Source organism: Eleutherodactylus coqui, chromosome 2, assembly GCF_035609145.1.
Source record: "Eleutherodactylus coqui strain aEleCoq1 chromosome 2, aEleCoq1.hap1, whole genome shotgun sequence".
NCBI classification, from domain to species: Eukaryota; Metazoa; Chordata; class Amphibia; order Anura; family Eleutherodactylidae; genus Eleutherodactylus; species Eleutherodactylus coqui.
The window spans coordinates 142,134,124-142,710,839 of record NC_089838.1 but is presented as its reverse complement, the minus strand read 5'-3'; the positions used below and the strand labels follow the sequence as shown (position 1 = coordinate 142,710,839).

At 42.9% G+C, this 576,716-nt stretch overlaps 1 protein-coding gene across 12 annotated transcripts; it reads right to left on the bottom strand.

The window, feature by feature from the left end:
• Positions 1 to 192,096: 192,096 nt before the first annotated feature.
• Positions 192,097 to 478,208, bottom strand: NAV3 (neuron navigator 3). Of its 12 annotated transcripts, none has more exons than XM_066591685.1 (40): positions 477,605 to 478,208; positions 395,045 to 395,162; positions 394,419 to 394,471; positions 365,995 to 366,067; positions 353,683 to 353,866; positions 346,027 to 346,098; positions 336,729 to 336,868; positions 328,888 to 329,845; positions 321,659 to 321,774; positions 301,822 to 301,930; positions 298,328 to 298,711; positions 292,055 to 292,174; positions 273,179 to 273,311; positions 270,930 to 271,176; positions 270,091 to 270,781; positions 264,418 to 264,909; positions 263,644 to 263,706; positions 259,338 to 259,498; positions 254,680 to 254,868; positions 254,389 to 254,441; positions 246,886 to 246,909; positions 245,671 to 245,748; positions 242,637 to 242,720; positions 240,672 to 240,783; positions 238,906 to 239,027; positions 236,482 to 236,502; positions 230,940 to 231,112; positions 228,869 to 228,934; positions 226,150 to 226,303; positions 223,164 to 223,338; positions 222,840 to 222,937; positions 221,694 to 221,789; positions 218,942 to 219,107; positions 215,244 to 215,479; positions 210,599 to 210,750; positions 207,411 to 207,482; positions 206,973 to 207,169; positions 201,466 to 201,584; positions 201,059 to 201,262; positions 192,097 to 194,511 (listed from the first exon to the last, which is right to left on the bottom strand). In XM_066591685.1, the coding sequence occupies exons 1-40, from the start codon at positions 477,845 to 477,847 to the stop codon at positions 194,392 to 194,394; spliced, it is 7,068 nt and encodes a 2,355-aa protein (XP_066447782.1). In that variant the 5' UTR covers positions 477,848 to 478,208; the 3' UTR covers positions 192,097 to 194,391. The 12 variants fall into 12 exon arrangements, with proteins under 12 accessions (XP_066447782.1, XP_066447781.1, XP_066447785.1 ...); XM_066591684.1 differs by having other exon boundaries at positions 238,906 to 239,030; positions 477,605 to 478,207; XM_066591688.1 differs by having other exon boundaries at positions 238,906 to 239,030; positions 321,710 to 321,774; positions 477,605 to 478,207.
• Between the last annotated feature and the right edge of the window lie 98,508 nt (positions 478,209 to 576,716).

Genomic DNA, 576,716 nt, shown 5'->3' with positions numbered 1-576,716 from the left:
GGTTGAAACTGAGTGACAAACAAAAACTGTAGCTTATTCTATCACTGTGTAATTCTTCACTAAAATCAAGTTTTAACTGCGGATTTTGATGCAAACTTGCAGGCAGATTGAAGCCATTTTCAATTCTGCAACAAAATGCACAGATAGCCCTGCAGATTTTGGTGCATAATTTACCACATGTTGCGGGGAACTTTGGGGGCTAACTCCACCCATGTGAAATTATGCCGAAAGAGAATTAAAAAACAAAGTCTAGCAATATTTCAGATGTGAGTCCTTCATCTGGCTGATGTGAATAAACTGAAGGACCCTTGGACACAGTGTAGGAGCCTTTAACTCTTCATACTACTCACAATAACCAACTGCATTGAAAGTCTGCGGTGCTCCTCCATTTAATCTGTGCTTATTTTACCTTGGAAGTGGAGACAGGAGTGGGCACACAGTTTACCTGTATTTTGAGAATTTATATGTATATGTAATATGTGATTGTATGAACTGCATGTTAGAACATAAGGATTTATATGATCACCTTATATGATCTTTCAGTTTCTTCTCTGTAGATACTAGTAGAAGGGGATAAAGGAGATGAAACTCATAACAATATGAAGATGTGATTCCCCCCCCCCTAAAAATGTCAAATGAAATATAAGTCTAATATATATAATCTAATGACTATAATATGCTGAAAAAATCTAATGTTTTAAAACCTACTAGCTGACATATTTGTGGAAACTCAATCCACTTCGTACTAGTCTTCTGGCAGCTAAACAGTGTAAGAAACTTGTGTACAATTTTGACAATGTTCTGAAAATCACTATCCTTCCAACGGGTAATGACTCCAATTCCAATTACATTGACTCAGACTGGAAAAGCCATTAAAAGAGAACATAGAAATGTACTAAGCAGAGGTTGTTTGCTGTCTTTCAATCTGTTATCCTACAAAGGTTCAAATTGGTGAGAAAACAGCTTTTGAAACCACTTGCAGACATGAAACATATACTGCAGCAATATGAGGAAAGCATTTCTGGATGTGAACTGCATTGAACCAAATTGTTATAATCCTATCGTTATAGTGCATTTATTCAGTACACGGACTGTAGCAAATTGTAACTTTTTGTATGCATGAATGGAGATTCTTGCCCTTTTTAGCAATACCATAGAATTATATTTGGGTTATCTAATTTCAGTATTTAACTTATAGCGAATTGGTCATAAAAATATCCTGCCCCATGGAAAGACCGCATATATTGAGGACAGGTCCGGTGGCTGTTGAAGCAAACAGCACAGAAAAAAATACTGTGGCATTTTGAAGAAAGCGAAATAGGAAGAAACCAGAGAACTTTATTAGTCTGTTCTGTTCATGAGAGTGGTAGTCCTCCACCAATCCTGCCTCCTTACCAATGATTGATGGCTGCTGATATATTTGTCTCTGCATGGGTACTGCTACATCCAAATATTCAGTTTGACAGCAGTTTAGCAACAGGCACTTTTTAGTGGTATACAAATACCTAGCACAGTTTTATTTGTGGACACTCCAGCAGCTAGGAATGCCAGGAAGTAGTTCTTGGCTGACATCATTGCCAGGGACACTACTATATATGAGAAGCATGCTGCATCTAAAATGTAATTGAGCATGTGATCTGCAATGAACACCAAAAAATACATACAATCATGTAAAACCATAGTGACCTGAGAATTCAAGTTATTTAGACAATACATTAAAAAAATAAACAATTGGTAGTTATAAGTAATAACATGTTGTGTTCTATTTACATTGACTGTATGTATTTGTCATTACTAGAGATGAGCGAGCATACTCGTCCGAGCTTGATGCTCGTTTGAGTATTAGGGTGCTCGAGATGCTCGTTACTCGAGACGAGCACCACGCGGTACTCGTCTCAATTAAACGAGCACTGACCATTGAATTCAATGGAGCCGGCAATACAGCTGGCTCCATTGAAAGCAATGGGCTGCCGGCGAGCGCGGGATGAATTGTCGGGAAGCGCTTAAATATATAAGCCCTTCCCTGCAATTCATCCAGAAATGTGTAAAAATAAAAAAATATATATACTCACCTAGTCCCGGCAGAACGATGTTAGCCCATTGAATTCAATGGAGCCGGCAATACAGCCGGCTCCATTGAAAGCAATGGGCTGCCGGCAATCGTGGGATGAATTGTCGGGAAGGGCTTAAATATATAAGCCCTTCCCTGCAATTCATCCAGAAATGTGTAAAAATAAAAAAAATATATATACTCACCTGGTCCCGGCAGACGGAGTTCAGCGCGGCCGGCAGCAGTCCTCCTGAACTGCTCTGAACAGCTGTGAGTAGTATTCAGCAGCCGGGGATTTAAAATCCCCGCCTGCTGAATGAGCTGCCTCTAATTGGTCACAGCCTGACCAATCAGAGGCAGATCTCACTCACACACCCATTCATGAATTCATGAATGGGTGAGTGACTGCTGCCTCTCATTGGCTCAGCGCAGGGACCAATCTGATTGGTCCCACTGAGCCAATGAGAGGCAGCAGTCACTCACCCATTCATAAATTCATGAATGGGTGTGTGAGTGAGATCTGCCTCTGATTGGTCAGGCTGTGACCAATCAGAGACAGCTCATTCAGCAGGCGGGGATTTTAAATCCCCGGCTGCTGAATACTACTCACAGCTGTTCAGAGCAGTTCAGGAGGACTGCTGCTGGCCGCGCTGAACTCCGTCTGCCGGGACCAGGTGAGTATATATTTTTTTTTTATTTTTACACATTTCTAGATGAATTGCAGGGAAGGGCTTATATATTTAAGCCCTTCCCGACAATTCATCCCGCGATCGTCGGCAGCCCATTGCTTTCAATGGAGCCGGCTGTATTGCCGGCTCTATTGAATTCAATGGGCTAACATCGTTCTGCCGGGACAAGGTGAGTATTTATTTATTTTTTTACACATTTCTGGATGAATTGCAGGGAAGGGCTTATATATTTAAGCCCTTCCCGACAATTCATCCCGCGATCGCCGGCAGCCCATTTCTTTCAATGGAGCCAGCTGTATTGCCGGCTCCATTGAATACAATGGGCTAACATCATTCTTCTCTGCCACAGCTGTTAGAGCTGTGGCAGAGGAGAACGATCTTTATGCTGACAGTGCGGGGGGGGGGGTGTCTCACTCTTGCCACTATTGTGGCTTAATAGTGGGAGCTGGGAACTTGAGATGCAGCCCAACATGTAGCCCCTCGCCTGCCCTATCCGTTTCTGTGTCGTTCCCATCACTTTCTTGAATTGCCCAGATTTTCACAAATGAAAACCTTAGCGAGCATCGTCGATATACAAAAATGCTCGAGTCGCCCATTGACTTCAATGGGGTTCGTTACTCGAAACGAACTCTCGAGCATCACTGAAAGTTCGACTCGAGTAACGAGCACTCCAGCATTTTGGTGCTGGCTCATCTCTAGTCATTACCAAAATGATGGTAACTGTGGTAACCTATGCTCAAGTTAGCTCATGGGATCAGCGTCTCTGCAGTAAGATAGTTGGCATACAAAGAAATATTCACTCAAACAGCGTATTGGATTTAAAACCATTGCAGCTTGTTTTATTTATCTTCACAAATGACTGAACAAATGCATCACAATACAAAAATAAATCCTAGGCCATTTAACCTCTTATGTCCTTTTACACAGGAAGACTGTGGGGTGCAGAAGCACCTGACAGCTCTCCCAGTGATAACCACTCTTGTGCTTTTACACAAGAGCGATCATGGTTCCGGCCCATAAGCCTGCGTTCACAGAAAACAGGGCGCATTTGTAGATGAATGATAGTGTACAGAGGCCAATCATAGTTTGATTGTTAGGCCAGCATGATCTAAATGATGAAAGAACTATCCTTCCTAGTTCAGATCGTGCAAGCATTTACACTGAATGGTTATCGTTCAATTCCCAAGAGCCAGTGAGAATCTGAACAAGAATCATTTAGTGTAAATGAGCCCTAACTAAATATACAGTGTCCTTCACAAGCAAGCTCTGCAGCTTCTCAGTTCCTCAAACTACACAGTGTTGATATCTTCATCATGGTGGAGACTTCTACAGGCTTAGCAGAGCTTGTTCTTCCCCAGACTGGGACCATAATCTGAGAGGCTCACTTCTTATTTAAAAGAGCTCATTAAGGTTGCTTATAATAAGCCTAATTAACTCAAAAGTTGACTGGAGTAGATGGAGTGGGAGCCCACCCTTCTTTCCCCTCAACCGTGACAACCAGGCCCTATCCTGGGTTTTAGACTCAATCCAAACTTCATTGTGTGTGTGTGTGTGTGTGTGTTTCTGAGACTATGGCTCAATTGCTAACGCTTTTGCCTTTAAGTGCTGGGGTCTTAAGTTCAGATTCCATCAAGGACTTGGTAAAATCCCATCCAAATGTTGTCTTTGATCAGTTTTGAACTTTCAACTCCAGCACTGCAAAATAGCAGAGCAAACAACTGAGCCACCACACTTGCCCATTTTACTCTGTCAAGAAGGACAAAAACAAGAATAAACACAAAGAGAGCATTTAAAAAATCATTCAGATGTTGTCTTTTATAACTCCAGCACTACAAAGCAGCAGTGCAAACAACTGAGCCACCACACTCCTCCTTTCTTCTCTGGAGCAGAAGATGGAGAAAAAAGAACGCGAAGAGAAAATATAGATGTTGTCCATAATCAGCCATGAACCTATAACCCCAGCAAGGAAGAGCCCAAAATATGAGGCTTGAAATGTGTACATCACATTCTTTGTTTTATCTTTCTACTTGTATGGAGAATGCTTTTAAGGAATAGACAATAAGGGTCAAGTCTTCATATTATATCCTATTTGAGTGCTGGAGGTAAACCTGTATTTTGGAACAGAAACTGGTATACTTGCCTCTGGATCTTGAACATTTGGCATGTATCCCGGCACCAACACGTTTTCCACATCCAAAAGATATCATCTGGAAGGAATTGTTGTAGACCTGGATATTTTACAGAATCTTGGCAGAGTGCAAGTTGGAACCATCAAGCAAAGTTGTGAACTCTTCTGGTTCCAGAGCAGCACATTTCTGGTCAATCACCTTTGTACTTAACCCCTTAGTGACCACCCTATTAACTCTTCATGTCCTGGTTTAGTGGGCTTTAACTCCTAGGGCCGTAAAAATACGCTCGCTCTGAGGATTAAAGCCAAGTGTGCTGACAACCTGGATCTGTCATGGCAGGGCAGCGGGAAGCTCCCCCCGGTCACGCTGGTATGCACTGGATACCGGAGATTCCATAAAGGTGTAAAAAAGGAAATAAAAGTTAAAGATTCCCCTCCCCTGATGGATCGGATCTGTGAGGGGAGCTAAAAGTACTCACCTCCATGCTCTGCGATGTCCCACAATGTTCTGGTCCTTCCTGGACCTGACGCTGGCTTCGGACATGCACACCAGACGTCATGCGTCGGGTGCGTGCTCAGAAGGGCTCGCAGCCCAGCAAATTCTAAATCTCTCTGGCTCCCAGCTACCATGTGTATGTGGTTCCCGGTCACATGATGTAAAAAAAAAAGTGTAAAGAAAAAAAAAGTTTAAGTTTCATCTTCCCTCTTGGATCATATCCATTAGGGAAGATGAAATTACGTGCCTAAGGCCCCCAGATTTATCCACGGATCTTACCATGACCTCTGCACATGCACCTGTTGCCAAAATGCAGACACATGCGCAAAAGCCACAGATTAGGAAATCCTACTGTTACACCCCTAAATAAGCCCTAGCTACAGAGAAAAAATAATAATACATCACCTAGAAGCGCTGTCCGCCTCTGGCACATGTTTTCCCTGGGTCGACAGCACTCTTCTTCTGGCCGGGGATTGAAAAATCCTCGCCTCTGGGAAGCGCTGCCTCTGATTGACTCAGCACTGTGACCAATCACAGTCATTCATTAAATATGCTACACATAAAAACTACATCTCACAGAGCTTTGTCCAAATAAAAAAGTTATAGGAGTCTGAATACAACGATTTAGAAAAAAGGGGTTTTCCATAGGGTTTTAGGATTTTTTTTGTGGAAAAACCTAAAAAATATATATATATTTTGGTATCGTTGTAATCGTCCCAACCTGCTGAAAAAATGTATTGCGTCATTTATGCTGCATGATTGAAGCTGTAAAAAAACAAAACAAAAAAAGAAACAATGGCAGAGCTGATGTGTTTTCTATCTCTATTATCATACAAAAAAATAATAAAAGTTTTACAATATAGTCTATGCACCCAAAAATGGCACCAATAAAAACTACAGTTTGGCATGCAAAAAAACAAGCCCTCATATGGCTGCGTCAACGTAAAAAGGGCCTAGCGTGGCCTTATAATTGAGTTATTCTATTTTAAAGTGACACGTCAGATTTCCAAAATTTGGCCTGTTTATTAAGGCTCAAACAGGTTAGGTCACTAAGGGGTTAAGTGCACTACAGTGTTTACTTTGCTTCTCCATTTGCCCAATCAGAAGTCACAAAGACTAACCATATTGGCATTTTGAATTGCAGTGGGAAGCAGGATTTAACTAGGTTTACCATCACCTGGAGGAGGCTTCTGTGTATATCATATCCTCCTCCTTCCAAGTAAGTTTTAGGTTTATGACCAGTGGTGCCACATTGGTTCTATTCTTTACCATATGCTCCACCTATGAGCACAGGATTTGATTTATCTTTTTTATTTCATGCTCTGGGGATCTTTTTGTTAAAGAGATCCCTAAAATCTATAATGCTCTCACCTCGCCAGCGGATGCCACAAGCATAGGCGGAGAGAATTATCAGTGGGACCACAGGTAAGGCACTTGGACACCCATTCTGTCTGGGATACAGGTGTCCACACCCAGTGAGTCCAGAATCCATCTTATAAGAAAACTCTGAGGCGCTTTCCTGAAGTTTTTATCTCTATATCCCCTTCTAGGCAGGTTCTGTGGTAAGTTCATGTATTAGCATTAGAGATGAGCGAGCATACTCGCTAAGGCAAATTACTCGAGCGAGTAGTGCCTTATGCGAGTACCTGACCGCTCGTCTCTAAAGATTCGGCTGCCGGCAGGGAACGGGGAGCGGCGGGGATGAATGGGGGGGGGGGGGGGAGGATCTCTCTTTCACTCCCCCCCCCCCCCCCCCCGCCCGCTCCCCCCTGCTCACTCCCGCAACTCACCTCTCTCCCCCGCCGGCACCTGAATCTTTAGAGACGAGCGGGCAGGTACTGGCATAAGGCACTACTCGCTCGAGTAGTTTGCCTTAGCGAGTATGCTTGCTCATCTCTAATTAGCATCACACAGACTGAGAAATTCACAAGAAACTGAACATTATATATACTGGGGGGATAGCTACATAATGAAAAAAACAAATCACATTTAAAGGAAAACTACATGGTGGAATTGAGTTCCTGAGAGTGTCGCAACCAGTCTTATGATGAAAGACAGCAATCCTGAGACGTGACTAATCCTCTAATGTCACAGTACATAGACATGTGGTGCTGTACGAATGAACTCTTCGCATCTTACAGTTTGTTTTATTAGTGAATGCTTGTTGCACATCGCTATGAGCCTACTAGTAACGAAAAATGTGATAACAGGCAGCTTATCTCTCATGGGTTTCATTCTTCATATGAGGTCACATGAAGATAGAATAACTGATTTGCACTGTGATGTGGCATAAGATGGACGCAGCATGTATCGTACTTTCAGGCAATGTTGATTGGAATTTCACAATCAAAGACCTCTTAAGCAGTAAGAAGGTGTGATCAATTATGAGCAACTGGGAAAATAGGTGTTGCAGGTGAGACTACAGTCTGATGGGAGATGTGAAGAAAAAGTCTTCTCAATGCAATAATGAACTAATGAACTATTTTAATCCAATTACTTACATATTTACTTGAGCTGCATGTGGCTGATTCTGTACATGTTCATGCTTGACACCACTGACGTAACTATAGGGGATGCAGTTGCACCCGGGTCAGGAACCTTAGGGGGCCCATAAGGCCTCTCTTCTCCATATAGGGAGCCCAGAACTATGAATAAAGCATTATAGTTGGGGGCCCTGTTACAGGTTTTGCATTGGGACCCAGGAGCTTCACGTTACACCTCTGCTTGACACTGTTCAATAACCTGATACAATGATATCGTCCACTATGCATTCACAATCAGAGGATTAAACATTTGCATTCACGTTTCAAACAATATGCAGAATCGCCTTGGAAGGTTGACATTCTATAATACTAAAATCTCTTGGACAGGCCCATGTTACTATGTCAAAATTATTCACAATAATAGATCTTTTAACCATTTAATGACCGACTAATTTTGCGCCGAAACGACCAGACTTTTCTTTAATCTATGTATTCCAAGAGACATAATACTTTTATTCATGACATAGCTGCATGAGGGCTTGTTTTTGCAATACTTTGGGGTACATACCATGTATTGTTTATTCATTATTTATTTTTGGAGGTAAAGAAAAAGCAGAAATTCCACCATTGTTTTTTCTAGTTAAGCTTTTTTTTCTCCCATTATTAATGAGGTTCACTTTGCAGTATGAGTGACATGTTATTTTATTCTGTGAAACAATATTATTATAGCAATACCAGATTTATATAGCATTTTAATGTCTTACTACTTTCCACAATAAAAACAACAAAAAAGTTTGTTTTTGCATTAGTTTTCCATTCCACTAACGAAGCTGTTTGAGGTCTTGCTTTTTTGCTGGATGAGTTATAGTTTCACTTGGAACCATTTTGGGGTACATGTGACTTTTTGATCACTTATAGAGATGAGCGAACGTACTCGTTTCGAGTACTTACGCACCCGAGTACCGCCATTTTCGAGTACTTCAGTACTCGGGTGAAAAGATTCGGGGGGCGCCGGGGGGCGGGGAGAGGCGTGGCGGTGCGGGGGGTAGCAGCGGGGAACAGGGGGGAGCCCTCTCTCTCTCCCTCTCCCCCCCACTCCCCACTGCTACCCCCCGTGCCGCCACGGCGCCCCCCGAATTTTTTCGCCCGAGTACGGAAGTACTCGGAAATCGCGGTATTCGGGCGAAAAAGGGGCATGGCCGAGCACGTTCGCTCATCTCTAATCACTTAGTATTATTTTTTTTGGATGGAGGCATATTGATAAAAAATATCATAATAACGGACCTAATATTTTTATAAGACATGTCATCACAAATGTAGTAATACCTAAAATTTTTACATTAAGGCCTCCTTCCCACGAGCGTGACGGGCTCCGCAGCGTAATATTCCGCTGTGAAGCCCGTCACGGCGCCCCCCAGAGCCCCTATACTTACCTGCGGGAGATAGCGTGAAATCGCTTCCCCGCCCACCACCGCCGCGTCACCGCTCGTCACCGCCCACCGCTCTCGCGTCACCAGCCGTGTCACGTGACGCGGCCGGACCGCGTCATTTGGCGTCATATGACGCTCGGCGGTGGGCGGGAAAGCGTTTTTTCACGCTATCTCCCGCTGGTTACAGCGGGAGATAGCGTGAATGGACGGCTTCCATTGACTGCAATGGAAGCCGTCAGTGCGTACAGCCCGTCCTCACCCGCAGAAAATAGAGCATGCTGCGGGTGAGGACGGGAGAAATCGCGGTGCGTAATTCCGCGGTGGAATTACGCATCGTGAGCATGGAGCTATTAGGTTCAATAGAACCTAATAGCTGCGTGCAACGCAGCGGATTTTCGCCGCGAATTACGCGGCGGAAATCCGTTCGTGGGAAGGAGGCCTAAAAGGGGGTTTTGTAGGGAAGAAGGTATTTTTTTGTTATTAAACTTTTATACATTTTAAATTTGTTCATCTATGATGCTTGATACGATCACTCAATCAATAGTAAACTGCACTAATTATGTAGTACAGTGTAGTATTCTTTTTAAAAAAGCTATTAGGCAGGGTCTAACAGCCTGGCTTGCATGGCAGATTTGGAAAGCTTGATCAGGCCTTTGGTTGCCATAGTAACCCATTGGCACCCTGCAATCGCATTGTGAGATGCTGATGGGTAACAAGGGGATCCACCTACCCCTATCAACTGCTTATATGCCGCAATCGCTTTTGATCAAGGCATGTAAAGGGTTAAATGGCCAGGATTGGAGCTTTCTCCACTTTCTGGCTATTGGAGAAGGGGCCTGACAGCTGACTTGTGGCTCTTCCTGGCATGAGATTCCTGTGCTGGCCTTACACTAGGCTGTGGGAGGCCTCTTAGTGACTGCCATAAAACATGTATTACTGGTCATTAAGGAGTAAAGTGGTTTTCCCACTTCTAGAGGTCTAGCTGCAGGAAGCAGACAGCTCCGTACATTGCTCAGTGGCTCGGGTTTGTTTTGCAGTCCTATTGAAGTTGATGGGACTCAGAATCAGTAATAACCCCTTTAATGAAGCAAACAGAAGAAATATGATTACTGAATAATGTGTTAGACAGACTATAATGCAAAGGCAGCAGTAAGTTAGTAACTTTACTTGGCTTTTGGGTTTCTGTTTTATACTATGTACTGTCTAAATCTTTGATTTTGTTCTTTATACTGATTATGATTTTTATATCTCCAAGGGCTTGCCCTTATTAGTATTTAGCACTATGTTTTGGTCATCATGACAGATCAGTTAACAGATCCTATTAATTTCTACGAGATAAACTTGTATGGAGTTTGAGGTCTGTAGCTGCTAGCCCACCTCTGTGCTGACTCTGTGTGCATGTTCCCTTAATTATGGGCCACTTTTATCAGATTGAGGCTATGCCCTAGTTAGATGATAAGCACCATGCCAGCAATGGCTTACATTGGAAATAATGCACTGTACTGAGGTATCAAGAGCTAATCATGATTTACAATATGCAGCACTGTATGGGAGAGTGTGGAATAGGAAGTCAGAGAAGCAAGGTCTAGGAAAAAACGTCTGTGTTGAAGAGAGAGAAGCTATGAACAGCACTCCCTCTAAGCTGGACACTCTGGAAAGTAAAGAGTTAAAACAACATGTAGCTGATGAAGTCAGTGAGTCCAATAACAGCTATAAATGGAACTTTCACACGGGACCGAATTTGTCCATGTGGACATTTCTGTGTCATAGTGTAAGCACTAGAGATGAGCGTACATACTCGTCCGAGCTTGATACTCGTTCGAGTATTAGCGTGTTCGAGATGCTCGTTACTAGAGGCGAGCATCACGCGATGTTCGAGTTACTTTCACTTTCATCTCTGAGACGTTAGCGCGCTTTTCTGGCCAATAGAAAGACAGGGAAGGCATTACAACTTCACCCTGCGACGTTCAAGCCCTATACCACCCCCCTGCAGTGAGTGGCTGGCGAGATCAGGTGTCACCCGAGTATATAAATCGGCTCGCAACAGATGCATTCTGACAGAGATCAGGGAAATTGCTGCTGGTGCCGGAGCTGCTATAGGGAGAGTGTTAGGAGTTATTTTAGGCTTCAAGAACCCCAACGGTCCTTCTTAGGGCCACATCTGACCGTGTGCAGTACTGTTGAGGCTGCTTTTAGCAGTGTTGCACAATTATTTTTTTTTGTATATCGGCCGTGCAGAGCATTGTGTCCGCAGTCTGCAGTCATTGTACAGAGAATAGGGCCGGAACTGGTGAGGCAGGGAAAGAGATATTCAGGCTATATAGGCAGTGGGCTTTTTCCAAAAAATTGATTGCCGTCATCCCGCAAGAGGGAAACAGTATACATAATATTATACGCTGCCTACAGTATCTATCTGCTGGGGGTAGTAGTCCTAATTATTACGCAGCTAAGCGTTACAGCAGGCTTGCGCAAAATTGTTTCCTGGATCTGCTGTCTCTGTTACATGATCGCCGTCATCCCGCCAGAGGGAAACAGTATACATAATATTATGCGCTGCCTACAGTATCTATCTGCTGGGGGTAGTAGTCCTAATTAATACGCAGCTAAGCGTTACAGCAGGCTTGCGCAAAATTGTTTCCTGGATCTGCTGTCTCTGTTACATGATCGACGTCATCCCGCCAGAGGGAAAGAGTATACATAATATTATACGCTGCCTACAGTATCTATCTGCTGGGGGTAGTAGTCCTAATTAATATGCAGCTAAGCGTTACAGCAGGCTTGCGCAAAATTGTTTCCTGGATCTGCTGTCTCTGTTACATGATCGCCGTCATCCCGCCAGAGGTAAACAGTATACATAATATTATACGCTGCCTACAGTATCTATCTGCTGGGGGTAGTAGTCGTAATTAATACGCAGCTAAGCGTTACAGCAAGCTTGCGCAAAATTGTTTCCTGGATCTGCTGTCACTGCTACATGATCGCCGTCATCCCGCCAGAGGGATACAGTACACATAATATTATACGCTGCCTACAGTATCTATCTGCTGGGGGTAGTAGTCGTAATTAATACGCAGCTAAGCGTTACAGCAGGCTTGCGCAAAATTGTTTCCTGGATCTGCTGTCTCTGTTACATGATCGCCGTCATCCCGCCAGAGGGAAGCAGTATACATAATATTATACGCTGCCTACAGTATCTATCTGCTGGGGGTAGTAGTCCTAATTAATATGCAGCTAAGCGTTACAGCAGGCCTGGCAAAATTGTTTCCTGGATCTGCTGTCTCTATTACATGATCGCCGTCATCCCACCAGAGGGAAACAGTATACATAATATTATACGCTGCCTACAGTATCTATCTGCTGGGGGTAGTAGTCCTAATTAATACGCAGCTAAGCGTTACAGCAGGCTTGCGCAAAATTGTTTCCTGAATCTGCTGTCTCTGTTACATGATCGCCGTCATTCCGCCAGAGGGAAACAGTATACATAATATTATATGCTGCCTACAGTATCTATCTGCAGGGGGTAGAAGTCCTAATTAATACGCAGCTAAGCGTTACAGCAGGCTTGCGCAAAATTGTTTCCTGGATCTGCTGTCTCTGTTACATGATCGCCGTCATCCCGCCAGAGGGAAACAGTATACATAATATTATACGCTGCCTACAGTATCTATCTGCTGGGGGTAGTAGTCGTAATTAATACGCAGCTAAGCGTTACAGCAGGCTTGCGTAAAATTGTTTCCTGGATCTGCTGTCTCTGTTACATGATCGCCATCCCGCCAGAGGGAAACAGTATATATAATATTATACGCTGCCTACAGTATCTGTCTGCTGTATCAGCTCAGCATTTTAAAAAAATAGAAGCAAAATACTTAAGGCCTACTACTGGCCTTTGGCCACTTGACTGCTTCTGCGCTGTGAATTCCACTAGCTCAGTCATACGCACCTACGTCTCACTACAGGCGTGCGCAAAATTGTTTCCTGGCTCTGCTGTGCGTTCCGTAAGGGAAGTCAGCCTCCAACCACAGGCCAATAAGCGGCACATTTAATTACAGCGTTCTGTTTCTGCACTACTGGTAATACAGCATGCTGAGGGGTAGGGGTAGGCCTAGAGGACATGGACGCGGGCGAGGACGCGGAGGCCCAAGTCAGGGTGTGGGCACAGGCCGAGCTCCTGATCCAGGTGTATCGCAGCCGACTGCTGCGGGATTAGGAGAGAGGCACGTTTCTGGCGTCCCCACATTCATCTCACAAATAATGGGTCCACGAGGTAGACCTTTATTAGAAAATGAGCAGTGTGAGCAGGTCATGTCGTGGATGGCAGAAAGTGCATCCAGCAATCTATCGACCACCCAGAGTTCTGCGCCGTCCACTGCTGCAACTCTGAATCCTCTGGCTGCTGCTCCTCCTTCCTCCCAGCCTCCTCACTCCATGAAAATGACACATTCTGAGGAGCAGGCAGACTCCCAGGAACTGTTCCCGGGCCCCTGGCCAGAATGGCCAGCAATGGTTCCTTCCCCACTGGAGGAGTTTGTCGTGACCGATGCCCAACCTTTGGAAAGTTCCCGGGGTCCGGGGGATGAGGCTGGGGACTTCCGGCAACTGTCTCAAGAGCTTTTAGTGGGTGAGGAGGACGATGACGATGAGACACAGTTGTCTATCACTCAGGTAGTAGTAATTGGAGTAAGTCCGAGGGAAGAGCGCACAGAGGATTCGGAGGAAGAGCAGCAGGACAATGAGGTGACTGACCCCACCTGGTTTGCTACGCCTACTGAGGACAGGTCTTCAGAGGGGGAGGCAAGTGCAGCAGCAGGGCAGGTTGGAAGAGGCAGTGCGGTGGCCAGGGGTAGAGGCAGGGCCAGACCGAATAATCCACCAACTGTTTCCCAAAGCGCCCCCTCGCGCCATGCCACCCTGCAGAGGCCGAGGTGCTCAAAGGTCTGGCAGTTTTTCACTGAGAGTGCAGATGACCGACGAACATTGGTGTGCAACCTTTGTCGCGCCAAGATCAGCCGGGGAGCCACCACCACCAGCCTCACCACCACCAGCATGCGCAGACATATGATGGCCAAGCACCCCACAAGGTGGGACGAAGGCCGTTCACCGCCTCCGGTTTGCACCGCTGCCTCTCCCCCTGTGCCCCAATCTGCCACTGAGATCCAACCCCGCTCTGAGGACACAGGCACTACCGTCTCCTGGCCTGCACCCACACCCTCACCTCCGCTGTCCTCGGTCCCATCCACCAATGTCTCTCAGCGCACCGTCCAGCCGTCGCTAGCACAAGTGTTGGAGCGCAAGCGCAAGTATGCTACCACGCACCCGCACGCTCAAGCGTTAAACGTGCACATAGCCAAATTTATCAACCTGGAGATGCTGCCATATAGGGTTGTGCAAAAAGGAAGCTTTCAAAGGTATGATGGGGGCGGCGGCCCCGCGCTACTCAGTTCCCAGTCGCCACTACTTTTCCCGATGTGCCGTCCCAGCCCTGCACGACCACGTCTCCCGCAACATTGTACGCGCCCTCACCAACGCGGTTACTGCCAAGGTCCACTTAACAACGGACACGTGGACAAGCACAGGCGGGCAGGGCCACTATATCTCCCTGACGGCACATTGGGTGAATTTAGTGGAGGCTGGGACAGAGTCAGAGCCTGGGACCGCTCACGTCCTACCCACCCCCAGAATTGCGGGCCCCAGCTCGGTGGTGGTATCTGCGGCGGTGTATGTTTCCTCCACTAAACCACCCTCCTCCTCCTACGCAACCTCTGTCTTGCAATCAAGATGTGTCAGCAGCAGCATGTCGCCAGCAGTCGGTGTCGCGCGGCGTGGCAGCACAGTGGTGGGCAAGCGTCAGCAGGCCGTGCTGAAACTACTCAGCTTAGGAGAGAAGAGGCACATGGCCCACGAAGTGCTGCAGGGTCTGACAGAGCAGACCGACCGCTGGCTTGCGCCGCTGAGCCTCCAACCGGGCATGCTCGTGTGTGACAACGGCCGTAACCTGGTGGCAGCTCTGCAGCTCGGCAGCCTCACGCACGTGCCATGCCTGGCCCACGTCTTTAATTTGGTGGTTCAGCACTTTCTGAAAAGCTACCCACGCTTGTCAGACCTGCTCAGAAAGGTGCGCCGGCTCTGCGCACATTTCCGCAAGTCCCACACGGACGCTGCCACCCTGCGCACCCTGCAACATCGGTTTCATCTGCCAGTGCAACGACTGCTGTGCGACGTGCCCACACGGTGGAACTCTACGCTCCACATGTTGGCCAGGCTCTATGAGCAGCGTAGAGCTATAGTGGAATACCAACTCCAACATGGGCAGCGCAGTGGGAGTCAGCCTCCTCAATTCTTTACAGAAGAGTGGGCCTAGTTGGCAGACATTTGCGAGGTCCTTGGAAACTTTGAGGAGTCTACCCAGATGGTGAGCGGCGATGCTGCAATCATTAGTGTCACCATTCCTCTGCTATGCCTCTTGAGAAGTTCCCTGCAAAGCATAAAGGCAGATGCTTTGCGCTCGGAAACAGAGGCGGGGGAAGACAGTATGTCGCTGGATAGTCAGAGCACCCTCCTGTCTATATCTCAGCTCATTGAGGAGGAGGAGGAGCATGAGGAGGATGAGGAGGAGGGGGAAGAGACAACTTGGCTCAATGCTGAGGGTACCCATGCTGCTTGCCTGTCATCCTTTTAGCGTGTATGGCCTGAGGAGGAGGAGGAGGATGATCCTGAAAGTGATCTTCCTAGTGCGGACAGCCATGTGTTGCGTACAGGTACCCTGGCACACATGGCTGACTTCATGTTAGGATGCCTTTCTCGTGACCCTCGCATTACACGCATTCTGGCCACTACGGATTACTGGGTGTACACACTGCTCGACCCACGGTATAAGGAGAACCTTTCCACTCTCATACCTGAAGAGGAAAGGGGTTCGAGATTGATGCTATACCACAGGACCCTGGTGGACAAACTGATGGTAAAATTCCCATCCGACAGCGCTAGTGGCCGAAGGCGCAGTTCCGAGGGCCAGGTAGCAGGGGAGGCGCAGAGATCAGGCAGCATGTACAGCACAGGCAGGGCAACACTCTCTAAGGCCTTTGACAGCTTTCTGGCTCCCCAGCAAGACTGTGTCACTGCTCCCCAGTCAAGGCTGACTCGGCGGGAGCACTGTAAAAGGATGGTGAGGGAGTACGTAGCCGATCGCACGACCGTCCTCCGTGACGCCTCTGCCCCCTACAACTACTGGGTGTCGAAGCTGGACACGTGGCCTGAACTCGCGCTGTATGCCCTGGAGGTGCTTGCTTGTCCTGCGGCTAGCGTCTTGTCAGAGAGGGTGTTTAGTGCGGCTGGGGGAATCATCACAGATAAGCGTACCCGCCTGTCAACCGACAGTGCCGACAGGCTTACACTCATCAAGATGAACAAAGCCTGGATTTCCCCAGACTTCTCTTCTCCACCAGCGGACAGCAGCGATACCTAAACAATACGTAGGCTGCACCCGCGGATGGAAGCATTGTTCTCTATCACCATCAAAAACGTGGACCTTTTAGCTTCATCAATCTGTGTATAATATTCATCCTCCTCCTCCTGAAACCTGACGTAATCACGCCGAACGGGCAATTTTTCTTAGGCCCACAAGGCTCAGTCATATAATTTTTGTAAACAATTTTTATACGTTTCAATGCTCATTAAAGCGTTGAAACTTGCGCCTGAACCAATTTTTATTTTAACTGGGCTGCCTCCAGGCCTAGTTACCAATTAAGCCACATTAACCAAAGCGATTAATGGGTTTCACCTGCCCTCTTGGTTGGGCATGGGCAATTTTTCTGAGGTACATTAGTACTGTTGGTACACCAATTTTTGGGGGCCCTCGGCTACAGTGTAATCAAATTAATTTTTAGCCCACCTGCATTACAGCTGACATTACATCAGCTGGGTTGGGCACTGCAATGGGATATATTTATGTACCGCCGGTGGCTTCCTGGCACCCACCCATGCTGTCGGTCCACACGGAGTTGTAACTGCATGTGTCCACTTCTAAAGAACCCCAGTCTGACTGGGGCATGCAGTGTGGGCCGAAGCCCACCTGCATTAAGCACGACATTACCTCAGCTGTGATGGGCAATGCAATGGGATACATTTATGTACCGCCAGTGGGTTCCAGGGAGCCACCCATGCTGTGGGTGCACATGGAATTCCCATTGCGGAGTTGTACCTGCCTGTGACTATTTATAAAAAACCGCGGTCTGACTGGGGCATGCAGACACCTTGACAGAATGAATAGTGTGTGGCACATAGGTTCCCCATTGCTATGCCCACGTGTGCAGCTCCAGATGGAGGTGGCACAGGATTGGATTTCTCATTGCTTCTGTACAGCATTGTGGACTATCGCCCCGCCCCTTTTAAAGAGGGTCGCTGCCTAGCCGTGCCAACCCTCTGCAGTTTGTGCCTGCGGTTCCTCCTCATGGCAGACGCACTTATAAATAGACATGAGGGTGGTGTGGCTATGAGGCCAGCGTGTGGCATGAGTGCAGCTGAAGGCTGCGCAGGGACAGTTTGGTGTGCTGTGCTGAAGAAAGAAGATCCGGCCGGCACAGAGGAGACCCGCGCTGGATCTGGACAGGAAAGAAAATGTATTTTCCTGTCCATGTCTGCGGGCACAGCTGGATTCCGCTGTGGGATTCAGCAGTGGAATCCGTGTAAACAAGTGGACATGAGGCCTAATAATTTGGGAAATAACGGAAAGGTTTATGTATACTTTTGTTCTGTTATCAGAGCAAATATCGCACTGTGCTGCACTACTTGTTATGTTCAAGGAACATAAGCAAACGGAAACCCTTCTGTGTTGTTGCAACCTATAGATGTATCAGAAAGAAGCAAACTTTTTCTGCAGATTTTATTTTCGTTTTTCTGCAAACAAAACAGGTTGTAAGCTGTAGCGCTAGTGTGAACAGAGCCTACATACAGTATGTTACACACAAAAAAAACATTAAAAAAAAAAATATGTCTGATTTTCCTTGTGGACTAACTGAAAAAAAAGTTGTGAAGCGCACAGGACTAGAGATGAGCGAGCACCAAAATGCTCTGGTGCTCGTTACTCTGGACGAAATGATCGCGATGCTCGAGGGTTCGTTTCGAGTAACGAACCCCATTGAAGTCAATGGGCGACCCGAGCATTTTTGTATTTCGCCGATGCTCGCTAAGGTTTCCTTGTGTGAAAATCTGGGCAATTCAAGAAAGTGATGGGAACGACACAGCAACGGATAGGGCAGGCGAGGGGCTACATGTTGGGCTGCATCTCAAGTTCCCAGGTCCCACTATTAAGCCACAATAGCAGCAAGAGTGGCCCCCCCTTCCAACAATTTTTACTTCTGAAAAACCCTCATTAGCATGGCATACCTTAGCTAAGCACCACACTACCTCCAACAAAGCACAATGACTGCCTGCATGACACTCCGCTGCCACTTCTCCTGGGTTACATGCTTATAGCCGGTTCCACTGAAAGCAATGGGCTGCCGGCGTGCGCGGGATGAATTGTCGGGAAGGGCTTAAATATAGAAGCCCTACCCTGCAATTCATCCAGAAATGTGTAAAAATAAAAAAAATACATCTACTTACCTTGTCCCGGCAGACGGAGTTCAGCGCGGCCTACAGTGGGTGTGAAGGGGGTGTGAGTCAGACCTGCCCCCTGATTGGCTCAGCCTGGGGCTGGAACATCACAGGAGGAAGTTGTAATGCCTTCCCTGTCTTTCTATTGGCCAGAAAAGCGCGCTAACATCTCAGAGATGAAAGTGAAAGTAACTCGAACATCGCGTGGTGCTCGTTACGAGTAACGAGCATCTCGAACACCCTAATACTCGAATGAGTATCAAGCGCGGACGAGTACGCTCGCTCATCTCTACATGGGACCAATTCCAGCGTGAATACACCACCAAGGGGAGGAGTGAAGCCAGAGGTAAATAAAAGGGGCCATATGTTTACCTCCAACAGATGATGCACCTCGCTCCAATCATGGACCCTCATCCATAAGTATGATTTTGCCCAACAATCGTGCTAGAAAATAGGACTGCCTGCAGTTTCATAGAAATTCACAATTATGACGTTATAGAATGAGTTGTTACAAACACTGCATTATCAATTATATATATTTTATTTTGCATATTTCCAATGGTATATTGTGTTTTATTGAAAAATGGCTATTTTTGTTTCTTTTTTACATGGTTTTTACTTTTACGGGAAAACATTAATTTTTTTACCATATTTATTCATGCCACAAGGGAACCTTTAAGATGCACTTGTTTGATCATTTACATAATACATTACACTACTTATTTAGTGCAGTGTATTACCTCAAACTGTTTTTCTACACTGGCAGTAAAGTTTCTCTCCCTCTCCCTCCCCCTCCCCTGCACCAATAGGTGAACCACACTAGGGATGTGGTGTTTTGCCTGCCCTCTTCTATTAGTACATTGGTAAGTATATGGCTACTTTCTATGTACCCTACAAGAACAATACTGCACATATGACAACTTTAGAAGCTAGACATTCACAATAGACAATTAATAGATACATGAACCATTATTCTATTGCTTTTTGCATGAATAGCAGTAACTAAATTGTGTTGTAAATGTCACTTTATGGTAAAAAGAAAAATGGTTGGAGTAGCCTCCTGTACATTTAAGTGAAATCTAGCGTATTTGTTAAAATGAAAAATGCTATATTAAGAATACATATAGTTTTTATGTTTAGATATGCTTTACTACAGATCTCATGGGGCCATTCATATATTGAGCAAAGCTTATAGATTGACTTCTATGAAAGAGTGCTCTAGGCATGTTCTGTGACATGCGCAGAGGTCATTGCGCAGTGAGGGGGAATAGATAAGCTTTGACATCACCTTTTGTAAATGCTGGTTTCTGTGTGATTATATATAGGTGTCCTGTTTCATTGTAATTCTGCTGAACAATGCTGACTACTGAAAAGTTTTCTCTGCAGGACAGGAAGTGACTTGGTGGTCAGCATGAAATTAGCAGGATTTTAGGATTTTTGAAATTCTAGATTGTGACATTAAAAATGTAAAAAAAAAAAAAAAAAAATCTAAAAAACTGTTTAACACAAAAACCCTTATTTATGTAATAGGTCATTTTCTGGTGATAGCTTCCCTTCAAGTTCTAATGGAGTGCAGTACTAGGATCTTTGTTTTAATGCTTGCGTGCTGGATGTTTTACTGTTTGAAAACTCTCTGTATCAAATTTGTGTGAAAGAAACTTAAAACTGGTAATTTGTCGACATCTTCTACATTTTAATTGCCAATTAGCTCGTATGTGTGTAATAACAGAATAGCATGTCATTAACACTGCCAAATATTTGTATGTATAATAACATAAATATTTCTATTTTGATATTCTAACTAAAAATAAAAACGTTGGCTTTAATAGGATGATGCCATCCATACCATGCATATGACATGCACGAATCATAGCAACATCTATAAACGTGTTGCACCAAGTCACAACATAGACACTGATGGGAATGTGAAAAATGTGATTCTTTACACTAATTATGGAAAATTATTGTTGTCAGAGTCAAATAAAGACAATGATGTCTTATACTAGTATCGTTGACATTACAGCTGCTATTCTGAATGTGTTGCTTCAATAGTAGGTGAGAATCTGTCACTTTAATTTAACTATACAAATAAAGCAATGAACCTGTCAACGCACTAGAGGTCTCCATTGTCACCTACAGTACAATTAAACCCATGCATCAAAATATAGACCGTGGCTTTAGGTAACTCATAAGTCTGAGCAAAGGAGTTGGAGTTGGTAGAGGAGTCAGGGGTCCTCTTATACTGAACGATTATCGTTCAGATTCTGGCTGGATCATGGAAATCTGAACAATAATCGTTCAGTGTAAATGCCAGCAGCGAACAATAATTAATTCGTTGTTCAGTTTCTCCGGGCATAAAAAACAAATGACGATCAGCCTGTGTAAACAGACAATTGTTCTTCTATGGACAGCTACCTCTGTACTGCGAATGGAGACAGGCGGCTGGATTTAGGCCACCTGCAGACGACCGGGTCGAATCCAGCGGGTCCCAACCCGAGCGTCTGCAGAGAGCAGCGCATCACTCACCTGCTCCTGCGGCCCTGGCTCTTTCATGTGCCGGCTGCCGGGCTGCGAGCCCCGCACAGAATTAGAGCATGCCGCGATTTATTTGCCGCGTGGGATTTCGCGCGGCCAAATCGCGGACTTCTGCATAGGATTGCGTTTGTTAACACAATCCTATGGCAGCTTCCAGGGGCGGAAATTCCGATGAATTTCTGCTCGTCTGCAGGCGGCCTTATTCTGTCTCCATTTACTGAGCAATCATCGCTTCAGTGTGGAAGCAGGGGTAGGGCTGTGAGTAAGTCAAAACTCCGACTCCTCAATTTTTCAAGACTCCGACTCCTTCATATAAGACTCATTGTTTTTTAAGTGATAAATGTATTTATTAAAATAGTAACATCAGACTTTTCATCCCCATTAAAATAAAATAATCAAGCTACATCATATATTGCACATCCCAGTTATCAATGTTTTTGATAAATTGGGGCTTAGAAGATATACTGTATTTATAGGACATTTCAAAACTTTCCTAAATTCTTATTAAAGGAAATATGTAACAGATTCGACATGGAATTATTATACCATATTTACAATATTTATATATATTTTTTTTATAAGCGGGAGTCTGTATATTTCTAACAACTCTGATTCCACCAAAAGGGGACTCTGACTCTACCACTCCATAGTTATGAGCACAAGAGCGATTATTGCTGGCACAACTATAGGACATTGGAGCACCCAATAGTCATCCCATGTAAAAGGACCAAGGTTAGATTCTTCTCAACCCCTGCCCCCTACTTCCATACCCAAGATATTTTACAAAAAATATCCTTGACTTGATTTTCAATGTGCGGCGGCTGAGCGGCACCTAGCCATTGTGAGGGGAGGCCTTGGGGAGTGAGATGGTGTTGTCAACAGTGGCTCTGCAGCCTCTCCTACTGCAATGGCTGTTCAGGGCCTAACTCAGCTGCATGCAGTGGTAATAACAGATAACATTGTTGGAGTATGTGGGTGAAGTGTCATATGACACCAGTGCCTTTCCAGACAACTCATGTTGTCTGAAAGTGAAATAATGATACGAGTCCACGTAGCTTTTGTGGTAAACCGAATGTACACAGTTTACTCAACACTGGTGATAGTAGTACAATACACTGTTCACACTTGGAAGATTTCAGTCAAGTATTAACTTTCACAATAAATCCGAGGGGAAGAATATCACAAGAACTTCCTTTTACTCTTGCTCTCACTGTTAGTAGAGATGAGCCCACCAGTCTCAGTTATCTGGGGGTTTTCCTTCGAAGAGTTATTCGTAGAAGTATGGGAGTGACTAAAGCAGGCCAACTCAACTGAACTTCCTCTGAACGGATACACTGCAGCAAATAAAAAAAAATCATAACAGAAAGTAATGAATATGTTTCAGTAAAATTAAAGCATGCTGATTCCACTGGTAACATTGAATAATAGCAGCACGCCTACTTTACAAATTCCGAACCATTTCCTTTATTTAAGATAAGTTTGGACATGCCGTAATATTACTATTCAACTGTTTTTGGTGGAATATGATGCTTGGATCTTGACTTCCTCCTGTAAGAAACATTACTTTCCCTCTGTAAGAACCAGCAAAATGCACCCATCATATTCAGATTGTACTTCCATTTGTAACCGTCTTCAATGACTGAGATGTGTTCTGTGCGTAATACGCAGTGAATAGAACCCATTGTTTTTAATGGGTTCGTTTACATAAATGTGTTTTTTCACATGATGTAGAATTCCGTGAAAAAATACGCAGCATGACCTTGGGGTGTATTACACACTGCAGTAAGCTATTGAAGTGAATGGGCGGACACAAATACGCAGTGAGTATGCAGGAAACCTCTTTTTTGCACACCATTTTAATGAGCCTGTCTACATTCTTTTTTGCATGCACAAATATGCAGTGTATTTATGCACTTAAAAACACACAAGTAGTTGAAAAACGTGGGCGTTAGTGACGTCCATGGGAATGAGCACCAATAGTGACCCGTATAGTAGCCCCAGTAGTGATAGTGACCCTAATAGTGGTTACAGTCGTAATAATGTACCCTATAGTTGCCCCAATAGTAACCGTGCCCCCCATATTGGCCCGAGTAGCAATGCTGACCACTATAGTATCGCCAGAGATGTTGCCCAGCTAGAGGCCAACATCAACCCCCCCCCCCCCCCCCCCATTGGATCAGGAATAGGTAATCTGGCATCATGAGGCACAGGTTTTATTGCAGAAGCTATATCTGGATACAGAATTTTATCTTTCTGTGTACTGGAGAAACCTTTTGGTATTTGTCATGCAGTAATAACGGTCAGTATAGTGGTCTCTTTATTCTCGCCATACCATTGAAATGGGGAATGGCATTCAACTCCTGACTTTAGGCCAGTGTATGAGATAAGTGTTACATGACCCACAGATGATGTGCGCCATCCACTTCTTATCTTAGTCACTAAGCTTTATTCCGAAATACTTTGTGATAGGCACACTTTACCAAGGAAGACATAGCAGAAATTGTCTGGGTTGTTCAGACATCCATGCCACTCAACCATACTATTATTAAATTTTTAAAAATAGTCTAACCAATAAGCTGTAAAAACACAGTTCATTAATTACAACTTACTAGTGGATGATCCGCAGCATTTCAGCCACATGGAAACATACCCTATATGTTGCATAAACCTACCCTTATATTGTTCAGTCAGCACACGGTGTGTAACAGCAATTACGAAATAGTTGCGCAATCACTTTTGTTCTTTTTATTAATCAAGGTTAATGGTGAGCCGACTGGATTAATTGCATAGACATATTTCCAAAAAAAAAGGACAATGGCAATTGGATTACATTATTCCCATAACTGGAAAACCTTATGTGGCAGAAAAAAATGGATATCAAATTTCACTTCAGCGCACTAAAGTTACTATGAGCCACTTACTTGTTTATCTGTTACAAATTACCACGGCCCCGACCGAACAATGAGCAATAATCATTCATCTTTCGTTTATTATTCATTTTCTGCAGGTATAAAAATCATTGTTGACTCATTCACTTATCATTTGGTTTAAACAGCATACGTTCAGTACTTCTCATTCACTTATACAGTGAAATTGAAAGCTGAATGGATCTGAACAATTTTTTGTTTGAACGAGCCCACGATGCATCTACCTAATAAACAGAGCATCTACCTAATAAACGACCTAGCAATGCTGTCACTCGCTCGTTCGCTTGTTTTTTTTTTAAGTATAACTCTGTTTTAGTGTGTTTTTGTTGTGAATTTTATGTTTTTTGTTATTATTTTCTGGCATTGGTGTATTCTCTAACATTTTCACATTCCAAATTATATGATTCAAAGACCAAGTGATTCTTAGAAAATGACACCAAAAAGTTACATTTCTCTAAGAAACACAGTGTGTTAAACTAAATCACTAAGGATACTGCATTCAACATTAATGCTTACTACTACTGACCCCTTTAAAGACAACCCCTTACAGAATGGGGCACTCAGGACTAACAGCTGATCGCCCTGGATTTTACTCCCAGCAACCTTGGCAAACAGCTGACTTTGCCAGGGCAAGCCACACGTCCAGCCAGGCATTTCCCCTGCAGCTTCATTCCAGCTCATAGAGGGGGAATCTGCTCTAGAATGTTCATATGTCCTAAATAGTAGAAAGCCCATACCAGGATGACGACTACAATGTATATATGTATATATATCCATATTCAAGAAAATTATTCTGTAGAATTAGGAATGCCAATAAATGATGACTTTTAGGTGAGCATAAAAGATGCGATCAACAACAATCGACAAACCCAAGAATTATCTTTTGTGTTTTGATCGCTTGACATGTTTATAATAGGCAATTATCGGGAACATATGTTTTATATGGAGCAATTATTATCTGTTCATTTATACAAAGGCCCTGTAAATCTGCTAAGCTTAGCAAAGGAAAAAACATGCATGAACACAATTACCGGATTCAGGAGCTCTACTGAGTTTTTATTTTTGGCTGGAAGTATGCTTTTTTAATGAAAGCTGAAATATTGTTATCCAACAATAGCTACATCAAATCCATGGCTGAAATGTTTTATTAGCTGGTTTATCTACATTTTCAATATGCGATCTTTATAAATGTTGAAGTTATTCTGTTTATTGAAAGAAAATACCACACTTCTGCTGCACATAAACATAATGAAATGTGTCCATTAAAGGTATAAATATTACATCTACACATAAAACCATCTATCAACACAGCTTGACCCAGGTCCTATTTAATGCATTCATTTTATGTACTTTAAAGTGACGGCTTATTACCCCCTGCAGTCTCACAAATTGTTGAATCAAAGACAGTAAGACTTGCAAAGAAATGAAATAACTTAATTTTAGTAGATACACATGGATAATACACTGGGTCATAGAGGGGATAATGGTTGAAGCTATTTATGCTCTGCAAATCACTGCGAACATGAGGCTGATGAAATGTAGATATGGCTTGTCAGCACTCTGGTATAAGCATCCTGAAGATCAAATACAGATCTTTTTTAACCTTTGTTAACCTTAACACAAGCATCTGGAGGATCAAATGTAAAATTTATTTGATGCTGTTTTTTGTAAATCATTTTGAAACTCTTATTCAGTTTCATTCTATGTGAATTCTTTTGAATGAACTAATTGATCAGGGAAATGTGGTGAATATAGTACATATTGACTTTAGTAAAGCATTTGACAAAGTAACTCATACCATCCTTATTGAAGAAAATGCCCAAATATGGGATCGACAAGGAAACTGTTAGGTGAATTCACCACTGGCTGAGTGGTCATAAAAGGCTGCACATCCATCTGGAAGAATGTGGCAAGTGTGGTACCACAAGGCTCTGTCCTGGACCCAGTGGTGTTCAACATTTTTATAAATGATCTAGATGAGGAAATTGAAGGAAACTGATCAATTTTTCTGATGAAACAAAGCTAGGAGGGATAGCTAACAGCAGAGAAGAGAGCGGATTTAAAAAAAGCTTGAACAGTGTGTGGTGACTAACAGAATGGTATTTAACAAGGAGAAATGCAAGGTCCTACATCTGGGCAAGAAAAATGAAAAAAGCACATACAGAATGGGAGGAATTGGGCTAAGCAGCAGCACATGTGAAAAAGACTTGGGTATGCTAATAGATCATAGACTGAACATGAGTCAACAATGTGATGCAGCAGCTAAAAAGGCAAACACAATTTTGAGATGTATTAAGAGAAGTCAAAAGTCTGGATCACGTGAGGTAATTATCCCCATCTATTTTCCCTTGGTTAGGTCTCATCTCGGATACTGTGTCCAGTTCTGGGCACCCCAATTTAAAAAAGGCATTGACAAACTGGAACAAGTTCAGAGAATAGCTACCATGATGGTAAGCAGTCTTCAAATCATGTCCTATGAGGAACGGTTAAAGGACCTGGGAATATTTAACTTGCTAAAAAGAAGGCTGAGAGGAGACTTAATAGCGGTTCTACAAATATCTGAAGGGTTGTCACAGTGCAGAGGGATCAGCCTTATTCTCATTTGTACAAGGAAAGACTAGAAGCAATGGGATGAAACTGAAAGGGAGGAGACACAAATTAGATATTAGAAAAAACTTTCTGACAGTGAGGGTGATCAATGAATGGAACAGGTTACCATGGGAGGTGGTGAGCTCTCCTTCAATGGAAGTCTTCAGAGGGTGAACAGACGTCTGTCTGCAATGATTTAGTGAACCCTGCATTGAGCAGGTGGTTGGACCCAATGACCCCGGAGGTCCCTTCTAACTCTACAATTCTATGATTTAATTATTCTTATTTGCTTCTTCTTGCTTTTCAACTCCACTGATCTTTGCTGTAAAACAACTGATCACAAAGCTTCAGTTGTTATAGAAGAAAGAAAACCTTTAGCTTATGTACTCTATAAAAGCACATCTAATCAGACTCAGTATCTGCTCCCTACCTTCTCTGTCGTTGCCAATTATTTAGCATATAATAAACCAGGATGCGCTAGTGCAAGACTAAAGGGTTTTATAGTGTGGCCTATTCATAAAATCATTGGAAGCTTGATTCAGAAGACCACATGGTCCATCTAGTCTGCCCTTATATTATTTATCTCTAAGGATACCCCAGGCATGCTTAGCTTCATTTACTGTTGCTTTTCCAACCATGTCTGCTGGACGTTTGTTCCAAGCATCTACTACTCTTTCAGTAAGATAATATTTCCTGACATTGCTTCTGATCTCCCCCAACTAAACTCAGATTGTGCCTGTTGTTCTAGTGTTTAGTTTCCTAATAAAAACACATCCCTCCTGAACCCAATTTAAAACATATTTGTCAACTGTCTGGGAATTTCAGGGAGACTCCTTGAAAAAGGGAAACTATCCTGAGCACCCCTCCCCCATGTTTCTGCTGCAGCTGAATGTCTAGTCAGAAGATACAGCTCTGTGTAGACAGTGGAGCAGTACATATTACAGTTATGCAGATTCCTGGTAGGTGGCTTTGCTGCACCGCTCACCGCTATTTTCACCTCTTGTCCTGGTAACGATCACCTCCTTCTTAGTGCCTGCAGCTGCGGGGTTGTGTGATGTTGTGCATCCATAGATGGAGTTGGTAATGCCCCCTTCTTTTCTGCTCATTCTCCATCTGCAACCAGCTTGATATGCTCTGCATGATCGGCTAAATTAGAGGCTCTGTGCCTTGCACATACTGGGGAATGATGATGTGTGAGATAAATCAGGTAGTGGATACAACTCCATCCATGTATCTTGTATTGATTTACAATGATGTAAAGCTCACACATAGCCATATATATTGTAGCAGTATGGTTGTTTGAGTGGCATGTTTACACCACAAGGGGTCAGGTAACAGAAGCATGTACAGTAGGGCTTCTCTTCATTATGTGTGTCTAATCCAGAGAAAGCTGGGTGAAAAGTTAAGGAAAGCTGGACTGCCTAATAAGCTATTTAGCAAACACCTATAGAATTTATTTAGGTTAGGGGTGAGATGATTTCACAGGGCTCTCAATCTGGCTAGGACAGGCAATATCACAAGCCTGAAGTTCTGTTATGGACTATTTTCAGGTCTTCGGGTGTCAGACCGAAGGCTACACCTCATTAGCAAGGGACAGTGGGGCTTATATATGAAAACTTTCTAAAAGTTAGACAGTGCAAACTTAGAGTAGACAGTCTTAAAATGCACCAGATGTATCAAAGTGTCTTCCTACATTCTGATTGAAGCTTGTACAGCTCCAATCTCAGAAGACGTCCAACAGGGTATTCTTACCATCTATTCCCAGCCACTCTGCTGTCAGAACCTCTCTGGCGCACACACACTGGCTTTAGCCAGCAGATGGCACTGTTGTATAACAGCAAAAAGAGAAAGCCTTTTAGGAAACCCTGAATCCAAAATTGGATTGTAAAGAGTTAAGCCATCACATCTTTTGGTGGTAAAAATACAAATCTGCCATCAAAGTGCTTTGAATATTTTAGCATGATTAACGTGTCTACTGCATCTATCAAAGTTTGTGAGTGTGTTGTGGTCCAAAGTTTGTTTCATCTGAAGCGTGTGATTTGAGATTAAGTGAGTTCAGAGAGTTTAAGATAGTTTTTTTGTATTTATTTGTTTTTCTCTTCAAATTAATTTGTATAAACTACAGTTTTTTGCATAATCTACATTAATAAAATATGCTCTATCAATGGCAGCGCTATCCAGTGTACATCATGTGCAATGTATGTAGTCCTTGAACAGCTATTTGAGGATACATACTGCTGTAGAATATGTGTGCTTGCTGCACATTTAGAAGCTCAGATCCTGGACCTAAATGAGTAATTTATAAGAATGTGATCTGCTGATAACATGAAAAGAAGTTTACTTCTCACTAAGCAGGTACTCGGTGGGCAGATATAAGGGTGGCTGGTAACATGGCTGAGTAGCAAAATGAGGCACCTATCTAAGTTACAGATAGAAGGAAAGGTGTAGTAAAGAGTATGTAGGGAGGCTAGTCCTAATTTGGCATGTCGCAATAAGCATGTTAAATTGGTAGATGAAGGGAAAGTTAGTTTAGGGTTAGCACTACTGCAACTAGAAACTTCTTCTGACATCCAAGGGAATGTATACTCCAGTAATAAGGTGAATGGGAGCATAGGAAAGGCCTGACATGTCCTGGTAATGGGAGGGATTCAATTATTTAGGAAACAGGGCAATCTGTCACTGGAATCCTCAAATAATATGTTGTCTTTCTGGTGCTCCAGTTTTACATATCTATTAGGTCTCTAGATTATTGGGAGGGAGTAGTGAGGAGGCAGCAGTCATGGTGAACAATGGCATCAAAGACAAATGTTAGAGGAAGAAGGAAGGTCCTTAAGGTTTTTTTCAGGTACTGTAGGGCAAGGACCTAAAATGTAGTGTTTTTTAATATACTACCTATACCAATAGCCACACCAGGGAGACATTGATGGGTTAGGCAGTTAAACACGTGGCTGAAGAGCTCATATAAAAAAAATGGGTTAGAGCTTTTGACGAATTTGGCCAAATTTGCTGTTGGGTACAGGTTCTACAGGGGAATGGGCTGCATCCGAATGGGGAAGGTGCAGCTGTGCTATAGGAGAAGACGGATGTAAAGTTGAGAGGATTTTTTATAATAGGGACTGGGGGGAAGACCATTAAGTACAGGAGGGGAAGTGTATAGATGCTGACCTGGGGATGACTGAAGAAACTTGTGGTGAAATGGTGGGAAGGGTTAGAACAGTTAGTAAAGACATGTTTGAAATAAATCTAAAAATTACCAAATACCTCTAAATTGCATATTGACTAATGCTACAAGATTAAAAAATGAAATTGATGAACTGGAACAAATAATGTCAGAGTTAAAGTTTGACATAGTCCTAATTATGAGGCAGGATTGGATGATAATTATGACTGAGCAGTTAACTTACAGATTTGCATTTTTATTCAGAAACGATCATAAAACTGGAAATCGTGAGGGCTGCGAGTTTATATACAGTCTGAAACCCACATTACGAAAAGATAAATGTGAGGGAAATAAACATGTTGAGTTGCTTTGCTGTGCCTTTCAACAGGGTGTTTTGCTGGGGAGCCACAAAAACTGAGCATTAAGAAGGGGAAATTCAATCAGCTTAAAGATTCCAATAAACTCTGTGACTGGGACGATGTTTTCAAAAATAAGAGTGCAGGCGATAAATGGGAAATTTTTAAAAACCTCTTACATTTTCATTGTGAAAGGTACATATCTTATGGGCCTAAAAGAGATAGAAAACTAATGTGCTTAAATAAAAGCATAGAGGGGTAATAAGTAACAAAAATAAACCATTTAAACTACTGAAACAGAAAGGAAAGGAAGAGCCACACATGTAATGAGTAGAGATGAGCGAGCACCAAAATGCTCGGGTGCTCGTTACTCGGGACGAAATTTTCGCAATGCTCGAGGGTTCGTTTCGAGTAACGAACCTCATTGAAGTCAATCGGCGACCCGAGCATTTTTGTATATCGCCGATGCTCGCTAAGGTTTTCGTTTGTGAAAATCTGGGCAATTCAAGAAAGTGATGGGAACGACACAGCAACGGATAGGGCAGGCAAGGGGCTACATGTTGGGCTGCATCTCAAGTTCCCAGGTCCCACTATTAAGCCACAATAGCGGCAAGAGTGCCCCACCCCCCGCGCACTGTCAGTTTGAAGATCGTTCTCCTCTGCCATAGCTGTAACAGCTGTGGCAGAGAAGAACGATGTTTGCCCATTGAATTCAATGGAGCCAGCAATACAGCAGGTTCCACTGAAAGCAATGGGCTGCCGGCGATCGCAGGGTGAATTGTCGGGAAGGGGTTAAATATATAAGCCCTTCCCTGGAATTCATCCAGAAATGTGTTACAATAAAAATATATACCGGCGTATAAGGCGACGGGGCGTATAAGACGACCCCCCAACTGTCACCTTATACGCCGGCAATACAGTGGAGCAAAGAATAAAAATCATTACTCACTTCTTCTGACGTTCTGCGGCGCTCCTGCAGGCTGTTGCTCCCTCCTGGTTCCCGGCAGAGCATTGCTTTCTGGACGCAGGGCTTGAAATCCCCGCCTCCAGAAACACAGCCAATCACAGCCATTCAATGACATCATTGTCATTGGCTGTGATTGGCTGAAGGCACATGTGTTTCTGGAGGCGGGGATTTAAAGCCCTTCGTAGAGAAAGCAATGGTCTGCCGGGAACCAGGAGAGAGCGACAGCCTGCAGCAGCACTGCAGAACGTCAGAAGAAGTGAGTAATGATTTTTATTCTTTGCTCCACTGTATTGCCGGCGTATATGGTGACAGTTGGGGGGTCGTCTTATACGCCCCGTCGCCTTATACGCCGGTATATATTTTTATTGTAACACATTTCTGGATGAATTGCAGGGAAGGGCTTATATATTTAAGCCCTTCCCGACAATTCATCCCTGCGCACGCCGGCAGCCCATTGCTTTCAGTGGAACCTGCTGTATTGCTGGCTCCATTGAATTCAATGGGCAAACATCGTTCTTCTCTGCCACAGCTGTTACAGCTGTGGCAGAGAAAAATGATTTGTCTTCTATATGTTCTCAATGGGGTCGGCGCTGCTGCCGCCGGCCCCATTGAGCGCATATAGAGAAGAGAACAGAAATCGCAGATCGCACATAGGTGCAATCTGTGATTTCTATGGCCCTAAGAAGGACCGTTGGGGTTCTTGAAACCTAAAATACTCCTAACACTCTCCCTATAGCAGCTCCACCAAGATACCACTTTCCCTGAACTAATGTCAGAATGCATCTGTGGCGAGCCGCGGGAGGGGCAGATTTTAATACTCGGGTGACACCTAATCTCGCCAGCCACTCACTGCAGGGGGGTGGTATAGGGCTTGAACTTTGCAGGGGGAAGTTGTAATGCCTTCCCTGTCTTTCTATTGGCCAGAAAAGCGTGCTAACGTCTCAGAGATGAAAGTGAAAGTAACTCGAACATCGCGTGGTACTCGCCTCTAGTAACGAGCATCTCGAACACCCTAATACTCGAACGAATATCAAGCTCGGACGAGTATGCACGCTCATCTCTAGTAATGAGGAAAAAAATATATAAAAACAGATAAAGACAGCAAAGCTGGAGACAAAAAAGAGTGTAAAACAAACTCTAAAGTGTTCTTTAATTATACAAATAGTGTTGTGGGGAGATAAAAGTTCTCCTTGAGGAGACACCAAATTGGTGTAGAGAGCCTTTTTATAGGCTATGCTCTCTGGGAAAAAAGTATACAAATAGTGGAAGAGATTATTTTCCTTCTCCTATTTGTACACTTTTTTCCCCAGCACTGAATAGGCTATATACAACTCCCTATGTCAACTTGGCACTCTCCTCAAGGATAAAATTTATACCCCCAGACCCACATTAGAGGACTCTCTCCCAGGCAACCAGTGCCCTGCTCTGAAGACAAGCACATACCCCAAAACAGTCTTCAGCAAATTGGTATCTTCTACTTCTGGAGAATATATTGGTTTGGCTTGCGTATATCATGTTGTCAAAGCCCGTTGAAAGGTTGAAGATTGACTTACAGGGAAGTTGTCTTCCCATAGGTGGTACTGTGAAAGTACTTTTTCATTCCCTACTCATATTATATAAATAGAAAAAATGCTAAAACTGGAAGTGTTTGCCCTCTTAAAAAAGAAATGGGGGAAGAACTGTAGAGGATGATGAAGAGAAATCAAACTTTAAGCATTTTTTTTCTTCAATAAGAAAAGGAAATGGAGATTGACAAAGTAAACACTCCATGAAATGTTGGCAGTCTAACCTGGGAAGAAGTATAGCTTTACCTGAAAAAGATTAAAATAAACAATTCACCAGGTCAAGGTGACATACACCCCCCCCCCCCCCCCCCCCCCATGCTCTAAGACAATTAAGTACAGTCGTAGACAGGCTTCTAAGATTTTAGAACCTTTTTTTTTTTATTAAGTTTTCATTGAAGATTTGTTTTTACATATATTAACAAAGGAACAATATAAAACTTTTGGGTACAACATGTTAGTTGAAATTTACAGAAGAATTACTTCAAAACTTTGTATCCAATCAAGAGAATTTTAACAAACCATTTTACAATGGAGGAGAGTAAAGTCTTAGTCAATGTTACAATAACTCAAATTAAGCAAAACTTTATAGTGATGGAGTCTGTTGCACAGGATTAGTGCATAGCAAATGTGTGCCAGTATTCAAAAATGGGTTAAAAAGAGATCCCAGAAACTATAGGCTTGTAAATGTAACTTCAATTTTTGGTAAATTGTTTGAAAAGTTTCTAAGAGATGCTGCCTTGGAGTATAAAATGAAAAAACTTATAACACCAGATCAACATGGGTTTACGAGGGGTTGATTCTGTCAGACTAATGTGATTAGCTTCTATGAGACGGTAAGTTCTAGACTGGACCATGAAGGGTCATTAGTAGAGATGAGCGAGCGTACTCGGAAAAGCACTACTCGCTCGAGTAATTTGCTTTATCCGAGTATCGCTGTGCTCGTCCCTGAAGATTCGGGTGCCGCTGCGGCTGACAGGTGAGTCGCAGCGGGGAGCAGGGGAGAGCGGGCGGGAGAGAGGCAGAGAAAGATCTTACCTCCGTTCCTCCCCGCTCTCCCCTGCAGCTCCCCGCTCCGTGCCAGCACCCGAATCTTCAGACCCGAGCACAGCGATACTCGGATAAAGCAAATTACTCGAGCGAGTAGTGCTTTTCCGAGTACGCTCCCTCATCTTTAGTCATTAGTTCTCATATATCTTGATTTTTCCAAAGAGTTTGATACTGTGGCACATATATGGGGTTTACCAATCCTGAAAAATTGTAGTGGGACCCCGGCTGTTAGTCATAGCCAGCTCCTACTGTGGATGGCGTGGGCTTAGCTTCTGGGCCCCTGTCAATTACATATAAGAAATATACGACATTTTGCTTCAACTGCTTCCATTTCATAATGTTTATGGACGACATGGGGTAGGAAGCGATTTAATATATTCAATAAAAACCTTTAGAGGGATCAATACTATACGGTGTAAACTGATTAACATAAGAGAACATTATACAGCTACAAATGGATTTGGATATGTTAGAGGCTTGGGCAGATAAATGACAAAGTTTAACACTGATAAATTGATGACTGTAAGGTTATCTACAGGAGAAGGGAAAATACATATCAAGATTACTTACTAAAATGGAAAAACACTGGACAAAAACAGACAAGGAAAAGGACAAGGGAATTTTAGTTACAGTAAGGCAAATGCGATCATGGAAGGAGCACATAAGACCGTTTCTGTTGCGATTTGCCCTGGAAAACTGTTGTATTTTGAATAGTAAATCTGCTCCAAAGTTCTCACCATGTGCTCCTGATGATTGACCGAGTGTCGGATGCGACTGAATGGATAATCATCATCAGGGGCACATGGTGAGAACTTTGGCGCAGATTTGGCACATAAACTGTCTTATTTGCCACATTTAATATGTGTTTTTAGACTCTTTCGGCACTTTTTTCAACGCAATCCGAAAAAGCAGCATGGCTTTGTGAAAAGGAGGTATGGCCTGAATTGTGCCAAAAATTGCACCAAATTGCAGCAATTTTTAGCATAAAATAAATCAACTAATATGGGATATTAACTTAGACTAGACAGACTTGAAATTTAACAGATTTAACCTTTAGCATAAGTCACTGATAAATCTGGTGCATTTTAAGATGTTTGTTTTAGTTTGCACGATCTGACTTTTAGACCGTATAAGTAAATGTGCCCCATAGTTCTACCATTTTACAGATCATTAGTCAGACCACACACAGTATATTTTTTGTACGGTTTTGGGAAAGGAAAGACGTTATAATAATAATCTTTATTTATATAGTGCCAACATATTCTGCAGGGCTTACAAGACAGGGGAAATAAAACAAGACCACTGTTACATGAAGTAATCAATTAATGGAAACAGTAGGGGTGAGGGTTCTGCTCCAATGAGCTTACATACTACAGATAGTGGGGTGATACAGAAGGTAAAGGGGCTGGAGATGTGCACAGTATAGTGAGGTGGAGAGTGAGGGATGCTATACACATAGACAGTAGTCAAATTGGGCAGTATAGTGGTTAAATCGGTATGACTGCAAGGGGTGGTTGATTATGGCTAGCAGGGATTGCAACAGTGAGTGTTTTAGTGTGTCCACGGTGAGAAAAGGGCAGATTCTTGCGATGTTCTTGAGGTGCAGCTGACATGTTCAGGCGAGAGATTGGATATAGGGGGTAAAGGAGAGATTGGCGTGGAATATAACCCCAAGGCAGTGTGCATACTGTCTGGGAGTCATGGTGCTGCCATACACTGAGATGGAAATGTCAGGATGAGGTCGGTCAGTAGAGGGCGGAAACACCAGTAGGTCAGTTTTTGAGAGGTTCAGTTTTAGGTAGAGAGAGGACATGGTGTTAGAGACAGCGGACAGACAGTCAGTAGTGTTTTGGAGGAATGTTGCTGTGATGTCATGGGAAGAGGTGTATAGCTGGGTGTCATCAGTATCGAGATGGTATTGAAAGCCAAATCTCCTGATGCTTTGTCCAATTGGGGCTGGGTAGATGGAGAAGAGGAGGGAGTGAACGACCAAGCCCTGGGGGACCCCAACAGCAAGGGGAAGAGGAGGGGAAGTGGAACCAGAAAAGGAGATGCTGAAAGAGCAGTCAGATAGGTAGGAGGAGAACCAGGAGGGAGCAGTGTCCTTTAGTCCAATGGAGCGAAGCATACTGAGGAAGAGTTTGTGGTCAACAGTGTGAAATGCTGGGGAGAGATTAAGGAGGATCAGTAGGAAGTAGTTGCCCCTCGATTTAGCCTTCAGTAGATCGTTTGACACTTTAGTATCCACATCCATTTGCATTCGAATGTATTCATGTTTCTGTGGAAGCTAGCAAGTTTAGGGATTTAGCAGAGTCTGGGTGGGATTAAAGGTGGCAATTTAAGTAATAAATAATAATTCATTACTAATATTACTTATTAAGTAATATGTAATAAATGGAATGGGTGGACTACAATACCCAGAGAGATTATCAAAATTAGGGTTATATAATCTAGAGAAAAGACGGCTAAGGGACGACTTAATAACTATGTAAAAATATATCAGAGGTCAATACAGAGATCTCCCCCATCATCTAATTATCTATGTCTAGAGCAGTGTTTCCCAAACTTCAATTCTTCCCCCCCCCCCCCCCCAACAGGTCACGCTTTCAGGATTTCCATAATTTTGAACGGGTGATATAATTATTGTTAATGTCTCAGATATTGTCACCGGTGTCTTCTCTATAAGATATCCGCAAACCATGACTTTTTAAAACCTTACAAACTTTTAGCATGTAAGTATATCACAAATATATATTGAGCTATGTGATGAGCATTTTTATAACACACAATGTGATCTTCTTGAATGTATCGAGTTTCTTTTGTTTACTGCCAACATAATAATGTGTATGCATGACTATTAGGGGTCTATCCCTGTTTCACCCTCTTAATTAGCAGCTTCATTGTTTTATAAATAAAGACAAATGTAGCACAGAGGCAGACATGTCACTGTTATGGGGGACCCAGGCATGTTTGGTCCCACCAGCTCTTCTGCTGGGTGGCTAGAACCAGTAGAGCACTCTTCTCCAGAGGAACTAAAATGCTCGAAAACCAGAGAAATGTAATGGAAAGGGAATGGAAAGGGAAACAGACACTAGACCCTTCAGTCCTTTGATAAAAAGTCACGAAACCGTAAGATTTTTATTATGGGGCCCCCTCTTCTCTATGTATGGCAGTGTTTAAACATTGGTCTATCAGCATTTGAATGCCAACATGTAAAGTAATTACTATGTTAGTAAATATGCTGTACAATTTTTTTTCGTAGAGGACAAGAATGTAAAGTTATGATCTGAATTATTACTTAACATAACATTGTTTTTCTAGTTATATTGTTATGCTCTAATAAATACCTTTGTGTTTATCTTAAACTTTCACTAACAGATGCATTATAACATACATGTATAGTACATGCCAGAGCAGTACCTTGTGTGGTCATACATTCACTCTGATCAGTTGCTTTTCCTTTTGCACTTTGATATTAAATAAAGCATCTGAAACTTTCATTGCCTTTCGCTGTTAATTCTGCCTTAGTTCCAATTCATGCAGCTATTCGTACACCCATTGACTGCTCTTACTTGCTGTTTGGATGATGTCCAGCTTTGGCCTGTGGCACTAGCCATTAATTTTAAACTCTTCTGGATGAATAATTCATCCTCAGCCTAACCTTCTCTAATCAATACAATTTAATAAAAATCTTTGTATAAGCTGTGCGTGTGTGTGTGTATATGTATGTGTATAATATATAATATATACACAAATGCACAGCTTATACAAGGATTTTTATTAAATTATGCATATGAGTATATATATAATTTTTTTGATACACACAGACGCACTGATTACCTTTAACTTTCAACATTGAAGGGGTATTCTCATTTCAGTCAATCGTGGCTGTGATAAGAATACTCCTCTATACAAGGTGGCCTGAATGGCTGAGAGTACAGAAATTGCCTAGGCTTCACTGTTTCCTTAACTTCCATAAAAAAAAAAAATGGTTGTGCAGCAGAACCTGGTCTGTTGTATGCAGACTCCTAGGTTCATCTGTGCATTTTGGCAGTCCCACTCTGACTTCCAGGACAATAGTATCTTCAATGGTCTTTCATAGTATCTTCAATAATATAGGTGACGTCCTCTACATCAATCAAAGGCAAATAGGCTGGATTACACAGAAGATTCTAGGTGGTTTTATTGGTCCAGATATGCATACTCAACCATTTGGATGTAATTAGTGTGTGGTGTGGAAGTATTAAAAACTGGGTTTCTACAGGTACTGAGCAGTAATGTGTAGCAATAGAGGTTTAGAAAGCTTTCTTCAAGTCTGATATTGTGCTTCAAACTGTTTTGAAAGGGGAAATCTGATGAAAAGTTCACTTTAAGGCCTTAGTCACACGGGCGTTTTTTGCCGCGATTTGTGGATCGCATGACGGATGCGCATCCGCAAATCATGTGACCGGGGCCGAAAAAAATCGCCCGAAAAATCTGCTCCTAGCCGTGTTTCAATAGAAACGGGCCGGAGCTGTCCAGCGCATTGAATTCAATGGAGCCGGCAATACAGCCGGCTCCATTGAAAGCAATGCGCTGCGGGCGATCTCACAATGAATTTTCAGGAAGGGCTTAAATATATAAGCCCTTCCCTGCAATTCATCCAGAATTGTGTAAAAATAAAAAAAATATATATACTCACCTGGTCCCGGCAGACGGAGTTCAGCCGCGGCCGGTGGCAGTTCTCCTGAACTGCTCTCTTTTTCACAGAGGTGGCAGTCAGAAAAAGTCTCCAAAATATATATGTTAAGCCCTATCACAGAGGTGACTTAGAGTGAAAGAAATAATTTTATTAGGAAATTCATTAAAATAGAACACAAAAGGGCACAACTAATGAAAAAGACATTAAAGACATAGTGTAGTGAGTATCAGGACATACAAAACATAACTACTGGGGGTAGGTGTCGGACAACGTAAATATTGATATGTAACAGAGATACCAGATGTATCTTTTTGGACTCTGAGGATCCAAAAACGTTGTAACCTGACACGTAGACCCAAAAGGTTGAAGCCACTAAGTATCTTATCCCAGTTAGTGATAGTGATAGAATGGGTATAGGACTACTGTGGATCGACCTGCAAAAAGGAAAATCTATGTTTCCAATTACTGGTTAGTCTCTTTTCAATTTTTGGTGTTGGATGTCCCAAACACCATCAGTGAGTCTAACCAATGCAGCTGTGTTAAGATTTCTTCACAGATACAAAAAAAGGGGGTTTCAATAATTCGAGTCTTCTGATAAAAGAGTCGAAATTGAACCCAATGTAGAAGAGTTCATAGAGATTTGGCACTGATGTTTGTGCCAAATCTTCTCTTTCGTGGGAGGATTTCTCCAGTATAAGCAATTTCACGAGATTTGAACTCTATTCATTAGGGTCACTGGATTCAAAAATGTAAGACCCATAGCTCCAATTTCTTATTTGCACTCGTTTTTTAGCTCCACTCTTTTTTTCGCTCGACGCGTTTCACCACTCGATTACGTGGATCATCAGGAGCGTTAGGAGATTAGAGAATTTCATCATATGGAGAAAACTATAGAGTCTGGGTAGACTAGATAATGAAGAAACAAATGTCCTAGCGTATGAGGAGCAACTGTTTCAGCAGAATCCTTTAAAGATGAATATAACCTAGAGAGGGTCTTCTGTGCTTAGACCCTTTGCCGTGTCGGGGAATAAGGCATACAGCTAAAACAGCGTCCCGCTTTGGGTGTTCAAATGTAACGCTGAGTTAATGCCCTATGCCAAATGGGAGATCAAGGCATCCAGCTAGAACAGCGTCCCGTTCGGGTTGTTAAATATAACGCTGAGCTGATGACTCGTATTTTTTGCCTCTTTTTTTCCCTAGGCAAAGACTGCGATATAGAGAGGCCTCTTAATCAGAGTGGTCAGTCAACCCACTTAGATCTAATCCTAATCTGCTTGTTTGCAGAGTTCAGGGCAGACGTGCGTATTAAGGTTGTTCTATGTCCAGACCCGGTGGATCATAGTTGGAGAAAATGCTCCAATAAAGCACGTGTGAATTGTAAAGACAGCTAGTCTCTTTTTAGCTCCATTTCTCAGGAAACGCCCAAGAGTCCCCATCCAGACCTCTTTTTTCCCCCTTAGATGTCAAAGCAGCAGAGAAAGGTAGATGGATACAAGATGGTAGGCCGGATGAACTCCGTCTGCCGGGACCAGGTGAGTATATATATATTTTTTATTTTAACACTTTTCTGGATGAATTGCAGGGAAGGGCTTATATATTTAAGCCCTTCCCGAAAATTCATCCCGCGCTCGCCGGCAGCCCATTGCTTTCAATGGAGCCGGCTGTATTGCCGGCTCCATTGAATTCAATGGGCAAACATCATTCTTCTCTGCCACAGCTGTTACAGCTGTGGCAGAGGAGAATGATTTGTCTACTATATGTTCTCAATGGGGTCGGCGCTGCTGCCGCCGGCCCCATTGAGCGCATATAGAGAAGAGAACAGAAATCGCAGATAGGTGCGATCTGCGATTTCTGTTCTATAATTTATCGGACGAGTGCATAAAAAGCACTCATGTGTCCGATACCATTGCAAAGCAATGGCTTTATAAAATCGCCGGACGCATGCGCAAATCGCGCGAAAGAGCGCCCGTCTGACTGGGCCCTAAGACTATTAACCATTAATTCACATGCAAATAAAATTCTGGAGTTTGGCTAGTAAATACATGACAAAGCTGAATTAGAAGGAGCTTTTGTTTAAATCCCATGGTTTCAACATCCTGAACATACCACAACCACCAAAATTCTCACCAGCTTCAGAGACAAAAGTCTTGTTGATGAGTAACTAGGAACCAACAGTCTCAGGTATCTGTAACTAAGGGCAGCTGCACAAAGGTCGTAAGCACATATATGCTCACTACAGTGAGGCATATATGTGCGTCGCAGGACACATGATTGCAGGCTATTGTGCCCAGATCAGTGCATTTTACTGTACCATTCACATTGGTGCGGTCCCAGCAACTTCATGTTTGAGTGGGCGGCGCAGCCTATTTAGTAGGGGGGCAACTGACTCGGTAAGCAGGTCAGCTGACTCGGTAGACCCAGGTGGCATCATTTAACCCTCGCTAAATCACGCAGTTACGTGCGTGAATACATGCAAAAAGGGACCTTTGGTGCACAATTACACATGTGAAGGAACCCATTGAAGTCAATGGGTTATATTTGCTGCGCATTGCGGATGCAGATTTTTCAGCCCAAATGCGCTCCTATGAGGCTGATCTAAGAGATGTAAAGTATATGCTTGGAAAGGCTTGCCGTTGTGCCTAGGTAAGCCATGATTCAGATCTCGAACCTGCTGAACAGAAAGCATTTCAGAATAAATACACTTTAACAATTGACTTGGAGCTGAGCTCTAAGTAAAGGGGGTGGGCTGCGCAGGCTTCTCCCCACCTGCTGCATGCAGAGTAATAACTCTTCTCCCTATACACAAGCAGGATGACAAGCTGTCGGTCTTCATATAGCAGCCATAGAGAGGCCGGTGCAGACAATCCCTGTTATTTGAAGTTTGATTCAGAGTTGTGCTTCAAAGTGTATTTATGTTGAATTGCCTCAGCGTTTCAGAATAAAATGACAGTATGGGATACCTGGTTTACCTCCCCATTAATTTTTATTTTCACCTAAGACTTTACAGTTACATCTCTTCTCCAGGTCTTATTGATCAAGAGAATAGAAAGTATGAATAATTCTTTCCTGTTCATTAATATGTGTGTAAGATGTAAACTGCAAGGATTTGTTCACACGTAGTAGATATCCTGGAGGGGGGGGGGGAGAGAGGAGAGAGGGAAGAGGGGAGAGGAGAGAGGGGAGAGGGGAGAGAGGAGAGAGATTTAAATAAAGTTTCTATAGCATGTTTACCCTTTAGTGACCATCCTACTTTAAGCCCTAAAGACCAAGGATTAGTTTCTTCTGCTGGTTACATTAATTTTCTGAGATAGGAGCAGAAAAACACTGCACTTCCTCCATTACTTTTTGGGCTTTAATTTCTTGTAAGGAAAACAATGAGTGTGTTTTAGTTTTTTGGGGGGGTAGGTGACACGTGTCCTATTTTAATTAAACGTTTTTTCTAGAAGGGAATTTGAACAAGCACTTTTCCAATCGCTGATATAATACATTGCAATACTTCTGTATTGCAGTATAATATATATATTAGTTCCTGCCTCTGTGTATAATAGACTTTTTACACATGGCAAATCAATAGACAGTTGTTAGGCCCCCACCTGCCATGGCAACCTATTGACACACAGCAATTGCATTATTGGGAGGTCAAGCGGGAACAAAGGGAGCCCCTTCATTAACAATGGGAAATGTTGGACTTGACTGACAGTCTGACTTCACCCATTGAGAATAATCAGTGGGGACTGCCCACATGACACATTGAGAGCTCTGGGAGCCAGGCTTAAGAAGAGCCCATTCGGGCAAAGGAAAGTGAATGTGAAAAAAATGGGGATAGAATCAGGACTGTAGTTGTTGCACTGTTATGCAGCTAGCCTTGGTGATTCTATTCTGTGATGGGTACTCTTCAAACTTTATAATATGTGTTCAAAAGTGAATGGCAAATTCTACAGTATACTAAAAGGCGCTGTTATATGCTGCTATCTGTAACAGCTAGGGATCTAGTCTGGTAGATGAAAATATATATACATAGGAAATTTTTATTATAATTGGCTTAGTTGTCTCATTTCCTTATAAGGGTAGAGTGGTCCATATTAGAAGAAACTATCAATTCAGCCGTCTTTATTGTGCTTACACACAACAGATACAAATTATTTTTTTTCATATGAGAGAGGTATAATTAAGCAGAGGTAATCAACACTAAATTAATAATATAGAATAAAATCTACAACTAATTATTTTTGATAGTGTAGCTTCATTGTGGGTTACTTTAGCATTTAGTAGTAAGAAATCTGCTGCTGCTTTGTTTTTCAGAGTCTGTTAAAAATGCAGATCTGTGTTTTTTTCTAGATGTTTCTCTTTCTTCAGAATAATGATTTTTGTTCAATTTTCTGGTGAGTTATTCTAGCGTTAGATGTGAAATGTTCGATGAATAAATAAACTAAGTAAATGCAAACCAATTCACTGAAGGATAAAAGGCAATTTCAGAAATAATTTCACAATCACATAGACCTTTTATAGACTACTTTGTAACATTAATTTAGATTACAATCAGAACATTTATATAGAACATGTAAAAGTTCCAGTAAGTGGAACAGTTTGCCAATTCATTTCAGATGCTTGAACATTGAAACTAACTTAAAAACAAAAATGTATTTAAATGAAAATTTAAAAAAATGTTTGTTTAGATGTCCCTCCTATGAATATAAAATTAATCCTTGGGCTCCATTGTGACATTTGATCACCACAGAGTCATAGTAAATTTGTTGCCCTCCGCTTCTCACTTCATAGAAAAACACTGAGGTCAGTACTGGCCACCATGATGCAGCTACTAAACTGCAATTTGCAGACAACCAAATCTCACCATGTGCTAGAGCTCCAAGTAATCTAAACCTCTGTTATGTGTGTGGGGAGTATATTTTTTATTTCCTACAAGTTATTCAATATTTCATTTTATCAATATATTTCTCAATTTTAAAGACAGAAAACAATAAGGTAGAATAACACTAGGGAAGAGAGAGAGAGAGAGTACTCAAAAAGATCTAGAAAAGATTGAACAGTGGGCGGCGTCTAACAGAATGGTATTTAACAAGAAAAAATGTAAAGTCCAATATCTGGGCAAGAATAATTAAAAAAACACATACAGAATAGGAGGAATTGGGCTAAGCAGCAGCACATGTGAAAAAGACTTGGGTATACTAATAGATCATAGACTGAACATGAGTCAACAATGTGATGAAGCAGCCAAAAAGGTAAACACAGTTCTTGGATGTATTAAGAGAAGCATAGAGTCTATCATCTAGGTAATTATCCCCCTCTACTTCCTTAGTCAGACCTCCTTTGGAATGTCCTATTGTGATAGACATGATGATTGCTATTATAAAATGTCTATCGATTAATATAACCCAAATGTATTTTGCTGTTGTAATGACTTTTAGCTCAAGAGTTTAAAGGACACACACACAATCTAATCATGGTATTTGCTAGCCAATGGATGGGTGATGTATTTGCTCTAAGTACATAGAAGTTGCTCAACCAGTTTCTAAGAGTTAAAGGGCCATAGTGTCGTGTATATCCTGTGTTTAACACTGAGTGTTTACCTAGCCCCTTCCACTCTCATCCTGAAACTTCTACAACAAAGGATTTGCTTCAGCCTAAGCACATGTTGATAAGAGTTGCCACATATACAGAACCTGCTTAAGGTTGCCTGCATAGAAGACAAAGTCCACATTATACTGGACTTGAGAGAAGGTGGGCAAGGAGGCTGGGAATTCTATATGATCCAGCGAATGAGAATCTTATATGTTACTGATGTAATCTGTTGCACGCCCATTGAAGGGTGGTTGTCATGGGTTATAATAAAAAGCCTGAGCCTCTACACATTGTAGAGACTCTCCCGGTTTTAGACAAGCATTTGTGTCTGATTCTGGTCGACGATGTGTGCACACGATACTCAATTCGGAAAGCGACAAAATACCCCAAAGCCTGCTGGAGAAATCATAATCCAGATCAGTGGAGTCCCTGGGTGAGCGAGTGGATCTGTGAGGTCACAGCCTGGAACGTACAGAGATCGGCAGATGGCACGCAGAACTCAGGGGCCCGAAAATCTACAGAACACGGTAAGATTGCTTTATGTAAATCTACCGATGTGAGCTGGGTTCTGACTGCTTTTCTGCCTGTTCCTGATCCAGACTGGACCTTCACTGAAAGACAGGTAATAACTCTAGTTCTGTCCACTCGGAAAAACCACCACGTTACCTGTCTAGGGGTATTTTGTACGCTGTGTATGCTGTTGTGTCTGAGACGGTTAAAAATTGTTTATGCAAGACCAAGAGATAAATTCTGTGAGGGTTAATGTGTCAGAAGGGCGGACTCGGCTGTTTAAGTCTGAGGGAACACGCCAGTGACACGTGCTCCTAGGTAAAACTAGTGTGAGGTTAGGAAGATTTATGATACGTATATTTACCTTTTATGATTGAGCGTGTTATGTTCTCATATGTGAAAAGGTATGAAGTATAGCCGTGGTGTGACGGCTGGCTCCAGAAAACTCTTGGTCATTGAAAATAATCGTCAGTCTCTGTGTATAGCTAAAATGTCCTGTCTAGGACGTGTACAGGAAGTGCTCTTCGGGATTGCTAGTAGACCTTGGGTTGATATAAAGGTAGATGAGATATATATATACCCTGAGCCGTTGTGGGTATTCTCCAGTAATCCCGTCTGTCTGGTACTATAGAAAGAATGTGCAGTGTTTATTGTTGGGGGGAGGGCTGCTGATAAGAGTGAACTGAAAGCTTTTTCCAATTAACCCTTTCTGTTTACTTTGTCGTTCCCTGTGTCTTGAAGAATTAATGTGCATTGTAATCTGAGTGGGAAAGACAGGTTATATGGGAAGGATTTGAAGAAAGCAGATTTTACAAGAGAAACACTACTGTGTCTTCGAATAGAAACTTCGAATAGAATAGAGTTGAGCAAAGTGAGCAAGGACAAAGGTCATAGAGCTTGTGATTTGGTTGCTGATGGGAAAGGATCAGGAAAAGTTGCAGAAAGAAATGTTAGGTCATGGACAGGTAGGATAAGTTGTAGAAAGTTTTCAGAAGATGAGCAGGAAGCCTAGCAGGAAGAAAGGTGTTTTTAGATTGCTAGGAGGAGGTATAACGTAGTTAAGAGATTGAAGAGGGGAAAGCATGTAGGGGGGTATGTGTATTGCTTATGAACAATGTAATGTCTTTGTGTTGACTACAGCCCCTCCCTGTAATGGCGGCCGTGCTTGCAATGTTTACAATCCAACATAGTGTAACTCTGCAGTAAAGGTAGTGAGGCCTGCCCCCACCCTGAAGTTACTTCCCCCCATGTGCTCACTTTCAGGGTGTGTGATGTTACTTCCGGTCCCTCCCCATCCGGGACAGGACCTGGCCCTGCCCCTTCCTCCTCCAGCGGCCATCTTGCCTCACCTGGAAGTGCTGCTGCCCCTGGCCCCGCCCGGTCCTCCGGCAGCCATTTTGCCTCACCTGGGAGATTTGTAGCCCCGCCCCTTTCTGCCTCTGGCGGCCATTTTGCTGCATTTGGGAGGCCTATATTTCCCAATGCCACTGTATCCAGTGCTAACATCATGATTGTCTGAAGTAAGGTTTTGTTTGACCAGACTTTGTTACGCTCCAAGATGTGGCCACTTTGGATGTGTGATAAGTTCAGGGAAACAAACCTTTGTGGAGATACAGCTTGGGACATAGTAGATGACTAAGCTGGTTTATAGTGCATGGAAGATTGGAGTTGATGCATGGGGGGCAGAGACCAGGAATACATGACAGGGGACGCTCTCTCATGTTCCCAGGGGCTCTGTTTTCCACTGCCCGCTTCTCCAATGGATACTCAGACAGATGATGTTACGGAAGGCTCCTACAGATGGAATAATTTCCCTATAGTCACCCAGCAAACTTTTTCATGCAATTTGGTGAAGTAATTTAACTTTTTATGTGAAGAAAGAGGGATTGAATTGCCCAGAGTAGGATGTTAAGTCATCCGTATTCTTTAGTTTTTCTTTAAGTCTTTTGTATATTCTAGTGTCAGTCTACACTGAAGCTATAATTATATTCCGACAGGAGAGTAAAAGCTAAACGCTGGCCAAACCCTGAAATACTATTACACTGGGTGACGTAAAATTTGAATTGTGTGGCGCCCCCTTGTGGTAAAAAATGCTAACTGCGACCTGAAATAAAAAAAACAACATTTTTTTTGTAAGGAGATTTTCGCTCAGACTTCGCTGTATACAATGTCACCTTGACCTACAAGGTGCTTGTTTTTGTGCCTCTTGGTTTACTAGTTTGAACGCAATTACTCTTTTTCCATTGAGTATTCCGCTTCAAAAGGGGGGAGGCATAGGTGATCTGGGCCATAGATGATCTAGGTGTTGTAGATCAGCTATTGGGTTTGAAAAAATAAAAATAAATGGAATAAGATAACAAGATTCCGAGCCATGTGAAATAGAACATCAGCACGATTATTTAGTACTAATTCGGTAAGAAACTGCAGGTATGCAAACAGTTACCAGAACCCCTGTTGATAATGCATATGTTGAGCTTTTTGCAGATGGTACCAGGGTGAGGACTGATGACTCCACATCGGATATGCAGTGGTCACACAACAAGATGTCCTAGAAGCAGAAGCTCTGCCTCCGCATGTCACAGTACAAGAAGCGGAATTGAAGGCCCTCACTGAGGCGAGTAGAGTGGCGAGAGGTAAGACCGGCAATCCTTTACACTGACTCCTGGTATGCATTTGGCACAGCTCATGATTACGGCCCAATATGGAAGGCCAGACAGTTTTTACCTTAGCAGGACAACCAATTGAGAATGGTGCAGCGGTACAGAGTCGCATGGAGGCCCTACTTCTACCTGACAAAGTTGAGAGTTCGCACCGATTCCTACACTGGAGAGGCGAGAGACGACACCCTTGCTGACAGCGCAGCAAAGTCAGCGGCCCTCAAGCCGTGGAAGAAAGAAGAAAGATACTGACAGCATGAGTCAGTGGTAGAAACTTTGGACATTGACAAAAGCTTTGGACTTTGATATGCTAAAAGACTTTTACAGTTACAAGCCAGCAAGGAAGGAAAGAATAAACGGATTAATATGGGAGCAGCAGAAACAGGACAGCGTGTGGTGAACGGTCAACAGCACTTGCCCACCACAGTTCCTGTATCCCATGATGGCCCAGCTGATGGACGCAAAGACCCACCTAGTAAAGCAGCACTGACGACAACGCTTGAAAGAGGTTGGGCGACTTCTGGGTTCTCTGTAGCTGCTGCATCATTTGTCCAGTTTAGCATGATCTATGCCATAGGTGAGTCAGGGCAGAAGTAAATTTGCCACATCACACTTGCCGGGACCACTCTACCCATTTCAGGGATTGCAAATTGACTACGCTCAGCTCCCACTTGTTGGGAAGTATGACTACGTGCTTGTTGTTGTTGATGTCTTTGCAGGTTGGAGGCCGACCCTGTTACCAAGGTAAACAAGTAGGTAACCGCAAAGAAGCTCATGAATGAGGTAAACTGTGAATATGGGGTACCAGAAGTGATTCAGAGTCAGACAGAGGTATAAACTTCGCAGGTGAATGTAACATGTCATGTCTGCTCTGGGTGTATCCCAGGCCTTTTACATACTGTACCACCTTTAGTGTAGTGGAAAGGTGGAGAGACGTAGTGGCACGCTAAAAAGTAAGATACTTAAAAATGATGCCACTTTGGAAAGGCTGTCATCCAATAGCCTTATACAGTGTTAGATATGAACCCAGGGGGGATTATACATTATCTCCCTACGAGATTGTTTGGGCTAGCCCCAAGGCTAGGTTGTTACTATCCTCAGTAGTTACAATTACAATCTGATTTGTTGACTAAGTATGTGATTTCCGTTGTTAAAGAACTAACCAAAGCCTATGCACAGGTGTTCTCTTCCAGACTCAGAGGCAGACACTGGGACACATATCTTGCAGCCTGGGGATTGGGTGTGCGTCAAGAAGTTCCTCAGGAAGCACCCTCTTGAGCCCCGATTTGATGGCCCCTACCAGGTGCTTCTGACTACTGCCACAGCTGTGAAACTAGCCGAAAGACTTACATGGATCCATGCTTTATACTGTAAGAAAGCTTCAGATCCGGGAGACCAATCTTAGTTGTGCCAAAGACATTACTCTGGTTAGGGCTAGTGAGAGAGGAGGGTGGCAACTGGAATCCTTAGTCGGAAGAATATGAGGGTATGGTTACCTTCTAGTATAACTCGTCCAATGCTCAAGTAGCCGCATATTCCTTCGACTATTGTACTGTGGTCCCGTGTCTAGGCACAAGATCCCACCGCAGGCCAGATTTAGCTCAGTCCAGCTGGTTATATGACTCATATACCCGGGGAATACAATATGTTCGTGCCACTGATAACGTCTGGGGAGAAGACTGCCGTTATTGGGGATTAGTGGGATGGAACGCAGGAACAGACTAGTCCTATAAACCGCGAAGTGCCTTAAATAAGAAAGATAAGAGCGGGAAATCCCTAATTAGTCGTATAACCCTCCTTGAGAATAATAAGGACAGGGAGACTTATAGTCTGGGGACATACTGGTACGGGAGGACAGATCCCTTAGGGAAGTTTAAAATAAGGTATATGGTAAATGCAGCCGAATGGAAGCCTTCACTTAGTCCCGTGCCCATAATTAACCCCCTCCGCCGTAAGATAAAGACCTTGACGAACATGATGATCATAGCCGACCCTACCTTTTGAGGACACCTTGACAGTAGCGACTGGCTACTCTGACCAGAATCTCTGGTTGGAGTTGATGAGGTACAATGCTAACAGGAGCACCAAGTCTAACTGTTGCGTGTGCGGTAGTGCCCGACTACACTCGGGGATGGTCCCCCTAAATCTCCCTGTAGATGCTGAAGAGTGGTTTATTAGTCTCTTCACGAACATTTCCGCTAATTACACTGTCCGTGAGAAATGGAAGAAGGAATACTCTATAACTACTTAAGTGTTTTGCACCGGAGAGAGTATTACTGACTACCCTGGAAACTACACCTGCCAGGCAAATAGGCAGGGTGGAGGGAGATTTTTGGGGAACTCGCCAATGGGTATTGCTCCTCCTACAGTATGATAGGAGGGGAATAGATGCAGAATCAGGTCCAGTCCTTAGGAGACGTTTACTGGCTTTGTGGAGACATGAGGTAGAGGACCCGCCTGGAGGGTAATTGGACAGGGGAGTGTGCCTTAGTAAAGCCCTTATGCTCCTCCACATCCTGTCAGACACTAACGTTTCCCTTGTTTGAAAAAGATGAAGAGCCAGTTCTGATAATGCCAACCACGTACGCTACCAAAGAAAAGGAGAAATGTACTAGTACTGCGCCTGCCCCGATCTCCTAAGATGGATTGTCAGTGGAATTCCCATTTGCCAAGGGATAGTGCAGAAGACCTTAGGTTCCGGCGAGGGCACACCCTGTGGGGTGTTAACTTGTACAGATAGAGGGTATGGATGCCCGGAAATGAGCCCAGGGAATCCATGGCCTCCCTCTGAGGTGAGGTAGGGATCCCCCCCTCCTAGGAGTAGGGACTTACGGGCAGTGGGAAAACCCTGACGCAAGGGTGAAGCGACCTGGACGTGTTCACCATTAGGACTATCTCCAGGAGGGACATTGGTGTGGGTGAAGATTAGGGAGTCCCACACCGTGCGTGCCTGTGCACACTACTTTATGCTAGAGCGAGAAGAGAGACCCCTGGTGGTAGTTTTGATCTACACGTATAAATTGACGTCATAGGATAGCCAAGGGGGGTACCTGACAAGTTTTAAAAATTAGAGATCAAGTTAAAACTAGATTCGAGTCCATTTTCCTGATCATTAGGGTAAATAAATGTTGACTGGATTAATTATGTTTATTATAATTAGCAGTGGTTTATAAATTATACTAGAGACGCCTTATAGGGACTAGTCGACCAATAGGACCTACCTCGACTATGACTTTTTTTAAAATAGAATGACTTTAGCTAAAAAGGGGAGTGTCTGTAAGATGATAGGGGAGACTTGTTGTACCTACATCCTAGACGACATGTGACCCGCGGGTAAAGACGCAGTTGTCATTAAGAAGCTGACCGCACTAACTAAAAAGAGCTAACTTTTGGGACCAGCACTCGCCATGGATGAGCGGGTGGTAAAGGATCCTGGCACAGACGGGCGTCGCTGTTGTATGTGAACTGATGGTTACCTTTTCTGTTCTAGTCTGCTGTGTTATCCCCTGTGTCAGAGAGACCTGTGAAACTGATGCTGGAAAAGCCGCTCCCACCATGAGTTTGCTGGATGCATCCCCAGAAGGAGTGGACAAGTCCTACACCCCCTTGAAGACTCTAAAACGAACCTTCAACGCGCTCCAGTTATAGGCTCATGCGCAGAAAACTGTGAAAATTAGATAGAGAATTAGAGGATAGACATTTTAAGGGGGGATTGTGATAGACATGATGATTGCTATTATAAAATGTCTATCGATTAATATAACCCAAATGTATTTTGCTGTTGTAATGACTTTTAGCTCAAGAGTTTAAAGGACACACACACAATCTAATCATGGTATTTGCTAGCCAATGGATGGGTGATGTATTTGCTCTAAGTACATAGAAGTTGCTCAACCAGTTTCTAAGAGTTAAAGGGCCATAGTGTCGTGTATATCCTGTGTTTAACACTGAGTGTTTACCTAGCCCCTTCCACTCTCATCCTGAAACTTCTACAACAAAGGAATTGCTTCAGCCTAAGCACATGTTGATAAGAGTTGCCACATATACAGAACCTGCTTAAGGTTGCCTGCATAGAAGACAAAGTCCACATTATACTGGACTTGAGAGAAGGTGGGCAAGGAGGCTGGGAATTCTATATGATCCAGCGAATGAGAATCTTATATGTTACTGATGTAATCTGTTGCACGCCCATTGAAGGGTGGTTGTCATGGGTTATAATAAAAAGCCTGAGCCTCTACACATTGTAGAGACTCTCCCGGTTTTAGACAAGCATTTGTGTCTGATTCTGGTCGACGATGTGTGCACACGATACTCAATTCGGAAAGCGACAAAAATACCCCAAAGCCTGCTGGAGAAATCATAATCCAGATCACTATGAGGAACTGTTAAAGGATTTGGAAATGTTTAGTTTGCAAAATAGAAGACTGAGAGGAGACTTAATAGCTGTCTACAAATATCTGAAGGGCTGTCACAGTGCAGAGGGATCAGCCCTATTCTCATTTGCACAAGGGAAGACTAGAAGCAATGGGATGAAACTGAAAGGGAGGAGACACAAATTAGATATTAGAAAAAAATTTCTGACAGTGATGGTGATCAATGAGTGGAACAGGTTACCACAGGAAGTGGTGAGTTCTCCTTCAATGGAAGTGTTCAAACAAAAAGACTGGACAGACATCTGTCTGGGATGATTTAGTGATCCTGTATTGAGCAGGGGGTTGGATCCGAGGACCCTGGAGGTCCCTTCCAACTCTACCATTCTATGATTCTAAATAGAACAGCCACAAATCACAAATGAACAGGATTAAATCACACACATTTTATTAGTATTTTTCTATTTTGAAGAAGAAAAATGTTGCACATACTATAATTCAGTAGTATATACGTATATGAAGCACCTAGAAGGAGTTGTTGTTTTGATGCAAAACAGGCAGATATACAAAATGATTAGAGTTGTGGAGGGATTAGATGAGTGGTCTTGCCATCTGAGGCCCTAAAAGTGGTTCCAGCCTTGGCCTATAAAAAAGCTCTGAGAGGAAACATGTATGTTGTGGACCTCTTTTTTCCCGAATGTTTGTTGACCACTAGACACCTCTATGATGCAATCAAAGAGATTTCGCCCAGTTAACAAAGTTTGATAGGGGATGCATTATTAGAATGCGAGAGGCTAGACTGTTGCATTAATTGCCTGCCACATGCTATTGGGAGTTGTTGGCACCAGTGGATGTGTGAAGGCACACACACAAAGCAACTAGGCTCAGGACACCCTTGACAGATCACATGTAGAGAGGATCATCTGATTGTCTGACAAGCACAAACTGCTCCAATTGTTTTGTTGTTTGCCATACAGAGACAGGTGGCATCATTGTTACCGGTCCCTGTGTCTGTTGAAACCATTTCCAGCCACTTGACTGTAGGGCATTTGTTCTCACAGTGCCCATTACATATACTGTATTTGACACCCATCACCTCTGCTTGCAGGGGTATCATGAACAATGAAACTGGATTGCTATGGAGTGCAACCAGGTTGTTTTGAGCAATTAATACAAGTTTAGTTTGGGCACTGATGACAGCTGGGTCTGGAAATCTAGGGGTGAGTGCCTCAATCTTACCGTTGCTGAGAAGGGACACGTTGCCCCCACGGCTGGTGTGATGGTCTGGGGGGTCATTGCACACAACAGTCAGTTGCCCGTAGTAGGGGTACAAGGAGCAATGACAACTCAGCAATATGTTTAGGCAACCTGCAGCCACATGTGTTGCCTGTCATAGCCACAGGATAATGCTCGGTAGCACCCATCAAGTGTCACAGAAATGTCTCTACAACCTTGACACATTTCCATAGCCTACTCAGTTACCAGATTTATCACCAATAGAACATATATGGGACCTTCTGGGATGTAAACTTCGACAGCCTATGAGTTTGCACGATCCAGCGGCATTAGTTAAGCATATGTGGAGCGATATGCTGCCGGATGCCATACAGAACCTGTAGGCCTCCAAGCCCGACCATATGACATATTGCATCCAAGCTACAGGCGGCCCATCAGGGTACTAGAGCCTCCCTTAAAGTTTTCAGGTTTTCGCAATAAATTATCCTTTTGCTTTGATATTGTAATCACTTATATCAATGTTACAATCACACATAGAAAGTTTAATTTAATTCTGACAACTCATTCTAGGTACTTGGCAATTAGTGCATTTTCTCAAAGAGTATTGTGGCATTTTCTTCACCTTCTACTAGCTTATAGTTCCCTTTTGAGTGTAAATGTAAAAGCTTAGAACCTGCTCACTCACCAAACAATCAGTTAAAGCAGTTTAGTCTTCCAAACAAACACTGTTGATGGCCTATCCTTAAAATAGGTCATCATCAATAGCAGATCAACAGGAGTCCACTGCTTGGGACCCCTGTTGACCAGCTGATAAAAGCTATGGTCAGTTGGCTAGAAAGCTCATAAGGCTGTCCATTCAGCAGTGGCCCAGCTTGGTATGCTCTCTCCCATTGACTTTAGTTGGAGAGAGCTTCAATACCAAACTGGGTCACTGCCAAACATACAGTGTTATGAGCTTTTTGGCTAGCTGAAAATAGCAGTTCTTGAGTGGTAGACCCCAACTAATCTGCTGTTAATGGCCTGCACTAAGGATAGATCATCAATACTGTTTGCCTGGAAAACTCCTTTAACCCCTTGAGTGGCACGCCCAGAAATTTTCCGGGACCAGCTCCACTGCTCATAGCGATACAGCCCGGAAGATTTCCGGGCTATGTATCACTATGGGAGCTGCAGAGCACAATGCCACAAGCTGTGACATTGTGCTCTGCCTGCACAGAGCCACACAGAGCAGTGCAAGGGCTTTGAAAAACCAGCAGAAGATATTGCCGATATGTCGGCAACCTCCTGCTTTGTTTACAGGTTGCCATAGAGACCATCGGCTTGTCAGAAGCAAGCCGATGGTCTCTGTGGCAGGGAGAGCTGGTTGTTAGCTGTCAGAGGACAGCTAGGTACTAGCTCTTACAGCAGAGATCAGAGAAAACCTCCGATCTCTGCTGTGTTAACCCTTTACATGCTGCAGTCTATGTGACTGCAGCATGTAAAGGGTTGTCACTGCAGCATGTAAAGGGCTGTCACCATCGGACCCCCGGAATGTGATCAGGGGTCCTGATGGGTCCCTGTGGAAGTCCCCTAAAGGGACAAAAAATAAAAAATAAAAAAAAATTATAAAAAAAAAATAAAAACACTTGTCTCCCTTTACTTTGTAAAAAATCAAAAATAAAATCACACATGTGGTATCCATGCGTCGTAATGACCCAGAGAAGGAAGTTAATAAATTATTTAACCCCTTAATGACATGGCCCCTTTTTTTCTTTTTTCCCCATTTCTTTTTTTCCTCCCCCCTGTTCAAAAAAATCACAACTTGTCCCGCAAAAAACAAGCCCTTATATGGCCATGTCAATGGAAAAATGAAAAAGTTATGGCTTTTGAGACGCAACTGCAAAACTAGTTGAAATTCAATGATTAGACCATTTTAAAAAACCTGCCCTGGTGGGCACGACAGGGTGGTAGGAAACCCGCCACTCAAGGGGTTAAGTGTAAAACAGTATTTATTAGATAGGGAAGGTCGATGAAGAGAGGGAGCCACAGCAAGATCTTTCCTTCATTGTGTGAGATTATTGCTGTAAGAGGGGATGGAAAGCTTCAGGGTAAAAAATATTTGATTCACACAAAGTGCACAGCACAGCTTTTGACATCATGCTAATGAGAGGCTGCCCAGTGAATAGCACAAGGCTAAGTTCACACATCATATTTATATCCTGTTGAAATGTACTGTTCTGTTTCTTTACTTTTGTCAAACTTGCCTTAACTCCTTGAAGACCTGACATTTCTTAGTTTTCATTTTTTTTATCTGTGCCTTTCAAGACCCATAACTTTTCTATTTTTTCCATTGACATAGCTATGAGGACTGTTTTTTTGCAGAACAAGTTGTATATTTTAGTAGTACTATTTAATGTGCCATATATTGTATTGAAAAAATGTATTTTCAAAATTTTAAGTTAGTTTTAAAAAAATAGAAAAAAAACCCACAATTGCACAATTGTTGGATTTTTTTGGCTTTCTTTTACATCATACACAGTGCTATAAAACTGACATGCTCACTTTATTCTGTGGACTAAGAGGATAGCAGAAAAAAGGAGGGGAGGAGCAACTCGTAGGGAGGTAGGCTGGTCCTTTTCAGGAAAAAAAGATTACTACTAAGGTGCAGCCAGCCCAAGTACCACCCCACATCTAGAGGGGACATGTAATAACTATGCAAATGAGCAGAAAGAAATGGATGTAGGAGCACCTCCTTTTCTCTGTATGAAGGGCATACCTCCAAATCTTTACTCTGAACTCTGGATATATGTTCCCACCAAATACTATGGAAGCAGTGTTTTAGCCCCAAAACACATTTATATGCTGGATTACTACAATAAATACAGTGAAGTTGAGCTAACATATATTTGAGCTTCTCTCATAAGATCGTGACTACACCCAGTTTTTTCTGCTCATTTGCATACCTATGCAATACCTATTTTATATATTTTTTATGCTTTACTATTTCTAAAAAACAAAAGACCTTTAAAAAAAAAATTTTTGTCACCATATTCTGTGATCCATAACTTTTTTTATTTTCTGTTAATTGAGCTATATGAGAGCTATTTTTCTTTGCAGAGCAGCTTTAGTTTGTATTGGTATCCTTTTTGGGTACAGACAAATTTTTGATTACTTACTATTGCAATTTTTAGGGCAACAGAGTGCACAAAAAAGCACAATTCTGATATTGTGTATATAGTCTATGATCCTGAACATGCAGGATAGATAATTAATTATAATATTTTCCACGCTTTGGACTTTTATAGGCACAGCCATATCATTTTTTCTTTTTCTGCTTAGAATCTTTTATAGGAAAAATGGGGGTCAGGTTTCAAACATTTTTGTGTGTATGTGGTGGTGGTGGCTATTTATTCGTTCCTGACCATTGGCGACCCTAAAGGCAAGCTCCGTCCATGTTTTTTGGTTCTGCATTGCCTCTGTTTTGTGGAACAGGTTACCATGGGAGGTGGTGAGTTCTCCTTCAATGGAAATATTCAAACAAAGGCTGGACAGACATCTGTCTGGGATGATTTAGTGAATCCTGCACTGAGCAGGGGGTTGGATCCGATGACCCTGGAGGTCCCTTCCAACTCTGTCATTCTATGATTCTAAATGGAACAGCCCCAAATTACAAGTGAACATGATTAGATCATACACATTTTTTTTAGTATTTTTCTATTTTGAAAAAAAAATGTTGCAAATGCTATAATTCAGTAGGATATATGTATATCAAGCACCTGGAAAGAGTTGTTTTGATGTAAAACTCGACATGTAGTTACATCTCAGGCAGATATACAAATAATTAGAGTTGTGGAAGGATTGGATGAGCTGTCTTGCCATCTGAGGCCCTATCTGGTTCCATTCTTGGCCTATAAAAAGGGTTTTAGAAGACACGTGTGTAGTGGACCTCTTTTTTTCTGTAAAGCTTGTTGACCACTAGATGCCTGTACGATGCAAAGAGATTTCTTTCATAGGAAAAATTGGGGTGGGGGAATTTCAAACCTTTCCGTGTGTGTGTTTGTGTTGTTGTTAGCCGTTTAGTTGTTCCCGACCCTCAGCGACCCTAAAGGCAAGCTCCATCCATGTTTTTGGTTCTGCACTGCCTCTTTCAGTTGTGTGATATCCATGCCAATATCAGCTTTGATAGTATCAGCCATTGTATCCTTTGGCAGCCAGGTCTTGTTTTGCCGCTGATCTGTCCAAGCATTATAAATTTCTCTAGTGACTCTGCTCACATTACATGGCCAAAATACGTGAGTCTGGTCATCTTACCCTTCAGTGAAATATCGGGTCTTATACGATTCAGGACTTCTCTGTTTGTTACTCTTGCTGTCCAGGGTATGCACGGAAGCTTTTGCCAGCACCACAGCTCAAATGCATCAATCCTCCTTCTACTGGCTTTTTCTGCAGTCCAGCTTTCACATCTATACATGGCTTTGGGGAAAACGGTGGCCTGCACTATCCTGCGTTTAGTTGCTATACCGATATCCCTACTTTTCCAGATTTTGTCTATGTTTAGCATCATGCTTCGCCCCAATGCTATCCTACGTTTTACCTCTGGCATAGATTCTCCAGCCTGGTCAATTTTTAAGCCAAGGAAGATGAAGTCTTGCATGCATTCTATGGCCTCATTGTCGATTCTGGCAATTTTTTTGCAGTTTCTCTGAAAATAAGACCTACCCCGAAAGTAAACCATAGTATGATTTTTCAGAATTTTTGAGGATGCAGAATGATTTTTAAGGATTTCTGAGCACGCTGGAACTATAAGCCCTACTCCAAAATTGAGACCTAGTTACAGCTATTAAAAAAAGTCAATGTAAAAAGTGTCTAGACAGCTATACATGTAAAAAAGTAAAATTGTTTGGAGCAAAAATTAATATAAGACCCTGTCTTATTTTCAGTATACACACACGAAAAAGTTTGAACCCCAAAAGTACAAAGAATGCAAAGTATTAGAATATCATATTATCTATCTATCCTGCATGTTGAAGATCATAGAAAAAATACACAATGGCAGAATTGTACTTTTTTGAAAGAGAGAGAATAAATGTTGGGTATACTTGCCAAGATTAATGTATTTAGACACATTACACACTGAGTAACCAATGTGATCTTGAAAATGTCCCTTTAAATTAAAGGCCAAAACTGTCAAGTAACCCATTGGCAACCTACGATCGTGAAGCAATGAAGCACCAGAGTAGCCCCACCTCCAGCTAGCTGCTCAGTATTGAAAATGGATTCTAAGCAGTTCAACAGCTGTGATTGGAGATCACTAGCTCCAATCGTGGCCAACGTGACATGCTGTCAACTGTATGAAACGGTCCCCCACCCTACTTTATGGCCTTTGACAGTTATGTCAAAAGTCTGGAAGCCGATTATAAAAAGGTACCACGTCACACAAAAACAAGGCAAACCGCTTCTTTCTGCCTTGCTGAAGGACAGGTTCCTGGCTGATCCTATATTTAACAATAGAAGCCAATGATAAATTATGTTTTTAAAGGTGCTTATTTTTCTACTTTTGATTTTTTTTTTAAGTGCCCTGTTCTATACATGGCTTTATAGAAGGAAAATGTGCATTTACAAAAAGTTTTTTAAAAGGAAGGAAAAGTTGAAAAATGTGAAAGTTACATAAAACTTTTCTTGCTGTATTAAATTTAATACACATCTGCAGCTGCCTAAGGAGTGTCTGTGATTTTCTTGTAATGATAGGTAAGCTTTAAGATGAAAATAACATAGCTACAGACTGAAGTCTTTTTGTGCACAGGTTGTCAAACTTGTCATCCACTGACACATCTATAAAAGATTTGATTTTTGACAGAACAAAAAAGTCACTTTGCAATATTCCTACATAGCATTCTAATTGGTCTTGTTCAGGGCAGATTCAACATAATTACATCACAGAAGTGAGGCAATACTGATCTGATATAACACGCCACAGTATGACAATGGAGAAAATGGGTCATACACTGTAGCAGCACATAGTAATACAACAGCATGACACCACTAAAATGGACTATTAGAAATAATGGTCAAAATGTCTGCCTTATTTTTTTGGTTTGTGTACATTGAAATCCAGTTTGTTTATTTTTTTTGCTGACAAACATTAGAAAGGGTAGTCCAATTCATTTTTTAGAAAATCTTAAAGTCTTAAAAGCTATGGACACTTTTGCCGAGATTTGTTTTCTCTGTGTTTGTTTTCTCTAAGTACATGTATTTTTATATAGAAATGATAATTGTAATTGAATGCTATTAAAAAGTTTCCAACAGTTTACTTTCTAGGCTTTCTATGTGTCCCATTACAGTGGTAGCTGGAGGACTGAGATTGTAATACAATCTGTCAGTCAGACGGGACTGTGGAACCAATGATGGCGGTGGGCAGAGATCTGCATATGCACCAGACAACATGTAGGGGCAGGGGCGTAACTATAGAGGATGCAGGGGATGCGGTTGCACCCGGACCCAGGAGCCTTGGGGGGCCCATAAGGCCTCTCTTCTCCATATAGGGAGCCCAGTACTATGAATAAAGCATTATAGTTGGGGGCCCCATTCCAGGTTTTGCATTGGGGCCCAGAAGCTTCAAGTTACGCTTCTGGGTAGGGGAGATATATTGATCAACTGATCTTCCCTGTGCTATTGGGGGGATAAAAGAATGCAGGCTATCTATAAGCAGAGAGATGGTGAGGGAACACTCAGCTAACTTAAATGAATTCAAGTGTCCAATACTCAGTACAATGACCTGTCGACAAAGAGGACATTTTGATACAAGCTAGGAATACTGATCACTTGTCATTCAATGGCTCTCCAATCATACTGTTGCAAGACCTATCCAGGAGAACATTACAACTCTGTAAAGCTCTGAAACCACTACTGGATAATCTGAGAGATAAAGTGATCCCCTACCATTGGGGTTACCAATTTCGTGGGGGGGGGGGGGGGAGTGCCACCTCTGCTGTCTCCTACTTCGCTCCCAACCAGGCAAGATGACACGTAGCGTAGTCTGTTACCTGGTGAGCAACCAGTGTTATCCTGTCAGTGCCTGGAATTGTTCCAGGTATTTAATTACCTTTTGTTTTCTCTTTTCTCTGTATTTTTATTCTCTTTTTCTCTTTCAGTTCTTTATCCCATGTCCTCCCTTTTTTCCTCGCCTTCCCTATACCCCCCACACCCAGTTCACGGCCACTGGCAGCCCGAGACAGTACCTATGGATAATCTGACTTTTTGCTCGTACAACGCCAGGGGCCTAAACAAGCCGGCTAAGAGAGGTCAGATTTTCTATCACCTTCAAGAATAAAGTCTTGATTGTATTGTTCCAAGAGACCCACTTCTCTGCGAGTAACATCCCCAACTGTTCTTCAAAACATTACAATTCGTGGTACCATAGTACCCACCCTGAGAAAAAAAATCATGTGGGGTCTCAATTGCTATCCACAAACAACTCCTGCACCAAATTATTTCTTCCAAAATTGACTGGGGGGGGGGTACATTTTCCTTATTATTACTTAGAAGTAGAATATTAACAATCGCCAATGCCTATTTTCCTAACCATCTACAGGTGCCCTTTGGTGTCTGGATCCTCGGGGCTCTCTCATGATTTGCTGCAGGCTCCCAGATTATTTTTGGAGGAGACTTCAATCTCTGCCTCAACCCTGAAATGGACTCCTCAGTGGGTAGGTCTGGGGTTTCATTCTTTCTCACACAAAAATTTAAGAGGGCCTTAGTATCCCTGAAACTAGTTGATCTATGGTGCACTTTGCACCCGAACACAAAGGATTTTAGTTACCACTCTCTTGCACATAAAACCTATAATAGATTAGATCTGTTTGTCTCCCAAGACCTCTTAGATCTATCTCCCACTAGCTCTGTTGGGATTTTTCTATGGTCTGACCACGCTCCGGTATTTGGCGCCCTCCAGGGCTTTGTGGGAAAAAAGAGCAAACTACACATGGCGCCTTAATGACAACCTCCTCAATGACACACTGTGTATGGAGGAAATACGATGGGCGATAATTGAATATTCTGATGTCCATGAATCTGACTCTAAAGCTCTTGAATGCGTCCTAAGGGGAACCTTTATTTCTCATGGAGCTAGGCTAAAGCGGGAGCACGTGCAGAGTTTAAGACTATTGCTAACAAAGCTTGACGCCCTTGAACCTTCAAATAAGAGAGCCCCCTCAGATGAACAAAGAGCAGATATCTCAGATACGCAGAAAAAGATCCTCTCCATTCTAGATGAATATACTCTATGCTCTAGGGGCAGAAGACGAAGTAGATTCAATGAATTTGGAAACAAATGTGGATGGTAGTTGGCCAGGGCTTTCCATCCCAGGACATCCACACCATATATAGCTTCTTTAACCTCCCCCACCAAAGAACGTATACACTCCTCGGCGGACATATTAGACTGCTTCAGGACATACTATCAAGAACTCTACAACATATCAGAGAGCCAGGAGGGAGGAAACCACCAACATTTCTCAGACATGGAAGATTACTTAGATAAATATGCCCCGGGGCCATCCCAAAAGATGAGTCCGATAACCTAGAAGAAGATTTCTCAGAGGTGGAGATCCGGGAGGTGATTAAAGACCTGAAACTGGGGAAAAGCCCTGGCCCAGATAGGTTCACTCTCAGATTCTAGGGAACCTTCGGAGAACTATTAGCTCCCCTCCTACTAAAATCCTTTAACTCTATCTTGAGCACGTGCTCAATCCTAAATCAGGCCCTCCAAGCTATAATTACAGTGATCCCCAAACCAGGAAAAGACCACACATCCTGTAAAAACTATCGCCCTATTTCTTTACTGAATATAGACACTAAACTTTTTCCAAGCTACTAGCGTCCTGCCTGAAACCACTTATCCCAGCTTTAATTACCAAAGAACAAACTGGATTTGTCCCAGGCCGAGAAGTAAAAGACAATACAATCCGATCACTATCCCTGATCTCACGGGCCCATCTTTCGGGAAGCCCTTTGTGTCTCCTGACAATAGATCCTGAAAAAGCATTTGATAGAGTACACTGGGGCTTTCTGAAAGCAACACTCCAGAAAATTGGTCTGGGTCCTAGAGTCTTAAACTTGATAATGGCCCTATATCACCACCCGACGGTGTGGATTCGGATGAATAGCTCTCTCTCCTCCCCGCTTGAGATTAATAACAGCACAAGACAGGGCTGCCCATTGTCCCCTTTTCTGTATGTCGTGGTGATGGAGTCCCTGGCCAATGCCCTCTGGAACAATCCCGACATCCAGGGGTTCAAGACGAGATTTTCTGAACACAAACTTGCTGTGTTTGCGGATGATCGCCTACTATATCTGTCAAATCTGAGAGTGGCCCTCCCTGTGACCATGACTGAATTCAAACGCTTTCGTAAGGTTAGCAATTTCAAAATCAATACCCTTAAATAAGAGATCCTTAACATAACCATTTCACCAGTTGAAGCCTCAGTACTGGAAGCTTTCTTTAAGTTTAAGTGGAAAAACTATCACATTAAATACTTAGGGATTAATCTCCCAGTGATAGCAATAATCTCTTCAATTTAAACTATAAACCAATGTTAGCAAACATAGAGAGATATCTTAAAAAATGGCGCCCCCTCACCATTTCGTGGTTTGGGAGAATCAGTGCCTTAAAAATGGACTCACTGCCAAAGTTGCTGTATCTTTTCACAACCCTTCCACTGAAGCTACCCAAATCTTATTTTGATAAACTCCGCCAAATGTCTCTCGACTTTGTGTGGGGAGGGTCAAGGCCACGGGTGAGATTCAAGACTCTTATATGGCAAAAGAGAGATGGAGGGGTAGGCCTCTTAAGCTTTTCCCTCTACCATAAAGCTTCCATATGCAACTGCATCTTGGATATTTTTCACAATAGATCCTCAAAGCTCTAGGTTGAACTTGAACACAAAAGCGCCCCTACACAGCTCACAGGCTCATTTTTGCTTCCACTTGCTGTTTCCCACAGAGTCCCTCTGATATCTCCTTTTCTGAGTCAGCTTCTGGACACTTGGAATGGCTTTGCTGACCGCTTTGGGCTGGTCTCTAGACCGGGTCCCCTTACCCCTTTAACGGGAAACCCAGGTTTTCCCTTGCTTCTTGGGGGACCCTCCTCTCTTTTAGGAGGGACTTGCTTAACACTGTAAAAAAAACTGCAAACAACAATGGCAAAATTGGTGTTTTTTTTTCCTATGAGCAGAAAATAGAAATGGAGGGGAGCTGCTACCGTTAAAAATTTCCTTCTTTATTGAATAAAATAAAGCATACAGCTCACAAGTGCACGCTGAACGCGTTTCGGCAAAAGCCTTTGTCAACAGCTGTTGACAAAGGCTTTTGCCGAAACGCGTTCAGCGTGCGCTTGTGAGCTGTATGCTTTATTTTATTCAATAAAGAAGGAAATTTTTAACGGTAGCAGCTCCCCTCCATTTCTATTTTCTGCTCATATGGAATCTGGCCGTTTGCCGTCGGCTATTTGAGGATGGAGCTCCTGTTGGATCCCAGATCTTCCTGCAACATTGAAAGTTACTGCTGGTGAGGTGAGCCCACATCTCTCTTTTTTTTGTTTTTTTTTCCTCCCCTCCAAAAAAAATTTGATAAAAGTTATGCAATGAATTACATGTACCAAAAAATGGTAGTTTTAAAAAACTACAGCTCGCCATGCAAAAAACAAGCCATCCTATCATCATGTTATTCACAGGTTAGGATTAAAAATTAACTTTTATTGATAAATGATAAAATTGACTTAGTCAAAGGCACATTACACAAACACAGTAATAATCTAAATAAATGTTTAGCTTAAGCCAATAGGGCATTATGCGTTAATAGGGAATACAAAATATTCACCATATATCAAAGTATGTTGATGCCTCTTTTTGTCTAACAGACGTAATAAACTCTTTAATAAAGATGTATCAAGTTTCACGTATTTGTGCTTATTTTATCTCTCTCATGCGTTAGACTTATTAGATACAGTATGCACAATCTAACATATCATTGTTATTTCTTTGTGACAAACTTCTTCCGTCATATATTGGGTTCCTATTAGGATAAATGGATAGATTGTGCACCAAATATTGATAACCATCCAAGAAAGTATCAAAGTGCACTCAAAGTGTTGTATATAATGACATAGGCTAGGACAGAAATGTATTCACAATGTAGGACAGACGTATTCGTCTGTAGATAAGGTCCAACTACTTATGAGCAGGATAACAATTGAAGTTGGTTGTTGCTTGTTACATGTATCAACACCACAAAATCTTCAATTTTTATTCAATGCCATAGGTGCTTCTATTCTTATTCTTTCTGTTGCCTCAAACACTTAGTGCAATATAGTATAAATGGTACCACCATTGTCTATACTTAATTTTGCATATGGGTATTCATATAAGGATCCCCCCAAAAATCCTTCTCATTAGGCATATTCAACCGAATTAATTATACAGCTAATAAGGCCGATAGTGCTGGCCAGCTGTACATCAGGCAGTGGAAGCGGCTATGTTGTCTGATTCACCACATTCTATGAGAGTATATAAACCTTTGTTCATAGTAAAGCATGTATATCTGCTGCAGTTAAACGTGCACATAGCCAAATTTATCAGCCTGGAGATGCTGCCGTATAGGGTTGTGGAAACGGAGGCTTTAAAAAGTATGATGGCGGTGGCGGCTTCGCGCTACTCAGTTCCCAGTCGCCACTACTTTTCCCGATGTGCCGTCCCAGCCCTGCACGACCACGTCTCCCGCAACATTGCACGCGCCCTCACCAACGCGGTTACTGCCAAGGTCCACTTAACAACGGACACGTGGACAAGCACAGGCGGCCAGGGCCAGTACATCTCCCTGACGGCACATTGGGTGAATTTAGTGGAGGCTGGGACAGAGTCAGAGCCTGGGACCGCTCACGTCCTACCCACCCCCAGAATTGCGGGCCCCAGCTCGGTGGTGGTATCTGCGGCGGTGTATGCTTCCTCCACTAAACCCTCCTCCTCCTACGCAACCTCTGTCTCGCAATCAAGATGTGTCAGCAGCAGCACGTCCCCAGCAGTCGGTGTCGCGCGGCATGGCAGCACAGCGGTGGGCAAGCGTCAGCAGGCTGTGCTGAAACTACTCAGCTTAGGAGATAAGAGGCACACGGCCCACAGACTGCTGCAGGGTCTGACAGAGCAGACCGACCGCTGGCTTGCGCCGCTGAGCCTCCAACCGGGCATGCTCGTGTGTGACAACGGCCGTAACCTGGTGGCGACTCTGCAGCTCGGCAGCCTCACGCACGTGCCATGCCTGGCCCACGTCTTTAACTTGGTGGTTCAGCGCTTTCTGAAAAGCTACCCACACTTGTCAGACCTGCTCGGAAAGGTGCGCCGGCTCTGCGCACATTTCCGCAAGTCCCACACGGACGCTGCCACCCTGCGGACCCTGCAACATCGGTTTCATCTGCCAGTGCACCGACTGCTGTGCGACGTGCCCACACGGTGGAACTCTACGCTCCACATGTTGGCCAGACTCTATGAGCAGCGTAGAGCTATAGTGGAATACCAACTCCAACATGGGCGGCGCAGTGGGAGTCAGCCTCCTCAATTCTTTACAGAAGAGTGGGCCTGGTTGGCAGACATCTGCCAGGTCCTTGGAAACTTTGAGGAGTCTACCCAGATGGTGAGCGGCGATGCTGCAATCATTAGCGTCACCATTCCTCTGCTATGCCTCTTGAGAAGTTCCCTGCAAAGCATAAAGGCAGACGCTTTGCGCTCGGAAACAGAGCCGGGGGAAGACAGTATGTCGCTGGATAGTCAATATTTGGTGCACAATCTATCCATTTATCCTAATAGGAACCCAATATATCACGGAAGAAGTTTGTCACAAAGAAATAACAATGATATGTTAGATTGTGCATACTGTATCTAATAAGTCTAACGCATGAGAGAGATAAAATAAGCACAAATACGTGAAACTTGATACATCTTTATTAAAGAGTTTATTACGTCTGTTAGACAAAAAGAGGCATCAACATACTTTGATATATGTTGAATTTTTTGTATTCCCTATTAACGCATAATGGGTTCCCTATTGGCTTAAGCTAAAAATGTATTTAGATTATCACTGTGTTTGTGTAATGTGCCTTTGACTAAGTCAATTTTATCATTTATCAATAAAAGTTAATTTTTAATCCTAACCTGTGAATAACTGATAGAAAATTTTGGGATACTTTTTTGTCACGGTGAAAGATCCTATCATCATGTAGATGAAAATTTTAAAAAGTCATACCCTTTGAAAAGTGGACATAAAAATCCCTTAAAAAATCGTTATTTTCTTAGGTCCAAAATAGGCCATGTTCTTAAGGGATTAAACTAATAAAGATCATGGATTTTATTTTCCCTTTACCAGATCCTAGTTTTCTACTAGCTAATGGAGTAAACCCATCTCTCCATATCAGGTCTAAAAAATCATTCTTCAATAAATCCCAAGAATATTTACTACTGGTACGCACATACAAGACCAAGATCAACTGCAATCTTAGTATCAAATACGCATTCTCACCAACCCTTTCACCTTTGCTTCCGATATGCGCCTACTATGTATGGTATAGTGCAGCTTACTGTACAGAGTCTGGCATTTTCTTTCATTGACCATAAGAATTTCATGATCACTCTAGAATAAAGCCTCCTAATAATCACTATAAAAAGGTGTACAATATCAGTTGTCATAAAGAGATCCAATAATTACTTCCATTATCTACAGCATCTTTGTTATACTTTTGTAAATATAGAGACATCTAGTAAAAGCAGCACCATTTTTACATAAGCACACTGTATATACCTCATAGTATTAGATAATATTCTTTTATTTATTGTAGTAATTACATACTTGAACATGTTTCTTTTCCTTCTATACAAAATGAAAGAAGGTTAACTAGTAGAGATGAGCGAGCACCAAAATGCTCGGGTTCTCGTTACTCGGGACGAAATTTTCGCAATGCTCGGGGGTTCGTTTCGAGTAACGAACCCCATTGAATTCAATGGGCGACCCGAGCATTTTTGTATTTCGCCGATGCTCGCTAAGGTTTCCATGTGTGAAAATCTGGGCAATTCAAGAAAGTGATGGGAACGACACAGCAACGGATAGGGCAGGCGAGGGGCTACATGTTGGGCTGCATCTCAAGTTCACAGGTCCCACTATTAAGCCACAATACCGGCAAGAGTGGGCCCCCCCCCCCCCCCAACAACTTTTTCTTCTGAAAAGCCCTCATTAGCATGGCATACCTTAGCTAAGCACCACACTACCTACAACAAAGCACAATCACTGCCTGCATGACACTCTGCTGCCACTTCTTCTGGGTTACATGCTGCCCAACCCCCCCCCCCTGCATGACGCAGTGTCCACAGCGCACACCAAACTGTCCCTGCGCAGCCTTCAGCTGCCCTCATGCCACACCACCCTCATGTCTATTTATAAGTGCGTCTGCCATGACGAGGAACTGCAGGCACACACTGCAGAGGGTTGGCACGGCTAGGCAGCGACCCTCTTTAAAAGTGGTGGGGCGATAGCCCACAATGCTGTACAGAAGCAATGAGAAATATAATCCTGTGCCACCGCCATCAGGAGCTGCACACGTGGGCATAGCAATGGGGAACCTATGTGCCACACACTATTCATTCTGTCAAGGTGTCTGCATGCCCCAGTCAGACTGGTAATATGTACCTTAACAGTAACCGCGTTGGTGGTAATGTGGTGGTGACTGCGGACCTAGTAGCGCGGTTGTATTTTGTTGGTTTTCGGAATGTGGCCAGGATTAAGTTGGCCGTGGCGGGGGATGTTTCTGAGGCACTACGTGTCCTCTCCACGTGTCCGTGGTTATATGCACCTTAACAGTAACCGCGTTGGTGGTAATGTGGTGGTGACTGCGGACCTAGTAGCGCGGTTTTATTTTGTTGGTTTTCGGAATGTGGCCAGGATTAAGTGAGCCGTGGCGGGGGGATGGTGGGGGGGGGGGCTCTCTTGTTGTGTCGGTAAAGGTGAAATTCTTGGACTGCCACCAGACGAACCAATGCAAAGGCATTTGCCAAGAATGTTTTCATTGTTGGAGGAGGAGGGGGATGTTTTTGAGGCACTACGTGTCCTCTCCACGTGTCCGTGGTTATATGCACCTTAACAGTAACCGCGTTGGTGGGAAATGGCCTCGCCGCCATCATGTCTTTGGGAAGCCTCTGTTTCCACACCCCAGAGACATACCATTAGCAGCGGTATAGGCAGAGCCCATAATTCGTAACATTTCAGCCGTAGCATTAGGACAGGCCCCACTAACATATCACTAGCAGCATTATAGGGGGAGCACAGTATTAGTTCCATTTCAGTAATAGTAGCACTCAAGACAGGCCCCAGTAACAATTCCGAAGCAGCAGTATAGTGGGAGCGCAGTCTTCGTTCCATTTCAGTAATAGTAGCACTCAAGACAGGCCCCAGTAACAATTCCGAAGCAGCAGTATAGTGGGAGCGCAGTCTTCGTTCCATTTCAGTAATAGTAGCACTCAAGACAGGCCCCAGTAACAATTCCGAAGCAGCAGTATAGGAGGAGCATAGTCTAAGTTCCATTTAAGTAATAGTAGCAGCCTACACAGGCCCCAGGAACAATTCCGAAGCAGCAGTATAGTGGGAGCGCAGTCTTAGTTCCATTTCAGTAGTTGCAGTATAGCCAAGGCCCAAGTTACATTTATGTAGCTAAAGTGTAGGCCAACCCCACACACCTTTCTGTACCATGAGTGCAGGCGAAGAACATAGAAATTGCTATGATTACACTGTAGGTGAGGGCCCAAAAAAATTGGTGTACCAACAGTACTAATGTACCTCAGTAAAAATTGGCCATGCCCAACCAAGATGGCAGGTGAAACCCATTAATCGCTTTGGTTAATGTGGCTTAAGTGGTAACTAGGCCTGGAGGCAGCCCAGTTTAACGAAAAATTGTTTCAAGTTAAAATTCCAACGCTTTTAAGAGCATTGAAACGTATAAAAAATTTTTAGAAAAATTATATGAGTGAGCCTTGTGGCCCTAAGAAAAATTGCCCGTTCAGCGTGATTACGTGAGGTTTCAGGAGGAGGAGGAGGAATATTATACACAGATCGATGAAGCAGAAATGTCCCCGTTTTGGATGGTGAGAGAGAACGATGCTTCCATCCGCGGGTGCAGCCTACGTATTGCTTAGGTATCGCTGCTGTCCGCTGGTGGAGAAGAGAAGTCTGGGGAAATCCAGGCTTTGTTCATCTTGATGAGTGTTAGCCTGTCGGCACTGTCAGTTGACAGGCGGGTACGCTTATCTGTGATGATTCCCCCAGCCGCACTAAACACCCTCTGCAACAAGACGCTAGCCGCAGGACAAGCAAGCACCTCCAGGGCATACAGCGCGAATTCAGGCCACGTGTCCAGCTTCGACACCCAGTAGTTGTAGGTGGCAGAGGCATCACGGAGGACGGTCGTGCGATCGGCTACGTACTCCCTCACCATCCTTTTACAGTGCTCCCGCCGACTCAGCCTTGACTGGGGAGCGGTGACACAGTCTTGCTGGGGAGCCATAAAGCTGTCCAGGCCCTTAAAGACTGTTGCACTGCCTGGGCTGTACATGCTGCTCGATCTCCGCACCTCCCCTGCTACCTGGCCCTCGGAACTGCGCCTTCTGCCACTAGCGCTGTCGGATGGGAATTTTACCATCAGCTTGTCCGCCAGGGTCTTGTGGTATAGCAACACTCTCGAACCCCTTTCCTCTTCAGGAATGAGAGTGGGAAGGTTCTCCTTATAGCGTGGGTCGAGCAGTGTGTACACCCAGTAATCCGTAGTGGCCAGAATGCGTGTAACGCGAGGGTCACGAGAAAGGCATCCTAACATGAAGTCAGCCATGTGTGCCAGGGTACCTGTACGCAACACATGGCTGTCCGCACTAGGAAGATCACTTTCAGGATCCTCCTCCTCCTCCTCCTCCTCCGGCCATACACGCTGAAATGATGACAGGCAAGCAGCATGGGTACCGTCAGCAGTGGGCCAAGCTGTCTCTTCCCCCTCCTCCTCATCCTCCTCATGCTCCTCCTCCTCCTCCTGAACGCGCTGAGATATAGACAGGAGGGTGCTCTGACTATCCAGCGACATACTGTCTTCCCCCGGCTCTGTTTCCGAGCGCAAAGCGGCTGCCTTTATGGTTTGCAGGGAACTTCTCAAGATGCATAGCAGAGGAATGGTGACGCTAATGATTGCAGCATCGCCGCTCACCACCTGGGTAGACTGCTCAAAGTTTCGAAGGACCTGGCAGATGTCTGCCAACCAGGCCCACTCTTCTGAAAAGAATTGAGGAGGCTGACTCCCACTGCGCCGCCCATGTTGGAGTTGGTATTCCACTATAGCTCTACGCTGCTCATAGAGCCTGGCCAACATGTGGAGCGTAGAGTTCCACCGTGTGGGCACGTCGCACAGCAGTCGGTGCACTGGCAGATTAAACCGATGTTGCAGTGTCCGCAGGGTGGCGGCGTCCGTGTGGGACTTGCGGAAATGTGCGCAGAGCCGGCGCACCTTTACGAGCAGGTCTGACAAGCGTGGGTAGCTTTTCAGAAAGCGCTGAACCACCAAATTAAAGACGTGGGCCAGGCATGGCACGTGCGTGAGGCTGCCGAGCTGCCGAGCCGCCACCAGGTTACGACCGTTGTCACACACGACCATGCCCGGTTGGAGGCTCAGCGGCGCAAGCCAGCGGTCGGTCTGCTCTGTCAGACCCTGCAGCAGTTCGTGGGCCGTGTGCCTCTTATCTCCTAAGCTGAGTAGTTTCAGCACGGCCTGCTGACGCTTGCCCACCGCTGTGCTGCCACGCCGCGCGACACCGACTGCTGGAGACGTGCTGCTGCTGCTGACACATCTTGATTGCGAGACAGAGGTTGCGTAGGAGGAGGAGGAGGAGGGTGCTTTAGTGAAGGAAGCATACACCGCCGCAGATACCAGCACCCAATTCTGGGGGTGGGTAGGACGTGAGCGGTCCCAGGCTCTGACTCTGTCCCAGCCTCCACTAAATTCACCCAATGTGCCGTCAGGGAGATGTACTGGCCCTGGCCGCCTGTGCTTGTCCACGTGTCCGTTGTTAAGTGGACCTTGGCAGTAACCGCGTTGGTGAGGGCGCGTGCAATGTTGCGGGAGACGTGGTCGTGCAGGGCTGGGACGGCACATCGGGAAAAGTAGTGGCGACTGGGAACTGAGTAGCGCGGGGCCGCCGCCTGCATCATACTTTTGAAGGACTCCGTTTCCACAACCCTATACGGCAGCATCTCAAGGCTGATAAATTTGGCTATGTGGACGGTTAACGCTTGAGCGTGTGGGTGCGTGGCGGCGTACTTGCGCTTGCGCTCAAACACTTGCGCTAGCGACGGCTGGACGGTGCGGTGCGAGACATTGGTGGATGGGGCCGAGGACAGCGGAGGTGAGGGTGCGGGTGCAGGCCAGGAGACGGTAGTGCCTGTGTCCTCAGAGCGGGGTGGGATCTCAGTGGCAGGTTGGGGCACAGGGGGAGAGGCAGCGGTGCAAACCGGAGGCGGTGAACGGCCTTCGTCCCACCTTGTGGGGTGCTTGGCCATCATATGTCTGCGCATGCTGGTGGTGGTGAGGCTGTTGGTGGTGGCTCCCCGGCTGATCTTGGCGCGACAAAGGTTGCACACCACTGTTCGTCGGTCGTCAGGCGTCTCTGTGAAAAACTGCCAGACCTTAGAGCACCTCGGCCTCTGCAGGGTGGCATGGCGCGAGGGTGTGCTTTGGGAAACACTTGGTGGATTATTTGGTCTGGCCCTGCCTCTACCCCTGGACACCGCACTGCCTCTTTCAACCTGCCCTGCTGCTGCCCGTGCCTCCCCCTCTGAAGACCTGTCCTGTGTAGGCGTTGCACACCAGGTGGGGTCAGTCACCTCATCGTCCTGCTGCTCTTCCTCCGAATGCTCTGTGCGCTCCTCCCTCGGACTTACTGCCCTTACTACTACCTCACTGCAAGACAACTGTGTCTCATCGTCATCGTCCTCCTCACCCACTGAAAGGTCTTGAGACAGTTGCCGGAAGTCCCCAGCCTCATCCACCGGACCCCGGGAACTTTCCAATGGTTGGGCATCAGTGACGATAAACTCCTCTGGTGAGAGAGGAACCACTGCTGCCCAATCTGAGCAGGGGCCCGAGAACAGTTCCTGGGAGTCTGCCCGCTCCTGAGCATGTGTCATTGTAGTGGAGTGAGGAGGCTGGGAGGAAGGAGGAGTAGCAGCCAGAGGATTTGGATTTGCAGCACTGGACAGCACAGAACTGTGGGTGGATGATAGCTTGCTCGAAGCACTTTCTGCCATCCACGACAGGACCTGCTCACACTGCTCATTTTCTAATAAAGGTCTCCCGCGTGGACCCATTAATTGGGCGATGAATGTGGGGACGCCAGAAACGTGCCTCTCTACTAATCGCGCAGCAGTCGGCTGCGATACACCTTGATCAGGAGCTCGCCCTGTGCCCACACCCTCACTTGGGCCTACACGTCCTCGGCCACGTCCACGTCCACGTCCTCTAGGCTTACCCCTACCCCTCAGCATGCTGTATTACCAGTGATTTCCCAGGCAGGAAATAAATTGGTGCAAGCCTGCAGGACAAATAGAATGTTTCCCTTTTTGGGAAACGGAGGGCCCACTGACTATATTCAATCAGATAAGATATGTGTTGCACAGAAATGCAGTTATATGAAGTGCAGCACAGCGGTTACTTTTCCCAGGCAGGAAATAAATTGGCGCAAGCCTGCAGGACAAATAGAATGTTTCCCTTTTTGGGAAACGGAGGGCCCACTGACTATATTCAATCAGATAAGATATGTGTTGCACAGAAATGCAGTTATATAAAGTGCAGCACAGCGGAGACTTTTCCTAGGCAGGAAATAAATTGGCGCAAGCCTGCAGGACAAATAGAATGTTTCCCTTTTTGGGAAACGGAGGGCCCACTGACTATATTCAATCAGATAAGATATGTGTTGCACAGAAATGCAGTTATATGAAGTGCAGCACAGCGGAGACTTTTCCTAGGCAGGAAATAAATTGGCGCAAGCCTGCAGGACAAATAGAATGTTTCCCTTTTTGGGAAACGGAGGGCCCACTGACTATATTCAATCAGATAAGATATGTGTTGCACAGAAATGCAGTTATATGAAGTGCAGCACAGCGGTTACTTTTCCCAGGCAGGAAATAAATTGGCGCAAGCCTGCAGGACAAATAGAATGTTTCCCTTTTTGGGAAACGGAGGGCCCACTGACTATATTCAATCAGATAAGATATGTGTTGCACAGAAATGCAGTTATATGAAGTGCAGCACAGCGGTTACTTTTCCCAGGCAGGAAATAAATTGGCGCAAACCTGCAGGACAAATAGAATGTTTCCCTTTTTGAGAAACGAAGGGCCCACTGACTATATTCAATCAGATAAGATATGTGTTGCACAGAAATGCAGTTATATGAAGTGCAGCACAGCGGAGACTTTTCCCAGGCAGGAAATAAATTGGCGCAAGCCTGCAGGACAAATAGAATGTTTCCCTTTTTGGGAAACGGAGGGCCCACTGACTATATTCAATCAGATAAGATATGTGTTGCACAGAAATGCAGTTATATGAAGTGCAGCACAGCGGTTACTTTTCCCAGGCAGGAAATAAATTGGCGCAAGCCTACAGGACAAATAGAATGTTTCCCTTTTTGGGAAACGGAGGGCCCACTGACTATATTCAATCAGATAAGATATGTGTTGCACAGAAATGCAGTTATATGAAGTGCAGCAGAGCGGTTACTTTTCACAGGCAGGAAATAAATTGGCGCAAGACTGCAGGACAAATACAATTTTTCCCTTTTTTGGAAACGGAGGGCCCACTGACTATATTCAATCAATAATATATGTCTTCTGGCCCTGTAGTATTGTTGCAAGGCGCAATGCTCTGCAGACAGCCGATTTTGAAAAGAAAAAAATATGCAACACTGCTAACAGCAGCCTGCACAGTACTGCACACGGATAGATGTGGCCCTAAGAAGGACCGTTGGGGTTCTTGAAGCCTACACTCACTCCTAACACTCTCCCTGCCTAACCACCACTTCTCTCCCTGTAGTATTACTGCAAGGCGCAATGCTCTGCAGACTGCCGATTTTGAAAAAAAAAAAATTAGTGCAACACTGCAAACAGCACCCTCCACAGTACTGCACACGGATAGATGTGGCCCTGAGAAGGACCGTTGGGGTTCTTGAAGCCTACACTAACTCCTAACACTCTCCCTATAGCAGCTCCGGCACCAACAGCACTGTCCCTCAGCTAACTCACAAGACATCTGAGGTGAGCCGCGGGAGGGGCCGACTTTTATACTCGGGTGACATCTGATCGCCCCAGCCACTCACAGCAGGGGGGTGGTATAGGGCTTGAACGTCACAGGGGGAAGTTGTAATGCCTTCCCTGTCTTTCAATTGGCCAGAAAAGCGCGCTAACGTCTCAGAGAGGAAACTGAAAGTAACCCGAACACCGCGTGGTGCTCGTTAAGAGTAACGAGCATCCCGAACACCCTAATATTCGCACGAATATCAAGCTCGGACGAGTACGTTCGCTCATCTCTATTAACTAGTCATGACAAGTATCACAATATAATCAGTATTCTCTGATAATGTTAATTAGTAACTCTACAAAAATCAATACTGAAGTGTGTGATGTGAATGCAGTATGTATTAATGTATAAAATATAATCATACATTTTACACTAAAGAAATACATTTGGTTAACAAAAAGCATAGCGATCTCGGAATTGCACAGGAGTGGATGTCTTTTAATGTATTTGGAGAGTGAACCTCCAAATCTGACAAGCAAAGAAGATAAAAGGCTTTACTATCTCGAACTTTGTATTCTAATCATTGCTTATTTGAAGAGAAAAGCTTGAAGCCTCAGCTATGAAATTCATGGATAATCATTTTTAACATTCTTTCTGCAATTAGTGACCTAGGAAGATTAAGTGGGAATAGAGAAGAGAAGACTTTGAAGATCAACAATACAAATGTAAACCTATAATCTAGGATACTTGCCATTCATTTCAGATTTTGGTTGGATTGTATGGTTCCTCTTTGGTTTATGCAACAAAGAGCCTAAATTGGTGCTGAGACTAGAGTTGAGCGAACATACTTTGCCGAGCTTGATGTTTGTTCGAGTATGAGCATACTTGTTGGTGCTCATTACTCGAACGAGCATCAAGCTGTGTTCGACCCCGCCCCAGTTTTTGGCTCCTCCCTATTGTGACGTGCCGAATAAGTATTTTTTTTAATTAACTTTCCACAGCCATGTAGAGCCCTGTTTAGCCTCCTTATGGGCACATTGACTTGACTTGTCTCCTTTGTACATGGGGACATCATTTTTCCTATTAGTTCCACTTCTCATGAAACATGTGTTATATACCTTTCTCACTCCTCTTCCCTTCAGAACCCACTTGGCACTAACTTGTGTGTATTATTATGTTATGTTTACAAAAGTTTCCTCATGAAGAAATTCCAAGTCTAACCTACGTCCATATGCCTTATTAAGGCATGTGAATATCACTGCAGGATATTCCCTAGCTAAGAACCCCCCTTCTATTAGCTAAATTGAACGAAAATGTTCTGATGAGCTTTACTTGTCCATGTATTATATGAACAGCTTTTCTGTGTAGATTAATGCTACATTTCCTCTGTAATGGCTACAGAAGTGTCTGAAGGCTTCCCTGAGAGTGCTCTGAGTGGCTCCCCTTTTAATAGATAATACAATTTAATTGTATAATAACATTTAAAAGAAAAATATGTTCAAATAGATGTTTGAGCATTGTAATTACGGTATGTGTTCATCGAGCATTTCTATTTTTTTTTAATAATTGTATTTTTACTAATAGAATTTTTCCATACAAAAGGAAAGAAAAATAATATAACAAACAAGAAATGGGGGTACATTTTCATTTCCATTGCCGGCTGTACAGCTGTCTTAAACAGATTGTTTGCATGGCAGGCATCAGCATAAAAAGAATTATGACAAGAATTGAAGTCTCGGGGGGAGGGGGCTATTCATACACCTCTAGCGGGGGTTATTTGGTGTAGGGCAGCATTTCTGTACCCGGGCCCAGGTCAGCCCATCTCGCTGCACCTCTTCCATCACATATCCTCAGCTCTCACAGACCTCAATCACAGGGGGTTGGCCACCGTGTAGTCCAACCATGCTGCTCAAAAGGACATCTGTGGGGACTTGGTGACAAATCTGTGTGAATAGGCTTCCTCTATGTAAAAAGTTTGGTTCACAGAGTTTCTCACCTCAAGAATAGAGGGAGTTTCTTTTGATCCCCAGTGTCTAGCGATTGTCAATCGTGACGCGATAATGATGTGCGACGTGAGGGCCGAGAAGAAGGGGGACAGTTTATTTGTATTCAGGAAACAAAGGGCCAGTGCCAGGTCCTGAGACACAAATTGTTGTGTCACAGAGTAAATAAAATCAAATACTGTATTCCAAAAGCAACGTATGACCGTGCACGACCACCACATGTGGAAGTAGGTGCCCTTCACGCCGCATTCTCTCCAACATGTCTCCAGAACCTCTTTATTCATTCTGAATCTTGCTGGGGTCATGTAGCTTTGTAAAAATATCTTCTGGGCAGTTTCCCAGTGGGAGATACCATGCAATATTTTTTTAGTCTAGATAAGAGCTCGCTCCCACTCTTCCAGGCTAAATTGTTGCTTGAGGTCGAGTTCCCAAAGCATCATGTGAGCAGACTTAGATTGTGCTATCTGAGAAAATGATTCCTCATAGAATGTGGATATGTCTCCAGAAGTACTCGCCGGGAGTGAAAAAAAAAAGAAGGCCGTCTTAGGGAACATTGGTTTATGAATGTCTAAGGATTGTAAGGCATATCTTAATCTCAAATGGACAAAACCCATTTTACTGGGGAGATTTAAAATCTCGCTCAATGTAGGGAAGTCTAGTACCACCCCCTCTTTACAGAGATCACCTATTTTTTTAATGCCAAATGCTTCCCATCTTCCATACTCGAAGTCTGGAAGGATGAAGGAGAGGACCCTCAGAGGGAGGGCCGTGGCCGCGACCCTCTCCGAGGCCGAAGAAGCTAGTTGGTTCCATATCCGGACCAAAACCTGGAGGCTTGGCAGCGCATGTGTCGGCAAAGAAGGTGGTCTAACTCCAAGGAGAGAAATCAAGGGGGTACTCAGGGTCATTGATTCTATGGCCGTCCATTTTTTGTGTGATGATGTGATCCACCATTGTTTGATTTAGTCTAGTATGATAGCAGCAAAATAACATTTAATATCGGGAGCCCTCATGCCTCTTAGCTCGTATGGTCTTGCCACTGTGGAAAATTTTATTCTAGCATGTGCTCCCCCCCCCCCCCCCCCCAGATAAATTGGTTAATAATGGATTGGAGCTTAGGCAGAAAGTGTGCCGTGATTGGGATCGCTACTGTTCTGAAAATATACAAAATTCGTGGAAGAATCATCATCTGAAGGGCTGTGATTCTACCTGCCCAAGATATGAATGGTTTGCGAAAATTACTTAGAATGCGTGGGATCTGGTTAAGGAGTGGTGAGTAATTTTTGGTAAAAGTAAGGGAGCTAGGGTATGCTATATTGATGCCTAGGTACGGGATAGAGTGTTCACACCAAGTAAAGGGGAAGGAGTCTGTCATAGCTTGTGTTGTTTTAGCATCTAGTCCTAGGTTTACCATGTTACAGTAATCTACCCTGGATACGCCAGTCTGGGTTGCCCTGGATCTTACCCGCAACCCCTGTCCCTGGCTACTTACCTCCACTCCTGGCTAACCCCAGGCGTGCAACTGGGCGGTGGTCCCTACTCTATCTAGGGACTGAGAAGGAACGCTGGCGTACCTAGATGAAATGGGTAGAATACTGACAGGACAGGCAGATGATAAATACCAACAGGAAACAATACTGATAGTACCGAGGCAGATGGAACAACCTGGCAAATGGTAACAAAATAGCAGACAAGCTCACAGAGGCAGGAGACCTACAGATGCAGACTAGCTAGCCACCTGAGCGAAACCAATAACTGGCTGTGATTGCAGTCATTGCTAGACTTTTAAACAGAAGCCTCCGCCCAGAGGCAGAGAGAGGTAGACAGCCAACTCCCCATAGCACATCAAAAGAGAACTCGTGCACATCACGTGCACCCTCAGGTGAGCGCGCACAGCGCTGCCAGGGCTACCGAGCGCGCACACCGTGCCACGAGCCACCAGCACCATGCCAACCCGACACCCGTGCCCCTGGCAGCCGGACCACAAGCCGGGGGGCGCGTCAGGACCGCGGGACCCAGCACACCGCCGCCTTGAGAGGAGTAACATAACATTTGTGATTTTCTATTGTTCACCTTGTAGTATGAGGCTTCACCGAATTGGACTGAATAGATTGGGCCTGTTCCAGAAAAGTGATAGGGTTAGTGATTGCTAATATAACGTCGTCTGCATATAAACCTATCTTATGTTCCTGTGTTGCTGTTTTGATTCCTTGAATATTTTGATTGCTTCTGATCCGCACCGCCAGCGGCTCCATCATAAGAGCAAATATTAGTGGCGAGAGAGGGCATGAGCATTTCTATTTTAACGCACTAGGGTATATTCATAATGCCCTGTTTTATCCAGTGTAGGCTCTGTTCTGGCTTTCTGTTTTCTGTGCAAAAAAATTCATATGTTCGGAAAGCAGCACGGAGCCCGCCCAGAACCATAGAATTCAATATGTGAGATAGTGATCTTTTTGGTCTCTGTCAGTCCTTTAACACATTAAAGGGGTTGTGTCACGCCGAAACGTTTTTTTTTTTTTATTCAATAGGCCCCCCGTTCGGCGCGAGACAAACCCAAGGGATGGGTTTTAAAAAAAAAAAAGTTTATTACTTACCCGAATTCCCGCGCTGCGGCGACTTCTTTCTTCCTTTACCAAGATGACCGCCGGGATCTTCACCCACGATGCACCGCGGGTCTTCTCCCATGGTGCACCGTGGGCTTTGTGTGGTCCATTGCCGATTCCAGCCTCCTGATTGGCTGGAATCGGCACACGTGACGGGGTGGAGCTAAGAGGACCAGCTCTCCGGCACGAGCGGCCCCATTCACCAGGGAGAAGACCGGACTGCGCAAGCGCGTCTAAAAACGCCAGAAGACAGCGAATTTAGACGGATCAATGGCGACGGGGACGCTAGCATTGGAGCAGGTAAGTGAATAACTTCTGTATGGCTCATAATTAATGCACGATGTATATTACAAAGTGCATTAATATGGCCATACAGAAGTGCTGAACCCCACTTGATTTGACGAGACAACCCCTTTAAGTAACTCACACTAGTCTTGAGCCGGACCCTTGTGAGTTATATCTTGCTCACACTTTAACTGCCATGTGAGTTGTATTTAACTCACATTAGTTCTGAGCCCGAGGCCTTGTGAGTTTTATATACAACTCACACACAGAAAAAAATCAAAAATTACACATTTTTTATTACAATAGACAGGATTGTTTTGTTTTTGAAGTTGTTATCTTGGTGTGGCAGTGTTAAACCTGATAGAAAATTGATGGTCCCAAAAATGGTATCAATGAAATCTACAGCTCATCATGCAAAAAACAGCTCTCATAAAGCACAGTCTATGAAAAAAAATGAAAATATTATGGCTTTTAAAAATCAGCAAAAAAAAAATCAATTTTTTAATTGTTTTTAGTCTGTAAATTAGAAAAAAAAAACTATAAATTTGGTATCATACTTGTGCCATCATATTATTTGAACCACACAGTCAATGCCATAAGAACACACACAACCCAAAAAACAATGTACTTTATATAATCATTATATGTATCCAAAATGATGCCATTATGAAACACAACTTGTCCTGCAAAAACACAAGTCCTCGTACTGTATGGCTACATCGATGTAAAATGTAATAAAAGAGCTATGACTTTTGGAATGCAATGGTTTAAAAAAAATGAAAAATTGGTTAGTCATTATGACCTACAGTAAGCTAGTCATTATAGGGATAGTTTAGAGTGTTGTTTTTAGGAGGCTTAAGATTAGATTTTAAAACCTGACATAAAGAATATGCATCCATTCAGCTATAACATTGTTAGAGTGCATGGCAACTAATGTAGAGCAGCACAGCCAGATTTCAATGATGTTTCCACCCATAATTTACTGCAAGTCAAAGAATTCAAATGCAAAATAACATTGGACAAGAAGATTAAGAGATCATACTTAAGTAAGCCTGAGCTTTACAATTTGGTTGCTAAGGGGAAGTTTCTGTAATCCAAAATTGATTTGCAAAAGCCACTTCATGACGTTTTCACTACTTAGCTCTTTTTTCCTCATTGATTGTCAAAGCATTGTATAGGCAATGGAATGCTTGTGATAATAACTGTAGGACCACTTTTAGCAAGACTGCCTTGATACTAATGCTCCTTTAAAGTGGATTTTAATGTGTCAGGAACTGATATTTAGAATTGTATGAAGCTTTATTTTGTTTGCTACATGACTTCATGACATTTTATTCCAATTCTATAGAAGAATCTAATTAAAATAAAGTAACCCTCTGGTCCTAGACAAAGATTACTGCATCACTTTTCTGACTACCTGATGCACACTGTACATTAGTATGTATTGGTAGTCTAAGACACTACATGCTGCTCTGACTGGTCAGTGCTGCTCACAAGGACAGCACTGCCCAATCAAAACAGCTTGTAGTGTTTTAGACTAATGATGCATACTAATGCATACTAATTACCTATACATCAGGTAATCAGAGAAGCTGTGCAGCCATCTTTATCTGTCCAGGACCAGAGGGTTGCTTTAAGGTTTCTCCTATTTTCCTGAATCATTATGGTATAGAAAACAGCAATATGCATAAATATATCTGTTTTATAGCCAAATACTACTTTTATACAAAGCAAATGTATGGGATGGGAACTACAGATTACAAAGTACAAACACAAAGTCATTAAATACATATATTTTTGCTGCCAAATATATAATAATTACTATTTTTCAATCAATGCCTACTGACATATTGTATTGCACACCAACTTACTGTATATCTTGAGGTAGTTGAGGTAATATATTGTTTTTGTGCATTTCTATGTGGGTAGACTATAGTTGTAAGAATGTGTAAATACACTACCAGTCAAAAGTTTTGGAAATCCTCGATTTTTCTACTTATTTATGACATTAACACAATTCAGGTTCTTCAAATAATGTGAAATGGTTCAAAGGTCCAAAGGAAATTGCTAACATAATAATATTATGACATTTTTACCTGAAACACAACAGTTACCTGAATTTACAATTTTAACCCATGGGCTTTTTTTCAGGTAACACAAGGACAGCTTCTCTGCAGCCCAGAAAGCAAAATATGGTTTGAGATTGGATGCAAACTATTCCTACAGGTGTCTCAACTTTTGTAGATTACTTTCAAACCCTATGATTCTATATAACCAGTGTTGGAATATACTGCATTACAATATTTGAATTTGGATAGTTTGGCTCTTCAAGACAGAGCACATCGCTATAATAATGGCAAGAAAAGGGCAAGTAACCAAAAATACAGAGAATTATAACCCTTAGAGGTGTAAGTCTGTCCTACGGAGCAACTGCCAAAGAAAACCAAGGTGGCAGTCAAGTACAGTTTCCTATACCCTCAAAAGGCATTTGGCAACTGGAGGAAACTGACAGGAAGAGGTCTGGGAGACCAAAACTCACTGCAAAATCAGATGACAAGTTTTTGAGAGTCAACAGTTTGTGTGATCAGCAATTCACAGCAAAAAATCTTCAAGAACAGCTTAATGCACAAAAAAATAAACAATTTTCCATTTCAACTTTGAGTGGAAGATTTCTATTAGTAGATTTGAGAGGTATCGGTAAGGAAGCCACTGCTAAGATTGCAAAATAAAAAGAAAAACTTGCCTGGACCAAGCAGCACCTCCAGTCAACTACTGAAGAGTGGAAGAAGGTGTTATGGACTTATGAATAAAAATTCGACATCTTTGGCACATCCCACAGGGTTTTTGTATGCTGTCAAGGAGATTAAAGAATGGTTCCTGTATGTGTATACAATTGTAGAAAGAATACCTTCAAAGCTGTTATATCAGCTAAAGCTGGCTACTTTGAAGAGTCAAAAATCTAGATTTACTTTGGTGAAACAAAGTTAACCCTTTCCAATCCAATTTGTATCCTGGTTTTCCTAGGGGGCTTACACTTTTTCTGCCATTATACAACGGCACCATATGCTGGCTAAAGCCAGTACTGCATCCTGTGACATGTTGGATAGGCTCCGACAGCAGAGAGGCTGGAAATATACAGTAAGAGAACCCTGCCGGCCATCTTCCAACATCAGAGCTGTGCAGCCTTAAATCATAATGTCTTCAGAGGTCAGACAGTGGATTGGAAAGGGTTAATCCATTATTTTTGTTCATCTTAGCTTGTTTATTTGCTCTATATTTTCATTTCAAAGTACATTTGAGACATTCAACTATGTAAAGATCAATAAAAACTGGAAAAATTGAGGTGTTCAAAGACTTTTGACCAGTAGTGTATATAAATATTTAAGCACATTTCATTTTTATTTGCTAAATCTTTAAACAGGGTTTATATTATTGGAACGTCAGTTCGCGGTCCTTTATGTTGTTGTATATACTGGAAGGAAAAGAAAGAAGCTAGTGTGTTTGCTATATAATGGTGCCATTTTTATATTCTTCTGCCAGTAAGTTTGTCTCCATTTCTGAAACTGTATTTAGGTGTAAATGTGTCACTGAACCACGACCCCCAGTTAGCAAACTCATGGCTTTACCCAGTGCAAGTATCGAAAAAGAGTAAATGTCTGATAGTTGCTATGGTTTCATTAAAATTGTGCTACTGACTTAAGCATTAGTAAATTAACTTTACCATGTTCCTGGATAATAAATGCTGTTAACACAGAATTTATCCCAAAATAACTGTATAAGCACAATATAGATTTTGACTACCTTGATAAAATCGGCTTTTAATTATATTCATTGTGGACAGCCTACAGTGGGGAGAACTGACAGTATATGCACAGTCTTGACAAGCTGGAAATAACAGGGTCATCTACTGCATGCCAAGTAGAGAGCAAACAAAGTTATCAAACATACACTAGCACAAATGGCTTGAGTTTTGACAAGTCTCTGAAATGTATTCTGCACATTGTTATAGACCAAGTTACCCTATGTTCATACACTAAAATGCACTCATTAAAAAATGATAATAAAATCCCCAGAGCAGCATGCCATAATTGCAAACACCTCTCAAATAGAATAGTTTACACAGACAAATGAACTAGAAAAATAAGTATTTTTACTTGGATAAGTTTTGTGAAGTTTGCATAAAAATAAACTTAATTTTCCCCACATGAATTCTTACTGTTTGCATGCATATTTTGTCTCTGTAAATGACTGCAATTTCCTATGCGGTTCTCTGCAAGAAGATTATTCATCTATTAATCACATTGCTTGCATCTACTTTCTCAGCAAATTATTTGCTTTGTGCACAGACATCTGACTGTACCTTCCCATGTCCCTGAAAGTTTTTTCAAACAGATAACTTAAAAGTTAATAATCATTTTTTCTGTAAAAAATAAGATTATTGTTCATGTACTACATTATGTATTTTTTCAATAGCCGATAAAGATAATGGTGCAATTCGAGTTTTGCTTGGTTTTAGCTTGATTTTTTTATTTTTTTGAAAGAGTGGAGCATTTATTACAATAACCATTACAACAATCATCCATTCGCCATACTAGTTGTCATAAATGGCTATTGTATTACTCTCGGGACGTGAGAGTATTTGATTTCCATACTGTTCTTTCATGTAGATTTACCTATTAAAGAGATTATTGCCAGTAAATGGATATATATGCTATATAGATTAAAGTTTGTGGTCAGCAAAAAAAAAAAAAAAAAAAAAAAAATCACATCCACAACCATGAGCACCATTCATTTGAAAAGACTTTTCACTTGTATTTGGAACATTGTAGCATTTTTGGAAGATTGCACAGGGTATTTGCGTCTATTCAGCCACAAGCTTTGACAATGGGAACTAGTATTGGAAGCTGATTTACAGCTTCAATTCCTTCCAGTATTTTGTTAGGTTGATGTCACAGCCTTGAACATGTAAGAAAGTCCTTTCATATCAAATTGTACAAGCCATTTTAATAGACATCAATTGCCACAAAAAACTGAACACTCTATGTCTTTATATCTTCAATGGAACAATTTGAGCCATTCTTATGGAATCCAATGAACTTGCATGCACCTCCATCAAATTTACAGAATGGTAAAGGCTTTGGCCAAACACGGATTTCTTAGACTCTCATATTTTGAACCGTAATTAATCACTGTAGTGGATATGTTTCTACTTTTCTACTTCTTCAAGGTCCAGGTGGAGTGATTGTTAATATCTCCAGAAGTGATATCACAAAAACTTTTGGATTTATATACATTTTTTGTACATCAGAAAAAAAGTAGTATGAGAAGCTTGAGAAGTACTAGACAACAGGTGGAAATTGAAGGCTAAAGCCGTCCTCATGGTGGGTGAAGCATTTGGGGCTGTGACTCTTAAGCTGAGGCAATGGCTCCAAAAAATCCCAGGAACAACTTCCCAGCACACTATCCACAAAAGTGTAGTACTAGGACAGCCAAGATTCTGTCAGAACCTTCAAACTGTCAGGCCTGTGATAGAGGCCTGTGATATGAACACTAGTGGTGAAACCCCATGCCTGCATACTAAAGCAGGCTGCCGAAGATTTGGCATTCCCTGCTAGGCAGTGAACGCTACTTCACTAGTGACGTAGCATACACTGACCTGCAGGAAGAAGAATGCCGAGAATGTATGCTACATAACAGGAAGAAAAGGATCCAGATGGCTTGAGGTGACATGACCCGGGGAACTGGAGGAGCCAAGAGAAGATCAGTGAGGAGAAGACGTGGTAAGAAGACTCCATGGAGAGGAATATTTTTGGGGGAATGACAAAACCCCTTTAACTGCTGGCTTTTAAACTTTTACCAAATGGGATTACTACTTTTAAATTTTTTTTAGTGGCCTAAACTTTTACCACTTTTGTTAAAACAATCCTACCACTTCTTGTAAAAAAACTGGCCTGCAAAAGGTTAATTCATTTAATAGAAGAGAAGTTGGATATTCCATCCCAATGTCTCACGACTAGAGATGAGCGAACGTACTCGTCCGAGTTTGATACTCGTTCGAGTATTAGCGTGTTCGAGCTGCTCGTTATTCTAAACGAGCACCACGCGATGTTCGAGTTACTTTCACTTTCATCTCTGAGACGTTAGCGCGCTTTTCTGGCCAATAGAAAGACAGGGAAGGCATTACAACTTCCCCCTGCGACGTTCAAGCCCTATACCACCCCCCTGCAGTGAGTGGCTGGCGAGATCAGGTGTCACCCGAGTATATAAATCGGTCCCTCCCGCGGCTCGCCACAGATGCGTTCTGACAGAGATCAGGGTCAGTGCTGCTGGTGCCGGAGCTGCTATAGGGAGAGTGTTAGGAGTTATTTTAGGCTTCAAGAACCCCAACGGTCCTTCTTAGGGCCACATCTAACCGTGTGCAGTAGTGTGGAGGCTGCTTTTTGCAGTGTTGCACATTTTTTTTTTTGTATATCGGCCGTGCAGAGCATTGCGCCCTGCAGTAATTATACATAGTCCAGGGCCAGTAGTGGTGGTGAGGCAGGGACAGAAGACATATTTATTGAATATAGGCAGTGGGCCTTTCCAAAAACATTTGGGAAAAAAAATCTATTTGGGCTGCCTGTGACCGTCCTCAGTGTACTGGGTCCGTGCTGGGGGTAGTTGTCCTAATTCATACGCAGCCAGCTAAGTGTTACAGCAGGCTTGCGCAAAATTATTTCCTGGCTCTGTGTTGGCTGTTACATCACCGCTGTATTCCAGTCAACAGTGCAACAGTCTGCAGTTATTTTACATACTCCAGGGCCAGTAGTGGTGACGCAGAGAGAGAAGACATATACAGTGTATATAGGCAGTGGGCCTTTCCAAAAACATTTGGGAAAAAAAATCTATTTGGGCTGCCTGTGACCATCCTCAGTGTTCTGGGTCTGTGCTGGGGGTAGTTGTCCTAATTCATACGCAGCCAGCTAAGTGTTACAGCAGGCTTGCGCAAAATTATTTCCTGGCTCTGCTGTGCGTTCCATAAGCGAAGTCAGCCTCCAACCACAGGCCAACAAGCGGCACATTTAATTACAGTGTTCTGTTTCTGCACTACTGGTAATACACCATGCTGAGGGGTAGGGGTAGGCCTAGAGGACGTGGACGCGCCCGAGGACGCGGAGGCCCAAGTCAGGGTGTGGGCACAGGCCGAGCTCCTGATCCAGGTGTATTGCAGCCGACTGCTGCGGGATTAGAAGAGAGGCACGTTTCTGGCGTCCCCACATTCATCTCACAATTAATGGGTCCACGCGGTAGACCTTTATTAGAAAATGAGCAGTGTGAGCAGGTCCTGTCATGGATGGCAGAAAGTGAATCCAGCAATCTATCGACCTCCCAGATTTCTGCGCCGTCCACTGCTGCAACTCTGAATCCTCTGGCTGCTGCTCCTCCTTCCTCCCAGCCTCCTCACTCCATTACAATGACACATTCTGAGAAGCAGACAGACTCCCAGGAACTGTTCTCGGGCCCCTGCCCAGAAGCGCACAGAGGATTCGGAGGAAGAGCAGCAGGACGATGAGGTGACTGACCCCACCTGGTTTGCTACGCCTACTGAGGACAGGTCTTCAGAGGGGGAGGCAAGGGCAGCAGCAGGGCAGGTTGCAAGAGGCAGTGCGGTGTCCAGGGGTAGAGGCAGGGCCAGACCGAATAATCCACCAACTGTTTCCCAAAGCGCCCCCTCGCGCCATGCCACCCTGCAGAGGCCGAGGTGCTCAAAGGTCTGGCAGTTTTTCACTGAGAGTGCAGACGACCGACGAACAGTGGTGTGCAAACTTTGTCGCGACAAGATCAGCCGGGGAGCCACCACCACCAGCCTCACCACCACCAGCATGCGCAGACATATGATGGCCAAGCACCCCACAAGGTGGGACGAAGGCCGTTCACCGCCTCCGGTTTGCACCGCTGCCTCTCCCCCTGTGCCCCAACCTGCCACTGAGATCCAACCCCCCTCTCAGGACACAGGCACTACCGTCTCCTGGCCTGCACCCACACCCTCACCTCCGCTGTCCTTGGCCCCATCCACCAATGTCTGTCAGCGCACCGTCCAGCAGTCGCTAGCGCAACTGTTGGAGCGCAAGCGCAAGTACGCCGCCACGCACCCGCACGCTCAAGCGTTAAACGTGCACATAGCCAAATTTATCAGCCTGGAGATGCTGCCCTATAGGGTTGTGGAAACGGAGGCTTTCAAAAGTATAATGGCGGCGGCGGGCCCGCGCTACTCAGTTCCCAGTCGCCACTACTTTTCCCGATGTGCCGTCCCAGCCCTGCACGACCACATCTCCTGCAACATTGTACGCGCCCTCACCAACGCGGTTACTGCCAAGGTCCACTTAACAACAGACATGTGGACAAGCACAGGCGGGCAGGGCCACTATATCTCCCTGACGGCACATTGGGTGAATTTAGTGGAGGCTGGGACAGAGTCAGAGCCTGGGACCGCTCACGTCCTACCCACCCCCAGAATTACGGGCCCCAGCTCGGTGGTGGTATCTGCGATGGTGTATGCTTCCTCCACTAAACCACCCTCCTCCTCCTCCTCCGCAACCTCTGTCTCGCAATCAAGATGTGTCAGCAGCAGCACGTCGCCAGCAGTCGGTGTCGCGCGGCGTGGCAGCACAGCGGTGGGCAAGCGTCAGCAGGCCGTGCTGAAACTACTCAGCTTAGGAGATAAGAGGCACATGGCCCACGAACTGCTGCAGGGTCTGACAGAGCAGACCGACCGCTGGCTTGCGCCGCTGAGCCTCCAACCGGGCATGGTCGTGTGTGACAACGGCCGTAACCTGGTGGCGGCTCTGCAGCTCGGCAGCCTCACGCACGTGCCATGCCTGGCCCATGTCTTTAACTTGGTGGTTCAGCGCTTTCTGAAAAGCTACCCACGCTTGTCAGACCTGCTCAGAAAGGTGCGCCGACTCTGCGCACATTTCCGCAAGTCCCACACGGACGCTGCCACCCTGCGCACCCTGCAACATCGGTTTAATCTGCCAGTGCACCGACTGCTTTGCGACGTGCCCACACGGTGGAACTCTACGCTCCACATGTTGGCCAGGCTCTGTGAGCAGCGTAGAGCTATAGTGGAATACCAACTCCAACATGGGCGGCGCAGTGGGAGTCAGCCTCCTGAATTCTTTACAGAAGAGTGGGCCTGGTTGGCAGACATCTGCTAGGTCCTTGGAAACTTTGAGGAGTCTACCCAGATGGTGAGCGGCGATGCTGCAATCATTAGCGTCACCATTCCTCTGCTATGCCTCTTGAGAAGTTCCCTGCAAAGCATAAAGGCAGACGCTTTGCGCTCGGAAACAGAGCCGGGGGAAGACAGTATGTCGCTGGATAGTCAGAGCACCCTCCTGTCTATATCTCAGCGCGTTGAGGAGGAGGAGGAGGAGGATCCTGAAAGTGATCTTCCTAGTGAGGACAGCCATGTGTTGCGTACAGGTACTCTGGCACACACGGCGGACTTCATGTTAGGATGCCTTTCTCGTGACCCTTGCGTTACACGCATTCTGGCCACAACAGATTACTGGGTGTACACATTGCTCGACCCACGGTATAAGGAGAACTTTTCCACTCTGATACCCGAAGAGGAAAGGGGTTCGAGAGTGATGCTATACCACAGGACCCTGGTGGACAAGTTGATGGTAAAATTCCCATCCGACAGCGCTAGTGGCAGAAGGTGCAGTTCCGAGGGCCAGGTAGCAGGGGAGGCGCAGAGATCAGGCAGCATGTACAGCACAGGCAGGGGAACACTCTCTAAGGCCTTTGACAGCTTTCTGGCTCCCCAGTAAGACTGTGTCACCTCTCCCCAGTCAAGGCTGAGTCGGCGGGAGCACTGTAAAAGGATGGTGAGGGAGTACGTAGCCGATCGCACGACCGTCCTCCGTGACGCCTCTGTCCCCTACAACTACTGGGTGTCGAAGCTGGACACGTGGCCTGAACTCGCGCTGTATGCCCTGGAGGTGCTTGCTTGTCCTGCGGCTAGCGTCTTGTCAGAGAGGGTGTTTAGTGCGGCTGGGGGAATCATCACAGATAAGCGTACGCGCCTGTCAACCGACAGTGCCGACAGGCTTACACTCATCAAGATGAACAAAGCCTGGATTTCCCCAGACTTCTCTTCTCCACCAGCGGACAGCAGCGATACCTAAGCAATACGTAGGCTGCACCCGCGGATGCGTTCTCTATCACCATCAAAAACGGGGACATTTTTGCTTCATCAATCTGTGTATTCTATTCATCCTCCTCCTCCTGCTCCTTCTCCTGAAACCTCACGTAATCACGCCGAACGGGCAATTTTTCTTAGGCCCACAAGGCTCAGTCATATAATTTTTGTAAACAATTTTTATACGTTTCAATGCTCATTAAAGCGTTGAAACTTGCACCTGAACCAATTTTTATTTTAACTGGGCTGCCTCCAGGCCTAGTTACCAATTAAGCCACATTAACCAAAGCGATTAATGGGTTTCACCTGCCCTCTTGGTTGGGCATGGGCAATTTTTCTGACGTACATTAGTGCTGTTGGTACACCAATTTTTTGGGGCCCTCGCCTACAGTGTAATCCAATTAATTTTTTGCCCACCTGCATTACAGCTGACGTTACATCAGCTGTGCTGGGCACTGCAATGGGATATATTTATGTACCGCCGGTGGGTTCCAGGGAGCCACCCATGCTGTTGGTGCACACGGAATTCCCATTGCGGAGTTGGGGATTCCCAGTTGTACCTGCCTGTGACTATTTATAAAAAAAACGCGGTCTGACTGGGGCATGCAGACACCTTGACAGAATGAATAGTGTGTGGCACATAGGTTCCCCATTGCTATGCCCACGTGTGCAGCTCCTGATGGCGGTGGCACAGGATTATATTTCTCATTGCTTCTGTACAGCATTGTGGGCTATCACCCCGCCCCTTTTAAAGAGGGTCACTGCCTAGCCGTGCCAACCCTCTGCAGTGTGTGCCTGTGGTTCCTCCTCATGGCAGACGCACATATAAATAGACATGAGGGTGGTGTGGCATGAGGCCAGCGTGTGGCATGAGGGCAGCTGAAGGCTGCGCAGGGACAATTTGGTGTGCGCTGTGGACATTGGGTCGTGCGGGGGGGTTGGACAGCATGTAACCCAGGAGAAGTGGCAGCGGAGTGTCATGCAGGCAGTGATTGTGCTTTGTTGCAGGTAGTGTGGTGCTTAGCTAAGGTATGCATTGCTAATGAGGGCTTTTCAGAATTAAAAATTGTTGGGAGGGGAGGGCCCACTCTTGCCGCTATTGTGGCTTAATAGTGGGACCTGGGAACTTGAGATGCAGCCCAACATGTAGCCCCTCGCCTGCCCTATCCGTTGCTGTGTCGTTCCCATCACTTTCTTGAATTGCCCAGATTTTCACAAATGGAAACCTTAGCGAGCATCGGCGATATACAAAAATGCTCGGGTCGCCCATTGACTTCAATGGGGTTAGTTATTTGAAACGAACCCTCGAGCATCGCGATAATTTCGTCCCAAGTAACGAGCACCTGAGCATTTTGGTGCTCGCTCATCTCTACTCACGACTTGTATTGGAGAGTGACACCAAGATACCAGTTTTCACATCTTCACGTGTACAGTAACACAACATTACATTTCACCCAACTATATGTCCCCTATCACTTCACCTTCTCTAGGGTTTGTAGTGCTACTTCACTAGCCTTTAAATATCTCAATGCTCACCAGACCAATGGGTCAGTCACTCTATATCTCTGTGAGTGACCCAATGCCTAACAGAATCAGCCTGAGTAGGGGAAGAAATTAACCCTTCTGTGCTTTGTGTAGCCAGATAAATTTGTTGATGTCCATTAAAGTGCAATATAAATCAAACTGCCTCGCTGGAATAAAAGTTGAACTCTTTTCTAGGTCTGCAATTTGATTTTTTGACTAATAAGTTGATAATAATCACAATATAATTAGATTTATCTTGCATTAGTTATTAGGAGGGCTCAGCATGCAGTACAGATGGATGAGGCGGGTAACGTAGTCAGGAGGGAAGCCAGGAGTCAGCAACAGGAGGTCTCAGTAGAATCACAGAGGAGCAGGCAGATGTGAAGCTTGATCAAGGCTTGTAGCACAATGATCACGCATTGCCCAGGAGGAGGGGCCAGGCTTTTACAGGAAGTCCAATTACCAGGTAGGGTGGAGCCAAAATGGGGACTGGGTCAGGGTAACAGGAACAAGGCTAGAAACGGCAAGTTTTTAATTAACAGTGAGTGCCTTATTTTACATTTCTTTTTTTATTGGATATTCTTGGATCTGGGATAATGCAGAGCACCATCATTTATATAGGCTTCTAATCACATAAGAAAGGCTAAAATATGAAGTAGTGCTGTCTTTGCTTTGCTATTGGACCAAATAACAGTGTATGCTGTCGCTCAGGAGCTGCAATAGTTTCAGAGAGTAGGGAGCAGTGACATAGGGTGCACATAGATGGTAAAGAAAAGGATGGACTAGAGATCTGCTATTGGCACTGACATCGGGGAGATTGCTGGGAGCACCATTGACTGTGTGGCCTGGAAACTGGAGAGAGTGAGCCAGTTTGCAATTGCCCAGAGTGCAGGAGGACCCATGAGCAATTGCCAGAAGCAGAGATGAGCATTCCCAACCTTGAACAATGCTGTGGGACAGTTTGCATTTGTAAAAGCTGCAACCCTCGCCCAATGAAATTTAGTGAGACCAGCCTCATAGAGATATTAGGTGTGCACACTAGTAGGGTTGCCAAGAGTTAGTCAATAGGCCTTGTCACATAACAGACAAGAGGAGATAGGAGAACGGATGATACCTATCAATCCCGCCTCTGTCCTCAATCACTCAATAGCAGTATTGCAAGCTTGAAGTCGTTAGAATACAGGCTGATTTGTACCCAGCTTTCCCACGCTTCTGCACACATGCAAAGCAAAAGCTCAAATTATTCACCAGATCCGTTCTTATGCACTCCATAGCTCTACAATACTCATACAAATAAATCCTGCCACCACCAGTTTTGTTATTGGTAAACTGGAACCCAATTTATGAATTATGAACAGAATCTAGAGTTATGATTCATTTTTAAAACGGACAAGGCTGACTTTTAAATTGCAGATTTAATCTAGAAAACGTCTAGCAGTGCAATATATTTGATATGTACAAGGATATACAAGAAAGGTTGTTACATGGGAGCATAGGGAAAAACTGTATGAATACACAATAAGACAGATTTTTAAAATAAACAGGGGAAAATAAAAGAAAGGTATCAGATTTGGATATCAGTCCAATGTTCCAATACAAGCAGAGTCACTGAGGCGAATAAGACAGCCTTATGCCGAGGCGTATCTCTGTAGGATTTAACAATCTGGGGCCTGTGTGGTCCTACTTTATAAAGGGTCCCTCAGAACACTTCTTACCCCACCCCCTCTGATCTAATTCAGGAGAGTTGGGGTGGAGTCCTGTATCCCTGGTGGAAAAATCATAATTGCCCATTTTCAGTCATAACTCGGCGGGCGGACATCCAATCGTAAATTTGGGCCTGGCATATTTTTAGTCATAAATTTTATATATGTTTTGAGCCCACGCACAGATGGGTTTACTTCCATATTTTCCCAGGTATGCAGTTCTGGGTGTTCTGGGCCTTGGACCTCAACGTGTGTAGATGTATTTTGTTTGGCTGGCCTGCCCAATTCTGAAAATATAATCCATATCGGTCTAGGGCGTTCATATGTCCAAATATTCTTTATTAAAAGATTTCCTTCTGGTAAGAGGTTGGCACTGCTTTGGCTGTGTGAACAGAGAAAGGTGTCACTCCACACCAGCATGGGGTCAATTTAGCTTCTCCTTGTCATTAGCCAGTTTATGGCCACCAGGACAAGGAGTTTCCTGTCCTCTTGTACTGTACATCAAAGGATTGCCAAATACAAGAGGAAGGGGAGATCAGAATATTGAATTCCTTCAGCTTTCCTAGAGTCAGACAAACTACAAAGAAAAAATGGTATCCGAGATAGGCCCAAGGCCTGACACACAAAATGTCTGACAGCCGGAAGTCTCTACCCCACGCATATTAGCACTTTCTGCTTAGCTTAAGCAGCTCTGCTGATTAGAGCCACCTGATTGGCTCTTCGGCACCACGTGACTACACAGCGTGCACGCGCATTGCCTTCAGCAGCCGTGCACTACACACTACAGTTAAGCAGACGTGCACTACACACTACACTTAAGCAGCACTGGGTTAGGTTTAGGGTTAGGTTTAGGGTTAGGGTTACCTAAACCTAACCCTAAACGCTAACCCCAACCCTAAACCTAACCCTAAACACTAACCCTAAACCCTAAAACTAACCCTAAACCCTAAACCTAACCCTAAACCCTAACCCCGTGCTGCTTAAGTGTAGTGTGTAGTGCACGTCTGCTTAACTGTAGTGTGTAGTGCACGGCTGCTGAAGGCAATCCGCGTGCACTCTGTGTAGTCACGTGGTGCCGAAGAGCCAATCAGGTGGCTCTAATCAGCAGCGCTGCTTAAGCTAAGCAGAAAGTGCTAATATGCCTACCCCACTGGGGGGAATGGAGTCTACCCTAAGGACACTGAACTGTTCACAAAACGGAATCATATGTCGCCTGAGGTAACAGGCAAGCCCTAAAGAAATCTTGCAAGTGTAAACAGTAATTGACCTTTCTGATTTTGGATTGAAAACCAAGCTGAGCATTACATTTTATAAGCTGTATTTCTGAGTTGGGATTATTAGCCATTGAGTGTTATTGATATTGTTCACAAGGTGTAACTGTTATTTCAGATTGCACAAAGGCATTATTACTCATATGTTTCAGTTAGCCATAGATGGCCCATAGGTATTTGAGAGTATAATTTTATTTGCATAGTCATTATTGTTCTTTTGTTCACTTTATTTCCTGTGCTTTTTAAATCAATATTGTAACTTGGTTACCCCATCTGCTGCATTGAATCCTGAATCCCGCATCACTATACCTCCCCCTGTGACATATGTGTGCATGAGGCCTAAAACTAATCTAAACAGATACAAAGCAGACCTGAATAGAGATGTACATCTGGATACCATCTCCATAATAACTACCTTGTGAAGTGCATATTTGGCTATGCTCCTGTGTATAAGCGCTAACATACCTGTGGAACATTGGCTTTAGTCTATAGGAATGTGTGAATTAGTTATTAGTACCTTAGAACATTTGAAATGTTGAGCATGAACAAAGCTGAGCTTCTCAGGATGTGTATATCAAGAAGAAGTGACTCTTCACTGCATGTAAATCCCTTTGAAAACCAAGATATAAATTAAATGCATTGAACTCATGCCGTACAAAATGTTCCCTGGTTTTAAGTGGAAGGACACTTTCAGGGCACGTAGAATATTAAACACAGTTCTTAAAAGCTCTGCATGGATACATTGTTATTGTGAGGCAAAAGAATGTACTTGAACGTTCAGAGAACGTCCGTGGCAATTTTAATGACCCGTTTGTTTAATCAATATTCAAGTAGTTTTCAATGCCCTTTTGATTGTCATGCTTACAAAGAGATAATAGTGAATGTCATCGGTGGAAGAAAGCAAGTTACTTGCATACACTGGATCAATAAGAGTAATTGTTCTTCTACATATGACAGATAGAAGTGACATAACTGTTATCTTTTATAGGGACCATTTTTACATTATCTTATCTAAAGATAAACAACTGAGACTTCTATCGCTATCACAGAATCTTTATATTGACTGATGAAATTGAGAGTAGCACAGTGGTAAGTAACTGTGAGTCACAAGGATGCTGGCTTGTCGGAATGAAATAGCAGGCAACACACCTGGTAAAATGGTTCTCTCTCAGATCCCCGCTGACTGATGTCAATATTGGTACTTTATTATTCTTTACCTTTTCCTTTTTCACTTTTGTCAGGAATCTTTTGTTTTTAAATGTCTTGTTGAAGAATTTTTTTTCTGGCAAATGTGACAAGACTTGTAAACTCCAGCATCGGTTCTGAACCTTTGGCTGGACGCAACACATCAGTTCTGAATTTGCCCTGAATATTATTTTTACACTGAAGATGAAAACCATTATTTCATATTTAAATGCAGAGCAAATTTAACCATACGGTAAACTATGCGCATGCACTGAAGCCCCCTAGTGGTGGCCAGAGGCAACACTTCAAATGTGTTTGTGTCCCTTGCACGTGGATTCAGTTGAAAACCTGGAAGAAGGAAGAGGGTGATATAAAAGGCAAGCTAAGGGTGGAGTCAGACAAATGTATTGCAAAATACCCTCGCCCCTGCTCAACCTTTTTTGCGCAATGAAAGAGGGTACTTTGCATGCATGCCTGCACAGAATACTGTGTGTATTTGCTCAGGCACCGCTAGTTCACATGGATGTAAGAAGTAACCCTGCCCTGATTTAATTGGCTATTAAGTTGAAGTACTTGCCAGTGTACACAGTTTTGCGCAGCATATTGCGCATACCCATGTGTATATACATGTGCATTTGCTCACTTCCTGTAGACCTCAATGGGGCTCTTTGGTTCTCAAATGCACACAGAATAGAGAAGGTCCTATTTTTTTGTATGCAGGTTTTTATTTTCTGCACATAGCACACTGGATTTTTCCGCACACAAGAACAGTCATTTGAAGGAGCACTAACTGCCATTTAATTCTTTTTCGTGATGCAGTGTACACCCACAGTCCTGCTCATTAAAGTAGAAACAAAAGTCAGCAAATAAGAGATATCACAAAGGGCACTTGTTATTGTGGGACCCACAGAGGGGACTGAAAAGGGGTTGTCCGGCCTTAATAAATTCATGTGAGCACTTCTGTTTGCCCATTACAATGCACTTTGTAATATACATCGTGCACTGTAAATTGGCCAAACAGAAGTTTATATACTTACCCACAGGGGTTACAAAAACCAAATAATATCTCACCTTATCACATATCTACTTCAAAAACCAATACAATTAATAATATTACCATGCAGTGACTATACTGCGGTCACATACCAGCTCTACAAAATCACTCTACAGATTATCACACTGTGAATATACTGCGATAAATACAGTAAATTATTAAATTCAGTGACTCACAACTGATGCCTTCTCTGATTGCAGTTATTATCTTTATTTTTCTCTCCATCAGATCTAGATTTCTTCCAGGCATGACTCTGCAGAGTTACTTGCTCAAAAATATTTGGCTTTTCACTTATCCAGCACCCACCTCATCCTCCACACAATCTTTCCATCGGATTGCCCACTCTAAAGGGGTTGTCCCACTTCTAGCTGTTTTGCCACAGGATGCAGACAGCTCCACACACTGTGCAGTGGCCTGGGTTGGTACTGCATGCTGAGTCCCATTCACTTTAAAAGCATTCAGCCTACAGTACTAACCCAGGCCACTGTGCCATATATGGAACTGTCTGCTTCCTGCAGCAAGACAGTTAGAAAAGGGACAACCCCTTTAACAGTGTCCTACTGCTGCAAAAATAATATCACCCAAATAGTGCTGTTACATCCAGACTGGACGCGCTGGATCCGTAACCCTGAAACACCCACGAGCTGTGAACAAACAGACCGCAACTGCGCACAAAACAGTGGTAAACAATTAAAAAAAACAGACACAAGACACAGATAACCCGCCCTAATAAGGGCGTACCTGACCATGTACCTAGGTCACTAGCAGACTCTACGTGGGATGGGAGCAAACTACAGAACATGAGATATAAATTATAGTATCCACAGTACTTAGCTTTTAGAAGAATCAGGTAAACAGGAGATCCAGCTCCTAGCTCTGACATCCACCACAGTCGGAGAAAAACTGAAATTAAGCAGCAAAGAGCTAAGCACAAGGCCAGGTTAAATAGTCTTCCCAAATTACCCACAGGTGAGACCAAGCAACTCTCACCTAATACCACTCTCACCAGAGCCAGAAGATGGAGAAACAAATACAAGACCTGTACCAGATTACTAGAAAGGAACAGACCCCAGAACAACTGCAACAAGTGCCCTCCTTTGTGCATAACGCAATAATAGTGCCCCTTTAGTGTCCCCACATTGCAATAGTGCCCACCTTTGACCCCACACAATAGTACAGCAAACAGTACTAGTTCTCCCACAAAGTAAGGATTCCATCTTAGTGACCACCTTATAGTAATGATGCCTCATTAATGCCCCAATAAAGGATGCCCTCTTTCTAAAACAGAAAGTATGTTCAAGAAATTTTTTTTATCTACAACAGTTAGGTAATGTTCACACAGGATGGATTTGCTGCAGAATGTCCGCAGTGGACATCATGCAGCAGATTCACAGCTGAAAGTCTGCATCAAAACCTGCATGATTTGGTGCACATTTTGACATGTTTTTTTAATGCAAATTTTAATACAGAATTTACCCCCTCATTTTAGAAGAGGCGGTCTCCTTAGCATATCTGGTGTGAAAATTGACATGCTGTGGATTTAAATTCTGCATCACATGTCAATTACTGCACGGGTTTTGTGTAGATCTTTTCTGCAGCATGTGGATGAGATTTTGAAGCACTCATCCACTTTACTGCTACTGTAAATGCTAGGGAGGGTCCACATAGAAAATCCGCGGAAAATCCACCCCATGTGAACATGCCCTTATACTATGATGTGGATGTCCTTACAAATGGAAGTAGTAATGATGGCGATAGTTTTATTTATATTTTGAAAGGAACACAAAATAGGTTCCAAATTTTACGTAGAATTCAGGTTTTAATAATGGCATGCATAGAATTTGCAACATAAATCTATTATTTGCTGCATGCACAGATAATTCTGCAACACATTAACACATCTTAAATCCAAAATTTTATGTTTCCATATCAAGCTGTATATTGATATATGAACCCTTCTTTGATATGAATTGAATAACTCTCTTATCCCTTGAACTTGTAAGTCCACAAATAGTTTTTGCTTCTATTTCATTAGGGGACACTAGTAGTTCCTCCCAGAGCTGTTGTTTTGGGGTATACTAATGCCCACTCATATATCTTCCACAGGTTCTCAGTAGGATTGAAGTCAGGAGATGATGGGGGTCAAAATGATTTTTTTTTTTTATGCCCATAGTAGCCAAGAATTTAATGGGTTTTTTTTTTTGCAGCATGGGATATGTATTGTCTTGCATGAAACGGAATTTATTCCTGAAGGCATGTTTCTTTTTTTTATACCATGGCAGAAAATGCTCAGTTAGGAGCTCCACATATAGTTTACAGTTCATTTTAACACCCTCAAGAACCCTAAAGGAACCTACTGTCTTACTTCCCAATATTCCAGCCCAAAACATCACTCTGCTACTTCCAATCTGATGTCTCAGTCTTCTAGGAACAAGGTGACCTGTTCATCAGCCATCCATAAATGCATCAATTTGGACTTTACAGTGAAGCAGGGCATTCATCAGTGAAGAAAATTGTTTGAAAATTAGTCTTCCCATATTTCTAAGCCCACTGTAAGTGCTTCTTTTTCTGAGCTTTGGTTGGATGGCAAAACTACATCGTGGCACCCCAGAAAGACCAGTATTAGAGATGAGCGAGTATACTCGCTAAGGGCAATTGCTCGAACGAGCATTGCCCTTAGCGAGTACCTGCCTGCTCGGGAGCAAAGATTCGGCTGCCGGCGGCAGGCGGTGAGCTGCAGGGGAGAGCGGGGAGGAACGCTCCCCCCTGCTGACTGCCACAACTCACCTGTCACCCGCGCCGGCAGCCGAACCTTCTCTGCCAAGCGGGGGGAGATACTCGCTAAGGACAATGCTCGATCGAGTAATTGTCCTTAGCGAGTATGCTCGCTCATCTCTAACTAGTATCTTTGAATACCTGTTTGCTACTCATCAGTGGCATCTTTACAGCTGTTCTTTTAAGAAGATTACTCTGTCTGGTGGAAACTTTCCTTAACCCCTTAGTGACCAAGCCTGTTTGCGCCTTAATGACCAGGCCAAATTTTGCAAATCTGACATGTGTCACTTTAACATGGAAAAACACCAGAAAGGTTTTGCATATCCAAGCGATTCTGACATTGTTTTTTCGCCACATGTTGTGCTTCATTTAGGCGGAAAAAATAGACCGATAGAAATTGTGTTTATTTATTAAAAGCGCCAAAATTGGGAAAATTTTGAAAAAATCGTCATTTTTTCACATTTCCAACTGCAATATCTTAAATATGTGCAAACATAATATAGAAATTTTTGCTAAGATTTATATTTCCACCCGTTTACTTTATTTTGGGTGCACATTGGAAAAACTTTCGTTTTTTTTTAACTATTTAGGAGACGTACAAATTTAACATTACTTCTTAGCATTTTGAGGAACACTTTGTTTTCCTATACCAAGCCGAGATTGGAAAGGCTCGTGAGTGTCAGAATAATAGATACCCCCCCAAATGACCTCATTTTAAAAACTACACCCCTTAATGTATTCACTGAGGGGTGTCATGAGTATTTTGACCCCACAGTTTTTTTCAGGAATTAATTCAATTTAGAGGAGAAAAAGTAAAATTTCATATTTTTGCAAATCTGTCATTTTAAAGACATATTTTTTTCCTATAGTTTACATGAAAATCAGGATTTACACCCCAAAATGGATACCCCTATTTCTCCCGTGTTCAGAAATATACCCATTGTGGCCCTATTGTTATATCTGAGTCCACAACGGGGCCCAAAATGAAAGGAGTAGTCAGTGTCTTTCAAAACAGAAATTTTGCTTGAAGTCCTTTTAGGCCCCATAGCACACATGTAGGGTTCTTGAGCGCCCAAAACCATAGAAAAACCCCACAAATGACCCCATTTTGAAAACTAGACCCCTTAAGGAATTTATCTAGGGGTGTACTGCATATTTTGACCCCACAGTTTTTGAATGAATTCAAACCAAGCAAAAGGAAAAAATTGTGATTTTCGTTTTTTCGGCAATTCTGTCATTTTAAAAACAGCTTTTTTTGTACAGCACACATATGAAGGAAGACTTGCACCCAAAAATGGATACCCCTGTTTGTCCCGTGTTCAGAGACATACCCATTGTGGCCCTAATCTTATGTCTGGATACACAACGGAGCCCAAAATGAAAGGAGCGACCGGTGGCTTTCGGAACACAAATTTTGCTTGAAGTCCTTTTAGGCCCCATTGCCCACTTGTAGAGTTCTTGAGCGCCCAAAACCATAGAGAACCCCCACAAATGACCCCATTTTGAAAACTAGACTCCTTAACGAATTTATCTAGGGGTGTACTGCGTATTTTGACCCCACAGTTTTTGAATAAATTCAAGCAATGCAAAAGGAAAAAATTTGGATTTTTGTTTTTTTGGCAATTCTGTCATTTTAAAAACAGCTTTTTTTGTACAGCACACATATGAAGGAAGACTTACACCCCAAAATGGATACCCCTGTTTGTGCTGTTTTCAGAAATATACCCATTGTGGCCCTAATCTTATGTCCGCATGCACAACGGGGCCCAAAATAAAAGGAGTAATCGGTGGCTTTCAGAACATAGATTTTGCTTGAAGTCCTTTTAGGCCCCATTGCCCACTTGTAGAGTTCTTGAGCGCCCAAAACCATATAGAACCCCCACAAATGACTCCATTTTGAAAACTAGACCCCTTAACGAATTTATCTAGGGATGTACTGCATATTTTGACCCCACAGTTTTTGAATAAATTCAAGCAAAGCAAAAGGAAAAAAATAGGATTTTCATTTTTTGGGCTATTGTGTCAATTTAAAAACAGTTTTTTTTGTACAGCACACATATAAATGAAGGCTTTCACCCCAAAATGGATACCCCTGTTTGTCCCGTGTTCAGAAACATACCCATTGTGGCCCTAATAGACTTACAGGACCCATGGCTAGGCCTACAATGAAAGGAATACCCGTTGGATTTCAGGGTACCACTGAATAAATTTCAGGCCCCATTGCCCACTTATAGAGCCATTGAGCGGCCAAAACTATAAAGAACCCCCTCAAATGACCCCATTTTGAAAACTAGACCCCTTAACGAATTCATCTAGGGGTGTACTGCGTATTTTGACCCCACAGTATTTGAATGAATCTAAGCAAAGCAGAAGGAAAAAGTTACGATTTTCAATTTTTTTTGGCAATTTTTTCAATTTAAAAACAGTTTTTTTGTACAGTGCACATAGGAATGAAGACGTTCACCGCAAAATGGATACCCCCGTTTGTCCCGAGTTCAGAAACATACCCATTGTGGCCCTAATCTACTTACAGGACGCATGGCAAGGCCTATAAAGGACGGAACACCTGTTGGATTTTAGGGCACAACTGAATAAATTCCAGGCCCCATTGCTTATTTGTAGCGGATCCCATCTGTGAGCCCGGCTGTGACCCTGCGTACGGCTGCGTAATGTACTGCGCATAACTGCCTACTCACACAGGCGGTCATGCACAGTACACCTTTGTTTGTATTTCCCGCACCGTCGCTTAGCGATGACGCGGGTACCCACAGCCCGTATACAATGTAGTTGCGTATGGGCTGTGGGTATATCCGCGACCATGGAGCACAATGGGCTCTATGTTGCCGATATCCGCAGTAAAATAGAACCTGCTGCGTTCTCTTTTCTGCGAGTGGATTACGCAATTCCGACCCGCTAATGTGAGCGGAATTGTGTAATCCAATGCGATTGATCTGCGTATTACCACGAATCAGATGCATGCGGAATCCGTAATTCCTATCCGGTCATGTGAGACCGGCCTAAGGTAGATCGCTACCTTTTTATCACGTGATCGGGGACCACTCAACGCGGCCACCCGTCACTGCTCCAGGCTCTCTGTGACCGTTGGTCGCTGGGAGCAAGGAGATTTTAAGTTTCCTGGGCTCCCTGACTCCTGCGCATGTGTCCGGCTTTTTGCCGGCAATCGCATGTGCAGAATCCTGGAAGGTCCACGGAGGAAGATCGCGTCGGGATTCAAATACGCAGGCCTCCGGTAAAAAGTTTCATCTCCTCTCACCGATCGCATCAGTGAGGGGAGATGAAACTTCAAATTTTTTTTTTAACTTTTACATGATCGGCATTATTGGATAATGGCGAACACGTGACCAGGAACCGCTCACCGCGGACCCCCATTAAATCTCCATGCTCTTGGCTACGTTTTGTAGCCAGGAGCAGGGAGAATTTACATTATCCTGGCAATCCACAGCTTTTGCGCATGCGCCCGCCATTATGGCGACGGGCGCGGGTGCAGAAGCTGTGGTAAGGTCCGCGGATAAATCTGGGAGCCTTAGGTACGTACTTTCATCCTCCCTCACGGATATGATCCATGAGGGGAGATGAAATGTACGCTTTTTAAACTTTTAAAAACTTTTTTTTACTTTTTTTTTTTTACTTTTTTACACTTTTTTTTCACTTTACATGATCACTGTCATCCATTGGATGACAGTGATCATGTCCCCGGTATAATCTCTCTGCTCCTAGCTACACATGGCAGCTAGGAGCAGAGGGATTTTAAATTCCCCGGGGCTCGAGCCCGTCTGTGCACGCGCCCGATGTCAATCATCGGGCGCGCATGCGCAGACGGGGATTCGGGTCCTGGGACATCGGGACACCGCTGAGGACTGGGGGTGAGTATTTTCACCTCCCCTCATGGATCCGATCCATGAGGGGAGGTGAAACTGACTTTTTTAAAACTTTTTTTTAACTTTTTCGCGATCGCCGCTAACCATTGGATAACGGCGATCGCGGTACCGGGGACCGCTCACCGCAGTCCCTGCTGACATCACCTGCCTCCCGGCTACCTACAGGAGCCGGGAGCCAGGAGATTTTAAATCTCCCGCGCCGCCGGGCCTTCTGCGCATGCGGCTGACGTAATGCCGCCTGGCGCGCATGCGCAGAAGACCGGCTTCGGGCCCCGGAGCGGCAGGAGAGCGGGGAGCAGCGTGCCGGACCTGGGTGAGTAATTTCAGCTGCTCCGATGGATCCGATCATGCTGCTGTATCTTTTCCCAGTTCGATTATCTTTCTTCATTTTCCATGAAATATCAATTGTCTTTATGCCTTCTACATGCTTTTCATCTTTAGAAAGGTCTTTCTTTTTCCCCTTATTGCATGAGAGCTGTGACTTGCTTAATAAAGTGGAACATTCTCTTTAAGTAACTTTCCCTTTAACCAAAATCACCTGGCAATCTAATTAATAAACCTGTCTGAGATTGATACCACATATCTAAAAGGAGATGAGAAATTAAACAATTACTTTATTTAAAAAAAAACAAAAAAAAACCTAAATGCTCATTTTACTGAAATTTGCTTAACATTTACCTTGCATAATAATTTGGAACAAAGTATATTAATAAAATTAAGATTCACTGCATTCTGTTTACATGACAAACGAAGTGGCATAGCATGCCTACACTATTTAGGTAGCATGCTGCTCATTGAATTTAAATGAAAACAGCAACACAACACAGCCAAATAGGGTACAATGTCAGGCATGCTACATAATTACCATAGCATGATGACAGTCATAATAGATCTGTGTCCAGACTTTTCTACCCAAACACAAAAGAGCACAGTTATATAAGAAAGCTAAGAAAAAAGAATGGCTACAGCATGAGCATCTCACTCTCTTCTTCTTGCTAATTTAAGAATTGTCTGTCAGGAGGAAGTTTATATTCTTTTCCTCCTCTATAGATGCTGTACAAAGGCTTAACTCTATGGGCATATAATTATACTTGTATTCATGTATCAATCTTTTTAGAACATCTGTAATCAAATGCAGCATGTGGGATTGGGCAAGGTGTGAAATAGGTTTGAGATTTATGGTTTTCTGTGGACCAAGTTAGAGGTGGATTGTTAGTGAGAGGTTTCAAGAAAAGAGGGTTGTTTTTGTGTGTTTTGTAAAATTGGATAAGAATGAGGATAGTGACATGGGATGTTGGAGAATTAGAGGAATAATTAAAAGATGTGCTGTCTTTAATTTAGTAAATAAGTATCTACCATAATTTGTTTCATAAAATCATATTTGAGTGAAGATAAGACTTAATATTGAGCGAACTGAAATGGTTGAACCTTGTTTCGAGTCAAACTTTGCTAACAGTTTGCTTTGGCGAGAACCAGTTTGTCTTGGACAATCTTGGACAATCCTGCTAACAGAAAGAGGAACAAAGAGAAGAAGGAAAACGGAGGAGGAAAAAAGAGGAGTAAGGCCGCCTGCAGACGAGCGGGTCGGATCCGGCGGCGAGAATTCTCACCGCGGGACCCAACCCGAGCGCCTGCAGAGACGAGCGCATACTCACCCGCGCCTGGCGGCCCCGGCTCTTTCATGTGCCGGCAGCCGGCGCATGCGTAGACCAGAGCCGGCGGCCAGGTGAGTGACGTATCTGTGCGAGGCTCTGCGAGCCCCGCACAAAAAAAAGACATGCCGCGGTTTGTTTGCCGCGCAACATTTCGCGCGGCCAAACCGCGGCCGTGTGCATAGGAGTGCGTATTGTAATGCACTCCTATGCAGGCTTTGAGCGGCGGAAATCCCACGGGAAATCCCGTCGCGGGATTTCCGCCCGTGTGCAGGCGGCCTAAGGAGTAAAAAAAGAACAAAAAAAGCAGAAAGAAAAAGAAGGAAAAATAATCTTCCTTCCATCTTTGTTTTCTTCTTTTTTCCTCTCCTTTTATTTCCATCTTTTTTCTTCATTAACTTTGCCTTAAAAACAGCTCAAAAGTACTTAGATACACTTCTATGTGACCAAAGAGTGATATACCAGGCTTTTATGGCTCTTTTACAGTGTATTATACTGTACCAGTTTTAGGGGTTTTGGGAAACTGGTCAAACTAACCTTTTCAAAGGTTTGCTCATCACTATAAAGCATATAAATGTTATAATTCCCAAAAATATGATTCAGAAAAAGTTACATAAAAGACATTAGAAGTAAAAAATGTATGCAAAAGGTCATTTTTTTATAGGGAGAGAAGGTGTGTTTTGACATTTGTGTATGTTCCTCCCCCATACTTCCTCTAAGTTAGGAATTAGGAGGATGTTCCTGTATTGGTCATGAGTAGAGATGAGCGAGCATACTCATCCGAGCTTGATGCTCGTTCGAGTATTAGGGTGCTTGAGATGCTCGTTACTCGAGACGAGCACCACGCGGTACTCGTCTCGATTAAACGAGCACTGACCATTGAATTCAATGGCGCTGGCAATACAGCCAGCTCCATTGAAAGCAATGGGCTGCTGGCGAGCGCGGGATGAATTGTCGGGAAGGGATTAAATATATAAGCCCTTCCCTGCAATTCATCCAGAAATGTGTAAAAAATAAAAAAATATATATACTCACCTTGTCCCGGCAGAACAATGTTAGCCCATTGAATTCAATGGAGTCGGCAATACAGCCGGCTCCATTGAAAGCAATGAGCTGCCGGCGATCGCGGGATGAATTGTCGGGAAGGGCTTAAATATATAAGCCCTTCCCTGCAATTCATCCAGAAATGTGTAAAAATAAAAAAAAATATATATACTCACCTGGTCCCGGCAGATGGAGTTCAGCGCGGCCGGCGGCAGTCCTCCTGAACTGCTCTGAACAGCTGTGAGTAGTATTCAGCAGCCGGGGCTTTAAAATCCCCGCCTGCTGAATGAGCTGCCTCTAATTGGTCACAGCCTGACCAATCAGAGGCAGATCTTACTCACACACCCATTCATGAATGGGTGAGTGACTGCTGCCTCTCATTGGCTCAGCGCAGGGACCAATCTTTATGTGCTGACATTGCGGCATTGCGGGGGGGGGGGGGGGTCTCACTCTTGCCACTATTGTGGCTTAATAGTGGGACCTGGGAACTTGAGATGCAGCCCAACATGTAGCCCCTTGCCTGCCCTATCCGTTTCTGTGTCGTTCCCATCACTTTCTTGAATTTCCCAGGTTTTCACAAATGAAAACCTTAGCGAGCATCGGCGATATACAAAAATGCTCGAGTCGCCCATTGACTTCAATGGGGTTCGTTACTCGAAACGAACTCTCGAGCATCACTGAAAGTTCGACTCGAGTAACGAGCACCCGAGCGTTTTGGTGCTCGCTCATCTCTAGTCATGAGTGATTTAAATTTTGTAATGAACTAGCTATTGGATAAAATTAAATGAATAACTAAAATACGTGTAATAACTATAATGTGACCAGGTAATGTCCTAGACAGACCACAGGGCATGGCATGTCAGATAGAGTCCATTAAACACAGTTCTTTATTGGTCCGGTAACAGAACCACAACTTCAGTAACAATCTGGTTTGGTGTTCAGCCTACAAAATAGAGATAGTGGTGGTAATTGGCACTAGGTTCTCTTACTCTGCACTCAGAATCCATGTTTGGACTCTCATCTTTTCACATTGCCTGTTTCTTCCTGTCCTCCGACATACACTCTGGCAAGTAACGAGTAGAGATGAGCGAGCGTACTTGTCCAAGCTTGATGCTCATTCGAGTATTAGGGTGTTTGAGATGCTCATTACTCGAGACGAGCACCACGCGGTGCTCAACTCCATTACATTTCCTTCCCTGAGAAATTTGCGCACTTTTCTGGCCAATAGAAACACAGGGAAGGCATTACAACTTCCTCCTGTGACATTCCAGCCCTATCCCACCCCCCTGCAGTGAGTGGCTGGGGAGATCAGATGACACCAGAGTATTTAAATCTGCCCCGCCCGTGGCTCGCCATAGACACAAGCTAAGAGAGATCAGGGAAAGTGCTGTCTTGCTGTAGCTGCTATAGGGAGAGTGTTAGGTGTTATTTTAGTCTTCAAGAACCCCAACGGTCCTTCTTAGGGCCACATCTGATCGTGTGCAGCACTGTTTAGGCTGCTTTTAGCAGTTTTGCACAATTATTTTTTTTTGGTATATCGTGCGTGCAGACCATAGCGTCCTCAGTCTGCAGTCATTTTACAGAGTATAGGGGCAGTAATGCTGAGGCAGGGACAGTGGTACAGGGAAAGAGATATACTGGCTATATAGGCAGTGGGCTTTTTCAAAAAAATTGGAAAAAAATACTATATTTGGGCTGCCTGTGACCGTCTTTAGTTTACTGCGTGTGTGCTGGGGGTAGTAGTCGCTGATTAATACCCAGCCTTGCGCATAATTTTTTCTGGCTGCACTGTGCTTTCAATAACCACAGTCATCCTCCAACAGGGAAATCCATATACAGGCTATATCACAGACAGTGGGCTTTTTCCCAAAAAGTGGAAAAAAATACTAGATTTGGCCTGCCTGTGACCATCTTCAGTTTACGGCGTGTGTGCTGGGGGTAGTAGTCGCTCATTAATACCCAGCCTTGCGCATAATTGTTTCCTGGCTCTGCTGTGTCCGTTACATGATCGCCGTCATCCCGCCAGAGGGAAAGAGTATACATATATACGCTGCATACGGTGTCTGTCTGGTTTTTCACCTCACCATTTGAAAAAATTGAAGCAAAATACTTAAGGCCTACCACTGGCCTTTGGCCACTTGACTGGTTCTGCCCTGTGAATTCCAGTAGCTCAGTCATACACACCTAGGTCTCACTACAGGCTTGCGCATAATTGTTTCCTGGCTCTGCTGTGCGTTCCGTAAGCGAAGTCAGCCTCCAACCACAGGCCAATAAGCGGCACATTTAATTACAGCGTTCTGTTTCTGCTCTACTCGTAATACACCATGCTGAGGGGTAGGGGTAGGCCTAAAGGACGTGGACGGGGGCGAGGACGCGGAGGCCCAAGTCAGGGTGTGGCACAGGCCGAGCTCCTGGTCCAGGTGCATCGTAGCCGACTGCTGTGGGATTAGGAGAGAGGCAAGTTTCTGGGATCCCCAGATTCATCTCACAATTAATGGGTCCACGCGGTAGACCTTTATTAGAAACTGAGCAGTGTGAGCAGGTCCTGTCGTGGATGGCAGAAAGTGCATCCAGCAATCTATCGACCACCCAGTCTTCTACGCCGTCCACAGCTGCAACTCTGAATCCTCTGGCTGCTGCTCCTCCTTCCTCCCAGCCTCCTCACTCCATGAAAATGATACATTCTGAGGAGCAGGCAGACTCCCAGGAACTGTTCTCGGGCCCCTGCCCAGATTGTGCAGCAATGGCTCCTCTTCCACCGGAGGAGTGTGTCGTGACCAATGCCCAACCTTTGGAAAGTTCCCGGGGTCCAGGGGATGAGACTGGTGACTTCCGGCAACTGTCTCAGGAGGTTTCAGTGGGTGAGGAGGACGATGACGATGAGACACAGTTGTCTATCAGTGAGGTAGTAGTAAGGGCAGTAAGTCCGAGGGAGGAGCGCACAGAGGATTCGGAGGAAGAGCAGCTGGACGATGAGGTGACTGACCCCACCTGGTTTGCTAAGCCTACTGAGGACAGGTCTTCAGAGGGGGAGGCAAGTGCAGCAGCAGGGCAGGTTGGAAGAGGCAGTGCGGTGGCCAGGGGTAGAGGCAGGGCCAGACCGAATAATCCACCAACTGTTTCCCAAAGCGCCCCCTCGCGCCATGCCACCCTGCAGAGGCCAAGGTGCTCAAAGGTGTGGCAGTTTTTCACTGAGAGTGCAGACGACCGATGAACTGTGGTGTGCAAGGTTTGTCGCGCCAAGATCAGCCGGGGAGCCACCACCACCAGCCTCACCACCACCAGCATGCGCAGGCATATGATGGCCAAGCACCCCACGAGTTGGGCCGAGGCCGTTCACCGCCTCCGGTTTGCACCACTGCCTATCCCCCTGTGCCCCAACCTGCCACTGAGATCTAACCCCCCTCTCAGGACACAGGCACGACCATCTCCTGGCCTGCACCCACACGCTCACCTCTGCTGTCCTCGGCCCCATCCAGTAATGTCTCTCAGCGCAGTGTCCAGCCGTTAATAGCGCAACTGTTTGAGTGCAAGCGCAAGTACGCTGCCACGCACCCACACGCTCAAGCGTTAAACGTGCACATAGCCAAATTGATCAGCCTGGAGATGCTGCCGTATAGGCTTGTGGAAACGGAGGCTTTCAAAAACATGATGGCGGCTGCGACCCCTGGCTACTCAGTCCCCAGTCGCCACTACTTTTCCCGATGTGCCGTCCCAGCCCTGCACGACCACGTCTCCCGCAACATTGTACGTGCCCTCACCAACGCGGTTACTGCCAAGGTCAACTTAACAACGGACACATGGACAAGCACAGGCGGGCAGGGCCACTATATCTCCCTGACGGCACATTGGGTGAATTTAGTGGAGGCTGGGACCGAGTCAGAGCCTGGGACCGCTCACTTCCTACCCAGCCCCAGAATTGCGGGCCCCAGCTCGGTGGTGGTATCTGCGGCGGTGTATGCTTCCTCCACTAAACCACCCTCCTCCTCCTCCTACGCAGCCTCTGTCTCGCAATCAAGATGTGTCAGCAGCACGTCGCCAGCAGTCGGTGTCGCGCGACGTGGCAGCAAAGCGGTGGGCAAGCGTCAGCAGGCCGTGCTGAAACTACTCAGCTTAGGAGAAAAGAGGCACACGGCCCACGAACTGCTGCAGGGTCTGACAGAGCAGACCGACCGCTGGCTTTCGCCGCTGAGCCTCCAACCGGGCATGGTCGTGTGTGACAACGGCCGTAACCTGGTGGCGGCTCTGCAGCTCGGCAGCCTCACGCACGTGCCATGCCTGGCCCACGTCTTTAATTTGGTGGTTCAGCGCTTTCTGAAAAGCTACCCACGCTTGTCAGACCTGCTCGGAAAGGTGCGCCGCCTCAGCGCACATTTACGCAAGTCCAACACGGACGCTGCCACCCTGCGGACCCTGCAACATCGGTTTAATCTGCGAGTGCACCGACTGCTGTGCGACATGCCCACACGGTGGAACTCTACGCTCCACATGTTGGCCAGGCCAGCGTAGAGCTATAGTGGAATACCAACTCCAACATGGGCGGCGTAGTGGGAGTCAGCCTCCTCAATTCTTTACAGAAGAGTGGGCCTGGTTGGCAGACATCTGCCAGGTCCTTGGAAACTTTGAGGAGTCTACCCAGATGGTGAGCGGCAATGCTGCAAACATTAGCGTCACCATTCCTCTGCTATGCCTCTTGAGAAGTTCCCTGCAAAGCATAAAGGCAGACGCTTTGCGCTCGGAAACGGAGGCGGGGGAAGACAGTATGTCGCTGGATAGTCAGAGCTCCCTCATGTCTATATCTCAGCGCGTTTTGGAGGAGGAGGAGGAGGGGGAGGAGCATGAGGAGGAGGGGGAAGAGACAGCGTGGCCCACTGCTGAGAGTACCCATGCTGCTTGCCTGTCATCCTTTCAGCGATATGGCCTGAGGAGGAGGAGGAGGAGGATCCTGAAAGTGATCTTCCTAGTGAGGACAGCCATGTGTTGCGTACATGTACCCTGGCACACATGGCGGACTTCATGTTAGGATGCCTTTCTCTTGACCCTCGCGTTAGACGCATTCTGGCCACTACAGATTACTGGGTGTACACACTGCTCGACCCACGGTATAAGGAAAACCTTTCCACCCTCATACCCGAAGAGGAAAGGGGTTCGAGAGTGATGCTATACCACAGGACCCTGGTGGACAAACTGATGGTAAAATTCCCATCCGACAGTGCTAGTGGCAGAAGGCGCAGTTCCGAGGGCCAGGTAGCAGGGGAGGCGCAGAGATCAGGCAGCATGTACAGCGCAGGCAGGGGAACACTCTCCAAGGCCTTTGCCAGCTTTATGGCTCCCCAGCAAGACTGTGTCACTGCTCCCCAGTCAAGGCTGAGTCGGCGGGAGCACTGTAAAAGGATGGTGAGGGAGTACGTAGCCGATTGCAGCACCGTCCTCGGTGACGCCTCTGCCCCCTACAACTACTGGGTGTTGAAGCTGGACACGTGGCCTGAACTCGCGCTGTATGCCCTGGAGGTGCTTGCTTGCCCTGCGGCTAGCGTCTTGTCAGAGAGGGTGTTTAGTGCGGCTGGGGGAATCATCACGGATAAGCGTACCCGCCTGTCAACTGACAGTGCCGACAGGCTTACACTCATAAAGATGAACAAAGCCTGGATTTCCCCAGACTTCTCTTCTCCACCAGCGGACAGCAGCGGTACCTAAACAATACGTAGGCTGCACCCGCGGATGGAAGCATCGTTCTCTATCACCGTAAAAAACAGGGACCTTTTAGCTTCATCGATCTGTGTATAATATTCATCCTCCTCCTCCTGCTCCTTCTCCTGAAACCTCACGTAATCACGCCGAACGGGCAATTTTTCTTAGGCCCACAAGGCTCAGTCATATTACTTTTGTAAACAATGTTTTTACATTTCAATTCTCATTAAAGCGTTGAAACTTGCACCTGAACCAATTTTTATTTTAACTGGGCTGCCTCCAGGCCTAGTTACAAATTAAGCCACAGTAACCAAAGCGATTAATGGGTTTCACCTGCCCTCTTGGTTGGGCATGGGCAATTTTTCTGAGGTGCATTAGTACTGTGGTACACCAATTTTTTTGGGCCCTCGCCTACAGTGTAATCCTAGTAATTTTTATGGGCTTCGCCTGCACTCATGGTACAGCAAGCTGTGTGGGGTTGGCCTACACTTTTGCTACATAAATGTAACTGGGGCCTTGTCTATACTGCAACTACTGAAATGTGAAAGAGACTGTTATCTCCCTAAACTGCTGCAACGGGAATGTTACTGTGGCCTGTCTTGACTGCTACTACTACTGAAATGGAACTAAGACTGTGCTCCCGCTATACTGCTGCTTCGGAATTGTTACTGGGGCCTGTCTTGACTGCTACTACTACTGAAATGGAACTAATACTGTGCTCCCCCTATACTGCTGCTAGTGATATGTTACTGGGGCCTGTCCAGACTGCTACTACTACTGAAATGGAACTAATACTGTGCTCCCCCTTTACTGCTGCTAGTGATATGTTACTGGGGCCTGTCCCAACTGCTACTACTACTGAAATGGAACTAATACTGTGCTCCCCCTATACTGCTGCTAGTGATATGTTACTGGGGCCTGTCTTGACTGCTACTATTACTGAAATGGAACTAATACTGTGCTCCCCCTATACTGCTGCTAGTGATATGTTACTGGGGCCTGTCTTGACTGCTACTATTACTGAAATGGAACTAATACTGTGCTCCCCCTATACTGCTGCTAGTGATATGTTAATGGGGCCTGTCTTGACTGCTACTATTACTGAAATGGAACTAATACTGTGCTCCCCCTATACTGCTGCTAGTGATGTGTTACTGGGGCCTGTCCCTAATGCTACCGCTGAAATGTTACTAATACTGGGCTCTGCCTATACCGCTGCTAATGCTATGTCACTGGGGTGTGGAAACGGAGGCTTCCCAAAGACATGATGGCGGCGAGGCCATTTCCCACCAACGCAGTTACTGTTAAGGTCCATATAACCACGGACACGTGGAGAGGACACGTAGTGCCTCAAAAACATCCCCCTCCTCCTCCAACAATGAAAACATTCTTGGCAAATACTTTTGCATTGGTCCGTCTGGTGGCAGTCCAAGAATTTCACCTTTAACGACACGACAAGAAAGCCCCCCCCTCCATCCCCCGCCACGGCCCACTTAATCCTGGCCACCTTCCGAAAACCAACTAAATAAAACCGCGCTACTAGGTCCGCAGTTGCGACCACATTACCACCAACGTGGTTACTGTTAGGGCGCCCACCCACTGGTGTTTGCGATTTTCGTGCGTGAAAAAAGCCGCGTTTTCGCAGCGTTTTTCCCGCGTTTTTCGCTGCGTTTTTTGCCGCGTTTTTGCGGCGTTTTCGCGGCTTTTCCATTAATTTCCATTGAATTTCATGGGTGCATTAGGAGAAAAATAAGGACACATATGCAACTGACAGTTCCTATGTTAAAAAACGCAACGCAACGCAAAACGCCAGTGGACAGGAGTACATTCAATTCTAATTGCTCTGCAGAAAAAACGCAAAACGCAAAGAAAAAAAAATCGCCAGTGGGTGGGCGCCCTTAAGGTACATATTACCAGTCTGACTGGGGCATGCACTGTGGGCCGAAGCCCACCTGTATTTAATCTGACGTTACCTCAGCTGTGCTGGGCACTGCAATGGGATTTGTTTATGTACCGCCGGTGGGTTCCAGGGAGCCACCCATGCTTTGGGTCCACACGGACTTCACATTAGGGAGTTGTACCTGCCTGTGTCTACTTATAAAAAAAAACCAGTCTGACTGGGGCATGCAGTGTGGGCCGAAGCCCACCTGTGTTTAATCTGACGTTACCTCAGCCGTGCTGGGCAATGCAATGGGATTTATTTATGTAACGCCGGTGGCTTCCTGGGACCCACCCATGCTGTCAGTCCACACGGAGTTGTACCTGCCTGTGTCTACTTATAAAGAATCCCAGTCTGACTGGGGCATGCAGTGTGGGCCGAAGTCCACCTGTATTTAATCTGACGCTAGCTCTACTATCCGGGGCACTGCATTGAGACAAACTACAGGAGCAATACAGCGCTAATGAGACGTGCACAGCTACGCTAGCATTGGAGTCCGCTGTAGGCACGCGATTGCTGAGGGTTTGTGCAGAGGCCTATGTCCTGGGTTCAGTGAAAGTCCACTTCCAGCCTAGGATTGCTGAATCTGTGGGCCGAGGCCTATGCCGTGGGCCCGGTGCAAGTCTGCCATGTTTGGCCGCTCAGATCAATTTTTTGTTCATGTCTTGGGTTTCCTAGGACCCACCTATGCTGTTGGTGCAAACTTAGTTCCCATTGCGGTGTTTGACCTGTCTGGCACAAAGGCACTGACTGACTTGGGTAGGGGGCAGAGCGCTGACGGCTTTCCCCTTGCAGTGTGGATTGAGCTATGTGACACCTTGACAGAATGAATACTGTGTGGCACATGGATTCCCCATTGCTATGCCCACGTTTGCAGCTCCTGACGGAGGTGGCACAGGATTGGAGTTCTCATTGCTTCTGTACAGCATTGTGGGCTATCGCCCCGTACCTTTTAAAGAGGGTCACTGCCTGGCCCTGCCAACCCTCTGCAGTGTGTGCCTCCGGTTCCTCCTCATGGCAGACGCACTTATAAATAGACATGAGGGTGGTGTGGCTATGAGGCCAGCGTGTGGTATGAGGGCAGCTGAAGGCTGCGCAGGGACACTTTGGTGTGCGCTGTGGACACTGGGTCGTGCGGGGGGGGGGGGGGGGTTGGGCAGCATGTAACCCAGGAGAAGTGGCAGCGGAGTGTCATGCAGGCAGTGATTGTGCTTTGTTGGAGGTAGTGTGGTGCTTAGCTAAGGTATGCCTTGCTAATGAGGGTTTTTCAGAAGTAAAAATTGTTGGAGGGGGGGCCCACTCTTACTGCTATTGTGGCTTAATAGTGGGACCTGGGAACTTGAGATGCAGCCCAACATGTAGCCCCTCGCCTGCCCTATCCGTTTCTGTGTCGTTCCCATCACTTTCTTGAATTTCCCAGATTTTCACAAATGAAAACCTTAGCAAGCATCGGCGATATACAAAAATGCTCGAGTCGCCCATTGACTTCAATGGGGTTCGTTACTCGAAACGAACCCTCGAGCATCGCGGGAAGTTCGACTCGAGTAATGAGCACCCAAGCATTTTGGTGCTCGCTCATCTCTAGTAACGAGCATTCATTGTTCCCTGCTCTTCCGAATAGCACTTGTCAGTAACTGGGCTACAGTTACCTCCAGTTTTAACAACTTACAGTTTGTCTTTCAATATTTGCTCATCTGGTGTATGCATTCTACTCTATTCCCCTTATGCAGGAACAGGGCTACTGTAAACAGTCACTTGAGACATATGGGTAGCATTACCTAGCATCTCCAATTCCCCACAGAATCATAGTTGGCAGGGACCTCCAGGGTCATCTGGTCCAACCCCTTACTCAATGCAGGATTCACTAAATCGTCCTAGACAGGTGTCTGCCCAGCCTCTGTTTGAAGGCTCTGGGCTCCTGTCATTCTCATTACTGCCCGAAGAATGCTCACACACATGCCCACAGTTTTAAAGGGCAGTGCATATTTTTCAGTTCTGTGTCCCTACTAGCCTTGAGCACCTACAGTTATAGCAATCACTTTCCCCTAAGGAAGATGCTTTAACTTTTGTTTTCCTTGGTTAGCTTACATGCTACTCAATTGTTCCTTACGCCTGGTTACTGATTTAGACTGTATCCTGACTACTCTGCATTGTCCGTTACTGACCTCAGTTTGTTAAACTGACCACACTTCTGCTTGCTGTCTTCTTTGACCTTTTGGCTGCTGTACCATGCTCAACCTATTCTGTGTAACCCGACCACTGACTGGCTTGTTCAGGGAAATGCAGTTGATATAGAATATCTTGAGTTTAGTAAAGCATTTGACAAAGTAACTCATACCATCCTTATCGAAAAAATGACCAAATATAGGATCGATAAGTTAACTGCTAGATAGATTCACAAATGGCTGAATGGTCATTAATGGCTGCACATCTGATTGGAAGAATGTCTCAAGTGGGGTACCACAAGCCTCTATCCTAGACCCTGTGTTGTTCAACATTTGTATAAATAATCTAGAAATTAGGGGAAACTGATCAAATTTGCCAAAGATACAAAGTTAGGGTGGATAGCTAATGCTAGAGAAGAGAAAGAATTGAAAAAGATCTAGATAGGCTTGAACAGCAGGTATTTAATAGAATGGTATTTAACAGGGAGAAATGCAAAGCCCTACATCTGGGCAGCTAAAGTGAAAAAAACACATACAGAATGGGAGGAATTGAGCTAAGCAACAGCACATGTGAAAAAGACTTGGGTATACTAATACATCACAGACTGAACATGAGTCAACAGTGTGATTCAGCAGCAAAAAAGACAAACACAATTCTGGGATGTATTAAGGAACGTCTAAAGTCTATCCCCCTCTACTCTTCCCAAGTAAGACCTTATCTGGAATACTGTGCGCAGCTGACTGGCATTGATTGCTCCAGTTAAGTCTACAGTCAACTAGTACCCCCAGGGCCCTTTTAATGAATATTGGTGACATCTGTTTTTCGTGCCCATGTGCATAACCTTACATTTATCAATATTAAACTTCAATTTAAAAAAAGACTGACAAACTAGAGCAAATTCAGAAAAGAGTTACCAAGATGGTGAGCAGTCTGCAAACCATGTCCTATGAAGGACAGTTAATGAATCTGAGAAAGTTTAGCTTGCAAAAAAGGAGGCTTAGAGCGGAAACTTAATAGCTGTCTAAAAATATCTGAAGGGCTTATATATATCAGAGGGATTAGCCCTATTCTCATTTGCACAAGGAAAGACTAGAAGCAATGGGATAAAACTGAAAGGGAGGAGACACTGATTGGATATTAGGATAAACTTTATAACAGTGAGGGTGATCAATGTGCTGAATAGGTTGCTATGGAAGGTGGTGAGTTCTCCTTCAATGGAAGTCTTCAAATAGTGAATCCTGCATTAAGCAGGGGGTTGGGCCCGATGACCCTGGAGGTCCTTGAGTTACTTTATTACTTGGTACTGTATAGAGAAAATAAGTTTAATTAAAATGCTAAAAAACTTTGTTAAAACATCATGTAGTCAAAGTTACATTTAAAAGTCTTCAACGGTGGAAAAAACATATTGGAAGTAGTAAGTAGTGATGAGCAAACTTTTGCAAACAGTTCGGTTTCATATGAATTAATTCAAACCAAACCAGAAGTTCACCAAAACTCCTAAAACCTGTGTATAACACTGTCTTAGGCTTATTCACCTGACCATGTTTACATCGGTATTCAACTGCGTAAAACAAATTCACCCCAAAATCGCGACCATCCAAACACTTGGATTTCAATGTATCCATGCGAATGAGTGATTGTTGGGCATGTAACAAAATCACACCAGGAAAGATAGCACATGGGCGACCAGCTCCGGTCGCTGATTTTATACTCCGTGTGGAAAAAGAGGTGTTGCCCTATCTTTTACCGAAATACACATGAAGCTACCATAGACTTCTTTAGAAGTGGGAAAAAAAGGGAGGGGAGGGAGTTACTTTGCATACAACACTGAGAAAAGAAGACAGCTTGCCCTAATTAAACATTATTAGTAGAGATGAGCGAGCATACTCGGTTATGGAAATTACTCGAGCGAGCATTTGCATTTTCGAGTAACTGCCTGCTCATCCGAGAAGATTCAGGGGGGCAGCGGGGAGAGTGGGGGGAAAATGGGGGAAGATCTCTCTCTCCTCCCGCTCTCCTCTTCTCACCCCCGCAGTCCACCGCTCACCCCCGAATCTTTTCGAACGAGCAGGTAGTTACTCGAAAATGCTGATGTTCGCTTGAGTAATTTCCCTAACTGAGCATGCTCGCTCATCTCTAATTATTAGTCATTCCTTGGCTTTGGGACTCGATTATGGCAATTCTTCATTCATGTGAATATACGGCTTGTACTGGCAAATATATAAGTGCATACAGTCGTGTGAATAAAGCCTAAGAGCAATAAAAGCCCTGTATAACACTGAAAGTATTATATACCAGGGTTTAGGACTAGTGTTCAGGGAACAAAACCAGTAGAACCCTGCTTTGGGTAGACCGCTCAGTTCAGGTTTGTACTGAACAGAATTTTTAGGAAAGTTCAACCCAAAACAAAGTTTCACTAGTTGAATTCACTCAGCACTAAGACTGGCTTCACACGGGCGTAAGTGTAATTACGTGCTGTGTATTTGCATGATGGATTTTGCATCTCTGTGCGCTTGTGTGCCTATTTTACTGTATTTTTGGTACATGCATGACCTGCATATCAGTGTGCAAAAAAAAAAACATGCAAGCACGCTCCCACTGATTTTAATGGATAATTAAGTTCAATTAGTTTAATATCTGCTATGTTCATATGCTATACTCACGAAAATAGCACAAGCTGTGTATTTTTCAGCGCAAATGCAATGTGTGTGCAAAATACACTTGTGACTGAACCCACTGAAATGAATGGCTTCTATTCACTGCGTATTGTGTGCGCAAATTTTACATGCGTAATAAGCAGTGCAAGTGCATTCCTGGGCATAAGCCCTAATACCGAGGATGACAACTTAGGGGTGATATTGAAAAATATCTTTTACCCCAAATATTGCAGTCCCCAGGATCCAAACACAAAAGAACAAACAAAATAAACACACAAAAATATTCCTTTGCGTGTTTGAAATTTCTCCTCCTGTATTCGCTTTTACGCCAGCAAAGTGAATTCTCAAACTTTCAAAGTACTTGCAAAAATTGATAAAAAGATAAAAACGACAATACCTTTTATATAAGCCGGCCTTAACATTTTTTTTTAAAGAAAGGCTCTTGTTTTGTATTACTGCTCATCACTAGTCATGAAGGTGAAGCTTTCCTGTGTCTTTTTCATTTCTTCCCATATCCCTTTTAAAATGTGTATCTAGTAGGGCTTTTCCAAGGATTTTACCTGATAATAGCATAGCATCACTTATCTATCTTCTTGACCATATTATTTTAAATGAAAGAAAGAAATTACCTGCCCATAAGAAACCAAAAACTCAAAGGATCACAAACATATCAAAAATGCAATTCAATAACCATGAATAGTAGTAGTATCTATAGAAAAAATAGAAGTACAGCTGTGTCATCAGAAAACAACATAACAAATATATACGTATCATAGAAAGGGAAATATAATAACAAACAATCACTGAAAACGGCCGTATACTTACTGACACAGGAGGGCAAACATGTGCACCACCTCAGCATGCAGGCAGCCACACTGCCAAATGAGGGAGCCAATTACAGCTGTGCAGGACACTGATGAGAAAGCCACTCACACAACCTCCTATATATATGGGGGTAGCTGCTTGGTGTATACTCCTGCACAGAGTAGATACAAAGTGGCAGGCCTTCTGATACATGTAGTGCAACATGCAGACAAGCAACCTATTACTGACGCAACCCACTGAACTATTATGCTGTTCATCGGGAATGGTTCATTGAGCGCTGCATTGATTGGCTGAGCAGCGGTCGAAGAACCAATCACAGCCATCTCATTGTGGAGGCAGGATTTATAAATTGGCCAGTCAAATTATAAATTCCACCTCCACAACGCGATGGCCTCCATACCCACCTGTATCACATCTTGCATCCAAGCTAGAGGCGGTACAACAGGGTCCTAGAGCCTCCATGCCCACCCGTATCACATCTTAAATCCAAGCTAGAGGAGGTACAACAGGGTACTAGAGCCTCCCTTCAAGTGTTCAGTTTTCCCCAATAAATTATCCTTTTGCTCTGATATTGTAATCACTTACTTATTTGAATGTTACAATCACACAGAGAAAGTGTCATTCCATTGCAACAATTCCTTCTTGGTGATTTTTTTGACAATGAGTATATACCCCTTTGCATATTTCCCATAGACTTGTATGGAATGGGCTACATATCCTCAGCCACCACTCCATACATTACCTCCCAGTAGCAGCTCACTACATTAGTGGAAATACTTTCAGCAATCAGTGGGATCTTAATATAGAGGGCATATCCCAATGAATTGGTGATAAATGTTATTGATGAGTAAATCTCTCTGCTCCCACAGTTCTCTATGTTTCCTCAACTACTTCAATATTTTGAAAGATTGTCCTTATTCCCTTTGTATAGGGGGTATCTGCATGAAAACTACACAGATACAGTAAATCATATACAAAAAAACAACGTTCCGGGTGTTCCGCCAGCAAGAGTGGTGATTGGTCTAAAAATTAGTTTCAAGAAATGTTTATTGGTTTATGCGGTTAAGGCCTCTTTTACACGAGCGCATGCGTTTTTGCATTCTCTTGTCCGCGCTCTAAATTCGCATGAAAGGACGATTTTCCGCGATCAAGTCCCGAGCCTAGCGTTTTCTCGTCCATTCACACAACCGGGTACAAAGTTCTTAGCGAAAAAATACATTGCACCTCGGAAAGCCCCCGCTTAGCATAATTCCTCAGAATGCCTTCCAAATGCCTACATAGAGTCTTTTCCCTGTATTCTCATACCTACCTCCGAGTGATTCCGCCATTCATACGCAATGCAGAGGGTGCTAGATAGGCATTCTGACACCTGGAGAAAGGAAAAGTAAGGGTTAACACCTGATGGGTGTAGAAGGAAGTGGCTACAAAAGAGCCAATTCCTGCCAGAAACAGAGAGATGCTGGCTGAGAGAGCCAGAGAGGCATTGAAGGGAGCCACATCAGGGACTTGAAGCCTGAGGTCCGATGCGGATCAGTTGGGCCTATCACCCTGTCTGATGGAGGAAGACGCCCTCCAGACGCCCCAGGCGGGGTTAGTGACGGGACCCTGTGGGTCGCGAACCCTAAAGCTGTATGGACTGTGTATGATTTGTGATGTGCTGTGAATAAAGGCTGGCAGGAGCCAGATTTAAAGAAACGTAAGACTGCTGGAGCATATTTTTGTGCAAGGTGCGCCAATTCCTAACCGTGTGAACGGCGATCCAGAGGTGAGTGAACCCTGACTTGTCACAATATAAATATATATACAAATGCAGAGACAACACCGCTCTTGATCTACACACAAATGTTCACACACACAAGTTTCATTAAGCCTTACGAAGGGTCCACAGAAGATCCAAAAGCTCGCTATAACATCATATATTTTTGTTAGCCATTAAAAGATGACTTCAAAATTACTTGGTTTCTCCTACTGAGAACAATTATACTTTGCTCTACTGGCTAAGGGCGCCCACCCACTGGCGATTTTTTTTCCCTGCGAAATTCACAGCATTTTTTTCTCTGCAGGGGTCTATGGGACTTGTAATGTTAAAATCGCGATTGCGCAAAATCGCGATTTCGCGGTAAATTGCGATTTTGCGCGATCGCGATTTTAACATTACAAGTCCCATAGACCCCTGCAGAGAAAAAAATGCTGCGAATTTCGCAGGGAAAAAAAATCGCCAGTGGGTGGGCGCCCTAACACGGTACCAAACCTTTTTTTTCGTTGACCATATTTTCACAAACCCCCCAAAAATCATAAACCTAGTAAAAATTGCATATATATTCTCACTCCAACGGTTCCAGGCAGAAGACATGAACTTCCTCCAGAAACTAAAATGCCAATTATTCAGTGTGGTTAAGAATATTCTGTCTGTATAAGGAGTTGGTCATTCTATCAAATAAAGGCTGTTAAGACCTATGCATGCACATCCCAAGAATGGACCTAAATTTGTATCCGAGTAACAAGTTTACAGTGTCTCCTTCAATTTTCTTTACAAACACATACCAGTCTAATTTGCTGTGCCTCGGCAGGAAAGCTGGTGGGTGACTATTGATTTGAGCTGCATTGATCGTGTATACTCTGCATGTAATAGTCAACAAAATACGCACAGCAGAATACAATAAGATATACAAGATGGGACATATTGCTTGCCACTGTTTGCAATTTCAAAGACAGAGAGATGACATGTAGGGAAAAGTGTATTCAGAACAATAGCAGAAAAAAGATTTGGTACTATTTTCAAAATTCCTCTCATTTCTTGTAGGATAAGGCACAGCTATAATTGACATTAAAAGTGTAGGTTGTCCTTCGGTGAACCCTTTGGTTTAATTCGGGTATGGAAAGCAAATCACTAACTATGACACTCCCTGTAAATGAGCTAGCAAGTGTCCAGTGAGTTCAATGCAATAGGATTGGCTTAATGTTTAGGTTATTCCTCAGGTTATAATATATACATATGTGTATATATATAGGTCAGAAAGGGTATTGTTTCTCCTTATACAAATGAGAAAATGGAGCAATACCTCTGAAGCACCACCTTTTGCTCCATCTTCTGTTTGGATATTTCCCAGAGGAGCATGGATGACCTTATAAGTCACTTCACACACCTTTTAGGTGCTCTCCTTAAGGAGAAACGATACCCTTTCTGACCCACATCATAGTCTTCTCACCTACTGCACACTGATGAGGGGGCAAAAACCCTAAAACAGTTGTATGTGTGTTTCTGGCTTGTCTTTCAATTTTCAGTCATTGTTATAAGGCTTGTCTAAAAAGTCTGACCTTGATTAACAGGAATGCTGCCTTCTAATAGGGGGCGCTGCAGAGGTATTGTTCTAGCTTTCCATTTGCATATTTCCCAGGGGAGCATGCATGGCTTTATAAGTCTCCTCACTCACCTTCTAGGTGCTCTCCTTAGGGAGAAATAATACCCTTCCTAAATTTGCAGGAAATGCACAGCAAACCTGCATAGTCACCTTGTATTTACACACACAAAAAAGAACTGCCAATAGACAGAAAAACGCAACAGCATACGTATATGTTTATGTGAAAACACCCTTTGTATGGTCATTTTTCAATATAAACAATAGGAAATAGGGAAGATGCTCACTTGATTGTTTATCTCCCATGTACCACCACTCCTTCACTAGGAAAGGAACACCCCTTTTGTCAAGACTAGTGGAGGTCCCAGTTTTCAAACTACCATTATTCAGACTCTTACGGCAAATACGGTCATGAGAAATTTCCTCTTAGCTGGCGCCTTAGATTGAGTTATAGTTCTCCGTCTTTTAGATCAGTTTATGAACCGTTAACTTTGTTGTTTTTGCACAGTAGATATTTTTGTGGTTGGATATGATGGGTGTTTATTTTTTGAAATTCTATTACTACTTTTGTAAGGCAGTTGCTGTTCTTGGGTCAGGGCCTCTTATCACTCGTACTGCCCTCGTAATGTTCAGTACTGGATTGTGAATCAGATAGAACATTGTTCCAATAAAAGCTCCGCTGTAGTTTGCTCGTTGCTGATGTTCGAGATTAACGAGAACTACGCAGCTACTGGTTGTCTTAATTTGTTGCAGAATAATAGGCAGACATAAACCCAGCGGGGATAACATTTTTATAATACAGACATATAAAACCGGAATAGAAGAATATTACTGAAATAAACACCACAATAACAATAAATATAAAAATAATTACCTGTAATAAATAGCTGATTTTAAGAGCTGGAATGCAAATGCCAGGTGTTAGACAATGTGGGAGATGAGTCAGAGGCAAAATAAAGTCTAAGCATGTGACAAGACAATACAGCGAGACGCAGAAACATAGATTAACCACCTGTCTAACACTCGGGGAAAATAAACACTTTTGTTTTGTTCATAACCACACAATTAAGTCTCTGAATACAGAACAAATAAAGCATTTTAAAGAGCATATGGGCTAATCAATTCAACATTTCTATCTCTGAGCGTACGTATATATAAATCAATTTAGCTTCCTAATGTTATATGAGCAAATAGCTGACAATTCTTGTATGCCGCAATGTAAGACATGGAAGCATAGGAGCGAGGAAATAAACATTTGCAGCCATTTGAATTACTAGATCTGCAGTATAAAAATACTGAATATCTCATTTTGTCATATTCAAACATAGTGTTGCAGATTTTCGGTAGAGATATATAAAGTACAGTACAAGTGAGTTGGATTCTAGCTAGCGTTGTGGGTACTGAAATGGATGAAATCTGTATTGTGTGCGAATTTCCCCCAAACTATTCTACCTCCTGCAGTGTTTTCCTCGGCTGCATTGCTGCTGATCAACAACCTTGACTTCCTCCATTGATTGCTGTCTGAACTTCTGTATTCTCATGTTTGACCAGTGATTACTATCTTTGTTTGACACTGGTACATTTTTGCTTTTGCTAAGCCAGACAGCCCAACACGTCTACGAAATGTTTGCTATGGATAATTTCCTGCTTCTGGCAAATAGTTTGTGTTCTGTGTTCCCCAGTATTTCTATGATTTTATTTCAGGAAAACTCTAAAGTTCCTCCAAATGTGCAATATACACTAAAATCATTGAAAATGCCCCAAATCTTTCATTAACATTTTCTTCTTTAATGCTTACAATCATATATTATAATAAATACTGTGAAAAGTAGATGAAGATTTCTAGGCAATCTATTTGAGTCCCAGGGCACCAACTACGGTATTTCCCCATCTCCTTCTTAAATACCTGTTTCTGGCTATTAACCCCTTGAGTGGCACGCCCCGAAAATTTCCTGGACGAGCTCCACTGCTCATAGCAACATAGCCCGGAAGATTTCCGGGCTATGTATCACTATGGGAGCTGCAGAGCACAATGCTACAAGCTGTGACATTGTGCTCTGCCTGCACAGACCCACAGAGAACAAAGCAAGGGCTTTGAAAAACTAGCAGAAGATATTGCCGATATGTCGCAACCTCCTGCTTTGTTTACAGGTTGCCATAGAGACCATCGGCTTGTCAGAAGCAAGCCGATGGTCTCTGTGGCAGGGAGAGCTTGGTGTTTGGCTGTCAGAGGACAGCTAGGTACCAGCTCTTACAGCAGAGATCAGAGAAAACCTCCGATCTCTGCTGTGTTAACCCTTTACATGCGGCAGTCTATGAGACTGCTGCATGTAAAGGGCTGTAACTGCAGCATGTAAAGGGCTGTCACCATCGGACCCCCGGAATGTGATCAGGGGTTCTGATGGGTCCCTGTGGAAGTCCCCTAAAGGGACAAAAAATAAAAAAAATAAAAAAAGTTAAAAAATTATAAAAAAAAATAATAAAAACACTTGTCTCCCTTTACTTTGTAAAAAAAAATAAAAAATACAATCACACATGTGGTATCCATGCATCGTAATGACCCAGACAAGGAAGTTAATACATTATTTAACCCCTTAATGACATGGTCCCTTTTTTACTTTTTTCCCCATTTCTTTTTTTCCTCCCCCCTGTTTAAAAAATCCCAACTTGTCCCGCAAAAAACAAGCACTTATATGGCCATGTCAATGGAAAAATGAAAAAGTTATGGCTCTTGAGACGCAACTGCAAAATTAGTTGAAATTCAATGATTAGACCATTTTTAAAAACCTGCCCTGGTGGGCACGACAGGGTGGTAGGAAACCCGCCACTCAAGGGGTTAAGTGACTGGTGAAGGAGCCTGCACCCCCACGCCTGTTCATTTAGGGTATGTTCATTGTGGAATATGATGCACATTTTTCTACAAGGATTCCACCTCTGAAAACCGAAATTCACGGTAGAGTCACTGATTTCTGCCACATCTATGCATATGTATACTTGCATGTGAATTTAGCCCTTTTCAATGGACAAATATGCGTGCAGAATTTCTGATACAGAATCATCTTATTTTTCTGCATGGGGATAAAATCGTAGTATTCTGAAGCTTTTTGTCCAATATTCAAGTATTACAGACGCAGTTCCCATTGAAATCAATGGGAGGTGTGCCTGCAATACTGAACCAAGACACTGCACTATGGACAGAGCTGTTTTGCTTTCAGTTCTCTCCGTAATGACAGCTGATTGGCAGGGATCCTGAGTGGCAGACCCCTGATTATCAACTATGGAGGACCTATCCAGAGGATAGGTCATCAATTGTAAAGTTGCTGAAAACCCCTCTACACCATTATTAAAACCACAACAGTGAGATCATGTGATCACATGGATAGCGGATAACGCGTCCAGTAATTTATCCACCACCCAGTCTTCCACGCAGTCCACTTGCGCTAGCCAAGGGACTGGATCTGTGAATCCTCACGCTGCTCTTCCTTCCTCCCAGCCTGCTCACTCCAGGAAAAGGAGAGATTCAGAACACGCATACTCACAGGAACTGTTCTCCGGTCCCTTCCCTGAGTGGCAAACAATGGTTCATGAGCCACCTGAGGAGTTTGTTGTGACCGATGCCCAAAATTTGGACCTTTCACAGTCTCAGGGTGATGAGGGTGGGGACCTCATAGTAGTGTCTCAAGAGGTATTTGTTGATGATGATGATGATACACTGTTATCTGTCAGTGAGGTTGTTGGGGCAGTAAGTCTGAGGGAGGAGCAGACTAAGGATTCAGAGGAAGCGCTAGTGGATGATGAGGTGAATGACCCGAGCTGGGTTGGTAAGCCTACTGAAGACAGCGCTTCAGAGGGGGAGGCAAGTGCAGCACCAGAACAGGTGGAAGAGGCAGTGGGGTGGCCACAGCAAGTAATCCCCCAACTGTTCCCCACAGCACCCCATAGCAGCAAGCCTCCCTTGCAGATGGCTAGGTGTTCGAAGGTCTGGAGGTTTTTTAATTAGAGCACAAATGACCGACAAACAGTGGTGTGCAACCTGTGCCGCACCAAGATCAGCAGGGGAGCCACCACTACTAGCCTGATAACCACCAGCATGCGTAGGCATATGATAGCTAAGCACCCGATGAGGTGGAATGAAGTCCATTCCCTGCCTGCGGGTCACACCACTGCCTCTTCCCCTGTGTCACATGCTGGCACTGAGATGCAATCCCTCTCTCAGGACGCCGGTACGAGCGTCTCCCGTCCTGCACCCACCCCTTCACCTGCACCTGCACGGTCCTCCACTGCCTCCACCAATGTTTCCCAGCGCAGCGTTCAGCTGTCCCTAAAACAAACATTAGAGTGCAAGCGCAAATATGCAGCCACCCACCTGCATGCACAATCGCTAAACGTGCATATCTCAAAACTGCTGAGCCTGGAGATGCTGCCATATAGGCTGGTAGAAACGGAGGCTTTCCATAACCTCATGGCGGCGGTCGTCCCTCGCTACTTGGTCCCCAGTCGCCACTATTTTTTTTCGCTGTGCTGTCCCCGCCCTACACCAGCTTGTGTCACAGAATATCAACCGTGCCCTCACCAACGCGGTTACTGGGAAGGTCCACTTAACCACCGACACGTGGACAAGTGCTGGCGGGCAGGGACACTACATCTCCCTGACGGTACATTGGGTTAACCTGGTGGAGGCTGGGACTGAGTCTGACCCTGGGTCCGCTCACACGCTACCTACACCGAGGATTGCGGGTCCTACCTCATTCATGGTTTCTCCGGCTTATTATGCCACCTCCTCCACCCCCTCCCTCCTCCACTTCTCAATTACCATCTGTGAGCACGTCACCTTCAGTCGGTAGCTCGAGGCGCTGTAGCGCTGCCGTGCGGAAGCATCAACAGGCCGTGCTGAAACTCCTGAGCTTAGGTGATAAGAGGCACACCACCCAAGAGCTGTTACAGGGTTTGACGGAGCAGACAGATCTGTGGCTTTCGCCGCTGAACCTCCAACCAGGCATGGTCGTGTATGACAATGGGCGTAACCTGGTGGTGGCTCTGCAGCTTGGCAGACTAATACACATGCCATGTCTGACCCACGTGTTCAATCTGGTGGTTTAGCACTTTCTTTAAAACTGCCCCAATTTGTCTGAGCTGCTCAGCAAGGTCAGTTCACTGACTGTTGTGCGATGTACCTACGTGCTGGAATTCAACTTTAAACATATTGGCCAGGGTTTTCGAGTAGCTGAGAGCCATCTTGAATAGCAGCTGCAACATGCCCGTTGGAGTGGTAGTCAGCCTCCGAACTTCTTCACAGAGAAGTGGACATGGATGTCTGACATCTGTCTGGTGTTAGGAAACTTTGAGGAGTCAACACAAATGGTGAGCGGCGATGCCGCCATTACCAGCGTAACCATCCCGCTGCTTTGCCTGCTGAGAAAGTCGCTGCTAAGCATTAAGGCCAACGCTTTGCGGATAGAACGGGAGATGGGGGATGACAATATGTCGCTTGATAGCCAGACCACCCTCACATCTGTTTCTCAGCGTGCATTGGAGGAGGAGGAGGAGGAGGAGGGGGAAGAGACTGTTGCCCACACTGCAGAGGGTACCCATGCTACTTTCTTCACATCTGTTTAGCTTGTATGGGTTGAAGAGGAGACTGAGAGTCATCCTCCTAGTGAGGACAGCGATGTGTTGCATACTGGGACTCTAGCACACATGGCTGACTTCATGTTAAGCTGCCTTTCCCATGATCCTTGCATTAGACGCATTCTGGCCAACACGGATTACTGAGTGTTCACCCTTCTCGACCCATGGTATCGAAAGGAGAACCTTTCCACTCTCATTCCTGAAGAGGAAAGGAGTACGGGAGTGATGCAATACAACAAGGCCCTAGTGGAAAAGCTGATACTAAACTTCTCATCTGACAACGCTAGCGGTAGAGGATGTAGTTCAGTGGACCAAATAGCAGGGGAGACGAGGGGAACTGGCAGCATGTCCAGCGCAAGCAGGGGAACACTCTCCAAGGCCTTTGCCAGTTTTATGGCACCCCAACCAGACTGTGTCACCACTCCCCAGTCTAGGCTAAGTACGATGGAACAGTTTAAAAAGATGGTGAGGGAGTACATAGCCGACCATACCAACATCCTCTGTGATCCCTCTGTTCCATACAACTATTGAGTGTCAAAGCTGGACACGTGGCACAAACTTGCACTGTACACCTTGGAGGTGCTAGCCTGCCCAGCCGCTAGCGTGTTATCAGAGAGGGTGTTTAGTGCTGCTGGGGGGATTATTACGGATGAGCGTACCTGCCTGTCAACTGACAGCGCTGACAGGCTTACACTTATTAAGATGAACAAAGCCTGGATTTCCCCAGACCTCTCTTCTCCACCGGTGAAAACAGCTTAGCATAAAGTATCTTTAAGCTGGAACTGGAGAACCATGCACCCTCTATCACCCCAAAAAAGGGTAGAAGTAGCTTGGTCTATCCTTCTCTGATCTTCTTCCTCCTCCTCCTAAACCAGCATGTCAGCATGCTGAACAGTCAATTCTTCAGAGGGCCAAAAGGCTCTGTAAAAACTATTTCGTTCGGAGGGCTGCCTCCAGGCTCTGTCAAAACAATTTTTTCTGAGGGCCGGCTCCAGGTTCTTGCCCCAATATTGGAGAGGTTCACCACTAGAGTTCAGCAAACATGCTGGTTCCAGCTTCATACGCCCACAGAGTCAGCAAATGTATCCCAGTGCAGTGTCCAGCTATCTGACACCGAGACAGAATGAATTGTCCTGGTTTGGCCACTCTAATTTCTTCATAATACATGCTGTCTTTCCCTGGGGCACTGGTTAAAAATCCCCTCGGGGAGAGGCAGGGGCTGGGACAGGCGGTAGCTTGACTGTCGGTGGACCACCACCTGGATCCCATTAAGTATGAGCTTTATGTAAAAAAAAATAATTCAGGGGTTCATCTGCACTCTTGGTAAAAAAATCTTTCAAGGGTACACCTATACTCTTGGTACACAAATCTTTCGGGGGTTCGCCTATACTCTTGGTAAACAAATGTTTCAGGGCTTCGCCTATACTCTTGGTACACAAATTTCTCAGGGGTTCGCCTATACTCTTGGTAAACAAATGTTTCAGGGGTTCATCTATACTCTTGGTAAACAAATCTTTCAGGGGTTCGCCTATACTCTTGGTAAACAAATCTTTCAGGGGTTCGCCTATACTCTTGGTAAACAAATACCCTGCACTCTCACAGTTAAAAAATCTTTCAGGTTCTCACCTGCAATCTTGGTAACAAAAAATGTCTTCTTTTTAAAATGGGTTGTTTTCTTCATTAAAAATGTAGAAGTACTGGCCTCTGAGTCCCCCCATATGCTGGCGTTTGTGGCTAATGGAATGCTGTGACGGAGGTGGCAAGGGATGGCACTTACAATCATACATTAATTTGTCTGCGATTTGTTAGCTATGAAGCACAATTTTAAAAGGGTCACACGGCGTATGTAAAACGTATCCCAGCTAGAGATGAGCGAACACCAAAATGTTCGGGTGTTCGTTATTCGGAACGAACTTCCCGTGATGCTCGAGGGTTCGTTTCGAACAACGAACCCCATTGAAGTCAATGGGCGACCAGAACATTTTTGTATTTCGCCGATGCTCGCTAAGGTTTTCATGTGTGAAAATCTGGGCAATTCAGGAAAGTGATGGGAATGACACAGTGACGGATAGGGCAGGCGAGGGGCTACGTGTTGGGCTGCATCTCAAGTTCACAGGTCCCACTATTAAGCCACAATACCGGCAAGAGTGGGCCCCCCCCCCTCCCAACAACTTTTACTTCTGAAAAGCCCTCATTAGCATGGCATACCTTTGCTAAGCACCACACTACCTCCAACAAAGCACAATCACTGCCTGCATGACACTCCACTGACACTTCTCCTGGGTTACATGCTGCCCAACCGCCCCCCCTCCCCCCCCACAGCGCACACCAAAGTGTCCCTGGGCAGCCTTCAGCTGCCCTCATGCCACACCACGCTCATGTCTATTTAGAATTGCGTCTGCCATGACGAGGGACCGCAGGCACACACTGCAGAGGTTGGCACGGCTAGGCAGCGACCCTCTTTAAAAGTGGCGGAGCGATAGCCCACAATGCTGTACAGAAGCAATGAGAAATAGAATCCTGTGCCACCGCCATCAGGAGCTGCACACGTGGGCATAGCAATGGGGAACCTATGTGCCACACACTATTCATTCTGTCAAGGTGTCTGCATGCCCCAGTCAGACCGGGCTTTTTAATTCATAGACACAGGCAGGTACAACTCCCTATTGTGAAGTCCCTGTCGACCCACAGCATGGGTGGCTCCCTGGAACCCACCGGCGGTACACAGAAATATCCCATTGCATTGCCCAACACAGCTGAGGTAGTAATGTCGTGCTTAATGCAGGTGGGCTTCGGCCCACACTGCATGCCCCAGTCTGACTGGGGTTCTTTATAAGTGTACAGATGTAGTAAAAACTCCGTGTGCACCTACAGCATGGGTGGGTGCCAGGAAGCCACCGGCGGTACATAGAAATATCCCATTGCATTGCCCAACACAGCTGAGGTAGTAATGTTGTGCTTAACCCTTTCCAATCCAATTTGTATATGGTTTTCCTAGGGGGCTTACTCTTTTTCTGCTGTTATACAACGGCGCTATATGCTGGCTAAAGCCAGTACTGCATGAGCTGACACGTAGGATAGGCTCCGACAGCAGAGAGGCTGGCAATATACAGTAAGAGAACCCCGACGGACGTCTACCAACAACGGAGCTGTACAGCCTTAAACCCTAATGTCTTCACAGGTCACACAGTGGACTGGAAAGGGTTAATGCAGGTGGGTTTCGGCCCACACTGCATGCCCCAGTCAGACTGGGGTTCTTTACAAGTGGACACATGTAGGTTAAACTCCCTGTGGACCCACTGCCTGGGTGGGTGCCAGGAAGCCACCGGCGGTACATAGAAATATCCCATTGCATTGCCCAACACAGCTGAGGTAGTAATGTCGTGCGTAATACAGGTGGGCTTCGGCCCACACTGCATGCCCCAGTCAGACGGGTTCTTTAGAAGTGTACAGATGTATTAAAAACTCAGTGTGCACCTACAGCATGGGTGGCTCCCTGGAACCCACCGGCGGTACACAAAAATATCCCATTGCATTGCCCAACACAGCTGAGGTAACGTCAGCTGTAATGCAGGTGGCCTAAAAATTAATTTGATTACACTGTAGGCGAGGGCCCACAAAAATTGCTGTATCAACAGTACTAATGTACATCCCAAAAATTGGCCATGGCCAGCCAAGAGGGCAGGTGAAACCCATTAATCGCTTTGGTTAATGTGGCTTAAGTGGTAACTAGGCCTGGAGGCAGCCCAGTGTAACGAAAAATTGGTTCAAGTTAAAGTTCCAATGCTTTTAAGCGCATTGAAACTTATAAAAATTGTTCTGAAAAATTATTTGAGTGAGCCTTGTGGCCCTAAGAAAAATTGCCCGTTCAGCGTGATTACGTGAGGTTTCAGGAGGAGGAGCAGGAGGAGGAGGAGGAGGAATATTAGACACAGATTGATGAAGCAGAAATGTCCCCGTTTTGGATGGTGAGAGAGAACGTAGCTTCCATCCGCGGGTGCAGCCTACGTATTGCTTACGTATCGCTGCTGTCCGCTGGTGGAGAACAGAAGTCTGGGGAAATCCAGCCTTTGTTCATCTTGATGAGTGTTAGCCTGTCGGCACTGTCGGTTGACAAGCGGCTACGCTTATCTGTGATGATTCCCCCAGCCGCACTAAACACCCTCTCCGACAACACGCTAGCCGCAGGACAAGCAAGCACCTCCAGGGCATACAGCGCTAGTTCAGGCCACATGTCCAGCTTCGACACCCAGTAGTTGTAGGGGGCAGAGGCGTCACCAAGGATGGTCGTGCGATCCGCTACGTACTCCCTCACCATCCTTTTACAGTGCTCCCGCCGACTCAGCCGTGACTGGGGAGCGGTGACACAGTCTTGGTGGGGAGCCATAAAGCTGGCCAGGCCCTTAAAGACTGTTGCACTGCCTGGGATGTACATGCTGCTCGATCTACGCACATCCCCTGCTACCTTGCCCTCGGTACTGCGCCTTCTGCCACTAGCGCTGTCGGCTGGGAATTTTACCATCAGCTTGTCCGCAAGGGTCCTGTGGTATAGCAACACTCTCGAACCCCTTTCCTCTTCGGGAATCAGAGTGGGCAGGTTCTCCTTATACCGTGGATCGAGCAGTGTGTACACCCAGTAATCCGTAGTGGCCAGAATGCGTGCAACGCGAGGGTCACGAGAAAGGCATCCTAACATGAAGTCAGCCATGTGTGCCAGGGTACCTGTACGCAACACATGGCTGTCTTCACTAGGAAGATCACTTTCAGGATCCTCCTCCTCCTCCTCCTCCTCCTCCTCCTCAGGCCATACACGCTGAAAGGATGACAGGCAATCAGCCGGTGTACCGTCAGCAGCGGCCCAAGCTGTCTCTTCCCCCTCCTCCTCATCCTCCTCATGCTCCTCCTCCTCCTCCTGTACGCGCTGAGAAATAGACAGGAGGGTGCCCTGACTATCCAGCGGCATACTGTCTTCCCCCGCCCCCGTTTCCGAGCGCAAAGCAGCTGCCTTTATGGTTTGCAGGGAATTTCTCAAGATGCATAGCAGAGGAATGGTGACGCTAATGATTGTAGCATCGCCGCTCACCACCTGGGTAGACTCCTCAAAATTACCAAGGACATGGCAGATGTCTGCCAACCTGGCCCACTCTTCTGAAAGGAATTGAGGAGGCTGACTCCCACTGCGCCGCCCATGTTGGAGTTGGTATTCGACTATAGCTCTACGTTGTTCATAGAGCCTGGCCAACATGTGGAGCGTAGAGTTCCACCGTGTGGGCACGTCGCACAGCAGTCGGTGCACTGGCAGCTTAAAGTGATGTTGCAGGGTGCGCAGGGTGGCAGCGTCCGTGTGGGACTTGCGGAAATGTGCGCAGAGCCGGCGCGCCTTTACGAGCAGGTCTGACAAGCGTGGGTAGCTTTTCAGAAAGCGCTGAACCACCAAATTAAAGACGTGGGCCAGGCATGGCACGTGCGTGAGGCTGCCGAGCTGCAGAGCCGCCACCAGGTTACGGCCGTTGTCACACACGACCATGCCCGGTTGGAGGCTCAGCGGCGCAAGCCAGCGGTCGGTCTGCTGTGTCAGACCCTGCAGCAGTTCGTGGGCCGTGTGCCTCTTATCGCCTAAGCTGAGTAGTTTCAGCACGGCCTGCTGACGCTTGCCCACCGCTGTGCTGCCACACCGCGCGACACCGACTGCTGGCGACATGCTGCTGCTAACACATCTTGATTGCGAGACAGAGGAGGAGGAGGAGGAGGAGGGTGCTTTAGTGGAGGAAGCATACACCTCCGCAGATACCACCACCGAGCTGGGGCCCGCAATTCTGGGGGTGGGTAGGACGTGAGCGGTCCCGGGCTCTGACTCTGTCCCAGCCTCCACTAAATTCACCCAATGTGCCGTCAGGGAGATGTAGTGGCCCTGCCCGCCTGTGCTTGTCCACGTGTCCGTAGTTAAGTGGACCGTGGCAGTAACCGCGTTGGTGAGGGCGCGCACAATGTTGCGGGAGACGTGGTCGTGCAGGGCTGGGACGGCACATCGGGAAAAGTAGTGGCGACTGGGAACTGAGTAGCGCGGGGCCGCCGCCTCCATGATACTTTTGAAGGACTCAGTTTCCACAACCCTATACGGCAGCATCTCAAGGCTGATGAATTTTGCTATGCGGACGGTTAACGTTTGAGCGTGCGGGTGCGTGGCGGCGTACTTGCGCTTGCGCTCGAACACTTGCGCAAGCGACGGCTGAACGGTGCGCTGAACTACACTGCTGGATGGGGCCGAGGACAGCGGAGATGAGGGTGTGGGTGCAGGCCATGAGGCGGTAGTGCCTGTGTCCTGAGAGGGGGGTTGCATCTCAGTGGCAGGTTGGGGCACAGGGGGAGAGGCAGGGGTGCAAACCGGAGGCGGTGAACGGCCTTCGTCCCACCTTGTGGGGTGCTTGGCCATCATATGTCTGCGCATGGTGGTGGTGGTGAGGCTGTTGGTGTTGGCTCCCCGGCTGAGCTTTGCGCAACAAAGGTTGCACACCACTGTTCGTCGGTCGTCAGGCGTCTCTGTGAAAAACTGCCAGACCTTAGAGCACCTCGGCCTCTGCAGGGTGGCATGGCGCGAGGGGGCGCTTTGGGAAACACTTGGTGGATTATTCGGTCTGGCCCTGCCTCTACCCCTGGCCCTGGCCACCGCACTGCCTCTTGCAACCTGCCCTGCTGATGCCCTTGACTCCCCCTCTGAAGACCTGTCCTCCTGAGTAAGCGTTGCACACCAGGTGGGGTCAGTCACCTCATCGTCCTGCTGCTCTTCCTCCGAATCCTCTGTGCGCTGCTCCCTTGGACTTACTGCCCTTACTACTACCTCACTGCAAGACAACTGTGTCTGATCGTCATCGTCCTCCTCACCCACAGAAAGTTGTTGAGACAGTTGGCGGAAGTCCCCAGCCTCTTCCCTCGGACCCCGGGAACTTTCGAATGGTTGGGCATCAGTGACGATAAACTCCTCTGGTGGGAGAGGAACCGCTGCTGCCCAATCTAAGCAGGGGCCCGAGAACAGTTCCTGGGAGTGTTCCCGCTCCTGAGCAGGTGTCATTGTAGTGGAGTGAGGAGGCTGGGAGGAAGGAGGAGCAGCAGACAGAGGATTCGGATTTGCAGCAGTGGACGGCGCAGAACTGCGTGTTGACGATAGGTTGCTCGAAGCACTTTCTGCCATCCAGGACAGGACCTGCTCACACTGCTCATTTTCTAATAACCGTCTCCCGCGTGGACCCATTAATTGGGCGATGAATGTGGGGACGCCAGAAACGTGCCTCTCTCCTAATCGCGCAGCAGTCGGCTGCGACACACCGGGATCAGGAGCTCGGCCTGTGCCCACACCCTGACTTGGCCCTCCGCGTCCTCGGCCGCGTCCACGTCCTCTAGGCCTACCCCTACCCCTCAGCATGCTGTATTACCAGTGATTTGATTTCACAGGCAGGAAATAAATTGGCGCAAGACTGCAGGCCAAATATAATTTTTTCCCTTTTTGGAAAACGAAAGGCCCCACTGCCTCTAGTGAATGAATAATCTAAGTTTAATAACTGTGCTGTGTCCCTGCTAATGTGTCACAGAACGTGAGGGTAGCAGAGTTATTATAACTCTGGCAGAGCAGGTATTTTTTTTCCCAATTAAGGAAAGCAAATGGCGAAGCCAGCAGTAAAGCGTAGCTGGGTGCGTATGATTTAGCAATGTTTTTCACGCAGCTCACACGTGTCCACCGCCCGTAAGGACGGACAGAGGCTGGACAAATAGATTTGTTTTCACTTGTTTTTCCACCAAAAGGCAGCACTGCGTATATTCAATGAACATGAGAAGTTTAATAACTGTGCTGTGTCCCTGCTAATGTGTCACAGAACGTGAGGGTAGCAGAGTTATTATAACTCTGGCAGAGCAGGTATTTTTTTTCCCAATTAAGGAAAGCAAATGGCGAAGCCAGCAGTAAAGCGTAGCTGGGTGCGTATGATTTAACAATGTTTTTCACGCAGCTCACACGTGTCCACCGCCCGTAAGGACGGACAGAGGCTGGACAAATAGATTTGTTTCCACTTGTTTTTCCACCAAAAGGCAGCACTGCGTATATTCAATGAACATGAGAAGTTTAATAACTGTGCTGTGTCCCTGCTAATGTGTCACAGAACGTGAGGGTAGCAGAGTTATTATAACTCTGGCAGAGCAGGTATTTTTTTTCCCAATTAAGGAAAGCAAATGGCGAAGCCAGCAGTAAAGCGTAGCTGGGTGCGTATGATTTAGCAATGTTTTTCACGCAGCTCACACGTGTCCACCGCCCGTAAGGACGGACAGAGGCTGGACAAATAGATTTGTTTCCACTTGTTTTTCCACCAAAAGGCAGCACTGCGTATATTCAATGAACATGAGAAGTTTAATAACTGTGCTGTGTCCCTGCTAATGTGTCACAGAACGTGAGGGTAGCAGAGTTATTATAACTCTGGCAGAGCAGGTATTTTTTTTCCCAATTAAGGAAAGCAAATGGCGAAGCCAGCAGTAAAGCGTAGCTGGGTGCGTATGATTTAGCAATGTTTTTCACGCAGCTCACACGTGTCCACCGCCCGTAAGGACGGACAGAGGCTGGACAAATAGATTTGTTTCCACTTGTTTTTCCACCAAAAGGCAGCACTGCGTATATTCAATGAACATGAGAAGTTTAATAACTGTGCTGTGTCCCTGCTAATGTGTCACAGAACGTGAGGGTAGCAGAGTTATTATAACTCTGGCAGAGCAGGTATTTTTTTTCCCAATTAAGGAAAGCAAATGGCGAAGCCAGCAGTAAAGCGTAGCTGGGTGCGTATGATTTAGCAATGTTTTTCACGCAGCTCACACGTGTCCACCGCCCGTAAGGACGGACAGAGGCTGGACAAATAGATTTGTTTTCACTTGTTTTTCCACCAAAAGGCAGCACTGCGTATATTCAATGAACATGAGAAGTTTAATAACTGTGCTGTGTCCCTGCTAATGTGTCACAGAACGTGAGGGTAGCAGAGTTATTATAACTCTGGCAGAGCAGGTATTTTTTTTCCCAATTAAGGAAAGCAAATGGCGAAGCCAGCAGTAAAGCGTAGCTGGGTGCGTATGATTTAGCAATGTTTTTCACGCAGCTCACACGTGTCCACCGCCCGTAAGGACGGACAGAGGCTGGACAAATAGATTTGTTTTCACTTGTTTTTCCACCAAAAGGCAGCACTGCGTATATTCTATGAATAATAACTGTGTTGTGGCCCTGCCTATACAATTCTTTCCCTGCAGTATCAATGGAGGGTGGAATGCTCTGCAGAGGCGATTTTGAGAAGCCCAAAAAAAATGCAGCACAGCTAACAGCAGCCTGGACAGTACTGCACACGGATAAATATGGCCCTAGAAAGGACCGTTGAGGTTCTTGAAGGCTACACTCACTCCTAACACTCTCCCTGCCTATGCAGCACTTCTGTCCCTAATGCCAGGTGCAACGCTCTGCAGAGCCGATTTTGAGGAAAAAAAAATGCCACTGCTAACAGCAGCCAACACACAGCTATCAGTGGCCCTAATAAGGACCTTTGGGGGGTCTTGAAGCCTACACTAACTACCAATTCTTTCCCTACAGCAGCTCCGGTATAAACAGCACTGTCCCTCATCTAACTCACCAGGCATCTGAGGCGAGCCGCGGGAGGGGCCGACTTTTATATTAGGCGAACACCTGATCTCGCCAGCCACTCACAGCAGGGGGGTGGTATAGGGCTTAAACGTTGCAGGGGGAAGTTGTAATGCCTTCCCTGTCTTTCAATTGGCCAGAAAAGCGCGCTAACGTCTCAGGGAAGGAAGTGAAAGTAACCAGAACACCGCATGGTGTTCGTTACGAATAACGAACATCCCGAACACCCTAATATTCGCACGAATATCAAGCTCGGACGAACGCGTTCGCTCATCTCTAATCCCAGCGTGATGTCCATCTTTGGCCACTAATTTTTTTACAGCTCAGGCTGTCTTTCCCTGGGGCACTGGTTAACAAGCCCCTTGGGGAGAGGCAGGGGCTGGGACAGGCGGTAGCTTGCCTGTCGGTGGACTGCCACCTGAATCCCATTAAGCAAGTACGAGGTGTCGCTCACAAAATCTGGTAAACAAATCTTTCAAGGGTGCACCTATACTCTTGGTAAACAAATCCTTTTAGGGGTTCACCTCTACTTTTGGTAAACAAATCTTTCAGGGTTTCACCTGCACTCTTGGTAAACAAATCTTTCAGAGGTTCCACTACACTCTTAATAAACAAATCTTTCAAGGGTTCACCTATACTCTTGGTAAACAAATATTTCAGGGGTTCACCTGCACTCTGGGTAAAAAAAAATCTTTTGTTTTAGAATGGGTTGTTGAATTGTGGAGATGTGTAGAAGTACTGGCATCTGAGTCCCCTTTATGCCCACCTTTGTGGCTCATGAAGTTTTGTGACAGAGGTGGCATGGGATTGGAATTATAATCATACGTTAATTTATCAGCAATTTTCATCAGCATTGTGCGCTATCACCTACAATTTCAAAGAGGGTCACTGCCAGGCCCTGCAAACCCTCTGCAGTGTGTGTCTCCTGTTCCTCCTCATCCAATACTAAATAGTAATGAGGGTGGTGTGGCTATAAAGCGACCATATGGCATGAGGACAGCTGCCCTGGGAAAATTTTCAGTATGCTGTGGCCTACTGAGTAGGCAAAGAGTGCGCCTTACCCCATCTGGAATAGGGACAGCTGGACGCTGCGTTTGGAAAAATTTCAGTACGCTGTGGAGTACTGAGTAGACAAAGGGGTGCGCCTTACCCTGTCTGGGATAGGGACAGCTGGACGCTGCGTTGGGAAGAATTTCAGTTAGCTGTGGACGGAGGTTCAAGTCTGCATCCTGGGGGGAATTTGGACAGCAATGCCAGCATGTAACAGCATGTCGTGGAATTCCTTTGTGGAACCACGGCTTACTCAATTTGGAATGTTTACACCCTTGCATATTAATTCTGAATTGATTATATGCGCATAAGAAGTTTTCACACTGACGCAGGTTCAGCATGTATAGCTTCCTCAATTCTAACTTTAATGTTTGGCGTGTAGCCTCTTTTAAGAGTTTAACATCTGGGCAGGTCAAAAGATTACATAGATACAACGTATTGTTTAATTATTGGATAAGCATCTTGCAATTCTTCCATCCTCCGGTCATCTGTGATTGGCCATCAGGTGGTGGATGAAATGACTGGGTTGTCTTGGGCCCACGTGTGGTTCCTTCGATATGATTGGCTGTGACATCATGAGTTAGTAATAGCATAGACCTCCCATGTTATTTGCATACGTTTCCAGTAAAATTGCTTGGGTAATTATTGCGGTAGCTGTTTCAGACTGCGGTTATCTATGTCTGAGTTATACTGTCTTCCAAAGTTGCAAAACAGATGGAAAATGTAACGTGTTTATACTATATATTATCTTGTCAGCGTTTTGAGAACAGAAGTTTCATAAGAGGAAGTAGATACATTGGATATCTATATTTGTATCAGTAATGGAAAAGTACTGGCACTTAGTATACAAAATAAAAACAGGTTCATTGTCCATTACCAAAGGCCCACAGTCCAGAATATAGATATATTGGGTTTCCACTAAAGACCCCCCATGAATCTATCTGTTTCACTAAACTCGCCCTGCTTCGTCCCACCCCAATCCCCCACCGCTGACCCTAGACTCGCATTGTGTTGTAGACGACTGGGCCTATTACTGCCATGGGGGTATAGGATGGTTCGACATCATCACATTCTGGATCCATGATGACGACGTTTGCGCTGATAGTGGGCTTTTTGTTGGACATCGTAGTGAGACAGGTGGACCAGGCAGTCATCAGGGGCGGAATACACTGTATGCAACGACAAACAGAAATTAGGATGACTATAAAGGTGACAAATATAATTAATAACTTCCTTATCAGAATAAACTCTTGTGTAGAACGTTCTGAAAACTCAGTAGAGTGGCGGTCTTTCACAACTGTCGCTTAGGCTGTAAATGCCCTTCTAATTCCTAGGTGTGGGTTCTAATTCAAAGGTTGTGGGTTCATGGCAATCGGGTCTTTTGGTACATGTGGAGGTCTAGGCTACCACCTGGGATCTCGAGGCATTAGGTTAGGAGAGCTGCGGCTTTTACTATTTCAGGTAAACACTGCATAACTTGTGTAGACGCCACCTTGATTCATCGACAAGAGTGCAAAATCAGAACTATCTAATTACTGATCAATATGACTGAACCTTTGTCTCATTAGTAAGTGCATGATCGTATCTATCAGTCTGGAAGGAAAAAACTACAAGGTGATTATTTCCACTTCCCTTTTCCAGACACGGCAAGGTAACAGGACCAGGGGCGTTGCATGTTGCGTGGCATGAACAGAGTGCACTGCAAATAAAATAAAGCAAAATCTTAGCGAAAACCTATCACAGTGTTCTAAATACACAATGTTTTAAAACTTATTTTTTCTATATTTTTCCCTTCTCCTGTTAGGTACCTTACTGAGGAAAACAGACTAAGGTTAGCTCTTTTTAGTTAGTGCCGTCAGCTTCTTAATGGCAACTGCGTCTTTACCTGCGGGTCACGTTTTGTCTGGAATGTAGGTACAAGTCTCCCCTATCATCTTACAGACACTCCTTTTTTTGGCTATAATCGTACCTAGTGCCATTCTATTTTGAAAAGTCATAGTCGAGGTAGGTCCTATTGGTCGACTAGTCCCTATAAGGCATCTCTAGTATAACTTATAAATCGTTTCTAATTATAATAAACATAATTAATCTGGTCAACATTTTATTCACCATAATGATCAGGAAAATTTTTAAAAACTCGTCAGATACCCCCCTTGGCTGTCTTATGACGTCAACGTACACGTGTAGGTCAAAACTATCACCAGGAGCCTCTCTTCTCACTCTAGTGTGCTGTTACAATACTAGTAGTATGCACAGGTACGCACAGCGTGGGACTCCCTGATCTTCACCGACACCAATGTCCCTCCTGGAGATAGTCCTGATGGTGAACACGTCCAGGCCGCCTACCCTGTCCCTACACTACCTAGTGACAAGACTGGAAGGAGCCGTCGTACCTATGCAGAAAACAAGGGTAGACCAACATGACAGGATAACTACAGAACACAGCAGAGTTGGATTAAGATAGAGTAACTATGGGGGGTAACCTCATTATCTTCAATGCTGTCTGACAGGATGTGGAGGAGCATAAGGGCTTTACTAAGACACACTCCCCTGTCCAATTACTTTCCAGACATGATGTCACATTATTTTACCTATGAAGTGTGTACCTTCGTTTACCTCATTCACTTCCGGTACCCTGTATCTGCAGATTACCTCATTCATGAGCTTCTGTGTGGTTATCTGCTCATTTACCTTAGTATCAGGGTGGGCCTCCCACCTGAAAAAGACTCAAGCAACAACAAGCACATGTTCATACTCCCCAACAGGTGTGAGCTGAATGTGGTCAAATTGGCAATCTCTGAAATGGGTAGAGTGGTCAAGGCAAGTGTTATATGGCCACCTTACTTCTGTCCGGACTCGCATATGGCAAAGATCATGCTAACTGGACAAATGATGCAGCAGCTACAGAGAACCTAGGTGTCACCCATTCTTGTTCAGTGTCGACGTCATCGCTGCTTTTGATTCTGTGTACCAGTTGGGCCATCATGGGGGACAGGGACCTCTGTAGGCAAGTTCTGTTGATTGTTCGCCATACGCCGTCCTGTTCTGTTGCTCCCGTCTTTTAGCCCATTTGCTTTCCTTCCTCGTTGACTTGTAACTGTAAAGTCCTTGACATATCAAAGTCCAAAGTCTTTATCAAAGTCCAAAGTTTTTATCAAAGTCCAAAGTTTTTGTCACTGACTCATGCTGTCAGTATCTATTCTTCTTTCTTCCACGGCTTGAAGGCCGCTGCCTTTGCTGTGTTGTCGGCGAGGGTGTCACCTCTCGCTTCTCCATTGTAGAAATCGGTGTGAATTCTCCATTGCCAGGTAGTAGTAGTAGGGTTTCCATGAGACTCTGCACCACTGCACCATTCTTAATTGGCTGTCCTACTGAGATAACAAGCAGTCTGGCCTTCCATATTGGGCCATAATCATGAGCTATGCCAAATGCATTCCAGGAGTCAGTGTAAAGAGTTGCCGTCTTACCTTCTACCACTCCACACGCCTCAGTGAGGGCCTTCGGTTCCGCTTCTTGCCCTGAGACCTGCGGAGGCAGAGCTTCTGCGTTTAGGACATCTTGTTGTGTGAGCTCTGCATATCTGGTTCGGAGTCATCAATCCTCACCCTGGTACCATCTACAAAAGAAAACTCAAAATATGCATCATTAACAGTGTATTCTAATAACAGTTTTTGTCAGAATTTTGTTGCACAGAATCTTAAAAAAACTTTAAAAAAAATAGCTGATCAGTCATACTCAGATCACCTATGCCTCCCCTCCCCCGTTTGAACCGGAATACCTGATTAAAAGAAGAGTAGCCGGGTTCAAGGTATTACAACATTGGTAAGAAATATTGGGGGAGGCATGGAACGAGCACATTGTAGCTGGATCTAATAGGCTAGAGATAAGTGCTTGGGTTGCACTTGCATGAGTATGTTCTGGATGTCATTTGGGGTGTGGACCACTAGGGGTTAGTCCAATACCAACTTAGAAGATTTGTCAACCATTGCCTGTACTGCTGCCACCGCACAAGCAGATGAGGGAGCTCCTCGAGTCACTGGATCTAACCTCATGGCTGTGGTTGTCCTCCGTGCTTTTGTGTCAATACTGTCGTATGGGCGGCAGTATGAAACAAGGCCCAGAAAGGTGCGGAATTTGGCAACGGGGGTATGTACAGGTATGGCCTGGCCAGGAGAACAACCTTTCTTGCAGAACTTGGTTAGTCTTGGAGGCCTCCAGGCCTTACAGCCTTCTGCAAGGGAAATTAACAGTGAAATTGTGGCCGGTCGGCAGTTTTTCCAAAGCATCAGCACACAGCACCTAACATGCGTGGCTGACCCTTCACCCGTTTTTTTTTTTTTTTTAAACTAGGGGGATACTGTTTGACCCAGGGGTGTGTATCTGGGTCTCGTATATATTATCATGGTGGATATATTCAATTTCCCTATGCCTGTCTTGTGGGTGTCCCATAATTTGTCAGGAACCGTGGAAAGCTGAGTTTGGGACAGGAGAAAAAAACTAAACTTTTTCTTCTGGCTATCTATGATTCTTACCCCCTCCTTGGATAAGAGACGTGTTCTTGCATCATCTAGCTCCACCCCTCTGAATTTGGCCAATCACTTACTTCCTTATTTTCTCATTCAACGTTGGCAGTCCTTGGATACACATCACAACCCAATAAAGATAAAGTCTTATGCATCACACAATTTACATTTTACAAATTACGGGTCAGTCTGCCCCGTTCCTCCTGTGGATACCTGGCCTTATCGTTACCTGCTTGTTTCCCATTCTTCGGCTTCTCTGCAGCAACTTACTTCCTTTACACCTTACTCCCTGTACTTTATTTTAACGTTTATTAAATTTAACTATTCAAACCAGTTTAAACTATCTAGATTTAACTTCCCTAGGACTGCAGCATCATAACTTCCTCTTTTTAAAATCTCTCGCTCCTGTGACAGCCCAGAGACAGGATTACAAGGGAGAACGTGGCTAATTTTTACTTTTACAACAGTTTTTGTCCCAGACTTCCGGCGACCGGGCAGATGCAGTCTTAGATGCCGGGCATCTCCATCTGATTGGTAATGTACTGCAATTCTCCCTATTTACTGAACTGTTATACAACTCAACTGTTATATTGAACGCTGGCGTCCTTGGCATGTGTTGATACAGACGCCATAGATGTATTTTCTTGTGGGCATGGTGGGCTATGCAGTTTGTTACAGTTTGTATTCTTAAGAGCCCCCTCAGGATGTGAGTGGCATATAACTTTTTACATTTGTGTGACGGACGTATAACAAAGATTAGATTACATAACAAGACATACTAACAGCACATAAACTGCTTCGCTTCTATTAAGAGTTACAGCACTTCCTCTTTTTAAATGAAGTTAGCAGCTTTTTTTTTCCCTTTCCCTAAACAATTACGGGCACAAGCCTATACTTTTAACGTTTAACAATTCAACAGCAACACAGTTTAGTAATCTGCCTTACTAGAAGGGATCCAATAATGAACATGCAACCTACAAAGTCCAAACCCACAGCGCGCCGCTGTGTACGGTGCATTAATCTTGGCTATAACCCAGCCAATGCGTTCTCACTGCCGACAATCCCTTCTTACAGTTGAGCAGGACTGATACTATTTCTATATGACAGACAAACAAACTATTCCTATATAACAACTCAGCAGGATTAGCTCTACACAACAGACAAGCACACTAACTTTATCATACTGACAGGTAGGACACACAGAAAGATTGCTTGATTAATCAATGATAACTTGACTCTCCACCCCGTCCACACTTTTCTGGAGGGTGTAAGAATTGACCTCGGTACAATGTTTGTTGCCTTTCAATTTCAATCATGGCTGTCAGATTCATGATTATGGAAGTCTCCTCAGACGCCGGACATAATATGTCCCGCCCTAGAGTCTCTAGCATTTCTGTCGCTACACAGTTTATTAATCTACCCTCAGACGGAGGGATCTACTCGTGGACATTCAAACGAAAAACAAATTTGTGGACACACACAAATAGACAGAGCACCAGTACGGCTGGTTTTAGTCTCACTGCCCCTCGGGATCCGGTCTGGCAGTTCACTTTCTCCCGAAGCCTTTACCGACTTTACCGAAGTAGCGATACCTGTTCAGACGTTTGACGGTTCCCTGACTCCTAGGCTTTGTAACCAAACCAGACCAGAGTAGGAACACCTAGTCAAACCCCCTGACAGGTCCCTTACTCTTAGGTTTCTGTAACCAAACCTGTGACCAAGTAGGGATGCCTGTGCAGGGTCTCCCCCCCCCCTTAGGGCAGCTTATTGACCTCGCCACTCGACCAGTACTCTCAAAACAACAGGCATGTAAACATTCCTTTTTATCTTATGACAGGTTCTTATCACGTGATCGAGACTTAAAGAAGTACCTGTCGTCATGCGGTTCCAAATCTATCGGCCTGGCACAGCACATAGGCAAGCCCGGAGTTAGCCACACAGGTATAGATAATTAATTTATCTTACCGTGTTCTGATGATTTGGTGGGCCCGCTAAGTCCAAGGTTGTCTATGTCCGTGCCTTGTGTCCGAGCTCTTTGGAGCCTATCGATCACGTCCCATCTGGGGTGCCACTGTCGTGGAATTCCTTTGTCCCATCTGGAATAGGGACAGCTGGACGCTGCGTTTGGAAAAATTTCAGTACGCTGTGGAGTACTGAGTAGACAAAGGGGTGCGCCTTACCCTGTCTGGGATAGGGACAGCTGGACGCTGCGTTGGGAAGAATTTCAGTTAGCTGTGGACGGAGGTTCAAGTCTGCATCCTGGGGGGAATTTGGACAGCAATGCCAGCATGTAACAGCATGTCGTGGAATTCCTTTGTGGAACCACGGCTTACTCAATTTGGAATGTTTACACCCTTGCATATTAATTCTGAATTGATTATATGCGCATAAGAAGTTTTCACACTGACGCAGGTTCAGCATGTATAGCTTCCTCAATTCTAACTTTAATGTTTGGCGTGTAGCCTCTTTTAAGAGTTTAACATCTGGGCAGGTCAAAAGATTACATAGATACAACGTATTGTTTAATTATTGGATAAGCATCTTGCAATTCTTCCATCCTCCGGTCATCTGTGATTGGCCATCAGGTGGTGGATGAAATGACTGGGTTGTCTTGGGCCCACGTGTGGTTCCTTCGATATGATTGGCTGTGACATCATGAGTTAGTAATAGCATAGACCTCCCATGTTATTTGCATACGTTTCCAGTAAAATTGCTTGGGTAATTATTGCGGTAGCTGTTTCAGACTGCGGTTATCTATGTCTGAGTTATACTGTCTTCCAAAGTTGCAAAACAGATGGAAAATGTAACGTGTTTATACTATATATTATCTTGTCAGCGTTTTGAGAACAGAAGTTTCATAAGAGGAAGTAGATACATTGGATATCTATATTTGTATCAGTAATGGAAAAGTACTGGCACTTAGTATACAAAATAAAAACAGGTTCATTGTCCATTACCAAAGGCCCACAGTCCAGAATATAGATATATTGGGTTTCCACTAAAGACCCCCCATGAATCTATCTGTTTCACTAAACTCGCCCTGCTTCGTCCCACCCCAATCCCCCACCGCTGACCCTAGACTCGCATTGTGTTGTAGACGACTGGGCCTATTACTGCCATGGGGGTATAGGATGGTTCGACATCATCACATTCTGGATCCATAATGACGACGTTTGCGCTGATAGTGGGCTTTTTGTTGGACATCGTAGTGAGACAGGTGGACCAGGCAGTCATCAGGGGCGGAATACACTGTATGCAACGACAAACAGAAATTAGGATGACTATAAAGGTGACAAATATAATTAATAACTTCCTTATCAGAATAAACTCTTGTGTAGAACGTTCTGAAAACTCAGTAGAGTGGCGGTCTTTCACAACTGTCGCTTAGGCTGTAAATGCCCTTCTAATTCCTAGGTGTGGGTTCTAATTCAAAGGTTGTGGGTTCATGGCAATCGGGTCTTTTGGTACATGTGGAGGTCTAGGCTACCACCTGGGATCTCGAGGCATTAGGTTAGGAGAGCTGCGGCTTTTACTATTTCAGGTAAACACTGCATAACTTGTGTAGACGCCACCTTGATTCATCGACAAGAGTGCAAAATCAGAACTATCTAATTACTGATCAATATGACTGAACCTTTGTCTCATTAGTAAGTGCATGATCGTATCTATCAGTCTGGAAGGAAAAAACTACAAGGTGATTATTTCCACTTCCCTTTTCCAGACACGGCAAGGTAACAGGACCAGGGGCGTTGCATGTTGCGTGGCATGAACAGAGTGCACTGCAAATAAAATAAAGCAAAATCTTAGCGAAAACCTATCACAGTGTTCTAAATACACAATGTTTTAAAACTTATTTTTTCTATATTTTTCCCTTCTCCTGTTAGGTACCTTACTGAGGAAAACAGACTAAGGTTAGCTCTTTTTAGTTAGTGCCGTCAGCTTCTTAATGGCAACTGCGTCTTTACCTGCGGGTCACGTTTTGTCTGGAATGTAGGTACAAGTCTCCCCTATCATCTTACAGACACTCCTTTTTTTGGCTATAATCGTACCTAGTGCCATTCTATTTTGAAAAGTCATAGTCGAGGTAGGTCCTATTGGTCGACTAGTCCCTATAAGGCATCTCTAGTATAACTTATAAATCGCTTCTAATTATAATAAACATAATTAATCTGGTCAACATTTTATTCACCATAATGATCAGGAAAATTTTTAAAAACTCGTCAGATACCCCCCTTGGCTGTCTTATGACGTCAACGTACACGTGTAGGTCAAAACTATCACCAGGAGCCTCTCTTCTCACTCTAGTGTGCTGTTACAATACTAGTAGTATGCACAGGTACGCACAGCGTGGGACTCCCTGATCTTCACCGACACCAATGTCCCTCCTGGAGATAGTCCTGATGGTGAACACGTCCAGGCCGCCTACCCTGTCCCTACACTACCTAGTGACAAGACTGGAAGGAGCCGTCGTACCTATGCAGAAAACAAGGGTAGACCAACATGACAGGATAACTACAGAACACAGCAGAGTTGGATTAAGATAGAGTAACTATGGGGGGTAACCTCATTATCTTCAATGCTGTCTGACAGGATGTGGAGGAGCATAAGGGCTTTACTAAGACACACTCCCCTGTCCAATTACTTTCCAGACATGATGTCACATTATTTTACCTATGAAGTGTGTACCTTCGTTTACCTCATTCACTTCCGGTACCCTGTATCTGCAGATTACCTCATTCATGAGCTTCTGTGTGGTTATCTGCTCATTTACCTTAGTATCAGGGTGGGCCTCCCACCTGAAAAAGACTCAAGCAACAACAAGCACATGTTCATACTCCCCAACAGGTGTGAGCTGAATGTGGTCAAATTGGCAATCTCTGAAATGGGTAGAGTGGTCAAGGCAAGTGTTATATGGCCACCTTACTTCTGTCCGGACTCGCATATGGCAAAGATCATGCTAACTGGACAAATGATGCAGCAGCTACAGAGAACCTAGGTGTCACCCATTCTTGTTCAGTGTCGACGTCATCGCTGCTTTTGATTCTGTGTACCAGTTGGGCCATCATGGGGGACAGGGACCTCTGTAGGCAAGTTCTGTTGATTGTTCGCCATACGCCGTCCTGTTCTGTTGCTCCCGTCTTTTAGCCCATTTGCTTTCCTTCCTCGTTGACTTGTAACTGTAAAGTCCTTGACATATCAAAGTCCAAAGTCTTTATCAAAGTCCAAAGTTTTTATCAAAGTCCAAAGTTTTTGTCACTGACTCATGCTGTCAGTATCTATTCTTCTTTCTTCCACGGCTTGAAGGCCGCTGCCTTTGCTGTGTTGTCGGCGAGGGTGTCACCTCTCGCTTCTCCATTGTAGAAATCGGTGTGAATTCTCCATTGCCAGGTAGTAGTAGTAGGGTTTCCATGAGACTCTGCACCACTGCACCATTCTTAATTGGCTGTCCTACTGAGATAACAAGCAGTCTGGCCTTCCATATTGGGCCATAATCATGAGCTATGCCAAATGCATTCCAGGAGTCAGTGTAAAGAGTTGCCGTCTTACCTTCTACCACTCCACACGCCTCAGTGAGGGCCTTCGGTTCCGCTTCTTGCCCTGAGACCTGCGGAGGCAGAGCTTCTGCGTTTAGGACATCTTGTTGTGTGAGCTCTGCATATCTGGTTCGGAGTCATCAATCCTCACCCTGGTACCATCTACAAAAGAAAACTCAAAATATGCATCATTAACAGTGTATTCTAATAACAGTTTTTGTCAGAATTTTGTTGCACAGAATCTTAAAAAAACTTTAAAAAAAATAGCTGATCAGTCATACTCAGATCACCTATGCCTCCCCTCCCCCGTTTGAACCGGAATACCTGATTAAAAGAAGAGTAGCCGGGTTCAAGGTATTACAACATTGGTAAGAAATATTGGGGGAGGCATGGAACGAGCACATTGTAGCTGGATCTAATAGGCTAGAGATAAGTGCTTGGGTTGCACTTGCATGAGTATGTTCTGGATGTCATTTGGGGTGTGGACCACTAGGGGTTAGTCCAATACCAACTTAGAAGATTTGTCAACCATTGCCTGTACTGCTGCCACCGCACAAGCAGATGAGGGAGCTCCTCGAGTCACTGGATCTAACCTCATGGCTGTGGTTGTCCTCCGTGCTTTTGTGTCAATACTGTCGTATGGGCGGCAGTATGAAACAAGGCCCAGAAAGGTGCGGAATTTGGCAACGGGGGTATGTACAGGTATGGCCTGGCCAGGAGAACAACCTTTCTTGCAGAACTTGGTTAGTCTTGGAGGCCTCCAGGCCTTACAGCCTTCTGCAAGGGAAATTAACAGTGAAATTGTGGCCGGTCGGCAGTTTTTCCAAAGCATCAGCACACAGCACCTAACATGCGTGGCTGACCCTTCACCCGTTTTTTTTTTTTTTTTAAACTAGGGGGATACTGTTTGACCCAGGGGTGTGTATCTGGGTCTCGTATATATTATCATGGTGGATATATTCAATTTCCCTATGCCTGTCTTGTGGGTGTCCCATAATTTGTCAGGAACCGTGGAAAGCTGAGTTTGGGACAGGAGAAAAAAACTAAACTTTTTCTTCTGGCTATCTATGATTCTTACCCCCTCCTTGGATAAGAGACGTGTTCTTGCATCATCTAGCTCCACCCCTCTGAATTTGGCCAATCACTTACTTCCTTATTTTCTCATTCAACGTTGGCAGTCCTTGGATACACATCACAACCCAATAAAGATAAAGTCTTATGCATCACACAATTTACATTTTACAAATTACGGGTCAGTCTGCCCCGTTCCTCCTGTGGATACCTGGCCTTATCGTTACCTGCTTGTTTCCCATTCTTCGGCTTCTCTGCAGCAACTTACTTCCTTTACACCTTACTCCCTGTACTTTATTTTAACGTTTATTAAATTTAACTATTCAAACCAGTTTAAACTATCTAGATTTAACTTCCCTAGGACTGCAGCATCATAACTTCCTCTTTTTAAAATCTCTCGCTCCTGTGACAGCCCAGAGACAGGATTACAAGGGAGAACGTGGCTAATTTTTACTTTTACAACAGTTTTTGTCCCAGACTTCCGGCGACCGGGCAGATGCAGTCTTAGATGCCGGGCATCTCCATCTGATTGGTAATGTACTGCAATTCTCCCTATTTACTGAACTGTTATACAACTCAACTGTTATATTGAACGCTGGCGTCCTTGGCATGTGTTGATACAGACGCCATAGATGTATTTTCTTGTGGGCATGGTGGGCTATGCAGTTTGTTACAGTTTGTATTCTTAAGAGCCCCCTCAGGATGTGAGTGGCATATAACTTTTTACATTTGTGTGACGGACGTATAACAAAGATTAGATTACATAACAAGACATACTAACAGCACATAAACTGCTTCGCTTCTATTAAGAGTTACAGCACTTCCTCTTTTTAAATGAAGTTAGCAGCTTTTTTTTTCCCTTTCCCTAAACAATTACGGGCACAAGCCTATACTTTTAACGTTTAACAATTCAACAGCAACACAGTTTAGTAATCTGCCTTACTAGAAGGGATCCAATAATGAACATGCAACCTACAAAGTCCAAACCCACAGCGCGCCGCTGTGTACGGTGCATTAATCTTGGCTATAACCCAGCCAATGCGTTCTCACTGCCGACAATCCCTTCTTACAGTTGAGCAGGACTGATACTATTTCTATATGACAGACAAACAAACTATTCCTATATAACAACTCAGCAGGATTAGCTCTACACAACAGACAAGCACACTAACTTTATCATACTGACAGGTAGGACACACAGAAAGATTGCTTGATTAATCAATGATAACTTGACTCTCCACCCCGTCCACACTTTTCTGGAGGGTGTAAGAATTGACCTCGGTACAATGTTTGTTGCCTTTCAATTTCAATCATGGCTGTCAGATTCATGATTATGGAAGTCTCCTCAGACGCCGGACATAATATGTCCCGCCCTAGAGTCTCTAGCATTTCTGTCGCTACACAGTTTATTAATCTACCCTCAGACGGAGGGATCTACTCGTGGACATTCAAACGAAAAACAAATTTGTGGACACACACAAATAGACAGAGCACCAGTACGGCTGGTTTTAGTCTCACTGCCCCTCGGGATCCGGTCTGGCAGTTCACTTTCTCCCGAAGCCTTTACCGACTTTACCGAAGTAGCGATACCTGTTCAGACGTTTGACGGTTCCCTGACTCCTAGGCTTTGTAACCAAACCAGACCAGAGTAGGAACACCTAGTCAAACCCCCTGACAGGTCCCTTACTCTTAGGTTTCTGTAACCAAACCTGTGACCAAGTAGGGATGCCTGTGCAGGGTCTCCCCCCCCCCTTAGGGCAGCTTATTGACCTCGCCACTCGACCAGTACTCTCAAAACAACAGGCATGTAAACATTCCTTTTTATCTTATGACAGGTTCTTATCACGTGATCGAGACTTAAAGAAGTACCTGTCGTCATGCGGTTCCAAATCTATCGGCCTGGCACAGCACATAGGCAAGCCCGGAGTTAGCCACACAGGTATAGATAATTAATTTATCTTACCGTGTTCTGATGATTTGGTGGGCCCGCTAAGTCCAAGGTTGTCTATGTCCGTGCCTTGTGTCCGAGCTCTTTGGAGCCTATCGATCACGTCCCATCTGGGGTGCCACTGTCGTGGAATTCCTTTGTCCCATCTGGAATAGGGACAGCTGGACGCTGCGTTTGGAAAAATTTCAGTACGCTGTGGAGTACTGAGTAGACAAAGGGGTGCGCCTTACCCTGTCTGGGATAGGGACAGCTGGACGCTGCGTTGGGAAGAATTTCAGTTAGCTGTGGACGGAGGTTCAAGTCTGCATCCTGGGGGGAATTTGGACAGCAATGCCAGCATGTAACAGCATGTCGTGGAATTCCTTTGTGGAACCACGGCTTACTCAATTTGGAATGTTTACACCCTTGCATATTAATTCTGAATTGATTATATGCGCATAAGAAGTTTTCACACTGACGCAGGTTCAGCATGTATAGCTTCCTCAATTCTAACTTTAATGTTTGGCGTGTAGCCTCTTTTAAGAGTTTAACATCTGGGCAGGTCAAAAGATTACATAGATACAACGTATTGTTTAATTATTGGATAAGCATCTTGCAATTCTTCCATCCTCCGGTCATCTGTGATTGGCCATCAGGTGGTGGATGAAATGACTGGGTTGTCTTGGGCCCACGTGTGGTTCCTTCGATATGATTGGCTGTGACATCATGAGTTAGTAATAGCATAGACCTCCCATGTTATTTGCATACGTTTCCAGTAAAATTGCTTGGGTAATTATTGCGGTAGCTGTTTCAGACTGCGGTTATCTATGTCTGAGTTATACTGTCTTCCAAAGTTGCAAAACAGATGGAAAATGTAACGTGTTTATACTATATATTATCTTGTCAGCGTTTTGAGAACAGAAGTTTCATAAGAGGAAGTAGATACATTGGATATCTATATTTGTATCAGTAATGGAAAAGTACTGGCACTTAGTATACAAAATAAAAACAGGTTCATTGTCCATTACCAAAGGCCCACAGTCCAGAATATAGATATATTGGGTTTCCACTACAAGGTGGCATGGGATTGGAATTATAATCATACGTTAATTTATCAGCAATTTTCATCAGCATTGTGCGCTATCACCTACAATTTCAAAGAGGGTCACTGCCAGGCCCTACAAACCCTCTGCAGTGTGTGTCTCCTGTTCCTCCTCATCCAATACTAAATAGTAATGAGGGTGGTGTGGCTATAAAGCGACCATATGGCATGAGGACAGCTGCCCTGGGAAAATTTTCAGTATGCTGTGGCCTACTGAGTAGGCAAAGAGTGCGCCTTACCCCATCTGGAATAGGGACAGTTGGACGCTGCGTTGGGAAAAATTTCAGTACGCTGTGGAGTACTGAGTAGACAAAGGGGTGCGCCTTACCCTGTCTGGGATAGGGACAGCTGGACGCTGCGTTGGGAAGAATTTCAGTTAGCTGTGAACGGAGGTTCAAGTCTGCATCCTGGGGGGAATTTGGACAGCAATGCCAGCATGTAACACAGGAGAAGAGGCAGTGGTGTCACCCGCAGGCGGTGATTGGCCTTTGTTCTACCTAGTGTGGTGCTTAGCTAAGATGTGCCAGCGCGTGTGATTTGCTGATTATGGTTTGGCCCAACTAAATTGTTAGGGGGGTGAACACCAGGCTCTTGCCCACAATTTGTCCAACCAGAGGTGAGCAGGCTTCTCCTTCCAGTACTTGGCCTGGGGTGAGACAAGATCTTGAATCCCCCCTTCGTTTCCTCTCAGTGGCATTTAGCTTGTGCCTTTTCTCTAACCACCTCTTGCCTTCCTCAACCACACTTTCATAGTAGGAGAAATCTGCAGAGTTGGTCTCCTCCTCCTCCCTCTGGATACTCCTGTCCTCTTCATCTAACTCACTGTCCCTCAAAGCCTCAGCCGCAAGATTTGCTTCAGAAATAGAGGCCACCATTGACCCACCTGCCACATGGGCTCCTACCAGCTCCCTGCTCAGTCTGCATTTCTCATGATGCCTCTGCTGAGCAGCTGTCTTTTGCCGGTTCTTCCCTGGCTCCTAAGCCCCCTCACGTGTGCTGGTCCCCTCTCCCTCAGAGGTCACATCATGACCCCCATCCGTAGGAGCTGAGACCGCATTGGCAAAGGAGCGCAGGCAGCGGCTAAATGGGTGACCATGGTCACCACACACACAGGTTACACCTAATCTCCTTACAGGACGCAGTGAGATGACCCAGACCCCCACACAGAGTGCACTTCATGGTCTTACAAGCGGCGCTCAAGTGTGAGGGGTCACCGCATCTGTGGCAAAGCTTTGGCTGCCCCTGGTAAAGGCCAGGATACGATCCATACCGAGGAAGGCTGCAGATGGTAGGTGAGCCACTGAGTTCCCTGAACGCTTTAGCTTGACCATAAATGTCCAGGCCCCGGACCATATACCGTGCTCATCCCTGTTCTTCTTGGGCATGTCTGTCACTTCACCGTACCAACTGAGCCACGTTATAATGTCATAGCAATAAAGTGACTCGTTATGGGTCAAAATGGTCACCTTCTTGACCTCATTCTGGCAAGACACCACCTGGACGCCAAAGTCTTGTCAGCCGGGCTCATTTTTCATCAGCTTACAGTTTCCCCAGAAGATCTCTAGACCCTCTGGGCGAACAAAACTGATGTCAAACTCAGACGTGCCATAGGGATGAATCAGGGCAAAGATATCAACCGCCCTGAAGCCCATCTTCAGTAGAAGCTCCACTACCTTCCCCCTCGGGGGACATGCAACATTGCCTCTCCAGTGAAGATGGACCACATTCCTACGAGCTTCGTCCTGCCCGAGTGTCGGTAGGGACCATATGGTTTCCCTCCTTTGCTCTCGCAAGGCCCCTAATCTGTGTCTCTCTATCCAGAGATAGGTCCACTTCTCTTCCTCCAACTGTAACTGAAATCTCCCCCCTCCGCAAAGTCCCCAGGAGGCGCTGTTGCAAATCGCCCTCCCTAGAGCCTGGAGACAACGAGGACCCCCCCCCTTCAGCGGCGACACTGGCATAACTCTTATCAGATGTTGTCGCCACCGGAGGGGCGACTGGAACCTGTGACCCCCTCCTGATACCCTACAGATACAGTACCTGCTTGTGCAGCAGGTGCCCCCACATTAGCCTCGTGTGGCACAGAGTGTAAGCTCTCGCCTACGACCTGAAGGTTGCAAGCTCGATCCCTGTCTGATTCAGGTAGCCGGCTCAAGGTTGACTCAGCCTTCCATCCTTCCGAGGTTGGTAAAATGAGTACCCAGCTTGGTGGGGGGTAATAAGTAATAATTACCTGAAAGCGCTGTGGAATAAGTTGGCGCTATACAAATACCAAGATTTATTTATTTTTATTTATTAGGAGCGCCAAGAGCTGCCTGGGTTTCTGAACTCTTAACAGCATCAGAAACCTGGGCTGAAACAGGAGTATTCCCATTCACACTTGTATCCCTAATGCACACACCCTCACCATTCGGACCAGACCTTAGATCAGGACCAGGTACCAAGTGGGCCTTAGCAGACCTAGGGGGTAACGTCCTGCATCCTGAGGGGGATTGGAGAGCAATGCCAGCATGTAACACAGGAGAAGAGGCAGTGGTGTCACCCGCAGGCAGTGATTGGCCTTCATTCCACCTAGTGTGGCGCTTAGCTAAGATGTGCCAGCGCGCGTGCCTTGCTGATTACGGTCTGGCCCAACTAAATTGTTAGGAGGGTGACCACCAGGCTCTTGCCTACAATTTGGCTTAATAGTGCAACCTGGGAGCCTCAGATACATCCATGCATGCTACCCCGGCTGTTCCCTATCCATTTCTGTGGTGTCCCATCACTTTCTGATGTTTTCAGGTGAATCACACACCCTCCCCTATGCAGAGCATCCGTCACCTTGAAAAATGCTTGAGTCTCCCATTGACTTCAGGGGGGTTTGTTACTCGAAACGAGCTCTCGAGCATTATGGAAAGCTCGGCTCGAGTAACGCGCACCCGAGCATTTTGGTGCTCGCTCATCTCTGGCTGTCAGGTAAGTAACTATTTCCACCCTAAAACTAATTTTACATTGACTTTTTGTAACCCATGTGATGAATACATTGAGTAGGCTCCCAGCATATACATTAAAAGAATCTACCAGCCCAAATTTACCAGATTGACTCAGTTTGGCCGATCTGTGTTGGGGGTTGTTGTTTTACTGGATGGAATAGTACAATTTCCTCCAGACACATAATGCAAAAAGATGAATCCATTACTGGGTACCATAAATAGTCTATGAGTACGACACCTGTCACCAGCATCTAATATGTCATAAGCATTTCAATACATGTGCATGATATATTAGTTAACCCCCTGGCAGCAGCTTCATATGTAACATAAATTTAATTATTAAAAAAAACATATTTGGTGTCATTACGTCCATAAAGGTCCAACCTACTAAAATAATGCTCTGTTGATCCTACATGAGTGCCATAAGAAAAAATACACAATGCTAGACTTGCTCTTTTTTGGTCACCAATCTCCAAGAAAAAAAATGTATAAAAAGTAATCAAATAGCTATAGGTACTCCAAATTGTGTAAATGGAAACTAAAGGTCACCCTGCCAAAAATAAGCCTGTATAAAACCCTATTGATGAAAAAATAAGAGAGTTATGGTGGTCAAAAAATGCCAACCAAAAGTATTTTTTTTTTTATAAAGAGAGATTTTGTTTTTTAAAAGTAGTGCAACAAAAAACAATATATACCGTATATACCGGCGTATAAGACGACTTTTGAACCCCGAAAAATCTGCTCTGCAGTCGGGGGTCGTCTTATGCGCCGGTAATACAAAAAAAAAAAAAGTGTAAAAAAAAAAAATTTTATTACTCACCTCCCCCGGCGTTCTGTCGCGCTCCGGCAGGATGTCGCTCGCTCCGGCAGGCTGTCGCTCGCTCCTCGTCCCCGCCGCAGCATAGCTTTCTGAATGCGGGGCTTGAAATCCCCGCTTCCAGAAAGCTAATACACACGCCGGCAGCCATGACAGCATTGAATGGCTGTGATTGGCTAAAGCACACGTGGCTTCAGCCAATCACACTATTCAATGACATCATTGAATGGCTGTGATTGGCTGAAGGCGCACGTGTTAGCAATCACACCCATTCAATGATGTCATTGAATAGTGTGATTGGCTGAAGCCACGTGTGCTTTAGCCAATCACAGCCATTCAATGATGTCATGGCTGCCGGCGTGTGTATTAGCTTTCTGGAAGCGGGGATTTCAAGCCCCACATTCAGAAAGCTATGCTGCGGCGGGGACGAGGAGCGAGCGACAGCCTCCCGGAGCGAGAGACATCCTGCCGGAGCGCGACAGAACGCCGTGGGAGGTGAGTAATAAAATTTTTTTTTTTTCTCCACTGAATACCGGCGTATAAGGTGACAGTTGGGGGGTCGTCTTATACGCCCCGTCGCCTTATACGCCGGTATATACGGTATATATATATTTGGTATTGCTGTAAATGCACTGACCCACAGAATAAAGTCAACGTAATGTTTGCTGCAGTGTAAACCGTAAAAGCAACGCCTCGAAAAATGTGTTTTTTTCATTACACCCCACTTAGAAACTTTTTAACGTTTTTCAGTAGATTATATGGCACATTAAATGGTACCATCAGGAAATACAACTTTATATGACTATGTTCCAGGGTAAAGAAAAAATTATGAGCTATTTGAAGATGAGGAAGAGAAAACAAAAATGAAAGAAACTAAAACTGAATGTGTTCTTGAAGGTTTAAACCAGTGTTTCCCAACTCCAATCCTCAGGGACCCCCAACAGGTCATATTTGCAGCACATCCTATGAGGCACCGACAATAATTACATCACCTGTGCAATACTGAGGAAATACAGAAAACATCACCTGTTGGGGGTCCCTGAGGACTGGAGTTAAGGAAACACTTGTTTAAACGCATACCATTATGGCCTATGGGTGTCAGACATATTAAACTGATGCCTAATAGTGGCATCCACCATTCATAGGCCGTAATGGCATCCGTTTAACGGATATAGTTTTTTACAGGATGCCTTAATGTCCTATGGGTGACAGATGTCCGTGTTAGGCATCCGCCAGCCCCTGTTAAACTTACATTTAGCGACCTTTTCCAGACATATACTATACATTGAATGGAAAGCCATTAGCACAGTATGAAGTTAAAGCTACTAAAGTTACTCTTTGTTGTACTTTGCAGCATTTTGTTTCATTTGTTACTAAAGAGGGAACAAATAATACTTGATTCAAGCTCATATGAAATGTAAAAGAAACCACAAAAATGCTTAGAAGTGGTATTACTCTTATTCTTTGAATCAGTTTCAGAACAAAACACTGTGAACTGCCGCTTTTCTAAGAATGATGGACACTTAGAGCTTTGTCTCCATGGCAACATAAGAAAAATACATTGCAATATTCATTGCATATAAAAATGTAAAACATTCTAACCACTTACGCATTCTTATTCATACAACGATTATATGGTGGGAACATGCAGCAAAGATGATTTTACTCTAAAGACTAAAATGTACATTCTAACAAGATAGTTAAGTGCCATGAATAAACATGGATTTCTTGCTAAATTATAGAATCTATGGAGAAAGTGTTAGTAATTATGTTTAGAAAAAACGAAGGCCCTGCAGCTCTATACAACCAAGGGTGCATTTACACAGGCAATTTTGCTGCAAGATTTCAGTGCGTTTGTACAAAAATCGCTCGTGAAAAGAATCCATTATTGTTAAAGGGTCTATTGACATGTGCAATTGTTCTGTCGCAGCAAAGTCGCTGCATGTCTTATTTATGGGTGATTCTCTTGAAGAATTGCCCACTATTCTGTATGGGAGCAAAAAAAAACCCATGCAGTCAAACTGCAACCTTAAAAATATAATAGTGGTTCCTCCTGCAGAGTAGATGACATGTAATGGCCCATGCTTCTTCCCATCTATGTCTGAGGGTAAAAACACATGGGCATATGCGCTAATATGCTCAGCATTACGGAGCATATTAGCTAGAGATGAGCGAGCACCAAAATGCTCGAGTGCTCGTTACTGCTGAATGAGCTGCCTCTGATTGGTCACAGCCTTACCAATCAGAGGCAGCTCACACCCATTCATGAATTCATGAATGGGTGTGAGTGAGAGCTGCCCCTGATTGGTCCCTGCGCTGAGCCAATCAGAGGCAGCACTCACCCATTCATGAATTCATGAATGGGTGTGAGTGAGAGCTGCCTCTGATTGGTGAGGCTGTGACCAATCAGAGGCAGCTCATTCAGCAGGCGGGGATTTTAAATCCCCACCTGCTGAATACTACAGAAAGCCGTTCAGGAGAACTGCTGGCCAGACGCGGCTGAACTCCGGCTGCAGCGGAAAGGTGAGTACACATTTTTTTTTATTTTTACACATTTTAGGATGATTTTCAGGTAAGGCTTATATTTTTAAGCCCTTCCCGAAAATTCATCCCGCGCTCGCTGGCAGCCCATTGCTTTCAATGGAGCCGGCTGTATTGCCGGCTCCATTGAATTCAATGGGCTAACATTGTTCTTCTCTGCCACAGCTGTTACAGCTATGGCAGAGGAGAACGATCTTTATGCTGACATTTTTTTTTTTTTTTTTTACACATTTTAGGATGATTTTCAGGTAAGGGCTTATATTTTTAAGCCCTTCCCGAAAATTCATCCTGAGATTGCCGGCAGCCCATTGCTTTCAATGGAGCCGGCTATATTGCCGGCTCCATTGAATTCAATGGTCAGTGCTCGTTTAATCGAGAAGAGTACCGCGTGGTGCTCGTCTCGAGTAACAAGCATCTCAAGCACTCTAATACTCGAACGAGCATCAAGCTCGGACGAGTATGCTCACTCATCTCTAATATTAGCACATGACACAGGTTTTTATTTTTTGTGGACTATTCAAACTCTGCGCTAGTGCGCTCTAGTTTAAAAAAAAAAAGGGGGTAGATAGGTCCTGCCCTATCTTTTATACGTAGTATTAACTTGTTATGTAAGATACTGTTACATAACAAGTACACTTTAGCCTAGTAAATTGCTGTGTCATCTGATTGAGGGTGCCTACACACTAGCGATATTTTTTCTTGTGCTGCGAGAGCGAGTGCCTTGTAGCAGAGAGAAAACTCTGCAATATCACTCTGTGCTTCCAATGGGGCTGGCAACAGCAGCGCTAGCCCCATTGAAAACATAGGGAATACATCGCAGAGTTCTGCCACAGCTGTGACAGCTATGGCAGAGGATTCCTTCATCTCTGCAGGGACTGCGGGGGTGAAGGAATCCTCTGCCACAAGTGTTACAGATATGGCAGAAGTCCGTGATGCCTTACCATTGCTTTCAATGGGGTAGGCACTGCTGCGGCCCTATTGAAAGCAGTGGGTTGCAGGTAATCCCCGCAGTGATGATTTTTGGGGAAGGGCTTGAAATATAATCCCTTCCCTGAAAATCATCCCTAGCTGTAAAAAAAAACAAAAAACATACTCACCTATAAGAGCCGTCTGGCTCTTCTCTCTGACCCTGGCAGTCTTCTTCTGTGTTTTGGAGGTTGGGGATTGAAAAATCCCTGCCCCCAGAAAGCACTGGTGTTATTGGCTGTGCGCTCAGCCAATCTGCTGTTATTCATACTCTTCTTGTCTGTTGTCACTAATACTCACTTGCCTTCACACCACCCAGTCATTGTGGTTATTCTTGCAAACAAATCATCAGAACGGGAACAAGGCTTTAACGTGAAGTATACTACTTTTATTATTTATAGTGTTACATTTCAGGACAAGTATAGGAGAACACGTTTCGATTCTGAGCGAATCTTGAGTGAACAACATTAGCTCAGAATCGAAACACGTTCTCCTATACTTGTCCTGAAATGTAACACTATAAATAATAAAAGCAGTATACTTCACCTTAAAGCCTTGTTCCCATTCTGATGAGTTGTAAAATCACAGCTGAGTTTCTGTGACACCACCAAGTACGTTATAGTGAATAGAGCGCTTTGACATCACAAGTGAGTTTCAGATAAGTAATGTGTTTTGCCATCAAAGGTGTGTGTCAGTAAGGTAAGAGATGGGAAAATGGGCATGGCTATGGCTACTTTCACACCTGCGTTAGGGCTCAGTTCAGAGTTTCCATCTCTCTGCTCCATTTCTGGAGGAAAGAAACTGAAATCAAACTGAAAAAAAAGTTCTGTTTCTTTCCCCATTGATTTCAATGGGTTTCCAAAAAACGGAATATTTATTTATATATTACACAGTGTGACTACCTTTTTTGGAACTGGTGAGAGAATCAGTGGACTAGAGCTTCAATTTACAGGATTCCTTCAAGGAGGTGATTAAGAGATAATAAGTAGGTGGGAAAAGATTTTACAGCATTCACTGTGCGAGATAAATAATATGATATTTTTGTAAGGTCCATTACTTGTGTCTGCCACCCTCATGCAGTGCCGGGCAGCTGCAAACGTCATTCTGCTCTCTCTGTGTATATGGATCCTATATGTCTGCTTTTATCCAGCACTGAGAGGGTTAACAACTAACAAGGTTTCTGGCTCTCAGCTCACCTATCAGATTAATAGGCCTTACTCCTCTACTTAAGTTGGGTTGTGGCACTTCCCCTTTGCCTCATAATTGGTGTGTGTTTGTTCCTGACACTCATCTTTCTCAGGTCGCCCACTTCTGTGTGCTCAGTCTGATCTGTGTCTTGTAAGTATCCTTCAGCCTTCCTGTGTAGGCTTCTTGTATTTCTTTCTTTGTGTACATTTGTTTTCTGTCAGTTCCAATTCCGGTCTATAGTTTGCCTTTATCCTTTCCTACATCTGTTTGCTCCTCTGTCTGCTGCCAGTTCCTACATTCGCTACCGCATCAGGGATAATCAGACCCGAGGTTCCAGCACATTTCCGCCCTTATTGGGGCGATTGCCTTGCTTGTAGGTAGGGGTCTCCCCATCTACTTTGCAGCCAAGGCTCAGTCTCTCTTATCCTGGTAACAATCCCTCTTAACATAGGAGTCAGGTGCCAACCACATCTGGTCAGGTCTAGGCCTGGTTGGTTGGTCCACTGGATCCACACTCCCATATCTGTAACAATTTTAATAGTTCAGACTTTTTAAGAAGCATTGAGAGCAATTCTGTTTATTGTTCATATTTTTGCATCCATATTTTTTACATTAGAAATGGGGGGAAAAGGGATTTTGTTAGGGCTGGAGTTATACATTAAAGTGCACCCTCTTTTTAATCCTTTAATCCACCATACTGTTAATAAAGAACACTACAAAGATCAGTATTCCCAATAATAACATTACGAGGTCCAAATAATACTCCCTGACTGTGATCATATATCGCCATATTGTTGTAGAAAAAAAAGCTTTTAGAAAGACCATTGTTACCCACATACAGTGATCATACAGTTGTAGATACTAGCTCTATATAGATGCCTCGCAAACTGTATAAGTGATTACAATACCTCTAGATCCTGGGATCACAGGTGAGGTCCTCTCTAACCGGAATCGTTCAGTTTTTTTTTCCTGCTGCATCCGTCCAGATTGCAATGATGATTTCTCCCAACTACAACTTATCTCTGCTTAATTTGACCCACATCTTTGGCTGCTCGCTTTTCCAACACACTCCCTGTTATCCACACCTTTAGACAAATTCCTCTTCTACAGTACCCCAGATAGCAATAATGCCACCTGTAGTGTACCACACAGTAGTATTATCCCCATTTTTGTGCCTCAAGTAGGCCCCATACAGTAATTGCTGCTTTTAGTGACCCTCACACAGTAACAGTGCCCCCACTAGCAATAATGTCTTCTTTATGTCTCCACATAGTAATAATTCCGCCTTTTGCATCCCCTTGGTAATACTGCTTTTTTTCCACCCATTCATCAATGATACCCGTTTTTAGAAATAATGCCCTCTTTCAAAAATAATGCCCCCTTGAGAAATTATGCCCCCAGTTGCCCACTTTTAGAAATAATATCCCCTTTTTTGCTCCCTTTTAGAAATAATGCACCCTTTAAGAAATAATGCCCCTGTTTGTCATTTTTCAGAAATAATGCCCCCAATTAGAGATGAGCGAGCCTGCTCTGTAAGACTGTCACTCGAGCGAGCATCGCTCTTCTCGAGTAACTGCTTAGTGATCCGAGCAGGCTCGGGTGGGCTTCAGGGGGGAGCGGAGTGAGAGGAAGAGTGAGAGAGATCTCTCTCTCTTCCCCCGCTCCGCTCCCCCCGCTCACCCGAGCCTGCTCGGATCACTAAGCAGTTACTCTAGAAGAGCGATACTCACTTGAGTAACTACCTTACAGAGTAGGCTCGCTCATCTCTATCCCCAATGTCCCCCTGTGTGTAATAAAAAAAAAAATTGACCATACTTACCTGATATGTTGTTCCCTTGCCAGTCATTCCCCAGCCACTTGTAGTCAGTGTTGATATCCTTGCTGACATCCGGGTTTTGTGATCATGTGGCAAATACACATGATCACTGCGGTCAATCCTCAGTCTCAGCCTTATTAAGACTGGAGATTGTCCACAACGATCATCTTTTTTGACAGCACAAGGTAAAAGTCAGTGGGGAATGATGGTGCCAACTACCCTTGACCATGGAGCAATGGAGGAGTTGAGTGTGACCGAATTTTTTTAAATTTTATTACATGCACTTAAAAAAGTATGTCTGTTGGCCCACTTTCACTTTCCTCTTTTCAGCTGGTGGCCAGTGCTCTGTGTGACCGCTGGCCATGATTCCTGAGTGACTCTACTGGCTTTGTGCTGCAAACCCTGTAGAGTGCAGTCTCATCTACAAGCCAAGAAAATCAGGGCAAGCAGACCAGCTAAACAGTTATTGCCATTTTCCATATACTGCTGCCCCCAGCCAAGAACCACTTTCAAGAGACTTGTTGCTGGATTCTAAGTTCTAAAGGTAAACTTTGTTTGGGTAAACCATGATGTGGGCCTGTAAACACCTCACACACTGCTATAACTCCAGTGACCAGTCCATCTTCCGCAAGCCTGACAGTCTATGTAGTAACCCTGATTTGGGTAGTCCAGCAATGTTGGTGTTAACTGTAGTCTTTCAATTAAGTCCTAATGTGGTGTATAACAGGTGTAAAAAAATGTTTATTGTGTATATCTGTTTTATATTTCCACTGTAATGCGTGTTCTGGCACGTTTCTCCTGTTTCCTGGTGAGTACAGGTTACCTAGCAACAATCATGGGGTGGTTAAACAGGGACAGCTGGCCTGTTATTGGTGGTTATCATATGTGGGCTGAGCTACAGTAACAGTACAAAAGAAGTGAGTGGATGGAGTTTAGGGAGTCTAGTCCTGGAGTCAGCTGAGAGGAGAGCCCAGAAATAGAGACCAGGGAGGAACGAGGAGATCATCCATAACAGCCAGTGCGGTTGGAAGGAAACATCAAGTGTGAGTACTAACAAGCCAAGTTTATTCTGGAGAGTTAGCAGAGGATAGAGAAAGAGGAGAAGAAAAGGAAAGCAAGAAAATCAAGTCAGCAAGTCATTAGCAAAGTAATAGCCAAAGCCAGGGAGAAAAGCTGGAAATTAGGGAATGCAATGTCTTGTGTCAATCCCCTGAGAAAAGTATTGAGTTTATCCATGTCTGCAAATGTAATGTTACATTGTTTTCATCATCTAAAGTCTGTTGCTTGGAGTCTCTTCATCGACATGCTGCACTGAGGTACCACACTTAATGCTCTGGGAGCAATAACTACTACCCTCATTATTATTTAGTTCTCCACTTTCTGTATTTTTAGCTTTTGTCCAGAATGGGTCACTACCCATATACGGACTGGCGTCATGAAAACTTGCATCTTTCTCTACCCGACTCTGTGGGTAGCAAGCTATAATAACTGCCTGTTATATTTATTTTTACCACTAGTGTAGCTCAGCCCAATAGACCACCATTTTTTCCATCTGCCAGGAGGAGCAGTAGAGCCATCATGACTACGATTTCATTTCTGCCCCGTTGCTTAAATACCTCCTAGGTCTTGGTCACTACACCTGCAACTGTAGCCAGCCCACTACTATGTAGTGTAGAGTTAGACAAAAGTATCTAAAGATGCACCAAATTTATCATGTAGCATGAGTCACTGTAATAAATTTGGTGCATCTGTATGCTCTCTGGTCTGCTTGTATTGTCTAAATATAAGGTCTCACTCACATAATCATTATTCTGATTGCCCTTAAGAGTCGGGAAGGAATCCCCCCCCCCCCCCAAAAAAAAAATAGGGTAAATTAGCTTCTAACTCATTGTGGTATTTTGCCTTCCTCTGGATCAACATGGCAGGGTGAAAACAGGATGAACTGTATGGAAATTTGTCTTTTTTCAGCCCTGCATACTATGTTACTATGTATGTATGTATTTTGGCTACATATTACGTGCATATTTTTTTACATGCATAATACGCAGTACAAATATGCATGTAACATGCGTATGCACTGTGCATTTATTGCCCCTTTAGGGTGCATTCAGATGAGCGTGCTTTACACGCTGCTACAGCAATGTGTAAACCATGCTGCTGACATGCAGGAATTCTGTGGTGAACGAGCTGCTCCGTGCTCCACGAAGCAGCTCGTTCACATGTCTGTGCTGTGAGCAGAGTGCTGCTGCGGCTCCCATAGGAGCCTGTGGTCAGCACCATGGACAGCCCCTAAGCACGGAGCTGACAGGCGAGTCGGTACTCGCTGTCCTATCTTTTTTACCAGCGCAGAATCTGCGCTGGTAAAAAAAAAAAGCTCTGTGTGAGTGCTTCTATAGCAACTAGAGATGAGCGAGCGTACTCGTTAAGGCAAAATACTCGAGCGAGTATTGCCATTTTCGAGTACATGCCTGCTTGTGAGAAAAGATTCGGAGGCCGGCAGGGGTGAGCGGTGAGTTGCGGGAGTGAGCATGGGGGAGCAGGTGGGAGAAGGAGAGAGAGAAATCTCCCCCCCCCCATTCCTCCCTGCTCTCCCCCTCTGCCCTCTGCCCCCCGCCGGCCCCCGAATCTTTTGGCACGAGCGGGCATGTACTCGAAAATGGCAATACTCACTCGAGCATTTTGCCTTAACGAGTACGCTCGCTCATCTCTAATAGCAACCTATTGGTAGACGCGTGGTTTACATGTTGCTGTAGCAGCATGTAAACCACACTCGTCTGAATGCACCCTAAAGGTGCAAAAAATGCGCAGTGCATACGCATGTTACATATAGACTGTAATGTCTAAAAGTTATGCACTGTGAACTTAGACTGGGCAGTCTAAAAATAATCCTGATTTATTATAGTAGCTAATACTGTATGAAAAATTTTGCATATTTTTAAACACTTTTGTCTAATTTTACCCCGTCTATTTTTACCTTACTTTGCACCAAATTTTTGATACAATTTTGGCACATATTGTTGTATTTAAGACATGTCCCTACTAAGCCCCAGCACTTGGTCAAGGCGCAGAAAGTCTCTAAAATACAGAACTCTGCCACATTTAGCTTAGTCAATCTCCACATTGACTGAAGTCCTTGGCTACAGAGTGGGATCTTATTTATAGGAATGTGACTAAAATAACTGATGTTATAATAATCTGAGAACAAAGAGCGAAAAAGTTCTGGAGCCTGTAATTCATTAATATGATGTGATAGCACAAGTGATTTTCAGCCAGAAAAGCTGTTATGATGCCACAAGTGTGTTTCTGTCAATGTAATCTGCTATGGCATTACAATTTGTTTCTCTCAGGTGGACTGCTGTGACATTAAAATTAGTTTCAGTCTGTTATGTTCAGGGATGAACATAGCATAAATTTGTGCCTACTCATGTACCTCCGTTTCATTACATATGGTCCTTTCTCTGATTTTTTTAAAATGCATGTGTCCTTTTCTGTGATTTCTTTATATTGGTAGTGTAGGGACTTGCAAGACTTAAGGACCCTTGACGTGGGTTGTGAGCTAGTATTTTTCGACTAAAATATTAACTAAGGCCGCTTTCCCATGGGCAACAAAATTGCGCGATTTTTGCATCATGTGAAAGCGTGAGAAAAAGCATGTATGTGAAGCCCATGCTTTCCAATTGGTTCCTTCACATTAGCGATGTTTTCTCTGATATCTTCCAAGAAAAAAAAATCATGCATGCTCTATCTTACCGCGATTTGTGATTTTCCTTTTTTGGAGCCCATGTTTCCCTATGGGCCCTCCTTGTTTACTGCATCGCACAAACTTGCGATTTTCATGCAATGCGTTTTTCTAATCAGAAATACCTATTGACTTTTGCAATAAAAAAATGCGCGATTTTATCGCAAACGGACGTGATGCAATATTAGTCTCACAAGAAAGCAGCAATGTTGATGAAAAATCGCGGGAACAAAGACGCGATTTTGCCATGATTTTCTTGAGGCAAAAGTGCTGTCACCTGCGTGGAAGAGGCGTTATACCTTTATGCATGTTATTTTTGCTAGAAGCAGTCTAGTTCTGGAATGCTGTGCAGCTCAGGGTTTTGGTGAATTGCGTGGTACGCTGTACTTAGAAGGTTTGGGAAGCCCAACTAATCTGATAGCATGGATGTCACTAATAGGCCGTAAGCCTGCAGCCAAGCCCAAATGTATAGTTGACATGTGAGAGGCCGTTCCTCAGTATTTTGTATCTGTGCAACCTCCCTTTAAAGCCACCTTCACACGGGCCGTAATTGAAAACCTACTGAAAAATCCCACAAATCCGCAGTGCCCTAAATGATGCAGATGTTGCAACAGATCTGCAGATTTTAACCCTTGGGCATAAATGTGCAAAGTTCTGAATTTGCGGTAGTTTTCAAAAGTGCTGTAGATTCTTTGCAGAAGTTTTTCACTGCATGTGAAGATTTAAGAGATTTTCTCCATATTGCTTATACTGTAAATGCTGCGCTATGTCTGCAGCAAATTCTGCTGCAGACATATCGCAGCATTTACACTACATGTGAAGCCGGCTTTATAGCAGTTTGCCTGTTTTGCATGCTGCAGGTAATTAGTGTTTCTACCTGCTCTTGTTTTTTAAGTACGCCCCTTCCTGTGATTCTCGGATATATTTGATCCCTCTTCATATGATTTGTTTCACATCACAGTCAGCTATAGAAGATCAAACAACCCTTTGCAAGTGTAGTATGTGTAGGTGCTACATCCCTGTGTGCGGTAAGGTAATAAGTTGTGGCATCACAAATGAGTGTCAGACAAGCTGCAGTGGCAACACAAGTGCATTAAGGCAGGTAAAGTAATATTATGTTGCAAATAGGATTTACGAGTATGCCTTGCAATGCTGGGGTCCTAGGTTCACATCTGTCCAAGAGCAGCAACTAGATTGTCTTTTTTATTTTTGCTTTATTTTTTCTTTCTGTTCTCCCCAGGATCAGAAAGCACTGGTGTGGTAGTTTAGTTGTTAGCACTGCTGCCTTGCTGTGCTGGAGTTTTGGTTTCAAATCTGTCCAAGAGTAACATCTGGGTGATGTTTTTATGTTCTCTTTGTTCTACCTCTTTACAGTGCTGGAGTTATAGGTTCGAATCTGACCAAGGCAACAACTAGATGAAGTTTTTCGAAGCCCATGCAGATCTCATACTTTATGGGACTTAAACATTGGACTTCAGCATTAGAAGTCAACAGTGCTCAGACACACACACACAGCCACCCACACCCATCTAATTTCAATGGGAATTGGAATCAGCTGTACAAGATTAATTAGTCATGATACCTTCTTTAAATTATTTTAATAATAGCTTATATATAATTATACACACACACAGTATAAGGGTGCACTCCCACGAATGTATATCGGCTCGGTTTTCACGCCGAGCCGATATACGTTGTCCTCGTGTGCAGGGGGGGAGGATGGAAGAGCCAGGAGCAGGAACTGAGCTCCTGCCCCCTCTCTGCCTCCTCTCCGCCCCTCTGCACTATTTGCAATGGGGAGAGGCAGGCCGGGGGTGGGGTTAATTCTCGGAACTTAGCCCCACCATCATAAAGATATATAATAGTGTCTGTGCTCCAAGGAGGGGTCAATATGTAAGCAATATTGTAATTCAAAGGCAATAAAGAGGTGAACTCATCTGGTGTGGGGAACCCATCAGATGACAGGTCTACACCCTAAGGTCCACGTATACCTCCAGAAATCATCACAAGCAGATGATCCCGCTAGATGTCAGGAAGCAGGTAGAGAGCGGCAGCAGAGATACCCAGGGCCATATGACCTCGGTCTCAAACAGTAGAGGAGATCACCAGAATAGAAAAACTTTCTGCGCTACTTAATAAGCTTAATGGAAGAAGAAATGAAAAGTGAAAAACTTGCTCCACAAAGGGGACTTGGGTACCACCGAGTACCCCCAGTTCCAAGTTTGCAGATGGAAATTCACCCCAAGGGAATGAGAACAACTTCCAGTTGTTTGTTTCACAAAGTTTGCAGGTAAAACATTAGTGAAAAACAATAAAAAAAAACATACACACATAGCAGGAGTAGCCGGTCGCCTTCTTTTTCAAGCAGCTACTTCAGTAAGTTTCATGTCAATTTATACATATTTGTAAGTACAATTCTTCATGGGTTTTCGCTTACCAACTACGGTAAATGGGTGGCCTCCATGTCATCTAGTATAATTAGTTTCATTTGATTTGATCATTAATTACTTGTCCCATCTGTGTAGGACCATTAGCGGGGTGGACCCAGCGATTTGCCAGAGGGGAATGGTCCCCATTAGATCCTCATGTGACTCAACAACCAGAAAGACATGGCCTCCGACATTTAGTTCCATAATCAGCGGTGGAATGCAAATGCGCCTCACTGCAGAAATGAAACCAGTCGACCATTTGCCAGAAGGGGGTGGTTACTGTTGGATAGTCATATGATGGCAGACCGGAAAGGCATGGATGCCATCATTTAATTCTACAGTCCACAGTGAAATGCATATGCATCTCATCGTGGAAATGAGCCCAGTGTTTTTTTTTTTAATGAAAAAGCCTTATTGTTATAGCTGTCATCCTCTACCTAATGATCTAAAAGATTAACAATATGATGAGGCAGAAAATTAACAACAGGATATATTTCCAGAGCCTATTAAAATATTTATAGTCTCTATTTTGTATTTGGAATTCAAAAATCCAGGAGGGATTCCTTTTGATATTATTCATTGTTTTTAATAATGGTGGTGTCAGATACAGCTGTTTGGGATTTCTCTAAAAGGATATAAATAATTAACTTATTAAAAGCGCAATATATACTGTATTAAAAGCATTTCGGAAGTCTTTTTGTATACATGTATTAGGGAAAGAAAAGGGACAATTAAAAAAAAAGAGGTGAAGGGAGGGTAGAAAGGTGTGTGTGGGAGGAATTGGGGCTTTGTCAGATCCCAAACAACTCAAAATTCTACAGTATAGGGGATAAATTGCTGATTGGTGGGGATCCTGTCCTCCAATACTGTGGGCTTACTGCACAGCTGGAAGTGAGGAGGAGACTGAATGGTTGCGCAGGTGCAGTAGCTCTCTATTCACTTTCAATGGGACTGCAGAGGCAGTCGTGCAGGTGCTCCTCGGCTATTTCCATCAGCCCAATAGAACTTCAGAAAAGTGCTGAGTACGCATGCTTGGACAGCGCTCCATTCACAGTGACATCACTGCAGGGGTAGAAGCGACCCACTCAGCAACAGAAGAGTGTGATACTGGAGTCCCATACTTGAGATTGGCAGGGGTCTTTGTAGTGAGACCTTCACCTATCAGCAAGTTTTCCCCATCCTACGGATGGGGAGACAAGCATGTTTTACACACTGCTTCAACAGCATGTAAAACACACTTCTATAGCAACCAATAGGTTGCTATGAAAGCGGCCACACAGACCCTTTTTAGCAGTATCTGTCCAGGGTGCTTACCATAAACTCCTATGGGAACCATGGAAGCAGGCTGCCCACACCACGGATGTGTGAACGGGCTGCTAGATGGAGCAAGGGGCAGCCCGTTCACGCACATAATTCCTGCATGTCAGCAGCATGGTTTACACATACGTATTGGAAAACTTTTTAATGTTTTTTTAGTGGGGTGTAATGGATACAATCACAAATGCGCCATTTTTGAGTGGGTTTACTTTTCTGGTGTCCATGTATAAAGAACATTACTATGTGTCATTACTATTACAATGATACAATGTTTATAGTTGTTTTTATGTTTTAGTACTTAAAAAATTAAAAACCCTTTTATTTAAAAAAAAAAACTTTTGACATTCTCAGCCATAACTTTTTGATTTTTCCTTCACTATATAAGATCTTGTTTTTTTGCAGAGAAGGCTAGAGTTTTTATTGTATCACTATTGGGTTTATGTGACGTTTCGACCACTTTTTGTTCAATTTTGTATCGAAGACAGGGTATCCAAAAAAACTCATTCTGGTATTATATTTTTTATAGAGTTCCTCGTGAGACAAATTATGCAATGCTTACATAGTTAAGACTCTTTTGGACACAGAGATGCCAATTATGTTTACTTTCTTATTCTTTAAAAAAGGTTGTTGTTTTTTTAATTTTGTTTTTTATTTTTATTTTATCTTAACGGTTAAATAGTCTCAACTTTTGATAGTTTGATTGCTACTACAATATTTCTTCAATATTACAGTATATTGTATTTTTAACAATCACATATTAAATAGGCTGCCCCAGTATGAAAAAAAAATGATACCAGTTTGGCATGGCATAGATTTAAAAAAGAGACAACACTCACCTGCCTTCAGTCCCCTGGGAAATAGCTGAGTGGCTATGACAGCTCTTGCTCCCAGTACGTATATCTGGCAAAAGTCAGGTGACTGCTACGGCCAATCAGAGACTTCAGCATCACCGTCCGAACTGCTAGTATCAGCGGTCGAATCATAGAAACCATAATGCGAGGAGTTCTGGATGGTCATGCTGTGGCCTCTGATTGGCTGCAGCGGTCACCTGACTTCCACTGGATGTACATACTGGAAGTCGGAGCTGCCAGAGTTTCAGATGATTGAGGGGGCTCTACGCTGCAGTTTTGCTCTAAATGAAGGATTAGCTAGTTCTGCCTCTACCTTTCTTATTTGTCTTGCAATGTAGCAAAGTTTAACTTAAAGGGGTTGTCCCGCAAAAGCAAGTGAAGTTAAACACTTCTGTATGGCCATATAAATGCACTTTGTAATATACATCGTGCATTAAATATTGGCCATACAGAAGTTATACACTTACCCCCCTGTGTTGGCGTCCCCGTCTCCATGGCGCCAGCCGAATCCTTCTCCTCGATTAGACGCACTTACGCAGTCTGCCTCTTCTGTCCCGTTGAAGGGGCCGCTCCGGCGTGCTCGCGCCGCACAGGTCTTCTGCGCATGCGCAGAAGACATGTGCGGCGCGAGCATGCCGGAGCGGCCCCATTCAATGGGACAGAGAGGCAGACTGCGCAAGCGCGTCTAATCGAGGCAGAAGAAGGCTTCGGTCGGCGCCATGGAGACGGGGACGCCAACACCGGGGGGGGGGGGGGGGTAAGTATATAACTTCTGTATGGCCAATATTTAATGCACGATGTATATTACAAAGTGCATTAATATGGCCATACAGAAGTGTTTAACTGCACTTGCTTTTGCGGGACAACCCCTTTAATGTGTTAAGATAACTTTGTTTCAGTTTATTTGCCTTTAAACTACTTTTCAATGGCTTTTTTTGTTAACATAAGATAACAATAGTTTTTTTAATGGCTTAAGATAAGAAAGTTATCTCAGTCAAGTTACACTTTGCTACATCTGTAACGGTGTGACATTATAACTAGTTTCTGTCAGGTAAGCCGCTGTAAAATGACAATTAGTTTCAGTTTGTTCAAATCTCATCCACATGCCCACTACTGTAATTGGCAGTGGATTTTCCATCACAAATCTTCACACAAGATCCTCAGCATTTCTGGTACGTGTCCATTTAACCTTGGGGCTTATTCAAATTGAGCGGCTATGTGCTTGATGAGTAAACATAGACGCTCTTTTCTCATCGTGGAGATCAGGTGAATTTTAGATGTTAACTTTTAATTAAATATTGGTTTAAATGTGTTACCTAACTATTCTGTGAGATACATAATGACTTGGGAACATTTTAAAATAAGCTACCGTAGTCACCTTGAATGAAAGTTCTGCTGTGACAAAGGGCTTGTGCACACGGCTGTATTACAGCTCAGTTTTGAGCTTCCACAGAAATACTGTACATGCTGCCTCTACTGTACCTCCATAGGAATTATTTGTAAGTGCACAGACGGTGAAGTTTTGTCATCTTTCTCTATAAACAGCCAACAAAGGAAAAAATTATGCCATGTTCCATCAGATTCTGTATGTGCAGAGGTATGTCCCACCAGAACCATCGATTCTCTGTACATGTGGCACCTAATGTCTGGTGTTTTTTTTATTTCCATCTTTGCTCATTTTGCATCACAGCGCTAAGCCAATGACAGGCAGGGTTTAGCTGTCATTCAATGAATGGATGAGCATTGCCTTTGATTGGCTGAGTGCTCAGCCAATCAGACGCAGCCCTTCCAGAAGGCAGGGATTTTAAATACCCGCCTGCTGAAAGAGCTTCAGTACAGTGCTGGTGAGCCAAGCAGCTAGACGCACCGAGCCCCGACAGTGTCAGACAGGCGAGTATGTATGTGTATATTATATATATATATATATATATATATATATATATATATATTATTATTATTTTATTTTTATTTTTTTTTAAGTACCATTGAAAAAACGCAGCGATATTGCAGCATTAAAAAAAAAAAAAAAACGCTACTGGATAAAAGCCCTTACACTGCCTTTCTCTTATCACTTTTTCAGCACCATTTCTGATATCAGAAAAGATGCAGCAACTTCAGAAACCACCACTCATCACACCAGGGATCCCTCCATATACCCAGTAGAGCAGAGAGAGAAGCAAGACTGAGCATGTGGGACCACCATGGAACATTTACTACAGTGGACACAGAATGGAGATAGCAGGTGCCACGATTCTAACAAGTGTAGGGTGTATTCACACATGCCAGTTTAAGTGTTTCTTTGTCTTGCTTTTCATAAAAACATGAGAAAAACAGTACCGTAATACAAAAGACAGCAAAAAGGCTAGGCTGCTGATTCGAAAGATCTCAACATTTTTGCCTCAATTTTATGACAATCTCAGCACATGTGAAGCTACCCTCGATGGTGAAGTCTGTAAAAATTTGCATTTGCTAAGCTCAGTAGCCCGCTCCATTCTATAATACAAAAGACATCTATTACTAACTTTGTTGCACATCTGTCAAGTGTAGCAATCACAATATACCTTACACATATTGCATTATTTGTTTCTACAAGAAGCCATGTGTCGTACGTGGATGTGATAAGAAGTTGTATTATGATTTTTTAAAGTAATTTTTCAATGTTTATTTTCAATTTAAGTAGAATTAAAACAGAAAGAAAATGCAATTCCTTTTAGAAAAAAGGTCACATGGTCCAAATCCAAGTTAATTCATCGTCTCTGACAGATCCATTTTTCCACTGCTGGCATCATTAGTCAGAGATAGAATTGTCTGAGGGAAGTGTATTTGTTGCTGCTGTAAAGACTTCTTCAGTAGTTGTATTTAATTAGTCTGTTGTTTTTTAGAGGCAGTAAAAATATTGTAAAGAATTCTCATTTCTTTTCATGAGAATGTATGTTGTAATCTGTATGACCTTATGTCAATCGATATAACTGAATTAACTGCTACAACAGAGGCCAGCTCAGGTGGAGATATAATACATTTCTATTACTATCATATATAACTTGGAAGGGATTTCTTAAAATCCATTGTGCAGGGTCGTCTGATAGGGTTTGGGTTTCTTAATAACATAATGACTTAACCTTATATAAATAATGATTTAAAGGGCAAATCAGGCGAAAACATATTTTTCCATACCCGCACCCATCACATCTCCTGTCTATATTGCAGCCCTTTCTATGCAGTACAGCCTCCTGTCTGATATTTATCAGGCACCCACTTAATGTTGAGATTTTTGCTTTCACTTTCACATCAATTCCATTATGCATCAGCACAGTATTTCACGATCATGATGATTAAAAAGACTACCATTTCTGCTGCAGGGAAAACACTTACATTACATTCTGTATTATATCTTCACCTGAGTAAGCTACAGATCATTAATATACAATCAGGAGGCTGATCTGTGATCTCCTCTATTATAACTGTATGACAGGAGCTGTGTGATCATCCGTAACTGTGGGAGAAGTGTCTATATCCCCCGTAAGCAATTTCTGTGGTAGGGACCATGTTGCTCCATGGACTCTTTGGAAGGGTATCGTTTCTCCTTATGGGGAGCATCTAGAGGATGTGAGGAGACTAATAAAGTCATCCATGCTCTTCTAGGATACCTCTACAGTACCACCTATTGGAAGGCAGCATTCCGGTAGCTGTAATGAACATGCTGTTCCCTGCTGACATCCACATTGTGCGGTCATGTGACAATCACACAGTCACTGAGGCCGGGAATTGACTACAGCAATCATGTGATTTTAACATGATCACACAATGCAGAAGTCAGCAGGGGACACAGCACATTACAACTGTCAGGGAGCAACAGGGGAACAAAGAAACGGGTATGTTGAACCGTAAAATATCTGGCTCCTCTTTCCTTCAAAACCTGCCATAGGAAAACAATCAAGTGCCCCATACAGACATAAACACTCCGACCCATACACCTGAAATATCAATGGTTTGGCCACCTTTTATCTTATGTGAATAACAAGAATTAGTATATCAGAACTCTCTGAAGTAAAGAGCTATTCCTCTGTCTCAACTGTCAGCCTCTGGATATAAACAAGCATGCTACCATTCACAGACAGCAAGCAGAGATCTCAAAAAATGTGAGAAACTGAAACATGAATTATGTTGCAAAGTTGTCTATGTTTTCACTGTACAATAACTATGTATTACATAAACCTAGAGTATCCCTTTAGAGTAAGCTCACTATATGTATCTTCTGTCATGCATTTCTGTGCATATTAAAGTGTAAAATCCATCGGGGTTGGCTGCAACAACCTGCCATTGGCACTGCAGCCCCAATGACTGGCAGTGCGACAGTGTGACATTGCAGGGCTATGGAGCAATTTTCTGATCGTGCAGCTCCTCTCACAGCCAAAAGTTGTTATGTATCCCTAGCCGGCAGATCTTTGACATATCTGAAGAGTATTTTGACAAGATATCTTTAAGATAAGCCATCTGCTGCACTTGCCAAATATGACTTAATTCCATCATGCATGGGCAAAATGCACGACCAAATCTGTACCAATCTGCGCCAATTTTGCCACATCGGTAAATCAGGTGCTTCAGAAGGTTTTAGATCAGATTTAGACTCTCTAGGATCTATTATTCTCGACATTTGCATCAACTGGGCATCAAGTTTAACCTGTTCAGGACCAAGCACGGGAAATTTACGGCGCTTGGTCCTGGGCTTTAATCCCAGCCAATAGTAAAAATATGGTGCGGGAATCAAGTTCCTGCTTCTGCAATCAATCAGAAGCAGGTCAGACTGTGACAGCTGCCTTCTCCTTTCCCTGGTACACAGTGCTCAAGGAGCGCTATATACTAAAAAGTGAAAGTGTTTCTTCCATTACGCGAGGCAGTTGCCATGTGACCACCAGGATCCCCTGTCACAGCAGAGCTGCAGGGTGGTAGCAGACCCTGATCAGCTCTTCCAGTGACTGTTGTCACCGGAGGGTGATGTTTTACCTCTATCTGGGGCCCCTATGGATGCTCCAGCTACAGTAGAAAAGTGTGTAAAAAAAAAAAAAAGGGAATATCCCCCAGAGGTCTTATATGACGTCATGGGGGACAAAGATGGAAAAAAAAATACATAAATAAGTTAAACAAAATTGCAGAATAAAATCAAAATATATTCATAAAAAAGAAAATAATCCAAAGCCGACGCCAACTAAAACCACCGCTATATGTGCCCTGTGTTCCAAAACCGTACATACTATACATCAAAACATCCAAAACAAAATGAGGAACCCATTCCCATACTTTATTTTAGCTTAAATTTACTAATTTAAAAAAAATGACCATAAATGTTAAAACATTTCCTTTTTTTTTAGCTTTTTACTCCCCAATAAAGCTAAAAAATAGGAAATCATATAAAAAAAAATAGCCTTATGTCACAGGAAAAAAAATGCAGCAAAAATAATTTTGGTAACTGAAGGAAAAAAAATAGGGCAGTTAAACCACCACATAGGTAAAATCCGTAAAAAGTGCCACCACATGGGTAAAATCCGTAAAAAGTGCCACCACATGGGTAAAATCCATAAAACGTGTCTGGTCCCTAAGGTACAAAACAGCCTGGCTCTTAAGAGGTTAAATTGAATTTCTAATGCAGAGTACAGCTATAAAACTAACTGCATATAATTGGAACATTGGCTCCTGTTAAAATCAGTGGATGGCAGTTACATAACAAAAAGGATGTAAAGTGTCACTTTATATAATATTATTCCCTAACTCTGAAACATGGGCTTCCTTTCACAGTGCCGGACTTCACATGGCCTATGCAATTTATTTAATGCGCTTCAGTCCTGGAAAATACGAGAAAAGAATTACCCTCTAGTTGCACACTATTCTTTAAGGTTGATGCTGGAGTGACAGAATTGGCAATGTGCTGATACTAATTAAGTTTATAAAAAAAATGGAACAGAGAAACATTTAAATCCAGTTTAGTTATTTGTACAATGTAGAGATGCAGCGTATACAAGTACAGCAAAAAGCATCACTGCGTCCAAACAACAAACAGCGCTGCCAACGGTCCGTCTCCTGATTATGGAATGATGGTAGCTAGTCCAGAAAAATCACAGCACTCTCAATGCAGTTCAAAAAGTAATTCTGTATCCACCCATGCATGTAACAATGTGGCTGTAACAGGGTTTCGAGGGCTATAGTGTCGGATTACATTTTTGATGAGTTCCGGAATGCAATTGCTGTGCCAGTTTGTGCCAACTATTGAACTGATCTTATGCTGTATCTAGCTTAATGTATAAGAATGTCACCCCTATGTTGTTTTATTATGTAAGTATCTCTTTACATTTTTGTGACTCTTAGTGCTGATGAGTAGTGTGAAGGTGCAGAGCAGGAGCTAGGGAGGTGGTACCTCTTGTTACTAGGCAACCACAAAGATAAAGTTTCGCGAAGTAGCAGAAGCAAGCGTAGTCATACAGCAGATTGGTCTGAGCAGAAAGGAGTGACCGGTACTCTCAAGAGATACCATAATTGCAAAAGGCCAGAGTGCTGACTCAGGGGACACCTAAGTAGGGTGGCCAAATAGGGACGATGTTGCCAATCTTCAAAAGTCCAGCACCATCTGTTAAAAATGACCAGCACTGAAAGAATTAAATTGCTTACTGAAAGAAGCTGCCGGTGTGTTATCCTGTTAAATAAAGCAGTTACTTCATTTGTGCCATGATGTGGTCTATCCGTGGAAACTGTTTGACTTGCCGCCGGATTGTAGAAAGAGTCTGTAACCAGACCTTCAACCAACGCTTCTCTATGGAGGTCATCAGGAAGAGAATGGGGCCGCCATGCCCCACAGTAATGGGGACGATCTGTCAGGCAATAGATGCCACTCCCCATTTGCTAATCTTTTGGTTGAAATACTGATCACTCGATTAGCAAACGAGGCAATGATGATTTTCATGTTTGCATGAAGTGAAAGACGAACGAAAAGTGAACAAACTATTATTGATCGTTCGATTGTTGACCGTGTTTACGCTGAATGATTAGGGTTCATTTTTGCCTGTTTTTAAATGATCTTTAAAACGATAATCGTTCAGTGAAAAAGGGCCTTAAAGGGGTTGTCCCGTGCCGAAACATAATTTTTTTTTTTTGCACAGACCCCACTTAGTAAACAGTAAAACCACTGCCATTTGTTATTTTTTTTTTTTTTAATTCTCTAACCTGGATCCCCGTTCTGCAGCTGTGAAGCTTTTTCTTTCCAAGATGGCGCCGCTGGTCTTCTCCCATGGTGCACCGTGGATGTTCTTCTCCAGTCTGAGCTCCACTGCCGATTACAGCCACCTCATTGGCTGATCAGAACCACGTGACGGGGGCGGAGCTTCGCGATGGCGCGGAGAAGAGGGAGGAGCCAGGATGCAGCTCGTGAGCCCGGACCATCCAGAAGAGGAATCTTCAGTGCGCAAGCGCGACTGTTCCTGCGGCCAGAGGAGAAGTTTGGTCGGCGCCAGGGAAACAGGGACGCCAGCACAGGGGGGGGGGGGACCCTCTGTAGATAAGTAAATAACTTCTGTATGGCCAATATTTAATGCACAATGTATATTACAAAGTGCATTAATATGGCCATACAGAAGTGCTTAACCCCACTTTCTGTCGCGAGACAACCCCTTTAACATATTACTGCAAAGGACAAAATCAACTCAAATATCATTACAATTTATTAGTTTTATTATAAAAAAAACTAAAACCCAAAATACTGTTTCTAGCGAAATCCAATGGTGCAGTTTCCAACTCCCCTCTGTTAAACAAACTTCAAAGCTGATTTATGACCATGGATACCCGTTCAGATGATTAGGACACTTTCTTATGTAGATTTGCTGTAGATTTCATGGGGAATCCCTACAAGTTATGCAAAGTAAACATGGCCTTATGCTTAATAAAAGATAAATACTGTACTACCTCAGCTGTAGTGTGTGACCTAGCAGAACTACTGATGTACAGCTTTAAGGCTAATGCACAGGATTGTGTCATGGTTTTATAATGTACCGTGCAATGATAGGACTGTAATAAGGTATACAGGGGCTTTACTGTACTTCTCTATTTTCTCTACTTTACTTTGCTGCTCTATGTCTTCGATATCATAACTAAGCATTTAAAACTGTTGTTTTCTCTGTTGGATTATATGCAGAGTCCAGCGGAGCCTATGCTGTGTGTATCTATATATACCGTATATTACAAAAGTCTGCTTTGTACAAGTCATTGTGAACCACTTGATGGACAGTGAATATAACAATCACAATAAGTGACGACAAGACCAAATTATAAGACTTTCAGCAGGGATAGAAGAGCATAGCAAAGAGCTAGATACAGAATATGTAAATTGTCAAGAATAAATGCTTACCAGGGATATACAAAATCAGAGCCCAGAGGAGCTGCTTCAGCAATTGGTTTCATGCAAGACATAGTCTCTGAGCCAAGCTCTTTTAATAAGTGAAGCACAAAGGAAAATATTTGTGGCAAAAGACAGAAATGTAATCAGAACGGGAAATGGTGCTGTTTTTCTCTGTCTATACAGAATAAACATAAACACACTGAAGGACCAGGTCTCTATCCGCGTGTGTAAACAGTTTATTTACTTCATCTTTTTTCCCTGCACCTTCACATTTTGTTTTATTTTAAAATTGTTTTATTGAAAATAGACTTTAGAGAAAAATAACAGTTTGTAAATAAGAAACTATTGATTTGGAGCAATCAACAAAGTGCAAAATCAGAAATGTGCTTCATTGTACTGAACATAGAAAGAAGATCTTTAAAGGGCTCATGCCCACAACCGTGTTTTCATCATGGTGAATGGAGTCAATGAAAGTAAAGTTAGAGATTCTTGAATGCTGCAGTGTAACCTTAGTCAAAATATTTCAAAAGGTAAAATAGGTTTGAAGTTCACTGGGTCCCTCTTATATACATAAAACGCAAAATTTGTTTGTTTGTGTCGTATAGAAATCCACAGTTCTGGTCTGATTTGAGTGAAAGTTCGAGGCAACGAATACTGGCGTAATTAAAAAATAAAAAACTCATCGACTACACCTGTAATTTTTGTTGCAGATAGCAACCAATCACAGCTCAGCTTTCACTTCTTATACTGCTTAAGTAAAATGAAAGCTGCACTGTGATTGGTTGCTATTTCTTATACTGCTAAGGTAAAATGAAAGCTGCACTGTGATTGGTTGCTATTTCTTATACTGCTAGGGTAAAATGAAAGCTACACTGTGATTGGTTGCTATGGGCAACACAGATTTTCTTGGCTTGCTTTCATACAGTGTGGTGCTGGGCTCATTTTTGTGGCTCACTTTGTATATTCCAGGCCTGCTATTCATAAAATCGCTGTGCAAAGCACGGTAAATAAATAATAAAGAACTTTGGCGGGACCATTGCCATATCATTCTTAAAGGGGTTGTCCCGCGAAAGCAAGTGGGGTTCAGCACTTCTGTATGGCCATATTAATGCACTTTGTAATGTACATCGTGCATTAATTATGAGCCATACAGAAGTTATTCACTTACCTGTTCTGTTGCTAGCGTCCCCGTCGCCATGATGCCGTCTAATTTCAGCGTCTAATCGCCCGATTAGACGCGCTTGCGCAGTCCGGTCTTCTCCCTGGTGAATGGGGCCGCTCGTGCCGGAGAGCTGGTCCTCGTAGCTCCGCCCCGTCACGTGTGCCGATTCCAGCCAATCAGGAGGCTGGAATCGGCAATGGACCGCACAGAGCCCACGGTGCACCATGGGAGAAGACCCGCGGTGCATCGTGGGTGAAGTTCCCGGCGGCCATCTTGGTAAGGTAAGTAAGAAGTCGCCGCAGCGCAGGGATTCGGGTAAGTACTAAACCTTTTTTTTTTTTTTTTTTTAACCCATCCCTTGGATTTGCCTCACGCCGAACGGGGGGCCTATTGAATTTTAAAAAAAACCGTTTCGGCGCGGGACAACCCCTTTAATCTCCAGATCCAGTCTCTCTGGGGATCTCTCAACTATTCCAAACTTCTAACTCCTTGAATAACCATGTAGCAATACAGAAAATTGGGGAGCTCTATTCCATTCTTTATGGGAAAAGTAATCAGGAGTTTATGGGGATGTCAGGAGTTTGTAAGGAATACAGTATTTTAGAGAGAATCACTGACTTAAGCACAGATCTACAATATACCATGGAGTAGATGTTGGTGGTGGTGCCAGAGAAATTTGGGCTCATCCGGTAGAAGTGCAGGATTAATGTATCTGCGTCAATTTGGGAATTCAAAACTGCTTTAGAGTGATCAAAAATAGAGTTCTGCCCCTAATACTTGATGATTAGCCTAAAAAAAAGAGAGCCATGTGATTAAAATATGTGGAGGCTTTATATGGAAGAATATACGGAAATCCCAAGGCAGTAGAACATTAAGAAATTGGCTGCAGTATATAGAAAGCCAGTGAGATTTAAGGACTCCTTTTAATCTCTGTATTAGATGTTCAGCAGCTTATCCTGTTGTATACAGCAGGGCCTCTAGACTGGAAATATATATATATATATTTTTTATAGAGGTAGCAGTCTTTCTCTGGAAGACCAAGCAAAATTGAGCTGAAACCTCTGTTATGTAGTATTTAGAGTGCCTGTACTGGGATATTAGAGAAGTCTGCCTCAAGTAGTTAATGCAGATTTAGGGTGAATCATATAATAAATGTTTTCAGCCTTAGAAAGTCTATTTGGAAAAACACTCCAATGTATTGAGCAGAATATGGATGTGTGCCTGTGGTACACAGCACTGGAGGATTTGCAGGAAGAGCAGTTCAGCTACTGAACTTTTAACAGGTCTAGCTTAGTCTCAGCGAGGGCAGTAAGCTGATATCAGCCGACCACCTTTCTTTCCGATCTAAATAATAGTGGCATGGACAACAATGGACTGAGAGGCAGCAGATCTGGGTTGGATGTGGTGGTGAGTAGAAGGAGCCGAGCTAGAGATCTTATACCGTGGGGAGGCCAGGTGACCCAGTGGGGCATTACATAATGAAATCCTGGTCACCAGCACTGAGTAGGCCATAGAATGCAAGTACAGACAGACAGCTGAGGGACTCCTTGAGTGGTGCAGGTGGTGGAAGCTGGCAATTGCTTAGGTAGGGCAAGGTTCTGGGTAGTCATATCAATCTGTTACGGACCTCTACTTGTTTCCAGCAGTCACTTCTGGCCAAATTGAGGTCCCAGTTTGTAGGCTTCAGCTTAGACCCAGCTGCAGTGGCTTCGGAGCAGGAGAGAAAACACACACAGTAAACTTTATGCACACAGGCATTTACAAAGTAGTGCCCCAAATTCTCGGGCGCAACTTGTATCGAACAGTACACGGACATCCTGTCCGTGTGCTCTTGCCCAATAATTGGACAAGAAAAGGACATGTTGTTGTTATTTTTTTTTTACTCTGACTATTTGTCCGAGTTGGAAATAGCCCATGTGCATACACCCATCCAAAGGTATGGGTGCTATTTCCGTCCAATTTTCGGACCGAAAATCAGACAGAAACATTGTCCGTATAGAATTAGTTAGACCAGGGGTGAGTTCTGAGCTCTATATATGGATATTAGGAAGCCCAAAAAAGCAGAATGAAGCTAGATAACGATTAAAATCAGAAGATCTAGGTCAATGTGCATCCATTAGGCTCTGCAGTTAGCCACGACCGCTGCACATTCCCATTTTAATCAGAGCCATATTGCAGAGATGGAGTATTCCTAACTTTGGGAGTCTACAAAGAGTTAATAATCCAAGGGCAAGGTGAGGCCGTAAATATTGGTAGGATCATATAGTCTCATTGCAACCCCAAACTGTAGCTGACTGCTCCCACTTGGCTGTTCACTTTCTGCTGGATCTTTTAATTACCATATATACTCGAGTATAAGCCTAGTTTTTCAGTACATTTTTTTATGCTGAAAAAGCCCCCCTCGGCTTATACTCGAGTGAGGTGAAAAAAAACAACAACAAAAACCTGCAATACTCCCCTCCTTGCCAGCGTCTGTGTCCCAGCGCGATGGTCTCCCTGGTGGTACGGCAAGCTGCTTGGAAATTCTCCCCGCTGTCATCTCCCTGCACAGTTTTTAATTCCCCCGCCGTCAGTGCTGTGTAGATAAGTCCTGTGATTGAATTGAGCACCAGCCCATCACAGCCAGCGCTCGATCATTCACAGCCATTCAGTGGATGACATCACTGAATGGTTGTCATTGGTTTATTGAGCGCCGGCTGTATAGCTCGGCTTATACTCAAGTCAATAAGTTTTACCAGTTTTTTGTGGTAAAACTTATTGACTCGGTTTATACTCGGGTCGGCTAATCCTTGAGTATATACGGTAATTTAAAATAAAAGTCAATTAAAAAATTCTAGTCTTTAGTTGGTGTCTTTAGTCTTTGGTTTTATTATATCCCATCTGTCTGTGGAGTTTTGCTGGAGGCAGCAGAGTGGGGCATCTGCATTTACAAAGTAACCCAAGTAACAGCGTATGATGCCAGCAGTAGGTTATCTGGGTTATACTTTTGACTGGTGTATTAACTGTGTATTTGCAATAGAGAAGCTGTAGATGATTCCTGCCAATAAAAGAAGATCTACTGGAGTCTGTGAGTTTTATGGCAAGAAAGGTCAGAGATGCAATTCCCCACAGTCCTATAAACATCCTACATGTTGAAAACATATGAATAGAAATTCCATAAAGCAAACTCCAGCATGTAGCTCACTTGATGGCTTGTGTAGCTGCAGACTCCCATCTACTATGTAGATTTAGTATACTATAGCTTTACTGTTATTATTATAACCATTATCTCAAAGGAAACATTAAAACCACCTGCCTAAAATTGTGTAGGTCTCCCTTGTGTTAACAAAACAGCTCTGACCCATCCAGACATGGACTCAACAAAACCTCTGAAGGTGTCATGTGGAATCCGGCACAAAGACATTAGCAGCAAATCCTTCAAGGGTGCATTCACCCGGGTGATTTTCATCCGATAGCGTTATGGACAGAACTCACGCATAAAAATAACACATCGATTTCAGTATGTTTTTTCGCATGAATGATTTGTATCTCACAGCTATGCTGCAAGATTGAGAAATCTCTGCATACCCTATTTTAGAGTGATTCCTATGGGATCTTTAAAGAAATCACATTGCACTCGCATGCTATGCAATTTGCATGCGAATGCAATGAGATCTTTAATGCTGGAAGTATTGGAAGCACTTGCAATTTTTTTCACCCGCATGAAAGTCACAAGCACATAGAGGCAATGCGGTTTTTTGTAAGCAAAAATGCACCATGCTTGCAACAAGAATTGCAAGCTTAAGAGTGCGATATCAGTCCGAGTTTGCCGGACCACTATCATACTCGCCCATGTGAATGCAACCTAAGTCCTATAGATTGCAAGTTCAGGGCTCCATGCATTGGGTTTGTTTTTCCAGCAAATTCCACAAATTGATTATCTGGATAATTTGGAGACCACATACCTTGAACTCTGCCATGTTCTTTAAATCCTTTATTATTTGCAGTGTAGCAATGAGCATTATTCTGCCAAAAGAGGCCACTGTCATTAGGGAATACCGCTTCCATAACGGGATGGATTTGGTTGGTAACAATGTTTACTGTTGACGGGTGATACATGTCAAAGTAACATCCATATGAGTGCGAGGAGCTAACGTTTCCCAACAGAACATTGTCCAGAGCATTACACTCCCTGCATCAGCTTACCTTCATATAATGCATTCTTGTGTCATCTCTTGTCCAGGTAAGCAACACACCTGCACCTGTTCATCCACATAATGTAAAAGAAAATGTGCATTATCAGAACAGGTCATCTTCTTCTAGCACTCCGTGATCCAGTTTGGATGCCATTATAGGCTTTTTCATCTGTGGAGAGGGGTTAGCATGGCTACTCTCACAGCAAGCAGATTCCATTTTAAGCAGTTTGTGCCTATGTAGCTCTTCTGTGAGACTGGGCCTATTGGGCTATTGTTGTTAATGCACTTGTAGACCTCTTTCCGCTGCTGAGATTTGTTCTGTGTGGCTAGTACTGACTAGTACTGAAAAAGCTTACTGAAGACACATAGGCAAGGTTTTTTTCCGGCAGGTGGATGTGGATCCAGTTTGCCACACACCGGTTTGACTTTGGGCTAGTTAGAGAGACAGCACCTGAGGTACCCTGGTTTTCACCCTCCAAGCAGAATATGATCTTTGCTGCAGGGTCCCTAAGCCATTACTTGTCCAGATAGTTGCGTTAACTGCTGATACTGTACTTGGCCGAGGCATAGTACCTAATGGTTTGAACAGGAGTCTTGCAGGATTACAGGCAATAGTCATGAAATAATCAAGAAAGTGGGGAGGCAATAACAAAGTCCAGAATACAGAGTCGAGGACAAGCACAAAAGTCAGAATAAGGCATAGGTCAGAACCAGGATATATACAAATATGGGCTTTGCCACAAATGGCGGTAGGAGACAAATTGCTTAGGCATCCTCCTTAGGGTGTGAATGCCTAATATAGCAGATGCAGTAATGGGATTAGAAGTGGACCATTTTATGGAGCGCACACTGGCCTTTTAAGTGAGGAGTGGGTGCAATCGCTATGGGCAGATACCAGGAATACAAAGGATGACAGAGCATGGCATGCAGGATGGCAGTGCCCAGGGGCAGGTGAAGCAGGGGAGTGGTGATGACGCTCCGGGACAGTTTTGCCTGCAAGCTGATAAATGACTTGATCTGTATTTCTATACAAGCTGCAGAAATAATCTTTATTGCACTTCCTAGCACATTAAGGGGAAAATGTATTAAGACTGGCATTTTAAATGCCACTCCTACTAGGATTTTTTTTCGATGCACGAGGCACCTAATACATAAAGACTAGCGTGGCTCTTCATATATTTGGTGCATCTCAACACCTTCATGCATCTTGACATAAATGTACACCAGGTCCAACCTGGCATAATTTGTACAAATTTCTGGTGTAAATTATACAGAAATCTGTCCGTGTGGCCATGCCCCCTCATGACAAGCCCTACCAACTTTTTACAAAAGTGACAAAGGTGACTCAAAAAGCCTAAAAGTCACAATTTCCCACTTGCACAAAAATTGGGACTTACGGTATTTGCACCAGAAACTGGTGTAAGAAGGCCTTATGAATGTCCCCCTCTGTGTATTAAATGGGTTGTCTCGCGGCAGCAAGTGGGGTTATACACTTCTGTATGGCCATATTAATGCACTTTGTAATATACATCGTGCATTAAATATGAGCCATACAGAAGTTATTCACTTACCTGCTCCGTTGCTGGCGTCCACGTCTCCATGGCTCCGTCTAATTTCGCTGTCTTCTGGCGTTTTTAGACGCGCTTGCGCTGTGCGGTCTTCTGCCTGGTGAATGGGGCCGCGCGCGCCGGAGAGCTGGTCTGCGCGTCGTCATCGAAGCTCCGCCTCCGTCACGTGGTGCCGATCAGCCATTGAGGTGGCTGTATCGGCAGTGGAACGCGGAAGACAGAAGAAGCAACTCCACGGTGCACCATGGGAAGGCCCGCGGTGCACCGTGGGAGAAGACCAGCGGCGCCATCTTTAAAAGAAGAAATAAAGAAGCTGCAGAACGCTGATGCAGGTAAGTGCAATGTGCTTTTTAAAGACTAACAAATGCTTTCTTTTTCACAGGGCATAATGCAGGGGTCCATTTTTTTTAAAAAAATTCGCTTTCGCCGCGAGACAACCCCTTTAAGTATGAACTCCTGATGTTGCACTTGTGTTTTAAGTGAACTTTTATTCTGCTAGCAGATATGAGACTCTTCCCAGTATGCTAAGATATGTGTAATGCAGTACATTACAGCATATCAAGAGATATTTAACAATATATCTATCGGTTTAGTAGTTTTAGTAGACTAAAATTTACCTGGTCGCTTGCTACAGGGAGCAAGAGGGAATACAAAAGAAAGAGATTGAGTAATTGGAACAATAATCCAACTTGGTAAAGGATTTGTGATTAATAGTCTAAGCCTAACCCCTTGATAACTTTCTTGGACCTTGTATCTCTATTTAAGTGCATATAAGATGCTGGTTCTCTTTTCCACTTCAGCTGTTTTGATTGGATCAGATGTTTCCATCTTCCTCTGCAGTTAATTAAGTTACTGCTAAATGTTCTGAAGAGTTTTCTTAATCATGCCAAAGGTTTAGCTGCAACTAAACCCTGGGGGTAGAGAGGTACAGTCAGATCCAATTTGACTTTAATGTATTTAATTACTTAATTCTGAAAGTGATGTATTCAGGGAGAAAGCTAGAAGATATACGTGTTATTGTGGCAATTTTATTTCAGGACCTCAGGCGAAACAGGCAGTAATCATTTTCTTAAACCTACACTATTTAAGGGAAGTCAGAAGTTCTTCAAATATTAGAAAAGAAACTTTGTAGCTACTTAATGTAGTTTCTAATACAATGTATATTTCCATATATAGTGATGTGGATTTCTTCTAATACTGAATGTAAATGACTACAATTACTAGACAGCTTGTTATAGGTTTTACTTACAGCATACAATGCAAGTCCATTTTAAATGGATGTACAAAGTATAGAGGAAAGAAGTTGGAGTAGTGAAACAATTGAATGCCCTATGATGAGATGTAGTAACGGCAGGTACAATGGCAACTGTCAAGAAAGGACTTATTGTTTATTTAATTATTCAACCATTGTGAGGCTAAGTTGGCAACTGTTGTTGAGGGGGTTTTTAAAGTGGTCTCACATCTCTGTCGGAACCTCCAGTTGGAGAATCTGTTGCAGATCCGACTGCAAATAGCGGAAGAAAAAGCCCTGCATGCAACGTTTTCTTCTGTCCCAAAACCGGGCAGCTGGATGGAAAGTAGGCAGATCTTATTATAGTCAATGGGATTCACCTGGCACTGTTTGGTTTTGTCCACAGACAGAACATTTAGCCGTTGGGATTCCCCTTTCGTGCTCCCCAAAGCACAAGTGTGAAAGCACCCTGACCCCCTAGGTCACACAACTAGGCCAGAGAAAGTTTGAACTTGTTGGACATGTGTCTTGTTCTTACCTTACTAGCTATGTAACTGTATATTACTTTTACATTTTTTCACGGGAATATATTTGGAATTCTGCCTCTTTTTACATTTTTTTCTATATTCTACATAATATATTGCTACAACCCAGCAAAAAGGCACAATGTTTATATGGTAGTAATTGCCACACAAACTGATTTGACCATACCAGTCCCTTTTCTATTTGTAGTTGTGCTTATTAATCAGGAATCGTCTGCATAATGCTTTGCATCTCATTGGTTAAAACCTATAGGAGGTAACAGAAAGGAGGTAAATATATTCCCCGTAATATTCTGTGAATGAGAGAGCAAGTATAACAGAATATTAGTGTGCCAAGTAGCTCATCATGGCATTTCAAATGAAACAATTTCGAAATAGCAAAAGCAGTAATGGAAATCAGTGCGGTTGTGGATGCCATCTCCATGCATCATGATATAAGTAAATTCCCTTATATCATATGAGGTTCTTAGTACCTATCTATAAGTTTATCTTTAAATTCAAAGTATTTATGAAACTTCTGACATATCATATTGACATGTTAAAAGTTTTGGTTTGCTATCGGTGTGGGTGCTGAGACTTCCACGATCTCTAAAAGGATGAGACAGAAGCACTGAGCTGAGCACTGTGTCCCTTCACTTCTCATTGGCTTTGCACAACTCTTCTCAGAGAGTGGGTAGATTCATAAAAAGTCTACGAGCCCATATACCACTTGCTTCACTCTCTGAAGGAAGCCAAGCAGAGCCGAACAGAACTGAAGGGGCATAGTACTCAGCTGAGCACTTCTGCCCCTTCCTTTTCGCAATCAGTTTAGGCCTTAACAACATATCTGTTGTGCTTGAGCATTATTTTATGCTAGCTGTAAAGTAGTAGTAAATAAGAAAAGGCTGTACATTTTTTCTCTGAAGCACAGTGAGCCCATAATAAAGTAAGACATGCATATTGCGCTGCTCGGTTCAGGTGATAGAACATTACAGCATGTATACAGATATGAGTTGCTGTGCTCTGAAGCATTTTGTGCTGCTGATGGACCCTGAGATACCACATGTTTCACTAAGAAGGCTATGTGCAACTAATATTTTATTGCCCAAATGTATTTAAGAAAATGTAGCAACTTTGCTAAAAGTATTGAGGAAGCAAGATATGTCCCACCTTTTTGTGTATACAGGATCTTTGCAGCAGGGGCTGTGTCTCCATGGTTAAAGAAAAGATGTGAACATTTAAAGGCTGATCCTGCTTCTGATAGATTTATAGAAAAATTGGGATGTGAAATCAGATTAAAGGGGTTGTCCCGAGAAAGCAAGTGGGGGTAAGCACTTCTGTATGGCCATATTAATGCACTTTGTAATATACATCGTGCATTAAATATGAGCCATACAGAAGTTATTCACTTACCTGCTCCGTTGCTGGCGTCCCCGTCTCCATGGTGCCGTCTAATTTCAGCGTCTAATCTCCCGATTAGACGCGCTTGCGCAGAAGGGTCTTCTCCCTTCTCTTGGGTCTCGGCACGAGCGGCGTTCTGGCTCCGCCCCCTTCTACGCATCATCGCGTAGCTCCGCCCCATCACGTGTGCCGATTCCAGCCAATCAGGAGGCTGGAATCGGCAATGGACTGCACAGAGCCCACGGTGCACCATGGGAGAAGACCCGCGGTGCATCGTGGGTGAAGATCCCGGCGGCCATCTTGGTAAGGTAAGTAAGAAGTCGCCGCAGAGCGGGGATTCGGGTAAGTACTAAACTTTTTTTTTTTTTTTAACCCATCCCTTGTGTTTGTCTCACGCCGAACGGGGGGCCTATTGAAGAAAAAAAAAGCCGTTTCGGCGCGGGACAACCCCTTTAAGGAAAACTTATGGGCTTTGTCATTTTAACAGGCTGCTGATGGCAATAAACAGCAGCGTATAGTCTCTTGGCTGCTTTTTCTACCTTAATTTATAACAGAAAGCGGATGTCTGGTTGTAGGCTTACAAATGACATGTAAATCAGAACTTTTAGCTATTATTTTGCTAATTATCTTCTTCAGATCTGGGTGATTGACTGTCTTTTGCCATTGGAGTAGGGCTGTAATCTGTGATTATGTACCGTGTCTACAGGGTGTCTAGAGTAGTCTAAAGTCTGCCTCCTGCCTCATTATTGGTTCAGGCTGCTGCATTATCCTTCTCCATGCAGCTCTACCTCCTCTGATTGGCTGCTGTGGAGCTGACCAGATTGAACTTGTTGTTTATTGATTTAAACTTTTGCTCCCTCTGTGTTCAGGAGTCCAGTGGGAGGTCCTACTCAGTGAGTGACAGGAACAAGTTACATACATAGATAGCCATCACTCACTAAGTAGAACCTACCACTAGACTCTTAAATGTAGAAAGAAAGTTATACTTAAAGGGGCACTAACTTTTCAGACAACTTCTGCTCACCTACTAGCTTGTGGTAGTATAATTTCTGTAATACAGTTGCTTTAAAAATGTTGTTGCTTTATCACTATAAATCATGATTGAGGTGGCTGCCGCTAGGGGGTCTCTCTTCTAGCTTCTTTGTAATCCACTGCCTGTCGTTAGGTACAGAGCTTTTATAGTAACAAGGCACAGGGACATTAGCTTAGCAACAGGGGAAGGGGCTATCTTCACAGGTGGCTTCTGTGTGCTCACAGGCTGACAGATCTGTAGATATACTGATAAGGATCTCCACAGTCTTTTCCTCTCCTGCTATTACAGCAGGTAGGTGTGTGTCTGTGTGCACACATTACATACACATAGTGGGTTTACTAACCATTTGGCCAGAATACCTGATCGTCCTGGGAAAGCAGAGGGGTGGGTATTCAGTGAAACATGCTGATTGGAACAGAGACAGTGTAATGCAGCATGGGAAGGGCAAGGAAATGCAGGACAATGGACTACTGGCAGACTGTTAAACTTGCTACACGCCCCCTCTTTGAAAAGGGAGCAGAGCAACAGAAAAATGGGGAGGATCACCTGAAAATCAGAATTTACAGACATGAAATAGCAAAAAATGAGAAAGTAAGGAGAACCAGGTATATTTTAGAAAACTTGTTGAAAACTCAGGTATGCTTTTTTCCCAATATCAACCTGCTGAGCTCCTACTGATCTATAACATGCTTCCCGCAGACCAGACACCATGTTCATTATGACAAGTTCCCTTTAACCCTTTCCAATCCAATTTGTTTCCTGGTTTTCCTAGGGGGCTTACTCTTTTTCTGCCATTATACAACAGCGCTATATGCTGGCTAAAGCCAGTACTGCATGAGGTGACACATTGAATAGGCTCTGACAGCAGAGAGGCTGGCAATATACAGTAAGAGAACCCCGACGGACGTCTTCCAACATCAGAGCTATATAGCCTTAAATCATAATGTCTTTAGACGTCAGACAGTGGATTGGAAAGGGTTAAGTATAGATTACTAAAGCTTTTATGAAAAAAACATAAATGTTAAGTAATTGCCATATACTGACCGAAATCAGTTCTAACAAGAGGGAACCTGGAGAGTTTTTTTTATATACAGTACTGATAAAATGCCATCCCTGGAGAGTACACGCAATTCTGAAATGATTACTATACTGAGATCACGAATTCCTTCTTTGATATTTCACGGAGTCTTGTACATATTTTTCTCTATTGGATCGACCATTGAGGTATAAAGATGCTTGTAGTTTTAGCAGTAGCAGCTTATTTTTCTTTATTATAGAAAAGACGGCCAGGTTACAATTCAATAAATAATTCCACTTTAATGGCAAAGTAATAATTTAGACAGTTACACTGCGCACATCTGCAAAAAATAGATGCAAGCTGGTTTACAAGCTAGGAGAACAATCAACTTATAGAAAATACATCATTCAATTGATTTTGATTACACCAAAACGTATTGTAAGGGCTTTACAAAGACTACAAAACTTTTCAGATGAATTATTTCACTGCTTCTGTCTATTTACATGATATGTTACATCAAAAATGTACAAAATATAAAATGTATACAGACAAATGTTTCACAAACATTATTCTTCTTTGTTGTAAACTACATGTACTCACTGAGATGTATTGCAGGAAGTTCTATGTATGGTTAGATCTGGTGTGCATGTCCAAGAGGTTTGGAAACGATATGCAGTCTTGTCCGGGTAACATGAACTAGGGCATGATATCTGGAGCTAGTTGATGTATATCTTGTCTGTCTGTGCATTAGTAAGTTTAACATGGAGTTTACACATGCGCAACATAATTAAGATTGTACGATGGGCCAATAGCACCGTGTAGGAAGAGCCTGCCTTAGAAAAGAGCTGTATAGCTTGGTTCTGGAATAGGAATTACAGTAGATGACCAAAAGGGTGGCCACGAGTGTTGTGTAGCACCACTTACTCATATTGAAGGTAGCTTCTGTTGTATGTTTTCTACACAATGCCACAGCCCTTATGTAATTACGTCTTTTATTGTGTTGAGCGATTGCATTTCTAACTGTATCATTAATCAGTCTCATGCAATCTGTTGCAAGCCTGTTATTTCCTTGTAATATATTGGCTCCATGGTAGGTTTTTGAAACATGCTGATGTAGCACTGTATCTCCTGCATAGTACAGGACAAGCACACCGGGGGAAAAAACAGCCTGAACAGGTGCATTCTGGATTGGTTTACAACATAGGTATTGATTCGTGAAACACACACCAACAAATTAAAGTACAAACTTGTTCTGTTTGCATGGTGCAAGGCATTGTTATTGTCATGAAATCTATATACATCGCCCACCCAAAACAGTGTGCAAAACCAACCCAATTATATTAAAATCTCTACACCGCCTCAGTCTTATTTGACATTGAGAACCCAACTTTAAAACTCAAACATGCTTAAAACTATAAGAGACAGGGGTAAAAAAAAATCCATTTGTGCTCATGCTTCATCGAGGTCCCCCCAGCTCTGCTGGGAGTTCATTCAAAATGTCACCTTTACAAGTAAATTAAAAAAAAAAACTTTATTTGAGGGTTTGCAAACCACCTACTCCACATTTGTGATGGTAGACATGTGCTATTGTTCACCTGTATTTCTGAGATTAAGACAAAATCAGAGTGTGCAGTCATTACTGGTCCTTATCTAGAAAAGAACGCAGCCTCGGGATCCACGCTAAATAATATTTCAAAGTTAATGGGGAGAGGAAACACTGTAGGAGACATCAGCGGGTTCAGAACTCCGACTGCAAGACTATTAAGATACATTTTTAAGGCAATGAGCCAGCACCATATGACTTTTTATTCTTTTTTTTTTTCCTGTCCTCCTTCTTCACTCACAATGCTCACATAAAAGTATCTCCAGGGGAAGCCTTAGTAATTTGTATAAAATCTTTTAAGCGGGCAGCAGGTGGTTACAAAAACATGGTAGTTGCAATGAGGACAATTTGAAGCAAGTGATTCAACGCTGGGGAATTCAGAATTGTGAGCATGGCAGTTCAGATTTACAATTGGCACTTATCCAGTATATCACAGTAGATTTTCTTCTAAGTTGCACAAATACTTTTGTGCTTTACTGAGGAGCATCATTTCGTTTGGAGGCAGTACACAACAATCTCACCAATGTAGTCATGTGACCGGCACAATGTCTTACATCAGAGGTTTGAAGTGGATTAAAAACGCTGCACAAGTGATACATAATGGCAAAAAACGAGAACACACATTATACACAAACATCTGTGCTGTAAACCTTTCAAAAAAAACTAAACCATTCCAGTTTGGCTAACAAATGTGCAATCTGCTTGTTTGCCCTCTATCTTGGGCCTTTTCCAGTTAACTAATGGAGATTCCCATTGCTCCATTCATATTCAAATACCTTGAAATGAAGCAAATTCAAATCTATCCACTTCAATTTCTTTAGCTCATGTCATTTCCGAGCCAAATCACCTGCCTACCAGCACATAATCCTGGTATGGGTGTTGCATTGTGCTGCTTCTGTACTGGCAGTGATCTATTGGACCAAACCATTTTCTATAACAGCAATACACCATCTAGAGGTGACTTCTTAGAGGGTTGATTCCACAGAAGGATCTAAACTTTCATTGTGGTGGCTTGCACCATCACTGTCACAGCTTTGTCCACTCGAGAAATTAGCTGCTTCTTGAAGGCGCATTAGCATACTCATCTGTTAATAAAAGAAGAATATATTACTCTAAGTATGCCAGCTGGATATTACACAGCACAAAACGGTTCTTTCGTTAGGCAGTAACACATGGACACAAAGTCCTATTTACTTAATCAATCAACAAGTGTTATATAAAACTGAAACGTGTAAGGAGCCGAGGAAGAGTCCGTCTTGGCTTGCTATAACGATCCATCTTAGTTAAGAGATTATTCATCTATGAAGAGATGAGCAGTACTTCCAGTGTTCTTTATATTAATAAACTGGATGAAGCATGTTAATTAATAATGATTTATTAGCCGTTTACACCACCTAATACAACAAAGGACCAGATGAATGTTGCATTTATTCTTCAGCTTTGTTTTTCTCTGTAGTAGAACTAGAAGTTCAAAGGACATGGTAGATATGAGACTTGTATGGTTTTCAGGATGAGTTTTTCTTGCTTGATTTATTATAGTGTGACAGCAAAGTATTAGGAAAGATTCATGACAAGTTCCAAATATTCACCAAGAAAAAAAAAAATCAGGCAGGCAACAAGGTTAGACTAATTCCTGCTTCCTAATATAAAAAATATAAATTTTCCTCTACTGGAAATTATAGGGAACCTGTCATCAGTTTTTAATTTCTTAAAGCCGCAACACTATAAAAACAATGATGTAATGCACATTTCAACAGGTAATTCGTTAGTCATCCTAGGCAATGCATATTTTTGCAATGAAGGTTTATATATTTCCCACACTGCATCCAAATTACCAGTGAGTAGTGTGGTGGGCGGGCCGGACAATCTTTGGTGGGCTGACTAGACCATCTGTGCTGGCCTGCTTACCTCCCTGAAACACCACCCCTCTTTGCTGAAGTGACATGATGCCTTTGGGACATGGCGCCCCCTCCACAGTCACTAATGGTAGGACTGGAAGTGGGGAATTAGCGGTGCAAGCGCAGTTGAGTCTGAGGAATCAGCCCACAACAGGATTAGAGGAGCTGTGTATGCATTGATCCCAAAGTTTACAGCGTATGCGCGAGTTTAAGGACAGGTGATGACGTGATGAACGTCTCCACGTCACCGTAGCAGAGAGACAGGTGATGACATATTGAACGTCTCCACGTCACCGTAGCAGAAAGGGGCAGTGCTTAGGTAGCTATGCAGGCCAGCACAGACAGTCCGTCCAGCCCACCAGGAACGGTCAGGCATGCCCTCTGGACCAATCGTCGGTAATTTGAATGCAACCCAGAAAATGTTAAAACCTTCATGGCAAAGGTATGCTTTATCCAGGATGACTCACAAATTAACTGTGGAAGTGTGCAATGCATCATTGTTTTAATAGTGTTGGGGGTTTAAGAGCTTCAAAACCGATGACAGGTTTTCTTTAACATATTTGCTGATCAATCTTTAATTAGAATACTAATTATAGTATTGGAATAATGATGGTGTTCTATGCCATTTCTTAGCAGACATAATAGTTATTGTACTAAAATTGGTATAGCCATGTATCTTCTTACATAAATGTGACCGTACCTTTATTATTGGCATTGCCTAAATTTTATGTCTCTCTCTCACAGCAGAATCTTTTTATGGCTGGCACTTATTCAGGGGAGATTGTAATTTGAGGACACTGTAGCTGGCACTGTATGAGGGCATTTGCGGCTTGGCATGCTATGCAGAGGACATTTGTGGGTTGAACTGTTTATAGGACAAAGTAGATCACACTGTATGGAGTCAATTGCTTAGGAACACAGTGGCTAGCACTATACAGAGGGAGAACTGTGGCTGCAATGTTTGTGGGGGCATTGCATACAGGTGCCACTTTGGCTGACACTGTAATACAGAAGGTGTTTCTCAACTTCACATGGAAGAGGAAGATGGTAATTCACAATATTGATAAAGTTGGGGGTACAATGTATATTATATAGGATTCAATTCTATTCTAGTCTATAAGTATATCATTCTAAAAAGGAGCTACAATATAAGTATAAGTCGTTAACCACAAGATTAAACTAAATGTGTGACTTGTACACTAGTGAAGGAGTCAATCTATACTCAGTGGGGTTCATATAAGAAACACCAGAATGGAAAGAAAGCTTCAGATGTTGCCTACGAAAACTAGATTCCAACTGTCATTTTTCTAGGACACTGGTTTTCATAAATGAGCCCCAGCGAGTCCTGCCCTACTTTCCCATTATATATACCCATGTATGTGACTTTAAAGTGAATTGCCACCTTTTATTATAATGCAATTTGAGGTTCACATTTCTGTGCTGATTAATTTCTTAATATTTATTTTTAGTGGCTAGACCTACTTTTTTATTTCAACTTCCATGCCAAAGACATGCATTTAAAAGAAAACCTGCTATCTACAGAAGTCACTAGAGGGCGCTTAAGAGCTGACTGCCTACTGTCTTATCATTGACTTTAATATATACAGTAAGTTCCCTCTAAGAGCTAGTAGGAGCTAGTAGGGAGCTAGTAGGTCTTGCTTTCAATCTATCACTATGCAGGGGTTTTGGAGCTATGAAATAGAAAACCAGTGCCACTACTATAAAGATATATAAGGGAATTAACTAGCATAAATAGTGAGCCCATTTAATAAAAAAACACAGTATTTGAGGATGGACATTCACTTTAACCATTTCCAATCCAATTTGTATCCTGGTTTTCCTAGGGAGCTTACTCTTTTTCTGCCATTATACAACGGCGCTATCTGCTGGTTAAAGCTAGTACTGCATGAGGTGACACATTGGATAGGCTTCGACAGCAAAGAGGCTGGCAATATACAGTAAGAGAACCCCGACGGATGTCTTCCAACATCAGAGCTGTACAGCCTTAAATCATAATGTCTTCAGAGGTCAGATAGTGGATTGGAAAGGGTTAAGCTTTTTATCTTCTACATTGACAACTTGGATGTATGAAAATTAAAGTATTTCTTAAAATGTTTTTTTTTTAAAATAACACTTTAAAAGTAAAAAAGAAAAAATCCAGTCAAAATACTAATCTGATATTAGATAGATACACAAGGTAATATTCTAAAAAAAAATCAAATATATAGCAATTGGTTAGAGCAGTGAGTTAAATTACCAGTAACAGATATCTATGATCAGTGCCAAAGGCTTTTGAACAGTCTACAAAGCCCTTTCTTTCTGGAAATCAGTGGTAGTCTAAGATCACAGACTTCACCAATGTGAGCTTTCTGCATGTACAGATGTGTCCTCACGTAACTTGGCCCTAAACTCGACATATCCCAAGATGTGCGGAGCAAGATGAAAAAAAACGTATATGTGCAACAGATGCTGTTCCTAGGCCATCAATCTCCATAAACTCTGATGTTAAAAACGAATATATGTCTAACCTTTCTTTGCTGGATGGTGTGAGAATGTATTGTTTTTGTATCATGAGATACTGGAGTCCTTAATGAAATTGCAGCCAATGTAAAAGTTGACACATCAGTAACTAGACATATAGGAAAATCATTTTGACTGAACTTCCCCTTTAACAGTGCTGGCAAGAATGAAACAAATGTGAATATCCTATACTTGATAGTTACATACTGTATATGTTGCTTCTTATGTGGGTTGCAATAAATACTTGGAAACATATCTCTACACATCTCCAGAGACTGACAGAGAAGTTTATAAAGTTTTTCATTCAGGCCTCATGCACACCGGGCAAATTGAGCAGCGGATTCCGCTCTTGTCAGCAGGCGTGGGCGATTCGCTGCTCAATGTGCCCATTGATGTGTGTAAAGATTCCTCTCTACACGCACACCAGCGGATTTTATTTGCGGATGCTTCGCGCTGAAATACAATCGCAGCCTGCTCTATCTTCCTGCGGCTGCCGCAGGGTTGGCTTCCATTGAAGTCAATGGAAGCCATCTGATCCGCGGCACACCCGCAGCCGTCACTGCAGACATGCCGCCAGGGAAACCAGGAGACTCAAAAAGGCAAGGCACTGCGCATGCACATTGGCCAGCGTGCCTGGACGCATCTGTTGTGCTGAAGACAGAAGATCCAGCCGCGACAGAGGAGACCCGCGCTGGATCCAGACAGGTAAGAACCTGTCTTTTAATGCCCATGTCTGCGGGCACGGAAGGATTACGCTGGGGGATTCAGCAGCAGAATCAGTGTGTGCACGAGGCCTTAATTAATTTTTGGCTTTCCAGAATCTATGATTCTAAGGGTATATGAAGTGATTCTTTGAGAAAGCAACTAGAATGTTTTTCACGGTGCTATAGATATTGTATATGACCAGTAGACAGTATACAAATGCGAATACATTGTTAATCATGAGTAAGAGAAGTGCAGAAATGGTAGATCAGCGCATATGGAATGAGTCACCGAGAAAGAAATCAGTTTCAGCTTAAACAATGTATCTTTCCACGTTCTTATGTTACAAGTGTGAAGGATTAAAGGTTAATACTAAGTAAGAAGGGGATGTTGTGGCACACTTGTCAATGTCATTCAGCTAGCCAAAGTCTTATACCCGATGGAACCTGTGAAAATCTCGTATGTATCTTTCATATGATTCCAGTGCACAATGCATTGAAATGATGAAGAAAAATCAAAGCCCGTTCTGATAACATGCTGTCTGTTCTAGATTCAAATCTAGGACACCCATGTGACTGTTGATAATGCATTATCCCTTCAAAGGAGCTGCATGTGTATTTTTTTCTATTGAAAAGAAAAAACCGTTCCCATGAAGAATGATAATACAATCAAAGTCAGGCATCTGGAATAAAACTATCATTTTAATTAGATAAAGGAATCCTTGGTGGAACATGCTAGATGAGGTAGTTCGGATTTCTTTTAGAAGATGCCCAATTTATTGAAGAAAACAATACGTTGTATTCAAGCACGAATATAAAATGCATCATTAGAAAAAATATACCGCACTGCCATCTGCTGTCCCTCCGCTGTTATTTCCCATAGTATCCCATAACAATACTAGAACATCTTGTGGGAATATAAAATACCAGCATGGAAATGGTGTGATTCTAAGTGCCAAATGTGCGTTACTACAAGCTTTACAATATTGTATGATGCACTCCAAGCAGAAGATTCACATCATATTGTGAAAAATTAAATGTAAGCATCAGTGAAAAACAAGAGATATATACATTAATAAGTTTACATTTGCATTTAAGGGGGCTGACTGGTTTGGAGAACCTATTTTCAAACACCTTATTATGGTTTTCTGAAATAATATAGGAAACTCATCATTCATGACTCATTATTAGAGATGAGCGAACGTGTTCTTAACGAACACTTACGCACCCGGACACCGGCTTTTCCGAGGACTTCAGTGTCCGCGCGTAAAGCTTCGGCGGGCGCCGGGGGGCGGGGAGAGGCGCGGCGGCGCGGGCGGCAGCAGCGGGGAACAGGGGGGAGCCCTCTCTCTCTCCCTCTCCCCCCCACTCCCCGCCGCACCCCCCCGCGCTGCCACGGCGACCCCCGAACTTTTTTCGCCCGAGCACGGAATTGCTCGCAAAGTTCGGTGTTCGGGCGAAAAGGGGCGGAGCCGAACACGTTCGCTCATCTCTACTCATTATTTAACTGGATTTTATTGGGAACTATGCAATGCTTCCTATGCCCTATGGAGGCGCTGCAGGGGAATTGACCACTTGCTGTTAGGTTTTCCCATAGATTAAGTATAGCAGCAGGATAACTTCTGCTCAGCTTGAGGGCTCCTTCACATGAGTGTATGTGTTTTTATGTTCGCTTAGGCACGACGTTAATTCGCATAATGACTATTTTCTGCGATCAAGTCCCGAGCTTAATAGGCGTTTTCTTCTCCATTCACACGGCTGGGCGTGATGTTTGAGCGAAGAATACATTGCAGCCCGGAAATCCCTCGCTCTGCATAAATCCTCAGAATTACTTCAAATGCCTAAATAGAGGCACTGGTATGCTTTTTACAGCGTTGGATGCTGCTAAACTGCCTCCCCCCTCCCTTTTTTTCCAGCTCCCATAGGAGTCTATGGGAGCCACCAACGTATATCGGTCGAAAGATAGAACCAGAACTATCATTTATATTATAGAAGCTTTGGGTTTTTCCTGTCACAGCATAGATCCTATATTGCTACACCAACTGGTTGCTATTTCTATAATTACAGAGGAAAGATGAAGTTCATATAAAGTTGTTGCTATTCTAAAAAAAATTAAAACTAAAGATACTTGGGCTGAAGAATGATTGCAAAGCAGTTTGAATCCATTTACTCATCAATGCTTTACAAAGATAGATCATGCCTCCCCAGTGCGTACATACCATTAAACACAACAAAAAATGGAAAAAGCTGTAATATAATGTGGGTTGCTCTTTAGCTTGACTCTTAACACTACGTAAAATCACGGTGTGCCATGTGATATGGGGGGGGGGGGGGGTATTTATACTTTAAATTGCTTTACCATGGGTTTTGTTCTGTTAACAAAAGAAAACAATAGCTTTTTAATTGGGTTAAGAATTTTCTGCACTATGCTATCACAATCAAGCTAAAATTTGTTACATCTGTACATGAATGTCATCAGATAGCATTTAATATAATGTCTTCGTTCAACCTACCAGTGGATCTCCATCTTTGTCACTCTCTGGCACATTTTTGGAGGTTGTTCCCTCTTTGGCAGTGACGTACCCATCATACCCTACATCTTCGGGACGTAACTGTAGTAAGGCTGGACATTCATGCTGAGATGATGTAGAATTCCAAGGGTATGTGTCTGTTATCCACTTTGATGGGTCTTCCCAAGGGGCTCGCTTACCATACATCTATAAATGCAATGTATAGCTTTATCATGTCTTAATAGCAAAAACCTAGGACACTACATATATTGTATAGTCAGCAAACATACATTAGAGTGCATACAAGCAGTTATAAAGGGAAAGGGTATATAGTCATTGTATTTACTGCTCTACAGTTTAAGGTCAGATTGAAGTAAGTTGACTGTTCCTTTAGCAGTTTAACTTTATACCTGAAGTCCTTCTCGTACAGCTTCTAGGAGATATGGAATGACGGAATAGTTCCAAAGGTCTGTGTACCAAATTTTGCATCCATCCATATCCATTGGGCACGAAAGGAAAAGACGAGGACCTACCAAAATAGACAGGTATTGATTGGTTTACTTTTGGTACATTGATAAGTGATTTCAAATATTGTATTGTGTGTAAGAATATGCTAAAGCATATATGTCAAGTCCTGTATCTATGCAGAGGGCTAATAACTATACAGCATATGAAATATGATTAATTTGCATAAATCAGAGGAACACGGCTGAGGTCTGCAATTTGCTCCAGCAGTTTGCAATGTTCCGTATACAGACTAAAGGAACATTTACACTCAAAGATAATCTTTCAAACAATTGAAAGTTTTAACTATCTTTTTGCTTAAAGTGTTAATGGACACTAATATCCATTAACACTTTATTCTCTTCATTTGCACGTAAAATGGCCTCCAGGAGCTGCTTGCAGAGCCTAGTATGTGATTAATCACATGCCCTGCTGTGCAAACAGCTGCATTGTTCTGCACACTGCACCCAGGAGAATACAATGTAATCTCCCGGCTCCTGTGCAGAACACAGCATACGGTCTGTTGAGAGATACTTTATCACTCTGCAGCTGATCGATGGATTTTAAGTTCACCTTGAAATCATCGTTCAGACGAAAAGTGCACAATGGCAGCATTTACATGTAATGATTATCGCACATTTTAAGTCGTTTGAACAAATTTTGAGCGATAATTATCAGTATGTGTAAATGGGCCTTAACTGCAGCATTTGAACAGACCAAGTGTTGAGAATAAGAGATGTGCTGCTGGAACTGCAGAGGTTCCCAGTGGGTGAATATATGCACTTTTAATTTTTTACCCCATCATTTAAAAAAAAAAAAAAAAAGTTGGAAAATCGCTTAAGGGCCTTACATTATCATGTGCAGTATGTATTATAGATCCTAAAAAGAATATAGGGAACTCATTTATAATATGCTCCCCTTTAAAAACAAAAAAGGTTCAACGACCCTTTCTGGTCCACATTACAATATGATGCATTGGGCCATTAAAAATGCATACATCAACTGTCAAACATTTGTCTTGTTGACCTCTTCAGTGACACCAGCCCTGATGTTCCCTTTGCTTATATTACCTGTACCTTTCCCAAGATCTTCTCAGAAGACAAGAAAGTTGAGCAAAACCAACCTATATTGGTTCTTTAAAATATCAAGGGTCACAGATATAAGCAAAACCACCACAGGTAAGAGAGTGAGACAATTATAATAAAGTGCTGATAAAGTTCAGAGCCCACTCTGACTTTAAGTTGACAGATGGAGCACATTTGTAAATGGGTCAAGCCAGGCTTTTTCTTTTCAAAACTTGATCTCCCGAGACCCTCAAGGTATAAATAATCTGAGTAAATACAAGGCAGAAGGCTATAAGCCAGTGACCTTGTTTTCAGAAGTGTAAATAACATAAAGAACACTTGAAAGAAAGAATTGTTTAAAATCCAAAGTCCAGTGACTTGCAGCAAGGAGAGATCATATTACTCAAACCTTGAAATTGATTTTTTTGACTGGACGATTAAGGCAATAGATCAGCGTGCAGCGGTAGATGCAGCTTATCTAGATTTCAGCAACCTTCCATGTGTCTCACGAAAAAAAAAAATTGAACAAGTTCCAGTGTTTCAGATTGTATTGTCAGGTGGCTGAACAGATAAGAGTAGATAAGACAAAGGGATAAGGTACAGAGACCACAGTATAAACAAAATGAAGTCTGTCTTATTTAAAAAAAAGTTAATTGCAGCAAAGTTTTCTATACTAAAGTTGGCACCATACAAATAAAGATACAAATAAACACTCTTTGTAAAAAAAAATACAAATAAAAAACGTTTGTTAGTTTGGGCACTGACAACCAACATGTGTGTCTGGAGACCTAGGGGTAAGCGTCTAAATTCTGCCTTTGCTGTGGAGCGAAACAGTGTTTCCACTGCTGGAGTGATGGTCTGGGGGGCCATTGCATACAGCAGTATGTCACAACTAGTAGTGATATGCAGAACAATGACAGCTCAGTGATCTGTTCAGAACATCCTGCAGCCACATGTGTTCCTCTCATGGCTGCTTCCAAGAAGAATTTCCCAGCAGAATGATGCTCAGCCACACACACAAGGGGGGTCACAGGAATGTCTCATATGTCAACATTGACATATTTCCATGGCCTGCCTCATTACCAGAATTATTGCCAATAGAACATGTATGGAACCAGCTGGGATGGCAACTTTCACAGCCTACAAGTTTGCATGATCTTGAGGCTCAGTTACAGCAAATGCTGAGTGAAATTCCGCAGGATACCATATGGAACTGTATGCTTTCATGTCCGCCTGTATCACATCTTGCATTAAAGTTTGAGGTGGCCCAACAGGGTAGCAGCGCCTCCCTTCAAGTATCCAGTTTACAGCAATTAATTATCTTTTTGCCCTAATATTGTAATCACTTATATCAATGTTACAATCACACAGAAAAAGTTTCATTCGATTCCAACAACTCGTTCTAGGTGCTTGGTTTTTATACAATGAGTATAAATTCTTAAAGAAGACATGTCATATCCCCTAACAAGCAGAATGGACTGCATACTTTTACAGTCGCATCCTAAGTGACTCTTCTTTTGGCTCCTGTTACTCTCAAAACCTGGTGCTGGTCAATGGTCAAGTGGATGATCACCACCACCCATTATTAAGGGCTGACATGTTGTTTGATTGACTCTGAGCAATGGAGACTGCATCACTACATCACAACTGACTAGTATCAAGCTCTGAAACTAAAAGGAGCTATTGGGTGAATGGGGTGATGGACTAGAACAAATAGCAAGGCTGCGTCTATAAAGGTATGCAGACTGTTCCACTCCTGACAAATCCTCTTTAACAGCGTAAAAAAATACAGAAGTTACAAAACCCATAGTAATGTCTATTATAAAAATATAATAAAGATGATAAAAGCATTTGATACAAGATAATCAAATATGACATGCAGAGAATACAGTTAAAGAATTGAAACAATTTGCACTATAACAAATGAATAGCCTTGTGTATCAAAGCGAAAAAGTAATTTAAACACGCTTAAGAAACCTCCATAATATAAAAAAGAATAGGGATTTCAAGGGGATTACAGATGAAAAATGCAGACAAGTGATTAGGTAGAAAACACGGTATACGTATTGTACTTTTGTATTTCCAAAGAACTAACTTACTTTGGAATATTTAAACTTGCTACCGTATATTGTTTACCTAATTATATAATGGTTAAATAGTTTCTTATCTTTTGCACCAGGACAATAGGATAATGTTCACGCAGTCTTTTCTGGCAAAAATGCCATGCCTTTGGTGTTTTGAAACCGTGACATTTTTCCTAGCAAAAAATGGTGTCCCGATGTTTGTATAAATACTAAAATATGAAACACCCTACAGACATTGTATTTTTTGCATTGGCATTCTTTTTCTCACTTGTGCTGTGATTTTTGGTTCCATAGTATTTTTTTGGGTATATCGTAGCATGCTCTGACTATGACGGTTTTCTAAAGGAAAAAAATGCGAAAGAGAAAAAATGCATGTGTGACTAATAAATGGCACAAAAAGCCAGTAAAAAATGCAGAAATTAGTCAAAAGAATTGCATGTGAATTTTCTAAAACTTTTTTCCCACTCAAAAATGCCAAGAAAATGAGTGTCTACCAAAAAAACTTTTTAGGTTTTCCTTCAAAGTACATTGATGATCAACCTATGCTTAGAAAAGGCTATCAATTTTAGATTGGTGGGGCTCTGGGATCAAAGAAGCCACATCATTATCTATCCCTTCTTAGGAGAGATTCTAGATCAGTAATCTCCAAACTGTAGCTTCAAGCTGTTGAGAGTGACTGTAAGGGTAAGATGGCAGTTGTAGTTTCTTAACATGCTGGGGCCCAGTGTTTTAGATTCATTTGTATTCCTGAGATAGAACTAAGTGCAGGTCTAATGCTGACATAGAATAAAGGAATTGTATGGCCTTTAACCTTCCTACTGATTAGCCCCAGCTCCATTCCTTTAACTGAAACCAAGCTTGTTCTACTTCAAATGGCTGAAGCTCTGGTTCTTTTGTGGCTACAGGCGTGATTTTGGTCCCATTTTAAAGCCAAGAATCTTGTGAGAGCAGGGATGCTAAACATACAGCAGTGATGTCAGTCTGTGTGCAAAGACAGTAGCGTTCAGCAAGCCGCAAAGAAAGATCTACGATTCTCCTTTCTTTCCCCCTGTCCTAGTAGAGGGGGTAACATGGACAATAGTTCATGTTCTCATCCACCTTATCAATCTGATCAGAAAATAGTTGCTTTCTGACGCATATGGTATTTTATGTTCCTGTGGACAGTAGTGAGTAGATGAATACTTGCTCATCTAATCACACCTCTACACTTTAACCCCATGGATGCAATGGCTATTGCTGACTGTGACATTTAAGTTGTTTTACATTTTTAAGAAACTACTTTTTTTTCCTTACACTATTATTTAAATATTGAAAAAAATTAAAAAATATTGAAAAAATTAAATTAAAAAATGTGATTTTACCGGTATCACAACTACATAACAAACCATACTATAAAATATTGCATTCTTTATCCAGCACAGTGAAATCCATAAAAAATGCCACAATAGCTGTCTACTTCATCTACTGTTCATCTTGCTTTCCCCAAAACAGAAATAAAAAAGCAATCAGAAAGTAATTTATAGCTTAAAATGCTACCAATAAAAACTTCAAGCTGTCCAATGAGAAACAAGCCCTTATACATCTGTTGCTGGAAAAATAAAAATGTTCTAGTTTTGCAATGTAGGAATGAAAATATGTTTTTGTAAATAAAAGCGTTTATATTGTTCCAAAGTTGCAAAACATAATAAAACCTTTATAAATTTGGTAATTGTAATGACCCATATAATAAAGTTAACTTAATATTTATACCACATGGTGAACACTGTAAAAGTAAATCCAAAAAAACATTGGTGAAATAGCTTTTTGTTCCATTGCTACCCCACAAAAAAAATTATAAATACTGTTCAATACATTATATGTATCCAAAACTGGTTCCTTAAAAACGTGAACTTGTTCCACAAAACACAAGATGTCATACAGCTATACTGACCAAAAAATGAAAACAGTTATTACCACTAGAACACAAATTCCCCTTCTTCTCCGAGCTAGATTTCTGAATCTATCACAAAAGCGCTTGCTTGTCCACCAGGGAGGCTGCAGCTACTCTATTGCCACAGGTACCAACGTTCTTAATTTCTACCCAAACCTTCTAACTATTACGATATACTAGACTATGGAGCCCTGTTTTTCCTCTGATTAGGCACATTACATTTAATTTTCTTAGTTTTTCTTGCGATATCACACAACCCCCTTCAATGACATATGTTATTAAACACAATGTACTGGATTTTACACAAATGTGTGATCTTTAGACAAATGTATTACCAATTGTGACATCAGAGGAACTGTGTGTTTCTAGGAAGCCATTGAGGTGGTGCCATGCTTTGGGAATCCATTCAATTATCTTTACGAGATCGTTGTTCCTTAAGCTTTTTTCTATTTCCATTTCGATAAGCTTCCTTCTCAAGTACCTTCCAAGAAAACTCTTAACTGGATCCATGTGGTTAGCATATAGTACCCACCTAAAAATCAATACGATTTACAAAACAATGTAAAATGTTGCAATACTTGTATAAAGTACTAAAATCACTAATCTAGAAACTGGAATGAATCTAGAATCTTGAATGATTAGCTATTGTTATCTAAAGCACTTTTATGTTCTTCCTTCACAAGAACAAATGTGTAATTTCATTCATTAATATGACAAAACATTCTTTTATTAGTATTAGGTAAAAATAAATATCTTTCACACAATAAAAATACCTGAAATTGTGGTGTAATTCTAAATTTGGTGAAGACAAAATACTTTGATTCATTGTTCCAATGATGTACGGACTGAAAGAAAAAGGAACTTTATGAAATAATAGAAGCCAAGAAATACAAATACATACTGCATATTGTAAGCCAAATAAGTAGGCAAACAATGGACATTTCCATCTACTTCAATTAAAGGAGACTTCTGTTATGTACTGTAACATTTCTGCATTTAAAGAAAAGTTTGGTTTAAAACTAGAGTTGAGCGAACATACTCTGCTGAGCTTGATGCTCGTTCGAGTATTAGCGTACTCGATGGTGCTCGTTACTCGAATGAGCATGAAGCCGTGTTCGACCCCGCCCCAGTTTTTGGCTCCTCCCCGCTGTGACGTGCCTGCTTTGGCCCATCCTCGCTGCAGCGCACGTCATTGGCAAATTTATTGTCGAGAGGGGGAGAGGGAGAGAGAGAGTGGGGAGAGAGGGGGGAGAAAGAGAGAGAGGGGGCGGGAGAGAGAGAGAGGGGGGGGAGGGAGAGAGAGACAGAGGGGGGTGAGAGAGAGAGGGGGGAGGGAGAGAGATGGGGGGACAGAGGGAGTGAGAGGGAGAGAGAGGGATAGAGGGGGGAGGAGGGAGAGAGAGAGAGGGACAGAAGGGGGAGGGAGGGAGAGGGAGAGAGGGAGAGGGGGAGAGGGAGAGAGAGAGAGAGGGGGAGAGAGAGGGAGGCTGGAGAAAGAGGAGGCGGGATAGAGAAAGAGGGAGAGAGAGGGAGAGAGAAAGAGGGGGAGAGAAAGAGGGGGAGAGAGAGAGGGGGAGAGAAAGAGGGGGAGAGAGAGAGGGAGAGAGAAAGAGGGGGAGAAAGAGGGAGAGAGGGAGAGGGGGAGAGGAGGAGAGAGAGAGGGGGGGAGAGAGAGAGAACGAACAAACCTAGGGAAAAAAAAAAGCTGTGTGTGATAAAAAAAAAACACATCAGACAAAAAAAAATGGATGTGAAATGAACATGGACATACACACTAATTAAAATCAGTTAAATTTTCACAGACCAGAATAGGACACGCTCTTAGTCTCCAAGCATCTTATTCCAGGTTATTGTGAAAAGTTCACATTTTTATATATAGATTTTTATTTTTGCAGTGCTGGCAACCCAGAGTAACATTAGGCCCCAAACTACCATGGCAACCCACTGTTATCCCATGGTCACATCACAATGAGACCCCTGATAGGGCCCCCCTCTGGCTAGCCTCTTAGATGCAGCAGTCAGGATTGACCACAGCATCTAAGCAGTTAACCCCTTTGCAACATTAAATGTAGCGGTATGTCAGATGTAGGTGTGGTATGAATGGTGTGGGCTTAGGAATAACGCCCACTCCAAACCCATCCGAAGCAGTCCCATTTGAAGATAAGTCAGATCATGGCCATTAACCACTTAGATGTTGCTGTCAATTTTTTAAATAAAAAACTATCAAAAAGTCACATGTACCCAGAATGGTCCCAATAGAAACTACAAGCCCTAATACAACCCCACTGATGGAAAAATAAAAGTTATTGTGGTAAAAAGACAAGTAAGCTACTCTATGCCACTTTCCCGAAAAGGTGGTGTGGCTTGTTAGAAGGAGGCAATAAATGATACCTGAAATCTACTCCTGTCATGGTGGTGAAAAAATGGTGGCTGTGTGACTGAAAATAATTCTTTTTAAATGAAAAAATATTTTTTTAAGTGTAGTACAACAAAAAAAACTATAAACATGCTATTGATGTAATTGTACCGACCCACAGTATAAAAATAACACCACATTTTACATGCTATGTACACTATAATAACCCCCCCCCCCCCCCCCCCAAAAAAAAAAAATTTGGGCAACTGATCTTTTTCAAACCCAACCTAGAAGTTTTCAAAAGTTTTACGTCCATTATTTGATACATTAAATTGAGTAATTGAAAAATACAACTTGTCCTGCAAGAAATATGTCAGCATACGGCTATGACAAGCAAACAATATTGAGAAGCTGAAATTCACAAGACATGAAGCTCAACAACACACCAACATCTCTAATTCTATCTTGTATAATTTTTGATACCTGTCATCCTTAAGTGCTCCCACACACTTGTGGTTTTTTAATGCTGCGTTTTTCTTTAACTCAAATGTCAATGGGACTTTCTAATGTTAAAGACGCATAGCAAGTTTGTGCTTTGCGATTTTTGTGCAATGCATTTTTAACATTAGAAAGTCCCATTGACAATCACATTAAAAAAACAGTGTGTTAACACAGCGTTAAAAAACTGCAAGTGTGTGGGAGCCGTAATTCTACAAAAAAAATGCATGTATGAGGGATGCAGCCTGCCAAATTGTTACTGGAAGAAAATCTGTGACAGCGCTATTAACAAATGAGCACTGATTACAATACAGAGCTCCCCATATGTGATATGCATCTTAGAAATGATATTTGTCTACTTCCTATCTGCTCATTGTTCTCACTATTTTGCCACTTCAGTTCTGGAATTTTAATCATTTGGATCAGTAACCTTGGCATTTGCTTCAGGTCTTGAAGGATCTAAGCAACAAACGGTTGTTGAAGCATCCTTCAGTGGAACAGGGCTAAAGATACAATACCAATCAGACGGAGAAAATTGAGACCCCTAGGGGGATGGGGCTCCGAAAGGTACCATCAGATATATCATCCCTAGAAATAAACAAGATGAACTACGGAACTTATTTTAAGAACCCAAGGGTGCTGAGGGGATCATCATTACTATTAATTCCATACATCATGGATAAATAAATTAAAAAGCATGGAAAACCATCATTAATAAAGATCTAGCTAGAAGCTTAATAGTGTGACATAAGTCTGCAATCCAAGAGTCACCTAGAATATGTTCACTACATTCCTCAGCAGTCCCTCTATTAAAAAGCTAACACAGCTGCCCCGACATGTTTCACCACACCGTGGTATCCTCAAGGGTAAGGGTTTAGGATGATATATTTGGACAGCTGTTGCTTTGCAAGAAAGTTTGATGATAGAAGATGCAATACCAGACACAGCCTATAGGCAAGAGTGGCATACGTTTCTGGCAAACAAAATCAACTTTTTTCTCGTGCTACTCCTAATATTATTGTATATAGGCAAATTTTTGAAATATACTAATAAAAAGTCAAAACATACACAAAAGTTAGGAATTAGTTTAATTAAGAGAGTTATTACCTTTTGCTGTATTTACAGTTTAGGAATCCATTGAAGATATCACTTAGAGATCCTATGTGGTGCAGATTATCCAGGATTATCACTAGTGGGGGGTCAGTATCATTATCGGTACTGCACTGATCTGCAAGATTGGCCAGATACTGACGCAACTCCTTAAAAAATAAAATGGAAAAAAGTTAATAACTGTGCCATAACAGACTAAACAATATAGCCATAGAAATAGGTAGTTAGAAAAATACAACGGTATGATAAAACTGCATTACCTAATATATTGTTGGAGACTGAATAATAATTACAGCAATAGCACTAGTGACCTGAAATCCAGTTGAACTGAAAAGCTGCTTTAAATCCTATCATGCAAACAACAGACCAATGCTTATGTAGAAGGCAAAGGCAGGGCCACTTTAAGCCTAGGGCAAACACTAGGACCATTGGTAGCGGGGTTCACTGCCACTGCCACTACTTTCAACTGTAACTGCGTCCTCAAGATGCAGATCTAGTTGAATACTTTGGAGGACTCCCCCCCCCCCCCCCAACCAGATGAATCAGCTGTATTTTTTACGTCCGACCAGCAGAGAAAACACTTACTCTCCTTGCTGCCACTTGAACAGCCTGACTCCTTCCCCATTTTCTAGTCTCAGAGTTCAAGAAGGGCATTTTTTTCTGCTGGCTGGAGTTTTGGGGAGGCTGGGGACACAGAGCGAGCACTATAACATTTTGTGGGCACATTACTGTGAGGCATAAATGGGACGATATGTCTTGTATTGGGCACTATTACTTTGTGGAGCACAAAGTTGGGCACTAATACTAAGTAAGGTCACTGAGAGGGGCATTTGGGTAGCCACATGATAGGGAGAGCGTGCAGAGAGGAGTCAGGGCTGTAAGAAGTCTTCATGACAGCTTGGGCTTGAATAGAGAAGAAAAGGAAAAATGGATGTCACTAATGAGAGCAGGTGTCACCTGTGAGCATTGGAGGTATGTACTGTAATCACTAGCGTTATTTAGAGCTGGCATCTGTTCATTATTTGATGATTGCATCATTTAGAGGTATCCTAGAGATAAGCTGTTGTGTTATATCTAGGCCTACCATGTTATAAAAGATACAAGTTGTCCTACTAATATGCTGCCATATATATATATATATATATATATATATATATATATATATATATATATATATATACACACACAGACACACAGCTATAGTATTTTTTTCCATGGTTTGTTCCAAAATTTGTGACTTGTGTATGCGATGCTTAACTTATGCTAAAGAGCATGATGAATAACTACTGCAAATTCAAAGCATTACTGTACACACCTAGAGTATCAACGGTTTTCCATCAATGTTAAGTAGTGGAGCAGTCGGCAAAGATTATTTTCTTTGGGGGAGGGGATAGCTACTCTGTACTATATGAACGCAACTCCAAAACCATGAGAAATCATCTATGCTGCAGATCATCTAATAGCTAGGTACATTATAAAGATGAAATAGTGTGGAATCCCTAGATAGAACAGCTTGAGTACATCATATTTGTACATCTAGAAACTCTACCTGCACTATGTAACAGATACATGACTAGAACTGGAGAATCTGATTAGGTGACTTCACTGATACCTTACAACTTGAAAATGAGGACATGTTCCTCTTGCACACAGGGAAATCCAAAACCATTCAAGACAATGAACAACAAATTGAAAAAGCAGCCAACATAAATAATTCAGCTACATTTACTGCATATGAGGCTCTTTTCACACTTGCAATAGTACTTTTTTTCGGCAGGTTTCTGTTGCTCCTTGATGAAACAGAGTAGCATGCTGCACTATTCTATCCAGTATGAAAGAGGAAACCTGGCACACATATTGGTAAAAACACTAACCAATGCATACAGTGGGGAAAGAAAATGAATCATAAAGGATCCATCAAATGGGAAAAAAATAATTGCAACAGATCAAAACTAATCAGTCATGGTTAATATGCAAACAGAAGTCATGTCACAGAGACGGAAAAAGTCTATAGACTAAATTATTTGGCCCTTGTCACAGTTATAGACTAAAATGTATATACTTTAATGGAAATTTAACTTAAAAACATGAATGGGCTCACACACATGCGTATCGCATGGACGAACAAAACAACCACACAAAAACACAAAGGTCGCCTCTTCCTTATCTCAGGAAACTTATGGAGGCTAGAAAAATCAGTATTGATAAAGGACTCCTAATGTTATGTCCTCTATTTTTTATTTTTATCACATAGGAGGTAAGAGGAAGGCTCTATCTGCTGTAGGGCGCCTGTAAGTATAATGCCCCCCGCAGAGTATTTTAGGTAGAGAACCTCTTCCTAACAAAAATTCGCCCCTCTGTGATTACAGTATAGCGCTTAGCGCATGACGAGATGGTTCAAATAGGAGAAACTCCAAGAGAACTAGACCCTTATGCGCAAGAATTACGGCGCAGACCAGGGTTATTCAATTGCAGTATGCTCGGCTCAACGCGTTTCCCCACACGAATGTGGTTCATCAGGAGCACAAATATTTTGAAGAAAGAATAATAAATCAGGATGATAACTGATTCTGCTTTTTGTTGTTTTTTCGTGATAAATAGATATTTTAAAATATTAGAAGAGGGTGGCTTGGGAAAGCGCAATTTATGTGCTCGATCATATATAGACTGGATCACAGCATCTGATTTATTCAGGACAATTTCGAGCACTAAATCGCCATGGCGTGTCTCTATAGCCAGGTTCTTGGGAAATCCACACAATGGATAGCTATAGTGAAAAATAACAGTACAGCTAGGGCTGAATGCGATTCACCACAAAGAGCCCACAAGTAGATCTTGCCCAGAACTAGGTATTGATTGCCGCAGGCAAAATAAGTTGTTGCAGAGATAAATGCAACAGCCCCAAAAAGGCTAATAAGCCCTAGAGATTTTTTTGACCCTTATTTGATGTATTAGCTGCAGATGGTGCAGCCAATTTCAAGAGTCAGCAGCTCATGAACAGCAAATGGTTGTTGCAGAGATAAATGCAACAGCCCCAAAAAGGCTAATAAGCCCTAGAGATTTTTTTGACCCTTATTTGATGTATTAGCTGCAGATGGTGCAGCCAATTTCAAGAGTCAGCAGCTCATGAACAGCAAATGGTTGTTGCAGAGATAAATGCAACAGCCCCAAAAAGGCTAATAAGCCCTAGAGATTTTTTTGACCCTTATTTGATGTATTAGCTGCAGATGGTGCAGCCAATTTCAAGAGTCAGCAGCTCATGAACAGCAAATAGTTCTATCATAAAACCCAGTGAGGGTATTAGAGGAGCTATCTAATAGAGCCTGCAAATAGATGTCAGATATCTAATTCGCCAAAGTATCCCTAAAAGCACCCAAGAATAGAAAAACAAATAAATAAAAGGATAAAGCCTGTGGCTCTGATGGTGAGCCACAGGAGTAATGCAGCTTTATGGCCAAATACAGTGAATATATTAATTATACAGTACTTTATATTACACATGGAGCTAAATAAGTAAAATGCTGTTGTGGTGCACTGGTCGCAATCAGGAAGTAGAGTTGGCGTGATATCAGCCCCAGCCCGTGTGATCCCCCCTCCTTCAGTGCACACACCCTACCATTTATTGCTGGACGCCAATGGGTGCCTTCTCTTCAGACAAATTGCAGGATTTTTCTCCTCTCTTACAACTTATGACTTGAAGTGAATGTAATAAACAACGGCATTTCCTGTGTGGAAGACTCAAGTTAACCTACAAATGGCAGACATTTGTGCTGTCTTCTTCCTTTCACTGCAGAAGGTCTGTGGGGTGTCATCTTTCGGAACTCTCTCAGTATGTAAAGTGCTCTTCTTCACAACCCTGCTACAACATCTCCTGTGGTGTATGGACTGATTGGCCAACAGGGAGGTGTTTTCGCTAGCTGGCCGATCAGCCATAATGAAAGTGTATTTATTCCGAGCCTGCCTCTACATAGGTGCCAGTTATTGCCTTGCCTGAGGTGGGTGGTGAGGCAAGAAACTCCTATCAGCTAAGTACCTGTGGCTATATTTTCTGTGTGGGACGTATTCATTTCTATCTTATAATGTATTATATACATTGCTCCTTCCTTCTGCATTAAACATTTCCCTATTCTCCATCTAGGGACAGACTAGACCCCCTAGATTTCTGATGTGGGGCCGCCCATTTCAGGGTAATCTCCCTGCTTCTAGGCTGGGTCTGCCACAGCAAAGTTGGTTAGGGATAGTGTTCCCATCCTTGTATATCTGCTACCATTATTAGCGATTATTATTCACCACGTTTTGATGATATATGTCTATATTAGTCCATCATGGACCATTACATCTGGATCTAACTAGTTGGTGATGTCCATGAGGGATGCTCTACTTGCACCCTCCACGAATGTAACAAATGCATTTTCTCTATAGTCTACCCGTTGATTTTTTAGATTAGCTCCATTTTCCATTTTTTTACATAAATTTTATTTACACTAATATTACATCTTTATTTTGTACAAAGAATAAATTTAGGATAAAACATTATGTTGTGAATAGTATATTGCTGATTGTGATGGGTTGTTAAAAAGGTTACGCTTTTCTTGTTCAGAGCCTTTTGAAGGAATTCATAAAAGTGTTTTTGCTTACTCACTTTACTTGATTTGTGATCCACATTAAAGGTTGCAACTGCTTCCTCAATTTTCTTTCTGCCACTTTTATTTACAACATATTCTGCAAGTTTGTTAGCCAGATATGTCTTTCCTGTACCACTGGGTCCGGATAATATAATTCTGCGATGTTCCATCAATAAATTAAAGTAACGCTGAGTAATTGGTTTAGGAATAAGGGTATCAAACACAAAACTGTCCAAGCTGTTCTCTTCTACACCTAGGAAAGAAAAATCACCATTGACTGTGATCCAACTCTCCAAAATGAAGTTATGTTTACAAGGTAAAATGCTGCACATACATTAATCAACATGTTAAACAGTAGTGTAGCACACAATCCTGAAGGCGAACAACGTTGGACTAAGCTCCAGGAATATAATTACGATGAGTGAACACTTCTAACAAACGTTATGTTCACTAGGTAAAATGCTGCACATACATTAATCAATATGTTATAGGGTAGTTTAGGACACGTTCGTGAAAGCAAATAACTTTAGACTCCGCTCCAGGATATAATTACATTGAGTGAATACTTCCAACGATATAACACTGTTAAAGTCAAATAAGGGATATGGAACAATACCTTCGTAGTGCCACCTACTGGAAGGCAGCATTTCTGCAAGTCAATGTTAGACTCTTTATACAAGCCTTGTTACAATGACTGGGAATTGAAAACCCAAGCCAGAATCCATGTACAGACAGCTGTTTCAGGGTGTTTGCCCCTCATCAGTGTGCAGTAGGTTTCTGGCTTGGCTAGTGAGAGGCCTGTGACGTGGGTCAGGAACACTATTTTTTCTCCTTAGGGAGAGCTCCTAGAAGGTGAGTGAGAAGACGTATAAGGCCATTACCAAGAGGAGCATGCATGGCCTTTTCTCTCCTTAGGGAAAGCATCTAAATGGTGAGTGAGAAGACTTATAAGGCCATTCATGCTCCTCTGGGTAAAGGACTTATAAGTATCCTCTCTCACTCACCTTTTAGGTGCTCTCGCTAAGGAGAGAAGATAGCGTTCCTGACCCACTGGTAAAGTCAAACATTGCCGAACTAAAGTCTACTTCTTTATTTCAAAACAAACAATATATATCACTATGTCTACAAATAATATGTATGAGGATGTATACATGTGTGTTTATGGTTTTGTTCACAATTAGAGATGAGCGAGTATACTCGCTAAGGCACATTACTCGAGCGAGTAGTGCCTTAGCCGAGTATCTCGCCGCTCGTCTCTAAAGATTCAGGGGCCGGCACGGATGACAGGTGAGTTGCGGCGGGGAGTGGGGAGGGAGCGAGGGAGAGAGAGATCTCCCCTCCGTTCCTCCCTGCTCTCCCCCGCCGCTCCCCACCCCCCGCCGGCCCCCGAATCTTTAGAGACGAGCGGGGAGATACTTGGCTAAGGCACTACTCGCTCGAGTAATGTGCCTTAGCGAGTATACTCGCTCATCTCTATTCACAATCTATCTCATATGCTCAAAAAAAGAAAAGGATCTGGTTACATTTGTAACAGTCTTTTTTTATTACTCCAATGCTAAAATAAATACTTTCAAACAGTTATAATCACGAATACCCGACTAATTTGTGGCTACACCTCCTATGCATACCTATGCGTCTCTATGCAAACATCCCTACATAATCTTACTTGCAGTCCAGTCATTCAGTACTCCCTTTTATCTCTCTCTTGATAACTGAAGGTGCTTTTAGACGGAACGATTATCGCTCAAAAGAGCAAAAATGAACGATAATTGTACAGTCTAAACACGAACGACCAACCAAATGATAATCATTCACTTTTCACTTGTCGTTCATTTTATGCAGGCAAAAAAATCATTGTTGGCTCATTCACTTATCGTTTGTTTAAATAGCACTCATTCAGTCCTACTCATTCACTTTTGCAGCCAATGTGAGAGACTGAATGATTCTGAACAATTTCCGGTTCTGAACTAGATAACAATGTCTAAAACAGGCTGCACGAGAGCGAAGGAACTAGCAATTATGTCACTGTCTTATTCACTCATTTAAAAGATAATCGGCTTGTTTAAATAGGACCCTACCGGTCCATTTACACCAAACGATCATCATTTAAATGAGTGAATGACGTTAAGTTAGCGTATTCACTCATGCAGCCTGTTTATACAGAGAGATACGTTGTTGGCTCGTTCAAACGAGAAATTATTCATTCATACACATTCACTGCATAAGGGTGCATTCACATGAACGTATATCGGCTCGGTTTTCACCCCGAGCCGATATACGTTGTTCTCGTGTGCAGGGGGGGGATGGTAGAGCCAGGAGCAGGAACTGAGCTCCTGCCCCCTCTCTGCCTCCTCTCCGCCCCTCTGCACTATTTGCAATGAGAGGAGGCGGGCGGGGGCGGGGATAAGTTCTGATGAATTAGCCCTGCCCCCGTCCCGCCTCTCCCCATTGCAAATAGTGCAGAGGGGCAGAGAGTGGGTGGAGAGGAGGCAGAGAGGGGGCGGGAGCTCAGTTCCTGCTTCTGGCTCTTCCAGCCTCCCCCCTCTGCAGATGAGGACATGTGAATGCACCCTTATGCAGTGAATCCAGCCTAAGTGAATGAGAATGACTGAACAAGCCCTATTTAAACTGAACAATTCGTGAACGAGCCAACAATTAAAAAGTAAATGGTTATTATTCATTGTTCTGTCATTGCCGTGCATTTAGACCCAACGATTATCATTCACTTTTGCTCGTTTGAACGATTTTTTGAATGATAATAATTCTGTCTAAAAGGCCCTTAACATTTCGATGCAAGTTTGACCACAACTACAAAACAAATCTCTGGTCTAAATATTTTATTTTGACAGTGCCAGAATAAAAAAAAAAATATTACTCACCTAGTCCCCTTCTCATGCCAAATGAAGCTTAGCCTCTTCAGCACAGCAGCCAATGACAATACTAGGATGGGTATACTGCACAGGCGGTCAGCAATGATATCATTACATCACATGGGCCTGTGCAGGCATCTCCTTCCGATGTCTCATTGGCTGCAGTGCTGAAGAGGCTGAGCTTTATTTGGCATGGAAACAAAGCAAGGTGTGTAATGTTATATATTTTTTTCTAACTATGGAAGTGAGCTCCATTACTGAGTGTGAGAGGGAGCACTACTATTGAGGGCATTAATAGGTTGGCACTATTCCCTAGTATGGGGGTACTATGAGGGTACAATAATTAACTATGGACACAATGACTTAGTGAAGCAATATTTGGGCAGCAAATTACTGAGTGTGGTTTACTTAGTGTGGTGTAGCAAAAGGCACTGTTACGGAGTTTGGGCACTATGGGGCAATATAACTAACTGGGGCATTAAGAGCCACCATTAGTTAGTTGAGGGCAGTATGAATGATTGGTAAACACTGTTACTGAGTGTGTGGCATTAAAGAGGCACTATAACAAACTGGAATATTAAGAGGGCACCAATACTGAGTTGCAGGCATTAAGGGAGCATCAATACTGATTTGGGGCCACAATTGCTAAATATGGGAGCAACAAGGGGCACAATTACTGAGTCAGGGCACTTATTATCTCCAAGCTCTTTATGTATGACTCTTCCATTACTATTCAAATTTCCTAGGTTATAAGAGGTAAATATTTTATTTAAAATTAGTAGTTCAGTAGTCATAAACTGTTCTGTACAGTCCAAATCTAAATGAATAATAAAACACATATTTACCTTTTAGGTTCACAGTGATGATACTATCTCCAACCAGATATCCACAAGGTAACATTTCAGGCACTTCTGTGTTATTTGATCTAACTACATCACCAATACTATAGCTGGTAATGGCATCTGAGGTTAAACCTAAACTAGAAGCTGGGTCCACTCGGTATACGTATTCCTAAAAAGCCAAATGGAATTATTATTCATTTAAAATTGCGATGAAATATAATATAATGGTTGAACAAAGTAATATTTAAAAAAAATTCAGCTTATATTAGTGACCTCATTCCTAAATTTATGTCTGGCAAAAAAAGTTGTTCATCCAATGAACATTGGTAGATAATGTGGTAGGATGTTGTTTCTGCAACAAAACCTCAACATAAGATATTATTCAACTTTGTAATAGTCACCCCCTGCAGGCAGAATTTGTTCCGACAACATGGAGTGTTGCAACATTGACAGCTTAGTTAATGTATAGATGTGTCCATTAAAGAAGGTTAAATCTACGTGCAGATTCACGGCTCAATGAAGTACAAAGTACCCAAAGCCTTGGCAGGTGCCAGGATACAGAACTTTCACCCTCACAGCTGAGGTGGCAAGGAAGAGAAGACAAGGACTGTTGTGGAGGATGTAGTAAGAGTCCACAGCAGTGTTGTTGCTCTATTCGAAGACTACATCCCCCACAACAGCCTGCGTCTAGTCAGTCCTCCCGTGAAAGCTCCATTCCCTGACCGACACAGCTGAGATGTTACATCTCCACTTGCTTGGAAGGGAATGAGATGCAATACCAGATACAACCCATGGACTCATGTGGACCTCACTGGACAACCACTTTAACAGAAAGCAAAGTTGATTTTACAGAATTTAAAGTCCATGTTTATAAGGAATTCAAACACGTTTCCTGATTCGCCACGAACAGTAAATGTTGGAGCCGAAGTTCATTTCCCTTCCTGCTATAATCTGAAATTAATCCCTGTCTAGAGTGAAATGTAGCAACACATGAACTTTAATTTTAACTGAAAGCTTCTTAAATATGCCATTAATGTAGGTAGCAATTATATGATTTTATTTTCACAGTGTGATATAAACCCATGAAGATAATGAAGGATTAAAGTATTCATTTCATTTGGGTGGAGTGTTTTAAAAGAGGAAAAATGAACTGTCCTAAGTGGCTCTAATGTGCTTTATTGTGGCTTTATAATTATCTTTAGTGACTAATTGTGAATAACACATTAATTACTTCTGCAAATCTTTTGCTTACTTTTAAAATATGTATTTTGGGGGAAAATGGATTAATTTCAGAAAATCAAACCAAGTAGATCCATATTTTTTGAGTTAGAGCTTTAAAGGGAACCTGGCATCAACTTTAACCCCATAGTGACCACACTATTGTGTTTTTACGTCCTACTTTTGCAGGACGTGTATGGAGGGAGATAATGTTTGCTATCTCCCTCTATACATCATGGGTGTCAGCTGTTTATTACAGCTGACACCTGCGGGCAACAGCCCCATTCGGCCGTGCGGCCGATCTGGACTGTTAACCCTTTAAATGCCACTGTCAGTTCTTACAGTGGCATTTAAATCCTCCGAATGTCGTTCGGGGGTCCCGTACGGTTCCCCCTCGATGAGATCGGGAGAGCCGTGCGGTTGTCAAGGCAGCTGGGGTACTTCTGAAAGGCCCCAGGGCTGTCATGGTAGAATCAGAATGCAGTATGATGTAATGCTATAGCCTTACATCATACTGCAGGAGCGATCAGAGCATCGCATGTGGTGCCCCCTCCCCCCCCCCCCCCCGGGGGCTAAAATAATATGGACAAATAAGAAAAATAAAAGTTTTTTAAAAAAAAAAACCTTTTGCCATATTTACAATAAAAAAATCTAAATAATAAAAAAAAAATACATATTTGAAATCACTGTGTCAGTAAAAGTCTGATCTAGCAAAGTAATGCATTAATTACTGCGCACGGTGAACAATGTCCGAAAAAAAAACATATAAGTTTGGTATCGTGGTAATCGTACTGACCCATAGAATAAAGTTGTCATGTCATGTTAGTTGCAGTTTGTGCGCCGTAGAAACAAGACGCACCGAAAGATGGCGGAATGTTGTTTTTTTCCATTTCTCTCCACTTAGAATTTTTTTAAAGTTTTTCAGTACATTATATGGTACATTAACTAGTACCATTGAAAAATACAACTCGTCCCACAAAAAACAAGCCCCCATACAGCGACGTCGATGGATAAATAAAGGCGTTACGATTTTTTTTAAAGGGGCGATGAAAAAAGCAAAAAAGCTCTGTCACTAAGGGGATAAGCACCACAAACTATGTTATAGTGCTTTTAGTTTAGGTGAGGATGAGCCAGGTTAGCTTTATACATAACCAGTCCCTGTGAGTATGAGGCCCAGCCTTCCAGACTCCATGTCACCTAGACTATAAGTATAATAACTTCGCTGATGGTAGGTTCTGCTTAAGAATGATCACATGCAATTAACTTATGAGTGTGGACACACATGGTCTTTGCAGTTAATAATACCAGGCAGATAACCTACATAATACATGCAATGATTACAATGCTTTAGGTTCGTTGTTTGCATTCTTTGCTTCGGTACCCTATACTTTTCGTTAAAAATATACAATTTATAAAAATAGGTGTTTTATTTAATAAATGCACTGTATAACTTTGCATAAGTATGTAACAAGTACAAACACAATAAAACATTTAAACTACGTCAGATAAAATCAAATACTAGAAAATCTGGATTTACCTTAAAAAGACGTCTAATAACTGCATCTAGAACGTCCCATTTGGTCTTCCCACTGACACCAATAGATCCTATTAGATATTTTTGACTTTTTGCATCCTAGAAAAAAAATTCATACAGAATTCATGAGCATAAAACTACCAAAGTATATATGTGATTACAGATATGTCCTCCCCTAAGGTTACATATCCCAAGGTATATAGTGCACGATGTCAACTTAGAAAATACATGTCCGATGAGGGTCTCTGATGGATGTGGTGAATGGCTATCTAATCCTATTAGCTCTCATATTAGAAAAACATATATGTGTGTTTCAGACTCTTTTATTGGATTTGCTATGTACTATATATCTGATGGATGTAATCTGTCAATGATCTGTTCCCATAGGCTCCCATCTAGCGTATACTGTACGTTTTACTACTTGATGACGAAAATTAGAGCCCTAAACAAAATTCAAGAAAAGTTAAGGGTGGACAGAGCTGTACATGTCCGTTCAATAATATAGCCCAATTTTGCACTATTACAACCCCCAAATTTATCCTGTGAAGGAAGTAGAGATCTGTAACACAGTTTGAAGAATCATTGAACTAAAGGATTGCTTTGGTTGTCCCTATGCTAAAAAAGTGGCAGAAATGTTTAATGGGGTATACCCAAGATACACTTTTATCACCTATCCATACAACAGCTGTTTTTATGTTATGGATGAACTTTGTAGATTTCGACTTTTTAGACGGCTGACAGTATTTCAGAGTGGGAGATGCTGGTAGTTATGGTGGGAATGTGCCTGTGTATAACAGGGATGGGAAACTGTGCAATTAATTGGGATGCAAGTACATTGTGATAATAAAAAGGACAGCAGGGACTTTCTATGGGTTTCCATGCAGATCCCTCAGCAGATATATAGTAGACTGGTCCATAGTGTTTCTTATGAACAATCATACAGAATTTTACTTTTCTCATGGCTGGTTTTCTGTCAACAAGTAATGTCATTTACTTATATACCGTGGTAATTGCAAACCAGGGAACACACAGAAAAAAACAGCCCCGTCCTACTCCCAAGCTTAATATTCGTACCAATTCCGATTTGTAGCTAGGCTTTCTTACACTCCGGGCAGAGATTGTTAGCTGCTCTAGTGATGAGATAATTACCTTAGTCCGTCCAAATCCCCTGTTAATAGATACCATAATTTTGACACTTCTCCCTTCTTTGTGGCATGTTCCATCTTTAGCATCATCTAATAAAATATCTGTTGGATAAAAGAATTTCATTTCCTATTGAGACATTGCTTATCAATATGCTGCATTACATTGTTGTTTGCAGAGACTAGGTCTATTGTACTGAGGGATCTGATGATTCATTTCTATGACTAGGCTGAAGGCAATAACATTTTCAGCCCACTTTAGGTATTATTACAATATAATGTCAATAACAATAAAATGCTATAGACATCCATATAAGTACATGGCGCATACCTGTTGCTATGGTTTCTGTTATATTTAGATTATTTAACGAAAGACCTAGAGACTGCCGTGAAGAGGAAGATGATGAGCAACTGGATGATTCGGAGGGCGGTTGTGCTCCTTTTACTGGGGTGCTGGTTTCAGCTTTTAACCTGTCATTCTCAGCTTTCAGGATTTCAATTTCATTCTACAAAATATGATATCCGGTTAAAGCGTCGGCATTTTAACTCTAGTAAAACAGTACTGTTTTAAAACTAAATGAAACTTTATAATAAAACATCAAGTTACCTCAATCATTTAACAAAAGGCTTAATTTAAACCCGAAGGTGCTCATGTAAACTGTCATAACAGATGTCACATCAAACAGAGGAAAGAATTCATTCTCCGACAGCAACTGCACCGTTTCATTAATTCTCATTTGGCTGCTTATGTCTGCTTCATCTACTGTATAGTCTAATTAGGCACTTTTTTCATTGTATTGGGAAAGTACTATGTGGTTTAATGTTATTAAGGGCACTTTTACATGGCATTATTTTGCACTGGTATTTGTCAAAACTAGAAGTTGGTAAAAGCAGAAAAAAGATGTAAATAATTTCATTATGTTTTCTCTGTTCAGATTCCACGCTCAGTTTTGGTTTGCAAACACTGACTTGAATACTATATGTAAAAGTGGCTTTAAGGGAATCCTCATCTTCTTGGGGCCCTTTTACACAGGCTGACAAATCGTTCAGATTCCCGTAATCAGGAAGAATAAAATTGTAAAAGTATGCACAGACTGAACGACCAATGGAGGCATAGAAACTAGAGATGAGCGAGCATGATGCTTTAAGGCTGCTACTTGATCAAGTAGCAGTCTTATCGAGTAACTGTGTACTCTTCCGAGCAGCATGCGGGGAATGCTGGAGGGGGGCGGGGGGAGTGGGAGGGAGCGGTGGGAGAGTGAGAGAGAGCTCTCTCTCTACCCCCACGCTCCACCCCCCCAACCCTCCCCCCACCCCCCCACCCCCCCCCGCATGCTGCTCGGGCGAGTACACAGTTACTCGATAAGACTGCTACTCGATCGAGTAGCAGCCTTAAACGAGCGTGCTCGCTCATCTCTAATAAAAACCAAACAAATAATCGTCCCATGTAAATAGACAGTCGTTAATTAATGAACGATTGCCTACTAATTGTGAATGGCCAAAACAATTCTAGGCCGACTCCGCTTCTATTCACTAAATAATGATTGCTCTTGTGTAAAAGCATAAAAAAAGGATCATCATTGGGACAACTTGTTGGAATTTGCGCCCGGCAGGTCCCCCCGCGTGAAAGGAACCTTAGCAGTCAGAAGTGGAGATGTGTTAATCGAATACTAAAATCCATTAAAATGTCACTGGTCTCTATGTTGTTTATATGTTCAAAATCTGCAGGTCCATATTCCATCCATGTGCATTCCGAGTGTTCTTGTTGTTACTTCAGTATGTCATCCGTTTTTGTTGTCCACAAAAGAAAAAAAAAGCAAAACACAGACCCAATTATTGTTATCCTCATTTTTTAGCAATGGATTCATGAAGTACAGACAGCTCACTGACAGCACTTGGACAACATCCATTTGCTGTCCGTTTTTTTTCCATCCTCATTGACTTAAATGGATGGGTCTCGTCCGCAAATTGCATCAGAATATTGCGTGCCACATTTCACACGATCTATGTGTTCATATGATGCGTGTTTTGGCACACGGACTGTATGCTATCTGAGTCTAGTCCCTTGTAGACAGCACATGGATTGAAAATACCCTCATGTGTTTGGCGTTAGGCCAAAGGCATATGAATATATAAAAACTTGTCTATGTTGTTTCTGCAAAAAATGAATGGTTTTTTTGGCAGTCTGCAGTTCCTTATGCAATCTGTATGTGGTCAGTGTGAAAAGAAAAAAAACTGCAACAGGCCAAATTCTGCATTTCTAAGCAACAGATTTGATAAATATGGACAAGCACATGAATGGCAACCAAAGCTGTCCATTTTTTTTTACATCCTCATTGACTTGAATAGGCAACAAATCAGAGCTGAATAGTGCATGCTGTGTTTTTTCCCCATCATACAGGTTTCCATGTGAAAAAACTGATGTGTGATTTGGCACATTGACTATGTGTCCATGCTCTGTCCAAGCCTAATCAGTTGCACAGTACATTGACTGAAAATATGCTCATATTCCTTTGGCCTAATAATTTTCTGTACGTAGAGTCTTCATAACTCGACATCTTGACCATATTCTCTAACAGTGCATATGGATGTCATATAGTGTAAGGCTTTGCTTGGTACCTCCTTCTTTTATTAACAGAATCATAAAGTTGGAAGGGACCTCCAGAGTCATCGGGTCCAACCCCCTGCTCAGTGCAGGATTCACTAAATCATCCCAGACAGATATTTGTCAAGCCTTTGTTTGAACACTTCCATTGAAGAACTTGTGACCTCCCGTGGTAACCTGTTCCACTCATTGATCACCCTCACTGTCAGAGTTTTTTCTAATATCTAATCTGTGTCTCCTCCCTTTCAGTTTCATCCCATTGCTTCTAGTCTTTCCTTGTACAAATGAGAATAGGGCTGATCCCTCTGCACTGTGACAGCCCTTCAGATATTTGTAGACAGCTATTAAGTCTCCTCTCAGCCTTCTTTTTTGCAAGATAAACATTCCCAGATCCTTTAACCGTTCCTCATAGGACATGATTTGCAGACCACTCAGCATCCTGGAGCAACAGCATTCTCCTGTTGGTACAACCCCTTTAATTTTAGCAGCAATCTCTTATGGTACACTGCTGATAACCAGCACAGGTACACCATCCATAGCTATCTAAAAAAAACTAGTAAGAAATCAGCCATGACAGATATCTGCTGCACTTGTCAAACAATTATATAACTTTTTTTCACAGATGATGGACATCTTACGTCTTGCATAATGCTTTGTGAGATAATTCAATAGTTGTTATAATAGTACAGCAGTTCAGTGTTTAATCACTAACCTGCATACGGTTCATTACTTCTCTAATTTGGTCGAGGTGATGTGCAGAACTGAGGGCTTCAAGGCGTATGTCAGTTAATTTTAGTTCTTTTTCCCGAAGTTCACCTTTAAGCTGTAGAATAACCTCAGCTTCTGCTTCAGTACATTCACAGATCCTTCAAAAAGAAATGACCATGTGCTTGTAATTATTTAAGCATAAAGTAGAAATTTTTTAAATTTTTTCAATGTAAAATAAGTAGTAGTAAAATAAAACATGCCTTGTATAAAAAAAAACATTCAAAATACTCATAGAAAAATACTTTGCAGTTTAGTTTAGAAAAATGATTAAATACCCTATTAGTGCATTGTACGCTAATAGAGGGGTCCCTTCTACTGTACATTGATTCCTTGAATTATGGCCCTTTTAGGACGATTATTGTTCAGAATCGCTCTGATTCCCGCGGGAGCCTGAACGATAATCGCCCTTTGTAAACGCATGCAGCGACTGAACAAGAATCATTCAGTTTTATGCATGCAGAAACAGAACAACGTGCCGTTCAGTGTAAATAGCAGTCGTTCACTTATGAACGATTATCTGCTTACTGTGAATGGAGGCAAGCGAAGGGGGAAGGAACGCTCCCTGGTCCGCTCCACCTCAATTCTGGCATCGCTGTGGGCAATGCCAATGATACTCGCTCCTGTGTAACAGCACAAGAGCGAGCACCACTTGGATGGGTGTAAAAGGACCATTAGCTGATGCAGATAATGGCTACAGGCTAGCTAGCAAAGATCAGCTTGTCTGTGATAACTAGAGATGAGCGAGTATACTCGCTAAGGCACATTACTTGAGTGAGTAGTGCCTTAGCCGAGTATCTCCCCGCTCGTCTCTAAAAATTCGGGGGCCGGCGGGGAGCAACGGAGGGGAGATCTCTCTCCCCCGCGCTCCCCGCTGCAACTCACCTGTCACCCGCGCCGCCCCCCGAATATTTAGAGACGAGCGGGGAGATACTCGGCTAAGGCACTACTCGCTCCAGTAATGTGCCTTAGCGAGTATACTCGCTCATCTCTAGTGATAACCTGTCATAGAAAGTTATTTTATCTATGAAGCTCTTAAAAAGTTATTGTTCTCTTATCTCAAAACAACAAAAGCCTTTGCAAAGTAATTGAAAAAGGTAAACAAACTGTGGCACAGAAAGTTAAAAGTTAAATTTTGTTGCAGCCGTACAAAGAGTATCGCCCTAAAATACTCAGCCTACCCATACCCATATTCATTATATTAGTTTCAGTGGGCACTATGTAATGACTGACTTCCCCAAACAGTGGTGCTGCAGAAGTACTCAATGCTTGCTGCCATGCCACCTTACATATATTTTATCGGTGGGGGTCATAACATTGAGATACTATGTGATCAGCCTATTTTGGATGGAGAGTTCTAACAAAACGTAGAGACAATCACTGCTTTAATAATGAAGGAACACAATCTATATATCATTAGTACATTCAAATACATTCAAAAACAAAGATATTCAATTTATTCAAATATGGCAGTTAGTTTCATTATTTAGTGTGAACCATTTCAACATTTTAATGCAAAGACACTAGAATGAAGAGGAGTTAGTTACTACCAGAGATTTAAGCTATGCACATGCAGATAAAATAATATTGGATTATATCAGAATTAGAGATGAGCGAGTATATTCGCTAAGGCACATTACTCGAGCGAGTAGTGCCTTAGCAGAGTATCTTCCCGCTCGTCTCTAAAGATTCGGGGGCCAGCCAGGGGCGGGGAAGAGCGGGGAGGAATGGAGGGGAGATCTCTCTCTCCCTCTCTCCCCCTCGCTCCCCGCCGCAACTCACCTGCCACCCGCGCTGGCCCCCGAATCTTTAGAGACGAGCGGGGAGATACTCGTCTAAGGCACTACTCGCTCGAGTAATGTGCCTTAGTGAGAATACTCGCTCATCTCTAATCAGAATGAATTATCACCAGATTGAGTTGTGCTTGAGTCATCTACTCCCATATTTTGGCTCTAGAAAATGCCCAAGTACCAACTAACGCTACACTTATCAATAATTTTCTCTCATGTCTAATGATCCCATTCTATTGGCGATGATCAGTAGTAAATTGATTTCCAGTTAGGCAAAAAATGGCATAGGTGGAAGTAAAATTTTGTTTTTGTAGTAAGTGAAGCTTCTCTTAATAAGTAATTCTCATCAGCTGAGGCGCGGTGTTCCCCAATCACTGGAATGAAAGTGCTTGGTACTACTAAATGCCCCTTTGTCTTTTTAGTTTGGACATCCTGTATCTACAAAGACCTCCAAGCTATTGTTCACAGATTACTGAAAGACTGTAAAGTGCATGAACTGTACCAACTGGTGCCGCTCACAGAGCCTGGACTCCACTGAAAACTTCTAATGTCTCTATAACAGGCCAATAGTTTGTTCAAAACTAAAGTGCAATTTAAAACGGTTTCAATATTTAACAAATGGTTATACCCAAATCCAAGCCTTTCTCTGTTTTACAAGAAGGATGCAGTCCACTTCATTACATCATTTTCCTTAATAAAGTGCCATAATATACCCCGCACCATGCACAGAACACACGTTTTTCTTTAAATTGTGAATTGCGATCCTTTTTTAATCAGTAATGTGTCACTATATTTTAGTGCATAAATCCATGCAGATTTTGGACCCCAGCAAAAAGGGTCAGTTACATGCACCACACAGTGTTTTATGCCTTTTACCGAGACCCATGCTTGTAGATCACAAGGCCATTTTGCTTTTTCTTTGGTGGCCAGTTTAAAGCAGACCTAAATTCACATAACAAAAAATGTACAAATTTACTAACACAATACATTGCTCATAAGTACTGGACAAAAGAAAGCATGTACAAAAATGGCTTGATTTGTCCAGGTCCATTGGGTTAACTGACCTTTAATTCCAACTATTGGAGAAACACATGTACAGATGACTGGCACTTATTTATGAAGTATGACTAATCTATTAGTTTCACACAGCATAGTTGCACTACATTAACACTATAACATGCCACAGACTTGTAGCTTCTTCATATTACCTTATCGTTATTTTGCCTACCTTTGAACTACTACCAGCAATGTTCAATTTCAGTTTTATATTGACTTGAATCAAAAATGTTAACTTTATTTTTGCTAAGCTTCATGCAAAATTAAAGTCTATTTTTTTAATTATGAAGATGAGCAGGTTTCAGTGTTATCCCACCTTTTACTGTTCACAAGTCATACAATGTGAATGTTTAGCTTTGGGTTCAGTGATAACTTTGAGTGCCCCAGATGTAAATACCTGAATGCAGATTTAATCCATATATTGCATTGTTGCCCCCTAAGCTTCATCACTACTGGGCCCAAATAGTTGAAAAGACTAATTACTGCTCTCAATTTATACAGTCAGAAGCCATACATAATGAATCAGAAAGTTAATTGGTGTTAAGTGCCATAACAACTAATGTTCTAGTGGGATTTAGAAGTCTAATTAACAAACATTGGAAGGGATCGGACACTCCTACAGTTGAGTCTTGGGTGCAGTCTATAAGTTCCTTGTAGAGTGCTGAAAACTGCATCATGGCAAAATACAAAAACTTCAAAAATCAGATGACTTGATAAATATGGGAAACAGCGGAACACTGCCACCGCTAAGGGAATAAATGGTCCTATGAAAACTTTAGGTTTTTTCCCCCCTTTTTTACCTGTCCACTAAGGGAAGGTGGGAAGAGAAGGGTGGTTTATGATTTGTTACTATTATTTAACCAACTACTATCACTATCAACTAATTTTATTTTAATTGTAGGCTATGTTAATTTTATATACAGTAAAGTAAAAATCTTTTGGGACGAACAGCCAAAACTGCAGTGAAAAATGGTCTTTTAGAGGAGAAATCCTCTCAAAGAAGTGACCAATAAATACAGAAGATAGGAGACTTGGGCGCCCATGACTGTCACCAGTTCTCCCTCTTTCAACTTTTGGTAGTACTAACTTCTGCATATCGGAAACACACAAGACCTTCCATTTTGGAAATGCTCTGACCCACTCATCTATCCAATATAATTCAGTCCTTGTCAAAGTCGCTCAGATCCTTACATGTCAATTTTTTCTGCATCCGAAACCTCAATTTCAAGAACCGTTTTCTGGTTACATAATATATCCCACCCCCAACAGGTGTTTTTGTCACCTATTTAATTAATATTTTTACATCACCTATAATATTAGGCTGCATGCACACGAACGAGTCGGATTCCGGCTGCGACATCCTGCAGCGGAATCCAACACTGTACCTGGGCTGTGACCCCTGTGTACCTGTCCGGCATTTTCATGTGCAGGCGGCTTCTGTGCTGCAGATGTGCCCGCCATCACACCATCGAACATGCACAGTAGGTGCTGTCGCTAGGCGATGACGCAGATCCTGTAACCCTTCTGCAGTGCTCACCGCGGAAGGGCCACGGTACGGATGGCTTCCATTGAATTCAATGGAAGCCGTCTGAGCCGAAGCCGCACAGAATCACAGCATGCTGCGATTTCTCCTGCGTGAGCCGAAAATCGCAATCGATTTCAGTGCATGGAAATCACGTTTTGCCATAGCATACTAAGGCAGGTATTTGATGTGGAATCTGGGGGCGGACACTGGCCGCAGTTTCCGCAATGCAAATACGGTCGTGTGCAAGCGGCCTTAATGCTATGACTGCTTGGTGTATGTGTGTATATTGTACATGTGTGTGCATGTGTATCATTTCACAGACCTATAAATTTACACAAAAAAACCCACAGAATTCTAGTAACTTACTCTGAGTTAGTTGGTGACTGTTTTACTGTAGAGGAGCCTGAATCTCCAGAATTATGTTGTAATTTTGGAGAGGATGGTACTGATGAATCTGTAAGTTCTTCGATATCTGAATGGGAAGACGGTGGTTTGTTGGACTTTTTCTTACCGAAGGCTTGCTTGAAGGAACTTCTCAACTAGGAAAAAATACAGTTTTATCTCCCTAACGTGTATGAAGCCATAGTTATTAAGGCATGCTTTCTTCTACTTAAATCTTTGATTTCGCCCCTCCTCTTCTTCTTCTATTGGGATTTCACAGAAAATATCATTTGTTCATTATTAAAGAATTTTTTACCAGCCATCACTGAATTATAAGCAAGACCTATATCTTATTACCCAGTCATCTATCCTAATCCCCACTGATGCCGCAACACTTTTCTCAAATTCTCTGGTACTAAAACACAATTTATCAAAACATTAATACATTTATAACTGTCCTCTACAATTACACATATACGTTAACTGCATAAAATATCTTACAGTAAAGTGAATATTCACCTTTTATTAGCATATAATGTCTAGGTGAAATATTCTGTGCTGATTAATTTCAATACATATTTAAAGGGTCAGAGCTTTTTTTCTCATATAGAGCTACAAATACCCTGTTTAACTAGAGTAAAATGATTAATTTAACCTGCCCCATCTAGAGGGAGCTTGGGAGCATACTCTTAATACTGTACACTAAACAGTATGCAGTCAGCTCCTTAGCAGCCCCTAGTGGTGACTTCAGGCAGCCAGAATATTATTATAATTGACCCAGTTTTCACACAGCAGTTTTGGAGCCCAGTACTTAAAAATCAGAGCTCCAAAAGCTGTAAATACACTATGAAACATGCCCAACAGTTCTGCTCTTTGAGAAGACCACTCCCTTATCCAGACTAGACTTCCTGTGACAGATTTTTAGTTCGAACATAAATTATGCATATTGTACTCGCTATCTTCATTGAGAAGACCAAAGTCCTGGAAGACCACCTTTCAATGCAATTTTGAGTGGTCGCTTCAAAGAGGTTACATTGTACGTATTAAGTAATTATTCAGCACTGAATATTGAACCTATTTGGTTGGTGTTCAAGATCAGACATTCACTTTAGGTGCAGCAATATTCTCCATCAATCCTGCCTGATCATCTGATTTGTTCAACTACTTACAGTAATTCTAACCCTGTACAACTATTCACACAATGCTGGCCTTACTAAACCATTAGTATAAGTCTTTAATTATCTAAATTGGATGTATACATCCCAACACCGTGTACTAGTGAATGTGTACAAACCATTTATTTATCCTGATGCCGAATTTGTGACTCTACTCATAGTAAAAAAAACTCCAAATCGTTTTACTTTTTAGATATTTGAAAACTAAAAAAAATATGAATCCTCTGAAATATATGCAACTTTACAAGGCTCATTACTCCTTAAATGTAATGTCAACCGAGATCCGTTAACCAACAGCGTCGACCAACAGCGTTCAAGTAACATTATGTTGTGGTTTTGCTGTACTCATGCTACAAGCATAAAAACAGGAAGGTTTCAATTAAGGAGTATTGTATTAATTAAGATGTGATAAAAACGTAATTGAATATATGACCTGAACTTGACCACAGTAATAGGATTATTTTTCTGTAGTCCATGATGACTTTAACTTTATGAATGAGCTTGGACATAAATTAAAGAAGATTTTTCTCCTGACTATGCTATCCTATGTAAAGGCAATGCAGTAGGAAGACAGATCTGCACAAAAAAACGTATTACTATAATGGGAGCGATCAAAAAAATACTCCAGACACATTTTATATGTCCGATGTATGCATGAGCAGAGTGCTTCCTGTGCATTTCCCACTTCCCTCACAAGTGAATGATGACTTTGTTACTGTACACAGGTAAGGTAAAGTCCCCTGGTACAAGCACCAAGTCATGACTTGACGTGTTATTTTCTTGGCAGATGGTTTTTGTTGGGTGGTTTGCCATTGCCTGGACCTCGAGCCAGCTACTTTAACCAAGCGTGATTGAATCCGCAACCTTCAGGTCATGAGCAAGAGCTTAGAACTGCATCCTCACAAGACTATACACAACAACCCAGCAATCACTGTGAGGAGGGTAGGGAGAGGCAGAATGCTCGTAAATGCACCAAACTCATAAACTATGTGCTTGGTGTATTCTTATATAAGGCAGCATTTTCCATTGATTGATCCTAATTAAACTCTGAAAGTAATCTTATAATTCAAGCCTAGATTTTTAAAAATGTACACTAGAAATACCATTAAGAATTGCAGAAAAAAGAAGCAAAGCAATAAGCAACTAAGCAACGATGGAGCAAAAAGCAAAAAGCCGCCATTATATAAAGCTGCTAGATAAATAGTGTTTATTGAAAAGTACAGTAATAATTCAGATTTAGTACATGTGGTACATACATGGCATTTCTTATGTCGTACTGATCCTGATATACAGGCTCTGTTATAGCCCAGATCTATATTCACAATTGTGCTGGTTGCTATGGGGGGCAGTCAACAAGCTTATTGTCAGATGTAAACCTTATGGCTGGGTTTCCAGGTAGCAGTAGTGAGGTATGTAGTAATTTGCCACATGTTTTACCATTAATAAATGCAAAATTATGAATGCTGCCCTGGGCTATAATACAGGCTGTGCCACTCAGGATCAGTGTAAGGTAATGCAAAGTTTTCAGAAATTCACTAAACTTGTTTTTAAAATTTAGATTAGTTTTACATATAAACTTCATAGAGTTGTTCATCAGTGAAGACACACTTTAATGCATATTTGTGTGCTGGCCATTGAAAAAGTTGGTCCCAATGATGGGACTTACCAGGATCAGTGGTATAAATAGTATATGGCTGTATATAACTGGAAGAAATCTTCTAAATGACAGCAGATACGTTTCTTCTTTCATAGTGATACATGCATTACATAGAAGATCTGGACAGCACTGTAATATCCAGATTATATTCTAGAGCACAATCTGAGATTCTGATATATTTGGACCATATTTTCTGCTTGTTTTCAAATATTATGAAATCATTTTGAAAAGCATGATTTGTTTTAAACTATGATTTAGGCTGGGTTCACACGGGGCAGATTTGCCGCAGAAATTCAGAGCGAATTTTCGCCGCGGCTAATCCCCATGCGGCCACTAATCCAGCCAGCCATGTGGACGAGATTTCTCAGAAATCTCGTCCACACAGGAAGGCTAATCCGCTGCAGGTAAGCCAGCAGAAGCCGCTGCTGCGGCGCGGATTTGCTGAACGCAGCATGTCCATTCTTTTTTTTTCTGCTGCGGCCGCGCTCTCCTCTATGGGAGCACCGGCCGCAGCAGAAGAGCGAGGTGCCAGGCCGCTTTAACGCCGCCGCGTCTTTTTCTGCGGCGGTTCTCCCGGCGGAAATGTCGCGGTTTTTGCTGCAGCCAAACCACGACATTTCTGTTGGGAATCCGCCCCGTGTGATCGTGGCCTTAGGGCTTGTTCACACTGGCGTTTTGGGCTTCTGTTGTCACCATCCTCGAAGCCGAATAACAGTAAAACTGGAAGTGTCTAATTTGACACATCCCTTACCTGGACAGCACTGGACAGACCCCATTGACTATAATTGGGTCCATCTGGATTGCTTTATACCCTCTGGGACTAAATAGCACTGCCTGCTAGTGATGCATTTTTTCAAACGGACGTTAGGCTTCCTTCAGGCATAGCCTTGGATGATGTGTGCATTTTTAGTGGTGTTTTTTGCTACCTTTATTTTTCCTACAGAGAAGACTATGGGAAAGTTCCAGAAAAAAATGCCAGACCTACAGCATCCGGCGATTTAAAAGCAATGTGATGAACACAAAAAAGCAGCAGAGTTGAGAAAAAAAAAACAATGCAACTTGCAATGTTTATACGGATTTTTACGTCTTACTATCGACCAACAGTAAACATCTGGATGCTTTTTGTTTTTCACTACAATGTGATGTTTTTGCAAAAAAGACTGTGTGACATCACTTATCAAATCCCCTGTTGTTTCTGTATTCAAGGTCTCCAACCATACATAGTAACATAGTATGTTAAGGCCCATTTAGACACAACGATTATGACTCAAAAGATGTCGCTCAAGCGACTTTTGAGCGATCATCGTTGTGTCATTTACAGCGCAAGATGATCGCTCAAGATGAGCGATCACCTTGCACTGCCAGTGGAGGATGCAGAAGACAAGTGGGATGAGACAGACAGCTGAGTGCTCCATACCGGGTATGGAGAACAGAGCTGGACCGCTCCGTTCTTCATACCCCGTCTGTCATCAGAGAGCAGGATACAGCTGAAACAATAGTATCAGCTGTATCCTGCTTTGAATCCCTGTTAAGGCTCATTGTCGGTCTTTCAGCAGGCTGAAAGTCAATGATGAGTGACGGCTTAGCGAAAACTGCACAATGTCAGTACAGTTGCACACAACGATTATCGCTCAAAAGTTGGCTTTTGAGCGAATTTTGAGCGATAATCGTTGTATCTAAATGGGCCTTTTGGCCGAATATGAAGACAATGTCCATCTAGTTCAGCCTGTTTCAACAACCAGTCACATGACACATCACCGCTGCTATCCGATCACTGGCGGCAGCAGTGACATCTTGTTATGGTACATAAAGACTGCTGGCAGGGAACCACAAGACCACTGGCACTGAAGTGGTGCAAGATTTAACTGGCGAGCACATTTTGTTTCTTGTATTTTAGCACATATTCAGACGGTAATTTTATTTAAACTGACCAACCTTTAAGGTGTGAGAAATGCATTGGTAAAGTTTTTCACTAGAAATGAGCGAGCATATTCGGTAAGGCGATATACTCGAGAGAGCATCGCCTTTTTCGAGTACCTGCTGGCTCGTCCCTGAAGATTCGGGGGACCACGGGGGTGAGCGGGGGGTTGCAGAGGGGAGCGGGAGGGAGAGAGAGGGATCTCTCTCACTTTCCTCCCCGCACCCCCTTGCTGCCGCGCGCTGCCCTCGACCCCCGCGGCCCCCTCGAATCTTCAGGGACGAGCCAGCAGGTACGCGAAAAAGGCAGTGCTCCCTCTCGAGTATATCGCCTTACCGAGTATGCTCGCTCATCTCTATTTTTCACCTGATTTAACTACTGCTTTGCTTGTCTCTACACAGAGCATAATTGAGCAGCATGACATGGGTTTGCTTTCCTACTGTCGCCAATTCTGAGAAACATTGCTCCCCATTTCAGTGTGCACAAAGAGGTTGTACTGTATAGGTTTGTTTTTATTTACAGTTCTAAATATATAATTTGCTACTTTTTAATGGTTTTGACCTGACATTGTCTCCTTCATTTGGTGAATGTGTAAATTCTTTCACGGATGGCATTGTTACATATATGCATTCTACGGCAGCAAATGCATTTTCTGTATTTTTTATTTAAATACATGCAACAAATTATTTGCCTAGCATCCAAAATAATTTGCAAAATGACAGCAGCCATGCTAAAGGGGTATTTAACATGCCAGATCAGTCAAGGTTCTATATTCACCTCACTTGTATTGAAGTTCACCTTGTGAAAAATGAAAATAAATGAAATGGAATGACAGCAGGTTAGTGTCGAACTGCAGTTGATTTGCGTAGTGCTCATTTATCAGACTGACTCTAGAGTTTCGATTTGCCTGATTACATTGCATAGTAATATCTCTTCTGGGACTACAACAAGGTTGACACAATGAGCTTTTCCAGCTATGGTACAGAGATTTTTTTTCCCCATTTAAGCCATGTGACTTAAATACACTCATTGTCAAAAAAAATCAAGCACCTAGAAGGAGTTGTCAGAATCGAATGAAACTTTAAGTTCGATTGTAATGTTGATATAAGTAAGTGATTACAATATCAGAGCAAAAGGATCATTTATTGCAAAAAACTGACCCCTTGAAGGCAGGCTCCAGTACCCTGTTAGGCTGCCTCTAGTTTGGATACAAGATGTGATATGGGTGGGAATGGAGGCTTTAGTACCATGTTGAGTCACCTCTAGCTTGGATACAAGATACAACATGGGCGGGCATGGAGGCATACAGGTTCCATATGGTATCCTGCAGCATATTGGTCCACATTTGCTCTAGAATATGCAAACAGGTAGGCTGTCAAAGTTGGCATCACAGATGGTCCCATACATGTTTTATTGGCAATAAATCTGTCAGCCACGGAAGTGTGGCAATGCTGTGGAGACATTCCTGTGCCCCCCTTGTGTGTGTGAAGGAGCATTATCCTACTGGAAAATGCCTCTTGAAGCCCTGCCATGAGAAGAAACATATGTGGCTGCAGAATGTCCTGAACATATTGCTGAGCTGTCATTTTCCCTCATACCAGTACTAGGGGTGACTGACTTGTATGCAATGGTCCCCCAGACCATCATACCAGCAGTGGGGACAGTATGCTGCTCCACAGCAAAGTCAGGATTGAAGTGCTCACCCCTAGGTCGACAGACATGAACACAGACATAGTCAGCACCCAAACTGAACCTGGATTCATTGCTGAGGTCAACTCTGTTCCGCTCTGTAGCAGTCCGGTTTTCTTATTCATGACACCACTGCAAACTGAGGCGACTGTGGGTGGATGTCATAGAGAGTATATATAATGGGTGCCATGAGACCAAGCACCTGGAAATGGTCCTGTAACGATGGTGCCACATGTCCCTGAATGGTGGACAATTAAACAGTTGGATCTACTCATGCTTGTCAGATGATAAGACGATGCTCTCTACTGGTGGTCTGTCAAGGGTGTCCTGAGCCCACTTGCTTTGTGTGCAGTCTCTCATGCATCCACTAGTCCCAACACCACCTAACTGTCTGGTCAGAATGGCCCAGGTGGTGGACAGTTCATTGATATGACTATCTAGCTTTTCACATTCCAATAATGTGCCCCCCCTCAAACTCTGTGAACTGGGTGAAATCCCTTCAATTGCATTATAGAAGCATGTCTAGTGGTCAATATGCTCTAAATAAGCGGAAAAAGAGGTCCACTACACACATGTGGTCTCTGACAGCCAATATATAGTATTATAGTGGAGCCACTTTTAGGGCCTCAGCTGGCAAGACCGTTCATCTAATCATGACACTATTCTAATTATTTGCATATCTGCCTGAGATGTAACTGCATGACAAGTTTTGCAGCAAAACGATAGCTCCTTCTAGGTGCTTGATTTTTTTTAACAAGGAATGTATATCTAAAACTTGTGAATTTAGATTTTCGACATTAAGTATGCATGTACTCACTAGCATACATAAAACATGACACATGTGACTTTGAAGGCTACAGGCATAAACATTGATATAGCATACAAATCAAATAAGATTGTGTAGATAAAGCTAACTGCATCTATGAGGGCACAGTAAGGAACAGGGTGGTATTAGGCTAGATTAAATTGTTTGGGCAAAAAATTAGGAAAAAGATCCGTTTATCTCATAAGACAATTTATATACAAAATTATTTGTGGCCTCAGATAGATTCATCTATAAAGGATTGTTCAGTTTGAACAGTTATTTTTCCATATGCTCTTTTGGTTATATTGAGGTAATAGATGTTCTTTCTCCTCTTGGGATCTTTGTCTAGTAACTAAAAAAAAAAGCAGCCGTCACTCTGGAGGACCCGGCACATACGAGTATTACACAGCCATGTAGAAATGATCAGAGCAAAGAAATAAAAGCTGATCATCATAGCCTCAGCTTTGGGAACCTCATTGCCCCCTTCACACCATACAAGCATATCCTAAATAACTAATGTCCGAACACTAGTACAAAATAATGTGGACCAAAACAACCAATCTAATCCATGTGTTCAATAAAACACCAGAATGACAGCTGGAATCTACTTCCTACCTCTACTTTTTATCTAAACTTGTTTCCATATAGGAAACCTACTAAATACTTATTTAGAACAAGAGCGTTCAAGGAAAGTAAAAAAAACGTACCCAATTTTTCTTTTTCTTCTTCTTAGGATCAACATCATTGCCACTACCAATGCTGGAATGACTCGTAGCACTATTGATGCTGGAGACGCTCTCAGAAGAATGCTGTCTTCTAATCCGCATTTCTGCTGAAAAATAAACCAGGCTATCATTGTCTGTGAAACTTTCAGGGGGCCTATACAGCTTCAAATGCTACCAGCCAAATGGTTAGTTAGCATGAATGTGTTTTCAGTCTGCAGAGGAAAGTAAACCGTTGTCACACACGTGGTAGCAGCTTATCTCTTTTGAAAAAATAAAGATTGGACATGTAAAATTCAATATGCCCAATTCTTTCTTCTGCAACTTAATTTCTTGGAGAAGACTTAGGAGGCCCTATACCCATACCCTAGTTGTCCAGTCTGACCAAAAGTGGTGGGAAAGGCTGACTTTTATTTATATAGAGGCCTTTAGTGTTTTTTTAGACGAATAAAAAAAGCTTACTTTCCATAATATTTCTTTCAATGATTTCTATTTGTCTCCAAACCTATATTTTATTCACATTTTAGTCTGCAGTAATTGAAGAAATAGATCTAGGACTGGACTTGCTCACCAGAGGGTCCTCCAGCAAACCCAGGTTTTGACACAATAACGAGTTCCTAAGCTCCAGTAAAAGACAAACTTAATTGAATTTGAATGAGGTCCTATCATCTGCTACAAGGGACAATCCATATTCTTTTTATTCACAAATAATATATAACACTGTATTAATGATATGACCCACATGCATTATTGAAACAGTATAATTTAGAATATAATTAAAAGGGATCCTTCGAATCATTTCCCTATGATATCCTCAATGCCTTTTGCTCTAGGATTGCAGATAAGTGCCAGTCTGATATTCGGTTTCCTTTATAACTGATACTAAAGTCAAGTCTACAGCTGAGGTAGTTGAACTCTTTTACAGGGCATATGCTTGTGAAAAGTACTGTGGGTGTTTAGTGAGGTTATATAATACATGGGGATATTTAGAGGTTAATATAGTTATACACAAAAATAGAGATAGTATTTCTGCTGAGTTTTAAAAAGGAGAGCGTCTGATTCAACAAGAGCCTATAAAACTTTTAGATGTTGCTTAAGTGTATTAGATAATTCCCAACAGTCCAATTTGCATTGAATTATTTCATTTATATTTAGAGGTGTTACTGCTTTTAGAGTAGACTCAATAATGAAATAATAGTTAAAAGTGTCAAGTGGAAGACACTGACAATGGTACCGCATCATTATAAATTAAAGTAAAACTGCACTTTCAAAAAACTTTTGTCATGCTCTATGGACATGTCGTAGGGGCATGCCAGTATTGAGAATCATTATAATGCAGCAGGGATTCTCAAAGTGAGCGCTGTCTCTGATCGCTTGCTAAAGATGGGCTCATAAACTTTCTATTGAGACCATCTTCAGCTAGAAAAGAGACAGTGTTTGGCTGAGCCATTCAGCTGGCTTATCCTAGCAATTGGTAAGGGTCTCAGCACCTTTGTCCCCAGCAATCAAAAATGTTGACATGTCCATATAACATGTGAAAAGTTTTTGCAAAAAGTAACGGCACAACCTCTTTAAGCACATACCCAACCAAGTGCTAAATAGTATGTGTGCACAAGTCTGTAGAAATCAAAAATCTTTATTAAAAAAAATGCATTAATCACTTTAGCACAATGAACTAGATACCTCAGACAGATTGTTTTAAAAATTAGCAATAGACCATGTCGAAATAGCACAATGGCATAAGCATCTACCTCTACTATGATGATCTGAACCATTCAGTGCTCCCTGTATCGCGGCTTGTGCTGCTGAATTCTGAGCCTTTAGCATCTCGATTGTCTCTCGAAGCTCAATAAGCTCTGACTCCTGGAAGCAAGCAAAAAAAATGTACCTATTTAATAACCTTCATTCAATAAAAACATGAAGATAGTTATAGAAAATAAGGCTGTAGACTACGACATCGGTTGGCTATAGAAGACTTCTTACATCATTTTTATGTATGTAGCTTCTTAAAACTACTCAATGAAGAAAAGAGTGTAAACTAAGAACACGGAGAACATTACAATTATTATTTACATCACTGGCATAACTATAGAGAATGCAGGGGATGCGGTTGCACCCGGGCCCTGGAGCCTTAGGGGGCGCATAAAGCCACTCTTCTCCTTATAGGTAGCCCAGTACTATGAATAAAGCATTACAGTTGGGAGCCCTGTTACAGGTTTTGCATTGGGGCCAGGAGCTTCAAGTTACGCCTCTGATTTACATTATTTATATAATGCCAATATTCCCTAAGGGGCTGTGTAATACTGGAAAATGGAGTAACATGTTCTGAGTTATAAAGTATGACAACTACAGTATTAATTAAAAAAAAGGGGCATTTATAAAAATACGTTACAGTAAACTATATTACTCCATGTACCAGACCAAAACGTATTTGTCATAAACATGTTATATGACTTTGCATATACAGTTTAACAACTACCAGTTAAGACATATGCACACCATGGTATTATGGCTTTGTACAACCTCCAAGTAGAATTCTATGCTTCTGATGCCTCTGATATGCTTCTAATTTCATATGGAGGATTTAGTTTGAATGTGACAGAAATAAACGTCTGCCATGTTTTATTGGATGTAGTATTACTGAGATGCTATCCTAGTACTGTAGTGGCAAAAAATCCCCATATGATGGCACAGGGCGGGCTACTGATCAATGGTATGGAGCCACAAAGACTGTGTGTAGATGATGCGTGCATGAGGCCTAATATTCACAGTAAAAAGTTGTATGACAAATTGTATGACAGCCTGGGCAAATTAAAATATGTTCTTCTCATTCACCCAACACAGATTGAATCTCATTAATTATTAAAACATTAGTATCCACTTTAGAGCTTGATAAATTAACAAACACCAAATGTGACAAATATACCCAAAAACATTTATCACACAGCTTATGATTTCTAACATAATTAACCCCAATAAATGCTTGGCACCAACTACAAAAAAAGTTATCCTATGCGAATAGGACACCATGGATTCAAGAGGCCATGGCCAATTTGTATTGCAGCTCCTATCCCAAAACTAGACTCAGTGGTCAGTTTGATGCACAGAACATGTCTGAAACATTAAAAATGAAGAGTTTCAGCTAAAACGTACCTCTAACTATGAACAGTCTTTTTTCATGCTCAAATGTATATGATTCATTTCTTAATATATCTCTTCCATACAGCCATAGAATTACATGATCATTTTTCTTCTTCCTCGCTAGGAAGAGCTCGCTACATTCTGACTTAGATTTATTAATGGGTTCCAAAAGATGGATATATCTTCCTAATGTTCTAACCTCACTGTAGTAATGGCTGCAGCTAGCCAAAAGCTCACCATATTTTATCAAATTGATTAGTCCAAAATTAAAATAGTGACTTGGATTTAACGAATAGAATCTTGCAAATTTAAGTAGTACAAGTATAACAATATCCAACAATGCTGAAGATAAATGTGTCATAATATTCTGTAGACATAAGTGAAAGCCATAACAGAAAACCTTGAAGGTACATTGAAGGTCTAGCACAGCCATTTTAGAGTATATTGCTGAATTCACGATAAAATAACATTAAATAGGGGAAAAAATTGACCTCAGTATGTCGTCTCAAATAATCTTAAACATTTCATCACTTTCTAAGCTTAATCTGCAGATGTTTTTAAGCTTTTTAGGTCACCTTTTGTTCAGCTGTCATTGTAAGACTTTGCAGTCGGCCAGTCATATTTCCTAAGCTCTTCTCAAAAGCTGCCACTAAATGAGACTAGAAATCAAGCAAAGAAGAAAATCATCAAAACTGTATCAATTGCTCACATTGAAGGCACATAAACCAGCGTGTTCAGAAAAATCACATTTTTTCCTGTTCTCATTCATTTTGGTCATTTTAAAATACAAGAAGAAATAAAATCCTCAGTGAAAATATAAGACATTATCTTTGCTGCGTTATACCTGGAAATTGCACATACAAAAATACATTGAAAATTGGGAAAATTATTCATCTTGCATAATTTTACTCTGTGTGTAAGGATGATCCGCACAGGTTCTCTTCTACAACATTATTTTATGCTACATAAGAAAAAAGTACACTGTGACATTTTCTCAGCTTTTTTTTCAATTTACCTGACAAATTTAGCTGGACAACAGCTCATATTTTGTCGTGCTACATATATTGTCATGATATATATATATATATATATATATATATATATATATATATATATATATATATATATATATATATATGTATATATATATATGGACAAAAGTATTTGGACACTGCATGCTTTTCAGAAAAAGTGCTTTATTAGCCTATTTAGTAATGTGTCGGCCCGCCTTTTGCTTGTATTACAGAGACAACACGTGGAGGCATACTTTCTACAAGTTCTCTGTAAGTCCAAGCAGGAATAGCTAGCCATTCCTCGTGCAAGGCTGTGAGAAGAGATTGTTGTGAGGATGGGTGTGGGTGGCGCTGTCGTACCCGTCGCTCCAGTTCGCCCCACAAGTGCTCAATCGGATGAATTGTACAAAATTAGCAGCATGCCTTTCCCAGCATACCATTCGGCAAACTCAGATTTGCTTATTTTCTGCAGTGTCCAAATACTTTTGGCTATATAGTGTATATATCTGTGTGTGTGTGTGTGTGTGTTATATATCACACACACATCACATATTGTTTTAGCATAAGTAATAATTCAAAGGGGTTTGGTCATTTAAAAAAAAACAGTACTTACATATTCCTCTCCAGGCAACCTTCTTACTGCATCTTCTTGCTCACTGATCTTCTCCAGTCCCCCCAGTCACCTCACTGTAAGCTGGCAGGCAGGATCCTCTTCTTCTTGTTGTGATGCGTCCATTCTCAGCATTCATCTTCCGGCAGGTCAGTGTAGGTTACGTTACTAGTGACATAATGTTTACTGCCTTGTAAGGAATGCCGATCTATTGCCAAGACTCCGCATGTGCGCTGTCTTGTCACGAGAGTTCATATACTATTGCAGAGAGACAGCGCACATGTGCAGTATCTGAAGTAGCTCGGCACTCCCTGCTGGGAATGACGTAGCATACATTGCACTGCAGAAAGGAGATTGCAGAAAATGGACACTTTGTCACCGGAAGAAGAATCGTCCGACTTGCGGTGAGGTGACCCGAGGGGACTGCAGGAGACAGTCGAAGATTGGAAAGGAGAAGATGCAGTAAGAAGGGGAGGAATAGGAAACTATAGAATTTTTGTTTTCTAATGACAGAACCCTTTTAAGTGCCTATACTATTCCCTGTGCCAACGAAGACAAAGTTCTCACAACATATTCCACAGACATATCCATAAGGACGCATTTTGGTAAATATTTGGTCCAATATTTGGTTCTAACTTTTTTAGAAAACTCAGGACACGAGCTGAAAGAACAACTGTGATAACAGCCTGCACCGCTGATAAGAGTTCATTGCTCAATTCTGGAAAACTAGAATTCAGCGAGGAATGAATCGTGCACAAAAACTGCACGATGTTCGTGCATTTAGATGCAAGATGGCTTTGAGCGAATTTTGAGCAAGAATCGTTGTGTCTAAACGTGCATTTACAGGGATTCATGTATTGTATGCTAAAAAAGGGAAGTGGCTAGGCATTTCTAAAACAATACATCTATCAATCATTGATGACACTTATGCACAGCCAAAAAAAGGATTGCATGTTGAGCCAGATCTGCCATACGTTACTGTATGTTGTAAAATATTTCTCAACATCTGCACAACAGTTTCAAATTGACTGCAAATGCTGTTTTTCTTAGCATTAGAATAATTAACACCTAGTTATCACATTTTTAGTCCTCTTAATGGGGTTATGCCAGAATCAACTTTTATCCATAGGATAGATGATAAAAGTCTGATTGGTCAGTGTTTCATAGCCGAAACACTGAGAATGAGAATCCTGTATTCCCCTCTCCTCCTGTGGGCTTACTGCACCTCCTTCGGTGAGGAGGAGATTGAATAAAGCGGCAGTTGTGCATGCTCAGTACTGCTCCATTCATTTTCAAAGAGAGTGCCGGAGGATAGCCGAGTACAAGCTACACTGAAATAAATGAAGTGGCAGGCACACTTGAGCAGCCATTGCTCAATTTAATCTGACATCACTGCAGTTGGAAGAAGCAATCCCACATTGATGAATAGAGGGGACACAGTTCGCCCATTTTCCTGACTGGTGGAAGTCTCAACACTGAGACCCCACCAATCAGACTTTTATAATCTGTCCTACGGATAGGTTATAAAAGTTAGTACTGCCACAACCCCATTAAATACTGCGGACAGTATAAAAGTGTCCCTCTCAGGATGGATTTTCCCAACTGCATTTTCCATAGCTTTTTCACAGCAACGCTGCAGCCAGTTGTTGTTTTACTGTCTATAGTGAAATTTTGAAAAGACTTTACAAAGCGGTAATGTTTTTGGAATTTATTGAACACGCAGCATCTCTGGGTGTAGTCTTTTTTTACCCGGCATTTCCCATAGGCTTTTAAATTGAACTTGCAAAATAGCATAACAATGCATTTAAAAATGGTTTCAAACCAAAAACACTTGGAAAAAACCGCCATGAAAAATTCTTTAAATTGTGTTTTTTGCCAAGCATTTCAAAATGCTAAAAAATGGAGCCCTTATTCTTATGATACCAGAATACATTCATATTAGCCGACTAAGTAAATGAAGTATGCCTTGTGAAGCATCATACTCACATTAGCAGATAGCTGAGATGTCAACGTAGCAACTTTTTCTTGTGATGCTATCAGTTCCCTACGCAATTTTTGTATCTGCTAAATAAAAACATTTAAAGAACACATTTTAATACTTATGTGATATTTTTGATCATGAAAAGACATAAATAATGTGCAGGGCCTACTGGATACCATTGGCCAGCATCACATTGACTTGATCAACATAATTATTCAATTCTTGTTCTTAATTCTACAGCTCTTAGATGGTAAATTACTGTTCTATCATTCATGGAACAAAGGACTATAATAGAAAAATGGGTGTAAAGTGCTCTGTTGTCACTGAGCTAAATGTATAGGAAAGAAGATTGAAGGGTTACTAAGTGATATCTTGAACATTACCCGAATTGTTACATAACTTTAACAGGTTTTCAGGATATGAAATGCCACTCACAAAATGATTGGAAGATAGGAATCTGGCAATTACCAGACAGGTCAGGTTGCTCCGATATTAAAAAAGTAATAGAGTCACAAGACAGAAGGGAAAACTGGACTTCTTGAAAATGGAAAAGAAAGAAAAATTCAATTTCCTGGCCTTGATGAGCACTCTAGCATGTGGGCAAAAGCCGTTGCCCTCTTACTCAAATATGTGGCATGTAGAAGCTATGAAGATCATGAAACTGCGGAAGGGAGATTAAGACAAATGCAATTTGGTAGTTTTCATTTACATAGAGGGAATAATGACATACATGTAGATGAAGCAGTGACTTTCTTCTATCAGTCGTCATTAACACTTTTTTTAAATTACTTTTTTTATATGGGAATGTAAGCAGTTGTGAACACCGCCAGGCTGATTCACATTCTGCAGGTAGCAATGTGATGTGTATACTAACTATGTTTTTAGATTTGATCCTAAATGAAAGTTATAAAAATCAGCATTAGAAATAGTCTTTTTCCCCCTTTCTGGATATAATGATAACTTTGATAAGAATAAAAAAAACACAACAGACCACAAATGCCCACCGAGCCACTTTCCCCCTACACACAATTTGCTGTTACTACAGTACAGGGATGCAGCAGAGAACTATGTAGTAGGTCGTTAATATGATTTATTCTGGAATACTTTTGTAATAAACATTATAAGACAATTTGATTTTTATAATTGACTTTAATTTGTAAGTTTACAATTGAGCGTCCCAATGCAAAAACCACCATAAAAAGTTTGAAGAAAAATGTTACCTCTGAGTGTGCCTTCTCCTCAGCCTAGAAACAAATGAGATACATCTTTTAATATATAGTACATAGTCAATTTGTCAAGCATATTCTATGCATGAGAAAAATTACAATTAGTGGACATTTGCAAAATGTGAATTATTTAAGTGAATTGGGCTGAGACAGGGGCGTAACTATAGAGGATGCAGGAGATGCAGTTGCACTCGGGCCCAGGAGCCTTATGGGGGTCATAAAGCTTCTCTTTTCCATATAGGGAGCCCAGTACTATGACGAAAGCGATACAGTTGGGGGCCCCATTTTGCGTTGGGGCCCAGAAGCTTCTAGTTACACCTTTGTCAGTGATTCTACATTTTCTTAAATTCATGATCGATGAACATTTACATTTTGCCATTTTAAAAGAAGATTCTGCCAGTGGCCGATACGCCTGAGAAAGGACTTAACACTTAGAAAATCTTTGACATGCCCAAATTCTTGGGGACTTTAAAGACTGATCACCTTGATGTATTTGATGCACAAACATGTACACATGGCAGAAGTATAAATATTCTTCATTCCTCCTGTCATGCTTGACAATGACCAACACAGTTGAAATATTGCACTTATTATAGAGGAATGAAGAACATTTATCCTTTTGCATCTTAAATGCTATGACAGAGGATTTCTTGTTGAAGTTGTGGCTCTGCAGATTACAGACCCTAATGACTCTGCATTCACTTTATTGAGGTGTATGTGAAGAAGAGTGCTTTTATTTAATACAAAAAATGCACACTGATACGGTTATTGTGATATATGAAGTATTGAATGGTGTAAAGTCCCCCCTGAGAAATAATAACAAAGCATCTCATACCCACCTCTATTTTCTTGTCCCCTGCCAGTGACTCCGGTCTTCCTGCTGATGTCATCTTATCAGGCTGCAGTCAGCATGAGCCATCGCCAAATAAGCTGCTGCAGCCAGGGTCAACACTGAATATTTATGACTGAGCACTGTTATTGGCTGCAGCAGCAGGTTTATGGGACATCACAAGCTGACTACAGACTGTAAACAAGCAGTGGAGACTGGAGTCGCCAGTGAGGGATGAGCAGCTTCGTTATTTTACACTATGGGAACCCCTTAAGATGATGCTTACATAACTTGGACAATTCCTTCAATTAATTTTAAATTATGTAGGAAACTTTGTAGAGGCTGATGTAGAGAAAGCAAATCTATTCTATAGCTTTGTCTCTAGTATATTTACAGAGGAAGATTAACTGTCACATGAGATGCAGAGTGATAAAGTAAACTCCCCACTAAATGTCACCAGTCTAACCCAGGAAAAAGTGCAGAGCCGTCTTAAAAAGATTAAAATAGACACGTCCTCGGGTCCTGATGGCATACACACCTGGGTTTTAAGGGAGTTAAGTAATGTGATAGACAGACCCTTGTTGTTTATATTTAAGGACTCTATAGTGACTGGGTCTTTACAATGGATTGGCGCATAACCAATGCAATGCTTATATTATAAAAGGTGTCAAAAAGTGAACCTAGAAACTACAGGCCGGTAAGTCTAACTTCTATTGTAGGTAAAATGTTTGAAGGGTTTCTAGGAGATGCTATCCTGGAGTACCTCATGGAAAATAGCTGTATTATCCCATATCAGCATGAGTTTATGAGAGATCGCTCCTGTCAAACCAATCTGACTAGCTTCTATGAGGAGGTAAGTTCTAGACTGGACCAGGGAGAGTCATTGGATCTTGTGTATCTGGACTTTTTCAAAGTATTTGATACTGTGCTGCATAAAAGGTTGGTATATAAGATGAGATTGCATGGTCTGGGTGATAATGTGTGTAAGTGGGTAAGTAACTGGTCAGTGATAGAAAGCAGAGGGTGGTTATAAATGGTGCATACTCTGATTGGGTCACCATTACTCTTGGGGTTCCCCAGGGGCAATATTGGGCCCTATTATTTTTAATATATTAATGACCTGACAGAAGGATTGTGCAGTAAAATATCAATATCTGCAGATGATACAATACTATGTAAAGAAATGAACACAAGAGAGGACAGAAAGGAATTGCTTCTACCTCCTTGGGGATTTTTTGTCTTCCTCTGGATCAACATTGAGGGTTAATAGGCTGAACAGGAAGGATATATGTCTTTTTTTGGCCTTATATATTATGTTAATAGTACACAGCATGTTTCCCTGATCTACTACCACTTTTACTGTTGGTGTACAAATGGACTTTAATAGTATTGCTATTTCTATCTGAGCTGCCACTGAGATTATAATTGTGGTCCATCACAAGACTCCAGTAATTATATCTTCAGTAAGCCAATATTCAAAAGTGTTGTTTGTAGATGTGGGGGTATATCTTTCCCCACAAGACTGGAAATTAGGGCAATTACCTATTGCAAATATTCCTGAATCCTCTTACACTCACACCATATGTGTAACCTTTTTTCCCATATTATCTCCAACAGCCAAGTGATATTGCTGTAGAGGACTTTGCCTGCACTACAGGGTAGGAGTACCACCTCAGCAGGATATTCTGTAAATTTTCAATATAATTTAAACAATGCTACATTTCCGCTAACGTTGTAAAGGCTTGCTTCCTTTTTTCTAATTTCTGTAGGTCCTTTTTCCATTTACACATTAATGTGAGTTTTCCCTTTGAGTTTGTGTATATGATCTCTTTATATATAATTGACATGCTGTGCGATTGATCTCCCATTCCTTGGAAATATTTATATGCGGAGAGCCTTTTGCTGATCTTACAACATTTGTTTAATCTTAGATTTTTGCAGAAAACTAATAATCCGATTATATGTTAAAAAAGTCATTATCAGTCAAGTTGTCTAAACTTCTTCAAAGGGTTAGATTACATATTTAATATAAAACCATTGTATTATCAGGATATCTTGAGAAGTAAATAGGTTCACATTCAAGTTTATTATAGTTGGTAAAGTTGTAATTTCAAAATCTGCTAAATTAAGCAATGTTCAAGTGATGTTTTTTTTCTAGGGCTCCATACCGTAAACACACCAATTATTCAGTGGATTTGTGGAATTTTCTTGACCTAATTTTACTTCATTACTGTACTGAATCTCATTCCCCTTTCCACTGCTTCAAATTCAAAGTGGTTTTATATTTTTTTCTGTCATGTAGGGTCTACATTCACCAGCAATAAAAGAGATTTTTTTCTGTTCAATTCACAGCAAGAAACCCATGTAAAGTTTTGTATTAATGTTTACATTTGATTTCAAGAGTTGAGGGGTTCCCTAACTGAAGTTAAAACGAAAAATGTTTAGTACCGTGCTAGCCAGTAGAGTGAAGTGTAATTGTTCTCAGTAAGAGAAACCAAGCAATCGTGTAGATACCTTTTGATACCTTTTATTGGCTAACAAAAATACATGATGTTATAGCGAGCTTTCAAACCTACGCAGGGTTCTTTCCCAGGCTTAATGGAACAAATCTACTAATGTCTTTATATTAAAACATATACACATGATCACATGGGAGGGCACAGACATGGTAAATTTAATTTGCTTAATTAAATAGCCCATAGATACATACCATGGAGGGATGAGCATAACAGTAAATAATTATTCCAGTGACAAGGAATGTAAAAGTGAAAGTTTATAGTTTCTAAATTGATTTTAGGGTGTCACCATCATGTCAAAGTGTTACCTCTGCTCTGGGTTTCTCATATCTCCTAATCTCCAACGATGTAAGAACCCCCTCCGAGATTCAGAAATGGTATGAATCTTGTAGGGGGGTTCTTACATCATTACCCCCTAACATTAATCTAAAGACTATAAACTTTCACTTTCACATTCCTGGTCACTAAATTAATTATTTACTGTTATGCTCATCCCTCCCTGGTATGTATCTATGTGTTATTAATCACAAAACATCTGTGCCCTCTTACCCAATATTTGGTATTTTTGTAAGTGCAAATTAACTTCGCCATGTCTGTGCCCTACACCTTTGGACATGGGGTTCAATATAAAGCAATGATTGCTTGATATATTAATCCGTCTACAACTGAATTTATTATAAACTCATCATGTCAAAAACTTTCTTTGCATCTAGAGAAAGGAGAGCACTAGCGACCCCAAAGTTTTTGAATACTGAATTAAATCAATTACCCTTATAGCTGTCTCGCTGGCCTGTCTATCCACTGTGAAACCTGATTGATCTGCATTGATAAATGCTTTCATATATGGTTTCTGGTATTTTTGCTATTATATTAGCATATTTTTTGTATCACCATTTAATAATGATATTGGCCTATAGCTTTGTGAGAGTGGTGGACTTTTGCCTTTGTAGATCATTATTATATTTTGAGACATAGCAAGATTATACCTCCTTACCAAGTAGGAAAGCAACATGTTAACATTTCTAAGTAGCTTCTATAATGTTAAAACCACCTAGGTCCGGGTGCAGTACTATTCTGTAGTTAAAAAATACATATATGTATATATATATATATATATATATATATATATATATATAATTAAAAAAAAAAAATATATATATATATATAAAAGAGGGAACGCTTACATCTGCTAAATATTACTCCCTACCTCAGTTTTTTGCTGGATTTTCTAATAAATTGGGCCTTAAAGTAGCATGTGTGTTTGAATGTACTATTTCTGGGAGACTGTGATACTGCTTCTGTCCAGAATGGGATGGTGCTTTAAAAAATGTCCCATGAATGTAGAGTCATATATCATGTTTGTGCAAAGGTGACAATGTAGAGAGGGCCCCAGCTCAGATAGACCTCAACCATTTTCCTTATATAGTGTGAACTTGCGCAAGGCTGTCCTTCTTAAAGGGATTTTTGCCATTTTTCACTATTGATCATGATAGGTGATTAATAGCAGATTGTCAGGGATCCACTGCTCAGGATCTCCGACAATCAGCTGGTCTTCAGGCCCCATTGTCAGTGCAGCAAGGCTGGATGTCCACAACAGCAGTCAAGGTCAGGTGTGTAATAGATGGCCTCACTCCCATTAAACTTAATGGGAGTGAAGCCAGCCATTATACTTCTAGTACTGACGAGAGGGGCCAGATATCCATATCGATGGGCAGGACCGGAAGTGTAATAGTGGCTTTAGTTCCACTGAAATCAATGGCAAACTATTACACTTCTGGCCTTAACTATTAATGAAAACGTCTTGCTCCACTGCACTGACAATGGGCCGGAGAATCAGCGAGTGATCGGTGAGGATCCCGAGACGTGCATCGCTGATGATCTGCTATTGAAGATAGGTATCCTGAGGATACATCTTTAATAGTAAAATATGAGAAAACACCTTTATTGAACATGGCAACATTAACAGACAAGGGATAACGAAAAGGCTTCTGCACCACACTTTTCTGTAAGATAGGATACAAAAATCAGAGAATGCACCCAAGTGTCAGTATGTGGTGGTGTGAACCTACACCAGGTACCATCCCCATTGTGATTTTTGTTTTGGGGTTAATCTCCTCTATGTACATGGTAAGATGTAAATCTTTCATAACATTCATTTTACTAAACCATGTAAGTAAGAAAGAGCTGTAATCATGTTATCCAGTTTAGTACAGATTCTGCTGGCCATTATCTACAGTTTCTTGCATCTATATTTTTTTCGTGCTGTTTTACCTGTGTTCCTGGAGAAATGTGAATGTTCTGAGCAGGAGAACAATTGAGGTATGAGCAATAATTTAAATAATGACGGCTGCTGCAATATTATTCAGCAATACGCATACTGGCTGTTCTTTTTACAGTAGATATACTGCAGGCAGCTGATTCACTACTGACATCTACTGACCATAATGCAGGCAATACACATGGTAAAAAATCTCTGGAATTAATACAGAAGTAAAGCTAAACAGCAAACTAGTACAACAGAATCCATATACTACATGAACACCACCTTCCTCAATAGTGCTCAAGAAAAGTTAAATTATAAGAAAAATTGAATGCTAAATTACCAAATTTAATAGTGTAGGTGTCACGGTTCACCAGCTGCGAATGAGGATCAGGTTCAGCTCATGTGATCCTCACTTCGACACATACTAACTGACATTTTGGCGCTAAACACAGATGGGTACATTTCTCTGATGTTTTATTGACTGATTGGTTGGCTGCATGGTGGTATCCCAGACAGCCCACCAGCTTTGGTTTGTGTATAATTATTCTGACTCCTCCTCAGATGCTGGTTATACTCTTTGTCTGAAGAGGTTTCTGGTCATGTTCACAGTTCCCATTCTCGACCTGCATCTTAGTTAAGATATGTCTGCTCGTGATTTACTTCTTTATCTGGGGTGTTTGTATATCTTGTGCTGTGTACTGTTTTACATTAAGTGTCCTCTAACCTTTGCCACTATTTTCTACCCCCCTGTAGGGAACGTCAGAGTCATTCCAGGTTCCTGATACGGGGGTCACCCTCATCAGGGCGAGCACTCCGCTGGTAGGTAGGATCTTCTCTTATCTGAGGGGTTAGGGTTAGATTCCCTATTTTGTATTTCCTTTTTACATTTTTGTGTTATCTGTATTTGTACTGTCTGATTATATCCATCCTTTTAGGATGCAACCAATGCGTCTGGGTTGGACATTACTGAGTAAATAAAAATAGAGAAAGCTATAGTAAAGCTATAGGCATGGTGTAAGCAGAACCTAAGAACTGTAAACATATAATTTGGTAATATTTTAAAGTGATCTAGCTAGGGAACTGCATTATGAGCAATTATCTGAAAAACATTTTTACCCACAATTAGTCCTTTAGGACAATTTTAACTCATAGTGAGTAAAAAAAATTAAAATTCCATGCATAGAAATACACCATTTTTTGAAGATCACAATTTTTTTTCTTATGGATTCATACTGAATTACCTCTAGGGTGATACATAGAGCCTCCAACGGCAAATGGAATGGCTACAGCTTTGTAACTAGAGATGAGCGAGCATACTCGGTAAGGCGATATACTCGAGAGAGCATCGCCTTTTTTGAGTACCTGCTGGCTCGTCCCTGAAGATTCGAGGGGGCCGGGGCCGCACGGGGATCAATCTCTCTCTCTCCCTCCCGATCCCCTCCACAACCCCCCGCTCACCCCCGCCCTCCCCCCCCCCCCCCGAATCTTCAGGGACGAGCCAGCAGGTACTCGAAAAAGGCGATGCTCTCTCGAGTATATCGCCTTACCGAGTATGCTCGCTTATCTCTATTTGTAACACAAAACTATAGAGCCTTACCATAAGCAATTATGCTGTGAAATAGATGATTGAAATTGTTCATTCTGCAAGACAAGTCAGTTTACAGACTACTTGTGCTTTTCTGACTTCCATCATGTAAACCCTCACAGTCTATAAGACAGGCATCTGTTACACAATGCCATCCTTTCTTCTACAGTGAAACAAAACCTTGGTGAAGAATCACTCCCACGTCATGCAGTACAGGTTGATGATGGATTTCCTGTCCTGTTAGGAAAACTAAACCATTTGCAGACCTCTGCTAACTTATCTACAGTAGGTGAATAATACTTACAGTGGAGTATAGGGATGATGTGCTAGAAACCAGCGATAATGATGATCCATGTACTGAAAAGAAATAGGAAATGATAGTTACATTTCTTTGAATGTATACATTGTACATGTCAAAGGCTTTTATATAATGGCCACTTTGAGAAAAAGTGATGACAAGCACCAAACACAAAGGGTGAATATTGGTTACATGAAAAGGCATATGGCAGTTTTATGAATTTAACATACATTATAAAAGCTATATATTGAATACAGAGTGAATGAGTATTTAACGTCACTGAAGCCACCTAAATACCTTCTTCCATGCTGTCCCTGAAGGAACCTGAGTGACTGATTGCTCTAGGTCGGTCCTCTAATGAGGTAGCACTTCCTCCCAACTGTGAGTCTTCGTATAATTCAAAGGAAGCATCTTGTGCTGGAATGCTATTAGATCGCATCATACTTGGTCCAGGAATTGTAAACTGGGAGAGGTTGGTGGGGCTTACTGCAAAAGAAAAAGATGGATTACATGTAACAAACTAGATATAGCAATAGTATATGAGGTGGGACTGACTTATAAAAAGTCATCAGCTTTTAAACTACATTCAGGTGAAACTATACAAAAGATGGATTATTATCAGTTTTTGATAAAGACTTTGTGCCCTATACCCCAAGTCTGACTTACCTGATCAACATTGATTCCATGATCCCCCGCTATCCTCAGACCGGCCTCAGCTGAGACCTGCACTGGGAATAACTACTGCTGCATCATTTTCATGAGCCTAAAAACTACTCTCAGCACATCATCATGTGCAGCACAACACTGCAGCCCTTAATCAACAGCAAGAGGAAGCCATTAGGGAGGGTTTAGTGGCAAGAGCTAATGCACTTGCTATGTTTGGGAACGCCCACAGGGCACTTGCAAGCTAATTTGCATACAGGATTAAAGTTTATTTTTTCAGCAATGGCAACACTTAGAAACTTGTGGACACATTCCTTTAATTAGCTGTTCAAAGTCCCCTACCAAGCCCTGTGAGTGGTCTGTTAGACAAAAATCATCTGAAAGACCCTTTAAATCCCATACTGCTCCAGTGCCGATGCACCAGGTACAAGTTGATCCTTGAATATTTTCCTGGAGTGATGATGTGCAGTACATATACAGGAAAATTAAGCTAGAGGTGTTCAAAAATATTATGGGGCAGAGCCCCAAAAAAGTTGGTGTGTGTAGTCAGTGGAGTGTGGGGGGTTTAGAGGGCTCAAAGACAAAAAATTATTAACGAATGTTACCACCAGTGGAATATTTGCTGCTGTACACAGATGGTATGGTATATATAATGCAGCTGGTGAAAGGATTCTATCAGTCTGTTATTCAGATGAGTACAGTACAACTCTCCTATCGCCTGAATGTGCCTTGTTGGTTAAACTTTATTGAGTGAGGTAGTAACAAATTCATTAAACATGTGCAAGGAGCAGATATTGAATCATATCTATAGGTTTTTCCAACATGACAAATCACTGAGCCATCATACACTAACCATAATCCTGTCCCAAACCCCTATGGATGGTTCTTAGCCATTGCCATTGACATACTCCTATTTCTTACACTTCAACAGCCTGAGGAAGCTGCCGTTTCTGGCGGTGAAACGCATAGCCTGTGCCTATGTTTTTACTCGTTGAAAATAAAGTGTTATACGTTCCTCCTGGTCCAGTGCCATTAAAGCTTCAAGCGTGATCCACACTTCAACAATGCCCCTGGTGGCAACATTTGGTACTATTTTTTTTCTTTGAAAATTCTAAGCCCCATACCCCACTAACATTTTTAGGGGTTATGCCCCATAGTTTTTTTTCACTAACCCCTCTAGTATAATAATGATCACCCTTGACATGCCTGCTGCAGCCAAATCACTGAACTCAGCCATGATGCTAGTATGTACGGTACATGACCAGTGAGGCTGGTGATTGGCTGCATAGTCACGTGCATATATGGCACGTCATTGCTCATAGGAAAATAAAAGGCTATCAAGCACCAACACAAGTCATGTCAGTTCAATTTCTTCAACCATCAGACAACCGCCTTAAATTTTGTATGGTATCAGAGGCATTCTTAAAACACAGGGTCAAACTTTAACAGCATGCACCAGTTTATCCTTATATAAAGGTAAGCAATCTGGAAAGTTAAGTAACTTAGAAAATACTGTGCTTTATTTATCTGGTAGTGAGCTAGTGAATTATAGCCCAGCGCTACATTTGGATTACTGCTGTTTGCCACTGGAACTAGTTGACAGCCTTAAAAGCTTATTTGAGCTCCTGTAATGAAACACTCTGTGTTGCACTGCATTCTGAAATGGTTATTCTTTCCTGCAGGAGATGGTTGTGCGATACCTGATGTACGGATCACGTTCTCCAAAATGCAAATCACCAGAGCAAGCTCTGTGCAGACAGCGGGCAATAATTGGAGGACTCAGCTCAGCAGCCAGCAGAATTGAAACTACAGAAGTGTATGAAAATAATATGCAAGCAATGCTTTAAATAAAGCAAGGAAATTTTAAAGTTCAACTTTCATATGAATTATATCTCGGTCTTATCTAAATAGAAATTCTGTGGCAAACCTGAAATAAGCTGTTCATATATTAAAACTTACTATGGTTATAGGTCTAAAACAAAGAACTCTTCTAAAAAAGCAATGTGGACAAATACTTCTTAAGGCCTCATTCACACGGGCGACGAAGTTGCGTGATTTTGTAGTGTTGCTACAAATGGCATGTATAAGAATCCCATGGTTTCCTATGGGTTACTTCACACATGCGATATTGTGTAGCATGTGACAATCAGACACAAAAACCTTGTGGGTCCCGCTATATGCAAGCGACTCGTGAGGTTTTGTAGTCAATGTTTCCCTATGTAGCCTTCCTCTCTGTTGCATCGCACAAAAACGCGATTTTTGTGCGGTCTGATGCAACTTTGACAGTAGGAAATCCTACTGTCAAAGCTAAAATTTAAGCCCTGGCTGCAGAAAAAAAAGTAATAAAATACACATACATCACCTGTCCCACACTGTCACCCCGGCCGCATCTTCTCCCGGGTTCCCGACAGTGATCATCATCTTCTCTTCTGCCCTGGGATTCAAAAATTCCCGCCTCCTAGAAGCACTGGCTGTGATTGGCTGACGCTTAGTGTCAATGGTTCAATCACTGCCATTCATCAAGCGCTGGCTGTGATTGGCTAAGTGTCAGCCAATCACAGCTAGTGCTTCCAGGAAGCGGAGATTTTTGAATCCCAGGCCAGAAAAGAAGATGATCACTGCCAGGGACCCGGGGAGAAGATGCGGCCGGGCTGACAGCACAGGACAGGTGATGTATGTGTGTTTTGTTTTTTTTCTTCTTTAGCTACGGCTTATTTTCGGTGAAGGGCTTATATTTCAAGCCTCCCCTAAAAAAACCTTGCATGTGGTTTTACAAAGTCGAGTGACTTTGTAGCTCTACAAAGTCGCGGTATCACCATGATAAGTCAAGAAGTGACCATAATATGTAAACTACAACCCTCAAGAAATTAATTTAACATTGCAGTAAGCATTTGGACCCCACAGATGTTTATTAGAACGTTTTAATATTATGCAGTGGAAATGAAACGTGACATGCTTTCCAATAATTTGAAGTTTTAGCTCAAAATTTTTCATTTTGACAAGGGGTAAGAAAAGAATATGTAGCGCGCAATTTGCTACACAATTTTTTCTAAGTCCAACAATACTGTGGAAACCCCTCACGAAGTGAAGCAACTGTGGAGCATTCACCCTTAGGGTAATCATCTAGGGGTATAATAAGAAATAGTGATTTTGTTTGGGGTTTTACTGGTATTTCAGTTTACAATATGAGGGCATGTGTAGGCTATGCACAGTACTTTAGGGCATAATAATTTAGGGGGGAATCTTAAAATGAAAAAAAAATCTGCAATTCCGCCTTTGGGTTCATTTTTATGAAGTTCACCATGTGGTATAAATGACATGTTAACTATATTCTGAAGGCCCGTACCATTATGGGGATACCAAATTTATACAGCTTTTTTGTTTTGCTATGATAACAAAATGTTCTCTAACTCAGTCTAAGCATTCGACATCCCAAATGGTTCCTGAGAACCACTTTTAATTAGAATTCACATCTAAACTGTAACATTTTATGTGTAGATTTTAAATAGCTGAAGTCATAAAATAAAAAAAGGAAGATCCACAACTCCAAACTACTGTAACTTGTGATATAAAAGCTTTCTAGCTGTGCATACTATATAGCATTGTTAGGCATTTTAGTAATACTATACAATATTAATAATTAATAATCTTGGAATACATCTAAGTTGCTTCTCATCGTTCTGCAACATCGTCACATCGAGAGGTACAACAATCCTTTCTTGTTCCCTTTTCAAACTTTATATTGATAAATAAGGACCACTGTTTTTAAGTGTTCTTATCTATGGTGATTTTTTTTTAGCATTGAGCTGCTTCCAGGAGTTGTACCAAGATTGACTTTCATAACCTTCCCACAGGATAGGTGATTAAATGCTGATCGGTGGTGGTCTCACCACTGAGACCCTAACTGATCCTGAGGAGGAGGATCCTGTGTCCCTCTCTCTTCATCACTTCAGGCTTACTGCACCCATCTGCAGTGACTTGGGGACTGAAGGGAGTGGTGGTCACACATGCATGGTGCTGCCCCATTCATTTTAATAGGGCTTACGGAGATAGCTGCGTACAAGCACTTGACTATTTTCAGCAGCCCCATTGAATCTCCAGTCAATCTCCTCCACCCTGAAAAGGGGGGGGACGTGAGCCAGCAGTGAGAAAACAAAAAGGAGTATGGGACCCCCATTCTTGGGGTTGGTAGGGTCCTCAGCAGTGAGTTCCCCACTGCTCAGACCTTTATCACCTATCATGTGAATAGATCATAAAGGTCAATCTTGGTAAACCCCTCTAACATTTCTTACCTAAATTGGTATAGTGATATTTCCCACTAGTAGAGGAGGACATCCCTGATGGGGAGACAAGCGGGGATTGGCTGCCAGTGTCTTGGAGCCCTCCAGTGGAATGAGAACGCAACCACTCTTTACCCTCCTCCTGACTCATCTGTCGAGATGATGGAGTATACCTGGAAAGATAAAAACAAACCTTTGAATGGAAATAGCTCCTTGTTTTTGGGTGATGTCAGTAAATTAGAAACTTTAAATATTATAAAGGTTAGCATTAAGAACTTCAGTATAATGACAGTAATTGTAGAATATCCAAAAGTAAGGTGATATCATATGAATAAGATTTGTAGCATCTATGATGCTTTAAGACAAATTGCTGTATATCGATCAGTTTATCAAAACATCAGTTAATTGAGCACTAGACATAACCATTGAGGAATGGAGGACTATAAAATTAGATTGGTATAACTAGATATTAAGAAATTAGTGGGTGACCCTGAGAAGAGGACCCAACTTTCCTGCTTTCATGGTGTGCCTGAGATAAAGTAGCTTACATTCTGTTAATGTGTCATGAGATACCTTCGATATCTACTTAGTGGTGGAATAATGAATTAAGACGGCAAAGGCGGAGATGCTACACTGACTGACAAGAAATACACGCTTGTTCTGCTCAAATCAACTAGAAGCAGGAAACTAAAAATGTTACAGTCTCTAAATTATTTTTTTAATTATGAACTTAAATTGTGAACCAAATCTTTCATTTATGGGGCACAGTGTTTGGCACCACACTGCCGAAAGAAAGCAGGCATCTGGAGAAAGCTTTAGGCCAATCTCACACACTGCGTCTGCAAAATGGCGCATGTCAAACGTGGCATTTTATTGCAATTTTGATCAGCATTTTTGAATGCATGTCATTGTGATGGGTGATGAGGTGCATTAAAAAGCATAGAAAAAGCACAAAAATAGAGCAAACAGCGTTAGAAAGTTCACGTTCAATTGCATGTCTGCGAAGCCACAATGAAATCAATAAGAGCGTTGTACCCTGGTTGGTGGGGCGTTTGAAATGCTGCATTAATTGCAGTAAAAAGTGGGCTGCGTTAGAGCGGTTTAAAGCTGATTTTAGTGGATGGAGAGGGCTAACTACTAGAGATGAGCGAACTTACTTGGTTCGGGTGTTTTTGGACTGACTACTCGGACGAAAAGATTCGGGGGGCGGCGTGGTGGAGCGGGGGGGGGGGTAGCAGTGGGGAACAGGGGGGAGCTCTCTCTCTCCCCCCCACCCACTCCCCTCTGCAACCCCCCACGCACCCCCGGCGCCTCCCGAATCTTTTCATCCGAGTAGTCAGTTACTCGGAAAAAGCGGTGCTCGGGTCCAAAAACACCTGAACCGAGTAAGTTTGCTCATCTCTACTAACTACCAATTAGAAATTTTAGGCCTGTTCAATTGGAAAAAGAAGGCACCTACAGGGTGACCTCATTAGTGATTAAAGATTTATCAAAGAACATCACAAACCTTTCATGGACTAATTTTTTATTCCAAAAACCGCCAGGGAGTAGAAGGCACTTGCATATAGAAAAGAGGGTGTCATCAATATAAGATTGAGTTGGCTAAGCTGTGGAATCCCCTACCACAACAAAGCTTTAAAGTGTACCTAACTTTTCAGACAACTTATGCTACCCTTAATAGCTTGTGTATGACTCATGTGGTAATATACTTTCATTACTTTTTTTTTGTTTTACCACAATAAATCAAGCCTGAAGTGCTGAGCCTCTGCATTCCATTGCTTGTTGTTAGGCATTTAGCTTCCATAGACAACATAAAGATAACTCCAGATACCAGGTTAGATAATTATGCAATCAGCAGTAGCAGAGATTGTGTACACACTAATTGCAGATCTCAGAGCAGTGTGAGTGCAGGGAAGCTGTGCCTGTGAACACAGCCATTTACCATAGCTAAGAAGTGCCCTAATGTCCTAGTTGCTAAGGAAGCTGAATGCCTGGTAACAAGCAGCAGAATGCAGAGAGGCTGCACTTTAGCCTTGATTTATAGTAATAAAACAAAACGAAATAATTAAAGTATATTACAAGATTGACAAGACACACACGTGCTATTAAAAGGGGATGTCTGAGTTGTTGCTCCTATATAAAATCAATTCCCCATGCAACAACATAACAAACAGTCCACTCCTGCTTTGTCCAGCACTACTTCCCGGTCCTCCACTCCTTGTTTGTTTGCAGCCTGCAATCCCGCGCAGTTTATGGGATGTCACAGTTCAGGGATCAATCGATGAGCTCCGTTATTGTCTGCAGTGCCTGTAGCCCCCATAAACCGGCTAGGGCAGCTTGTAGGTGTGACATAAGAGGGGACACCTGGAACGGCGGCGCAGGACACAGCGGGAGCGGCGAGAGTTGAGTATAAGCCTATTTATTTACTAAGTAATATTGTTAGATGTCTGTGCTTTTTTACGTAAACATGCCCCAGACTGAATGTAAATGAACAGTAATGCTACACAAAATAAAATCTAATCGTCTGACTATAATAACTATTTGTCTAGGCTGGAAATTCAGTTTATATGATAATAGTGTGGGCACTCTGCTGTAGAACATCTCCGAACTGGGAACACTTAACAGCTGTTTCGATGTATCCAAAAAATAGCAGCTGAATGTTCGTGTATTTGTAGCCGCTAAGTATTAATTAGTTGCATCAGGCTATATTTTCACAGACTTTAACTGCACACCATTAAACCTGTGCATAGAAACAGCTAGAAATGATACACCACAGTAAGCAATAGAGATGCAAATGTTTAGCTTCTCAACGAGAAATACTTTTCGGCGTGCTGTAGTTTGTTGTAACAGAGACGTTATAGCGTTTTCTCCGGTAAAACATAGGCACTTATAAGCGACATACCATTATCTTACAGACAACATTTAGAGCGGTACATAAAGCTGTAAACAAGAGACTGGAGAAGAAGGTACATAGATCAGTAAGAGCAAAAATAAAAGCAGCCAACGAGGAGTTAAAGAAGTCAAAGAATGTTAGCATTTATTCCGAAAAATAAAGTTTTCCAGCTATAATATGACGGCTCCTGAAATGTCACCATATGTTTAGTGGGATTTCACTTTGTTAGTCTTTCAAAAACATTTCGATGTGCGGCTGGAGCTCAGATTCTTGTCCTGAGACTCTGAGGATAAGAGTTACCATTGCAAATGTGCCAGTTTTTTTGCTCTTTGACATGGGACGATTATGGTTGGATCATGTGAAGAGGCAGTTGTTCATCTGTGACTGACTGCCTGTTTACTCTGAATGGAGACAGTCGGGCGGCTGGAAGCGATCTAAGGCCTACTCCGTCTCCATCCATCATCGCTCCGATGTGAAAGCACAGGAGCGATTATTGCTGGGACGACTGTCAAGCACTTAAGCGCCTGACAATCATCCTGTATAGAAGGACCCTTACACATGTATTATGTTTTCATTGTCTCATCCTTATAAAGGTGTGGCTTCGTTGGAAAGGGTGAGACTTTGGGTGAAAGGGACAGGGGCTAAATGCAAAATTTTGGTGCGAAAGGTGGTAAGAATAGGCTAAGCCAACTAATAGGTGGTAGAAATTTAGACAAAATTGTCTAAAGATGCGTCCGATTTATTATGAAGCTTGAACATCTGTGTTAAATTTGGGGCATTTTACAGCTGTCTGATCTAAGTTTGCCCTGTCTCAGTATTGGACAGGATTAGTAAATCTGCCTTGTGTTGGATGGTGCAGTACAATGGGGATACACCGCTGAACCATAACTGCTTGCAATAGTAGCTCACTGATTCCTACAGCATAAGAAAATGTTTACTTTAGAAGTTTTTGACCAAGTCATTAAAAGCGCATCAAAAATTGCACACAGTTTTTGCTTGATTGCCAAAATTTTGCAATCCGCTTACTGGCTCCATGTTTTTGGGTTTTTTTTTTTAGGTAAAACATTTATTTTGCATGTTTCTCTTGTAATAAACCCGTAGCTCAGTAAACACTATGCAGAGCCATGGTAAGATCAAGTCTCTTTTGAAATGTAGATCATGATGCCACACAGTCAAAAGCATCTCATGTACTTATACATGAGCCTAATGGAGCTTGACATTCAGTTTTGTGGTCAGCTGCCATTCTCTAGCCGTGGTCCTGTGAATATAGTGTGGAACATATGTTACTGAAGAACTATACAAAGTATTTCTGATGAACAGAGATTGATCAGCACCAAACAGAGTGAGGAACTGAATAGACTGACAGAAAGCAAGAGACGCCCAAAGTGTACCAAGGCAGCAGTCATGCTCAAGGAGTAGTTGTACCTCAGTCCCTTTTTGGGCAGGGTGTTTCGGTCAAGTTGCAAACTGTTAAGATAAAGATAACCCCTACAAATAAGACAAAAACATTAGCGACAAAATAAAAATATATATTAATGCTACTAAAAGTTAGTACAATATAAAGAGGGGGAGAAAGCCTCCAGATGCCCACACCTGATTGTTGTGCTCTCACTTCTCTGCACCAAACTTGCCTACAATTGGAATAATGTCTTATTCATGTTTGGACTAAGAGATCAAAAATGGTAGAATGACGCTCTTAAGCGCATTATGAATTAAATATTAACATATCTGAAGATTTTCTCAAGAAGATAAGGCATGCTAAAATACTGGTGAGAGGTGTGAACTCTCTACAATTGTTCCATGTTGAGGTACAGATGTAGCAAAGTTTAACTTGACCGATAACTTTCTGCGACAAGTTAGCTTTAGGCTTTGAAAATGTATTGTTATCTTAACTCAACAAAAGCCATTGAAAAGCTATCAACAGGACAAATAAACTGTGTTAAGAGTCAAGGCAAACTTTGTACTTGCCAAGTAAATGTGTTTCTCTGCTTTTCTTTCATACTCTAGAAATATACTGATGGGTTAGTGTACTCACTTCCTATAAATTGGCTCTTGTGTGTTTGTTGGGATATGGAAATAAGATTTGGCACCGTGAATGGAAAGCTCTCTGTAGAGTATGTTGGTGCTACATAAGCAACAGGAGGTAAGATAATAAATTACAGTAACTAATGACCAACTCTTATTAGTAAACATCCTCACCTTTCTGAGAGTGTTGATCTCACACTACCAGTCCGCATAAGCATGCTTTGTAGTTCTTGCGTACATGTAGTCAATCCAGATAGTGATCCATGATGACTGAGAGGTAAATCTATGGACTCTGAGCTGGTGTGAAGGCTGTTCATAGATTGGTAACTAGGAGTATCTTTACTACCAGCAGATGAACTGCTCAAGTTTGCGGTCCACACTTGGCCACCCGATGTAAAAGAGTGAAGTGAAGCTGGGCTGGAAGCCAAGGAATGTCCTAAGCTTAGAACATCAGGGGTTAATTCATTGGGTTTGGAGAACAAGGGGCTGCTGCTTCCACTCTGTCCTCCAGCGCTTCCCATGCTACCTGTTCCAGAGGATGGAGAATCCAAACTGCCTTGTCTGGCCAAGGATGTGCTGCTGGGGCTGGACATGATAGAAGCAGACTTCACTGCATCGCTGCTAACGGGGGAAGAGGGTTTATTTCCTGCTTTTGTACCAAATAATCTGTAAAGTAATAGAAAATGTTGTTACATTTATTATGTACAGTCTTTTCATTTTCAGAGACCAAGAGCTCATCAATTATTTATGGACTACATGGATCATTGCTCTATCTCAGTAGTGTAATAACATGGTTCATTGACTCCGAAACATTTGAAAATAACTAGTTGGAAGGCAACAGCACCCAGTGCAGTACAGGAAGGGCGCGCTCCCATGCAGAATGAAGACTTAGCAGTGTTGAATAGGATTTTTAAAAGTCCCATTCAAGTTACGTCTTATTCATTGTAGTCGGAAAAATTGTCCAATTTTCCAATATACAATATTTTGTGTATTAATTCTGCACAGTAAGGCCGGTCTCATATGAACGGATTTGAATTGTGGATTCAGCAATCGTCGTCCGCGAGTATGATACGCGGTAATATGCAGACATTGAAAAGCATTGTCTTTCGCTGGTTTGCTCACAATTGCAGGTAGGAATTACAGATTCTACAAGCGGAAGAAAAATCGCAGCATGCTCTATTTTACCACGTATTCTGCATGTATGAGCTGCATCAATCTCAATGGCTGTGTTCGACCTGCAGTGCGTACACAATTACATGACGTATGGACACGGATTCGCTCGCATGTTCCTGGGAGACCAGATACCGAATGGAATAAAGAAAGCAGGAATTTGTGGGCAGACAATGCAGGACGGAGTCTGGGGAGCAACAAACTCATCCAGCCTGCAGTCTGCAACCTCCGCTTGTTCTTCTGGGCTCTTCCTCCACAAGAAGTAGTGCTTTTATTAAAAAAGTGTTTCATACTACTTTCAAAAAAAGTAGTATAAAACCAGCCTAGAATGCAGACTCCGGTCTGAAGGCTCTCAGGACAGCTCAAGAGATTGTTATCTGAGCGGTCAAAGGGTGTTTCTAGGGAGTTGGGCTACGTTCTGATGCCTTTCCCTGCATGCATACGCGACCATACGCAATTCGCTTTTACGATCATTCACAGGTCTTCCACTGTGGATATCTGCAACCAGAATCCGACCCATTCGTGTGAGCCCGCCCTAAGGGTATTTTTATACATGTGAGATTAAGGCCGGATTCACATGAGCCTATGCATATTTGTGAGTGCATTTGCACCGCACTTTTGCAGGATAGGTGTTGCATATTTGGACAGTTTTGTGGCTACACATGATTGATCCTGGCTTACTATATAAGTGGTGCTGCTGACATTGTTTGCAGATCTGGATAATAAAGTCTCAGTGTACACATTATAGGGGGTTTACTAAACATTTACCCAGAATGTCTCTGGATGCCTAAATCATCCTGGGGATGCAGAGGGGCAGCCATTCAGATACTGCCTCACTGCTGATTGGACCACAGAGTCTGCAATGCAGCATGAAAAGTCAGGGCAAGGAGGTGCAGGACAGTGAACAACTGGAACAATGGTAGGCTTGCTACACACCCCAAGCCTGAAAGTGAATACCAGACATGAAACAGGGTGCAAACAGCAGTAAATGAGTAAATAGGGAGAACTTGGCATATTTTAGAAAACTTGCTGAAAACTTAAGGTACGCTTCAAGGTTACTTTGAGTTAGGGTTACTGATTTTATGCAAACAAGAATAAGGGAAAATCACAGGTTTTATTGCACAATAGGAATTTTTTAAATAAATCATTTTTTCTAGCCACAGTTTAAAGCTGCTGATCGATAATTTTCAAACCGTTTGTGACATAAGACATCAGGAACTAAGGCCACTCTCACACATGAACGCAGCAAACTGCCGCGATTTCAAACGTGGCGCTTTGCCGTGATTTTACTTTTGCTTTTTGGCACACCCCATCATTGTGATGGGTGATGAGGTGCGCTGAACGGACAAACATAGAACAGACTCCGCTCGAAAATCGCAGCGTTGGAAAGCGCCATTCAGCGCTGAGATCGAACATATGTCTGCGAGGCCCCATTGATTTCCATGGGAGCGTTATACCACGATTAACGCAGCATTCAAAATGCTGCGTTAATCATGGTAAAAAGTGTCTGTGTGAGAGAGGCTCAGGGTACAACCTGGGTACACAAATTATACCCATATGATTACTACATTTATGTCATCTAGAAACAAACTAACATTTAGTGGATTTATTAAGCTTTAAATATTTTAGTATTCTCCATAATTGATCTTATCAAAAAATAAATTAACATTATAATCCATTTGTCTGTCCCACTAGGGGGGTGTAACCTGAAGCTTCTAAGCCCCAGTCTAAAATCTGTAACTGCTTCCCCAACCATGTACAAACTGGTGTCTTCACCAGTTGGGTTTCCACAGTTTTCTGGCCTAGTGGAGACTACTTCATCAGCACACCTTATAACTAAGACACTACGTCTTAATACCCTGTTTCCCCAAAAGACCCAACCCGAAAATAAGTCCTAGTCTAATTTTTGAGGAGGCTTGATATATAAGCCCCCCCTGAAAATAAGCCCTAGTTGCATTACATTTAAGAAAAAAAATACATTACGGTTCAAATCCCTACCCCTGGTCTTTAGAGGTTTGGTGCAGTTCTCGCAGTCCTCAGCTGCTTGTACAACATAAATCCCACCTCCAGGAAGCAATGGCTGTGATTGGTTCTTTGACAGCTGCTCAGCCAATGAATGCAGCGCTAGATGAACCAATGCGATGGCTGTGATTGGCTGTGGCTCAGCTAATTCATAAATCCTGCCTAAACAACGCGATGGCTGTTGATTGACTAAGCAGCGGTGGAAAAACCAATCAATGCAGTGCTGGATAAACCAATCGCCGCCATTGCATTGGTTCATCCAGTGCTGCATTGACTGGCTGAGCAGCGGTCAAAGAACCAATTGTAGCCATTACTTTTGGAGGCGATAGTTATGAATCCCATAACCAGGAAGCACGTCAGACCTGGACCGAGCCTGCTAGGTAAATATAAGACCTCCCCCAAAAATAAGACCTAGTGCCTCTTTGGGGCAAAAATTTCATATAAGACAGGGTCTTATTTGGGGGGAAACATGGCAAGTCCACTACCCGTAGATTTATGTAAGCAATGCACCTCAACATGTACATTACCTCCACCCCTATCTGTACGTTGTACAGAACACACCGGTTACATGTCCTTGTCACTTGGCAGCTAATTACTGGCAGATCTCAGGCTGTACAAATATAGCTCTAGATCTAGTGGAAGAAGCAGCCACGTATTTTCTGCTGGATTATAAAAGAAATGAAACAAAATGTACTACTATTATTAAAGATCAGTATCTTATTAAACTGTAGCAAAAAAGTTGGCTATTCATATCATACTCCATATACGAAGTCTTCACATACTGTACTAGGATCAGGATAAAAAAAAACTGAAATATCTATTTTATCCACAAGAGGGAGCCAGACACACACGCCAAATAAATAATCTTAACAGTGTGCTCCATAAAACCGGTATTTCAAAATTTACATTCACATGTTCTGCATTAATCTAAGTGAACAATATCACTTTGCTATTAAGTTTTCATTAAAAAGAAAAAACACAGTACCATTTGTAACGGGTAAGATGTTATCGCTCTGGAGTAAAGCTGTAATAATAGCTATTGTATAGGACCATAAATGTGGTGTTCCTGTTCCCTTATTAAATAGACTTATCTCTGAAGGATATGACTTATCATCACATAAGAACACATTGCCTTTTCCTTGAAAGTGTGGACAGTTTTCCTGTCTATCTATTCAGCAGTTATAAAGTTTCTTTCAGATATGAGCATTTATTGGACATTGCTTCTAAGGAAGAAAACCCTTGTAAAACTGTGCCGACCACAGAGAGTGCCCATTGCTTCATAGTATAGGAGTATTGTCTGTGCTCTGCCACATGCATGAAGCCCAAAGCTCCAGTAGGTCACTTATTGAAAGTGTCGATTCTAGAACACTTATTATGTGCGATTATAGATGTCCTGAAATACAGAACATATCAATGGACATTTTGTAGAACTGTTCAGATATGTGTTGCAGCCAGAAAACTTTTATAGTACATCTCTTGGCTGTCACAGAATTACACCATATTTCTATCAATGAAGACTGCTGCTTCCATGTTCATATATACAGTATGCCAGAATATAACAGCTGCTTAGCAATGGCCCTTGTTTTAAAATGGCAAAATTGTGTATCTGAGGGGGTAAAACATCTATAGTATCAAAAATAATTGGATGCCTGAGCAATACTTAGTTGGGGCCTCCTTTGGCCCAAATGACATCAGATACTTTCTGTGGCATACTCTCTACTAGCGTTTAATACACTTGTATTTCCCTCCATTCATCCTGCAAATGTCTGGCAAGTTGTCTCAAACAAGACGGATTGGCTTGTCTATAATGTAGCAAATAGTATAGTCATTGGACAGTTGAGTAATGGAAGAACGTTCTATGGAGTGATGGAATCATGTTACTCCATCCTCAAATCAGATGGATGTACCTGGGTGTGGAGGATGTCGGGGAACTCCTTTTTTCTGAATGTGTTACAACAGATAAGTACGGTGAAGGTTCCATTATGGTCTGAGGATGTTTCATGTGGCATGCTCTCAGTCCGTTGGTTGTAGTGGTAAGAACCATGAACATGGAGGTGTACCTGGACATTGTAGACAAGAATGTGCTGCCAACAATGTGGGAATAATCTGGGAATGGTCAACAATACTTCCAACAAGACACCGACGCGATATCACAGATCCAACGTAGTTTTACATTGGTTTGAGTATATGGATATTCCACAATTGGAGTGGCTGCATAGAGTCCTGACTTGAACCTCAATGAACAACTGTGGGATAAGTTGGAACATCTGGACAGGAAATACGTCCATTTTCTTTGTGAGAACTCAATGGAAATACCATCAAAAGTATATCAGATATTAGTAGAACGTATGCTTTGGAGAGTATCTGATGTCATTAGGGCCAAAGAAGCCCCTGATAAGCATAAACATATGTAAACAAATACTACTTTTGATTCTTGCTCAGTTCTCCAATTACCTCTGAAAGGATAGTGTGTTAGTAAATATCACATAAATACTGTGTAAATATTTTCAGACACTTTTATTTTATTTGTTTGCCCTACAAAACTTCCTAAGAGTCTTATTGTCATAACGTAACCTCCAAGCCTAAGTAAAATCATTGATAACACATTGTGATACTGCAGAAAATACATACAGTATCAGCAATAAACAGTCTCACCTTCGGAAAGTCGGAGAAGCGATGTCAGGATATTTGGATCCTGGCTGCCTCAGACCTTGAGTGCCGCAGCCACCGGCTGATGTCGGACTTGATTTAGGAGAACTTGATAAGGAGACACTTTCTGAGTCTGACACCTTTTCCTTGTCCTTGTCTGTTTGGTTGATATTGACAGGGCTGGAGCGCTCTGAGATTTTGGAAGGTTCTCTAAGTTTTGTGCCTCCTGCACCGGCTGATTTGCTGCTGACATTTGAGTCAATGCTACTTGTACTTGACCTGTGTCCCCCTCTTCCTGGAATCCCACTAGTACTGGACTTAGAAGGTCGAGGTAAGCTGCGATACTGCAGAGTGGCTTTGGAGTTGGCCAACAGCACTCCATCATCTTGATTTTGTGACCCATCAAGACTTGTCTTCCGACCAGCACCTTTTCCTCCGATGGCTGATGACTTGGGCATTTTCCCAAGTGTAGCTGATCCACTAGTAATAGTAACCCCACTTCCAGTTATGGTAGGTGAACTAACTCCAGACTTCTTAAAGCCAAATGACCCAGTGGCTGTTGGCCGTGCAATTCCAGAAGGCGGCTTTTTACCTTCATCCCCACTGCTTTTACCTGCGTCTGAAGGGGAGCGCTGCAAAGGGCCACCTTTTAGTGGTGCTTTCACTTTTTCAGAAGCTTTTACATCATCTGTTTTTCCTGTAGGCAAATGGTGAATGAATTTATAAAAGAGGTATATTTGATTTTTTAAAAATGGCGCATAGTATTACACAAATACATAGTCTTTTATGGTACAATAAGGTCTAATAGAGACATTTCTGTATTTTGGCCTTCTACAATGTTGTACCTGGTGTTTTTAGTGAGCCGCTACCAGATTTATGCCTGGATGATGTAGTTCCTATTTGGGCAGTCATTCCTCGTCTCCATGACCCGGTTTGAGAGATGGTTAGAGACTTTTGGCCTCCTTTTTCTGAATCGTCAGACAGCCCAGATGAAATCCCTTTCCATTTCCCACTCTCCATACTGATGTCATATTCATCGTCTTGTTTTTTCAGGTCATCGTTGCACCAAGTCTTTTCGGTTTCTGTCTTTAGCTGCAGAATACAGAACATATTTATAGCTAAATATTAAGTACTGCTATATAGACCTGTATCTTAATGTTAATGAACTATACTGAATGTAGCCTCAACATGCAGCCCCTCTGTCTATACCTTGTTCTTTTAGCACTCTTTAAAATCCTAATTTGCAGCCATTACCATTTAATTTTTGCTTCTGTCATTTGAGTTGTACTCAAAGCGAACTTGTCAGCATGAAAATGCAGTCCATTCTGCAGGCAGCATGTTATAGAACAGGAGGAGCTGAGAAGATTAATATATATATATATTAATAGCCCATCTTGAATGAAGTCTTAACAAGTAGGGATAGTCAATCATAAGATAACTACAAAAACTAAAGTTTAAATGTTGAGCTCTTTGGTTAGTTTTTAATATTTTCTTGATATGATTAATTTTTATGCTTCCTTTTGGTATTGGAGATTTTATATGTATTTTGGGTTTTAATTGTAAGTGCAAATATTTCCATTTTGGGGGAACTTTCCCTTATGTAACATATATGTGGTGTGTGATGTTCTACGGTATATTCACTGAACCTATTCATTAACTGGAAACAGTGACATCTGCTGGCCATATAGATTCACATACCAATGTATTAAATATGAAGATCCTGAACTATCCTTGAAGGGAACCTGTCAGAATGAAAATGCCATGCTGCAGGCATCATGCTATGGAGCAGGAGGAGCTGAGCGCATTGATATGTAGTTTTATGGGGAAAGATTCTGTATAATTGCATTTTATTCAGTTACATCTCTACTAATTCTGCGTTTACTGGTCTAGTGGGCGGTCCTATCAGTGATTGACAGCTGTATATACACAGTCACACACACACACACATATATATATATATATATATATATATATATATATATATGTGTGTGTGTGTGTGTGTGTGTGTGTGTGTGTGTGTGTGTGTGACTGTGTATATACAGCTGTCAATCACTGATAGGACCGCCCACTAGACCAGTAAACGCAGAATTAGTAGAGATGTAACTGAATAAAATGCAATTATACAGAATCTTTCCCCATAAAACTACATATCAATGCGCTCAGCTCCTCCTGCTCCATAGCATGATGCCTGCAGCATGGCATTTTCATTCTGACAGGTTCCCTTCAAGGATAGTTCAGGATCTTCATATTTAATACATTGGTATGTGAATCTATATGGCCAGCAGATGTCACTGTTTCCAGTTAATGAATAGGTTCAGTGAATATACCGTAGAACATCACACACCACATATATGTTACATAAGGGAAAGTTCCCCCAAAATGGAAATAATTGCACTTACAATTAAAACCCAAAATACATATAAAATCTCCAATACCAAAAGGAAGCATAAAAATTAATCATATCAAGAAAATATTAAAAACTAACCAAAGTGCTCAACATTTAAACTTTAGTTTTTGTAGTTATCTTATGATTGACTATCCCTACTTGTTAAGACTTCATTCAAGATAGGCTATCAATAGTAGGTCAGAGGGAGTCTGCTGCCCAGGATCCCTGCCAATCAGCTGTTAGTGGGGACCATGTGCTTGTGTACAAAGCTGATTTTTACAGGCAGCAGACAGCTCTGTTCCCACTGCAGTAGCCAGGCTTGGTATTGCAGCCATTGCAGTCAATTGCAACTTTACCTGCAATACCAAGCCTGGCCACTGCAGTCGGAACAGAGCTGTCTGCTTTCTGAAGAAATCAGCTCAGTGCATTAGCAGACTTGCCCTTTGAACAGCGGGGATCTTGGGTGGTGGACCCTTGCCATGCTATTATCAATGACCTATGCTGTGGACAGGCAATCACTAGTTTACAACTAAACAACCCATTTAACGTTAAAAAACATGCATTTTGCCTTCATGCTTCGTGTAGCATCACTTTGGTGTGGAGTGTAAAAGTCCATTACAATCAATCTGTAGTACATTGTAAACTTTCACCTGAAAACCAGAGTATGACCGAGAATAATGGAATCATAAGTTCGGGGCCAACACTTACCTGTGTATGATTATTTTTCCTAGGAGAGACAGCATTGGAATAGGAGCCAATAGAGGATGTATTCAGGTCATCAGTGCTGAGGTTATCAAGTGTGTCACTAAGGCCACTGCTAGCAGAACTGCTGTCATCCCAGCTACAAAGGAAGTAGATGCAGTTAGTGCCATACTAGAGGGAAACTGTCACTTTGTATTAGCGAAGTACCCATCACAATGTCACAGCCATAACTAAGAGATCACTGCTAACAATAACACCAAACAAGTGTCACTTGCCATGTCACCTCTATGTCACGTCATATAAAGCATTGATAATTGGAAGCAATGACATGAAGAAGTATATGCAGAAAAACTGTAGATTTGAAAATCTGCCCGGAATTGCAGAATTCGCTGCCATTTGTGTCCCTTGGTTATCACATTACATGTCCTTGGAAGACACGTTCCGCAGTGGTTTACCAGCTGTGAAATTACCTTCATGTGAAAAGCCGGGTTTTCCATGGAATCTGCTCTTTACTGATCTTTAAATGCTTGTAGCAGCTTAGAATACCCACAAAACAATAGAGTGCGAGTGACAAAGAGATTTTTAACTATGGAAATCTTAATTCGAGCTCAGTCAAGCGGTACATTCCTGGGCAGCGGCGCATCGCCGGTGGCCATTATACACTAATTCTTACATGCAAGTTTGAAATACAGAATAAAAACCTGTTCACTTCGAAGAACATTTCTAAATTGCCCACATTCATCAAATCCTTTTACTGCGTACTGCAGCCATTTGTTTGGTTGTCAAGGTCTACAGAAATGAGATCGCATTCATCTAGCTGACAAATTAGAGAGCTATTGAGGAAATGGAATCCATCACGCAGGTACTGAAAAATGAAGACTTAAATGTCTATAAAAGGTCATTTAATAAATATACTGTATACTATGATATTGTGTGTTAATCATTATTTCCTCATCAATAGAGCCAGTTTCCAATTGCTTGTCCTCAAATGATCTCTGCCATGTGATAAGCTCGTGAAAGATCATATGAGGCTCATGAAGGGCACCTGATGCATACTGTAGGCCCCTTGTTTCTAGGATTTCCATGTATCACTCAGAGAAAGTATTATATAGTATGCCATTGTATCTCATAGAGAACAGATGAGCCTAGAAGTGCTCTTTATATATACAAATATAGGGCCAATTTCATGGTAAGCCAATTGACCTTTCAATATGTTTTTGGACAGTGGAATACCCTGAAGACCCCATGCAAACATAGGGAGCACACTCAATCTTCTTGCAAATGTTGTTCCTAGTCAGATTTAAATGCAATGCTACAAAACTAGTAGTGCTAACTAGAGATGAGCGAGCACCAAAATGCTCGGGTGCTCGTTACTCGGGACGAAAATTTCGCGATGCTCGAGCGTTCGTTTCGAATAACGAACCCCATTGAAGTCAATGGGCGACCCGAGCATTTTTGTATATCGGCGATGCTCGCTAAGGTTTCCATTTGTGAAAATCTGGGCAATTCAAGAAAGTGATGGGAACGACACAGAAACGGATAGGGCAGGCTAGGGGCTACATGTTGGGCTGCATCTCAAGTTCCCAGGTCCCACTATTAAGCCACAATAGCGGCAAGAGTGGGCCCCCCCCTCCCAACAATTTTTACTTCTGAAAAGCCCTCATTAGCAATGCATACCTTAGCTAAGCACCACACTACCTCCAACAAAGCACAATCACTGCCTGCATGACACTCCGCTGCCACTTCTCCTGGGTTACATGCTGCCCAACCCCCCCCCCCCCCCCCGCACGACCCAATGTCCACAGCACACACCAAAGTGTCCCTGCGCAGCCTTCAGCTGCCCTCATGCCACACCACCCTCATGTCTATTTATAAGTGCGTCTGCCATGAGGAGGAACCGCAGGCACACACTGCAGAGGGTTGGCACGGCCAGGCAGCGACCCTCTTTAAAAGGGGAGGGGCGATAGCCCACAATGCTGCACAGAAGCAATGAGAAATATAATCCTGTGCCACCGCCATCAGGAGCTGCACACGTGGGCATAGCAATGGGGAACCTATGTGCCACACACTATTCATTCTGTCAAGGTGTCTGCATGCCCCAGTCAGAGCGGGGTTTTTTATAAATAGTCACAGGCAGGTACAACTCCGCAATGGGAATTCCGTGTGCACCCACAGCATGGGTGGCTCCCTGGAACCCACCGACTGTACATAAATGTATCCCATTGCAGTGCCCTGGACAGCAGAGCTAACGTCAGATTAAATGCAGGTGGGCTTCGGCCCACACTGCATGCCCCAGTCACACTGGGGTTTTTTATAAGTAGACACAGGCAGGTACAACTCCCTATTGTGAAGTCCGTGTGGACGAACAGCATGGGTGGCTCCCTGGAACCCACCGGCAGTACATAAATATATCCCATTGCATTGCCCATCACAGCTGAGGTAATGTCATGTTTAATGCAGGTGGGCTTGGGCCCACACTGCATGCCCCAGTCAGACTGGGGTTCTTTAGAAGTGGACACATGCAGTTACAACTCCGTGTGGACCGACAGCATGGGTGGCTCCCTGGAACCCACCGGCGGTACATAAATATATCCCATTGCAGTGCCCAGCATAGCTGATGTAACGTCAGCTTTAATGCAGGTGGGCAAAAAATTAATTGGATTACACTGTAGGCGAGGGCCCCAAAAAATTGGTGTACCAACACTACTAATGTACCTCAGAAAAATTGCCCATGCCCAACCAAGAGGGCAGGTGAAACCCATTAATCGCTTTGGTTAATTTGGCTTAATTTGTAACTAGGCCTGGAGGCAGCCCAGTTAAAATAAAAATTGGTTCAGGTGCAAGTTTCAACGCTTTAATGAGCATTGAAACGTATAAAAATTGTTTACAAAAATTATATGACTGAGCCTTGTGGGCCTAAGAAAAATTGCCCATTCAGCGTGATTACGTCAGGTTACAGGAGGAGGAGCAGGAGGAGGAGGATGAATAGAATACACAGATTGATGAAGCTAAAAGGTCCCCGTTTTTGATGGTGATAGAGAACAATGCTTACATCCGCGGGTGCAGCCTACGTATTGCTTAGGTATCGCTGCTGTCCGCTGGTGGAGAAGAGAAGTCTGGGGAAATCCAGGCTTTGTTCATCTTGATGAGTGTAAGCCTGTCGGCACTGTCGGTTGACAGGCGGGTACGCTTATCCGTGATGATTCCCCCAGCCGCACTAAACACCCTCTCTGACAAGACGCTAGCCGCAGGACAAGCAAGCACCTCTAGGGCATACAGCGCGAGTTCAGGCCACGTGTCCAGCTTCGACACCCAGTAGTTGTAGGGGGCAGAGGCGTCACGGAGGACGGTCGTGCAATCGGCTACGTACTCCCTCACCATCCTTTTACAGTGCTCCCGCCAACTCAGCCTTGACTGGGGAGCGGTGACACAGTCATGCTGGGGAGCCAGAAAGCTGTCAAAGGCCTTAGAGAGTGTTCCCCTGCCTGTGCTGTACATGCTGCCTGATCTCCGCGCCTCCCCTGCTACCTGGCCCTCGGAACTGCGCCTTCTGCCACTAGCGCTGTCGGATGGCAATTTTACCATCAGCTTGCCTGCCAGGGTCCTGTGGTATAGCATCACTCTCGAACCCCTTTCCTCTTCAGGTATGAGAGTGCAAAGGTTCTCCTTATATCGTGGGTCGAGCAGTGTGTGCACCCAGTAATCCGTAGTGGCCAGAATGCGTGTAACGCGAGGGTCACGAGAAAGGCATCCTAACATGAAGTCAGCCATGTGTGCCAGGGTACCTGTACGCAACACATGGCTGTCCTCACTAGGAAGATCACTTTCAGGATCCTCCTCCTCCTCCTCCTCCTCCTCCTCAGGTCATACACGCTGAAAGGATGACAGGCAAGCAGCATGGGTACCCTCAGCAGTGGGCCAAGCTGTCTCTTCCCCCTCCTCCTCATGCTCCTCCACCTCCTCCTCCTCCTCAACGCGCTGAGATATAGACAGGAGGGTGCTGTGACTATCCAGCGACATACTGTCTTCCCCCGCCTCCGTTTCCGAGCGCAAAGCATCTGCCTTTATGCTTTGCAGGGAACTTCTCAAGAGGCATAGCAGAGGAATGGTGACGCTAATGATTGCAGCATCCCCGCTCAGCATCTGGGTAGACTCCTCAAAGTTTCCAAGGACCTGGCAGATGTCTGCCAACCAGGCCCACTCTTCTGTAAAGAATTGAGGAGGCTGAATCCCACTGCGCCGCCCATGTTGGAATTGGTATTCCACTATAGCTCTACGCTGCTCATAGAGCCTGGCCAACATGTGGAGCGTAGAGTTCCACCGTGTGGGCACGTCGCACAGCAGTCGGTGCACTGGCAGATTAAACCGATGTTGCAGGGTGCGCAGGGTGGCAGCGTCCGTGTGGGACTTGCGGAAATGTGTGCAGAGCCGGCGCACCTTTCCGAGCAGGTCTGACAAGCGTGGGTAGCTTTTCAGAAAGCGCTGAACCACCAAATTAAAGACGTGGGCCAGGCATGGCACGTGCGTGAGGCTGCCGAGCTGCAGAGCCACCACCAGGTTACGGCCGTTGTCACACACGACCATGCCCGGTTGGAGGCTCAGCGGCGCAAGCCAGCGGTCGGTCTGCTCTGTCAGACCCTGCAGCAGTTCGTGGGCCGTGTGCCTCTTCTCTCCTAAGCTGAGTAGTTTCAGCAAGCCTGCTGACGCTTGCCCACCGCTGTGCTGCCACGCCGCGCGACACCGACTGCTGGCGATGTGCTGCTGCTGACACATCTTGATTGCGAGACAGAGGTTGCGTAGGAGGAGGAGGAGGAGGGTGGTTTAGTGGAGGAAGCATACACCGCTGCAGATACCACCACCGAGCTGGGGCCCGCAATTCTGGGGGTGGGTAGGATGTGAGCGGTCCCAGGCTCTGACTCTGTCCCAGCCTCCACTAAATTCACCCAATGTGCCGTCAGGGAGATATAGTGGCCCTGCCTGCCTGTGCTTGTCCACGTGTCCGTTGTTAAGTGGACCTTGGCAGTAACCGCGTTGGTGAGGGCGCGTACAATGTTGCGGGAGACGTGGTCGTGCAGGGCTGGGACGGCACATCGGGAAAAGTAGTGGCGACTGGGAACTGAGTAGCGCGGGGCCGCCACCGCCATCATACCTCTGAAAGCCTCCGTTTCCACAACCCTATACGGCAGCATCTCCAGGCTGATAAATTTGGCTATGTGCACGTTTAACGCTTGAGCGTGCGGGTGCGTGGCGGCGTACTTGCGCTTGCGCTCCAACACTTGCGATAGCGACGTCTGGACGGTGCGCTGAGAGACATTGCTGGATGGGGCCGAGGACAGCGGAGGTGAGGGTGTGGGTGCAGGGCAGGAGACGGTAGTGCCTGTGTCCTGAGAGGGGGGTTGGATCTCACTGGCAGGTTGGGGCACAGGGGGAGAGGCAGTGGTGCAAACCGGAGGCGGTGAACGGCCTTCGTCCCACCTTGTGGGGTGCTTGGCCATCATATGTCTGCGCATGCTGGTGGTGGTGAGGCTGGTGGTGGTGGCTCCCCGGCTGATCTTGGCGCGACAAAGGTTGCACACCACTGTTCGTCGGTCGTCTGCACTCTCAGTGAAAAACTGCCAGACCTTTGAGCACCTCGGCCTCTGCAGGGTGGCATGGCGCGAGGGGGTGCTTTGGGAAACAGTTGGTGGATTATTCGGTCTGGCCCTGCCTCTACCCCTGGCCACCGCACTGCCTCTTCCAACCTGCCCTGTCGCTGCACTTGCCTCCCCCTCTGAAGACCTGTCCTCAGTAGGCGTAGCAAACCAGGTGGGGTCAGTCACCTCATCATCCTGCTGCTCTTCCTCCGAATCCTCTGTGCGCTCCTCCCTCGGACTTACTCCAATTACTACTACCTGAGTGATAGACAACTGTGTCTCATCGTCATCGTCCAGTGGGAGAGGATTCGGAACCATTGCTGCCCATTCTGGGCAGGGGCCCGAGAACAGTTCCTGGGAGTCTGCCTGCTACTCAGAATGTGTCATTGTAATGGAGTGAGGAGGCTGGGAGGAAGGAGGAGCAGCAGCCAGAGGATTCAGAGTTGCAGCAGTGGACGGCGCAGAATTCTGGGTGGTCGATAGATTGCTGGATGCGCTTTCTGCCATCCACGACAGGACCTGCTCATTTTCTAATAAAGGTCTACCGCGTGGACCCATTAATTGTGAGATGAATGTGGGGACGCCAGAAACGTGCCTCTCTCCTAATCCCGCAGCAGTCGGCTGCGATACACCTGGATCAGGAGCTCGGCCTGTGCCCACACCCTGACTTGGGCCTCTGCGTCCTCGCCCGCGTCCACGTCCTCTAGGCCTACCCCTACCCCTCAGCATGGTGTATTACCAGTAGTGCAGAAACAGAACGCTGTAATTAAATGTGCCGCTTATTGGCCTGTGGTTGGAGGCTGACTTTGCTTACGGAACGCACAGCAGAGCCAGGACAGAATTTTGCGCAAGCCTGCTGTAACACTTAGCTGGCTGCGTATTAATTTGAACTACTACCCCCAGCAGAGACGCAGTACACTCAGGACGGTCACAGGCAGCCCAAATAGAATGTTTTTTCCCAGATTTTTTGGGAAAAGCCCACTGCCTATATAAACAGTATATCTCTTTCACTGTCCCTGGCTCACCACTAGTGGCCCTGGACTATGTAAAATTACTGCAGACTGTTTCCCTCTGGACAGGATGACAGCGGTGATGTGTAACGCACAGCAGAGCCAGGAAAGAATTTTGCGCAAGCCTGCTGTAACACTTAGCTGGCTGCGTATTAATTAGGACTACTACCCCCAGCAGAGACGCAGTACACTCAGGACGGTCACAGGCAGCCCAAATAGAATGTTTTTTCCCAAATTTTTTTGGAAAAGCCCACTGCCTATATACACAGTATATCTCTTTCACTGTCCCTGGCTCACCACTACTGGCCCTGGACTATGTAAAATTACTGCAGACTGTTTCCCTCTGGACAGGATGACAGCGGTGATGTGTAACGCACAGCAGAGCCAGGAAAGAATTTTACGCAAGCCTGCTGTAACACTCAGCTGGCTGCGTATTAATTAGGACTACTACCCCCAGCAGAGACGCAGTACACTCAGGACGGTCACAGGCAGCCCAAATAGAATGTTTTTTCACAAATTTTTTTGGAAAAGCCCACTGCCTATATACACAGTATATCTCTTTCACTGTCCCTGGCTCACCACTACTGGCCCTGGACTATGTAAAATTACTGCAGACTGAGGACGCAATGCTCTGCACGGCCGATATACAAAAAAAAATGTGGAACACTGCAAAAAGCAGCCTCAACAGTACTGCACACAGTCAGATGTGGCCCTAAGAAGGACCGTTGGGGTTCTTGAAGCCTAAAATCACTCCTAACACTCTCCCTATAGCAGCTCCACCATCAGCAGCACTTTCCCTGAGCTATGTCAGAATGCATCTGTGGCGAGCCGTGGGAGGGGCCGATTTATATACTCAGGTGACACCTGATCTCACCAGCCACTCACTGCAGGGGGGTGGTATAGGGCTTGAACGTCGCAGGGGGAAGTTGTAATGCCTTCCCTGTCTTTCTATTGGCCAGAAAAGTGCGCTAACGTCTCAGAGATGAAAGTGAAAGTAACTCGAACATCGCGTGGTGCTCGCCTCTAGTAACGAGCATCTCGAACACGCTAATACTTGAATGAGTATCAAGCTCGGACGAGTACGTTCGCTCATCTCTAGTGCTAACCAATGAGCCACTCTGATACTGATCCAAAATATATGAACTATACAACTAAATGACATCATATAGGATAGAGCTTCCAGGAAAAGTATGGCAGGCAATCTGGAATTCCCTCTGTTTATCATAGTTCATCTGTAGTTATATACTCTGAATAGAATGTGTTTAGGGCACCTTGGCCCCTTCTTAAGTGAAACAGAGTAAATCATCCATCTGTCTCCTGCACACCCAATTTTTTAACTGTGGATGCTGGGCCAAGTATATATATATATATATATATATATATATATATATATATATATATATATATATACATATACATACACATACATACACACACACATACATATATACATATATATAGACATACATATATACATACACATATATATATATATACATACATACATATATATATACATATATACATATATATATATACATACATATATACATACATATATACATATATATATATACATATATATACATACATATATACATATATATATACATATATATACATACATATATACATACATATATACATATATATATACAGTGTCACAGAGCAAGGGTATTGCTTCAAAGCTTTATTAAAGTGACCCTCTATCTTCAGGACGAAATGTTGTTCTGGGAACGGAGGAGGCAGTTTTGCTAACTGCTGTTTGTCTTCTTTTCTGACGCCCCTCTGTTCAGTTGGTTCCGTGTCCTCTTGTGAACCGTCCAAGATGGCCAATGCAATCTTCAGACTACCTAATTCCCATAGTGTATTGGCAGTGTTAGACTACCAATACGCTATGCCAGCTCTCTGATTGGCCATGTGAGCAGTGCTGCCCAATCAGAGAGCAATGCACAGCGTGCATTAGGTAACTAGAAAATTGAAGTGGCCATCTTGGGCACCTGCCAACAGGATACCGAAAAGATGGATCGGAGGGAAATCGACATAGAAACTCAACAGCAGTCCTGGGACAGAAATGTATCCCAAATCCGGAGGGTCACTTTTAGCTCTTGTATCTTGAAATCCTTGCAACATAACATAAAGCATATAAAGTGACACTGGTATGATTAATTAACTATAAAAAAAATAACCCAAGTCATTAGACAACACTTAATATCTACCACTCATTCATCACAGTGAATGAGACAAAGTGTTCCAAAAGTAATAGTTGTAATCTGCAGTATATAAATCACATTTAGGACCAAATTAAATTCTCAGTAGCTGATAGTTGCAGTATTTAATGAGCGAAGGTTAGTTCATTAAGTGATGAAGAACAGCTTAGAAAATGTTTGGACATGATCAACATTTGAATCTGAAAGGTTAAGGCACAAACTGCATAAAGGAAGGCCATCTTGGCAACGTGCAGGAAGTCTATAATGTGGCCAAAATGATGTGTTTCTTCCCTTCAATAGTAAATGTGGAGAGGCTGATTCATGCACAATGTCTCTTGGCCAAAATCTGACACTTTGTGAACACTAATATGAGTGACGCTACAACAAATGATGTTGTAACAATATACACAATCAGATGTGTGTGCTCCAGGTGATAAATATGGTTGATCCACTAAGTCATATGTCCTACTGAAAAGACAGTTAAAGCCACAGTAACATCTGCGCCGCAGGCTCCATTCTGAGCCTCCAGCATACATCTAGCACATAAAATATAGCCGGAAGCCGGGTGGACCTAGCAATGCGCCAGAACTAGCAAGTCAGGTATTATCACTGTTCAGCTCTAAGGACAGAACTAAACTATGGAAATCCCACCAGAGGCCTCAGCATAGGCGAGAATGAAGCCTAAAGTGGACCTCATTGTCTGTTTATGTAAATAGCTTAATTCTGCTATTTTCACAATAAATCTTTATGGGCATTCATTGCTACAAATTCACAACTTCCTTTAGAGTCTTGGGAAATTTATTGGTGCAAGGCATTTTGCTTAAATCTAGTTCAACATCTGATTACCTGAATCGGGATCAACATCATGGTTGCTGCAATTAGCCCCAAGTATAAAGTTTTCACAAAGTTTTTCTCACTGCCTTAGTTTAGTATCAATACATATTTTTACAGCTATCTGGAATGCTCTTCTTTTTTAGAAAAACGATCTGCAAATAGCCATTTATTTTCCTTTGCGGTAGAAATGATACATATTCCTGAGTTACAGCCAAACACTGTAATCTACTTAATTGCAACGCAGCGCACTTCAATGTGACAGAGACACAATGTACATAGTATTCATAAATATTTACTTGGCATCTACGGTGTACAGATGTACATAGAAAAGTTACATCTTGTATCTGTGTACACAACTTAAAAAGTTTACCCACAATTCACTCACTCTTATTTGCTAGCTGAAAGACAGAAGAAACAAATGTCTTTCCAGCTGTTCCTCAGATACAGAACATAGATTGTGTTTAGGTAACCTTTCATATGGAGCCCACCTGTTGGTTCTCTACAGAGAGTACAGGGTTACTATACAGCTGCTCCGTCATAGCTTCTAAGCATAGTCCACGGTAAACTGTAGTGCTACCGGCTTACAAGGAGGGGCGCAGCTGGTCAGTTGGTTATTGGTGTTACTATACTCGTATATTGTCCCGATTGATTGAATGAGGGAAAGGCTGCCTGTCCACAGGTGTTGCGATATCCCGCAGCCAATCTCCGCGGGAACAGGAACCGGCAGACGGATCACCGCGGTGAGCCTATCTGACAGGTAGGCTCACCGCGGAGAATCGCGGCAATTCGCAGCATGCTGTGATTTGCCGGCCACGATTCTCCGCTCGTGGACAGGGGGGCTGCGCTTTCCATAGCAACGTTATGGAAAGCGTGCACTGCGTTCCCCGTGGCTGGATTATTGCCGCAGGAAACGCAATGCAAACGCACTCATGAAAAAGGCAGCCAAAGGCAGACAGACAGAATTAGTAAAGATGGAACAATTATCCTTCAAGCAAACAAAAGTAAACAATAATCGTTCAGTCTAACACAGCCAACGCCTGAACGATATTCATTTTTTTTACAGTCATTTTGTGTAGGCATAAAAATCATCGTTGGCTCGTTCGCTTTTCGTTCAGATTAAATAGCGCTTGTTCAGTCCCTCTTATTCCCTTATACAGCAAAGGTGAAAGGCTGAACAATTCTCATTTGAACAAGCCAACGATGTATCTGCTTGTCTAAACAGGCTAAACGAGAGCAACACAGACAGATTTGCATTGCGGAATCCACAGCATGTGTCTGCCTCCCGGTTCCGCAAAAATGCCGTCCATAGCATGCTATGGAAAAGCGATTCTTCCTGTACATGAGCGGAAACCAATTTGCGGTTTCTGTTCACGGAAGAAAAATCCCTAAAGTCATTGGAAGCTGTCCGATCTGCGGTCCTTCCAGAAATTGCGGAAAGGTTGCGGATTCCGTGTCATTGCTAGGCAATGACGCGTGAAAAGCAGGAGTTTTAAAAAAAATTTGGACTGCGCATGTCTGACGACGAGCCGTGTGGACCACCCGCAGTACGATGAAGAAAAAGGAAAGCAGGTAGACGTGGACGCCGCTGCTGCCAGGGCCAGATTCTGCATATGGAATCCGACCTGCCAGCGTGCATGGGTCCTAAAGGCCCATTTACACACAAGAATCATTGCTCAAAATTAGCCCAAAGGAACGAAAGTGCACGATAATCGTTACATCTAAACACGAGACATCGTGCACTTTCATTAACTTTTTGTTTCTCTCTTAGTTTGAGCCTACATGAAAATCATTGTCAGCCCTCTCACTTCTTGTTACATCTAAACGCTCCCCGGCGAGTGTTTCACATAGAATGTGAGCACTAAATGAGAGCGATGCTCAGCGACGATCCGCCCGTCTAACCATTCTGCACAAGCGCCAACAACTAACTGCGACATCACTCGTTCAAATGAGAATCATCCCGTGTAAAGCGGGCATAAATGAGGGGCTAATTGAGCTTTATTGTAATTAACAATGATTTGGGATTTGTAGAAAGTGTTTGAGTTCCCCGTTTTCCCAGACTTCTGTATATTACTGCAGAGATATCAGTCATGTAAAGCACTGTGTAGTTTAGATTAGCAATCCTTTAAATATTTTTCAGAAAGCGCATAGTTCCAGAATATTTCATAAAATGACCTTTTGTTTATTTTGTAATCCCGCTGTAAATTCTCCTTTTGATTTTGCAGATGAAACACTGAGTCTGTCCAAACACATCCCCACCACACACATTGTATGTAACCTAGTCATCGAAGATATATATTCACAGAAAGCAAACCACTAAAGCCTTGGACATCACATCAAACATAAATACTCATGTGTGGGAAAAGGATCAGATCTAGGAGATCATTAGATTGGATTGTTGGAAAATCTTTTATTGTGGTCTGGCTCTTCCCCCGCTACGGCTTAAGTTAACAATAAATAGAGCCGAAGGAATCAATCTCTAATGATTACGGGATTGAAATGGTTGTTAAGAAAGCTAGAAATATGAAGCTGCGCCACGGCACAAATCCGTTTTCTATTAGAGGCTCATCAAAACTTTACAAAAAGTCTAATAGCAGAGTCCATGCAATGGGTCTATCGCCCAGACATAGAAAGAAAAAGCCTACTAAATCATAAGATCCTGTACACTATTTCAGCGAGGATCCGATAACTAAGAATAATCTCATTGACGGCCTAAGAATCGGGAAATGACTGTTTTCAAAGCTACTGGTTACATGATAACCGGCTTAGACAATATCGCAGATTCAAGACAGATTGAACAAATTAACTTTGTTCTGCTATCCAAAGGAAATTGTTTTCTTAATCAACCACAGTGTGCGGAAGCAATGTGTTCCCAGCCAAAATGCAATAAAGAAGCATTATCCCGCCTAAGAGTGACAAGTTTCAATTGAGTATCGGTCTCTTAATATGAACACGGGATGAAACAATTACATCATTGCCTCTATGTTATCAGGAGACTCTTGGAATATGGTTCTCATGGATACATGCATATGGTATTTATATAACACACAGGGGTGTGCCTAGTCTTTATGGTGCCTGAGGTGAACAGCAAAATGGCACCCCCCGCCCCAAAAGAACTTATTTCTAGAGATGAGCGAGCATACTTGCTAAGGGCAATTGCTCGATCGAGCATTGCCCTTAGCGAGTACCTGCCCGCTCGAGAGCAAAAATTTGGGTGCCGGCGGCGGGCGGGGAGCGGCGGGGAGGAACGGAGGGGAGATCTCTCTCTCTCCTTCTCTCCCCTGCTGACTGCCGCAACTCACCTGTCACCCGCGCCGGCAGCCGAATCTTTAGAGACGAGCGGGGAAATACTTGCTAAGGACAATGCTCGATCGAGCAATTGTCCTTAGCGAGCATGCTCGCTCATCTCTACTTATTTCCTATATATTGTGGCAAAATTAGCTTGGGATCCCCTTTGTCAAAGGACGTGTATTCTCAAAATCCGAGTCATCCCCCAAGAGTATGTTTAATGACTGACACTCGTCCAGCTTTGTTAACTTAGATGCGAAAGAAAATAATACAGAAAATAAACTGCCTTGCCTGTCCGGCACCAACTATTACAAAAAATGCGATAACATTCTCAGTGACTTTACTCACTGATTAACATTCACACAGAGGAGCTTTTCTTTGCCCCCAGTTAGAGCAGCTACTAGTCTATCTAACTGCTCCTTAATAGGGTTTTCTGAGAACCCCTTACGTAGGTGGCAGTGGGGGGCACATTAGCTGTAAAAAAACAAACAGCAATACCAGCTGCTGCATGCCGATCCCCCGCCACCCTGGCATCTGCTTTGGTCTCTGTTTACATAGGAGGACAGCGCAGATATCATCAATGATGTCCTGTAAACCTGCCTCAGGGCTCTCACATTAGAAGCCCACATGACAGGTTTACGGACATCACCAGGCCTGCTGGGAGCCCAAAATGTCATTGGAAGCCCCAAACTATATATACAATCAATAACTCGGAAAACCCCCCTAAGTATCCATCTGTTGGCTTACTTGATTGATTAGCCAGCAGATAGTTCTCTGTTGTTCTATATACAGGAGAAACCTGGGGGGAACTTACCTCCCCTTTATGACCATGCCTTTATTTTTATCACTATAGGCTCATCCTGCCTTATGGTACAGGCACCCTGATGACATATAATATATGGAATCTTTAAGGACATAAAACAAGTTGATGAATATTATAATTGTATTGTACATTCTGTGGTAATCACTAAAAAATAAATTAGTGAAAAAATGTTTGTAAAGCCAAAAAAGTGATAAAACATGTAGTTGGTCCTTGTGTGTTACCCTCTACAGACATGAATGGACAGACACTTTTGGATAGACTGTATTTGCCAGTATTGTCTGCGCTACACATTGCGCATCCCATGGGCAGAAGTGGATTGCATGGTGACTTGTAGAAAGAATGTCTTAGGAATAAACTCGTGGATCTTGGCATTGAAAATGCAGGCATAGAACAATATAAGTCACAATTTGAATATCATTAAAATAAAGGGGAGGAGTGTCATAGCTAAATTAAAGTGGGCATTGGTCACTAGGACTTACTCTACCCTCATCTAAGCAGGTGGCCACCACTTGCACACTGTACCAGCTGTACCCATTCCAGCAGCACTGTAGCCACCCCATGTCTCCAATGTATTACTGATCTTAACACAAGCAGGAAATGAGTCAGGGGCCAAATTACCTCTATTCCCCTGCTCAAGTTTTGGAAATGATCATTGCTGAACTAGATTTACTGTACATCTCAGGAACCTGTAGGTACAAAATGCTTTCAGACACTGATAAGTCAATGTAATATACATGACAAGTTATTACCCACATTTTTTACCAGCGTTACTGTAGCTGAACACAGTAAAACAAAAGGGGTTTTCCGACCAATGAGACAACCACCAATTACTAGTAGGGAGGTTACAAGTCTGCTGCTCCTCTTCAGCAGCCTACTACTGAGTAGAAGTTTGAATGAAGTGGCAGGGTCAAGCATGTCCTTGAGAAGTGTTGCATCAAACACTAGTTACGTGTGATGCCCTTATGGCAGGTACACAGCTTATGGTCAGCATTTTGTTGTCCTGAGATCATCTTGTGTGCCAAGATAATACAGACAAAAAGAAAATAGCTAAAAAATAATTGTAAACCAACTAAAGTACATATACAGTTAAAGTTGGAGATTGGAGATTGAAGCACCAAAATTCCATCATCCCAACTCTGACCTAAATTTTGCTAATGTTGCTGCAGGAGGTTCAATAAAACTGCTATTCATTTTCTCATACAAGGAAGAAATTGCCTGCGGAGACAACCATAAGACTGCAGTGACAGCACAACTGAAGGCTAATGCGGTGTAGGAAACATTTTTTAAGTATGTATATGAAATATTAATGACTCTGTGCAACTGCTGCTCCCTTCTAGGCATGCAGAAATAAGATCATTCTGTCATAGAGCATACAGAGATATCAATCGGGTCATCGATTAGTCATTATTTAATACACCTATTACTTTATATCCAATAGAACGATGGAAAATGGAGAGCGATGAGGTCCTCCTCCAGCAGTGCCTGGACCATCTCAGAAGTAACTACCGTGTTTCCCCGAAAATAAGACAGTGTCTTATATTAATTTTTGTTCAAAAAGATTTAACTTTTTTACATGTATAGCTGCCTGGACACTATTTTAATTGACTTTTTAAATTAACTCTTAGCAGGGCTTAATTTTGGAGTAGGGCTTATATTTCAAGCATCCTCAAAAAGCCTGAAAAATCATTTTGCATCCTCAAAAATTCTGGAAAATAATGCTATGTCTTATTTTCAGGGTATGTCTTATTTTCAGAGAAACAGGGAATGTGCCTGTTTTTTTTTTTTTCTTTATAGGATAGAGGAGATGTAAACACATTGATGGCACTAGATAAATGCATTATAAGATTTCAGAGTGTGCTGCCAATTACAACAGCGCCATGCTCCTATAATTTACAACACAAACTCAATATAATGCAAATGAAACGCAGCCTCATTATTCTTATGTAAGAATTACCCACCATAAAATAAGATCGGCTGCCAAATCTCAAGTCAGACAGTTTTGATGGAATTAACTTACACCTTCTAAAGCCAAAAGCTGATTACTGAATCGTTATTTCCACTACTTTATGACATACATGCAAGTCATAGAGCAGAGTTACTTATTAGAGATGAGCGAACGTACTCATTTAGGGCGATTTCGCAGTCAAGCATCGCTTTTTTCCAGTAACTGACTACTCGGCCAAAAAGATTCGGGGGGCGTGGTGGAGCGGGGATAGCAGTGGGGAACAGGGGGGAGCTCTCTCTCTCCCCCCCTCCCCTCTGCAACCCCCCGCTTACCCCCGGCGCCCCCCGAATCTTTTCGCCCGAGTAGTCAGTAACTCGAAAAAAGCGATGCTTGACTGCGAAATCGCCCTGAACGAGTACGTTCGCTCATCTCTATTACTTATCCTTACCAAACGCTATCACTTTACTTATTCATGAGTTGTCTCAATACAGATAATCACTTTCAAATAGGAGCTTGAGAGATATTTCCCCTAGTATTACTTCATATGGCATCCATTCAGATGCATGTAACACATGGACAGCGAAAGTCTTCAGCAGCTGGTCTTACAGCAGGGCACCTCCTATAGGATGTCCTTATGGACAAGGCTTAAGGTTTATTTAGACCCGACGAGTCTTGCTCAAAAAGCCATCTTTTGAGCGACAATCGTTGTGTGTAACTGCACTGACAATGTGCAGTTTTCATTAACGAGTCGCTGATCGTTCCGTTTCAGCATGCTGAAAGATAACGATCGGCCTTATCAGGAGTTCACAGTGAGATACAGCTGATACTGTTGTTTCAGCTGTATCCCACTCCGTGAACACAGCAGGGGTATGAAGAACACAGCACTCCAGCTGTGTTGTTCATACTCCATACGGAGCGCACGCTGTATACTAGCTGAGCGCTCCGTGAACAGCTGGGGTATGAAGAACACAGCGGTCCAGCTGTATATAGCAGCTGAGCGCTCAGAGTAGAGAACAGCTGGATGCAGAAGAAAAGCAGCCCCGCTTGTTTTCTGCATACCCTGCTTGGAATGCTCACCCCCCTCCACTGAGGTACACAGCAGCCATTCGCTATGGAATGTCCGCTGTTTAAACTGCCCAATGAGCGATGAGCTTCATCGCTCATCTGTTATGCAGCGTAAAAGATGAGCAACGATTCTCAGCGCTCATCATGCACTGCCCCGCCCCCTGCTGGCCGCTCTGTGTGCAAGCCAGCTCTGATAGCTCCCGTGCAGGAGCACGAAGACACAGGGACGAGTGTCGGGCATTGTTTGCCCACCACTCATCCTGTGTAAATGGGCCTTTACTCAAGAGCTCCAGTCAAATAGGCAAATCTCAAAGTGAGTTTATTCGTAAACACTGCAGTGTTTCAGAATAACACTTACACAAGGATACTGTACATATCTGTCCTGGGTTCATGCTGCCCATGATTTAGGCAACAAGACTATGGTGACAGGTTCCCTTTAAGAAAGGCCATCAAGAAGATGGGATGTTTTACATAAAGTGAGTATGCAAATAAGTCAATACACAAAGCCAGCAATATTCTTCAAGCTTACGCTTAAGACCCTTTTACATGGCCCAATTATGGATTCTATGTTTGTTCACCAGATCATCGGGCCATTTAAAAGGCCTATCAACAAGCTATTGTTTGACAGCTAAGCATTGATTTTCGCTGATTGGTTTTCATTTTCCCATGTGAACATAGAGATATACATCCGGCCTGTGAGGAAGAACAATCTTAGTAACAATTATTTGACCCTATAAGTGATTCTTGGCTCACATAAATGAAAAATATATGAGCCTCAATTAACATGATCGTCAACCAAAGCTTGATACATTGAACCAAGAAGTTGGCCCACGTAAAAGGATTCTTAGGACTGAGAAATAATTCCGGTATAGGTGGTGCCAAGGCATGTGGCTTTAAAAAATGCTTTGACTGAAATCAAAACTTGTGACCTAAAGACATAAAGTGGCTAACCTGAAATATACTATTCCCCCATAATTAAGGTATTATATATCAGTAACTCAGTTAATGGGATTATCTGGTAACAATTAGATCACGATTTTTTACTTCACTCAAACATTATTTATACTCAAGTAGTTTGTGTGAGCAAAAAGTAAGCAAAGCGCCTTTAAAGGAGGCCATAGGTAGTAAGATTGGGCTAAGTACAAGGAAACGTGCACTTTGCTTGAAATTGGCCTATGAGATGCGTAGTAGATGGAAGGTGCTGACACCCTAGGTTTAATGACCACCCAAGGGTTGTGTTAGTGTCAAAGCGGATATAGTGAGAATAGCCAAGGAGAATATGATCATGTTAAAAGGCTGTGTCAGATCCTACCCTCACAAACGCCATTTAAATACATTATTTTGTAATAAACGTTATGTTTTAATATATGGATGTTGTGAATTTGGGCTCGGTTGTCACTGGGAAATTGTTAATAAATTAGTACTTACTTGCCCGTACCAACCTTTAGGCTGTTTTTCAAATTAATTTAAGGAATATGGCTATGGCCTAAAATGACTTTTCCAGTGATGATGCCCCTTTCCACAAGTCCATATGTTAGGGTATCAGAATGTCATAGAATTTGCCCTGAGTATTTAGCGAATTCGAAACAGCTGATGCCTTTGCATTATAACTTTTATTGCTAACTTCACTGAATAATTTCCCTGAACATGTGTATATAAATATTAGAGTTCCCATCCTGGGATGGGCTATCTACTAGTATATACAATATACAAAACATTTACGGATATGGGCTATACATAAAAAAAGATTAGAACATAGCTCATACCACATGGGAATGGTCATAAGCATGAAAAATGGCAAAACACCAACTAGCAATCCAATATTTTCCCTCCAAATGCACCCAATATTTAAGTAGACCTTTAGGTGATTCTTCTTGACATGAGGCACCAAGTTTCTGACCACTCATGATCCTACAAATATCAGGACTCATTACAAATACATCTACATAGAATAATAGTGCTAGTAAAAAAAAAACATAGCCTGCAGGATATTATATTTCTACCATATAATTAGGTTAGCCATATTCTTTCTGTGTCTGGATACTTATAAATTAACATACAACCTGCCGGTTCTTACCTGTCCGCATCAACAGCAATATCATGCACACCTCTATGAATGACGTCACGAGAGGTTGTAAGATCAGGTATCCTATTAAGACTTCTGGTGTATAAATTCAGTCCACCATCCGTTAAATACCTAATGTAAATACAAAAAGTATTGGATTTACAATAAGGCCACAAAAAAATGAAAGTAGGTTATACATACATGAGTGACAACAACCAAGATCACCTCCAAGCAGAAATAAAACGTGACCTTGGAGAAGCAGTAGACGCTGGAAAATCACATTTGACATTGATTAATAATTGATTTTCCTGGATTCAGAATCCTATGCTGGAGAATCTTATTTTCACTGTGGTGTAAGGTTCTGCTCATTTCTGTATGAGAAAGGAGCGGGAGTGGTGGACATGCAGGGACCCGGGAGAGGCGAATATCAGCTCTTTTATTATTTTTGGCTATGGACAGCGGGATTTGAAGAACAAAATGCAAAACCGTTTTAAACAGCAATAAACTTTAAGTAAACGTGTATTACTAAAAATGCCCCCAGTGTAACAGGACTTTTAAAAAAAATTAAAAAGTTCCTTTAACACAGCCATTTTTGTATCTCTTCTGACATGTTAAACTGTGGGGGGTACAGATATTGAAACTACCCAATTATTGCTTTAAAAAAAAGACTTCCAAGCACTTGACAGAGCCCCTGTGGTTCCTGCCTTTCTCAGCTTCACCCAGAAGAGAAACTGTCATTGTAGTTGTATGGCCTGAAAATGAAGGCAAGAGAGTTCTAAAGGATCGGAAGAAGCTTCGGCCCTCATGAACACACTCGGTCACTTTTATCAAAATTTTTACATCTATAGGTATCTATTTATATTTAATTTATTGGTTGGGTCTCAGCACAGAGAAGCTTAGCTAATCCATTCCCTGACATAACTCTATTCAGTAGACAATATGCACAAACTGTAAAGTATTGTAAATGGAACAAATAGAAATAACAAGCAGGCTGTTCCACTGAAATGACTTTTATATGACTAGATTGACCCGATGTTCACTACGTGAACAGAAAATGTTTGAAGCGTGGTGGTTGTGAACTTCTAAATCTGCTTGGTTAGGTGATTATTTAGAGTGTCCCTTTGTATTTGGAGCAGATATCTAATATAAAAAAGCCTACAGGTTTCTCTCTGTTTGTCTGTCTTCCTCTCCCATTTGTCTTTCTCTTCCTCTGGCTGTCTCTGCCTCTCTTTGGCTGTCTCTCTCGCTTTCTCTTTAGGTTTCTATTGCTCTCTCGTTCTGTCTATCACTCTCTCTCTGTCTTTCTATCACTCTCTTTCTCTGTTTCTCTGCCTCTCTATTGCTCTCTGTTTCTCTATCACTCTCCCTCTGTCTGTTTCTCTATTGCTCTCTTTCTGTCTGTCTCTCTATTGCTCTCTCTCTGTTTCTCTATCACTCTCCCTCTGTTTCTCTATTGCTCTGTCTGTCCCTCTATTGCTCGCTGTCTATCTCACTATCTATCTTTTTCTGTCCATTGCTCTCTCTCTCTCTGTCTCTCTATTGCTTTCTCTCTGTGCTTCAATCGCTCTTTCTCTGTCTCTCTATCGCTTTCTAACTCTGTCTCTCTATTGCTCTCTCTGTCTCTCTATTGCTGTCTCTCAATCGCTCTCTCTCACTGTCTCTCTATTGCTGTCTTTCTATCGCTCTCTCTCACTGTCTCTCTATCGCTCTCTGTCTCTATCGCACGCTATCTCTATTGCTTTCTATCTCTCTATCATTATCTCCCTCTCTATCGCTGTCTCTCTCTGTCTTCTCTATCGCTCTCTCTGTCTCTATTGCTCTCCCTCTCTCTGTCTCTCTCTCTCTATCAATTTCTCTCTCTCTGTGTCTCTCTATTGCTCTTGGTTGGGCAGTGTATGCTGCAGCTTAGCAGTGTTTGGTGCTTTGCTTAGCAACGCTTCACTCATTCCAGCACATGCCTGAAGCACAGCAGCGCCGCCCATAGACTTCGCGTTTTGGGGAAGAACCCCTTCGTCAGTTTGGGCTGGATAGCACTGTGTGATAAGTACAAATAGATAATGAAGGAGTGATTAACAAAGAAAGGGGAGGAGAGGGGAAAAAAAGAACAAAATTCATATTTTTTTCCCCTCTCCTCCCCTTTCTTTGGTAATCACTCCTTCATTATCTATTTGTACTTATCACACAGTCCTATCCAGCCGAACTGATGAAGGGGTTCTTCCCCGAAACGCGTATTCTATTGCTGGTTTTTAATTTGTGAAAAAATAATAAAAAAGAAGTGCTTTCACCATCACACATTGGACTTTGATCTACATCTTCTAGTAGCTTAGAGGGTTGCGCCTCCATACCAGTTCTTTTCACACCCTTTTCGCTACACTCACGCCCACACTGGTGGAGCGTCATCTGGTTGGCAGCACCTCCACCATTCAAAATACTCAATCATTGAAAGCTCTTTGTACTCCATAAATATTCCACCACCCTCACTGGGTCTTGCTCCACCCTCCTTTTTCATTTCTTTTACGCCCATAGACTTAACACTGTAAGTTCCAACCCACCTGACAGTCCCTGAATGTATTAAACTCACATTTGATGATTTTACGGCAGCGGTGAGCATGTGTGTTATCTAATGATATCAACATAATACACCAAAGTTACAGCAAAGGGGTCAAAGTGTAGTGAAAGAAAAAGCATGTAGGCTTATTTATATCAGATGCATGGTATAATACAGCCAGGGTCACATATACCCCTAAGCACTGATGGTCCATTAACTAGGGTGGCTTTATTTAGGGATGACTCTAGAGTAGCTAAGTTAAAAAAATATATATTTTTTTAACCCCTTTATTTACTGTGCTTTTTTATATTTTTGGCCAAAATTTTTTTCTTTTGTTTTTAACCCTCTCCCCATCGGACTGCCTAGCAAAAAGGCGGAGCGCTCGTGGCAATGCTGACCAGCACATCATCCTGGTAACGTTAAGTACTAATTGCTGCTTGTGTAACCAGCACAGTGTTACTGCATGGATACCCAGGTGGTAGTGTGCACCAGGATTCCTCCTACCCTGATATCTCCCTCCTTGGTTCCTCTGCACTCAGAGGTGCATGGAAGTGGAGGAGATGGGAGGAGGAATTCAGGTGCTCTCTGCCATCTGTGCATCCCAGCAGCAGTGCCATGCTGGTCACAGAGGCAGCCATTAGAACTTTAAGGTACCAGCATGGTGTGCTTGTCAGTGCGGCCATGAGCGCTCTGCTGGTAGTTTTGCTAGTAAGTCCGACGGGGAGGAGGTTGAAAAGAAAAAAGGTCACCATTACTTTGAAAAGGTGTCAGGCCAAGGATATAGAGGTACCACCCCCAGGGAACATTCACATAGCGTTATTTAATATACTGTGATTCCTTTTGGGTGCTCCATAGCAGCAGCAGAAAACAGCGCTGTGACAGAATCCCCAAGCAGAAAGGAAAAGAGCCATCCCCTTCTATTGTGAAATGCATACCTCTTTGGTGTTTTACAAGGTTTCCGGCTGTATCTGCCTTATTTAGAGTACAGAATAACATAATTAACTACACTATTCTGTACTCCAAATTAAACAGAAACAAACAGAAACCTTGTAAGATAGACACAAAGTGATGTGCATTTTATAATACAAGTGAATGTCTCTATTCCTTTCCATTTGGGGGTTCTATTACAGCAGTTTTCCTTAGTTGTGATGGAACCCCTAAACGGAATCACACAATGTATTAAATCATCCTGTGTGAATGCTCCCTTCATTAGGGAGGGGCGATAGGAGCATAGAGGGACAATTCTTGCTTGTCAAGGGTCAGGGGCACAGAATTTATGGAGCAGAGAAATGGAAATAAACATTACTCTTTTTCACCCCATTGATTTCAGTGAGTTTTTAAAAAATACGTAAAGTAATCCACGATGGAATTGCGGTTACATTTTGTGGCAAGTGCTGTAAATATAGCGCTGCATACAGCTCTAGCCAACCTCAGCTCAAATCCCCCGCAGGGCACTGCCCCATCTAGTCAAATGAATGCTGAGTCCTACTGGGTTCTAACGAAAAAAAAGGTTTGGTACCATGATAGCCAGTAGAGCAAAAGGTGATTGTTCTCAGTAAAAAAAAACAAGTAATCTTGTAGATGTGATACCTTTGAATGGCTAACAAAAATACATGATGTTACAGCGAGCTTTCGGACCTCTCAGGGTCCTTCCTCAGGCTTAATGCACCCACAAACACGCTGACCTACTATTTCACTATTTGCACAGTACCATTCTTACTGCTGAAATGACGCACACTGTGGTGTAACCCTATGGACCCCATAATAAGACAATGGGGTTTGCTGGGCTCTGTTGGTGACTATTAACACATCCAGCACCCCCTTATTTTTTTTTCCTCCATTGCTGGAACAGACAAATTCAAAATGTATTGGCAATGTGAACAGAGCCTTATAGTTGTATAACGAAAACATATTTCTGTCTAGGTCAGTTCTCGTGCTACAAAAATATCAGTATAATCCACAATGGAATTGCGGCTAAGTTTTTGGAAGCCAAATCCTCTAAGTTTATCACATTAATGCAGCCTGGAAATTGTTTTAATTACGTGATAGTGTAAATATGCGGGAGGATTAAAAACAGAATAAGACCCAATGTGGAATTGCAAATCAAAGAGGATGAGTGTTTAAAGTTTGATAATTCCCCTTTACCACACTAAGAAGTTGTCAAAAATGTATCAAGAAAATTTGCAGTAAATCCAGAGAAATGTATAAGTAGGAGGCATTTATTGTGGTGTCCAGGGAAACATTAAAGCCAAGGGAGATTAACCAAGCATCATGCCAAGAGTATTAGCTTGAAAGAAGCCATTCATATCCAATGTTCAGTGTTTTTCTTTACCGTTTAATCATCATTTATTGCCATTTTACTAGTCCGCAGCAATAACTAGCATTAAATGGGTTACTTCTTTGGAAATGTCCCAGTTTCAATTATACAATATATAACATATTGATAATTATTATCATGTGGTTAATAAGAAATAACATTTTGGCTTTGGTTATGCAATGACATAAGCTTGAGCAGAGTTCACTGTAAACTTGCAGTAAATCTTCAATCAAGTTACAACTTTAAAGCGACTGTGTCACCAACACTTTTTTGTATTAATTAAAACCAAATAGTGAAACATTTTCCATTTGTCTAATAGTTTTTTTTCTGATCGTAGAATGTTTTATTCTGTTGTTTATATATAACTATGGGGGCGGCCAGCTTTCCTGAGCTACATTCAACAGCATTAAGAGCAGTTAGAAGAGTTGTATGCATTTGTTACAAAACATTACAATTTGATGCAAAATTGTATGAAAGTGCCTATGAATTTAAACCTTTCCAATCCAATTTGTATCCTGGTTTTCCTAAGCGGCTTACTCTTTTTCTGCTGTTATACAACGACACTATATGCTGGCTAAAGCCAGTACTGCATGAGGTGACACGTTGGATAGCCTCCAACAGCAGAGAGGCTGGCAATATACAGTAAGAGAACCCCGACAGATGTCTTCCAACATCGGAGCTGTACAGCCTTAAATCATCATGTCTTTAGTCGTCAGACAGTGGATTGGAAAGGGTTAAAGGGCTGGGTGGCCAGTTGTCTAACTTTCAGAAAATATATGCATATGCAGGAAAGTTAGGGTTTTTTAATTTAATAATTTCAGGTTTTATTTATATTCTCCCAAGTGTGAAAGTTGTCCTTGCAGCAAAAGGGTTAAAGAGGTTGTCTGGTAACCGCACAACATTCCCCCTACAGGGCTCACTGTGCTAAAATAGCAAAAGGAGCAGCCATCTTCTGTTACCGTGATCCAGCCCTGCAACCCCACTGTGGTCCTGATGTTTGTTGTGGCAGATAATATCACCGGAAGTCACCTGACCGCTGAAGCCAATCAGAGGCTGCAGTGTCACTGTTCCGAATTCCTGGCATCATGGTACCTAGAATATGAGCACTGATGTCGGCAGAACTTCTGATTGGCTGCAGCAGTCAGGTGATTTCCGGTGATATCATCTGGCACAACAGACACCGGGGACCATGGTGGGTCTGCAGAGCTGGATCATGGAGGCAGAGAACAGGTAAGTACAGCTCCTTTTCTTACTTTAGCACAGTTGGCCCTATAGGGGGAATACTGTCCGATAACCAGTCAACCCCTGTAAATTAGCATTCGATAGTTCCAAAATACAAATCTGCATTCTCACAAAACCAGAAGCCAAATTATTAATGATAAAGAATAATACACTCCTGATAGTTTACGGGTTTACTCACCCGCTGTTGATATCATCAGATCTAAGACTCTTTCCAAGAATGTCACCATCACTCATATAGCCACCTACATCCACATCTGAAGACATGTCAAGGTCATGGTTTCCTTTCTCACAGATATCAACTTGTGATAGGTTTCCAAGCCGAGAAACAGCAGCACGCCGAAGAGGCGTAGTATACATGAAGCGTGATGGGTCTGTATGAATGAAGCGTCCAGTATTACTTCTAGAATAAGCACCAACAAAGGAGGGGGCATCACCCGCTTGCAGCCTTGGGCTAGCCTGTCCAAGTCTCCATGTGACTGTAGAGGATCGACTTGTCAAACTTGGCATACTTCTCCCACTTACTTCAGTCGTCACTGTGCTGTCAAAAGTTGTTTCAAGTGTGCTATGCAAAAAGAACATGATAAAAGTGTGATAAATCTAATACAAGTGCAAAACCAGAAAGTCAATATTGTAGTTTAGACAAAAGTATAGGAGGGCCTGTTGAATAAGGGTCAATGAGTAAATGAGTTTTCCAAAGAGCATTGGTAATTGCTGGTTTAATTGCATTGTTATTGTTTATATCACCAAGAAAGGCAATGTAAAAAGTGAATCTATCAATCCCATCCTGCCGCAGCCCTTTTTATTTTTTTTTTTATTTTCATTTCTTCCTCTCCACTTTCAAAAAAGCATACGTTTTTTATTGTTCCATCAACATAGCTAAAAATGACATTATCTTTGGTGTATTATTCTGGGAGAAGCTATGATTGTGGCGATATTTTAGTTGTTCGTAATACTACTTCAAAAAATTAAATACTTGAAAAAAAATTGCGTCCTGTCGCCGTTTTTGACCCCCATAACTTTTTTCCTTTTCTGTTGTTGCATCTGTGAGGGCTCATTTTTGGCAAGGTGACCTGTAGTTTTTATAGATACCATTTTAGGGTACATATGACTTTGATCCCTTTTTATTCAATTTTTTCTAGGAGGCAGGGTGACCAAAAAATGCACAATTCTGGCATTCTATCTGTTTTTATAGTGGTGTTGACTGCACAGGATTAATAATGTGATATTTAAAAAAAAATGGACTTTTATGGATGCAGCAGTACCAATTTTACAATTTTTATTTTTGTAAGCAATAACTGAGAAAAGTTTATTTTTTTAACTTTTATTACTTTTTATTTTTTGTAATAATTAAAAATGTTTTACTGTACTTACCAATACTTTATATTTTCCATAAGAACCTTGATTTTACGATTGTTTCATCGCTTATACAGTATAATGCAATACTACAGTATTGCATTATACTGTTTTTTGACTGACATTCTAAGATGTGCCACAGGCAGGGGCGTAACTATAGAGGATGCAGGGGATGCGGTTGCACCTGGGCCCAGGAGCCTTAGGGGGCCCATAAGGCCTCTCTTCTCCATATAGGGAACCCAGTATGATGAGTAAGGCATTATAGTTGGGGGCCCTGTTACAAGTTTTGCATCGGGGCCTCGGAGCTTCAAGTTACGCCTCTGGCCACAGGCATGCCTTATTAGCAAACATTCATGGTAGCCCTGGGTATCTTCAGAAGGCCCCAGGTTACCATGACATGCAGGCAGCACCCTGAGATCTCATTGGATCAGAGGAAGGGTGGGGCTGTTTGGGACATCTCAATTTTGAACGGGATATTTAAATGCTGTAAAACCGACAACAGTATTCAAAGGCTTAACAGCCTCAAAGGAAGTTATCTCCGATTGCTGGTATTGCGGGCAGGTGTAAGCTATCAAAGACGGCTGACACTCACCGCGGATGGAGTGAGCTTGGCTCCTGAGCCTGCTTCATACTATAACACCTGATGTGCATTATATATGTATGGCGCACGTCAATAAGGCATTAAATATAAAGCATTAATTGTCCAGATCACTGGTTTCTCTATGCCAAATAGCACAAAAATTTGAGTTTTCTCTTTAATAGTGGTTCTGTCAGGTGTCCTTGGCTATCTTACCAAAGGCCAGCAGAGAGGTATATGCTGAGCTCAATCATATAGTAGTTTTCTATTATTTGATTTTGTATTTTCATGTGAAAATATTTTAAAATGCTACTCCTGTAATACAGTGCAGATATTCCATCTATATCTGGATGGAAAATCTGCTGTGTATGCACTACATATGAAGGTACCCTCACAACTACAACTCTGGTAACTATACTGTCATGATATAGGCATCTCTTACCCCTTTAAGTATGTCAATATAATTTTACATATTGGATTAGGGAGCAAGATGTACAACACAGAACAATAATGAGAGATAAATGCTGGAGTAGTTACTACTGTACTTATTAAAAGTCCAAAATATCTTTTTAAATCCGAGACTTTGAGTATTTTTTCTACTTCTATTCTTGAAGATAAGTCATCAGTTCCTTTCGATCAGCTGATCCTTGGGCTTGCTGTCAATGTGGACAGTGCTGGTAGCAGATAGCGCTGTCAATATTGCAGTGGCCAATGTTGGTAATGCAGGCACAGCATATATTGAATTCAATAGGAGTTGTGCCTACAACACCATCCTACACCACTGCAGTATGGACTGTGCAATCTGCTTTCTGCACTGGGTTCATACTGACAGCAGCGGCGGAAATTAGCTGATCAGCAGCGATCCCCCAGTGGCAGATCACCCCCCCAATCATCTATTGATGACCTATCCTGAGGATGGATCATCAATAGAAATAATGCTCAAAGTCCTGTACAACTCCTTAATGGAGTAACTACAGATACATTCATTGAATGAATGTGCATCCATTCCTCTATTTGGAGCATAAGGAAGTTAATGCCAACACACAAGCATCTCCAGTGATAATGAAAGAACACATTGCATTGTGGGTGAGCCTTATTGCAGCCAAAAATTTCTAACCAATCATGAAAAACAAACATTTTTCCTTTTTTAACAGTAACTAGCAAGCTAGTATGTAGTGCATTTTAGGAGGTCCTGAAGGCTTTTACATTGGAATTTGCAATTGACAATCAGGGTTGGCATTTTCAAGGTCTGATTAGCAGTAGTTTCTGGTTAGTGCTATAGTATATTTCCATGTATGTAAATAATACCAGTAATAGCAATGACAATTAATAGAAAATACTAAAGGGATAATAAGTATCCAGTACACAAATAGAACCTATGAAAGGGTACAATGTATATGCTTATTGTCCCCATTCATATCTTGTCAAGCCTCTTATTGATTCCCCATTGGCTACTGGTGTGAAGACAATAAACTTGTTTCACTGTTTTGGTCTATGCAGTATTCTATGTTGAGCACCAGCTGTTCAGTCTCTTTATATCTGTTCGCTGCATCGATTCTACTGCAGCTATTGAAACAAAAGCAACGAGCAGCACAGAGTCTTCCATACTGTTTATGGCTGGATGCAGATTTGGCACTTTCTTATAATCATTTTTGAAATGTACAAAAAGCAGCTGGCTTAGTTATCAAAGCCTCCAAGAGATATACCCAAATCTACAAATGACTAAAAGCAGCCCCCCATACCTGTGACTTATTTGAGTCCCACGTAAGCTTGACATGGTTTCTTCTAGATTTTGTCTAAGATCTGCTATATTCTTCACAGTCCTCATTCTCCGCGTTTCTGGATCTTCACCTAGACAAAATAATTACTTAATTATATAGAGTCGCTGTCACTACTTACACAATGCAGAAGTGGAGGAAACATTTACAGGGTGAAAAAATACAAAGGTCGTTTGTAGAACAAGAATAAAGTTAGCGCAATGGGACAAGAAGATCCGTGTTATAAGTAATAATGTCAATATCTGTATGATATAAGTATTGTTCACTATTGTGGTCAGAGCCATTTATATCCCATTGAGAGAAATAGATCAGAATATGTCTACATACAGTAACAGAAAAAATGTTTTTTTTCTATTAAATATAATATTATTGTGGCTTTCCACAGTCAGACAATTACTGCACTAGATTTGTACATATAGGCATGCTGACTTGGACAGCTGACAGAGCAAAATATTTGGGAGCTTGGCCAACAGTAATTAACTGGCAAGTGGTACTTACACTGGAGAAGAGAAATGACAAGGCTAAGATAAGACCAAGAATGAGCAGACAGAAGTCTATTCAAATACAGTAGATGATATACTTAGTGAATCCATTCACTTAATGACAAAGCAAACACTATTGACCTAAGTGTCACTAATAGAGGAACTATTTTAAAGGGCAACTCCAGGGAAAATACATTTGTCTATGCCTGCCCCCTCACCTGATTGCCTGTCATGCTCTGGAGGTATAGAGCAGGCACTTCATGCAGTGCAGCCTCTTGTCTGATGCTTATCTGGCACAATCTTGATGGTGAAATCTTTTTAAGTTTCACTTTCAAATCAATTCCATGATGCATTAGTACAGCATTAGGCCGGCTGCACACGGGCTGGGTGGATTTCACAAACGAAATCCAGCCTTGGCAGCTGTGGCATCCGCACCTGCTTTCGGTTCACTTCATCTGTACTGCGGATGGTCCACACAGTGAGCTGTCGGACATGCGCAGCACAGATTTCTCTTTTAAACTCCTGCTTTTCCAGCATAAACGCCTAGCGATGCCACAGAATCCGCGACCTTTCCACAATGTCAATTGCGGACGGGCCATGGATCGGCCGGCCTCTACTGACTTCAACGGAAGCCGTCCATACAGAATCCGCGCAAAAATAGAGCATGCTGCGATTTTTCATCCGCGAGCAGAAATCGCAAGTGGTTTCGGCTCATGTGCATGAGGAATCACTTTTCCATAGCATGCTATTGGCGGTATTTGCTGCGAAATCCGGAGGCGGATGCCCGCTCTGGATTCTGCAATACAAATCCGCCCATGTGCATGCACCCTGAGCTAGAGGATGCACCATTCTGTCTGCTAAGGACATTTTAATTAACATTACCCTTCTATATTCACCTAAGATCAAAAAATATACAGTTAGGAGAATGAGCTGTGATCTGCTCCACTATAACTGTGTGACAGGAATTGTGTAATCATCCGCAGTAACTCTGATAGGAGTTTTTGTGTCCCTGTCTAGGCAGATTCTGTGGTAGGTTCTATGTTACAGAAAAAAAGCATGTAAATACACATTTTTACAATGTGACTGTACAAGGAACCCATGCAGAGGCATGGGAGAAGATTCCCTCACTTGTGTGAACGAATATTTGCATAAGCGAATGTTCGGGTGAATATTTATTCACCTGAGTGAACATTCACTAGCAAGTGTGAACCCCCACCCCGCTCTCGCGAGATTACCGGATGCCATCTTGGGGATATAAGAAATGGCAGCACAAGCAGCACTGAGTGCAAGCTGGGGAGAGGTGCAGGAAAAAAGACCAGGCCTAAAGAGGAGGACTCAAAGGGTGCTGAGAGCTGGAGGCTGAAGTTACAGAGCCAACTGGATGGAGGATATACTGGTATTACACACGGTCGAGAGTATGCCTCCCGCCAAAATACTTAAGTGAGGCCGGCGTCGGGAAATATGGTATGCAAACGATAGGGATGGAATATTTTATGGGCTCGGATACAAGTGAAGAGCTGAGACTGAGCTAGTCAATGAGAATCGAGCCTCGGATCATGGGCAGTAGTGTACGAGAGTTGATGCAGGTCTACAGGGCACAGAAAGTATATTCATGTCATACAAACTATGTGTGTTAAGACCCATTTAGACACAATGATTATCGCGCAAAATTCGCTCAAAAGCCATCTTTTGAGCACTAATCTTTATGTGTAAAAATGCCCATCTTTCAGTATTCTGTCGAACGATAGATTTCAGTTCGGCTTGAAATCCGTCATTCAGCAAAACAGCTGATAAGCAGGACCGCACGCTGTGCTCTGCCCGGGGAGAGCTGATAACAGCTGATTGCATTATCTTCATTATCTTATACAGTGTAGTGTTCTTTGGACAGCTCTCCTATTAGACCCTGTCTATATTGACATGGGTGATTTTCCCGACCGAGTTTTGTATGTTGCAAATCAGAGAAAGTACAGCATATCCTTTTTTTTTTTTTTTGAAAGATCGCAGAAAACTCACCCATTTTTTGCTATGGGCAAGTTGAAAATCTAATCGCACATTTATGTACATGTGAGTTTCATGCGTGTGCAATGCTATTTTTAAATTTTCCTATTGAAAAAATGTGATTTTCAAGCATTTGAAAATTGCATATTGAACAATGAGATGCGATGCACTTTAATGCAAATTGCATCACACTCGCTGTGAAAAAAAACGACGTATTTTTACAAACATGATCACGCTCGTCCTTGTGAATTCAGCCTAATAAGTCTAATAGGCTGGCTTGCTTAATAGACCCAGAGGCCTTATTCAGGCCTTAAACTGCCATTGCAACCCATCAACACCCCATGATTACACTATGAGATGCTGATGGGTAACAGGGGAGCCTTCCTTGTCAGCCATTTATGGCACATAAATGGTAACATGGCCAAGATCTGAGGTTTCCCAGCTCCTGGTTATTAGAGCAGGAGCTCCGGTTCTTCCTGTCACGGGATTCCCATGCAAGCTGTAGACTAGGGTGCTTAAGGCCCCTCAGTGACCATTGTAAAACATGTATCACTGGTGAATAAGACCTTAAAGGGTTCTGTCATTAAAAAAAAATTGTATACTCACCTATTCCTTCCCCGTCAGTGTACTTACCAGATCTTCTCCTGTCTCCTGCAGTCTGGGGGAAAGTCACCTCACCTCCAACTGGCTGATTCTTCTCCTTCCTGTGAGGTTATGTACATTCACAGGCAGTCTCCTTCCTGTTCAGCAATGTACATTATGTCACAGTTCTCAGTCTGGCAGGGAGTGCAGAGCTATTGCAGAGACTGCACATGCCCGCTGTCTCTGCAATAGATCAGCATTCCTGGCTAGCCAGTGAATGCTGTGTTACAGGGATGTGACCTTCACTGACCTGCCAGAAGAAGAATGCGAGGAATGCAGGCTTCATAACAAGGTGAAGAGAATCCAGACAGCTTGCAGTGAGGTAAAATAATAGTTGATCCAGCAGCACAGGTAATACCCACAAATAGGGGAAGCCTTGTAAGTGCACGCTCACAAGTTGATCCGGACTTCTCAGATCATCAGACTTTTAAACCAGAAAAGAAGAATGGAGCAGCACATGGTGGCTTCAATATAAAATCTCCAGCATCAGATGATGCTTCCTTTATTGCATCTCCAACAACAGAAATAAATCACAACATTTCGGCCATGTCCTGGCCTTTGTCAAGCTCGACAAAGGCCAGGACACGGCTGAAACGCCGTGATTTATTTCTGTTGTTGGAGATGCAATAAAGGAAGCATCATCTGATGCTGGAGATTTTATATTGAAACCACCGTGTGCTGCTCTATTCTTCTTTTCTGGCTTGCAGTGAGCTGACCCGGGAGACTGGTTAAGATTGATGAGGAGAAGATGTGGTAAGGAGTCTGCCTGGGGAGGAATAGGTGAGTATAGAATTTTTTAATTTTTTTTTAATGACAAAACCCCTTTAAGGTTAATAATCTCGGTCAATAAAACTGTGCCATATTTATTATAAGAAAAAAAATCTGCTACAGTACATGCACAATATGTATATACTACAGACCACAATGAACACCATAGATACTTGCAGCAAACTATTCACAATGTAGGAAAACATTGCGTTTGTGCGCTACTGAGTTAATGAGTCGCACTGAGCTGCAACTCGGCGTGGCTGCGGTAATTACGTAGCGTGGGCAACGTTCAAAGTGAATGGAAGTGGTCATGCTTCACATTTAGCATAGCATGGCTTGGCTTACAAGCAAGTGCATTGCGCTAACCTTCAAGGATGATGCTACATCTGTATATACCTCAATATTGAACACTTAAAAATATATCCATATCCTGCACCTATAGAGAATACACTACTTACTGATAACAGTCACATTCAATTCCTTTTGGTCCCCTGAGATGGACCTAAAGCACTCTTTCTCCTATACTTCCTTCTTCATGAATGCAATGTCAGAGCGCCTGAACTTACTAAAAGTGCAGACTTTAGAATTTGTGGAAAGCTTTGTGACATCTACAAAAGTCACTCTGCTATTAATGACATTCACTTTGAAAAATCATTACATACACCCAAATAATTCAGAAATTGACAAATAGTGTTTTAAAATACATCCAAAAAGATGTTAATTCAGACTTATATGTCCAAGGTTTTCATAAGGACACACTTTGTAACTCACCAAGTGATTCACAATACAATGCCTTCTCTAAATCAACCAACATGGTCATGATGACTTCCTCATCCAAGTAAGCAGTTCCTTCCCGCAAGCAACTATCCTCCTCTTCCTCAGACCAGCTCTTGCGAATATCACATAAGTTACCATTGTAATGGCTATCCATAAGCTTGGAGCATCCCGCCACTGAAAACATCAACACATCTTGATTTCCTGTAAAATGATACGATGACCTCCGATGTGAAGTCAAGCTACAATTAGAAGCCATATTTTCGGTTTCCCATGACGCTCCCGGAAGAAGAGTGTGCACAGACTTGGAGAACACCTTGGACAGACAGCTAGTAGCCTCTTCAACTTTTTCTTCCTTCTTGAGAAAGTGAAGTTGGGAGTTGGAGGCTTCTTCATGCCAGCTTGCTTGGTAGGAGAAGAGCATGCCATTTTCTGTGCTTCCACTGATAACTGAAAGATTTGTCATAGACTTCTGTTTCCTGAGACATGCATCTCTTCGGTTGTTCTTCTTCTTGACAAGTGGCAATTCAGTAGGGCGTTGCATCCTTCAATAGAGGCTGAAATTGCTGGGATTTACATGAAAATGATGAGTAAAAATGTAGACCCCACCCTGCAGGCATGTGCTATACTGTGCAGGATGAAATTCCAAACCCATCTCTGTGCCACAACTGCAGAGGTTATAGTAACGCTGTTAGAAATCCTTAAGAAATAGATGCAAAGAATGCTTCTTCAACACACCAGTCCAGCCTAGGAGTATAACCCATTTCTCTCTCTCCATCACACAGCCAGAGGTCTTCAGGAGCAATATCTTCATGGTGACAAAATCTCAAAATTTAAAAAAAAAAAAAAGTCTTATTTTCCTTGTGTTTTCTTAGCCTTCTCAAGACGATGTCTCTAACCACAGATCCTCAACACTTTCTCTGACACAGTGCTGCAAGTACAGTGTGCTCACGTCAGAGCTCAGTGCAAGTGAAGCTCAGCTCTGCACAAGTCGTCTGCAGACATTTAGTATGCAACCTGCATCCTGAGATTTGACTCTTCCCGTGCACTGCAGTACATGATGCTAGCTGCCATGGCAGCAGCAGACAGTCTCCGGATCAAACTACGCTGCTGTCCAGAGCACAATGCGACAGGTCCTTTACTTACAGGTTGAAGTTCATAGATTCTGTTGTGTCTGTGCATCCTAAATAGCTGTCAGCATTCATGTCTTATAATAGATAGGAGAAAATCTCATATCGTGAGGCTGGAATACCTGTTTCTGGAATTTGGGCAGATTTTAGGTTTTCTGCTATATTATAAGATTATTAGCATTGATGACTTGTCTTATGATCATCATGTGAGGAATCCTGCTTACAAGTTTAATGTGTATATGTCTATACTGTGGATACATATTTTTTCTCTTCGGGTCTGGGAATACATTCCCATGTAAATAAAATAACATGGTTTCATAAGCAAGATCACATTTTTGTTCCTTATGGCATTTGCAGAGTCCAAAAATAAATGTGTGCTGAGGAGGAGAAGTTCACTGTAGTGTCAGTGCCTAAGGCAATGCATTCATGGGTTTATAGCACAGTCCAAAAGCAGAAGAATATTCAGCTTTATCTTGTAAATGGAGAATGTATCTTCAATGTCATATGCCAGGGAAATGTGTTAACGGAAATTACAAAAGAAAAAAGGACCCCGCTGTTCGAGTATAATATATCCACTATGCTAGTCTAACACTATTACTAATACCGAGCCTCAAGACATACAAGGCTGTCCACAACATGTTGTCACGTCTGTCTAGGACTGTTGATGAAACTAGGGCAAGCAGGATAGCAGAGCAGTTGGGACAGGAGTGTTTATGGGAGACTAATGATAGCTAGATACAGGACCGGACAAAACATTAAAAGGTATAGATCTGAAGGGAACACCCTGAATGTTCTCGACTGGACCAGACTCGAAACGAAGCACCCGTCCTGGAAAGGACGATCCTACCGCTTGTAATAAGGCAATGTCCAAAGTCAGAGAGGAATTGGACTGGGGACTACAGAAGGACTGAACATAGAATACTAACCACCTGACAAACAGACAGAACTATGAGTACAAAACAGAGAGGAATGCAGAGTACAAGACTAATAACAGACAGGTATGCTGAGAGTCCTGACATGGCCAGAAAATTAGAAATATAATTAGCGCCCTCAGCAAAGAGGAGCAACTTTATATTTAAGAAAATTGCAGACTGGCCAACTTGGCTGTAAATCAACCCAACTAGCCCATCAACTAAACAACTCTAATAAGGTTACTGATTGCTTGGCGGGGCTATCAATCAACAGCCAGTCCTTGAGCTAAACAGAGAAAGAGATGTTTAAACTTTGATGACCAGGACTGACTGAAACATGTGTACGCCAGAAGACGCATCACATGATTCGGAGCTGACATACTGACATGATCCTGAGACACAGAAGAACCCAATGCCGCCAACTTTGACACATGTCCCCTCTATACATACCTCCCCACACGTAATCTCCAGTCCTAACAAGATGACCTTCTCTGCTCCTCTCTAGTGCTCCTAACATACAGGATTTCTCACATGCGTCACCCATACTTTGGAGCTTGGTACCTCAATGCATCAGACTCTCCACCACCTGGGAAAACTTCAAAAAGAACCTGAAAACCGATCTCTTCAGACAAGCCTACAACCTACATTAACCCTGCTGCCACCACGACATGGGCACCTACTACCCCCACCTACTGTCTCCTTTCACCTGTACACTGTAAGCCCTCACAGGCTGGGTCTCTCTTAGTTTCAATTTGTTAGTTTAGTTGTTTTTCGATCCTGTTGTTTTATCCATGTAATGCAATATATTTGTGGTAGTATATGTAGTTTATATCTAATGTTCTTGCATCACATTTTACATTTGCCCAGCACACTGGAATTTACGGCACTTTAAAATAAAAAATAATAATAATGTATAAAAAGCAATGAAGGTGAAGAGTGGAGCGGACATCTGTGCCAACAAGACAGAACGTAGTCTCATGCTCCTAAGTCTGGGCTCACACGTCCATATGGTAATACGCTGCGGAAAAATCGCAGTGCTTTACCGAAGTAGGAAACTGCATATTCCTGCCTATTATTACATTTTGCACATGCATGCCTGCGCATGAACAGCGTATTTTAAGTATGCTGTCCTGCACTGGCTTACTGGTTCCTTCTTTTCTTATTTAGTTTCTTTTCAGGTTTAACCATTTTCAATCCAATTTGTATCCTGGTTTTCCTAGGGCGCTTACTTTTTTTCTACCGTTATGCAACGGCGCTATCTGCTGGCTAAAGCCAGTACTGCATGAGGTGACACATCAGATAGGCTTCGACAGCAGAGAGGCTGCCAATATACAGTAAAAGAACTCCGACGGACGTCTTCCAGCATCGGAGCTGTACAGCCTTAAATCATTAAAGGGGTTGTCCCGCGGCAGCAAGTGGGTCTATACACTTCTGTATGGCCATATTAATGCACTTTGTAATGTACATTGTGCATTAATTATGAGCCATACAGAAGTTATAAGAAGTTTTTCACTTACCTGCTCCGTTGCTAGCGTCCTCGTTTCCATGGAGCCGCCTAATTTTCGGCGTCTAATGGCCAAATTAGACGCGCTTGCGCAGTCCGGGTCTTCTTCTTTTCTCAATGGGGCCGCTCGTGCAGGATGCCGGCTCCGTGTAGCTCCACCCCGTCACGTGCCGATTCCAGACAATCAGGAGGCTGGAATCGGCAATGGACCGCACAGAAGCCCTGCGGTCCACCGAGGGAGAAGATCCCGGCGGCCATCTTCAACCGGTAAGTAAGAAGTCACTGGAGCGCGGGGATTCAGGTAAGCGCTGTGCGGTTTTTTTTTTAAGTCCCTGCATCGGGGTTGTCTCGCGCCGAACGGGGGGGGGGGGGGGGGCTGAAAAAAAAAAACCCCGTTTCAGCACGGGACAACCCCTTTAAGTCTTCAGAGGTCAGACAGTGGATTCGAAAGGGTTAAGGGTGCCTTCACACTGGAGTTTCTCCCATGCATTTTTCGACATGATTTAGCAGTTTTTTCTTTTTAACGCAAAACTCAATAGAACTTTCTAATGTTACAAATGCATCACATCGCACCGAAAATCGGAATGGGTTTTTAACATTAGAAGGTCCTATTGACTTTCGCTTTAAAAAAACGCAGCAAAATCGTGAGAGAAAAACGTTAGTGTGAAGGCACCCATATAGCATGCATAAAAAATGCCGTACATGCATAATGTAATTGCATATGTACTGCAATCTGAAGGCACCCATAGAAAATAGGACCATACGTGCGTTATATGTAGTAAAATAGTACATGCTGCGTTTTTTGTTTTTTTTTGCACATAATATATGCAATAAATATATATGTAAGTGCGAATAGAGCAATGAAAATCAATGTACTTTCGTTGATGCCATTCACTGTGTATTATGTACGTGTACATTGCGTGCATAATACGTAATTCAAACAGGTTCGTGTAAGCCCGGCCTAAGGCAGGTGGGAGAATTAAAAAAACAAAAAGTTACCTAACTGCTTGCGAAGGGCAAGTGCTTTATTCTTGCCCTACTTCCTAGACTCAGCACATTATGTATTTTCTTTCTGGCCATATTCTGACTTTATAGTAGAAGAAAGGATTCTGCTTCATGGAAAGGCTTTTGACTCATTTTTATAACAAACAACCAAGCAACCAACTGAAAAAAAATCAGTGTCCTGTTTTATGTATAATTTATAGTACCCGTCGCGCGTTGCTGCGAAGACAGACATACATACATACTTCGTTTTTATATATCTAGATGACGGCAGCAGCGACCACTGAGGTTTTGTAGGCCGCTGCTTCCCCCTTGCAGGCTGAATAAAATAGCCGTTGTGTGAGAATCGCTGGGGGGGGAGACATTCTTACTGCTGGGAGAATTGCTGGGGGGGGGGAGGGGGAGACATTCTTACTGCTGGGAGAATTGCTGGGGGGGGGGGAGACATTCTTACAGCTGGGAGAATCGCTGGGGGGGATGGGAGACATTCTGACTGCTGGGAGAATCGCTGGGGGGGATGGGAGACATTCTGACTGCTGGGAGAATCGCTGGGGGGGGGATGGGAGACATTCTGACTGCTGGGAGAATCGCTGGGGGGGGGATCGGAGACATTCTGACTGCTGGGAGAATCGCTGGGGGGGGGATGGGAGACATTCTGACTGCTGGGAGAATCGCTGGGGGGGGGGGTGGGAGACATTCTGACTGCTGGGAGAATCGCTGGCGGGGGAGCGGAGGCATGACTGCTGGGAGAATCGTTGGGGGGAGGGGGGGCATGGTGACTGCCAAGAAAATCTCTGTGGGGGAAGGGGGGCATGATGACTGCCAGGAGAACCGCTGGGGGGGGAGCCATTATGACTGCTGGGGGAACCGCTTGGGGGGAGGGGGGCATTATTATTGCTGGCGGACAGCTGGGGGTGGCATTGTGACTGCTGGTGGACCACTGGGGGGGGTATTATGACTGCTGGGGGAACCGCTGGGGGGGGGGAGCGGGCATTATTACTGCTGGGGGACCGCTGGGGTATGTCACTCTTATTACTAATGGGGGGAGTGTCACTATTATTACTGCTGTGGGATGTCACTATTATCGCTGGGGTGAAGGTGTCACTATTACCGCTGGGGTATGTGTACATGTGGGAGAAATGGGCAGGGCTCTTTCAGAATAGACCGGGTGCAGATTTTGACTGCTTTTTAGATGCGGAAATGCTGCAGAATTTTCCACAGAAATCTCCGCTGAGGACATTCTGCAGTATTTCCGCGTCCAAAAAGCAGTCAGAATCTGCACCCGGTCTATTCTGAAACAGCCTTGTCCTTTTTAGAACGACGGGGGTAAAATCATACGTTGTGATAAGCCCCGCCCCCTGACGTGTTGGCACTTTGCGATACATAAGTGGGTTTTGGGTTGTAGTTTGGGCACTCGGTCCCTAAAAGGTTCGCCATCACTGGCCTAGTACATGTTTGCCCACTTCCAACTCCAATGGAGACTGACTGTAAATGGCTGGCGTATGGTTTCAAGCTGTACGTGTCATTGCATACAGTCTATCTATCTATCTATCTATCTATCTATCTATCTATCTATCTATCTATCTATCTATCTATCTATCTATCAGGGTTATTGCATACAGTCTATCTATCTATCTATCTATGACATCAGGAAATGAGAGAATTAGATTTTGTAGGCCGCTGCTTCCCCCTTGCGGGCTGAATAAAATAGCCGTTGGGTGGAACATACAATTTATCCGGCTGCTGTGGCTTCTTAGGAAGATATCCTAGTACTTGTTTACCCACTTCCAACTCCAATGGTAATTGGCTGGCGTGCTCTAGTGGTTCCAAGCTGTACGTGTCATAATAGAGCCTTAATGACATCACAATGCAGCTTTATAGAACATGTTGGGGCATGTTCAAGGGCGTCCGATGTTGATGACATCAGTGATGACATCACAATAGCAGGTGGCTTACTTATTTGATCTACGTGGGGGGGGCGTAACTTTCGACGACGCTCGCGCGCCATTTATCGTAGGATATTTGTACTATGCCTATAATCTTCCCAGGAGTGTACTTAACAACTTCCCAAAGTTTCATGGCGATCGGATGAATGGTGTAGTAGCGCATAAAGGACAAACAGACACGCAGACACGCACGCAGACAGACATACATTCAATTTTATATATATAGATTTATAGTAAGGCAGATCTTCCCCATCTTGGTATATCTCCAAGTCAAGTCAATTAGCTTCTGTTAATGTAACACACATAGCTTATATTACGCCACCTACAAACACAGACAGAAAGCAGGATGCAGTTCTGTTGGGCGCTAAAGAGCACGACAGTCAGCCCAGCGATCATCGATCCTATGTGAATGGGCTGGGGATCGCTTCCACCCGCCCGTCTTCACAGTCCTTCATAAATGAATGGAGTCTGCTCATACAGGTCGATCATTGGTTTTATGTCTGCTGAAACTGAATGATGACTGAAAAGTGACAGAATTATCGTTTGTCATTCAATCGCTGCCGGTATTTACATTGAACGATTAGCACTCAGATTTGCGCGATACAGCAAGAATCTGAACCTTAATCGTTCCTTAGTGAGAGAAGTAAGATCTAACTCTGGATGCATACATGAGACGGGAGGTCTAGATTCTGGCAACAATATGTACGGTATTACATATTCAACAAAATATAGTTAATGAATGCATTGAGCAGAAATCCAGCAGGAGATCCAAACACATGCCAGTGCGAGATACATTGCTCTAGAACAGATAGCTAAAGGAGCAAATACAGAATAAAAGAAAAACCCAATAATATGTGAACTGGAGACCATTGGCCATGAAGAATGGGTGAAGATGCATCAAGAAGCTTTCAGTGGCTGCTGTCTGGCTATGCATCACATTTGTAGCAAGCCATAACAGCAAAAAGGTCTCTACTAAAAACACTTGTCAGGAAGGGGCTGAAAATAATGCCAAGACTGTTCCAAGGAAATCAGGATGGTTGCTAGACCTGGCGTAATTGCAGATTACAGTACACTAAGGGCAGGCTCACATGAGCGTAATTTAATCGTGTATTACGCGTGCATAATACGCGGTGAATGGATCCAATAACAGTACATTGATTTTCATTCATCCATTCAAGTTTGTGTATCTACATTGTGTAACAAAAGATTACCCTAATAGTCCTATTGTTCTCTATGGGTGCGTAATAAAGGCTGCACACACGCAATTACGTTGCACATGTGCGCGGTGTAGATGCACCGTCACTCAACGACAGAGAGGGAAGACTGTGCATGAGAGCACGCGTGAGATACTTTGTCATGCGCGGTCTAAAATCGCTGCCATACTCAGCGAAATTCATTTACTATGCCTCAGTTTATAAAACACTACATAAAGTTAAGGCAAGAAGTAATTAACCATTACAGATTTTACCCAGTTATTTGCGTATTTTAAGTTTTTGAAACTAAACAAGTTGAAATGGTCACTGCCAACATTATACAGGACTGTATGTACAATTTTTAGTTCTGCAGTGTTCAACTTGTACTCAAACTTAATTTTTAGATAATGGGCTATCTTTCAAAAACTGCATTTCCTTCCATCTGTTTCCTTTTTGCTGAGATTTTAGGAAAGCACGTGTTGGTGATTCAGGCATGAAAGCCTGATTAGTAGTTTGGCACATTACTAAATATAAAAAGCTTGGAAATACATGATATGTTAAGCAGAATCAAAGTTTCAAACTGATTTTAAATAAATCATCTTTGTTATTAATGAATATTTACCAATAATACACCGGACAAGAAAGTATCTGCAAGCTTCAACTTTGGCTCTGTTTACATTTCCAACAGAAAAACAAAAATAGCAGCGTGCCAGATCCATCATAAGACTGCGCCCAACAGCACTAATTGAGGCCACCTGCACACGGCAGAGCCGGGTTCTGCATGTGGGAGAGCGCAGCGGAATCCAACCTCGGCAGTAGCGGTGTCTGCGCATACCTGTCATTTCTGTTCTTCATCTGTACTGTGGATGGGCCACACAGTACACATTTTTTTTCTTCAATCTTTTTTTTACCTGTGCCGCGATGATGCAGAATCCATGACTTGTCCGCAAGGGAAACTGTCCACACGAAATTTGCACAAAAACAGAGCAATTTTTCCACTGCTCACGGAAACCGTAATCGGTTCCCACAGATGTGCAGGAAAAATCGTTTTTCCTTAGCATGCTATGGGCAGTATTTGCTGTGGATTCCACAGCAAAAATCTGTTTGTGTGCAGGCGGCCTGACTATCATGGTTTCCAGCAGGCTACCTGCAGACTTTGATGCATAATTGAAACTGGTTTAAAACCTGTCTGCCATTCCACATAAAAGTCCGCAGTTAGATCTGCAAATTTTGATGGGCAATTCTGCAGCTGCGGATCTGTCTACGTCCTGACGTGTAATTCCTTCACATATGAAAGGTCCCTTAGGTCTCATTCACATGGGCGCAAGTTTAATGCAAAGTAGGCACGTCAAATAATTGCGTCTATTAAAACCCATGGTTTCTTATGGGTTCCTTCAGATGAATGATTTTTTTGATGCAACAAAAGATAGGTCTTGTACTATCTTTTAACGGCAAAATGCTGGCAGCTCCATAGACTTCTATGGGAGTTGGCTAGTAAAGGGAGGTAGAGGGAGTATAGCAGCAGTGAGCACTGCTAAACAATGACCTGTACCTCTAACGAGGCATTTCATATCATCTTACACCATTGTTCTGGTGAGGGTGCGGTGTCACTGCACAACGCCGCAGTGACCCATGTAAGATCGAAAAAAAAAAAGCCACAACTTGGTCTCAGCTATTCTTTGTTCACGTGAGTTTAAGCTCCAATAGCCGTGATTTATTTGCGCGGCCATCGGAGCGCTAAAATGACGCTCATGTGAAATAGGCTACCTTCTACATGATGTCAGAGCTGTGGACATTTTGTTTCTTTTTGCAGATTGCCAGAGTTAATGAGCTGCGGGGAATCTGCTGTGGGTTTTTTGCAGATTTTGTAAATGTATTTGCGTTTCCATGTGCAAATTTCTGCTGCACAATATGTTGCTTTTTTGTGCTATAGTAGTGGTAGTTTGTGGACGGAGTTCACACTCTAAAACTTTTATTTTCAAACATCAACAAACGCAGATTTCCAAACAGATTCAGCAGGTTTCTGCTTCAAAATCCGTCCCAAAAGTGTATTTGCAGATTTTGATGTTCTCCATTGATCTCTGTGCAAAAAACTACATAGTAACATAGTAACATAGTATGTAAGGCTGAATGAAGACATTGTCCATCTAGTCCAGCCTGTCTATCCTACTGTGTTGATCCAGAGGAAGGCAAAAAACCCCAAGGCCAGAAACCAATTAGCCCTTTTGGGGAAAAACTTCCTTCCCGACTCCCTAATGGCAATCAGACTGTTCCCTGGATCAACCCCTAACAGTTCCTACCTGCCTATATACCCGGATTGACACTTCACCTAATATTTATATCCTGTAATATCCTTCTTCTCCAGAAAGACATCAAGTCCCCTTTTAAACGCCTCTGTGGATTTTGCCATCACCACTTCCTCCGGTAGAGAGTTCCATAGTCTCACTGCTCTTACAGTAAAGAATCCCCTTCTATGTTGGTGATGAAACCTACTTTCCTCTAATCGTAGCGGATGTCCTCTTGTTACCGTCGTGGTCCTGGGTGTAAACAGATCGCGGGAGAGATCCTTGTATTGTCCCCTCATGTACTTATACATAGTTATTTGGTCCCCTCTTAACCTTCTTTTTTCTAGAGTAAATAGACCCAATTTGGATAGCCTCTCTGGGTATTCCAGTCCCTTCATTCCATGTATTAGTTTAGTTGCCCTTCTTTGAACCCCCTCCAATACCGCAACATCCCTCCTGAGCACCGGTGTCCAGAATCGTACGCAGTATTTCATGTGAGGTCTGACAAGTGCCTTATATAATGGAAGGATGATGTTCTCGTCCTTCGCCCCTATACATCTTTTAATGCACCCCAAGACTTTATTTGCCTTTGCAGCAGCTGACTGGCATTGGTTACTCCAGTTTAGTCTATTATCCACTAATACCCCCAGATCCTTTTCCATATCACTTTTCCCTAGTGGTACCCCAATAAGTGAATATCGGTGACATCCGTTTCTCCTGCCCATGTGCATAGTCTTACATTTTTCAACATTGAACTTCATTTGCCATTTTTCTGCCCAAGCCCCCAGCTTGTCCAGGTCCGTTTGCAGCCGCACATTGTCCTCCGTTGTATTAATTATATTGTATAATTTTGTGTCATCTGCAAATATTGATATTTTGCTGTGTAGCCCCTCTACCAGGTCATTGAAAAATATGTTAAACAGAGTGGGGCCCAAAACTGAACCCTGTGGCACCCCACTAGCGACTATGGTCCAATCAGAGTACGCACCATTTATTACCACCCTCTGCTTTCTATCATTGAGCCAATTTTTTACCCACTTACACACGTTTTCGCCCAGTCCGAGCTGCCTCATTTTGTATATTAGCCTATTATGTGGCACGGTGTCAAAGGCTTTAGAGAAGTCCAGATATACAAGATCAATAGATTCTCCCTGGTCCAGCTTAGAGCTTACTTCATCGTAGAAACTGATCAGATTTGTCTGACATAAGTGACCCTTCATGAATCCATGCTGGTGAGGAGTTATTCCCTTGTTTTCCTTGAGGTACTCATCGATGGCGTCTCTCAGAATCCCCTCGAAAATTTTTCTCGTTACTGAAGTGAGACTTACTGGCCTGTAGTTTCCAGGCTCACTTTTGCTCCCTTTTTTGTAAATTGGAACCACGTTGGCAATGCGCCAATCCAATGGTACTACACCGGTCTTGATAGTGTCTAGAAATATTAGGTATAGCGGCCTAGCTATCTCGTCACTTAGTTCCCTTAGTATCCTTGGGTGTAATCCATCTGGGCCCGGCGATTTATCAATTTTAGTTTTCTTTAGACGCTTCCGCACCTCCTCCTGCGTTAGGTATGAGATATTTTGTGAGGGGTTCGTTTTATTCCCTTGTATCTCGTGTGGCATTTCCTTTTCTTTTGTGAACACACTTGAGAAGAAACTGTTTAGTAGATTTGCTTTCCCTTCGTCATCATCAATGATTTCTCCTGCATTGTTTTTTAACAGGCCAGCGCTCTCCCTGCAAATCCTTTTGCTGTTAATGTAGTTGAAAAATAGCTTCGGGTTGTTTTTGCTCTCTTTGGCGATCCGTCTTTCTGCCTCCTCCTTGGCAGTTTTGATCGTATCTTTGCATATTTTGTTTTTTTCCTTGTACGATTTTAGCGCTTCTTCGCTGCCTTGTTGCTTTAGTAGTTTGAACGCTTTCTTTTTTTCGTTTATTGCCCCTCTTACCGTCTTGTCGAGCCACATTGGTTTCCTTTTAGTTGAGTTCCTTTTATTTTTAAAGGGAATGAACTGCTCACATGAGGCGATTAGGATCCTTTTGAACTTTTCCCATTTTTCCTCCGTACTGATATTTTTGAGGATGTTGTCCCAATTAATGTTACCGATAGTAGTTCTAAGCTCATCAAATTTTGCTTTACTAAAGTTTAGTTTCTTTGTCGCTCCCTGATAAGGCTTCCTATAGATTGACAGCTGGAAGTTGATTATATTGTGGTCGCTGTTCGCCAGGTGCCCCTCAACCTGTACCCCCTTTATTCGGTCCGGTTTGTTAGTTAGTACTAGGTCCAGAATGGCCCTCCCTCTTGTTGGTTCCTGCACAAGTTGGTTCAGGTAATTGTCTTTAATTACTCTCAAGAATTTGTCACCCCTGTGAGATTTGCAGGTTTCCTTCTCCCATGTTATATCTGGATAATTAAAGTCCCCCATGATAATTACTTCATTGCGGTTTGACACCTCTTCTATCTGCCTTAGTAGTAAGTTTTCAGTTTCTTCTGTTGCTTTTGGTGGTCTATAGAAGACCCCTATCAGGATTTTGTTATTTTTTCCTCCCTGTATTTCTACCCACAGAGATTCCACCTGTTCGTCTCCTACCCCAATATCCTCCCGTAGCCTCGGCTTCAAGTTCGATTTGACGTACAGACATACCCCTCCCCCTTTCTGGTTCCTTCGGTCTCTTCTGAAGAGATTGTACCCCTGCAAATTCACCGCCCAATCGCACTTATCGTCAAGCCATGTTTCCGTTATACCGACTATATCATAGTTTTCATCAGTCATTCTCGCTTCAAGCTCACCCACTTTACCAATCAGACTCCTTGCATTCGTGGTCATACAATTTATATCATTTTTTTTGTTTTTTAAATTTGTTTTGTTTCTATTCGTACTTATGTCTGATCTATCAATTCTAACTGTACTAACCCCATCCCCTGCTCGACCCCCATTCCCTTTGCTTGGACCCGAATCTATAGTTACACTGGCTACCCCACTATTTCTCATTTTACCCTCCCCCCCAGTCCCTAGTTTAAACACTCCTCCAGCCTTCTAGCCATCTTATCCCCCAGCACAGCTGCACCCTCCCCATTAAGATGCAGCCCGTCCCTACGGTAGAGCCTGTAGCCGCATTTATGCACAGTTTTTGCAACATGAATATACATGCTGACGATTCGTAATCCGTAGCATTTTTTCAGGTTTCTGCAAGAGAAAGTATCTACGATATGTGAAGGAGATTGTGAAATCTCATGCTCTTGGCTTGTACTGTAAATACTTTGGAATTTCTGCAGCGATTCACCAAGTGTAAGTTCTGCAGCGGATCCTGCATGTGCAAAGGCAGCCTAAGGGTTACATTTAATTGTGAACCAAGCACTTCGCTTTTCTTCATTTTTTCTCTGTTGGCTCTGTCAGAGAGGGAAACAATCCACTTGAGCCAGAGCACAAGGAACCCTTCAATAGGGTTTCGATAAAAGCAACTGTTTGTAAGGGAACCACATTGGCAAATAATTGTAGAAAAAAGAAATGTTGCAATTACGGCAGTGCCTCAATCTACAATATTAACTGGTCCTGGGAAACCATTGTATCTTAAAAATATTGTATGTTTAAAACACAACTATGGAAATCTGGTAATTTGTACTGAAGCCCCAAAATGTCACCCAAAAGTAATATAAAATGAAGATTAAAGAAAAGTAAGCAGATAACCAATACAGATAAATCAAGTCCTTATATAGAAAAGTCAGAAAGAGATCCTGGAAGCTGTAAATTACTTTCTATGTAGAGAACAGGAGCTTTTTCAGTGTCTGGTACAATACATAAGATTTCCTGGAGCCGCCTTCACCTGGTGTCAGAAGGAGCCGCCCATCTTGGCACAGGTAAAGGGCCGTACAGGATATGTAGTACTATACTATACCATAGAGAGGCGCTATTAGACAGCTAATCAGAGCATGCACTTGAGTAATACACATTCACAGATAGAAATGTATAGATGTAGCAGTCCAGCATCACAGATAAACTCCTATTGAGATTGAGACTGCAGTATCTATATACACTGATATGTAGAAACTGCAGAAGACAAACAGTACAAACATTTTGATTAAATCCTATTGCAAAAATGATTTGCAGCCCAAAATACACGTATTTAAGTGAAAAAATAATTCACCCAAGAAGTGTCCATAGCTTCTAAGCATATGCTCATAATGGCAGAACTAGTCCTTTTTATTATGAGCACCCTCATAACTACAGTCTCCCGCTGTATACAAGGAACAAGAGATGCTACAACAGTCCTGATCAAGAACAGACCGGAAATGCTGGAAACTCAACTTACTTAAGAAAAGCTCTTTTAATACATCTACCAACTTACCAAGGAGAATATCCATCTTCTGCTAACCCTCCAGGCTTCCTCATTATTATCAATAATTGAAGAGGACTAGATAATCCTTGCTTTATTTTCTAATAGTAGGCCTAGGGTTGGACTGGCCCACCACAGTACTAGAAGATCCTCAGTTGGGCCCAGGATCTGATGCAGTAATAGACCACAACATCCAGCAGAAAATAACCCCATATAAAGCTGATCTGATCTGATAACTCTCTGCTAGGGACAATCCTTATCGAACTGATTCACAAATGATCTGATTAATAGTAACAACCTATATGCAAAGTAACAGTCTAATCTACGATGCAGCTCAGAGTAGACATATATGTGTTCTGTATAGAAAGGTGTGCCATCCAAATGATTTCTTCCAGGACTTTGGGAACCCTAGTCTGACACCAAGTAGGGGCAACATTTGCCAATGTTAACAAGCTGAATGAATAGCAATATAACATATAACATTCAAAGCAATCTTCATCTTAGGGCTTGTTCACATCAGCACTAGGGGTTTCCTTTCTCCTGCTCCACTCGATGAGCAGGAAAATGGTAACCGCTGGCCACACCGAACCATCATATGATGGAACTGAAGGCCACCAAATGGACCCTATTGACTCTAACGGGGTCTGTTTGGTTTCCAGCCAGCATGTTACCGGATGAGACAGGATGAAATAGCGCTGCATACTATGCTATTTCATCCTGTTTTTTAACAGAAAATATTGATGACCGCTCCGAAGGGAACCTCTGACATTGATGTGAATGAGCCTTCATTGTTATCATGACTTTTATTCCAAGTACTTAGTTGACTGCAATACTTACCAGAAAGTTCCTCCAGGCACTGTTTGGCTGTCTTACTATATAATGACTCACTTTTAGTTGGGCTTGTGCAGGAATCGGCAGGTGATAAGGACGTGGTCTCATTTTCTGAGAGTGTTCTGCAATGAAGAAGATTACTCATTTTTATCTATAATATTCCTTTGAAATCTTAAGAATCAATATCCATGCTAATTAATGTGTTAAATTAAAAATGGTGTCTCCCCCGTTCATGCAGAGTACCCATCGACTGGTGGCCGCATATCATTAAACAGGCGCACTAATTTGAGACAATATTTTCATAAATAATGCAAAAGGGAAGTGGCGTTGCTAGAAGAGATACAGCACTCTGGAGATTATACTGTTATCTCACAAATGCACCAAAGTACTTGAAAATGATTACTTGAATGTTATGTCTCATATGATGTTGATAATCTCCTCATGCAGACAACTTCAGTATTTACCATCAAAGAATATTGCCTCTCAGATGGGGCTCATAAGGTCGGAACTATTAAGTAGCCCTTTTAATTTAAAAAATCATCATTTTCATGGAGTGAGAAGCCTGCTCTTCAGATTACAGCCTCTGTGAAGCTGGCCACACACTTTTGGTAGGCTGGAATTTAATTATTTGACACTACATAAGGCGTTTCCTTTTGCATTTTGACTTAAATTTAGCTTTATGTGGGTCACATCAAATAATACAAATTACAATGTGAATCAGCTTTTTACAAAGGAGGAAAATATCACTAGGCAAGCTTCACACAGCTGCAATGCAAATGTATTGTAGAGACTACGGTATATTACATCTGCAAGACTGAGAACCCCTACCGCGCAGCTCTACTGAAGCATACTATGATCACTATACTCTCCCGTACTGATCTAAGGTCAACTCTGTAGAACAGTGGGTGATACTCATAGTGTGGATATAATATGGATGCAATATTGTATGAGTTCTCACCAGAGACATAGCAACAGTTCAGCATGAAATGTGGGTGGGTGGGGGGACGGAGCAAGGTCCAAGTTGATCCCCAACCCATGTAACACATGCTTATAACGGAAGAGGACCAAAAAACTGGTGATGCGGCACAACTCTCCGATAAAGGTTGTAAGATGGTAGGACATAATATTCAACATCACTTTCTTTAAATAAATTAAAAACCAGCCTAAGATAGGCATTTTGAGGTGAACCCCCTGATCAGTCAACCTGGGTAGGACATCACTCTTGGGACTGGAGATATATGGACCCAAGAGTCCTGGTAGTACCAGTTGTGAAGAGAACCAGGGCTGGGAAAACTGGCATAGTGGGAAAAATCCTACAACTGAAGAGGCACATATTAATTGTTAAGTGACTGTATGACTTTGGCAGAAGCCAGCTGTTTCCCCCGCAAGACCATATGGCCATTACAGTCAGTAGTTTTGTTTTAGAGATTGAAACAGTGGGCTTCCCGGAAAATCCTACAGCCCCTTGATTTAAAAGTGGCAAGGTATGTCGATACGGTTTTAACCGGCTTGAGGTTTATTCAGTGCTACTTAATGTGGGTTCTAAGGTATAGCGCTTTATTGTGGGCACTGGGCACCTAAGAGGAAGGCCTGACACAGCAAAAAACATATAGACATGCAAGTTTGTATGGTTTTCAAATTGACTATTAAACATGATATTATTTTCAGATATTGGCCAGGTAGTATTACAGTTTTAGGGAAAGGCCACACAGAACGGTATTGATAGATGGCAGATGTATTTTGCACGCATGTGGCCGTTAACAATCAATAAACAGGTCAACTTGAAAACCATATGCACTTGTATGTCTGTGTAGTCTTCTGCTACATTTCATCTTCAACACACAGTAGCCACTATATGACCATACCCTGACAAGTAATTCAGCAGACTCGGCTTGAGAGCTTGTGCTTGAGGATGTGGAGGTCTGGGGGTGATGGGACAGACTTTTTTTTTACACAAAACAGCTCAAGAAGGGTATTAACTAGGGCTTTGTAGCATTCCCAGCCCTGTACTATCATGACTCTTACTGAAGCTTGGGTGTTCACTCACCCCTGATAGCCCTGACTTGCCTCCCCAACTTCCCTCTTCCTTACTTTCAAAGCGAGCTCAAGATCAGCGCACTAGCACTGGGAGGTCCATGCTGGACTCCTCCTTCCATTGCCTCAAATACTAAGAAGATCATGTTCCTTAACAATCAAGAGCGCCTTGCTGCAGGAGCCAAAGGTTGCTTAAGAACAAGACTCTAGCTCAAGGAAATCACTGACTGCCATACCCCATTGCACCAGGGAAAGACATTGTCACAAGAGACTTACACACCAGCTGGTAGAAAATTTGTTGAGCCCTTGCTGTATGTGGGAATGGGGCCATTGCCTCCTCTGCAACCCCGCTAGCTACACCCCCGATTCTTACTTCTCCTATTTTATATTCTTCACCCAAGTTTATATCTCACGAAAATTCTACATGGATAATGACATAATATACAACGCTAGCGTTTGCCATTTTGTAAAGGTTGATGTAAAGGCAAATATTTTAGCAATAAATGTGAACCTTGACCAATGTCATTAAAGTTTAGAATATTGCTTTATACATGGCAGCACCACACTGTACTATACTAACCTTTAATCTACATCACATATGGAACCTAATATTATCTTGACAAGCATCTTGCAGTCTGTGTACAAATCTCTTAGTTTGCAATTATGCTAATGATATAAAGATGAAAACCCCAAAGAAAAGAAGTACAGCACTATCTAAATGATATATATATGCAAAAGCCCTCACTGACTGACTGACTCGCCACTAATTCTCTAACTTCCCAGTGTCGTACAAACTTCTTTAGGTTGTAAATAGGTAAAGTAATGGGGTTGCAACTTGATTTATTTCTAACTACAAAAGTAAGTGACCATCCCACCCGCCATGTAATGTACCTAATCTACTTTAACTTATCAGTGTCGTACGAACATGAAATTTGGCATGACCATTCTTTAGGTCCAAAATAGGAAAAGTAAAGGGGTTACAACTTGATTATTCAATTCTAAATGTAAAAGTAATGATCCCGTATGTAATGTAACAAATAACACTCTTCTGTAAATTTGCCATGACCATTTATTAGGTCCTAAATAGGAAAAGTAAAGGGGGTCGCAACTTCAATATTCAATTCTAAGTGTGAAAAACTGTACGAAAATCCACGATACATGAGATAGTTCTTTTCTCAGAAACCATAAAGCCTAGGGAAATGATTTGTATATTGAGGAGAATTTTCCTCATCTCTATGTGTATATACTGAGGAGAATCTACCTCACCTATATGTGTATATACTGAGGAGAATCTACCTCACCTTTATGTGTATATACTGAGGAGAAGCTACCTCACCTCTATGTGTATACTAGTAATTATTAGTAAATCATTATAGCAGTGTTTCTAGTGGTGCAATGTGCCACACAGCTGTGCTACATGCATGTCACACACACATCACTGCTACATACATTGTTCATCCCATACAACAGGGAACAGAAGCAGTATAGCAGTGGAGATGAAGGACCTATGATGATGTCATAGTCATACTATGCCCCTGATCACATGACAGTGATGCAATCAAAGGTCCTGAATCCTTGTGAAGATTATGGGAGGACTACAAACCCCCTATGGCCTCACTTGCTATGGAATACTAGCGAACACCTAGCTCGAAAGCAGCCGTGTGCGTACAAGACCTGTGATAATGTCACCGTCATTCGATAATGGGCAGAACATGTAACTCCTCACTGGGGATGAAGAACCTTTAATGATGTCACCGTCATGTGATTAGGGGAGGAGCATGTAGGTCACTTACAAACCCACTCACTTATGCATGGACGGACAGGTCATCGATAGTAGTTTGATACTGAGGAGAATCTAAGTGACCTCTGTGCGCACATACTGAGAGGAATCTGACTGACCTCTATGTGTATATACTGAGGAGAATATAACTGACCTCTGTGCATATACTGAAAGGCTGAAAAGTAAATAAGCAAGGGGCCAGGAACTGCAGGGATGAAGCATGCATTTTTAGGCGAAGAAGGGGTGTAACCTCCAGTCTGGGGGTAAATTTGAATAAAAGGGGGTGCTACCTTTAAGGATAAAAAGTGAGTAGAGTGGGAGGGGTGGCACATTCTGCAGAGGAACATCAATACATGCAGTCTGAGGAGAATCTAACGCTCCTCTATGTGTATACATATTGTATTCCTCTTAAGTAACCACGACTTCAGAAAATTTTCCGTGCAAACAACCGGCAAACACCTATACCAAATTAACTCAGGCAAAGCCGGGTATATCAGCTAGTATATATATATATATATTATATATTTTTTTTTCATTATAATATTAAAAACATAGAATAGCGACACAAACAGGAGAATCTCAGAAAAACTGAGCAATAGACATTGTATGCTAGTATGCCTTAGATAGTAGAGGATATGTATAGTAACATGGGCTTGTCAGAAACCAATCCATTACGAATTATTAAGCATTCATTGCTAAACATATATAGTAAACCCATAGATCAAACATAACAGACAGTTGCATACCAGTTACAGGAGCTGTCTGTATTATGTTTGATCTATGGACTTTCTATATATGTTTTTCAATTAATGCTTTATACTCAGTATTGGACTGGTTTCTGACAAGCCCATGTTCAGAGGCATTATTTGAAGCTTCCGGGCCCCAATGCAAAACCTGTAATAGGGCCCCCAAATACAATGCTTTATTCATAGTACTGGGCTCTCTATGTGGAGAGTAGGGGTCTTATGGGCCCCTAAGGCTCCTAGGCCCGGGTGCAACCGCATTCTCTGCATCCCCTATAGTTAAGTCAGTGCCCATGTTACTATACATATCTTCTACTATCTAAGGCATACTAGCATACCATATCTACTGCTCATTTTGTCAGACAGCCTCCTACCTGTGTGACTATTATATTTTTTTAAATATGATAATGTATATATATGATTTAGACAGTGCTGTACTCATTTCCTTTGGGACTTCCATGTTGAATCATTGGAGTAACTATTTATTTGGGTTACTACGGCAGGACAGTAGATATGAACAATGTGCCTAGTCCATTTAATTGGTAGTCCTGCATTATACTCTATGATGGTGGTAGTTATATAGTCTTTGTAGTTATTGTGCTGAACACTTATTTTTGTAATAGCTCAAATTCTACTAATCCTTTATATTCTTTAGATGCCGAATATTATATGAAATTAACATACCATACCAACGTCTTAGTTGTGGAAAACTTACTTCAAAACAGGCCATCAATCAGCAGCATTTTAAAGCCTCCTATTAGATCTTTAAAGCGCACCCATCACACTAAAGATGCAGCCCTAGGTGCGTGTATCCGGGTACAGAGCAGGAGAAGATGAGCAGGTTGGTAAGTAGTTTTATGGGAAAAGTACAACCTCACCAAAGAGACTTCCTGGTCGAGAGCTAAACAGGAGCATAAGATACTGGTAGAACACTTGTTCAGCCGACAGCTATCTCACCTAACACCCCCATACACATGCTCCACCAAAGAGGGGAGACAGCCACTGCCAGAGAGACTTATTCCTCTCTAGAACACAATAACGAAGAAGTTGAAATCCAGCTGTCCAATCTTCATCTCTCCTGATATATGCCTTTAGGGGAACTTCAGGAGGCCACCATTCAAATTAGATGATCAGCCAGATCTGCCAAACTCACCATGTTCTGCGAAGAGAAATCTAATGTGTATGGACAGCTTAGAGATGCTCTTTGCTCTCTTCCACATAGTTCTCTCCATTTTATGGTCCAAATACAGAATGGAGTCGAAAGCTCTCAGTATTACTAGGAATATGTGCAGAGGGCAGGAAGCCTGTGAGGCAAAGCTTCAGCCAATAGCTGAAAAGCACGGAGTGATGTCAGAATATGGCATCATTTAGGCAACTTCTTATACTGTCCAGTAACATGAAGGTAGTTTGCTTTTTCATATGGTATTAAAAGAGCTATAGTGGACTGAGCATATTGAAAACTTGCATTTGCGGAATCACAATGGAAATTAGGAACACTGGTGCATGTGCCAACTTCGTGGGGATACAGCGGTGGAATGGAGCACCCAATGAGTATGAAACACAACTCCCTCACCTTTGAGCCCCATAATGTAGTTTATGGGGCTCAAAAGGTATTGAGAGATTCCTTTTAAGGTACATTTCCAAACTCAGAGCTCTTTACTTGTTAGTAGCTTCATTAAATAAAATAAAAAATGGAAAAACTGTGTTTGTAACAATATTTGCCATTTATAATTTAAGCATCTTAAATAGATACAAGAAGCTTTGTTATTTTTATTGTTAAGCACATCTCTGGACTGTTGTCTATATGATGCCAGCTGAATAATGGCCAATTGAATTTAGAAATAAAGGAAAGTGCACGAGAAGTCTCATGATGAATTATACACAAACATGAACTTTTAGTATATTTCTGAGACACATGAATCAATTCAATATTAGTTATTTAATAACACATCTTCATTGTTTGATGCAGCATTCACGGCATATGAGAAAACATTAAAGGGCCACTCCAGTGATATTTTTTTCATTACTTATGTAACTAGTCAACCAGTATATAAGTCAGCCAGTATTGCCTTGGTTAATTGCTTTTTTCTATCTGAAACTTCCTGGAGTCCTGGAGTCAGTCAACATAATTCATAACTCTATCGCACAAGCTTTTCAAGGGGGGGGGGGGGGGAACACAGAAACTCCTACTGCTAATGGTTAGAAGCTCCTGTCACACATCTATAATGAAGGAGGTTACAGCTCATCCTCCTGACTGAATAATAATGGCCTCTATCTTATTTAGGTGAATATAGAATACACAACATAGTGGCAATGTGCTCCCAGCAGGCAGAGATGGTACTGACTGTAGAATCTGGCTGGGCATGTGATGCTGTGCTGATGCATTAATGGAGTGTTAGCAGAGCATATAAATAGTGAACAGGGAGAAAGCTCAGCATCAATATAGTGCTGAGAAGCATCAGACAGGAGGCTATACTGAATGGACGTATCTATAATATAGTATGACAGGCAATCTAATGAGGCATGGAAAAATGTGTTTTCACCAGAGTGGCCCTTTAACCATGACAAGTATAACCTTAAGTAGATCATGTATCCCATTGTCTTGGGAATACATGATTAGCAGACAAATTACTTTCTATAATTGTAATAACTCATTATAAGAGTAGGATTTCTGTTACCTGTAAATGAATGGTGCCACAGTTGCAGTATTAGGGTGTGAGTACTGTTGCTGAGGAAGCTGCACAGCCCCATTTCCTGTGAACTGGACACCAGCACCAGATGAGCCTGTGTTCAGGTGGGTATTGGAAGAACCAGAGACCTTCCCTTCAATGGGTGTAGCTACTTTATCACTGGTTGTAGATTTCTGTGTTGACAAGGTCTGACTGCCTTTGGTAGTCCTACTTTTTTCAGGCTCTTTTGTGGCAGCCGGACCTGGAGGGGTGGTTTGTTTTGTTGCTGGCGTTTTTGACCCAGGTTTAGGGATTCCACTTGACTGAGGAATCAAGCTCTCCTTTTTGACTGAAGCAGATTTGTTTCCTTTGGGGATCAAGCTTGCAATCTTGGAGCTCTTTTTGGACCCTTCCGATGTTTGTTCCTTTTCTTCCTTAACAGTTTTCTCTACATTTGATTTATTTTTATCTTTACTCTTCTCTTCTTTATCCTTAGGCTGAGGTAACCCCTTTTTATTGCTGAGATTTTTGCTTCCAGCCTTTGGAGGAGCCAATTTGGGTGACACTTTAAGGCTGTTCAAGGCAGAACTGACTTCATTCTCTCCACATTCTGATAAGCAGTCATCCTCAATAATGACCTCATTGGATGGTGATCTCAAGCCAACTCTAGTATTGACTAGCTTAAATTTTTCAAGCATTGATTTTTGCCCAGACGAAGTCGTTTTGATTCCTTCTGACAATGGTGGCTTTAGTCTATCAGGAGAGGGGGTGGGAGAGGTTGCAGGGCTAGGTTGCTTTACAGACAGCATGGTAGTGGTGGCACTGTGTTTAACATTCATGGATTTACTGCGCCAAGGCTTACTGGCATTTGGAGAGGGTATAGCAGAAACCACTTGCTGACCAGAGCTAGTGGGATATTGCACATTTCCATTCATGCCTGCAGACTGTTGAGGGCCTTTTGGTGATTCTGTGGAAGACAAGCATAGTATGAGAAGGTCAATGAACCACTTGTTGAAGGTTGTCCGCTTACATATTTATATTTAAAATTCAATGTGGTGCATCCTCATAACTTTTATAGTTATGCCCGATTCTTTACCTTAAAGATTGATTTATTCTTTTGTATATCTCAGCAAGTCTTGTACATACTATTTATCTTCAGGAATTTTTTGTAAACTTTGAAAAACTATGTCAATGTGCCCTATTGGTCCTTTTGAACATCTTATATAGTTGGAATTTGACTGTATTTTCAGATGCCTGTGACACTTTGAGATTAGGTTTCACATTTACATTTTAGCAACAGGGCTAAATCCGAATATCTAAGGATTTCACTCTTTTCTAGGTGACTGACTCTATGCAGATAACATTTGTATTTTAGCAGACCCTTTTTGTATTACTTGCATTTAATATGTATCACCGTTAATGTAGTTATTACAGTAAAGCAAATGCAGACTTTGTTAAATAAAATGTGTCTAGACTAGAGATGAGCGAGCATACTCGTCCGAGCTTGATGCTCGTTCGAGTATTAGGGTGCTCGAGATGCTCGCTACTCGAGACGAGCACCACGCGGTACTCGTCTCGATTAAACGAGCACTGACGATTGAATTCAATGAAGCCGGCAATACAGCCGGCTCCATTGAAAGCAATGGGCTGCCGGCGATCGCGGGATGAATTGTCGGGAAGGGCTTAAATATATAAGCCCTTCCCTGCAATTCATCCAGAAATGTGTAAAAATAAAAAAAATATATACTCACCTTGTCCCGGCAGAACGATGTTAGCCCATTGAATTCAATGGAGCCGGCAATACAGCCGGCTCCATTGAAAGCAATGGGCTGCCAGCGATCGCGGGATGAATTGTCGGGAAGGGCTTAAATATATAAGCCCTTCCCTGCAATTCATCCAGAAATGTGTAAAAATAAAAAATATATATATACTCACCTGGTCCCAGGAGACGGAGTTCAGCGCGGCCGGTGGCAGTCCTCCTGCACTGCTCTGAACAGCTGTGAGTAGTATTCAGCAGCCGGGGATTTAAAATCCCCGCCTGCTGAATGAGCTGCCTCTGATTGGTCACAGCCTGACCAATCAGAGGCAGATCTCACTCACACCCATTCATGAATTCATGAATGTGTGAGTGAATGCTGCCTCTGATTGGCTTAGCGCAGCTCTCAGCTGAATGACAGCAGTTCAGCACCACAGTGCTGGGGACAACAGGAGAAGACGCTGCTGTGCCCCGGCAGCTGAAGGGAGGTGAGTATCTATTTTTTTTGTTTTTTAAATCACTTTTAATTCATTTCCAGGGAATGGCTTATATGTAAAGCCCTTCCCTGAAAAAGAATTCAGGTGTGCCAGCGGACCATTGTCTTCAATGGAGTCGCCGGCAGCAGCAGCGGCTCCATTGAAGAGAATGCCTGCATTTTTATTCTTTTTTACACTAAAATCTCTCTTTTTCAGGTAAGGGCTTATATTTTTAAGCCCTCCCCGAAAATTCATCCCGTGCTTGCTGGCAGCCCAGTGCTTTCAATGGAGCCAGCTGTATTGCCGGCTACATTGAATTCAATGGGCTAACATCGTTCTTCTCTGCCACAGCTGTTACAGAGGAGAACGATCTTAATGCTGACATAATTTTTATTTTTTTATTTTTACACATTTTAGGATGATTTTCAGGTAAGGGCTTATATTTTTAAGCCCTTCCCGAAAAATCATCCCCCGCTCGCCGGCAGCCCATTGCTTTCAATGGAGCCGGCTGTAATGCCGGCTCCATTGAATTCAATGGGCTAACATCGTTCTTCTCTGCCACAGCTGTTATAGCTGTGGCAGAGGAGAACGATCATTATGCTGACAGTGGGGGGGGGGGGGGGGTTGTCACTCTTGCCACTATTGTGGCTTAATAGTGAGACCTCGGAGCCCGAAATGCAGCCCTGCATGTTGCTCCTCGCCTGTCCTATCCATTTCTGTGCTTTTTACATGACTTTGGTGATTTGCTAAGATTTTCACAAATGAAAACCTTAGCGGAGCACCAGCATATACAAAAATGCTCGAGTCGCCCATTGACTTCAATGGGGTTCGTTACGCGAAACGAACTCTCGAGCATCACTGAAAGTTCGACTCGAGTAACGAGCACCCGAGCATTTTGGTGCTCGCTCATCTCTAGTCTAGACAAGTTTTGCTCTTGTAGGCAGCTGTTTCAGGGAAATGAATACTAAATAATTGGTAAGGACTAGAGATGAGCGAGCGTACTCGGATAAGCACTACTCGCTCGAGTAATTGGCTTTATCCGAGTATCGCTGTGCTCGGGACTAAAGATTCGGGTGCCGCTGCGGCTGACAGGTGAGTCGCAGCGGGGAGCAGGGGAGAGCGGGCGGGAGAGAAGGAGAGAAAGATCTTACCTCCGTTCCTCCCCGCTCTCCCCTGCAGCTCCCCGCTCCGTGCCGGCACCCGAATCTTTAGCCCCGAGCACAGCGATACTAGGATAAAGCCAATTACTCGAGCGAGTAGTGCTTATCCGAGTACGCTCGCTCATCTCTAGTAAGGACCCTGTCACACCTGAACCAGGGCTTCGAAAGATTTCCGTTCTGCAGCTGAACAATGAAAATACTAGAACTGCGGGATCTGGCACATCTGGAGCTGAATGGTACCGAAAAGACCTCATTGTCTATAATGAAGTCCATCTAGCTTCCAGCATCCAAATGGCATTTTACCAGGTGAAATAGCGCTATTTCATCTGGGATTCTCTTTCAGATCTGTGCTTGAGGCTCCGAATGGAGCCTATGATGCATATGTGAATAGACCCTATCAAATTCACATCTGAGAAGCCTATAAGCATCGAAAAGTTAACGACTTAGGCAACTCCCCCAAACTTTTAATTCTCTCTGAGAACATCCAACTTTGTTTTTGGTACTGGTGGTCTCACGCTCAATAGCTCAATCTCACTGTCTGAATCATCTTGTACACAGGTGACACATTGATTTCTGCAATTGCATATGTCAGTAAATAAAAATCAGCGCACTAGATGGGGCTTTTTCTCATCAGCATTCAACATATTAGTTGAATGCTTTCAAGTTATTTATTTATTACCCCCACTAAGCTGGGTATTTATTTTACCGACCTCGGACGGATGGAAGGCTGAGTCAACCTGGAGTCAACATTGAGCCGGTTACTTGCGCCACAGGGGGCTAACATGCATAAAACCACAATATCTCTGGAGTATTTAGTAAATGAGTTCAATTGAAAATTGGTTAGGACTTCTGTGATCTAACATAGTAAATTAATATATGAGAATGACCTATTATGTTAACTTGCCAACAGGTCAGTTGTATAGCTTTGCAGCCATGGTCCCACTGACCCCATCAATGTCTTTCTCTTGTTTATATTCACTTCTGTTTCTCCATATGGGCTCTTCTTAGATTTGGCACTGTGAATTATAAAGTGGATGGCCCCCACTACTCACTGTCAATGGATGACGTCAGACTTAATTCGCAGTGAGCTGTAGGAATCACCCACTTGACACATTCAAAGTGCCAGGAGCCAAATCTGAGAATAGCCAGTAAAGGAGAACAGGAGGGGGTATAAACAGAAGAAATACGGTATGTCATCTGAGTCAGTGGGGCCATGGTTGCAAAGCAGCAAGCCCCAAAGCCATGATGACTTGACAAGTCTTCTTGCAGGACAACTGTTTTAATGATTTTAAACAATCATCATAAAATGTCAATATTTGCATGACAGCACATGGCTGAGTGCAGAATGATGAAGTACTGTATCCTTTTGTCTATGCCTGTCACATAGGACATCACATGCATCTAAGCATTGAAGGGAGAATGCAGCACTAAATTTCATTGCATGGAATACTGTATAATACATCCACAACATCAGCACCAGATGCCCATTCCTCCAGGACTGCCTCTACACTGTATATGAGCCTATGTATATAGCACATGGTATCTAGTGGCCTGTAATATTTACATCTCTCTTAAAGTACACCGGTTGTCCAAATAAATATAGCTTTTAGGCCTCTCTTACATGGGCAATACTGATATCGCAGCTGCAAAATCATGGTGATATGGCAGCTTAGTTCCCGCGATTTTGTATCATTTGCGATGCTTTTTCTTGAGAATAATCTCACATTGCATCGCTGCTGCTTGTCATAAAATTGTGCAATTTTTTTTTATCATGGAAGTCAATAGGAGTTTGTAATGTTAAAATTGCTTTGCACGAAAATTGTGCAAAGCGATAAACAAGGAAGCTACATAGGGAAACATGGAAGATAAAAAATAGCACATCGCAGATTGCATGCCGCGCTTTTTTTCTTTGGCAAGAAAGTATCAATAAAAACATCGCTAGTGTGAAGGAACCCATTGGAAAGCATGGGTTTCACAAACATGCGTTTTATAGCGCTGTCACATCGCGACAAAATTGTGCAATTTTGGAACCAGTGTGAAAGCGGCCTCAAAGTAAGTTTAATAGGATTCAATCCAAAATTAAAGCTCAGCTGTCTTATTAAGTGTGCCCATTACATATTCAGTGACTGATATTATTGGAGTCTCATTTTCTAAATGTTAGTTTTTCCTTACTCCCTTAAATCTAGTCCCAGAGGAACATATATGTACATGGCTAAATAAGTTTAGCGATACATTCCCTCTCAATATTGCAAGGATCCAAGAATCAGCTTGTTGATATGTTACACTGATGTTAAAGCGACCTTCCAATCCTGGATAAACCAAACTGGCTGCATCACTTCCCTGACAACTTGATGCACACTGTGCACCAGTATACATCATCAGTATACACCTGCTTGGACTGAGTAGCAATCCCACTTGAGCAGTCAGAGTAGCATGCAGTGTCCCAGACTACCGATGTATACTAATGCAGAGTTGGCCATCTTTGTTTGTTCAGGACCGGAAGATCGCTTTAATAAATATTAACCTTTTGCAATCCAATTTTGGATTCAGGTTTTCTAGGGGGCTTTCTCTTTCTGCCATTATACAATGGCACCATCTGCTGGCTAGAGCCAGTACTGCGGTATGGGACATGCTGGAGAGGCCCCCGACAACAGAGCGGCCAGTAATATACAGTAAGAATACCTTGCTGGACGTCTTCAGATGTGACAGTGGATTGGAAATGGTTAATAAATGTATATGTTACTTTAGTAATGGAGTCTAGTCTTTTAAATGGGAATTAGGATGTAAAAAAAACCCCATTGCCTAGCACCTGACTATTCAAATTGATACCTTTACTATGATGTCAAAACAGATTCATACCTAAAACAGTACAGAAAGCTCAAATATAACTTCCCTTTTAATATTATTTTCCAGTATATTTTATTTTCCTTGCTATTGCACTTTGAGAGTAATGTTATCTCTTCAGATTGTATTTAAAGAGAGTGCCTAGAGTGGCGTCAACCCTGTTGATCATCTACATCTCTCGTTAGAGGTTTTGCAGAGCACATAGGTAAAATATGTGAGAACCTCATTAGCGTGTATTCACATGGCAGATTTGTTGCAAAATGACTTGCACAAAACCATTAGCATACTGCAGAAATAACCCTATTTATAGGTTTGGTACAGAAATATCTGCAACAAATCTGCCATATGTGAATATACCCATATGATATAATACTATAAAGCAATACCATTTTATCTGAAGAAAATATAAACCATTAACTAACGCTGAACCAGTCTAAATAATCCACACAGCAGCAATCACCTGAGACACAGCATGTTCTGCACTCATTTCTGTACTAACCCGGAGTACTGCCTGTAATGTCAGCGTGGCGTCTGCCCGCTGCAGCTTCTCAATCAGATGGTATCTGTATGGATTGATGATGCTTTATAATCCATACTCCTTTAAAGGAAAGGAAGCAATTTCTGCAACACCATACTGCACAATTTATATAGGAGTCCGTAGGGACAGTCAAATATGCAGCTTTTTTTTAATCTTGTCACATGGGTACAATCAGTTAGTTACATGTGGGACCTGATGCAAATAATTCTGTACAATTAATTACATTGGTTATCAGCTTCCAAAAAAAGGTGGAAGAGAGACTGAACACTACAGCCAAACCCAAAAATACATTTCCTAGACACTGTCCCCATCTGGTGGCCAGTTACATGATTATTGCAATTGTCAAAGCCTGGGAATTTTCTAAACAGGCATATAGTGATGTTCAAGGAGAAAAGCAGAACCATAGATATAAAATATAGCAGGCTGTTGGCTGCCACTATGTAATGTGTCATCACTGGTGAGATGGTACCATGTTTCCCCGAAAATAAGACAGTGTCTTATATTAATTTTTGTTCAAAAAGGTTTAACTTTTTTTACATGTATAGCTGCCTGGACACTATTTAACTTGACTTTTTAAATTACCTGTTAGCAGGGCTTAATTTTGGAGTAGGGCTTATATTTCAAGCATCCTCAAAAAGCCTGAAAAATAATTTTGCATCCTCAAAAATTCTGGAGAATCATGCTATGTCTTATTTTCAGGGTATGTCTTATTTTCAGGGAAACAGGGTAGAAATGTACTATCTGTGATTAAAATCTGTAAAACTGCTGACAAAAAAAATTGTATTTCCTAATATATACTTTCTAAGTAAAAAAAAAAGACTATGTAGGCTCAGTGATCAAATACAGCTTTCAAGTTTAGTTGAAATCTACACATGGAAAAGAATACTGTGCTTCTGTTTAGAGAATGTAAATATTGTGTATCTTTGAAGTCCAGTGAATGTTATAACAGATATTAACAGTAGATATAATAAAGTATGCCACAAAGTAAATAAACAAACAAGATAGAAAGATCAACAATTAATCTCCCCGTTTCATCCTCATTCATTCAGTCCCCATCACTAGTTTTAGACACTCACCTTTTTCATTTCCGTTTGCATATTGAGGTGGTTTGTTTTTGTCAATGCTGTTAAAGCTCTGACTTCTTCGATTTAGATTAGCTGTTCCCTGAACCTTGGTACTGCTGCCTGCAGCTGGCACCCTGGAAGGTCCTGGAAGTCTGGGGTACACAGAAAAATGATGTTATTGCCCAAGTTAGACTGACTGCGCAGAGCACTGATGCCAAGTGTTTCATGGTACTGACAGTTGTGCTTTTCTTCACAGGGACAGAAAAGTTACTGTGCGCCGCAATGTGAAGACTGCATATATCAAGTGTAGTGAAGTTACTGAGGCTTAATGACCCTTTCTATTAAATTTGTGTTTCTTTGATATTTGTCTTAAAACAAAAAAGTTTCCTGTTTATTAATAACGAGGAATGAAGAAAACAAATTTAGTTACAATAAAACAGTTGGACTGATTTCATCATAAGATAGACACTAGAGATGAGCGAGCGTACTCGGTTCGGGTGTTTTTGCACTCGAGCACCGCTTTTTCCGAGTAACTGACTACTCGGACGAAAAGATTCGGGGGGCGGCGTGGTGGAGCGGGGGTAGCAGTGGGGAACAGGAGGAGCTCTCTATCTCCCCCTCCCCCACTCCCCTCTGCAACCCCCGGTGCCCCCGAATCTTTTCGTCCGAGTAGTCAGTTACTCGGAAAAAGCAGTGCTCGAGTGCAAAAACACCCGAACAGAGTACGCTCACTCATCTCTAATAGAAACCAATATCTTCTTGCACACTGGGATACACAGAAAACAGCGGCCTGATGATCACATGGTGGAAAGCCAACAGCGATTTGACTTGGAATCCACCTCCCATCCATTTGAATGGCACTCTGTGCCGTAGATTTTAGCACATTTTGAAAGCAACGAAGAAGTGATGTGCTATTTCTTGATGCATAATCCACAGCGAGATAGCCCAAAACAGATTAGCCCCATTGATTGGGGCTAATCGGCATTCAGATCTGCGACAATGCAAATGCAAATCCTCTGCAGAAATCCAAGGTTCAGCCTCCAATTTCTCTTATGGATTATGTGGCAGATTTTGTCATGTGAGTATAACGTACATTGACAATTATCACGTGACAGAACTTTCCTGACATCAGTTTCTCTTCAGATCAGTACAACAATCCAAACAATGTTAATCTGCGAATTACAATTCAAATTCATAATATAGAAAATGTGCAATTCGGTAAAGACACCATGGAACAGTTACAGCTGACTGAGACTATAATGTGTAGGGCTGAGAGATAATCCATTCAAAATTGGTGACACAGACAGCACTATAGTCAGCCATAAAGGCCTTTTAGCTAATGTCCTTGCAGCCAGATGATCAATATCTCCTATATGAACTTTCCTCATCAACTATGATGCATACTTGTTACACCACAGCAAGTTAGAACTGCATGTCTTGGCCTATATATCAAGCATCCATTGCACCTATACAAAGGGCTGTTTTACTACAGTCATGCTAAGCAAGCTCTACAGAAATAATGCTATCCAGTTTCTAGGGTATTGTCACGGCACGTCACCGCTCCTCACCTGCTCCTGGACTTGTGATAGAATGCTGCCATCTGTCACATGGTGTCCACCTCTCCTCTGTCTTACTCCAAGGCCTCTGCCCATAAACTCCTGCCCCCTTTCCCGCACTCCCTATTCTCATCCCCCACTAACATCAGCCATCGCCTACTATAGGCATCTTCCTCCCTATGGTGAAAGCCTAAGCAACTGGTCTCATGGCCACAATGAAAAAGCCCACGTTCTTTGTATTCCTAGTTTTGACCAGAATATGTTCTTGACCATTCTGACTTCTGTGCTCTTGGCTTTGTATTTTGAACTCTGCTACTGTCTTTGGCTGCCCTGACCTTCAGCGAGGAGCTTGCTTATGTACCTGTGCTACCAGGTCTGATTTCAGTTCGTTCCTTAATAACACCTCAGTTCAGACCTACAACTACCATGTCTCAGCCCAGTGCAGTGTCAACAGCCATATAACCGGAACTATGTGTGTAATGGCTTGGAGATCCTGCAGAAAAGCTGGTATCCCAATTGGAGGGGTCAAGCAGGAAAACGGGAGTTCCCCAGATGCTGCCACCTCAGATAGCCCACAGCCTACCTGGTGTATGGCAAAGCGGATCCACATCAGACTGCCTGACAGGAACTACCAGTTATTACAGTTAAGACGTAATGCAAGGTAGACTTGTTTAGGAGCCTAAATATAAAGTATCGTGTAAATATTTTGGATTAGAGAAGAGGGACTGCAGACCAGGTTTCCAAACCCAGGCAGACCTTCTCTTGTATTAAAAAACAGTTAAAGATTTATCATTGATATTTCTAAATACAATTAAGTCCAATGTTGAGTAAAATGTAAGATTTCTCAGGTGCTCTTTAAACATCAGGCATTACGATCCCAGGGTCAGACACGGTATTAAAACCCCGTGTAGGCTAATAGATTACAATATCTTCAAACTCACAAACTGCAGTTTTGAATACCAGTAAGTCAGCAATTTGTATTCAGCGCTAGCCTAAGACACATACGTGCTAGGAAATATATTGTAAATGGCTACAAAGTAGATTATGTAATTTGTACCATCAGTCAATTCTGAGCAAGTAAGCTATCTATGCCCCGAGTATAACAGTATCACACTTACAAAAGCGGAGCCAAACAAAAATGTAACCTCCAGCCACAAGGCTTCTGTTCACCACAATGGCCTTGACCTACGCCGACACTTTTTAACAGACCACAAATTAAAGAGGAGCCGTAAGATCAATGACTTCACTTGCCAAAGCACTGTGGGAAAGTCCTGCTGTAATGGAAAAACCAAAGTAAATATTTAACTAGGAACAAATTCTGAATGGAAAGTAGAAACGTATAATTGTATCTGCGATCATTGCTGCTCTATAGTCTCTGTGTCTGAAGGCTAATCAGATAATACATCTCCTCAGTCTGATATGTAATACATATAAAAGGTGAATATGGTCTTTAAAGCAACCAGTTTCCCATTCCAGAAAGTTCCATGTGGAATAGTTTGGGGTTGTTACGGGTTTATGCCTCTTCCTTTGCAGGCATAAACCCGTAACAACCTATTGGCTGGGTTTTCACGCCCAGTCGATATACAGCGTCTCTCTCTGCAGGGGGAGGAGGCTTGAAGAGTCGGGAGCAGTGCTCTAAGCTCCCACCCTATCTCCGCCCCTCTGCACTATTTGCAATGAGAGGAGGTGGTCCGTGGGCGGGGCTAAGTTCTGGGAATTAGCTCCGCCCCTGTCCCGCCTCTCCTCATTGAAAATAGTGCAGGGGGGTGGAGAGGGGGCGGGAGCTCAGAGCACTGCTTCCGGCTCTTCCAGCCTCCTCCCCCTGCAGAGAGAGACGCCATATATCGGCCGGGCATGAAAACCGAGCCGATATACAGTCGTCTGAATGCACCCCAAGACTGGCTTCCTACAAGTGTTTGCATGAACGCCACAGCTTTGCAGAACGAACATTGCTTTGTTACGCGCACATTGGTGTATTTTACTGTACTTTTTGCATCTGCAAGTAGTGTGCATTTATGCGCACCAAAAAAAGGCCAATGCTCACAGCCATCGAAATAGCTAATTAATCTAATGAGTTCAACATGTCTTCTTTCTCCTGTGTAATTACACAGTGCTTCACACATCTCCTAGCGTATTGCATATACATTTGCGCATCCCCATTGACTTCTATGGGGAATTTTGGTACGCAAATAGGTAAATGGAGCCTGCTGCGTCTTTTTTTGCATGACTGAAAGGTGCAGGCAAAATCTGACACGTGTGTATTCCCCTAAGGGCGTTTTCACACAGCCGAGAAAATCGCACGAGTTTTGTGCATTGCAAGACATACAAATCTCGCACAAATATAAACCCTATTCTTTTGAATGGGCTCATACACATGAGAGGCATGTCCTATCTTTGGGCTTTCCCTGGGAATGCCTAACTTCCCCCATTGTCTCAATGGGGCTGCCACAGCATTGCATGGTGCAAAGTAGTGCAATGCAAGATTTACCCATTGAAGTAATGGGAAACACTCCACAATACTCTGCTGCAGCTAAAAGCCATGGCGGAAGATCGCTACTTCCCTGAAGTAATGCGAGGCGGTTTTAACACAAACTCGGATTGAGTGCACTGAAACCCCTCTTGTCTACAGCAGTAAGCAGCTATGTAAGATCTCTGTGATTTCACATCACGTGAATGTGGCAACTATTCAATCATAGATTGTGTCCATGCTGGTGCAACAGCATGCCAAGGAGGCTGGCTGCTATGTGATCCATTTCTGATGTACAAAAGGATTAGCAGGTTCAAAGCACAGGGACAGTGCAGAATATACCCTACAGCAGTGCTAGCAAAACTTTTAGAGACCTACCCCGTTCCCCCGAAAATAAGACAGTGTCTTATATTAATTTTTGTCCCAAAGTTGTGCTAGGTCTTATTTTCAGGGGATGTCTTATTGTTCCATGAAGAATAATTTCCATTTATTGTTGAACAAAAAAAAAAGAACATTTCTTATATACTGTATAGTAGTTGTCATGACAAACCAGCATAACCAGACAAACTGTGAATCCTATCAAGAATTTCTTGTCACTAACATTATTTCCATGTACACACTGTCTGGAGACTGTAACGATCACCCCCTAAAGAATCAAAGTGACACACTGGTTGCCTGACTCACACAGGGCCACAAAAATAAGGGTTGTAAAGTACCTGGCTCCCGCATACTCTCTGGAGACCGTAACGATCACCCATAGAAGTTCCTGGATCACTTGTACACAGCAGTTCCTGGACTCACACAGCAGGGACAGAGCTAGGTCTTACTTTTGGGGGAGGCCTTATATTTAGCAGTTCATCAATAGTAATAGGTATACCTGTCCTGCAGTCATTCTGCCTGTTGTTGACTGGTTGCCGTCAGGCTAACATTGCGTCTCATATAAGGAGCTATTGAAGTACAGTAATTCAAAGTATAAAGTATTTCCTAGCAATAGAAATAACAATGCTCATGTACCTGATTTAGAGCTGTGTGAATGCTGGTCTCCTGTTGAGTAAATGCCTGTAATGATTGACTGAAGCCACATATCTAACTCCATTTCAATCAATTGTGCAAATCTATGGGTCACTCTTATAGTTAATAATAAGCAGACTTTACTGAAAATTAGGTTTAATACTTGTTTCATGTGTGAAGCAAACAGAAAAAGGATATAAAAATATATAAAATTCCACTTCAGGTTTCCATTAGAGGTATTCATTACAGAGTCTATAAGGATTTTTTTTTTACTTTTTGCTTGCTAAACAGTGCTTTAAATATGTTTGATCTTACTTAGCAATGGGCTTCACTTCCAATGGGTTACATGGTTGGTTCTCTGTCTCCTGTTGGTTCTGCTCTCCATGCCACCAATACTTAGAGACTGCTACTAGAGATGAGCGAGCATACTCGCTAAGGACAATTACTCGATCGAGCATTGTCCTTAGCGAGTACCTGCCAGCTCGGTTTAAAAAAGGTTCGGCTGCCGGCGCGGGCGAGCGGTGAGTTGCGGGAGTGATCAGGGGGGAGCGGGGGGGAGAGAGGAATAGAGAGGTCTCCCCTCCGTTCCTCCCTGCTCTCCCTGCCGGCACCCGAACCTATTCTTCGGAGCGGGCAGGTACTCGCTAAGGGCAATGTTCGCTCGAGTAATTGTCCTTAGCGAGTATGCTTGCTCATCTCTAACTGCTACATCTGAATTAAGAGGTCTATTGGTCCCCAGGGCTGAGGAGTACTATTTAGTCTTGTGATTTAGTCCTTTTTAGTACATGTAAGTAACACATCGCGGCAAAATCGCAACTTTTTTCATGCGATTTTTGAGCATAACATCCCTGCTACTTGCAATTTTCTCACGCATTTTTTTCATGTGATTTTGACACGATTTTTTAATGTGAAAGTCAATAGGACTTTCTAATGTTAAAAACGCATTGCACGAATAACACAAGTTCGTGCTTTGCGATGCGATAAAAAGGAGGCTCCATAGGGAAACGTGCAAGAAAAGAAAAAACACAAAATGCTGATAGATAGGACATGCTGCCATTTTTTTTCTTGCAGCATCGCATGAATGAAAAAATCATTGGTTTTATAATTCTGCGTTTTCACTCACTCATGCGATTTTATCGCAAGTGTGAAGGCGCCCTAAGGTAGAGTCGCACCTAATTAGCTACTGAACACTGGATAGCAGTTTTCAGTGTGACATGCACAAATTTTTACAGTTCCACTATATTAGGTAAATATAAGCAAACAGATGGACCATTGGTACAATAATTGTACAAAGAACAATACTGGACTGACGAAGGTGCGCAGTGACAAGCCATTCATGCACTCACCACATATCCGTTCTTAATCCAATACGTCATCTCCTCCACAGGCCATGACCACCGGGTGAGTGGTGTGCAATATAAAAAACCTTTAAATGTTGCCAGTCACTGATATGAGACAATCAGGCTTTAATAGTTCAAAATCCTTAACACTTCCAGAAGTTCTTCATGGGAAAATTCTGTTAGTCTTTTAACTTCCTTTTATACAGATTTCGTCTCTGATTTGTGCTTATTAAGGTTTTTGGAACGGATACATCTTTGTGATTAATAGCGCTAGAAGTCAGATACAGTAACCAAAACTTTCCCAATGTAATTCTATGTTCTTCTGATTTTGCAAACCACTGCTTTGTCATTCTATGACAGATAATAACATGAAACCCAATACCAACCAGTTCCATTACACTGGAATTAAAATACTCTTGGCAGCAAAAGAAATAGTGAAATATAAAAGGGTCTCAAACAAGCACAGTAAAAGAGAGAGGTCATTAAGGTTGTAGCCCCATATAGCTTTCCTTATTGATGTGACTATGTGCTATGAGAATGATAATATTCCTGTATTAAATGGTCTCTCCTATTCCCATCAATGGCATTTACTTGAGATTCTCAATAAAAGACAATATGGCCCATTGTCAATATAGACAGCATTTTCTATAAATGTAGTAAGCAAAATATATGTTAATATTGCTGGTAGATACATACCGCAAATAGCCAAAGTTTGTTTTAACCAGTATTTATGTGCAACTTGGAGGTGTGATCACCCCATGGTAAAGCAAGACCAGAGTAGTGCCTAAAGCTTAAAGCGACTCTCCAGTTTCATGACAAAATTCTGTTCTGAGGCCAATAGGGGATTCGAGAGAATCTTCAAAATAGTACCAAAGCACTATACCTGCTCTCTTATTGGTCAAAGCTGCTCATGTGATCAGCACTGGTGAATTAGACAGCAGGGATTTTGCCATGGCTTAAAATTACTTCCCAGCCATTCTGTCCTTGCCGATTGCTGTTGATCAGATCATGTGACGGCTGCAGCCAATCACTGGATATAGAAGGTCACTGCTGTGGCCAGTGATTGGCTCCAGCAATCACTTGTCCTGGCCAGCAGCAGCCAGGAATTACAGAGGGGTTGAGAAGCAATTTTAAGTTGTGGAAAAACTCTTTAATGTTACGACAGGATCAAAAAATAGCTTAGAAAATAACCTAGAAAGAAAACAAATGACTAACCGCACTTACCATATTAGTCCGCCCATCTATGACCCTGCTTTATCTATTATCATTACCTCATAGGTTCATAATAAAGCAACTTATCCATATATACCCTAAGAAAAATGTACTGCATTTTGTCCATCCTTTTTTATCTCTGACCCTCCAATGCTAAATCGTGCAGAATAGGAAGCTTGAGGACAGGGGTGGTGCTGAAAGGAACACTAAACCTAGAACTGAATGATAAAAGTAACCAGGAAACAGTCTTGCCCTTATCAGTTGTCAATCTACTGAATTTACTGCATCTTGTTGAACAAACAGTCTTGTAGAAATCCTGCAGAGAGCAAGGGGTTAAACTCCCACTGATCTGTTCCATTTTCAAGTATGAAACAGCTCAGGAGTGAGGCTTAGCCAAAGGGTGGAGCTTAATAACCTTTGTGTTCTACTGCAAACAGGCAAGAGGGGGAGGCTCCTGCTGCAGCCAGACACTAGACATTGTAGGGCTAGGGGAACATAGCTGATCTCCTGGGTCACATACAGATTTCTTTATATATTTATCAGTTGTAATTGTTATACGAGAAAAAATAAGAGCAAAGGAAAGGAGGAGGAGAAGTACTAGGATATTTCTATTTTTTGTGTTCCCTTTTTTCTGTTTAGTGTTCCTTGAGTTTGGCTGAGATGCAATGCATGCATGCTGTAATAGAGATATTTCAACACCAGTCTGTCTGCAGTGCAGACAAGATATGAACAGTCCTTTTATCTGGGGTTAACACCTGCAGATGTTTTACACAGAGATGGAATTAAATCAAAGGGGAAGTAAAGATTTCCATATAATGGTTTGAAACTGCAGAAAAGTTTCACAGGCTGGCTAATAGATCTGCTTTCTTCTAATGCGTCCATTTAATGTCCGTTTAACCCTATCCAATCCAATTTTAGATTCAGGGTTTTTCCTAAAAGGCTTTCTCTTTTTGCTGTTATACAATGGTGCCATCTGCTGGCTAAAGCCAGTGTGTGCACCAGAGAGGCTCTGACAGCGGAGTGGCTGGCGATGGATGGTAAGAATACCCTGTGGGACGTCTTCTGACATTGGAACTGTACAAGCTTCAATCAGAATGTAGGAAGACGTCAGACAGTGGATTGGAAAGGGATAACACAGGAAATCATTTGCCTAAAATGTGGAGCATTAAAACAAAACTATTTAGTAATATTCACTGAGGAAAATGTATTTTCTATTCACTTACCACCTTGCCGCTTTTCAATCCTGATAGCAGAAAACTACCACTACTCAAGAAAACTCCCCTAGCACCCACTGTGAGACATACAGACAGCTGTAGGTATCAGAAGGAAGTACCATACCCCATTACTCCAGGAGAGGTAAGCGCTTATGCCTTATATAAATTGTGTCACATATGGAGATATACTCTGACCTATAGTGTTTGTGACATATACCATCGATTTCTATATACATAAAGTAAATGCAAATAGTACATTTAATGATAAAAAAAATACATGTGTAACATTGACGAAAGATATGACAGTGTGTTATATGTACAACAAACAGCTGCAATAATCAGTAAATGACGAGTAATACTGCTCATGATTGGTCATTATGAAGGATGCTATCTGGCAGCTCAGCTTAGGTAAGGACAATGGATTTCCCAATATTCGGTTGTGTCTGTGGATGAGGACACGGGTATACATGGCCATCACTAGCACACAATCAATCAGAGGTGTCAACTGACCTAGTAGTCTTTTTTTGACTTGTTGCAATCCCACCACTGTGATTAGACTGAGTTGCATATCTGGCTGCCAGACTGTGTGAGAAGAAACAGAACAATTAAATAAAAGCATTATAACAGCATGCACAAAAACAGAACAGCGACTAGGCAGATGGAAGACAAGAACAATGGACAACAGCAAACACAGGGGGGATAACAGCATTAAAGGCAATGTCTGCTAGAAATGAACATCCAGTTACAGTGAGTTATAACACAGGAATTCAATGTATAATAGACATAAAGCAAAGGTGAAATGCTGAAAAGTCACACGTTAACAAGACACATTAGAATGATAGAACCCGTTTGGATGTATGAACACATACAAGCTACATGGACTGTTGATCGGAGAAATATTTATTTGCACATAGTGCAGTCAAGGACGACATGTGTTTTAGTGATGTGTGCAGAGACCATGGCTGACCTACACTATACAGATCGGTACATAATGATGTAATAGATACACAAGGAATAATGAACCTCATTCACTTCAACATAAAACGACTTTTCTTGTTGGCAGAAGCATCAAGTCGTAGTACAGCTTTCATTTTTCCACAGCAGCTCGAAGGGAACCAGTCACCTCTCCTGACTGGCCTGTGTTAGTATATACTTACACTACCCATAAAATAAGTATTCTCAGAATCTTATCTCAGAACTCTGTTTTGCCTCGTTCCTCTGCTATTCCTCCTGGAAATGTATGAATTAATGTACAGCTTGGGTCACCATTGCCCTTATCCCTTGGAAATGTCCATACACACTCTGCCAATGACGGTTGATAGTTTAGGGAGTGTTTCTTATAATATTGTCTTGACCAAGGCAAACAAAAAATTGACGTATGCTCTACTCTTCTCCCATAAATAGGTGAGAGAAACATTGCACTAGATATAGTGAAGCCAAGAATCAGTATTCCCTTCATCATAACTAGGGATATAATGTACTATCAGCAGTATTTGAACCTGTAGTTGCATGCCCCAGTGTGCCACTAATTGAACTGGGCAGACATTACTTTGCTATCTAAGGGCTTCTTCACACGGATGTATGCACAACCTACGCTCGCCGCTATGGAGCATAGCTGCGCTTCAACCGGGGTTTTTTTTTTTGGACCATTCAATCTATTTTGAAAAAAAATGGGAAGATAGGTCCTGCCCTATCCTTTTCACAGGTAGTATTACCTACATGTGAGAAAGATAGGGCAAGTCCTATGTTTTCTCGCACATACTATTAATGAAGGACAATCCAGATAGTGAAAACGAAACTATTGAAATCAATAGTTTTGTTTCATCCATAACGGGACAAAATCATGCCCATCTATTTAGCCCTAAAACTGCCAAGCACCCCTAACATGTTCCACCAATAAACAGCGCCATCAGGGTTAAGGGTCACTCCATTCTATACTAGATCCTAACAGAGCTTTCTGCCCCTATGCGTGAAGGCTTGTTGAGTCCCTGAATATTTATGCATTTCCACTGTACTTCCCTATATACTTGTGTATTAGATAATTAGGTCAACAATTAATAAAACGTAGGTTCTGTTCTGCAAACTCTGGTTTGACTTTTTATTTTAATGAGGCAACATAACAAAACGTCTCTTTTATGTAACTTTTCTTTGTAAACACAAGTAGTGACGAATGTAAATGGCCTCCTATTATCCAGGGGGACAGTACACTAGCATAAAAGTGCAGGGGCCAGAATGCAAGTGGCACCCCCAGCCAGAGGCATAGCTTGAAGCTCCTGGGCCCCAATGCAAAACCTGGAACGGGGCCCCCAACTATAATGCTTTATTCATAGTACTGGGCTTCCTATATGGAGAAGAGAGGCCTTATGGGCCCCCCAAGGCTCCTGGGCCCGGGTGCAACCGCATCCCCTGCACCCTCTATAGTTACGCCCCTGCCCCTAGCCCTTTGTTCTACACCCTACATGTATACAAAGTAGTTCTGTCACTAAAGAATAACTTCCGTCCTGTGAATGAATAGATGGTGAAACACATAGAATATTCACACAGCAGAACTTTCATACAGAAAAATCAACTATGTATTTGCCTTGGAATTTGCAGCTGATATCCAAGGCTGATTTGCACTGCCATGGATCTACATAAGGATTAGCCCCATTCAACAGGGGGGTAATCTGCATGTGGCGGCCCGATGCATTTTCACATGCATAGGGGGTAAAACACACGGGCGCATGCGTTAATACACTCGCAGCTATGGAGCGTATTAGTGTATGAACCCGGACTGCTTTTTTAAAGACTATTTAAGCTCTGTGCTAGTGTGTGCGAGTTTGCAAAAAAACAGCTTGAATATAGATCCTGCCTTATCTTTCTTGCATGTAGTCAATACTACAAGTACTATCTTTTCTCACGCATAGTAATAATGCACGGGAATCCTGATTGAATTAAATGGTTTGGTTTCGTCCCGTTTTGTGGCCGTGCTTTTCACGGCCGCATAATGGGACTAAAACATGCCCATCTGTTGAAGTTCTAAGTGGCACATGACTTTTTGTCTGCAGTTTTCTATTAAACAGCTGAGCGCTCTGAGCGGGGGATGAAGAACAGAGCTGGACAGCTGTGTTCTTCATGCCCTGCCTGTCATCAGGGAGTGGGATACAGCTGAAACAGTAGTATAAGCTGTATCCCGCTGTGAATCCCTGATAACTGATCGCTGATCTTTCAGCATGCTGAAAGATCAGCGATCAGAGACGGCTTAATGAAAACTGCACGATGTCCTTTAAAGGGCCTTTAAGAGCTCCTTCTAAACAGCAGTAAAAGAAAAAACTTCCCCTTATCTTGTAGGAAGCAAATACAAAGCACAAAAATGCTAATGTATATACAGTACAGTCAGCACCTTCCATGGCTGCTGGTTTTTATCAAAATGTTTAGAGAAAAGGAAACTGCTGGCTTTACCCGATTCAGGTTTCCTCTAGAATAAAGATTTATTAGTTACCACTTATCCTCTTTTCTGTTTGTATTAACAGAAAGGAACGATTGAGACAATGGTGCTGTAATATTTACACTTGGTATCAAGCTTCAGCTCAGGCTTAGCTATACATTTTGATATAATAAATGGATCCAATCATGGACATTTCAAATGGATCTGTATCACTTTTCTCTGGTCTATAAAAAGTTGTTGTTTGCCATGTATATTAATACAAGTCCTCATGGAGAGAACTGCACACTTTCATTACAAGGGTTATACCTAAAGGCATTGACCAGGGTTAGAAGAAATAAACTACTGTTATTTTTTCTTTTAAAAACATCACCACAAGTGTCCATGTGCTGTGTCTACGAAAATGGACCTAAGCTGTAATACCAGACACAGCCAATGGTCAAGAGCAGCACTCTCTCTGGTAGAAAAGTTAACTTTCTTTTCTAATCCTGGTCACTTTTACAATAGGCATGGCTGCCTAGGGCACGAGCCCCAGAAGAGTTGTCCCTAGACAAGAATGTTTCTTCTAATCCACCAAGCAGTTTGTTACCTCTGGCACCAATGGCCATTAAATGACCTTGAGATCCTTGGCAAGAACATTTTAAACCAAAACAAGGAATTGATGTTTTAAAAAGTCATTGCATATAAAGTGGTCTTTACATCTCCATCAATTTTAAACAACTATATCAAAAAGCTAGCCCACCTTAATCTAGCTAACCCAATCTCCGAAAATAATACACAATAGACAGCTTTATGTAACCTGAGGTGTTCTCTGTATTTGTAACCATCTCATGAAACAGAAAAAAACACAGACTTCAGACTTGGCTTCAACAGTTTAGTTTATCTGTATAGTCTGTATAAACAGGAAATAGAGATTGTCACATGATCAATGATAATTTTTCAGCCGTGATACCACCACTTTTCCAGATAACTGCTCTTCTTGTTAGGTTACTGTCTAAAAACTTAACTTCATTCTCTTTGTTCAAATTATGGGCTATTTCATGTATTGAATGATATATAGAAATACTTTCAAAAGTCTTTCTTACTTCTCAATATACTAGAGACCAACATATGACTTAACAGCCTAGCTATATCTATATAGCTGTCTTCAGAGTTCCCACAATGCATTGCTCTCTGGTTGAAGGAGAGCAGTGAAAATCTTAGCCCATGTGTACATAGCCCTATTATGGCTTCTTTGTACATAGCAGTAATAGGACTCCTGTAAGGTGGTGGAGGAGCTTTTCTCTCCTCCAATGAATGCTCAAGACTCTCCAATTGCTCTGATAGCTACTCATAGCACCAGACTCAAGCTCCACCTACCTGTCACTGACATGGCCTCTCCACCCTGGCAATGATACGGGTGTTGATGCAACCAGAGTATCACCAGCCCAGAATATTAGGGGACCAATAGGAAAGACCCTTAGAGTGGCTTCACCCCCTGCATGACATGCCACCCACATATCAGCAGAAAGAAGGGACCTGAATATTAAATGCCAGCAGGTGACAATCTTGTGGGGGTGTTCAGTGGTAAAGCAGCAAAGAATAGAAGTGGCAGAGGCTACCTATTGAACAAGTGTTGCACCAGCTACATGTGTTGCTGTGGGCCTATTAGGTGACCAAAGTGAAGCCCAGCAGATCAGAACTTAGAATAAGCCAAGTCAGGTCAGATGAAAGGTCTGCAGTGACTGCCACCATAGCAGGTGAAATATAGATGCCCAGTGTGACCCAAAATTAGGTCTGAGTCGAGTGACCGATGGGGTGAAATAAAGGCCAGTACAGTGACTACAGCACTGGTAAAAGTAAGTGGACCAAGTGCAAGATGGCTGGGGGTGAGCAAGTGAGTACGGTAATAACCAGGATGCTGAAATGACGCATGTGACCCCAGCGCGGTGTTAGCGTGTGACACGGGACTGCTGGTATCACGAGCAGTGCTGCTAAAGAGAAAGTTGCTGAGGAGGTCATTGCTGTAGCAGTGGTAAATGAGCAGAAAAAGCTGGCATTGTGGAGATATCCCTGTCCAGTGCCAAGCCTTTGCCAGAGTATGCCTGGGGGATAGTGACTACTAAAGCATGTATGTAAGTGGACATCACCATAAAGAGAGAAGACCCTGACTAGGCCAATCAAAAGAATATCGCCCCTGTATAAGGAAGGTTCCCCCTCGGACTAGGACAGAGACTGAATCCTTTCGAGTTGCAAGCCCATGTTTAAGAGCTTGTCCAGGTGGTAAGCACAAATTCAAAGGTTATTTTCGTTAAGCTTTTGATTTGCTGCACCCTTATTGCATCTGCCTGTTTATTGCCACAACATGAACAAATCTCCTAACCTGCTTTTCTGTATATTCCATTGAGGAATGTGAGCCCTCCACTGTACCTCTGTATTCTTTCAATTTAATATGAAAGCACATAAAGCTTTTTTTAATTTCTGTCAGATTCCATAGAATTCTGTCCTAAAAAGAATTTTGCCATGGGCAGCACACAGAGGTCATGTAGCTCTGCACTAGGGCATCATACGGCCTCTGTACATTGCCATGCAGGCTGCATGTATATGACACGTAACTGCTGTAAAGTATTACACATTACCTAATCAATAGCAGTAAAAGACAAAATAAAGTTTCTCAACAACATAAAGAGTAATTGCCTGCTCATAGAACTTTTGACACGTCCTAGTGAAATTCTGATTGGTGGGGTTCTGGGGACTGAGACAGCCACCAATGGCTGAAATGAAGCGGCAGAAGCACTTAGCTGAGTGCTGTGCCCCTCTGGCTGTAATAAGCTTTGCTCATTAGCTGAAGGCAAGCTAAATAGACTTCTAAGAGCCCGTCTTCAGCCAACGGGTGACCTGAGAAGAGCCAATCACAGCCGAAGGGGCACAACGCTTGGCTAATCATTTATGCCCTTTCGTTTCAGCGACCAGTGTGAGTCTTGGTAGATGGATCCACACAGATAAAAAAAACTCTGAAATGTCACTGTAGCATCTAAAAAGTTTTATTAAAGGGCAGTTACCTGCTAATCGGTAAAGCGGTTGTTTAGAAGTGGAAAGTTCTCTAAAAAATCATAATTCTCATCGAAGTGTTGTGCGGTTATGGCTTGGCCTCCACAGCAACACGGGGCAGATTTATGAAACTGTCTAAAAACAAAGCGGCTTTGTTTTCTATGGCAACCAAATCAGAGTCCAGCTTTTACTTAGTATTTTATTCTTGAAAAATGAAGGCTGCGCTCTGATTGGTTGCTACAGGGAACGGAGACAGGTTTTCTTTAACACAGTTTCAGAAATATTGGTAATGGAAAAAGTGGCAACTTGGGGCAATCATAGTAACAACTGTTGTGATTGCCAGGAGACTTAACAAAATTGCCATGGGTCTCTGGCTTAAGTCATAGAGATGTAACACTTAGCCAACCTTTATCCTCCACATGGATATTACTTACTCCTGTGTTTTGTGGAACACTACAATATGTCCTTTTTGTTTTGTAGAGCAGAAAATGTAAATGACTGTTGTAAATCCTTCTCCCACTTGTTTGTGTTGTGATGTACAAGTGTTTTGTCCTCCGTGTTACCCATGAACATATTTCCCATTAACAGTAAACCATGTGGCTGGGAACGGTGTTTCAATGAAGACTTTTGAATGGTATCAGAATTAACATTACTTGCATAGTTATAATGGATAACCTATGCAAACCGACAAAATCACAAATTATTTAACAGCCTTTCACACGTCTGTATCACTGTCATACCAATAATAGAGCCATTATTGTATGGTCCAGGTGATACAAGATGCAAATGTTTAGACCGGGGAGCAGTTGAGGCTCCATCTACACATAAGGCAAATGCTGAAATCCATCGTAAATGTGTCAACGAGTAAACCAGGAACAATTCTTGCTAAATCGCTTCACATGAAAAATCTAACAAACACTTAATATGTTGTTAAATATGGTCTGTTGCAAATGATAAAATATAAATATAAACAAATGTGTTTGCTATTTTCTTCTAAACGATAATGTTTTATGTCCTCCTTGGATTATGGTGCTGGATCTACCTTTCTCTACGTGCACATGCACCACCGCCTACTGTAGCCACATTCATCCACTTGAATGGGGTTGAAGTGTAGTACCAGGCGTGTACCCAATCTAATGGGAAGAAAGAGGAGGCTCTGGCAATCTCTGTAGTGCAGTATCAGAAACAGTTCTAAAATAGGACATCGATGTTATATCCCAGCAACCCCCTGGAAGCACTGTATTAAAAGCCTATTACATATAGTATACACGCAAATGCATAATTTTGCAACTTTTTTAATGCATTATATAAGCTTTTTCAATGTGTAGGAAACATACTTGACCGTTGTCACTGCTTCTTGTGAGGCAAGGCATTCTGGAAATGTGTGGGAAAATGCCACAGTATGTCCTAAAGATTCGGCAGGCATTCCCTAAGTGCCCATTGTAAATAACATTTCTTTCCAGAACAAAACTCTGCTTGGCACGGGGCACATAACTAGTATACCAAGCATGCCACTTTTAGCCTTCTGGTAAACTACTGTTCATTCATCTTTTCACCCGATGTAATACAGTATATTACACACTCGCAACATAGTGCTGTTATTAGCACTCCTGGTATCTATACTGGTGCATAGTGGTATCCTCTTACAAGGAATCTGATTCCATCATCACATACTAACATTTTTTTTCACTCTATGCCATAAAACTGCTTACCTAGACTGCATATCTTGCTGCGTTTTGGGTTGACTGCCTTCAGCAGGTGGAGGGGAGTGTGTGACCTGTTGCTGGAGCTCCACCAGTGACTGGTAATACTGCTGCTGCTGGTGTTGCTGCTGTTTGAAACGTGAAAGACTGAAAAACAGTCCCAAAATGGCTTTCAGATTTCCATTCCTTATTTCTGTATCAAAAAAGGAAAAAAAGAAATTTAATATAAACTCATTACATTTATTTGATTAGTAGCAATGCATTTTAATGATCAGAATTATTTACTTGAAGGAAAATTGCGCTTACGAGTGTAGTCATTTGGAAATACTTTGGCATTTGTGTCTAAGGCTACTCTCACACATGCGTTCAGTTAAACGCCACTTGAAACCGCAATATTTGACCACGACTTTGAGCGGCATTTTTGAACGCATGGTACAGTGTTTGACAGAGCTTTTTAATGCACCCCATCATTGTGATGGGATGCATTAGAAACGCGTTAACACTGAAAAATGGAACAGACAGTGCTTGACGATCATGACGTTACAAATGCCGCATTCGAATGCTGGTCTGCGAGGCCCCATTGAAATCAATGGCAGCATTGTACCACAGTTAGCGCAGCGCTCAGGACAAGTGTGAGACAGCCTTAGGCTAACATTATTGGTGTATGACCAGCACAGTGGAACAGGGCGCATCACCAGTCTAGGCTGAAGTGGGAGCCAATGCACTAGACTGCCTGGGTATCAAAAGCCCCCATCTCTGATTTGACACTTGAGGCACCAACGTATGGAAAGGCAACTGCACAGGCTGCAACTACACTCCCTAGTTACTTGCTCAATGGTCAGACAGTGTTCTTTGAGCACTTTTTTTATTTTATTTTTGCACACTATATGGTAAAACAAAAGGGCAAAGTATTAAAACAAGGTACTGCACAGCATCCAACCTAAAGCAGACCCTGGCTCTAAGCCATAATGCTAGTGTGAACAAACCCTAAAGCTTCATTCAAAAATCAGCTGAGTTCCTGTTACCAGAAAACAAAGCATTATGGGAGCTAGTTGTTAGGTCTTATGTCATGGAAAGTAAAACTAAACTGTCTTCTTCTAAAGGTAACCACCTAAATTCCGACTTATACAGTATAAACAAGGGAAATCATTAGGAACTGGAGGAAAGTTGAGATGATTTCTCATAATTTTCTAGTCTTACAAGCTTGCAATCTACAAAAAAACCCAACAGTGCTGATGCAATGGTTAGCAGTGCTGTTTGGAGTTATGGGAGAACAATAAGTAGAATCTATATACTGGTTTCCTTCCACACTCCAAAACTATACCGATAGGTCAATTCTATAGAAAAGACCTAATATATGTCTAAACAGATTTCTTTATTAGAAACATATTTTTTAACTAGGGGAGTTGAATTGATTGCCAAAGTTTCAAAATCCGCTGTCTCACAGGCTGAAAATAATACTAATTGGCTGTATGAAGGAACACCAATAGCACAGCAGTGTGTTTTCTATGGGTTTGAGTCAGGCAATATCTACATAGACTTTGTTTTTGTGTTTTAATAGGTGTCCCCGTGGCATTTAACTCCTATACTCCATAAATTTACAGTACTTTTTAACAGGTCTATAGTCCCTGGAATCATTGCTCAAACAAGCGATTACAGTCGACTCTTGGTCCATATGAACGTGGCATCCAACAGGGTATTGAGTGAGAAGAGACTCAGTAGTCGCTTGTCATTCTGTTTCAGCTCAATGAAAAGAAGAACTAGTGAGCAACTTCTTGCTCAGTATAAACAAGCAGTTTATACTTTGAATGATGGCCTATTCGCAGGAAATGAAGGCGGAAGAGATCTCTGGAGTGCTTCACCTACATTAACTGAAAGACTATCGCTCCTATGTCATTGGGATGGATGCTTAAGTGCCTGACAGTCATCCTGTCTAAAACCAACCTTAACGTGACCTGCCAGACCTAGACAAACAAAGATGGCCGCGACGCTTCTCTGACTACCTGATGAACATTGTGTATTAGTATGCATCATTAATCTAAGACACTACATGCTGATCTGATTGGTCAGTACTGCTCAAGTAGATAGCACTGGACAATCAAAACACCATGTAGTGTCTTAGACTAATAATGTATACTAGTGTACAATGTGCATTCGGTAGTCAGAGAAGCGTTGTGGCCATCTTTGTTTGTCCGGGATCGGAGAGTTTCTTTAAGTGTCTAAAGTTATTAGATTATAAACTTCACTGCAGGCAATAACTTCTTGAAACACCATATTCAATTGCTATAAGAGGCATTTGCAAGACAGTCGTCTTCTCGGAATTCATCCATTATCACAATTACTGAAGTGGTAATATTCATTGGTGTAATACAATGAAGATCTTAGGCTTATTGGCAACATACTGCTGACAACAAACAGCTGGACCTCTGACTTGTCCACATACAAATGGCAGTTTTGTTCAGATGTGTAGTATGAAAAGTGTCAATTTAATTTCCAACCCAGACAGCAAAATAGTTATATCAAGCCTTGCCAAAGGCGAGGATAAAGAACAGGCATCCCGCAAATCAAACTAAAACAGAAAGTTATATTAACATCCACCTTCTCTACACAAGGGTCATGTTGGAGTCTAATTTATATTCAAAATATTTGGAGAATGAACAGTCGCAGTGTAAAGAAGAAGAAGAAACTGACTGCCGGTCTTGTCTGCTGCTGCTTTTTTTTCCAGGCCTTTGTATGGCCTTATTTCCCATTAGTTTACGGCCTGTCCTCTAGAGAACTCCTGTTGTCCACACATGACCTGTAATAAGTGGTGTGTGAAGGTTCTCGCCGTTTATTCATTTTTATCTAAACATTACTTTGGAACAGAAGTCTCGTAATCCCAAACAGACCTTTACCTCAGTTATGCACTTCGAACCATTCAATCACGCTGAGAACACAAGCAAAGTCTCACTCAAAGCCTGAACAGTCACCAATATAAGACTTAATGGCCAAAGCTGCGAAATAAAAACCTAATCATTACAACATATTAAAGTGGTATTCCCATCTCTAATTCCCTATGCGATGATCTGTAGGGTGATCAGGATCTCTGAAGTGCATGCGCACTGGCTTCTGGCCCGGCCACCAGCTACCGCTGCTCTCTACTTTTTCTTTCCATAGAAGGCCCTCTGGGCAGCAGAAACACAAAGAGAAAGGAGCGTTTTTCAAATAGGCATGTAATGGGCGAGTACTTAACTTTCATATTTGAAACACCAGAGGCATAACTTGAAGCTTCTGGGCCCCGATACAAAACCTGTAACAGGGCCCCCAAGTATAATGCTTTATTCATAGTACTGGGCTCCCTATATGGAGAAGAGAGGCCTGATGGGCCTGGGTGAAACCGCATCCCCTTTAGTTACGCCCCTGTAATCACACTGGAATGGGGTACCCAAGATGGGAAAACCCCTTTAAGGACATCTATACCTATGTTTCCCCTTTCTACAGTGGGATTTACACTCTAATAGATACAGAAACATGAATAATGAGAAGAAAATAAACAAAAATCAAGTTTTCTCTTACATGTTCTCCCTTCGATTTTAGGTTTATAAAATGTTATTGATAGTTATCTCTCTGATGGAAATCCTATATTAAAAGGATGTGCAGCAAATCAATTCAAAGGGGTATTCGAGTCTGTATCATGCCGATCAATGCTCCTCACTGCCATGTCCATTCATCTCCCTTAAAAGAGTATTCAGGTCTATTTTAAATGATAACCTATCCCCTTGGATAAGTCATCAGTAGTTGATACATGGGGGTCCACTGCTTGGGACCACCATGCACCAGGTGATCATCCGGCCTGCTACACTTTACAGCAGGCCGGACGTCATAATAAATGGTCAGTGGTAGCAGGGGCAGTGCCAGCTTCACTCCCATTGAAATCAGGAGCTGATATACTCACTGTTCATAACAGGACATGATGTCTTGACCATGAGAGGCAGAGGAAGCAGTGTGGCACTCCCATTTATTTCAATGGAAGTGAAGGCGGTGCTTACCTTGTTTCCTCTGATCACTGATAACAACGTCTGGCCCAGTGCAGCGGTTTGAATGACCAGCAGATAGACAGGGGTCGATGGACTAAAATAGACAGGAATACCCCCTTAAGGGAGACAAAGGCAAAGGGCAGTATGGAGCAGTGATTGACATGATATATTGTCAATCTGTGCTCACTAATGAGCATATAATCTGACTGTACAAAAGACCCCTTACCAAGCTATTCTTCACTATCAGCATTGCTTCAAGGGAAGAAATGGTACATAATAGGGTGCATATAGAGTGACACCTACTCTGTATCATCCACAGTACAATTTCCAGCTGTACAAGCCTGACCCAACTTAGAAACAAACCCATAGACCTATGACACTATTTTCTTCTTCATAGCACCCTTCCTCTTTCTATCTTTAGTTCTCGTCTTATGAGTTTGTGCAATGACCAACGATCACGTTGCTACATTCTACCTACTGTGTATCATAAGCAGGTCCTTTCTGCTGATACTGCTGACCACTACATGTATAAATGGTGGGGTTTACTTATACAAGAGGTAGGGAAGAAGGGGAGGTAAGTGGTTTTACAAGTGAAGCTAAGAACACTGGATGGTATAACCTAATTGAAGATATTTGTAGCACGCATCCAAGGTTTTGTAGAAAGTCAGTCAGTTGCATGAGTTAGAAATCTCCCTCTGCCCAAAAATCTGAAAACCGAGTGTCTCATGAGTGTAAAGATTGCATTTCCCTACAATCTATACCGCTGATACATTTCACATCATCTGGAAGAAGAGCCAGAGAAAAGCCAATGCTATCATATGTGATATTACACACATATGGCAATAACATCTTGTGGCAATGCTGCCTTATAAAACAAACGACCTTAAAGGAAGTGCCGTTAATCTTTAAAGCTTTATTTGGCATAGCCACCAACCACAAATGAATAAAATAGATGTTCCTTGTGTCATCGGATAAAGTGCAATAAATAGGAAGAAAAGCATTAGGGTGAATTGCTTCTTCCTTGTATGATTACAGCAGACAACATATACTAGCTTAAACACTGGGAAGCAGGGACAATCAGATCCCTTCCATTGTAGCACAGCACTTCTTGTATATATTTATTTTATTCATGTATAGTCTATAGACAATACAAAAGGCAGAACTGAAGACTGAAATGACAAGGGTTCTCCAACACCACAAAACTGATGGGCTACAAGCTGATCGACAGACCAAACGGTGGATGGAGTTGTAGGATCAGGCACAGACAAACGTACAGACCTGTGACTCATAAACAATGAAAATGGCATTACTGGAGTATCAGGAACCTTCAGTCAGCTAATCAGACCCCTACCATCTGATACTGATGACACATCCTAAAAACAGGTCATCAGTTTTGTCCTAGATAGCCCCTTTAGGCTGCCTGTCCATGGGCGTAGCAATATCCCGTCGCAGATCTCCGCTGCGGGAGCCGCTGCCAGGGAGCAGGAGCCAGCTGACGGTTTTATCCGCACTGAGCCTATCTGACAGATAGGCCCACGGCGGAGAATCACGGCACATCAAGTCTGCGAACGGAGAATCGCTATGGAAAGCGTTCACTGTGTTCCCCATGGCCATATTATCGCCACGGGGAACGCAATGAAAATTTGCCTGTGGACAGGCAGCCTTAGGCGGGTTTCATACGGGCGACAAAATTGTGAGATCTTCTCGCAATGCAACAGTGCTACAAATCGCCGTATTCGCACTTACCCATAGAATTAGGCCGGTTTCACACAGGCGACAAAATCTCGCGATTTCTCACGATGCAACAGTGCTACAAATTGCATGTATGTGAAGCCCATGCTTTCCAATGAGTTCCTTCACATTAGCAATGCTTTGTAGCCTGCGACATTGTGAAAGAGAAAAAAAAATCACAGCTTGTCACGATTTGCGAGATTTTGTAACCCACGTTTCCATATGGAGCCTTCCTATGTGTTGTATCACACAAAAACACGTTTTTCATACGGTGTGATGCAACTTTTACAGTAGGAAATCCTACTGTAAAAGCACTAAAAGAAGCTTTATCTGCCTAAAAAAAATACATAACCTAAGAGGCACTGTCCAGCCCCGCCGCACGTCTACTCAGGTCCCCGGCATACTTCTTGTAGCCTTTCCTCAGCGCTTCCTGGTCAGGAGTTCAAAATCCCTACCTCCAGGAAACGCTGGCTGTGATTGGTTCTCAAGTGCCATGGCTCAGCCAATCAGAGCCAGCGCTCGATGAATCAATCACAGCCGTTCATTGAGTTTTTCAAACTCCTGATCAGGAAGCACTGAGGAAAAACTACAAGCAATTCTGCAGTGAGCCTGAGGAGACGTACAGCGAAGCCGGACAGTGCCTTTTAGGTGATCTATTTTATTTTATTTTTTAGGCAGCTAAGGCTTATTTTTAGGGTAGGGCCTATATTTCAAACCCCATCCCCCCTCTGAAAATCCCAGCAAAAGAGCACTACAAAGTCGTGCAACTTTGTAGCAACACAAAAGTCGCGATATCGCGACAAGAAAGCGCAGTGATATCGCCGTGAGAAAAAACAGCGATATCACACAGAACACTGATGCAATATTGCAGCAATATTGCTGTTGCCCGTGTGAAAGACGCCTTAAGCACACATCCCAAAATGTGCCTGAGACGTGTCTGCAGTTGCTCGCAGGTCACTAGACATAAAAATGAATGGGTAATGTTCTAAGTATGAGCGAAGCAATATACCAAGGACACTAAACACTTGTCAGTACAAAAGCTACCTCATTTTAAGCGGTCGTTCCACCATAGAAACCTATCACACTCAAAGATGCCCATTGATTACAAGAACAGGGGTCTCACATCACTTATTTAAATGGAATGGTGGTCATTCAACAACATGAATGCCATATACGGTACTCACCCCTTAATGCCACAGAGCGTAAGTTTACATCCAGGCCACTTCGTACCATAGGCAACAGGACGTAAACTTAGGTCTTGTGCATGGCATGGGGGCAGATTCTGAGCCCGTGCCAACTGCAGCGGGAGCTGGCTGTGAGTAAAAACTAGCCTCCCACTGAAATCAGCGGGGACTGCTTAGGACACCGATTCCCACTATTAACCCCATCCATCCTTCAATCGATGTTGATCATGGCATCCCTCTGTGGTGTCATCGGCCACTGCAATGTCATTATGAAGGGTGATGGGTTGCTATGGCATTTGATTTCCAGCAACAGTGTTAATTAGAGATGAGCAAACGTGCTCGGCCCCGCCCCTTTTTCGCCCGAGTACCGCGATTTTCGAGTACTTCCGTACTCGGGCGAAAAAATTCGGGGGGCGCCGTGGCGGCGCGGGGGGTTGCAGCGGGGAGTGGGGGGGAGAGGGAGAGAGAGAGGGCTCCCCCCTGTTCCCCGCTGCTACCCCCCGCACCGCCGCGCCTCTCCCCGCCCCCCGGCGCCTCCCGAATCTTTACGCGCGAGTACTGAAGTACTCGGAAATGGCGGTACTCGGGTGCGTAAGTACTCATTACGAGTACGTTCGCTCATCTCTAGTGATAATACAATGCAGTACAGATGTACTACAATGTATTATCATAGCGATCAAATAATTGTGGATTCAAGTCCCCCCAAAAAACATGTAAAACCTTTTTTTTGCTCACTTTCCCCTCACACATGTTTAGTATTGCCACATTTGTAACAACCTTTCCTATAAACTGAACGCACTGTTTATCTTGCAAGGAAAAAACATTTCTTTAAGAAAAAAAAGAGCCAAAATGCTTATTTTGTTCCTTTTGCCTCCCAAAAAAATTCAATAAAAATGATCAAAAAAGCCATATGTACCCCAAAGTGGTACAATAAAAACTACAGCTTGTTGTATAACAAAACAAGCCCTCATAGAGTCTCTTTTTTTTCTCTGAAGGAGGAAGAAGAAATTATGATGCTACATACAGAAGTGTATTATAGACCCATTTATGCACCTGTAATATGGATGAGTGACCCAATCTGACCACAGATCTACTGAGCTGAACTGCCAGTATTATAGGAAGCTGTCATGCTATGAGATCGCATCAGTAAAACTGCGGTCTGGCTGGGACACTCATCCAGACACATAAGTGAAACAGTAATATGGGCGCCTTTGCAGTGTGCAGGAGGTCTAAACCTCATGCTAGTTAATTTTCAGGCTAATACCGGTAAGAGGTTCATAGATGAACTCCACTTGGGGTATTGTTCACATGCTGCAGATATATTGCAGAAACCTGTGCAACTGAAAATCCTCTTTACATTTAAATAGGGTTGTCTCTGTAGCATGTGCAGTCATTTCTACAAACCCAGTTGCAGAACGTCTACAACATATCTGCCACGTGTAAATATACTCTGAAAAGGAGATTTTCCTGGAAAGGTTAGCAGCTCCTCTACTGGCCCGTATAACTGTCACATTCACATATTGTATTAATCCAGAGCTACATTTTAGCTTACAGTTGATGCAATAACAGACTTAACGGCATTGAATACTATTTATTGCGCTGATGTTTTGTAGTACATAGATAAGAAGTTCACCTTAGTTATTGCATAGGCTTTTGTTGTTCTTCTAGCACATGTTGCAGTGAGGAACTCTTCCAAGAGAATCATCACAAACATTATTTTAGCATCAAACGTTTTTCCTCTGTTTGCTGATAAATAGCATTGCTACTATTCTGTTTTGTTTAAAGAAGAGATCTAAAAACCTAACAGATGAAAACTGTTATGTCAAACATAAATATCACACACTTGGAACAACCCAAAAGTAAGCTTTGTGGTCTATAATGCTCACATGCCGTCTGGTCCTTCGACCCATCATCTGGTTCACAGATGAGTTCTTTCCTCATCAAATGGGTAAATGATATGCCAATCTCCGTCACACTACCAGAGTTTAGATAAATGTAGTTTTAAACTTTGACACATACAGGATGATGCCCGTACAAAGACAGTATGTCAAAGTGCATAGAGGATAACAAAAACATCCCCTATTGTAAAAGTGGCATCACATGAAATATTTGGAAAACATAAGTTATGATTACTCATTGCAAAAAACTGCCTGCAAATGACTTCAATCTTTCAGCAGTTGCTTAAGCTTTACGGTGCCAAAGGATTTTTATCTTTACATGACGTTAACACTTGTTCCTGTCCAGGTCTAAGCAGATCCAAGGCTATGTTCACACTGATTCCACATCAAATCCATGCTGAAATCGGATTCCAAAAGTGTACCATTTATTTGAATAGAAATCAGCACCACAGGCCATATGGTGTACATTTTTTTTAAATCCCTATGCGAAACAAAAAGTGGCATATCCGTATTTGATGAGGAATTTCGGTCAGGAAATCTGCATATGGATTAGCCTTGTTGAAAGGACTAATCCGACTGTGAATCTACCACAACAGCATGTACAAATTTGTGATAGGAAACTGTGGCTCAGCTCCGGTTTTCTGCTGCGGAATTAGGCAAATCCACATCACTGCAGAATGTGCCTGTGTAGATGCAGCAGCCCAGACCCAGAAAAGGTTAAGCAGCGAGGAGAAATTGAGATGGTAGCCACGGTGGCTCTGCTGGGTCTCCGGGAAAGGTAGTGAAGTGGGTCTGGGACTGGAACTACTGCAGTTGCATATACATTGGCAATTCTTATTGTGTGCTGTCCGCGGAGTCGGGCAGGGTATGACGTTGTTTGTCGTGATGCTAGCTCATGTATTCCGAGCAAAATTATAACATTTTAAAATTTGGAGAACTAAACAAAAACAGGCGTAATAATCCTGGAATGTATAGTGGGGTACCTCAGTACAGATGGGGTAGCTGGTGGGAAGTTAATCCCGAAAGCAGACTTGGATGGTGAAAACCATGGAACACTTTATTGAAAGAGAGCTCTTTTTCTGGTAGAAAGTAACAACGTTTGCTTTTGCAGCGTCCGAGGAGCAGGCCCTCAGCCGAGGAGACAGCAGGGAAGAGATGTTTATCTTGCCACGGGGCTCTACCATCTCCTCCCTAAGGGTAGCTCGGGACCTAACCTCATTACTGCTGGGGGAGATCACAGGGACAGTAACCATTGTTACCTGAAGTCCAATTTGTCACACGTGATGACAACATTCCGTCCTCTGCGGTGAATCTTTGGAAATGTATATGCTGGCATCATATTTGTATTCTGCTTTACATTTGATTTTCCTGTCTCACTTTCTATGATATTGGCAGAAGTGCAGAGAAAGCCATCATATCCGGGCCTTGGTGCCTGAAGGGGCCCAAATATACTTCTGCCGCATACGTGGACACCAATATTATGAATGGCACATAGCAATTGGGGTGGCAATGTTACAGATTTTGCATTAGGGCCCAGGGGTTTCTAGTTATACCACTGGTTATTTGCTCCAGTTATACCTCACTTGCAGGAGTGTCTTTGCTTATGCTAGCCAGTGGTTTAAGAGACTACTTGAATACTGTGTCTGTCTGTTAATCTGGCTTTAAATGTAAGGATTATTAATTATTAAAAATCCAAATTGAGTTAATGCTCGATAGTTGTTGGGATTTTCCTTTCCAAACAATCTCTTTCCATAAGCCCTATAAGATGTATGAACTTCATAGAAAGTGGTCTTCTCTTGGAACGTAGCTGCTAGAAAGAGTTGCTCCCACCTTGGTGTACTCATTGAGCTAATATATGTATTACATGGTCAATCATGCTTGTGCAATACTACATTTCTCTAACTAAACCTTCAAAAAACATTTTGACATGACATACTGATATGTCAGAAACCTTTACCTGGTGGGGTCCGGGTGGTGAGAACCCCACCAATCTCTAAAACAAAGGGGCAAAAGGACTCAGCTGAGTTCTTTGCTCCTTGAGCTATAATTGGCAAGCAGTGTATAGACTCATAGACTTTCCATTGAGCCTGATTGGGCATAGTACTCAGATGAGCGCTTCTACCTCTTTGTTTTAGCCATATGTAGGAGTCTCAACAACTGAACCCCAACTGATAAAAACTTTAGACATGTCAGTATGATATGTCAAATCATTTTTGAAGATTTAGTTATGCTTTTCTTTAATAATGATAATTAGTGTTGAATTAACTTGTGAAAAGTTTAGTTTGGCCAGTTTGCTGAATTTAGACAAAAAGTTTGGTTCAGTCCAAAATAGTTCAAACTGAACTGGAACTACACTAATACACTGTCTAAGAGCCATAAAAGCATTGTATAACAGGATAATGAGGAAAAAGAAAAGAAAAAGAAGTGGAAGACAAAAAAAGAAAAGGAAGGAAAAGAAGGAGAATGAAGGAGGAGGAAAAACAAGAGGAATAGGAAGAGAAAGAACGAAAAAGTTGAAAAGGAAGATAGAATAGGCAAAGGAAGAGAAAAAAGGAATAGGAAAAAGAAAAGTAAGAGCAAGAGGGAAAAGGAATTGGAAGTGGGAAAAGGTAGTGGAAGAAGAACTTTTCTTCTCCTCTTTCTTCCTTTTCTAGTAGATTTGGCTGAGATGAATTGCTTGAAGTTCAGGTCCACACCGAACTTTTAGCAATGTTTGACCTGAAACAGAGGTCTGCTGTTTCGATTTGCTCCACACTAAATTACACTTGTATTCCTCTTCTTTATGAGCCTATTTGGCCAATCAGCAGAGGACTCAGGTTACATTTCTTTCCTGACCACTTAGAAACACTGAAGGACTTATTGGAAAGGTGTAGACTACCTCATCTGCAACATGCTACATTACAGCTGACCTAGTAAGCTCTTATTTCACATAGGAACTTTAGTACAAACGAAAATGGTTTAATTCTTAAAATCGAAATGTCTTGTATTTGGTAATTTGCAAGTTAGACATGACCAAATAATAAACTTGTTCTAGGTAACCATAGTTTATGTCCGTATACTAGTAGCTTCCCCAAAAGTATGATATGTTATTTTGCAATTAGGTCAACCTTTGCTATGAGGACATGAGTAAGCAATAAACATACATCATTGGGTTGACTGAAAACCACTTTAATCACCTTCCTGAACTGTGTTGACATTACAAGATTTGGCGCTGTTCAGTGCTGCTGACACAACCTACTCCAGGCACCTTTAACAATGGAATTCCAAGGTCATCCAAGGTCTGAATTATTTCTGTAGTTCTGAATGTCTAGATTTCAGGACAGAAGTTAAATTATTGATGTTATAGCTAGTATAGATTTCAAGCAACATGAAATTACACTACTTCAAATGATAAATACCAAGTCTTAAAAATGTAGATTATCTGCTTTTTAAATTATCAATGTGAAGGAATGGAGCCCGGAGACCATGCTAGTGTATAGTGGATTGTCTTACCTTCTGCAGAGAGGCCTTGCACGTTAACTCCTCGGCTTGCCAGAAAGTTCAGACAGATATCAACATTCTCAGTCTGCAACATGAAGGAAAATAACAAGTCACTTAGTGTTACTTTACACAATGTGCCAGCCTAAAAATTTACATTACAAAAGCAATGAATACTTCACATTCACTACAGTCATCATCAATGTTTTGCAGACACGATAGCTGCTAATTGGGAACCCTTATAAAGCTTTTATTGTCAGCTGTAGGGCTCATGAAACAATTCATAAAGGCCAAATCCAGAATGGCATGCCGGCAGATCAGCAGTCCACCTACTTAATAAAAAACCAAGTTTTACACAGCACAAGAATGCTATGAAAGCATCCATACAAGACCTAACACTGTGTGTGTGTGCACCCTGCAAGAGAGCAGGACTCCCAATGAAAGACTCAACTGAATAGCTCTGCATGACAAGTGTGCCAATGCAAAATATATGCTAGTGACACAATGCAGGGGTTTTATTATGTTATCGACCATGTGATAATTTATAGTACAACACCGCTTTTCACTTTATTCCAAACCTATTGCAACAATTCAGAGTATCATTAAAAACGAACATGGTAAATATCAATGCTTCTGAGAATTCCAAGAAAATAAGAATTCTTCTAATTTATTCTTGCATATAGTGATTAAATATCAAGAAAATATAGTGCATTAAAGGGCCACCCTGGAAAAAAACCACATTTTTCCATCCCTGCACTGAGTGCAGCCCGGTAATGGTGTATCTTGTCTCCACTAAACATAGGGGATGGAGATAAGGGTAGGCCGGGTACAGTAGTGTGAAGGGCCAGCCTAACAGCTGTATATGCCCCTGGTGACATGTACGCTCCATCACTGGGGTACTGCAATCTCTGCTACTACCAGCTGCTTCTGGCGACCGTGTCAGAGTACCCACCTGGGCGGAGGCACATGCTGCCTGGAGGCTTCGGGTTATGGCGCTGGGTAGAGGTAGGGGTTGGGCTGCTGGGTGGAGGGTTAGGGTTAGGCTGCTAGGTGGAGGCTTAGGGTTAGGGTGAGGGTTAGTGTTAGAGCTAGGGTTACAGCAGGATCCCCAGGCTCAGAGCGTAGTATCTGCGACTCACACCCTCGCATGTCCAGGGAGAGAGTCAAAGCAGCGGAGTTGGGGAAGGGATGCCCAAGCTGTATGATCATCATCTTTGTGACAGGAGTGTCGGTGCCCTCCTCTAGGCAGTTTCATTAGTAAGATTCATGCAACAGCATCATACAAACTGAGAAACTGACTAGTTTTAGACAGCATAACTCCAAGTAGATCTGAGCTGGTCAGATCTGAGATCACATGACCATCTGAGGAAAAAAAGAGGGGTTTTAGATAGAAAGCAATAACTAACCAAGCTAACACTAGCTAACATATATATACTGGGGGAATAGCTACATAATGAATGGAAAAAAAAATCACTGGAATGGCTCTTTAAAGACTGCATGAATTATTACGGCTGGTTACTAGATATAAACCTTTTAAAAGTGGGAAGTAGATCGCACCAATGTCTTGTATATCTGCTGGTGACATAAAGGGATTTCAGTTCCCAAGGGCTCATCTGCTTTATTAATGGAGCAAACGGAACCTGTGATAATAAAAATATACACTGAATGGCATTTTATTAGAGACACCCATCTGGTAGTGTGTTGAAGTTCCTTAGGCCTTGAGCACCATAGCAGTTCATCACAGTGTTCATCCACAGTTATCCACAGTTATCAAAAGGCCCCAGGGTGTGCTAAAAAGTCATTTCCCACACTATCATTCCACTTCCAGCAGCCTGAACGGTTGACACCTGGCAGGAAGGGTTCATTGATTCATGCTGCTTGAGCCAAATTACAACCTTGCCATCAGGGTTGCCAAACGTCCATAAATTCCTGGACAGTCCATAAAAATAGAGCACTTTTTTCCAGTGTCCATGAAAAAAAGAATAAATGTGTTTAATTTTTTTTTAGGCCGTTGGTGCTTGAGCAGGTTATTATGACTGTAATTATAGTCATTTTACAACTCAAGGTAAATGCTGGTAATGAGTTCAAATCTCAGCTATAAACATGTATCACATAATCTTTATCATTCATTATGATTTTCTAATGTGTCTGTAAAAAATGTTGGCTGCCCATGCTTTTTGGAGAAGATGTCAATCAAAAAGTTGGCAACCCTGCCTCCCATCAGCATGATGCAACAGAAATCAGGATTCATTTGAACAGGTGATGTTTTGCCACTGCTCAGTGGTCTCATTTTTATCTCCTTGGAACATTGGAGTCTTGCCTTTCTGTTTCACTGTGGGCTGCGATCAGCTGTTGAAATTGGTGTAAGGAAAATGTATTGCACCAATACTTTTCGATCTAAGCAAAACCAAGTTCGCTTGAACTGCGATCAAATGTTGAACCTAGAAGTAATGTATCGTACATAGTGATTGGTGACTGTAGTCAGGTGAGCTTCCCAGCAATCATAGCAATCTTTCCAGCATTCATAGTGGAAGTAAAAATATGGCTGCTACCAGCAGTAAACATTCATGTAATTCAACCAACTAGGAAAAGCCTATCAGGCCATTTTGGATTTCAGCTGCTAAACTAAGTTGAGCTAGTTTGATCCACCAAAATTGGGGCATCAAATTGAACCTATATTTGAACCAAGGTCATAGGCTAAATCACATTAGTGCAATGTTTTTCTACTTGATCTTAGATCAACTCTTGTCTCAGATCAACTGGCCCTTAAGGACCATTTAGATGGGACGAATGCCAGGCAAACAATGCCCGACACTTGTCCCCGCACATACTCGATCCCATGCTATTGCACCGGAGCTACTATCTCTGGCTCGCTCAGAGAGCAGCCATCAAGAGGGCGGGGCAGCTGCAGGAGATTGCAGCAGCCATTCAGTACTGAACAGCCGCTATGTTAAGTCAATGGAGAGAGGCGGGGGAGCATAAGGAGAGAAATCTCCTCCAGCCGCCCCATTGTGAGCCAGCGATACTGGCTACCGTGCAGCAACACTGGAGCGAGTATGTGCGGGGATGAGTGTCGGGCATCGTTTGCCCGACATTCGTCCCATCTTAATTGGACTTTAGACAGCAATGGCACTGAAACTGACTGTCTGCTGTTATAGCCCATCCATGCTTAAGAATGATGAGCATTGCATTTAGACATTAGTTGGAGCACCAGGGGTTGTATTTGGCTGCAATTTGCTGCACTCTCCACTATCGGTAAGTCAAAATGATTCTTGCCATTCTGCCCTTACATTGATGAATTATTTACATCCACAAGATGTTCTTTAGCTGGATGTTTTCCCTCAATCACACCATTCTTGGTAAACTCTCGACACCATTGCACAAGAAAATCCTACAAGATTGGTAGATTTTAATATACTGGCCCCAGTTACTCTAGTACCAATGACCATATCTCGTTTGAAGATGCCCAGATCACTCAAATTTCCTATTCTAATGCGAATTCACATTGATACTGTTCCACAGAAAACGTGTTCACTCTAGTCCTTTGGGCACCCCAACAGGTCATGTTTTGACGATACCCTTTAGTAAGAACACCCGGGCAATGTCTGAGGCACTGCCAAAAATTACATCATCTGTGCAATACTGAGGAAATCCAGAAAACATCAGCTGTTAAGGACCCAGAGGACTGGAAAACACAGACATAGGGCTTAAATACTGTCTTTTTGTATTCCTCTGGTAATCCAAAACACATACTGGTAGGTCAGTGGGTTTCCATAAGAAATGTATATTTTCTAGTTTTTGGCTTCTCATTTTGCTTACAGATTAAACATTAATTGAAAGTAAAAAATTGGACAGTTTTTTAGATCCGTGTTTCCCGAACTCCGGTCTTCCCAAACTCCCAACAGGTCAGGTTTTCATTATTGCACAGGTGATGTATGGTCAGTGCCTCAGACATTGCCACAGGTGTTTTCTCTATAGGATATCCTCAAATCATGACCTGTTGGGGTTCATAAGGACTGGAGTTTAGGAAACTTGGTTGTTTAACTGTCTGCACATTGTGGGAGTGAGACATAAAGCACTAAATACCTTTGGGAACTGTGGCTATTATTCCTGCTTTTCAGAGGTTTCTAGGGATGCAGTCACACAAAAAATGAGATTTAAAATCGAAAACGTGTAATCTGACCTGACTGTGGTGTGGTTTTATATATATACTGGGGTTATGTCCTAATAAGTGAAGAAAGTCTTTTCAGGTGGGTCCTATAAGAAGAACAGCAATGTGTTTCTCATTAGAAATTAGTTTTATATCAGCAGTTTATAGGGAATACATTTACTCCCTGCCTCACTGCAGCGTGCAGAGTCATTTACAGCTGCACACGTTCATTTCCAGTCCTGTAGCAGTGCTCAGAACTCAATCTTTGCCCTGGGTGAAACATCCTAGCAATGTCTCCGAATAACCAGTTTTCAGATAGCTTTTACTATGATGGTATAAATCCAAACATCAAACCAAAAGTGTCCTTCCTGCATGTCACACGGACATTCACAAGACCACATCAGTGGGAATCTGTGAGCTTGGCCCCCGAAATCTCTAACAGAAAAGGTCCATGGTGCTCCATGTATGAGTGGGCCCAAAAGAGTTCATGTCTGAAGGCCATGGAGGCCCAGTGACGTAATACTTTATCACTCTATGTCAGTTTAGTAGGCTGAATGTATAATGCGAAGTGCATTTGTGCAATGGGCATTGCGTATTTGAATGTGTACGTGCATGTTTACTGTAAGTTTTGCGCATGCAAAAAAAATACGCAACCATGCTCTCATTCATTGAAATGGGCAATTAGTGTAATTAGTTCAATATGTGTTCTTTCCCTGCACAAATATGCTGGAAAATAGAGTATGTTGTGTATTTTTTGTGCAAATGTGAATGGACCCATTGATATCAATGAGTTCTATGCACTGCGTAGAAGGCTGCCCAAATACATTTGTGTGAATTCGGCCTTAGGCCTTAGTCAGACGGGCGTTTTTTCGCGCGATTTGCGGATCGCATGACGGATGCGCATCCACAAATCGCGTGACCGGTGTCCGAAAATCGCCCGAAAATCTGCTCCTAGCCGCGTTTCATTAGAAACGGGCCGGAGCTGTCCAGCGCATTGCATTCTATGGAGCCGGCAATACAGGCGGCTCCATTGAAAGCAATGCGCTGAGGGCGAGTGTGGGATGAATTGTCGGGAAGGGCTTAAATATATAAGCCCTTCCCTGCAATTCATCCAGAAAAGTGTTAAAATAAAAAAAATATATATACTCACCTGCTCCCGGCAGCCGGAGTTCCGCGCGGCCGACCTGCAGTAGGTGTGAAGGGGGTGTGAGTTAGACCTGCCCCCTGAATGGCTCAGCACTGTGAGTCAGGCCTGCCTCTGATTGGCTCAGGCTGAGCCAATCAGGGGCAGCTTTGAGTCACACCCCCTTCACACCCACTGCAGGCCGGCCGCGCTGTACTCCGGCTGCCGGGACAAGGTGAGTATATATATATTTTTTATTTTAACACATTTCTGAATGAATTGCAGGGAAGGGCTTATATATTTAAGCCCTTCCCGACAATTCATCCAGCGCTGTCCGGCAGCCCATTGCTTTCAATGGAGCCGGCTGTATTGCCGGCTCCATTGAATTCAATGGGCAAACATCGTTCTTCTCTGCCACAGCTGTTACAGCTGTGGCAGAGAAGAATGATTTGTCTTCTATATGTTCTCAATGGGGTCGGCGCTGCTGCCGCCGGCCCCATTGAGCGCATATAGAGAAGAGAACAGGAATCGCAGATCGCAGATAGGTGCGATCTGCGATTTCTGTTCTATAATTTATCGGACGAGCGCATAAAAAGCGCTCATGTGTGGTTTTAAAAAATCGCCGGACGCATGCGCAAATCACGCGAAAAAACGCCCGTCTGACTAAGACCTTAAGCAGCATGGCAGTCATCCACTAATGTTAATTCCTGCTTTAAAGAACACTGTACAGTCCAATCCAAACATTCCTATTAGGGATGAGCGAGTATACTTGCTAAAGCACTACTCGCTCGAGTAATGTGCCTTAGACGAGTATCTCCCTGCTCATCCCTCAAGATTCGGGAGCCGCTGCAGCTGACAGGTGAGTTGCGGCGGGGAGCAGGGGAGAGCGGGCGGGAGAGAGAGATCTCCCCTCCGTTCCTCCCCACTCTCCCCCGCAGCTCCCCGCCCCGCGCTGGCCCCCGAATCTTCAGGGACGAGCAGGGAGATACTCGGCTAAAGCACATTACTCGAGCGAGTAGTGCCTTAGTGAGTATACTCGCTCATCCCTAATTCCTATGCATCAATACCCTTCCTGAAATCATGACATTGCCCACTGGTAATGCAGTCAATTCCCAGGTACAAAAATGTCAACTCACTCGGTTTTACAGGGAATCACCATGTTTTTAGCCTCTTTCACTCTGAGATACATAGTTTCCACTCTGTTGCTGGGGTGGGAGGCCAAAAATAGGGCAGCAAAAAATAAATTCAGCCATTATCTAGTATATTAATCCAATATCTTCCAATTGCTCCCGACTCTTGTTCATGTATTGACACCAGTGAACTGGGTCTTGACGCTATCTAGTATCATTAAGACTTAGCGGGACATATTACTGATGCTGGACTGCAGTGCAATGCATTGGTGCCCAGAGCCGAACAAGAGCCGAGAGGGAGGAAGATAAGCATATAGTCGGGTCTGGGGAACTAATATTATTTTCACCTAATCCGAGGTTTGAGTAAAGATAAGGCTCTGTGTTTGGGGAATGAAATTAATATGGGAGGTCTGAATATATTTAGGGGGTCTGCTCTGGAATCTGAATTAAGTTAGTGGTTTAGGGTGTGATATAAATATAGGGGTCTGAAACCTGAAGTTATTTAGGAGGTCTGAAATTAATTTAGGGGTCTGAACTAATGTTAATATGGGAGGTCTGAATAAGATTTAGTCCTGCCCTTTTATATAAGACACACCCTTTGTAAAGGCCACTCCCATTTCACTATGACCCGCTGCTCACGTATCACCCTGTGAAAAGCTCTCCAAGTTTGACATCTCTGCAGTTACCCAGTAGCAAAAATGGGCCTATCGTTATATCCCATACATCAAAGCATTATGTTCCAAAAATGCTAGAGATTGCTGGGAACCTTATAAATAAATGCAATCAATAAAATACATAAATGTATGAGAAATGGTAAAAGGCACGTTTGAAAGAAGGGAGCTGAATGCTGCAGCGTTAGGCATTCAATATACTCTATAAAAGTATCACATCAGGGCATTCCCAAAGCATCTTCACATATCTTGTATTTGTGTGTAAATTATTGCTCCTTTATGAAGAAGTAATGGAAAGATTATTATTCTTCCCCAGACTTGTAGGTCCTCCATTCACAGCCCAGCATCACATGGGAATTTAGAATTTATGCTTAGAAGCTATAAAGCATCAGGGAAACTGTGGGGGACAGCAGCTGCAGTCCTTGGAAAATGGCCAGCTAGGAGTTTTGTCCTCTCTTAATAGAAGAGACTCTAATCAACAGTGTGTCTTTATGTTACTATACCCACTCTATGTAGGGGACCTCAATGGTGCCAACACTCACAAGGTTTACACATTTGCTACTCCTGTAAGCCAAAAATTAATGACTAATATTTCAAAAGCCAGGTAACAAAAAATAAGGACATTTACATTCTATAGCACATTGAATTAAAATAATCTGCACATTTTTGGACAATGAATGATTCGCCCAGGAATATTGATTGGCAACGGTTTCTCATCCATATTCTAGTTTCAAACAAAAGCATAAATAACTGTATATACATTTGGAGAGAGTGGCTGAGCATGTGTGTCCCCACCAGCACTCAGCCCATTTGGTGGATGGCTCATTGCTATACACATTTACATGCTATGTACGTAAATGTCAAATTCACTAGATCGTATTTTTAACAGCATGTAATTGAGAAATGTTAAAGGGCCCCTTCAGTCAAAACATATTTTTCCATCACTGCTCCCCTCATCAGATTGCCTGGAACACTCTGGATGTCTCCTCAGTATATTGTAGCCACTTCCATGCAGTGCAGCCTCCTATCTGATGCTTATCATATACCATCTTGATGTTGAGATATGTCCCTGCTTTCTCATTCACTATTCTGTGTTAGCAATTCCATGATGTATCAGCACAACATCACATCACCAGCTAGAGACTGTACCATATCTGACTGAAGGGAGGACACTGCCAATATCATCTGTATTCTATGTTCGTCTAAAAAAAACTACAGACCATAATTATACAGTAAGGAGGCTGAGCTGTGATCTGCTTTTATAATGTAACAGGAGCCTCTAATAATCAGCTGTAACTATGATAGGAGATTCTGCCTCCCACATAAAGAGCTTGTGTGGTAAAGTCCGTGTAATATCATCACACAGGAATTATATTGACTAAAAAACTGACTAATTTGAGAGACCATAAACCTAAGTAAATCTCATCTGGTCAGAAGGAGATCCTAAAGAGTAGAACTTCAGGAGCTTCAGATAGAAAGGAATAACTAAACAAGGCAATACTAGCTGACAGATGTAACAAACATTAAATTGACTTGGGGACTAGTTACATAATGTGTACAAAAAAGAATTAACTGGAGTGTCTCTTTATTAATTTATGATCTATGCACTTTATATGATATTTATTGGTGGAATAATCCCTTTAAAGGGAATTATCCCACCAGACACATTTATCACCTGCCCAAAGTAGGTGACAAATCTATAAACATTGGGGTTCCAACTGTTTGGATCACAAGAATAATGCACCTGAATCCCCCTATTGAATGAAGCAGCAGTGCTCAAGTGTGATCACCACTCTGTTCCCTGTCTACAGAGATAGACAAGGGATATGGTCAGCTATCTGAGTCATTCACATAGTGCACTGATACCCCATTCACTAGATGGGCTTGAGATGCACCATTCTCGTGATCCCTGAGGTTTGGCCCTCATAGATCATAGATTTATCACCAATCTTAAGGCCCATTTACACTGGACTAATGTCAGGCAAACAGTGCCTGACACTCGTCCCTGCACATACCTGCTCCCGTGTTGCTGTTACACAGGAGCAAGTATCGCTTCTTCACTCACAGAGCAGCCAGCTGGGGCCAGGGCGGCTGGAGGAGATTTCTCTCCTCATTCTCCCCCGCCCCTCTCAATTCACTAAACACAGCTGCCATTCAGTATTGAACGGCTGCTGTTTACACTAAGCAATATCGATCAGGATTTTATGCAGCTTAAAATCCTGAAAGATGATCATTCAGTGTAAACAGCAGCCGTTCAGTACTGAACGGCCGCTGCTAAACTGAATAGAGAGAGGTGGGGAAGAGTGAGGAGAGAAATCTGTGAGCAAGCCAGCGATACTCGCTTCTGTGCAGCAGCATGGGAGCAAGTATGTGCAGGGACGAGTGTTTTGCGTCATTTGCCCAACATTCGTCCAATGTAAATGGGCCTTTAGTGAAAGTTTTTGGTGGGATAACCCCTTTAACTGAAACAATAGCTAGCAACAGACAGACAGATAGACAGACAGATGGATAGATAGACTGCTCTAGAGAATAAAACAAAGTCTGAATGCTTTCTACATACAACAAGGCTATATTTTCTGCTGAGACAATTTTGATACATTAGATCCATTCCAATGTACTTTATAACTGCTACATTGGACATACTTTGTTGTCATAACAAGCATTCGAGATATTCGCATAGTATTTGGAGTATGGTGAGCTGCTAAGTGTCTTAAGAATGTTAGTGTAGCTAAACTGGTGCTTGTACTGTACAGTATGTAGAATGTCTTTCTATTTCCATGTGAACAGGTGCGGACTCATGCTGCTCTACAGAACTGTACATGATCACTACTTGTATTGTAGGCAATACTAACATGGAGATGGGCTGCTGATATATAAAAAGTAGAATCCTTGATCTTATACATCGCATCTCTCATAGTACTGTAATATATATTGGAATTCTTACAGAGCTGGTTCAGAAGTGCTATTGTTTTATCGAGGATCGTGCCCCTTTGTTCTAGGGATTGATGTGGGTCCCAGCATTACTACAGTGCCTTATGCCCCTTACCTCAATTATTTTTTCTTACCAGTTGAACACAAATATGTGAAACTTGCACTAAATTCATATATCTGTATGCACCATTTCTATTAATCACCCACACATCCAAAACTTGTCCCAGTGATGCTCGCTCCTGCGCTGTTACACAGGAACAAGTATGGCTGGCATCGCTCACAGCACTGCCAGCATGGAGGTGGAGTTGGCTGGGGAGTACGCTTTTCCTCAACCGCCTCCATTCACGGTAAGCAGAAAGCCGTTTGAAAGTGAATGACTGCTGTTTACACTGAACTGCGTGTTGTTTAGTTGTTCAGAAAACTGAACAAGTCTTGTACAGATGATGCATGCATATATGCTGCCAGTATAGTTAGTAAAGGTGCCAGTACATATTAGACAAATTTAAGCTAAACCTAATTGGACTTATGAGTTAGAGAGTTGAGAGAAAAAGCTGTCAGCTGAACTAGTCGATAGGTCCTTCACCTGACAGGAATTTAATGTGTACGGTCACCTTAGTACAGTCACAGGTGTGTTCAGAATGCAGAGATCCATGTCAATCTATCGCAGTGGTTATCTGTTGATAAGTAGAGATGAGCGAACGTACTCGTCCGAGCTTGATATTCGTGCGAATATTAGGGTGTTCGGGATGCTCGTTACTCGTAACGAGTACCACGCGGTGTTCCGGTTACTTTCAGTTTCCTCTCTGAGACGTTTGCGCGCTCTTCTGGCCAATTGAAAGACAGGGAAGGCATTACAACTTCCCCCTGTGACGTTCAAGCCCTATACCACCCCCCTGCAGTGAGTGGCTGGCGAGATCTGATGTCACCCGAGTATAAAAATCAGCCCCTCCTGCGGCTCGCCACACATGCCTTGTGACTTAGCTGAGGGAAAGTGCTGCTGCTGGTGCTGCTGTAGGGAGAGCGTTAGGAGTCAGTGTAGGCTTCAAGAACCCCAACGGCCCTTCTCAGGGCCACATCTAATAGTGTGCAGTACTGTGTTAGCACAGTAATTTTTTTTTGTCCAAAATTGGATCTGCAGAGCATTGCGCCCAGCAATAGGGACAGAAGTGGGGGTTAGGCAGGGAGAGTGTTAGGAGTTAGTGTAGGCTTCAAGAACCCCAAGGGTCCTTTCTAGGGCCACTTCTATCCGTGTGCAGTACTGTCCAGGCTGCTGTTAGCAGTGTTGCATTTTTTTTTTCTTTCTCAAAACCGGCTGTGCAGAGCATTGCACCCGGCATTAATACTACAGGGATAGAATTGTGTAGGCAGGGCCAGAAGACATTTATTATTCATTGAATACACGCAGTGGGGTCTTCCCTTTGCTAAAAAGGAAAAAAATTATATTTGGCCAGCCTGTGTCAGTCCTAAGGTCTGCGTGTACGTGTGTGCTGCGTGTACAACGTACAAAAATCAGACGCAACCAGCTACGCTTTACTGCAGCCTAGCGCCATTGTCTTTCCTGACTGGCAAATACCTGCTCTGCTAGAGTTAATAACTCTGCTACACTATAGTTGTGTGACACTTTTTGAGGGCCACACCACAGATATTAAACTTCTTGTTCATTGAATATACGCAGTGGGGTCTCCCCTTTGCTAAAAAGGAAAAGAAATTATATTTGGCCTGCCTGTGTCAGTCCTAAGGTCTGCGTGTACGTGTGTGCTGCGTGTACAACGTACAAAAATCAGACGCAACCAGCTACGCTTTACTGCAGCCTAGCGCCATTGTCTTTCCTGACTGGCAAATACCTGCTCTGCTAGAGTTAATAACTCTGCTACACTATACTTGTGTGACACTTTTTGAGGGCCACACCACAGATATTAAACTTCTTGTTCATTGAATATACGCAGTGGGGTCTTCCCTTTGCTAAAAAGGAAAAGAAATTATATTTGGCCTGCCTGTGTCAGTCCTAAGGTCTCCGTGTACGTGTGTGCTGCGTGTACAACGTACAAAAATCAGACGCAACCAGCTACGCTTTACTGCAGCCTAGCGCCATTGTCTTTCCTGACTGGCAAATACCTGCTCTGCTAGAGTTAATAACTCTGCTACACTATACTTGTGTGACACTTTTTGAGGGCCACACCACAGATATTAAACTTCTTGTTCATTGAATATACGCAGTGGGGTCTTCCCTAAGCTAAAAAGGAAAAAAATTATATTTGGCCAGCCTGTGTCAGTCCTAAGGTCTGCGTGTACGTGTGTGCTGCGTGTACAACGTACAAAAATCAGACGCAACCAGCTACGCTTTACTGCAGCCTAGCGCCATTGTCTTTCCTGACTGGCAAATACCTGCTCTGCTAGAGTTAATAACTCTGCTACACTATACTTGTGTGACACTTTTTGAGGGCCACACCACAGATATTAAACTTCTTGTTCATTGAATATACGCAGTGGGGTCTTCCCTAAGCTAAAAAGGAAAAAAATTATATTTGGCCAGCCTGTGTCAGTCCTAAGGTCTGCGTGTACGTGTGTGCTGCGTGTACAACGTACAAAAATCAGACGCAACCAGCTACGCTTTACTGCAGCCTAGCGCCATTGTCTTTCCTGACTGGCAAATACCTGCTCTGCTAGAGTTAATAACTCTGCTACACTATAGTTGTGTGACACTTTTTGAGGGCCACACCACAGATATTAAACTTCTTGTTTTTCATTGAATACACGCAGTGGGGTCTTCCCTAAGCTAAAAAGGAAAAAAATTATATTTGGCCAGCCTGTGTCAGTCCTAAGGTCTCCGTGTACGTGTGTGCTGCGTGGACAACGTACAAAAATCAGACGCAACCAGCTACGGTTCAGTGCAGCCTTGCGCCAATTTCTTTCCTGCCTGGGAAATCAAATCACTGGTAATACAGCATGCTGAGGGGTAGGGGTAGGCCTAGAGGATGTGGACGCGGCCGAGGACGCGGAGGGCCAAGTGAGGGTGTGGGCACAGGCCAAGCCAGTGCGGTGGCCAGGGGTAGAGGCAGGGCCAGACCGAATAATCCACCAACTGTTTCCCAAAGCGCCCCCTCGCGCCATGCCACCCTGCACAGGTCAAGGTGCTCTACGGTGTGGCAGTTTTTCACAGAGACGCCTGACGACCGACGAACAGTGGTGTGCAACCTTTGTCGCGCCAAGATCAGCTGGGGAGGCACCACCAACAGCATGCGCAGGCATATGATGGCCAAGCACCCCACAAGGTGGGACGATGCCCGTTCAACGCCTCCGGTTTGCACCACTGCCTCTCCCCCTGTGCCCCAACCTGCCACTGAGATCCAACCCCCCTCTGAGGACACAGGCACTACCGTCTCCTGGCCTGCACCCACACCATCACCTCCGCTGTCCTCGGCCCCATCCAGCAGTGGCTCTCAGCGCAGCGTCCAGACGTCGCTAGTGCCACAGTTTGAGCGCAAGTATGACGCCACGCACCCGCACGCTCAAGCGTTAAACGTGCACATTGCAAAATTGATCAGCCTACAGATGCTGCCGTATAGGCTTGTGGAAACGGAGGCTTTCAAAAGCATGATGGCGGCGGCTTCCCCGCGCTACTCGGTTCCCAGTCGCCACTACTTTTCCCGATGTGCCGTCCCAGCCCTGCACGACCACGTCTCCCGCAACATTGTACGCGCCCTCACCAACGCGGTTACTGCCAAGGTCCACTTAACAACGGACACGTGGACAAGCACAGGCGGGCAGGGCCACTATATCTCCCTGACGGCACATTGGGTGAATTTAGTGGAGGCTGGGACAGAGTCAGAGCCTGGGACCGCTCACGTCCTACCCACCCCCAGAATTGCGGGCCACAGCTCGGTGGTGGTATCTGCGGTGGTGTATGCTTCCTCCACTAAAGCACCTTCCTCCTCCTCCTCCTCCTCCAACGCAACCTCTGTCTCGCAATCAAGATGTGTCAGCAGTACGTCGCCAGCAGTCGGTGTCACGCGGCGTGGCAGCACAGCGGTGGGCAAGCGTCAGCAGGCCGTGCTGAAACTACTCAGCTTAGGAGAGAAGAGGCACACGGCCCACGAACTGCTGCAGGGTCCGACAGAGCAGACCGACCACTGGCTTGCGCCGCTGAGCCTCCAACCGGGCATGGTCGTGTGTGACAACGGCCGTAAGCTGGTGGCGGCTCTGCAGCTCGGCAGCCTCACGCACGTGCCATGCCTGGCCCATGTCTTTAATTTGGTGGTTCAGCGCTTTCTGAAAAGCTACCCCCACTTGTCATACCTGCTCAGAAAGGTGCGCCAGCTCTGCGCACATTTCCGCAAATCCCACAAGCACGCTGCCACCCTGCGGACACTGCAACATAGGTTTAATCTGCCAGTGCACCGACTGCTGTGCGACGTGCCCACACAGTGGAACTCTACGCTCCACATGTTGGCCAGACTCTATGAGCAGCGTAGAGCTATAGTGGAATACCAACTTCAACTTGCGCGGCGCAGTGGGAGTCAGCCTCCTCAATTATTTACAGAAGAGTGGCCCTGGTTGGCAGCCATCTGTCAGGTCCTTGGAACATTTGAGGAGTCTACCCAGGTGGTGAGCGGCGATGCTGCAATCATTAGCGTCACCATTCCTCTGCTATGCATCTTGAGAAGTTCCCTGCAAAGCATAAAGGCAGACGCTTTGCGCTCGGAAACAGATCCGGGGGAAGACAGTATGTCGCTGGATAGTCAGAGCACCCGCCTGTCTATATCTCAGCGCGTTGAGGAGGAGGAGGAGGAGCATGAGGAGGATGAGGAGGAGGGGGAAGAGACAGCTTGGCCCACTGCTGAGGGTACAGATGCTGCTGGGCTGTCATCCTTTCAGCGTGTATGGCCTGAGGAGGAGGAAGAGGAGGAGGAGGAGGATCCTGAAAGTGATCTTCCTAGTGAGGACAGCCATGTGTTGCGTACAGGTACTCTGGCACACATGGCGGACTTCATGTTAGGATGCCTTTCTCGTGACCCTCGCGTTACACGCATTCTGGCCACTACAGATTACTGGGTGTACACATTGCTCGACCCACGGTATAAGGAGAACTTTTCCACTCTGATTCCCGAAGAGGAAAGGGGTTCGAGAGTGATGCTATACCACAGGGCGCTGGTGGACAAACTGATGGTAAACTTCCCATCCGACAGCGCTAGTGGCAGAAGGCGCAGTTCCGAGGGCCAGGTAGCAGGGGAGGCGCAGAGATCAGGCAGCATGTACAGCGCAGGCAGGGGAACATTCTCCAAGGCCTTTGCCAGCTTTATGGCTCCCCAGCAAGACTGTGTCACCGCTCCCCAGTCAAGGCTGAGTCGGCGGGAGCACTGTAAAAGGATGGTGAGGGAGTACGTAGCCGATCGCACGACCGTCCTCCGTGACGCCTCTGCCCCCTACAACTACTGGGTGTCGAAGCTGGACACGTGGCCTGAACTCGCGCTGTATGCCCTGGAGGTGCTTGCTTGTCCTGCGGCTAGCGTCTTGTCAGAGAGTGTGTTTAGTGTGGCTGGGGGAATCATCACGGATAAGCGTACCCACCTGTCAACCGACAGTGCCGACAGGCTTAAACTCATCAAGATGAACAAAGCCTGGATTTCCCCAGACTTCTCTTCTCCACCAGCGGACAGCAGCGATACGTAAGCAATACGTAGGCTGCACCCGCGGATGGAAGCTACGTTCTCTCTCACCATCCAAAACGGGGACATTTCTGCTTCATCAATCTGTGTCTAATATTCCTCCTCCTCCTCCTGCTCCTCCTCCTGAAACCTCACGTAATCACGCTGAACGGGCAATTTTTCTTAGGGCCACAAGGCTCACTCATATAATTTTTCTAAACAATTTTAATATGTTTCAATGCTCTTAAAAGCGTTGAAACTTTAACTTGAACCAATTTTTCGTTAAACTGGGCTGCCTCCAGGCCTAGTTACCACTTAAGCCACATTAACCAAAGCGATTAATGGGTTTCACCTGCCCTCTTGGTTGGCCATGGCCAATTTTTTGGATGTACATTAGTACTGTTGATACAGCAATTTTTGTGGGCCCTCGCCTACAGTGTAATCAAATTAATTTTTAGCCCACCTGCATTACAGCTGATGTTACATCCGCTGTGTTGGGCAATGCAATGGGATATTTTTATGTACCGCCGGTGGGTTCCAGGGAGCCACCCATGCTGTAGGTGCACACGGAGTTTAACCTACATCTGTCCACTTGTAAAGAACCCCAGTCTGACTGGGGCATGCAGTGTGGGCCGAAGCCCACCTGTATTAAGCACGACATTACTACCTCAGCTGTGTTGGGCAATGCAATGGGATATTTCTATGTACCGCCGGTGGCTTCCTGGCACCCACCCATGCTGTGGGTCCACAGGGAATTATAAATGCATCTGTTTCCACTTGTAAAGAACCCCAGTCTGACTGGGGCATGCAGTGTGGGCCGAAGCGCACCTGCATTAAGCACGACATTACTACCTCAGCTGTGTTGGGCAATGCAATGGGATATTTTTATGTTCCGCCGGTGGGTTCCAGGGAGCCACCCATGCTGTCGGTCCACAGGGACTTCACAATAGGGAGTTGTACCTGCCTGTGTCTATGAATTAAAAACCGCGGTCTGACTGGGGCATGCAGACACCTTGACAGAATGAATAGTGTGTGGCACATAAGTTCCCCATTGCTATGCCCACGTGTGCAGCTCCTGATGGCGGTGGCACAGGATTCTATTTCTCATTGCTTCTGTACAGCATTGTGGGCTATCGCCCCGCCCCTTTTAAAGAGGGTCGCTGCCTAGCCGTGCCAACCCTCTGCAGTGTGTGCCTGCGGTTCCTCCTCATGGCAGACGCACTTCTAAATAGACATGAGTGTGGCGTGGCATGAGGGCAGCTGAAGGCTGCGCAGGGACACTTTGGTGTGCGCTGTGGGGGGGAGGGGGGGGGGCGGTTGGGCAGCATGTAAGCCAGGAGAAGTGGCAGTGGAGTGTCATGCAGGCAGTGATTGTGCTTTGTTGGAGGTAGTGTGGTGCTTAGCTAAGGTATGCATTGCTAATGAGGGCTTTTCAGAAGTAAAAGTTTTTGGGAGGGGGGGGGGGGCCCACTCTTGCCGCTATTGTGGCTTAATAGTGGGACCTGTGAACTTGAGATGCAGCCCAACATGTAGCCCCTCGCCTGCCCTATCCATTGCTGTGTCGTTCCCATCACTTTCTTGAATTGCCCAGATTTTCACACAAGGAAACCTTAGCGAGCATCGGCGAAATACAAAAATGCTCGGGTCGCCCATTGACTTCAATGGGGTTCGTTATTCGAAACGAACCCTCGAGCATCGCGAAAAGTTCGTTCCGAGTAACGAGCACCCGAGCATTTTGGTGCTCGCTCATCTCTATTGATAAGCAATAACACTATTGACTAGACCCCACCGAATAATTTCAATAACAACTATATCTATGGCCGCCTGCAGACGGGCGAAAATCCCGTGTCAGGATTTCCCGCGGGATTTCCGCCGCTGGAAGCTGCCATAGGATTGCGTTAATAAACGCAATCCTATGCAGACGGCTGTGATTTGGCTGCGCGAAATCTCATGCGGCAAACAAATCACGGCACGCTCTATTTCTGTGCGGCCGACCCCGCTCTGCGCATGCGGCGGCTGCCCGGCATCTGGCACATGAAGGAGTCGGGGCCGCGGGAGAGGTGAGTGCCCGCGCTGCTCTCTGCAGGCGCTCAGGTCGGGTCCCGCTGCGAGAATTCCCGCAGCGGGATCCCACCTGGCCGTCTGCAGGCGGCCTATATATATTATATATATGTATACACACATATACACACACATATATACACAAACAAATATTATATGTGTATATATATATATATATATATATATATATATATATACACACATACATACATACACACATACATACATACACACATATTATATATATTTATTTATATATACATACATACACCTATATACACAAACAATATATATACATACACACACACACACACATACATACATATATATACACACACACACATATACGTTTGTTTTTCCCCCCTCTTCTTTACCTAGTGCCCAGCAGGGCAGCCCCTTACTAGGAGGTTACCACATAGATCACCACACGGCAATTATCCACCTCCTGTGTTTTATCTTGACAGTTTAGCAGATCAGGTTGCACATTTTTCTTTCACATCAGTGTGAAATTCCTTTTCTTTCAAAACAACCATTGCTTTTGCCATTAAAATAATAAATAATTCCCAAAAAGGTAAACTGCAAAGTGTAATCAGAGTAACTTCACATACAGCAGATTTTTATGGACATTTCTGCAATTTTCCCATTTGTTTGACCGAGGTAGAATTCCATGTAAATGTTACAGAAACATTTAGATGTATGGAACTGCTTTTCATATGCATACTGTGTAGCAATCTACTAAGAGACTTTCACTTGTGCCACTCACACGAGCCATGTGAAATACACGCAGAAAAAAAAAAAAAGATTGCGGCATGTTCTATCTTGCCGCATATTATGTCTATATACTGTACATGTCAAGTGCAAGGGGACTGGCAACATGCAGCAAGTATGCATGTCATTATATACTTGATATGGGCGTGGCACCCTGGCAAATCTGGTCCTGTGGACGTGTTTAAGTCTCGTTATGCGGCCGTAATAATTACTACCGCATAACGGGATGAAACATAACCACTGAAAATGGTTTAATTTTCACTAGCTCTTTTCTTGGGCGTGAATACTATGCATGAGAAAAGATGGGACTTGCCCTATCTTTCCTGCACATAGTTAATACTACATGCTGGATATATAGGGCAGGACCCATCTTTCCGCGTTTTATTTCAACTCCTGTTCTATGGCGCAAAGTTTGAATGTCTGCAGAAGAAAAAAAACTTTAATGCGCTCTGTAGCGGCGAGTGTAGTTGCTATCTAAAACTGCTAAACTGCTCTAAGGCAGGGGTATAAAACACGCCGAGGGCAACATTAGCCTTATGACTGCCTTTAAAGAGCAGATTGTAAAAGTATAGAAAGGGCTCATTCACATGAGTGTATTTGCGCAGCCGGAAAATGCGGCATAGGATTTTTGGTTGCAGCATATTTTTATGACCAAAATGTGCTTACACCCACATGAACGAGCCCAAATAGTGACTTCCATAGTGGTCCCAGTAGTAATGAAGACCCCCCCCCATAGTGGTCCCAGTAGTGATAGTGACCCCCATAGTGGCCATAGTAGTGATAGTGACCCCCATAGTAGTCCCAGGGATGCTGCCCGGCCAGAGGGCAATAACAACCCCCCTCCCCATCAGCCCCTGTCCGGGCAACCTCCCTACAGGCTTTATACTCACCCTGCTTATAGCCCCAGTCCGGAGGTGATAGTAGCTGCTGCTGAGTCTGTGAGAGCTGACTTCCCACTTCGGCGCAGACGTCAGCGGTCACAGACTCTGCACTGCGCCGCTGGACCAGAGCTGCAGGCGTGGTGAGTAGAACTCCTTTAAAGGGGGTATCCATAGCATTTCCGCCATGTGTGAAGATGGCCTAACACGGTAAAATGATTTAACCAAAAATCCTGCTTACGCCGGCAGCACTGAGAGGAGCGTCAACACTATGAAGACCGGGAGGAGGGTAAGTATATGGGTCTTAGGGGACTGCAATACTATTGGGGCTACTGTGGGAGCGGGTCACTATTATTGCTGGGGCTACTGTGGGCGATCACTATTATTGCTGAGGCTACTGTGGGAGACGCTATAACCACTGAGGCCACTGTGGGGGTCACTATTATTGCTGGGGCTACTGTCAGCGTTGCTGTTACTACTGGGGCTACTGTAGGGTTCACTATTATTGTTGGGGCTACTGTGGGGGGTCAGTATTCTTGCTGGGGCTACTGTGGGGGGTCACTATTCTTGCTGGGGCTACTGTGGGGGGTCACTATTCTTGCTGGGGCTACTGTGGGGGGTCACTATTCTTGCTGGGGTTACTGTTGGGGGTCACTATTCTTGCTGGGGCTACTGTAGGGGGTCACTATTCTTGCTGGGGCTACTGTAGGGGGTTACTATTACTACTGGGGCTACTGTCGGGGTCTCCATTATTGCTGGGGCTACTGTGAGGAGTCATTATTACTACTGGGGCTACTGGGGGGGGGTCACTATTATTGCTGGGGCAGGTATAGGTGAGCGATAATACTTTTGGGGCTACTGTGGGGGTCACTATTATTGCTTGGGCTCGTGTAGGGGACACTATTACTACTGAGGTAATAGTAGCAGCATACCTCAAGCTGTCTTAGGTTATGTTTACACATGGCGGAAATGCTGCAAAATGTCCACAGCAGAAATTTCTACAGCAAAGTCCGCAGCTTAAAAAAACTGTCAAAATCTGATAGCTGCAGCTCATACTATGCGGTGCTCCCTCTCACCTCCTCCAAAGGCTCCCCGCTGGCAGTGCTTCCCGAATTGTATGAAATCACCTGTGGATATGTGGCTGATTTCCAGTCAAAATGTATTTTGACTGTTTTTAAATGCAGAAATGTTGTGAAATTTGTTCCCTGACTTCTTTTAAACCGGCCCTGTACTTTTTATAACAATGGAGGTAAAATCATACTGAGATAAGCCCCGCCCCTGACCACACCCTTCTGTCCCACTTTGACCCTGGAAAAATCTGGCTACCTTAAAGAGACCCCCAACCTGCAGTTACAAGCATCGGCCACTACACAGAGGTTAGTGCAGAGAATTTTCCCTACTTCCGCTCTGACCTCTGTTTTTGCGGTGCTGACAGCATGCACCCGCTCAGCTGATCGGTCGGGGTCCCGAGCAATGGACCCCGACCAATCAACTATTGATGACCTATCCTGATGATAGGTCATCAAGAGTATTTCCCTGGAAACCCCCTTTCCGATTGCATCACAGCCAGTCTATACTTTCTGGTTGCTTCTGATCAGGTCATGTGACTGCTGTAATGACTTTCTATAGCCAGTGATTGGCTGCACTAGTCACATGTCCTGGTCACAATTAACCAGGAAGTATAGAGTGGCTCTGAAGCAATTTAAGTGGCAGGAAAACCCCTTTTAGCTACAATGTACTAAAAAATGTTGTAATTTGCGTTACCACAATATTCCAGTCATGTTAAACATCGCTACATCTGTCGTTGATTGCACTTTGACAACCAGACTAGTCTAGGCTGCTGCATAATACAAAAAATAATGGAAACCCCATCACAAATGGAACAGCTTCTAAAATGGAACACAACTGTTTCATCAAATCCGCCATGGCTTCTGTACAAATGGACAGAGAATGTGATGAAATATTTATAGACTACTAACAAGGGACCTTAAAAAACGTGTCAGTAATTTAATAAACGTATTGAACATGGAAAAACAGAATCATGTCTACGGCTCTATCTGTGGATGCCCAGAGTTTGACCCTCTATTTTTATAATGCAGTTGTCCAATAACTTGGCATAGACGTCCATGAAATGCTCTGAAGGCTCCTTCCTTCGTATAGATACTGTCTTGGTGGATTTCATTCAAGTTTTTAAAAAACCAAATTCCCATAGAACTATTATTGTATGTGATTTTAAATCTAGCCTTAGGCCCCCGACACACTTTTTTTTTTATCCGTATATCGGACATGAAAAAAAAGGCTGACCCATGGACAGTATACGCACCCATAATATTCAATGAGGCGGCACACACTGACGAGTTTTTTCATGCAGATACGCACTGCACGAAAAAACTCATCACATGTCCTATTTCTGTCTGTATGATGGACGAGACTTAGGACATGCAATACATGTCAATGTGCAGGCAGTCCGTGTATCAGACAAGTGCCCGATGCGAATTGCACCCAAACCTTTCGGGCACAACTTGGTTACACGGCAGTGTGCATCCAGCCTAGTAGCGTACAACAGATCCCTAGATGTGCATCTTCATGGACTAGATCTATAGACTAATGTAGGACATCGCTTTTTCATACAGTATAGTCCAGGCCTGTTCACTAAATGTTGTGCATGTGGTCTTCACAATTTAGCAACTTTTGTGGGTTCACTCATCTTATAAAGTAATATCGCTGGGATATGCCATCATTTTAAAACCGTGGGGGATCTGACAACTAGAACCCCACCATTCATGAGAATGAAAGGAATGCAACAGTGATTTACCACTTCACCCCTTTAGGTCCAATGTACACAGAGAAAATAGAATTTTAAAATCCACATGGGTCCCATAGGGATTCATTGGGCACCCGCAGGTAATTAAATACCTGCGGATGTCATTTTTCCCTGGCGCGTGGATCGCACGTGCTGGAAAACACCTGCAGCATGCTCTATTTTGTGCTTTTTCCCCACACAGATGGCTTCCACGGCTTCTATTGAAGTCAATGGAAGTTATCCACCCCGCGCCCCATACGCAGCTGACACTGTGTCCGTGCCGTGGGACTGCGGGAAAGCAGGAGTTTAGAAAAAAAAGACAGCACGGCGTATGCGCTTGGCACGCCACTAGCGTCCTGAGCACATCCGCCTGGCAGAAGAAAGAAGATCCGGCCGCCAAGGAGGAGAGCCACAGCATCCGAACAGGTGAGTATAATGTATTTTTTGGCCTCTTGCCTGCGGGCCGGGCGGAATCCGTTACATGATTCTGCATGGGGAACCTGTGCAGGCCCGTGGACATGAGGCTTTACTGTTTTTTCCTCTGCGCTGTGGCACTCCTGGTCCCCCTATGTGTAGGGAGCTGCAGCAAGGCCACATTCAATTCAAAAGGCGCCAACTACAGATCCCTACACAGTCAGGTAGCTTGGATCTGTGCTGTGCAGGGGAAACGAAAGCAGTGTTGCATCTTCGGTGGGGGTCCCAGCGGTCAGACCTCCACTAATCATAAAGTGGCGATATGCCATCACTTTATAAATGGGAAAACCCCAAGAGGCGGCACACATATAGTATTAGACATACAGTGAGTAACCTGCTATGAAGCACTCATATAGTACATAGCTTATTTCTCTGTACTTTACTATAGTACTTCACTTAGGATGGCCGCACATGGGCATAAGTGCATATACGCTTGCTATCACAAGATGGATATGTGCTATGTAGGGCGTATGATCACAGCAGGCTATAGCACACGTATCAGTGCCATATGGGGCAGTCCCAGCAGCGCCATGTTTATGTAGATGGGACAGCCACTGGCGTAACTATAGGGGATGCGGTTGCCCCTGGATCCAGGAGCCTTAGGGGGCCCATAAGGCTCTCTTCTCCATATAGGGAGCCCAGTACTATGAATAAAGCATTATAGTGGGGGGCCCTGTTACAGGTTTTGCATTGGGGCCCAGAAGCTTCAATGTATGCCGTTGGGGACAGCCTACTTAGTAGGTGGGTCAGCTGACTTGGTAGGCCTAGGTGTTCTCATTTAAGCCTGAGAAAGTGCAACGTTAGCAGCGCAATTTCAGGCAGATGGAGACCTTTGGTGTGTAATTCCGCACCAAAATAGGGCATGTTGCGTTTTTTTTCCCACCCTCGAAATGTGCGCAGAAAAAAAACCACGTGAAGGAACCCATTGAAATCAATGGGTTCTATTTGCTGTGCATTTGGTGCACAGATTTTTCAGGTGCAAATGCGCCCGCTCTCATGCTATTATAATTACTGGATCTGAGTTCACTCCCAAGATGCCTGCACAATAATCATTCCGTGCAAAAGCACTTTTAATGTTTAGGTCAAGTTGTGTCATTTCTCAGTTGCGCCCTCCATGCGATCCTGTTAATGCTAACCAGAGAGGTCACAGTGTCATCCACTGAACAAGAGAGCTTCCCATGGCTCTGTACAGATTACACATTAACAGGTGTTATTAGTTACTGTAAATCGCCTGGCAGTTTGTAAAATCCACCATAACTGCCGTGATCCCTCTCATTACATACAGCATGGACCTCCACGTACAACTATGTAATAATTGGTGCTCACATGGCAAATACTAGAACTGATATTAGGAGTATTATTTCTTCAAATAAAACTACCTATTGATTTTGCATCTGCAATTCTATTTTCTAAAGCGGACAAGTAGATATATGAAAAATGTTTGGCGCTGGTAGCTTATAGTCTTGGCTCATTACCAAGTCGAAATGCCTATAGGACTACTACCACGATGTACATTTACAGTGCAAATATTGTCAGCACTATACATCAGGTTAAAGCTATGTCCTCGAACCATGATCTCAGAAACCACAGGCTCATGCTCTTAGGCCCCTACAACTGGGGACCCCACAGAGCACTGCTATGTAAGAGAGCAGCACTGTTCCTAAAGGCTTTAGCCTACTAATCTAGCTGAACAATGATGTAATCATATAAGGCTTAGCGTTCTTACTAGAATAGTGAATACTTCAGTTTTATAGTGTATATACATCCTACAGCATGCCATCATATCTAATGACATATGACAGCATGGGTAAAAGGCCTAGATTGTGCATTAAGACCCCAAACTTTTAAAGGTCCACTCCGGTGAAACTTTCTGTCACAGTGTGCTCCAGGGACCTGTAGTTTTATGGGTTACCAGAAGCACATTTCCACAGGTGTGGGATGATTGAGCTGGCTGGGTGTGGAGTTCTCCAGTCAGCCAATCACCCCCGGTCTGCTGCACATCAATACTAGCCACTCTTGTGAGAGGGTGCTGGTGATTTATCTTTCTCCTCATTCCTCCCAGAACCCTTGTGTTTGGAGTCATGCATGTTTTTCTTGGTGTTGCTGCATGCATGAGATTCTGAGTGGGATTCCCTTGTCTGTTGGTGTGAACGGTATTGTCTTCTGCTTGTATGCCATTTACCATAAATTCTGAGCCAGACACTTAGGTTCCAGCGTGGAACCGTCCCTGTTGGGACGATCGCCCCGCTTGTGAGACAGGACTCCTGGGCCTAAGCTGTTTTGTTAGAGTAGGGACTCATGAGACAATGAGGACCCTTGTCGTCAGTTTAAGTATCTTGGCCAAAATATGAACCAATACCTCATACGTACTTTAGCAATTTCATCTGCTTATGTGTGTTGATATTTTAGGTAAGTGTTTTGGCGTTTGACAGTTGTTCTTGGATGTCTGCTCACAAGTCCCATTTGCAGTTCGCTTTGGTTTACAGTTATTCCACGCTTGAAGTGGATGTGACACTTTCTTTTGCATTCATTATGTAACTAGTTCCTCAGTATACATAAGTCGGTTAGTATTACCTTGTTTAGTTATTCCTTTTTATCTGAAACTTCCTAGACTGCTTATCTTCAGGTAGGTCATGTAATCTCACTATGAACACCAGGGATTTATTTGCCTCTTTTTATTGTTCAGGAATCAGCTTTTCAGTCAACTCAATTCCTGTATGATGATATTAGAGGAACTGTACCGCACAAGCTCTTTATGAGGAAGGGGGGCAGAAATGCCTATCACAGTTACTACTGCCGATTAGAGGCTCCTGGTACAAGTTATAATGAAGGAGATCACAGCTCAGTCTCCTGACTGTATAATTATGGTATGTACTTTATTTAGGCTATTATAGAATACAGAAGGCAATGACAGTGTCCTCCCAGCAGGTAGAGATGGTATCGGCTCTAGCTGGTCATGTGATAATGTGCTGATGCATCATGGGAGTGTTAGCAGGGGATGGAGAAAGTGAGTTGGAAGAAATCCCTCCATTAAGAAGGTGCTTGATAAATATCAGACATGGGGCTGCACTGCAGGGAAGTGACTGCAATATAGACAGGAGACCTCGGGAGTGTCACAGGCTATCGGGTGAGGGGTGCAGGGATGGAAAAATGTGTTTTCACTGGAATGGCCCTTTAAGCTATGCCTCATATACTTACAGCAATGTAAAAGAATGCATACAAAGAGATTTATATATAGTATCATCTTCCAGCCATTGATCTTGGGCACAGGGACTGTATTTTGATGGAATGCATATTACAAGCTCAGAGAAAATAGGGACAACCTTTAAATTCACTTTCCAAAATATAAAGCCTGATAATCTGGTTTACCTGGAACTGATGTGTTTGTGTGTGGTGCAAGAGCTACAGTGCAGTAAGCACAGAGGCTGATCTGAAGGGGTACATTATAAGCGCCACGCCATTTGTTGGCATCCTAATGAATAATAAACATATACCCATGGATTATGGATCAATGTACTGCACAGGCAAAGTGTATGAAAGCAAATAATCACAGCGCCTAGTTCTAAATGGCCAAGTGTGAACAGAAAAAAAGTCAATGCCTGGTTGGCTGCATCTGATTACCAAGGCTGTATATATGTGTAATGTGTATATACAAGATGGCAGGGGTGATGTCAAACACTTGGAATCACTAACACAGACTAAACTGCCACAACCACATTTGTGACAACTATACATCTATTCAGAGGTTCCATAATAAACCAACAGTTGTACCTGCCATAGTTCACTGTGAGTTTTTTAAATGGTGGAAAAAGTTCTAGAAAGTTATTTCCCCATAATTAGACATGAGAGCCCTGAACCGTTTTCTCTATCAACTGAGAAAAAGTTAGAGTTGTGTAAATGAGTGGTGGTAATCCCCATAAATATAGCATTGAGCATGAGTACAGATGTAGCAAACTTTAACTTGACATTTAAGCCACATCTACAGAGTCAGGTTTCAAGCGCAAGCTCCATCCGTGGGATATGGACGGAGGTCACACTTAAAAATTACAAGTAATTTCAATCTGTTAATTTACATGAGTCCAAGATAGAAAAATCACAACATCTCCTATTTTGGGGGCAATTCAATTGCAGAGTCATCCATTACTGTCTTTGGGAGGCAAGAAAGTTTCCCAGAGCACTCGCATATAAATGCAAGTTTCATGCAAGTGTGATGCAATATTCTTTTCTTACTATTGAAATAGCCGATTTTCGTGCGCATGAGAATTGCATGTACAGATATGTGATGCGAGGGGAAAAAAAAATAATCGCAGGTTTAAGGGCTTATTTACACAAGCGTATATCGGTCGGGTTTTCATGGCCGGCCAATATACGCTTCCATCTAAGCACTTCCCTCCTCCTCACCGGCTCTCTCCTCCCCTCCGAGCGGTTTGCAATAGGAGTGGGCAGAGCTAAGCTCCCGCCCCTTGTCCATAGCCAGCAATGGCAGTGGGTGGAAAGAGGAGAGCTTAGCTCCGCCCCCATCCCACCCCCTCCCATTACAAACACCCAAGTTGAGGAAAGAGGCAGAGAGTCGGTGAGAAGTACTGCTCAGATGGGAGCGTAGATCGGCCAGACGTGAAAACCCCATCCGATATACACTTGTGTAAACAAGCCCTAAGACTGTGATGTCCGTCTGCGTTTATTAGATTAATATCGCACTCGCCCATGTAAATATGGCTTTAACAAGATAAATGCACAATTGCAGAAAACAATAAGTTGACATTTGACATAACAAAAGCCATTGAAAGTGTCACATTAAAGTTTGCTGCAATTGTTTACTAAACACATTACAGGGGTTGTACTAGATAGAACACCATTGTCCTTATGATCACTGGGTTTCCGACCACTGGGATTCCTACTAATCCCATGAATGGTTTTACCAACAGTCCCTGAATGATTAGGGTGGAGGACGCACATGAGCTATGCCATTCCTTTTAATGAACGAGCCGGTAAGTGCCGAGAACAAGAACTTGGCAATCTCTGGCACAGTCATCGAAATATATGGAGCAGCAATGTGCATGTATATCCTCCACTTCATTCATGCAGAGACCATTGGGATTGGTTGGGGTCCCAGCAGCCAGATCCCCACCCATCATAAAGTTATTCACTAACCTGCGAATAGAGGAAAACTTTACTTCACTTTACTTAGGGCTTATTCACACAAATGCATTTGCACACACAAAATCTGTGCGTGCAATTCACAGTAAATAGAAGCCATAGATTTCAATGATTTATTCACGAGCGTATTTTGTGCGTGCATTTAGTTTGCGCAAAAAATATGCTGCATCTATTTCCGTGTGTATTGCGCAAGAGCATCACAAATATTAAACCAATTTAACTTCATTGAAATGAATGGGAGCGTGCTTGCATGTTTTTGTGCGTGTGCGAATACACACGACATGCAGTGCAAAAAATATAGTGAAACATGCAAAGACGCACGCAAAAACCCAACACCCATCGCACAAATACACGGCGTACATGCGCTTACACCCATTTAACACCGATCTTAATGTCGAGCTAACATTTACTAAACTCTAGGTATACCAGAATGGCAATTACAAATTTGCCCCCGTGACTAAAATAAAGACTCTACACAACTGCCACAGAGAAATCCACTTTTTCGACAGCAGTGCACTTTTTATAGGTCATTCATTGTAATACATATAGCTTTCTATTAGGGAGACTTCATTTCGATGAATACAGAATACTATAACACACTGGCATCCAATATACAAATACATAGGGTCCTGTAAGGACTGGACTTACCATCTGGGTCTGGCTCTTTGGACAGCCATTGATGTCTTCCACTTTTTCATTTGCTAAACACCAAAAAGAGAAACATGTCAGTGGATCAGAATAAAGTTACTGTATGTGTTAAACTACTTATTTCCTCACCAGCAGTCTACTAGCTTCTTACACCCTGTACTATCAGACACTCCATAAGCACGTACAATCCTACAGAAGTGGAAGTGTGAATATAATCTACTGCTAATTTCCTTGCCCTGCCAAGTGACGGCTGACATGAAATCCTCCCCAATTGTCTCTGCATGGTCAGGGATAGAGTTTCAAGGCATCTTAGAAGGAATGATCCCCTCCAGCAAACAGGATGCACACATGCGAGACATATGGTTTGATCAAGTCTTCAACCCTGACATTGCGGCATGTGGAGGATACACTATAAGCCGTTGTAAAATAACGGTTGGGCTGATACTTCCCAGCTTTTATATACAAATGAACTTTCCAAGGACTCACCAAAGTCTGAGCACTGCAGAGATATCTAGACTAGTCAGTACAGCGCAGGCACTGATACACGTTGAACTTAACCTTCTCAAGTCCAAACCCATCCCCGAGTCTATCCCTCTTCTGTAGCACAGCTGGGACTCCAGACTTACCAATGATCTGAATGATCTCCGCCAGCAGGACACCATCAGCTACGTCTTGTTGTAAATCCTTTATCAGCCTCTTGTGACCAGACTTTGCTAGGTAGTGATTTGCCCAGTCAGTGTAAATCTACAAGACATAGGGAAGAGGGAGGGATAACGGGGAGAGAAGATAATAAAAAATTATTCAGAAAGGCACTTTGACTTCAATCGCAGAAAGTATTCAGCATCGCATTCCAAGCGGGGAAGTCACAGCTCAAAAGGAAACCGTTATGCTGCTATTATTTAAACAATTTTGTTCCTATTCCCGACGCTAATGACTCACTTTTTATGAGGGTCGCTGCAGTTCTCTGGCCACACAAGAAATGCACTCTCACTTCTCAGCTGTCAAGGAAACTGCTAGCACAAATCAGTCACTCCACTTCCTCTAATGGCGAGCAGACCAATTTATTTATCAGTCCTGAAGTGGCAGGGAATAAAGATTTCTGCATTTACAATGCCAGTTTGTTTTTGCTTTCAGGACCTGAAATATCTCCTAGTTGCAGAATCCACTGATTTTTCAACAACTCTTTTTTCACCCTGCTCAGACACATCAATGTAAAACAATAATACAGTAAAACCTCTGATAACGTTGGTAATCCGTCTGAAAGCAATCGGCTGTACATGAAACCGGTGCTACTCAAGGCAATTATTTCCATAGGAATCAATGTAAATCCAATTAATTCGTTCTAGACATTCCAAAAAACACACCAACAACATTTAATGGAGATTAAATATGGTCTTTAATACCAAAAACAATAACAATAATAAATTAATATAGAAGACTACTGTAAAGAATAAATGAACATTTAACATGATATTGTACACATTACTGTGTGTTATCTGTGGTGTTACATAGGACTGCAGGTCACACCTACTACACCATCTCTCCTCAGCATTATCACTGTGTTCTCTCTGGTGTTACATAGGACTGCAGGTGACATCTGCTGTATCACAGTACATTATCTGTCCTCAGCGTTATCACTGTGTTCTCTGTGCTGTTACATAGGACTGCAGGTGACATCTGCTGTACTATAGTATGCCATCTGTCCTCAGCGTTATCACTGTGTTCTTTGTGGTGTTACATAGGACTGCAGGTGACATCTGCTGCATTACAGTACATCATCTGTCCTCAGCGTCATCACTGTGTTCTCTGTGGTGTTACATAGGACTGCAGGTGACATCTGCTGTACTACAGTACGCCATCTGTCCTCAGCGTTATTACTGTGTTCTTTGTGGTGTTACATAGGACTGCAGGTGACATCTGCTTCATTACAGTACATCATCTGTCCTCAGCGTCATCACTGTGTTCTCTGTGGTGTTACATAGGACTGCAGGTGACATCTGCTGTACCACAGTACATCATCTGTCCTCAGCATTATCACTGTGTTCTCTGTGGTGTTACATAGGACTACAGGTGACCTACATTATCTGTCCTAAGCGTTATCACTGTGTTCTTTGTGATGTTACAAAGGACTGCAGGTGATATGTGCTGTACCACAGTACATCATCTGTCCGCAGTGTTATCACTGTGTTCTCTGTGCTGTTACATAAGACTGCAGGTAATATCATTATCTGTCCTCAGCGTTATCACTGTGTTCTCTGTGCTGTTACATAGGACTGCAGGTGACATCTGCTGTACTACAGTACATCATCTGTCCTCAGTGTTATCACTGTGTTCTCTGTGGTGTTGCATAGGACTACAGGTGACCTGGATTATCTGTCCTAAGTGTTATCACTGTGTTCTCTGTGATGTTACAAAGGACTGCAGGTGATATGTGCTGTACCACAGTACATCATCTGTCTTCAGTGTTATCACTGTGTTCTCTGTGCTGTTACATAGGACTGCAGGTGATATCATTATCTGTCCTCAGCGTTATCACTGTGTTCTCTGTGCTGTTACATAGGACTGCAGGTGACATCTGCTGTACTACAGTACATCATCTGTCCTCAGTGTTATCACTGTGTCTTCTATGGTGTTTCATAGGCCTGCAGGTGACATGATCTGTCCTCAGCATTATCACTGTGTTCTCTGGGCTGTTACATTAGAGTGCAATTGTACAGTACTGTACTATACTAGTGTATCACCAATTACCAATGATGAAGAAGGGTGGGTTGCATTAGCAGCAGGAGGAGGAGGAGATGCCGAGCAGCAGATCACATAGGTTCAGCAGCAAGGTCATGTGGGCCGACACACGCCGGTGTTATTAGAGGCAACCAATGTTACTAGAGACAAAGTTTTGGCTAAGAAAACCGGCATTACTCGAAATCGGCCTTAGTAGATGTCAATGCTAGTAGAGGTTTTAATGTATTAGCAAACAAAAATATTTTAATTTTTAGGTTAAAAATGTATTTAATATCATTTGTAAATATGAAGGATATTTATTAACTAATTTTAGTTAATAAATAATAATAATAAAATTCTACCACGTATAAAGGTAAGATCAGGTTTGTCATTATAAATAAAGAAATGCTTTAGGTTTAAATGAATATTGCTAAAATAACAATGCATATGTCATTTTCTAATGTAGTAATATAGCCTATGTTAAAGGGCCACTCCAGCGAAAACTCATCACTGCACCCCTTACATGACTGCCTTTCACACTCAGGAGGCTGCACTATGGAAGTAACTGCAGTATAGATGGGGAGACCTCCAATCTGATGCTTATCAAACACCATCTTGATGTTGAGATTTGTCCCTGCTTTTTTGTACTATTCTGTGTGTCAGCACAACATCTCATGACCAGTTAGAGTCTGTACCATCTCTGACTGCTGAGAGGCAGTGAGATTATCACTGCTCTGTATATTACCCTAATTAAGCTACCAGCCATATGTATACGATCAGCAGGATAAGCTGTGATCTGCTCTACTATAACTGTGTGTTGGGACCCTCTAATGATCATCAGTAACAACAATAGGAGTTTCTGTGTCCCCCTCTAAAGAGCATGTGTGTTCGAATCCATCGCACAGGAATTTTGCTGACTGAGAAACTGATTTTTGAAAAAACATAAGCACAAGTAATCCTTAGCCAATTAGAATGAGATCACATGACCCACCAGAGTAGAAGGACTCTAGGGAGTTTCAGATAAAAATGAATAACTAAGGTGACACTGGCTGACTTACATAAACTTCAGGGTTGTTTTTGGTTGGGGGGGGAGTGGGGGGGGGGGCTAGCTACATAATACATGAAAGAAAATCATCAAAGTGGCCCCTTAAAATTTGGTTCTCAAGCAATGATATTAGAACTGCAGACAGCTATATGTGGAGGGACAAGTGTTTTCTACAAAGGTGATATAGAAATGTATGTGGAATACATGTATAAGTATAGGTCCACCTATCTATTAATATATACAATGTTTGTGAATTACATTCATCAGGACTTTTTCACATAGTTCTAATAAACGTATGACCTGAAGTGTGTAATGGTATCCCTATATAACTGCATACATTGGTCATTGATGACCAATATAAAACATACCGCTCACACACATAGAGTCAATTACACTTTGGGTGCTGCAAGAATCTGATGTCTACTAGCAAAATGCATTTCAAAAAGATCACCCTTTTGGCATATGTTCAACCAAGTCTATGGGCATGTTTGTGTATATCCTGAATGGCCCCTATATTAGAGACCGATCTAATAGTGCATTGGATATCTTTTGGCATTCAGAACTGCAGCAATTTGTCATGGCATAGATTCCACTAGGTGTTGAATTTGCTCTGCAGGAATATTGGCCAAAGCAGACAGAAAGCTTCTTGCAGATGCAGCAAATTAGTTGGATGTGCTGACATGTTCTGAACAGCTGCCAGGAAGGGTTCATTGATTCATGGTGTATGCAGAAAATTTTGACCCTCCTATCAACATAGTGCAACAGAAATATGGATTCATATGACCAGGACATGTTTTTGCCACTGCTCAATAGTCCCATATTTGTGCTTTTGGGCCCACCGGTGTATTTCCTTTATTTTTCTATGAGCCACCAATGGCACTCAAACTTGTTGTCAGCTGTTATAGCTGCAGCCGCTTCAATGAATCCGTTCATACTCAGGATGCAGTATTATTCATAGTGGCGGTGCTGAGTACTACAGGCGTGTCCTATTCACTTCAATGGGGCGAGCCTGCAGTACTCGGAACGTTCGCTATTAATAATATGGTGCTCTGAGTACAAACAGGTTCATACTCAGATGTAAACACTGAGGGGGCTGCGTTCTCACTCAAGCACTGCGGCCCCTTCAGTCAGCTAATTGGTGGGGACCCCAAGCAATGCATCCCCACTGATTAGATACTGATGGCCCATCCTGATGATGAGTTGTCAATTTAAAAAAAAAAAACACTTTAAAGTTAAAGGGCATCTATCAGCAGACAAGCACAGATCTGTGAATGGGGTGAACTGACCCATATTGTAATTAACTCAGCCATTAAGACACAAAAAAATTCTGAAACTAAGATATTGTTCTCCATGCATATGGCACCCAAATGCTACAGTTCCTCATCAAGAAAACACTGTCCCAAAAAATGTCCCTCATTTTCAGCACAGTACGAGGGCATGGAGCATGTGTTTGAAAAGCAATGTAAACATATGTAACAGCAGTGAATACTTTGCCCCCTCCTCAGCCCAACTATATAAAAACTTGGCAAACGCATCCAAAGAACGTTCACTACATATGTACACAATGCAACTTGAAATAAAGGTTAAGAAAATTCCTTTCTCAGTGAAATACCAAATGCATCTGCTAAACACAAGAATAGAACCTTTATGAAGACCATCTAGACCTCGCCAATAAAACTTTCTGGGATCACATCTAAGAATGATTGTTAGACATTGCTCAATATAAAACTGCTACACAAAACAAGCAAGATAATTTTACATGACATGCTAATTACCAAGAGTGGTCCAGCTATGGCTGATGATTTCATTGTGGAGAGCTAAACCCTATAACAATGTGAGCCAGAATGCCCTCTGCATCAGTAACAGTATCTTGTGCCAGCCAAAATGTGAAAGTGTGCTGCAGCGGAGGGCAAAAAGTATGGTCCAAGTATGAGGGTTACTTCTAAAAGAGTAGGTATAAGAGTTTATGAACTCCACAAAACTACGTAGCCTAAAACCTTGGAATAAAGAATTCATTTCTGTATAGTTTTAGCATAATCAGCAGCCACGTACATGTTAATGCTGATCTCTTCACTCTGTCAAAATACTCAATAATGCAAGTGTCAGTTTTATGGTAAGCCATCTAACCCAGGTATTAGAGATGAGCGAGCATACTCGATAAGGCAAACTACTCGAGCGAGTAGTGCCTTATTCGACTACCTGCCCGGTCGTCTCTAAAGATTCGGCTGACGGCGCAGGTGAGCAGTGAGTTGCGGCGGGGAGCAGGGGGAGATAGTGAGAGAGAGATCTCCCCCCTATTCCTCCCCGCTCTCCCCCGCCGCTCCCCGCCCCCCGCCGGCAGCCGAATCTTTAGAGACGAGCAGGCAGGTACTCGAATAAGGCACTACTCGCTCGAGTAGTTTGCCTTATCGAGTACGCTCGCTCATCTCTACTAGGTATGTTTGTGGAGTTCAGAAGAAAGTTGTACTACCATAGGAAGGCCAAAGACATTACCTAAATTCAATCTAACTATGCCAAAGATCAAATCTATGTCTGCTGACCTCTGACCTTCCAATAGTTTTTAAATATATAAAATTTCTTCCAATATTTCATAATTGTTGAAAGTGCATTCTGATTTCAGTTCTTAAAATATCAATATTCCTAGACTGCAAGTTAATGCAAACTAAACGACTAATTGAAAAAAACGGAAATCCAGCACCTCCACTAAAAAAATTCACTTCTTTTTTATCCCATATTTTAAATTATACAGGATAAAGTCCAGAAAAATATTTATGCTCACGTGTTTTGCGATGACCTGGCTCTTGTTCACAGCATACATCCATACAAAACTAAACTCCAATTAAAATACATAGACCTATCCAGGTCACTCTTCTAATTAATTAGTTTTGGGAAATCTAATGGTCAAATTCAGAATCCAAAATGCCTCTCAAAACATATTAAAAACACATTTCCTCCAGTTTTCCCCACAGGTTGGTTTGCAAACGCTTCCAATGGCCTTAAAGCTGAAGCCCTTCAGTGTACCATGATGTTTTCCAGTAAATTGTTTTACTGCATTCGAAACCTATGACTGATTTTCAATTCCTACAAGGCGTTCTGTGAGTCTGTTTTTTAGGGCTTATTCAGATGTGTGTATATCAGCTGGGTTTTCACGCCTGGCCGATATATGCTGTCCCTTTCTGCAGGGGGAGGAGGTAGGCCTGGAGCAGTGCACTGAGCAGCCGCCCCTCTCCACTATTTGCAATGGGAAGGGGTGGGACTTAGCTCCTCCCCATTCCACCCCTCCCATTGCAAACAGTGGAGAGGGGCGGCTGCTCAGTGCACTGCTCCAGGCCTACCTCCTCCCCCTGCAGAAAGGGACAGCGGCCGATATACACACATCTGAATAAGCCCTTAACTTGCGAATGCTAAAACTGATGTGTGTAAAGTTGCAGAATTTGCAAACAAATTGCTTAAATGACATGAGTTGAATCACAATTCATCAGGCTTTGATCTTAAATGTTTTTGAAGCATCACTGGATGAAAAAACTTTTGTCTTCTCTGCATATTTACAAAGACTACAACATGAGCCACCACACGGAGGATAAACCATCTACTGGCAACCATGTCACGTTGGATGCATAAACTCCCTGGAGACAACAAATTTCCTAGAGTTTTACCCTGCTTCGAAACACATTTTAGCCCCCGATCTAGAATCCATTTGACTTTATCTTCCTGGGTAGGGGTGCTTTTTACATGGAATGATTATTGCCGAAAAATGACTGGATCTTTCGAATTTAAACAATAATCATTCAGTGTAAACATGGCCAATGACCAAACAATGAGCATAACACATTTACTTATCGTTCATCCTTCATTTCATGCAAGCAAGAAATTATCACCAGCTCATTCGCTAATGGTTTAGTTTAAATCCCTAACATTCAGTCATTCGCATTCGTCAGTAAAGTGAATATGAATGATCTTCCTTTATAAACAGGCTGCATGAGTGAGCCCTGTCATTGTATGTTCATGGGTGGAAATCGCATCCTGCATAGGTGTGACGCGTTTTTATTACAAAACACATTGCACTCCCAGCAAAAATCACAGGTAAGAAGAGTGCGATATCGATACAGGCTTCTCGGACCAATGTAGCAGTCGCCCATGTGAATGCACCTTAATTGGTCCAAAAATTGGATGGAAATAGCACCCATCCATTTGAATGAGTGTACACACATTCACGTAGGCTTGTCAATGTGTAGAGCCCCGCACTTCAGACTGCACATGGATGGGATATCCATGTGATGTCCGATCCGAGGTGAGCCCAAGAATCTCGGGCGCAACTTTTAATTTGCATGTGTGCATATACCCTTCCTCTCACAAGTAGCGCCTCACTGACCTCATTCCATCTATCCCAGACAACACTATTCCTCCAGAACACATTGTACAGCTTCTTGATCAGCAAATCACGCAAGGCAGAGTACACATGGTGTCCACATGAGTATGAAGGTGGAGGTAAGTGTGTTATGTGCCTCCAGATAGCACAGTCTGTAACTCATAACAAATAGACTTAACCGTTGGCAGGAAACCGACTGGACCTTGCTGCTGGGTCATAGTAGTAAGATAGGAATATTCCAGCAAAATATAAAATGATATTATGAGTTTTCGGTACCTAGCTGTGCTTTGGCAAACATGTCGGAGCTCTAAGCAGACTGTTTCTTATTTACCTTTCGCATTTTTGATCTCCCTGGATAGCAGAAATCATAACTCAGCATTTATACTGTGTTGAAATCTGGATCGGATTCTGACGGCCATAAAGTTCTTCTTTCCTCTCTACTTGATTAAAGTAAAGTTGTGCATTTTTCCTTTTCTGTTAAATTTAGCCATGATCTATTAGCAGTATATGCAACAGTAATATGCTTCAAAAATAGTCAATCTTACCCCTTGTATATGGTTAACAGATGCAATATCCTGGGATCCATAGCTCAGCCGCCACTAATGAAGTGCTAGCGATCCAGGTGTTTGCCTGGGATATTATATATAACGTTACAAGTCTTAAGGGTAATGTTTATCACCATTTCCTAGCCTTTATAGCTTCCCAAGATTTTAGTTCCCATAGACGCATAACATACGGCGGATGGAGAGACAACAACCAGGATCAAATTTAAGGTTTGATGTATTTTTGATTAGCATACAAAGATCCTTCCTCTCGCCACATGATAATGTTGATTTTGGGAAACTATAAATCAGTACATAAAACACAGGATCCTTTAACAAGGTCCATTTGTGGCCGAATGCAAGAGGTGTACAAAAGAAATAGACATATTGAGCACTAAAACAGCCCATATACAGATGTTGCAGAGTTGAGGCTCTGATTTTGCCAAACTTATATGGTTATTGTTATGTCCAAGCCATGCATCAAAAGCACCTAGTCCGGATCGGATGTAATAGTTGTCCAAAAGGAAAGATATACACCTAATTAGAAAACTCAGAGAGCAAAACTATTAATGGCGAGACTAAAAAATAGGGAAAGGGAAAACTCATACTAATTCAGGAAAAAACAGCCTAAAAGCAGGATCCTAAAAGTAGGATCAAGGGCTACCTAGTCTGCCCATAGATGGAAAAAGGGGGTGACAACTGAGAGATGTAAAAAAGTCACAACAGTACTAGGAAGTGGATGTATACCAAGTAGTAAGTTAGGACATCATGAACTTAGCTGACTGTCAGACCACACTAGGAGGACATGGACCAGATCAGAACTCCACTATGCAGAAGAATAACCAGTGCCTTCTGAGAGGAGGGGCCAGAACTTACATACTACAATAAAGGTTGATGGACTGAGGAAACCAGCTCCCGGCTTCGCTTAATTACTATAATTACTGCTAGTACAGCCAAGAGTTGTCCTTCTGAGACAAAGGCTTTAATGAATTATTTCCATCTTTGTGAATAAATAAGGAATGTGCATCCAAGTCATACATTCAACATGTAGGCAGAGAAAAGCTTTTGACGTTAAACATATTTAGAGGACTCCATTCAGCCAACTGAGGCAAAAACTGTACTTTTTTGTTCTTCAAATCAATGTTTATTAAGGTTTCATGTTTTAGGCCACTCTCACATAGGCGTTCTTCACAGCATTTTAGTTAAAATGCTGTACTGAGTTTCCATTGATTTCAATGGGGCTTCTAAGACAAGCATTCAAGTGTAAAGGTTTCTAACGACGTACTTTTCAAATGCTGTTTGTTCTATTTTAGTGCGTTTCAGCAATTTTTTCTAATGCACCTCATCACCCATTGCAATGATGGGGTGCGTTAAAAACGCTGTCGAACGGGTTTGAAAACGTAGTTCGAAAACGCTGTATGGGACTGGCCTTAGTTACAACTGCAAACATGTACTTTTGGCCTCTGTCAGACTTGTATCAGCATACCTTTTTTTCAACTGTATAGGAAAGCAAAGCTGACTGCCATTTCCAATGGAGAGGGCCACCACAAAAAAGTATATACTGCCTGGTATACACTTCTTTACAAAGGGACACTATGGATGACATATGCCACGGTATGCCTCTACAGTGACAAATGTCTGAGTCTTCTGTTAAAGGAATATATTGTAAGCATATGCATGCAGAAAATGCTGCAGACTGACAAATATCAGAGGGATAACTTTTTTACCTGTTAACTCTTATTATTCATTTCTAGGTTAAGGTTCCTTTAAGCCAGAGCTAATTATTTCTTACTCATATACAGAACTAAAGAAAGTAAGAGTGCTGCATTCCGAAACCACTTTCAGCCTATTAATGGTCCATTAACAGACCACTTTGGATCATATTGTGGCAGACTGGACAACAGTAGACAGCATTCTGCTTTCAACAAGCGTCTTATTCTTTTTAGCTGAAACAGGAAAATACACCTGCCAGCTTCACAAAACTAGATGCAGAATTGTGGGAAAGATCAGAAACAGACAAGTGGATACTTCAATCTCACAAAAGGATTATAAGTGATAAGAAAACTTATCAGAAACTGATGGGAAAGAGAATAGAATCAGGAGCAGCTCAGCAGATCTCCAAATACAACTATGGTGTCCAACCATAACCCAACATGTTCTTCTAACTATACAGTTATTCTTCTGACATGACAACATGCTCGCATGTACTTTACTGAAAATTATTAGTAAACTTCTGGAGGAGCGCTATTATAGACCAGGAGTGGAAACATAGTTGCAGATGTAGCTGTCAACATAACACAAACAGCACACAGTCATCTACTGCCAGGAAATGTACTCCACGACACGCTGGACAGGTGATGATGATGACGTTAAGGTTCGGGCTGTCAACAACTCCCAAGTTTCCTGTATTTAGATTAAGTGCCCACTCCACATTCATGAGGGATATTATATAGAAGCTATAATACTACTGTGTACAGGGAGGGGGTAAATAATTACATTGATTTTCACACTTCGTTTACTCTAAAGGTTATGAAATTGAAGAGTCTTTGACTTTGCTCTCATCTGTTAATTGTTCTTTTAATTCCCCCATATTTTTTACACCGGGGGCATATATTGCTGGAGTGGGGAAATTAATATATTCAGGAGTGGGGGACAGCTGGAAGACAAGGGCCACATTCACAGGTGGAGAATTGTATCAGGATTTAGATGCAGATTCCACGCCCAAATCCTAATGAAATATACTGACATTCGTCTGGCAGAGCAATGAATGGGGTATTTTATATTGCATGCAAGTGCTAAGGAAAATAGCCATGTGAAATTAAAAACTCCATAGCATGATTATTGTTGCTGTGGATTCAATGCTGCAACACTACATACCATAATAGCTCGGGTAAGCAGGAATGGGTCCTGCGTGTGGATCTACTGGTTAGTATAAGAGTTTCAGCTGAGGATTACTAACATAGGTTAAAACTTCCATGGATGATTTGTAACAAACCCATGACGTATGAGTATGACCGTATACTTTGGGGAACTTTTTAGGGGGCTCTTTATATTTTAGTGCTGCAGCCTTTTACATACAGGAGTACAAATGCTGATAGATACCTACCCAAATAGACTGAATGCTGTCTTAAAGTGAAAGGGTATACCAACAAAGTATCCGTTTTAGGCTTCATTCACACAAGCGCACATATGGCGCGTTTTTACGGCTGACCGATATACGTGACCATCTGAGGCATTGGTTTCCAATGCATTAGTTCAAATGGGTGAATATACGGTATGTAAAAACATCGCACTGTAAAAAATGGAACATACACGACCGAAATACGATGGTGGCGAATATACCGTGGGTAAAAAGATAGTTCTGGAACTATCTTTTGACCAATTTACAGCAGCGGCTCCCATCGATCCAATGGGAGCTGGAGAAAAAAAGGGAGGGGGAGGCATTTTAGCAGCGTCCAACGCTGTGAAAAGCTTACTGGTGCCTGTATTTAGGCATTTAAAGGCTTCCCGAGGATTTATGCTGAGCATGGGTTTTCCGGGGTGCCACGTCTTTTTCCGCTAAAAACATTGCTCACGGCCATGTGAATGCAAGAAAATGCTAATTATCTCTGGCCGTTGATCACGGAAAATCGTCCATTCATGCGAATTTACGGCACAGACGAGGGGACGTAAAAACACATACGGTTGTCTGAAAGAGCCCTTAGGGTGTGCATGTTTATGCAAAAATATTATTTTAGTTTTTTGGGTCTTTTTCCACCCTAAAAGCTTGTTTTTCATTAGAATGTACAGATAACGGGTCACATTGAAGGTGGAAATAAATCTGAAATGATTCATCTTTGTCAGATTTTTTAACACGACGAAAACATGACATTTCAGCAGAGGTGTAGACTTTTTATATCCACTGGAGTTTAAAAATTGCATTGAAGGTTGCTGTGATAGTTGTGATGTACAAGTTCAGATTCTGATATGTAAGTCAACCATTCTTTTTCTAAACAGTTATGTAATTTATCTGAATATCTAATCTTTACTGCTTCTCAAAAATGTATAGGGTTTAAGGAAAAATGTCATTCATCCCTCCAAATATTTTTGTTTTGCTCAAAATACCTTTGACTATAAAGTACAATTGTCTTAAAAATGCCAAGAATCTGTATTTCAACTAAAAAGAAAACTTTACTTGAAATATTCAAGTTTTTTTAGTGGTACAAAGCAATCTCAGGAATCAGGGTAGACATTCAAATATGTTCTGAGGTCTGTTCTGTTTTATAAAAGGCATAGCAAAGTTCAATTTCTGTATAACAGATTGCCTCCATGTTTCGGAATAGTCAATGAGACAGAAAAGAAAACAAAAGGTGAAGTCTAAGTGAATAACCACATCAAACCCTTTGTGTTTCATTCAGCCTGGAAAATCTGACTTGGTATTGCAAATTCCATCCTTCTTTCAAGAAGAAACTCTCTAGATGTGGGTGAATGTAAAGTCATTGAAATAAATAGCTTAGCTAAAAATGAAAAAATACTGGAAACTTTAGATTTCCATATATTTTAGCCATTTTAAACATTAGTCACGAAGGGCTTTTTCACACGAGCGTCATTTTGGCCCTGAGGAGGTGCGTTAAAAAAATTGCATCTAAAAGAACCCATGGTTTCCTATGGGTCCTTTAAAATTAATAATTTTTTGAACCACCTATGGGAGCCATCGGGCAAAGGGAGAGTGAGCAGCACACGCACTAATTCATTCCCCTGATTTAAAGCTGTGCTGTTTTATTGCAGCTGTAGTACGGCTATCTAAGCGTTAAAACGACGCTCGTGTGAAAGAGCCCTAAGGCCTCTCTCACACAGCTCTAAGCCTCTATTCATATCAATGGCGCTTTTCAGGCAACCGTTTTAGCACAGTGTTTTTAACGCATGCTAAAACACTGTATGTTGTATTTTTCAGCAATGCAGCATGTCTCTGATGCCCTGAATCGTCCATTGAAGTGAATAGGGTGCGTTAAAAATGCTGTGTACACTGTTTTACAGCACTTTCAGCGCTGCTTACTGCCCCCGGGAAGGAGAAAAAAGTGGTGACATCATCAGCTTGCGTTGCCTGCGTTGTTACTGCACAAAATATGCAGTTAAATCGCTGTCAAGTGCTCACAAACGCTGTAAAACACTACTTAAGGGTGGATTCAGACGACCGTATATCAGCTCGGTTTTCACGCCAGGAGCAGGAACTGAGCTCCTGCCCCCTCTCTGCCTCCTCTCCACCCCTCTGCACTATTTGCAATGAAAGAAGGTAGGACGGGGGAGGGGCTAAGTTCTGAGAATTAGCCCCGCCCCCGTCCTGCCTCTTCCCATTGCAAATAGTGCAGAGGGGCGGAGAGGAGGCAGAGAGGGGGCGGGAGCTCAGAGCACTGCTCTTGGCTCTTCCATCCTCTCCCCCTGCACAGAGAGACAACGTATATCGGCTGGGCGTGAAAACCGAGCCGATATACGGTTGTCTGAATCCAGCCTTAAAAACGCAACATTTTTACAAACACTTGTGGCCTAACAATGACATTACACTTCATTTATATACTAATTGCTTTAAAGTGTTGGATGCCTTTGGTAAACTCGTCTTCATAGATTTAGAAATTGTAGTATGAGTAGAATGCAGTAGAATGAGAAAATCAAGCAATCTGAGCGACTTCGAGTGAGGCCTGATCATGGGTACTAGAATAGCTGAGGCCAGGATTTCCAAAACGGTCAAACCCATGGAGTTTTTCTCTGCAACAGTGTTGAGAGTATCTAGCACATGGTGTGACCATGGAAAAACATCCAGTGGAAGGGAATCCTATGGACATGAAGAACTCGTTGAGAGGAGGATGTCAAGAACGGTTTTGTCGAACAAATGGTGCAGTCACGCAAAATGCAGCTGGTGCCCCAACTATGGGTCAGAACAGCAGATGAACAATTCCAGTGTACTATTGATTAAGGCTGCCTTAAGGTGGCCATGAAAATGGAATGACATTTGTGCATTGCGAGATACACAAATCTCTCACGAATATGAACCTATCGTTGCGCCGGAAGACAGATGGATGTGAGGTTTCCCATTGAAAACAATGTGAAACACTTGCCAATCCTCCAGATCGCAGCTGCACTGCAGTGTTGCAAATGCTTCACGTCCGCGGGGACATTGCACATGCTCGAGTGCAATTTTAGGCAGAGTTTCATGGCATGAGATTGCGCTTGGCCATGTGTAGGAAGCCTCAGAGAATCAGAAAGGCAAGACTCCAATGTTTCCAGTTTTTTGCCCACTGGATATAAGAGCAGTGAAAAAACACCATGATTTCCCTTGTACTTGCTGATGGGATGATTAAAATTTCACAAACAGCATGAATCGACGAACTCTTCCTGTCAGGTGTCAACAATTTAGGCTGGTAGAGGTAGAGAAATGGTGTGGGGAATGCTTTCTTGGCTTGTACATGCCTATGATACAGTCTGTAGACTGGAAGTGGTCTGCACCAGGTCTATCTCCATTCATGGAGTGCTCACTCCAACAGGAACAATCAGAGATAGTATGCCAGTGCAAGGTGCACGGTGTAGAGTCATTGCTCTACTCAGCAAGCCCAATCCTAACCATGGATCCTCATCGCTGCTCAGTAGCTCAGGACAGACATATGATGGCTCTGCAGCACTCTACTCAATACAATCTGACTCTCTCGCTAACTGACCTTGAGATGCTTAAGCTGCCTCTCTATTTCAATCACAACATACAGCATCTGCACATGTGATATGTCAATATATATGCCCAACGATAACAATACAACATGCCTTAAAAGTACAGTGCATGCAATGAGAAGCATGGTCAACAGCATATACTGTACCATGTTGTGCCTTGTTGATGTATGACATTACATCACGAAGCATTGCATTGGTCACCAGCTAAACTCTACGGCATACTACAGCCCATATAAACAATATGTAGGAAGGGGTCGGATCAGTGCTCTGGCAGTTCTTCTTGGAGCACCCCCTTACATGCAGATCACTTTCTATGTAGCTCTTATGAAGACATTTGACCACACAAACCATATAAAAGATGGCCAGGCCTACATACGGTGCAAGTTTACAGAAGTTCTGTATACTCAAACTTATTAATTAAAGAGTCAGCTTTACGTGGAAAGTCAATAAAGATACTTGCCATAACTCTTCCGGATATTAAGTGTCTGGTCCTGAGGATAAGTAACAGCTGAGTGAAGCCAGCAGAGCAGGTGAGGCTCCAGTGTTCTGGATAGATACAGACAAGGTCTGACAGCTGCGGATTGCCAGGGGAAGTTATGCAGTATTTCCCTTTGTTTTATGTTTATGGCTCTGCTGTCCCAAGACGTTCTGAACAGTAGGGAAAGGATTCCTGTGAACGGGTTCTTTGAAACTAGATATAATGGGGCTTATTTACTATTCAAAATATGGGTTTTCTTGTGCAAATTACGCTAGAAAACTATCATATATGCTTGCTCCACATTTATTATGTGTTTTTAGACACTTTCAAACAGTTTTTTCGCCATGGTCAAAAAGGGGAATGGCCTAAATTGCATCAAAAATTGCGCAAAATAACGTTACCTTTAGGCCTCTTATACACGGGTGACAGCAATATTGCCTCGAGAAAAATCGCAGCACTATCGCATTGGTGTTCTGTGCGATACAGCTGCGCGTTTTGTTGCAGCAATACCGTGATTTTGTGTTGCTACAAAGTGTTCTTTTGCCTGGATTTTTTTATTTTTTTTTTGGGGGGGGGGGGGTGGCTTGAAAAATAAGCCCTACCCTGAGAGTAAGTCCATGCTGCATAAGAAAAAAAACATCACCTAACAGGCACTGTCCGGTTCTGCTCCACGTCTCCTCAGGTCCTTGGTAGACTTGCTTGTAGTTGAATGGCTGTGATTGGTTCATTGAGCTCTCTGATTGGCTGCGCCGTGGAGCTCGAGAACCAACCCCAGCCAGCGCTTTCTGAAGGTGGGATTTTTCAAACCTGACCAGGAAGTGCTGAGGTAAAACTACAATCAAGTCTGCCGGGGACCTGAGGAGCCGGACAGTGGCTCTCTTTTTTTAGGCAGCTAGGGCTTATTCTATGGCTTTAACAGTACGATTTCCTACTGTAAAAGTTGCATTGCACCGCATGAAAACCGTGTAAATCGCTGCAATATCTCTACAAAACATTGCAAAGCATGGGCTCCACATATATGCGATTTGCAGCGCTGTTGCATCACGAGAAAATCACACGATTTTGTCACCCCGTGTGAAACTGGCCTTTTTCTACGGGTAAGTGCAAATACAGCGATATGTAATTTATATAGCTTTTTAATGTGTTACCACTTTTGCACAATAGAAACACTTAAATAATAATAGTTTTCGTATTCCAAGACCCATAAGATTTCCATTTCTTGAGCAGTTCACACCAGATAAACATAACTGATTGTATTACAGAGAAAGCAAAATTGCAAAAATGTAAACTAGTTACACGAAGCGCAAAACCACACGTGTTTTACTGAGAATCGCTGCCCAAGAATACACAGTAAGACGTGAATAAACCCTAAATAGATTCCGTTTACAGTGGTTGCCTATAATTTGTACATCATTTAGTGGAAAACCAAAGTACATGCAAAGCAATATGACTTCATCTAGAGGACGATCGCCATCTTTAAAACCACTTTTCACTGAAATTCTGGAAGGTCAATTCCAAGAGCTTTCACTGTATTTCTAAACAGAAAGGTCAGGCCGATATCCTTGAAATGTATCGTATAATCACAGTACACAGAAATTTACAACAATAAGTAATCCAAAATGTCTATCAAGGAGTATTTCCACACTATAAAACTGGGCATCACAAATGCATGGTGCGTATGTGAGTGTATGTTTTATAATCCTCTAAATGGTCTTGCTAGTATTGACATGGCATTAAGGGGATTTCCACGCCACGCAGCCCCCGCTGATCGGATGTCTGCTACCATTGCATAGATACACAGGTGTAGTGTGTAGTGGTCGAAGCTTGTAACTGTGGGCTGGGATCTCATTAAAATCAATGACAGCTGCGCCTGCAGTTATAAGCGCCGACCACTGCACAGGGTCGGAGCAGTGGCTTCTGCTCTGACCCTTGGGTATTGCGGCATTGACAGCAGGCACACAATCAGATGATTGGCCGGGATCCTGAGCAGTGGACCTCGGTCTATCCACTGTTGATGACCTAGACTGAGATAGGTCATCAATAGTATTTTGTGTGGAAAACCCCTTTAAAAAGTACAAAACCATGCAACTACATCTTTGTTCCCTTTTTACTTTGAAAAGCAGAAGTAATTGCCATTTACAGGTTATTTTTGAATAAAGTTTTGTAAACATTGTGTTGCAAAACGTCTACTGTAATTGTATTAAAAATAAAGGTCATATGCATTAAATAAAAAAATAACATATACGCAGGTTATTTAGCAGCATGATTAATAAAGAATACATACCCCAAACTCACAAACAACTAAGATATACCTGATTTTTTTCAAATGGCAGCCCGAATAATAAACCATCCTGAAGCCCAATAAAATTGTTTACCACCATGCATATAGATGACAGGAGGCAAGCCCTCATATATAAAAAGTGTGTGCTTCTACTCCAGCAAAAAACACATTGTCTCAGCTCTGCCCCCCTCCCCCACACCCCTTCACCTTTGCCTGTCACACTCTGGACATCTCCTCTGTACATCGCTCTCACTTCTATGCTGTACAGTCTTTTGTGTAATAGTATAGTCGTTATAGATAAAGGAATCCTATAGATTTAAATGATTACTAAAATAGCAAAGCACGTGTAATTTTCTAATGTAGTAATATAGCCTATATTAAAGGGCCACTCCAGCGAAAACACATTTTTCCATCACTCCACCCCTCAACATGACTGCCTGTCACACTCATTACGGTATATTACAGTTACTGTGTATACTCGAGTATAAGCCTAGTTTTTCAGCACATTTTTTTGTGCTGAAAAAGCCCCGCTCGGCTTATACTCGAGTCAGGGAAGGTCTAAAAAAAACCCTCCATACTCACCTCCCAGCCGGCGTCTATGTCTCCGGCGGCAGTATGGCAGTCTGCTTGAATTCTCTCCGCTGTCATCCTCTTTGCTCAGCTCTGTCATCCCCCGCCGTCAGCGCTGTGTAAGTAAGAGCTGTGATTGGATCGAGCGTCAGCCAATCACAGCCGGTGCTCGATCATTCACAGCCAATCAAGCTGCTTTAGAATTCTTCCAGCTGTCATCTCCCTGCTCGGCTTTCAAATCCCCTGCCGTCAGTGCTGTGTAAGTAAGCGCTGTGATTGGATCGAGCGCCAGCTGTGATTGGCTGGCGCTCAATCCAATGACAGCGCTTACTTACACAGCACTGATAGAGGCAAGCAGAGAGGACGGCGGGGCATGACAGCAGGGAGGATTCAAGCAGCTTGTCGCACCGACACAGACGCTGGCTGAGAGGTGAGTATGGAGGGTTTTTTTTTTTTTACCTAGTATATAGGCTTATACTCGAGTCAATAAGTTTTCCCAGTTTTTTGTGGTGAAATGTATTGTCTCGGCTTATACTCGGGTCAGCTAATACTCGAGTATATACAGTACTTTCATGCAGTGCAGCCTCCTATCAGATGCTTATCAGGCACTATCTTAATGTTGAGATTTGTCCCTTTCTCTTTCACTATTATGTTCTATCAATCCCATGATGTGTCACTATAGCATTACATAACCAGCCAGTACCATCTCCGCCTGCAGGGAGGATATGGTGATGATCATTGTCTTCTATATTCACCAACATAAGCTACAGTCTATATGTATACAGTCAGGAGGATGAACATAATTTGCAGTAACTGTGATGGGAGTTTCTGTGTTCCCCTCTAAAAAAGCTTATATAGTAGGGTCCAGTACACAGCAATCATAGTGACTAAAACACTGACTTTTTGAGAGGACATAAAGCCAAGTAAAACTTAGGTGGTCAGAATGAGATCACATGACCACTTGAAAAAACAAGTGAAACCTAGCTGACTGATATATGCTGGGGCTAGTTACATAATGAACTTTTTAAAATATCACCAGAATGGCCCTTTAACTATGATATGTAGCTTTGTTATCCTAACATCACACAGTTTAGAGCTGGTATCATTTGTCATAGCCTGATTTTATCTAGGTCTTACTCATTGTAACTGGAATGACTGTGACTTATACTTACTCATTTCCTTGCAATGCTTTCACTTTATCTACTGACACAGACACCCATGAAACATGCATAAGAGGAACATTAGCTGTAGACTCTTCGTAGACTCCCCCCCCCCAACCCCCCCTGTAGAGTGCTGAAGTTCCACTAAACTCTATTTCACTTTTTCTATCAGTTTGTGGTTACAAAACAAAGCTGCTTCTCCTTGACAGGACATTAAAACCCAGAAACTCATGCTGCAGCTTCAAGTTACAGCTGAATAGCTTTTTATGGTTGTAGCCATTAACCCGTCAATGTATCACATCCAAATATAGTTATGTGCTCCGTCAAGAGACTCTCCGGAGTTCTCATAGATAAAAAGAGAGACCTGGCAGAAGCCTCTGAATGAATGGGGAGTGAGAGAAAGGGGTTTTGTTATTCTCTTCTGCGAGGATTCTCTAAAAAAAACAGTTTACATTCCCAATGAATTATGGAAGATTATGTATTACGCATGATAGGACTTTATGCTATGCTATGGCAAACACTTTCAGGAATGCTTTACATGTAAACTATCTTTCACATGTTATGTTTGGCTTGTTACTGGCAACGAAGGCTTGACAGTAGTTCTTATACGCACATTGTTATTGGACTCATAGCCATTAATGGATCACTCTTATTTTCCTTGTTCCACTTGTAAATTCGTATAAAAAATGGGTTCCCCAGCATCAAAGGGTTGTATCATATTAGAAAACATATGGCTGGTTTCTTCCAGAAGCAGCGCCATTCTTGTCTATGGGTTGTGTACAGTACTGAAGCTCAAGAGCGTAAGTTCGAATGGAGCCGAGCTGCAGTACCAGATACAGTCCATGGACAGGAGTGGCACTGTTTTTGAAGAAAGCAGCCATGTTTTTCTAATCTGAAACAATCATTTTAAGGATAGTGCTACGCGGAATGACCATGAGACAGGTCGCACAGCCAAAGGTCACAGTGATATTGCAAAGTAATGGAAGTCAATATAGTCACAGTGCAGCTCAAAGGTTGCTGTATTATATTAAAAAATATACAGTACTTAAAAAGGGTTGCCCACTGCTAGCTATTGATGACCCATCCTCAGAATCAGTCATCAGTAGCAGGTCGGTAGGGGTCTGTGGTCCAGGACCATCGGTGATCACCTGTTCCCTAAGGCCAGTTTCTTTGTGTATGGGGCTGTTTCACTGCCCAAAGCAGCCAGCTCCTTACATTGTGTAATGGTGCGGCATGATATTGTAGGCTGAGTTCCATCTGCGTGCAGTACCAACTCAGGCCACTGAACAATGTACGGAGCTATCTACTTCCAGCAATAAAACAGCACTGTATAAAAACACAGTGGCCCAGCAAAATAGCTTACTGCTGGTGGTACTGGGCAATGGAGCTCCACCAATTTGGTATTGATGACCTATCTTAAGGAGACAGTGGAGAATTTAAAAAGGCTAGGGTCTGGTGTGACTTTTTAAATTAGGAATAGAGCTTGCATATCACAGACGATAATAAGAGTTTGCCTTTATTGATATCAGTCAGGTAATGTGTTTTGAGGTAACATGCCTCTTCATCAGATAGTTAGAAAAGTGCACAGCTAACATTACAATATATACCTGTATACAAAAAGGAAGGAGGGGGCGTAGAAGAAAACATAGCTACCCCTATTTTATGCTCTCACCTTGTCCCATCCACCATCCATCTCCCTCTCCCTTGTACATATGTATATATTGTAATGTTAACCCTTTGCAATCCAATTTTGGATACAGGGTTTCCTAGGGGGGCTTTCTCTTTCTGCCATTATACAATGGCGCCATCTGCTGGCTAGAGCCAGTACTGCAGTATGGGACATGCTGGAGTGGCCCCTGACAACAGAGCAGCCAGTAATCTACAGTAAGAATACCCTGCCGGACGTCTTTCAACATTAGAGCTGTACAGCTTTCAATCAGAATGTCTTTAGACGTCCTGACAATAGATTGGAAAGGGTTAAGAGTACTCTTTTCCTTCAGTCTGATGAAGAGGCATGTCACCTCTAAACATGTTACCTTGCTGGTACCTCCACTGCATCTTCAGAAATGCTAATATAGCCATTGATTATTCAGTATTCTTAGCCAACACCTTCTCTTTTCATGCACATATTTTCCATTCAGGCAAAGACACATCCCATCATATCACTTATGGCTCCAAGAGGTAATCTGTCCTTATCATGTTCCTGATTCCTTCTGGCTATCTTGAGAACAGGTCATCAATAGCTAGAAGTAGGACCATTCTCATACATGCATCCAGAAAGTGCCATGTAAAATCGCTGTATTTTTACTGTGATTTTGAGCGGTGTGTTTGACAGCACATTTTAATGCATCCCATCATTGTGATAGGTGATGAGGTGTGTTAAAAAGCGCTAAAACGCACAAAAAACCCACAGTGCTCGAAAATTGCGGTGTTAGAACGAACGTCTTCAAGCGCAGGTCTGTGAAGTCCCATTTAAATCAATGGGAGCATTGTACTGCTATTAGCACAGTGCTCGGGACGCCGCGCCAATCTTGGTAAAAAGCGGCCAGTATGAGAGCGGCCTAAGACAACTCCTTTAAAAACTGATCATTTCCAGCATTCACTGTAGTTACACCTCTTCATTATCACTATAATCATGCGGAGTGTAAGCAAATACATGAGGTACTATGATGTAATCCAAAAATTATTTTTTTTGATGAAAACCAAACGATAAAGAAAATGTTACAGAACAGCTTAAATATTGAAAAAAAAGATTTTCTAAAACCAGGATTTATTTAATAAAGGGATTGTCCAAGATTAGAAAACGTTACCATTTGTTCCAGCTGTGATATGCTCTGATAGTTTGTTCATATATATCCAGTCCAACTTTTGGATTTAGGGGGCTGCAACCATATAATTAGACTGTACGGTGTAAGGCTAGATTCAGACGAATGTATATCGGCTCGGTTTTCACGGCCAGCCGATATACGTGGTCTCTCTCTGCAGGGGGGAGCCTGGAAGAGCCAGGAGCAGTGCTCTGAGCTCCTGCCCCCTCTCTGCCCCTCTGCACTATTTGCAATGGGGAGAGGCGGGACAGGGTGGGGCTAATTCTCGACACTTAGCCCCGCCCTCGTCCCACCTCCTTTCATTGCAAATAGTGCAGAGGGGCGGAGAGGGGGTGGAGAGGAGGCAGAGAGGGGGCGGGATCTAAGTTCCTGCTCTTGGCTCTTCCATCCTCTCCCCCCTGCAGATGAGGACACTGCATATCGGCTCGGCATGAAAACCGAGCCGATATACGGTCGTCTGAATCCACCCTAAGGACAGACTTTAAAAATCATAGTCTACATGATATCCATGGTCATTGCGGTGGGGCAAGTGTGTGTATAAAGAAGAACATAATCTCATAGCAAGATCTTCTGTACCTGCAGTTCAGTCTTTAAAGATACTTGGTCTACTTAGTCATTCCATAGAAACTCAATTAACAGAGCACTAGAGATTCACCAAAATTTCCAATATAGTATATCTCAATTCAGTCCCTGGGGGACCACTACTACGGGTGTGTTGTCTACAAAGAGGTAATACCACATGTACAATGCAGTTATATGTATATTTCGTATACCATAAAATGTGTTCAATACTACGATACTAAACTTTCTGTATATACCGTAACTAACTTCCTCCTTATTCCCAGCCCCTCATTTGCATTAGAACGTCTTCAATTAATAATCTCTTATATTACACAGGAGTTATTGCCCATGTAGCTGCAAAGGAAATCCATCCCTATATACTGACTACCTCTTATAGTGGAGAATTCTGTTACTCACATTCTATCTGCAAATCTGATCACATCTGGCTCCGAATATCTCCCATATGACAGCTAATAGCAGCTGCAAGCACTAGGCTTAAAATACATCTTTCAACAAAATTGCTAGCACCCTGACAGCAGACGCTGGAGCACTACATGTGGCAGGAAGGGTTCTTGTTTTACACTCGCTGTATTTTAATATAAATTTTACTTTTGCTTCGAAATGGAATACAAATATGAGGGGGTACCCAAAAGAGATAGGGATCTTCTTCCGGTGGGTGGGGCGTTACTAGTACCGGCTTCTGTTACTAGGTGAATGTCTGCAAAACCCTTCTGAGGCGGTGTACCCGCAGACGTTGTTGGTGGAGGTTGCGTTCGGCTCTAGTGATTTTTTTTTTCAACAAGTTGTTCAGTTTTTCACCTATTTTGTGGAAGCTAATTCATACGAACAACTTGCTGCTGGGAAATTTTGTTTCCTTTTCTACAGAACTCATTAAAAAAAAGCTGTATGGGAAGAAATCTGATGAATACGGAGGTTGAGGCAAGGGTGACATGCCGTTTTTCGTCAAAAATTGCTTAACAATCAGTGCTGTGTGGACAGGTATTTTGCCATGATGGAAGAACCAGTCACCTGTTGGCACATACAGTGCTGAGTGTTAAGTAATTTCTGATGCAAAATGGCATGACACCCTTGCCTCACCCTCCGTATTCACCCAATCTTACTCTGTGTGACTTTTTTTTACAAATGCTTTGAGCAGTGGAAAAAGGAACAAAAAGCTCCACATTCCTATAAATCAGCCATCACAAAATAGGCAAAAAACTGAACAACTTGTTAAAAAAAATCAATCACTGGAGCCGAACACAACCTCCACCAATGTCTGCTGGTGCACCGCCTCAGAAGGGTTCTACAGACATTCACGTAGCAACAGAGGTCTGTACTAGTAACGCCCCACCCATCACAAGATGATTCCTATTACTTTAGGTTACCCCCTCACATTTTTTGAATTACTCTTCTTTATCAGTTAACCAGTATATTACTGTTTTTGCACATTTCCTAACTAATTAATAATGTTTGGATTTTTGTATCAAATTAGCATAAAATATTAATTTTGAGTGGTGATTATAAAGTTATCATAAATGGCTTATACTTACATGGGATTCCTCTGGGTGACCCAGTTACCCCGCACAATCTGAAAAGTACTGACTGGTCAATAGTGTGAGTTTTGTGCAATGGGAGACGCACAAAACTTCCACAAAAATACAACCCATTACTTGCGATGGGTGTATTTAAATGGGCAATTTTTCACTTGCTGCAAGATGGAAAAATTGCAGCATGTCCTATTTTCGTGCAAGTCTCACATGAGACTAACATATGCAAATATGCGGTGCGCCACACACTGCACAAAGCATGGATGCGTTGTTCTGTGTGAAGAGAGTCGCTTACAAGAATGTCGGGTTCGACTCCCGCTCGCCCATGTGAATGTCCTTCATAGCAATTCAGGAAAAGACACGGCTGGATGCGCTTGAGCCCCGGCAGCGGCGGAGAGGGGAGTATATATATATATATTTTTTTTTTTTCACATTCTAGGGATATATTTAAAGCCCTTCCCCGAAAATCAGTACGGGGGCTGCCAGCATCTTACTGCTTTCAATGGAGCTGGCTGTAGCGCCAGCTCCATTGAATTCAATGGGACTGCATTGCGATCCTCTGCCACAGCTGTGACAGTGTTCAGTAGAGATGAGCGAGTATACTCGGTAAAGGCAATTGCTCGAGTGAGCATTGCCTTTAGCGAGTACCTGCCCGCTTGAGATGAAAGGTTCGGGTGCCGGCGGTGGGCAGGGAGCTGCGGGGGAGAGGGGAACGGAGGGGAGATCTCTCTCTCCCTCTCTCCCCCCGCTCCCTCCTGCTGACAGGCGCTACTCACCGCTCCCCTGCGCTGGCACCCGAACCTTTCATCTCAAGCGGGCAGGTACTCGCTAAAGGCAATGCTCGCTCGAGCAATTGCCTTTACCGAGTATACTCGCTCATCTCTAGTGTTCAGTGATGAGGGGACTCGCCCCAGAGATGAAGAAATTCTCAGCCACAGCTGTGGCAGAGGATCGAGATCTTCTCTGTATGTCAATGGGGCCGCCGCTGCTGCCTCCGACCCCATTGACCACAAGGTGAAACCCCTGGATGTCACAGCATCCAGGGGTTGCACATCCAAAAAATGTGGAATGCCGCAGTTATTTGCGTTTCAAAATCCACTGCCCTATATTTACCACTTCGCATTTTTGTGCGCAGGTAAAAATCCGGCATGTGACCGCTGCTATTGAAAAGCATTGGTTCTAATAGATGTGGATCGCAAACGCAAGTAACATGCACAGCAAAAAATGCCCATCTGACTAAGCCCCTAGGAAGCTCAAAACTTGCAAAAATCTGGTGCAAATAAGACCAAATAAAACTTCGTCTCTAAAGATCAAGCAGTGTTTTGGCGCATTACATGGTGCACAGCATTAACCTGATCTCATTTTGGTCGTGCATGTTTTCAGACATGAAGATTCAAATTCTGATGCAGTTTCTGGTGCACGGTCTTTAATTAAAGCGTTTCTGGTGCATTTTGTGGCACACCACTTCAGACCGGAACATTCCAAGTTTGGGGCGATTTATGTGGCACAGAACCTTTGGGAAGATTTTCGGGTTCATTTTGTGGCCCATCTTTTGTCATATGTCTGTCCAGTGAATATTAGGATCTCACAACTTGTATACAAATGTTTATTGCATGGTACACATTGTTCTCTAATAACAGTCAGTAGCAGGTGTATGCAATTATGGTTATAGTTACATACATCTGGTCATGCATCTGGCTAAATTCATTCAAGTTTTAAGATTAGTGGGTTCCACTGATTCTAAAACTCGTATGTGTTGTGTATTTAGCTTAACCCTTTTCAATCCAATTTGTATCCTGGTTTTCCTAGGGGGCTTACTCATCTTCTGCTGTTATACAATGGCGCTATATGCTGGCAAAAGCCAGTACTGCATGAGGTGACACATTGGATAGGCTCCGACAGCAGAGAGGTTGGCAATATACAGTAAGGGAACCCCAACGGATATCTTCCAACAACGGAGCTGTACAGCCTTAAATCATAATGTCTTCAGAGGTCAGACAGTGGATTGGAAAGGGTTAAACCAGTCTGAATACAGAGCAACGGGATATGCTACTAGGATATAAATACTAAAGATAGATAGATAGATAGATAGATAGATAGATAGATAGATAGATAGATAGATAGATAGATAGATAGATAGATAGATTCGATAGATTCGATAGATTCGATTGAGTATATCCTTAGAGAAAAGTGTAAGGGGAAGTAATATGAGGAAAGACCAGATGGACCATTCAGGCTCTTTCTGCCATCAGCCCTCTATTTAGTAATGGAAAACCAATACTGTCATGCATTAATTTTGGAATACCTTCTCATGGGTCATAGCTTTCATGTTATTGACTCAGAAGATGAAGTTTATAGTACTTTTTATTGTGTTTTTTTCTATATTCAGCACAGTGGGACGTGAATATATTGGCAGAATGATCATCAAAGTGGCAGATGATAAATCATTATATATTCTTGGCCAAAATATACGATTTAAGAAAGTACAAACTGAGTCTAAAATGGATTGAATGTCAATCAAAATGTGAAATTATAGCGCACAATGCCAATCTGCCGTGCCTAGAGCCAACAGGATATTGCCATGGCTTAAAGAGAAGATCTTTATCTTAGTTATTAAAATAATTGTGTTTAAATTTACACTCCAGTCCATCATAAGGATTTCATGCAACTGGAGAAACCACAGCGAAAGCCAACTAAATGAATGGGGTATGAAAGATTTCACTTATGAGGGAAGTGTGTTGTAATCAAATGTATTTACTCGTTGGAGAACCAGACAAGGACATACCAGCTACATTATAAATGACTGGCAAACATATTAACACACACTGAGGTTTATAAAACCTATAGCGTATACTCTGATAGGTTCTACCATATAGGAAATTGGGTTTCACCAACTATGTAGTCCAACAGTTAAAGGGGTTGTCCCGCGGCAGCAAGTGGGGTTAAGCACTTCTGTATGGCCATATTAATGCACTTTGTAATATACATCGTGCATTAAATATGAGCCATACAGAAGTTATTCACTTACCCCCTCCGGTGTTGGCGTCCCGTCTCCATGGCGCCGACCAAAGCTGCCTTCTCCCTGGATTAGACGCGCTTGGGCAGTCTGCCCTCTTCTGTCCGGCGTGCTCGCGCCGCAGAGGTCTTCTGCGCATGCGCGTCTAATCCAGGGAGGAGGCGGCTTTGGTCGGCGCCATGGAGACGGGGACGCCAGCACCGGAGGGGTAAGTGTATAACTTCTGTATGGCCAATATTTAATGCACGATGTATATTACAAAGTGCATTAATATGGCCATACAGAAGTAATTAACCCTACTTGCTATCGCGGGACAACCCCTTTAAATAATCTTTTCAGTCTACTGACACAAATATTGCATAGTCCGATTTTTGAGTCTAATCTCACACAACTGAGTGGAAAGATATTCACTTGTTATAATGTTTGTATTTAATATTGTTGAACAATATACGGTAATTATGTTACTATCAGGGGAGTAAATAGAAAGAAGAAAACAAAATGAGTCATACATTCTCTGTTGCTGATTCACACTAGAGCATTCCCATTCGAGGACAGGATGGAGAAGCTTGTGGCGCACCTACCTCAAAAACAACAAAACCCAGACTTCTTAACTTCCTTCTTTGAGATCGCTGTGGTGTCTATAGAATGAGAGCCCTGGGTAGGCCTCCACTCATGCTATAGGCAAGTTGCAAAACTGGCACATTGAAGCCTCTGTGCATTATTTTAGGACTGAGCTACAGAGTTGGTCATACAAGCAAACCTAGGTAAAGTCATCAAAAAACCATATTAAGATAAGAAAAGAAAAGAGAAGAAATATTTCACCAGAGTTTTGTGATAGCTACAGTTTATAGTGCTGTAGCCCTATAAGGTTGTGCCCCATAGTGACCCCAGTAAAAATAGTGCCCCCACAGTAGAGCCCAGTAGTAATAGTGACCCCCATAGTAGCTCCAGTACTAATAGTGACCCCCATAGTGGCTCCAGTAGTAATAGTGACCCCCATAGTGGCTCCAGTAGTAATAGTGACCCCCATAGTGGCTCCAGTAGTAATAGTGACCCCCATAGTGGCCCTAGTAGTAATAGTGACCCCCATAGTGGCCCTAGTAGTAATAGTGACCCCCATAGTAGCTCCAGTAGTAATAGTGACCCCCACAGTGGCCCATTATCCAGCATGAGTTGCTGTGAAAAATCTGTCACATTTTAAGAAGTTCTAAGGGCTCCTGCCCACTTGCGTTTTTCCTGCGTGTTTTTTTCACGTGATATCGCTGCGTTTTTTTAACGCGAGTGTCAATGGGGCTTTCTAATGTTAAAAACGCATCACAAGTTGTTGCTTTGCAATTTTTGTACGATGCGTTTTTTAACATTAAAAAGTCCTATTGACAATCACGTGAAAAAAACCCCGCAAGAAATACACAAGTGTGCAGGAGCCCTAAGGGTGCTTTTACACTGGACAACCTGTCAGGCACAGAAACTCGACAGGTCATCCCAGCAATATTCGTTCCTATGTTTTTACACAGGAATCATCATTGTTCAGTTTAATGGAGGAGGAGCGGGGCCGGGGATTGTTCCAGCCTACCCGCCTCCATTCACAGAATGCAGGCAGTCATTCATAAGTGAATGATTGCCTGTTTACAGGCCAAGATGTTATGCAGTTTTCTGTATGCAGAAACTGAATGACCAACAAAAAGGAAACGGCTTGCATTTACACTGAACAATAATTGTTCAGAATCTTGCTGGATCGTGGGAACAGAAACAATTATTGGCCCGTGTAAAAGAGCCTTAACTTTTAGACATTCTTAGTAAATGTGCCCCACAGAATCTACAGAAATCATTTTGAGCAGTGGATGATAGGATGAAAGAATCAGCTGGTGATGAGTTTAACCCGTTCCAATTCATTGTCTGACGTCTAAAGACATTCTGATTGAAGGCTGTACAGCTCCGATGTCGGAAGACGTCCAGCAGGGTATTCTTATTGTATATTACTGGCCGCTCTGTTGTCGGGGGCCTCTCCAGCATGTTCAATACTGCAGTACTGGCTCCAGCCAGCAGATGGTGCCATTGTATAATGGCAGAAAGAGAAAGCCCCCTAAGGAAACTCTTGGATTACAAAGGGTTAAACTAGTTACAGGGCAAATTAATGTCTAAAATGAAAGTGAACCTAGCACCGACTTAACCTCACCACCAAGTACACAATTAACAACCCAGTCAACTACTTTTAGGACAGGTTATATGTGAATATGTAGCACTTTATAAAGTGTCAACACTCTCTTGATTCACCATCTGCTTTGAAGAAATATTTGGAAGAACTACAGGAAGTAAAACATACCAGAGTATTAATGAAAAGCAAACGACTGAAGGTCCTAATAGTTTACATACAGATGTGTTAGGATCCAGTTTATAAAAGATTTTATTACGTCTTTTACTCCTAAAAAAGGCTGAGCTTTCATTACTCTTCACTTGGTATAATCTGATTACGTTTATTTAATTACACTTTTTATTCATAACATGCAATTTTATGGCAAATAAATGGAGTCTGCATGCAACACAAATATTATTTTAAATGGTGGCTAATTGGGTGTCTATTAGAGAAATGAATTCCAGGAGACTTTCCAGAGGCCCGTGTTAGAGTAAATGCAGCCAGTTTCTTTACTAGATATCCATAACACATGCTGAAAGCAGCAAAAACCATTTCATGACGAGCATTGTGCGCAGTTCTAGAACATATGTCATCTTACATAATTAAATCGGTACGCTAATATTCTAAATTATTCCAATTATTTAATAATTAACATGAGGCTTGTAGACTTTAATAACTTGTATTACTTAAAGGGGTTGTCCCGCGCCGAAACGGGTTTTTTTTTTTCAATAGCCCCCCCCCCGTTCGGTGCGAGACAAACCCGATGCAGGGGTAAAAAAAAAAAAAAACGTCCAGTACTTACCCGAATCCCCGCGCTCCCGCGACTTCTTACTTACCTTAGTAAGATGGCCGCCGGGATCTTCACCCACGATGCACCGCGGGTCTTCTCCCATGGTGCACCGTGGGCTCTGTGCGCTCCATTGCCGATTCCAGCCTCCTGATTGGCTGGAATCGGCACACGTGACGGGGTGGAGCTACAAGGAGCAGCTCTCCGGCACGAGCGGCCCCATTCGGAAGGGAGAAGACCGGACTGCGCAAGCGCGTCTAATCGGGCGATTAGATGCTGAAATTAGACGGCACCATGGAGACGGGGACGCTAGCAACGGAACAGGTAAGTGAATAACTTCTGTATGGCTCATATTTAATGCACGATGTATATTACAAAGTGCATTAATATGGCCATACAGAAGTGTATACCCCCACTTGCTTTCGCGGGACAACCCCTTTAACAAAGCTAGAAGTTCTCAATACATTACATTCTAGAAATGTGCTAAAATAAATGTATATAAAAAATGATATAATTTTTTACTAATTAAAACCAGATAGTGAAACGTTCCATTTTTCTACTCTGTATTTATTGTCTGATTGCAGATTTTTATACTCTGTTTTCCATAGTCAGCATTTCTAAACTGCAATTTCCCAGTTGGCTTGGGTAAAAATAAAGTCATGGAGTTTCACTACAATACGCAGCAGTAGGAAATTACAATTTTATGTAGGTAATTCATTGTACTCCCTCTTCTCACATACTTTAGTAGTAACTGACTGTTCTAGAATTTTTACATAAGAAGGACAAAAATGCGCTGATCTTGCAGTAAGCAATTATTTAAACATTTTATTTGTTTCATAGCATTCATATACAGAACGAAATACTGTTTAGATGCTCAATTGCTTTTGTTTTACAGCTGTAATTACTGGAAGGTGTGACTGATACAGGAATACTGGAGCCATCTAGTGTTTGGTTTAGTTATAACGAATGATCTCTAGGGGCTCCAGTTAGAATGAATGATCACTAAGGGTTAATTCACACAGGCGTATGCGTATTTCAGTTGCGTAAATACGCTGCATATTTATGCAATCGAAAACTGTATCGCCCCTCGTATTTGGTGGATAATATGCATCAAAATAGGGCATGCTGCGTATTTCTCCATGCGTGAAAAAAAACAAAGTGTCATTGTTCTCAGTAAGAGAAACCAAGTAATCTTGTAGACATGATACATTTTAATGGCTAACACAAATACATGATCTTACAGCAAGCTTTCAGGTCTTCTATTGATCCTTCATCATGGCTGAAATGAAACTGGTTTGGATGGGGCACAAATATAATATACAAATGCAGAGAGGACACCCCTTTTGATTGAAATACAAATGTTCACACACAGAAATGTGAGACTGGTTTGCACTCAAAACTTAAAAAAACAGACAAACTGAGCTGAGACTTAAATACTTAATCAGTCCACTGAGCTCAGGAATGTGACAGTTTTATGATGTGTCTTATCTCTACTTCAACCTGCACGTGGAAGGAGATGCAGCACCACCTATTGGATGGCAACATCCTTACAAGTCAAGTTCTAAATTTTTATGAAGTTTAAAAAACACTATGTCTCAGCTCAGTTTGTCTGTTGTTTCAAGTTTTGAGTGCAAAGCAGTCCCAAATTTATGTGGGTGAACATTTGTATTTCAATCAAGAGGGGTGTCTTCTCTGCATTTGTATATTAGATATGTGCCCCATCCAAACCAGTTTCATTTTAGTCTGATGAAGAATAGATAGAAAATCCGAAAGCTCGCTGTAACATCATGCATTTTTGTTAGCCATTAAAATGTATCAAATCTTCAAGATCACTTGGTTTCGCTCACTGAGAGCAATCACACTTTGATTTACTGGCTAACACGGTACCAAACCCCCCTTTTTTTCATTTTGAGAAAATCCACAAATGTGAATGAACCCATTGAAATCAACAGGTTTTAATCACCGCATATTACACGCCTAATACACTGCACAAATATGAACCAGCCCTGAAGACAATATTCAAATGTGAAGGCTTTTTTTTTTAGCTTTATGCTAATGTTTGCATAATGGTTCTGCAACTCCTAATATAACTTCTGATTAAAATTCCTCATAGCGTTCAAAACGTCTAGTTGCTGTCACACTACATTCTGAAGATTTGCTTTCCCGTATATCAAAAAAGGCAAAGGATCCCAACACAGAGGAGAAGGCAGACCTTTTCAAAACATTTCCTTCTACTTTGGGCTGAGATATCATTCCCATTCTTGAATGTTTTTGCTCTATACAAGACTATGAAGCTAATATATTTAAGCTACTTGAAACTTTTGAATTCAGTCAAAAGAAAGATTCACTTACTAGCTTTTTGTGAATGTACTTTTTTTTTTTACCTGACTTGCAATTCAGGTAATAGGGTAAGCACTCAAAGGGAAATTCCAAGTTGTTGTATATTCTGTAGTACCTCCTCATCCCATCACAACAGTTCTGACCCATTTAGAGATGGTCTTCTCAAGACCTCTAAAGGTGGCCTGTGATTTCTGGCACCAATGTATTACCAACAGATCCTGTAGGTTGCGAGGTGGGGTGTCTACGCATAGGGAGATCAAGATGAAGAGGTGGTAGTCCACACAAATTCACAGAGTGAAGTCACCAAATGCTGATGTGTGCAAGAATGGCCTACCTTCTACATCGCTCACTACAGAGTTCCAAACTACCTTTGGAAATGGCATTTAGCTTCGGCTGGAGTGACATAAGGCACTCCACCACTGGACTCTGAAGTAGTAGAAATGTATTCTCTGGAATGTTGCATCAGGTTCCACTATGTGGCAATTCTACGGATAATTCTCCGTTTGGTGGATGCCCGGAGAATGCCATATGCAGAAAGTCATAGGGCCCACTGTAATTAGTGGGATAACTGTATAAGGCTACTTTTCAGGATTTAGGCTAGGCCCCTTATTTTCGGTCACTGGTAAAGTTAATGCTGCAGCATACATGTCATTTCATACAATTGTATACTCTCAGACGTAATCTGATGTGTGCTACATTTCAGAAAGTCAGATGACAGCTTGGTTTGGGCTATAATCTATAGAAAGATCTGTCATGAATCAGATTGTGATTGATATAAAGTTGTTAGAAAAGTATCTGCCAAAATATGTTGTAAATAGAATGTAATAGTGTAATATTTTCCACTAACGCCATAATTAAACATTAAATCCACAAGCATTTGCAGTATGCATCTCTACGATATTCAGTTACAGTTCTGCAAACAATGAACATTGATCAAACCAAGACATGTGAAAGAGAATTCTGCTGAGTGGCAAATAAAGAATTATACCTTCGTTACCAATAAAATATTGAAATAAAAAATCAGGACACTTATTAATATACCTGAATTTTGTGAAGTCCACCCATCTCCCCATAAAACCAGTGGATACGGGCCAGAAGTGGTTCACAAACAAGCTGTGACATCACGCAATGCTGATCTTCCTCCGGCTCCCTGTCTACCGCCACGTGATTCTGTGACATTGCTGAAGGGGTTGACTTATCTGCTGAACTAACTCTGAGAGCCAGCTACTTCAGTGGTGTAACAGAAAAACGTGTCAGCACATAGGGATGGGAAGGAAGTTCTTTTCCATCGCAGATATTTCTTCAAAATATTACAGTTGCAGTGGAAGAGACCCTGCCATCCTCCAATGCATGAATAATGGCAGGCCCATGGGGTGTGGACAGCTGGTGTTACCAGTGCACATTCAGACCACAGTTCACCAATTGAGTATTGCAGTCCTATGGTATGACCACTGACAGGATAAGGAGCCTATAGTCATGAACATTTTTACTACTAGGCACTAGAGGTCTAATGTCTCTGGCTGTAGTGGGAATGACCTCAAGAGCAGTTAGAGAGTATTCTACTTTTTTTCTTATTTCAGCTAACTTCTCCTGCAGGGTCAGACCCTTCACCTGCTGCTGTCATGTGTGCCTTAAGGTGATTGATCATCAAACTTTAACGTATACTGTCTAGGCACTCCACCACTGGTCTCTGAAGTAGTGGAAATGTACTCTCTGGAGTGCTGCATCAAGTTCCACTAGGTGGCAAATGTATGGTGACAATTCTCAGTTTCACGGATGCCTGAAGAATGCCATATGCAGAAAGTCATAGGGACTACTGTATTTAGTGGAAGTCTTTATTTGTAGAGGGAGTGACCTCAGGAGCAGTTAGTGTACATTATATCTGTCTATACAGTGGCTTATCAATTGTCCTCAGAAGAGTGAGCATGGGGCAAACGAATTAGCCACACTGATTAGTCAGGGGGAAGGAACTGTATCATGGCCACCCAGACTAATGTCCTTAGATATTGAAGACGTTTTCCAAGTTCAAACACAATTTGGTAGAGGGCACCAAACAGTTCAAAATAAATTACGATATACTTAATGCTCCAATTCCCTGTGGGACAACACTACTGCTTCCAGCCTCACCACCGATCTGTTTACTTGGCTGCAGTACGGAGGCCAGATGATTGGCTGCAATGGTCACGTGTGTACAGAATGTCACTGCTGCAGCCAAAGTAAACAAGGGATGGCAGCGAGGACATGAGCAGTGGTAGCAGATTGAATAGGTGTTTATACCATAGTTTTTCATTTTTAACCATTCGCTTCCCTTGAGAAATTTTTTCTAGAACTTGGAAAACTCCTGTATACTGGGAGTGCCAGAGCTCAGCTGTCTACTGACTAAGCTTGGTTCTGTTACAGTATATATTCTGTAAGCTTGGTTCTAGCAAGCTTTATTTGGGTACCGTATCTATGTAGTAAGATCGGTTCTGGTACCGTATCGTAACAGTAAGCTTTGTTCTTGTATCATATCTAGTTAAATATTGAATCTATGTAGCAAACTCAATTCCACCAACGTATCTATGCAATAAGCTTGGTTCTGTTACCATGTCTAAATAATACCTTGGTTCTGCTATTGTATCTAAGTGGTAAGCTTGGTTCTAGTCCTGTAACTATGTAAGTTTTGTTCTGTCATCCTCACACATTATCTAAGCAGTAAGCTTGGATATGGTACTGTATCTATGTAGTAAGCTTGGTTCTGGTTTTGTATTTATGTTGTAAGCTTTGTTACCATATCAATTTAGTAAGCTTAGTTATGGTACTGTATCAATGTAGTAAGCTTGTTCTGGTATCATATTTATGCAGAACGTTTGTGCTAGTGTGGCATGTGTATGTGGGAGCCAGGAGAGATAGTTGTCAGCCTAATGAGCATTTGGTTGATATGAATTCTACATAAGATCTGGCACAATTGCTATTATTGTAGCTTGTCACCACCATGAAGAATGGGTGGAGACAAGATAAACGCCCCCCCAAGCGACGCCCACAATATTATTGGCTGGCCTGGAGAATAGGTGGGCATCATCTCCCCTTCAGCCTCGTGTCACTCAGCCCTTCAGCGCTGTCCCTTGTGCCCTGTAACCGGCTTCTGCACTGTGGACTTTCCGGAGACATGCCCTCCTGTGTTCTTCAGCACTCCCCCCATGCCGTAAATGAAGCAAGCTCCCGGAAGTGCCTCCGGCAGGGACGCTACTGCTGCTCCTGCTCCTGGCCGGGCAGCTACTGTAACTAGCACCGGTAGTGTCGCTGCAAGCACTGCAGCTCCTGGAAGTGGCTCTGCCAGGGCCGCTGCCGCCTCTCCTGTTCCTGGATGCGGCCAGCTCCTGGAAGCTGCTTCAGCAGTCCCGCTGTGGATGATCCTGCTCTTGATCCTGCTAGGACAGCTCCTGGATGCGGCTATGGCAGTGACACAGTGGCGGCGGCTCCTGGATGGGAGCGCAGCCAGACACAGTGGCTATTGGGGGACGGCATCGCTGGACACAAGGTCAGCATGGAGGCATACAGTGTCTGCGGCATCACCAGGGGATGGGAGCGCAGGCATACACAGCTGTCAGTGGCAGCGCAGATGGGACAGTGGCATAGACAGCTGTCATCGGGGGACAGGAGCACAGGCATACACATTGCAGAAGCCAGTTACAAGGCACAGCGCCGAAGGGCTGAGTGGCAAGAGGCTGGAGGGGAGATAATGCCCACCTATTCTCCAAGCCAGCCAATAAAATTGTGGGCATCACTTGGGGGGCGTTCATCTTGTCTCCACCCATTCTTCATGGTGGTGACAAGATACAATAATACCGGGTATCATAAGCTTCAATATTACTGGCACTACTACAGTATACACAGAATTGTATGCAAGACTCTGCCTCTCATTTGAGTCTCCAAGTTAACTTACAAAACATCAAAGAGAATGTACTTGAGTCTACTATGATTCACAGCTTGTCATTAGACTTTACGGACATGTTCACAAATTGTGGAAATGCTGCAGATTTTCCACACATTATGGAACAAATCTTCAGTGTAAATTGACTTGGGGTGTAGATTTCAAATTCACAGCAGGACAATTTATGACTTCAAATGAAAAATCCCAGGCAACATTATGTCATCGTAGATTCACAGTGGATTCAACAGGCGTGAATATATCTTAAAGTGATTGTCCTTAAAGGGGCTGTCCAAGTTGTAAGAACTCTGAACAGGCTCTTCCCTATGTGGAGGGAGAGGGCAGAGGTGAGTAGATCACAAATGGTGATCTACTCACCTCTCCCCACTACTACTGTGATCGATCGCTGAGCTCTGATATTGTTTTTTTCAGTCTTACCATATGCGGTCATAATCTTGGATACGGAAGCCTACCACATCTTGGTGCTGTTATACAGATCATTGCAACAAGCAACAACTACAGCAACATCTACTAACTCCGCTGTAGTACACATGTCTGGATCTCTGATCATTAGGAAGGATTTGCATGGGATTTTAATCATTAGCACTGAGCTGCCCTTTCAATAGTTAGTAAAAAGTTACTGGTAGCATTGTGAAATATGATTTATAATTCCATGCTACTTAAGGCATGCATTTCATGCAGGTTTCCATATTTTTGTCCATCCCCGTGTGTGTATATATATATATATATATATATATATATATGCGCACTGTGGGTGTAATATAGTTATATATATATATACATATATATACATACATACATACATACATACATACACACACACACACACACACACACACACACACACACACACATACGCCCTAAACAAACCCCTCTGTACTCCGCCTGATAACATGCTCCCTGACCTACTGACTGCAATCCCTGCTAGCCACCACAAACTGCTCCTGCAGTCATACTGTTTCTGCCATCACACGGCTAAATGTCTGACCATTGTCTATGTGTATAGCATCCCTCACTTTCCACCTCGCCATACCGTGCACATCTCTAGCCCCTTTACCTTCTGTATCCCCCCATTATCTGTAGTATGTAAGCTCGTTGGAGCAGGACCCGCACCCCTATTGTTTCCATCAATTGATTACTATGTAACCGTGCTTCTGTAATTTTTGTATTTTTTGTCTTTCTGTATTCCCCCCTGTCTATGTAAGCGCTGCGGAATATGTTGGCGCTATACAAATAAAGATTATTATTATTATATACACACACAGCGCTATTTCAGGGCATCTGTTTTCTAAGGACAGATTAAACTGGAACTTGACATTTTCAACACACTCCACTAGAGGGACACAGAGCTCAATACACACAAGTTGAGCAGCATTATAGAGTCAATGAGGAAGGTTTTTACTGTGCATCATGAAAAGACTTTTTTTATTAAAACAACTTTAATTAAAACAACTGCTTATTTGACAACAGAACTAATTATAGGTTAAACAACCATATGACAATTTACTATATCAAATAAATAGCAGCAGGTCAAGACAGAGAAGGAGTTTACCAGCCGTCTATGATTTATGTTCCATTAATTGGACACAAACTGCTATTCAATTTATTTTCTTTGATACCAAAGCAACAGCGTTCATTCAAACAATGCTGGTTACATTAAAGTACTGCAATCAAATATACAGGGTACCAAAAAAGCACAAAACCTAGACTGTTATGCATCATTTAGTACACTAAAAAGTCCATCACAGCCTTAAAAGGGAAGGAACACCGAACAAAAAATTTATAGTAAATAGCTCGTTGGAAGGAATTTTACAGCTGAATGTCATTCATGCGTCCTCCCCTATTGTTCCACAATCAGAGTCTACTTTTTGACTCCTTGAGAATTGTTAGGGGAGGTACTTACTTTGTTTACTACAGATTACATCTGAGTTATGAAGTAAGTAAACCTGATGGATGGAAGTTCTCCTGCTCTGTAGCAGAGGTAACTAACTGATGGTACAGTATAAAGCAACATGTTTCGGCAGTGGTGAAGTCCAATAGGGAGCTGAATGTAGAAAACAACATGTGATTATGCATACAGATGACCATAGGCTTGATGTTTTCACCTTTTCCAGTTAAATAACATCAATTTAATCCACAGTATGACACAAGTGATTGCTATCACTTACATCGTTCTCTGTCCCAATGGGGCTCACCATCTACATAAAATCCCATAAATCACACACACTTGGAACAGTTTCATTGGAAGTTAGTTAACTATCAGCATGAGTTTGAAATGTGCTAGAATGGGGAACCCAGAGGAAGTACCTACCGTAGCAGTGAGCCACCATAGAGGCTTCTTAATATACCTTTGCAAGGGGTGATTATCGCCAGACTAATCACTTGAAACAGCAGTGAAAGCACAGGAGCGATAGCCATTGGGATGACTGTTGGGCACTTATGCACCAGATAGTTGTCCCATGTAAAGCTACCTTTATTTACTAAAGGGTGCATAAAATGACCATAGCAACTAATTAGAACGGGCATCAATTAACTTCCAGCCATTTACTTGGTATATCATATCTATGCAGAGGGATGGAAAACAAACGTATAACTGCAGCGACAGGGACTGTTATTTCATGCTGTTACAGTAACACTGTAAATGAATTATCGTAACTGCTTTACAGTTTATCTGTAAGAATGTACTTGACTAGTTTAATCTATCTTAATAACACACCATAATGAGTAGCAGAACTGAGAACGGATTCCAAGACCTCCTTCCTCTCTCCTTTGGTCCATTCTGGTACAGCAGACATATCTATGTAGACTGCCAGGTTATGGGTGTTCTGCAAAGTTATACACAAGTAATATAAAACAGAACAAGGCCTTTAATCTCTTCAGGACCACAAGATTCTGGGCTCTTAACACAACAATAATCTTTAACTATTGCCCAAAAAAATATTGATTTTATGCTGAGAATTTCTCTGGGTAGACATAGATGCAGCAAAAATGTCAACCTACCCCCCTAAATCCCCCAATAAAAATGTAGTTTTAATCTATGGTAATGCAAATCAATGTAAATCAAGCACTATACCTGGGTATTTAATAATTATACCTGACTGATCAATATGAATAACTGCCACATATACATTAGATTGGTTTCATCTTTGATGAGTTTATGCTTGTATATTAGGGAATAGCATCAGTGTCGGACCTGGGTGCCCATGACCCATCAGTAAAATTCATTCTGGGAGCTTCCTGTACAGCTCCATGCAAATATTACATGATCTCTGTTCACAAATTCCTTTCCGCTGCATTCTCTACATAATTCAATAGAAAGGCGATTGCATTTGTATGGCCCTGTTTCCACCAAAATATATTGAGAATGAAGAGGGCAGTAGTTGGTAGACACCTATTTCCCAAATAGGTGCAGATTTTGGCTTTGGTAGGGATTGGGGGCCCACTCTGGATCACGGCCCATCGGGCCAGTCACCTGTTCCCTTGTGGGGCAGGTCAACCCTGAATTCTATATTCACATACCCTTTACTATATGTAAAGCATAGACATGGATATGACATATATATATATATATATATATATATTAGAGATGAGCGAACCTACTCGGCCATGCCCCTTTTTCACCCGAGTACCGCGATTTTCGAGTACTTCTGTACTCGGGCGAAAAGATTCGGGGGTGCCGTGGGTGAGTGGGGGGTTGCAGCGGAGAGTGGGGGGGAGAGGGTGAGAGGGCTCCCCCTGTTCCCCACTGCTACCCCCCGCGCTGCCACGCCTCCCCCGCCCCCCGGATCTTTTCACCCGAGTACTAAAGTACTCGAAAATCGCGGTGCTCGATCGAGTAATTACTCAAAACGAGTATGTTCGCTCATCTCTAATATAATATATATATATATATATATATATATATATATATATCAGTCCGCATGGTCTGTAATACAGAGTTGTTAAACTATGTTGCTTTCCAACATATCTAAAAAACAACAACCTCAAGAAAATATTGCTGATCTATTCTAATGCATAAATGCAATAGAGTTGTGTTTATGTACTAGAACATTACAAATATGAATGGCTATACTATATAACACTGCACACCTAGAAGTTAATAATAAAGGATTACTGCAATATTCTTTATGGGGTTCAGTGGACTTCTGGGCCAACAACATATGTTTTAAATGTGCCATAAGACACCAAAATATACCCAAAAGGGTTTGGATTTCAAAGTCGAGTGGAAACCATATTAATGATAAAAACAGAAGTATGGCACTTTAGCCAGTTCTATATAGAATCAGATCAAACTACAGCAAAATAGCACAGCATGTATTTTATAACTAGGTAGTAAAACTTGATCTGAATTGTGGTAATGACAATCCCCTCTATATGAAATGCATTTTGCAGGTTAATGAAGAGCTTCATTTTTTCCATGAGACAATCTTACAGATGTACCTGCCATGAATATACAGCAGCGAGGAGCTGGCAGGTTCATTATCAACACTTGGGGCATTCCATAGCCAGAAGTTAAACCTTCTCTAAGGGGTTTCACACAGACACTTGAAGTGCTGCTGTTTAACTTAAGGGCAGAAAAGTATGCGGAGCACTTAGCTGCATTCATGCTTCCTAATATTAAATAAATATATATCAAAACCGCTAAATGATAGCAGAACCAAAAATAAATAATTACAAATTAAATCAACACTAAAGGTTCATTCTGGTGGCATAAAAATAAATAAATAGCTATAATAACATAGATAGTAACATTGAATACAGAACATCCTCAGATTAAGTTACAATATCACAACCAACTCCTTGCACCCTTGACTATCTGCAGTTTAAAGAGACTGCAGCTTTTGGGTGAGCTCTGAGCCTTTTCTCTGTATACAGCGCTGTTTATTTTATAGTGGCAGTGCCTGGCATTGCAGCATGCTCCCATTTACTTAGAACTAGAGATGAGCAAGTATACTCGCTAAGGGCAATTGCTCGATCGAGCATTGCCTTTAGCGAGTACCTGCCTGCTCGGGAGCAAAGATTCGGCTGCCGGCGGCGGGCAGGGAGCTGTGGGGGAGAGGAGGGAGGAACGGAGGGGAGATCTCTCTCTCCCTCTCTCCCCCCTGCTCCCCCTTGCTGACTGCCGCAACTCACCTGTCACCCGTGCCGGCAGCCGAACCTTTTCTCCCGAGCGGGGAGATACTCGCTAAGGACAATGCTCAATCGAGTAATTGTCCTTAGCGAGTATGCTCGCTCATCTCTACTTAGAACTGAACTGCCCTTAGGCCATATGAGCGATGAGCATCACTGGCCAGAGAAGAGGGCACAACACTTGACCGAGCACAACGGCCTAGTCAAACAGCTAATCAGTGCAGTTACTTGGATCTGATATTGATGATCTTTCCTGAGGATAAACCAATATTTTATCCTCAGAAAACTGTTTTAAGTTTGCCCTATTGTTCACATGCGCTGTGTATTAAAAACACGTAAAGTGGAGGAAGGCAATTATTTTCATTTAACTATAGCAGCAATAGGTCACCGGATTAAATTATTGACATCAAAGCAGTTATTAATAATCCAAACAGTCTATCCCCAATAACAAGGCCTTCTCTACATCAATAGAGATAAGTTCTATATATTTTATGAAGAATTTGTATTTCTAGCTTACTATGCAAGGCTACTGCATTAAAGCTGACTTCCACTGATTAGAACAAAGGAAGGTGTGTACTACAGGGTCTGCGATAAAAATGTGTTTTAATTAAAGTTGCTTCAGCCTGTCCCTTCTGCTGATTCTTGGTGGCATTGTAACCTTAGATGTCTTGGTCTAGCTAGCCTTACCTCCTTATAAGCTCACCAGATAACTAGATTTCCTTGCAATAATTAATGTTGTGCGGTCATTTCTTCTCCTTATGCATAGTACAGTATAAGCTGTACATGCAGAGCCCCAGCTATAGAGGATGCAGACTTGGCAGTTGTACCCTGGACCAGAAGTGATTGAAACTGTTTCTCCCCCCCAAATGAGGAAACAAAAGGCCCTTTTACACGTCATGATTATCATGCATATCGCTAGTTAGATCTACGAATGACTGGCTGTCTACTGTGAATGGAGTCAGGCGGGCCGGATCAATCTCTGGACCACTCTGCTTCTATCCATTGAGCAAGGATTCTCCTGTGTAAAAGCAAAGGAGTGATCATCGCTGAGATGGCTGTTGGACGTTTCAACGCCTGACAGTCGTCCCGTGTAAAAGGGGCTTAAGGCTGGCCATATACAGATAGTCCCCGACTTGCGAACATTCAAGTTACGAATTTTGCTAGATACGAACTATCTGTCCTGCACAGTATGATGTAATGCTATGGCATTACATCATACTGTGCAGGGACCGGGCAAGCTTCTATCAAGCCTGATAGAAGCCTGTCCGGTCAGATCGCGGGACGCTGTGCGGTTTCTAGGCAGCCGGGGGCCTTCTGAAAAGCCCTAGGGCTGTCTATGCAGAGGGCCTATCAAGCCGTGCGCTTGATGGACACTCTGCATAGGCAGCCCTGGGGCCTTTCAGGAGGTCCCCGGCTGCCTAGCAACCGCACAGCGTCCCACGATCTCATCGTGGGACGCTGTACGGGCCCCCTGAACGTCGGGTGCAGGCTGTTTCTTACAGCGGGCACCCGGCGGCAGCAGTTCCGACGAGCCGCGCTGCTCGTCAGAACTGTTAACACTTTAAATACCGCTGTCAGGGCGGTATTTAACGTGTTAACAGTTCAGACGAGCGGCGCGGCTCGTCGGAACTGCTGTTGCCGGGTGCCCACTGTAAGAACAGCCTGCACCTGACGTTGTATGGAATGGGATCCACCCGCGATCCCCTCCATACCAGCATTTGTTCGACTTGCGAACAAATCGACTTGCGAACAGGTTCCTGGAACAGAACCTGTTCGCAAGTCAGGGACCATCTGTACATTAGACTTCTACTGGATAAACATACTTCTTTTGGTGGGTCTGGCAGATCATCTAATGAGTATGGTGGCCTCTTTGTTAGAGACAATAAGGCCTCATGTCCACGAGCAAAATAATTAAAATTGCAGCGGACCACCCGCACGCGGATCTGCATCCCATAGGGATGCATTGACCATCCGCGGGTAGATAAATACCCGCGGATGGTCAATAAAAGTGAATTAGAAAAAATCTGGAGCATGAAAAAATCTGGACCATGCTCCATTTAGGTGCGGGTCTCCCGCAGGCTTCTATTGAAGCCTATGGAAGCCGTCCGGATCCGCGGGAGACCTAAAATCAGAATATACTCACCTGCTCCGGATCTTCCCTTCTTCGCAGCTTGATCTTTTCTCCGTCGCGGTCGGATCTTTTTTCTTCTGGCCGGCGCATGCGCGCGGCACGCAGCTGGCGTGCCGTGCACACCTGCCGGGCCGAAGAAAGAAGATCCAGCCGTGACGGAGAGAAGATCAAGCCGCGAAGAAGGGAAGATCCGGAGCATGCGGAGAGGTGAGTAATTGCTATTTTCAGCCCTCATGTCCGCGGGGCAGGAGGGACCCGCTACGGATTCTCCATGGAGAATCCGTAGCGGGCCTGATTTTCCCCGTGGACATGAGGCCTAAAGTAATAAGTCTAAAAAGTATATGCCATTATAATTCTAAGAAACTGTGGAGACAGTTAAGACTCCCGCATACAGATCCAAGATAATACTCGTGTGTTACAGTAAATATGATAGAATGAGCACATAATACCCATTGATTAAAGTGCATTGTTAACTGGAAATATAAAACTCTCCCCTGACAGTAGATGTTGGGCGAGATAATGATTTCAACATGCCCAATTCTTTTGTTTTAGCTACTCTAGTAACAACTTTCGTCCCTGTCTACATTCAAAGCACATGCAAGCCTTTTGTGCATATGTATGAGGGTGTTGGGTGAGATAACTGTTGTTCAACTGATAGATATCTGATGTATGTAAGCAAATAGTAGTTTGGTTTTGGGGCCCTGGAGCTGCAACTCAGAGACCTGTATATGTCTCTCATCACACAAGTGTAATAAAAATGGAAAGGCACCCAAACTGATAGAAAGGGTCATAAAATGAGAGTAGAGCACAGGGCACATACAACCCTGTGTATGAAAATGGAAAGAGTGCAACCTCATGAGACCTCACTGGGCCTGGATGAGGACAGATTCTTTAGAGCTAACCAGCCAGATGTATATTATAGAAAATTAAGGGAATATAACATAGCAGCTATGACTACTATTAAAAGAGATGCCAAGAGCAAAAGAATAAACTGGACGGTTAAACAGGTCGTGTTTTTGTTTTAGAGAACTGGTAATTCTGGGAAAAGTGTCAAGCTCCTCTACATTCTTCACTCCAAGAAAGAGTTCTACATTATCCAAGCACAGCAAAGGAATAACACTCAAATATTTGCTCTAAACATTTCCCAGCTCGCTAGTATTCGCTGTCACACAATGACAAAAACTAATTCAGTTATTGTGGTTAGGATCAATTTTCACAAAATGATGAAAACAATTGTGCATTGTCTCTAATGGAAATTAAAACAAATATTTGCTGAAATAATATTGGTAAGGCAGAAGAAATCTTGGCTTTAGAAGAATGGAGCAGATTCATTTAGTGAACACAATTAGAGAAGTCTTTGTCCTATGGTAATTGTCATTTAGTCTGAGCCATGTATACGGATGCAGTACTTCCATGTAAGGCGTTTCAGTTAAACCCTGAAAGATACTGGAGATGTAACATTAAGCAAAGGGAAAACAAGAATAGTAAATGATTTTAGGATAGAGAATGGAGATGAAGAATGGCTTCATAGTCTTCTGTTCATAGCTATAATCTGCTTTAGTGTTACACATTCATATACGGAATAATGTACAGTTCCTACTACTGTTAAAGGTAAGACTACCAAGAAGTCATCCTTGACTATGCAAAGAATCAAGGCTGCAGTTGAAGTTTTTTTAAACAAAGTCATGGAACCCAGTGGCAAGATGTCTTAAAGGAGTATTCTGGCTTTTTGAACTCGTCAGGATAAGTCATCACTAGCTGATGGACAGGGGTCCGCTGCCCTGGACCCCCATCAATAAGCTAATCGTTTGGCCTGTTCACTGGTCACTGCAGCATGCGGGATGTTGATATCAGCGGAGTGCAAGAAGTGGGAGCTCAGTCTTTACTTCCATTGAAATCAGTGGGAGCATTGTACTTCTCTTCTAGCTTCTCTTATAGTCAGGAAGCCAAATTCTGTCCTGCAATGACATAAGGTCCGAAGACCAGTTTATGGATGGGGTTGGCAGATCTCCATCCAAAAACTACTAATGGCCTATCCGGAGGATAGGTCAGCAGTTCAAAAAACCCAGAATACCCCTTAGACATTTACTTTAAGGCAACACACCTGCTAAATGTTAATCATCAAAGACATATTTTTACACTTGGGTTGTGCAAAACATAGGATCATTTTATGGTTTCCAATCCCAGGAATGGGGGTCTCAAGGTCCCTGCATGAAAATAGAGCAGCAGTCGAACATGTGTACTGCTGCTCCATTCATTTAAATGGGAACATCATTGATTACCGAGCACTTGTGTTTGCCAATTTCTCATGCCCCCATTAAAATAAATCAAACAATGGTGTACATGTACGACCACGCCTCCATTAATTTGGTGACTTTTGAAATCCCTGAGATCAGTGAGGGTCGGATCCCGACTATGGATAGGGAATAACTTTGAGAACCCTTTTAATATTCCTTTATGGCAGAGTTCTATTATTCTGATAGAGAGCTCCAAAGGTTTTCTTGCTCTTTTATTATTCACTGTAAGAACACACAAAGTTCAAAATTAGTTGAGCAAAATGCAAGGTAAAGGGGGTTGTTCATAGAGTGATACTGATATTTCAGCTTAGTCTCAATTACCTGACCTGGGACAAGAGTGACCCCGTTTCTGGAAAAATAAGAAATCGACCTTTTTTTCAAATCTTATAAATCCCCTTAATGGGTATAGAGTACTCCTATGACTGTCAGTGTGGCTTTCTAATACTTATATATTCTTACTAAAGAATCTAATAAACTTTGCCTATATAAAGCACGATAAATCTCAACCTTTATACAATGGATCTTCCTTACATGCATTAATTTTTTTCCTATATATTCAAGTCATGTAATGGTAAATCAGATTTGCTTTGTACAGTATAACAGATATGTATTTGGTCAGAATATTCTACAACCACTTTAAATGATTATACTCAACATCAACTCAGCAATGATTTGTAAATGGGCAGATGTAGGAGCTGTTAAAATGACAGATGGCGCGCTACGCTATTAAAGTAGTGTGCTGGTCCAATATACTTATTAGTAAAACATTAATAGCTTAGCATGCAGTCTGTCATGTTAAAGGCTGCTACAGCTGTACATCTGGCTTTCCTTCTAGGCCTTCCAAATATATATATTACTCTATAGATTGCAGCTTCAAGAGCCCGAACTGATGAAAGTACTAATATTCATGTTTTACACTGGTTGCTCTACGAAAAAATTAGAATGGAAAAATATGACCATATGGAAGTAATTGACCTTTATAGATATCCTCAATGGTCAAAGAGAAACAGTAAATTATTCAATCAACCTATTGGGACTCAATGAATGTTATGCATCCGCTGCCTTTATAAAGCGTAAAGGTCATGCGCTCATTGCCAGACAGGCCCAGCCGTCCACTTTTCTATCTGAAAGTTCAGTTCATGACAACACTAACAACTCATAAGTCTTTGTTAGAGACAATAAAGTAATAAGTCTAAAAAGTATATGCCAATATATTTCGAAGCAGCTATGGAGACCGTTAAGATTCCCACATACAGATCCAAGATAATACCCATGTGTTACAGTAAATAGGATAGGATGGGCACAGAATACTCAATGATTAAAGTGCATTGTTAACTAGAAATATAAAACTGTGCCAACCAAATGACAAACAATACTTTATTTTGTGGCATAATTTGGGTCAGTACAATAAGGAGTACTGATAGACATCCCCACCTACAGCATAAACTTCTACAATCCTGGGATTACTTTACACAACAATGGGAGTGTATACAATGAAAGTGTAGTTTATAACACTATGCTGCACCCAGGCTAGACCATTAGTGATCTGCATAGCAGCAACCAGGTACTGCAGTTTAAAGGGAACCCATGACCTCGGAACAGCAACATAAACTAAGTGCTGTGTTCCCTTTAAGGAAGAAACTTACTGTAATTGACATGTTTCATTTATTTTCAAAGGTTTTATGCAGTGGGTGGGAAACCAAGCATCTGGACCTTCAGATGAAAGAATTTGAGGCAAAACTATCAGCTGATCAATCATAAGAACAATGGAAGCTCGGTGAAATGCATTAAATGGCTACTTTATTACTGACACCCATCTACCAGTGAGATGGACTTATTTTGGCCATAACAGCTGCAACAATTTGTCATGGCATAGATTTCACTAGGTGTTGAAATTGTTCTACATGAATATTATTCTATGTAGACAGCATAGTTTCTTGCATTTGTAGAGTGCCCAGAGCAAAGTGAAGGGGCTCCCAGGACCTAGGCTAGGGTCATAAATGGACTTCGATGGAGACCGCACCTGCCATCGGAACATCCAGGCCAACTGGCGATTCCTTTGGGAGCTATCTGCATGGCAAGCTCAGTATCCTAACACTCACCAGGGTGCAGTACAGAATATCTAAACTGTGTAAATCTCCAGTCACGGCTTGCCTGGCCTGACCTCCATTAGCTAGAATAGGAGTCATTGCTGCACCACATGTTCCTTAATGAACTTTTAATGTGTGAACATATGTACAGTTTGATACTACAAACCAGGTGAAGGAATATCTACTTTGTTCAGTCTGGCATGAGTTGCAGAGAATGAATGATATTAAGTCCCAAAAAATGCGACTTTATCATTGCAACAGAAACCTAGATTGGGCAATGGCGTCCTCAGTATTGTCACTGAGGCCTGTCCCGAAGCTGCAGACCAGCAAAACCATGTGGTTTTTTTCAGTGTCCCTCGAACTGGTGCCAGGAAGTCCTTCTGCCTCTCCGCCCACAGCAGCCACACATCCATAAAATGATAAACTCACACATAAACAGCAACCCTGCATAGTCCCCCTCTAAAAAGTCACCACAAATTAGATGGAGACACTGACATTCTGTGAACAGCTAACAGGAAGGGTTAATTGACTCTAGCTACTAATTCGTGATCTAATTTTTGCGTTCTTTTGCCCACTGGAGTCTATACTTTCTATTTCTCTTAGTCAGCTATGACACTGGAATGGGTCTTCTGCTGTTAAGGCTCATGTGGCCTAAGGGATGACAGGTTTGACACTTGGGCACATTAGTTGGAGCACCAGCATTGTATTCGGCTACAATTTGCTTGACGGTACATCGCCCGTTGGTCAGAAAAATTCTTGACATTCATCTCTGATCCCTGTTGTCAACAAATTGTTTATGTCCAAGAATCTCTTTGCAATGAATGGTTTGTCTTCATCACACTATTCTCGGTATACTCTCAGCACTATTGCACTCGCAAATCACACAAGGTTGGTAGTTTTTGAAATAATGGCCCCAGCTAGTCTAGCATGAATGGCGAGCCTTGTTTGTAGACCCACTGGTTGCTCAAATTTCTTATTTTAATGTGGAGTCACACTGAAACTGATTCACAGAACACTTGATTTTAAGCTGCACCTGACCATGTGTCTACTTTTCATACGGCTCCCATCGCGAAAGGGCTGGTGTCTCTACTAGAGTGGCCATTCAGTGTAAGTTATCTTTAATGGCACAAGAATACAAAGCATCACACAGACTCTGTCATCAACCATACCATTGATGCTACTGCCAACTACTGCTCAGGAGGGGGTACGGCATGTGTCCAGAATTGTAGGTCTCATGGGCTCATGAAAAGACCTCTATGCCACAAACTGAATCTTTACCCAAAGTGAGACAGAGCCTGGCTACTACGCTGCTCATCGATTGTAAGAAGACCCCTGCATTGTTGATTTCCATGTTGTATAGGCCAAGAGTGGTTGTACTAAAGCTTGGGATATTTGAGGTTACTAGTAGAGATGAGCGAGCATACTCGCTAAGGACAATTACTCGATCGAGCATTGTCCATAGCGAGTATCTCCCCGCTCAGAAGAAAAGGTTCGGCTGCCGGCGTGGGTGACAGGTGAGTTGCGGCAGTGAGCAGGGGAGAGCGGGGGGGAGAGAGGGAGAGAGAGATCTCCCCTCCGTTCCTCCCCGCTCTCCCTAGCTGCTTCCCGCCCACCGCTGGCAGCCGAATCTTTTCTTCCGAGTGGGCAGGTACTCGCTAAGGGCAATGCTCACTCGAGTAATTGTCCTTAGCGAGTATGCTCGCTCATCACTAGTTACTAGACTTATTCCAATGAAATCGACTTTCTTTACACCCATGACTATGTTTTGCTGTTAACTAGAATGAAAAACTCAGTAAGGTTTCCCTCTGAAGGGTTTATTAAGTTATTTACAGACAACCGACTTTAGTCCACCTACAGTCACATATTTATCACCAGCTAAACACATCATATAGTTAGTTCAGCATAGTCGTGTAATGTCTGCAATATCATTATTTTAATAGTTAATGAGTTTAAGCTTGGTTTTTCTCTCTTAGTACATACAATAACATTTTACAAATCTGTTTTTCATTAGGACCAAAGATGGTGTAATAGTTTCACTTTGATTTTTTTAAGATTCTTACTTTCTGCCCGCTCTTTGCCAGCAAAAGTTAGATTTGAAAATGTCAATTGCTCAACATGAAAAATACTTGAACAATAGAGAATAAAGGTCATCTGACATCCGAGTAAAAAAGCTGAAAACTCTTGGTCCCTTTGCCAGACAAATGCTGTGCAAACGGCCTGTGTTCACTTACTGAGCCAAAACAACTGGCCTGCGCATAAAATATTTACACCCAATTTCTATTCCACTGTATAGTTCCCAGTCTGAGAAAATTGAGTGTTCACAGTAATAAGTCTGAGAAAGTTAAAAAAGCCAGACAAAGGTCATTGAACCACATCTGTAAACAAAAAATATATTTCCAGATGTTGAATTTTCAAATACTTCATTATGTATATACCGTAATTCATCACATCTCATATCAATCCATTGATTCTATCCCAGGACTGCCAGTAGGATAAATTAGACCTCATTTACATGACCATTATTTTACCGCTTATTACGCATGTGATGCACAGGTGAGATGCAGTGAATGGAGTCAATGAAAGTACATTGATTTTCATTGATCCATTCATATTAGCATGCATTAATTGCATGTAGATACGTGTGACAAAAAGATTGCAGCTTGCTCTATTTCACCATGTATCACACACGAACAGCCCTGGTCTTCTCTATGGTAATGTATGCAATGCTGTCCACACATAATACATTGCATATGGGTAACGTTGCATGCGCAATGCCGCTATGAGACAGAGCAGGGAATTTAAAAAGTAAGAATATACAAGTCACACTGCGCATGACCGCATGCGTGAGATACGCTGTCATGCACAGTGCACTATCACTGCCGTACACAGCGACAGCCGACTCCAGATACTAACAGAACGCTGCCTGGATCATGCAGCGTTTTACAAATATGGACGTGTAAATGGGGCCCAAGGGTCTATATTTTGCCCAAACTGCATAAGATTTTTTGGTTTAATTGAACAAAAATGTTTCACAAAATTCATTGCACCTTACAAAAGTGCCAAGTATTTCAGAACAATAATATTCTTTCATATATTAGAATAAGACAACAGGATGTAATGGATCTTGAATAGTGATGAGTGAGCATTGCCCTTAGCGAGTACCTGCCCGCTCGAGAAAAAAGGTTCGGGTACCGACGGCGGGCAGGGAGGTAGGGAGGTGCGGGGAAGAGCGGGGAGGAACGGAGGGGAGATCTCTCTCTCCCTCTCTCCTCCCCGCTCCCCTCTGCTGACTGCCGCAACTCACCGCTCCTCCGCGCCGGCACCCGAACCTTTTCTCTCGAGCGGGCAGGTAATCGCTAAGGGCAATGCTCACTCGAGCAATTGCCCTTAGCGAGTATGCTCGCTCATCTCTAATCTTGAACCTAGAAAAAAAAAATTGGTCCCTTATGACTATAAGAAAAGATCTCATTGGTCTTGGAACAATAATCCATTTTTCTGCTGTCAGTGGGATCTGGAGTTCTACCTATGGCCAATCTCCATGGTAAAATATTTATTAAATCCGCGCGGGGTCCCCTGTATGCGTGATCCACATATAAAATTGCCCGCAGGGTATTATTGACCACCTGCGGTTAATTAAATAGGTGCAGATGGTATTTTTAAGCGATTTGTGGGTGGCCCACGCGGGAATTAAAACACAGCATGCTCCATTTTAACACGGATCATGGATGGATGGGCTCAATTGTCCTCTATCTCAATTGATCTCCCGCATGCAAACAAAAAGACAATTAAAAGTGCAGCAGAATTCCACGCAGCCCATATTTTTCCTGTGAACATGAGGCCTCAGGGCTTATGGCAACCATATACAATAGCTTCGCATGTGCTGTTCAGGAGGCCTTCCTGGGCTGCATACCATCATTCTCATATCAGCCACTAGGCTGTGTTAAGTTAGGATGACATTCTTGCAGGTATTTTATTTGCTTTGCAAAAACAATCTAAACGGTTTGAAAAGCTAATGAGAAATTTGTGACACCTATTAAAGACCAAGCACCATAAATTTACAGCGCTTGGAAAAAAAAGTCAGTGAAAAAAGATATTACCATATAGCCCTATATGTCCCGGAAATAAAACGCAGCAAAAAATAATTTTGGTAGCTGAAGAAAAAAAAAGTAGGGCAGTAAAACCGCCACATGGGAAAATGCGTCCCTCATCTTAATCCATCACCCAGCCCGGGCTCTCCGCTCTGCTAACGAAACCAGACTGAGCGCCCCTTTAATTTGAACTTCTCATTCCCGCCTCCAAGACTTCTCCAGAGCAGCACCGGTCCTCTGGAACGCACTACCAAAGGCTACGCGAGCAATCCAGGACTCGCAGAACTTCAGGCGTGCTCTAAAAACGCACCTCTTCAGGGAGGCATACCGAATTCCCTAAACAAACCCCTCTGTACTCCGCCTGATAACATACTCCCTGACGTACTGACTGTAATCCCTGCTAGCCATCATAAACGGCTCCTGCAGTCACTGTTTCTGCCGTCACATGGCCAAATGTCTTACCATTGTCTGTGTATAGCATCCCTCACACTCCACTTCGCCATACCGTGCACATCTCCAGCCCTTTTACCTTCTGTATCACCCCACTATTCGTAGTATGTAAGCTCGTTGGAGCAGGACCCTCACCCCTATTGTTTCCATCAATTGATTACTATGTAGCCGTGGTTCTGTAATGTTTGTATTGTCTTTCTGTATCCCCTGTCTATGTAAGCGCTGCGGAATATGTTGGCGCTATACAAATAAAGTTTATTATTATTATCCCTAAAACGTGTCTGGTCCTTTAGGACCAAAACACCCTGGTCCTTAAGGGGTTAATGATAAAGAAACAGACTATAAAGTCCCACAGAAATAAATAGGCTTCATGAATGAGCCGCAAAGATCCATTGTTTTTACTAAGAGAGTTCATTGTGTAACATTTGTGCATATTGGCAAATCCTACCATATAACAAATATCCATTCATGAATGACGTTCTGCAGGTAAATATTTTGAAGACTGTATTTTTCTTTGACTTTGGCATTGTATTGCACCCGGTACTGTATATCACCAAAAAATAAGTAAAGGAAACAAGACATTAAGGCTGCTTGCTTAAACGTATTTCCTTCGATTGTGCTGTGTCCTTGCTGTTCTTGGTATAATCCATATTTTAAAAAGAATTTGAAATTGCCTTTCAAATTCTTTCTTCTGTACTGAAAAAAGACTGCCAAACTAAACAACCACAGATTTTTTTTCTTATATTGGACTAAAACTTCCCACAACCGACTACAAAAACCTTGTACAGAATTACAGAAACAATTTTTGTCACATATAAGCAGTCTACTAAATTTCCCATCAAGAAGGGGGGTAACAAAATGCCAACTGGCCCAGAAATTATATGCCAACTGGCCCAGAGTCTGCCACGGCTGAGAGCGAGTCTAGTATATATTCCTATATAGCCCTCTCTCTAACAAAGGAAGTAGAACTTTGTTAAGATATGAAATATTGTAATGGAATACAATTAACTTTAAGTATTGGCTATCAGTCTTTCGAGGATTCTCCAGATGTTACGTTCTCATGGATCTCCATGGAAAGAGTACAAAATTTAACAAAACTGACCTATTGTACGTTGGCCAAGTAACAGGATATTTCAACAATATCTGGACCAAAAGATATGATGGCTTGAACAGTTGAGTGTATATTTATTGTAGGAAAGAGATTATTTGTGTGTAGCCTAAGGTAATATTTGTCAGAGAGATGTCTTTGGCACTAAAACATAATATCACTATACTAACAGAATATTTTATAATTGTTTTTACCATGAGCGGTAAGCCCTAGTGACTGGTCCGACAATCATAATCAGATTTATTTAAAGGGCTTCTGTCAATAAGTTCACGCTGCCCGAATGACAAGCAGCATAAACCCAGGACAAGGAACCTAATACCGCATGGGTGTTTTATTCTGGAGTTTCAGAATACGTCCACTTTGAACTTCAACTGGAACTGAGCTTCATGTCATGGAGGTGAGCTGCACTGGCTTCTCCCCGCCTGTTGCATGCAAAGTGACAGCTCTCTCTCTATACACAAGCAGGGAAAGAATCTATCAGTCATTATGCTGGGGGTGGGGAGAAGTCTGTGCAGCCCACTCCCGTGACTCAGAGCTCACTCGGAGTCAAACTTCAAAGCGTATTTATTCTGAAGCAATGGGGGCAACAGGTACTCCAGAACCAGGTTCATGCTGCCCGTAGTTTAGGTAGCACAAACCAGATGACAGATTCCCTTTAACTCTATGGTGCTGCCACATTTTAGAGAAACTACGACTTTAACATTGAGTTATGGCCAGGGGTATGCTCCAGGCTTCGACCGAAGTATTTACTGAATGGTTCCTCTTTGTGGCTTTTAACTATGATTGACAGGCTTTTTCTCTATAAACAACGATAGTAGCAGATCTATGGATAAATTATCGAATATTTACTCAACTGCTTTGACCTAAATAACCTGGTATGCTGGTATTGTAGCTCAGCTGCATTCAAGTGAATGCTGCAAAACTAGACACAACCCATGGACAAGAGCGGCACTATTTTTTTGACCCTATGTTTATAATTTTAAAATCCTTTAAGAGGGGTTGTTTTGCCTATGGAAAGCCAATAGTGATGGAGCCATGAAATGAACTGCACCCAGACAATAGTAAAGTGAACCAAGGACCAGCGCTCATACCCCCTAGGCTTATCCATGAACCAGCCACCCCATGCAAGCCTTCGCAGCAGGTAAATTTTTCATGCCCCCTGTTTTGTAAGTGCTGCGGAATATGTTGGCGCTATATAAATAAAGATTATTATTATTGTGTACGAAGGGGTGCTGATAAGTATTGAGCCTTACCCAGAAAAAAACTGAGCTAGGAAGCTGTAAATTGCAGAGTGTACTTGTCTATTTGTCTATATTCAGTGATGCAAAAATCATCTACCTATGAGTTTAACTTATCTTTTTTTTCCCATTCCAAAGTAAACATGGCAGCATCTCCAAAGACATTCAGTGTGGAAGAGCATAGGACCATAATTAAGTTCCTGTTTCTCCAAGGGAAAGGTGCAAAACAGATGCATGATGTCACAAACCTTGGGTGACAGTGGCCTTTCATATGCAACAGTGAAACGTTGGGTTTTAAAATTGGCCATTTTGGTGTTGAAAGTAAGAAACCCAAGGGAAGGCCAGTCTCTGTCTCCTTGCCTGCAAATGTGAAAGCCATCCATGACATGATCATGGAGGACCGGCGAATATCAGCCAAAAGTATTGCTATATATCTAGGGATATCACGGGAGAGAACTGTTGACATTATCCACAACGACTTGGGGAGGACAAAACTTACAGCCAAGTGGATCCCAAAACTTTTGACAACCGAACAGAAGAGGAGATGTCTGGAGACATCGGTGGCTGTTTTGGAGCATTTTGCAAGAAATTAGTCAGATTTCCTGGACAAACTGGTAAATGGCAATAAGACATGGATCTACTTTTATGATCCAGTGACAAAGGGACAGTCTAAGGAATGGAGGCACAGTGGTTATCTCAGGCCAAAGAAGTTCCTTGTGCACAGATCAGCGCAGAAGCAAATGGCAACCATTTTTGGGGATAAGAAGGGAGTTCTGCTTGTGGACTACCTCCCAAAGGGTTCAACAATCAATGCAACATATTACTGAGGCAAAATATTAGGGCAAAACATTGAGGAAAGCTCTCTAAAGGCGTTATCTTGTTGTATAACAATGCCCCGTCACACACTGCAGGTGCCAGTATTGCAAAAATGACCTCCTTAGGCTTTCAACTGATGCCCCATATACCCCATTCACCCGACCTGGGTCCGTCTGATTACCATCTGTTCTCCAATCTCGAAAAACACCTAAAGGGACCACGGTTTAGGAGTATTTTGGAGGCAACTAATAGTGCAAATGAGTGGATTGACCAGCAGTCGGAAGAATTCTATTTGTAGGGACTTAAAAAGCTGCAGGGGAGATGTCACAAGTGCATTGACATCCTGGGAATGTATGTAGAATAGTGTGGCAGTTTCAGCTTCCTAGCTCAATTTTTTCTGGGTAAGGATCAGCACCCCTTCGTACGCACTTACTGTAAAAATGATATTGCTGAGTATGAGCATTATTATAATACAATATGAATTGTGTAAGCTATCAAAAGAACCAATTTCTACTCTAAAGTTCTTCCATTCACCTCACCAGGGAAAGCCTTGCACATAAATCACAGATCGGTTAAGAATTCCTTTGATTCCTAAAAGCGCCAGGAAGTGGTCCTCAAGTACACGCCAAATCAATCATGACCAGAATATCACCATTTCACTACCAGTTACCCTCACTACAGTTCATTGCAGGCTGTCAAAACTTAATTATAGGGTTCAAATGGCGTATTTTTATATCATTTTAACTAATACTGTCTCAGCTGCGATATAACTGATATTTAGCATTGTGAAATTCAACCTCATCAATGGTTAGTAGAAATACTCTGAGCACAAGCAAATAAAAGCCCTTTTGAACACAGTATATAGTTTTTAACAGATGTACAGTCTTTGAGCTCTTAAAAGGCATTTTATTATGCTCCATTAAACTCTGCAGTACAAAATATACAATATTTTTAATGACAACTTGCCAACAGTTTCATTTGGCCTTAAGACATGCACAGCTGGCGATACTCGTTTTCCCAGTGTTCCCCTTCTACAGTTCACATCATATTGTCTATTCAGGAAGAGGCTATAGATGATTTAAGATAACATCAGTGGTGAATAGCTTGGACTATCCTGAACTTTGCACCTTTCCCTTCAGCAGAAAGCTCACAAGCAAGCTTGGCACGGAGCCTGCAGCATATTGTACGATGACGCCTGGGCTTCAGAAAACTGCAGTCTTTATCAAGGAGACTTTATGGAAAAAAACATATATATTTAGTGAATTCATTCCTTTTGTACAATGACACTTTTCTAGTCATTATATCGATGTATTAAATTTATTATGAAACTTAATTATACTTCACCTTGCATATGAAAAAAAGACAATTCTTTGTTCATCCAAATTGCTCCCCAGGATAAGTATCTGAAATGAATTCCTTTTCAGATTTTCTGGTTCACATTTTGTTAGTAATGTACTTTTATTAATTTATTTTTTTTGTCTATTACTTTTTTTAATAATGGAAAAGCAGTCTGACTGCATAGTCTGCATTGTATACAAGGGCGTAACTATAGGGGATGCGGTTGCACCCGGGTTCAGGAGCCTTAGGGGGCCCATAAGGCCTCTCTTCTCCATATAGGGAGTCCAGTACTATGAATAAAGCATTGTAGGGCCCTGTTACAGATTTTGCATTGGTGCCCAGAAGCTTTAAATTACGCCTCTGACTGTATACCTGTAAAAGCAGTATATCAGAGTAGTCTTGACTTCCTCCTATAGTAACTCATTGGTTGTGTAGTCTGGACCTCCTCCTATGATAGCAGTCAGGAAGAGTAGTCTGGACCTCCTCCTATACTGACAGTCTGCTTATATATTTTGGACCTCCTTCTAAAATACAAGTCTGGTTGTGTTATCTGGATCTCCTCCTACAATAGCAATCTTGTTGTAGAATCTAGACCTCTTATAACAGCAGTCTAATTCTGTAGCCCTCCTATAACAGAAGTTTGATTGTGTAGTCTGGACATCAGGGGTGACTTTGCACAGGGGGCTAGAAGAAGAGGGGGTCCCAGGGATGAATGGCTGAGAGAATTTATGGTCGAAAGCAGTCTTCATGGTGGTCTAAGCTCAGAAAAAAATGGATACCACTAAATCAGAAAATACATCATCTGTACTCACTGGAAGTCACTGCACTGCAATCACTATCATTGGGTACTTCTGGTATCTGAGTCACCGTATCTTGGGCCGCCTGTACATGACCGGGTTGGATCCCACAGCAGAATCCAACCCTGTGCCCGGACGGTGACCCCACGTACCTGTCCAGATTATTCTTCATTCTGTACTGCACATGTGCCAGCTGGAGCACATACAAAGTACAAATTATGCAGCTTCATTATTATTGCTAGGTTCGCGGGTCGGACGTCTTCAATGGAAGCCGTCCATATGGAATACACCTAGAAATAAAGAATACTGTGATTTTTATCGCAGTTGATTTCCCCTCTTCCATAGCATGCTATGAAAGGTATTTGCAGCAGAATCCGGAGGTGGACGCACATTCCGGATTTCGCAATGCAAATCAGGCCATGTGCAGGCCGCAAAAGCCTGCAGTGTTGTTTCACAGTGTGTATATAATTTTTTCAGGAGGGGTGCGGGCAGGCACATTCTTTGCGGAGGCCCTCTGCACTCTGTGTTCACCCTAGGCCTCTTCATATAACAGGTTTCAATTCATCCTCAATAGCAAATGGCTCCAGCTATGGTAGTAGCCAACATTGCAGCAGGGTAGCTTTGGTAAAATGAAATTGTCGGGCTACAAATTATTCTAGTACATTCTGTAACCAGCTGTTTATATTAAAAAAAACATAATCTGCTCCCTAAAGTCTGTAGTTGGCTGATGAGACAACTGGAAGGTCAGGCTATTCACAGTAAGGCCGCCTGCACACGAGCGGAAATCCCGCCGCGGGATTTCCGCCGCTGAAAGTTTGCATAGGAGTGCATTACAATACGCACTCCTATGCAGACGGCCGCGGTTTGGCCACGCGAAATCTCGCGCGGCAAACAAACCGCGGCATGTCCTAATTTTCTGCGGGGCACGCACTCACCCGGCCGCCGGCTCCGGTCTGCGCATGCGCCGGCTGCGCGGCAGCCGGCACATGAAAGAGCCGGGGCCGCCAGGCGCGGGTGAGTACGCGCTCGTCCCTGCAGGCGCTCGGGTCGGATCACGCGGCGAGAATTCTCGCTGCCGGATCCGACCCGCTCGTCTGCAGGCGGCCTTAGATTGAAACGGCTACTGAAAATATATTATGAAGCCAGAGATCCTCGTTAATGATGAGGACATTACCATTTCCCCAAGTTTGATGAATTAAGGTAATTTTAGCGTAGCTTTCCACCATGGCTAGGAACCATAAACAGGATAAAATAGTGTCTTGTAGGACTTAGGCACATTACTGGTTAATGTTGAATGATTTGCATATACTCTGGAGCTGCTGTCTAGTGTTTCACATCAGGAAAATGGGCAAATTAATTAAACATTGTACAATTCCTTTTAATGCTCTGTCCAAATGACCAAAGCAATACCAGGCCAAGTTACTGTAAGCCTAATTAGAAAAATGTCAGTGCTCATTGAACTGCATGCAAGTAATTTTGCTTAATTACTCACTTCAAGGCTGCATTAACAAACCAACACATTAAATACTCATTTTGGGTAAAGGCAGTTGTAGAAGATTGCAATTTAAAGGGACAGTCTAGTTCAGCAGATATTTGCATGTTCAGTGAGAAGTGTTTGCTCCTTAGAACAGCTTCACACAGGCATAAGCACTTATTTGTGTGCGCATCAGCGTATTTTACTGTACTTTTTGCCCCGACATAGCATGTTCATTTACACGCAGCAAACAAACGCACTGATTGAGTGGGATCTATCCTCTGCATATTGTGCGCACAAATATGCAAGCAAATACGCCAGGGTGAAGCCGGCCTTAGGGTGCATTCACACAGGTGAGAAAATCGTGCAAGTTTTGTGCATTGCAAGACGCACACAACTCGCATGAAAATACAAGCCATTATTTACAATCACGCGAGAATAGAACATGCAGATGTGCAAACGGCACGTGGACGGAGTGTCTGTGTGTAGTGCGATGCGAGTCACACCTGAGAATGTCGGACGTGACTAGCTGTCGCTCATGTGAATGCACCCTTTGGAACTGCACCTTTACACAAGTCTAGGTGTGTTGTTTTATGTAAAAATATGAAGATACTGTAATTCGTCTTAAACGTGTCATCTCAGACTATGCACTTTGTTTTACGGAGAAAATGCTTTATTTGGAATTTTCTCAACTACTAAGATATACATTAGCACTGCAGCAGTTCTCAAAACCAGGCCTAGTCCACGATAATAGGCTTATTGTCATGTCTGGATTGAATAGTTAACACAAGTGGAGGTGAAAAGTTTCAGATACTAAGATGGAGTAAAAGTGGTGACTGGATACATGGGTCATCACAAGACTAAATATAGTCAGGTATGAAGGTTACCATGAACAAGGCAGAACTGCTCGAACTGGGCCGGTCCCCCAAGCGGAGCACACGCCACAAAAAGGGCGACCCCGCTATGGTAGAGAGACGAGTTACCAGTCCTAGACTATCTGTAGACAACTATACTAAATACTATACTTCTGATAATAATGAAACCCTAAAGTACTGCGCAAGCTAAACACTATACAGAACCCTAAAAGAGTTGGGTATATCAGCGCATCTAGTCAAGTTGATAAAAGCACTTTATATCAATCAGAAAGCCACTGTGAGAACACAGTATGGGGACACAGACTGGTTTGGAATCAGCAAAGGCATCTGACCGGGCTGCATCCTCCCGCCCTTCTTGTTTAACCTATATGTGGAAGTGATCATGCGGAAAATGGACCTAGGCAAATTGGAAATCGAGGCAAGAATAGGTGGCAGAAACATCAACAATCTGTGATACACGGATGGCACAACTGCTTGCAGAAACAGAAGCAGGACTGATGTGTAAGAGTAAAACTTAAAGTGAAAAAAGGGACTCTTCTTGACTTTAAAGAAGACAAAAATTATGACGACTGCAAAAAAATGGTCAAATTCAACGAGCATGCAGAATGCGAGCAAGACTTCATCTTCCTTGGTTTGAAAACTGACCTATTGATCTAGATTTATCTAGAATCTATGCCAGAGATAAAACGTAGGATAGCATTGGGGTGAAGTGCGATGCTAAACATGGAAAAAATCTGGAAAAGTAGGGATATCTGTATAGCAACTAAACGCAGGATAGTGCAAACCACAGTTTTCCCCATAGCCATGTATGGATGTGAAAGCTGGACTGCGAAAAAGGCTGATAGAAGGAGGATTGATGTGCTTGAGCTGTGGGGCTGGCGAAAGCTGCTGCGTATGCCCTGGATGGCGAGAGTAACAAACAGAGAAGTCCTGAATTGTATAAGACCCAATATATCACTGGAGCGCAAGAGGACCGGGCTCAGGCTCATGGAGGCCAAGAGGATCAGGCTCAGCACACTGATTGTGGCCATGTAATGTGAACAGAGTCGCTAGAAAAATCTATAATGCTATTGGCTGAAAAATCGAGTGAACGCAAATGACAGTCATCCAACTTATACTTGGCCACCAACCAGGTGATAAGCAATAATTCTCTCATTTCATTTCAGTTCACTTAAAAAATAGCTGTTGGTTAATAAAAAGTCACTTAGTGAAGAATCTCTCTTTTACGATTTCTTGCCGAACTAATAATGAACAATTTACATTCCGAGCAACTAATTGCATGATAGTTCCTCACTGTAAAGGTTCCCTTACTAAATTATTCAGACAAGTTGAACCCATCTCGGTTTTGACTTGTACTTGTGTTTTTCAAATTGGGTTTACACATTGAACCAATAATTATCTGTTACCACCAACTAAAATGGTATTCAAAGCCAGATTCCAAGGAGTAGATTAGGGTGCATTCACACTTGCGATCGCGATATCGCTGCATTTTTTAATGCGAATGTCAGCGGGAACTTTCTAATGTTAAAAACACATCACACAACAATCGCAAGTGTGTGTGCAAGGAATTGTGAATGCACCCTTATTACAGTTCTTGTAGTGGCTTGTATCACATGTAATAAAGGATGCATGTTCCCTACTGCCACTACCTGCAACTAAAAAATCCATTCCACATGTGAATGCGCTGGTTTTTGTGACATGTGCAAACAGTAGTACATAAACATCTGCAACAAATCTACTGTCTGAATATACTCCTATAGCTCCATAGTTACAAAGTTTGAAAGCAGTAATATATCATTTTAGCTATCCACATTACCTATAAAGATCCGTATTTAAAATAAGATCAGTATTTAAAGGGATGTCCCGGGGGTATAACATTGATTGCATATGCTTTACTCACCTTCACTGCTCCTCTGCCACGCCTGTTCTACTGATACCTAGTTCTTCGTTGGTGATGTGTCATCACTGGGACATGTGACCGCTGCAGTTTATTATCGACTGAAGCCAGCTGGTGATTGGCTGCAGGTGGTCACATGTCATTGGTGTTGGGGACGTCATAACTGGCTTGCTTAAGCAGGAAATAGAAATCAGCAGGGAACCGACCAATGGTAGAAGGGGAACGGGGCAGGTGAGTATGGCTTTCCACCAGTCACAGCCTATTTCAAAAAATGTTTCCTCTTTGGATAACCTCTTCAAATGTTTACCTTGACACAGTGACTCATCTGTATATGTAGCTATAGCTGGCAGTCAAGCTTGGCTCCATTCAATTAATATTGTACATACAATGTAAGGTAGATTGGAATAAAATGTATTTTTTATTAAATATAATTAACCTGGCGTTCAAAATAGAGAAGAACATTCGGAATAGAAGGCAACGACAAACTCATTTAATGAAAACACAAAGCATTTTTCTCCTGCTTTGTTCCTTGTGTGTAGATAGAACAATATTAGAAGTCTCGGCTTAATTACTTCACTGCTGGGGCAATAGGGCTTTATTCATAATCCTTTCTACTTCTATGATCATGGGCCAACAATTGTTGTGGCCTCCCCAATGCATTGTTCTTGTTACTTTCAACAAGCAGAATGAATTTAGCAACATAAATTTACAAATCCAATATAATTTGATGGGTAACCACATAATCCCCACCACCCTTTATATAACGCTATACCACAATACACACCGGGGACAAATGTGTCTATTCAGCCATCTACTTTATATTGGACATTTTACAGTAAAAACTTTGCACAAAGTAGGCAGTTAATTTTTATTTGAGTGCCATTAGCACAGCTTCTAATTGTATATGTTATTCCATCTTTTACAGTTTTGCTTTTGGATGGGAAAACGGCAAAGGCTTATAGCTGGGAGATAAGAGGGATTTCTCAATCTGTCTCCAGCAACAGTGAACAAGAGCCAGAGTCTCTGGAAACGTTCCCCTGGAAAACTACCATAGAAGAGATAAGTCTAACCAAGGCTGGAAAAGTCGCATGTGTCAGCATTACGACCGGGTAGAGAAGGAACGGAAGAAATTGTACTCTCACAATGATTCACAACCGTTCACACATCTCCAATGCTTCAGAATCTATCAATAGTGGCAGTGGAAAGAGACAGCTGGTGACATCAGCTCGGAGCACATTTCCACTTAACCACTTGCCTTAACCCCTTAGCCTACTTTTTGCCAAGCGATTTTCATTGTCGCATTGCAAGAGTCCTAACCCGTTGACATAGCTGTGTGAGGGCTTGTTTTCCTTTTGGAATAAGCTGTATTTTTTAATGGCGGCACTCTAGGGTACATTTAACATGTTGTATAACTTTTATTACATCTTTTTTGGAGGTGAGATTGAAAAAAACCCACAGAAATTCCACTATTGCTTTTTGGGGGTTATTTTTGGAGTGTTCACCATTCGGTAAAAATAACTTTCTTATCTGGATCAGCATGATTACTTTGATAACAAGTTTATATAGATTTGTTTCTTTATTTTCTATTACTTTTACAACATAACATGATTTTAATGAAAAGCAATTGAATCCACATCATCACATTCTAAGACCCATAACATTTTAATTTTCCGGGCAGCGGAGCTCTGTGAGGTCTTGTTTATTATGAGAAGAGTTGTAGTTTTTATTAGTATCATTTTGGGGTAGGTGTGAGTTTTTGATTGCTTTTTATTGCATTTTTTGGGAGGCGAACAGATGAAAAATAGCAATTCTGGCATTACTTTTTAAAATTATTTCTATGGCCTACACCATGCAAGAAAAATAACATATATTTTCACTCTCTGGGTTGTTGCAAATACAGTAGTACCTATGTGTATTACTTTTTTGTATTTTATCCATTTAAAAAGGTTTTTGTGGAGAAATGTGTAATTTTTTATTGCATTTTTGTTTAACTTAATTAAGTCTTTCACACGGGCTACAAAACGCACATATGTGAAGCTCATGGTTTCCAATGGGTTCTTTCACATGAGAGATGTTTTGTAGCCTGAAAGAACCCATTGGAAACCATGAGCTTCAGGCCGCATCTACGCTGGCGACTTTATCACACAATTTTGTCGCTATGCGACAGCGCTACAAATCGCATGTATGTAGAGCCCATGCTTTTCTAAGGGTTATTCCACATGAGCAATGTTTTGTAGCCTGTGACATTGCGAGAATACAAAATAGCGGAATGCTCTATGCAGCCGTGATTTGCAAATTTTTGTAGCCCATGTTTCCCTATGGAGCCTTACTTTTTCGCAACAGTTTTCATGCGGTGCGATGCAACTTTTCAAGTAGGAAATCCTACCAAGTCCTAAACTAAGCTCTGGCTGCAGTAAAAAGAAAAAAAAGCATCACCTAAGAAGCGCTGTCATCTCCAGCACGTCGTCTTCCCTGAAACTACCTGGCACTCATCTTTAGTCTTCTGCCAGCCCTTCCTGAATTGGAGGATCAAAATCCCCACATATAGGAAGGGCTGGCTGTGATTGGTTCACAGCGCTCGTGAACCAATTACAGCCAGCCCTTCCTGGAGGCGAGGATTTTAATCCTCTAATCCAGGAAGGGCTGACAGAAGACTGAAAATGAGTGCTGGAGGTGAAGACACGCCAAAGATGACAGCACCTCTTAGGTGATTTTTTTATTTTTTTTTTACTGCAGGTAGGGCTTATATTTCACGCCCTACCCTGAAAATCCTCGCACGTGAAGCTACAAAGTCTTGCGACTTTGTAGCAACAGAAAATTGTGTTATCGCTGCGGGAAAACACAGTGATATCACATGGACCACCGACGTGATATCGCTGCAATTTTCTTGCATCAAAATCGCGTCGCCCGTGTGCATGCGGCCTCACATGCGTTTTGTAGCTATGATTTTGTAGCTGGTGTGAAAGAGGTCTAAACTTTACTTAACTTTGCTTAACGCTGTTTTTTTAGTCCCTCTAGGTGACTTCAATAAGTCATGTCATCATTCCATTGTTAGAATAGCACATCGCATTACTTATGTAGTGCATTCTACTAAGCTTATGACATCAGCCTATTAGACTCTGCGGGAGGTCTAATAGGCTGAGCTACATGGAGGCCTTTGTCAGGTCTCCAGCTGCCATTAGAACCTATTAGTACCTTGCACTCGCATTGCAGTGGTGCTGATGAATGACAGAAAGAGCCCCCTTCCCTTGTCATCTGCTCACCTGCTAGTTGCTATTGTTTGTGGCATGTAAGGGGTTAAACTGCCAGGAACCAACATTCCTTGGATCATGGCTGTTAGAGCAGGTGCCTGGCTGTCTGCAGTCAGCCAACCCCCCACCTTAAAAAGATGTATGTACAGGTTTAAAAACCATTAGTGAAGTCAGTAAAGGGGCACATTGCAGTCACAAAGGGGTTAAATTAAAGGGTTGTACATTTTGGCTAATCATTTTTTTTTTGTTAAAGGGGTTCCCTGTAAATAGACTACTGTCAGGGTGTCTCACTGCTAGGACCTGTTATCAGCTGTAATCTGTGAGGGATTTCAGCACACAAATGTAATCTTAGAAAAATAAAGTAATTTGCACTTGTTTTAGTTATTACACTGGCTATCACATAAGCACAGGTTGAAAAATGAGTGGCCATTTGACTATTGAGTGACAGCTGCAGTGCGCTCAGTTACTTGCAACGCACAGCATTCCCCTGTACTTGAGCTATAGGCTGATAGTTAAAATTGTGCATTCATGCAACAAAAAGGCTCCATGTAGCCCCAAGGAGATGGATTTACATTCAAGATGTAAGCACATCTGATAAAAGAAGAGAAAAAGTAAGGTATTTAATAGAATTGCTGTATGAAAAACAGCTGTGGGGGTGAGTCTGATGAAGAACTGAGGATTCTGAAAAATAATAGATGTAATAGCTGACAAAGTAGATAGAAGGAGAGAATAGAGATCGCCGAAATCTAGAGGACAAAAATAGATGAAAGATTACATACAGCTGACAAATTGTTAAGGCTTGGTACTGTGACAAATCTAGTTTGCCCAGTTTGTAAGGAACACAAGAGAACAATGGTTGCTTTATATATTCTCCATTGTGCCACTAAAAAAAAGACTTAACAAAAACTTTCCAAGCTATGCATCTTCATTTCAATGATACTGCAGCATTTATTGTCTTACCTTTATTTCACTCAGATACATTCCAGGCTGCTAAGCTACATTCATTCCCAAAGGGGAGGAGGAACTAACTACTTCCACCTTCACCTTCTAGAAACTGGCCGTTTGTTCTTTATAAACTTCCTGTCTTCAATAAAAGTTACATAAATGAATATACTTTCCAGCATTCATTGGTTTTCAACTTGGTAAATATAAAAATATAAATGTTTAAGCTATACATTACGTATAGAGACTAGAGATGAGCGAGTATACTCGCTAAGGGCAATTACTCGATCGAGCCTTGCCCTTAGCGAGTACCTACCTGCTCGGGAGCAAAGATTCGGCTGCCGGCGGCAGGCAGGGAGCTGCAGAGGAGAGTGGGGAGGAACGCAGGGGAGATCTCTCTCTCCCTCTCTCCCCCAGCTCCCACCTGCTGACTGCCGCAACTCACCTGTCACCCGCGCCGGCAGCCGAACCTTTTCTCCCGAGCGGGCAGGTACTCGCTAAGGACAATGCTCGATCGAGCAATTGTCCTTAGCAAGTATACTTGCTCATCTCTAATAGAGACTGATCTGCCTGGCACATGATGGACAAATATACACCTAATCACTGATGCCAAGTTATTCTCTGGGTGGCCAGATGACAGAGAAAAAAGCATTTCATCATTTTTTTCATCGTAGCTCCTTCAGTCCACCATTGGTTTGTCAGGAAAGTCTGGAAACGCCTGGGAATGGCCTGCGAACAACTGAATGACTGCCTTTAACACAAAACAACTGGCGAACAATGATTTTACGCCTACTTAAAGTGGACGATAAATAAATCATCATTCATTATTCAATCATTGGCTATCTTTACACTTAATTATCGTTCATTTTGGCACCATTCAACGATTATTTGAACAATAATCAGTTCATGTAGAGCCCCATTTACACTGAACAATCGCTCAAAATTTGCTCAAACAATGTCTTTTGTGCGATAATTGTGTAAATGCTACCATCGTTTGCTTTTCAGCGAAACAATGATTTTATGTTGAGTTTAAAATCCATCGTACAGCCAGGCAGATGATAGCAGGGACCGCACGCTGTGATTCTCCATGGGAGCGCTGATAACTTTGATTTCAGCTGCAGTCGCACAGCAGAACAAAGGGGATGTATGCAGATAACAGACCACCCGCTGTTATCTGCATACAGCAAAGGGAGGCTCATTTACATGCAAACGAAGCTAATAAGCTACTAATCGGCATTAGTGCCCATTAGCAGTTTATGCAAAATGATCGCTCAAACTGTCATTCTCCCTATCTTTTGAATTTTGAGCGATCATCTTTGCGTGTAAATGGGGCTTAAGGGGGCCCTAATTTGGCCCCCTAATTTGGCCAACAATAGTAGTTGTCAGCTACTTCCTGTCATAGTAAATAGAGACTCGAGAAGTCTAAAGGATTAAGAGATAGGCTAAAGACTATGTAGGGACTTATCGTGCAAAAAGCGTTGTAAAAGTCACAAATTTTGGAGCAATCATCACTTGTGCAAAGTAGCCACTTTTTAAATTGATGCCATCTCATGCAACCTTTAAAAAAAGTGGATATGGCTTATCGTGAGGGGTGTGGCAGCTACAACCTGACACTAAGTATAATGTATGCAAGAAACCAGCATAAATTACACACCAAATCTACTCCACCTCATAGCTAGTGTAGATTTACGTTTAGTTACACAGTCTTGGATATGCCCAATATATGAAAACTGTGCAGTCAAGTTTTCATTTTTGTCTAGAAGTACAGGCTATGTTCACAAAAACGGGCTGCACAAAGCCGGATTTGCACTGCGGAATCGGGAGCAGGCATCCGCCTCAAGATTCCACAGCAAATACAGCCCAGAGCATACTATGGCAAATCCCGATTACATCTCCATGAGCAGAAATAGATTGCAATTTTCAGCTCGCGGAGAAGAATTCACAGCATGCTGCGATTCTGTACAGACTCTGCACGGACGGATTCCATTGAAGTCAATGGAAGCTATCCAATCTGCGGCCCTTCCACAAGGACATTGCAGAAAGGTTGCGAATTCCATGTTATCACTAGGCGAGGAAGCGGAAAAAGCAGTGATTTAAAAATATATATCTGTACTGTTCATGTCGAACGCCGAGCCGTGCGGACCATCCACAGTACTGCAAAAGGGCTACGCGCGGAGGCCCTCCAGGCACCGGGTCGGATTCCACTGCAGGTTTCCGCATGCGGAATTCAACCGACCCATGTGCAACAGAATACAATACAAAGCATGTGAATTAGATTTAAAGCCCATTCACAAGCAGAGCCCTGCACAGAAATGTCACTCACCGGCCGCCGGCCCTGCTCTGCGCATGCGCCGGCTGCCCGGCAGCCGGCACATAAAAAGTCGGGGCCGCGGGAGAGGTGAGTGCCTGCACTGCTCTCTGCAGACACTTGGGTCAGGTCCCACTGTGAGAATTCTCGCAGCCGGATCCGACCCGGTCTTCTGCAGGCGGCCTTACTGCAGATTTACATATTACTCCGCAAGGGAATTTGTATTGTCTGATTCCTACATTTAGACAATTTTCCAAATACTACTGTCAGATTTCTGTAGAGCCTAGCATGCTCTAATGCACAGAGTTTTACAGACTTTGAGATTTTTATAGTTTTGATAGACAAATTAACTAATCTGTTACATTTAGGACCAAGACTTTTTCTTAAAGATTGCCCAGGATTACAAGAACATGTATTCTTTCTTCCATACTCCTGGAAAGCCTTTTGTGCTCATTTTTTTACATCAGTGCGCTTTTGGAAATGAAGACTTTCTGTAATTGGTTCTCAATAAAAATTTCTGATTGATTACTATGTTTGTATTGTTTTCCAAGGTACTGCAGACTGGATGACTGAAATCTTAGCAAATTATGCCAGTTGAACTCACGGATTGTTTCTCAGCTCCTCCCCTCCTGGCCTGCTTCCCTGTTATGAACATACATTCACTGTCTATCCACTGAGCTATTATAGAGGGCTGTATGACAGTGCCGGAAGATAGTGGAGGAGATCAGGACGACAGAGAGCAGGGAAAGCTACTATTACAGAGGGCTATAATTCACTCTGAGTGGATTTTCTGCTTTTAACAGCAGTGATGGGTAAGGGACCAGCAGCTACTCAGAGAGGCGATAAGAGACAGCTGTGTAGTATTGAGTAGGCGTGGTTATTATACATAGCCTCTGAAAGAGGAAATGGAAGGGGGGAGTTGACCTTGTGGTTCATGAGAGAGACCAGCTGACCAATGCTAGCAATGCCCCCGAGCCAGAAAGTTAAATGTAGGAAAGCCTGAAAATTAAGTATGAGGCTTTCTAAATGAATGATAAGGAAAACTCAATGCACAGAACAGATACCGTATTTTTCGCTCTATAAGACGCACCTGATGATTAGACGCACCTAGGTTTTAGAGAAGGAAAATGGGGAGAAAATTATTTTGAACTCCCCCAGACCAGGCAGTGAGGGAGGTATTACATTAGGAATAAAGAGCAGTAGTACCGCCTCGGAATGAAGTGTATACCACAAGATCAACCTGCCATTAAGAATCCAGGAAAGCTGAGTGTAAATGTAATGGTTATCTTTCTACTTGTCACCCAGCTTTCCAGGAGCCCTGAATGTCATGTTTGACCAGTTATAGCAATGCATGTTGTATATATGCTTGCATAACTCTGGAGTTGGCATCCAGGATCCTGGAAGAGCTGGGTGACAATGTAATGAGGATTCCATTAGTTGTCACCCAACTTTCCAGGAGCTCTGCATGGCATGTCTCATTATGGTTATGTTTGGTGTATATATCTGTGCATAACTAGGCAGAAATGTATACAACAGACAGGCAGCTCTTTCTCCCCTTCCCCCTGCTATGTAGCCGGCAGATGTGAGAGCTGTCTTTAACTACAGCTGATTGATAAGTCAGAGGGGGGGCAGCAGTTCCTCTTACTAATCAGCTGTTTTATGGGCGCTGGGCTCTGCTATTATCACGCTGTCTGTGAGCTTCATAGCAGGAGCTGCTGGCTGCCTGACCAACTGTTGAGCTCCCTGCTGCTCCCCCGCCCCCACCAGTCAGCTGTTTTAGGAGCGCCGGGCTCTGCTATGGAGCGATCATTATCACACTATCTGTGAGCTTCATAGCAGAAGCTGCCGGCCGCCCGTAAAACAGCTGAGCTCCCTGCTACTCCCCCGCCCCCACCAATCAGCTGTTGGGCGGGCCGCTCTGCTCTCCTGCTGTGTTGGCTTTGTATGCAGGCTGCACATTCGCTCTATAGGACACACTGACTTCTTCTCCCCACTTTGGAGGGGAAAAAGTGTGTCTTATAGAGCAAAAAATACGGTAAGTACATCATGTTTTCAACTTTATCTCTAGGGACTTAGTAAGCCATGTGTATATTTATTTTTCATGCGCAATGGTTTCCATAGATAAAGGAATCTATGTGATGCTAGCACTAAGCTTTAGTGAGTTTGAAGTTACTAAATGTTACTTTGGTAGTACTTCTAAAAAGAAGTAGCAAAAGTCAATAAGAATTGCCACTTCTAGTCTAAGCTTAGGCATTGATCAGCTGTTCAAATGTCAACAGTGGTGTTCTGCAGTATAGTCTTCACCAACATAATCCATAGCACTACATTTAAAACATGTTTCCTAATTCCAGCGTGTATGTGCTGTGATATATAGTATGGATAAACACTTCTTGTAACTTGTAATATAAATGATAATATTCTTGATGAGTCAGAGTATATGACATTATTCCACAATAGGATATCTCCTCTGTGCTGCTATGAAATAAAACAGGCATGACTGTTTGTCAGGAAATCCTATTGTAATTCCTGCAATACATAAAAATATATTCAATTCCACATATCCCTTTGAAAAAGGTCACTTATGAGCAATAGGATGATTTCCTGTTTAGCTGTAGTCTGTGGAAGTTCTTTGACCGTCACATATTTGCTGATATGTAATTATGACGTAGAGGAACTGGAAATCCTCTACAAAGAAAAAATAACATAGTTAACGACCTACCAAATCTATAAGTACTAAATATAGATTTTATATTTTAATTATAGGGTATTTGCATAATAAACATTTCTGGTGGGAAGAGAACTTTAAAGAGGAGCTCTAGAAGGCAAGTGAATTCATCACCACAAATCTACATCACATTATAACAGTATTCTTCGCTCCCCTAAACAAGCTTTTAATGGGATCCAAACACCAGGTTCATGAAGCTTGACTCCAAGCTGAGTTCTGAATGGTGGAAATGGGCCAATGCGGCCTCTCCCCACCTGCATCATGCAGACTGATAGCTCCCTCTATAGCAATGTTTCTCAACTCCAGTCCTCGGGACCCCCAACAGGTCATGTTTTCAGGATATCCTATAGTAAGAGCACCCGTGGCAATGTGTGAGGCATCGACAATAATTACATCACCTGTGCAACACTGAGGAAATCCTGAAAACATGACCTGGTGGGGTCCCTGAGGACTGGTGTTGAGAAAGACTGCTCTACAAGAAGAGAGCTGTCACTCTGCATACAATGGGTAAGGAGAGGCCGGCATGACCCACCTTCATGACTCAGAGCTCCAAGTCAAACTTCATGAACCTGGTGACAGAAGCCCTTTAAAATATGATAATCCACTTGCTTTCTGCCATCTTGATATCACTGTGAGCATGCAGTAGCTCTGAAAACTACATGTCTGACCATGCCTTGCCCCAACATCACTTAGGGAGGTGTGCGCCAGATCACAGCTATTAGATGCTATATTTCTAAAGAGCGTTCCAAATCAGAAGGTTAGAGAGCTACAAATGCAGGCTTAATGCACAAGAAAATACAAAGGAGAGGCTGCGGACTGCCCGATGTAGCTGCATTGGTGTCACAGACAGTGTGAAAACGCCAGTCTACTCAAGCGAGGGGCGGAAATGTATGCTGGACAATAACTCCATTTGATTACATTTATTGCAATTAATAGGAAGTGAGATTAAGAAATTCAGTGACAACAGTAGAATACACAGGGCTAAGAAGATGTACAGTTGTCACTTGGTGCATTCTTAATCAATGCTAAGGGTAAGCTTGGTGACAATCAAAATGTGTTCCATCACAACTTTTTTAAAAGTGGTCGCCAAGCAATCCAAGAGTCAGCAGATCTGCAATTAATTTTAAAAATTCCACTCAGTCCTTTATATTAAAAGCAGGTCTACAAAGAGGGCTAAAAAAGTTGTCAAGCTGTATTGCATATGTATTAAAACTTTCTGACCAATGATGCCCTATCTAGGAAATGCCAGCATTACCAATTGACAATCTAGTAACATAGTATGTAAGGCCAAAATAAGACATATGTCTATCCACTTCAGCTTACCCCCCCCCCCCCCCCCCATGTTGATCCAGAGGAAGGCAAATTCTAATGAGGTAGAAGCCAATTTTCCCCATTTAAGGAATAAAAAAAATTTCTGATTCCAGTCTGGCAATTGGAATAATCCCTGTATCACCGACCCTTCTGAAGTTATTAATGATTATAACATATAATATTGTATCGCTCAAGAAAGGTGTCCAGGCCCCTCTTGTTCTCTTAAGCCCCATTTACACAGGACGAATGTCAGGCAAATGATGCCCAACACTCGTCTCTGTGTGTACTCGCTCCCATGCTGTTACACAGGAGCAACTATTGTTGGCTCTCTGACAGAGCGGCCAGCAGGGGGCCAGGGCAGCTGGAGAAGATTTCTCCTCTCGCTCTCCCCTGCCCATCTCCATTCACTTTAGTAATGAACGGCTGCTGTTTGAACCGAATGATCATCATTCAGAATCATTGCTTATCGTTTAGGCTGCATAAAATCCTGAACGATGAGTGTTCAGTGTAAATGGCCGCTGTGTTAAGCGAATGGAGAGCGGAGGGAGAGAGCCAGGAGTGAAAGCTCCTCCAGCCACCCCGCTGCGAGCCAACGATACTCGCTCCCGTGCAACAGCACAGGAGCGGGGACAAGTGTCGGGCATCGTTTGGCCAACATTAATTTCGTGTAAATGGGGCTTTATCAAAATTGCCATCATCACATCCTCAGGCAGAGAGTTCCACAGTCTCACTGCTCTTACAGTAAAGAACCCCCTTCTATGTCGGTGTAGAAACCACCTTCCCTTTAGACGTAGAGTGCACCCCATTGTTACAGTCACAGTCCTGAGTATAAACGGATCATGGGAGAGAGCTCTGTATCGTCCCCTGATATATTTATACATAGTTATTTTTAATGTCCTATATGACAAACATTCCTAACTTCTCCACACAAGTTCCAGGTGGACAACAAAATACATTTATAAAGTCGGAGTACTAAGAGGAGAGAAGGTACTCATTTCTCTATTAATTATGGTTTTCACCATGAGAATTATCACCTTACATAAATCTCTGTCTATAGCTACCCTTTCTAGAAGTATGTAATGTTTACATATAATTGGAAAGAAATAGTGGGGCGTACCTTATAGATCAGTGCATATCAGAGTGCTCAACTGATAAAATATTCTCATGGCAAGAATGAGCATGAAAAAGAACATTTGTAGAAAGCGAGAGCTATCCCAGAGACTCATTAAAATGCATATTTATTCCAGAGCGAGAACACAGTGGAAGCGATACAGAAATGTGTTTTCATGCAGCAGAGGATACAACACGTAGGCTGAGCATTGACTCCATAAAGATGAACCTACACATTTAGATAGGGAAATTGTATGAACAGTCATTAGACCCAGAAACACTTCCTTCCCAAAGAGGAGCAATCCAATAATATAGTACTAAAATAGTATCTAATATAGAAAAAGGTTATTCCTCATGTCTCCCGGATTAGTTATCAGCATAGAGGTCATTTTATGGCTACCTGCGACTCTTCTGTCATAAGGGCATACTGTATGTACTATAAAAGGCAGACCATGCAATTAGTTTGGGCTTCTTGGATGGAGAAGGCATAATACTGGATGATCCCATTACCATGTCCTTTGCTATGAAGTGGTGAGAACTAGGGATGAGCGAGCATACTCGCTAAGGACAAATACTTGTGCGAGTATTGTCCTTTTTGAGTACCTGCCCGCTCGTGAGAAAAGATTCGGGTGCCGGCGGGGAGAGCGGGGGGAACGGCGAGGGGGGGAGATCTCTCTGCCTCTCTTCCCCCCCCCCCACTCTCTCCTGCTAACTCCCGCAACACAACGCTCACCCCCGCCGGCACCCGAATCTTTTCTCACGAGTGGGCAGGTACTCGAAAAGGACAATGCTCACTCGAGTATTTGTCCTTAGCGAGTATGTTCGCTCATCTCTAGTGAGAACCTGTCCAGAACTCGCCTCTGCCGAGAAAGGTTATTATTCGCGAACAGAGCGGGATTGGATTGGCCCAAGGGTCATGGAATGAGGGTTGAGTAGAAACCAAGCACAGGCCGCTTTATCCCAGATAGGAAAACCCTTACATCCTAAGGGCTCCTACTCACTTGTATTTTTTTAACGCAAATGTCAATGGGACTTTCTAATGTTAAAAATACATCGCACAAAAATCGCAAAGCGCAAAACTTTTTAACAGTAGAAAGTCCCATCGACCATTTAAAAAATGCAAGTGAATAGAAGCCCTAATAGAGTGCCCAGTTAGATCCCTGTTATGAGGCCCCTTGTCTTCTGTGTATGTCACTGTTATATGCAGAATACAAGCTATTCTATAGGAAACTCTACAGTTTTCTGGTGGCACTCTAATAGGGATGAGCGAGTATACTCGCTAAGGCACTACTCGCTCGAGTAATGTGCCTTAGCCAAGTATCTCCTCGCTCGTCCCGAAAGATTCAGGGGCCAGCACGGGGTGGGGAGCTGTGGGGGAGAGCGGGGAGGAACGGAGGGGAGATCTCTCTCTCCCTCTCTCCCGCCCGCTCTCCCCTGCTCCCCGCCGCAACTCACCTGTCAGCCGCGGCGGCCCCCGAATCTTTAGGGACGAGCAGGGAGATACTCGGCTAAGGCACATTACTCGAGCGAGTAGTGCCTTAGCGAGTATACTCGCTCATCCCGACACTCTATCATTTCCTAGTTTCATCAGACCACCAGTTAGAGCAGGTGCAATTCCTACTCTATATTAACGAATGCCTTGCCCTATACCTATATATATATATATATAATAAGGGACCAAACAAACAATGCATTGGTATATTTCACACAGTTTTACTAATCTACCATTTTTAACAGTAGCCTTCAAGTGTAAGTAAGGAGATTAAAATAAAGGTACAAACTTATACATTTTCAATGAGCTATTGTTCCCAGTCATACTTCCTCAAACATCACACCCCGACAATCCTGTCAAGGAAGGAATGCTGGTGTTCTAGTGACAATCTGTGTCTTGTGCTACCTGCTCATAAAGCCTAAGGGTGTTTTTCTTCACAGTGAAATCTATCACAGAGTCTGAACTATGCAGGCAGCGCCTAACTACCTCACACCGTCATGAAACAATAACAACCGCATTATGTTCCGGTCCTGGGAATGGAAAAGTACACAATACTAGTACAACTGACAGTTCTATGACCTTCATGAGACCTTATTTGGTTTGCTACATTAATATGAAATGTATTTAATCACTAAACGTGCATTTAGATCATCGTTCAAAACCAATCACTAGATTGTTCTAATTGGAACAATAATTGTTTAGTGTAACAACGGCCAACGATGAACGACGACTAGTCTGCTTATCGTTCATTTCATGCAAGCATGAAAATCATTGTTGGCTCGTTGTCTAATCGTTCGATTTAGATACCGATTGTTCAGTCGTTCTCATTCACAGATACACCCCCACACTAATGAAATCTTAAATCCTATACTTGCCTATCCCTCCCCAGGCAGTCTTCTTACTGCATCTTCTCCCTGCCGATTTTCTCCTGGCTCCTCCAGCCGCCAGATCCTCTTCTTCCGGTTATGCAGTGTCCATTCGCTACAGTTCATTTTGTGCAGGGCAGTTAATGCCGAATCCTCGGCAGCCTGCTTTATCACGCAGGTGTAGGCTATTGCTGTGACTGCGCATTCACAGTAACTTGCAGCTGACATTCATATAGTATATGAACACGCATGGCGCATGAGCAGTCACAGCAATAGCCCACGCCTGCGCGATACAGATGGCTGCCGAGGATTTGTATTCTCTGCTAGACAGCGAACGCTACATCACTAGTGACATAGCATACACTGACCTGCAGGAAGCAGAATGCTGCGAATGTACGCTACATCACAGAAAATAGAGGAATCGGCCAGCTGGAGGGGACGTGACCCGGGAAGGAATAGGTAAGAATATAATTTTTTTTTTTTAATGACAGAACCCCTTTAAGGAACAGAACAGAGGTTACCATAAATGGCAGCATGGTCAATAGTGTGGCATTCTAATTTTCTGCACCCTATTAGTTTATAGGAAGACTCTCGCTTGCAAATCAACTATTCTGTTTATAATTGTGCGATTTTTTTTTCTTTTGACGTTCTTCAACAAAGCATCAGAACAATGCGTGCAATGCTGTGGAACACAATGGAATTATACCCAGTGTGTGAAGCCTTCGTTTTATCCAATGACTCAGAATGGTCTGATTGTAATCATTCTCCATATTTTGTCTGCACCAATTGGTCAAGACTCTTTCAATATGAATGTCAGTAGTTTGTCCCGTTTTTGCCAAACTTTCCCAACCCAACAGCAAGATATTCTTCTCCCTATTTTGAAGGATATCTTCATCTGACTTTGAAGGATGTTTTCTCCCATACAGGAATATACTTTTCTCTGATTGGCTGGTAGGAGGCACTTACCAAATTGTAGAATTCTAGACAATTGTATTTAAATAGTGTTCTAGTTGTACATGAAGACACAGCAACCTGAGAAGATCAGTGTGATGTGATGTCTCCAGTCAGGAACAGCACCCGTGCACTGGCCTAGCAGCGCTAGCTAGAATATTATGATAGCTGTTCACTGCTAAACATTTTCCTGAATTATGTGTTAAAATTATATTTGTAAAAAAGCATGTTCTACTGTAGTTACAACTTCACATTACGCAGCAGCCAGATGGACTGTCGTCTGGGAAATGAGAAAAATGAGCCGCGCTGAGGGAATCCCAAGTCATACAAGCTCCATGAGGGTGTGGAAAAAATGATAATGTGACTCATATCGTGTCTGGCCAAACTTTCACCAGTATCTTGGGTGGATATTTTGTGTAGTGTTATAGGGGAACCTCTGCCAAATGACTCTGTAGCACCACATTTTAGGGTGGTCACTGACCATCTCAGATATACAGCTTTAGCATAACTCTAGCCTGCCTTATGAAAACAATAGTTCACTTAAAATACAAAGCAAACCTCATATTCCAAAAACGTGAAGCCTTTAGAATGCATTATGTAACGAGGTTTGCTATTCTGCATTGTAATGACTGGTCTAAAAAAGCAAGGCAGTATTCTTCATTGCGTTATGCCCAATTCAGTTGCTTCCCTTTGTCCTACCCCCAGTACTTGCCTTAATACCATAGTTGTCTGTCATATCCCATGTAAAATTAATATGAACTTTCAGCTATATTACCTACAGCCTGCTTTGGCAGTAAAGCTATTAGCCTACGTTCATACTTGGTGTTTATTGCTGTGTTTTTGGAACAGCAGCAGCAAAAAAAAAAAAAAGCGCATTAAAAAAGACATGCATTAAAAAAACATATAAATTGTCAAAAACGGCATGTGTTTTTTTTAGAAACCATGTGCGGTTTTTAACAGTGCAGGCATTTTTAAATAAAGCATATGTGTTTTTTAGAAAATGTATGATTTTTCTGATGCAGCTATTTTTTTTGCTGCAGTTAAAAAAAAACGCCAAGTGTGAATGCAGCCTTATGCGGCTGTTGATGGCTTGGCCATTTTAGTACACATTAGGCCTCATTCACTTCAGCGTCAGAAGTTCCATTCAGATTTGCGCTATTTCTTCCTGTAAAATGCAGAAGCGCAGCTGGAAACCAAAGGACCCCATTATAGTCAATGTGGTCCATTCAGTGCCGGGGTCCATTTATTGCCATTCAGTTCCATCATAACATGGATCTGTTCGGCCAAGGGTTGCCATTATCTAAACAGAAAAACGGAAACCCCTAGCACTTATGTGAATGAGCCCTTATTCACGCATGCAGATATGAATTAACCATACTGCTTAGCAAAAATACTTTTCACACTTGGAAATGTGCTAGAAATGTATAAAAGTTGCGCCACTCGATCAGCATCTTTTTCTTCTCTACCCTCTAGATCGAAAGTTAATGATTAAAGAGGTTCACCATCGCTAGTTATTAGTCGGGTCCTTCACTGATTACAAAGTGTCCCCTTGCTGGGAACGGTAGTAATCAATTGTGATCTATGGGGAAGCCTGACAGTAAGTGTTCATTTTCCCCGCAGTGCCATCACAGCGGAACCTAACTTTTCAGATGAATTTTCAGAATAAGATGCCATTTGTACATGAGGAATAACCCTACAACTGGCCATTACATGACTTGTACCCTGTATTTTTCATCATTTTCCCCTCTGCATGCGGGAGGAGACAGTTGACATATTTTCTATATACTGCACATGGGGAAAATAGCAGATTATGCTCTTTGCAACACGCATATACATAATATAAGACATTATACTGAAGTGCTGAGCACTGTAGAGTTGATTTCAGTAGTTGTAACACAGTAAATCACTTACTGTTAGCTCCAACAGCCACATAGGGTGTTTGATCTTTTTCTGCCTCCATCAGATCACCCCCCCCCCTCGCCTCAGCTCTCTATGGACTTCTATGGGAAGCATTAGTCATTGCCCTCTTTCAATTTCTGTTCTCCATCTGGTAAACTCTGTTACTAGAAATAAGCAGCACTTGATATAGGCAGGGGACATTACATTAGAAAGAAGGCAGATCCCTAGTGGCAAGCATTTCGAATGATTTTTCAGAACAAAAACATCATTTTAGGTAAATAAAGTGAGTACACTTTTGCTAGTTATCACATTGGCTTACATATAAATACAGGTTTGTTGAAAAGCTAGTGATCAATTAAGCATTGTATGATACCCATTAAAATCAATGGTTTGTCTGTGTAATACAGAACAGGACAAGTCCTCCGGAGTTAGAAGAACTCTGTATAAAGGATTCTCTTCTATTAACTCAATATTCCCCAATAACATACTGTAGATGAAAATATTTGTTTTGTTTTTTGTTTTTTTTTTAAACTGGAAAACCTATTTAAGACAAGATAATTAAAGGGATTATTTGGGAATGGTTGCTGCCAATGAAACCTGCTGAAAACCATCCTATAACAGGAGAATTTATAATAGATTGTAGGGGAAAGGGGGCGGAGATGCAGTTGTGAGGTGGAGCCTAATGATACACTATTCTGAGAATTCATGTGCAGTCCAAAGGAACCAGGGCAGGGGACAGGGGTGGAGCCTAATACTTTACTATACAGAATAGTGTACTGTAGCATTTGACTTTCTCCCTGCCTGCAGTTCCATTCCTTCCCCTTCTGGGCTGCACTTGAATTATGCCATGCGAGGACTGGTTTCAATTGGCTGCACTGATGGCAGCCTATGTATGCAATTCCTGGACAACCTTTTAGAAGTGTCTGCTATTAAACAAGCCCATGATAAAATAGCAATAGTAGCTTTTTATATACTATAGACCTTTCTGAGGTTTGACTGTTGCCAGGTTTCTGATTTACTTAATTCCTTATATAGCATCAACAAGTTAGGCCATACGAACGCAAATTATCAATATTCACATCAGCCTCGATCTCTAGAGGAGTGGAGTTCACAATCTAACGTCCTTCTCAGATATTTTCACCCATATACTTGAGACTATTTACCTACTGGTTTATTTTTGAGTGTGGGATGAAACCGAAGGACCCAGAGGAAACCCATGCAAACAATGGGAGAAAGTACAAACTCCATGCAGATGATGCACGCGGTTGAATATTTTAAGCCAACAGTGCTACCCACTATGCCAATAGTTCTGCTATAATGTATGTCAGATAAAGTATTTAATACCCCCCCCCCTTCTGTACCACCCATCACTGCAGTTTTGCATGGCACACTGTCCACCTACCACTTTTACTAGTTATTCCAAGGAACATACAGATGCTGACCTTGCAATTTTCTACAAAATAATGGCAAGATACAGAATTGACAGGAAGAGCAAATAACACATTTCAGTATTGTAGTGAACGAAAATATACTGTTTATGTACACGTATAATAACATTCCTTTTGTTTTAGATTAATTGGCACCAGATCATAAGAGATTATGAATTATTGAATACACATAAAAAGAGATCCTCAATTTTGTGGATAAAATTCCTTCCTGACTCCAAATCTGGCAATCAGAATAATCCCCAGATCAACAACTATTCTGAAGTAATCAGTGACTAAAACATGTATTATTGTAGCACTCAAGAAAGACATCCAGACCCCTCTTGAACTCTTTTAATGAGTTCGCCATCACCACATCCTCAGGCAGAAAGTTCCACAGTCTCACTGGATTTGCAGTAAAAAAAAAACACCTATGTTGGTGTAGAAACCTTTTTTCCTCTAGATGTAAAGAATGCCCCTTTGTTACAGTCACAGTCCTGGGTATAAACAGATCATGTGAGAGATCTCTGTATTGTCTTTTGATATATTTATACATAGTTATTAGGTCGCCCCTCAGCCATTTTTTTTCTTAGATAAATAACTCCAATTTTGATAACCTCCCTGGGTATTGTAGACCACCCATTCCATTTATGAATTTATTTGCCCATCTTTGTTCCTTGCTCAAGCTCTGATATATACTTCTTGAGTACCGATCCACAAGACTGTACACAATATTCCATGTGTGGTCTGACCAGTGACTTGTAAGGAGGAAGAACAATGTTTTGGTCGTGTGCCCCTAGACCTCTTTTGATGCACCCCATGATCCTATTTGCCTTGGCAGCAGCTACCTGACACTGATTGCTCCAGTTAAGTCCTTTTCCATGTCAGTTTTGCCCAGTGGTTTCCAATTTAGTGTGTAATGGTGACATATATTTTCCCTGCCCATGTGCATAACTTCACATGTATATGTGTTAAACCTAATTTCCTCCGGCTTATCAAGATCCATGTGCAACGTATACTATCTTCTCGTGTTAATTATTTTATGTAGTTTTGTATCATCTGCAAATATTGATATTTTATTGTGTAATCCTTCTACCAGACCATTAATAAATATATTAAAAAGAATAGTGCCCAATACTGCCCCCTGTAGTCCCCCCACTAGTAATGGTGACCCAATCAGAGTGTGTAACATTTATAACCCCCCTCTGCTTTCTATCGCTGAACCACTTACTTACCCACTTACACACATTCCCACCCAGACCAAGCATTCTGATTATATACCAACCTTTGATTTGCAATCTATAGTTATAGCAGATCCGCATTAGATATCCCAACACTGAATCTGTGGGTGACGTGTAAATTATGGCATGCATTCCCATTGAAGTGAGTGGGGCACAGTATGATGCAGAATCTGCATGAATATCACCTCAAATCTGTGTCAAATCACTGTGTCAAGTTGATCTTAGTTGTATCTAGTTGTGGTCTTCAACAAAAAATTATCTTGCACTTCTGAAGTGGAAACAAGTGCCATATCATCAGCTTTTATGGATAATCAGATGTTAGACCTAAGCAATATCACTATAAATCTAGATGACTTAATATTAATGATATTTTAATTAATGAATTATTAATCTTCATTTCCAGTTTATATTGAAAAGAATTAACTAGTTCAGCTTGGATTTGTTCCATTTTTGCAGATAACGGATGGAATTGGACTATGAAGTACAAATAGCCACTTCTTAAGTGTCTTTCTTTACCCCATCCAGAGCCCATATTGTACAATAACTAATGCTGGCATCTACACTGATAACACAATTTTCGGCAGTCCAGCACATTGATTCATGGTAATGCTATTTACTACCCAGCCTACCCCTCTTATTATAAATTCATGTGATACATTGCAATAAATGCTGATTTTATTGGAGGTGTCAGAGTGCAATATTGCAGGACATTCCACGGCAATCAATAATCCCCACCGAAATAACACAGCAAGCATATGCAGCAATCACAAAGAGTTATGGGTTCTTCCTAATAAAAAAAGCTATAAAGCAGCTACTATGAAAGCATCCTTCAAGAGGACAACAATATATGAATGAGAAGTGCAGAGATTGAGGCAGCAGAGCATTAATCTCCTCGGCCCAGTGTAAGAGGATAGGATTTATGTAAAAGTTTACTCACCTTTCTATCTTCCGCCTCTCTGACATTGCCTTGAAAAGTTTTCTTCTCATCAAAATCACAGGACGGCTTTAACATGAGCTGACAAGAATTCAATGACTTCTCTGCCTTCATCAGCTCCAGGGACCTTGACGGATACTGCTGTGACATCGTCTTGCCAACATGTGGTATAGGTAGAGCTGTATGTATTGGCTTTGATCCTACAGCTGGCTGTCTTAACTTGGAGGAAACGCCAAGCACAGACATAGTTTCTAGAAGTATGTTAGCTCTACAGACAAAGTAAAAATAAGTTGGTAGAACTTTCTTCTACCATAGTCTGCAATCAGTACATCTTCGCTGCTAGAAGACGGCAAATCAAAGCCTCAGCCATGTGTTTTTCCTAAGGATTAGAAACATACACGCTTTCATAATGTGTCTAGGATTTTCTTCATCTTAAACGCTTTTTAGTCTACTCTCACAGAATCTGCTCAGCCAGTCAGTTGCTGTATAAGATTAAACACTCCTTTGGGGCGTGAGTCGTTTGAAGGTAACGTTCACAGATCTGTGTGTCTGGGATTAAGTTTTATTCTCCACCTCTTCAGAGGCATTTCAAGTATGGGCTTTCCCAGAATGAAAGGAGAAGGCATGAAGAGACTCCTAACTGCCACTGTCAAAGTTGCAGTGAGAGTTCAGCTCTTCCTGACGGCAGCTTGCATTCTTCCTGAAAAAACACAATTCAGTTTCCACTTTATATGAAGAAGGCAGGACATTGCGAGGGGCCAAAACAAGCAGCTGTTAAACGTGCCTCTCCGCCGGAAACACACTCAGCAAAACTGTTTGTGAATTCCTGTTGTTTCCTAACATTTTTATTTTTCCTGCAGACAAACTCACCTTGAAAACAAGGTTCATGACCACCGCGATTCATTGTGTGAAGCGTAATGAAGCAATCCACAGATAAACACGGAAGATGATGGTCGCAGGTGTGAAATCACAATAAATAACATTAAGTAATATATGACCGAGCACGGAGGTTCATAGCTACTTCAAAAAGTTCACTGTTAAATACATAATTACTGTATAGGAAAAAAGCAATAAGATTTGACGGAAATGCCTAGCCAGAGTCGACCCTTAGGGCTTATCAACATAGGCGTTTCTTCCATGCGAGTTCGCTCACATGGAAATAGAATACATTGATTTCAATAGTTCCATTCCCATGAGCGTTTTCTGTTCTTGGATGTTCGAGTAGAAAAAAAATTGAGCACGCCCTATCTCGTTCCAATTCTCGGATGAGAATTACCCATTCAAGTCAATGTGTGTTTAAAAAAAACGGACTGCATTTGCATGGTGTAAGAGTGCATTCCTTAATTTTCATGCACCCATTGACTTCAATGAAAGTTTTTTTAAATAACATCAAATGGGTTGCCTTCTATTTTTTCATGTGCCTGAAAAATGGATTGCACTCGGATGATATTTGCATATGAAAAAGGCAAAAATCATGAAATCCTAGAATCATAGAATGGTAGAGTTGGAAGGGACTTCCGGGGTCATCGGGTGCAACCCCCTGCTCAGTGCAGGATTCACTAAATCATTCCAGACAGATGTCTGTCCAGCCTCTGTTTAAAGACTTCCATTGAAGGAGAATTTACTACCTCAGGTGGCAACCTGTTCCCCTCATTGATCACCCTCACTGTCAGAAAGTTTTTTTCTAATATCCAATTTGTGTCTCTTCCTTTCAGTTTCATCCCATTGCTTCTAGTCTTTCCTTGTACAAATGAGAATAGGGCTGATCCCTCTGCACTGTGACAGCCCTTCAGATATTTGTAGGCAGCTATTAAGTCTCCTCTCAGCCTTCTTTTTTGCAAGCTAAACATTCCCAGATCCTTTAACCGTTCTTCATAGGACAGGATTTGCAGACCACTCACCATCTTGGTAATTCTTTTCTGAACTGGCTTCAGTTTGTCTATGTCTTAATGGGGTGCCCAGAACTGGACACAGTATTCCAGATGAGGTCTGACCAGGGAACAGTAGAGGGGGATAATGACCTCACGTGATCTAGACTCTATGCTTCTCTTAACGCAATGCATGAAAATTGCACACGCACAAAAAACGGTCAGTTTTTTCATAGATTGTAATCATACCCCTCCATGTCGATAAGGCCTTAGGCATGTGTGACAAGGCATCTCAGCTGCTACAGTAATGGGACCACCACTGGCTTTGATGGCCTCATCATTCACAACTTGCACCCCCAATCTTACATTTAGTGCCCAAACCTGTGTACGAACTGTTTAGTACGAAACGCATAGGCTAAAGAATGTGAATCCGGATTCTGCTAGCCACTATTGTTTTTATTGCAAGTAAAGAAAGGTTGACAGATTTTATTCCTCGGACACATACCTTTTTTTCCTACTATTCCTACTACGCTCAAGGCTACATTCACGTGGTGAAAGGGATATCGGGCTGAGAAACTCAGCCAAATATCGCGCTTGTCAGCATGCCTTTTACCCGCAGGTGCAAGGTGTTTTTCATGCAAAACCTCCTCTCATCGCTTCTGTGAAATTCCAATCCGCAGGAGAGATAGAGGATCGCAAGTGTTTCCCATTGATTTCAATGGAAAGCATCGCACTCGCATGCACATCACACAATGTGTGAGAGCCATGCGATGTCTTTAAGGTTCCATGAAAAACAATGAGCGATGTGTTCCAAGGGACGTAAAAATATAAGGCATGCAGTGATTTACCTCCTAGCATCGCTGTGCGCATGTGTATGACTTCACTCAAAAGAATGGAGGTTACATTTGTGCAAGTTTTGCACTCGTCCGCATGAAGCCTGAGTGAGCGGTAATCCAGAGTGGAATTCACCTATAAGAGAGGTCATCATTAATAGCCGTGCATACATTTAAGAAGCACTGCTCTTTGTGTTTAAGCCAGGTACAGTATAGGGCCTTATTCACATGACCGTATATATGCGGCTTATTTAGCCGCGTTCAAAAATCGCAACCATCTGAAGCATTGGATTCATTCAGATGAGCAATTTTTAGCTATGTAAAAAAAAAGGGGCACTGGGAATGATAGGACATTGGTGACCAAAAACGGCCACCGATTTTACACGGAGCATGAAAAGATAGGTCTTGCCCTATCTTTTGCCAAGATACCCTGGAGGTTCCCATAGGCTTGTATGGGAGCTGAAAAAAAGGGAGGAGGATGGAGTTTAGCTGCGTCCAAGGCTAGGAAACAAAGACAGCTGGCTCTATTAAAGCATTAATGGTCATTCCAGGGATTTCTTCCAACCGACAGATTTCTACACTGCAGTGTATATTTTTGGATGAGAAAACGCTAATTTAGATCAGACTTGAGTGCAGTTTTTTTCCTTTCACACGATTTTTGCCCGTGATGTGGCAAGTATAAAACCACATATGGAGGCCTAAGTGATATGCCAACAACCGTCATCATGAAAGAAAAACCTTTAACCAGCAGTAGAGATGAGCGAGCATACTCGCTAAGGGCAATTGCTCGATCGAGCATTGCCCTTAGTGAGTACCTGCCCGCTTGGGAGTAAAGATTCGGGTGCCGGCGGCGGGCAGGGAGCGGCGAGGAACGGAGGGGAGATCTCTCTCTCCCCCTCTCCCCCCCCCCCCCCCCCCCGTTCTCCCCTGCCCCGCGCCGACACCCGAACCTTTTCTTCCAAGCAGGGAGATACTTGCTATGGACAATGCTCGATCAAGTAATTGTCCTTAGCGAGTATGCTCGCTCATCTCTAACCAGCAGGAAAGATTACCTGATAGTAGTGGAAGCCTGCACACCTAGAAGTTATCCCAATGAATTATACAAAAACTGTCCCAATACACCTTCATCAGTAAGTACAATTGATTTAATTCACTGACTGATCAGTCTATCCAGCTCCCATTGCTGTCTGGACTCTCAAGTCTTTACCTCACCTAAATACCTTGAATCACAATCTTAAATAACTCCTGGGTTTCAGCCAAGTCTATTTCAGCTTCTCTCCTTCCACATAGTTAAGACCCCTATAGTAAAAAAGGAGAAACTAGTTTCTAATAAGTTTAACAGAGTAATTGGATTCCTTAATCATCCTGACAGAAACGATCCGGCTTACTGTACATTTATTACAAATTACTTTTCTTAGGGGCACTGGAATAAGATTTTTTCTCTTTTGTTAGTAAAATGCTTTTTATCTTCAGTTTTAAATGTTCCTATTATGCAGTCAATTAGGACAAGGGGAGGAGATACAGTATTAATTAAAGCGCCAGATTACTGGTAGCTACCGCACAAGGCTCACAACACGCTCTCATTAGAGATGAAAAGAATACATACATTTGTTATAGTAGGATAAAGGTTTTGTATGGTCATGAGGCGGTGGAGTGACCCCCTACAGCAGGGCTAGCCTTTGGGCACCTGAGAAAAATTCTTTACCTTAAGGCCAGTCTCACACAGGCGTTAGTAAAAACACAACGTTTTTAAACACACAATTACTGCAGTGGATGATGAGGCGTGTTAAACATTGCTGAAACGCACTAAAACAGAACAGACAGTGTGTGAAAAGTGCAGGGTTAGAAATGCCGCCTAAATATGCCGCTCTTAAAACGCTCGTCTAAGAAGCCCCATTGAAGCTTAGTACAGCTTTCAAACACTGTCAAAAAACGCCTTATGCACATGGCCATGACTGGCTCCGCAAGCGGAATACCGCAGCGGCGGAGTCCGTCACAGCAACCCCTGAAGACCCCATACTTACCTCCAGATCCGCTGCCCGAAGTCCTGCATGACGCTCTGGCGCGCATGCGCAGTACAGAGTATGACGCGCCGGCAGTGTCATATGATGCGCCGGCGGTGTCATATGATGCGCCGGCGGTGTCACATGACCCGCCTGCAGCATCATAAGACGTGGTGGGTGCGGCGCGTATTCATGCTATACTTCCGCTGTGCTACATATAGTGTCACGGGCGGCTTCTATTGACTACAAAGGAAGCCGTCCGCACGTATACCCGCAGCATGTCCTATTTGCCGTGGTGGAATTCCGGAACATGTACATTGAGCTATTAGATTCAATAGAACCTAATAGCTGTGGTGAAATGCAGCGGAATTCCGCTGTGTTTTGCGCGGCAGAAATCCGTCCGTGTGCATTAGGCCTTAGAGAGGCCTAAGCCTTATTCATAAATGATGACTAAAAACACCACCTCGTCACAGTGCAATCACATCCAGAGCTTCACCATCCCTCCCCATTGCATTCTTTCAAACCTCTCTCGCCCCCCTCCATAATAGTTTACATATGGTTGAACCTCTCTCTTTAATACACCCTAAGTGCGGCCTTAATAGTAGTGTCCACAAGTACAGTACTCCCTTAATAGTGCCCCTTAATAGTAATAGTACCCTCAATATAGTAATGTCTCCAATTGCCTCCATAATAATTACTGTGCCCTGTCACTACTAATAGCACCCCATGTGCCCTCCTAGTAGTAAAAGCACCCTTAAGTGCCCCACTTAGTAGTTTTTTGCCTTTAATATTAGTAGCTGTGCCATACACCAAATTAAACTAATTAAATAAAACCCTTACTTACCTGTCCGTGATGGCTGCGGAGCCCCCTTCTGGCCTGAAGCAGCCGGTGTGACAGAGTGACGTCATCGCACCGCTTGGGCCAGGACGCTGACGGTCCTAGTCGCAATCTGTGAAGGCCTCTCGGTTTCCGGCACTCTGCTGTCTCCGCTTTCCCCTGAGAAAAGAGCGTCTGACAGCACAAGTCACTGCACCTCGCAGAAGAGAGCGGCGGCAGCAGAACCAAGGATGTTGAGTGGCCCCAAACAACTGCTCAGTGCCGACCCCCAGGTCATCAGCTGCCATGTCCCCGGCCCGCTCCTGCATATAGTACATATATGTGTATTTAGGAGCATCTTTATTGATTAATTGTTTACCAATGTTTTATCTCTCAGACCAGCTTACTGTGAGGGGGTGGTTTTCACTCAGACAGGTGTAGCCGCTACATGCCCAAGTCAGGATGGGGACAGAGGCAGTATGGCCTCAAGAGCCTACCTGGTTAGGAGATACACGTCCCTAAACCCAGTAGGATCTTGAGAACGCACAGGCATAGGGATGGCGCTTTGCTCATTTGGGCAGAGTGACAAGATAATAAGAGGCTGCCCTTTTCACAAATGGTGGTTGGGCATAAAAGTGTGAGCTGTCTCGGTGCAGACCGTTCTCTCATGTTTGCAATAGTAGACGGAGAGAGTCTCCGCACATACAGACAAAACCGGGAGGCACTGGAGGCTGGCATGTAGCGTGCAAAGCCATAAGCCACAGTGGACATTGTGTGGCGCATAAGGGTGGCTTCAGATCTGCGTTACAACATCCTGGCCAGAGGTTTGGTCGCAGATCCAGCGCAAAACACACCTAATTCACACGTAATGTGCACTTTATAGATTTCATTGTGAAAATTTATCGTAAGAACACCACGTTCATAAGTCTATAAATGTGCAGAATAATAAACGTGCCGCAGCCAAAAATTACATTAGAATGGAAAAAAGAAGTCCTCCATATTGTAGCAATGCACCAATAGAATAATGCCCACTGCAGTATTTAACTGCTCACCTTGAGCAAACCGACCCCAACACCAATGTATGGCCTGTTACAGCCGTGCCTCTCCAGGGATTGACGGTTGTAAAACCTCAGTGGTTTCAGGAATAGATAAGATTAAACAAATCAGGGTTCACGGCATTGTTGATTAAGCAGGATGTCCAAAAAGATTTTAAAAAGCGCCTTTAACACCTCGAGTGCCGTGTCAAGTGTTTATGATAAAATATGTCAATAGCTTGTCCTACAATTGAGAGAATATGCATTGCACTTCACGGAAGTTTAGAGTGAAGGGTTTGTGCTTTAAGATAAGAAGCATGAGCGGCAAAGCTTGGGTGACAGCCGCGCTCTCGTCATTTGGGCTCCGCAAAGTCGAGAAGTGCTGGGCACTCAACGTGTTAATGGAGACAACGCATTTCAGTTCTGAACAGGCACCTTCAACAGATCATAGAGGAGTATACACTGTAAAAGGTATGTTCTCCTCTACGATCTGATGAAGGCGGCCAACCGACACTGAAAAGTAGTATCTCCAGTCAAGGCTGTTCGTCATCTTATTAAACATCCTCCTTGATCAGCAGTAGCCCTGTGTCCTGGTTTCTTATCTACAGACAGAAATTAGGTAAATACCTTACCTTATTATATATATATATATATATATATATATATATATATATATATATATACACTACCGTTCAAAAGTTTGGGGTCACCCAAACAATTTTGTGTTTTCCATGAAAAGTCACACTTATTCACCACCATGCGTTGTGAAATGAATAGAAAATAGAGTCAAGACATTGACAAGGTTAGAAATAATGATTTGTATTTGAACTAACATTGTTTTTACATCAAACTTTGCTTTCGTCAAAGAATCCTCCTTTTGCAGCAATTACAGCATTGCACACCTTTGACATTCTAGCTGTTAATTTGTTGAGGTAAGCTTGTGAAATTGCACCCCACGCTTCTAGAAGCATCTCCCACAAGTTGGATTGGTTGGATGGGCACTTCTGGCGTACCATACGGTCAAGCTGCTCCCACAACAGCTCAATGGGGTTCAGATCTGGTGACTGCGCTGGCCACTCCATTACCGATAGAATACCAGCTGCCTGCTTCTGCTGTAAATAGTTCTTGCACTATTTGGAGGTGTGTTTAGGGTCATTGTCCTGTTGTAGGATGAAATTGGTTCCAATCAAGCGCTGTCCACTGGGTATGGCATGGCGTTGCAAAATGGAGTGATAGCCTTCCTTATTCAGAATCCCTTTTACCCTGTACAAATCTCCCACCTTACCAGCACCAAAGCAACCCCAGACCATCACATTACCTCCACCATGCTTATTGCAATGCGGCCTCCCACTTCTTTTTCTACTCTGGTTAGAGCCTGTTTGTGCTGTCCTCTGAAGGGAGTAGTACACACTGTTGTAGGAAATCTTCAATTTCTTAGCAATTTCTCGCATGGAATAGCCTTCATTTCTAAGAACAAGAATAGACTGTCGAGTTTCAGATGAAAGTTCTCTTTTTCTGGCCATTTTGAGCGTTTAATTGACCCCACAAATGTGATACTCCAGAAACTCAATCTGCTCACAGGAAGGTCAGTTTTGTAGCTTCTGTAACGAGCTAGACTGTTTTCAGATGTGTGAATATGATTGCACAAGGGTTTTCTAATCATCAATTAGCCTTCTGAGCCAATGAGCAAACACATTGTACCATTAGAACACTGGAGTGATAGTTGCTGGAAATGGGCCTCTATTCACCTTTGCAGATTTTGCACAAAAAAACAGGCATTTGCAGCTAGAATAGTCATTTACCACATTAGCAATGTATAGAGTGCATTTGTTTAAAGTTAGGACTAGTTTAAAGTTATCTTCATTGAAAAGTACAGTGCTTTTCCTTAAAAAATGAGGACATTTCAATGTGACCCCAAACTTTTGAACGGTAGTATATATATATATATATATATATATATATATATATATATATATATGTATATAGCGCCACATCCTGCTGATTGAGACAGTATGGAAATGGTTTTGGTCATGTAATTATAGGGCACATCTTGTGGCACTATGTTCTCTACATTCTCTATAGGCAGTTATATAACATGGTTGGCACTGGTAGTGATGACTTATACATGTAACTAAACCGCAATCCGCTTGGTATAAGTGTAATAATTATTGTGGGGGTGTGAAAGGAAGATGGGGGCAGTTGAAATTACTTGCAGGCATGATTCATAAAACATCTGTATATATAAAGTAAATAAACATTGCACCACTGCAACATTGTAGTTTCTAGTACTGAAGGAGTCCCTAAGGAAAGATATGACAAGTGCTGCAAAGAAGATGCAATATTACTACATTGTAAAAGAAAGCTACATTAACCTAGTGCAGTTATTAAGGACTTATCTGTTTTACTATTTTTCTTCTACTTTTTTAATATAAATTTAATTAAAGAAAAGTAAAGCACTGGAGATGTCCCGCTGAAGTGAAATCTAGCTCTAATGGCGATGCGCTGTACCTTTAAGAAGTTCCTCTAACAGCTGCACTGTAATTCTATCTGGAACACATGGTAAATGTAAAATGTTTGTGAATAAGAAATCCTGATTTTCCATTTTCCTACCTATTTTCTCCATTAGACTGTAACAACTTATAGCCTATAAGAGCAGTTAATGATTTTTTTCATCACCACAACCTGTGGGTAGCAGTTTCTGAGTGTTAAAAGGACAGCCTGCACTGAGAGAAAGATGTTAACAGGTTCCATAAACTCTCTGGCAAGGTCTCAGTGGCGAATGAATGCTTTCATCTTACAATGGAAACCATTGCTTCTGAGACCTCTGGCAGAAACCTGTATTTGGGTCACTAAAGAGGATTTTTAACGTCTCGGCTAAACTGGCATTTTCTACTGGACTGAAATAAAAAACAAACTATTCCATAAGGTTTCCATTGGCTCAAAGAAAGAGTAACATCTGGTGTTATCATGAAGAGCAGGTTTCTGGCCTAGGCTGGCAACATAAGGCGCGCAAGGAGGAAAATCCGGCATGCGAAACACTTTGATGTCAGTGTGTACACACGCAAATAACAACATGATGATATACAGGCAGTGACTGTTAAAAATGGTGGGAGGAAATAAAGCAAGAATGCATCATAAATTCAAAAGATTAAATAGCGGAACTCACTTAAAAGTACTTTGTAAGTTATTTCATGCATATTTAAATGGCACATCTATTAAAAATACTGCAAGTTTGCCAAACATTACCAGATATGCTGTTTGTCAAGTAGTCCTTTTTCTCACTACTAGTAATTATTAGGAAATTATAGAACCAGTGTTTCTGGTAGTGCAATGTGCCACACAGCTGTGCTACATGCTACATCCATTATGATCCCCCCACATCACACAAACAGCCCTACTACATCCATCCTGATTCCCACACATTACACACGCAGCACATGACACACACAGTTCTGCTACATCCTGATTTACACACATCACATTACACACACTGCTCTACTACATGCATGCTGACCCAACACATCACACACACAGCTCTGCTGCATTGTACATCCATTTACATCCATCCTGACCCCACATATCTCACACACACAGCACATGACACACACAGCTATGCTGCATCCTGATTCACACACATACAGCTCTGCTATTCCACACATCTCCAGATTCTTGGATACAGTGATCAGCCCTGGTCATGTGATCCCTGACTCCACGCACACAGGTTATGACATGACGGTGACATCATCACAGGTCCTGGTAGTAGCGACTGTCGGTTTATCCAGTACACAGTACTTTCTACCAAATGCACAATGGCTTTTCCCACAGCAGTGATGTCACCACAGGTCCTTTAGCTCACCGGATCTCTGTGGTGGTGGTAGGTCAGTGTTTTCTGTCAGGACCGATGAGTTGTGTCTGAGATAATAATGGCTTAGTTGTATTCTCATTTTATTATTCTTGTTCTCCCCTTTTCAAGAGCCCTAACTGTGCTGTTCTTGTGTCGGTCAGGCTCTGTATTTTACATATGTTATAGGACCTTCGATAACATCTCCAGGGGGCAGAGCATAAGAAGCACTCACATACTAACTGACAAGTGGTTGTTCGTAGTTTGATATATTACAATAATGATGTCTTCTTATATCCAGAAGGGAGAGCTGTAAAACTAGACAACCTCTCCCGTGATGTCTGTCTTATACCCGTTAATTTCTCACTCTTGTGAGACCTGTCAAATATTTCACAATCCTCCCAAAGCTGCATATAACACTTAGGGGCAGGAGACTGATGCATAAACTCCTCACTTAGGCACCTCATTTGGAACCTAAAATCTATATACTAATCCCACCCCCATTTAGAAGATCCCATACTAAAACAGTGCAAAAGAGCCTATTCCATTAAACATATAGGGGCACTCTTCTGCATTGTATCCAGAGTCTATCTACCAAATAGGTGAAAAGATAAAGCTTGGAGATGTATGTGTGTTTAAATACTGCAGAAAGTTATCATATCTGCATATTATTATTAATATATATTCCAAAATATTCATAATTTGTTAAAAAGTAACTAAACTTCATTTTTTTCCCATCAAATACTGCAAGCGAATCTATATATTTAATCACACACAAAAAAGTCTTTATCCACATATTAGCCACTACACACGGCAGGGCCGGATTCCGCATGTGGAATCCAGCCCTGCCAGCAGCGACATACTTGTTGGCTTTCAATTTCATCTGTACTGCTGATGATCCGTATGGCTACCCATCGGACATGCACAGTACTGATTTTTTTTTGTAAACTCCTGCTTTTCCCACAGAATCTGCAACCTTTCCGCAATTACATTGTGGAAGGTCCGCTCTTTGGAGGCTTCCATTGACTTCAATGGAAGCCGTCCGCACGGAATCCGCGGAAAAATGGAGCATGGTGTGATTTTTCCTCCGCTTGCAGAAACCGCAATTGGTTTCCGCAAGTGTGTAGGAAGAATCAATTTCCCATAGCATGCTCTGAGAGCTATTTGCTGTGGATCCACGGTGCAGACGCCCGCTACGGGTTCTGTAGCAAATTTTCGGTGGTGTGCAGGAGCTCTGAGGCTGGGCTCACATGAACTGGTTGGATTCCGCAAGCAGAAGGTGTACCTCATTAAATTGTACCGCGGATGACCACGTAGGATCGCAGGCGGTCATGCACAGTACAGTTTATTTTTCTTTGCATTTCCTGGGCTGTTGCTTAGCAATGACGCTGGTGACCACCGCCCATACACAATGTTAATTGCGTATGGGTTGCAGGTCGGAAGCCTCTATTGACTTCAATGGACCCAGCCCACATGGATTCTGCTGCAAAATAGAGCATGCCATGATTTTTCTTCCATTCACGGAATACACAATCCGTATCCGTAAGTGTGAAGGAAAAATTGAAAGTCCGTGCCTTTCAAAGCCTGCATTTTACATCAGATGGTCCGTGCCGATGACGATCGCGGGATCTGGTTGTGTGAGGCCGGCCTAAATTTACTGATGAAATTCAAGGCTGTACAATGAGAGATCAGGTTGCAGTTGCAGCCCATGAAAGTTAATGCAGAGGGGAGGAGAAAGAAGGTGATGTGGAGCAAGCGACATAGGCAGAGAAAAACACAGAGACACTACTGAATATTCTAGTAAGTTTTATCTCACTCCAGTACTACATTCTGAACTACACTGCTTAGTGCTGCTGTATAATGTCCTCTATGCTGCCCCTGCTTCTGTGTGTTTCAGAGAGATAGGGGAGCAGGATCTCCTCTCTGTCTACAGTAATATGGCAGCTATAGGGGAAATAAACGGTCAGCCTCAACTTTCCTTTTTGACATCAGATAATGGTTGGAGCTGCCGACCTAATGGTTGCGGATTCAATCCCCGCAAGGTTCAGGTAGCCAGCTCAAGGCTGACTCAGCCTTCCATCCTTCCGAGGTCAGTAAAATGAGTACCCAGCCTGCTGGGAAGTAAACATGACTGGGGAAGGCAATGGCAAACCACCCCGCAAAACAGTCTGCCAAGAAAACCTCACGATGTGGCGTCAATCTAGGAGTCGGTCAAGACTTGGTGCTTGCACCAAGTGACTTTACCTTACCGTTACCTAATGGTTGGAGTCGTCAAAAGCTGGATTCTTTATAAGGAGAGGCGGTCATGTTGCGATAAGCCGTTTAAATCCTTTGCATAATGTTCAAAGCCCCATCTCTTTCTGTTATCAGTTCTACAAGGAAGCTAATATTTAATTAGAAGATTGCTGTTTACGCACTTACCCAATATAGCTTTAAACTGACTAAAAAGGGGAAGAGAAAGACAAATGCAGATGTTAACACTGAACTTCAGTTATTGCTTATAGAGCCAGTCATTCCGCATTGAGTAACCTACGTACTCCCAGTTCATATTGCCATGTAGTTAGTCATAATCACTTTCATATGAATACTTAAACTGGCACTGTCCCTCCAACGGTCTCTCCAGTCTTGGCAGCTGTGAGCTAATTAACAGCAATGACAATGTGTGTGTGTGAGCCATATAAAATCACTGTCTCGAATGTTACCTGCCAGGAAAACATACAATTACGTAATAAAAACACGCCATGGTAATCTGGAGCTGTTTTAGTGATGCACTGTATGTGTTAAGGCTTCGCTCAGTTCATTCTCTCTCTCACTGCTGATCATACAAGAGCAGCAGGCTGCCTTGTTTGATCAGTATAGATCATGAAGTGTGTATGTGGAAAGTACATCTATGCAGGACAACAGTCCAGCATCAGCATATTTCACTCATTACAGTCAGATAGTGTAAACAGTATCAAATTGGCTCCATGCTATTCTAATGTATAATGATTATTTGGCATGAATACATTTTTTGCCGTGGTTGCCATATTTTTGTATAAAATTATACACTGAATGATAACTGCATTATGAACACCTAATCAATAACGGGTTCATCTACCATTTTCGGGAATCACAGGTAACAGACATTGTAGCACATCACTCCCTAGTGATCCGAGCTCGATGACATGGGGTGCTGTCCTGTTGAAAGAATAGCACTGTGGCTGGGGAAGACTTCCTAAATATATGGGTGCAGATGGTCAGCTAACCGGTCTCTGAAGCGTTCACCATTCAGGGATTGTGATATGATGATCAACGGTCCTAGGCCATGTCAAGAAAATGCTTTCCTGACAAAGACACTGCCACCACCAGCCTGTTAAAACCCAACAGTACACCAGTTGGATATGGCTTCATGTGGACCCATCATCCATAGGGCTCAACTGGAAAAGGGACTTAACATGACCTTCTGCCATGTGTCCAAGGTCCACTGAGATCTAGCTGGGCCTATGGAAGGTGTTGTTGGTGATGACATGGGATCATCAGGGGCAGTCTTGTCGGTTTTTGCCAATTGAACACTAGTCGATGCAAGGTACACTGCATGGTCATTGTGGAAATTTGGCTGACTTCCTCACTGTTGTACTGCTGTCAGTTGGTCCACTGTAGCACATCGTAGCTGAGATACCAGACGTGCCAACTGATGCTCGTCACTATAGTCAGCCATTTGGCCTGTCACTGTGTGATCATCTGTCAGATGTCTAACTATGGTTCAACCAGTCTTGACACAGTGGTTTGGGAACAGCCAACAAGTGAAACTGTTTTGGAAATACTGGCACCACAGCTCCAGGCACCAAAAATGTGCCCGCAGTCAAAGTCACTCAAGTCTACTTGTTTACCCATAACTGCTAAATTTTGCCTTCTTTACAGAAAAGAGAGGTCAGCACATTATTTGAGAACAGATCATGATGCAGCTATCATGTGGTACCATTTAATGTCCCTTTTACATGGGCCGAGATTCTCCCAAATCTCGTTTGCCCAAGAGAACAAGCTGGTGACGTCATGACCAGCTCATTCACGCTTGGGCTGCCCGTTTAGACTGCATAATTATCGTTAAGAATTCTGCAGTCCTGGGCACTTATTGTTTAGTGTTTCACATTTTTATGTGAAACACTGCATGAGCAGTGTTTAAACGGCACAGTAAATGCCTGAGCCAGCAATGATTTTTAGGTTGGCCGAAACTGAACGAACAACGAGAAGTGTGCGATTCTCATTAGTCATTCAGTTGTTGGCTCATGTTTAAACTGAACGATTATGGTTTCGTGTAATTGGGGTTTTACTGATCACAGGATGTCACATGTCAGCTGTTCCTAATTCAGTGATCATTCAACGTAGTCAAAAATAGTTTTCTATTATTTTTTACTAACTATTGATAAAATAGTACATGTGAACATACTCCTGATTAAACCATAAATTACAATTTTATGTGCAAAATTCTAGAACCTTCTGCTCATCACTTGAGACATGTTTTTAGGTAGTTAATGGATGTAGGATGTGACTCTAGGGAATTACACTTGTTTACGCTCATCCATATGGGATCAAAGATGGGAAACTTTTCCTAAAGGTTCTATTTGACAGGGCTATAGCAAATACAGCTACTTTTCCATTGCAGTGTATGGAGAATGTGTTGGACAGAAATTTGCCAACAAGGATTGGGCAATATCTGCATGTAGCTGTAAAATGGGTCTTCAGAAAAAAACCCATTTCCGGTGGGCTCTAGGTACCTCAGTCCAACTGAGATCATGTCATCTACTGTCTACTATTTGTTCCACATTTTTTGCAAATATCTACCATTATTTTGGCAATACACTTGTATTATTTTCTCATGTCCAACATAAAGACAGTTGTGACAGATACAATGAGACACTGCTTGTGTTAGCTGGATAATTTCCTTCCTGATGCTGTCTTCATCATAGAAAGTGCACACCTCACACCAAACAATAGCCTAAGTAATACTTTTATTGGCTGCAATTTAATGAGTTTTCTTGACCTTCACAACACAACATCTACAAGTGAAAAACTATACACTTTTTACTCTACTGCTGTATACCAGAAGTGTGTCTTTCTGTCAGAAATAAAATTGAATCACGTGTTGATTGAAATGGATGTAGTTCAAGAATTAACTAAAATTGCAGAAATGAACGGCACAGCCTAAGCCTGAAGCAGAACCCTAAGTAGGTTTGAAAGCTTGCTATAACATCATGTATTTTTTATAGCCAATAAAAAGTATCATATCTACAAGATTACTTGGTTTCTCTTGCTGGCACAGTTCTTGCTAACACAGTACTAAACTTTTTTCGTTTTACTGGACGGCACAGTAAACAGGTCACAAGATCGGGTATGGACCATTAGGTGAGTTAATGAATTGAAGACAACGGAAACTTTCTGAGGCTGTGTTACTATTTCTGTAAGAAGAGGTTATCAGGTGACCTCTGAACAGGACAAGATAAAACAGGAAACCGATAAGGATAGTAAAACATGGAATTCCACACAAAGGTTTGCAGACAGCCCTAAAGGCCCTTTTACACACAGTACAGATTTTTTTACACAAAGCCATCTTTTGAGCTATAATCGTTAGATGTAAATGTGCCCATTTTTCACTTTTCTGCCAAATGATGATTTTATGTTCAGCATAAAATCCATAGTTCGTCAGAAGAGCTGATAGCAGGGACTTCACGCTGTGTTCTCTGCGGGAAGCGTTGATAACATTGTCTTAGCTGTCAGCACTGCGGCAGAACAAAGTGAATGTATTCAGAGAACACACCACTTGCTGTTCTCCGAATATAGCTCCTGGCGGTACACACGGATTAATAAGCTAGTAATTGGCATTAGTACCAATTAGTATTTTATGCAAAATTATTGCTTAATAGCCATCTTTTGAGCGATCATTTTTGTGTGTAAAAGGGCCATTAGCTATGAAACCCAGGAGTACTATGCACATCAGCCATACTACAAACTATTTCCTGCATACTACAGATAATCATCAGATGTAAAGAAGAATTTACAAATTCTCCAACAATATCTGCAGTACAGATGGGCTCATTGCTTCTATGTACACTATAACACTAAAAATGTGCTGTCATCATTTAGGAATTATTTTTTTTAAACAATTTTTAGAGAAAATTTTCCAATATACAAAAAATAGCACTACGAAAAATTTTGTTGGTGTATTTTTATTTTATTTTAAACATTATTTTTTATTGAGAAATTTTCAATATACAAGGAATATGTCAGCAGAAAAAGTTGTACCAGCATATCCAAGTTGAGTGATTACAAAACTAATTCTGTTGAGGTATTATACAAAGTGTATTAGTAAGAATTTCTCGCTTTTTGCTAGTGCTTTTCTTGTAGGTGTATTTCACTGAACACAGTGGCCTGGCCAGGGCCAACACACAGTTCTAGAACAGAAAGAAGGGAGAAGGGGGGAGTCTTAGGGGTGGGGTGGGGAAGAGGGGTTCTTTTCTCTCGGGACCATGGCCCAGAAGGGGAGATGCTTCAGGGCTATGTTTTTTGGTGTTGTTTTTTATCGGGAAGTTGATGGGTTAACCTCTACTTCAGTGAGGGCGTAATCTATCCATGGGGTCCAAATACTCAGAAATGTGTCATATTTGTCTTCTGTTATGGAGGTTAACCTTTCGTTTATCAGGTACCAGTTCATTCTACGTTTAACCTCTGAAAAGTCTAATGACGCTCTTCGCCAAGAATGAGCTATAGTTTGCTTTGTAGCTAGGAAAAAGAACGAAATCAATCTTCTAGAAGAGGGAGGCAAATTTGCAATCCGTTTATTTAACAGGGCTGCCCATGGATTTTTACGTAAGTTATGGTAGGTTACTGAGTATATTAGGGAATATGTTCTAATTCAGCGCCTTTTAACCCCAGGGCACAACCACCATATGTGGAACATGTCTCCAGGGGAGGAGCAACCTCGGAAACAATCTTTAGAGTGACCTGGTACTGCATGTGCTATTCTTGTGGGGACCAAATACCATCGTAGGAGTATTTTATAAGATGTTTCCAACATTAGCGTATTTCTGGTGCGGTCGTTGGTAGATCTCCAGATTTGAGACCACTCGTCTTCATCTAAGGTATTACCTTTTCCCATCTTGTTACATATGGTAATTGTACATGGTACGTGGTATGTACTAGTCTTGAGTATATTTGTGAAACAAGGCCTTTTGTGTTACTATGCGGCGGCTGCCGGGGCCGCGGGTGGTTGCTCGGCGCGGTGCGCGCACTTGTGGGTCCGGGCGGCGGCGTGTGCGCGGGCGTCTATGACTGCAGCTCTATGCATGAGTCCCTCTTATGAGATTCTGCTAGGAGGCGTCGCCTCCCCCTCTCCACCCCTGGGTGGAGGCTTCTGTTTATAAGGCTGGCAGTGAGGTCCATTCACTGCCAGTTATTGGTTTCTGCTCAGTGTGCTAGTTTCCTGCCTCTGACAGTCTCCTGTTTTTCAGCTTGTCTGCGTTACCTGCCAGGTTATCCATCTGCCTCGGTCTGCTTTATTTTCTGTTGGTTTATTCACCTGCCATTCTTGTCAGTATCCTACCCTGTTCCATCTTGGTACACCAGCGTCCCTCCTCGGTCCCTAGCGAGTGTAGGGACCGCCACCCAGTTGCTCGCCTGGGGTTAGCCAGGAGTGGAGGCAAGTAGGCAGGGACAGGGGTTGCGGGTAAGTTCTAGGGCAACCCAGGCTGGCGTATCATCGGGTAGGATACCATAACATTTTGCTTGTGGGTGTTTAAGGCAAAATGTTTCGAAAGGAGTCATAGATAACGGAGAACTATTGTTCCTAAGAAGAGTAGATATAAAACTCTTAAGCTGCAGGTAACAGAATATTTCAGAGGATGGTAAGTCTAAGTTTTTCTAAAGGGTGGGGAATGCAACCATGCCTTCTAGTGAAAGTAAATGGTATGTTTTGGAAATACCTTTATTGGTCCAATTCTGAAACGAGAGAGGGGAATCATGTCCTGGGGGAAATAAGGGATTATGCAAAATTGGTAAGAGGGGTAAATGAGGGGAAATCAGTTTTCCGGGATACTTTATGGAGTCCCAGATTTTAAGGGAGTGTTTTATAATGGGATTAGAAATATCGGGTCTATGGACCGGGGGGGGGGGGGGGGGGAGGGTTCACAAGATCGAGTCCACTTAGCCTCAAGAGTAAGCCACAGAGGAGCATTAGTTGCGGAATGGAGGGAGGCCAGCTGGGCTACCTGGGCTGCCTGGTAATATCCTAATTGGTGTGGAACTCCCAAGTCTCCCTGCAGTCTATGTCTATACAAAGTGTAATGCGACACTCTAGGAGTGGAGTTATTCTATATAAAGCGGAGGGTCATCTGCTGAAGAGTTTTCAGGATGTGCCCAGGTACTTGAACCGGGAGAGCTCTAAAAAAGTAAAGAAGCTTAGGGAGGAATGTCATCTTTAGAGAATTCACTCTACCAATCCATGAGATATGGTATCGGTTCCAACTTTCTAGAAGTAGTCTGAGTTTACGGGAGGAGTGGAATATAATTTTGTGTGTACAATGAGGCATAGGAGTTTGTCAGATTTATACCCAGATAGAAGAGCGAAGCAGACACCCACTTGAAAGGAAAGTTGGATTGAAGGAGAGAGACCATTTGTGGGGATAGTGTGAGGTTGAAGGCCTTCGACTTAGCACCATTAATCGTCAACCCAGAGAGTGACCTGAATCTGGACAGTTCCGCCATAAGGTTAGGGATAGAAGTATAAGGAGAGGAAATTATTACCAACATATTATCTGCAAATAAGCTGATTTTATGGTGAATCGAAGCAATTTCGATTTCCTCAATGTCAGGGTTATTTCGAATTTTTATTGCTAGAGGTTCTACGGCTAGTATGAAGAGGAGAGGAGACAGAGGACACCCCTGCCTTGTGCCCCGTTGGATCAGAATGTGGTCTGAGCAGAAGCCTTTATAGCGAACAAATGCTTTAGGGAGGTGTAAAGAATGTGCAACCATGTTAGAAATTCAGTGGGAAATTTCCAATGTTCCAACGCTGAGAATAGGTATGACCAACTAATAGTATCAAAGGCTTTATAGACATCCAAAGAAAGCAGCATTGTGGGGATGCCCCTAGTTTGGCAAATGTGTATTAGATGGGATAACCCACGGATGCTGTCTGGGGCTTGGCGGCCGGGACAAATCCCACTTGGTCTCTTCCTATTATTAATGGTAAAGCTTCATTCAATCGCAAGGCTAATATTTTGGTAAGGAGTTTTATGTCTACATTAATTAGGGAGATAGACCTGTAGCTCTGTTTATCTAGTAGACCCCGTTCAGGTTTAGGGACCATGGAGATGGCTGCCAATAGAGAAGTTTGTCCTACTTGTTGTCCCTCTCTGATGGCATTAAAGTAATTTGCAAGATGGGCATGCAATATCGGGGAGAATTTTTTGTAATATGAGGCAGAAAATCCATCAGGGCCCGGGTGTTTATTAACTTTCAGTGTTTTTATTGCGTCCTTGACCTCTTCTGTGGTAATTTTAGCAGCCAAGAGATCTATAAATGTATTGGAGAGTGTGGGGAGTGTGATATCTTAAAAGTATGAGGATAGTTGTTCTGGGCATGGGCGATATGTTTGCGAGTATAGTTTAACCAGAAATTGTCGGAATTCTGAAACTATTGTCAGCGGATTAGCTGTGACTGTACCGTATTTAGTTCGGAGCTTAAAAAATGAGCTCGTAGTGTTAATTTGTAATCTGCGGGCTAGAGGTGTTGTTGGCTTATTATTTAATATATAAAAGCGCTGGCGGGACAATCGTAGTTTCTGTTCAACAAGTTCCGTAATGCACATGTCCAGTTCTGTCCTAGCCTGAGAAAGTGCAATCAAATTCTCTCGAGATGGGTGTTTTTTGGCTCTGTCTTCTAATTGTAGTACTTTTTGTTCTAGTTTTATTTGTCGAGTTAGATGCTCTCTCTTTCGTTGTGCTGATATTTGGATGAGGAAGCCTCGAAGTACATTTTTATGTGCTTCCCACTGAGTGATGGGGGAAGAAACCGAAGGACCATTAACAGCGAAATATTCCTCAAGTTGTGGTGTTATTAAGGATAACATTTCAGGGAATGTTAGGAGAGAATCATTGATGGTCCATGTGGTGTTAGTAGGTTTTGATAGTAAGGAGTCACAGGTCATTGAGACAGGATTATGGTCGGACCAGGGGACAGAGAGGATTTTGGAGTGAGTTATTCATGGCAGAGAAGCGGCGGGGACTAAAATGTGCTCAATTCTTCTGTAAAGGGAACGAGGAGCCGAAAAATGTGTGAAGTCCTTGGTTGTTGGGTTAGCTTCCCTCCAGGAGTCTACTAAGTGGTATTGGGAGAAGAGTACCTTAAAGTTATGTGATATAGAGTTTTGGGGAGACAGCAAAGGTGAAGGGAGAGAAATTGCGTTCCTGTCCAGCCTTGGGTCTAAGATACAATTTGAGTCTCCGCACAGTATAACTGTACCAATTTTATTGGTCTCCACAATCTCAAGCAACCCTGTAAGGAAATGCATTTGTCCAGAGTTCAGGGTATAGTACGAAACAAAAGTTACTGGGACATCTTGAATTACTCCTGTGAGTAGTAGGTAGCTACCTTTAGGGTCAGAAATGGTTGAAGTATGGGTAAAGGGGACTGAACGACCAATTCATATTGTCACGCCCTTTGTTTTAGTTGGAGCTGTCGCCCAGTAAAAAGTGGGAAAGTGTGGGGAAAGGTAGCGTGGGGAGGAGTTGGTGGAAAAATGGGTTTCATGCAGGCACACTATGCCGGCGTGGATGCTTTTGTAATAACGGAAAGCTTCAGTTCGCTTATTAGGGGAATTGAAGCCCTGCACATTGTGCGAAATAATTTTTAATGTCATGAGGGGATGTATAGGCAAATATTCAGTATGGTTATCCAAAGGCTTCAGTCCCGAGAGAGAAAGGGGAGGAACAGAGCGAATAAGGGGGGAATAAGGGGTAGGGAAGCAATGGGAAAGATGGCCAACGTGTAAAATTAACGTGTAGGACATTAAAAAAACGTGCATGGAATATGCTGCTGTGGTTGTCACAGCAGCAACGACTTGCGGCAATGACATAACGCAATAACGCCAGAGAGGAACTATTAATTGATACAGAAGATGAGAGCAAGAAGACCTTTCATAATGGGTGAATATAAAGTAATAAGGAGAAATGAGGGAGGAATAAAAGGGAGAGAGGAAGAACGGAAAAAGAAAGAAAAAAAGGGAGGGGAAATCAAGGGGGGAAAATGTAGCTCCCCCTTTAAACATTCTGCCCATTATATCTATAGTTCGACCAGTTATCTTCAATTGGATGAATAGTTTGTACATGTAGCAGAAAGGCAGGCGTATTTCTTGTAGGCTCAACCGTCTAGCTGAACGTAACTGTTCCATTTTTGTCCGAGGGCGTAGGAGACCAGCAAAGGAGGGATCTGTCTGCCAACGCTCAAGGTTGTCTTCAAATGGAGCTGGAGGAGTATGGTCAAATAGATTTGGCTATTATGAGGGTGGTAGGGACAATGAAACTTGGTATCATAAATGAGTGGTATCAGACTCCTTCTAGAAGTTGGATAAGAAGAATTTTATCTTGGGCGAGCCATGTAGTACCAATCCCCGTGGTCAGGTAATACCAAATACTGGACTGGACTGGTAGTTACTGTACTCTAGAATTTTGGTTTCAGGGAGTTTTAGGAGGTTGTGTTGAGTTTGGAGAGCCCAAGTGCTGGGATGGTTGTTGGAGCTGTAATTCTTTGAAGCAACGTCTGGCTCCCTCCAGGGATGAAAAGGTGTGAGTTTTATCCTGAAAGGTGAATGTTAATCTGAATGGAAAACCCCATCGATATGGGATGCGCTTCTGTTGGAGGGTTTCCAAAAGGGGCTTGAGGACTCTTCTCTTGGCGAGTGTAGAGGGAACCAGGTCAGGAAATAATTGATAGTCAAGTCCTTGAAAGGTAAGCTTTGGGACAGTGCACGCTGCCCAGAGAATTTGCTCCTTGGTGCACTGGAAATGCATTTTCAGTATGATGTCTCTTGGTGGGCCATCTGATTGGCGAGCTCGTAAAGCTCTGTGTACTCGCTCCATCTACAGCCGCTCTATGGGAATGTTGGGGCATAATTCTTGAAATAATGCCGTAGCGGTGGATTGGAGGTCCTGGATAGATTCAGGGAGGCCACGTATACGTAGGTTGTCCCTGTGTGCCCTATTTTCAGCATCTTCCAGTTTATCGAGCAGGAACAGAAATTCTTTGTGCAACTGCTCCATTTCCTTCTCGTGGGACTCAAGGACCGTTGTTGCATTGTCCATTCGATCCTCTAGTGCTGCCGTATGGCTGCCAAGGTCTCGAATTTCTTTTGTGAGTTTGGTCGTTATATCATCTGACATTTTTGAGAGTTCCTTTGCCAGCATTATCTGGATGTGGGTTAGCAGAGAGTCAGATAGGGAAGTAGAAGTTGCCTCTAACTCAATAGGATGTGTAGAAGTGGTGTCCTGGGATGGGATGAGGTCTCCAATCGACGAACAGGATGACTCGTCGGAGGAGATAGATGTTGATGGTATTTTCGATGTTCTTTTGGTCATTGAATGAGACAAGTTACTTTTCCCTGACTTTGATTGGGGAGAACTCATGTTGTTGGTGGTGTATTTGAAGGGATAAAAGGGCAATGGAGTTATTACAAAAGTAGGGGTCTCCTCTAGTAGATGTCCTCTATAAGGCGCTATACATAGTTGAAGTTACATTGAGGCCCTGTGGGCAATCATGGAATCCAAAGTCGGACACAGTGTTTCTATCCCCTTTCTTTTTCTCCCTCTCTCCTCCTCTCTCCCCTGCTATCCTCCGCCTGAGCAAATGTACAGCTTTTTAGCAGGAATAGACCACAGGGTCAGTATACTGTTCCTCTGGGCAGGTCTGTTATTTAATGTAGGAGGATCTGTAAGAGCCTGCTGCAGAACTTTATCTGAGAAATTTGTACTGTTTCTTTAAGAGATTCTCCTTGCCTGCTTCACATACACTGCTTTACAAGTTGTAGGGACCTCTCTGCTTGCTCTGTGTGCTTATTGCATTTAATAAAAGTGAGAGTTCCACTTCAATGATAGTGGCAGCAGGTCTCCACCTGTCTGCACTAGGACCGAAGCGAGCTGCTGCTAGTGCTCCAATTTACGCTCCTAAGCAGCCCCTATTGATTGCAGGAGAAAGGGGTGCTCTCCCTCGCCCCCAGACCAGCAAGATGGCGGTCGCTGCAATTATGCAGCCCAGCAACTACAAGATGGCGGCTCCCCGGATCGCAGGGCCTGATATTGATCCCAGACACACAGGGAGAGTTAATACTCACCAACCGCTGCCTCCGTTCAAGCAAGGGCACAGCCGACTGTGCACTATTAAAAGCTGGTGCAGGGACCTCCTCTACAACCGTGGGGATCAGCGCCGTGGTGAGCAGAATAGCAGGGCCCACGGAAGCGGTGAGAATCTTTCCAGTGGCTGACTGACACCCCCCACGGAGAGGAAAGCAGGAGAAGCAGCTATCTCCGCAATCCGGTGAGTTGGAGGGTCCAGGTCCTCACAGGCAGCAGTTGTTTGTGGCGTCTTCCGGCCGATAAAACCAGGGTCTCTGCAGGCCGTGGTAAAATGAAGATCAGCACCGCAGCTCAGTGTCAGAATTCCCCCTTCTAGATAGTGGCAGCATAAATGGTGCAGATGGCTTCAATTATAAAAGAGCCTTTATTATTCCATTGATAGACATACAGGCAATGTTTCGACCAACATAGGTCTTTATCAAGTCGCTATCACTTGAAACCGAGCAGTAGCTCCATGCTCTGGTTATCCAGATTGGCTCTGAGACTCTGCCTCTCTAATATGCTCTTTTTATACATAGTCATGTGACTTAGTAGAAAATTGACTCTTGCTTTGACACTTACTTTTCCAGTTATTTGTTAACCCTGTCCCAACTTTTTTTGAGATGCCATCAATTTCTAAATGAGTTAATGTCTTTTAAATGAAGTGGAAAAAGGTCTCCCTTTCAACATCTGATATGTTTTCTTTGTTCTATTGACAATAAACTACAGTCATATGAGATTTTATTGAATTTTTTAAAAACATTTATTTACATTTTGCACAGCATAAATTGGAATTGGGGTTGTACTTTAGTATGAAAGTGGCCTGACTGTGTCATAAATGTACACCTGAAACATGTTATAAATATATGGAAGTGAGCCATAGCATTCATATGGTTAAAGAGATGAAAAATGTTCTGCTTTGATACCCTTCAATGTAGTCCAATGTTTCGGCATACAATATATTTCTCAAACATTGCATTGTGTGTTCAAGTCTATTGAATGGTGACAAGGAGAGGAGGAAGTGCTGTGGCTCACTTTTCTATGGAGGTTATATAGAATCTTTGATCACCCTATTAGCCCACTGCATTGCAGGAACACGAAACCATTGTGCTCACTTCCTCTTATGTATTGAAATAACATGTTTGGTAAACTTTGGATCTATTCCACTGGAGAGCAAACAAAACAGCACACAACATAAGTGAGATTCTAGCAACCAATGGGATTAGATCGTTGGTGTGGAATAAGTGGATATGAAAAGGTAACAGTATGTTCTGCACATTAATAGATTTTTTGTTTGGAAATCCTGCATTGCCTGAAAACCTGCCAATCTCTGTGTTTGAGTAAGATTATGACAGCAAAAGATCCCCTGGTAAACCAGTCCTAGTAATATACCATTGATTTTATAGCACAAATAGGAACACTAACAGAACCATAAAAGATCAGACAATAAATGGGAAATTGTTAAAACCCTTTGAAATATTCACTGTGGGCAGTTCATACCTTACAGGAATAAAATAATCAAGACTAGAAGAAAACCAATGTGGCTCATTAAAGATATAAGAGTCTGTTCCTTTGGATTGCTGCATAGCAAATGTGGTGCCGATGTTCAAAAGGGGATTGAAAAGTGAGCTCGGAAACTACAGGCCAGTAAGTCTTACTTCTGTTGTGCGTAAAATGTTTGAAGGGTTTATGAGAGATGCTATTCTGCAGTACCTCAAGGAAAATAGCTGAATTACTCCATATCAGCATGGGTTTATGAGAAAATCGCTTTTGTTAAACCAATCTGATCAGCTTTTATCAGGAGAAAAGTTCTAGACTGGACCAAAGAGAGTTATTGAATCTTGTAGATTTTGTTTTTTCCAAAGCATAAAAGTATAAAAAATGAGAATGCTTGGTCTGGGTGAGAATATGGGTAAGTAACTGGCTCAGTGATAAAAAGCAGAGGGTGGTTATTAATGGTACGCTATCTGATTGGATGACTGTTGTACGCTATCTGATTGGATGACTGTTAGTAGTGGAGTACCACAGGGGGCAGTATTGAGCCCCATTCTTTTTAATGTACTTATTAAAATTTTGGAGGGATTGCACAGTAAAATATCAATATTTGCAGATTACATAAAACTATGCCAAGTAATTAACACAAGAGAGGATAGTTACAAATGGATCTGGATAAACTGGAGGCTTGGTCAGCAAAGTGGCAAATGAGGTGTAACACTGATAAATGTAACATTGTGCACATGGGCAGGAGAAATACATGTCACTATTACACACTAAATGGGAAATCACTGGGTAACACTGACATGGAGAAGGACCTGTGGATTTTAATTAACTGTAAACTTAACTGGAGTAACCAGTGTCAGGCAGCTGCTGCCGAGGCAAATAGGGGTGCATCAAAAGAGGTCTAGGGGCACATGACAAGACTGTTCTCCCTCTTTACAAGTCACTGGTCAGACCACACATGGAATATTGTGTACAGTTTTGGGCACCGGTATCAGACATTGAGCAAGTACAAAGACCGGCAAACTAAGTTTGTAAACAGAATGGGTGGACTACAATACACAGAGAGATTATCAAAATTGGAGTTATTTCGTTTCGAAAAAGATGACTGAGGGTCGACCTAATAATTATGTAAAAATATGTCAGGGGACAATACAGAGATCTCTCCCATCATCTATTTATACCCAGGACTGTGACTCTAACAAGGGGGCATCCTTTAAATCCATGAGAAAGAAGATTTCTACACCAACATAGAAGGGGTTCTTTACTGTAAGAGAAGTGAGACTGTGGAACTCTCTGTCTGAGGATGTGATGATGGCGAACTCACTAAAAGAGTATAGGAGGAGGCTGGATGCCTTTCTTGAGTGTGACAATATTGGATGTTATGGTCCATGATTTCTTCAGAGGGGTTGTTGATCCAGGGATTATTCTGATTGCTGGATTAGACACAGGGAGGAATTTTTTCCCCTAAAATGAGGAAAATTGGCTTCTACCTCATGGGTGTTTTTGCTTTCCTCTAGATCAACATGGAGGAAGGCAGTGAGTTAATAGGCTGAACTAGATGGACGTATGTCATTTTTTTTCAGCCTTAGGCCTCTTTCCCACGACCATATGTGCTTTAACTTTCGCCTGTACGCGCCATAAAATTACATGAATGAAGAATAGCTACAATCGAGTCCCGAACCCTAGCCGCCTATTCTCTGCTGTTCATACGAGCGGCAAAAAAATACACTGTAGGAGCATAAATCCCTCGATCAGCAGAAATCCTTTGAAAAACTGCTAATGCTTAAATAGAGCCTGCTGTCTACTTTTCCCAGGATAAACTCCCTCCCCCTCCCTTTTTTTCCACTTTCATTGAAGTCAATGCGACCTTTCTGCACATTTTGGCAAAAGATAGGGCAAGACCTATCTCTTGACATGGTGTATAAAATCAGTGAGTGAAAACAGTCGCCGATGTGCTATCTTTCTCTTTTATGCACACAAAAATTGGCGTTCTGAATGAATACATTGGAATGCTTCAGATGGGCGTAATTTGGGTGCTTTTTTGAGGTTGCTAAATAGCGGCGTATATACTGTCATGTGAATAAGGCCTCCCACATGTTGCTATGTTAAGAAGTATGGCCATCTCAAAGAGGTGATAGCGCTGTAACATGCCCATTCACTATTTTAAAGTTTAGACTTATGGATCCCAGGAGGTTTTTTGTAAAAACAATAATCCAGACATTTGTTTAATATTACGCTGAAGCAGTACCAGATAATATGCTGGGACGTCACACCGTAGTCGGTGTAGTATAGACCGAGTTGCTGCTGGCTATTTGTTATCACTAGATACAAGATTATCCTCCATGATAAAAACTTTCAGAATGAATCCAATCCAGCAATGTTTAGCAATGAAGTATATTGTATTTCCATGTACCAGTTCCCAAGGCTCCTAGGATTATGTTGTCCTGTATACTAGCTAAAACCTTTAATTGTATAGCCTTAAAATAGACCGTGTAGTTATGTTATAGTTATAGTATATGTTTGGAGACATATTTGACAAGTAAAATTCTATGTATACATGGTCTGATAAAGTGTAATCATACAGCTATGGGAAATCAGTCATTGGAGCTATTATTTAAAGCACTACATAATTTAATGCAGCCACCATGAACTGCAGTTAGAAGTACATTTTTCTTATGATACTATTATTTCAATCCACTTTTCGGTGACCTTCCACAAGGTTATGCACTGTATCCACACAAGTCATTTATACTGCAGTTTTGGCCAGGTTTATTATGTATTTCATGACTTTATAGTTTTAGCAATTTCCATTATTTAATTAACTAAACAGCAATTATCTAATAGTTAACCTGATAAATTGTAGGCAAAGAAACAGAGACATAACTTAAAATTCCTGGCCCCTAATGGAAAGCCTGCAACGTGGCCCCCACCTTCCATCCACCATTTATAATACTGCTGTCTCTTATGTGGGATCCCCTCTGGCACTAGAACCTTGGTTGGAATGCTTCCTCTGCACCTTCTAGAGCTGCCCCAAGCAGAATGAATCTATAATATGCATTCTTGCCTCAGTAAATAAATATCTAGTGAAGTTTAAGGACAGTATTTCCTATAAATAGTCTATTATAGCACGCCGGCCATATCAGGGAAACGGCACCAGGCTAACATGATGGCGCCAGCCCTGGTCCATGTGATACATATGCTGGAATGTGCTCACTGTCATTTTAGTGTCGGATGCAGACAGGAGCACTTTTTTGCGGGTGTATGAATGGATCGGTTGGCTGGCAGGTGTGTTCCAGCTGGCCAAACAGCACCTGTCTGTACACATTTATTCTGGCTCCACCTTAGGAGAACACTACGTATATATCTAGTCTGATGGTGTTTCTCATCATGTCCACGACTACTCTCCTGCTCCATTATCACATAAGTTCATTCAGTGATTTGTGTATTCTGGGGTATTGTGACTTCTCTATATGGACTATTTTTGCTATTGTATTCCATCTATACCATATCTTGGGTTATCATATGCAGCAATCATCATCCTGTTTTTCAACTAGGGAGAGTCAGGGTTGCGCTGTCCTGATAGAGTTGCCTTCATGAGGGCGAGTGCTCCGCTTTTAGGTAGAGTTTCATTGCATTAGTAGATATGGGTCAGATTTTCCATTCCTCCAAATTTTTGGTTTCGTTCTTCCTACTCTTGTTCTCCACATTAATAAATTGTGTGTATCCATCCTCTGAAGGACAACAAATTTATGTCCGATCCAGACAAGGTGTTTTACGTCCAGCTCGGAGGCAACATAGTCTAGCTTTTGTTTCATGTGGGCATGATGATGTTACCTTTTATATACCGCTCTCAGCTTGAAGCCACAAACATCAAAAAAGGCAACATTTGTATACAAGGGGGTGAAGAGTGCTTAAATGTCACTTCTCCAGTAACTTCCCTTTCATCACAGTAGGTGGATGCTTATCTCTTACTGTTGTAAATGACTGAATTGTTTACAGCCTTAACGGTTAAGATAACACAGAATTTATGGGTAGACTTGTCAAAAAATGCATCTAACAGTTCAGAAGAGTAACTGACCAAAGCAAAGCTGCTCGCAGAAGACTGTACCCAGATGCAGGCCCTTTATAAGCTTTAAACATTTTACAAGAACACTTGTATCTGAGGTTCACAGGAAACACTCCCCACATAACAGTCCATCAAAACACTAACAAAAAGGACTTTTTATCCAAATCATTTTGTGTTCACACCATTAGATTGTCAAATATTGGAAATTATCACCCAACTTATTCCCATATGTTAATATAACCTTTAAAATAAAACCCTTTCACAATCTGTTTTTAATAAATGCCCTATTAACTTTTTAACGGAGAGTTAAAAGAAAGCCAACCTAAATATTGGTTAAATCATTATTTTATTATCTTGGAACAGAACTATTGCAAGAAAAAAACCATTTAGGTCACTACATTATGTTTAAGTGATCCCTAAATGCCGATATTATCTTACAGCATACAAGCAAATCTTTCCTGGCAGCTAGCAGCAATGTATTTTGATTATTCCAAGTGATATGCAGCTGATAAATTAAGAAACAAGTGATTACATGTTCAGTTTAACAGGAAAATTCAATCAAGGTTTAAGATTATAAATCATTTCTAAGTTCTAGGTATCGTTTTTACAGAAATCCAGAATTTTATTTTATTTTTATTTTTTTTAACCAAAAGTCATATTTTCCAGTTTCATGTTTCAGTAATGCAATACCAGCCACAACCAGTGGACAAAAGTGGCACTGTTGCTTGAATGAAGCAGATCCTGTTTCATAATCTTATACAACCCCTTTAAGGGCGACCAATCCTGAAGAGTTTTTTCAATATGGTTAAAGGAAAAACAACTGCAGACAAAAAGTCTCCCTACTGTCCCTCTACACCTGCATTTACAAATAAATTATATATGAAGTCCAGCATGTAGTGTACAGTAAATACATAAATGATGCAAGAGTTATTAATACAGGTCTTTGATAATGAGGAAAAAGTATGTTTTCTTGGGGTAAGCTCTTCTGACGGTTAGTAATACTGATTCTTCAGGATAATACAAAGTGCTTACTTTATTTCTATCCAAAGTTTTATCCTATGAAGTTGTAAATGTCTAGCTCTACTTATACTTCAAAGCCGTATATGTAATTGAGCCAACTCTATGACGTACACTAGGTCCACACAGTATTGATCTAATAGCTGAGTTCTCGGAGCAACAGACGTTTCTTTATAATGACTTTTCACTTTAGTTTCCTAGAAATTGGGCAGTTTGGGGAGTGAAAAATGCAAAAATATTATGAACAGCCACAATGATGTTAAAAACTATATGTCCCCTTCCAAATGTCCCCGACTATTACATACTTATCAGAATATTTCAGTTTTAGCCAACACTTTTATCCAACACAGCATCATCCAAGTGAAAAAGTAACTGCCCCAATAGACATAATACACTGACATGCCAAAAGTCATGAGATAGCAGTATATAAAATGATTATGAAGTGGGAACGCCTACATCTGTATAAATCTTTAGGTGTTACCTTCTGAGTGAGGTTGAACACTGGCCAGTTTGTTCATGGTAAGGCGATGCGAATTTATGGGAGTTCAAACGAGACAAGATAGTAGATGCCAGACAGAAGGGACATTCCGTTTTCAAAGTTGAGTGGGCATTTAATATTCCTCGATCCACTGTGTCATGTGTGTACCAGGAATACGTCATAGAAGGCATTACCACCCACGGAGGACAGCGCACTGGCCGCACATGGGTGCTTATTGATTGCGACCAGCAGTATCTGTTTAGAAATGTCCTTGTGAACAGAGAAGCAATCCTGGCAGAAATCAGATCCACATCAGCTTCCATGCAAGATGTTGGCAGAGGATCCACCAGCAGGGTCGTAACTATAGAGGATGCAGGGGATGCGGTTGCACCTGGGCCCAGGAGCCTTAGGGGGTCCATAAGGCCTCTTTTCTCCATATAGGGAACCCAGTATTATGAGTAAAGCATTATAGTTGGGGGCCCTGTTACAGGTTTTACATCAGGTCCCAGGAGCTTCAAGTTACACCTCTGCCCACCAGAATGCTTCTGTTAACAGCATGACACCACCTGACAGTGCCTCACTTGGGCTCATGAGGTTTCTAACTGGACCCTAGAGGACTGGCGTGGTTCGATGAGTAATGGTATCAGTTGTTTTGTGCTGATTGTAGGGTTTGTGTGTGTGCAGACCGCATGAAACCAAGGCATTGTGGTGTCCCATATTGGTGAGGCATGTGTTCTCATGGCATGAGTTGGGTCTACATATCTGCCTAAACACTTCATTGACTTTTGCCCACTATGTTTCACTTTTGGGTGAAAATAATGAGATATTCCAGCAAGAGCCTAATCAAAAATTTATTGGATGTGATAGAGACAGGGGCGTAACTATAGGGAGTGCAGAGGTAGCATTCGCTACCGGGCACAGCAGTTTTAGGGGACCCAAAGACCCCCCTGTTACATACCTGTACAACAGTATTATAAATGGCACATAAGGAGCCCTGTTACAGATTTCGCACCGGGGCCCAAGGGCACCTAGTTACGCCTCTGGATAGGGAAGTTTATTTGCATCTGAGATCCTGCACTTACAAATAAAACATGGAGATGTAAGTAGCTATCCAGGTGGCATGGCTCAACATCCCTCCAGACATCTTCTGTCCACTTATGGAATCAATGAAAACTTGAGTTGCTGCGCCAAGCCAGAGAGGGGCTTGCATGATATTAGTTGATGTCCCATGACTTTTGGCATGTCAGTGTAAATGTTTATTCATCATTCTAATGCTTCCTATAATCTGTAATCAGTTTTTGTTTAATGCTGTTGAAAAATTTTAATCGTTTGGTGTAAACGGACCCTTGGGCAAACGGATCACTCCTGGGCTCACTAAGCGCTTCAATAGTCACAAAACCTTAGAAATGGCTTAGAAATTCTGTCTAGATCAGTGTATTGCATATGTATTTCAACAACGTTTTCTCTCCCCGCATTCTCTTTGATCATGGCATAGTGTTCTAGTATAAATATTGTGGTGACTACTTCTCTTGTACAGTAAGGTTCAACATAAAAGTGGCCACTTATAAAGAGTGGCGTAGTTTTTGGCAATATAACGTGTTTCCCTGAAAATAAGACAGTGTCTTATATTAATTTTTGCTCAAAAAGGTTTAACTTTTTTACATGTATAGCTGCCTGGACGCTATTTAAATTGACTCTTTTAATTAACTGTTAGCAGGGCTTAATTTTGGAGTAGGGCTTATTTTTCAAGCATCCTCAAAAAGCCTGAAAAACTTTTTGCATCCTCAAAAATTCTGGAAAATCATGCTATGTCTTATTTTCAGGGTATGTCTTATTTTCAGGGAAACAGGGTACTAGTCTGAGGAGCAGGGTAGTGAAGACTGTATTTCTCAACACTTCCGATGCATTTTGGAGAACATAGTCACTACTGAACAACAGCCGGGGTTCGCTGGCATTTTCTCACAGCTTCAAATGACAAAGAATTACAAAGTATTACAAATTGCGGTGGACCTTTGTACGGATGGGCTCATGCTGATGGTTAGTTTTTTCAATGCAATTTCCATAACTGCAGTGTTACATGACCTGTATAATAAGGTTAAGATTCAAAGAGGTTAGCTGCAATTAAACCGAGCCATGTTCAGTAAATTGAATCTTAATATCAATTACACTTGGTAAAGCAGGTTGAGTTATTAAGCAGTTTTTAACAACCTTTTTAAAATATGTATTTCCCTGACTGAGATGCACAACTTGTATTGTAGGTTATTAACCCTTTGCAATCCAATTTTGGATTCAGGGTTTCCTAGGAAGCTTTCTCTTTCTGCCATTATACAATGGCGCCATCTGCTGGCTAGAGCCAGTGCTGCAGTATGTGACATGCTGGAGAGGCCCCGACAACAGAGCGGCCAGTAATCTACAGTAAGAATACCCTGCCGGACATCTTCCGACATCGGAGCTGTACAGCCTTCAATCAGAATGTCTTTAGAAGTAAGACAGTGGATTGGAAAGGGTTAAGCATGGGCATGAAAGTGGCAGTTATTTTTTTAGGCAACCTGTTCTGTACCTAAATGAGGTCATCATTTAAAAACGGACATTTCCTGTGTTTTATACGACAAGAAAGTTCACCTTCGAACAGCATTTTACAGTTTATAGACAGAGTATGAGGCAAATTTTAGAAGGGGTTAGTGGAGAGGAACTGCCTGCAGCCATAAAGCGGTTCTCCTCACCAAGTAGAAGTCTCAACCGTGTATTCAACAGCAATTGTTTGAGTGAAGAAACTGGGACTGGCTATGCAAAATGTTATTTTGTTGTTGTTTTTTTATTAACATTAGATTTTTATTGAAAACGTTTTTTTTATCACAAACACTTGTAATAGAACATTATGCATTACAAAGATATAATCATGGTTTGTAAGAAAGGTAAAATCACAAACAAGAGTTGTGTGTAAGTAGCTGCATAGGAAGCAATTACATCAAATCAACAGGCAAAACAAAAATACTAAGGGCGGAAGAAACTTAAAGTGGGTAACATCATAAAAAGGCATCTACTTTGTGTATCTGCTGTTTACCACTGTGTGCTATAACTACTTTCCCTTCTTCTAGTGGTAGATGTTGCTCCCCATAACAGTTCACTGCTCCTTATGCTACATGTATAGGTTTACCGATGCACTCCTTGGGCACATTATTTTCTGGTCCTAGGTGTAGACTTTGGAGCCATTGGACTTTCATTGAGCTATAAACTAATTGGACACTTAATTAGAAACACCAGTCCTCTATAGAAATTAGACAGGTGATGCAAGAATGCAGCCTAAAATCAAGTGAGTATGTTTTTCATGATCAATTTCATTGTGAATCCACATTACAAGGAGAAAATTGAGAGATCTGAACGACTTCAAACAAGTACACTCAAGAGTATACAAAGAATGGTATGATGGAGGTAAAACATCCATCAAAAGGGAATCCTATGAACGTAAACAACTTGTCAACAAAAGGGGTCAGAGGAGGATGTCAAGAATTATTGTGATGAACAAGTAGTGCACAGTTTAGCAAATTGCAGCCAAAGACAAAGCCGGTGCTCCATCTCATGTGGCTGAATGCAGATCTGGTTGGTGCTTAACACAGATAAGCTACAATAGCAGATGACCAGCTTGAGTGCTATTGCTGTCTTCAGTGGGCAAAAAAAGCACAAAAATAAGATTACTGAGCAGTGGAAAAATGTTGCCAGATCAGATAAATCCAGATTTCCAGTTACATCATGTTGCTGAGAGGTCAGAATTTGGCAGAAGCAGTATGAATTGATGAGCTCTTCCCAACTGCTATTCAGAGCATGTCAGTGCCTTCACCTAATTTGCAGCAACTGCAAGAAGCTTTCCTGCCCGTATGTGTCAATATCCCTACAGAATCTGTGCCATGATGAATTACTGCAGTTCTGATGGCCAAAGGAGGTCCAATGTGCTACTGGATGGGTGTCCAAAATAAAGTGGCCATGTAGTGTATAGGGCTACTTTATGCACCTTTGAGAGTTGTGACATACTTAGTACAGCAAGTGTCAGCTGTGGAGTGCGTGGCTACACAGGACTAATGGAAAGGTACGGAATCAACCAGACAGGTCTATGAGAGTGGAGTTAAGACCAGACAGAGAGCAACGCTTGAGCTATTGATTAAGAAATCCTGTTTTGTGGTAAATTGCCTCTGTTGTTCAGACCTGCATTATCTACAGCCTTGGTTGACACTGCCAGGTGTGAGGAAGCCCTTAAAGGGGTTATCCAAGTTACATTTTTCCCTTGAAATCCAGTTGCCCATGTTAAAAAACTTTAAAGCATCCTATACTGTACTTACTTTTTTTGGTTCCTCCCAGCTCCAGCACCTGAGCTTCATTCTCAGCATTGGGTCTGTGTGGACAGGCTACAGTCAGCCTGTTTACAGGACATCACAGGTTGCTGCAGCCAATTACAGACCTCAGTGCTGGAACACAAGTCTCTGATTGGCTGCAGCAGCCTGTGATGTCCTATAAACAGTCTGACTGCAACCTGTCAATGCAGGTCAGAGGGAATGCTGGACCTGCAGTACATGACACAGCAGGGAGCCAGGAGAGGTGAGTAATACATTTTTTTATGTTTTTTTTTTTTTTTAACATGGGCAATTGTATTTCAAACACTGGGAAATACTGTTGTTATAACCAGATACTGAGAGAGTGCCAAACAAAGGTACCCCACAAAGTTCAGTTAACATGAGTTTCTATGGGAACTTGTTGGCTATGTGAATACTGTAGTCAGCACACTGTTGGTGCCTTCTAAAAGAGACTGTAACCAATACATTGTAAAACCCTATTCGGAGACTGTTCCATTGCTATTAGTAACCGACAAGCTCTGTGCCTTTTAGATATTCTGTAACTACCAAGCCGTGTACCTATTGTAAAACATAAAGAAGTTGTGCTACTCATCAAATGGTGATGTATCCTTTTTTCATATGTAAATCCAAATAACAGCATTACACAGCAAGGGACCAGACATAGTGACTCCACACTAGGCGCGCTATCTGCGCTTCATCCTGGACTGGCCTGGTGGTTTCATAATTACATGCACCAAACCAATTACAGCAATGCCAGTCATTTCATACCTTATGTCATTGCATTGCACCTTTCTCCCCCCCCCCCCCCTGCTGGCATAGAGACAAATCCAAAGTTACCACTGTGTGGCGCAGAGTGTAAGCTCTTGCCTATGACCTGAAGGTTGCAAGTTCAATCCCCGCGTGAGTCAGGTAGCCAGCTCATGGTTGACTCAGCCTTCCATCCTTCTGAGGTCGGTAAAATGAGAACCCAGCTTGGTGGGGGGTAATTAGTAATAATTACCTGAAAGCGCTGCCGAATAAGTTGGCGCTATACAAATACCAAGATTTTTTTATTTTTACCACTAGGTGTCTACGTCTTTATTACATCAAGTGGAGCGGTGCAATACAGCATGCAGAACAGACCCTCCTATAGTGCCATAACATAAATTAATGCACTGGAGGAATACATTGTAACCAAGTTTGATTCTTTTTAGTGCCTCTATGTGTACACACGCAGTAGGTTCCAATTGACTTAATCTGTATACAAAGTATGCTACTTCTACTATGCTACTGTAAGCTGTAAGAATGTCATAAGAATGAGGACATATGGCAGGGTTTAAAAGACACTAACTAGTCTCATGAGGACAAAGAAATCAATACAATTGTTACTGTCCTCTCAGATTGTTTAGATAAAAACTTAAAGGGGTTGTCCCGCGCCGAAACGGGTTTTTTTTTTTTTCAACCCCCCCCCCCGTTCGGCGCGAGACAACCCCGATGCAGGGACGTACAGAAAGCTCACCGGAGCGCTTACCTTAATCCCCGCGCTCCGGTGACTTCTATACTTACCTGTGAAGATGGCCGCCGGGATCCTCTGCCTCCGTGGACCGCAGCTCTTCTGTGCGGTCCACTGCCGATTCCAGCCTCCTGATTGGCTGGAATCGGCACGTGACGGGGCGGAGCTACACGGAGCTACACGGAGCCCCATAGAGAACAGGAGAAGACCAGGACTGCGCAAGCGCGGCTAATTTGGCCGTCGGAGGGCGAAAATTAGTCGGCACCATGGAGACGAGGACGCTAGCAACGGAGCAGGTAAGTATAAAACTTTTTATAACTTCTGTATGGCTCATAATTAATGCACAATGTACATTACAAAGTGCATTATTATGGCCATACAGAAGTGTATAGACCCACTTGCTGCCGCGGGACAACCCCTTTAATTCTAAGTAGAGATTTATAATCAGTTATAATCATTATAGGATATTCTCTCCAACTGTTCTGGAATTTGGGATACTATAAGCAAAACACCCTCAAAACATCAATCTGTCGGCAATGCCGAAATTTACCATAAGCAAATATCTCCCGATTATCCAAAGTAAGAAGTGTTTATGATGAACCCATGTATACCAATACTGTGTATGTGCCTTTCATGTTAGGTCATATCCCTAAACAGAAGAATTCCTGATAAATTGTGGATTTACAATCTGCAACAAAAAATGGGGCTTAGCCCAACTGGCAAATACATTCTAAGCAAGCTTTATTCTTTTTACTGCCTATGCCTAGGAAAATAAAGCTGAACGTATAAATTCCAAAGGAATTCATTCATCCACATACTAAGTATGCAATTTCCTTGAATTTGGCAAAATTTTACACATTCCGCATAGCTGCAGGATGAACCCATAGACCTACAGATGTAGTGAGTGTGGCATAACAATTAGAATGACACATATTTTGAGTCCGAGCCACACGGTGCATGTCTGTCTGCATTCCTACTAACAGTAACACGGCCAAGGTCTGTTGCAGACTTGTGCCAATGACTAAACAGTTATAAAAAACCTAGGTGATCCAAATGTGCATATACTGGGAAAATGGTCTACAATGGTACAGCATGTATTTTCGGTCTACAAATATCTAGACTTCTAAAAACTGTTTCTGTTGAAAATATATACAAAAAGGGAGATACAAAAAGTATCTACTTAAGAGTAAAAAAATAGAGATTCCTCTCAGTTTGGAGAATATCATGTTCCCCACCATCATTTATATAATGACTTCAAAGACCCGTGTGTCTCCTATTGCACAATATTGTTTAATGTGGTAAAAGCAGATGAAATAAGTCATCAAAAAGTAGAAATACCCCAACATAAGGTAATATTTTGTAGTCACTTTAATCATTTGGACATGGATTAGTTCTACAGGAGTTATGATCTACCTTGAGAAAATATGCGGACATTTTTAACATGGCTTAGTCAGCTTGAGGCCGAATGCACATGGCAGGTCTGGATTCCGGCTGCGGAATCCCACATGAAATCCGGCCCTGACTGCTGCGGGTGACCCTGCATACCTGTCGTCTACTCTGCCGGCGTCCACACTGACTTGTCTTCTTCCAGCTTCTTTGTACTACTCGTTGTGGGACATGCATAAGACTTTTTTGAACTCCTGCTTTTCCTGCGGAATCCCCCCATCCGCATTTTCAATTGCAGATGAGCCGTGGGTTGGACAGCTTCCATTGACTTTAATGGGAGCCATCCGTGCGTGAATCACAGGAAAATGGAGCATGCTGCAACTTTTCTTCCACGAGCGGAAAACGCAATTGGAATTCGCTTGTGTGCATGAAGAATTACTTTTGCATAGCATTCAATGGGCGGTATTTACTGCAGAATCTGGAGGCAGCCGCCCGCTCTGGATTCTACTATTAAATCCGCCCGTGTGCAGGCGGCCTTAGCCTGACAATAGAGGTGTCTTACTAAGAATTGCAAGGGGGAACTATTATCGTTATAAACTATTTAAACCGAAATGGTACACAGAAAAATCGGGTAAATTAAATATAGTGAAATGGATAGATACTCAAAAAGTGTTGGGAACAGAGATTTATTATGCAAATCTAAAACACAGGAGTAAAAAAGTATCACTTTAGTTATATTGTTGGTAGCATTTACAAGCAGAAGCTTTGAATTTGGCAGTAATTCAAGTACTGTTCTCCCGCCATCCAAGGTGTCAGGAAGAAAGGTATGCAAAATAGCTACTGTAACCTCCACAATGAAGAGAATTGTCTATTTAGGACCACCTAAAAGGTAGCAACAGTCCCATATTATTCAATGCCTGACTTTTATAGAATCATTAAAATAAGACTAGCAATATACTGTGTTTCCCTGAAAATAAGACACTGTCTTATATAAATTTTGCTCAAAAAGAGGCACAGTGTCTTATTTTCAGGGAATGTCTTATACTCACCTGGCCCGCGGCATCTTGGTCCCTCGCACTGGAGCAGGCTGCTGTGTCCTCCGCGCTGACAGAGGATTCTCTTCTTGGTAAGTGGGTTTGAATACCCCACCTCCAGCAAGCAAGTGCTGTGATTGGATCGAGCGCCAGCCAATCAGAGCCAGTGCTCAATGAACCAATTATAGTCAGTGATATCATGCACTAAATGGCTGTGAATGATAGAGCGCCAGGTGCTAGAGGCGAGGTATTCAAAGCCCTGTTACCGAGAAAATAATCCTCTGTTAGCGCAAAGGATTCAGTAGGCTGCCACAGCGCTGGAGAGACCAGCGCGAGGGACCAAGATGCCGGTGGCTAGGGGAGTATTGCAGTTTTTTTTTAACCTAGTGTAGCTAGGCTTTATTTTCGAGAAAAGCTTATATTTCAAGCCCCTTCCCCCTGAAAATCAGTAGGCCTTAGTATCAGGGTAAGGCTTATTTTCAGGAAAACACGGTAGTAGCAGTAAGCAGAAGAACTCAAAATATGCCAGCAAAAAAGTAGGCACCTGCTCCTGAATGCAACTGCCTAAAAATCTCTGATTCTGGCCAAGACATTAAAAGTTAAAGATAGCATCCATGCAGGCAGAAAATCATTGAGTTTATTAACAGGGCCTACAAATAGGTTACCAAGTAAGCAATGTCTGGCTTTTATACAGCCTTGAAACATGTCAAGGGTTATGAGCCAGACCAAAGACACCCATCTGTAGACTGAACTAGAAATGTTGCTCCTCATCAGTCCAGGGTAGGGTCCTGGTTGTCTGCATGAGGTGCCATTATGGCAGCTCTTGGCAAATACTGATTGTCTTCCTTCTACTGAACAGCTTTTCTGCCTGCAGGCTTTCTTTTATAAAGGCCCTTTTGCCAAACAAGTCTTTCTACGAACATTAGCTCATGATCACTGCCTAGTGTAAGCATCCCATCAATCAGTCGCTAACAAAAAAGCATTTAGACATTGACATTTTATAAAAATTATATTTAATTCAGTAGTGGATAATGAAAACCTGTTTAGAACAATTACATTGTGACTTTGGTTTTGCCACTTTGGTAATCAATCAGTTGTGGGATACATCGAGTGTTCAATACTCCTGCAGCATTACTGCAGGGGAAATGAATAATCACATATTGCCCATTGAGATCAATGGGCAGTTCATATAATGCATATTCTAAGTATTTTGGATCATTTACCACAAGGGACACTTTTTGTAGCTATTCTCTGCTTTGGAAAATGTATGAGGCTTCTGAATGAGGGACATTCCTCACTTAAAGAAGTTGTCCCACGAAAAATATTGTTTATAGTTAAATCCAGCCCATAATTTTAAATATGTTTTGCATTTACAGTTACACTTATTAAAAAATTGTTTCTATCTCCAGATATTCCAGGACTAATGTTAGAACAGCTCCACTAGCTGTTTCTATTGTATGTCCACCTCAGTAATTGGTCCAAGCTGGTCGCACATGCTCAGTCTTGATTCTCTTTCTGCTCCACTGGGAATGTGGAGGGATCCCTGGTGTGGTGAGCGGTGGCTTATAAAGCTGCAGTGTCTTCTCTGCAGAGATCTGTCAGGTATGTGAAACAAGCTATCAGTATATATTCCTACCTTATTTGTTAATTCTACAAACTTTATTGTTTATTACAAACATCCAGTATAACATATGAGAAAAAAATCCATCTATCCTTTAACCGTAATCATAAATTTATCTACTACTAAATAGAACATATGGAAGCAAGAAAAAGAATGTATGCAAACCAGAAGCCATAGCCCCGAAACCATTACGCAGCTTAAATGCAGGAGTTACTTGAATGGAAAATCACTTATTTCAGAGGACAAAAGTATTAAGTGTTTAATAGAGTTACTGTATTATTGAAATGATCATACAGAATGTTTTTCCATATATGTAAAGTGCTGCTCTGATGATTAGAATGGAAGAAATAATGAACGGAAAATAGAAAAGCAATAGTACAGATGAAATAAAATGTTTTTTTGTATTCATAGTATACTTTTCTATTAGGACTGTATCTGTATAGATTCTGGTCGCACAGTAGCAACAAATGTTACATTAATCGAATACAGAATATTCAGGTGTATCAAATTCAATAGGAGCTGCAATACCAACACAGGGCACTGAGCTATGGTCAGCTTTTTCTGCAATCGGAGCAGACCACAGTGACAACAGCTCGGGAATCAACTGATCGGTAAAGAGATCCGAGCGGTGGATTCCCAGTGGTCATCCATAGCAAAAATTTAAAACAGTCCTGAAGTACCCATTTAATTATCTCAAAAAACAACCCCTTTTGATTTGAACTGTTATACAGAAGATGCCATGGAGGGGAGTCCACAGCTTGGAAACATTTTAAATTTGAGTGGAAAGCAGCTAGCAATGAGCGCCTCCACTGGTGGGTCCAGGCATGTATTATATTATATAGTCAGATATTCATTTGAATGGCCCACATGTGTAAGGGGGTGCTCCCATGTGGTTTCATTACAATAAGTTATGTGTCTTTAAATAACGAGTTCAGAGGACTGTGAGTACAGAGGTTCCTCCATGTAGATGCTTCAGCACTTAATTTCCTGTTTTCCTCCACTGGTTAGTCAGTCAGTGAGAAGCACTGTGAACAGCTAAGAGTGCTGCAGGGGTATCTCCTGCACACGGGAATACTACGGTCGAGACTTAATGGGTGACCTGTCCAAACAGCCTATGGGTGAGAGAGATAATGCTTATTGCCTACAAGCAACTGGGAGCAGCCATACTCAGCATGGAAACAGAGATTGTTCTATAATTGGCTTGTGCCCAGCCTAGAAGCATTAGGGGCTGTAAATCACAAATTCCCATCGTAGGGACTAGTGCGGCAGCGTACTTGAAATAAGGGGGTGATAGACACAGATGCTGAACGTTTCTGGGGGAGAACTCTGCATAAGTCCTGGAGTGAAAGTCCAATAGACAGCTAAGGAAGTCACATTTCCCTTAATCTGTGGGCGATTGCTGCTAAGGCCTTCAAACATCCCATTAGCAGTAAGTAGCTTGTGTCCTACAAAATGCCACCTGGCAAGTTAATGGCTTCATCGTTAAAAACACCCAGTTTCCAGGAATTAAAGACTTTAGTGAATTTTGACATTGCTGATATGGCTATACCAGCCATTTTGCTTGTTGCATCTATATCTTGTTTGAATAAATGTTCTTTGCATTCAAGATGTCAGGTGATGATAAATACAATGCATATCCAAGTCAGGGTCTCAGCTGCCCACTACTCCTGTAACTTCCCCAGTGGATACAGTATACCCCAACCACCATCTTGGTCATTCTCTTCACATGTGATACTACATTTCCTTTGTATATTTTCCCTGCAGTGGTTACTGAGAAGCTGTGCAACCAGGTAGAATTTCCCTGGCAATAACATAGGGTGACCAGTGGTCTCATAAGCCTGAGCCCTTATGCCAAGTTTGATTTTGATGAGGCAACCACTCATAGAATGGTAGAGTTGGAAGGGACCTCCAGGGTCATCGGGTCCAACCCTCTGCTCACTGCAGGATCCACTAAATCATCCCAGACAGATATTTGTCCAGCCTTTGTTTGAACACTTCCATTGAAGGAGAACTCGCCACCTCCCGTGGTAACCTGTTCCACTCATTCATCACCCTCACTGTCTAATATCTAATTTGTGTCTCCTCCCTTTCAGTTTCATCCCATTGCTTCTAGTCTTTCCTTGTGCAAATAAGAATAGGGCTGATCCCTCTGCACTGTGACAGCCCTTCAGATATTTGTAGACAGCTTTTAAGTTTCCTCTCAGCCTTCTCTTCTGCAAGCTAAACATTCCCAGATCCTTTAACCGTTCTTCATAGGGCATGATTTGCTGATCGCTCACCATCTTGGTAACTCTTCTCTGATCTTGCTCCAGTTTGTCTATGTCTTTTTTAAAGTGGGGTGCCCAGAACTGGACACAGTATTCCAGATGAGGTCTGACTAAGGAAGAGTAGAGGGGGATAATGACCTCACGTGATTTAGACTCTATGCTTCTCTTAATACATCCCAGAATTGTGTTTGCCTTTTTGGCTGCTGCATCACATTGCTGACTCATGTTCAGTCTATGATCTATTAGCATACCCAAGTCTTTTTCAAAGGGGCTGCTGCTTACCTCAATTTCCCCCATTCTGTATGTGCTTTCTTCATTTTCCTTGCCTACTCTATTTTCTCTCTTTAAATTACAATAGTAGTCATCTAGGTAAGTCTACCTCTGGAGGTGCCCAGCCATGCAGGAGAGTTAACAGATGAAGCGAACGCAGCAGCAAAATATAAAAATCTTTACTTGGAAGCTGAAAATCAGTGCAGTTACTTTAAGTTGCATATAAGAATTATAGTGTGGGGACTTAAGGGGGTTTTCTGGGACCTGAAAAAAGGTTAAATTCATGACACTTTTACAATTTTGTTTGAAAAAGGAATGTACTAAAGAGGACCTCTTATGTCCTAAAGGCATAGCTCAGCAGCCACTGGTCCTCTAACTCTATTGTCACCCTTCTTTTCTGTATACCTACCCATTTTCTCATACAGGCTCTTCTTTGTTCCAGCTCCTGATATTATGGTGAATCTGTCAAATGGGTGGTCCATTGCTCACTGTCAATGGGTGATATCAGACTAACAATCAAGTCTGATGTCACCCATTGAGAGTGAGCAGCAGGGATCCGCCCAGTTGACAGATTCACAGTGTCAAGAGCAGTATCTAAGAAGAGTCCATACAGAAAAAAGGGGTTTGAAGAAAAGAGAAGCAGCAATAGAGTCAGCGGGGCTATGGCTACAGAGTTATGCAGCCAGCCACACTGCCTTTAGGACATGACAAGTCCTCTGAAAGCTGCAAACAGTGGAAGGAGTAGGTTTCCAAGCAGCACCAAGTGGCATTATGTTGTTCTTGGCAGTTCTCACTGTTACAAACAGAATCTTATACTGGTCAAGGAAGCCTCCTATCCTAAAATCTTCATTTAAAGACTTCTTGCTCCAACCTCAATTCGGAGCTGGGAGTGTAACAGGTGGCTTTGCACCCATTGATTTCAATGGGAGTAAAGCTACCTATGAGGTTTCCTGCTCTGACCTCAATGACGACGCCTGGCCCTGCTGCATTGACAGCGCTAGATCAGCTGATTGCCTGGTATCCTGAGGGGCAGATTCTCGATGATCAACTATTGATGACGTATGCTGAGGATTGGGCATTGATAGTATGTGCCTGGAAAACCCCTCTAATTCATGTTTTTAATAATATTTGCCCAGAAAACAATTTTAAAGCAGGTTCTTTACTTTGGACAAGCACTCTTTGAGAGAAGGGCTTCATAACAATAAGCTGATCACTCTGTGTCCGGCTGCATGATCATTTAGAGATCAGCTGTAATCTGCAGGATTAATTTAGCAGCAAGTGTTCCATTTACCTGCAGAACAGTTTACCTTTAAGGCCTCTTTCACACGGGCGATGCGATATCGCCGCGATTTTCTCATGGTGGTATCGCATTGGTGGTCTGTGTGATATCGCTGCATTTTTTCACAGCGATATCGTGACTTTGTAGCACCATGAGTGAGGATTTTTTCGGGGGGAAAGGGGGCGCTTCATAGGAGGTAGGGAATTTGAACCTCCAATCCAGGAAGCGCTGAGAGAAAGCCACAAAAAAAGTGCAGTGGACTTGCAGAGAAGACGCGGTGTAGTAAACAGCAGCTGTTAGGTGATATATATATATATATATATATTTTTTTTTTTTTTAATGCAGCTAGGGCTTATTTTAGGGCTTTTACAGTAGGATTTTCTACTGTAAAAGTTGTATTGCACCGCACAAAATGCGATTTTGTGCGATGTGATGCAACAGAAAGGAAGGCACCATAGGGAAACATGGGCTACAAAACATCACAAATAGCGGTAATATTTAGCAAAACACAATTTTTTTTCCTTGCAATGTCACAGGCTACAAAACAATGTGAATGGACCAATGTGAAGGGACCCATAGGAAAGCATTGGCTTCACATACATGCGATTTGTAGCACTGTCGGGTCATGAGAAAATTGCACGATTTTGTCGCCCGCGTGAAACCAGCCTAAAGTGAAGGTTTGATGTTTATGGACACTACCGTATTATGTCATCACGCAACCCCAAAAGTCTATGGGGCAATACTGTACCTCGGTATGCCTACAATTTCATACAGAGAAATACGAAGGTTTTTCTGCTTGTTTTTGCATGAATCCAATAAAATAAAAATCTGGCCCCATTAGATGTTGCAATAGGGCGGTTTTACACACGAGTTTCATGCAGTTTTTGAGCCAAAACTAAAAGGTGGATCCAAAAGATATGGGAAATATAAATGAAGGATTAAAACTCTGGATCTACTTCTAGCTTTGGCACCAAAAAACAGCACGAAAGACACAAAAAGCTGTGTGTTAAACTACCTGATGGAAATATTCTCCTCTAAAACTATTTAGCATGAAGAAATCACATACAGTAGCACTTTAAATTTATATTGTTAAATATATATATAGAAACCTTTCCATAAAAGTACACATAAAAAATTATTTGTGTGTAAATACGGGCTACTTTCCGTAAAATACATGTTTGCTTTGGACACTAAAATGACATTAAACCCAATTTTAAAAAAAAACCATAATAAAATGAAAACCTATCAGCCAGTTTTACGAGATCAGCCGTTTTACAGACTTCATTATATAAGCTGTCACACAATCTGCCCTGGCATTAACCTCATCTAAGTAGAACAAACATAGGTTTGTTCTAATCATAATTTATAGCTTCATTTGCATTAACCAGTCTTCAGTAGGCTGTAGAGTTCTGTTGCACGTTGATCTTGGCAGAGCGATCATTTACAAGTTCATGGGGAGAGTCTAAATGTACAAAAACAAAACCATGAAGGTGGTTTATGCCTTCTGAAGTATAATGACAGCTCTTCATCTAGATGTGAGAGAGGGGTCACTGCAAAACAAACGATTCTGCCTGAGACTTCTCCCTCTCAACTTTAAGAGCATATGGTAAAGCTGCCCTCTCCACAGCTACATAAAACACTATAAAAGTAGTGTCAAACATTATCCTTACAGGGTTCAAGAGGTAAAGGAAGACTGTGCAAGACCTTAGACAGGAATCACAATTCAATGCTGTTGAAGGGAGGGGTTTGGCGGTATGAAAAAACTTTTAGGAAAGAAGAAGTCACTATGGGGCCTTTATTAATTCTAACTACTTTTGAAGGTTTATTAATTAAATTAGGTTTGTGTGATCTGTGAAGGTTGAGAAATTCATACGTTCAACAATACTCTTGTTATTCCAGTTCACAGTCCACTTTCTAGAATAGATCTCCTGATAGGTACTCCATCTATGCTTCCTTATGTTCGTAGAGTGGAGTATCTACCATAAACTGTGTCGGATCACTCTCTAATCTATTTGTTGTTGATTATGAATGGTGGGGGATTGGGTCTGGATAGAGTTTGGAGGTTAAATCCCTTTTGGTTGAACCTGCTTGATGGAAATGCTGGAACAGAGGACACCCTGTTGGGTTTTCTTTTTCAGATTAATATTGTCTCTTCCTCAATGTCTATAGTGCAGGATGCTATGAAGGCATTTATACATGGTCATTATATACAGAAGATTATCCTACATAAGTCTAAATATCAGGATGTGAATACCATAGCTTGCCACGGGAGGTGGCGAGTTCTTCTTCAATGGAAGTGTTCAAACAAAGGCTGGACAGACATCTGTCTGGGATGATTTAGTGAATCCTGCACTGAGCAGGGGGTTGGACCCGATGACCCTGGAGGTCCCTTTCAACTCTACCGGTCTAGGAGTCTATGAATAGGGTTCTTCAGCGACGAGCGTTAAATGCAGGGCAAGTGCATGCATATTCTATCACTAATTAGGTCGAAATTAAAGGGGCTGTCTCGAGGAAACAGTGACATTTTTTTTTTGCCCAGTCCCCCTAATTAAGCATACATTACTAAGCCCCCCTGTAAATGACTTTTCTAGCTGGTTTGTACTTACAGTTCCAGCGTTTCAGCAACTTATAAAAAGTTTCCCCAAGATGGCCGCCGGCTCTTTTCCCGTCGCTTGCTGTAGCCCGACGTGCGCGCTCCCGAGACGCTACCAGCTGTGTCTCCCTGACAACCAGATGCCCCGCAGCCGCCGACCGGACCCCGGGATTGACCGCGGCCGACCAGTCACCCACCGCCAGGCAGCAGGTAACCGGCGCTATCCCCCGGCTCCCCCGCGCTAGCCCCCGGCTCCCCCGCGCTAGCCCCCGGCTACCCAGCGGTAGGCCCCGACTCCCCAGCGGTAGGCTCCTGCTCCCCAGCGGTAGGCTCCGGCTCCCCAGCGGTAGGCTTCGGGGCCCAGCGGTAGGCCCAAGCTCCCCAGCGGTAGGCTTCGGGGCCCAGCGGTAGGCTCCGGGGCCCAGCGGTAGGCTCCGGGGCCCAGCGGTAGGCCCCCAGGGCCACAGCGGTAGTCAGTCACGCGTCACCCCCGTCAGTCCATCACCCATCACTTACCTGGGCGGCTGGGCTGGGCTGGACTGGGCGGCTCTGCTGGGCGGCTCTGCTGGGCGGCTCTGCTGGGCGGCTTCTCGGCACGGCTGGGCGGCTCTGCACCTTCCTCTAAGAGAGGATGGTAGCAGAATGGCCGCTCCAGCGCGCTCCCGAGAAGATACAGCTCGTCTGCGCATGCGCAGAAGAGCTGTAGCGGCAAGCACACGGAAGCGGCTCATGCTCAGAGCAGAAGACCGGACTGCGCAAGCGCGTCTAAAAAAGCAAGCCGCCAGCGAATTTAGACAGAACCATGGAGACGAGGACGCTAGCAACGGAGCAGGTAAGTGAATAACTTCTCTATGGCTCATATTTAATGCACGATGTATATTACAAAGTGCATTAATATGGCCATACAGAAGTGCTTAACCCCACTTGATTTCGCGAGACAACCCCTTTAATTGGAAAGAGACACAGACTCAGCTTGCAGATCATCTTAAGGGGGGGGGGGGGTTGCAAAAATAAGCATATTTTTATGTAGTGGAAGATCTTTGAGGAGAGGTAAGCAAGGGCTTGCATTATGGCTTCTATAATTAGGGCACATGAATCCTCTTATATGGCAGCATTGTGAAGGCCTGATAATACTTTGCTAAGCGTGAATTGTGAAAATTCTTATGAATATTTGGCTTGGGTACAATTGCCAACTTTGTCTGAACATCAGAAAGTGATATTACAGGCTCATTTGACACTAAATGAGTAAAGGGAAACAGTAGCATAATTTCCTAAATGTTCCCTGTGTTGGATGGTCTTCCAAAAGAATATTTTAAGAGCTACCGGGTTATGCTTCTGACACATTTATTGATGGCGTTTTCATGAATCATTGCATGAAGGCATACTTCAACCATCAATGAGAGATGCTATGATTATTTTAATTTCTAAACTGGGAAAGTATTTGTCTTTCTGACTCCTATCATTCAATATCTCTGTTGACCATTAATGTTAAAATATTGGCGAAGGTACTTGTGAATAGATTGCTTTTTAGTAATGACTCATTTAATACATGAGGATCAGTCCGACTTTATGCCAAACCAATTAACTGCTATTCTGAATCTTCAGTTGGATCATCGAGTTTGTGGGAGCAGGGCTGTTTATTCATTGGATGCTGCCAAAGCTTTGGACAATGTCGAGTGGAACCATTTGTGAGCTGTTCTTCATAGGATGAGTTTCGGTGAGAAATTTGTGGCATGGGTTAAACTGCTCTATTCAATGCAAGGGGCAAGAGTGAGGATTAATAGTCATATTTTTGGACAGATGGTGTTAGAGAGGGAAGCAAGGCAGGGGTTACCCCTGTCAACTCTTCTCTTTGCCTTGGCAATCAAGCCCCTGGCTGGTTTGATAAGGCAATCACCTAATATAGTTGGATTGCAGTATGGTGAAATTGAGGAACATATCTCATTATATGCAGATGATCTGTTGTTGTATATGGGGATGTAAGTAAATTAGAGTCCTATTATGTCCATTTTTGTATACTTGGTATGAGGTCTGGTCTCACTACTAGCTGGGAGAAATCAGTGACTGTTCCTTTAGATCCCTTGCCATTGAACTATTCATTGGGACATACGTAATTGTAAATAGTGATTAAATTCAAATATTTTGGAGTTGCATTATCTTATGAGCTTCAAGATTATATTTCTGCCAATCTGCTTCCATTGGTATGAATGTTTGAGGATAGGGTTAAGGTCTGGAATCATCTCCCATTGTCAATAATTGGCAGAGAGAACCTTATCAAAATGGTCTTGATTAGAGATGAGCGAACGTACTCGTCCGAGCTTGATACTCGTTCGAGTATTAGCGTGTTCGAGATGCCCGTTACTCGTGACGAGTACCACGCGATGTTCGAGTTACTTTCACTTTCATCTCTGAGACGTTAGCGCGCTTTTCTGGCCAATAGAAAGACAGGGAAGGCATTACAACTTCCCCCTGCGACGTTCAAGCCCTATACCACCCCCCTGCAGTGAGTGGCTGGTGAGATTAGGTGTCACCCGAGTATATAAATCGGCCCCTCCCGCGGCTCGCCACAGATTTATTCTGACAGAGATCAGGGACAGTGCTGCTGGTGCCAGAGCTGCTATAGGGAGAGCGTTAGGAGTATTTTAGGCTTCAAGAACCCCAACGGTCCTTCTTAGGGCCACATCTAACCGTGTGCAGTAGTGTGGAGGCTGCTTTTTGCAGTGCTGCACATTTTTTTTTTCTATATCGGCCGTGCAGAGCATTGCGCCTTGCAGTAATTATACATAGTCCAGGGCCAGTAGTCGTGGTGAGGCAGGGACAGAAGACATATATTTATTGAACATAGGCAGTGGGCCTTTCCAAAAACATTTTGGAAAAAAAATCTATTTGGGCTGCCTGTGACCGTCCTCAGTGTACTGGGTCTGTGCTGGGTGTAGTTGTCCTCCTAATTCATACGCAGCCAGCTAAGTGTTACAGCAGGCTTGCGCAAAATTATTTCCTGGCTCTGTCTTGGCTGTTACATCACCGCTGTATTCCAGTCCACAGTGCAACAGTCTGCAGTTATTTTACATACTCCAGGGCCAGTAGTGGGGAGGCAGGGACAGAAGACATATTTATTGAATATAGGCAGTGGGCCTTTTCAAAAACATTTGGGGAAAAAAATCTATTTGGGCTGCCTGTGACTGTCCTCAGTGTACTGGGTCTGTGCTGGGTGTAGTTGTCCTCCTAATTCATACGCAGCCAGCTAAGTGTTACAGCAGGCTTGCGCAAAATTATTTCCTGGCTCTGCTGTGCGTTCGGTAAGCGAAGTCAGCCTCCAACCACAGGCCAATAAGCGGCACATTTAATTACAGCGTTCTGTTTCTGCACTACTGGTAATACACCATGCTGAGGGGTAGGGGTAGGCCTAGAGGACGTGGACGCGGGCGAGGACGTGGAGGCCCAAGTCAGGGTGTGGGCACAGGCCGAGCCAGTGCGGTGGCCAGGGGTAGAGGCAGGGCCAGACCGAATAATCCACCAACTGTTTCCCAAAGCGCCCCCTCGTGCCATGCCACCCTGCAGAGGTCAAGGTGCTCTACAGTGTGGCAGTTTTTCACAGACGCCTGACGACCGACGAACAGTGGTGTGCAACCTTTGTCGCGCCAAGATCAGCTGGGGAGGCACCACCACCAGCATGTGCAGGCATATGATGGCCAAGCACCCCAGAAGGTGGGACGAAGGCCGTTCACCGCCTCCGGTTTGCACCACTGCCTCTCCCCCTGTGCCCCAACCTGCCACTGAGATCCAACCCCCCTCTGAGGACACAGGCACTACCGTCTCCTGGCCTGCACCCACACCCTCACCTCCACTGTCCTTGGCCCCATCCAGCAATGTCTCTCAGCGCAGCGTCCAGACGTCGCTAGCGCCACTGTTTGAGCGCAAGCGCAAGTACGCCGCCACGCACCCGCGTGCTCAAGCGTTAAACGTGCACATTGCCAAATTGATAAGCCTGGAGATGCTGCCGTATAGGCTTGTGGAAACGGAGGCTTTCAAAAGCATGATGGTGGCGGCGGCCCCGCGCTACTCGGTTCCCAGTTGCCACTACTTTTCCTGATGTGCCGTCCCAGCCCTGCACGACCACGTCTCCCGCAACATTGTACACGCCCTCACCAACGCGGTTACTGCCAAGGTCCACTTAACAACGGACACGTGGACAAGCACAGGCGGGCAGGGCCACTATATCTCCCTGACGGCACATTGGGTGAATTTAGTGGAGGCTGGGACCGAGTCTGAGCCTAGGACCGCTCACGTCCTACCCACCCCCAGAATTGCGGGCCCCAGCTCGGTGGTGGTATCTGCGGCGGTGCATGCTTCCTCCACTAAACCACCCTCCTCCTCCTCCTCCAACGCAACCTCTGTCTCGCAATCAAGATGTGTCAGCAACAGCACGTAGCCAGCAGTCGGTGTCACGTGGCGTGGCAGCACAGCGGTGGGCAAGCGTCAGCAGGCCGTGCTGAAACTACTCAGCTTAGGAGAGAAGAGGCACACGGCCCACGAACTGCTGCAGGGTCTGACAGAGCAGACCGACCGCTGGCTTGCGCCGCTGAGCCTCCAACCGGGCATGGTCGTGTGTGACAACGGCCGTAACCTGGTGGCGGCTCTGCAGCTCGGCAGCCTCACGCACGTGCCATGCCTGGCCCATGTCTTTAATTTGGTGGTTCAGCGCTTTCTGAAAAGCTACCCACACTTGTCATACCTGCTCGGAAAGGTGCGCCGGGTCAGCGCATATTTCCGCAAGTCCAAGACGGACGCTGCCACCCTGCGGACCCTGCAACATCGGTTTAATCTGCCAGTGCACCGACTGCTGTGCGACGTGCCCACACGGTGGAACTCTACGCTCCACATGTTGGCCAGGCTCTATGAGCAGCGTAGAGCTATAGTGGAATACCAACTCCAACATGGGCGGCACAGTGGGAGTCAGCCTCCTCAATTCTTTACAGAAGAGTGGGCCTGGTTGGCAGACATCTGCCAGGTCCTTGGAAACTTTGAGGAGTCTACCCAGATGCTGAGCGGGGATGCTGCAATCATTAGCGCCACCATTCCTCTGCTATGCCTCTTGAGAAGTTCCCTGCAAAGCATAAAGGCAGATGCTTTGCACTTGGAAACGGAGGCGTGGGAAGACAGTATGTCGCTGGATAGTCAGAGCACCCTCATGTCTATATCTCAGCGCGTTGAGGAGGAGGAGGGGTAGGAGCATGAGGAGGAGGGGGAAGAGACAGCTTGGCCCACTGCTGAGGGTACACATGCTGCTTGCCTGTCATCCTTTCAGCGTGTATGGCCGGAGGAGGAGGAGGAGGAGGAGGAGGAGGAGGATCCTGAAAGTGATCTTCCTAGTGAGGACAGCCATGTGTTGCGTACAGGTACCCTGGCACACATGGCTGACTTCATGTTAGGATGCCTTTCTCGTGACCCTCGCGTTACACGCATTCTGGCCACTACGGATTACTTGGTGTACACACTGCTCGACCCACGGTATAAGGAGAACCTTTCCACTCTCATTCCCGAAGAGGAAAGGGGTTCGAGAATGATGCTATACCACAGGGCGCTGGTGGACAAACTGATGGTAAATTCCCATCCGACAGCGCTAGTGGCAGAAGGCGCAGTTCCGAGGGCCAGGTAGCAGGGGAGGCGCAGAGATCAGGCAGCATGTACAGCGCAGGCAAGGGAACATTCTCCAAGGCCTTTGCCAGCTTTATGGCTCCCCAGCAAGACTGTGTCACCGCTCCCCAGTCAAGGCTGAGTTGGCGGGAGCACTGTAAAAGGATGGTGAGGGAGTACGTAGCCGATCGCACGACCATCCTCCGTGACGCCTCTGCCCCCTACAACTACTGGGTGTCGAAGCTGGACACGTGGCCTGAACTCGCGCTGTATGCCCTGGAGGTGCTTGCTTGTCCTGCGGCTAGCGTCTTGTCAGAGAGGGTGTTTAGTGCGGCTGGGGGAATCATCACAGATAAGCGTACCCGCCTGTCAACCGACAGTGCCGACAGGCTAACACTCATCAAGATGAACAAAGCCTGGGTTTCCCCAGACTTCTCTTCTCCACCAGCGGACAGCAGCGATACCTAAGCAATACGTAGGCTGCACCCGCGGATGGAAGCATCGTTCTGTATCCCCATCAAAAACGTGGACCTTTTAGCTTCATCAATCTGTGTATAATATTCCTCCTCCTCCTCCTGCTCCTCCTCCTGAAACCTCACGTAATCACGCCGAACGGGCAATTTTTCTTAGGCCCACAAGGCTCAGTCATATAATGTTTGTAAACAATTTTTATACGTTTCAATGCTCATTAAAGCATTGAAACTTGCACCTGAACCAATTTTTATTTTAACTGGGCTGCCTCCAGGCCTAGTTACCAATTAAGCCACATTAACCAAAGCGATTAATGGGTTTCACCTGCCTTCTTGGTTGGGCATGGGCAATTTTTCTGAGGTACATTAGTACTGTTGGTACACCAATTTTTTGGGGCCCTCGCCTACAGTGTAATCCAATTAATTTTTTGCGCACCTGCATTACAGCTGACGTTACATCAGCTGTGCTGGGCACTGCAATGGGATATATTTATGTACCGCCGGTGGGTTCCAGGGAGCCACCCATGCTGTCGGTCCACACGGAGTTGTAACTACATGTGTCCACTTCTAAAGAAACCCAGTCTGACTGGGGCATGCAGTGTGGGCCGAAGTCCACCTGCATTTAACATGACATTACCTCAGCTGTGATGGGCAATGCTATGGGATATATTTATGTGCCGCCGGTGGCTTCCTGGAACCCACCCATGCTGTCGGTCCACAGGGACTTCACAATAGGGAGTTACACCTGCCTGTGTCTATGAATTAAAAACCCCGGTCAGGATGGGGCATGCAGTGTGGGCTGAAGCCCACCTGCATTTAATTGGACGTTACCTCAGCTGTGATGGGCACTGCAATGGGATACATTAATGTACAGCCAGTGGGTTCCAGGGAGCTACCCATGCTGTGGGTGCACACGGAATTCCCATTGCGGAGTTGTACCTGCCTGTGACTATTTATAAAAAAACGCGGTCTGACTGAGGCATGCAGACACCTTGACAGAATGAATAGTGTGTGGCACATAGGTTCCCCATTGCTATGCCCACATGTGCAGCTCCTGATGGCGGTGGCACAGGATTATATTTCTCATTGCTTCCGTACAGCATTGTGGGCTATCGCCCCGCCCCTTTTAAAGAGGGTCGCTGCCTAGCCATGCCAACCCTCTGCAATGTGTGCCTGCGGTTCCTCCTCATGGCAGACGCACTTATAAATGGACATGAGTGTGGCGTGGCATGAGGGCAGCTGAAGGCTGCGCAGGGACAATTTGGTGTGTGCTGTGGACACTGGGTCGTGCAGGGGGGGTTGGGCAGCATGTAACCCAGGAAAAGTGGCAGCGGAGTGTCATGTAGGCAGTGATTGTGCTTTGTTGGAGGTAGTGTGGTGCTTAGCTAAGGTATGCATTGCTAATGAGGGCTTTTCAGAAGTAAAAGTTGTTGGGGGGGTGGGCCCACTCTTGCCGCTATTGTGGCTTAATAGTGGGACCTGGGAACTTGAGATGCAGCCCAACATGTAGCCCCTCGCCTGCCCTATCCGTTGCTGTGTCGTTCCCATCACTTTCTTGAATTGCCCCGATTTTCACAAATGGAAACCTTAGCGAACATCGGCGATATACAAAAATGCTCGAGTCGCCCATTGACTTCAATGGGGTTCGTTACTCAAAACGAAATCTCGAGCATCACGATAATTTCGTCCCGAGTAACGAGCACCCGAGCATTTTGGTGCTCGCTCATCTCTAGTCTTGATGTCACAACTCCTTCATATACTTCAAAATTCTCCAGTTTGAATTCCATCATGATATTTTTTAGACTCCATATGATGTTTAGGAGTTTATTATGGAATAATAAATGCTTGGATATATTTTCTGGCCTCTCAATTGCAACAGTTGAAGAGGTGGGAAAAACGGTAGATTAGTTTTTAAAATAAAAGATTGTTGTAGCCCTTCTATAATGGTATGTAAGAGAGGGATGACTGTCTTCTTCATAGACTTTTATGGGCAGCATGAGACAACAGCAAAGCCCTACTGACACTTCTTGTTATACATCCTGGTGTCTCTGTTAGTAAAGACAGACTTCACATGACAACAGGCAGTGGACAGCAAGCTAGAAGGGAAGAAGACCCCTAGTGGACATCGCTTTAGAGTAATTTTCATCATTTTAGTTGAATAAAGTATTTTTACTTTTGCTAGTTATCACATTGGCTATCATATAAACAGAAGTTTGTTGAAAAGTCAGTTACCATTTAAAATCTGCTCAGTTTTAGAAGGTTTTAAGAGGTCCAAGGGAGGGATTAACAACATGTCTAGGTAAATAAAATGAAAACATCGCCTCTATACATTTGCATCAAGTACACACCTGCTATGAACAAAATGTTCAAGCATTGCTTTCTTTGGATAAACTTTCCAGTACTAGTATAGTATAGTAAGTTTATTACTGTGTTACTTGGATTACATGCAATTATGTACCATTTCATTAGCATACAAAGAACCATAACATCTGGATATGCAGAACTAAGCTGACAAATAATGGAGCACTTGAAGGAGTGCATATTGAGACTTTTCCTCAGAGCGTCCCTTACACTGCACTGTACAGTCGACATATCCAGCAGGTAAGTGGATGCACTATACAATTCCCTAAACTGCAGTAAATACTACATACTGTTTATTTGCTACATATAATAGTCTGGCAAGTTCATCATGTAACAGTATAAAGTATTCCAGAAATTCACTTCAGAAAGCAAAGACATGTATAATAAAATATGCATGCCGCAGATATGGGGTTTATGGGTCTGACAGTCACCAACCTGTGATGTATGGCACCGAGCTGCAGATGGCAGGGTCGACTTATTTCCAACTACCTGGATCATGCACGCATGCAAGATGGAGCCCAAATTGCAACCTGCATAGACTAGCATGCCCCAACATACTTTGACCATTTATGACACAGAAATGAATTGGACAGACTGCATTTAGATTCATCTCCTGGGTCTAACAATTTGGGAAGGGGATTCCCTTAGTTTTAAAGCCTTCTTTGAATCACACCTCCGCTGTCCTCCTTTTTACATCATTGATGGGAAGGCTAAGGCCTCATGTCCACGGGCAAAATAGCATTTAAAATCCGCAGCGGATCACCCGCATGCGGATCCACACCCCATAGGGATGCATTGACAACCCGCGGGTAGATAAATACACGCGGATGGTCAATAAAAGTGATTTTTTAAAAATGGAGCATGAAAAAATCCGGACCATGCTCCATTTGGTACGGGTCTCCCACAGGCTTCTATTGAAGCCTATGGAAGCCGTCCGGATCCGCGGGAGACCTAAAATAAGAATAACTTACCCGCAGCGGACCGGGGCAGCTCTTCTCTTCTTCACGGCTGGATCTCTTTCTTCGGCCCGGCGGATTTTCTGGGCGCATGCGTGTGGCACGCAGCCGGCGTGCCGAGCACATCCGCCAGCCGAAGAAAGAAGATCCAGCCGTGAAGAGGAGAAGACCTGCCCGGTCTGCTGCGGGTGAGTTAATTCTTATTTTAAGCACTCATGTCCGCGGGGCAGGAGGGACCCGCTACGGATTCTCCATGTAGAATCCGTAGCGGGCCTGATTTTCCCCATGGACATGAGGCCTAAGTGTATCTGCAGATCTTCCAGATGGAACCCAATTTAACATTTTGGCCATATTTTCCTAGGAGGCACTCAAATAGGGAAGCTATGGCTGCCATGTTTCATATCATCAACTTACCTGCTCATGGATACCAAACATGTATATGTGACAGAAGATTGACTTCGCAGGTATGCAATTTTGTGGGTTCTGGGATGGGAGTAAGTGCACTGGGTCCGCAGTACACTAACAGTGCCAAAAATATAATGGCTGTTGGGCTGGCACTTTCAGATGACCCATAATCCTCGTTATTAATTCCTCCTCTGATTATTACAGTATCAAGGCTGTGTGCCATAAATTGTGTAGGGAGGGAGACAAATGGTTGGGGATATAACAATTGACATCCCCTTGTAACTTACTAACTTTGTTAACAAAGGGTTTTCTTACTGGTCCTAGAAAGAGCCAATGACATTAAAGACCCACTCTGATACAGGTGTGTACAGCAGTGGAATGAATATTGATTAGCACTGCTTAGCAGAAAATATACTTAACCATCTTCCTAGATCCACTCAACTTTCCCCAGACCACAAAGGTGGCAGATTGACATGCAAAGATGAATGACTATCTACCAGTATCAGTACATCCATCACAATCACAAAGTGTACAACTAGCTAATATTGCTTTTGGTATCTGAAGTACAGATAAACAGGAGACTGGGCTCCTGAACCATTCAGGATGTAATTCCATACTGTCAATATTGTAATAAGAGTGACACTTTCTGGAAAACAAAGCATTGATTGGGTTGGCAAGAATACATATCAATATCAAAAGTATTTAAAGGAGATGTCCCGCGCCGAAACGGTTTTTTTTTTTTTTAAACCCCCCCCCCCGTTCGGCGCGAGACAACCCCGATGCAGGGGTTAAAAAAACAAACAGCACAGCGCTTACCTGAATCCCGGCGGTCCGGCGTCTTCATACTCACCTGCTGAAGATGGCCGCCGGGATCCTCTGGCTTCATGGACCGCAGGGCTTCTGTGCGGTCCATTGCCGATTCCAGCCTCCTGATTGGCTGGAATCGGCACGTGACGGGGCGGAGCTACACGGAGCTACACGGAGCCCCATAGAGAAGAGGAGAAGACCCGGACTGCGCAAGCGCGGCTAATTTGGCCATCGGAGGGCGAAAATTAGTCGGCACCATGGAGACGAGGACGCCAGCAACGGAGCAGGTAAGTATAAAACTTTTTATAACTTCTGTATGGCTCATAATTAATGCACAATGTACATTACAAAGTGCATTATTATGGCCATACAGAAGTGTATAGACCCACTTGCTGCCTCGGGACATCTCCTTTAAACTAACTGCCATGTAGCCTAGAAAAGCAGCTTCTGAATAGAGCGTGTTTTGTGTTTTATGCTAAAGAGATTCCAAGCTCCAGCTTTAAATTAAGAACAAAAGTCAGAAGAATAGTGCATCAGTTGTGGCTTTGGAACACGAATGAAAAGATAACCTCAAAGGAAAACTTCTACCATTTTTAGAAGACCAAGCATTCACCACAATTGGCATATAAAAACTGCCTGAACAAACAAAACTGCTGTATAAAGAGACTGAAATTACACAGGAATCGTTTAGGTCCCAAGTTCAATCATCATTTATACGTGAGAATGATTATTTTAAATGTTGATGTCGCACCCAGACAGTCTTATTCTCCAATTTAAATTAGCAAACTGGAGTCAATAATATTGCTGAGTCAATATTTTAACTTTTTCCTGCACGGCTTCTAGTCTATGTCTGTCTTGGCACCAGGCATGAAGTCTTCAAGAATTAGTCCATTTTCTTGCATGTGGTTATTCATCTGTAATGGAAGCACACTAGGGTGCACAATAGGATCAATAGAGTTTATAGTGAAGCCATATTCAGAAGCTGTGTAACATGACTCCCAAATACATGACCCCTTAGTGTCATGGGTATTAGTTAAAGTAGATGGAAAGGTCACTAAAGGGGAAATGTCAACACAGTTGGAAATATAATTAAAGCAACTAGATCACCAAAATTCTCTTCTATTACTTAAAACCAGATAGAGAAACATATTCCATTTTTCTAATCTGTTTTATTTTCTGATTGTAGAATTTTTTATTCTGTTGTTTATATATAACTATGGGGGTGCCTGTATTTTCTGAGCAAGATTTAACAGCATTTAGAAATATGCTGTACAGCAGCATTATGGGCCTTTCACACAGTGAACAAGAACTGACCCACTGACTTCTATGGGAGACTGCTCTAATCATTTTCTGTGGTCTTTGCAGAGGTCATTTTGCAGGGAGAGGGAAGCAGTCACAGCTGATCACCTATTGTGAATGGTGGGTCCGGTATTGTATACGTATAGGTGTCATTCTTTCTGTGTAATCCTGCTTGTAATGTTAGTAAGATGACTGCTGCAAAGTCTTCTCTAGAGATCAGGATGTATCAGCCTACTATTAGGCTCTGTCCTCATTTTAGGATTTTTAAAAAAATATAAACTGTGACCGAAAACTAAAAAAAAAATTACCAAAAATTATTTTAAAATGTGTTTAATAGAGATGAGTGAGCGTACTCGGAAAAGCACTACTCGCTCGAGTAATGTGCTTTATCCGAGTAGCGCTGTGCTCGGGTCTGAAGATTCGGGTGCCGCTGCGGCTGACAGGTGAGTCGCAGCGGGGAGCAGGGGAGAGCGGGCGGGAGAGAGGGAGAGAAAGATCTTACCTCCGTTCCTCCCCGCTCTCCCCTGCAGCTCCCCGCTCCGTGCCGGCACCCGAATCTTCAGACCCGAGCACAGCGATACTCGGATAAAGCAAATTACTCGAGCGAGTAGTGCTTTTCCGAGTACGCTCGCTCATCTCTAGTGTTTAACACATAAATGGGATTTATAGAATAAGTCTATTTCTGATGACACGTTTTCTTTAACTTCATGAACATATATCATGGAAGCTATTGGAGGGATTAACAGCGGGCCTGAATACCACATTTGGCAAGGTAGTAATTATACAAACAAAATCGAGCTACAAAATGTGCCTCAATTATAAGAAAAGACACTTTATACAGTCATCAGCTAACCACCGTAAATCAGCTACCATGCTATGATATAAAAATAAAAGTAATGGAATAAAATGTAACCAATGGCAATGCTAGTTTATGGATGAGTAGCAATTGTTCACTCATTGTTCACATCATCTATTCATACCACGGAAGCAAAAATGCTCATGATGGCTTCTACATACTTTATTCAATCTGGCCCAAGAGAACTAATAAGCAGGTTAGGTTCTACCTCTACATGTGAAGGCATTTTATTTAAGCCATATCATACTTCCAAAACTCCATAAGCATTCAGCTGCCCATATACCTTCAACAACAATCGAAAGAATGACAGTTGCTTCCACAGGCTCCCCCATACATTGAAGGACATCATTGAATGGCTGTGATTGATTCATTGAGCGCTGCTTCTGATTGGCTGAGGCGGTGTTCCTGAACCAATCACAGCAATCTCTTGCTGGAGGCGGGGTATTCAAGCCCCGTTACCAATAGAGAATGCTCTCTCAGTGCTAAGGAGCAGCGAGAGGGACCAGAAAGGCGCCTGCTAGGTGAGTACTGTTTTTTGCTTTTTTAATACACCCCTCACACACACACACACACACACACATACAACCCCCGAACATCAGGCAGGGGCTTATTATCGCAGTAGGTCTTATTTTTGGGGAAACGTGATAGATACTGGTAGGAGACTGTAAAAGATTGTGCAGTATAAGTATTTGGTCTGTGGGGGTCCATTTACTGGGTCTCCCAGCAATGAAAACAGAGGTCCCAAGTATCCACCCATTGATGGAGTGATGATTCATTTTAGTAGAACTCTAGGTGATAGCTGAGCACTTGTACTCGGCTATCTCCATCAGACCCACAGAAATGAATGGAATGCTAATGCACACTTGTGACCAATGAACCAGCGGTCCCAGTGGTTGTACCCTACCAACCAGATATCTATCCCCTAGTCTGTGGATAATGGGTACAAATTTTTTGTGGGACAAACCTTTGATTATAGAGATTGAAAACGAATGATCCCACAAGGATAAGGCTAAGCATACACATTAAATTTCTGTCAGGATCTGCAGGTCAGTTAAGGTCTATGGGGGTTTCGAAATAGTGCCCTGATATTTGCAGCAAGAGAAACAAGGATTTGAAATGCTGGATTCGCTGGATATTTACCTGCCAGGGCTTTCATTTCCCCCATAGGTAAAGCATTGACAATTTAATCTGTTGTTTATTTCTCTCCTAGGCCGTGTTAATGGAAAAAAATCATATCTTAAGACCAGTACTAAGTAAATAGTGATTACTAAACTAATGCCAATAGATTCTAGCAAGTCTTTTATGGTATAGAATACAAAAAAAAAAGAAAAAACAAACTAATTGTCACTGCTACTAGCTGTATACTTACTGTCATTACCAAGGAAGTACATTTTCTTTACATTGTTTTAAATTTTCCAGTGCTCCTTATTATATGTAACAATTCCTTAACCCACAGGGCTTACACAACATAAATATCCAGTAGTCCAAATGTGGGTTTGAATTTTTGGCACAAGTATGCCTCTTCCTGGCCAGCACCACTCCAGACCCCTCATCTTGTTTTCTTCAGTTGTATCCTATCAACTTGCCAGAATAAACCATCCTAATTGACGAAAACAAACCTTTTAATGCGGTTTCCTCAAACAACTTGGATTCTTTACATAAGCAGATTTGGGAACACAGTTTTTGGTGTAATCATAGAGTAGTCCAAAGTTTTCCACAGCAATAGAAATGTGGTTGCTTGCTTGCACTTTACAGCAAGGCCACTGAATCCTGATATTGTATTTACGCTACTGATTTTATTCCACAACTCTGAAGAGTTCTTCAGTAAAGTTTTTGACTAAATTGCCATCAAAAGGTGTTATATGACCTCCACTGTAGAAGGGTATATTAATATGTGATCACATACTCGGCATTCATCAAAACAACTATAATCATATGTTGGCACTTGTGGGTTATCTGTCACCACCTTTTTAACATATACCAATCGACGCGATCTTGCAGGGTATTGCCGTGGTTATACCACCTAAATAATGTTATAAATACTTAGATTTGAGAATTAAAAAGAGTTTAGTAAATTAATAGTGTTTTGTTATGAATATGTATTGGTGAAACATTTGTGAAATTAATTAAAAAAGTGGTGACAGATAACCCACAAGTACCCATACTTTACCCATCAAGACCAATCAACCAATACCAGTATGAAGTTCTTGGCCTGTGTTATTTGTTTGCGCACATGGATATTGTATGATTCAAGTATTCTTTTTTTGCAGAAAAAGGAGTTGAATCCTAGCTAAAATAAACTGCCCTATTATAAGCTGATCATTATAATACGTTACATGCTATAAGCATAGAAAAAAGTTAAGCAGCTCAAACTTTGTGGCAGATATAAGCGATTTTTTTTGACCACTTAAGCTGGTCAAACATATAATATGGCCAAATACTGTATACTAGATACTGGTTAATGTGCTGGTTAAGGCCGACTGTACACTGGCAGATATTTGCTGCACTGCAGCAAATACCGCGTGTTACTTCCTGTAGAGATCCAATGCTTGCTACACATGAGCGGAAATCAATGCGACTTCCGCTCGTGGAGGAAAAATTGCAGCGTGCTCTATTTGAAGTCAATGGAAGCAGTCTAACCTGTGGCCCATCCACAATGAACATTGCGGACAGGTCGCGGATTCCACATCTGGTAGAGTCAAGACAACTTCCGAACTGTATTAGTTCATAAAATAAAATAAAATGCTTAAAGGGATTTTCGTCTGGATAGTTCATCAATATTTAATTGGTGGGGGTCTGCTACCCAGAACCCCCGCCACTCAGCTGTTTGAAGAGATTGTGGCACTTACGGTAAGTTAAAGCAACAGGCTCTTCTCAAGCTAGTAACATCACATACAGTCATTGAGTATCCTGAGAGCATCTCAGTCCCATTCAATTGAGTAGTATTGAACTGTTATAGCAGGCGCTACTATGAAAGGTACAGTACTGTGCCTGGTATGCAGCGTAGATGCCGTGGTGCTCACTCAAGAGCGATGGCCTCTTTAAACAGCAGATCAGTTGGGGTTCTGAGTGGTGGACCCCCACGAGATGGATATCCTAAGCATAGGTCATCAGTACTAGAGTCCTGGAAAAATCCTTTAAAGCAGTATTCCGGCTTTTTTTCAACTGATAACCTATCATTCTGGACAGGATATCTGGTCTTGTCCATAACAGGAACAGGAAGTGCAATAGAAAGCACAGCGCTCCAATTGACCCCCTACTGATGATAATGTCCGGCTCCACTGCCCAGACAGCTGGTCAGACAATCAGCTAATGGACGGAGGTCCTAAGCGGCTGATCCCCATCCATCAAGTTCTGATGACCGATCCGAATGATAGGTCATCAATCAGTTGAAAAAAGTCCGGAATACCCCTTTAACTGTTTTAAATAGTGATGGTGACTGTTGAAGACAAAAATAATAAAATGTATCAAATATAGAGAGATAGAAGAAAGAGCAAAGATACTGCTGTATAGACTAAGATTAGTAACAACAAGGAGTATGAGATCAGTGTCTTAGACTGCTTGATCATGCAGTGCCTGTAGCCTCAAACATGTACAATTAATTCTGAACAGCGAGTAATGAGCATTTTGCAGCATTCTCTTTTCATCTACAAATGGGGTATATTATACTGCTGTTCGTCTCATAAATGTCATAAAGTCTAATTACAACATATCACATATAAAAACAGATCCTCTGCTGGGTACTTTAAGTGCTTTTGTAAAGTGAGCCCCTAGAAATCTGCTGAGTTGTATTAGTATCAAACCAGAGGAGTCGAGCTGAGTACAGCAGCATCCCGATATTTCCTCCACATAAGGAATATGCAGAGTTAAGCAGAAAAGATAAATGAGCCTGGTATACCTCAGCAGACACTGAAATTGAAAAGTCCCATTGCTTCATCACTGGATGTTATTCTTTGTATAACTCCATTGAATGATTGCCAGATGGTAACACTTCTCTTCACTCTAAGTTTTTGCCTTTGCTTTGAATATCTGAATATGTAATGAAGATAAGCAACCTTCTGCATGCACATACTGGGCATACAAGTGGACTGGCAAGGAATCAATTGATCGATACAGATTAGATTTTATGGTACATGCATATAGAGCATGGGGATATTCTTATATTTTTTGAGATGGAGCTACACTTTAGTGCTACAAAATGAAGAAGACCTTTCATATTTGTTGCCCCTTCCTCTTCCACAGCCTTGTTACTTTAAAAATCAGCACAGCAGTATATAAGACCTTGTTCTATACCCAGCAGTATTACAGGGCTCCATGGCCACTCCTGTAATTCGTAGATTATATACAAGGTAGACAATACTGCAAATATGTAGTGACAATTATGGTTATTAAGACACAAACTAAAGCCGGCTGCATGCGTGTGGGTTGGATTCCACATGCGGAATCCCGCAGTGGAATCCGACCCTGTGCCCAGTCGGCATCGGTGCATACCTGCTTTTTCTTTCGCCGGCTGTACTGTGGATGGTCCGCACGGCAAGCCGTTGGCCATGCGCAGTAAAGTTTGTTTTTTTTAAATCCTGGATTTTCCTGCATCATTGCTAGGCAATGACGTTGAATCCGCGACCTTTCCGCAACATCAATTGCCCAGAAGGGCCCAGATCAGATGGCTTGCATTGACTTAAATGGAAGCCTGTCCATGCGGAATCCATACAGAAAAGGAGCATGTTGCAATTTCTTTGTGAGGAGATTTCTGCTCGTGTAGAGGAAATCACGTTTTGCCATAGCATGTAGAGATGAGCGAACGTGCTCGTTTAGAGCAATTACTCAATTGAGCATCGTTTTTTTCTAGTAACTGCCTAATCGAGCAAAAAGATTCGGGGGGCGCCGGGGGGTGAGCGGGGGGTTGCGGTGGGGAGTTGGGGGGGGAGAGAAAACTCCCCCCTGTTCCCCCCTGCAACCCCCCGCTCCTCCCCACCGCCCCCCGCCCGCTGGCGCCCCCCCGAATCTTTTCGCCCGAGTAGGCAGTTACTCGAGATAAATGATGCTCTATCGATTAATTGTCCTAAACGAGCACGTTTGCTCATCTCTAATAGCATGCTATGGGCAGTATTTGCTGCAAAATCCGTAGCCCGCTCCAGATTCCGTAATGCAAATTTGCCTGTGTGCAGGCGGCCTAAAACAGAATACACTGTGCAATAGTGGAAGAACTAGAGTTGTTAATGGTCCTGAATTCAAGATAAAAAGCACATAACACCAAAGTGTGTTACTGAATCAGTGTTACTGCTTATTACTGAATGGGTGCTATTGCTAAAGAATCACCATTTCCTACAGCTGCAAGAAAAAGTAAGTGAACCCTTTGGAATTACATTGCTTTCTGCATGGATTATTAATATAATGAAGTCTGATTGCATTTGTAATTGTGTCTTGGATAAGAATGTAATGCAGCTAATAACACACAAACTGTTGTCCCGTTCATGTCTTTTATTGAGTACATTAAGAAAAAGTAAGTGAACCTCTATCTTAATATCTTTTCTAAGAGCTAACTGGCAAGAGGATTTCAATTAATGAGGAGATTACAAGTATGAGTTTCACAAGTGCTTTGCTCATTAAATAAAAGGAACATAAAGCCTAGTTACTGTCAAGTCTGCTGTCTTCAAGAAAAATTGCTGAGTGTGAACCATGCCTTGATGCAAACAACTTTAAGAAGATGTGTTACAGAAATGCATGAAGCTGCCAAAGGCTACAAATGCATTGCTGAGGACCTGGGTGTGTATCAATCTGGGATTATACAAATCATCTAGAGATGGAGAAAATTCTGGACAGTTGATATTCTTCCAAGGAGTAGGAGTTCCTTTAAGAACACTCCAAGAGCACAACATGCAATCCTGAAAGGGTGAGAAAGAATCCAAGGGTAAAAGCAAAAAACTTACAGAACTTACTGTTCATGTGTCCACTGTTACAAAATTACTGAGCAAAAATGGATTTTTTTTTTCTGAGTTAATGTTCAGAGATTTGTCTGAAGGATGACATGTCAGACCTCAAGCACCTTTGCCCATTAGTTTTTGATCTGATCTTGATACTGAATAGAACACATTTTGTACCCCTAGCACAATATTTATAAATACTCTGCTTTTAAATCGACTTTATACTCCGTTTTCTTTGACTGTCTAAACAGAACAGTAAACTACTAATTAACCAAGAATGTGTTTGAAGGGAAACATGTGAACATCATGAGACTTCTGTACCTCCCAAAGAAAGATTCCACATTTAGATTCTGTTTGGTACGAGTAGAAGCGCTGCACACATGCCAGTGGCCTACAGTGCTTTTGTTTCAACTAAGAAGTAAAATCAACAAACCTCACTGTCAATTGCTGTTTCTGAAGTCCAAAGACAACATACAAGGGTGCCGACCACATTCTGATGTGAAAAGCTAAAGAGAACTTACCATCTTATGCTTTGTGCCAATGACCTGGCTAAATACCATTCACCACAAAGGTCACAAGTGCCATCATAGTCCTTTTGTTTGAAAACATGATTGTTCACTTCAGTAAATCAAATATCAAAATGTACATTTATTTTTGGTCAGTTAAAGCTACATTTATATTTTTTACAGAATTGCATATAAAGCTAAGGCCAAATGTACCTCCTTTATCCTACTAGCTGACATTTGGTCATGAGCAGAGTGCCAAAAGGGTAATTACAGGGGGTTTCTGGGCAGAACCTATTGATGACCTATTCTCAGGATATCTACCAGGGATCTGCACTCAGAATCCCCAGCAATTACCTGATCAGCCAGCCTGGTGTCACTGCAGGGGCCCAGACGTTGCGTCATAGGGGACATTAGAGGAAGTACCCTACCTGCCTTCACAGAAATCAATGGGAGTGGAAGCTGTTAATACACTTCCGCGTCTGTGTGTGGAAAACACCTTTAAATTTGCCATTGTTTCCCTACAAGACCATCATAGAAGATAGACTATCATGGAATGTGACAAAAAAAACAATGTCAGCATTAGGCCGTATTAACATGGTCGAGATAATAGCGTGAGCTCTGTCCATTTGGGCAGCGCATAAAACTCACAAGTTGCATTTACCCATTGTGTTCAATTTTCAAGGACGAATTTCCGCTTGCACCGATAGGGCTAGACAGAAAAACTGAAGCAGGTCCTATCTTTGTGTGATTCATGTGCGAGAATAGGTCCAATGTCTCACACAGCACAGAGACAGAGTGTTCATATGGTGGGTGAGCCGAGTTGCGCCTGAGAATCTCGGGCACAAGTCATTATCGGACATGTAAATACAACCTTGCTTGGATAGTTTCAAGATTTGGCCTGATCATTAAGGCACAAACAGGCTTAAACGTGAAGGGGTTATAGGTACTTTAACACAGGGTGATTATAGCCCAAATAATTGCTGAAAACACTGATTTCAAGCGATACTTGTCCTGTGTACACACAGCCACCAACATGGCACTTAGAGAGATATTGCTCGCTTGTTGGAGTGGTTTGGTTTTTAGCTCATCTAAAATCACTTGACTATCAACCCGTGGAACGGGAAGTTGTTCATCTTGGAATGACTGCCTGTTCATAGTGAATGAGGCACAGGAGTTATAATCACTGGGATGTCTCCTATGAGCCCAACAGTCATCCTGTGTAAAGATACCATAACTCAGTTCATGTTACAGATCTTGTCCAGGGGCCATTTTTAGGGTTTGCATAACAGGTATCCATGTTGGGTGGGGCATGTGAGATGAATGGTGGGCCATGGCTGACACTACAGCGAGGTGCCAGTTGGTGGTATAAATCGTGGTGTGTGGCACATGTGTGGAGTGTAATGTGCAGCAATATAGGGCAGCCATGTGAACTGCAGTTAGCTGGGTTGAAATAAGAGACGTGCACCCCTGAAGTGAAGTTAGCCAATATGTACAAGCAAGTACCAGAAGTCTGAAACTGTAACTTAAAAGCCTGTAGGCTGTTATTGTGTTGCGAAGTTCTACAGACTGTGTTGCCAAGTTTTAAAGATTGTACTGCCACTTTGCCGCTCAAATAACGACTATTACTGTTTACCGCAATGTACATTTTCTCATCTCTTGATCTACTTACTTTAAAGAGTAAACAACACTTCAAGCCATTGAAAGCAATGGATGCAAACTGAATTAAAGGTGTTGTACCAGAAATTCAAGTTATTCCCTATCCACAGGACAGGTGATAACTTGCTGATCGGTGGTGGTCTCACTTATGAGACTGATTTTAAGATCGTCCCCAATCCTTCTCATTGCAGAGATAACTGCACCTTCACACTAAGGAGATTGAATGAAGCGCTAGTCACGCAAGCGCACCAGCGCTCCATTCACTTTTAATGGGTCTGCTGAGATACCCAAGTGGCACCCACTCAGGAATTTCCATCAGTCCCATTGAAATTAATGGAGCACTGACCACACGTGCGGCCAGTGCTCCTTTCAGATTGACATCACTACAAGAGAGTGATGACTCCCGCAGTTACAAGAAAGTGGGACATGGGATTCCTTTTCTCACGATTGATGGATAGGGGATAACTTGAAGTTCTGGTACAATCCTTACAATGTTTTCTGCAGGGGTTGCTTCTCCCACACAGTGACAGAAGAGCAGGACATGGGAGTCCTATTCTCGAGATGGCAGGGGTCTCAGCGGTGAAACCCCCACTTATCCGCAAGTTATCCCCTATCCTGCGGATAGAATCATAGATCATAGAATAGTAGAGTTGGAAGGGACCTCCAGGGTCATCGGGTGCAACCCCCTGCTCAGTGCAGGATTTACTAAATCATTACAGACAGATATTTGTCCGGCCTTTGTTTGAACACTTCCATTGAAGGAGAACTCCCCACCTGCAGTGGCAACCTGTTCCACTCATTGATCACCCTCACTGTCAAAGTTTTTTTCTAATATCTAATTTGTGTCTCCTCGCTTTCAGTTTCATCCCATTGCTTCTAGTATTTCCTTGTGCAAGTGAGAATAAGGCTGATCCCTCTGCAGTGTGACAACCCTTCAGATATTTGTAGACCACTATTAAGTCTCCTCTCAGCCATCTTTTTTGCAAGCTAAACATTTCCAGATCCTTTAACCGTTCTTCACAGGACATGATTTGCAGATCGCTTACCATCTTAGTAACTCTTCTCTGAATTTGCTCCAGTTTGTCTATGTCTTCTTTAAAGTGGGGTGCCCAGAACTGGACACAGTATTCCAGATAAGGTCTGACTAAGGAAGAGTAAAGGGGGATAATGACCTCATGTGATCTAGACTCTATGCTTCTCTTAATACATCCCAGAATTGTGTTTGCCTTTTTGGCTGCTGCATCACATTGTTGACTCATGTTCAGTCTATGATCTATTTGTATACCCAAGTCTTTTTCACCTGTGCTGCTGCTTAGCCCAATCCCTCCCATTCTGTATGTGCTTTTTCATTTTTCTTGCCCAGATGTAGGACTTTGCATTTCTCCTTGTTAAATACCATTCTCTTAGTCACTGCCCACTGTGCAAGCTTTTCTAGATCTTTTTGAATACTCTCTCTCTCCTCCCTAGTGTTAGCTATCCCTACTAGCTTTGTGTCATCAGCAAATTTGATCAGTTTCCCATCAACTCCCTTCTCCAGATCATTTATAAAAATGTTGAACAACACTGTGCCAAGGACAGAGCCTTGTGGTACCCCACTTAATACATTCTTCCACTTGGATGAGCTGCCATTTATAGAGGATAACTTGAAATTCTAATACAACCCCTTTAATGTTTTCCCCAGCATGCTTAATTTTCCCAGCATTAAAACCATCTATTCATTAGGAGTGTCTCATAGAAATAACACATAGCCCTTCACCTTGATCAACCTATGACAAGGGGACCAGTAGTGTGAGGAGGGTTTCTCCAACAACCCCCATCAACTTGTACCTCTGGGCTTTAATTTCAAGCCTCCTATTGGTAAAATGTCATGAGTCTATTTATTTACATCACCTACAGTTGCCAAAATTATTAACTGAATTCTAGAAATGTTAATGACTTGTTTTCCAGAGGCACACTGCCATGCAAATTAGTGAATAAGGCAGGCAGTTGAGTGATTAAAAAATATGTTATACAACAGCCAAGTCATTAATCTAACACTCATTCTCACCATGGCTCACTCTTCTTATAACCAGGAGGTAATCTGACTTCCAACAAGTTTTTAAATAATAAACTAATTTAATATATTTCCTTCCCTGCACGCTAGAATGCTGATATGCCTTGATTAAATTAAATGGAGACGGATCAGAGACCATGCGATGTCCAACTGTTCCCGTGTGCACTGCAATGGGGAATTTTTTCAGCTTGAAAGCATGCATTAAAAGTTCTAAAACCTCAGATCCCCGGGGTGTAGGCTGAAATGTATTCATTGTTACATTAAGTCCTGTCCTTCTAGAGCATGTGTTGCATATACCGAACAGGGCTCCCTCAGAGAGGCCTCAGCCGAAGTAACAGAAGTTGTGGTTCACCACATCCATCTGTTTATAGATACATTCCAGAGATTTGTCCTCAAGATACTAATATGCTGTAATAACATGGTACTCCCAAATTATACAGTTTGCAGCTTTTACTGAAGTCCATCTCTCACTCTCTTCCTACCATTGGGATTACTTACCATCAGAAGTGCAATCATAGTGCTGAACAACTGTCACGCAGTGGATACACTTTGTCACAGGCGTAGACAGACAACTGAACTATGCCAAAGGGATGCGCATCCAACTGGCAACAGATATGTTTACTGGATACCGCAGAACATTACAAAATAGTCAGCATCCAGAACAGATTCATTGTACTGAATCATCAAAGACTTGTACGTTGAAACCAACCTAACCGAGTTCATTCAAAGATGTAGCTGGGTCAGGGAAAGCAGTTTCTCAAAAAACTCTTTAAAACCCAATTATTAAGTAGTATTTCGTGGTCTACAATGAGTGGATGATATGATATAATCTAGTCACTTATTGTTGTGGCTTCAAGTTGTACAGGTGTAGCCAAGCAAAGTTTATCATTCGCTGCTATAGGTCAACTTTTTGTATTATGTGTGACTTTACATGGCTCATTTTCTTCATTACAGAAGACCCTCATAATATAAGAGCTGCAACACTAATGAGCAGATTACTGTAGATCTGGGCAATGAGACTCCTGGTGAACAGTTCAGTTGGCTGGGGTAAGTTGCCATTGGCCTCTCATTTCTCCTGTAGCAGGCACTACCAGAGAAATGTAGCATTATATGTTTTTAACAATTGAATGGCCATCCATAAGAATAATAATAACCTTTATTTGTGTAGCGCCAACATATTCCACAACGCTTTAGAAAGTGGGGGAAACATACAAAAAGTGAGTCATGACATACAGTATTATACTGATGCAAAATTTGAACAATAGGGGTGAGAGCCCTGCTCACAATAGCTCACAGGCCATAAGGAAGTAGACACGTAGGATGCTATACATATATACATACATAATGCTGTGTGAGTCGATCATCAGCCGTGTTTGTGAATAAGCAGATAAAAGGTGCGATAGGGTGCTTGGTGGATGCAGTGGGGAAAATGAGGTCAAGTTTCCAGGGGGAAGTGTTGAGGCAGGGTAAGAAGAAAAAGGGGTCTAGATTAGGAAATATGGTAGGCATCCCTAAAATGATGTGTTTTTAGGGCTCGCTTAAAGCTGTGGGCGTTTGGAATTTACTCAATTGGGGCAGCATATTCTAGAGAATTGGAGTGTTTCAGGAAAAATCTTGAAGGTGCGAGAGGAAAATTCAGATTAGGGAGGAATTTAGTCTAAGGTCATTAGTAGAGCGGAGAGCACGGGTAGCATGGTGGACAGATGAGGGAAGAGATGCGGGGTGGTGCAGGATTGTGAGGATCTTATGGGTGAGAGTGAGCTTAAATTGTATTCTATATTTGATGGACTGGCACAGGGTGGAGGAATCAGTGCAGCAGCTTGACAAGAAGATAAGCCTGTCTTGCTGCATTCAGGATGGATTGAAGCCTGATCAGTAGGGAGTTACAGTAATCAAGCCGAGAGTGGATAAGGGCAACAGTAAAAGTTTTTGATGTCTCCACAGTGAGGAAAGGGTGGATTTGGATGATGTTTTTGAGGTGCAGGTGACATGAGTGAGCAAGTGACTGAATATGGGGAGCGAAGGAAAGGTCAGAATTACCCCAAGACAGTGGATGTGCTGCAGGAGTTCTGGGGGTTCCTCAGACTGAAATGGAGATATCAGTTTTAGGTCAGTCAGTAGATGGCGAAAACACAAGAAGTTCAGTTTCTTAGAGGTTCAGTTTTGGCTAGAGAGATGACATAGTATGAGAGGCAGCGGACAGACATTCACTGGCATTTTATAGTCACGGGAAGTATATAATTGAGTGTTGTAAGTGTAGAGATCATATCGAAACCCAAATCTATTGATACTTTGTCCAATAGGATCCAAGGAGAAGAAATAGAGTCAGTGAATGAGACACTGAACGAGCTTTTAAGCCCTTTAACCCCTTTCCATTTTCTGTTCTTCCTCCCCCTTATAAAAAAAATAATTCTTTTATTTATCCATCAATGTGGATGTCTGAGGGCTTGTTTTTGTGGGACGAGTTGTGTTTTTCAATGGTACTATTTAGTGTACCATATAATGTAGTAAATAACTTTTAAAAAATTCTGAGTTGAGTGAAATGGAAAAAAACGAAATTCTGCCATCTTAAGGTGCATCCTGTTTCTACAGCATGCACACTGCAACAAAGATGAAATGATAACTTTACTCTATGGGCCAGTACGATTACTACGATACAAAATTTATATAGTTTTTTTTTTATTAATTTCTGTTGGCATCTTCTGGCAGTCATAGCCTTTTTATTTTCCTGTCCACATAGTTGTGCGAGGGCTCATTTTGTATGGGACATTCTGTAGTTTCCGTAGGTACAATTTTGGAACACATACAACTTTTTGATCGCTTTTTGGTTCAATTTTTTCGAACCTTTTTTTTTCTAACGATGTTCACCGTGTGAGGTAAATGTGTTACTTTAATAAAATCAGACTTTTGCGGATGTGGCAAACTGGCGATGCCAAATATGTATTTTTGTTTAATTATTTTGTTTTTTAAAACTTTTATTACTTTTTTTTTTTTTAATTATTAGTAAAACTTTAAACTTCTTTTTACTTTTTTTTTAGTCCCCAGAGCGGACAAGAACATGCGATGGTTTGACCATAGCATTGCATCATACCACCATCTGACAGGCAATTTATCAAGCCATGCAAATAGACCTGTGGCATGGTTTGATAGGCAATTTGCAATGACAGTCCTGGGGCTTTTCAGAAGGCCCGCGGCTGCCATGGCAACCGCACAGCAACCTGCAATCTTATCATGAGGGCGGTGTGGGACCCCAAACATTGGTCGGGGGATTTAAAAGGCGCTGTCAGAATTGATGGTGGCATTTTAAAGGGTTAATACCTCTGATGAGTGGCACAGCTTATTAGAGCTGTTGCGGGCAGGTACCGGCTGTAAGGAACAGCCTGCACCCGCGTTCTATGAAGTGAGATCGCCCCTGCAGCGTTAAAGGGTTAAAGGTAGGAGGAAAACCAGGAGAGTGCTGTATCCTTAGGGCCAATATCTCAAAGCATATTGAAGATGAGTTGGTGATCTATAGTGTTAAATGCCACAGAAAGATCCAGAAGAATCAATAGAGAGTAATCGCAATTCAATTTAGCTGTCAAGAGATAGTTTGACACTTTAGTAAGAGCAGTTTCTGTAGAATATAGAAAGCGAAAACCAGACTATATTGGGTCAAGAAGAGCATTATCCGAGAAATAGCTGATTTGGCTAGAGGAGATCAAACATTCCAGGAGTTTGGAGATGAAGGGAGATTAGATTCAGGTTGGTAGTTGGCAGCACAGGATGAGTCAAGAGACTCATCACAAATTTAGGAACATACAGAAGCAACTGATTACTAAGTTCCAACTGATTCCTTGCCTTTGGTGTGGTTTTCTTTTATATTTTGCTAAGCAATACAGCAGTTGTACGGGCTACAGCACAGTCCCCCCTTCCTGTCCAACTAGCACCATGTTAGGAGTAGTGCTACTCCCCTTAGAATAGGTGATAAATGTCTAACCATTGGGATTCCCACCAATCACTATAACAGGGTCTTGAGGCTCCTATCCATAGGATTCTACAGTGGTCATGCATGCACACTACTGCTCTCTTCAATGCCAGGTCAAAAATAATGTTCATGGGCCAGCTCATTTAATTCCTCAATGGGGCCCTCAGAGAAGGCTCAATGGCCAACAGCTACTGTTATTTTCATTGCAAATAAATTAAAGGGATATTCCAGTAAGATTAATTATTTCCTATCCACAGGATACGGGATAACTAGCTAATGGATGGGGGTCAAACCACTGGATTCTAAGAGATTGTCAAAATAAATGGAATGGCAGCACGTATGTTTTGCCACAACTCCATTCATTTCAATGGGAGTGCTCAGCAATTTTAGAGGAATAGGAGCCCCGGAGATAGCTGAGCAATTGAACTTGGATATTTTTGGCACTCTCAGTGAAATTAATTGAGCTGGGGCCAAGATTGAGCTAATGCTAACAGTGTAATGTACCTATGTATCCTTTGTGTTGGACATCGTCACTTTGACCCCAGAGGTAGCAGAAGGGAACCTTTCTGTGTATTATTCCTGTGTGTGCATCCCTTTAATTCACAGCTGTATTTCCGGATTCTTCTCACCTGTTCAGGTTCTGCCAGTACACCAATCCTTGTGTCTCTCTTGCAGCCGATGAGTGTGCTTAATGCTCTACATGAACCAGCTCAGCCATTCAATCATTGCCAGGTATGGTGGATTTCTCCTGGTTTGTGTTCTACTCTAGTATCTTTTCTGAATACCTAAACCTATTCTGATCAGACTCCCGGTACAACTGTTTTGTTTTTGTACTAGTTTGCTGCTTCTGTTCTGTTATCCTGACCTGCTTGGATTACCTGCGTTCTTGTATATCCGGATTCTGACCTTGAATTTGTTTGTCCTGGTTTTGACCCTGCTCTGTACTTGAATATGATTCTCATTCATTCTCTGGCTGGTCTTTTCACTCTGACTCCCCAATACTGACTCCTGGCTTGTTTGATTCTGTTGCCTGTTGCTCCATCATCCAATCGATACTATTGGGACACAACCTGGGATTGTAGCAATGAAGGCTATATGCATCATACAGGGGTTAAAGGGTGAAAACCTGTGTGTTACGGTACTAGTGGGGTGCTTAGGTACGCACGGCACAGGACTTCTTGATCTACACCCACGCCACTGCCCCTTCCTGGAGATAGCCCTGATGGTGGACACGTCCAGGCCGCCAACTCTGGCCCTACGCTTACTAGGGGGGACAGGCAGGGACCACAGTACCTATGCAAGAGACTACTACCCACTAGCACCGACAGGAAAGGCAGATGACAAGAACCAACACAAAACAATACAAACTGAACAGAGGCAGATGGTAAGGCTTGGCTGAAAACAGCGAGGTCTAGCAGACAAACTGACAGAAGCAAGATACTAACACAGGCGGACTGGAAAACCGTGGCTGATAACAGCGAGGTCTAGCGGACAAGCTGACAGAAGCAGGTTACCAAACCAGGCAGACTAGCTAGCAGACTGAGGGAATGGCACAAAGTACCAGGGCCAGACACTGAAAGCTGAACACAAAAACAAGGTCTAGCGGACAAGCTGACAGAGGTAGGATACAAACAAGGCAGACAAACTAGCAGACTGAAAACTGAACAACAGAACAATAAATCGGCAACTCCCAGGCAGCAGAGCTGGATCTTATAGGGAGGCGGGAGGAGCTGATAGGTAGATAGACCTGTCAATCACTAGCACACCTCTCAGACACATAGCAGGGTAATTAATCTGACTGTAAGGCACAGGAGATGTTAACCCTGGCTCGTCTGGACAGAACAAGGTGTGCTGGCAAAATTAACTATGAGCTGACAGGCGTAACACTGTGGTCCTGCTGCTCCCATTAATTTCAATGGGACCCCAGCCGGCAGTTACAATCAACAGCCACTATACATGGTTGGATCAGTGGCTTCCGCTTCAACCCCTGTGTAAAGCGATGGTGACAGCTGAGCTGTTGGGTTCCCGAGCAGCAGACCCTAGCTGGTCAACTATTGGTGACCTATCTGGAAGGTTGGTCATCAATAGTATTTGTTCCGGAAAAAAAACCTTAAGTATGATGTGCAAATCGTTAGATCACCAATATAAATTTCTTTTTTCCCTTTTCGAGGGGTTTATTTACTTAGGACTTGTATTAATTTGTGGTCCATGATCTTTTTATAAACTGCTACGTAGTTATTTATTGTATCTCCTGAATACAGAATGGGCATACTTCTAGTGATGTAACGCATGTACAGACTGAATTTCCAGGTCAGCACTAATCTGCAGTCTTTGCTGAGGGATACACATGGTTTTGCTGTGCTGTCTATTTAATCATCAGAGTAGAGATCCACACTGATATATAAAATATGCACACAATTGGAACAACACTTATAATTATAGATCATGAAGTGGTAATTTATTTAATTCTGTCTGGCACACAATTGGTGGAAAAGAAACCACAAATTTGGCTTTCTTTGATGTTTGACAATCCAATCCACAGATTCCATCCATTTGACACATTAGGAAACTTACAAGAGCCTCCACCAATTTACTTATTTGCATGACAAGCACCATAGTGATACAACAAATGTTCTCATACCATGAAAATTGAATGGGTATCCTTTCTTTCTTATAATCATTTCTTCTTTCTATATTATGTTATTTCTTAACGATAGTCTTCTTGCATACGCTGCAATTCGGAAGAGCACCAAGGTGGTGAGTGAGGAGACTTATAAGGCCATACATGCTCCTCTGGGTAATATGCAAATAAAGAAGATGGAACAATACTTCTGCAACTCCCAATCATTGCTCTACAGACCTTTATAAAAAGTCAAGCATATATATATATAAACTTTGTGTCAGTGTTTCAACAGTGTTTAGGCTGGCTATATAGATTTAGAGTAGATGACCATCTGAAGTTTTCATACCATGTGGGAAGTTGCGGATACAGTCGGACATCATTGCAGATCATTGATGTACACCTGCCTAATATTGTGTAAGTCCCCCTTATATCACAAAAATAGCTCTGACCCATTGAGACATGGACTCCACAAGACAACTGAAGGTGTCCTTTGGTATCTGGCACCAAAATGTTAACAGCAGATTCATTGAAGGGGTTTTCTGAGTTTTTTTTTTTATAAAGTTTCGGGTTCCCCATGTGCAAAACTATATAAAATAAATATATTAACCACAGTGCTGAACTGTCTTTTGGCATTCTGGCACTATGATATCTGACAGGTGTTATCACCCAACCCATAAATCTGTTACGTTGGCTTTTAATGAAGAAGCCCCAGGGCAGGTTTATGGGACTTTACTGATGGTGTCTCTGTTGGTCTCCCGGTGGCTGCAACTCATGTTAACAGAGCATCGGAGTGACACCAAGCAGCGAGAGAGTAGCGAGTACCAGGAGGTGAGTACATGTGTTTTGTTTTTTTATTTACACGCACACACTCTGTCACACAAATGTCTGAAAACCCCTCTACGTCCTGTAAATTGTAAGGTGGGTCTTCAGACATCAGACTTGTTTCTCCAGTAATCCCACAGATGCTTGTTTGGATTGAGATTTGGTGAATTTGAAGGCCAAGTGCTCTATGTGCAATGTTCCTCAAAATAACATTCCTGGACAGCTTTTGCAGCGTGGCGGGCACATTATCCTGCTGAAAGAGGCCATTAGGGAATACTGCTGCCATGAAGTCTTAGCTACAGACAGTAAGGGCAAATTCAGATGAACGTAGGCACAACTACTCATGCCATTACGGACTGTAGTTGTGCCTAAACAAGGGGGATTTCTTCCCCTTCGCTGGCTTTTCAAACTCCGCGCCAGAGAGCAGGTAAGTTTCAAAAAGCCGCAGGAAGATAGGTGCCGCTCGACCCTTCCTGTATGCAGTATTCACATAGTACAATTAATGGCCGAGAAAAGAGCTAGTGAAAACGAAACCACTGAAATTCTTTTGAAATCAGTGGGTTTGTTTTGTCCCATTATACGACCCCATAACTAGAGAATACCACGTTTGTCTGAATGCGCCCTAACAGGGGATATTCTAACAGACGGACTTTCATTAGGGTGCCTTTTTTATATCACAAGTTGTCTCACAGACCCGTCCCTGTATGTGCAAGGCCTGAGCCAGGACACAAGGGGTTAACACTTTTGCACACCATAATAGACAAGCGCACCATGACTACACCTAACGGAGTGGAGCATAACTGCCTCCCCATGTTCGGTCAGACCAACCAATGTTGAAGCAGAAGGGCAGTGGTACCCCTTACCTCCATTAGGGGCGCCCTCTACACTTGGTCTGTCACAAAGTATAGATAGGCGGGACATATCAAGGTAACATCCACATGAATACCAGGACCCAAGGTTTCCCAGCAGACTATTGCCCACAGCATACAACCATGATTGTTCGTGAACTGTGCAATCAGCATAAATGGACTGAGAGCTTAATGCTATTTGCATAATGTGGTCATTGCCATTCACTTGGAATGGCGGCACAGCACGCTATCACTGCAGCATGCCAGCACAATCATCATGGCACTTACCACATCTGTTGGTGCTTTCAGTGCTGGACAAGAGTCAGCATGGGCGCTGTGACAGCCCTATAAACCACAAGTTGTAATGCAGTATGTTCAGACACCTATCATAGTCACCATTTCCAGCAATTTGTGCTACAGTAGCTACAAAGTAGATGGGCTAGTCTCAGTTCCATCACCAGTCCTACCTTGTACCACTCGGAGATGCTCTGACCCACTCATCTATTTGACACAATTCGTCACTTGTCGTAGTCACTCAGATCCTTAGGCCATGTTCACATGGTGTGGATTTTCCACAGATTTTCTGTGCAGACCCCACAATAGCAGCAGCATTTGCGCATCGGACATTGTGTTTTTGCGTGTGCCTCTGTTTTTTTACTCTACTTTCTGCGCACAAAAAAAACCCCACGCAAACAAGCAAACACAATTCTAGTCATTGAAGTGGCCAATTAGTGTAATTAGTTCAATATTTTCTTTTTTTTCTGTGCATGCTGCGTATTTTTTTGCGCAACAGAACTGAACGCGCAAAATGTGTTTGCGAGCGCATGGGTTTTATTGACTGCGTATTGTATGCGTAAATACCTTCATGTGAATCTGGTCTTAATCACAGATTGATAATTATTTTTGATAAAACTTTCTTGTTTTGGATATATTTCATCTATGTCCACAAGAGGGCGCATTACGTGTATCCACCAATATAGTCAGCGTTTCTGCTGCACGCTTATGTGAACAAACACCTTGAAATCAATGGGTTCTATTCACCATATATTATATGCGCAACTTTGGCATGCACAAAACTGTGCAGATATGTTCATGTGACACATATGCAGTCCATGCTACACATTAAGGGCTTCAACACATGAGCGTGTTTTTAGTTTTCATTTTTTTCGAGTGGTTTCGCTTTGTCCTTTTATAAGGCCATGATTATTACGGGTGTTTAAGGCTAGAAAAACACGCTCATGTATTTAAGCCCTTAAATAGACGAACGTCTTTAGTCCCATTATGCCGCCATGATAATCACGGCCACATAACGGGGCAAAATGAAACCAATGATTTCAATGCATTTCAGTGGTTTCATTTTCACTTTCGGGATTCTCGCCTGTTAATTGTACGGGAGAGAAACGATAGTAGTTGCCCTATCTCTCCCGCATGTAGTGTTTACTACATGCAGGAACAAGGGCAGGACCCATCTTCCTACTATTTTTTCAAACTCCTGCTTTATGGCGGGGAGTTTGAATGGCCAGCGAGTAAAAAATAAAACCTTGTTCATGTGCAACTGTGCACCGTACCAGCAAGCGTAGGTGTGCATACGTTTGTCTGAAACCGAGCTTAGGCCGCTATCAGATATTTAGCTCCACATTTGGGCCATGTTTTGGGGACTGTGATATGGAGCTATTGTAAATCTATGTAAATATTGTTAAAATCCAGCCGTTCCTCACCACAGACACGCTAAAGACACTCGTGGTCACCCTTATCCATTCCCGGCTTGACTACAGCATCTCACTACTCATTGGCCTCCCCTGCACCAGACTCACTCCACTCCAAGCCATACTAAATGCGGCAGAATGGCTCATTTTTCTAACCAGCCATTACTCAGATGCCTCTGCACTATGCCAGTCACTGCATTAGCTGCCCCTCCACTGCAGAACTAAATTTAAACCTCACCCACAAAGCTCTGCATGGCGCCGTGCCACCATGCATCACCTCCCTCCTGTCAGTACACCACCCAGCCAGCTCACTCTGATCCGCTAACACCCTCAGACTAAACACCCCTCTAATACAAACCTCACATGCTCTCCTACAGGACTTCACCAGAGCCGCACCCATCCTCTGGAACGCTCTACCCCAAGGTATCCGGACAATTCCCGATGCACGAAATTTCAGACGCGCTTTAAAAACTCAACTCATCAGGGAAGCATATCAAATCCTCTGACCTAGGCCCCCACCCCACCCTATGGCTCCCCACACCTTCCACCCTACCTATCGCATATGACCTCTACCCCTGAGCCTCCTTACTGCCCCACCCAGTTTGCCTTCTAATAACTGATTTCCACATGAACTCCCCTACTGCCTGTGTTCCCCATGCCTCGCTCCCCCCCCCCCTTGCACCTCCTGTACCACCCCCCACCCCATTTGTTTCAATCTGATTGTACCTCACATTGTAATTGTTGTATTGTTTGCATTTCTCCCACACCTCAAAGCGCTGCGGAATAAGTTGGCGCTATACAAATAAAGATTATTATGTATGTATTCACATGCCCGTATTTTTTGCGTTTTTGTCTCTGTATTGCTATTTCTATTGGGCGCATACTGATCCATATTTGACCATTAGGAGAAAAATATACGTAGGCAAAAACAGATCAAATACTAATGACAAACTGTTGTAATGTTACCTGGAACACGTCCATGAAATGGATCCATAGTATGGACGTATTTCCTTAGATGGGTGTCACACGGGGCGTAAGAGCATTTGCACATGCATTTGTGCTGCATACTTGCGTGATGATCGCTACAATTTTGCGCACATCTGTGCGTGTTTTACTATATTTTTTTCGCACGCAAACCATGCATATTAACATAAGCAAAAAAGTCCGTTCCCATTGACTTCAATAGGCAATTTAGTGCAATGTGTGCTATTTTCATTGAAACCAATAGGTTTTATTCACTGTGTATTCTGCGTACAAATTTAATATTTATAATAGAATCAAAAAGCCTCAAACTATTCAAAATCAGTCATTTTCCAAACGGTATCAATGTACTGGAGATGATCCACAGATTATGGAAAAAACATGCAGAATACTTCTTTCACAGACACTTTTTGTGTGGCTCTTTTAACCCTAAAAAAAGGACAGGTAAGAAAAAGCGACCTTTTCAATTGCTGCTCGCGTTTTTTTAGAAATTGCTTCTTTTATTCAAACATTTTTTACATTAGTTTTTTCCAGATTTTTTTCCTATGAAGCCTATGCAAGAAAACCAGAAAAAGGGCCAAACTTACAGCTCCCTGACCCGAAAGAGTAATGACTAATGGAAAAATATGGCACAAAGTAAATTCATACTGTTTGTAGCGTTTCATATTACCAAAATAAGTCGCAAAAAAACACCAATAAAAAGGAAGTATTTTTCAGATCCAGGCTGTGTGTGAAAGCACCCTAATTGAAATGTATTGGATAGCAACAAATCACATTATATCCATAAACAGCCCGCTAATTAGTAATTAGAAGGAATGGACACCGTTCTGTGAAAAAGAAGGATGAGATAAAAGTCTTCCGCTGGGTAGAGACTAATCTTATTACTATGTACAATTAAATATTCTAATAACTCAATGTCCAAAGGTAGAACACAAGCCTTACAGTACAGACTGATGGTTTTACATTACTCACTAGAAGGGGTAAAAGTTATAGAAGTCTAGCAGTGAAAGTAAAAACAAGGAATATGGAAGAACTCGGTATAAATAAAGCACTATTCGCCAAAGCGTATGAAAAAAATTATCTCCTAGCAGGAAGAAATTTCTCTCTAAGGGCGCCTACCCACTGGCGTTGCCGATTTTCGCGTGTGAAAAACGCGGCGTTTTCGCACGTTTTTCGTGGCGTTTTTTGCAGCCCTCCATTGACAATCATGGGTGCATTAAGAGAAAAATAAGGACACATATGCAACTGACAGTTCCTATGTGAAAAAACCCCACAAAACGGAAAAAAAAACCCAGATGGACAAGAACACATTCTATACTAATTGCTCTTGAGAAAAAACGCAAAACATCACAGGAAAAAAAATCGCAAGTGGGTAGGCGCCCTAAGGCTGCATTCACACGAACGTATATCGGCTCAGATTTCACACCGAGCCGATATACGTCGTCCTCATCTGCAGGGGGGGGGGGATGGAAGAGCCAGGAGTAGGAACTGAGCTCCCACCCCCTCTCTGCCCCTCTGCACTATTTGCAATGGGGAGAGGCGGGACGGGGGCGGGGATAATTCGCGGAACTTAGCCACGCCCCTTCCCACCTCTCCCCATTGCAAATAGTGCAGAGGGGCGGAGAGGAGGCAGAGAGGGGGCGGGAGTTCAGTTCCTGCTCCTGGCTCTTCCATTCCCCCCCCCCCCCCCCTGCAGATGAGGATTACGTGTATAAGCTCGGCGAGAAAACCGAGCCGATGTATGTTCGTGTGAATCCAGCCTAAGACTTATTCAGACGACCGTATTTATGCAGTTATTTCGCCATGTAAAAAAAATGGCGAAAACATGTGACCATGAGAAGCATTGGATTCCAATGAGTTCATTCAGATGAAGGATTTTTTTGCCACGTAGAATAATCACGCTGGGAAAAATAACACATACGCGACCGCTTCCGGGTGCCAGTTTTATACGCCGCATGAAAAGATAGGTCTTGCCCTATCTTTTGCCATAATACACAACAAGTAACCATAGATTTCTATGGCAGCGGGAGAAAAGGGGAGGGGGAGGGAGTTTAGCTGCGTCCAAGGCTGGGAAAAGAAGACAGCTGGCTCTATTTAAGCATTAATAGTCTTTCCGAAGATTTCTGTCGATCACTGGTTTTAAATGATTTAGTGTATTTTTTTGCCGATATGCAGCAGCACCCCGTGTGAATGGAATTAAATATGCGACTAAAGATCGGGATTGGATTGCGGCAAATCTTCATTCATGCGATTACACGGGCAAACGAAAAAATGCATGAATGAAGATTTGCCATGAAAATCGGACACAAATATCATCTGTGTGCAACTTGCTTAAGCCATTTATAGGTGGTTCCCATGCCTGTGCCAATTGTGGGCCTGGACACATGATTTGGATTATCTGCACAGACAAGTATATATGTAAGATATCCACTAACAGTCATCCTGGGCTGTTGACAGAGATGGATCCTCACCATTCTTTGTGATATGCGAGATCCTCCAGCCACCTCCTGGTACAGACAGATTATCTATAGCAAACACCACACTGCTGTCAATAACCCTCTCTAATGAACAGCACCCCCACCACAAAAGAAATGTATCTAGGCCCCAAGTAACCCAGTAATGATGCTACCCCATCAAAACTGCAATTTCTGCAAAGCTAGAAGGTGGAGTTAGAAAATGTCAAGCAAACGGTAAAATGAACCCTTGCGTGCAAAGAAAAACAGAATTATGAAGGTTAGTTTAGGAGCTGGGTAAAATCTTATATGGTGCATTCTTAAAAGGCTATTAACAGCTACGCCCATAATCTAGAAATTACATTATACTGAGCATATATATATAAAAACACATATAATACATACACTTTAGGCTTTGCATTTCTTCTTTTAGCCAGTAGATGGCACTACTGTAACTGCAAACATTGGACAATGTCTCTCTAGCAAGACAAAGCACAAACGCTAGGGATGATCATTTACAAGGCTTGTCTATGGTAATGCAGTTAATTGACATCTGATAACCTAAGTCCGCGTTCATAAATGTGACCACATTTATATTATCAGACACAATTTAGACAATTTAAAGTGTCATGCATTAGCTTTTCACAGATGGATGTGACAAAATATGCAGGTGATTGGTAAATTGATTTGTGCAAGGAAAAGTAAGTGAACCATTCCACAACACAAGTCATTTTTTCTACCACTCTTTACTTGATTTGCTTGTGTCATAGTCTTGTTGCCTCACCCAACAACTCTTCAGCTTGAGGTCATGGACTGCTGCCCTTCCATTCTCCTGTAAGATGTTTAGATAGACCTAGAATTCACTGTTCCCTCAATGATCACAAGGTGTACAGGCCCTGGGGCAGCAAAGAAGCCCAAAATCATGATGCTCTCTCCATCATACTTCACAGTTGGGATAAGGTTTTGGTGTTGTAGAAACATATAAAATTGATAGCAGAAAAAGACCCCATGGCCCATCCAATCTGCCCTTATACTATTTCATGTTTTTCTCTCCTAGGATCTATGCTTATCCCAGGCAGTTGGAATTCATTTATTGTTGATTTTCCAACCACATCTGCTGGAAGTTTTTTCCAAGCCTCTACTACTCTTTCAGTAAAAAGTGTTCATTGTTCTTTTTCTTCCAAAAAGTTATACATTTGTGCTATAAATCTCCACTTTTGTGTCATCTGTCCATAGAACACTTTTCCTGAAGCATTATGGAATATCCATCCTTTGTAGTGTACTTCCATGAACATCTTCATTGTTCAGTGTTTTCCTAATAGTGGACACTTCAATAGAGAGGATTTTTAGTTTGTCAACTCTTTTGCTTTTACGCTTGGCTTCTTTCTATCAAAAGAGCAGGAGAGTATCAAAAGTCCTGAATGTTCTCCATGTGCAAATAATGTGTCTAATTGTATCTTGTTCTGCACTCAGGTCTTTAGCAAGGCTTTTGTTAGTCTTCTTCAGTTTCATGCATTTTTTTAAACACATCTACTCAGGTCTTCTGAAAGTAGTTTGCATCCAGACATGGTTCACACTAACCAGTCTTTCTGGAGGAGTACAGATTTATCAGTAACCAGACTTTGTGTAACTTTATTTAATAGGCAAAGTACCCATGAAACTCACACTTCCAATCTCATCTCTTTATTTGAAACCCTTTTGCCAATTAGCTCTTGGAGAGGTTGTTAACACAGAGCTTCATTTACTTTCTGTCCCTGCATTGTGGATGTTTGCTCATTGTATGCAATCAAAGATATAAACAGATCAACTGTTTTAGTTTAGTTAGACTGTGTTTGTCTCGAATTGTGATTTAAGTAACAATCAGACCACATTTTCTTTGTAATCAGTGCAGAAATCAAAGTAATTTCAAAGAGCTCATATTTTGCTTTGCACCTGTACATGCAAGAAAAAGGAATATATAAAACTACTAGGTTCCTCCGCATTTTCATATTTGAAAACTGCGTTTTCAGATAATTACTTTTTATATTTTTTTTATACAGTCCCTTCCCCTTCAAATGGAAACAAATTGACTAATAGAAGAAAGAAGGTAAAAAGATTTTCCATGAAAAAGTCCATTTAATACTAAGTTCTAAACATTATTTTTAAATAGAAGTCCCCCTCGCATCAATAAAAATGCCATGATACCGTCTACGTGAAAACATAAATCCTATTGCTGTCACTCTTCCCTTGGCTAGTTAATGGCCAGTCCTCTGCAGACTACAAACCTGGACAACCTTGAAGAATAAATCTAGCGTTTAAGACAAACACGGTGATGGAATTCTCTTTCATTTAGCATTTTTATTACACTGCTGGTGTATTCCTAGTAAATAGCACCCAAACAGCAGAAGTTTAACAATTTGTAACATGTCATACGGCTCAGGCGTTCAAGAGACCTTCAATATGACACCATGACCACAGATGTGTGGTAAAACTACAGACAGCAAATGCAAGATATGTTACCATGTAGTACACAAAACTCCAGGGCAACATGTGAACTCCAAACATGCAGTAAGAAACTTTTCAATACGATGTATACATAGGTAAAATATACACAGGCAATTATCTGTTATGCTTAAAATGGTCACCCCTTGGTGGCTATCCTATTTTGGGGCTTAACAACCAAGCAATTTTTTTTCATGTTTTCATTGTTGCCTACTAAAGACCATCACTTTATTTTTCATCAACATAGTCATCAGAAGGCTTGTTTCTTGCGGATCAAGTTGTATTTTGTATCATTTTGGAGTAAATATGTTTTATTAATTTTTTGCAAAGAGGGGAAAAAATTGTTTTTTTTTGGGGGGGGGGGATCTGTTGTCACAGCGTTCATAATCGGGTATCAATAGCATGATAAATTTATAATCCAAGTCGTTAAGATTACAGTGATATCATGCTTATAGTTTATGTTTTACTACTTTTGTACAAAAAAAAACCCTTTCAAAAAAGGCAATTCTGGCAGTTTTTTATTTACTTAGTCCCAATAGGGAACTACAGCAGTCAATTCTATGATCACTTCTATAATGCATTGCAATGCCTCTGATTTAGAGCTTATTCATACAGCTGCTGGCGACTTTAAGTACACCTGCTGGCAGGGGTGTAACTATAGAGGATGCAGGGGATGCGGTTGCACCCGGGCCCAGGAGCCTTAGGGGGCCCATAAGGCCTCTCTTCTCCATATAGTGAGCCAAGTACTATGAATAAAGCATTATAGTTGGGGCCCTGTTACAGGTTTTGCATTGGGGCCCAGAAGCTTCAAGTTATGTCTCTGTGCAGCATGGTTTAGGTATGGGTACGGATACAGAAACAGATAGAGGGGGGGCCCAGCTCACGTTTTGCATCAGGGCCCCTGAGCCTTTAGTTAAGCCCCTGCCTGCTGGTGCTGTAAAAACACGTGAACGGCGCACAAAACTAACGTTTGTGTGCCCGTTCAGACAGCAGGAGCTCGGTGCATATATGCCGAGCCCGCAATGCCGTTAGGTGGGGCTAGACAGCTTAGCTCTGCTAAACTGTTTTCACCCTTCCCTCCCCCTTGCCGGCTCTCTGTAAGGGGAGCAGGCAGGACAGGTTGGGAGCAAGTGTGCTACGCTCCCGCCATCTCACCTCCCCTTGTCGCAGCCAGCAATGGTAGAGGGTGGGATGGGTGGCGCTTAGCTTTGCCTCCTCCCATTGCAAACAGGGGCGGAGAGGAGCAGGGAAGGGGATGGGAGTTTAGCTAAACTCCCTCCCACCTCCCTTCTCCGGCAGCTGTCATAGGCTCCCATTGGAGTCTGTGCAGCCGCCGGCGTAAATGCACTATCTTGGTCGTCCGCTTTTACGCCGCGGAAATATGCCCATGTGCACTGATGCATTATAATTAGAGATGAGTGAGCATGCTCGGATAAGCCAGTTACTCGAGCGAGCCTCGCTCTTCTCGAGTAACTGCATTCTTGCCCGAGCGTGCTTAGCGGGGGAGAGAGTGAGAGAGCTCTCTCTTCCCCCCGTCACCCCCTGCTCACCCCCCGCCCCCCGAGCACGCTCGGACAAGAATGCATTTACTCGAGAAGAGCGAGGCTCGCTCGAGTAACTGGCTCATCCGAGCGTGCTCGCTCATCTCTAATTATAATGCATCAGAGGGGCAGCGTATATTGGCTGGGTGTGAAAACCTGTCCAATATACGACCATGTGAATCCAGCCTTAGGCAGAGCCTAATAGACTTCCATACATGACAGACCTACAGGCCATTGTTAGTCCCCCAAATATCATAACAATTCAGCAGCACCCCAAAATTGCATCATGGACTTATAAAGGAAACCTACCCCCTCTAAAAACAGGTGGACAAAGTGACAACTAGCTGTCAGTAAATCTCAATTGCTAAGCAATATAGCTGCAAATCTTGGTGTCTTTTTTGTAAAGACTAAAAAATTCCAATTTGTAAGGTAAGAAAAAAAATGATTTACTATAGCAATTTTAGAGTTTCATAGAGGCTATGTCCACAATGGCATCTAGGACCAGTTCCAGCAGGTTTCTATTGCTTCAGACGAGCTCAATGGTGTACGCTGCTGAGCGATTGTACTCAGTAAAAAAATCCACAAAACCTACTGGAAAGCTCACAGACCAAACGATAACTGAAGGGAATCCACTATAGAATGAACCCATCATATTCGTTATTTAGCCTAAAATGTCTTCTACCTAGAGATGAGCGAACACCAAAATGTTCGGGTGTTCGTTATTCGTAACGAACTTCCCGTGATGCTCGAGGGTTCGTTTCGAACAACGAACCCCATTGAAGTCAATGGGCGACCAGAACATTTTTGTATTTCGCCGATGCTCGCTAAGGTTTTCATGTGTGAAAATCTGGGCAATTCAGGAAAGTGATGGGAATGACACAGTGACGGATAGGGCAGGCGAGGGGCTACATGTTGGGCTGCATCCTAAGTTCACAGGTCCCACTATTAAGCCACAATAGCGGCAAGAGTGGGCCCCCCCCCCTCCCAACAACTTTTACTTCTGAAAAGCCCTCATTAGCATGGCATACCTTTGCTAAGCACCACACTACCTCCAACAAAGCACAATCACTGCCTGCATGACACTCCACTGCCACTTCTCCTGAGTTACATGCTGCCCAACCGCACCCCCTCCCCCCCACAGCGCACACCAAACTGTCCCTGCGCAGCCTTCAGCTGCCCTCATGCCACACCACCCTCATGTCTATTTAGAAGTGCGTCTGCCACGACGAGGGACCGCAGGCACACACTGCACAGGGTTGGCACGGCTAGGTAGCGACCCTCTTTAATAGGGGCGGGGCGATAGCCCACAATGCTGTACAGAAGCAATGAGAAATACAATCCTGTGCCACCGCCATCAGGAGCTGCACACGTGGGCATAGCAATGGGGAACCTATGTGCCACACACTATTCATTCTGTCAAGGTGTCTGCATGCCCCAGTCAGACTGGTTATATGCACCTTAACAGTAACCGCGTTGGTGGTAATGTGGTGGTGACTGCGGACCTAGTACCACGGTTGTATTTTGTTGGTTTTCGGAATGTGGCCAGGATTAAGTGGGCCGTGGCGGGGGGATGGTGGGGGGGCTCTCTTGTAGTGTCGGTAAAGGTGAAATTCTTGGACTGCCACCAGACGAACCAATGCAAAGGCATTTGCCAACAATGTTTTCCCTGTTGGAGGAGGAGGGGGATGTTTTTGAGGCACTACGTGTCCTCTCCACGTGTCCGTGGTTATATGCACCTTAACAGTAACCGCGTTGGTGGTAATGTGGTGGTGACTGCGGACCTAGTACCACGGTTGTATTTTGTTGGTTTTCGGAATGTGGCCAGGATTAAGTGGGCCGTGGCGGGGGGATGGTGGGGGGGCTCTCTTGTAGTGTCGGTAAAGGTGAAATTCTTGGACTGCCACCAGACGAACCAATGCAAAGGCATTTGCCAACAATGTTTTCCCTGTTGGAGGAGGAGGGGGATGTTTTTGAGGCACTACGTGTCCTCTCCACGTGTCCGTGGTTATATGCACCTTAACAGTAACCGCGTTGGTGGTAATGTGGTGGTGACTGCGGACCTAGTACCACGGTTGTATTTTGTTGGTTTTCGGAATGTGGCCAGGATTAAGTGGGCCGTGGCGGGGGGATGGTGGGGGGGCTCTCTTGTAGTGTCGGTAAAGGTGAAATTCTTGGACTGCCACCAGACGAACCAATGCAAAGGCATTTGCCAACAATGTTTTCCCTGTTGGAGGAGGAGGGGGATGTTTTTGAGGCACTACGTGTCCTCTCCACGTGTCCGTGGTTATATGCACCTTAACAGTAACCGCGTTGGTGGTAATGTGGTGGTGACTGCGGACCTAGTACCACGGTTGTATTTTGTTGGTTTTCGGAATGTGGCCAGGATTAAGTGGGCCGTGGCGGGGGGATGGTGGGGGGGCTCTCTTGTAGTGTCGGTAAAGGTGAAATTCTTGGACTGCCACCAGACGAACCAATGCAAAGGCATTTGCCAACAATGTTTTCCCTGTTGGAGGAGGAGGGGGATGTTTTTGAGGCACTACGTGTCCTCTCCACGTGTCCGTTCCATGTAAGCAATAGTAGCACTCAAGACAGGCCCCAGTAACAATTCTGAAGCAGCAGTATAGCGGGAGCGCAGTCTTCGTTCCATGTAAGCAATAGTAGCACTCAAGACAGGCCCCAGTAACAATTCTGAAGCAGCAGTATAGCGGGAGCGCAGTCTTCGTTCCATGTAAGCAATAGTAGCACTCAAGACAGGCCCCAGTAACAATTCTGAAGCAGCAGTATAGCGGGAGCGCAGTCTTCGTTCCATGTAAGCAATAGTAGCACTCAAGACAGGCCCCAGTAACAATTCTGAAGCAGCAGTATAGCGGGAGCGCAGTCTTCGTTCCATGTAAGCAATAGTAGCACTCAAGACAGGCCCCAGTAACAATTCTGAAGCAGCAGTATAGCGGGAGCGCAGTCTTAGTTCCATTTCAGTAGCCTTAGTATAGCCAAGGCACAAGTGACATTTATGTAGCTAAAGTGTAGGCCAACCCCACACACCTTTCTGTACCATGAGTGCAGGCGAAGAACATAGAAATTACTATGATTACACTGTAGGTGAGGGCCCCAAAAAATTGGTGTACCAACAGTACTAATGTACCTCAGTAAAAATTGGCCATGCCCAACCAAGATGGCAGGTGAATCGCTTTGGTTAATGTGGCTTAAGTGGTAACTAGGCCTGGAGGCAGCCCAGTGTAACGAAAAATTGGTTCAAGTTAAAGTTCCAACGCTTTTAAGCTAATTGAAACTTAGAAAAATTGTTCTGAAAAATTATTTGAGTGAGCCTTGTGGCCCTAAGAAAAATTGCCCGTTCAGCGTGATTACGTGAGGTTTCAGGAGGAGGAGCAGGAGGAGGAGGAGGAGGAGGAATATTAGACACAGATTGATGAAGCAGAAATGTCCCCGTTTTGGATGGTGAGAGAGAACGTAGCTTCCATCCGCGGGTGCAGCCTACGTATTGCTTAGGTATCGCTGCTGTCCGCTGGTGGAGAACAGAAGTCTGGGGAAATCCAGCCTTTGTTCATCTTGATGAGTGTTAGCCTGTCGGCACTGTCGGTTGACAAGCGGCTACGCTTATCTGTGATGATTCCCCCAGCCGCACTAAACACCCTTTCCGACAAGACGCTAGCCGCAGGACAAGCAAGCACCTCAAGGGCATACAGGGCTAGTTCAGGCCACGTGTCCAGCTTCGACACCCAGTAGTTGTAGGGGGCAGAGGCGTCACCAAGGATGGTCGTGCGATCCGCTACGTACTCCCTCACCATCCTTTTGCAGTGCTCCCGCCGACTCAGCCGTGACTGGGGAGCGGTGACACAGTCTTGGTGGGGAGCCATAAAGCTGGCCAGGCCCTTAAAGACTGTTGCACTGCCTGGGATGTACATGCTGCTCGATCTACGCACATCCCCTGCAACATGGCCCTCGGAACTGCGCCTTCTGCCACTAGCGCTGTCGGCTGGGAATTTTACCATCAGCTTGTCCGCAAGGGTCCTGTGGTATAGCAACACTCTCGAACCCCTTTCCTCTTCGGGAATCAGAGTGGGCAGGTTCTCCTTATACCGTGGATCGAGCAGTGTGTACACCCAGTAATCCGTAGTGGCCAGAATGCGTGCAACGCGAGGGTCACGAGAAAGGCATCCTAACATGAAGTCAGCCATGTGTGCCAGGGTACCTGTACGCAACACATGGCTGTCTTCACTAGGAAGATCACTTTCAGGATCCTCCTCCTCCTCCTCCTCCTCCTCCTCAGGCCATACACGCTGAAAGGATGACAGGCAATCAGCCGGTGTACCGTCAGCAGCGGCCCAAGCTGTCTCTTCCCCCTCCTCCTCATCCTCCTCATGCTCCTCCTCCTCCTCCTGTACGCGCTGAGAAATAGACAGGAGGGTGCCCTGACTATCCAGCGGCATACTGTCTTCCCCCGCCCCCGTTTCCGAGCGCAAAGCAGCTGCCTTTATGGTTTGCAGGGAATTTCTCAAGATGCATAGCAGAGGAATGGTGACGCTAATGATTGTAGCATCGCCGCTCACCACCTGGGTAGACTCCTCAAAATTACCAAGGACATGGCAGATGTCTGCCAACCAGGCCCACTCTTCTGAAAGGAATTGAGGAGGCTGACTCCCACTGCGCCGCCCATGTTGGAGTTGGTATTCGACTATAGCTCTACGCTGTTCATAGAGCCTGGCCAACATGTGGAGCGTAGAGTTCCACCGTGTGGGCACGTCGCACAGCAGTCGGTGCACTGGCAGCTTAAAGTGATGTTGCAGGGTGCGCAGGGTGGCAGCGTCCGTGTGGGACTTGCGGAAATGTGCGCAGAGCCGGCGCGCCTTTACGAGCAGGTCTGACAAGCGTGGGTAGCTTTTCAGAAACCGCTGAACCACCAAATTAAAGACGTGGGCCAGGCATGGCACGTGCGTGAGGCTGCCAAGCTGCAGAGCCGCCACCAGGTTACGGCCGTTGTCACACACGACCATGCCCGGTTGGAGGCTCAGCGGCGCAAGCCAGCGGTCGGTCTGCTGTGTCAGACCCTGCAGCAGTTCGTGGGCCGTGTGCCTCTTATCGCCTAAGCTGAGTAGTTTCAGCACGGCCTGCTGACGCTTGCCCACCGCTGTGCTGCCACACCGCGCGACACCGACTGCTGGCGACATGCTGCTGCTAACACATCTTGATTGTGAGACAGAGGAGGAGGAGGAGGAGGAGGGTGCTTTAGTGGAGGAAGCATACACCTCCGCAGATACCAGCACCGAGCTGGGGCCCGCAATTCTGGGGGTGGGTAGGACGTGAGCGGTCCCAGGCTCTGACTCTGTCCCAGCCTCCACTAAATTCACCCAATGTGCCGTCAGGGAGATGTAGTGGCCCTGCCCGCCTGTGCTTGTCCACGTGTCCGTAGTTAAGTGGACCGTGGCAGTAACCGCGTTGGTGAGGGCGCGCACAATGTTGCGGGAGACGTGGTCGTGCAGGGCTGGGACGGCACATCGGGAAAAGTAGTGGCGACTGGGAACTGAGTAGCGCGGGGCCGCCGCCTCCATGATACTTTTGAAGGACTCCGTTTCCACAACCCTATACGGCAGCATCTCAAGGCTGATGAATTTTGCGATGCGGACGGTTAACGTTTGAGCGTGCGGGTGCGTGGCGGCGTACTTGCGCTTGCGCTCGAACACTTGCGCAAGCGACGGCTGAACGGTGCGCTGAACTACACTGCTGGATGGGGCCGAGGACAGCGGAGATGAGGGTGTGGGTGCAGGCCATGAGGCGGTAGTGCCTGTGTCCTGAGAGGGGGGTTGCATCTCAGTGGCAGGTTGGGGCACAGGGGGAGAGGCAGGGGTGCAAACCGGAGACGGTGAACGGCCTTTGTCCCACCTTGCGGGGTGCTTGGCCATCATATGTCTGCGCATGGTGGTGGTGGTGAGGCTGTTGGTGTTGGCTCCCCGGCTGAGCTTTGCGCGACAAAGGTTGCACACCACTGTTCGTCGGTCGTCAGGCGTCTCTGTGAAAAACTGCCAGACCTTAGAGCACCTCGGCCTACGCAGGGTGGCATGGCGCGAGGGGGCGCTTTGGGAAACACTTGGTGGATTATTCGGTCTGGCCCTGCCTCTACCCCTGGCCACCGCACTGCCTCTTGCAACCTGCCCTGCTGATGCCCTTGACTCCCCCTCTGAAGACCTGTCCTCCTGAGTAAGCGTTGCACACCAGGTGGGGTCAGTCACCTCATCGTCCTGCTGCTCTTCCTCCGAATCCTCTGTGCGCTGCTCCCTGGGACTTACTGCCCTTACTACTACCTCACTGCAAGACAACTGTGTCTGATCGTCATCGTCCTCCTCACCCACAGAAAGTTGTTGAGACAGTTGGCGGAAGTCCCCAGCCTCTTCCCCCGGACCCCGGGAACTTTCGAATGGTTGGGCATCAGTGACGATAAACTCCTCTGGTGGGAGAGGAACCGCTGCTGCCCAATCTAAGCAGGGGCCCGAGAACAGTTCCTGGGAGTGTTCCCGCTCCTGAGCAGGTGTCATTGTAGTGGACTGAGGAGGCTGGGAGGAAGGAGGAGCAGCAGACAGAGGATTCGGATTGGCAGCAGTGGACGGCGCAGAACTGCGGGTAGACGATAGGTTGCTCGAAGCACTTTCTGCCATCCAGGACAGGACCTGCTCACACTGCTCATTTTCTAATAACCGTCTCCCGCGTGGACCCATTAATTGGGCGATGAATGTGGGGACGCCAGAAACGTGCCTCTCTCCTAATCGCGCAGCAGACAGCTGCGACACACCTGGATCAGGAGCTTGGCCTGTGCCCACACCCTCACTTGGCCCTCCGCGTCCTCGGCCACGTCCACGTCCACGTCCTCTAGGCTTACCCCTACCCCTCAGCATGCTGTATTACCAGTGATTAGATTTCCCAGGCAGGAAATAAATTGGCGCAAGACTGCAGGCCAAATATAATTTTTGCCCTTTTTGGAAAACGAAAGGCCCCACTGCCTCTAGTGAATGAATTATCTAAGTTTAATAACTGTGCTGTGTCCCTGCTTATGTGTCACAGAACGTGAGGGTAGCAGAGTTATTATAACTCTTGGAGAGCAGGTATTTTTTTTCCCAATTAAGGAAAGCAAATGGCGAACCCAGCAGTAAAGCGTAGCTGGGTGCGTATGATTTAGCAATGTTTTTCACGCAGCTCACACGTCTACACAGGCGTAAGGACGGACACAGGCTGGACAAATAGATTTGTTTTCAGTTTTTTCCCACCAACAGGCAGCACTGCGTATATTCAATGAACCTGCGAAGTTTAATAACTGCGCTGTGTCCCTGCTTATGTGTCACAGAACGTGAGGGTAGCAGAGTTATTATAACTCTTGGAGAGCAGGTATTTTTTTTTCCCAATTAAGGAAAGCAAATGGCGAACCCAGCAGTAAAGCGTAGCTGGCTGCGTATGATTTAGCAATGTTTTTCACGCAGCTCACACGTCTACACAGGCGTAAGGACGGACACAGGCTGGACAAATAGATTTGTTTTCAGTTTTTTCCCACCAACAGGCAGCACTGCGTATATTCAATGAACCTGCGAAGTTTAATAACTGCGCTGTGTCCCTGCTTATGTGTCACAGAACGTGAGGGTAGCAGAGTTATTATAACTCTTGGAGAGCAGGTATTTTTTTTCCCAATTAAGGAAAGCAAATGGCGAACCCAGCAGTAAAGCGTAGCTGGGTGCGTATGATTTAGCAATGTTTTTCACGCAGCTCACACGTCTACACAGGCGTAAGGACGGACACAGGCTGGACAAATAGATTTGTTTTCAGTTTTTTCCCACCAACAGGCAGCACTGCGTATATTCAATGAACCTGCGAAGTTTAATAACTGCGCTGTGTCCCTGCTTATGTGTCACAGAACGTGAGGGTAGCAGAGTTATTATAACTCTTGGAGAGCAGGTATTTTTTTTCCCAATTAAGGAAAGCAAATGGCGAACCCAGCAGTAAAGCGTAGCTGGGTGCGTATGATTTAGCAATGTTTTTCACGCAGCTCACACGTCTACACAGGCGTAAGGACGGACACAGGCTGGACAAATAGATTTGTTTTCAGTTTTTTCCCACCAACAGGCAGCACTGCGTATATTCAATGAACCTGCGAAGTTTAATAACTGCGCTGTGTCCCTGCTTATGTGTCACAGAACGTGAGGGTAGCAGAGTTATTATAACTCTTGGAGAGCAGGTATTTTTTTTCCCAATTAAGGAAAGCAAATGGCGAACCCAGCAGTAAAGCGTAGCTGGGTGCGTATGATTTAGCAATGTTTTTCACGCAGCTCACACGTGTCCACCGCCCTTAGGACGGACAGAGGCTGGACAAATAGATTTGTTTTCAGTTTTTTCCCACCAACAGGCAGCACTGCGTATATTCAATGAACCTGCGAAGTTTAATAACTGCGCTGTGTCCCTGCTTATGTGTCACAGAACGTGAGGGTAGCAGAGTTATTATAACTCTTGGAGAGCAGGTATTTTTTTTCCCAATTAAGGAAAGCAAATGGCGAACCCAGCAGTAAAGCGTAGCTGGCTGCGTATGATTTAGCAATGTTTTTCACGCAGCTCACACGTCTCCACAGGCGTAAGGACGGACACAGGCTGGACAAATAGATTTGTTTTCAGTTTTTTCCCACCAACAGGCAGCACTGCGTATATTCAATGAACCTGCGAAGTTTAATAACTGCGCTGTGTCCCTGCTTATGTGTCACAGAACGTGAGGGTAGCAGAGTTATTATAACTCTTGGAGAGCAGGTATTTTTTTTCCCAATTAAGGAAAGCAAATGGCGAACCCAGCAGTAAAGCGTAGCTGGGTGCGTATGATTTAGCAATGTTTTTCACGCAGCTCACACGTCTACACAGGCGTAAGGACGGACACAGGCTGGACAAATAGATTTGTTTTCAGTTTTTTCCCACCAACAGGCAGCACTGCGTATATTCAATGAACCTGCGAAGTTTAATAACTGCGCTGTGTCCCTGCTTATGTGTCACAGAACGTGAGGGTAGCAGAGTTATTATAACTCTTGGAGAGCAGGTATTTTTTTTTCCCAATTAAGGAAAGCAAATGGCGAACCCAGCAGTAAAGCGTAGCTGGCTGCGTATGATTTAGCAATGTTTTTCACGCAGCTCACACGTCTACACAGGCGTAAGGACGGACACAGGCTGGACAAATAGATTTGTTTTCAGTTTTTTCCCACCAACAGGCAGCACTGCGTATATTCAATGAACCTGCGAAGTTTAATAACTGCGCTGTGTCCCTGCTTATGTGTCACAGAACGTGAGGGTAGCAGAGTTATTATAACTCTTGGAGAGCAGGTATTTTTTTTTCCCAATTAAGGAAAGCAAATGGCGAACCCAGCAGTAAAGCGTAGCTGGCTGCGTATGATTTAGCAATGTTTTTCACGCAGCTCACACGTCTACACAGGCGTAAGGACGGACACAGGCTGGACAAATAGATTTGTTTTCAGTTTTTTCCCACCAACAGGCAGCACTGCGTATATTCTATGAATAATAACTGTGTTGTGGCCCTGCCTATACAATTCTTTCCCTGCAGTATCAATGGAGGGTGCAATGCTCTGCAGAGGCGATTTTGAGAAGCCCAAAAAAAATGCAGCACAGCCAACAGCAGCCTGGACAGTACTGCACACGGATAAATATGGCCCTAGAAAGGACCGTTGAGGTTCTTGAAGGCTACACTCACTCCTAACACTCTCCCTGCCTATGCAGCACTTCTGTCCCTAATGCCAGGTGCAACGGTCTGCAGAGGCGATTTTGAGAAAAAAAAAAAAATCCCACTGCTAACAGCAGCCAACACACAGCTATCAGTGGCCCTAATAAGGACCTTTGGGGGGTCTTGAAGCCTACACTAACTACCAATTCTTTCCCTACAGCAGCTCCGGTATAAACAGCACTGTCCCTCATCTAACTCACACCGCATCTGAGGCGAGCCGCGGGAGGGGCCGACTTTTATATTAGGCGAACACCTGATCTCGCCAGCCACTCACAGCAGGGGGGTGGTATAGGGCTTAAACGTTGCAGGGGGAAGTTGTAATGCCTTCCCTGTCTTTCAATTGGCCAGAAAAGCGCGCTAACGTCTCAGGGAAGGAAGTGAAAGTAACCAGAACACCGCATGGTGTTCGTCACGAATAACGAACATCCCGAACACCCTAATATTCGCACGAATATCAAGCTCGGACGAACGCGTTCGCTCATCTCTACTTCTACCACCTTCATGTATACGTATAAGTAAACATTTTGATGGAAAACTGAGTTCACATATATCAGTCATGTCCAGACAGTTATTTTATGTTTCAGGCCAAAAACACATGACCACATGTGCAACTACGCTTACCGCTTACAATAAAGCGTAGTTGTGCACGAACAGGAATTTTTTTTTCCTTCTCGGGCCGTTTAAACTCTGCGCCATAGTAAAGGAGTTTGAAAAAATTGCGGGAAGATAGGTCCAGCCCTATCTTTCCCATACACAGTTAATACTACGTGCAGGAAAGATAGAGAGACTCCTATCTTATCTCACCCGTACTATTAATGGGTGAGAATCCCGCTAGTGAAGACAAAACCATTGAAATCAATGATTGTGTTGTCCCGTTATGCGGTCATGATTATCATAGACTAAGTAAATCATGCACATTAATCAGCTGGACAACGAGCATCGCATGAGATATTTTTCTGTCACGCTTTTAGTCATTAGTTTCCCTTTGGTGTTTTGGGGGGCAAACTTAGAATGTGGATCAGACATAAAGTATGTGATGGGGCTTTACAGGTTGGATACATGTTTGTGCCAGTAAAATGGCCTATTAGTTGGTCAAATCTATTTCACAAAAACCAAATGTATCACTCTCTAGAAAATGTACATTCTCATATTGAAGTTTACTGAACCTAAGAAATCTGGTAAAAAAAAAAAAAGGTGAAAAACCAGTAGAGTCTGACAGAGTCAACAAGAAAATCTGAACCAATTATAATTTTTGGGAGAATCTATGCCTATTAGGGTGCCTACACACTGGCGATTTTTTTTCCTGCGATGCTAAATTGCGTTTTGCATTTTTTCTGAAGAGCAATCAGCATAGAATGTGTTCTTGTCCATTTGGGTTTTTTTTTTCGTTTCGTTGCAATTTTTCACATAGGAACTGTCAGTTGCATATGTCTCCTTATTTTTCTCTTAATGCACCCATGATTGTCAATGGAAATTAACGAAAAATGCAGCGAAAAAGGCGCGAAAAACACCACGAAAAAGGCGCGGAAAACGTGCGAAAAACGTTGCGTTTTTCACGCACGAAAATCGGCAACGCCAGTGGGTAGGCGCCCTAACACTTAAAATGCTGTGATAAAAAAGGTCTTTTTTCTTTTCTTCTCTACTTTGTATTAGGGCTTATTCACAGGAAAGCATTTGCATTGTGCAATACACAGAGAATAGAGTTTATTGATTACAAGGAGTTCGATCACATGAGCATATTTTTCGCATGTATTGGTTCACATAAAAGCATACACAGCGTGTTCTATTTTCCTGAGTATTCTGCACAAAAATTGCACATAGCAAACTATTTAAACTTCATTGCCCAGTGAAATGAATGGCGGCATGCTTGTGCGCTTTCCTGCATGCGCAATTA

What these genes read in the sequence shown, in the direction of transcription:
- NAV3 (XM_066591684.1), bottom strand. Translation starts at nt 477,847, where the DNA reads ATGTCTGTGCTTGGCGTTTCCTCCAAGTTAAGACAGCCAGCTGTAGGA. An exon ending in TCTGATGATATCAACAGCGG is followed by an intron (nt 292,175 to 298,327) that starts GTGAGTAAACCC and finishes TATTTACATTAG; the next exon opens with GTATTTAACGGATGGTGGAC. An exon ending in AACAGAAACCATAGCAACAG is followed by an intron (nt 222,938 to 223,163) that starts GTATGCGCCATG and finishes TTTATCCAACAG; the next exon opens with ATATTTTATTAGATGATGCT.